The following is a 519,802-nucleotide window of genomic DNA, read 5'->3' as shown; positions in this document are numbered from 1 at the left end:
CATACCCCCCAAAAACGACTTAAGTAGTACATTAAAAAAAAATTCCTTAAGTACTTTACACAACTGACATTTTCCAATGAGAGTGTTAACCAGACACAATAACAGAACTGACTGGAGACAAAGTGCATTCGCCAGCTAATGACTTGAGGACAGGTTGAGTGACAGCTCTCTAGTCCTGTAATGCAACACACAGTCCCTCCCTCTCATCCACAGACCATAGTTTGAGAGAACAGGCTTGAATGTAAGAGCTAGCTCGGGTCCAGTCTGCTTTTTTACACAGAACACGTGAGGGACAGATACTGCATCACAGATTACAGTAATTACGCGTCATTATCTCATTATTGATACAAAACCCCTTGAGAAGAGAAGAGGAGAGAAGAAAAGAGAAGACAGAGGTCATAATGAAATATGAAAAGGTGTATTGCTGACCATCCACTCCCCTCCTCCTATACAGTAGGGACAGGGTAATACTGTATGGTGGTGTAGTATCTGCCCTCTGCCATCATCACACCTCCACTGTGAATGTCTCACCTCTCTGTGCTGTGTTGGCACACTCCCTGCTGCCGCTCGTCTCCTCTCAACCTGCTGAGGCTCCACACTCCAGAAATAAACCCAGCTGAGGAGCACAGGGATATTCCTCTTCCTGGGAACCTAGATAGATCCTATAGTAAAGAACAAACACACCTCTGCTAAACCGTATAGCACCCTGTAGAACAAACCTACGCATATTAATTTAGAAGAGAGTCTAAAAGAGATTTAATATAGATCTTTCTCAGGCCCTTACTGTGATTTGGTTTTCTATTCCATAGGGAAGAGTGTGTGTTAGTGTTATCTTAACCATTCATTTCATTATTGTTTTATTGAGTGGTGCATTGAATGCTATTAAAGATTTAACATCATGCTGTTTTAAGACATTCTGCTGAGAGCTCTCAGACATGAAGTCAAATTCAATACAGTTCTCAAGCAACAGCCTAATAACACACAATAAGAGACTGGAATTAGGTGAAAAGCTTGAAACGCTGTTGTAGCCTCACATTACATAGTAGGAGGCCCTTCTAGGTTTGAGTTGAATTATGCCTGGAAAAACGAATGAGAATATAACACTGGCATTTTTTTTCATGAGGAAAGAATCTAATAGTAGTTTTTTTGTGGAAGGACCCATATACAGTATATGTTATGAGTTATCAGAAAGGGAAATGAACTTAATAAATTCTCCACTATTCCAAAGGACACAGTTAGTACTTCTCCGTCTTCACAGGCAGCATCAAACATAGGGGCAGGTCTAAAAATAGAAACAAACTAAACAGAACTAAAAGCACCACCTATCACTGGAGGTTCATTGAGGAAAGAGATGAGGAGAGGATGGGGAAGGATTGTGATGGGTTCCAGCCATTCTCATTCCAAAAAGTCACAATCAAGAAGACAGATGAGTCATGTCTCATCACGGAACCCCTGTGGCAATGTCAGGCCAGTTCACAAAACCAGATGACAAAACAAAAAGATAACAAACCCTTGTTATTCTACGCTATACATTTACAGTACAAATCAAATCCTCATACCGTTTTATGGTTTTGACATTGAGTTTTTCCACATATCTGTGTAAAGCTACTGTATACCAAGCCATGACATAACGCCTGTCTTGACAAATGTTAGTATTTTGAGGAGATAAATGAGTTCACAATATCATGATTTAAGATGGCTAGTTGGATAGAGAAGAGACACTTCTATACTGAAGGCTATTCATATGTAACCAAGTTGACTGTTGTTTGTGTTTGCCAAGTTATATAATATAGCTCGAACCACCCAGTTTATAATATATAATGCATGTTGTGAGTAGAAAATATAGGACTCTTTGTGCTCCTCTTTTTTCACACGATGAGATATACTGAGATGTACTGCAGAAAATGAGTAGATCCACCACACACCAGACAAAGGATGCAGGCTATGTATCCATACATACACACAGTAGTTGAGTAATTCAGTGGGTCATGACCTTCCTATCCAGCCTGGTGTGGATGAACATTAAACCCTGAAGAACCAACCAACTGTCATACAGTATGTGGCATAGAGGTGCTGCCTGTGACTGTCAGTCTACACTGCATGAACGAGCGGCTGACTCTGCTCTTATCTGGTCCCTTCCATCTGTGGTCACTTCTGTATTCTTAATGTATACATGTAACGGATGTGAAACGGCTAGCTTAGTTAGCGGTGCGCGCTAAATAGCGTTTCAATCAGTGACGTCACTTGCTCTGAGACCTTGAAGTAGTAGTTCCCCTTGCTCTGCAAGGGCCGCGGCTTTTGTGGAGCGATGGGTAACGATGCTTCGTGGGTGACTGTTGTTGATGTGTGCAGAGGGTCCCTGGTTCGTGCCTGGGTATGGGTGAGGGGACGGTCTAAAGTTATACTGTTACATACAGAACATGTGTGTGGGAAGACAGAAAAATATGTCCTCCTCCTTCCCTTCTACAGTCTGCGTCTCTTTGTCTGCCCAATGAATTAATCCGTTTTACCAATGTTCCTTTCGCTTGTAGGCTGTGTTGTGTGGAAAGAGATGGTTAGACACTGTATGTGAATGAACGTCGCTGAGCTTGAACTCTAGAACATCGAGTTTGAATGAACTCTTGCTTGACTTGGTCAGAAGTGAATACTATTGGTTGGCTCTGAAGATTAGCTCTGAAGATTATATTTTTATCACAAGCACCTCAGGTGAAGTATAAGATGAATCCAGGGATGGAAGTAACGAATTACAAAAACTCTTGTTACTGTAATTTAGTAGCTTTTCCAAGTACTTGTACTTTTTTGAGTCAACATTACTGTTATCGAGCAATAATGACAAAACTCCTGGGATTGAAGTCTTAGATGGAAAGCTACTGAGGACTCAACATGTATTGCACAAATGTCAAATGTCAGATGATTGGTTGAAAGAAATTGATAATAAAACGATTTCAGTGCAGCCTTTGATATTATTGACCATAACCTGTTGTTGAAAAAAACGTATGTGTTATGGCTTTTCAACCTCTGCCATATCGTGGATTCAGAGCTATCTAATATAACTCACATGGTTATCTTTAATGGAAGCTTCTCTAATGTTAAACACGTGGTGTACCCCAGCATGGCAGCTCTCTTGGCCCTCTACTCTTTTCTATTTTTACAAATGACCTGCCACTGGCATCTGGTCATGAATGGTGTGGCTGTTGAGCAAGTTGAGGAGAGTAAATTACTTGGTGTTACCTGTCATGGTCAAAACATATTGATTCAATGGTTATAAAGATGGGGAGAGGTCTGTCTGTGATAAAGAGACAGCACACTATACAAAGCAAGTCCTGCAGTTTGATCTTATCTTGATTATTGTCCAGTCATATGGCCAAGAACTGCAAAGAAGGACATAGCTAAGCTGCAGTTAGCCCAGAACAGAGCAGCACATTTGATATATGATATTATTCACTCTTTTTTTTACTGTTGTTTCAAATTATACTAGCATTCTTAAGAACGCTGAATAAGTGTGCTTAGATGATAAACATAGTCCTTTTCCTGCCACCTGCTTTCCTCATCATCTCGTAACTAGTCTGGTCCCCATCATTCATTGTGGTGTTTCCCATCTAGACCCAATGTAAGTAACTCTGACAAGGCTTCTCAGAGTATGTGTGCGTGCATGTGTGTTAGTGGGAGAGAAATAATCATATGGGGGCTCAATAGAGAGATATGCCTGCCTGACTGTAGACATCACTTTAACAGCTAAAGAAATAGCTTCTTTCCGAGGCTACAAACTCCTAGAATAATTACTAACATCCCCCTTCTATAAAATACAACACAGCTCTTGTCTCCCTGTTAGACAGTCGTAGACTCATAATTAAGCTGAATGTAAGAGTTTACTCACCTGGCATATATCATTCTCCTCTGCTTCCAGTGTGTATGAAGCTCCCAGGCAGAGTCAGGGAATACAGTATGTCTGCACTTGACACCAGGGCTGGATATTAGATATGTATTTTCATGCTTATGGTTATAAGCCCCTATGTTTAATTTTTGGGGGGTAATTACAGTTAAGTGTCTTGATCAAGAGTACATTAACAGATTTATCACCTAGTCGTTTCGGGGATTTGAACCAGCGACCTGAACCAGTTACTGGCCCAATACTCTTAACCACTAAGCAACCTGCAGGTTATTGACCTTTTTAAAAAAAATTGATACAAGAAGTTTGAAAATCCCTCTACGCCCGGAAAACACGCACGCACACACGGTCACACAGACAAACAGAGCATTCACAGCACTGCTCCTTCTGGGCCCACTCCTCCCTGTTTACATTAGGCATTAGCCCTTGTTTTTCTCAGCTCGACACTGAGGGCTGAGGCGGGTCCAACTTGGCTCGAGAGACTCGAGGTCGCACGCGCCACATTTAGGGTCCTTTCAACCCCTCACCCCTCCCTCCATTTCACTCTCCCTCTCTTGACCCAGTTATACAAGCACAGGGACAGAGTGATACAAATACAGACACCTGGTAAACAAATACGCTTACAGACTGATGGCAGTCTAAAATTGCTTGTGCCATAGAGCGTAGAGAATGTCATTTATGATGCAAACTTGAAACATTTGGCTCACATAGTGTACAAGGTCACCAAATCAGATAGATACACGTATCCGATTTATGTCCATGTAAATGTCCACAGTAAAATACGCACATACTGTTTATAGTATTCATAACAGTCAGATGTTATTCCGCAGTGCATTCAAGTTAGCTAGGCAAGACAACCACAAATCACAGTCTTAGGCTTAAGTACATTTTTCCTCAATAAAGTACATAGATATCAGAGAAGTCAGTTAATTAAGAACAAATTCTTACTTTCAATGTGAGCCTAGGAACAGGCTGTCAGGGGCAGAATGACAGATTTTTACCTTGTCAGCTCAGGGAATTGATCTTGCAACCTTTTGGTACTAGGTCAACACTCTAACTACTAGGCTACCTGCCACCCTGAGTGAAAGAAGGAGATATGAATGTTGAGATTCCAGTCTAGGTAGATTCCAGTTGGGTGTCTACTGTCAACTCCTGGTGATGACAAAACACTTCTCTACCAGAAACCTTCATCATTCTCTTGTGAATTTGGTCAGATCCAGGGTGAACAAGTTAGCAACCTCTATCCCTCCTTCCTGTTGGAAATGTCTCAATCCATTCAATCAATAAATAAATCATACATTTACAACATCACAATTGATCCTGGGTAAAGCACATTAAACTAATGGAATTCATACAGTAACTCATGATAAAGACTAGTCCAGGGCCCATTTAGCTGAGGGGTTTCAGAGCGCTGTGAGAGACCAATGACCTGTGACCTGTGTATCAATACTGAGAAGGGCTCCACTGACACCTGGTTCCTGACTGTCCTAGCCTCCCTTGGCCTCCCTTGCTTACCAGGCCCAAAATAAACCATTAAAAAGCACTGGGGCCTGTTCGCTCTGTTTGACAGGCTTGGCGTGTGTGGGTCTGCTCTGCTGGAATCTGGAGTGTGGGGGAGAGAACCTATAGGGGATCTGGGTGGGAGAGGAGCTACAGGCTCCTCACAGGGGTCAAATTAACTATGTTAACTAAAAATGCATTCTTAATACCCTTCCCTGCCGGCACAAATACCATTCCCTTTTGACAATTTGTTCCCTGGCTACAGGCAGAGAGCTGAGTTCATCGTCAGTGTGTTGTTGACCTCTGCCAGAATCGAAATGGGGGAGGCATAGAATCATGTCAAAAACAATCAAACTATCAAATATCCCCACAACATGAGAGGGGTGGAAAGAGACCGTGGCAATGGGGACATCCAAAATCAGCACAACAGGCAGAATGTTATCATGAATTTGAGTGTTTTTGAGCACTTGTAGCCCATGGGTTGACAGTGGATAAGAGTACATACAGCCCCACAACCTTTCAACCCATATGGATATACAGTATAATCATTGTTATAAAGTACTATGTTCTATTCAATCCACTGGTGCGCGTGGCCAAAGAGCTCTATGACATGAAAATAGAGCTCTTTGGCCACGCAGGATGCAAAGTACCCAATATTTAATGTAAAATATGGTAGTGGATCTTTGATGTTATGAAGCTATTTTGGTTCCACTGGTCCTGTGACCCTTGTTAAGGTCAACAGCATCATGAACTCTACCCAGAACCAGGATATTTTAGCCAAAAACCTGGTTGCCTCTTGCCAGGAGGCTGAAACTTGACTGCAAGTGGATCTTCCTGCAAGTACCACAAGCACACAAATCCACAAAATAATGGTTAATTTATCACATTTGTTTTAAAGGCTCAGCGACATTATCCTCGCAAGAGGAGGGTGTCGGAGTATTGCCATGTATCTTTTTTGTATTTTTTCAAATGACTAATTAAAAACAAAATATTTTTCTCTGAACAATAGTGTTAGTGTGGTGAAAAATGTTATGTTTCATTCATGGGCTTATCTATTAACTCATTCTGTGTTCATGCTAGTAACTGATTGAACACATTCTCACTATCAGTATCTGCAATTTGGTAGTATGCCCAGAACCTTGTTTTGAGAAAGGATATCTCAGTTTCAAGTTCTCAGCTTAGAGAGAAGAAGCCTCGTGAGGTATTGGTCTGTCACATGCATGACCCAGTATTGGTCGGTCACATGAAGGAAGCAAATGTTAATGATTAATTAATTATGAATGATGAATAAGCAAAATCATGCAAATATAACTTGTCTGTATATAAGAGAACTAACATGACTGCCCCAGGTAGAGCTCCTGATCGACCTGTGTACTTGGTGTATTGAGTTGGTTGGAACCTCTCCAGCACGCTGATAATAAAGAATGATTCATTTAAGATTGACTTCGAGTGTCCCTGTGTAGAATTTCCATGACATTAGTATAAAATGTATATTCAGCACCAGTCAAAAGTTTGGACACACCAACTCATTCAAGGGTTTCTCTTTATTTTGACAGTTTTCTACATTGTAGAATAATAGTGAAGACATCAAAACTATGAAGTAACACATAGGGAATCATGTAGTAACCAGATTTTCGATTTTCGATTCTTTCTAAGTAGCCACCCTTTGACTTGATGACAGCTTTGCACACTCTTGGCATTCTCTCAACCAGCTTCACCTGGAATGCTTTTCCAACAGTCTTGAAGGAGTTCCCACATATTCTGAGCACTTCAGCTTTGCCACGAGTGTTTCCAAGCTGTCATTTTTTAATTTATTTTTAATTTCACCTTTATTTAACCAGGTAGGCCAGTGTAGTAAAAGTTATCATTTACAACTGCGACCTGGCCAAGATAAAGCAAAGCAGTGCGACAAAAAACAACAACAACATAGTTACAAATGGGATAAACAAAAGTACAGTCAATAACAATAGAAAAATGTATATACAGTGTGTGCAAATGAGGCAAGGAGGTAATACATTAAATAGGCCATATTAGCAAAGTAATTACAATATATCAAATTAACACTGGAGTGATAGATGTGGTGTTTTAGTACTATATCTCTTGACACAATGATGAAAATAATCATGGCCTCTAAACCTTCAAGCTGCATACTGGACCCTATTCCAACTAAACTACTGAAAGAGCTGCTTCCTGTGCTTGGCCCTCCTATGTTGAACATAATAAACGGCTCTCTATCCACTGGATGTGTACCAAACTCACTAAAAGTGGCAGTAATAAAGCCTCTCTTGAAAAAGCCAAACCTTGACCCAGAAAATATAAAAAACTATCGGCCTATATCGAATCTTCCATTCCTCTCAAAAATTTTAGAGAAGGCTGTTGCGCAGCAACTCACTGCCTTCCTGAAGACAAACAATGTATACGAAATGCTTCAGTCTGGTTTTAGACCCCATCATAGCACTGAGACGGCACTTGTGAAGGTGGTAAATGACATTTTAATGGCATCGGACCGAGGCTCTGCATCTGTCCTCGTGCTCCTAGACCTTAGTGCTGCTTTTGATACCATCGATCACCACATTCTTTTGGAGAGATTGGAAACCCAAATTGGTCTACACGGACATGTTCTGGCCTGGTTTAGATCTTATCTGTCGGAAAGATATCAGTTTGTCTCTGTGAATGGTTTGTCCACTGACAAATCAACTGTAAATTTCGGTGTTCCTCAAGGTTCCGTTTTAGGACCACTATTGTTTTCACTATATATTTTACCTCTTGGGGATGTTATTCGAAAACATAATGTAAACTTTCACTGCTATGCGGATGACACACAGCTGTACATTTCAATGAAACATGGTGAAGCCCCAAAATTGCCCTCGCTAGAAGCATGTGTTTCAGACATAAGGAAGTGGATGGCTGCAAACTTTCTACTATTAAACTCGGACAAAACAGAGATGCTTGTTCTAGGTCCCAAGAAACAAAGAGATCTTCTGTTGAATCTGACAATTAATCTTAATGGTTGTACAGTCGTCTCAAATAAAACTGTGAAGGACCTCGGCGTTACTCTGGACCCTGATCTCTCTTTTGAAGAACATATCAAGACCATTTCGAGGACAGCTTTTTTCCATCTACGTAACATTGCAAAAATCAGAAACTTTCTGTCCAAAAATGATGCAGAAAAATTAATCCATGCTTTTGTCACTTCTAGGTTAGACTACTGCAATGCTCTATTTTCCGGCTACCCGGATAAAGCACTAAATAAACTTCAGTTAGTGCTAAATACGGCTGCTAGAATCCTGACTAGAACCAAAAAATTTGATCATATTACTCCAGTGCTAGCCTCTCTACACTGGCTTCCTGTCAAAGCAAGGGCTGATTTCAAGGTTTTACTGCTAACCTACAAAGCATTACATGGGCTTGCTCCTACCTATCTCTCTGATTTGGTCCTGCCGTACATACCTACACGTACGCTACGGTCACAAGACGCAGGCCTCCTAATTGTCCCTAGAATTTCTAAGCAAACAGCTGGAGGCAGGGCTTTCTCCTATAGAGCTCCATTTTTATGGAACGGTCTGCCTACCCATGTCAGAGACGCAAACTCGGTCTCAACCTTTAAGTCTTTACTGAAGACTCATCTCTTCAGTGGGTCATATGATTGAGTGTAGTCTGGCCCAGGAGTGGGAACGTGAACGGAAAGGCTCTGGAGCAACGAACCGCCCTTGCTGTCTCTGCCTGGCCGGTTCCCCTCTTTCCACTGGGATTCTCTGCCTCTAACCCTATTACAGGGGCTGAGTCACTGGCTTGCTGGGGCTCTCTCATGCCGTCCCTGGAGGGGGTGCGTCACCTGAGTGGGTTGATTCACTGTTGTGGTCATCCTGTCTGGGTTGGCGCCCCCCCCTTGGGTTGTGCCGTGGCGGAGATCTTTGTGGGCTATACTCAGCCTTGTCTCAGGATGGTAAGTTGGTGGTTGAAGATATACCTCTAGTGGTGTGGGGGCTGTGCTTTGGCAAAGTGGGTGGGGTTATATCCTTCCTGTTTGGCCCTGTCCGGGGGTGTCCTCGGATGGGGCCACAGTGTCTCCTGACCCCTCCTGTCTCAGCCTCCAGTATTTATGCTGCAGTAGTTTATGTGTCGGGGGGCTGGGGTCAGTTTGTTATATCTGGAGTACTTCTCCTGTCCTATTCGGTGTCCTGTGTGAATCTAAGTGTGCGTTCTCTAATTCTCTCCTTCTCTCTTTCTTTCTCTCTCTCGGAGGACCTGAGCCCTAGGACCATGCCCCAGGACTACCTGACATGATGACTCCTTGCTGTCCCCAGTCCACCTGGCCATGCTGCTGCTCCAGTTTCAACTTCCACCTGACTGTGCTGCTGCTCTAGTTTCAACTGTTCTGCCTTATTATTATTCGACCATGCTGGTCATTTATGAACATTTGAACATCTTGGCCATGTTCTGTTATAATCTCCACCCGGCACAGCCAGAAGAGGACTGGCCACCCCACATAGCCTGGTTCCTCTCTAGGTTTCTTCCTAGGTATTGGCCTTTCTAGGGAGTTTTTCCTAGCCACCGTGCTTCTACACCTGCATTGCTTGCTGTTTGGGGTTTTAGGCTGGGTTTCTGTACAGCACTTTGAGATATCAGCTGATGTACGAAGGGCTATATAAATACATTTGATTTGATTTGATTTGAGATGATGATGTGCAAGTAGAAATACTGGTGTGCAAAAGAGCAGAAAAAGCTAATAAAAACAATATGGGGATGAGGTAGGTAGTTGGATGGGCTATTTACAGATGATCTGTGTACAGCTGCAGCGATCGGTGAGATGCTCAGATAGCTGATGCTTAAAGTTAATGAGGGAGATATAAGTCTCCAACTTCAATGATTTTTGTCATTCGTTCCAGTCATTGGCAGCAGAGAACTGGATGGAAAGGCGGCCAAAGAGGTGTTGGCTTTGGGGATGACCAGTGAGATATTCCTGCTGGAGCGCGTGCTACGGGTGGGTGTTGTTATAGTGACCAGTGAGCTGAGATAAGGCGGAGCTTTACCTAGCAAAGACTTATAGATGACCTGGAGCCAGTGGGTCTGGTGACGAATATGTAGCGATGGCTAGCCGTCATCAAGGCAAAGGGTGTCTACTTTGAAGAATCTCAAATATAAAATATATTTGTTTAACACTTTTCTGGTTACTACACGATTCCATATGTGTTATTACATAGTTGTAATTTATTCACTATTATTCTACAATGTAGAAATCAATAAAAATAATGAAAAACCCTGCAATGAGTAGGTGTGTCCAAACTTTTGATGGTTCTGTATACTTTTTTAAATGTCAACGTCAAAAATAGCTCAGTATACGTTTCATTTAAACACTTTTTTGCTCACCTTTATCAAGGGTGCCAATAAATGAGGTAATGACTGAATATATTGTATATATTGTTACATAGTACTCCATTTCATTCCGTGGCTCTAATCCCTACTCAACTCTCCTATTCTGTATAGGAGATAGGATAGATATGCTCAGCTCCACACTGTGCTCCACCACGCCTTGGCACCCCACTGTGATATCTGGAGGGGGAAGAATATGTTGAAGTGTAGAGGTGCAGAGAGCCAGGAGGATCAATGAGAGAAGAAGATTAAGAGAGGAAAAGATCCGACTAGAGGAGAGTAAGTGTCCGTGAGCTTTCTCTCCCATCTCTCTTCTCATGCAACTCTCAGGTGTTTGAAGTTTATCTGACCATAGCCCCTCTTTCTCCTTTTGACCCAAGCCCAGGTGTAAGGATGTGTGAGATATGGAAGGGTGGGAGAGAGGCTTACCATGTCAAAGAGCTACACCCTAAAACCCCCCATAAGCAGGCAATGTCGGAAATGTGACTGTCAATGCAAAACCATCACACTGTCGAAGGGTTTCGGGAGTTGGTGTGTAAAAATAGTAGTCCGGGTATAGTGTGTCTGTGCAGATTAAGAGAGGATCTACTGTATTTTTTTTATGTAAAAAATATCACACTTGCTTTCAGACCATGGGTTGTGGCTCGTGTGGGTTCCAACTGGGCACACACTGGTTGAATCAACGTTGTTTCCACGTGTGGAGCTGACAGAGGAACATTTCACCTATTCACATCTCTTATAGGAGGAGAGAAAAGCCCACAAATGGACATGGAGTCTCGCCTTTGATGGTACAAAAAGGTGTTGTTTTCTTTCCCACACTAAAAACAAAGTTCTCGCTCCAGTGACAAAAATAGTCTGCCCTCAGCGGGAACAAATATTTTGGTGGCCAGCCACAGCTCCTATCTACAGCCTACACACGGACTGGGTTGTTGGCTGGCTGGTGGTGCCCACTGGCCTCCTGGGCCTGGCCTTGGCTAAACATAGCAGGTCCAGGATAACAGGGCAAAGAGGAGAACATAGCAGGGCCCCTATTCAAAAGCGACGATCTAGGATCAGGTCCCCCATCCATATAATCATACTCATTATGATCTATAAGGCTAAACTGATCCTAGATCAGCACTCATACTACTTTGTGACTACCAAAACCAGGACAGCAGGGCACCGAACACTTATATGAAGATGCAGGTTTTTCAAAATGAAAGATGAAAGGCCTCAACATATAATATTCCCAACATTTTTGATGCCTGACAAAAAAATAAATAAAATAAAATGTAATAATAAAACTGCAGGAGCATTCAACAGTGCGCAGGTATCCATCTTTTTACGTGCTCCCTAATAGCCCTTTTAAAACGTTGATTGAAATTCCGTTCCTTTCCCCAGCCCGTCAATAAACTTGGCACGTTGCAGTGGGGGGGATAGTCAGGGGGGATGTGCAGAGAGTGAAGCACCATAGATCCTAAATGCAGTTTAAAATTCACAACACATATAGCTTCAGCATGAGACGGAGGTAGGCAGTGTTAGATACCGGAGTTTGGAACTGCATCAAACCTTCTGCACTCCATATACACTGTACACATAAGCACACACACACACACAGAGAGTGGGGAAGGGGGAGAGAAGAAGACAGAGACACAGGCCTTTACTCCGCACTCTCTACTCCGTGACCTGGAAACCGATAAGTGGTCTAATGGTCGAAGAGAGCGTCAATTCATTATTAGGCAAACGGAAGACGGTCCTCCCCTCCTCAGTAGCCTCCTTTTGGCGAGGAAGCACAAGTGTATCCTACCTGAGTCCTTTGCAGAAGGGTTTTGAAATCTGCCACACCCCCTTGGAATCAGCTATTGTTTTCTCGAAGGAGAAAAGCATGCAAACATTTAAAAATGATATGCTACTTATCCTTTTATCTATAAAATGTCTTGCACAACTAGCTACATTTGTTTTTATCACATAATTATACATTTATTTTGGGATTCCACCCTGTAAACATAATTTGGCTGATGACACGCAATTGAGTCTCATTTCATACAAGCATATCTTCATCCACCTTCCCTCTCGTCATCGCCTCGCCTCGATGACCTTTGACCTTTTTCAAAAGAAGGTAAGAGAGGACGCACGAGTTGTACAAATCCAATTAAGAAAAGGCCAGAGAGAGAGTGATTAAGAGAGAGTGAGTGAGCGCTAGAACAAGAGAGAGCGAGATTGATCAATGCTGCAGAGGAACAGATTGCTTGGTTCCCTTCTGGACAGCCACTGGACATCCCCTGTTACTTCCCACACACACACACAGTGCCTACTGTACACCAACACCATTGCATAACAGTCACAGTGCTCCAGCTCTGCATGATGCGCTCCTTTTAAAATGATAGCACAGGGCTTCTGAATATTCAAATCAGCATATAGTCCACCAGGGGAGGGGAAGGGAAGGGAGGGCAGTAGTCTATCTTTCTACCATTCTGCACCGCACCATCTACCCAATCATCTCCCTCCCTGTAAAAACCTACCCATCTATCCAATCATCTTTCCCCTAGTTAAATGTATCCCCCATGACATTGATGCCCTAAACCCAGGGAGGCATCGGTTGGAGGATCCATCAGGCCCCAGTGGGAGGGAGACAGGCAGCGAGCAGCGGCCCACACTTAGGCAGTATGGGTAGGAAGGGGATTTATGGGATGTGGACAATCTGGATAATCCAAGCACACGATAACACACACACACCTTCCCACCATAGATAACCAGATGTGTTAAATATTCATATCCCGTAGGAGGCTGACAGCAACCAGGCAGGCAGGTCCAACCAATGGGCACTGGTTGGATCTTCAAATCTGATCTCATTTGGCTCTGAAACCTCTGAAACTTCACCCTCACATATAGAAAAGGATTGATAGTGCTGGTGACATCCTAATTGGCTGTGATAATAAATAATAGGCATCTTTAAAGGTCCACTCAATGATATTTACAGTTATTTTTTACCCTTTAAACTAAAGTATTCAAACCCCTTGACTTTCTCCACATTTTGTTACCTTACAGCCTTATTCTAAAAATGATTTTTCTCAGCAATCAACACAATCCCCATAATGACAAACGGAAACAGGCTTTTAGACATGTTTGCAAATGTATAAAAAAAAAATGTAAATACCTTATTACATTCAGACCCTTTGCTATGAGACTTGAAATTGAGCTCATGTGAATCCTGTTTCCATTGATCATCCTTGAGATGTTTCTACATCTTCATTGTTAAATTCACCTGTGGTAAATTCAATTAATTCAACATGATTTAGAAAGGCACACACCTGTCCCACAGTTGACAGAGCAAAAACCAAGCCATGAGGTTGAAGGAATTGTCCGAGACAGGATTGTGTCAAGGATCAGATCTGGGGAAGGGTACCAAAAAATGGCCCCATTATTCTTAAATGGAAGAAGTTTGGAACCACCAAGACTCTTCCTAGAATGCCAAGCGTCACGTCTGGAGGAACCCTGGCACCATCCCTATGGTGAAGCATGGTGGTGGCAGCATCATGCTGTGGGGATGTTTTTCAGTGGCATGGACTGGGAGACTAGTCAGGATTGAGGCAAAGATGAACGGAGCAAAGTACAGAGAGATCCTTGATGACAACCTCCTCCAGAGCACTTAGGACCTCAGTCTGGGGCAAAGGTTGACCTTTCAACAGAACAACAACCCTAAGCACACAGCCATGACAACACAGGAGTGGCTTCATGACAAGTCTCTGAACGTCCTTGAGGGGCCCAGCCAGACACCCGAAAAGGCCCTCATCCCCATCATTCGCAGGAGAAAGAAACAGAGGTTTTGCGGAAGGAGATCGTGGTGTCTTTATAAGATCAGATGACTAGTATGGCCAACGTACAATCGCTGGATAATAAAATGGAAGAACTAAAAGCACGTATATCCTACCAACGGGACATTAAAAACTGTAATATCTTATGTTTCACCGAGTCGTGGCTAACATACAGCTGGCGGGTTATACACTGTACCGGCAGGATAGACCAGCAACCTCTGGTAAGACAAGGGGTGGAAGTCTATGTATATTTGTAAACAACAGCTGGTATGAACTGCACGATATTTAAGGAAGTCTCAAGGTTTTGCTAGCCTAACATAGAGTATCTCATGATAAGCTGTAGATCACACTATCTACCTAGAGAGTTTTCATCTATATTTTTCGTAGCTGTCTATTTACCACCACAAACCGATGCTGGCACTAAGACCGCACTCAATGAGCTGTATACGGCCATAAGCAAACAGGAAAACGCTCATCCAGGTGGCACTCCTAGTGGCCAGGGACTTTAATGCAGGAAAACTTAAATCCATTTTACCTCATTTCTAAGAGCATGTTAAATGTGCAACCAGAGGGAAAAAACTCTAGACCACCTTTACTCCACACACAGAGATGTGTACAAAGCTCTCCCTCGCCCTCCATTTGGCAAATCTGACCATAATTCTATCCTCCTGATTCCTGATGCCGATTCCTTTGGCTATGCCGGATTAAGTGATATGACATGCTATTCTATAAAATAATTTCTCCGTAATTAATATTATCTGATTGTGCTAATCATGTAAATGTAATTAACTAGAGTGTCAGGGCACCACGAAATAATATTTATAGAGCTGTTATCTTCCGAATAAACTCTTAAAGACCTATAAACTCTTAAAGGCCAAATAAACTCTTAAAGACATCAATAGCAGTCAATATTAATAGTCAGCTTAATTCAGTCTCATCTGAAAGTTGTAAATTCTTGGTTATCTGCATGAACCCTGGCTAACACGTTGAATCAGAAATACAAAATTGGGTTTAATTATTTATTTACTAAATAACTAACTAATCACACAGAAATACACATACACATAATTAATCAACTTGATTACAAATGACGTCATAAAGGAATGACAGCTTGTTACACAAAAGAAAAGGGGCTGGGTTCGAGTGAAAGAGCCGGGAGACTGAGGAACAAAGGGCGAAGCTGTGCTATCCTAAATACAGTATCTTTTGCATTCTAAATTACCGCCCATTTGGAAAAGGAAAATGCAATAAATATTTACTCTGATCTGCACTTCAGTAGGTTGGTGGTAGATGGAAGGCCGTGTTGCCAAACCGAGTCCTTTGTCCTTTGAAGAATGTCTCTGCTGGTCAATTAGATACGTTGTAGTAACGTCGTTGTGTGGTAGACAGGATACTCTGTACTCTGTCTGTTCCTTCCTAACCTGCGTTTGCATCTGCTGTTGCTAACTCATCAGCTAGGAGGTATCACTTCTGTAGTGAATAAGAGTTCAAAGTTCATACCATTCGCAACCAAAGCTCACGCTGATGTTGGCTTTGTTCTGTGGTTATTATCTGAACCATTCTGACATCGGACCGTCGTCCTCACATCCTCGGAACAGGAGGTTATATTGTCGTCAAGGCCTTATATAGGAAGGGAGAGGAGGGCATGTTTGAAAAGTTTTATAGCCCATGTCCCTTCACAGGGGCGGGCCACTCATTGAGCAGAGCCCTAACCTTATGAAAACCCAAATCTCACATTTTAGAAACTAACATCACATTTCATCACATCACAAATAATTTAATATTCAAACATTTAAATTGAACAACAATTCCATGTGAATCCGATAACTCTGATGTGTAGACATTCCACTGTAGAGTTTATGTCATCTTATCATTGATGAGAATGTCTCAGATGACAACCGAACTGACATCATATTCATTAAGTACCACCGCATATGTTCAATTGGTGGGATTACCAGAATATAGTTAATTTCCCCCCACCTTCTGATGTTCCCAGAATCTCTATGTTAACCAAAGGGGTTTGAAAATGTAACATCAGTAGTGTAGAGAGAGGAAAAAGGGGGGAAGAGGTATTTATGACTGTCATAAACCTAACCCCAGGCCAACGTCATGACACTGCTTACAAGAATAAATTAAAGCAGGAAGCACCAATGACCAAAAAATGGTCAGATGAAGCAGATGCTAAGCTACAGGACCGTTTTGCTAGCACAGACTGGAATATGTTCCGGGATTCTTCCGATGGCATTGAGGAGTACACCACATCAGTCACTGGCTTCATCAATAAGTGCATCGATGATGTCATCCCCACAGTGACCGTACGTACACACCCCAACCAGAAGCCATGGATTACAGGCAACATCCTCACTGATCTAAAGGGTAGAGCTGCCGCTTTCAAGGAGCAGGACTTTATCCCGGAAGCTTCTAAGAAATCCCGCTATGCCCTCAGACAAACCATTAAACAGGCAAAGGATCAATACAAGACTAAGATCAAACCGTACTACACTGGCTCCGAAGCTCATCGGATGTTAATTTTTATTTTATTTATTACATTTTTTATTTAACCTTTATTTACCTGTGCAAGTCAGTGACAATGCCGGCCTAACCGATGTGTCAGGGCTTGCAGACTATTACAGACTACCAAGGCAAGCACAGCTGAGTGCTGCCCAGTGACACAAGCCTTCCAGACGAGCTAAATAACTTCTGTGCTCGCTTCGTGGCAAGTAACACTGAAACATGCATGAGACAATTAGCTGTGATCACACTGTGATCACACTCTCCGCAGCCGATATGGGTAAGACCTTTAAACAGGTCAACATTCACAAGGCCGCCGGGCCAGATGGATTACCAGGACGTGTACTCCGAGCATGCGCTGACCAACTGGCAAGTGTCTTCACTGACATTTTCAACCTCTCTCTGTCTGAGTCTGTAATACCAACATGGTTCAAGCAGACCACCATAGTCCCTGTGCCAAAGAATACTAAGGTAACCTGCCTAAATGAATACCGACTTGTAGCACTCATGTCTGTAGCCATGAAGTGCTTTGAAAGGCTGGTCTTGGCTCACATCAACACCATTATCCCAGAAACCCTAGACCCACTAAATTTTGCATACCGCCCCAACAGATCCACAGATGAACTATTACGGACTACAAAGGGAAACCTAGACGCGAGCTGCCCAGTGACGGGAGCCTACCAGACGAGCTAAATGCCTTTTATGCTCGCTTCGAGGCAAGCAACACTGAACCATGAACGAGAGCACCAGCTGTTCTGGATGACTGTGTGATAACGCTCTCTGTAGACGATGTGAACAAAAAAAACTTCAAAACAGAACAACATTCACAAAGCCACTGGGCCAGATGGATTACCAGGATGTGTACTCAAAGCATGCGTGGACCAACTATCAAGTGTCTTCACTGACATTTTCAACTTCTCCCTGACCAAGTCTGTAATACCTACATGTTTCAAGCAGACCACCATAGTACCATAGTCTCTGTGCCTAAATGATTACCGCCCCGTGGCACTCACATCGGTAGCCATGAAGTGCTTTGAAAGGCTGGTCATGGCTCACATCAACAGCATCCTAGACCCACTCCAATTTGCATACCACCCCAACAGATCCACAGATGACGCAATCTCAATCACACTCCACACTGCCCTTTCTCATCTGGACATAAGGAACACCTATGTGAGAATGCTGTTCATTGACTACATCTCAGCTTTCAACACCACAGTGCCCACGAAGCTGATCACTAAGCTAAGGACTCTGGGACTAAACACTTCCCTTTGCAACTGGATCCTGGACATCCTGATGGGCCATCCCCAGGTGGTAAGAGTAGGCAACAACATGTCTGCCACGCTGATCCTTAACACTGGGGTCCCTCAGGGTTGTGTACTTAGTCCCCTCCTGTACTCCCTCTTCACCCACGACTGTGTGGCCAAACACGACTCCAACAAGTTTGCTGACGACACAACAGCGGTAGGCCTGATCACCAACAACGAGACGGCCTATAGGGAGGAGGTCAGAGAACTGGCAGTGTGGTGCCAGGACAACAACCTCTCCCTCAATGTGAGCAAGACGAAGGAGCTGATTGTAGACTACAGGAAAAGGCGGGCCGAACAGGCCTCCATTAACATCGACTGGGCTGTAGTTGAGCAGGTTGAGAGTTTCAAATTCCTTGGTGTCCACATCACCAACAGACTAACATGGTCCAAACACACCAAGACAGTCGTGAAGAGGGCACGACAAAACCTTTTCCCTCTCAGGAGACTGAAAAGATTTGCCATGGGTCCCCAGTTCCTCAAAAGGTTCTACAGCTGCACCATCGAGAGCATCTGGTTGCATCACCGCCTGGTATGGCAACTGCTCAGTATGTGAGCGTAAGGCGCTACATAGGGTAGTGCAAACGGCCCAGTACATCACTGGGGCCAAGCTTCCTGCCATCCAGGACCAATATAATAGGCAGTGTCAGAGGAAAGCCCATAAAATTGTACCGGAGCGGCAAGCGGTTCCGGAGCGGCAAGTCTAGGACCAAAAGGCTCCTCAACAGCTTCTACCCCAAGCCATAAGACTGCTTAACTATTCATAAAGTCGGCACTGGATAATCGCCCCCCTTTTGTACACTGCTGCTACTCGCTGGTTGTTTGTTACCTATGCATAGTCACTTCGCCCCCACCTACATGTATAGATTACCTCAACTAGCCTGTACCCCTGCACACTGATTCAATGCCGGTGCCCCCTGTATACAGCCTCGTTATGGTTATTATAACTTCTTTTTTTTGTGACTGCACTGTTGGTTAAGAGCTTGTAAGTCAGCATTTCACAGTAAAATCTACACTTGTTGTATTCGGCGCATGTGACAAAGAAGTGTCACATGATTTGATGACATGATTTGACTGTAAGGTCTACCTACACCTGTTGTACTCAGCACATATGACAAATTAAATTTGATTTGATACACCTGGGCAGTTTATGTCATGGAAAGAACAGGTGTTATTAATGTTTTGTATACTCAGTATGTTCTTATCTGTATACTATTTTCTTACTGATGTTCTTTATTCTGAGTCCTGACCAGGAGATCCCTCTCTCTCTGTAAATAATTCCCATCATTACCATTCATGTTAGTGCTGACTGAGCCATTCACTGTGGAACGTTAATGGTTGATTTAGAGTTGTACTCTTATCTGTGACACTGGGGAAACCCTATAGCTTACTACACACTTCAAGACCTACCCTTACCTCATCCTTGAAACCCCTCCACACCCATTCACCAGCCTCTCTGCCTCCCTCCCTGCCATTCTGTCGGTCAGACGCCTTCCTTCACTGTCTCCCGTATGCCCCCCTCCCTCCCAATAAATTTGTAGGCTCCAGGAGTATCATTTTTACCCAATTGCTCTTTCCGTTCAAAGCAGTATGGCCCTTTGTTCCGCATGGTTATTTTTTAACACACTGGCACCATATTCGATGTCCGTGCCCCCGCGGAAATCTAATTAGCGTCAATAAAAAAATCCCCATTAAAAAACATGTTTAAACTAAAGACTTTTTTTTGCAGGGTGTCTCAACCCACCGATGTCAGCCTTCTACAGCGTCAGACCAGGAGATATCCTGAAAATCGGTCTTCTGACGAAAATGTCTGTAGCGTTTTCTATGGAAAGAGTGGGCTCCATTTTGCTGTACGATTTTACTGTACAAGTGTCAAGATACTCATTTGAAAGTAACCCGGTACCGGGCCGAAAATTGAATGGAAGTGGATGGGGCATTTCCACGTCCAAAGGTAAACGGATAGTAATTCCAGTTAAATTAGAAAAATCATGAACTTATTTATTTTAGATATAGGACAAACACTTCAAACCTGTTCTTTATTTTTTGACCGTTTTTCCATTTATGAATCTGTCATTCAATGCATTTCTATAGGCGTATAGTGTTAAGGCCATATTCAATGTTTCATCAAAAAAAAACGAGGATCATTTTGGCTATCTTAAAGCATCCCTGTGTCCGTCTACCAATCCACAATATCTCTGAAGGTAGTGGGGGTCAATTTAACTGCATGGGTAAACCTTATATACTAAGATCATGTCTTGCCTTTACAAACTGGATTACATGAACTAATGGATTCAATACTAACTTCATAGTTAGTACAGATTTAATTCAACGTAAGCAATTTCCTTTAGAATGTTACCTAGTCTAGGCCCGTTATGGTCTTTCTCATATCACAGTAGATACTTTGCGCCTCCATCCACTTAATGTAATTAATCAATAATTAAAATGCCAACACATGAATCAAAGGATAGACTTCCTATAATGAAGTGATAAAACAAAATCAATAGTAACATAATATATTAGGACATATTGATATATATTTTTTTTGTGCTAGGTAGCATTAGCTAGCGCTAGTCAGATCTTTCTGCGCCAAAACTTCAGCATGTGTCATCCTTTTCAGGACTTTTATTTCTGTGACTGATACACATTTTCTTATGAGCTCTCATCTATCTGCTGCAAACAGTGAGCAGTAGGTTCGGAATATCAAATCACAATACATATTGTATCAGCCACTACTTTTGTACATTTTATGAATTACATTTACTTTTGATACTTAAGTATATTTAAAACCCAAATACTTTTACACTTTTACTCAAGTAGTATTTTACTGGGTGACTTTCACTTGAGTCATTTTCTATTAACGTATCTTTACTTTTACTGAAGTATGACAATTGGGTACTTTTTCCACCACTGTTATCAGCACCCAAGTACTGTGATAATATATATTGTGAGGTCCACGGCAATTTCCAGCTCTAATGAAGAACCTGTAACGAGCCAGAGGACCCTTGTGCTTCAGAGATGGACATGAGACATGGTCCTTCACTGCCATCTACAGTACAGATGCACAGACGAAAGAGGCAGTGCCAACTTCGGTCTTTGAGATACTAATTTTATTTCAAAATAAAAAGCACACCACATCCTGATGTAACAAAAGGGGTACCCCATGAGGCTAGCTTTGTAGTAGGGAGAAGGTGGATGTATTATACATAGCACTTGAGGTCTTTGTGACAGAGAAAATGTCTTTCTTTCAAATCAAAAACATTTTACTCACCTCTTTAAAAGAACTTTGCCAACATCTACATTGCCTTTGTTTCATGAAGTTAAGCGTTGTAAATCAATGCATGACAACACTACATTTTAGGCAATTATATAAAATCTATGAGAAAAACAACATTTAATCAAAAAGTAGGTTTCATGTACATTTTAACTCAATGAAACAATAAACGGCATTTAAAGGCAAAGCTAAGTCAACACAGTATCAGAGAAATGGAGTATGGCAACAAAACAAAAAACAGAAGAACTTCACAGGAGAACGTGCTATAAAAATGATCTGCAGTCCGTATCAATTAAGAGGTGTCCATTGTAGGTTCTGAAAATCAAAAAGAGATACAGTAAGAGTCACTATACTCATTACACCTGCCCTCAAAGTACATCTATGAGGTGCATTTCCCATAGATGTAGGTTAGGCATCTGTTCACGTAGTAGCATTTTATGACCTTGTCAACTTACAGTGAAAACATTTGACAACTTCTATCAAAGTTGCTTTAAGAATCCAAATGTCCACCTCACACAATTACAGGAACTTCATCAGCTTTGGAACTGGGTCTAAGTTGAATCGGGTGTGTAGTGCTAGGGCAAAAACAAATGTGCACCCCTTTGGGTCCCCTGCATCAGATGAACAGCAGACTCACGTGTTGTTTCATTGAAAAGGAATGAATCTTGGTACTCCTTCATGTACTGTGAGGATCTGGACTCATCCAGGAAGAGAGAGTAGACCCTCTTAATGTCCTCCACCTGCACCTCTGTTCCCTGAGAGAGAAGCACAAACATTATCACACACTGGCAACTCCCAGCATCAACATAGAAATCGTTCCACAGCAAGAAAGCAGTAATCAAGGAGACTAGGGGTGCCCTGCCCAGCTATCTGCTAGTTCTGTCTTTCAATAAATGAATTATACTTGAATGAATATGAACTGCATTAAACAATGAAGCAGGTAAAATAAGGATATATAAGGAGAAACAAACATGAGAATGCATACTATGTGACTGTTTGGAATGCAGAGAGAATTCAGAGTAATTCTTACATCAGTGTGTGTATGGATGTGAGAGGCTTGGCTCACCCCGTGCATCACTAGGTAAGTGTGTATATGAATGAATTGGCTGAGACTCACCCTGCGCTTGCGACACACCAGGCCTGCGGTGCTGATAAGCTGGATGGCGTAACGCAGCGATGTCTCCTGGCCGATACGTGTCAGGACAGTGTGAGCCTCCTCACTCAGCTCCACATCCTCCTCCTCACACCTGGACAGGGACACAGAATAGAAACGGTGTTTCAGTCCAATATGGGAATAGGTTTTCATCCGGAATCAGCCTTGAACATAAGTTTCAATCACTTTGCAGACTGTCTGCAAACTTAAATCATGTAAGTCATGGTGCAGCTTGTTTGCTTGCTAAAGCACTGGCTTGGAGTGTTAGAGGGGTGATTTTTACCGGATCTTGAGGATCTGCCGTGTCTCCTTCTCAGTGTAGGGGGAGGTAGCAATGATGAGGAGGCGGTCCAGTAGATCTATAGGGATACCATGGGGACTCTGGTAGTTGGTGCCTCGGATACTGACAGAACAGAGGGGTTAGAGAAAGTATTTAGCACACATACGGTTTGAGGCCAAGGAAAGTTCTTGAGAAGCACTACTTTAAACGGACAATCTGCAGTCCAAACAATAAAGAGTTCACCACCCCACCTCTGTTTCAGTAAACAGCTGAGGGACGGGCCTGGAGAAATGGAATCAATCTCAAATTCATAGACAGGGCTATCGATTTAAGGACCATCCATGATATCATAGATAACCATGTTTGAGGCTATACAGTGTTTGTTTTTAATATCACAGAGGTTGTTCTATATGAATTCAATCACTTTCTGACAACATCCCTATTGATTTGAAGAAAACCTTCCATACATATTTGCCTGTGGTAGAACTGGACGACATGGGCCCCGTTATGTCTCGAGAAAACCAAACATTAAAATTCTACAGTAACAACCTCATGGTTTGGAGATGCTTTGCTACCTCTGGAAAACTTTCCATCATTGAAGGAACCATGAATTCTGCTCTGAATCAGAATTATTTAATTTAAATTTGTACCCCTTTTCCCCGTGATATACAATTGGTAGTTACAGTCTTGTCCCATCGCTGCAACTCCTGTACAGACTTGGGAGAGGCGAAGGTTGAGAGCCATGCTTCCTCCGAAACACAACCCTGCCAAGCCGCACTGATTCTTGACACACTGCTCGCCTAATCCGGAAGCCAGCCGCACCAATGTGTTGGAGGAAACACTGTACAGCTGGTGACCAAAGTTAGTGTGCATGCCCCCGGCCCGCCACAAGGAGTCGCTAAAGCGCGATGGGATCTGTAGTGACGCTTCTAGCGATGCAGTGCCTTAGACGTCTGCCCCACTCGGGAGGCTCCATCAGACCTGATAACATTTCACTGTAAAAAAATATGCTAAAATATTTTACAAATCTGCAAGGGGGCAAAAAAAATTCACGGAACTGTATATGAAGAACATTTTTAGATCATGGATGTTAAAAAGGTTAAAAAAACAACATACAATTCAAGATATTCTAAAATAGTCCGATTACCCTGTTCAAAACCATTAAAATGATATCAAACCTGACTGACTGACTGTCTTATTCAGTGATGAAGACATGGATGTCTCATGGTAGGGTGGGGGATGCTAAATGGGTCAACTTTGAGCACTCTCCTGAATGTTTTGGCATTCAGGTCCAAAAAGTGACTTTCTGACCACTTCAGAAATGGGCAAACATGTATGGAAGGTTTCATTCAAATCAAAAGGGGTGTCAGTCAGAAATGGATTGAAATCATCTATGATTGACCCATTGTTCACAAACTGTGGAGTAAAACAAGCTTATATTTTGGGTTCTAAACTAATGAGGCTAGACTTTACGTTATATTCTTCCAAGAATAAATGGTATAAACAGTATCATTATTTAAACTTCTAAAAATGGATGAACCAATCACATATTGCCCCTTTAAACTACAGGCAAAATTATATTTTATCTTTACGCTGGTTCTAAACATGTCACCAACATGTTCTTTCTGTGGCCCATATCCACACCCAGATGATAGTGGGAGCAGTCGAAGACTGTCGGGTAGAAGATTACCGTGTGATGCCTCTGTTGGTGGCCATGATGAGGACAGGTGAAAGGTCACTCTCCAGGGCTCGGTTCAGGAAAGAGAAACACTCCATGTCCAGCATGTGCACCTCGTCGATGAACAGCACCTGGAATGACACAAATGAAGAACTCACTCAAGAAAGGCTTTGAATTGAACATTAAACACTATTTCAGGCCAGTTTTCCAGGCATAGATTAAGTCTAGTCCTGGACTAAAAAAAACACTGTCAATGGAGAATTGAGCAAGCTTTTTAAGTCCATGACTAAGCTTAGTCTGTCTTGGATACCACCAAACACACACACTCACCCCAGGGATGATCTCAGCCTTGCCCTCCTCCCTCCACTCAGACACCTTAGCATTAATCTGTTCGCGGACCTCAGACTTGATCTCTCCGGTATCACCAGAGAACAGGGCCAGGAACCCCTGTGTACGGCTGTTTATGACATCTATCTCATGGAGGGACACTGTGTGCACCACCTCCTTCCTCTTCTGTAGCTCCCCCTCAGGACACTGGACAAACTGTGTCTGGAGGAGCACAACGCAAACAGTCCATTTTTTTCTCTCACAGAAGCCATAATTAAACATGAATCCTAGGCAATCGTAAATTCACTTTAACGCAGAGAAAGTCATGGTAGCAGTGCTGCTGACTATAACTCAGTGGAGCTTGATTCAATGTTCAGTTGTATTGCGCCACTGTAAACACAAGTATCTAGGACCAATGTGTACCTGTGCTCCCATAGCATCGTAGTCTCTGGCTCTGGTGAAGGAGCGGCCCAGCTTGCTAATCTTCCCTGTGGCTTTATCAATGGTGATTACATCGCTGGGAAAGAGTGGGAGATCAGCACATTAGGTAAAGTCTTTGGATTTATAGAGCTGAATGAATGAACTCAACAAAGTCATAATACCACAGTGTGCAAAATAAAGATCTTTATAGTGTTCATTAGGCACCAAGTGAAGGAAAACCAACCCAAAACCGGGAGGGTCTACCCGGACCAGTCCAATAACTAATGCTGTTTTATTTGTTATGTCTCAGTGATGAGTGTGTACTACAGCCCTTAATGGATGATGTGTGTACTACACTTTAGAAGAACTCACCCTGCCTGAACTCGTTCTTTACTGAGGCTCTCGATCATCTTACTGCCCAGGTCATAGATAGTCTCCATCTCTGTAGTCTTCAGGGTCAGCTTACCCACTTTAGCACCCTACAAGCAGCAACAACAGGTTAGAAAGTGTACTGGGAAGAGGGAAAGATGGTATATGTGACACAACATTTAGTTTGATACTTTAAACTCAAGTGTGCTAAAAACTCTGGCGTTGTGTGATGTATTGAGCAACGAATGAACACTGTTTAAAAAACATATGGAACATTGTGTAGTCAAAATATTCCAAACCAGAAATCATATTATCAACTCCCTAAAATGAATATCCTTTCACGGTGATACGAATCTATAATAAGGCTGCTGCTGTTAAATTAAATACTAAAGAGACCCGTTTCTCTCTTATCACCAATCTGTCTCTCTAAAGGATTGAGAGTCTTATTAGAAGACAATCACAGACCTAAATTCAATTGGACCATCAGTACATCTCTCCAATATACACCTTATGAGTATGACTCACACTAAACATAGGGAGACAGAGCACAGAGAGAGAGCTGAGAGGGGGGCTGAGTCAGAACTCACCGTTCCAGTGGCTGGTCTGTCAATCTGAATCTCCACCACTTCTCCTTCAATGATCTCAGTCTCCTCTCTGCAAACACACACACCATGAATATCAATTAATTTGAGAACAAAAACATACCAAAACGAAATACTAATGTATACTCCATTCCCTCGTTCTCACACACTATGGTATATAAATGTTGATTATTAACTTAAAACATGACAAATTCCTAAATTAGGCCAATAAAGTAAACTGAGAAGCCTGAACTCACTTGATCCGGACTCCGATGGCTTTCCTGAAGGCCTGGCTGAGGGCCTCGGTCTTGCTCATCTCCAGAGAGAAAATCTCACTGCCGGCCATGGCTGTGAAGGGGGTGTCTGTGCCAAGGGACTGGGCAATACCTGGACAGGCAAAGAGAGGGATCACCATCAGCAACAGAGTCAAATAAACAGGTAAATCCAAATAATTTTAATCAAATCTATTTTGATGATGCTTAACTCACCATGAAGAAAAATGTTGGGACTTGAGTTAGCTTTTTAAAATTATTTGTGGTAGTGGAAGAAGTGTTCTGATTTGAAAAGCAGACTAAGATTTAACGCTCTATATAATGGGCTCTAACTAGTCGGGAAAGTGGTCAAAATGACAGTGATTTCTTTAGTGTAGTCAATGCGGTTACAAAAACAGCTGTAACATTTGATCGGTATAAGATATTTCTGTTATGATTTTAGATGTGAAAAATCAGAGAAGTAGACTAAGATTCCACACCGACTAAGTTTGTCAAACGTCTTGGGAAGGTGGTCAATGTAGCTGATGTGTAAAACTGTCTTTTTAAAATATATTTTTTTACAGTGAATAGAATGTTGGTTGTCTGGGTGTTTTTAACCATGAGATCTTTAGAACGTTGAAGAAATCCCATGAATGTTGCAGAGTTTTTTTTTTTAGGTAGAAAAATTAAATAGTTTTAAAAGTATGTTATCAAAAAGTTGAATAATAGTAACTTAAAACATACCAGTCTAAACGTTTTAAAGCTTAAACGGTTTAAGAGTAGCGTGCTGAATAACAGTAAAGTCAGAAATTATAATTAAAATATTTAAAGTGGGGGCTTTCTCTTTCTCAAGTCCCATTAATGAAACAGAAAAAAAAACTGTCATTAGAATGATGAGAAAGAAAACCAGGAACATAAAAAGTTGGAGAAAACATCAAATCAGACAGCTGTAATCAAGAGAGATTTAAAACTGCAATAGGGCTGCCCCCAATTAGATGACTGGTCGATTGTTTGGATAGGTTGTTGGTAAACCGAGATTGTGTGTGCTGCTCGAGTAAAACATATACAAACACATACCGTTGAAGTCAGAGGTTTACATACACCTTAGCCAAATACATTTAAACTCAGTTTCACGATTCCTGACATTTAATCCTAGTAAAAAGTCCATGTCTTAGGTCAGTTAGGATCACCACTTTATTCTAATGTGAAATGTCAGAATAATAGTAGAGAGAATGATTTATTTCAGATTTTATTTCTTTCATCACATTCCCATTGGGTCAGAAGTTTACATACTCAATTAGTATTTGGTAGCACTGCCATTAAATTGTTTAACTTGGGTCAAGGGTTTCAAGTAGCCTTCCACAAGCTTCCCACAAGAAGTTGGGTGAATTTTGTCACATTCCTCCTGACAGAGCTGGTGTACCCGAGTCAGGTTTGAAGGCCTCCTTGCTCGCACAACCTTTTTCAGTTCTGCCCACACATTTTCTATAGGATTTAGGTCAGGGCTTTGCGATGGCCACTTCAATACCTTGACTTTGTTGTCCTTAAGCCACAACTTTGGAAGTAAGCTTGGGGTTATTGTCCATTTGGAAGACCCATTTTCGACCAAGCTTTAACTTCCTGACTGTTGTCTTGAGATGTTGCTTCAATATATACACAATTTTCTACCCTCATGATGCCATCTATTTCGTGAATTGCACCAGTCCCTCCTGCAGCAAAGCACCAACACATGATGCTGCCACCCCCGTGCTTCAAGGTTGGGATGGTGTTCTTGGGCTTTCAAGCCTGCCCTTTTTTCCTCCAATCATAATGGTCATTATGGCCAAACAGTTCTATTTTTGTTTCACCAGACCAGAGGACAATTCACCATCTTTGTCCCCATGTGCAGTTGCAAACCGTAGTCCGGCTGTTTTGATAGCGGTTTTTGAGCAGTGGCTTCTCCATTGCTGAGCGGCCTTTCATGTTATGTTGATTTGGGACTTGTTAAACTGTGGATGTAGATACTTTTGTACCTGTTTCCTCCAGCATCTTCACAAGGTCCTTTGCGGTTGTTCTAGGATTGATTTGCACTTTCACAAGAAAGTACGTTCATCTCTGAGACAGAACACGCCTCCTTCTTGAGTGGTATGAGGCTGCATGGTCCCATGGTGTTTATACTTGCGTACTATTGATTGTACAGACGAACTTGGTACCTTCAGGCGTTTGGAAATAGCTCCCAAGGATGAACCAGACTTGTGGAGGTCAACAATTTTTTTTCCGGGGTCTTGGCTGATTTCTTTTGATTTTCCCATGATGTCAAGCAGAGGCACTGAGTTTGAAGGTAGACCTTGAAATACATCCACGGGTCCACCTCCAATTGACTCAAATGATGCTAATTAGCCTATCAGAAGCTTCTAAAGCCATTACATAATTTTCTGGAATTTTCCAAGCTGTTTAAAGGCAGTCAACTTAGTGTATGTAAACTTATGACCCACTGGAATTGTGATAGTGAATTATAAGTGAAATAATCTGTCTGTAAACAATTGTTGGAAAAATTACTTTTGTCATGAACAAAGTAGATGTCCTAACCGACTTTCCACAATTTTTTGGGGAGTGGTTGAAAATAGAGTTAATGACATCCGACTTCAACTGTATGTATACACACACACACTTAATGTTGTAAATTACTATTGTTGCTGGAAATGGCTGATTTTTAATGGAATATCTACATAGGTGTAGAGGCCCATTATGAGCAACCCTCACCCCAGTGTTCCAATGGCACGTTGTGTTAGCTATCCAAGTTCATCATTTTAAAAGACTAATTGATAATTAGAAAACCCTTTTGCATTCACGGTAGCACAGTTGAAAACTTTTGTACTGATAAAAACAAGCAATAAAACTGGCCTTCTTTAGACTGAGTATCTGGAGCATCAGCATTTGTGAGTTTGATTACAGGCTCAAAATGACCAGAAACAAAGAACTTTCTTCTGAAACTCGTCAGTCTATTCTTGTTCTGAGAAATGAAGGCTATTCCATGCGAGAAATTGCCAAGAAACGGAAGATCTCATACAACGCTGTGTACTACTCCCTTCACAGAACAGCGCAAACTGGAATAGAGTGGGAGAAAAAGAAAACGAGAAAAAAACATGCCCTTTTCAGGACCCTGTCTTTCAAAGACAATTTGTAAAATCCAAATAACTTCACAGATCTTCATTGTAAAGGGTTTAAACACTGTTTACCATGCTTGTTCAATGAACCATAAACAATTCATGAACATGCACCTGTGGAACGGACACTAACAGCTTACAGACGGTAGGCAATTAAGGTCACAGTTGTGAAAACGTAGGACACTAAAGAGGCCTTCTACTGACTCTGAAAAACACCAAGAGAACGATTCCCAGGGTCCCTGCTCATCTGCATGAACGTGACTTAGGCATGCTGCAAGGAGGCATGAGGACAGCAGATGTGGCCAGGGCAATAGATTGCAATGTCCGTATTGTGAGACGCCTAAGACTACAGGGAGACGGATAGCTAATCGTCCTAACAGTGGCAGACCACGTGTAACAACATCTGCACAGGATCGGTACATCCGAACATCACACCAGTGTGACAGGTACAGGATGGCAACAACAACTGCCCGAGTTACACCAGGAATGCACAATCCCTCCATCAGTGGTCAGACTGTCAGCAATAGGCTGAGAGAGGCTGGACTGAAAGCTTGTAGGCCTGTTTGTAAGGCAGACATCACCGGCAACAGTGTCACCAATGGGCACAAACCCACATTCTCTGAACCAGACAGGTCTGGCAAAAAGTGCTCTTCACTGACGAGTCGTGATTTTGTATCACATGGGTTGATGGTCGGATTCGCTTTTATCGTCAAATAAATGAGCATTACACCGAGGCCTGTACTCTGGAGCGGGGTCGATTTGGAGGGTCCGTACCAGCATCATCGGACTGACCTTGTTGTCATTGGCAGCAATCTCAATACTGTGCATTACAGGGAAGACATCCTCCTTCCTCATGTGGTACCCTAACATGACCCTCCAGCATGACAATGCCACCAGCCATACTGCTCGTTCTGTGTGTGATTTCCTGCAATACAGGAATATCAGTGTTCTGCCATTGCCAGCAAAGAGCCCAGATCTCAATCCCGTTGAGCACGTCTGGGACCTGTTGGTTTGGAGGGTGAGGGCTAGGGCCATTCCCCCCAGAAATGTCATAGAACTTGCAGGTGGAAGAGTGGGGTAACATCCCACAGCAAGAACTGGTGCAGTCCATGAGGAGATGTACTGCAGTACTTAATGCAGCTGGTCATTTCTGTAAAATCATTCAATATTCTTATTCCAGTCTTCCTGTTAACATTATCAGAGTGGACAAACTGTTTGCAGAGTGCTTATGCTATGCTACACTTGTGAGAAACAAGTTTTGGTCTATTTTAATTCCATTTACGATGGAATTAAGTTTTGTCAATTTAGTCCGTCTTCTCTTTGGAGCGCTCCAGTCAATGTTGAGTAAGGCCGCGCACGCATAGAAGTAGGCCTGTGCGCAAATGTATATAATGTGCCCATTTGGGGATCTGATAGTATTTCTGATTGACCTAATGACCTGTGGAGCTTCTCAAAGTAATGTTTTCATCACCTCAAACAGCAAGCAAACAAAGTCTGTTTTTTACATCCATTGAGAATTTCAATAGTTTCTCAATGTATTTGAAAAATGTTTCCAGCTCTCTCCCTTTTGATAACCACTCAGCGTGAAAGAAAAAATGTCATGCTCTGATCCAGTGGAAACATATCAATGCTTGACTTGGACTGAAATAGGTTCCGGTACTCATTTTGGGTGCTGGTACTGTTTATATTTAGATGCAAGAGCTCCAGAATACTTTGAGCTAATATTCTATAAGATGAACGGAAGCTCAAGCAGTAGAACATTTGAGGCGCTGGTACTCAGCTCCAGTGAGCTCCTGCCCAAGTCAAGCACGGCTTTTTAATCCCTTGCACAAATAGGGCAGAAGATATGAAGACGTTATTAGAAATCAAAGGAAACTGTTTCATGAAAAAGTGCATTTGAAAACCATAACTGGCACGCAGATTGGTATAAATGGTAAGAAATTGGCATTCCACATGACTAAGGTTGCCAACTCCTAATGTAGCCTATTACCAGCAACTTCAGGAGAGTAATGGCAGAATCTGCAAAAGACAGCAGGACCGGGAGGAGAATAGTTGGGTCAGGTTTAGTTATCCCTTCTGGTTAACCAGATCGAGGCATTTGTCTTATTTCATCAAACTGTAGGTGTAAAGCTTCAGACAAGCTCGGTGCATATAGTTTGTTATTATCATTTTAGGATGTCTAGAAACGTAAAAATGCACGGTTAAAAAACAGAGGACTTTTGGTCAACCAATCTTGTTTTTGTTGTTGCTGGGGACAGCCCTAACACGGAACCCAAACCTGCTGAGCGTGTACGCCATCGTGCATAAATTTTGTCCCCATACACTATCACGACACAGGTTAAAATATGAAAACAAACTCTGAACCAATGACAATTTGGGGACAGGTCGAAAAGCATTAAACATTTATGTCAATTTAACTAGTTAGCTTGCACTTGCTAGCTAATTTGTCCTATTTAGCTAGCTTGCTGTTGATAGCTAATTTGTCCTGGGATATAAACATTAAGTTGTTATTTTACCTGAAATGCACAAGGTCCTCTACTCTGACAATTAATCCACACATAAAACGGTCACCCGAATCGTTTCTAGTCATCTCTCATCCTTCCAGGCTTTTTCTTCTTTGGACTTATATGGTGATTGGCATCTAAACTTTCATAGTATTACCACGACTACCGGCAACAGAAATGACAAGTATTTTCGGCCTCGGCAACGCAGACACTCGTTGACTCGCGCGAGCAGTGTGGGTGCAATAATTGAACAACATAGATTACTATATTTATTTTGCAACGCTCGTGCGACGTGAGCGGTGTAGTCAGGGTATAAGATGCAATATGTAACTTCTTGGGCGACCCGACAAAATTCACAGATCTGTCATTTTCATTAAAAGAACGATTAAGATGCTTTATTTTTTTTGCCCTTTTTTCATGAAATAGAATTGGTAGTTACAATGCGCCAAGTAGCAATGTGCCAAGCTGCATTGCTACTTGACACAATGCTTGCTTAACCCGGGAAGCCAGCCACACCAATGTCGGAGGAAACACCTGGCAACCGCTGGCGAATGAAGACTGCTTGCATGCACCCGGCCCACCACAAGGAGTCGCTAGATTGCGATGGGACAACGACATCCCGGACGGCCAAACCCTCCCCTAATCCCGGACGACGTTAAGCCAATTGTGCGCCACCTCATGGGTCTCCCGGTAGCAGCTGGCTGCGACACAGCCTGGGATCGAACATGGGTCTGTAGTGACGCCTTAGACCGCTGCGCCATTCGGGAGGCCTATACACTGCTCAAAAAAATAAAAGGCAACACTAAACAACAATGTAACGCCAAGTCAACCACACTTCTGTGAAATGAAACTCCATGAGGGTGGTATGAGGGCCCGACGTCCACAGGGGGGGGGTTGTGCTTACAGCCCAACACCGTGCAGGACGTTTGGCATTTGCCAGAGGACACCAAGATTGGCAAATTCGCCACTGGCGCCCTGTGCTCTTCACAGATGAAAGCAGGTTCACACTGAGCACGTGACAGACGTGACAGAGTCTGGAGACGCCGTGGAGAACTTTCTGCTGCCTGCAACATCCTCCAGCATGACCGGTTTGGCGGTGGGTCAGTCATGGTGTGGCATTTCTTTGGGGGGGCCGCACAGCCCTCCATGTGCTCGCCAGAGGTAGCCTGACTGCCATTAGGTACCGAGATGAGATCCTCAGACCCCTTGTGAGACCATATACTGGTGCAGTTGGCCCTGGGTTCCTCCTACTGCAAGACAATGCTAGACCTCATGTGGCTGGAGTGTGTCAGCAGTTCCTGCAAGAGGAAGGTATTGATGCTATGGACTGGCCCGCCCATCCCCAGACCTGAATCCAATTGAGCACATCTGGGACATCATGTCTCACTCCATCCACCAACGCCACGTTGCACCACAGACTGTCCAGGAGTTGGCGGATGCTTTAATCCAGGTCTGGGAGGAGATCCCTCAGGAGGCCATCTGCCACCTCATCAGGAGCATGCCCAGGAGTTGTAGGGAGGTCATAGAGGCACGCGGAGGCCACACACACTACTGAGCCTCATTTTGACGTGTTTTAAGGACATTACATCAAAGTTGGATCAGCCTGTAGTGTGGTTTTCCACTTTAATTTTGAGTGTCACTCCAAATCCAGACCGCCATGGGTTGATACATTTGATTTCCATTGATAATTTGTGTGATTTTGTTGTCAGCACATTCAACTATGTAAAGAAAAAAGTATTTAATAAGAATATTTAATTCATTCAGATCTAGGATGTCTTATTTTAGTGTTCCCTTTATTTTTTGGAGCTGTGTATTTTCTATGTGCACTATTTCTATGCTTCACGGTCTAATGTTTTTGCGTGTTTTACTTTCAGCTTCAAAACAGCTGAAAATACATTCTTTTTGGGTACGAAAATATATTTCACAGCGGTTTAGATAGTACAATGATTCTCTACACTTCACTTGCTTAGTCACAAACTGAAATTAAGCTAACTATTATTAGAATTTTAGCAACCAGGAAACAGCATTGTGATTTCTGCATAGTGCATCTTTAACATAATAATATGAGCCATACCCATAGCGATGGCAGTTTTCCCAGTGCCAGGTTGCCCAGCAATCAGGACAGCCCTGCCAGCGATGTGGCCATCTTTAATCATCTCCAGGATGAGACCAGCTGCACGACGGGACGCCAGCTGGCCAACCATCCCCTGGGACACCTGGAGAGGGGAGAGAAGGAAGAGAATGAGAAGCAGGTCAGATGATGTAAGGGGGACAACAAAACATGGTCCCAGTGTCTGAGTGTTGTCACAGTAGTTTGAGAAAGGCTGATTATGATTGTTGGTTGTTTACCTGACGAGGTTCCAAGGCATCATCCAACCCAAGCCCACGGATGTGAGAATGAGCTCCTGAAGGGGGAATACAAAAATGTAGTCACATCAGGTAAGAGGTGGAAAAACAGTGAAATATTGAGTTAATGATTTAGATACTTGTCTAAATACAAGGCAAACCACATCTCTGGACTTAGTAGAGTTCAATTTACTAACGCTGTTACTTCGTGGCCCTTACCGATTCTCTCAATCCTGGTGATGTCACGGACTTCTGGAACCTTCGTCGTCGCCATCTGTTTCATTGTGATAACGTTTGAGTTCTGATTATTGAGGTAAGTTTGGGCAAGTAAACTAACGCTGAGAAGTATAGAAACGATGAGCTTAATGTGTTGTCATAGTGATAGGACAACAAAGTTCGCCCAAACCGTAAACCGCTGGCCATTCAATGATAACTAACATTAGCTAGTCCAACAGTTAAGCCAACTGTCAACATTACATTGCATCTCAAGCTGGTAGTCAACTTTGCAGCAATAACATTATCTGCGCCATTAAATTAGTACACTTTTCCTATGTCGACTCCTAAAAAGGTACAATACCGTTTGCTAGCACGCTTACGGTTGCACGTTAGCTAGCTAACGGTAGCTAGCTAGCTTCATTCATATAACTTCCCAACACTATAATCCTGTTCAAGGCAAGGTCTGAGAAAGCGAAGAAGTCTAACATATTCGCATAATAAATGTAACACTGCTATAGTTTACGGTCTCAAGAAGAGGGGAGGACATAGCTAATTATTTTTTACAAATGCATGATGCCGACTCACCTGTGCTGCCATGTTTGCAAAAATGCGGCGCTTACTGAGTGAGTGCGCAGAGAAATTTCATCCGATGTGCCACCTGAATCGATGAGAAAGGTTCCGCGTGCATAACCACGAATTGGAGCAGGCGATAAAAAAAAATTGTATTCTATTTTCGACTATATAATTCACACGTCGTATAATAAAGAGTCGGTGCCAGTAATGGGCTGTGTAGTTAATACAAATAACATAAACACACCTCGATTAACATCTGCTAAACACGTGTATGTCACCAATAACATTTCGCATTGCTTGAGTAGGCTTAGGCTAATAATGCCAATGTTTATGTGGCTGCGCATATCACATTCGAGCTACGGGGTTTATATTCGGGCGTTAACGTCGTGTAGGCTACGAAAAAAATGTATGCGCTCTCAACTGTAATGCTGCGTTGAAAATTGGGAACTCGGAAAACTCCGACTTCAATGGTTTAAAAAACAATTTTTTTCCTAAATTGCCAGTTGCTTTGAAAGCACGGAAGTCGGAAATTTCCGAGCTCCCAGTTTTCTAAACGTGACAATAGCACCATAAGACGCTCTGAATAAGAGCTGTAGTTTTTGGGGTATCTGTACTTTACTATTTATATTTTTGACAACTTTTACTTCACTACATTCCTAAAGAAAACAACACACTTTTTACTCCATACATTTTTCCTGACACTCAAAAGTACTCAATACATTTGGAATGCTTAGCAGGACAGGAAAATGGTCCAATTCGCACACTCAACAACAGAAAATCTCTGGTCATCCCCACTGCCTCTCATCGGGCGGACTCTTTAAACACAAATGCTTTGTTTGTAAATGAGAAAATGATTGTCGGATTGTGCCCCTGGCTATCCATAAAAGGAAATTCAAACAATTGTGCCGTCTGGTTCCCTTATTATAATCAATTTGAAATTATTTGTACTTTTACATTTGATACTTTAGTATATTTTTGCAATAACATGTACTCTTAGTTACAAGTATATTTAATTACAAGTATATTTAAAACCAAATGCTTTCAGACTTTTACTCAAGTAGCATTTTACTGGGTGAGTCATTTTCTATTAAGGTATCTTTACTTTTACTCAAGTATGACAATTGTCTACTTTTTCCACCACTGGACAAGAGCATCTGTTAAATGACTCAAATGTGTCTCTTCAATTTGAAAGTTGAGCTTTTCATTAGAGGAGTGCACAGTCACAGAGGTGGGAGGAGCAGTGTCTGTCAATCATAAGCTCCGCCCCTACACACTTCAGTATGCTTAAAGTCAGGGATTGGAACCAGTTGTTTTATTTATTTATTTATTTTACCTTTATTTAACCAGGTAGGCAAGTTGAGAACAAGTTCTCATTTACAATTGCGACCTGGCCAAGATAAAGCAAAGCAGTTCGACAGATAAAACGACACAGAGTTACACATGGAGTAAAAACAAACATACAGTCAATAATGCAGTATAAACAAGTCTATATACAATGTGAGCAAATGAGGTGAGAAGGGAGGTAAAGGCAAAAAAGGCTATGATGGCAAAGTAAATACAAGTAAAATACTGGAATGGTAGTTTTGCAATGGACGAATGTGCAAAGTAGAAATAAAAAGATAATGGGGTGCAAAGGAGCAAAATAAATAAATTAATTAAAATTAAATACAGTTGGGAAAGAGGTAGTTGTTTGGGCTAAATTATAGGTGGGCTATGTACAGGTGCAGTAATCTGTGAGCTGCTCTGACAGTTGGTGCTTAAAGCTAGTGAGGGAGATAAGTGTTTCCAGTTTCAGAGATTTTTGTAGTTCGTTCCAGTCATTGGCAGCAGAGAACTGGAAGGAGAGGCGGCCAAAGAAAGAATTGGTTTTGGGGGTGACTAGAGAGATATACCTGCTGGAGCGTGTGCTACAGGTGGGAGATGCTATGGTGACCAGCGAGCTGAGATAAGGGGGGACTTTACCTAGCAGGGTCTTATAGATGACATGGAGCCAGTGGGTTTGGCGACGAGTATGAAGCGAGGGCCAGCCAACGAGAGCGTACAGGTCGCAATGGTGGGTAGTATATGGGGCTTTGGTGATAAAACGGATTGCACTGTGATAGACTGCATCCAATTTGTTGAGTAGGGTATTGGAGGCTATTTTGTAAATGACATCGCCAAAGTCGAGGATTGGTAGGATGGTCAGTTTTACAAGGGTATGTTTGGCAGCATGAGTGAAGGATGCTTTGTTGCGAAATAGGAAGCCAATTCTAGATTTAACTTTGGATTGGAGATGTTTGATATGGGTCTGGAAGGAGAGTTTACAGTCTAACCAGACACCTAAGTATTTGTAGTTGTCCACGTATTCTAAGTCAGAGCCGTCCAGAGTAGTGATGTTGGACAGGCGGGTAGGTGCAGGTAGCGATCGGTTGAAGAGCATGCATTTAGTTTTACTTGTATTTAAGAGCAATTGGAGGCCACGGAAGGAGAGTTGTATGGCATTGAAGCTTGCCTGGAGGGTTGTTAACACAGTGTCCAAAGAAGGGCCGGAAGTATACAGAATGGTGTCGTCTGCGTAGAGGTGGATCAGGGACTCACCAGCAGCAAGAGCGACCTCATTGATGTATACAGAGAAGAGAGTCGGTCCAAGAATTGAACCCTGTGGCACCCCCATAGAGACTGCCAGAGGTCCGGACAGCAGACCCTCCGATTTGACACACTGAACTCTATCAGAGAAGTAGTTGGTGAACCAGGCGAGGCAATCATTTGAGAAACCAAGGCTGTCGAGTCTGCCGATGAGGATATGGTGATTGACAGAGTCGAAAGCCTTGGCCAGATCAATGAATACGGCTGCACAGTAATGTTTCTTATCGATGGCGGTTAAGATATCGTTTAGGACCTTGAGCGTGGCTGAGGTGCACCCATGACCAGCTCTGAAACCAGATTGCATAGCAGAGAAGGTATGGTGAGATTCGAAATGGTCGGTAATCTGTTTGTTGACTTGGCTTTCGAAGACCTTAGAAAGGCACGGTAGGATAGATATAGGTCTGTAGCAGTTTGGGTCAAGAGTGTCCCCCCCTTTGAAGAGGGGGATGACCGCAGCTGCTTTCCAATCTTTGGGAATCTCAGACGACACGAAAGAGAGGTTGAACAGGCTAGTAATAGGGGTGGCAACAATTTCGGCAGATAATTTTAGAAAGAAAGGGTCCAGATTGTCTAGCCCGGCTGATTTGTAGGGGTCCAGATTTTGCAGCTCTTTCAGAACATCAGCTGAATGGATTTGGGAGAAGGAGAAATGGGGAAGGCTTGGGCGAGTTGCTGTTGGGGGTGCAGTGCTGTTGTCCGGGGTAGGAGTAGCCAGGTGGAAAGCATGGCCAGCCGTAGAAAAATGCTTATTGAAATTCTCAATTATGGTGGATTTATCAGTGGTGACAGTGTTTCCTATCTTCAGTGCAGTGGGCAGCTGGGAGGAGGTGTTCTTATTCTCCATGGACTTTACAGTGTCCCAGAACTTTTTTGAGTTAGTGTTGCAGGAAGCAAATTTCTGCTTGAAAAAGCTAGCCTTGGCTTTTCTAACTGCCTGTGTATAATGGTTTCTAGCTTCCCTGAACAGCTGCATATCACGGGGGCTGTTCGATGCTAATGCAGAACGCCATAGGATGTTTTTGTGTTGGTTAAGGGCAGTCAGGTCTGGGGAGAACCAAGGGCTATATCTGTTCCTGGTTCTAAATTTCTTGAATGGGGCATGTTTATTTAAGATGGTTAGGAAGGCATTTTTAAAAAATATCCAGGCATCCTCTACTGACGGGATGAGATCAATATCCTTCCAGGATACCCCGGCCAGGTCGATTAGAAAGGCCTGCTCGCAGAAGTGTTTCAGGGAGCGTTTTACAGTGATGAGTGGAGGTCGTTTGACCGCTGACCCATTACGGATGCAGGCAATGAGGCAGTGATCGCTGAGATCTTGGTTGAAGACAGCAGAGGTGTATTTAGAGGGGAAGTTGGTTAGGATGATATCTATGAGGGTGCCCGTGTTTAAGGTTTTGGGGAGGTACCTGGTAGGTTCATTGATTATTTGTGTGAGATTGAGGGCATCAAGTTTAGATTGTAGGATGGCTGGGGTGTTAAGCATGTTCCAGTTTAGGTCGCCTAGCAGCACGAACTCTGAAGATAGATGGGGGGCAATCAGTTCACATATGGTGTCCAGAGCACAGCTGGGGGCAGAGGGTGGTCTATAGCAGGCGGCAACGGTGAGAGACTTGTTTTTAGAGAGGTGGATTTTTAAAAGTAGAAGTTCAAATTGTTTGGGTACAGACCTGGATAGTAGGACAGAACTCTGCAGGCTATCTTTGCAGTAAATTGCAACACCGCCCCCTTTGGCAGTTCTATCTTGTCTGAAAATGTTGTAGTTTGGAATTAAAACTTCAGAATTTTTGGTGGTCTTCCTAAGCCAGGATTCAGACACAGCTAGAACATCCGGGTTGGCAGAGTGTGCTAAAGCAGTGAATAGAACAAACTTAGGGAGGAGGCTTCTAATGTTAACATGCATGAAACCAAGGCTATTACGGTTACAGAAGTCGTCAAAAGAGAGCGCCTGGGGAATAGGAGTGGAGCTAGGCACTGCAGGGCCTGGATTCACCTCTACATCGCCAGAGGAACATAGGAGGAGTAGAATAAGGGTACGGCTAAAAGCTATGAGAATTGGTCGTCTAGAACGTCTGGAACATAGAGTAAAAGGAGGTTTCTGGGGGCGATAAAATAGCATCAAGGTATAATGTACAGACAAATGTATGGTAGGATGTGAATACAGTGGAGGTAAACCTAGGTATTGAGTGATGAAGAGAGAGATATTGTCTCTAGAAACATCGTTGAAACCAGGAGATGTCATTGCATGTGTGGGTGGTGGAACTAATAGGTTGGATAAGGTATAGTGAGCAGGACTAGAGGCTCTACAGTGAAATAAGCCAATAAACACTAACCAGAACAGAAATGGACAAGACATATTGACATTAAGGATAGGCATGCTTAGTCGAGTGATCAAAAGGGTCCGGTGAGTGGAGAGGTTGGTTGGTGATTTAGACAGCTAGCCAGGGCATCGGTAGCAAGCTAGCATAGGATGGAGGTCTGTTAGCCACCCCTTACGTTCCGTCAGTAGATTAGTGGGGTTCCGTGTGGTAGAGGGGATTAATCCAAATCACACAACAACAACAAAAATAAAAACAATAGATATAGTTATAGAGGCCCAAGAAGAAAAGATAATAATAATAATTTAAAAAAATAATAAAAAAAAATAAAAATAATAATAAAAAATTGTCCGATTGTCTATTCAGATAGCAGCCGGTAAGACAGCTAACGGTTAGCAGGCCGCAGATGGGCGTTCAGGTAACGTCGCGACGGAGGAGCCGGCCGAATAACTCCTTCGGGTAGATAACGTCGGCAGTCCAGTTGTGAAGGCCCGGTGGGGCTCCGCGAAGGCAGTAAAACGGGTCCGGATAGGTGACTGCAGCCCAGGTGTGATTGATGGAACTCAGGAGTGATTGACGGAGCTTGCTAGCTCCGGAATAATTGATGTTTGCTCCGGAATCGACGAAGGCCGATGGTCACACGGATAGCAGCTAGCTAGCTGTGAGATCCGGGTATGAATGTCCAGGGACATGGAGAGAAAAATTGGTCCGGTATGTTCCGTTCCGAGCCGCGCTGCGCCGTACAGAACTGGCGATAGATTTTCGAGCTAAAGGATAGCTGATGACCACAAACCGTGGTTAGCTGAATATTAACGATTTGCCAGTAAAGGAGCTAACTAGCTTCTGAACTAGCTTCTGAACTAGCTTCTGGATTAGCTTCTGGCTAGTTTCAGGCTAGCTTCTTGGAGTTTCTGGCTAGCTTCTTGGAGGATTACAGATCTGAGGTAAATAATACTTTTTTATAAATATACATTGGTGAGGCGGGTTGCAGGAGAGTGTTTTGAAGATGAGTTGATGGAAAATAAAAATAAAATGTATGTGAAAAAGTTGTAAATATATATATATATACAGGACACGACAAGACGAGGACAAAAGACGTCTGAACTGCTATGCCACCTTGGAGAAGATAGGTTGAGGGCAGTGTTGCTATGTTTGCGATTTTCTAGACAAATTGGGATACTGGTGAACATGTATTGGTCGTGTGTGGTGGGTTTTGGGGCTATTTCTAAGTTGCACCACAGCCGCATGATATTTCTCCAGTCAAAAGTTTGGACACACACATAGAGTTGGGAGAACAAGTATTTGATACACTGCCGATTTTGCAGGTTTTCCTACTTAAAAGCATGCAAATGAATTACTTAAAAATCATACAATGTGATTTTATGGATTTTTGTTTTAGATTCCGTCTCTCCCGGTTAAAGTGTACCTATGATTAAAAAAACTACAGACATCCACATGCTTTGTAAGTAGGAAAACCTGCAAAATCGGCAGTGTATCAAATACTCGTTCTCCCCACTGTATATACACACACACACACACATAAATACATATATACACACACACACACACACACACACACACACACACACACACACACACACACACACACACACACACACACACACACACACACACACACACACACACACACACACACACACATATACGCACACACATACATATACGCACACACATACATATACACACACATACATATACACACACAAACACGTACATATATACAGACACACACACACACACACACACACACACACACACACACACACACACACACACACACACACACACACACACACACACACACACACACATAAATATATGCACACACACACATATAGTGGGCGGGGCGGCAGCGTAGCCTAGTGGTTAGAGCGTCGGACTAGTAACCGGAAGGTTGCGAGTTCAATCCCCCGAGCTGACAAGGTACAAATCTGTCGTTCTGCCCCTGAACAGGCAGTTAACCCACTGTTCCCAGGCCGTCATTGAAAATAAGAATGTGTTCTTAACTGACTTGCCTGGTTAAATAAAGGTAAAATAAAAAAATAAATAAAATAGTTGAAGTTGGAAGTTTACATACACTTAGGATGGAGTCAATAAAACGTGTTTTTCAACCACTCCACAAATTTCTTGTTTAACAAACTATAGTTTTGGCAAGTTGGTTAGGACATCTACTTTGTGCATGACACAAGTAATTTTTCCAACAATTGTTTACAGACAGATTATTTCACTGTATCACAATTACAGTGGGTCAGAAGTTTACATACACTAAGTTGAATGTGCCTTTAAACAGCTTGGAAAATTCCAGAAAATTATGTCATGGCTTTAGAAGCTTCTGATAGGCTAATTGACATCATTTGAGTCAAATGGAGGTGGACCTGTGGATATTTTTCAAGGCCTACCTTCAAACGCAGTTTGTAGACCTCCACAAGTCTGGTTCAGCCTTGGGAGCAATTTCCAAATGCCTGAAGGTACCACGTTCATCTGTACAAACAATAGTACGCAAGTATAAACACCATGGGACCATGCAGCTCTCATACCGCTCTCCTAGAGATGAACGTACTTTCGTGTGAAAAGTGCAAATCAATCCCAGAACAATCCCAGAACAACAGCAAAGGACCTTGTGAAGATGCTGGAGGAAACGGGTACAAAATTATCTATATCCACAGTAAAACGAGTCCTATATCGACATAACCTGAAAGGCCGCTCAGCAAGGAAGAAGCCACTGCTCCAAAACCACCATAAAAAACGGACTACGGTTTGTAACTGCACATGGGGACAAAGATCATACTTTTTGAACAAATGTCCTCTGTCTGATGAAACAAAAATAGAACTGTTTGGCCATAATGACCATTGTTATGTTTGGAGGAAAAGGGGGATGCTTTCAAGCCGAAGAACACCATCCCAACAGTGAAGCACGGGGGTGGCAGCATCATGTTGTGGGGGTGCTTTGCTGCAGGAGGGACTGGTGCACTTCACAAAATAGATGGCATTATGAGGAGGAAAGTTACGTGGATATATTGACGCAACATCTCAAGACATCAGAGGAAGTTAAAGCTTGATCACAAATGGGTCTGCTTGGGGTAATTGTCCATTTGGAAGACTAATTTACTATCAAGTTTTAACTGATGTCTCGAGATGTTGCATCAGATGTCCTGGCCTCCACAATCACCCGACCTCAACCCAATTGAGATGGTTTGGGATGAGTTGGACCACAGAGTGAAGGAAAAGCAGCCAACAAGTGCTCAACATATGTGGGAACTCCTTCAAGACGGATGGAAAAGCATTAATCATGAAGCTGGTTGAAAGAATGCCAAGAGTGTGCAAAGCTGCCATCAAGGCAAAGTGTGGTAACTTTGAAGAGTTCAAAATCTGAAATATTTTATTTTTCGGTCACTACATGATTTCATGTGTTATTTCATAATTTTGATGTCTTCGCTATTATTCTACAATGTAGAAAATAGTAAAAATAAAGAAAAACCCTTGAATGAGTAGGTGTGTCCAAACTTTTAACTGGTACTGTATATATTTCACTGTGACCCGCTGCTGTCTGTCCGGCAATGAGGCAGGCTCTGGCTGAGTGAGTGAGTGAGTGAGTGAGTGAGTGAGTGAGTGGTAGGGAGGGCCGGAGGGGTGTGTGTAACTATGTGTGTTGAGAGAGCACTACATCTATTGGCTGAGTCACGTGAGCGAGAGGAGACCAGTTGTAGGTAGGCTATTTGGATTGTCACTCAGTCTGCTGAGTGGAAGACGGGTCATAATAATGGTTGGAAAGGAGTGAATGGAATGGCATCAAACACATGAAACCTATGTTTGATGTATTTTAACCATTCCACTCCAGCCATTACCATGAGCCTGTCCTCCTCAATTAAGTTGTATACCACGGCTAACGGCTGTATCCAGACAATATGTGTTGCACCACATAAGAATAGCCCTTAGGCGCGGTATGTTGGCCATATACCAAAGTCCCTTGTGCCTTATTGGTTAATCATAGCAGCCAAAGTAGTTAAATCGCCATCCATTGATGGAAAATGATCTGTTGAGATTAATAAGGGCAAATAATATTTTCTCTTGTGACATATTCAAACTCCTTTATTGCATCATGTGATAGCATACAATAATTATTATTTTGAGGAAAACCACATTTAGCTTCTAATGTCGTTACAAGTTACTACAATATTCCTTTTTAATTGTCTCACTAACGTTATGGGTCTTTTTGTACATAGGTGTAAATCCCAGGGGGGATCCCAAAATATGATTTGTCCCCCCCAATATATCACTGTAAACATAAGTATGTACATTCAATAATATTATTAATATGCAATGAAAGCACTTGTGCTGATTGTAGACAATTAATAGCGTGTTTCTAAGTTTCAAAAGATTGCGACCCCCCCCCCCCAACATTTGCCTCACAATGGTTTGAGTTTGAGTCAATGAGAAAAGCTAGCAATGCAATGTAGTGTTCCTTAGCTGTCAAGGTGACAGAGTGTTCGTGTCTAGCTTCTGAAAGGCACTCAGTTCACGTAGCTAACATGAAGTTAATCCAGTCAATCGCACCATAGCGAATTTGTTTTATGTTGGCAGGGTTCACACACACAATGGCTGAATTTGCAGAGCTAGCCAGCAAACCAATGGAGCAAACTAAAGCAAACATTAGCTAGTAAGCTAGCTAGCACCTATTCCATTTATGTGGCATCGTCAAAGATAGAATCTTTGCTATCATCAGTTTATTTCGTAATCAGCATGCAGCTGTAGTACTTCGAAGTCCCTGTGATAAGGTTAGAGATAAACTGAACAGAACTACACTCTTCTACCATTGTCTTAAATATGTTTAATGGTCTCGTAGCAAAAGCTAAATTGTTGTTAGGGGACTTTGAAGCACCTGTGTGCCAATCTTGGAATAAACTGACGATAGCAAATATTATAGCAAACACCACAGAAACGGAATTGGTGCTCCCTAGCTCTGCAAATTCAGCTATTGTGGGAAGCCAGCCAATATAAAACATAAACTATATTAAAATTACAAAAGTTTGCAGCTTACATTGTGTAAATGGTGAACTCATACAGCTGTCAACCCTTGTCACTGCAATCTGTTTCACATTTGCTATCTGACTAGCTAGCTACCTGGTAGATCAAAGCCCATTGTAAAATGATAGAAGATAATAGATGATAGAAGCCCATCTCCTATTGTAGGTAACCTGTACACAGTGCGTGTGCAGCCAGGTAGAAAATGGCAGAAAAAATAAAGAAGACGGGCATGAGAGCATTTCCTTAGTACACCAAAATGCAACGAACCCTAGTAGCCTAATATCTCAAAGACTAGTTGATAAAATAAGAAATGAGTGAAATGCTAAATGGAAATGTTTCATAATGATGTCATTAAACAGAGCAGGTGTAACGGATGTGAAATGGCTAGCTAGTTAGTGGTGGTGGGCGCTAATAGCGTTTCAATCGGTGACGTCACTTGCTCTGAGACCTTGAAGTAGTGGTTCCCCTTGCTCAGCAAGGGCCGCGGCTTTTGTGGAGCGATGGGTAACGATGCTTTGTGGGTGTCAGTTGTTGCTGTGTGCAGAGGGTCCCTGGTTTGAGCTCGGGTATGGGCGAGGGGACGGACTAAAGTCTACACGGGTACATTTTTTTTGTGTGAATTGGATTCTTCCCCTCTACCACACAGAACCCCACTAATCCTACCGACGGAAACGCACGACATGGCTAATAACAGACCTCCATCCTATGCTAGCTTGCTACCGATGGCCCGGCTAGCTGTCTAAATCGCCGTGACCCCAACCAAGCTCACTACTCACTGGACCCTTTTGATCAATCGACTAAGCATGCCTCTCCTTAATGTCAATATGCCTTGTCCATTGCTGTTCTGGTTAGTGTTTATTGGCTTATTTCACTGTAGAGCCTCTAGTCCTGCTCACTATACCTTATCCAACCTATTAGTTCCACCACCCACACATGCGATGACATCTCCTGGTTTCAATTATGTTTCTAGAGACAATATCTCTCTCATCATAACTCAATACCTAGGTTTACCTCCACTGTATTCACATCCTACAATACCTTTGTCTGTACATTATACCTTGATGCTATTTTATCGCTCCCGGAAACCTCCTTTTACTCTCTGTTCCAGACGTTCTAGACGACCAATTCTTATTGCTTTTAGCCGTACCCTTATCCTACTCCTCCTCTGTTCCTCTGGCGATGTAGAGGTGAATCCATGCCCTGCAGTGCCTAGCTCCACTCCTATTCCCCAGGCGCTCTCTTTTGATGACTTCTGTAACCGTAATAGCCTTGGTTTCATGCATGTTAACATTAGAAGCCTCCTCCCTAAGTTTGTTCTATTCACTGCTTTAACACACTCTGCCAACCCGGATGTTCTAGCTGTGTCTGAATCCTGGCTTAGGAAGACCACCAAAAATTCTGACATTTTCATCCCAAACGACTACATTTTCAGACAAGATAGAACTGCCAAAGGGGGCGGTGTTGCAATCTACTGCAAAGATAGCCTGCAGAGTTCTGTCCTACTATCCAGGTCTGTACCCAAACAATTTGAACTTCTACTTTTAAAAATCCACCTCTCTAAAAACAAGTATCTCACCGTTGCCGCCTGCTATAGACCACCCTCTGCCCCCAGCTGTGCTCTGGACACCATATGTGAACTGATTGCCCCCCATCTATCTTCAGAGCTCGTGCTGCTAGGCGACCTAAACTGGAACATGCTTAACACCCCAGCCACCCTACAATCTAGGCTTGATGCCCTTAATCTCACACAAATTATCAATGAATCTACCAGGTACCTCCCCAAAGCCTTAAACACGGGCACCCTCATAGATATCATCCTAACCAACTTGCCCTCTAAATACACCTCTGCTGTCTTCAACTAAGATCTCAGCGATCACTGCCTCATTGCCTGCATCCGTAATGGGTCAGCGGTCAAACAACCTCCACTCATCACTGTCAAACACTCTCTGAAACACTTCAGCGAGCAGGCCTTTCTAATCAACCTATCAACCTGGAAGGATATTGATCTCATCCCGTCAGTAGAGGATGCCTGGGTATTTTTTTTAAATTCCTTCCTAACCATCTTAAATAAGCATGCCCCATTCAAGAAATTTAGAACCAGGAACAGATATAGCCCTTGGTTCTCCCCAGACCTGACTGCCCTTAACCAACACAAAAACATCCTATGAACGTTCTGCATTAGCATCGAACAGCCCCCGTGATATGCAGCTGTTCAGGGAAGCTAGAAACCATTATACACAGGCAGTTAGAAAAGCCAAGGCTAGCTTTTTCAAGCAGAAATTTGCTTCCTGCAACACTAACTAACTGGGACACTGTAAAGTCCATGGAGAACAAGAACACCTCCTCCCAGCTGCCCACTGCACAAGAAGATTGGGCTGGTGAAATAAGAAACCCAGGAAAGCACTGAACGAATCCAACTTTTTCTAATAGAGTAATCTGACTTTAGCGTTGTCAGTCACCAAAAAGACTTCTCAATTTGAGTGGCCTAAAATCAAAGAATGTGCTCAACCTCTTTTGTATTTGAAATATTATTTCTCCCTTATATAAAAGTTCCAAAGATATCCAAAACCGTATCGCAAGTGTGGTGCATTTGCATTTCGACAGAGCGTCAGGAATAAACAAGAGTATTGATAAATCCACCATAATTGAGAATTTCAATAAGCATTTTTCTACGGCTGGCCATGCTTTCCACCTGGCTACTCCTACCCCGGTCAACAGCACTGCACCCCCCACAGCAACTCGCCCAAGCCTTCCCCATTTCTCCTTCTCCCAAATCCAGTCAGCTGATGTTCTGAAAGAGCTGCAAAATCTGGAACCCTACAAATCAGCCGGGCTAGACAATCTGGACCCTTTCTTTCTAAAATTATCTGCTGAAATTGTTGCCACCCCTATTACTAGCCTGTTCAACCTCTCTTTCGTGTCGTCTGAGATTCCCAAAGATTGGAAAGCAGCTGCAGTCATCCCCCTCTTCAAAGGGGGGGACACTCTTGACCCAAACTGCTACAGACCTATATCTATCCTACCTTGCCTTTCTAAGGTCTTTGACCATTTTGAATCTCACCATACCTTCTCTGCTATGCAATCTGGTTTCAGAGCTGGTCATGGGTGCACCTCAGCCACACTCAAGGTCCTAAACGATATCTTAACCGCCATCGATAAGAAACATTACTGTGCAGCCGTATTCATTGATCTGGCCAAGGCTTTCGACTCTGTCAACCACCACATCCTCATCGGCAGACACGACAGCCTTGGTTTCTCAAATGATTGCCTCGCCTGGTTCACCAACTACTTCTCTGATAGAGTTCAGTGTGTCAAATCAGAGGGTCTGCTGTCTGGACCTCTGGCAGTCTCTATGGGGGTGCCACAGGGTTCAATTCTTGGACCGACTCTCTTCTCTGTATACATCAATGATGTCGCTCTTGCTGCTGGTGAGTCTCTGATCAACCTCTACGCAGACGACACCATTCTGTTTACTTCTGGCCCTTCTTTGGACACTGTGTTAACAACCCTCCAGGCAAGCTTCAATGCCATACAACTCTCCTTCCGTGGCCTCCAATTGCTCTTAAATACAAGTAAAACTAAATGCATGCTCTTCAACCGATCGCTTCCCGCACCTGCCCGTCTGTCCAACATCACTACTCTGGACGGCTCTGACTTAGAATACGTGGACAACTACAAATACCTAGGTGTCTGGTTAGACTGTAAACTCTCCTTCCAGACCCACATCAAACATCTCCAATCCAAAGTTAAATCTAGAATTGGCTTCCTATTTTGCAACAAAGCATCCTTCACTCATGCTGCCAAACATACCCTTGTAAAACTGACCATCCTACCAATTCTCGACTTCGGCGATGTCTTTTACAAAATAGCCTCCAATACCCTACTCAACAAATTGGATGCAGTCTGTCACAGTGCCATCCGTTTTGTCACCAAAGCCCCATATACTACCCACCATTGCGACCTGTACGCTCTCGTTGGCTGGCCCTCGCTTCATACTCGTCGCCAAACCCACTGGCTCCATGTCATCTACAAGACCCTGCTAGGTAAAGTCCCCCCTTATCTCAGCTCGCTGGTCACCATAGCATCACCCACCTGTAGCACGTGCTCCAGCAGGTATATCTCTCTGGTCACCCCCAAAACCAATTCCTTCTTTGGCCACCTCTCCTTCCAGTTCTCTGCTGCCAATGACTGGAACGAACTACAAAAATCTCTGAAACTGGAAACACTTATCTCCCTCTCCCAACTGTCAGAGCAGCTCACAGATTACTGCACCTGTACATAGCCCACCTATCATTTAGCCCAAACAACTACCTCTTTCCCTACTGTATTTATTTTATTTATTTATTTATTTTGCTCCTTTGCACCCCATTATTTTATTTCTACTTTGCACATTCTTCCACTGCAAATCTACCATTCCAGTGTTTTACTTTTTTTTGCATTTACCTCCCTTATCTCACCTCATTTGCTCACATCGTATATAGACTTGTTTATACTGTATTATTGACTGTATGTTTGTTTTACTCCATGTGTAACTCTGTGTCGTTGTATGTGTCGAACTGCTTAGCTTTATCTTGGCCAGGTCGCAATTGTAAATGACAACTTGTTCTCAACTTGGTTAAATAAAGGTGAAATAAAAATAAATAAATAAACATTGGTGCCGTGACCCGGATCACTGGTTGCTGCAGAAGAGGAGGAGGTCAAAAGGGGGGTGAGTGAAATGGCTAGCTAGTTAGCGGTGGTGCGCTCTAATAGCGTTTCAATCGGTGACGTCACTTGCTCTGACACCTTGAAGTAGTGGTTCCCCTTGCTCTGCAAGGGCCGTGGCTTTTGTGGAGCGATGGGTAATGATGCTTTGTGTGTGTCAGTTGTTGATGTGTGCAGAGGAGCCCAGGTATGGGCGAGGGGACGGACTAAAGTCTATACGGTTACACAGGCAACAGATGGCACACAGACAGCAGAGCTGTGAACAGATAGGCAGGGACAGACTGGCAGAGACAAGGAGTCTCAGGTAAGTTTGTTGAGTCTTTGTTTGTCAACATTATGGTTCTCTCTTTTTTAGACTTGTAAAATAGGGACATAATTGGACAATGCCATGGATACCCCCACTCTCAACTTAAACTGGTGACTGAATCAAGATTTGTTTAAGGCAACGGCATTGCTGTTGTGATTAATTGTGTAGTTTTGGGTACCGGTAGTTAGGAGTACGGCAAACACCTTATTTATTTTCTAGGAGACAGACTGTGAGTCAGTGAGTATAGTGAAAGGGAAAGAGCCAGGGATAGAGACTTCAGATGACAGTGTCACAGCCACGACAGAACCAGGTGTCAACCTTGTTGCCAGCAGCACCAGTATAGGGGACAGTGGCACAGCATTGTCCAGTTACCTCAGTGATATCACAAAACCATATCAGCCACACCTACAATTTATAAAACCGCAAACTCTGTGTGTTGACGTTTCAATAGAAATGGTTTCGAGATTTCCCCTGGCTACATTATAATCCATCAAAGGAGTGTTGTGTTTTCACTGTAGCCAAGGGTTTTCAAGCCAGCCATCTTTTGGCCAAAGACCGGATGCTGCCTTCGTTAGTACAGTATTTAGGAACTGGAGAAAAGCCATTGTCAAATTCACAGCACATCAAAACTGCCAAACCCACGATACTTTGTAACTGTAACATCACACTAGCTAAATTCAATCAGTGCTCAGTTATCCAGCGCGTGGGGTTAACAGCAGGAGGACGCAAGGCATTGCTTGATGAAAATTGTTAGTTTGGTGCAGTATGTAGCAAGACAGGGACAAGCCTCTAGAGGCCACACGGATGACAGTGGGAATTTATACCAGCTTTTGAAACTTAGTGCAGAATAGGATGATCCCATTTTACTGAAGTGGTTAACAGAGCGTACCACAATGTACACAGGCCCCAAAGCACAGAATGAAATTCTGAACATCATGGCCAATACAGTCATTCGAGGCATTGCAGCTGAGATAAGGTCTCTTCCAATTGTACAATTTTCAGTAATTGTTGATGGTACTCAAGATGTCTCTGGTTCTGAACAGGAGAGTGTCTGCCTGCGTTACGTTGACCATGACCTTGTCTCTCACGAAGAGTTTATTGGGCTATACAGGGTGTCGGAGACAACAAGCGAGGGCATTGCGAAAGTGGCAACTGATGTGTTGTTGAGGCTCAATTTGCCCATGTCTGGCTTACGTGGGCAGAGTTACGATGGTGCTCAAACATGACTGGAAAATACACAGGTGCACAGGCAATTGTGAGGAGGCAGCAGCCATTAGCCCTCTATGTGCATTGTGGAGCACACTGTGTAAATCTGATTACACAGGACGTCCGAAGATACACATCTGACCACCCTGAAACCACTATGTCCAACAAGGTGGACTGTGCGGAATACTGCTATTAGAGCTGTGCTAGGGCAGTATGAACGGGTACTAAGCAGCCTAGAGGAGATGGCAAAAACTGCATGCAAGACAGCTTCAACTGCCAGTGGCTTATTTGAGCACTTCAGCAAAGGCAAGACTGTGTTGGGCCTCACACTTGCCTCTCATGTTCTTGGAGAGCTTGAACGCCTAAACATTTCACTGCAGAAGAAAACTCAGACTGTCTCTGGTATGCAGGCTGAAGTCGAGTGTGTGCAGTCATCTCTTAGGGGCAAGAGAAATGACGAAAGCTACCTTGCACTGTATGAGAAAGCAACGACATTGATTGACCACTGAATCGATTGAATCTATTGAGACACAATCAATATGATTTTCTGGCAAAGCAGTGGATCAGAGCATACTTTTTTTAAATGTTGGATGGTGTGGAGGTTCAGTTTGGCGACCTTTTTGACCAAGGTAGTCTAAACGTCCTGCAAAAGTTGGAAAGAACACTTCTCACAGGGAAGTTGGAGTCTCTAGATCAGTGTTGGCTACGGGCTAGCATGGGCCAAGAGAGGCTGTAATGTACATGAAGAGGGAAAATATCTGCCAGCAATTTGTTGGATTCATTGAAACCCGCAAATATATGTTTGGTTCTTTTATTCATTAGTTCAGTAGTGTGTATAGCAGTGGTTCTCAACCTTTTTTGGGTACTGGAACCCCTGCATATTTTGAGGCAAGGCAGTCCTTAGGGACCCCCACCCCCTCTATATCTTATGTAAAGTTACTGGAAACCATGTTGTGCTGAATATGTTATTTACACTTTTTATTTCACAGACCCCTTGCAATTACACCACGGACCCCTGTTTGAGAACCCCTGGTGTATAGTATGATATTTGTTCTTTTGTTTAGTCGTTTTCAGTTTTTAGTACGTGACAGTACACTTACAAATTATTTGTTTTATGTTATTTTATTTAAAATGTCATACTTTGTGTGACATACTTGTACATAGCTGTTGTTTGAAGAGTTGAGAATAAGTATGAATGAGTATGAATAAGTATTTTTGAAGGATATTTTGTTTGATTTATTTGGATTATTCATTGAAGTAGTTCTTTCGCTTTTAGAACTGTACTTATTTGGATCTTTTTGTTCTTGTGAAGCTATTGTAGTAGACTCAGGCCAGTGGCACATATTTAATGACTACATAAATGTATCAGAAAAAGTCTAATAAAAAGGTCGATTTAATACTGAGACCAACTTTGTGATGGTTCTCAATGGAGATTCTTTTAGATGAGATCGCACCATGCTCATTGTATTTACGAAAACTGCACCCATACAGTGTACAGTACCATTGCCACCTACTGGCCTTTCTTGGTATTGCTGGTTGTAAATACATACCTTCACACATACTGGACTGATAAGGAACACTGCTATAACTATTAGTAGTAGTAGTATTATAATGATTTGAATAAGTTGGGACAGCCCTTCAGTTAACTATCTATCAATTATCCAGTAGTAGTGATTATGGTTCCTAAATATACATTTAACATATTACAACGTAGGTTGTGTTACAGCACTACTTTTGGTGTCCCCCTCAGGAAATTATATTGAGAAAATGTCATGTAATTGTCCCTTCCAAAGTTGATATCAGATTTTCGCCCCTGTTTTTGTAGATATATTGCAACTTCTCTTTTGCTGTGAACATGTTTTTTGGGCTACTTTTCAGGCCTTTTGGCTGGGTTTTGAGTCATAATTTTTCTGGAAAGTCCAGGGAACAGAACTGAAATCTGAAAATAACTGAATTTTTCAAGGAACAGAATCAAAACCGGGAACGAAAGTGTTTTATACAGTTCCGGAACAGAAGCATCATTTTAAAAGCAATGGAACTGTTTTTATTCATTTATTTAACTAGGCAAGTCAGTTAAGAACAAATTCTTATTTACAATGATGGCCAAACCTTCCCCTAACTCGGGCGACGCTGGGCCAATTGTGTACCGCCCTATGGGACTCCCAATCACGGCCAGTTGTGATACAGCCCGGGATCGAACCCTGGTCTGTAGCGACGCCTCTAGCAATGCGATGCAGTGCCTTAGACCGCTGCGCCACTCCCTCCAAAGCATAGTCTACTGTAGCCTATTGTCAGGTATACTCACTCTCTGTCCTCTAGGTCATCAGGCTGCTGATTATCCCGCACAGCTGTCACTATCGTCTCACGCACCTGCGCCTCATGACACTCACATGGACTCCATCACCTCCTTGATTATTTTCCCTATATCGGTCATTCCCCTTGGTTCTTTCCTCAGGTGTTATTGACTCTGTTTTCATGTCGGTGCGTTTGTGGGTTGTGGTTGTTTTATGTATTAAAACACTCATTCCCTGAATTTGCTTCCCGACTCTCAGCGCACTCGTTACACCTATTGATGTTACAAGCGTGATTCAGAAATTAGGGAGAGAGATGTTTTATTAGAGAAGATTGGATTAGTTAAGGATGCTATAGTTGGATTTAATAATTGAAAAAAGGTAAGATATATTTTTTAATGATTTTAGAGGTTTAAAAAAGTAACAGAAAAGAATGATATAACCAGAACTTTTCAGAACTTTTTTTGCTGATCGGAAAATGGAAAGAAAAAATTGAACGAAAAAAATAATGGTTGTGTTCAGAGCAAAACGATTAGCAAATCATTTTGGTTTCAACCCCTACTTAAAATTCCTATCCGGGCATAGTAAGATCTGTCATGCTTCAGCAATGCCTGGGCAGAGTAATGTGCCCACTATCTAAACACGACAGTGTTGACTTTTATCAAGGCAACCAAAGGAACAGTATCTTGCTTTATCAAACAGCGCAGAGTGACGGAAAAGCAGCAAACAAGTGCTCAGCATACACTACCGTTCAAAAGTTTGGGGTCACTTAGAATGTCCTTGTTTTTTTAAAGAAAAGCACATTTTTGTCCATTAAAATAACATCAACTTGATCAGAAATACAGTGTTGACATTGTTAACGTTGTAAATTACTATTGTAGCTGGAAACGGCAGATTTATTTTTAATGGAATGTCTATATATGCGTACAGAGGCCCATTATCAGCATCTATCGCTCCTGTGTTCCAATGGCACGTTGTGTTAGCTAATCCAAGTTTATCATTTTTAAAGGATAATTGATCATTAGAAAACCCTTTAGTTGAGTATCTGGAGCATCAGCATTTGTGTGTTCAGTTACAGGCTCTAAATGGCCAGAAACAAAGCACTTTCTTCTGACACCCGTTAGTCTATTCTTGTTCTGAGAAATGAAGGCTATTCCATGTGAGAAATTGCCAAGAAACTGAAGATCTTGTACAACCCTGTGTACTACTCCCTTCACAGAACCGCACCAACTGGCGCTAACCAGAATAGAAAGAGGAGTTGGAGGCCCGGTGCACAACCGAGCAAGAGGACAAGTACATTAGTGTCTAGTTTGAGAAACAGATGCCTCACAAGTCCTCAACTGGCAGCTTCATTAAATAGTACCCACAACTCCAGGATGCTGGCCTTCAAGCTTGAAATCTTGCACCCGGAGGCTGCTTTCCTTGTTTCCGTCGATTTTAAGACACCTGATGCCCATCTTCCATTAACACGTCTCCTTCGCAACTAGAGGCAATAAAGACCACTTTTACTTTACCCACAAGAAAGCATACAAGGCCCTCCCTCGTCCCCCACTCGGCAAATCAGATCATGACTTCATACTCCTGCTTCCTGTTTGAGCTTCTGCTAGTTAACAGGAAGTACCCATGACTCGCTCCATTGAGAAATGGTAATCAGAATCAGAGATTATGCTACAGGACAACTTTGCTAGCACTGATTGGAATATGTTCAGAGACTCTGCTGATAACATCGACGAGCTAACCACCTCCGTCACCGGCTTCATTGGGAAATACATAGGCAATGTTGTCCCCACAGTGAAGGTTTGCTGCTTCCACAAAAAGCCTTGGATTAACACAGAGGTTGGCGCTGAACTAAAGGACAGGGCTACCGCAGAGAGGGCTATCACAGACAAACCTGCGGCTACGGCTGAGGACAGGAATAAGTACATGAAGTCCCGCTATGGCATAGACATCAAAAAAGGACAATCTAGGAATAAGGTGGAATCATATTAGGCAGGCTCCGACACAGGGGCTACAGTCCATTACGGATTACAAAGGAAGACCCAGCTGTCATCTGGTGAATGATGCCTCTCTGTCAGATTAACTCAATGCATTTTATGCACGCCTTGAAAATAACAACACTGTGCCGTGCGTGAGGGCCCCCACCACCCCGGAGGACTGGGTGATCTCGCTGTCCGAGGCCGACGTGAGTAAGGTCTTTAACCAGGTCAACACTCACAAGACCGGGGGCCAGTATTCCAGGTCACATTCTCAGAGCATGCGCATAACAGTGTCTTTAGATACTACTGTCAGATGTTACAATGGAATCCTGAAGTATAATTACAAGCATTTCATAAGTGTCAAAGGCTTTTATTGACAATTACATGAAGTTGATGCAAAGAGTCAATATTTGCAGTGTTGACCCTTCTTTTTCAAGACCTCTGCAATCCGCCCTGGCATGCTGTCAATTAACTTCTGGGCCAAATCCTGACTGATGGCAGCTCATTCTTGCATAATCAATGCTTGGAGTTTGTCAGAATTTGTGGGTTTTTGTTTGTCCACCCGTTCTCAATGGGATTAAGTTCTGGGGAGTTTCCTGGCCATGGACCCAAAATATCAATGTTTTGTTCCCCGAGCCACTTAGTTATCACTTTTGCCTTATGGCAAGGTGCTCCATCATGCTGGAAAAGGCATTGTTCGTCACCAAACTGTTCCTGGGTGGTTGAGAGAAGTTGCTCTAGGAGGATGTGTTGGTACCATTCTTTATTCGTGGCTGTGTTCTTAGACAAAATTGTGAGTGAGCCCACTGCCTTGGCTGAGAAGCAACCCCACACATGAATGATGCTTTACTGTTGGCATGATACAGGACTGATGGTAACGCTCACCTTGTCTTCTCCGGACAAACTTTTTTCTGGATGCCCCAAACAATTGGAACAACACAATGTCCTGTATCATTCATCAGAGAAAATGACTTTACCCCAGTCCTCAGCAGTCCAATCCCTGTACCTTTTGCAGAATATCAGTCTGTTCCAGATGTTTTTCCTGGAGAGATTTGGCTTCTTTGCTGCCCTTCTTGACACCAGGCTATCCTTCAAAAATATTTGCCTCAACGTGCATGCAGATGCACTCACACCTGCCTGCTGTCATTCCTAAGCAAGCTCTGTACTGGTGGTGCCCTGATCCCGCAGCTGAATCAACTTTAGGAGACGGTCCTGGCGCTTGCTGGACTTTCTTGGGCACCTTGAAGCCTTCTTCACAACAATTGAATCGCTCTCCTTGAAGTTCTTGATGATCAGATAAATGGTTGATTTAGGTGCAATCTTACTGGCAGCAATATCCTTGCCTGTGAAGCCCTTTTTGTACAAAGCAATGATGACAGCATGTGTTTCCTCGCAGGTAACCATGTTTAACAGAGGTAGATTGATGAGATGGAGTGATTCCAAGCACCAGCTTCCAGTCTGTTATTCGAACTCAATGACAGAGTGATCTCCAGCCTTGTCCTCGTCAACACTCACACCTGTGTTAACGAGAGAATCACTGACATGATGTCAGCTGGTCCTTTTGTGGCAGGGCTGAAATGCAGAGGACATTTTAGGGGATTCAGTTAATTTGCATGGCAAAGAGGGACTTTGCAATTAATTGCAATTCATCTGATCACTCTTCATAAAATTCAGGAGTATATGCAAATTGCCATCATACAAACTGAGGCAGCAGACTTTGTGAAAATTAATATTTGTGTCATTCTCAAAACTTTTGGCCACGACTGTACTTGGCACGTGACATTAACACTTGAAACTGAAACATAGAACATTTGATTTAGTTGATTTATTCCAATGATTTATATATACATTAGATGACTCATCGGGCACTGTTTTGATGCCACCGTGCCTCCCACTTGGTACTCCCCCCACCGTTGTAAAAAATATTTTAGAAACTATAGAAATGCATTTGTTAATGTCCACACTTTGTTTTTGCCACATTTATTCCAGTACAGAAAGCTTAATGTATACGTTTTAATTATATTATGTGAGCTAAACGAAAAAATATATAAAAACATTTTCCTTTCATTTTCTTATTTCACCTTTTATTTTACCAGGGAAGATTTAAATTCAATTTTCACAGAACTGCTTGTTGTAATTTCGATGAGGCTCTCTTTTTCATATATCGGTAAGTGGACCTGAGGAAGGGCATGAAAAGGATAACAAATCCAGTTGTTTGTGTCATCTGTTTTGGAAAAGTACCTGTGTAATTGCTCACCCAACTCACTCAGGTGCTTCACTATATCACATTTGACATTGTCCATAAACTTGTGTTAATTTACACACAAAAAAATTATACAATGATGGAAAGACCTGTGTGTTGTCCTTGTTAATGCAGACAGAGAAGAGCTCCAACTTCTTAATCATAGCCTCAATTTTGTCCCGCACATTGAATAAAGTTGCGGAGAGTGACTGTAATCCTAGATTCAGATCATTCAGACGAGAAAAAACATCACCCAGAAAGGCCAGTCTTGTGAGAAACTCGTCAACTTTTAGCTCGTCACTCAATTTAAAAATACATGTCAATACTTTGCCCCTTGATAACCAGCGCACTTCTGTATGTTGTAAAAGCATTACATGGTCACTCATATCATTGCATTGTGCAGAAAATACACGAGAGTTCAGGGGCCTTGCTTCAACAAAGTTAACCATTTTCACTGTAGTGTCCAAAACGTCTTTCAAGTCAGGCATTCCCTTGGCTTCTCGGTGGATGCTGCAGTGTACCCAAGTGGCGTCGGGAGCAACTACTTGCATGTCTCTATGTCTCTATGTCTCCCTGTCATGGTTTTTGTTCCATCAGTACAGATACCAACATGAGCAGCAGCTACGTCTGGCTACATACGGCCCATTAGTGGAATTCCCACAAGAGAATAATGGTTACTGTGATTGGATGTTAATTATTTGACTACGCTACCTATATTTGACATTGTGTTGTTATTTCGCTGAATTATTGGTGGATGGTTTAATTTTATTTTGGGCAGTGAAAGTACACCCGACGGCATTGCGCGTACCCCAATTGGGAATACCTGTCTTAGATCATAGGAATCACTGTGCTGACATATTTATAGACCTATCCAAGCCTTTGATACTGTTGACTGTCCCGTTACTCATTCAAAGGTTGTCTGAAATGGGCCTCGATCAGCGGTGTAAAGTACTTAAGTAAAAATACTTTCAAAATCAGTTAGATTTTTGGGGTATCTGTACTTTACTATTTCTATTTTTGACTACTTTTACTTTTACTCCAATACATTCCTAAATAATATTGTACTTTTTACTCCATACATTTTCCCTGACACCCAAAAGTACTTATTACATTTCGAATGCTTAGCAGGACAGATTTTTTTCTATCCAATTCACACACTTATCAAGAGAACATCCCTGGTCATCCCTACTGCCACAAATGCTTTGTTTGTCAATTATTTCATCAATGTGTCCTTGGCTATCCGTAAAATAATAAAACAAGAACATCATGCCGTCTGGTTTGCTTAATATAAGGAATGGTTTCTACTTTTACTTTACCTTTTGATACTGTATACTGTGTACTGTATTTAATCAATTACATTTGTATTGATACTTAACTATATTTAACACCAAATACTTTTAGACTTTTACTCAAGTAATATTTTACAGGGTGACTAACTTTATTTTACTCATTTTCTATTAAGGTATCTTTACTTTTACTCAAGTATGACAACTGGGTACTTTTTCCACCACTGGCCTCGACCAGGCGTCTTGCAAATGGTTTGGGAACTATCTGTCAGACAGGACACAATGTGTGCTTTCTGATGGTGTCAAGTCAAGTTACAACAATATTACTAAAAGTGTAGGGATCGATTTTGGGAGCTGTCCTCTTGACTATTTCTATAAGTTCTATTGGTCTATCTGCAAAAACCTGTACCATTCATCTGTATGCAGGTGACACTGTTGTGTACGCTATTGCCCATATGGCTGACCATGCTATGTTGGAGCTGCAATCCGATTGTGTTGCCTTGCAGAAAGTCCTTGTTGTTGTAAAATTGGTACTTAAATGCAGGAATAACTAAATGTATGTTATTTTCAAATTCTCTTTGAGCAGGTTCCCGCCTATAAATATCTGGGCTTTTGTATTGACAATAGTTTGACATTTACAAAACATATGGTTAAGCTAGTTAAGAAGCTGATATTTAAAGTAGGCTTATTTTATAGAAATAGATCATGCCTCTCTAACAGCAGGAAGCAGATTGTAAAGTCAATCAACTTTCCTGCCAGTTCTTGACTATGGTGACACCATTTATCGGAATGCAGCAGCCATTACTAGGTGCTTCTACACCTGCATTGCTTGCTGTTTGGGGTTTGAGGCTGGGTTTCTGTACAGCACTTTGAGATATCAGCTGATGTATGAAGGGCTATATAAATACATTTTATTTGATTACTCTTAAACCTGTGGATGTTGTCTACCATAGCGCCTTCGCTTTATCAAAGTGACAGTTTTAATATGCATCATTGCATCCTGTATTTCCTGGTCCTCATTTTTTTTTTTACCTTTATTTTACTAGGCAAGTCAGTTAAGAACAAATTCTTATTTTCAATGACGGCCTAGGAACAGTGGGTTAACTGCCTGTTCAGGGGCAGAACGACAGATTTGTACCTTGTCAGCTCGGGGATTCGAACTTCGTTACTCCCTTTTTGTTTACAAAACTTTATTTCACAAGCTTCTGACCTACCTCACTTCACTGTTAAAATGTTAAAATATGAGACAGCAAACCTGTTCACAGGGATGGTTAACTCTTGAGGTTCCACTAGTACATTCCAATCCAGGTATATCTGCCTTCTGTTTTAGTGCCCCCCATGTTTGGAATAGCCTACAAAACTCCCTACATCTTGAAGTTTAGAACTTTAACGGTGAATGAATTTAATGAGAATTGCAACTGTTTGGATTGAATAATAATTGTATTTGTGGTGTTTGAAGCTGTAGTGTTGATTCTGCCATTTCTAGTTTATTTTCTTTTTATTGATCATTTTGATTGTGTTGTATTGTTGTCCTCAGGGCACCATTGTAAATGATACCCTGGTCGTAATGGTTCCCCTGAATAAATAAGTCAAATAATAATTTGGTCCAAGGGTACCAGTGAAAACAAAGTACCTGGTCACGTTAGTTTTTGGTTAACAATTTTTTAAATATATTTTTTTATTATCATCATTTATTCAAACAGTAATGTACAATTGACCAAAAATAAACCAACCCCTGTCTATGTGTGTGCAGTGCAGGTAGGGCCTATACACTGAGTATACCCAACAATAGGAACTAATATTGAGTTGAACTAATATTGAAAGGGTTCCACAGGGGTGCTGGCCCATGTTGATTCCAATGCTTCCCACAGTTGTGTCAAGTTGGCTGGATGTCCTTTGGGTGGTGGACCATTCTTGATACACACGGGAAACTGTTGAGTGTGAAAACTCAGCAGCGTTGCAGGTCTTGACACAAACCGGTGCGCCTAGCACCTACTTCTCCTAAAGCCAAAATGATATCACCTAATTTGCCTACTCCTGTCTATACAGAAAGAAATGAAATCATTCAACATAGGCTACTACATTAGAAAGCATGATTTGGCCACGGATGATCATTAGCTTATAAAAAAAAATAAGCTGTGGATTGTTTTAAATCACATTGCCTAATGTCGGCAGGGCCCGCAATTTGGGCAGCATGCACAGAAAATACCACGGTGATGATTGTTGAGTTGCGACTGTCAGTGAAAAGTAGAGGCTGAGATAGGCATATCGCAATATTTCATCACAGTTTGGAAAGAAACTCGCTATTGCTGTATAAAGAGAAGACAATGAAAATGCTGTAATCTGTCTTTTAAAGTTATGAAAATTGTCAACTGAATTTATAAATATATTATTTGCACAAGTGGAGACCATCAAACATATCCCTGGTGAGTGCGCATATTCATTTTATCATTGGCTAGGTTTCCATCCAATTGGCGACAGATTTTCGTTTTAATTTCTAAACAGGCTAATGTAACAAAAAGAGGATAGTCTAAGTTTGGAGCAGTGCTAAAGTTGTCTATCTACTGTAAAAAAAAATGTGCGCAACATTACAGAACCAGTTACAACGGAAGTATCTGATCATCAATTCATTCGAGAAAAAGCCATTTGTTGTTTAACACAGAAGTTGCATATCATTAGATAGGTCTATATGCACTTGTAACCTTTTTGTCTTTTGGGAAACTATAATTTCCTAATGCATTCTATTTTATTACGTGACTGGGCAAACTTGTGTTTGCTAAAACTGAATTCAGTTTTAGAAACACCAAGTTTGCCCAGTCTTTAGTTTGAGGATCATGCAGTGGAGTATGCATGCAGTGGAGTATGCATGCCTAGTTTGTTCATTTAGCTTAGCAGATGCTCTTATCACAGTCAACACAAATCTATTTCGGAACAACAATATCATGTAATAAAATAGAATACATTAAACAACAAATGGCTTGAGTATGCCTGCCGAGTATGCATACCTAGTTTGTAATTATAATTTCATTCTAAGTAATTTAAAAAATATATACACAATTTTAAACAGCCTAAAAGTGAAATGTATAGGCATGTTGTTGAAGTGCTGTTGATGATGTGTTGTTGAAATGCTGAGTGCTCCTGCATGCCACAAATGCTTCACAACTGATTTCTTAAAAGGCAGGCTATAGCTTGAAATAATAATAATATACACTAAATAATTCATTTTGACTGATTTAGAGTTAGTATGTTGCTTAAGAGCCTGTTGAAATGTCAAAAATCAATTGATAGTGACAGAATCACACATTGTCACAAGGTGTGAGGATCCAAATAGGTCAGATCAGGTATTCAATGAATAACTTCAACCAGACCCCCTCTCACCCACAGATGGGGGAGGAGGGAACTGGTGGGGATGAACATGCCCTGTTGTAAATCGAGGAGAGAAGATTCAGGTCTCCCTCTCTAAATCCACCAAAGGAATGTGCCTTTGTTTCAAGAGACTTTTCCCGCCAAAACTCTAACACGTTACAATTGGCGCATTCATCCCCCCTCCTCTCCAGGTCGTTGCTGTAAATGAGAATGTGTTCTCAGTCAACTTACCTGGTAAAATAAGGGTTAAATAAATTAAATAAAAACGTTCAAAAGCGAATACTGGAACAATATTTCTAGCATAGAACATGGGGAATGGTCAGAGGCGATCTATAGAACAGGAATGTAATTTTGTTTGTTATTTTGTGATGTCATTAAGAATGTTATAAAGGAAATACTGTAACTTGGAAAGTATACCCACTACATGTCTGAAGTGTCCATCCTATGTGTTTTGCAGATACAAGGAGGTTACAACTGTTGATACAAGGTTATAATTCATAAATTGACTGTTTATAGATGTGATAGGTAAAGACCTTTAGAGTTTAATTCGGGAGATGGTAACTCTTTAAAGAACTGCTCTCATAGTGCACCAGATACGAATGAGTTAATTGTTACATGATTAATTTAATTGGGCAACAATTAAACATATTTAGGTAATTAGATAAATAACAGTCTTCAGATTAATGTTAAAGTCAAGATAACATTTTACCTTTATTTAGCTAGGCAAGTCAGTTAAGAACAAATTCTTATTTTCAATGACAGCCTAGGAACAGTGGGTTAACTGCCTTGTTCAGGGATAGAACAACAGATTTTTACCTTGTCAGCTTGGGAATTTGATCTTGCAACTTTTCAGTTACTAGTAAAATGCTCTAACCACTAGGCTACCTGCCACCCCATTAGGAGGGAGCTTAGACCATTCCTCCATACAGAATTTTCCCAAGAAACCACATTTGTTTAGCAAGTCAGTTATGTTTTTTTAAAGTCAGTAAATGAGGCTGAATGAACTGTTTCGCTGCCAGACAAGGCTCCACTGATAGCCAGGTGTAGAAGTGGTAAGGTGTTGGGACTGCTGTTGGGACTCTGCTTGTTGGGACAGCTTTAAGTAGGTCCTAAAAGTTTGTGGGCACGGTTTGTCACCATTATAGTGCAATTAATGTATAGTTTAGTGTTGTGTTGTGTAGTGTAGTGGCTTTGCTGGCATGCATCCCACTTTATTTATTTTTTGCCCCACCAAGATTTACATGATAAAATTGCCACTGCTCACACTGCCAGAGAGTGAGGAGGGTATGAGTGAGTGACATAGTGTGAGTGAGAGAAAGTGAGTGACTGAGAGATTGAGTGAGAGTGGGAGTCTCTATCACTCACGTTCACTCACTCTCCCCCTCTCTCTGTCACTCCTTCACATGCACTCTCTCTCTCACTCACTTATGACCTGCTGTTCTCTGTCTCTCATCATATGTTTTTATTGCACTGTTTATCAATGATAAAACATAATGCAAGTTCTTAAGTCTACTATAAATATAATATCATTACACTTATTAAAAGTGTACTTTATATTAATCATTTTTCCAGTCTTTTAATATACTATAAATAAACTATCATCAACCTTCAGTATACTTATTAAAAGTGTACTTTAAATTCATTAAAGTATACTATATGCTCACTATCATTCACCTTAAACACACTCATTAAAACTATACTTCAATTTCAATCGCTTTAATTGTAATTTATTATATTCATTCAAAAGACACAGTTTTGTTTTTATGAAACTCTGCTTGTGAGTGATCAAGTACACTATAAGTATACAGTGCCTTGCAAAGGTATTCATACCCTTTGTATTTCTTCGAATGATATTGTGTTAAAAAGTGGGATTCAAATTAATTTCATTGTAATTTGTTGTCAAAAATGAACTCAAAGTACTCTGTAATGTCAAAGTAAAAAATTAATAATACAAATTAGATAACTAAAATATTACCATTGCATACGAATTCAGCCCTTTTGTTATGGCAAGCCTAAATGAGTCAAATGTGGCTTAACAAATCACATAATATGCTACATGGACTATGTGTGAAGTAATAGGGGTTGACATTATTTTTTATGATTAACATTTCCTCTGTCCCCCATACATCTGTAAGGCGCCCATTCAAGTATTGATTTTCAAGCACAGATTCAACGACAAAGACCAGAGAGCCTTTTGAACGCCTCATAAAAGGGCAGTGATTGATGGTAACAATATCAAATCAGACATTGAATATCTCTGTAAGCATGGTCAAGTCAATAATTATGCTCTGGATTATGTATTACACCACCCAGAAATATCAAAGATACTTCTGAAATGAGCTGCAGGACAGGAATGAAACTGCATATGGATGTTACCATGAAGCGATTGGTGATTGTAAAACAGTTACAGAGTTAAATGGCTGTGATAGGAGAAAACTAAGGTTGGAACAACAACATTGTAGTGACTCCACAATAACAATTTAAATGACTGAGTGAAAAGAATAATACAAATATACAGAATAAAAATAGAATGTTAACATCGCCTGAGAAGATTATTACTCCAATAGCTAATGTGGTTAATGAGTAGAAGTGTATTTGCTAAGTCTTGTAGTAATTTATGACAAATAAATTAAGGTGTATTCAAAGTATATTTGTTTTGCTCTTTGTCTAATATACCAAGAATATACAAAAGTACATAAAAAGTTCCTTTTAAATGTATTTAATATACATTAAAATGTTAATAAAATACAAATAAAATGTACATTAAATGTATTTAAATTCTTCCAATTTAGATCATTTGAAATATAATTAAAATACGTTAATGAAGTATGATTTAAGTATATTTAAATGTTTTTTTTCCCCCATGGGTTTATACTCGAAAAGTTGGTTTAAGCATTGTTTAATGTACTAATGACTAAGCACTACTAAGCAAATTGACTTGTCCCAGTAGTGTTGTATTGAGTTGTAGTGACATGTTTTGGGGATTTAGGTATATATACAGTGGCTGCGTTTCAAACTCAAAATAGACAGCCCTCGGCCCTAAACCCCCAGTTTTACATCGTCACATCCGAGTGTACGTTAAATGTCCCTTGCCCAAGCGAGGGAGAGTGATGATTGGAGAGGCAATGCCCTTGGTGGAAATATTGAAGTTGAGCTAAGAAAAATATGTCTAACATATCTAGCTAGCACTCCTGTCAGGTAGCTAGCTACAGTTTCCTATAGCTGGCTAGCTAGTTTTATAGTCATTTATTCTAATAAATTTCAAAATTCCAAAAAATATGTTTATAAATCTAGCTACCTTTTATAGGCTCCTCACTACAAGAGTAAGCCAATTTGCCAACGCTAAAATCAATGTGTATATATATTTTCTAGCAAGCTAGCTTCATATTTTTTCCTGACATGCCGAAAATGCAGCCTTGTTGATTAAATTTGACACTTCACTGCCACAAGTTTGACATGTGACTACAGTTTGCATTGAATTGTGTGTCATATCAACCCTGCAAGTTGTTCACCCGCTCCCTCAAGATAAATTGAGGGCCGAGGTGGAAACGTAAGTGAATTGGATTTCTACTTAAGATGGCAATCAAACTGCATCCGGTTTCAACTGGGATTCCCGAGAGGGAAAGTGGCTAGCGCAAGGGCTGAGGGTAAAAATGACGTGTTTGGACTGCAGCCAGTATCTATTATTTTGAATGCTAGAAAGTGAGAAAAAAAAGTATCTAATATATTAGATCAATAAAAAGGCAATTAATATACCTATTTTTATTTCTCGCTTTGTGACGGACAGGCGTCTGTCCTATCACTAGAAGATGCATATCGTTCCTTTTAGCGGAAGAAGGCTATACTGACTATCGAATTGAAACTTAAATGAACATTTAAATGAAGCGGAAAAAGTAGCCGGTTTACAGTGAGTCGGCTATTTCAACAATGGCCGGCCCTTATGGAAAACATTTTTTATAAAGACCTTTCTTCCAGGTCTTCCATTATGGCAGTAAGGGTCATTCTAGCTTTACAGTTCCTATTACAATTATTCCAAATCAATTATTGGGTTGAATGCACACGCGACAGAAATACTATATTAATATAAAATAAACGTGTATTACACATTCCAGTTTCTCTGTGTGATACATGTATATACAACTTCAGGTGTATTTTATTCATCTGATCCATAGAGTATATTCATTTATCAAATATATTAGTTGACACTTCAGTCTATTCTAAAGTAGATCCTTCATGATTATGAAAACATTATAGATAACATGTTTATTCCTTTACTCACCAAACCCAATTGGTCGGAGATATCTCTCTCTAGCTGATGATTTATATACAGTATAAAACATGAATTCAAACCTCAATAGAACAAAGTAAAACATTGCCAAGGACACCACTACAATTTGAGAAAAGGGGATACTAAACAAGTCAAATTACAAATGCAATTATATTACTTGAATCACAATACGTATGATGACCGATACATGGACAATCGTAATTTAATCATAGGTAATATAATATTATGACAGCTGACGGATGGTGACCGCTGACTCATACCAGACCCAAAAGCCTGGGTAGACAGGCTCAGCAAAGGAGGCCTTGAAGCGGTGTATGAGAGACATGGTGTCCCCCACAGTGTAGAATGAGAGGGTGCCTGCTGAGTGGTCCAGGAAGACACCTATCCTGGAGGAGTAGGGTGCATTGATTTCCACCTGGTCTTTACCATATCGGGCGGAATAGCTGGAATCGGAGCAGAAAAGGCTCCAGGACTTGCGGTTGTAGCCGATGCGGCAGCTGTCCCCGTAGCCTACTCTCTTGATGCCCTTGTAGGTGATGCCCACGGAGGCCCCCTCTCCACTCCACTCCACCTCCCAGTAGTAGGCACCTCCAGACAGGGGCTCTTTGCAGAGAACCTGGGGCAGGCAGTCAAACCTGGAGGCACTGTCAGCGTAGTCCTGCGGTTCTCTCTTCAGGGCTGCCTTCCTGTTGCCTCTAGACAGGTATAGCTGGCGGTAGGCTGTGTTGGGGTCCAGGGTGAGAGCGCAGGCATCTGAGAGAGGAGAGAGAGAAGGCATGTCATGAGTGAGTGCCACTGTGTGAACTGAATGCTCTTCTTTCCTGTGGGCTTGATCATTTAACCCTTATACCCATACAATACTAGAAATTACAAGGTTAGTTATGGAATGTAAAAGGTTGTTTAAAACCAATACTATACACAATTATACAAAACAATGGCTGCATTTAGACAGGTTGCCCAATTCTGATATGTTTTTCACTAACTGGTCTTTTGACCAATCAGATCAGCTCTAAAACATATTTGATGTGATTGGTCAAAATACCAATTAGTGGGATTTTTTTTTTGAATTGGGCTGCCTGTCTAAACACAGCCCAAGTCCCAGATTTAAGTACCCTATCGTCTAGCACATCTCCAATCTGAAATGTCAAAAAGGTCAGACGTAGTTAGTTGAATTACCACAAACATAATATTGCAAATGCTACCAGTCATTCAAGTCAGCAAAGTGACCTTAAGTTTCACCAGACAAACTAAGGGCGAGTAACGTAGCCTGGTCCCAGCTCGGTCTGTGCTGTTTTGCCAACTCCTCTGGTAATCCTCATGCACTGGCAAGGCAGGACAAACAGATCTGGGACCAGGACACCAGGCTATGATTAATGGGACCCTGCAAGATTGTAGTTGATCTTATTAGATTTGTCCTGCATGTCCAGTATGGGGTTCATGTCTGTCCCAATATCCATTTGGAATTCAGTTAATTCAGACAGTATACTGTTCAGAGAATTAAAAAATATATATTTGGTGCATAGACATTGATAAAAGCAATATTCTTTCAATTATGGATACATTTCAGGAAAGTGCTTCTGCCTTCTTGATCTTTGCCTTTACCAAGAATGGTAATTGAGGTTCTTATAAATCATTATGATTACACATTAGTTTTGTTACACATTTGATAGGACTATTAAGGCTTTTCAAATTCCACAAGACAATAACTAGTGTTGCAATAATTTTTCTAAAATGACTTGCAATTATTACAATAATTTTTTAAGACAATTGTCTTTAGTGTTGGTATGCCCATGGATGTAAAATAACAAGCAGGACCCACAGGGAACCCCCCCGCCCCCAGGAGACCCTCTGTAAAACCATTCCCCCTTCCCTGACACCCCCTCACTATAATTACAGAGTTGTAGCCGCAGCCTTATATATGGAATCTCTTCAGCAGCATATTTTGTCTTAAAAAACATAAATAAGTTCACAATTCTGAACATTACAATTAAGTTAGCAGACTTGATGAATGAATAAGGGTGGGTAATGATGGAAATGGTTTAATGAAAACAAGATATGACATACAGTGCATTCGGAAAGTATTCAGACCCCTTGACTTTTTCCACATTTTGTTACGTTACAGCCTTATTCTAAAATGGATTAAATTGTTCCCCCCCTCAATCTACACACAATACCCCATGTTTGCAAATTTATTTAAAATTAAAACTGAAATATAACATTGACATAAGTATTCAGACCCTTTACTCAGTACTTTGTTGAAGCACCTTTGGCAGTGATTACAGCCTTGAGTCTTCTTGGGTATGATGCTACAAGCTTGACACACCTGTATTTGGGGAGTTTCTCCCACTCTTCTCTGCATATCCTCTAAAGCTCTATCAGGTTGGATAGGGAGCGTTGCTGCACAGCTATTTTCAGGTCTCTCCAGAGGGTTCAAGTCCGGGCTCTGGCTGGGCCACTCAAGGACATTCAGAGACTTGTCCCGAAGCCACTTCTGCGTGTCATGGCTGTGTGCTTAGGGATGATGTCCTGTTGGAAGTTGAACCTTTGCCCAAGTCTGAGGTTCTGAGCGCTCTGAAGGAGGTTTTCATCAAGGATCTCTCTGTACTTTGCTGCATTCATCTTTCCATTGATCCTGATTAGTCTCTCAGTTCCTGCTGCTGAAAAACAGCCACAGTATGATGCTGCCAACACCATGCTTCACCGTAGAGATGGTGCCAGGTATCCTCCAGACGTGACACTTGGCATTCAGGCCAAAAAGTTCAATCGTGGTTTCATCAGACCAGAGAATCTTGTTTGTCATGGTCTGAATGTCCTTTTGGTTGCTTTTGACAAACTCCAAGCAGGCTGTGTCTTTTACTAAGGAGTGGCTTCCGTCTGGCCACTCTACCATAAAGGCCTGATTGGTGGAGTGCTGCAGAGATGGTTGTCCTTCTGGAAGGTTCTTCCATCTCCACAGAGGAACTCTGGTGCTCTGTCAGAGTGAACATCGGGTTCTTGTTCCCCTCCCTGAACAAGGCCCTTCTCCCCCGATTGCTCAGTTTGGCCAGGAGTCCAGCTCTAGGAAGAGTCTTGGTGGTTCCAAACTTCTTCCATTTAAGAATGATGGAGGCCACTGTGTTCTTGGGGACCTTCAATGCTGCAGAAATGTTTTGGTACCCTTCCCCAGATCTGTGCTTCAACAAAATCCTGTCTCGGAGCCATACGGACAATTCCTTCGACCTCGTGGCTTGGTTTTTGCTCTGACATGCACTGTCAACTGTGGGACCTTATATAGACAGGTGTGTGCCTTTCAAAGTCATGTCCAATCAATTGAATTTACCAAAGGTGGACTCCAACATCAAGGATAATCAATGGAAACAGGATGGACCTGTGCTCAATTTAGAATCTCATATCAAAGAGTCTGAATACTTATGTAAATAAGGTTCTTTATTTGTAATACATTTGCAAACATTTGTAAAAACTGTTTTCGCATTGTTATTATGGGGTATTGTGTGTAGATAGATGAGGAACAAATTGTATTTAATCAATTTTAGAATAAGGCTGTAATGTAACAAAATGTGGAAAAACAGAAGAGGTCTGAACAATTTCTGAATACACTGCATATAAACAACTTTTAGAAAGCTCATGTTCTGAGCTAGCCATTAAAAGTATGGTCCTCAGATCCAAGTGAATCTGAACAACCCTTTAACTGGAACAGAGTATGGAAAAATATGACCTTGACATCCCATAATCTGAGCCATCAATTTACACTTTATTTGAACTGTATTCTACACCAAGGAAAGTTATATGATGAAATTGGCCCCATGCCTAACTGTTCACTGTGTGCCCTAAATCAGGTAGGCACAGTCCTTCATATAATGTGGGTGTGAACTGCAGTTAAATGCTTCTGGGACAAAGTTATAATTTTTTTTTCAAAGTGCATGAATGTAAATGTTCAATCTGCTATGTTATATTACTTAACGGTGATAGCTCCTTGAATCTCTCAGATGATTACTGCTGGCAGGGGGAAGGCATGATATGGGGAGGGTTCTCTGGTCTCTGGGAGGAAATGGGAAGGGAGGGAGGATGTAAAAGCATCCTCAGTTGACAAGGAACCTTGGATGTTTAGGGGAGTGGGCACTGACAACTAACCTGTGTTGCTAGACGGGGTGGAAAACATGGTTACATACCAATTGTACTATTACAAAATCCTTTTTGATCAAAATAATTATTTCTGTATGTATTTCTTACTTTAAAAAAAAGTTGTGGAGCCCATAGGTACATGTTATATAAACTGAATATATGAATTGACACTGTACCTGTAAACCACCAAACAAAAAAATTCCGAAATAAAAACTTGTGACCCTGCAGGACAGGTGTGCACCAGCATGCAGGTAGAGTAGAACAGCTACAGTAGCTCATGTACTATAGACTTGGTTCACCTGGCTGTGCTGCTGTGTGTGCGCCTGCACCCCCTCAGCCAGGTCAGAACTGGTGGTACTCTCTGTAGCCACGGCTAGGACGAGATGACCGACCACTCGGCCCATCTGGTCTGGAAGATCGACCACTTGGCCTATCATCTGGAATACCACCGGAGGCAGAGCCATTTATTTACATGTATAGCTCGGACCACAGTTATTCAAATCTGCTTGTGACCGATGTTTCCCTTTCCGCATGCTCAGTACGCACTTCTATTCTATACCTTGATTGTCCTATTCAGAGTAGGTTTTAAACTTGCCGAAGCTGTAGTGTCCAATAGTTGTAGTAGTCAAGTAACGTAGCTTAGAAAGATTTTCCAACACAGTGATGTCATTCTGTATAACCCTTTTAGAAACCTATACTCCCACTCACCGCAGTAAACCGGTATAAAGTTCATTGAGCATGCCCACTTACAAACCTAGTATCTAAGGAATGTGGTAAGACTACTCCCATCACAGCACTAGCCTGTTTCCATGTGGGCTGGGCGCCAGGTAGTATTTTAGACTAACTCCTGTCTTTATAGTGGTTTTAACGCAATTTATGAACAGTAGTTCACACTTAAATGATCAAATAGTATGAATAATTAAATGGCACTAGAATGAACCCTCAGTCCTATAGTATTTGATTTGGTAAGTTTAGTCACAGAAGGTGAATCATTAAATAGACGTACATTTCAGGAAGTCTTCTCTGTGCTGGGGCTCCTGGCTTGGTGTCTTGTACACGGCAACAACTGCATCGGCTACAAAGAGAAGGAAATGCAAAAGAAAACAAAAAACATACACAACACTGTATTTGGATTGTACAATATAGCCTGATACTGCATGCATGGAAATTTACTTTACAATCTTGGGATTTATTAGTGTTTCGGATATCCCCAGAAAATCCAACTTTAATGAGTGTGTGTTTGTGTAGAATTGCTTGATGCGTGTGTGGTGTTCTAAGAGAGTTAACTTATCAGCAAATGTAAATATTCAGGGCCACTTGAGCCACCACCTGACCTTTGAGTGCCCTCTAATAAAAATCAAGGTGCTCAGACTACTTTACTATTCCAACAATACTAGAGGAACCATTTTGTTTTCTTACACACAGCAGAGCAATAAGGAAATTATAATCACTCAAGGAGCCATTTGAAATTCAGATTATGCCGTGATTGTCCTGTGAAAATGTTATTACTGGAATTTAGCTACAACACAAGGCAAGCCCATATTTCCTCAGCAACCACCTAACAATGTTGTTTGGGGGTTTGATGGAGGCCTGGTAGAGTGGTGGGGTCGATATTCTTGTTTTTGAACTAATACCATTCCAAGTATTTTCCAGAATGAGATCAGTGGGGAGTTTCATGTTGATTGACTCACCTTTCACAGTATTTCTCCTTTTGGCTTCATCCAGTTGGCAGAAAGGCATTTTGTTCACTGAAACAGGAAAAGTTCTGGTTGAGTAAATATTCTCTATAAGAATATACTGTAAATTACTGAAGCATTTCCAAGTCCACGGTTTTAAAAAGGACAAAAGCCTGGGGTTTAATCTAGGTCTTGGCTCTACATCATTCATTCAGCAATGGCAGTAACTAACTGAAGTTACAGTGCATTATCTCACTGCCTCACCAGTCTTGGCCACTTTGACCAGCTCCTCATTGCTGATGTCATGGAGATGGACCTTCATCTCAGAGACAGCCTTGGTGACGGGTCCGAAGGAGAAGTAGGGGTTCACTGAGACTGTGGGCAGCTCCTCAGCCTCTGTCTGAGCGATTAGCATGTGGTAGCTCTACAACAGAGAGGATAAGAGACAGTTAGCTGTGTGAATGGATGAGGACAGACACGCCCTCTTTTCAAATGACACATTCATCATTTGAATAGGCTCGTGTCATTCCCTGGCTTCATATTTCCTGGCTTGAATTATTATAGACAGGTTGGTTGTTTAACAACAAAACCGACGCGTGTGCAACTATGGGTCAAAACAGACTGGGTTGGCTTAGATTGTTGACATGTAACTATTTAGTCTTCAATGTTCATTTAAAAACAAATGCATTTGCACAATTGTTGTCTCAAATACATCATTGCAGTTGTTGGTTAGCAAGCTAGTGAATTTTTGCCATATTAGCATAGACGTGACATCAAAACAAGACATGGTATCAAAAATAAAGATAAAACTAGCCAGCTACGAGTCTCCACATTGCAGCTTCTTATCATTGTTACTTGCCATCTGGCCATCCAGAATCACAACAACACACGGCCTTCTGCCCCATTGAAGCGGCAGGAGCATCGGGCCAGTAACCAAAAGGTCGCCAGTTCGAATCCTGAGCCAACTAGGTGACACATCTGTCAATGTGCCCTTGAGCAAGGCACTTAACCCAAATTGTGCAAAGAGTTCTGGTTATTTTGGGGTGATGAGCTTGGCGGGCCACTCAAATATGAGATATATAGTGTTAGGGGGAAGGCAATGTTTAAAATGGCTTGTGTCATTCCTTGGCTTGAGCCCAAATATTATAGTAGTTGTTTTAGGGTGAGGGGTGATAGACTTTAAAGCCCGAGAGAACTAGCACCTCTGAACATCATTTGCGAACCAAATGCTCACAGATTTTACGGTGGTTCCTAAAACAAAGCGCACTGAACGATCGCAAGACAAACGCTAGAACCACATTCGGTGCGATGTGTGCAAGCCTTTAGTCACCTGGATAAAGTGTATGTGGTCCTCTGTGCGTGACAGCTGTGTGATCTCGTTGTCTCGCTTCTTGAGGTCAGCGATCTCGTGGGTCAGACGCTCGAGGTGACCCTCAGCATTGTTCAGTGCTGCCCTCTTATTGGAGGAAATTAGCTTGGTCATTTCCTGTTGCATCCTCTCGATGGAACGCATCATGTCGCCAAACAACTTCTCACACTCCTGCATAGCCCTCTGGGCTGAGCTCTGGAGAGGAAAGGGGCACACTTAATGGGCATGCTGTTAAAACCTCTAAAGCATTTTGGGTTGTACCAATACACCCAGGAAGTCAGTCATAATGGAACTCTATTGGTGATGTATTGATATTTGTGATCATGAAATCTCTTGGTGGGAAAATGTAATTTGTCTCTCCAGGACACACATTAGAAATATACACTGTGAGTACACCTTCAGTATGTTTAGTATGACTTAACAGTATATTGTAATTGTGTAATTTCACAACCCACTGTGTTGTACCTTGAGTGAATCCACAGCTTGTTTCAGCTCCTCCATCTGCTTAAGCCTCTCATGGATCCTCTCCTGGATCTCTGCCTGGGTGGCACCCAGACGTTGCTATGGATGGAGGACACAGGACGTCAGTGACATAGCCCCACAAGTCAGACAATTGTTTCCAAAATATTCCAAATACTGATCAACCTAAATGCTACAGACAAAAATCGTGGCTGAGTGAAGTGGCATCTTTTTTCATCCTCCCCATTCATGTAATTTGAAATGGCCTTCAAAATGCATTATTACAATGTGCATTAGGTTCAGACAATGCAGTAATAAAATCTAGCCAATAGTAGTTCTTGGAATAGAAGGTTGCAACACCCCACCCCAGCCCACACACATTTACAGTAACTGCTTTCACTCATGTGGGTGGGTCTAACTGATTGCCTGAAGTATTTGTTTTAGGGGCTTGGCTGATACTAGCTACTCTATTCCAACAATCAACCTGTCGCTCTCAGTCACACAACTGCAGTCAATTGGCTACAGAAACCTTGTGGTTTTGAAAAGGCAAATGATTGAAAAGCCTAGAAAAAAAGTAGTCGTTTTTTCCCCCCTGTTACACGAATGGCTTTGTCATTTAACAATACAGAACATCAACTACTTCAAAGAGATAAATCATCGTAATATAAAAGTTTGAATCAAAAATCATGCAAAGCCGTTTTACCTGTTCTTCTGACCTCTCCTGTTCGGCAGATACCATGTCGTGACCTTTGTGCTCCTTCACTGTGCACAGAACACAGATACACATCTGGTCCGTCTTGCAGAAGAGCTCCAGACCCTTCTGATGCTGTGGGCAAATCTGTCTGTCCAGATGGCCGATCTCATCCACCAGCTTGTGCCTCTTGAAGGCAGGGTTCTCATAGTGGGGCTTTAGATGCCTCTCACAGTAGGACGCCAGGCACATCAGGCATGTCTTGATGGCTTTGTGCTTCTTCCCAATACAGATATCACATCCCACATCTTGTGGTCCGGCGTAGTTGTAGTCTGGGTCTGGAGGTGGAGGAGGGTAGGTCTCAGACATCCTGGGATGCGAGTGGGTTGAGTGTGTGGAGGAGCGGGAGGTCTGGAGGCGGCGCGGGGTGGGTCTCTTGTTGTAGGTGACCCGGCAACGTGGGCAGTTGTAGGAACCGGTGTGGTCAGCGTGGTCCCAGTAGGTCTTCAGGCAGATGGAGCAGAAGATGTGGCCGCACGGGATGGAGACTGGGTCCCTCAGGTCTTCCTTACACAGATGGCAGCTCTCCTGGTCAGTAGACATGGGGATTGACTGATGCACCCTGGTGCTGTTAGATTCTTGGTAGTAGTAGGCTAAAGACGAAGTGAGACGGTCAAATTTTCGGTCCGTCCTGTCCGTCAGGTCTGAGCAAAGTGAGCCACAGGCGCTTCCGCAGCATGTTATATAAAGTAAACAGTCAGGGAGGGAAGGAGACTAAACTGGTTAAGCAGAAACTAGTAAAACGTGGGTGGGGCCAGGTGAGGACAGAGTGTCAATGGAACCATTCAACAGCCGTCAATCAGGAAGAGGAGTGTGAATACAGATAGTGAGAGGAAGGATTGAATTGTGTGATCTCAGGTTTGAACTTTGTTTTGACAGTACTGCAAATAGATACTGTAGTTACAAATATAGATAACGGTTGGTTTCCATAATTTCCAACAGGGACTCTACCCCAGACACAGCTCACATTTTGACCCTCATGTTGTTTTTTTATGCAGTGCAATATTTTTATTTAACATGTGACATAAAACATGGTTCACTGCACACAGTTTAATTTCACATTGGATTTCCCTGCACATCTAATAATGTAAGATACGTGTCACACTGGACTTCACTGCACATCTAATGAAGTACCAACATCAGTCGATAGCCTCCAGCTTGTAGTGATACGTTTCTTTGATAAGTCACACTACAAAAGGGTAAACTATTAGTCTAACCCACTAAATGACAAGAAGTGGTTTGTGGTTTGTCTAATGTTTTAAAATTCAGCCATGTTTCAATACTGAAAACAAAGGACAAAAAAACTGGTTGGAGTTGCCTTTTTATCAACAGCACAATTACTAAATATTCCATTAGAATCTTTACCATTAAATCACAATACAGTTTGCAGAGGTTACTTGAATTTTTTTTTAAACAAACTTACAAATAGGGCATCTTTCACACTAGTTCTAAAGTCTGGCCCGAAGCATCCATCAACACCTTGACAATGACAAAACATGTTAGATGCATTGTATACACAATTCCATCATACAAGTAGATTTGCAGATCAGTTAAGGTCTACCTTCAGCGTGACAAACAAACACATGGCCAACAGAATCTCAGGTAAGATGGCTTTCAAGGTGGCTGATTCCATTTCCCTCATTACTGCCACTTATTGGTAGACCTCTAACAATGCCCGATCTATTACAATATTTTAAACATTAAACACATTCTTCTAAAATGCATTCTAATTTTAAATGTACTCTGTCAGTTCATGGAAACAAAAAAGATCAATGACCATATATCTCAAATGCCATAGGGAATAAATATTTTTTTCTCAGGAGGCATATGGAGGGGGCATGTTTTTGCATGTAAGAATTGTCCATAGCGAGATGAATCTGAATCTGTTATCAATTGTCACTGATAAATGTGGCCCCTAGTTCAGGAGTTTGGCTTCAGAGTATTGCTGCTGTTTGATAGCCTCCAGCTTGTAGTGAGGGCATGGCTGTGGGGAAGAGTGATATGATGGATGCCCACTCAGGTCCAGGTACACACTGACCTCTTGGTACTTGGAGAGCTAAAGCCTGGTTGCAAATCAAAGAGGGGAGGGTAAAGAAGACATTTTTTGTGGACTTTTCTTTAGAGTGACTAATGACAAAACGAATCCCCTTGCCCTTCCGCTATAAATTAAGTTGGCTGGTTGGAATCTGGCTTGAGCAACAGGAAGTGACTTGCAATAGGTGTTCATCACCCTGCTATGCGATTGAGAGCAGTTAATTATCAACTGTTTATTTCCCATTTCCCTTCCACTCATTTCCCCTCAATCCAAATCCTGATTCTAATTGGATTTTATTTTTTCTCCACATTTCTCCTCTTCACATCAGCCTAAACATTCCTCTGTCCATTCCAAGATGGCTGTCAGCTTGTTAGCTCTGTGGAGTTTCAGGGTTGTTAAAAATGAATAATGTAATGTGACCAGGCTAGATGGCCCAGATAACACCAGTGTAAAGAAAACTGCTTTATAAAAGTACATTGTGTTAGTCAGAGCATAGTGGCTATATTCTACACACCAAATGTCATTGTTATAGGGTCTGCAAGTCATCCTGAACAAGTACTGTAGCTGACATGCTATTCACAAAATGTCCAGTGTCATGTTTGACGAGATGGTTGCAAGAGATTATTGCACATGAGGTGATCTGGTCAGTTTTTTGTGTTGTAGAATGTAGGTAGAGATTGAAATCTAGGTTTAACCTGAAATTGCCCCAGGGCCAGGGAAATTATAACATGATCAACATTTGCCAAGCAATTCATCTTATTAGTTCTAGATATTTAAAAAACAGTTTCTTTACAACTCTCTAATTCTAAGTTTGGCGTTTCAGTGTCTGACAGTTTTAGGAGAAGCCTTGATATTTTTTATAGCTGGCTCACTCACAGCAGTAGTGCTGTTACAATTATCCAGTTTGTAAATCTGTGAATCTTGCACACACAAAACAGCAATGCTTTATTTATTGGTTGGATTGACTCTGTACTTTGTTTGGGTATACCAAACATTAGGAACACCCCCTCACCCCCTTTTGCCCTCAGAACAGTCTAAATTTGTCGGGGCATAGACTCTACCACAAGGTTTTCGAAAGCGTTGCACAGGGATGCTGGCCCATGTTGACTACAATGCTTCCCACAATTGTGTTAAGTTGGTTGGATGTCCTTTGGGTGGTGGACCATTCTTGATACACACGGGAAACTGTTGAGCGTAAAACAAAACAGCAGCATTGCAGTTCTTGACACAAACCGGTGCACTTGACACCTATTACCATACCCAGTTCAAAGGCATCTTTTGTCTTGCTCATTCACCCTCTGAATGGTACACATACACAATCCATGTCTTACATTGTCTCAATGGATTCACTGGTTGCTTTCATACATTTCCATGCAGAGCCAATGTTAAATCTACAACCTACATTTGCACAATACATTTCTGTCTCTGTTTTCCAGGTACTTTTCCAAGTGAACTGTCCAAAGTACCACACAAATGTCATTAAAAAATACACATCAACAATTGTCCCTTTTTGCCCCTATTTGTTGTGGAGGTCTGTTCTGCAGTGTGCAGCAACAACCTGTTCCCTGTGATCTGGCCCCTGTCCAGACTCCTCCTCGCCAGCCCTGTGTATCTGCCAGCCAGCACTAACAAAGGTAACCATTGTTCCAAGGCAACACTTGTAAATACTTTGTCTCTCTCCATATTCTGACCAATCACACACAGACACAGCTGGGTCATTGACTTCTAGGTTGCGTATCAAATGGCACCCAATTCCCTACATAGGTTGCTGGTCAAGGTAGTGAACTATGAGCCCTAGTGCACTATATAGGTATTAGGGAGCCATTTAGGAAGTAATCCTACACTCACACAGCCATTTTGTAATTTCTTACTCACTGACTCTCCACAACAACATCCCCTGACTGAAATCTCCTGGTTACCCCCGGTTACCCCTCACTACACCTGATGCAAGAGAATGTTTGGTTTAATGAATGTTGACCTTTCACCTTGTAAACCATAAGGTTTTATGCCTGACTGATGAAAAGACATAACTAGGACATGTTTATGCATTTATGACAACCGAACTGCTTCCTCACCCAATAACTTTGAGTGATGGGCATTAGTCTTTGCGTTTATTAAGTACATTGCAAGACACTGCAGGCCTTGTGCATTGCTGTTCATAAAAATGGGAAGTGTCTGTACCTAATCAGATGAGCCTAACTTGTATACCTGTGTTTTGTTACTATATAACTAGATTATTTTTTTTCACATAAATCAAGACCATGCATTTGGCAGTGTATGACCCTTTCCATCATAGTCTGTCTCTCTCTCTCTCTCTCTCTCTCTCTCTCTCTCTCTCGTTAATCAATAAGGAAAACAGAGGGCTGCTTTTACTCTGGATTGGTCTACTGTCCTGGTATCTGATCCACACAAAAAAAAGAGGAAGAGAAACTGGCTTATCAGAAACCTGACCAAATACGGAGAGAGGCGAAACTATCTCTAAAGTGCAATGATGTAAGATATGCAATGAGGGAGGAGTTGCGTACACGGCCTTACGCAACCGGTTGTTTCGGGTGCCCTGTAATTTAAATAATTGTACATTTAGTATGCCTATCAACTCTTCTGGAATAAGATAATTCAGAAAACCATTTATCTCTAAGGTCCACTACCTCACACATTACCTTGTGGCTACAGGGTAATGAGCTTCTCATTTAGGTCCTCTTTAGTGAACTAGTGAGAGAGAGAAATGTGCACTACAGTATGGCAACATCCTTGGCCCAATAGGAAACCCAGGTGTAAATTGAAATGCAAATGAGATAATTAGTTCATGATGTCAGAATTGATCCAGAATTCTAGGGTGAGAATGGGCCATCCCACTGGGCACACACGTTAATTCAATGTCTATTCCATGTTGGTTTCATTGAAACAACGTTTATTCAACCAGTGTGCCCAGTGGGATGGGTCTTTAAAGCGAAACCAGCAGTTGAAACATTAACAAAGCATCCTCCCGGTCCCTGTTTCCATAGAAAGCTGAGGGATGGGCCTGGAGAAATGTATCAAAGAAATGTCAGCAACTCTGGTATGCTCCCATGGTGAATTAATCAGACACACAAAAAAAAGACAACGTTTTGATCCGAGTTTGATCTTCGTCAGGTCATAGACAAATTAATAAACAGAGCTATGGATGCAAGGACTGACCATCCATGATATCAAAAATAGTTTTACCATGTTTTGAAGCTATATAGTGTTAGTTTACATTTACTTTGTTTACAAAAAATGTAGTACAACAAGCTTATATTTGGGGTTCTGATTGGGTATGACAGTTGAAATAAGCTCATAAGTTATATTCAAGTATCAATGGGTACATATAATGAATTTTTAATTACAAAAATGTATGTAGCAACTGCAGATTGCCCCTTTAAAGGCTTACTCTTTAAAGCCTTTGTAATATTACTGTAATATTACTAAATAAGCCTGTCATGGGAGAAAGAGGATAGGATGACACTTGGCAATATAGAAACCAAGGTGTGTTTCTTGAAAGATGGACTCTGCTGGTTTTAGACTATAGCTAATAAAGACACAGGATATGTTTATCCTGTACATACCAAATACTAATGTAACAAGGGGACTTAAGTCATGGGCTAGATGTGCATTTTTACATGGCACAATATCAAAAAAAAATATGTGAAGCATTCAGATCGACATCAGACAGATAAACCTGTAAGAGATAGGAATGTTTTGTCAAACATGTTTCTGTGATTGCAATGTTCTCTTTTGGCTGCCTCTAATGAGCATTTTTTTCTCTCTCTGTTTAACACACACCATATCTACTTTTACTACTTCATGCACCTCTGGTGGAGGCAGCTCACAATAATGGCTGGAACGGAGCAAATGGAATGGCATCCAACACATTGGAACCATGTGCTTGCTGTATTTGATACCATAATACTTATTCTGCTCCAGCTATTACCACGAGGCCTACCTCCCCAATTAAGGTGCCACCAACCTCCTGGGATGCATCTGTTGGGCAGTTAGACTAGTTCAACAGGCTGCTGTTTAAATATATACAATAACTTCTGTCCTGAACTCTAACTGCTCTTTGTCAAAACACCTGTGGCAGGCAGTTCAAACAGTGACAGGTACCGCTGTTTGTTTTGGGTCACAAAAGATAGAAAAAGATCCCCTCTGAAATTTGAAATGTATCCTATCCTATCCTGTTTGTGGTGGGAGCAGGTTTGTTTGTTCAGTGGGTGGACTCCAGCCCCTTCAAAACCTGATCTTCCACAAAAATGTGCATTTATGTCTATTCAACTGCATCTAATGTAGGGCCTATGACATCTGAAATTCTGTTCACTTTTCCAGTTGAGTTTGAGGGTGAAAATGGGAAAAAATGTTTATATTTGAAAACAATGCTGTATCTCTATCTCTGTATTGTAGTCTCTGATCAGCACACAAAACAATGATTAACTGATCCAGCCTACAGTGTAGTTTGTACACTATCAAGTCAAATACAGTAAAAAAAATAGAATCAGACCAAACACTGAAATCCCCCAAAAATGCAGGCATATTTAGCAGCAGTTAGTGCCTCCCTGTGTGATACAATTCATTCATTCTCCCTGCCTCAGCCTATCCCCTATTTATTTTTTTATTAAAAAAAAAATCTCCTTTCAGCCCGCCCCCTCGCTCTCTCCCCCTCCCTTTAAGTCTCCTACAGCCTTTGCTCAACCTGTTTATCTGAACTGGGCTGAGCTCTACATACTCTCTCAGGCAGCACAGGGGTAGAGCCTGCTTTCAATCAATAACCTCTGGAATTCAGAAATACAAGTAGGTCCTGTCTCTGGCAGGCTCTGCCACACTCTTGTGGACGGCGGACTCCCTAGTGCACTGGTTAGATCCCTCTGTGGATTCCTCTGTCTGTCTGCCTTTCTCTCTCTCTACAGTTCTGAGGAGTGTTTGTGTAGTGTAGTGAGTAGCGACGATGGCTGATCCCACGTCTTCGGATTACTTCAGCTGCCCACTGTGTGTGGGGCTGCTGAGGGACCCCGTGGCTATCCCCTGCGGACACAGTTTCTGCATGGACTGCATCAGCGGCTACTGGAATGAGGCAGACTACACAGGGATCTACATCTGCCCCCAGTGTAAGATCACCTTCACCCAGAGGCCTGTGCTCAGGCCCAACACTATGCTCACCAAGGTGGCAGAGAAGATCAAGAAGACTGGTGCCAACCTCAACCTGAACCTCACACCCCCAGGGAACACCTTTGCTGGGCCTGCCGACGTGCCCTGTGACTACTGCTCTGGTAAGAAGCTCAAGGCTGTTAAGTCCTGCCTGAACTGCCTGGCCTCATACTGTGAGAAGCACCTGAAGCCCCACTATGAGTCAGCCACATTCAAAAGGCACAAGCTGGTGGACGAGCTGGGGAACCTGGACAGAAAGATCTGCCCCCAGCACCAGAAGTCCCTGGAGCTGTTTTGCCGGACTGACCAGATGTGTATCTGTGCCATCTGTACTGTCAGCGAACACAAGGGACATGACATCGTCTCAGCCGAGGCAGAGAGGAGTGAGAAACAGGTAAGGAGAAGAGACACGTTTCTTTCTATCCGAGTGTCAGGCTTAACTGTGAGTTTTATGGGAGTAGCCCAGACCTTCTTGTAGGTTTACAATTTTTCACAGAATGATTTGTATTTTGAAATCAAAATATGAATAATTTAAACTGAAATCAAGTGTGATGTCAGGATATCTGGATACTTTACATACAATGTAAATAACTTGTTCAGTCGGTCATATGGCAGAAATCAGTACTCACAGAAGGTACAAGGCACAGTCACTTTAAGGGGGAGTGTTCTAGAACTGACTCAAAGGTTAACTGACTAATGGTTTATTCACCAACACCTCCTTCCCTCCTAAAGAACCACATTTCTCTCAGTGAGCAAACAGAACTAGGTAGTTAGTCAGAGGGGAAATACGGGACAGGGATGTGAGTGAGTGGCCAGTGGATTATGGTGGTGCGTGTTGATGATACAGGAATGTGGGGTTAGGCAGACGCGTAGTATTCCCAACCCCCACTCCTCCACTCCACCACCTCTGCAACGTTTGTACTTTGACCCAGCTAGCTCACCAACCAGCCAGCGTTACCACCCACTCCTGCAGGTCAGGCAAGCACACTCACACATCCAAAACAAGTACAACTCTCTGATTAGCTGTGAGTTTGATCGAGGAATGTGCTCTTAATATGTGGTAAAGTTTTGTGGTGTTCCAGCTGTGCTTGATGAGACAGTGTTCCCAATCTGATAGCCATGTTCCTGGCTTACAAACAGGGGTCTCAAGTCCCAGGAAGACCCAAATACACCAAGGACAGACCCAGGGTTTCTAGCCTGGTGTATTTGGGGCTATATTATTACAGAAACTAGAGACTCTAGTTTCCTGGACTGAACTTTGTAACCCACCTATGGGAAGGGGCTGGGTTTAAGCCTGGTAGTGGGGATGGTGATAATGGAATGCAGTTGTACCAGAATGCAGAGACTGAATCAAGGCCTTGTCTAACCGCATGTCCTATTTATGATCAACAAACCATTGACCTGACCATGACCAGCCACTGCGTCCAAATCAGTCTCCATTCGAATGGACTGCCAGAATTGGCAGTCAAAAGCTACAGTTTTTAAAGCAGCCACAGTTGGGCCACATCACACTAATATAGAGTATGTTACTTTTACATTAGTATCACCAATATCTATGACATTAATGTATATCAAGGACATTTATATGACATCATCGTAATACTGTGAAGAAAAACTTTTTACAAAGGCCATAATTCAGCCTTTCTGTTTGCTAAATGGGGAGACTGGTTCCTCTCATCCCCAGATTTACAACCTGACTCTCCTCTCCCATGGCTTCACTCCTTCTCTTTCACACTACCCTCCCTCTCTTCCCCCTATCCCCTCTCCCCAGATTCCCCACATTCCTTGAGCTTATCTTGAAGAATGGGCTGGTAGGTTTTGAGTAAAGGCTGAATTAGCTCTCCCTCTCCTCTCTATACTGTATAGGCCAGTATGTGTGCACCTTAAACATCTCTTTAGAAGTCAGGCTCAGGCATACAGCAGTAGTTTCACATTCCTGGCATGGTCAGGATTCCATGAGGTTATTTTTTCCCCCTCCTTCGGAGGTAAAGCCGCCCATTCTAAGTAGATATTTAGAGCTAAGCTTGTTATGGGAAAAACGCACTATTACTCTCATAGTATAATCGCATCTTTGTCACATAAGATATGTTTTTTAACTTCATAAAGAAACACAAATGACCTATTAACTAATAACAGTATGAGAAATAAGCATTCGATCTTAATTGAAGAGTATAACATAAACACATGCAATGCCCCTCAAGATAACGCTGTACACTGTCACTGTTAACCACAAATAAACCATTCAGTGACATTACATAATCAAGGCCAAGTTGGAAGGCATAACAAATCTAATGATACTAATCGTGAACTGAATGACATGCAAGGCCCTTAAATATTCACTCACAGGAGGCTGCTGAATGGAGGATGGCTCATAATGATGCCTGGAATGGAGCAAATGGAATGGTAACAAACACATGAAAAACGTGTGTGTTCGATACCATTCCATTGATTCCGTTCCAGCCATTACTATGAGCCCGTCCTCCCCAATTAAGGTGCCGCCTGTGACTCACTTGTAAGAGGTATTGTGTTGATGATTCTGTGGTGTCACCTCAACAGAAACTCCTGGGAGTTGCTCAAGCTGAGATCAGACAGAAATGTCAGGACAGGGTGAAGGAGCTGGAGGAACTGAGAACAGCAGTGGACTCACTAAAGGTAAGGAGAAAATGTATTGAAAACATTGTCTGATGATTGTCTATTTCATTCACTAACTCATAACTGCTCTGTCATGTTCAATGTTTAAAAAAATGTTAGATATCATTTTCTTGTTAAACTACATTCCTGATTCCCAATTAAATCAGAGAAATGTAGATCAAATTAATGTGTGATGACCTTCTGCATGGCAGCCTGTAACTCACAATGTATCAATGATGACTGTGTCTTGTCTAGAAATATACAACTAGCTTATGTGTATAGGCCTCTTGAACTGAGATAAATTAATCATTAACTGTGTTGTCCAGAGCTCAGCCCGGAGGGCCATGGCGGAGAGTGAGAAGATGTTTGAGGATATGATCCGCTCCATCGAGAGAATGAGGTCAGAGGTGACAAAGATGATTGGCATCAACGAGAAGGCTGCATTCAACCAGGCTGAGGGGCTGGTGGAGAGGCTGGAGCAGGAGATAGATGAGCTGAAGAAGAAGGAGACGGGACTCAAACAGCTGTACAGCACTGAGGACCACATCCACTTCCTACAGGTGAGACTGAGAGGACTACATACAATTACATACTGTATGTTCTGAATATTCTGTAGTACATACAGTACATTCACTTATAGTGGTCAGTGGATGTCCACTAAATTGTAAAGTGCAAGAAAATTGGATCTATAAAAGGTTCAATATTGCAATGATATTAAGCAGCAATCAAAGTCATGGATCTCTACAATATGTTCCTCTGCTGCTCGTTCATTGTTGGTCCTTGAACATGCTTATTTGATGACACTCATGATTATTTTTATACAGAACTTCAACTATCTGTGTACTCCCACGGATGATGGCTTTATCCCCAGAGTGTCGGTGAACCCAGACTTCTCGTTCAGCGCAGCCAGGAAAGCCGTGGCAGAGATCAAGGATCGTCTGGAGGAGCTGGGTAGAGAGGAACTTGTGAAGATCTCCAAGTCAGGTCAAAACAACATACTTAGCCTCCGTTTCCAGTCTTTCCCTTGTCCTATTTCAGAAGCAATTGTCTGACCTGTGAGACTAGAACATATACAACCAGTGTCTAACTGACCATCATTTGTTTTATATCTTAAAAACAATACACAGTATATCTGAAATTCTGTTAACAGTAGCCAAGACACAATGTTTTGCTGACTACCTTTTATATTGCCCCTCACAGTGAACGAGGTCCCTGTTTATACGACAGAAAAGAGAGAGAAAAGCAGCAGAGGTAAGTCTTGTGATCAGTGTACTGTATATATGATGTTTGTTCGTTGTGTAAAGTTAGATAACACACTAGCAAACAAAAAATGTAATGGTTTGGGAGGTGAAGGCCTATGAAGAAATTCAGTGCTGTGGATTTGAATAGACATTGAGACATTGTCTTCTATTTTCACCTTCTAGTCATAGAAGTCATGACAGTGGACAGCCCTCCTCCACCAGAGCCCAAGACCAGATCAGAGTTTCTGAAATGCAAGTACATATATGTTCAATTAGCACCTACTCTCAAACCTGGTTCCAGATCTGTTTGTGCTTTCTTACCAACGCCTATGGTCATTGTCATGCCAAACAATGACCATAGGAGTTGGCAAGATAGTACAAACCAGATCTGAGACCAGGCTTATTATCTCTTCATAAGCCTGTTGACTCAAACCTGTATCACAGAACAATACTAATGTTGACCCATTTCACATCCCTCCCCCAGACTTCTGCCAGCTGAGACTGGACCCCAGCACAGCCTACAAGGAGCTACACCTGTCGGAGAGCAGCAGAAAGGTGATCCGAACCAGGGACCTCCAGCCCTACTCTGACACCCCGGAAAGGTTTGACAGCTTCGCGCAAGTGCTGTGCCGCGAGGCCCTGTCTGGTGGTCGCTTCTACTGGGAGATCGAGTGGAGCGGGGAGTTCTCCATGGGGGTGGCCTATAAGGGAATCAGCCGCAAGGGGAAAGGATCACTGTGTCTGCTGGGCTATAATGATAAGTCTTGGAGCCTGCTGTGTTCTGATACAGGGTACTCAGCCTGGCACAACAGGGCAGATAAAGCCATCAATGCGCCCCATTCACCGAGGATAGGGGTCTACCTAGACCACTCGGCAGGGGTCCTGGCCTTCTTCAGTATAGGCAACCACATGACTCTCCTGCACAGGTTCGAAACCATGTTTGTGGAGCCCCTCTATCCCGGCTTTGGAGTTGGAACCTCGGTCAAGATCTGTCAACTCAAATGAACACTAACATGTGCCTCTTATTCCTTGGTGAAAAATATAATCACAGTTTTTTAAAGTTTGTTTTGGTTTATTTTTCACACGGTTCGCTAAGCATCATTTGTAATTTGTTTTGTTTTTCTTTGAGACTGACTGTGCCACATTGCTCTATCCAAGAGTTCTATTTTAGGAATTTTCTAAACATTTGAATGAGCAGAGGTCCTAATAATTACATTGTATTTAAACATATAACCTTTATCTGACCAAGTATTCTTTATCTAATGGTATTTTGGAAAAACTAGTATCTACATGGCCAACTAAATGTGTTTGTTAACTAAACTAACTGTTTGTTAGCTTTTTATGACAAGAATAACTATTTTCAATAAAGATGAAATATGACTACTCATATATATACACACATATTCGTCAAATGTATGCACTGCTAGAGCTGCCCCGGTCAACGCTAAGTGCTGCTATTGTGAAGTGGAAACATCTAGAAGCAACAAGGGCTCAGCCGCAAAGTGGTAGGCCACACAAGCTCACAGAATGGGACCGAGTGCTGAAGCGCGTAGTGCGTAAAAATCGTCTCTCCTCAGTTGCAACACTCAATTACTGAAGTTCCAAACTGCCTCTGGAAGCAAAGTCAGCACAATAACTGTTTGTCGGGAGCTTCGTGGTTGTCGGGAGCTTCGTGGTTTTCATGGCCAAGCAGCTTAAAATCATGATGCGCAATGCCAAGCATCAGCTGGAGTGGTGTAAAGCTCGCCGCCATTGGACTTTGGAGCAGTGGAAACGCGTTCTCTGGAGTGATGAATCACGCTTCACAATCTGGCAGTCCAACAGACGAATTTGGGTTTGGCGGATGCCAGGAGAACGGTACCTGCCCCAAGTCATAGTGCCAGCTGTAAAGTTTGGTGGAGGAGGAATAATGGTGTGGGGCTGTTTTTCATGGTTGGGGCTAGGCCCTTTAGTTCCAGTGAAGGGAAATCTTAACGCTACAGCAAACAATGACATTCTAGATGATTCTCTGCTTCCAACTTTGCAGCAACAGTTTGGAGAAGGCCCTTTCCTGTTTCAGGATGACAATGCACAGTGCACAAAGCGAGGTCCATACAGAAATGGTTTGTCGAGATCGGTGTGGAAGAACTTCACTGGCCTGCACAGAGCTGACCAATAGTATGTGGACACCTGCTCGTCGAACATCTCATTCCAAAATCATGGGTATTAATATGTAGTTGCTGCTTTAACAGCCTCCACTCTTCTGGGAAGGCTTTCCACTAGATGTTGGAATATTGCTGCATTCCAATTCATCCCAAAGGTGTTCGATGGGGATGACACTCATGATTATTTTATATATACTGCATATATATAGCATATATACTGCATATATATATATATACTGCATATATATATATATATATATATATATATATATATATATATATACTGCATGCAGTATATTCCGGCCTCTGACATTGCTCATTCTGATATTTCTTAATTTCTATATTATTTTTCGTGATTATGTGTGTATTGGGTTTAAAAAATGTATTGATGTGGGTATTACTGCACTGTTAAAGCTAGAAACATTTCGCTGTTCCTGCGATAGCATCTGTAAATGTGTGTACATGACCAATAAACTTTGACTTGATATTTGTGTGCCTTTGACCTAATCTGTCTAACATGTAATCAACTTGCAATTTATTGTCAAGGCAAACCCAAGGCTGAGTGTACCCTTAATTTTTTATTTAATAGAATAATTGTATTTTTTTTCCCCAAGGGGAACTTCAGTTGTGGCTAATTATAGTACAAATTGTTTATATTATCATCATCATTATTTTACATTAAATGACTGATTCGTTTGTGAGCTGTCAAATCAAATGAGGCATTTTTCTTGAGGAGAATCTGTTTGATGTTAAAGTTACATTTTAAGGACTTAATGCTAACATGGCCTGTTTAAGTCAACTAGGAGGTTATTATTTGCTTCATTCCAGTGACTGTTTGATGCTGAATATCAGTGAAAGCAAGCCCCACGGATTTTTACAATGGCCTCAATAGTGTTTAGTGTGAGACATGAACAGCCTAAATAATCACAACAATGATTTATTTGGGCCTTGTGCTGTGAACAGTCCTACATGACAAAACACTGTGATTCTGAGTGAGTGTTAGTGATAGTCAATAATATTAATTATTTAGCCCACCATAATAAAAACATGGTTGAAAGGATTGCCGTTACAGTAGTCTTGCATGTCTTTTCGCTAAATTAATTCATATTCCTGTGTATTTATCAACTCAAACATATGTTTAATCCAAATGAAGCAGCTTCAATTTTAGTTTTAACACCACAATGATTTCTGTATTTCTACTTCAAGACAAATGTTTGTCAAGTGTTCTCTGCTCATAGGCTTCTTCTTCTTTTTTTAAGTTTTGTGGCTGACAACACCTATTTGTGTCTGCTTCTTCTCATCCCCATCCAGTGTGACAACCTCTGACAGACTCCTCCTGACAGTACCTGTTTTAATGGTCCAAAAATATTCCACATAGTTCATATACACACACTAGGCTCACAGAATAGGTTATATTACAAACACGGTTTGCACAAAGCAGCCAACTAAAGTAATGTAGTTAACTTGATCATGGGCACAGTGGACATTTATATCTGTGATGTTCAAATTATTTATTACCCGTGTCTTACTTGCTTAAGGACCCAGTCACCCCTGTCTGTACCTGACATTGTTGAAAAACAAGTCAATAATGAATGAAGATTGTTACTCAAAGCAGCCAACTAAAGAAATGTAGTTAACGTAAGTTCAATCACAAAGTCTGGTTTGAGTGCATCTCCTCAGTTTCATTCAGTAGTACAACACAATTCACAGTGCATTTCATCATGGGCACAGTGGAAATGTATATCTGTGATCCTTAAATGTTGTCTTACCCCCAGAGTGAAAGTACCCTCAGGTCTCCTTGCTGAGGGTGGAATTAATCATGCACAGCTTCTCGTGGGGTGAGCCTGTTCTGCATGTCACGCCTCATGTCTAAAACATGGGAAAAGGACAAAGTCAAAATGTCGATGCATCTAAAAATTCAAGTGGTCCCTCAACACTCAACTTTCATCGTCTGTTCTTGTTTTCCCAATCGACAGTCTGAATCTTCCTCTTCTGCCATGGTGGATAAGCTAAATTTTCTAGAAAATACAGGGCCAGACCCGAGTGTTGTCACTGGGTTTCCGGTCTTCCCATGTGAGAGACGGAAGAAAAAAAACAACACTTTGCTAGCAAAAGTTGATTACCTAAATGGTAACATCTATATTAAAATACCATAACCCACAGACTTGCCTATAGTAAGGGTAAAATAGACTGGGCTTTTGTCTATCTGCAGATCTAAAATCCTACTATGTGGATGGGACATTCCTACTGGGCTGGAGGAATTATCTGGGATGATCAACTAGATCAGGACAGTCTAGGGTACTATTTGTCTGAAGAGGCAAAGTATTGTGATGAGCTATATGACTGTACTTCTGATTCTAATTCTCAAGACGAAAGTTAAAACCCTCAGCCTTCAGGTCATTGAGGAGATCAACAGTTTATTTTACCTTTATTTAACTAGGCAAGTCAGTTAAGAACGGGGATCGTCTGAAAGCAATCGACATGCAGGGATGTAGTAAACAAGGATTTTGGGCACTGGCCAGCAGACAACGATTTCTACATTCAGGTCCTAATCTGTGGTTTGTAAAGGCAAAATGTCACTGCTGTGTCAGGTTGGTGTGTCACATTGTCTACTAGCAGAATCTGAAAAGTACTAGCCTTGGGCTAGCTTAATTTCCATCCCTGCTGACATTTCTAACTGACTTAACATTTTTTATTGTATCTTTATTTAACTGGGCAAGTCAGTTAAGAACAAATTCTTATTTTCAATGACTGCCTGTTCAGGGGCAGAACGACAGATTTGTACCTTGTCAGCTCGGGGGTTTGAACTTGCAACCTTCCGGTTACTAGTGTACTAGCAGAATCTGAAAAGTACTAGCCTTGGGCTAGTTTAATTTCCATCCCTGCTGACATTTCTAACTGACTTCACAGGCCATTTTTTATGGTATCTTTATTTAACTGGGCAAGTCAGTTAAGAACAAATTCTTATTTTCAATGACTGCCTGTTCAGGGGCAGAACGACAAATGTGTACCTTGTCAGCTCGGGGGTTTGAAATTGCAACCTTCCGGTTACTAGTCCAACGCTCTAACCACCAGGCTACAAGTCATGTACAACCATTTACAACTATTTTGTAAGGCGAAAACATTACGTAGTTTTGTAAGCTAGCCAACTTTAGCCAATGTAGCTAACCAGCCAACCAAGGTTCCTAACTACAAGGCGATATTTAGCCAGGCAGTTAACATTACCGCACTGTTTGTGTAGTCAGCCTTTTCTAAGTGGTGACATGCTAGCTAACCAACTATCCTTGCCATGGTGCTGGCCTAATGTTAGCTAGCAAGCCTGACTACACGAACGGTGAGTTATCTAGCAAGTCTGACTACACGAACGGTGAGTTATTTAGCGAACTAAATATAGCTTCTCTGGTGGGTTAATGCTAGCTAGCATGTCACCACGTGAAAGGGGAGCTGGCTAGCTCACTAAAGACTAACGTTATTTATAGGCAAATATGTTGACACAAGTTAACTTGTCCGAGATAGATTTGCGCTGTTATCAAAACGTCACACTAGGGTAAGTCTACATGAAACACAGACCTTACATGGGAAGATATGGTCTATTTCAGTCATGGATCAAATCATTCTGGGTCGGCAGGGTAGCCTAGAGCGTTGGACTAGTAACCGAAAAGTTGCAAGGTCAAATCCCCAAGCTGACATGGTACACATCTGTCTTTCTGCTCCTGAATAGGCAGTTAACCCACTGTTCCTAGGTCGTCATTGAAAATAAGAATTTGTTCTTAACTGACTTGCCTGCTAAAATTTAAAAAAATCTGCTGGTGTTTTGATACTTATTCACAAATGTAATGGTGACGTTCTAGAATCCACATCTTCACAAGACCGGAGATGGGTCATAGTAACTGTTAAACTTGACAATGCTGTTTTTATCATTTGTAATGTATACGGACATAGCTCACATGCTCCTAATAAGACCCATTTTACCAAGAAAGTACAGGATTTAAGCAACAAATACTCAGAGGCTTTTCTAATTATTTCAGGGGATTTTAATGAAACACCTGATGCATATGCTGATCGTTTTCCTCCTAGAACGAGTCAAAGCCCTCAGAATAGCAATATTATCACTACATCATGAAAGGATCTCTGTGTTAAGGATGCCTGGCATTATTTTAATCCGGATGCACAGGGTTATACCTGGACCAACAAATCTATGTGACAGAAATCTAGAATCTAAATTCCCCTTTATTGTTACAATTTGTTATAGATGTAGCTCATCAGTTGGCTCCCTTTTCTGATCATCACTTGATTTCCTAGAATTTAACAAGATACTAAAAAATCAAAAGGTACTCGAGGATATTGGAAATTAAACAACACACTAAATGGACTGAAGAGGGATTGTCTTATTTTTGGACTTCTGTAAAGCCTTTGACACAATTGAACATGAATTGTGAAACACTAGCTACTTTTTTGCACTTGAAAAGAGAAACTACAAAAGAAAATCTATAACTGCACTCAAAATTAACGATGTTTTATGCAAAGATCCCATTACAATATCATAATTTGTCAATTCCTTTTATAAAAACCTTTACAGCTCTCAATTTCAGGAAGATGGTTGTGAAAGCTACATTTGCCACATTCAGAATTATGTCCCTTTAATTGAGGATGATTTCCACTCAGTTTGCGAATCACCTGTGTCAATTGAAGAAATTAGAGAGGCTCTGAATTCTATGGACAGTTTTGGGAGTTCTATTGCATCTTATCCTACCTCATTTGCACATGCTGTATATTTGACTAGATTTTTCTACTGTATTATTGATTGTATGTTTGTTTATTCCATGTGTTTTTGTATGTGTCGAACTGCTTTGCTTTATCTTGGGCAGGTCGCAGTTGCAAATGAGAACTTGTTCTCAACTAGCCTACCTGGTTAAATAAAGGTGAAAGAAAAAAAAAAGTTACTAGAAGACCTGATTTTTAATATGTTTCAAGATTGCATTAAAAGCGGGGAAATTGTCTCCACTATGAAACAGGGCCTTATTTCATTGATTCTGAAGCCCCATAAAGACCCTTCTCTCATTGACAATTGAAGACCAATTACTTTATTACATATTGATTACACATTGATTGCTCTGGTTTATGCCAAAAGATTAAAGAAAGAAATAGATACCATTATAAATTAGACTCAAACAGGATTTATGAAGGGCCGTCACATAAGCTCAAACATTGGTTTAGTCTTGGACCTTATAGATTATTCAGATGCGATTGACTCAGATGTGGTTGTCTTATTTTTGGACTTCTGTAAAGCCTTTGACACAATTGAACATGAATTTCTCTTTAGGTCTCAAACTTTTTGGATTTGGTGAAAATTTTATCAAAGTAATTTGCATGTTTTACAAAGATATAAATAGTTCTGTGTTACTAAACCTTAATACTTACAAAATATTCAGTATTCAGTATTCAGTATCAACAGAAGTTGATACAGGGATGCCCAATTTTGCCATTTTTATTCATTTTGGTTGTGGAACTTCTATCTCTAGATATTCTGAATAATGAAATTTGTATGGCTTAACCATTTTTAACAAAGAAACTGGCTGGCTGGCTACTCTTTTCTTAAGAGAGAAAGCCCAGGTCGCCCATGACCTTAATGCTATAACTGCATTTTCTATTGCATCAGGATTAAAACTGAATGTTTCTAAATTTGAAATCTTATGTTTATTTGACTCTGATGATAAAGAAATAGAAAATATTCCTGTAAAGGACTGTTAAATATTTAGGAATACATCTGTCAAAAAACACTTAATCAGACAATATTTGAATTTTTCTCCTAAAATTAAGAAAACCAAAAATATTTTCAATAATTGGCTACAAAGAGATCTTTCTACACTTGGGAGAGTACTTCTGTCCAAGGCAGAGGGACTGTCTCGTTTTGTGTACCCCTCATTATCGTTATGTGTAAATCCTGCTACTTGTAAAAAGATCAATAAGACCTTTCTTGACTTCATTTTGAAAAATAAGTCTCACAAACTGAAAAGTCAGTCATTTATAACAAAAGAGCTGAAGGCGGTCTAGAAGTGTTGGATTTTGTTGACATACATAACACTTTCAAGATAAAGGTTGAAAAGATGTTTGATCAATACTGATTCAATATGGTATTTCATTACAAATAATGTGTTTAATAAGTTGGGAGGTCTTACATTTTTACTGGAATGTAATTATATTCCTGAACGATTACCTGCTAAATTGGCTAGGTTTCACCAACAAGCTTTAATGGCCTGGACATTTTTCAGGCCATTAAAGTTTCCTGCAAAATTCTTCCCCACATAAAGCTCTTTTGTGGAATAATTCAGACATAACTGTAAGGAATAAGTCATTGTTCTACCACAGCTGGCATGAGAGGAATATTGACTTTGTTCTTGATGTTTTCGACAACAAGGGTAATATTCTCACATATGAACAATTTATAACATTGAAAGAGTTTCCAGAGTTTATTTCTGTGATCAAAGCCATACCCCGTGTTCTAACTACACTAATGAAAACTCATCTGCTTTGGTAATGATCACAAATTTTATCCAGAACTCAGATCGGAAGGCGTAGGCTTAACTTGAGAAATCTTGTAATAAATATATAAGACAAATTCTTCATTCACAACTTACACCGAGAGGAAAGTTTTTCTGGAACATGCTTATTACTTATTATTATTCTGGAAAAATGCATGGTTAAGGCCTTACAAATATTGTATACCAAACAAAGTTAAAGAAGTGCACTTCAAAGTTTTACATAAGATATATCATGTAATTCTATGATTTCCAAATTTGTGCCTATTAATGATATCTGCATTTTCTGTGAAAAAGAAGGTGAGAATCTGTCTCACTTGTTCTTTGAATGTAAATTTGTGTCAGGATTTTGGGGAAACCTTGCAAAGTACTTATTTACCATTATGAACACTACCTATGTTTTTGACATCAAATCAAAAATCAAATCAAATCTTATTTGTCACACACACATGGTTAGCAGATGTTAATGCGAGTGTAGTGAAATGCTTGTAAGATATAAAAAATATATAATATGTTACTATTGCAATGATAACAAGACCACTGAAATTATTGTGATTTTTTTTATTCTTCTTGCCAAATACTTCATACACAAACAAAAATTCCAAAATTCTATATCAAAATGACAATTTTTAAAAATGTAATTGAACTATTTTATTAAAACATTAACCCTAGTGAACAATAGCAAGAATAAAATTTTCCTAAATCACGACAATAATATTTTTTCAGTGATTACAATTGCACAATATTTTTTTTTTTCCAGTATTTTCTTGTTAATACCTGCATTCTATTTTGTATGATGTAAGAATGTAAAATGTTGATCTGTATTTTGAATTTTTTTTAAAGATAAAAAAACTAAAAAACATAGACCCTATATGAAGTGGTTCTAAAATAGAATACGTAATTCCCAAACATTCTATTTTCTTCTTTTAAATTGTATTTGTGTTTATTTATTGTTTATTTAGTAAATAAATTCTTAATACTTTTTTTTCTTAAAACTGCATTGCTAGTTAATTAATGGATTGTAAGTAAGCATTTCACTGTAAAGCCTACACCTGTTGTATTAGGCACATTAGAAAAATACAATTTGATTTGATTCTATGAATTTATGACAATAAAAAAGACCGCTTCTCAGAAAAATAGAAAAAGAAAAGTGGCATATTATTCCCGGGGGTGTATATGGTCAGATTTCATGTGCTGAAACGCTGTCAATTCCACTTTAAATCGACATCCATTAATGGAAAATGGTCTGGGGAGTAATACGGTTGAATGATCTTATTCTCTTGTGGCATAGACAAATTACTTTAATTTCATGTTAAACTGGCAATAATTATTATTTGATGGAGACGTCGTTACAAATTACGTCGATTTTACGTCGCTCGATAACGTTATGGAAAAGGGTTTATTGGATAAATGTGGCATCTACTCTTGCTTCAGAAAAAAGTGCTAGTTCACAGGATTTGTTGGCTGGTTTTGAGTGGTCGTTGCCTATTACCTGGCAACCCTGGGGCCACCCGTCTGCCTTGGAAACCATAGAGATGACGAATATGTTTACACACGTCATCACTAGCTATTTAGCAAGGGATGTTTTACGTTGCATGTGTTAGCTATATATTGTGCTAGAACAATAAACTATTGGAATCAGAAGAAAGTTTGCATATTGTTTTAAAATATTAGTTATCTACCTTTTTCATTGTTGAGTAGCTTGCATTTAGCAGCTTGGTACTGATAATTAGCTAACGTTAGCAGATTTGTTCAGCCAGCAACGCCTAGCAGCTAGCTAACGTTAATCTGGACAAGCTATCAACACAAGTGAAGGGGAGATGTTCAAAGCAAAACTGCTTTTAATTGGACCAAGTGAGGTAAGACGAAAGAGCTATTTACACATTAGGTATTTATTTTGCGGCTGGCTAGCAATGATGAATTGTTTGGATTCATTGGGTACGATGTATCATGGGTGCCAGTCTGTTTCTGCTCTCTTTGACTACTCCTTATGGAATTTGCATTCCAAACACTCACTTGACAATTACAGCAATGGAGTTGGCAAGAGTACAAACAGATGTGAGACCAGGCTAGGTTAGATGGGTTGTAAATGAAAGATATTGGCATTTATCTCTCCAGTGAAAATTGATGAAACAGATCTTCCGTTGTGTTTCAGTCTGGAAAAACAGTTCTAGCCAACTTTCTCTCTGACACCGTGGATACAGTAGGAGGGGAATACTGTCCTACTCAAGGTGTCAGGTAAATTGAGGACTCATATCTCCCAGTTCCAGCATCAGATTTGTCAATCAGCAAAAGCTTGGTAGCGGATGTCTACAACTCCAAATGATGGCTTGTGCACCATTTAACCATTGTGTTGTTCCAAGGATACTGGAGTTTGAATCTCAGTATGAGGGAAGTGGGGACAAATCCTTGACATGTGAGGTGGAACTTTGGGACTGTGCTGGAGATTTCAAGTAAGGACCAATAGTGCTTTTTCAAACACGTTTCAAACTCATTTCACAGCTGAACTGTACACCTAACACAGAAATTCGCTCAACAGAATTAGTCAAATAACCGTTTCAGTAGTGTAATTTACTATTCTGTCCATCACCATTCACAGCAAAGAGTACTGCATTGCAGTTATGTCAATCTAATCAAAGCTACAATTCTTCCAAATTGTCATTTCCGATGCAGGTTTGAGTCGTGCTGGCCAGCATTGATGAAAGACTCCAATGGTGTGGTGATAGTGTTCAACCCAGACATGCCACGCCACCTAACGGAAGTAGAGACATGGTACTCCATGTTCATCTCCTCACAGGGGCTACAGGACAGGCAGTGTCTACTGATGGCCCACCACAAGCCTGGCAGTGGAGTAGATAGTGGACGACCCAACCTAGGTAGGACTAATTATCAACAAGCTTGTTACATTGTATCTTTTTCTAGTGCACTGTAGGAGCAGCTTTCCTTTGAATGGCATTTCAATATTTCCAATGCCCCCACTGCTAAAGCAACCTTATGCGAGTACATGCCATTTGTCATCATGCCACTTAAGGCCCAATGTAGCAGTTCTCTATCAAATCATGTATAGGTAACAATTAAGTACCTTACTGTTATTTATTTTTCCAAATAAAATGGTAAAAGTAGCTTCTTAACAAATAGCTAATGCTCAAGCAATAAATTTGCTAGGGCTGTGTAGGAGTGGTCTGAGGGACCTAATTGGATGAGCCTAATGGGAGTGATATGTAACCTGAACTAGCTGTTATTGAGAGGTTTGAAAATCCTATTGGTATATTAACTTATACCACCTGGTGATGTCACCAGGAAGGCCAAAACTCCATCCCACCAAAACAGGTGGACATTTCAGGCTCTTTTCAAACAGCCCTTACACTAAAACTAAATGTTTCAGTTTTTCCAACCCAATCACATTTGACTGCACTGGGCCTTCAGACAGGCCATACACCACTGCTTTTCAATTCATACCTAATGAGGACAATTATCAGTTGCATTTCTTTGGCATGTTTTGTCGTGTGTGTGTGTGTGTGTGTGTGTGTGTGTGTGTGTGTGTGTGTGTGTGTGCGCGTGTGTGTGTAGCTTCACATTTGAACAGGTTACCATTGAGTCACTCTAACCTGGAGGAAGATCCTGAGGATGTGCGGCAGGGGTTCCGCAGGTACTTGGAGAACATTGTGCAAACACTGTCAGAGAGCCGGGAGCGAGAGGAGATGTCTATCATTACTTAAGATCATCCCGAACCAAAGCTTCATCTATCGAAGGTTGGATTTAGACTCCACTAGATACTCTGCAGTCAAAGGCTCTGCAACCACTGACTTTAAGAAAAAAAATTTACACACAGGTATTTCTAACTTTAATGAATCAGCTGCACTTGTGCTTTTCCAAAACAATTCCACCCTATTTCCAAAGTTGGTGGCAAAAGTAACTAGAAATGAAATCTTTCAACCAACTGCACTTGGATATTTTGTGTGCAGACAAATGCTTAAAATTGTCTACTTTTATAAATTCTGAAAAATAAATGCAACATGTAATGTGTTGGTCATGTTTCATGAGCTGAAATAAAATATCCCAGAAATGTTCCATATGCACAAAGCTTATTGCTCTCATGTTTATATCCCTGTTATTGAGCATTTCTCCTTTGCAAAGAAAATCCATCCACCATCCAGGTGTGGCATATAAAGAAGCTGACTAAACAGCACAATCATTACATCTGTGGGCCGGCAGGTAGCCTAGTAACCGACTAGATCAAATCCCCAAGATGACAAGGTAAAAATCTGTTCTGCCCCTGAACAAGGCAGTTAACCCACTGTTCCTAGGCCATCATTAAGAACAAATTCTTAAGACTTGCCTAGTTAAGGTTAAATAAAAACAGGTTGCTAGGCCATCATTGTGCTGGGGACAATAAGGCCACTCCAATGTGCAGTTGTCTCAATGCCACAGATGTTAAGAGAGCATGCAATTGGCATACTGACTGCAGAAATGTCCACGAGCTGTTGGCAGAGAATTTAATGTTCATTTCCCTGCCATAAGTTAGAGGACACTCGTTTTAGAATATGGCAGTCCATCCAACCGCAGACGGTTGAGCTGTCAACTTATTTAAAAGTGGCCCATGGTGGGGTTATGGCAGGCATAAGTTACGGACAGTTGCATTTTATCCATTGGCAACTTGAATACACAAATAACATGACAAGATCGTGAGGCCCATTTTAAGGTATCTGAACAGATGCATACCTGTATTCCCAGTCATGTGAAATCCATAGATTAGGGCCTAACACATAAATTAACTGATTTCCTCAAACTCAGTAAAGTCTTTATTTGAGTTTCTATTTTTGTTCAGTATATTTCCTACTAAAATGTTTCAGAAGAAAGTTGGCAACTTCAATATATTTGATAGCAGTCCTGTAGTGTCATGATAGTTGTAAATGTTCCAAGTTAGTGCTAAAGTTCTTTAAACAATATACATTTATTAATTGGATTTCCAGTTGAGGTGGAAGTTAAGAGCAGAGCAACAAGACAGTCCGATTTATACAGCGTATCCAACAATGCCTCCTTTCCCGATACACTCTCCAATGTAGAACCACATCATCACTTCAGTGCACACCAATCCATTTCTGAATGCATCCTGTAACAAAAGCATATTGAGATGAATGCCACACAAATACCAGCAAGTCACACCTTAAAACAACGTGAATCTATTCAGAGACAATTCCATATTTCCCAAATGGTTACGGTGTAGACCTAATGTCTACCTCAATCTTAAGAAGCACTTATTTTGTTTATGAAGGGACTGCTTGTTAAACACCCACAGTCAGAATCCAATGGGTAACATAAAGAAATAGCTAGCTACTTATACAGTATTGCAATTATTCAAACAATCTTCCCAGTTTTCACCTTCACTGTGGTCTGTCCAAGGCGTCCACTGTTGACACCGGTGACAATGTTTTTGATCCCAATAATGGCCTGGGGAATCTCGGCAGGGGAAGGGGGCACGAGCTCGACTTTAGCATAGTGCCAGAAGGTCGCTAGACGGGGCTTGGAGTAGGTAGCAGCGGCTGAAAGAACATAATATACATGTCATGAAATGTGTCCTCTGCTGAACACTTGGGTCAAGCTAGACAAGAAACATAGCTAGCATAAGAGTTTACAGGTGAGATACACATTGGTATATACAACCTGAAGCTAATGCCTGCAAAAATGTGTAAATATTCCTTACAACACAGAATGTTGGATAAAATTACATGTAAAAAATAAATTAAAAGACAAAAGTACTCTACTGGTTGTCTGTGCGGTTTGTCCATCAGCTGCTGGACAAAATATCCACAGGAAAGTATCGTTTACCCAACCTTTTAGAGAGCCGGTAGGTATATGGGGCGGTTTTACATGGGTTGGCACAGAGGTAAAGTACGTCTTACTGGACATTTGGTTCTCGTCAATAGTTATTGAACCAAGTATGCCATGACAATGAAAATGGTATATTCTGAATCAGTGGAGAATACACATTTCAAAAACATTTTAGATTGAAGATTGAACTCAGAATAAAAAAAAGGTAACAAAAAGTGTTGATTGTTCACCATCCTCCCGATTCAAAATACAATTTCATGGCATGCTTTGTTCAATAGCTATTGACAAGAGAACCAAATATTAAACTAACTTCACCTCAGTGACAAACCAAACCATATTTCGAGCTGTTGAAGGACAAACCACACACCTGTGCTTGTAAGGAATAGTTTAGCATTTATTAGGGCTACCGATTCAAGGGTTTTATTTAGAATTCCAGGCATGGCATTCTGCAGTGATACGCCATCCCATCTGGTTTGCTCTTAGTGGGGCTATCATTTGTTTTTCAACAGAACAATGACCCAACACATCTCCAGGCTGTGTAAGGGCTATTTGACCAAGAAGGAGAGTGATGGAGTGCTGCATCAGATGACCTGGCCGACACAATCACCAGACCTCAATCCAATTGAGATGGTGTGCGATGAGTTAGACCGCAGAGTGAAGGAAATGCAGCCAACAAGTACTCAGCATGTGGGAACTCCTTCAAGACTTTTGGAAAAGCATTCCAGGTGAAGCTGGTTGAGAAAATGCCAAGAATGAACCAAGCTGTCAAGGTAAAGGAGGCTATTTTGAAGAATATAAAATATATTTGGATTTGTTGTACACTTTTTTGGTTACGACATGAGCATGTGTTATTTCAATTGATGTCTTCACTATTATTATAGTTTTATTAATCAATTAAAACCCTGGTATAAGTATTTTGACTGGTACTACACATTGTCACATACACCATCCAGTAAAATGTGTTATAGTCCATAGTATGGCACCCGTGGAGCACATTAGGGTTACGTACCTTGCTGAAGGGCATAGCAACACCTGTTTTACCTTGTCGGTTAGGGGGTTCGAACCAGCGACCTTTCAGATACTGGCCCAACACTAACCTCTTGGCTACCTGCCGTGCATTTACACGAATTTTACAGGCATTAGCTTATGGCTGTATATACCAATTACATTTGGTATTAAAGCATGATTAAAATCAGACTACAGTTGAGAGCTAGGTGACTCAGATTGTCAGAACACCTGAGGTTGACATTTAGCTAACTGCCTACATCAAATATTAAATCTGAGGCTACATCATTAGGTAACTTAAGTTATTTACTTTCCCGTTGCCAGCTAGATAACAAGCTAACTTAGTTACTAACTACAGTACTAAAATGAGTAACCTCATATAGTTAATGTTCATTTGGAGACATTTTCATTCAAGTTTGAGTAGTTAGTTGCAGTCGGGAGAATGTGCTAACGTAGTTAACATTGACAGCAGAACCAGGCCATGCAAGCTTGACTGTCAGTTGGACTGCAATAACATGCATGTTTAAAAGCGTCAAGGTTTAGCTAATGTCTAAACGAAATAATTAGACTTACCTCCGATCAAAGTAGGTACTTTGGCCACCAGTTTCTGGACTGCCTGTGCCATGATGCTTTATTTTGAGTAATTTTCACGACTTCTCTTACCGGCTTGTCTGCTGCAACTGCGAATGTCACCTCCAGCTAGAAGGACCCTTCAAGTGGGGCTGCCTTATGAATTGCCTGAACAGAAATAGCTGCAGTGCTGCCTCATGTAACGCATGGACACTGAATGGATGTAAACTAGTGTGTGCTTGTTATTCTTTTCCCCCACGTAATCCTTCTCAAATGTGAACAATCTGTTTTTCATGGCAACAACAGACTGTAACAAATTTAACCAAGTGTCGGTAAATCTCCACACTTTCTTTCTACCATATCTGATCTGAAAAAGCACTGGATAGGTACACATCACTATAGCAGACTTCTGCCATATTGCTTTCACCGATTTCATTTGTTATATCAGAGCAGCTGGGGGAAAGGATGCACTCAGGGCTTGGGGAGCTGAAATATTAATCAATTGTGAGGCATATTGGCCTTATATTATTTGTATGTTCAAATGTAATTTGTTTATGCTTATTTTTTATTTTTTTTTGCATTTATATACAGGCCTATGTATTATGTTACAGTTCCTTCAGAAAGTATTCATAGACCTTGACTTATTCCACATTTTGTTGTTAAAGACTGAATTCAAAATGGATAAAAATGTTTTTACACATAATACAACTTACTGACAAAGTGAACACATTTTTTATTTAAATGTTTGCCTATTTATTGAAAATGAAATACAGAAATATGTCATTTACATAAGTATTCACACCACTGCGAAATTGTGAAGGTTAGAATCACCTTTGGCAAAGATTACATCTGTGAGTCTTTCCGGGTAAGTCTCTAAGAGCTTTGCAAACCTGTAATGTACAATATTTGCACATTGTTATTTTCAAAATTCTTTAAAGCTCTTGTCAACTGTGCTGGTGATCATGGCTAGATAACAATTTTCAAGTCTTGCCATAGGTTTTCAAGCAGATTTACGTCAAAACTGTAACTCTGGTGGAAAGCAGACTGAACCAGGTTTTCCTCTAGGAAAACCACCTGTGCTTAGCTCCATTCCGTTTATTTTTTATCCTGAAAAACTCCCCAGTCCTTAACGATTACAAGCATAACCATAACATGATGCAACCACCACTATGCTTGAAAATATGTAGAGTGGTACTCATTAATGTGTTGTATTTGATTTGCCCCAAACATAACACTTTGTCTTCATGAGATTCTGTTTTCTGTAAAGGCTTCCTTATTTTCCCTCTCAATTAGGTTAGTATGTGGAGTAACTACAACATTGTTGATCCATCCTCAGTTTTCTCCTATCACAGCCATTCAATTCTGTAACTATTTTAAAGTCACAAATTGATGAAATCCCTAAGTGGTTACCTTCCTTTTCGGCAACTGATTTACGAAGGACGCATGTATCTTTGCAGTGATTAGGTGTATTGATACACCATCCAAAGTGTAATGAAAACCTTCATCATGCTCAAAATGGACATTTAATGTCTGCTTTTTTATTTACCAATAGGTGCCCTTCTTTGCGAGGCATTGGAACATCTCCCAGGTCTTTGTGGTTGAATCTGTGTTTGAAATCCACTGCTCAACTGAAGGACCTTACAGATAATTGTATGTGTGGAGTACAGAGATGAGGAAGTCATTCAAAAATCATGTTAAGAACAGTTATTGCACACAGACTGAGTCCATGCAACTTGTTAAGCTAATCTTTGATCCTGAACTTAATTAGACTTGCCATAACAAAGGGGTTGAATACTGATTTACTCAAGACATTTCATCTTTTCATGTTTAATTCATTTGTAAAATGTAAAAAATATATATAATTCCACTTTGACATTATGGGGAATTGTGTGTAGGCCAGTGACAAAAAAAATCTAGATAATTCAGGCTGTAACACAACAAAATGTGGAAAAAGTCTAGGGGTGTGAATACTTTCTGGAGACACTGTATTATGCCAATTTCCATTCTTGGTGAGAAATACAAATATTAGTGGGGGATAAAAGCATCACTTCCAATTTTGCAGTCATTATTAATTGGCAGTTTCAAGTAGCATCATATAGAACATCCATGTTCAATGTTGTAAAATACAAAAGTTCCAAGTTGAGGCCAAATTGCATCAACATATTCAAGTTTAAATGCATTCATCAAACAACAATAATCTAATATGATAACAATCTACCGTCAAAATACAAGGATAGAGGTTACAATACTGATGTCTAAACACTACGGGACCATGCAGCGGTCATTCCGCTCAGGAAGGAGATGTGTTCAGTCTCCTAGAGATGAGTGAAAATCAATCCTAGAACAGCAAAAGACCTTGTGAAGATGCTGGAGGAAAGGGGTACAAAAGTACCTATATCCACAGTAAAACAAGTCCTATATCGACATAACCTGAAAGGCCGCTCAGCAAGGAAGAAGCCACTGCGCCAAAACCGCCATAAAAAAAAGCCAGACTACGGTTTGCAACTGCACATGGGAACAAAGATCGTAGTTTTTGGACAAATGTCCTCTGGTCTGATGAAACAAAAATAAAACTGTTTGGCCATATTGACCATCGTTATGTTTGGAGGAAAAAGGGGGAGGCTTGCAAGCCGAAGAACACCATCCCAACCGTGAAGCACGGGGGTGGCAGCATCATGTTGTGGGGTTGCTTTGCTGCAGGAGGGACTGGTGCACTTCACAAAATAGATGGCATTTTTTATTTTTTTATTTTTTTTTTATTTAACCTTTATTTAACCAGGCAAGTCAGTTAAGAACACATTCTTATTTTCAATGACGGCCTGGGAACAGTGGGTTAACTGCCTGTTCAGGGGCAGAACGACAGATTTGTACCTTGTCAGCTCGGGGGTTTGAACTCGCAACCTTCCGGTTACTAGTCCAACGCTCTAACCACTAGGCTACGCTGCCGCCGGCATCATGAGGCAGGAAAATTATGTGGATATATTGAAGCAACATCTCAAGGCATCAGTCAGGAAGTTAAAGCTTGGTCGCAAATGGGTCTTCCAAATGGACAATGACCCCAAGCATACTTCCAAGGTTTTGGCAAAATGGCTTAAAGACAACAGAGTCAAGGTATTGGAGTGGCCATCACAAAGCTCTGACCTCAATCCTATAGAATATTGGTGGGCAGAACTGAAAAAGCGTGTGTGAGCATGGAGGCCTACAAACCTGACTCTGTTACACCAGCTCTGTCAGGAGAAATGGGCCAACATTCACCCATCTTATTGTGGGATGCTTGTGGAAGGATAGCCCAAAAATTTGACCCAAGTTAAACCATTTAAAGGCAATGCTACCAAATACTAATTGAGTGTATGTAAACTTATGATCAACTGGGAATGTGATGAAAGAAATAAAAGCTGAAATAATTCATTTTCTTTACTATTATTCTGACATTTCACATTCTTAAAATAAAGTGGTGATCCTAACTGACCTAAGACATGGAATTTTTACTTGGATTAAATGTCAGGAATTGTGAAAAACTGAGTTTAGATGTATTTGGATAAGGTGTATGCAAACTTCTGGCTTAAACTGTATATACAGTGGGGAGAACAAGTATTTGATAACTTGCAAAATCGGCAGTGTTTCCTACTTACAAAGCATGTAGACATCTGTCATTTTTATTATAGGTACATTTCAACTGTGAGAGACGGAATCTAAAACAAAAATCCAGAAAATCACATTGTATGATTTTTAAGTAATTAATTTGCATTTTATTGCATGACATAAGTATTTGATACATCAGAAAAGCAGAACTTTATATTTGGTATAGAAACCTTTGTTTGCAATTACAGAGATCATACGTTTCCTGTAGTTCTTGACCAGGTTTGCACACACTGCAGCAGGGATTTTGGCCCACTCCTCCATACAGACCTTCTCCAGATCCTTCAGGTTTCGGGGCTGTCGCTGGGCAATACGGGCTTTCAGCTCCCTCCAAAGATTTTCTATTGGGTTCAGGTCTGGAGACTGGCTAGGCCACTCCAGGACCTTGAGATGCTTCTTACGGAGCCACTCCTTAGTTGCCCTGGCTGTGTGTTTCGGGTCGTTGTCATGCTGGAAGACCCAGCCACAACCCATCTTCAATGCTCTTACTGAGGGAAGGAGGTTGTTGGCCAAGATCTCGCGATACATGGCCCCATTCATCCTCCCCTCAATACGGTGCAGTCGTCCTGTCCCCTTTGCAGAAAAGCATCCCCAAAGAATGATGTTTCCACCGCCATGCTTCACGGTTAGGATGGTGTTCTTGGGGTTGTACTCATCCTTCTTCTTCCTCCAAACACGGCGAGTGGAGTTTAGACCAAAAAGCTCTATTTTTGTCTCATCCGACCACATGACCTTCTCCCATTCCTCCTCTGGATTACCATGATGGTCATTGACAAACTTCAGACGGGCCTGGACATGCGCTGGCATTATTTTAATCCATGACGGCGTAGTGTGTTACTAATGGTTTGCTTTGAGACTGTGATCCCAGCTCTCTTCAGGTCATTGACCAGGTCCTGCCGTGTAGTTCTGGGCTGATCCCTCACCTTCCTCATGATCATTGATGCCCATTGATGAGATCTTGCATGGAGCCCCAGACCGAGGGTGATTGACCGTCATCTTGAACTTCTTCCATTTTCTAATAATTGCGCCAACAGTTGTTGCCTTCTCACCAAGCTGCTTGCCTATTGTCCTGTATGCCAGATATGCCATCAGTTTCCTCCTCCACCTGTAGCGATACAAGATCAATTAGATGTGATAATTTATTAAAGAATAATAAATACATAGGCTACAGTACAATTTCCTAAGGACATGTTCTCTCACCGTAGCCTCTACAGCAGTAAAGGGACTCTGGCTCTGTCCGAGCTTGTTGTACCCACTCTTCTCCACAACCAGAAGAGAAAGAGAATTTCCTCCCTCCTGAACCAGAACCATCACATCCTCCAGACAGTTCTCCTGCATGTTCTGTCCGTTCACTTCCATCACCACGTCCCCCACCAAAAGTCCTGCTCTACTCCCAGAGCCCCCCAGCACCACCTAGAGGACCCAAAACATCTAGGTAATTTCCATATTAGAAAGCCAACTGTATCATTTCACCTCTTTAAAGGCCCAATGCAATCAAAATCGTGATTGTCCTGTGTTTTATATATATTTCCACACTAAGAGATTGGAATAATACTGGGAAATTGTGAAAATTATGATAATGCAGTTTTGGTGTAAGAAAAGGCCACCCTGAATTTCTGCCTGTTTTGGTGGGATGGAGTTTTGGCCTGCCTGGCCATCACCAGGCAGTATAAGTTAATAGACCAATAACAAAGAGAGTTTTAAACCTCTCTGCCATTAACAGCTAGTTTTCAGGTTACATATCCCTCCCATTAGTAATTTCCAATTTAGGACCCTGACTCAGACCACTCCCAGACAGTCCTAGCAAAATTGTTGCTTGAGAAATTGTTCTTTGCTAAGAAGCTATTTTTGTTTCCTTTTGACCATATTGATAGAATAAGATAACTGTAAGGTACCTCATTTCTATCCAGAAATGATTTGATATTGACATCAAAACAGCTGCATTGGCCCTTTTTACCTTACATTGGGCCTTTTGTACCTTACATTTAATGAGAAATATAATTATTCTCAGCTCTTTGTAAGTAGAATAATTCAGTGCAATCTCTGGTTTGAGAGAAAAATGTCAAATTCACTTGTGATCCTTGAGCTGCCCCCAGTTAGTGTGTGTCCATGAGTGTCCTATGGTGCCCTACCTGGCTTACAAAGATTCCAGGGGTGTCCTGGACACAGCCCAAGATAATGTCGAAACCCAGAGGTCCTTTCTGGAGAACACAAAGCCGTGGACTGGGCACAGGACTAGGCACAGTGGGCAGCACCACTGGTTCTTCCTTTGGAACCTCCACTACAACTCGGAGTGGTGGTGGGGCTAGGTTCTCATTTTCCTTTACCTGTTCAACTGCATTACTCCCACAGAAGAGCAGATGGGATAGATCCAACTGAATGGAGTAAAATAGGGTACATAACAAAGAGAACAATATTAACTCATTAGATGTACTTTATATGTTAAATGCCTGCTTACTCTGGTTATAATTTAAACTGGAACCCTTTAGTCAAGGATGTTTATTAAGCCCTACCACACAAACACTAGCAATGGTCATCAAAGTTGTTACACGGTTTTAAAACAGTTGGACAATGAAAGACATTCCAAACTTTTAGACATTTTATAATCCATCATATATTGACTGAATTACAGCAAATAAATCATTTTACTGGCACAGACTAATAATGAATGGAGTTCAGGGATTTTGGTGGGAATTCAGGTATTCAATTTATTGTAAAATGTGACTTATTTTTAAATGTAACTTATTTTTTTAAATGTAACATCTAATTTGTCAACATTTAAACTGCAATAAATTATTACTTTTTTCAATTACACAAACAATGAACACCCATCAAATTAAAGTTATTCTCTATTTTGTGATGTAAGTGATCGAGACAGTGCTTAAAATCCCAGACCAATATTTAGCATTCTTGAAAGACAATGTATTCCATTGAGCACATTTCAGCCATTACCAGGATGTGTTTGACAGGTCATCACAAACATTTCCGCGGCCGTAACGTTAACGGAAAAACAAAAGGCACAAGCAAGAGTATGAAAGAGTCGCAGGAGTAAAATGAAAGCAATCAATCCAGCAAGATTTAAGTGACAAGTGGATTTTGCACCCCTCAAACACAGGAAATTGATGTCTGAAAAAGACAGATCCTCAAATGGGCGGGGTATGCACATTGCTACAAACACACACACACACACACTTGGGATGACTGTGGTCCCAGCTACCTGCGTGTAAAACTCTTGGCCACGGGCTGTGATGGCAGGGGTCAACATTTTCTGCAGGCAGTTTCCTCTCCAATTTCTTACAAAGCAAAATTGTACCAGAATAAGGCTTTAGTGTGCTTAATTCCAAGAAAAGAGCTGTGACTGTTTCATTCCTTTTTGTTTACTTTACTGTTGGCAACTCTTCCGTACTCTGTCCACTATGTCCTCATGGCCCAGTGACTCCACTGCCTCTCCATTGATCTCAAGTAGCAGGTCTCCTTCCTCAATGCCTGCCATCTCAGCCGGGCTGCCTTGGTCTACCTCACGCATTACGTGGGCTAAAGAAGGAAACCATTTCACACACATACACTGATGGTTACAATCTGGATTATAGATATACACTACCGTTCAAAAGGCAGTTTTATTGCTTCATTAAGATTTCAGCTGTGGTAACATAATTGCAAAATGGTTTTCTAATGATCAAATAGCCTTTTAAAATGGTAAACTTGGATTAGCTAACACAACATGCCATTGGAACACAGGAGTGATGGTTGCTGATAATGGGCCTCTGTATGGCTATGTAGATATTCCATAATAACTACAATAGTCGATATTATGGAATATCTACATAGGCTACAATAGTAATTTACAACATTAACAGTGTCTACACTGTATTTCTGATCAATTTGATGTTATTTTAATGGACAAATAATATGCTTTTCTTTCAAAAACAAGGACATTTTTAAGTGACCCCAAACTTTTGAATGGTAGTGTAAGTGTATGGGTTTGTGAATGTGTGCCGTGCATGTGTGTGTGTCTTGTTTTTACCCTATAGTTTTTGCTATTGCTTGTGTCAAAGCTATTTCATGCATATGGTATGCATAGTTGAGTTTGTTTGTACATGTATCATCATCCCTCTGACCTTTGCATCCTGACGGTGTCATCTCCTCTCTGACCCTTGGGTCCAGGGACCAGCTGGAGTTTCCTGGGTGAATGTGGCAGGTTGTGGTGGGAACCAGCCATGGTGGGGAGGATAGGCATCCGCCAACGTGCATAGCTCTGCTCACTCTCACTGTCAATCACCAGGATGGTCATGTGGTCCCTGCACTTCTTCACCTGCACACAATACATGGACAAGCTGTATCAGGCCGGTCATGTTCATTAGGCACCAAATGGAAGAAAAGGGCTTGAAACAGGGAGTGACTATCTGGACTTGTCCAATAAGAAACATTGGTTTTCATTTTCCATTTCAAAATGTTTTGATGCCCTAATGAATGTGACCCAGATTGCTCAAAGGCTGGTCCATACAGTGAAGGGAGGTCTGTCTGTCCAAGTCCACCTACCATCTTGCTGAGAACAGAGTTTGTGAGCTCTGACACTGTGTTGCCATCGATCCACAACAGGCGGTCTCCCCTACACACCCCCGCTCTCTCGGGTGGACCCCGCTCACCAGGCTCACTGAGATCCGTCCCTTCTCCCCTAAAGGCGGTTCACATGTCATGACACAAAGTCAACAACCATTCTACGACCAACCAATCAACTCTGATTCTGATTCATTCATAATTTCAAATTTGTATCAATGTCCTCTCAGCTGCAGTCTCACATACCTTCCACAAGCAGGAAGTTGACTCCAAAGCCTGAAGCTGTATCTCTGACGATGTGGCAAAGCCGGGACGGGCTACAGTCCCCCCCTCTGTGTTCTCTGGCTATGGCCTGGAGATCATGACCTTGTCGTACTCCTCTCCATCCAACACCAGTAGACACAGCTAGCGCCCACTAAGCTTCATACGCATGGCCACCTGACTCACACAAAGAGACAGAGACAGAGGGAATCATAACTATTCACCTCTCTTCACATTTTATTGCGTTACAAAGTGCATTAAAATGGATTTAGTTGTAATTTTTTCGTCAACCATCTACACAAAACTCTGTAATGTCAAAGTGGAAGATTTATTTTTCTTTTTTTAAAGATGAATGAAAGACAAAACAATAACATAACTTGATAAGTATTCACCCTCCTGATTCAACACATGTTAGAAACACATTTGGCAGCGATTACTGCTCTGACTCTTCTTGGGTAAGTCTATAAGAGCTTTGTCCACTATCGACATATCTATTTATTATTGCCATTGAAATGTTAGCTGTTAAAATGAGATCAAACAATAATATTAAGGGATTAGATATCTGTGGCTTAAAAATGAAGGCGTCATTGTACACTGAAGATTCATGTTTTCTTTTAAAACCACAATTAGAGTCTCTCCACGGCCTCATAGAGGAGATACGTTTGCTATCCTCTCTGGATTAAATCCAAATTATGATGTGTACTATATTACATATTGGATCACAAAAAAAAATGCAAATTTTACATTACCATGTAGTTTACCAATTTATGTAAATTGATTTACATGCAGCTAAGACAGACATATGGAAATGTCTGCTCTTACCTCAAAATTACAACCAATTAATTGCAGCATTACCACATAAATGGAAGAGGCAAGTAGAAGGGGAAAAAAGTAAGGAACTTGTATGTCGGCCCTGTATTAAAGAAAAATAAATGGTTAAAGAAAAGTGTGATAAATAAAAACATATACCAACTTCACTTAAGGACCAAAAAACTGACAGCTGTGCCATATAAATTGCAAAATAGTTGGGAAGAGATTTCGATGTACACATTCCATGGCACATAATTTATAAATTGATACGTAAAACAACGGCGGATTCAAAACTTCGAATTTTTCAATTTAAATTACTATACAAAATTCTTGCAACCGCCAATAGAAAGTTATATATATGGGGGATACAATCTTCCCAGCTCTGCAGATTTTGCTGTGAGGAGGCAGAGTCATTAGATCATTTATTTTGGTATTGTAGCTCGTTTATGGTCACAGGTCCAGGAATGGCTGAAGAATTGCAACATTTGCCTAGATCTAACGCTGCTGATAGCAATGCTGGGTGATTTGAAAAGCCATAGTCAATCAATCAATAATTTAATTATTTTTGCAAAAATGTTTATTTTTAATTTACAATCTGTAGAAGCTATGAGAATAGAAAGGTTCAGTACTTTTGTGAAGCATCACAGCACAGCTGAAAAATATATGGCAAATGGAAATACAAAATGGATGATGTTGAGAGATAGATGGGAGGGGTTGAAAGGAGCTGAAGGGTGGGACTAATAACAAGATAACCAATGTAAAACATACAGGGTCTGTAAAATGGATATAGGTTCAGAAATGTTGTGAAATAGCAGTTAATAGAATAGAAATCAAACTGGATGGACATTAGAAATAGAGGACTAAAAACAAAAGAAATATAACTAATGTAAAATAGATTGTGTCTGTAAAATGTGTATAAGATATATAAACTGAAGGTAGAAGCCTTTATTAGTTTACTCCAATTGGGGGAAGGGTGGTCAGGTTTGCGGGGAATAATAAAGGTATATTCTTTAAAAAGTATGTATAGAGGTATGTGTATGTATATATGTGTATATGTATGCATACGTGTATGTATGTGGATATATATATTTGCCCAAAAAATATATGGGGGATTGGAAATGATGCAGACAATTACATTGATGGAAGCATCAATCTTTTGGCAATTTTAAGCTGATCCACCCCTTAAATTATTATTATTTTAAAGAGCTTTGCACACCTGGATTGTTTTAAAAATTCTTAATGCTCTGTCAAGGTGTTAGGGATCATGGCTAGACAGCAATTTTCAAGTCTTGCCATAGATTTTCAAACAGATTTAAATCAAAACTGTAACTTGGCCACTCAGAAAGTTCCTGACACTAACATTCACTGTTTTTTATGGTAAACAACTCCAGTGTAGATTTGGCCTTGTGTTGTAGGTTATTATCCTACTGAAAGGAGGAACGCTCTCCCAGTGTAACGGGATTCTTCTGTTGAAGGAGAGGCGGACCAAAACGCAGCGTGGTTATTGTGATACATCTTCAATAAAGATGAAAATAGAACACTATACAAAAAAAATTTGAAAAACCGAAAACAGCCCTATCTGGTGTAACAAACACAAAGACAGGAACAATCACCCACAAACCCCAACACCAAACAGGCTACCTAAATATGGTTCCCAATCAGAGACAATGACTAACCTCTGATTGAGAACCATATCAGGCCAAACACAGAAACAGACAAACTAGACACACAACATAGAATGCCCACTCAGATCACACCCTGACCAAACAAAACATTAGAAACATACAAAGCAAACTATTGTCAGGGTGTGACACCCAGTCTCTGGTGTAAAGCAGACTGAATCATGTTTTCTTCTAGGATTATGACTGTCCTTCGCTCCATCCGGTTTCTTTTCATGCTAAAAAACTCCCAAGTCTCGGCCGATATCAAGCATATCCTTACCATGATGCAGCCACCAGCATGCTTGAAAATAAGGAGGCAATTACTCAGTCATGTGTTGTGTGGGATTATCCCCAAAACGTAAGGTTTTGCATTTAGGCCAAAAAGTGTATACCTGTGTCGTGTTTTTTGCAGTATTACTTTAGTGCCTTGTTTCATACAGGATGCATGTTTTGGGGCTATTTTTATTCTGTATATTTGTATTCTTCTTTTCACTCTGTCATTTGGGTCATTATTGTGGATTCACTACAATGTTGTTGATCCATCCTCCGTTTTTTCCCATCACAGCCATAGAACGCTGTAGTTGTTTTAAAATCACCAATGGCCTCATGCTGACCATCCATGAGCAGTTTCCTTCCTGTCCTGCTGCTCAGTTCAGAAGGACGACTATATCTTTAATGTATCCAGGTGGTTTAACACATCATCCACAACATCATTATTAACTTGACCATGCATAAAGTGATATTCAATGTCTGATTTGTTATTGATACCAATCAACCAATCACTGCCCATTATGAAGATTTCAAAAAGCTCCCTGTGTCACGTTCTGACCATCGTTTGTGTGTTTTCCTTGTTTTAGTGTTTGGTCAGGACGTGAGCTGGGTGGGCATTCTATGTTGTGTGTCTGGTTTGTCTATTTCTATGTTTGGCCTGATATGGTTCTCAATCAGAGGCAGGTGTTAGTCATTGTCTCTGATTGGGAACCATATTTAGGTAGCCTGTTTGGTGTTGGGTTTTGTGGGTGATTGTTCCTGTCTTTGTGTTTGTGGCACAAGATAGGACTGTTTTGGTTTTTTCACGTTTCTTGTTTTGTAGATTGTTGTATTTTCATCTTTATTAAAGATATACAAAACTAACCACGCTGCATTTTGGTCCTCCTCTCTTTCCCCAGATGTAAACCATTACACCCTGGTCTTTGTAGCTGAATCTGTGCTTTAAATTCAATACTTGACCGAGGGACCTTACAAATGTATGTTATGGGGGACAGAGGAAGGGGTAGTCATAAAAAATCATGTCAAACCCGATTATTTCACACAGACTGAGTCCATGTAACGCATTATAGGATTTGTTAAACCAAATTCTATTCCTGAACTAATTTAGGCTTGCCTAAACAAAGGGGGCGAATACTTGTGCAATGAATATATTTGAGTTATTTACTCTCCTTTTTATTCATTTGTAGAATTTTCTTTTCACTTTGACATTATGGAGTATTTTGTGTAGATCAATGACAAAAACAAATCTAAATTACATACATTTCAATCCCTCTAAGGCAACAAAATGTGAGAAAATCCAAGCGGGGTGAATACTTATGATACCCACTGTACAAGTTAGAATGTTATGTTCAGTCTAGGTGCCTTTTTGGCCAAGTCTCTCTTGAAAAATAGGTATTTTGACAATGGTAAACCTGTTAAAATCAGGGTAAAATAAAAGCAAAACATATGTCTAATGACAAATATTTTAGGTTAAATCCTCCTTAAGTTGCTATAGGTCATCGGCCATCTGACCTTTGGGTGTATCATGTCATCCACAAAGCCCGCATTGACCTCCAGGAGTCGATCCCCGTCTCTGAGACCACCGCGCTCCACCACCCCGCATGGCGTCACATGTCTGATCACACGTCCAAGGCAGCCCTTCTCCACACGCAGGTGGAAGCTGAAGGACTCACCCTCTTCACGTTTAAGAACGCAGAGATGCAGTGTGGGCCTCAAGCAAGGCTCTACAGGGGACAGTTATATAGAAGGAACAGTGAACATACATTTAAAGTCTATAGTCTAAAGTCAGTCTATCGTATATCATCTTTTTCCCCAAAATTCTGAAAAGGTGAAAGAATTGAGGTGTGTAATGACAAACACTAAAGGGGTAGCTTACCTGCATCATCTGAGATGACCATTGCTGGGTTGTCTAATTCCCTCCTTAGGATTGAAGGTGAATTTCCTTTGACATAAAATATAATAATTGTATTTTTCAGAATTGAGCGATCAAGTTGCAAATCGCCACTTCACGAGCCATTGAGTGAAATTTCAGCAGTACAGTATATGGCCCCATTACGTAAGTGCAATCTGTGACCATTTATCTGCGCTTGTGAAGGCTTGAGGCCAAAGTCATAAAGCTCTCAGTGTCAGAGAGAGAGAGAAACAGAAAGAGAGAGTCAGAGGGAGTGTGAGAGAGAGAGAACAATCTTAAAAGTCAGCAAATCCAGGCTCAGAGTTTAATGTGTTACTGTGTTTCCACGGTCTTCAGGGACAGACTGTGCAGAACAGCACTATGAACTGCTATGAAACTTAGTTTCTATTCAGCCAAATAAGTAAACTCATGAGTAACATGAACTTGAATGTTTCCAATTCAACTGATCACTTGTTTAGGCCAACACATGTATTTATTCACATGCAAAAACTGTGGAATATTGGAAAACACTAAGGGTAGATTGTGAGGAGGAGAGGAACAAAACTTACTCTGTTAGCTCTATGACCTCCAGAAGACCTGAAAGAGAACATCACGACACAACAGTCAGTTTAATAGTTTATAGCAATTGTTGATCTCATCAGTGTGAGGCCAGCCACAATAAGTATGTTTCTTTATGTGAATCTGAAGACAAAATACATTTGGTCAACCTTAACCTTGCAAAAAACAAAAACATCAGTGAATCCTAATTACCTACTTTTCCTGACATATATTTACACATTTCAAACTGGTAGACTTGGTGTCCACCCACTGTGCACACACTGGTTGAATCAATGTTGTTTCAACGTAATTTGTCAACTTATTATGATGTGGAATCAATGTGGAAAATACATTGGATTTGAAAAAAGTAATAATTGAGGGTGAAATTTCAACCACAGGATTATGTCATCATTGTAACCAAATTTTCAACATAGACAAACCTTGTATAAAACATGTTGAAATTGTACCTTTAAAACAATGTCAGACCTTCAACATTATATCCACTATCAGAACAAAAAACAATAGGCTGGATAGCACCTCCTACTAGAGAATTGATCTACCTACAGCTACCCTTTTGTCTATTTATGTCACTGACTATTACCAATGTGCTATCGTGAGAATGAGTGTTGAGAGGTCTGCACTTAAAAACAAAATAGATTATTTGTTGCTATCAACATCATTACAAAAGGTAGGTTTAACAGAGAAAATGAAATGTGACCATACTTTATCACTCATACATCATCAATGATGCTATTTAGGCCTTAAATAGCATTGCAAAGTCATCGACAGATATTGTTTCAATTCAACCCAGAATTCAACTAAAAATAGGCAATAGAGGCACATAAATATGTTGGTCACAATTTGATGTTTTGAGAAAGATATATTTTTTTCTATCTATTCTGTTTTTGTATTGGTTGTGTTTTTTTGTGTGTTTTTTTCTTCAGATACCGCCAATGGGAACAATGTTGTCCAGTGTGTATCACTAGGGAGAGCTGCAGGGGAATTAGGGTTTAGAGTACCCTCTACAGCAAAAAAGAGGAAGAAACTGCCTGATTGATAAACAAACTTATCTCCTTTGTCTTCTTTCACCCTGTGTAAAACAGGGCTTTATTATCTGTAGTGGGATCTCATGCCTGGGGCCTGTTACAGATTCTTGGGTGCTTTTCCGGGATTGGCTTCACCTGCTGGAGGATGCTGATCCAGTGATACAGATATCCGGGACTGTGTGACCTGTGTAGCCGTGTGACCTGCTTGAGGGATAAAGCGAGGCCATGTCGTACGGTACAAGGAAGGGCCTGCGTTCACTGACAGTGGAAGAACTCTATCTGATCGCCAAGGCCGTCGGACCAGTACCAGACCAGTCGAAGCAAGAGAAGGATGACAAAGAGGGTTGTTTTAAGCATATCCATGCTTTCATGCACAGTAAGACCTTGCTTGATTCTGAGGATGGGGGAATGGTTGAAATGTGGGTTTTGAATGATGCAATCGAACTAGCTATACAGAGTCGTAATCTTGTGACTTCACCTGATAGCCAAGTGGGTAGTGCTCTGTCTGAAAATATACCTCCTTCGCCCACCAATGCAGCTGACTTTGTTAATGTAGACAATGACACATCAGATACTGAATACCAGATAATGCTTTCTAGCTATGAGGAGCTAGGCAGGAAACTCCTCCAATGTAGAGTTAGCCGTACCACACCCACAGCTGAGAAACATAGCTCTGTACATGATAACTCACCACACAGTAGCCTTCACTCACACCGTTTAGTCTCCCTAAGAGATCTTTTACATGCAGTGGAGAGAAGTCAAGATTCATGGGGGTTGAATAGGCAACCACGCATCAGACATAGGCCACAATAATGTGTGCAAACAGATAGAAGAAGGGATTTAAGAGAACTGCAGTGAAAATGAGATAGTCAGAAGCGTGTTGTGGATCAAAAGGCCTGGACATTTCCAGGGACTTAGACAAACATAGCCATATTCGCAGGGAGGTGAGACAACTCCTTTCTGATAGCAAAGTGTCTGACGAGTAATACTAAGGCATGTGATGAAAATAACCAGTAGCAAGAACGAGAGGCAGCATTGGCTAGGCCCGATAATCCTCCCCTAACCATTACATGCTCATAGCATACAGCTTGGTGATAGCCATAGTAATGAAAGCTGTATCAAAGGGAAGGAGGTTGCTAACCATAAACACAAGAGTAAGACCATACATCAGCTCAGTGCACAGGTTGAAGATTTAACCAGCATGATAGACTCCCAGACACAGTCAAAACAACCAGAACATAAGTGCCAATGTTACACGAGCCAACAGTCTGGGCCCAGAAGAGAGAAACCATACGGTTCCCCCAGAGATGTTGAACAGGGTGTACTGAACTGTGACCACTGTTTTTTCTGTGGTGAGGAATGACATAGAGCAGTAGGCTGTCTAAAGAGACTTAAGCGCTTGGGAAAAGGGAGCCGGTCACTGCGCAGGAACAACCAGTGATTGAGCCGCAGCTACAGTCCCAACCAGGTGGTTTCACAGGGTGGCGACCTCAAAGTATAAATCACAGGAGTTCGGTCTCACAACGTGAATCCTCCAAGACATCTGGTGTAAAGAAAAGAGGCAGGACAGGAGGTGGATCTCCCAAAGTATATTCACAAGGCCAGCAATCCGCAGAACATGACAAAGTGGCCCAGCTTATAGGAAAGAAATTCCTGCTCAGATGTAACATGTATGGCTTGGCAGTAAAGCGGCCCAAGTTAGGCCATGCCTGTAAATAGTACAGTGGCTTGTACAGTGGCGTGCGAAAGTATTCACCCCCCTTGGCATTTTTACAACCTGGAATTAAAATAGTTTTTTTGTGGGGGTTTGTATCATTTGATTTACACAACATGCCTACCACTTTGAAGATGCAAAATATGTTTTATTGTGAAACAAACAAGAAATAAGACAAAAAAATGATGTCAAAGTCTGTTTAGAGCCACCTTTTGCAGTAATTACAGCTGCAAGTCTCTTGGGTTATGTCTCTATAAGCTTGGTACATCTAACCACTGGATTTCTTTTTGTTGCCCATTCCTCAAGGCAAAACTGCTCCAGCTCCTTCAAGTTGGATGGGTTCCTGCTGGTGTACAGCAATCTTTAAGTCATACCACAGATTCTCAATTGGATTGAGATCTGGGCTTTGACTAGGCCATTCCAAGACATTTAAATGTTTCCGCTTAAACCACTCGAGTTTTGCTTTAGCAGTATGCTTAGGGTCATTGTCCTGCTGGATGGTGAACCTCCGTCCAGTGTTATTCTATATACCGATTTATAGTGTTATTCTATTTGTGTATTTGTGTGATATAGGATTTGTGCAATTTAGTTTTATTTGTGTGTTTTTTGTTAGCAATAGGGTAATAGTGTAATAATTTGATTCTCTTTTTTATTTGTATTTATAGACTACATTTTGTTTCTATTTGTCTTTGTTACTACTTTTTAAAATGTAAGTCTTATTTTTGTATATATTTTTATATTGATATAGTTTTAAATGTTATGATTATTTTTTTTTTTGGTGGGGGGCGCTGAAGAGGGTAATCGCCCAGGGAGCCATACAAGCTAGAACTGACACTACTCCACTACCACATCTACAATACAAAATCCATGTGTACGTGTGTATAGAATGCGTGTGTTATTATGTGTATGTGTTGTGGTGTATTGAGAAATGCATTATGTGTTCATGAGTTTAGCTTTAAAATGGTTGCAAATAGCCAATGAGATTTGTATGCAGGGGCTGAGTTATTTGAATTAACAAATGACAGTTCTTGCATTGAAGTGAGTGGATTATGAGATGCATGGGCGGACTTGGGCTGAAGACACTGTAGAGAGTGGTCGACTGGAATGTGTTAACTTAAGGAGCACATTAAATAAATCTCTTCCGTTTATTATAAGCACGCTTCGGAGTCTTCAGTAAAAGAACCCAGAATTTTAGGATGAACAACTGGTGAAATCCTCAGACTACTGATGACCAACCGAGTGAACAAGCTAAAAAAGTTAGCTAGTACTAGTAAATTAGCTGGTTAGCTGGAAAGTAAAGATGCGTGGACTAATGAGAGCCATGACCCTTTTCACTAGTGAGACCGGTTTGTGTTTTCAGGAGGATAACGAGAGCTTCAGCACAATTGAAAAGCAATTTTTGCTGTTTTTGGAGGCCAACAGCTGACGACCGAAGAAGAGCAGAGGTTACTCTGGGTCTTCCATTCCCATTCCATTCACTTACTTTTCTAAAATCTTCCTCTGATTTGTCATCCAAAGGGTCCCAGCTATAACATGTAGTGTCGCTTTGTTAGATAAATATCCTTCTTTATATCATCCAAAGGGTAGGACCATTCCCTTTTGATACTAATAGAGGTAATGGTACATTTCACTTTAACCTCCAGCTTTCCCCAATAACTGAATAGGCTGAGCTGAGTAAATTCTCAAAACAACATCACATGATTGCAGTTTATGCTTCTTAAATCTGCTGATCAGCTTCTCTGAGATAATAGACATTGCAGCCCCAGTATCTACCTCCATCTTTATCTTTCCCCGTTACATCTCACCATGACCATATACGGTTTCACATACTCACGATCACTACACACTGTAAAAAGTTCTGCCTCCTCAACTTGTTCTGTCGTCCAGTAGCATGTCCCCTTAATTAGGGATAGGCGGGACACAAATGTCTCAACTGGCCAATTGCCAGGGGAAATGCAGAGCGCCAGATTCAAATAAAATACTATACAATTCAAACTTTCATTAAATCACACATGTAAGATACTCTATTAAAGCTACACTCTTTGTGAATCCAGCCAACATGTCAGATTTCAAAAAAATTATTTTGTTGGCACTCCAATATGTCCTATAAATATCACAATTGGTGCTTTTGTTCGAATAATTCCGTCCATATTCAGTGCCTTGCGAAAGTATTCGGCCCCCTTGAACTTTGCGACCTTTTGCCACATTTCAGGCTTCAAACATAAAGATATAAAACTGTATTTTTTTGTGAAGAATCAACAACAAGTGGGACACAATCATGAAGTGGAACGACATTTATTAGATATTTCAAACCTTTTTAACAAATCAAAAACTGAAAAATTGGGCGTGCAAAATTATTCAGCCCCCTTAAGTTAATACTTTGTAGCGCCACCTTTTGCTGCGATTACAGCTGTAAGTCGCTTGGGGTATGTCTCTATCAGTTTTGCACATCGAGAGACTGACATTTTTTCCCATTCCTCCTTGCAAAACAGCTCGAGCTCAGTGAGGTTGGATGGAGAGCATTTGTGAACAGCAGTTTTCAGTTCTTTCCACAGATTCTCGATTGGATTCAGGTCTGGACTTTGACTTGGCCATTCTAACACCTGGATATGTTTATTTTTGAACCATTCCATTGTAGATTTTGCTTTATGTTTTGGATCATTGTCTTGTTGGAAGACAAATCTCCGTCCCAGTCTCAGGTCTTTTGCAGACTCCATCAGGTTTTCTTCCAGAATGGTCCTGTATTTGGCTCCATCCATCTTCCCATCAATTGTAACCATCTTCCCTGTCCCTGATGAAGAAAAGCAGGCCCAAACCATGATGCTGCCACAACCATGTTTGACAGTGGGGATGATGTGTTCAGGGTGATGGGCTGTGTTGCTTTTACGCCAAACATAACGTTTTGCATTGTTGCCAAAAAGTTCAATTTTGGTTTCATCTGACCAGAGCACCTTCTTCCACATGTTTGGTGTATCTCCCAGGTGGCTTGTGGCAAACTTTAAACAACACTTTTTATGGATATCTTTAAGAAATGGCTTTCTTCTTGCCACTCTTCCATAAAGGCCAGATTTGTGCAATATACGACTGATTGTTGTCCTATGGACAGAGTCTCCCACCTTAGCTGTAGATCTCTGCAGTTCATCCAGAGTGATCATGGGCCTCTTGGCTGCATCTCTGATCAGTCTTCTCCTTGTATGAGCTGAAAGTTTAGAGGGACGGCCAGGTCTTGGTAGATTTGCAGTGGTCTGATACTCCTTCCATTTCAATATTATCGCTTGCACAGTGCCCCTTGGGATGTTTAAAGCTTGGGAAATCTTTTTGTATCCAAATCCGGCTTTAAACTTCTTCACAACAGTATCTCGGACCTGCCTGGTGTGTTCCTTGTTCTTCATGATGCTCTCTGCACTTTTAACGGACCTCTGAGACTATCACAGTGCAGGTGCATTTATACGGAGACTTGATTACACACAGGTGGATTGTATTTATCATCATTAGTCATTTAGGTCAACATTGGATCATTCAGAGATCCTCACTGAACTTCTGGAGAGAGTTTGCTGCACTGAAAGTAAAGGGGCTGAATAATTTTGCACGCCCAATTTTTCAGTTTTTGATTTGTTAAAAAAGTTTGAAATATCCAATAAATGTCGTTCAACTTCATGATTGTGTCCCACTTGTTGTTGATTCTTCACAAAAAAATACAGTTTTATATCTTTATGTTTGAAGCCTGAAATGTGGCAAAAGGTCGCAAAGTTCAAGGGGGCCGAATACTTTCACAAGGCACTGTATATCCAAAATATCCATTTATAAAGTGCGTTTGATCAAGAAAAAACAGCTTACAAAAAACACAACGTCACTACAAAATATTTCAAAAGTTGCCTATGAACTTTGCCAAAATATTTCAAACTACTTTTGTAATACAACTTTAGGTATAAACGTTAATAATCAATCAAATTGTAGACGGGGCAATCTGTGTTCAATACAGGAATGAAAACAAACCAGCGCCACTTTTCACTTCTTGCGCAACTCTCAACAGTGCACCCAGTTCCTAGTTGGCCTACTTCTTCATTGAACAAAGGAATAACCTCAACCAAATTCCAAAGACTGGTGACATCCAGTGGAAGCGGTAGGAACTGAAAACAGGTTCCCAAGAAATATCCCTTGGCAACAGAGAGGGGGGGAAAAAATCTGAACAGTTAGGCCTCTGGGTTTTGCCTGCTACATAAGTTCTGTTATACTCACAGACATGATTCAAACAGTTTTAGAAACTTCAGATTGTTTTTTATCCAAATCTATGAACAATATGGGCACGCTAATTATCCAAAAGTGAAAATTCTTCCCCCTAGCCCCAAGAGGTGAACTGGATGAGAGTGCGCTGTTTGAGAGCGTTGCTTAGAAAACGCACTGTTCCCCGCCGATACTCTCCCCCTGTAAGCCCTTTCAAGATGTCCTGTCTTCTGCCTTGGAAAGCTGCTGTGAACTCTGCAGGTCTGCTGTGAATGTCCTGTCCCCAAACAGTGAAACAGTGCTTTGACGTTTCCCCCCTCTGGTCTGACATCCACTGTTTCTCCTTGGAGGATCTGGGTTGATGCCCCTCCCGTATTGTTGTCAACTGATCGGTTCTCAACTGAGACGGTGTCTGCTGGAATTTCTGCATACTCTGGGATGCGCACTCAAAGTTGTTGACAATGTCCAATACTTTTGCCGATGTTCAATTCTCCCCGTATTCCGCTCAGCTCTCATCTTGCCCTGCAGCTCCTTACTGGCAACTCCATGAACTAGCTGATCCCTCAGCTGCTCCTCTAGTGCAGCCCCAAACTCACATGTAGCCGCAAGTTCCTTTAGCGATGCTATATACTCAGCTAACATCTCTCCCGCCAACTTTTCTATTCTGAAAAACATACACTACCGGTAACTATTTCAGAACACTTACTCATTCAAGGGTTTTTCTTTCTTTCTTTTTTAAAACTATTTTCAACTTTGTAGATATAGTGAAGACATCAAAACTATGAAAAAACACACATGGAATGAAAAAAAAAGTGTTAAACAACTCAAAATATATTTTATATTTCAGATTCTTCAAATAGCCACCCTTTGCAATAGCCAGCCAACACTATCCAGTGCCACCTTCACGCACCAGCCCTCCGGTGGCAGCTCCCCGCACCAGGCTTCCTGTGCGTGTCCAGAGCCCAGTACTCCCTGTTCCTCCTCCCCGCACTCGCCCTGAGGTGCGTGACCTCGGCCCAGTACCACCAGCACGAGCGTCTGTTTAGAAAGTTTAGATGCCAATCACCATATAAATTCAAAGATGAAAAAGCCTGGAAGGAGGAGAGATGACTAGAAATGATTCGGTGGACCATTTTATGTGTGGATTAATTGTCGTAGTAGAGGACCTTGTTCATTTCAGGTAAAGTAACAACTCAATGTTTATATCCCAGGACAAATTAGCTAGCAACAGCAAGCTAGCTAAAAAGGACAAATTAGCGAGCATGTGCAAGCTAGCTAGTTAAATTGCCATACATATTTAATGCTTTTCGATCTGTCCCAAAATTAATGTAATTGGTTCAGAGTTTGTTTTGATATTTTAACCTGCGTGTCGTGATCGCGTTTGGTGTGAGGGGACAAAATACATGTATGCACGATGGTGCACGTGCGCAGCAGGTTTGGGTTCCGTGTTATGGAACAGGTCTTACAGGGTTTACCTGGATGACTTTCTGGATGACATTCTTATCACAGGGAAATCGGCAGAGGACCACTTACAGAACGTAGAAGCTGTGTTACAGAGGCTGCAAGAGCATGGGTTAAGAGTAAACAAGTGTGCATTTTGTCAGTCTAGTGTCACTTACTTAGGTCACAGGACAAACTAACAGGGACTACATCCAGTGCAGGAAAAGACTGAAGCAAAGGCTCCAGTGCCAACTAATGTGACAGATCTCAGAGTATATCTGGCATTACTTACCTACTATGGCAAGTTCATGGAGAACCTCTCTACTCTCATCAAAACTATGACAGAGCTCTTACAGAAAGATAGACATTGGGTGTGGTCAGAACAATGTCAGCAGGCATTTGAAACAGTGAAGATGCATGGGGTCTTCCTCCTCAGTGTCTGTGCACTACAACCCACACATGCCAGTAATATTGGCTTGTGATGCCTCACATATGGGGTGGGTGCTGTTATCTCACATACAATGCCTAATGGTAGTGAGAGAGGGGGGGGCAGCCATGGTTGAAGCAGTTTTGGGCTGTTGGGCTGACGGTTTCATTATTGCAATAATTAATCAATATTAAATAAAGATGATTGGTTGACGAAATTACAAAGTCTCTCTCAGTACTGAATTTACACAACATTTTTGGCAACACGGAGGTGATCTGCAACTTTACTTGTTGACCGCTCCTGAGGATCTGGGTAAACTGTGCACTGGGGATCAGAAATTGAGGTCTCAGGGTAAACCAAACTCATTATTGAGCAGCTGGACCCGCCTATGATCTGAGAGGTAGTGGGCACTGGTGGATACCTGTCACGCCCTGACCTTAGTTATCATTGTTTTCTTTATTATTTTGGTTAGGTCAGGGTGTGATAAGGGTGGTATGTGTGTTTTTTGTATATCTATGGCCGCCAGAGCTGACTGACGGCTCTGGCGGCTCCTGGCTGACTGACGGCTCTGGCGGCTCCTGGCTGGCTGACGGCTCTGGCGGCTCCTGGCTGGCTGACGGCTCTGGCATCTCCTGGCTGACTGGCGGCTCTGGTGGCTCCTGGCTGACTGGCGGCTCCTGGCTGACTGGCGGCTCCTGGCTGACTGGCGGCTCCTGGTTGACTGGCGGCTCTGGCGGCCCCTGGCTGACTTTTTTTAAATTTTTTAATTTTATTTCACCTTTATTTAACCAGGTAGGCTAGTTGAGAACAAGTTCTCATTTGCAACTGCGACCTGGCCAAGATAAAGCATAGCAGTGTGAGCAGACAACAAAGAGTTACACATGGAGTAAACAATTAACAAGTCAATAACACAGTAGAAAACAAAGGGGGAGTCTATATACAATGTGTGCAAAAGGCATGAGGAGGTAGCAAATATTTACAATTTTGCAGATTAACACTGGAGTGATGAATGATCAGATGGTCATGTACAGGTAGAGATATTGGTGTGCAAAAGAGCAGAAAAGTAAATAAATAAAAACTGTATGGGGATGAGGTAGGTGAAAAAGGGTGGGCTATTTACCAATAGACTATGTACAGCTGCAGCGATCGGTTAGCTGCTCAGATAGCTGATGTTTGAAGTTGGTGAGGGAGATAAAAGTCTCCAACTTCAGCGATTTTTGCAATTCGTTCCAGTCACAGGCAGCAGAGTACTGGAACGAAAGGCGGCCAAATGAGGTGTTGGCTTTAGGGATGATCAGTGAGATACACCTGCTGGAGCGCGTGCTACGGATGGGTGTTGCCATCGTGACCAGTGAGCTGAGATAAGGCGGAGCTTTACCTAGCATGGACTTGTAGATGACCTGGAGCCAGTGGGTCTGGCGACGAATATGTAGCGAGGGCCAGCCGACTAGAGCATACAAGTCGCAGTGGTGGGTGGTATAAGGTGCTTTAGTGGCGGCTGCTGGCTGCTGGCTGACTGGCGGCTCTAGTGGCTCAGGACAGACGGGAGACTCTGGCGGCTCAGGACAGACGGGAGACTCTGGCGGCTCAGGACAGACGGGAGACTCTGGCGGCTCAGGACAGACGGGAGACTCTGGCGGCTTAGGACAGACGGGAGACTCTGGCAGCGCTGAAGAGGAGGAAGGCTCTGACAGCACTGGACAGGCGGGAGCACCTGTAGGGAGAAGACGGAGAGACAGCCTGGTGCGGGGGGCTGCCCCCAGAGGGCTGGTGCGTGGAGGTGGCACCGGATAGACCGGTCCGTGCAGGCGCACTGGAGCTCTTGAGCACCAAGCCTGCCCAACCTTAACTGGTTGAATGCTCCCCTTAGCCAGGCCATTGCAGCGAGGTGGAATAGCCCGCACTGGGCTGTGCTGGCGAGCCGGGGACACCATGCGTAAGGCTGGTGCCATGTATGCCGGCCCGAGGAGACGCACTGGAGACCAGATGCGTAGAGCCGGCTTCATGGCACCTGGCTCGATGCCCACTCTATCCCGGCCGATACGAGGAGCTGGAATGTACCGCACCGGGCTATGCACATGCACCGGGGACACCGTGCGCTCCACCGCATAACACGGTGCCTGCCCGGTCCCTCTCGCTCTCCGGTAAGCACGGGGAGTTGGCTCAGGTCTCCTTCCTGACTTTGCTCCCCCCAAGAAAGTTTTGGGTCTGCCTCTCGGGCTTCCAGCCCCGCTGCCGTGCTGCCTCCTCATACCGCCGCCTCTCCGCTTTCGCTGCCTCCAGCTCAGCCTTGGGGCGGCGATATTCTCCAGCCTGTGCCCATGGTCCCTTGCCGTCCAGAATCTCCTCCCAAGTCCAGGAGTCCTGCGATCGCTGTTGCTGCCTGTTACCACGCTGCTTGGTCCTTTTGTGGTGGGTGTTTCTGTAACGATCGTCTTCGTGAGAAAGAGAGGAGGACCAAAGCGCAGTGTGGTAAGTGTTCATGATGATATTCAATAAAAACCCAGAACACTAAACAATAAATTACAACGAGAATTTACAAAACAGAAACAGTACCGTGTGGCCAAAACACTCACATGGAAACAAACACCCACAAACCAAAAGTGAAACCCAGGCTACCTAAAGTATGATTCTCAATCAGAGACAACTAACGACATCTGCCTCTGATTGAGAACCATACTAGGCCGAACACAAAAACCAACATAGAAAAACAAACATAGACTGCCCACCCCAACTCACGCCCTGACCATACTAAAACAAAGAATAAAATAACAGAACTATGGTCAGAACGTGACAGTAGTTAAACACTTTGGGTTGCTGATTATTATATTAGTATAGTGAATGCTAAAAGAATGTAACACTTGTGATTGTGTCCACCCCCTCCAGGTGTCGCTTATCATCCCCGGTGTATATACATGTATCTCTGTGTTTCCTGTCTCTCTGTGCCAGTTTGTCTTGTTTGCCAAGTCAACCAGCGTTTTACTTTGCTGCTGTTTTTCTTTCCCAGTCTCTGTTTATAGTCCTCCTGGTTTCTACCCTTGCCTGTCCTGACTCCAAACCCACCTGCCTGACCACTCTGCCTGTTCTGACTACCAGCCGGTCTTTCCCCTTGTACTGTTTTGGACTCGGATCTGGTTTCTGACCCCTGCCTGGCCTGACCTTGAGACTGCCTATCATCTGGTATTGTTTGGACTCTGACCTGGTTTATGAACTCTCACATGTCCCCAACCTACCTTTGCCTACTCCCTTTGTTATAATACATTTTGGAGCTCTACCATCTGCCTCCTATGTCTGCATTTGGGTTTTGCCTTGTGCCCTCATATGCTGATCCCTATCTTCGTGCAGGGTGCCAGTGTGATGATTGTCCTATTTGCTGGTAATGAATCTTGTGTGTGAAATACATTTTTTATGTTTAATTTTCTGATCCAGATTGACTGTGTTTGGATAACAAAGGTCTAAAACTCAACAAGCAAAGGTTGTTTACTATGTCAGGCACAAGAATATGTACTTTGTTTGTTTAAATTCATGTTTAACAAGAATCATGTAATACTTACTCTTACATTTTTCCAGAAGAAGCTTAGCTTCTTGAGAGGGGAATGTGAAGAAAAAGTACATACTTACCTGATTTATTTGTTTATTAATAGTAAACAATTATATACTTACAATGGGGCAAAAAAGTATTTAGTCAGCCACCAATTGTGAAAGTTCTCCCACCTAAAAAGATGGCAGTGTACCTATGATGAAAATTACAGGCCTCTCTGATCCTTTTAAGTGGGAGAACTTGCACAATTGGTGTCTATAAATACTTTTTTGCCTCACTGTATATATACACTGTATATTCAACTGTGTGTATATATATATATATATATATATATATATTATATACACACAAAAAGTATATAGATATAAAAATATATATGTGTGTGTGTGTGTGTGTGTGTGTGTGTGTGTGTGTGTGTGTGTGTGTGTGTGTGTGTGTGTGTGTGTGTGTGTGTGTGTGTGTGTGTGTGTGTGTGTGTGTACACCCCTATGTGAAAATGTCCAAATTGGGCCCAATTAGCCGTTTTTCCTCCCCGGTGTCATGTGACTCGTTCGTGTTACAAGGTCTCAGGTGTGAATGCGGAGCAGGTATGTTCAATTTGGTGTCATCGCTCTCACACTCCCTCATACTGACTGGTGACTGGAAGATCAACATGGCACCTCATGGCAGAGAACTCTCTAAGGATCTGAAAAAAAGAATTGTTGCTCTACATAAAGATGGCCTGGGCTATAAGAAGATTGCCAAGACCCTGAAACTGAGATGCAGCACGGTGGCCAAGACCATACAGCGGTTTAACTGGACAGGTTCCACTCAGAACAGGCCTCGCCATGGTCGACCAAAGAAGTTGAGTGCACGTGCTCAGCGTCATATCCAGAGGTTGTCTTTGGGAAATAGACATACGAGTGCTGCCAGCATTGCTGCAGAGGTTGAAGGGGTGGGGGGTCAGCATGTCAGTGCTCAGACCATACGCCATACACTGCATCAAATTGGTCTGCATGGCTGTCGTCCCAGAAGGAAGCCTCTTCTAAAGATGATGCACAAGAAAGCCTGCAAACAGTTTGCTGAAGACAAGCAGACTAAGGACATTGATTACTGGAACCATGTCCTGTGGTCTGATGAGACCAAGATAAACTTATTTGGTTCAGATGGTGTCAAGCGTGTGTGGCGCAACCAGGTGAGGAGTACAAAGACAAGTGGCGGTGGGATTGTCATGGTCTGGGGCTGCATGAGTGCTGCCGGCACTGGGGAGCTACAGTTCATTGAGGGAACCATGAATGCCAACATGTACTGTGACATACTGAAGCAGAGCATGATCCCCTCCCTTCGGAGACTGGGCCGCAGGGCAGTATTCCAACATGATAACGACCCCAAACACACCTCCAAGACGACCACTGCCTTGCTAAAGAAGCTGAGGGTAAAGGTGATGGACTGGCCAAGCATGTCTCCAGACCTAAACCTTATTGAGCATCTGTGGGGCATCCTCAAACGGAAGGTGGAGGAGTGCAAGGTCTCTAACATCCACCAGCTCTGTGATGTCATCATGGAGTGGAAGAGGACTCCAGTGGCAACCTGTGAAGCTCTGGTGAACTCCATGCCCAAGAGGGCTAAGGCAGTGCTGGAAAATGATGGTGGCCACACAAAATATTGACACTTTGGGCCCAATTTTGACATTTTCACTTAGGGGTGTACTCACTTTTGTTGCCAGCGGTTTAGACATTAATGGCTGTGTGTTGAGTTATTTTCAGGGGACAGCCAATTTACACTGTTATACAAGCTGTACACTCACTACTTTACATTGTAGCAAAGCAAAGCAAATTTCTTCAGTGTTGTCACATGAAAATATATACTCAAATATTAACAAAAATGTGAGGGGTGAACTCACTTTTGTGATATACTGTATATACTGTACTCGATACCATCTACTGCATCTTGCCTATGCCGTTCTGTTCCATCACTCATTCATATATCTTTATGTACATATTCTTTATCCCTTAACACTGATGTGTATAAGGTAGTCATTTCGGAATATTTAGGTTAGATTACTCGTTGGTTATTACTGCATTTTCGGAACTAGAAGCACAAGCATTTCGCTACACTCGCATTAACATCTGCTAACCATGTGTATGTGACAAATAAAATTTGATTTGATTTAGAATGTGCTGATTATGTGCTTCAAACTCCTGATAGAAAATGCCAATCTCGTGTGTGACACATTAACATGTTGAAGGCATACCACACCCGACCCATCACCCAGTTAGATAGTTCAAAAACAGCGGAAGGTACTACTGTCTCTGCTTCTGCTGCTATGATAGTGGGCTGTCATATTGATGATGTTGATGGAGACGGATTAGAGTTGCGCAATACTCCGCAGCAGTGCGTTAGATTGCCCAACTCAGAAATGCTGCTGTCTCTCTATCACTATCTGGTTCATTTAACCAATGGACAGGCTGATGATATTGTGAGGCTACTACACAGTTTTCCATGTCTCTTTAATGATGTTCCTTCTCGCACAAGCGTGTTGGAACATGACATTAATGTTGGAAATGCTGCCCCTATCAAGCAACACCCATATCGTGTCAACGCTTCTAAGAGGAAGATAATGATGGATGAGGTGAGATATTTGTTGGAGAATGACCTGGCTACGCCAAGTTCAAGCCCTTGGAGTTCTCCTTGCATTCTGGTTCCTAAACCTGATGGTACGTCCTTAAAAAAGGTTACTGGCAGGTTCCGTTAACCTCACGTGCTTCTGAGATTTCTGCCTTTGTGACCCCAGACAACTTCCTACAGTACTCAGTCATTGCTTTTGGGATGCGGAATGCACCAGCTACTTTCCAACGACTGGTTAATGCCGTATCTAGTGATTCATTCGTCTGAGTGGTCAGATCATGTTGACTCTCTAAGGGTAGTATGTGAACGTTTGGAAACTGCTTCTCTAAACCCTGAACTTGGCAGTGTAAGTTTGGGAAGGCTACTGTTACCTATCTCGGCAAAGAGGTCGGCCATGGACAGGTGCGCCCTGTTGATGCCAAGGTCTTGGCTATAACTGCATTCCCGCACCTACCACCAGACAAGAGCTACGCTGCTTTTTGGGGATGGTTGGCTACTACCGTAGTGTCTGTAAATATTTCTCTGCAGTAGTTGCTCCATTGACCGATTTATTCAGTCCGGCAAGATCGTTTGAGTGGTCCTCTGATTGTAAGGTAGCTTTTGATACTGCGAAAACACTCTTATGTAATACCCCTGTACGGATTTTGAACAACAGTTTAATTAAACTTGAGGTAGATGCTAGTGCCAGAGGTGCTGGTGCTGTTCTACTGCAGCAGGACAAGAGTGGAGTGGATCTTCCTGTTTGCTATATTTCACGAAAATTTAACAAATGTCAGAAAAATTATGCAACTATCGAACAAGAAGCTCAAGCTTTGTTGTTGTCTCTGCAATACTTTGAAGTATATATTGGTTCCAGTGCCCTACCAGTGATTGTATTATACTGATCATAACCCCTTAACGTTTCTCCACTGGATGTACAACCAGAACCAGCGTCTTATGCGTTGGGTGCTTATTGTGCAAAATTATAATTTGGAGATTCGCCACAAAAAGGGTTCTGATAATGTATTGGCAGATGCTTTGTCTCATGTGTAAATATGATAATTTTTGGTATGTTTTGTAAATACTGTAGTCACAATCCCCATGGGTTGCTCTTTTAATAAGTGTGTGTGTATCCTGTGTGTTTATTTCTTTTCTCTCCTTCTCCCCTCCTCACAGGTGGCAATCATCATTCCCCAATCAGTCATCAATCAGAAGACACACCTCCTCCTGTTTCCATTACCCAATCACATCCCCTTTCCCTTGGTTTAAAAAACCCATTCAGTTGTTTTCTCTAGAGCTCTTTCTCTCTGTGTCTCTCCCTCCCTCTCTATTTTTATGCAGAGGTCTCGCTTTTGGTTTTGCAACTACATTTCACTTTTTCCGTAGTGTTGTTTTGTTATGGTGTTTGACTGTTTGTTTGATGGTGGGAAAGGGGGTACCAAGACAAGTTGCCCATGGGCACACACTACCCATAGGTAAACTTTGTTAAATACACTAGTTAGAACTGGGTGGACCACCCACTGTATTTTTAGTTAGTTAGCTAGCTGTTGTTGAAGCAGGTAGACTAGCTTAGGGGTGTTTTTGAATACTTATTTCTTTCCTTGGGTCCAGCTCAGCCCCTTTTCCAGCTCCCCTTTACCGTGTGTTTAAAAATAAACCATGAGTGTCTGACTGTAATTTAGTTGTCTGTGGTTTTTCGTTCTCACATGCTTTTTCATTACTATATGAGTTATGTTATGGGTCTCGTTACCATCCACCTTAGAATGCCGGGCCAAAGGGATTCGTAACAGTCCCCATGTGCAGTGGCAAACCGTAGTCTGGCTTTTTTATGTTGGTTTTGGAGCAGTGGCTTCTTCCTTGCTGAGCGGCCATTCAGGTTATGTCGCTATAGGACTTGTTTAACTGTGGATGTAGATACTTTTGTACCTGTTTCCTCCAGCATCTTCACAAGGTCCTTTGCTGTTCTGGGATTGATTTGCACTTTTCGCACCAAAGTACGTTAATCTCTAGGAGACAGAACATGTCTCCTTCCTGAGCGGTGTGATGGCTGCGTGGTCCCATGGTGTTTATACTTGCGTACGATTGTTTGTACAGATGAGCGTGGTCCCTTCAGGTGTTTGGAAATTGCTCCCAAGGATGAACCAGACTTGTGGAGATCCACAATTTTTTTCTGAGGTCTTGGCTGATTTCTTTTGATTTTCCCATGATGTCAAGCAAAGAGGCACTGAGTTCGAAGGTAGGCCTTGAAATACATCCACAGGTACACCTCCAATTGACTCAAATGATGTCAATTAGCCTAACACAAGCTTCTAAAGCCATGGCATAATTTCCTGGAATTTTCCAAGCTGTTTAAAGGCACAGTCAACTTAGTGTATGTAATCTTCTGACCCTCTGGAATTGTGATACAGTGAATTATAAGTGAAATAATCTGTAAACAATTGTTGGGAACATTACTTGTGTCATGCACAAAGTAGATGTCCTAACCGACTTGCCAAAACTGTAGTTTATTAACAAGAAATGTGTGGAGTGGTTGAAAAACAAGATTTAATGACTCCAACCTAAGTGTATGTAAACTTCGAACTTCAACTGTATATAGGCTAGTGTTCCATCAACAGCTGTTGATCAGACAAGTTGTTGCTTGAAATACATTTCCGGTGGCAGCAGGGGGCTCCCTTACCCACAAACTGCTGTCGTCTGATGCTGAGGATGATGACATCAGTAGTTCAAAGACATACCGGTATCTGCCAAAATAAAGGAAACAGTTGAGTAAATTTAAGGATACAAAGTATACTGAAAGCAGGTGCTTCCACACAGGTGTGGTTCGAGTTAATTAAGCAATTAACATCCCATCATGCTTAGGTCATGTGTAGAAAGGCCCAGTTTCCCATTATTTTGGCTACCATGGATAGAATAAGAGATCTCAGCCACTTTGAAAGAAGGGTCTCAAAGGGACATAGAGTGTGTAAAGGGTTGTGTGACGGTGTGTGTGTGTGTGTGTGTGTGTGTGTGTCAGTCACCAGATCTGAACCCGATTGGGAGATTCTGGTGCGGTGCCTCAGATAGTGTTTTCTACTACCATCAACAAAATACCAAATTATGGAATTTCTTGTGAAAGAATGGTGTCACATATTCTTTCCTATATTAGATCGGACATTTATGTATATCCTCTAATTAAAATTTTAAAAACTCACCAAAACATGAATATTCAAACAAATCTTATCTTGGAACAGGTTATAAATAATTGTCTTTATTGTAATCTTCTGAACTGCGTTCAGTACACAGAACTTGCATTGTTGAAGTTGATAGAACAATTACATCAACAGAATGATAAACAAACCAAATAAACACAACAAGATAAGACATTATAGTAAGACAAAAATAAGTTTTGGTGGTGTAAACGGTCTGTTATTCCACTATAAATAATCAATATCCAGCAGCATCATTGCCCATCATACCAGTGCAACACTCCGAAGGATAATCAATGATCATCATTAGCCATGCATGAATACAATGCAAAATTCTGCACTGACTGGCATTTCCCAAAACGCGTCATATGCGGAGCTTAACACAATGCAAACATAACAATGATAGATTTTCTGGCTGAGCCACAGTGGCACGTCACATTCTTCTCGCCCTAAAATCAGTCTGCAAAGAGATAAAATGCCCTTGGATGGGTATTGCACACATAGCATGGATAGGCTACAGCAAAGAATTCTCTATCATTTGCAGAACATATTTTGGGGGGGATATCCAGCTCTTGTACAAAGACGTTGGATGTGCATCTATTTCCATACAGAAAAACAACTAAGCAGGTCAGAGACATAACATGAGCACTGTAAAAAATATCTGAGGAGGAGAAATTAGGTAAAACTGACAAAGCAGAGAGACTATTGCTATTTGTAAGAGATTCAAGACAATCTGTTCTGTTGTCTTCCTTTATTAAGAGACTAAGACTAAGCCACAGGAACAGAGACTAAATATACATTATCATTCTAATCCTGCTTTAAGGCTGAATTCACATACAGCTCCCCAACCACACTTGTAGCCTGGTCCCATACTGTATGTGAGGTAGACAACTCTTCTTTCTTGTCATGCCAAACATAATGTATCGCATGGCAATGATAGAAGAGTTGGTTACAGCACATACATTTCTACTCAACTGGCTCTCCCTCTATAATAGAATATTGCACAATGGACTTGAAACTAGGTATAATAACATCCTGGTATTTTTTTTTTAAACTGAAATTACAATATCGGTAAGTACTATTCAGACAGCCTCAGACTTCTGTGTCTGCTGTCTAGTTCACATCTTTGTATCCCTGCTTTAGAATGTACACCATCACTGTCAAGGAATCATGGGTATCCAGAGTAAATGTCACAAAGAAAGAGCAAGTAAAACTCTGGTACCAACTTGGGTAAATATTTGGGGAGGGAATAAGATCAAACTTTAGTGGGTCACCATTCCTCTATATAATGTTTCAAATTTTATAGTTCATTATTTCCTTCCACAAATCATCATGCAACAATTAGTTGCTGACCCCTTCAAGCAGCACTTTTCACATGGATATATAAAAATTAAATTAAATACAAAAAAAGAAGCAATAAACATACATCAAAAAGTGCATTTGTACATTTTCTTTACAGCATAACATACTCACTGTACAATCATGTGATTATATACTGACATTATTATTACAAGTTCTGAATACACAGGACATGGTGGTGTTATAAATCCATTGTGCCAATTATAATGAGGATTACGACGTAGCATAGTTTGAGTCAGAAATCTTTCCATAGCAATATAGTCTATTGGAAAAAAAGATTTGCATTGCCTTGTGACACAGAGAAGCTTGGCTAAACATAGCTGTGTATATGGTTGTGTGTGTGTGTGTGTGTGTGTGTGTGTGTGTGTGTGTGTGTGTGTGTGTGTGTGTATCTATGTCTGTGTATGAGTGTTAGCATATGGTCTATGTGCAAATAATGTGCATTGAAGCGAACAGAGCTCAGACCATTCCAGTGCAGAGGCACAAGAACTGCCCAGCCATTATCTCAAGTACCTAGCAACAATGGTTTTCACAACACACATGTGCCTGTCAGACTGCCAGAATGCAAAACAACAGAATAGAACAGTAATTGAATTTCTCTAGAAGAGAAGGAGTCTACATTCTTTTTAACAAGCAAAAACAAGCAGTTTACGCTTTTTGTCTTGGGTCCAAATGGTGACACCATTTGATTTGCAGGAAAGCACACATTGTCTACCACAGAGTTGGCTATTGCAATTACACAAACAAACAAAAAATAAGTCACTCCTTAAGTTCAGCCATCAAGTCCCCCTCATGTCAAGAAAAACACTGTATTATCTTCTGTTGAGGGGGCTGCAGTCCAGTAAAATTTCTGTGAAGATCCAGTTCTGGAATGTTCTCCCAATCAACTACAACACAGCATGGTTACAATAGAAACATAATGTTGAGTGTCAATGTTTGGGAAGTAGACCCACACCCTCTCTCACTCTCCTCATCTGAAATGCATTCTGATTATGGGGCTGTGTCCAGATCCTCAACACTTCTCCAAAAGTGTGCACAGTCTTGCATACTTCCCTGTCAGGGAGTTCACATTCTCAAGTCCACTTATGTCCATCCATCTTTGATTTAATTGACAAAATGAAACCTGCCATATTCTGTGGTCCACATCCAGAATAGTCAGGGTGGTGGGCTTACCCAAAAGATCCTGGGAGGACTATGACATCACAGGAAATGGAGACAAATGACGACATATTGTTATGGATCTTCTGGCTGTCTTTCTGCCATGTCTGGTGTATACTCATTTAGAGAGAACACTGTCCAGTGATTTGAAACCCCTGGAACTCTGTTCCAAGACCAATTCTCTGATCCAGTGGGGACTCAGTTCCATTGCAAACAGCCAAAGGAAAGGGAGGAATACTTTCAGAGACGTTTCTTTAGTCCAGACCTCCCCCAGCCCTGAAGTCCTCTTCTCATGTCTCATGTTCACCACATGTCCATATTTCAACCTTTTTGTCCGGGCACAGTGTTTGTGCAATTGTCCTTTGGGATGTCTTTGGGTTTCAGTGGAAATGTTTAAGGACAGGAGAAGTGTAGCCTTGCGGGTGGAAACAAACTGACACAGTCCTGTCCCATCTCGTACCAAGAGGTTTGTGTGTCCTTAACCTTCGTAAATAGGACAGGAGTTGAGCTCTTGGATGCAGTGCAGTGTGGGCTGTTGGGATTGTCCCCCACCAGCTACTGTACATCTCCTCTTCATTCCATAGAGACACATGCTTTATACTGTAGTTACTATATTGGGTATCTGTTTGTTTGTGTATAGTTCTTTTACACAGTATTGTTGGATAATAAAGGTTAAATACTGTAAACAAATTGGATTACTGTAAGGACATTTTAAACTAAAATGACTTATAGTAAGGGAGGGGAAACTATAATTTGTGGTCTTAAGTTATTGTCCTTTTTTAATAAAAAGATAAAACCTAAAACATTTTTTTTTTTTACGTACTCTTCGTCTTATCGCTCTGCTATGACTTTGTATTTGAGCACCAGGTATGTAGCCAGTCTGAGGACCAGGAAGAACACACCCAGAACCAGGAAGTCCACATAGAGCTTAGCATCCTCCACGTCCAGTAGCTGTAGAACCTCCTCGGGCTTCTGGAACTTACACACCACCCCAGGACACTCCAGCTCCGAACGATTCATCCCATAGATGGACAGGATCACCCCCTCAAAGCCATACCTGGTAGGAGAAGTGGAGAAGGAGAAGTTGAATGAGTAACACAAACACCCTGCACAGAGTAACATAATGAGCAGGTTTACCAGATTGTTGGAGAGCATTCCACATAACCCAAGCTGGAAGACACAGCATAATATCCTCTCAACACATTATGATATTCTCTAATTGGTTAATTGAATGTCCTGCACTTGAGCACGAAGGTAGCAAAGGAAAGGATTCAAAGGATTTTATAGCCCCAACAAAGCAGACTCACCTGACATAGGACACATAGGAGCTCCATTGCAGGTACTTGGGGATGGTGTCAAAGTTGACAAAGAATCCAGAGAACAGGAGCACTGGGATGGCTGTGACTGGGCCCACGAAGGTCGCCACCTGGAGAGAGGGAAGTTCAGTTATTCACAAAACAACACCACAACTCCTCTGAAGAGTGGGAAACTGAGTGAGTCCGTGTGCAGGAGCAGACTGCTATATCATTTTGAAATGATAAAACAGGAATATCTGCTGTGCTGCGCAGGCCAATTGGTTGTGCGTGGTAGTACCGGTCTGTAAACGGCTGACCCACAGTACCTGTAAGGAGGTGGAGGCGGCCCCAATGAGGAGGCCTAGGGACTGGGCTACCAAGGCGGTAGAGGTGGACAAGGCCATGAAGAGCAGGTACCGCACTGCCTCAGGAGGCTGCTCTGTCATCCAGTACACTATACTGCAGTACATGATGGGACAGATCACCTGGGGGGAGGGAGAGGGGAGACATAAAAACAAAGGGAGGGAGGGGAGAGTGGTAAAGAGAGTGAGGGAGCAAGAGAGAAACACATACAGAGATAGATTGAATGTAGTTGTCTCATGCCCTAAGGAAGCGACCATATAGTATTATTTTCTCTTGCTGTTTTGTAAAGAAAAATACATCAAAGTCAACTTAGCCACACAGCTCACCTGGAAGGGTATGTCCGCCATGGTTTTGGCCAGGAAGTAGGCTTTCAGGCTGTACCAGTAGTTGAGATGTTCCCTCAGAAACACTGACATCTCCAGAGGAACTGTGAAACACATAAACCGCGTATGAGTACAATACATTTATTGTAACTAGTGTTGTCTCAGATCTGTTTGTGCTGTCTTACCAACTCATATGGACACATCATAAAGTAGACCACGGGACCATTAGGCAAGACAGCACAAACAGATCTGAGACCAGATTGCTAGAACATGTTCACAAGGTAACATTGTTCCACCCTCCCCATGTTCTCGCTGTCTCTTACAGGTGAGGACGGTGGGCATCAGGGCAGCGAACATGAGGAAGAGCATGGAGAAGAAGAGGAAGCCAGTGTTGTTGAAGACCTTGCTGGCATCATTGCCAATGTTGAGATAGAGCAGACCGATCAGAATTCCTATACATATGTGGGACATCACTCTGAGGTGGGTTAACACCTGCGAACACACACAGAAAAGCATGCCTCAATTTAGTACGCAACATAATTAAATAAAATGTTATTGGTCACATACACATGGTTAGCAGATGTTAATGCGAGTGTAGCGAAATGCTTGTGCTTCTAGTTCCGACAATGCAGTAATAACCAACGAGTAATCTAACCTAACAATTTCACAACAACTACCTTATACACACAAGTGTAAAGGGATGAACAATATGTCACGCCCTGGTCTTAGTATTTTGTGTTTTCTTTCTTTATTTGGTCAGGCCAGGGTGTGACATGGGTTTATTTTGTGGTGTGTTTTTGTTGGGATTGTGGTTTAGTATGGTTGTCTAGAAAAGTCTATGGTTGCCTGAGGCGGTTCTCAGTCAGAGGCAGGTGATTATCGTTGTCTCTGATTGGGAACCATATTTAGGCAGCCATATTCTTTGAGTGTTTGGTGGGTGATTGTTCCTGTCTCAGTGTTTTGTTTGCACCAGATAGCCTCAGTCACTTTGGATTTTCTTTTTTCATTGTTTTGGAAGAGAAGAGAACGAGCGCCATTCTCCTTGCGGAGATGGTGCTAAATACATCAACACGGTCGGTCCCTGGGATTGGGCTGGCCAACACGATTCGTTTTGCTTGGAAGGAAAAGGAGTTGGAGCCTTTAGGACGGGAAACTTTTGGAAGGATAATATTGATGGGGATTCTAAAGCTGACGGTGAAGGACGTGTTTTGTTTCCAAGGCAACTCGTTGGAGGGAGCATACGATGTGGCACTATATACAGAGGAGAAACACGATGATATCCTGAGAAGGGCAAGAGCAGTGGGAGGCGAGAGGCCGATGAGCCACTATGAAATAACAAGCCCGGCGAAGAATAACTTTAGGGTTGTAACTGTCAACATTTACAACCCATACGTTAAGGATGAAGAGGTGAGGGCCTTTCTGGGGAGATACATGGATAACGTCTCCTCAGCAAGGCACCTCAAAGACTCCCTTGGGTTTTGGAATGGGAGGAGAGGCTTCCAGGCCCTCCTCAGAGAGGACCCAAAGGGACATGGTGGCTACCTCCATCCTCCTGCTATGTTCTCCCTAGGGGCTGACAGGGGGACGTTGTTTTATACACGTCAGCCCCCATTTTGCAGGCGCTGTATGGCCTACGGCCACATATTCGCCTCGTGCAGCACAAGAAAATGCAGATTTTGTGGATCTGAGGAACACGAGGCGAAGGATTGTGACAAGCCTAAGGCGTGCCACGGGTGTGGCTCGTCAGCACACCTGTGGCGGGGGTGCCCGGCTCGTCAGAGGTCATATGCGTCTGCGGCTGGGGGGGGAGCAGGAGCGGGGGATGGGGGAAGAAGAGGGGGGGAAGGAAGCAAGCCTCATGACCAGAGTACAGGTCCAGAGGGGAAGGCCGCAAGGAAGGAGGAGGAGCAAGAAGCGGCGGATGGAAGAGAGAAGGAAACGGAAGGCACGGGAGTAGGAGAACCAGGAAAAGCGGCGGAAGAAGGCAACCGAGTGGAGGAGCATGAGAGAGAAGAAAGCGAGGGAGGAGTGTTGGAGAAGGAGACGGTGGAAGAGCAAGTGGACTGGGGGGAAAGTGCCCTGGTGGAAGAGATGAGGGGTATGGTGGAGGAGCTGGTGGGGGGGGAGGGTGGTATCTCTCCACTACCGCCATCACCAAAGAAGAGAATGAAGAGGAGGGTGCGATTGGCCGATAGTGAGAGGGAGGGGATGGCCAAGAGAGTGATGGGGGTGGGAGAAACCTCTGGGTTGCTGCTGGTTTCCCCAGGCCCTCAACTTCTGTTGGGTGGGGACACACCTAACAAGACTCAGGACTGGGTACAGGAGGAGGTGGGGAGTTTTTTGTTTGGGGACTCAGCCTCCCCGATTTTTTTCCAATCCAGCTGCAGCACTGGGGAGGGGGAGGATTGTGGGGGTAGACCCAGGGTGCAGGGCACCCCGGAGCCAAACACTATTCCTGCATCCTGGGTTGGTGAGATGGAGGAAGTGGGGGGGATGTCGGGAGTACGGATGGTGTTTTCACCGGTAGATATGGAGCAGGGGAGCATCGGGTGAGTCTCCTGTTTTTGTTTTTTTCTGTCTGGGTTTAGAATTTGAGTGTATTACATGTTTTTATTTGATTCTTTCATGGGGTCTAATTTTACTTTGTTACTTTAAATGTAAGGGGTTTAAGGGATTTTGTTAAGAGGAGGGCGGTTTTTAGTTATTTGGAGGGTGTGGGGTTTGATTTTTGTTTTTTACAGGAGGTTCACCTGAGGGATGGAGGGGATGTTAGTAGGTTTAAGAGGGAGTGGGACAAGGGGGAGTCGGTTTGGGGTATTGGGGGGGTGCACTCATCGGGGGTAGGGATTTTGTGTGGGCACAGGGAGGTAAAAGTGGAGGATTCTTTTGTGGTAATGCAGGGGAGGGTTATAGGGGTGGATGTCACGATAAGGGATTGTAAATTTAGATTAGTGGTGGTGTATGGGCCACAGGTGGTGGCAGACAGGAGGGAGATGGTGGAATGTCTGACGCCCCTGTGTGTCACAAATAGGAAATTAGTGATAGGGGGGGATTTTAATACAGATTTAGGAATAGGGGGGGATAGCAGTGCAGGCGCCATTACCAGGCTAATGGCTTGCCATGGTCTGGTTGATGGTGGTCTGCACACTACTCCGAAAATGGCCGGTCCTACATGGCGCAACTCCAGGGGGGTTGAGCGGAGGCTCGACTATATTTTTGTACCCAGGTCTTTGGGTAAGTTGTCTGGGCGGCTGTTGCCTGTTTTCTTTTCGGATCACGACGGGGTGCTCCTGCAGGTGGGGTCTCCAGTCTGCCTCTTTGGTAGGGGGTACTGGAAGTTAGATCGGGATGTGCTGGAGGAGCAGGCTTTTGTTGACAGGTTTTATGATTTCTTTTGGAGGCTTGAAGGCCTCCGGTCCATGTGCGAGGGGGTGTTAGAGTGGTGGGAATTAGTTAAGGTGAGGATTAGGGCTTTTATAATAGGGTATTGCAAGAGGAAAAAAAGGGAGGAGAGGAGGGAGGTGGATCGTATCCAAAGGTTAATTGAACTCGAGTATGAGGCAGGCAACCTCGGCGGGTCGTTTGACTGGGAGAGATCCGCTACCCTAAAGGCGCAGCTCAGGGAGTTGCAGGAGCGGAAGGCTCGAGCTTTCCTGGAGCGTGCGCATAGTGGCTTTCTAGAACACAATGAGACTTGTTCCGCTATGTTCTTTAAGTCGGTTAGGGCCAGACAGAGTAGGAAGGTAATGCATGGCATTAGGGAAGAAAATGGTAGTATAGTTAGAGAACCAGAGGATATGGTCAGGGTGACAACTGATCATTTCCAAGGTTTATTTAAGGAAAGGGAAATAGATGTAGAGCAGGGAAATGTGTTTTTAGAACACTTGTCCAGGCGGTTGCCGGAGGACATTAGAGAAGTGATGGAGGCCCAGATTTCACTAGAAGAGGTTGAGAGCGCTCTTAGGAGGATGGGAAAAGGGAAGGTGCCTGGGATGGATGGGCTGCCGGCTGAGTTTTATCTCAAGTTTTGGGGTATACTTGGACCAGTGGTCCTCGAAGTCTTGAAGGCCATCCTTGAGACGGGGGTCCCGGGGGGATCAATGGCTGTTGGTGTGCTGTCACTTTTATATAAGAAGGGGGAAGTAACAGACCTTGGCAACTGGCGGCCATTGACCATGCTGTGCGTAGATTACAAGCTACTTGCAAAGGTTTTAGCAGACCGGTTGCGCACAGCCCTTCCCTACGTCGTTCATGAGGATCAGACGTGCGGGGTAGAGGGCCGCTCTATTAGATGGAACCTACAGTTAATCAGGGACTCCATCGCTTGGGTTGAAGATAGAGGACTGCCTTTAATGGTAGCAGCGCTAGATCAGGCGAAAGCCTTTGATCGCGTGAATAGATCCTTTTTATTCAGAGTGTTAGGTCGATTAGGATTTGGGGAGAAGTTCATAGGATGGATTCGTACATTATATGTCGGAGCGGGGTGCCGAGTTAGTGTAAATAGTCACTTGGGTGACGTTTTTGACCTCTCGTCTGGGGTCAGGCAGGGGTGCCCACTCTCGGCTCTCCTCTTCGTTCTGTACATGGAGCCTCTGGGGGCTGCCATTAGGGCAGACACAGGGGTGGAAGGCTTGTTGATCCCTGGAAGTGGTGGGCTGCGTGTTAAGATGACGCAGTACGCCGACGACACTTCCTTGCTGCTGTGCAAGGACTCGTGCCTGACAAGGTCCCTTGCCATCTTTGGGGATTTCACCCGAGCGTCGGGAGCGGTTCTGAACCATGCAAAGTCTTCCGTCAAGTTTTTCGGTAGATGGCGCGGTAGAACGGATGTGCCCGGGGGGTTATCTCTCTGTGAGGGGGCCCTGAGGATTCTCGGGGTCCATTTTGAGACCTCCGGCTCAGCGACGCTGAACTGGAACATGCGTATCGCAGTGGTACAGAGGAAGCTAGCAATGTGGAAGGCTAGGTATTTGTCTTTTATGGGCAAAGTCCTGGTCCTAAAGGTGGATGTGTTGCCGTCTCTTTTGTATTTGGCGTACATCTACCCATTGCCGGCTTGTCTGAGGAGGCCTCTAGTGAGGCTTGTGTTTCAGTTCATGTGGAGTGGCAGGTGCGAGTGGGTCGCCAGGGCGCGCATGATCTGTCCCATCGGGGAGGGAGGTAGGGGGGTACCACATTTCCCCCTCAAGCTGGACACAATTTTTGTTTCTTTCTTGTTAACGGAGCTTGCTCATCCAGTGATACACCCATCCGGTTACCTCCTGCGGGTGTTCTTCTCATATCAGGCGAGAAGCATAATGGTGTGGTCTAACACGGGTCCTCGGGCAGAACAGCTGCCGTGGCACTTTGGTCATGCGGCCAAGTGGCTGCGTGCGCACCCTGAGGTTGAAGTTGCCCGAGTAGGTTTAGATCACAGGCACCTGTACGAGGAGGCCAGAAAGGCAGGGAGTCCGGTGCCTGTAGTGGGCATCTCGGAAGTGGTCTGGGAGGGAGTGCAGAAGCGGGGTCTGGACAACAGGCTCAAGGACCTGAATTGGTTGAGCCTCCATAGGTGCTTGCCGGTACGTTCCATCATGTACCGGTATAGTTTGGTGCAATCCCCCACCTGTCCAAGATCCTCTTGTGGCAGGGAGGAGACTGTGCGCCATGTCTTTTGGGACTGTGCCTTTGCCGGAGTAGTATGGTCTAGGGCACGGGTGTTGTTAGGTTTGGTAAGGGGGGATTTTGTATTGACGTGGGCCAGGTTAGAGAGAGGTGTAGGGAGAGCGAGAGGGACGGATAGGGACAGGTTTCTGCTCTGGCTTCTCATGAGTCTCTTTAAACGGGGGCTGTGGGAAGCCAGGCAGAACATGGTGAAGACAGGGAGAGATTGGGGGGTGGAAGGGATAGTGAGGAGGGTGGAAGGAGATTTGAGGGGGAGGATGAAGAGGGAGGAGAGGAAGTGGGGGCAGCATGCTGCTCGGGAGAGGTGGAAGGGGGGTTTAGGGCTGGGTGTCATTTAGATTTGTAAGGGGATAGATTAGGGATGGGGAGATAGGGAAAGGTATTTTGTAGGGTGACGGGAGGGAAGATGCTCCCCTGAGGTTTTGTTTGGGGTTTATGTTTAGTTAAATTAGTTAAATTAAAATACCATTATTTGAGTATGTATGAAAATTATGAGTTGTAAAGAATGAATGGTATTGAAGATAATAAATTATTTTTTATAAAAAAAATAAAAAAAATAGGCTGTTTAGGTTTTCGTGTTACGTTTCTTGTTTTTGTATTGTTCGTGTTTATTCGTTAATTAAACATGTATCAAAATTACCACGCTGCATTTTGGTCCGACTCTCCTTCGACGGAAGAAAACCGTAACAGAATCACCCACCACAACAGGACCAAGCGGCGTGGTGACAGGCAGCGGCAGCAGGAGCAACAAAGTTTGGATTATACGACTTGGGAAGAAATAGACAGGTGGGTGGTCGACCCAGGGAGAGTGCCGGAGCCCGACTGGGAATCGCTGGAGCAGTGCGAAGAGGGTTATAGGAGAATGGAGTTGAAGAGACAAGCACGGCGGCACGGAAGGAAGCACGAGAGTCAGCCCCAAAAATTTCTTGGGGGGGGGCTCAGGGAGAGTGTGGCAGAGTCAGGGTTCAGACCTGAGCCAACTCCCCCTGTTTATCGTGAGGAGCCAAGGAGGAGACCAGAACCAGAGCCGGTGTTGGAGGTGAGCGAAGCAGAGACTGTGAAGGAGTTAATGGGGAAATTGGAGGAGAAAGTTATGAGGGAGTTGCTGAGTTGGTGCTTTAGGTATGGTATTCGCCCGACGGAGCGTGTCGGGGATTTGATGGCACCTGGGTCAGTGCTCCATACTCGTCCTGAGATGCGTGTTAGTCGGCTGGTGAAGATGGTGCCAGCCTCATGCACTAGGCCTCCTGTGCACCTCCCTAGCCTTGCACGTCCTGTGCCAGCCCTGCTCTCAGGCTTCACGGTCCGGTCCATCCTGTGCCACCTTCACACACCAGTCCTCCGGTGGCAGCTCCCCGCACCAGGCTTCCTGTGCGTGTTCTCGGCCCAGTACCACCAGTGCCAGCACCACGCACCAGGCCTTCAGTGCGCCTCGCCTGTTCAGCGCTGCCAGAGCCTTTCTCCTCTCCAGCGCTGTCGGAGTCTCCCGCCTGTCTAGCGCTGTCAGAGCCTTCCTCCTCTCCAGCACTGCCGGAGTCTCCCGCCTGTTTAGCGCTGCCAGAGCCTTCCTCCTCTCCAGCGCTGCCGGAGTCTCCTGCCTGTTCAGCGCAGCCAGAGCTGCCAGTCTGCATGGAGCAGCCAGAGCTGCCAGTCTGCATGGAGCAGCCAGGATCCGCCAGTCAGCCAGGATCCGCCAGTCAGCCATGATCTTCCAGATCCGCCAGTCAGCCAGGATCTTCCAGATCCGCCAGTTAGCCAGGATCCGCCAGTCAGCCAGGATCTGCCGGAACCGCCAGTCAGCCAGGATCTGCTAGAACCACCAGCTAGCCAGGATCTGCCAGAGCCAACTACCTGCCTGAGCTTCCTCTCGGTACTGGGCTTCCTCTCGGTGCTAGGCTTCCTCTCAGTACTGGGCTTCCCCTCAGTGCTGAGCTTCCCCTCAGTGCTGAGCTTCCCCTCAGTGCCGAGCTACCCCTCAGTGCCGAGCTACCCCTCAGTGCCGAGCTACCCCTCAGTGCCGAGCTACCCCTCAGTGCCGAGCTACCCCTCAGTGCCGAGCTACCCCTCAGTGCCGAGCTACCCCTCAGTCCCGAGCTACCCCTCAGTCCCGAGCTACCCCTCAGTCCCGAGCTACCCCTCAGTCCCGAGCTTCCCCTCAGTCCCGAGCTTCTACCTCAGTCCCGAGCTGCCCCTCAGTTCAGTGGGGTCCTTGGTGAGGGTTATTAGGCCAAGGTCGGTGGCGAGGGTCGCCAATCTTAGGACGCGTTACAAGGGGACTAAGACTTTGTTGGAGTGGGGTCCACGTCCCGCGCCGGAGCCGCCACCGAGGACAGACGCCCACCCGGACCCTCCCCTATGGGTTTAGGTGTGCGGCCGGGAGTCCGCACCTTGGGGGGGGGGGGGGGGGGTTGTCACGCCCTGGTCTTAGTATTTTGTGTTTTCTTTCTTTATTTGGTCAGGCCAGGGTGTGACATGGGTTTATTTTGTGGTGTGTTTTTGTTTTGGGGTTTTAGTAGGTATTGGGATTGTGGCTTAGTAGGGTTGTCTAGAAAAGTCTATGGTTGCCTGAGGCGGTTCTCAATCAGAGGCAGGTGATTATCGTTGTCTCTGATTGGGAACCATATTTAGGCAGCCATATTCTTTGAGTGTTTGGTGGGTGATTGTTCATGTCTCTGTGTTTGTTTGCACAAGATAGGCTGTTTAGGTTTTCGTGTTACGTTTCTTGTTTTTGTATTGTTCGTGTTTATTTGTTAATTAAACATGTATCAAAATTACCACGCTGCATTTTGGTCCGACTCTCCTTCGACGGAAGAAAACCGTAACACAATATGTACATAAAGATATATGAATGAGTGATGGTACAGAACGGCATAGGCAAGATGCAGTAGATGGTATCGAGGACAGTATATACATATGAGATGAGTAATGTAGGGTATGTAAACATATAAAAGTGGTATTGTTTAAAGTGGCTAGTGATACATGTATTACATAAAGATGGCAAGCTGCAGTAGATGGTATAGAGTACAGTATATGAGATGAGTAATGTAGGGTATGTAAACATTATATTAAGTGGCATTGTTTAAAGTGGCTAGGGATACATTTTTTACATCCATTTTTCCATTACTAAAGTGGCTGGAGTTGAGTCAGTATGTTGGCAGCAGCCACTCAATGTTAGTGGTGGCTGTTTAACAGTGATGGCCTTGAGATAGAAGCAGTTTTTCAGTCTCTCGGTCGCTGCTTTGATGCACCTGTACTGACCTCGCCTTCTGGATGATAGCGGGGTGAACAGGCAGTGGCTCGGGTGGTTGTTGTCCTTGATGATCTTTATGGCCTACTTGTACTTGCTGTTCACTCACCCACACAATGTATTGATTCACTCGTTCATTTTCTTTTTAAGTTTACTAATTCATTTCAGACACACACAATGTAAGTCAATATTAAGATTATTATTGTTATTATGTGAATTGTTTACCGTATCCCTGCATATCGTTAATAGTGTTCTTCTGAACAGAACGCAGAACTGTGACCAGGTACTGGTGGCAAAGCTGTGTTTCTCCATCGTTCCTGTGTACTGTGTATCCTGTGGACAGACATAGAGAGGACAGGACATAGGACACAATTAGATCCCTTACACAGTTGGAGTTGAAAAGACATGCAATGAGTGAATAGGTAAAAACTTATGGGTATTGACTGAGTGAGTGACTCCTGAGTGATCTCATCGCGCTGCATGACTGTGTGCTGCAGGTCAGTGTGGGACTGTGATGGTGAGTGATTCCTGTCGGTCAGTGTGCCAACACTCACGCTGTGACTGTTAGAGTGGCCAGATGAGGCTGGGTCACTCTTGTCGCTGGAGTTCTTCTTGCCCTCTTCTGAGCAGAGTCCTCCCTGCACAGCCTCAAACAGCACAGAGTTTAGGTCCCCATACTCCCCAGAGGCCACCTCAATAACTAGAGACAGGGGACACAGAGGAAAAACAAAGAACAGAGGACAGAGTGAGTTAGTGAACTAAGAAGAATAACCTTGATCCACTAAAAAGGACCTTGAAAAATGTTTGCATTGTCACACTCATGCACGCACGCAAGAATACATGCACGCACACACACAGGATCTTATGCTGACTTACTGAAGTCTGCAGGGTTGTGGTAGGTAGGACAGTGAAGGCCCAGGTTCTTCAGGTAAGGGATGAGGTAAGGGACAGTGCCATGGTATATACACTGGCCCTGACTGAGGATGTAAAGCTAAAGAAGGAAACACAGAGACATTCACACTATTATTTACATATCTTTGCCTGATGTAATATCAGTCTCTGAATTATACATGGCTAATGCCTTTATGCATTATGCATGCTAATGCTTTGACATAACAACTGAGCTCGAAATATGGTCTAGAGCCTTCAAACTCAACTCTAGACCTTGAAGCCAGTTCCACTGCATTTGTTTCATTGTTCCCCTCTAATCAGAGACTGATTTAGACCTGGGACACCAGGTGTGTGCAATTAATTATCAGGTAGAACAGAAAACCCGCAGGCTACGGACATCATAACCAACAGTATAGACCTCACGTTCATTACGACAGTTAAAATAATGTTAGGCTAATGACAAAGCATATGGCAGTCAGTCCTAGATACTGTACAATACCATACATACTGTTAAATGGCATAAAAGCTTGAATTTAGTTACCTTATCAAACATCTCAAAGAGCTTGGCGCTGGGCTGGTGGATGGTGCAGATGATTGTCCTCCCTCCCTGAGCCAAGGACTTCATGAGAGAGACCACCTGGAAACAGGATGCGCTGTCCAGACCACTGAGAGAGAGATGACAAACGTTAGCTTGTGCTTGGTGACTATTCCTTTACGCAGCGCAGCAACAAAGCAGATTCCCACCCAACGTCATTGTTAGGCAGTATTTCCTCTGTGTCAGTGTGTACCAGGTGTGTCAGTATACCAGGCGTGTACCTACCTGGTAGGCTCATCAAAGAACATGACAGGGGGATTGTTGACCAGCTCCTGGGCGATGGCCAGTCTCTTGCACTGCCCACCAGACAGAGAGATGGTGCGGGTCTGGGCACACTCCTGCAGTCCCAGGGCCGTCAGGATCTCATCTACCTGGTGGTCAGACACAGAGAGACACATAAACATACACTACTATAAACATTTGAACGTTAAGATTTCCAGGCAATGTCTTTCTAGTCGATATGGTGTTGCCCTGTAAACATGGGATGTTATATGTACAGTATATACAGTATTGTAGAGCAGCCCAGCCCCCGAAGTGACTCTTCTTATCAACTGTATGCAAGAAATTCCTCTGTGTTGTCATTATCTCTCCAACCCCCATTGTCTCACCTCTGAGAAGCAGGAGTTGCATCCTGTAGGTCTGATATCTGATTGGAGTTTAAGTAATAGTATTGGTCAACAACTCATTCATTGTCTGTCTCTCTTATTTGTTCCAGACCAACTATGGTGACACACACATTCTCTCTCTCTCTCTTTCTATGTCTATTCCATGAGCTACGGGCCATGACATTATTTCTCCCTCACTCTCTGATCATGCCTAGAATAATGTTATAATTCCTTTTACAAAGTAATTAAAAACACAACAATATTACCCCACTAGGGGTAAATGGTGACATGTGTGTGGACACCTGCTCGTCAAACTTCTCATTACAAAATCATGGACTGATATAAGCCTCCACTCTTCTGGAAAGGCTTTCCACTAGATGTTGGAACATTGCTGCCGGGACTTGCTTCTATTCAGCTACAAGAGTATTCATAAGGTCGGGCATTGTTGTGCGATTAGGCCTGGCTCGCAGTCGGCGTTCCAATTCATCCCAAAGTTGATCGATGAGGTTGGCGTCTGTGCAGGCCTGTCAAGTTCTTCCACACCGATCTCGAGAAACCATTTCTTTATGGACCTCGCTTTGTGCACAGGGGCATTGTCCTGCTGAAACAGGAAAGGGCCTTCCCCAAACTGTTACCACAAAGTTGGAAGCACAGAATCGTCTAAAATGTAATTGTATGCTGTAGTGTTAAGATTTCCCTTCCCTGGAACACAGGGGCCTAGCCCGAACCATGAAAAACATGCAATATATTGGCATAAATAAGATGTTAATTCTAGAGCTTGTTGAATTTTTACTCGGGAAAACAGCAAACTATGATACCACTGTGAAGTCCCAGAGGACATAAGAGCTCAAAATAGAGCACTTGCAATCAGAACTCCAGGCATGTAATTTCTACTTGACATGCAGAGAGATTCATTATAACAGAGCACAATAGGCACCAAAGTGATTTGTCTGTTTCGGATACAGTCCAACCTATGAGTGTGGTGTGTGCATCCATGCTGCTCTCTGGTGTGCGAGGGGACCAAGCTACCTAAATATTTTTCCACTGCAGTAACTGGGACAGGTACAAAGGTTAATCCCAAACAGCCCACAAAGTTTTATTGTGATTTCTGTAAAAGGGAAGGGCGTATGGTCAGGTGCTGTTGGAACATAGGCAGAGGAAATCCTCCTGCACATTTTAGACAGCCTGCCGGCCCTCAGAGTAGTACCAACTAGGGAAAGGGAGATACCTAGTCAGTTGTCCAACAATGTATTCAACTGAAATGTGTCACCGCATTTAACCCAACCGCTCTGAATCAGAGAGGTGCGGGGGGCTGCCTTAATCAACATCCACGTCTTCGATGCCCGGTGAACAGTGGGTTAACTGCTTTGCTCAGGGACAGAGCCACATATTTTTACCTTGTCAGCTCGGGGATTCGCTCCAGCATCATTTCGGTTACTGGCCCAATGCTCTGTTAGGTTTTGTAACTCTTGTCACAGAAGTAGTAATACGATGCAGAAGTTTTGGGATTTGGGGGTTGGTAGACCATCTAGATTCTACTTTCAGCATAGGTTAGATTTGGAGCTTTCTCCTAAAACGTTGGATGCTGATTATTTGACGATGATGTGTTAATAATATCTTCCTTTGCAACTCAATCATTTCTATATCCATTTGTGATGGCTATAAAGGTTACTTTTGTGAATCTGCTTCATTTGATGTATACAGAGTGATAGACAAAATGTAATGGCTACTGTTAAGACCCAAAGAATAGTTTGTTTTAGTTTGTTTTCCTATGCGTTATGTGTGTGTGCTATGAAAAGTCATTGCTTTGTTTCTCACAAAATGGCCTTAGAAATTTCACCATTGGTATGCTAATGTTGGGTGCTATAAACTGAGATGCTAACACATTTCATTTTCAAATGTGACTCTAAATGTGAAACTAGGCGCGTGTCACTACTTCACAGGAGCGCCATTTGAACGTAAATGTTTTTTTGGCAGAAATGCCTTTTGGAACATGTGAACTTTCATGTGCCTTAAAAACTAACTTATATAACATCTGTAAATACGAATAAAATTGTTAAATTACAAGCCTAGTTGGTTTAGTCATGGCAAAATTCAGCAACCTTCCTGCTAGCCATGATTGGCTGAGATAATGAGTGGGCTGGAAATGCCCCCGGATGAGTCTGCCATGTAGCACGCTTCTGTGTATAATATGAGCTGGTCAATACATGTAGGTAATCCTTTGTAACACTGCTTTAAAAAAATATATATAATGTAGTAGAACTGCATAAGTGTTGCTCTCCACTTTCTGGAGAACTGAGTTTTGAAGTCAGTGGAATTAGAGCATGATAGCTAAGGAGATGGAGAAAATTCTGCCGTTTGATTACAAATATGCAGACAGAGTCGAAAAGAGAACACATAGAAGGCTCCAGATTACATCTTCAAACTAAGGGCAACCATGGCATCCGTGACAGGGAGGGAGAAGTGTCCATACATGTAAACAGGTAAGAGAGTCTAGCTAGCTATTTTCAGATAGCATTTTCAGATATTACCCATTTCTAATTAGGTAGGGAGAAACATAATACTGTACCACAAGAGAAAGATACACTTAGAGTGCATTTGCCATTCTGGTAAAATGCATTGTCTATTGTATAGGACGGGAGGCCAGAGTAAGGCCATGAGAGCATAGGACAGCTGGAAAAAACCAAGGTCAGAGGGACATACAAAGGAGGGGGTCAGCCAAATGACCAACTGATGGACTATAGACATAGGACATATATTTTTAGGACATGAAGAGAAGAGACACATAGTCTACTAGTCCTAATAAGGACAGACATACCAAAGACCACACCAAGTTGAACTTAAGGGGCCCATAGGATAAGATGGGCATGTATTATTTTTGGGACATGAAGAGGTCCTGTCACCATTATAACTTGACTGAAAGCAGATATGGGTGTTGTTGGGCGTGAACAAGCAGGATGCACAGATTGGGATATAATGGTGGCAGATGGACTGAGGGAAATAACTTCATTTGCATGTGGGATGGACTGATATGTTGTATGTGTATAAATCAGAGCCAGTGCTCTGGAAAAGTGTGTGTTCCGCGGACCATCTAGGCTTCTGATATGTTTGTATTAAAAGCCTATATTAAAATCACAAGTTCTTGTAAGTGTTACATTTTGTTACGATTCTCCACGACACTGGCTGGCTAGCTAACGTTACATGTTTGATCTGTGTAGTAATATGATTCATAACGCAGAGCCATTTGCATTGCTAGTTATAGCCTAATGTTAGCTAGCTAACATTGAATCTGGTTGGTTAGCTACCTGCAGATCCATGCAGGGTAGTAACGTTATGAGTTGGGATTATGGTTCATTGTTTAGCAAGCAGGCTACATGTCTAAACAAAAGACTTCTCTATGCAAGTAACTATTTCAATAGAATGTTTATGATGTCACTGTGACAAATGTTGATAGACATAGCTGGTAAATTCGCTCTGGCTATCTACTCTGATTTCAGAGTACTCTCGTTTGAGTGAGCCACAGTGCAGAATAACTGAAGAATTTACGAAGGCTAAACACCGTTGAATTTGGCCGGTGTCTGTAAACTTTGGCAAAAAAAGCTTAATTAAATTGTTGCCAGCAGCACAGTTACAGTCACCAACACTCTGAATAACATAATAACAGCCTAACCAGCTCTGCTAGGGTGAGTGAAATGGTCAGTGTGAGCTGTTCTCTCATTTGTAGTTAGCAAGCCAACCAATGTTAGCCATTTAGCTTGGGTACTTGACTGCTGTTAGGTCAGATCGCTTGGATCAACCCTACTTTTCGGCCAGTGCTCCTCTGAATTTACTATCGGCAATCTGACTTTAAAAAAGCCCAGAGCTCACACTGGCACTCCAGATTCAATTTACCCGTAGTATAAACCAGCCTTTAGTCTTGAAATCGTTGTTTTTTTAGTGAAGCCTCACATGTGAATCCTTAGTTTTATTTTTTATTTAACTAGGCAAATCAGTTAAGAACAAATTCTTATTTTCAATGACAGCCTAGGAACAGTGGGTCAACTGCCTGTTCAGGGGCAGACCGACAGATTTGTACCTTGTCAGCTCGGGGATTTGAACTTGCAACCTTCCGGTTACTAGTCCAACGCTCTAACCACTAGGCTACCCTGCTGCCCCCTTAAAAGAGATGGGTGGGGCTAAAGCTTAAAAGGGTGTGATGCTGAATGGGTGTAGACAAAGAAGAGCTCTCCAGTCGGTACCAAAACGTTCAAAGGCCATTTTCTCAAAAGTGAGGTTACAAGTTGATCAACTTTCAAAGCAGAATTACTTACCCATTGTTCCTCAACGGTAGTGTATAATATAACATTTTCTAGCTCTGAGTCTCTACTTTTATCCAATGTTAAGAAAACACTATTTCAAATTTTGCTACATAAGACCAAATCGAGCCAGTCGGTCACAAATTGTTTGTGAAACCAGTTGCTTGACAGTTGTCTTGATTTAACTTCAATAATTGTTCTTGATTATTTGAAAATTATGGTTCTATTGTTTATTTTCTCATTTTCAAGGTGAATCTATTTTCTCACAAAGGGCGGAGAATTTGAGTGTTTTAATTTAAAATACTGTATTTTATGATACCGTGATCTTTGATATATTTTATATTCATCTGACTGATTTGATAAAAATATATCTGCATTTTCTATTGACCAATCCAAACAGATAAAGACTATTTTATGTTAATTGTAATGTGGATTAATCTGTGATGTACCTTCATTTCTGTGTTTTGATCTTTCAAAGAATAACACTTTCTAGCTTGCTTGCAGGAAAGGTGTTACCTAACTACATTTACATGTCTAAAAAAGACAATTCTATCCGCCAAAAGGACACTCCTGAAGTGATGCTGCTAGGACCATGAACTGCTGGTCTGAAGATTGTCTAGTGACTGTCCGGTTTTGAACACTTCTGTCTGATGCAGAATGAGATGTGTTCAAGAGAGGATTATGTAGGGCAGCCCAGCCCCCGTAGTGGCTCTTCTTAACAACTGTAGGCAAGAATTTCCTCTGTGTTGTCTTAGGGGTGCCTCGTTATCTCTCCAACTCCTATTGTCTCATCTCTGAGAAGCAGAGGTTGCATCCTGTAGGTCTGATATCTGATTATCTGAGTTTAACTTTGCAGTAATACTATTGGTCAACAAACTCCATTTTTGAATCCAAACAACTCAGATGCTTATAAAATATTTTAGATTCATTGTCTGTCTCTCTTATTTGTTCCTAACCATCTGTGGTGAATTTCTCTCTCTCTCTCGGCAATGGCACAAGACATGGTTTCTTTGTTTATTTCTCCCTATCTCTCTGATCATGTCTAGAATAATGCCTTGTAATGCTTGTTAATGCTTTGTGACTTAATCTTATGCTTTGTATAATGTTATCATCCCTTTTACAAAGTAATTAAATACATTTATTGACCTTTCTGTTACTGCAACTCAGCTATTGTCTCTTGCATATTGTTAAATAATCTTTATGGAATCAGATACACCTTTTAATAGGACAATTGACAATTGTCTTATCATGAGTCACATGATGAAATCACCAACAAATTATCATGGTCCAAACACACCAAGACAGTCGTAAAAAGATTTGGCATGGTACCCCAGATCCTCAAAAAGTTGTACAGCTGCACCATCGAGAGCATCCTGACCGGTTGCCTCACCGTCTGGTATGGCAACTGCTCAGCATCTGACCGTAAGGCGCTACAGAGGGTAGTGCGTAAGCCCCAGTACATCACTGGGGCCAAGTTTCCTGCCATCCAGGACCTAAATTTCACCAGAGTGTCAAGTCTAGGTCCAAAAGGCTCTTTAAAACCTTTTTGGGATAGGGGGCAGTATTTTCATTTTGGATGAATAGCATGCCCAGAGTGAACTGCCTCCTACTCTGTCCCAGATGCTAACATATGCATATTATTATTGGTATTGGATAGAAAACACTCTGAAGTTTCTAAAAGTGTTTGAATGATGTCTGTGAGTATAACATAACTCATATGGCAGGAGAAAACCTGAGAAAAATCCAACCAGGAAGTGGGACATTATTGATGTTTTATGTTAAAAAAAACATCCTAAAGATTGATTCCATATATCATTTGACATGTTTCTAAAGGACTGTAACGGAACTTTTCGAGTTTTTGTCTGAACGAAGTGCCTGCGCCTCATGAAGATGGATTACTGGGCTGAACGCGCTAACAACAAGTGGCTATTTGGACATAAATTATGGACTTTATGGAACAAATCAGTCATTTATTGTCGGACTGGGATTCCTGGGAGTGCCTTCTGATCATCAAAGGTAATTTAATATTTATGGTGCTATTTCTAACTTTGTTGACTCCAAAATGACGGATATTCCTCTGGCTGTTTTGGGTTCTGAGCGCCGTTCTTAGATTATGCTTTTTCCGTAAAGTTTTTTAAAAATCTGACACAGCGGTTGCATTAAGGAGAAGTCTAACTTTAATTCTGTGAATAACAGTTGTATCTTTTATCAATGTTTATTATGAGTATTTCTGCAAAATCACTGGATGTTTTGTTATCAAAACATTACTGTACGTAACGCGCCAATGTAAACTGAGATTTTTGGATATAAATATGCACATTATCGAACAAAACATACATGTATTCTGTAACATGATGTCCTATGAGTGTCATCTGGTGAAGATCATCAAAGGTTACTGATGAATTTGATCTATATTTCAGCTTTTTGTGACTCCTATCTTTGGCTGGAAAATTGCAGTTTTTTTTGGACTTGGCTATGACCTAACATAATCATATGTTGTGCTTTCGCTGTAAATCATTTTTTAAATCGGACATGATGGGTAGATTAACAAGATATTTATCTTTAATTTGCTGCATTGGACTTGTTAATGTGTGAAAGGTACATATTTCAATTTCTTTTTTGAATTTCTCCTTTTCAGCGGTTGTCGAGCTGCCCTAGAAAGGTTTTAACAGCCATAAGCCTGCTGAACAATTAATCAAATGGCCACCCAGATTATTTACATTGACCCCCCCCCCTTTGTTTTTACACTGCTGCTACTTGCTGTTGATTATCTATCCATAGTTACTTTACCCCTACCTAAATTACCTTGACTAACCTGTACCCCCGCACATTGGCTCAGTACCGGTACACCCTGTATATAGCCTCGGTATTGTTATCTTACTGTGTTACTTTTTGTTTTATTTTTTACTTTAGTATATTTAGTAAATATTTTCTTAACTCTATTTCTTGAACTGTATTGTTGGTTAAGGGCTTGTAAGTAAGCATTTCACGGTAAGGTCTACAGCTGTTGTATTCGGCGCATGTGACAACATTTTATTTGATGTGAGGTATTTATAATATTATATATCAAATATTATCCCACTACAGTATATTAAGTCAAACTCACCAATTCCTTTTTCACTTCCATGCTCTCTTTCATCTTCAGATTGGCAGCCACCTAATATAAGAGAGACATAACATGAGAAAATGAACCCTAGAAGGGTCAGGTCCATGCCAACCACCTTATCCAACAACATTATCTATTCATCTAACAGTGACCTCATCATCATGGTCTCCATGGAAGTAATAAGGAAACTTCACCATCATGGCCTCCCACGTGGTGTGGCATGGCAGCTGCATGTTTAACTGTGATCTCATCATCATAGCCTACATATGTGAGGTGACATCACCATCATGGCCTACATGTCTAACAGAAGGGTGACCTCACCATCATGGCCTCCCGCGTGGTGAGGTTTGGCAGCAGCATGTCGTCCTGCATGATGTAACAAGACATCTTCCTGAAGCTACGCAAATCCCTCGGCCGCCCGTTCACCAGGATCTGACCCTTCATCCCCGTCTCTCTGTTGCACAAACATAGAAACAGACAGTAAATGAGTGACACTTGCATCTGATCTGAGTGATCAGAGACTGTTTTATTCAATATGGTCTTCCTGCATCTTGGCCACTTTCTCAGATCAGAGAAAGTCCATGGTTTCCTATCTCAGTACAGTAGTGTAGGACTGCTATGTAACAGTTCCCCCCCACCTGTTCTCACCTGGACCAAGCCCATTCTGACCCGTCTCACCTGTACCCAGCCAGGATGTTCATCAGAGTGGACTTGCCAGCCCCTGACGGCCCCATGATGCCGATGAGCTCCCTGCTACAGAACCTTCCTGACAGACACTTTAACAGGGCCTTGTAACCTGGGACGGGAAACACAACAGTCAGTAAACAACAACAACAGGCTCCAAACACTTGAGCAGGGCTTTGCAACCTGAGGGACAAGAAACAAAGCAACACTATGCAACACTCTCACAATCCATACCGACTCTACACCGCAGGTCTGGGATGATCCACACATTTGCAGTCTGTCAGGATTGGAAACTCACAGGATAAAGCTTGTTTAAAACTATCCTTCTCATGTGTATCTGTGTTGAGGGATCGAAGTTCTACCATGAGTGTGTTAAGCATCAATCAGAGTCCAAATTGTGTACGCCTACGCACGTCAATGTTCTAGAATGTTGGACCGTTGGCTTTCATACTTTCGAATTCTCAGCGTTGCTCAACCTATTTCTTAAACTGTCATCACATTCAAATGAATAGAAGATGCATACACGGAACCGCGTTGGTTGGGAAATTTAGGAAGGCGCGCGTTCGGGCTGTGCATCCCAAACTCTCCCGTCTCAGCGTTCTGTGGACTGTGATTTATGCTTTAGAAACGTTCATACACACCCGAGGGCATGGGGTTTAATAAAAGAGAGGTGATCAGATGGTAAACAAGTGAAAGGTTGAGAGGGAGGGATGGAAACAGTGAAATGTAAAAGGGATAAGGGGATAGAAAAGGATGGGAGAGAGACAGAGGGTGATTAAACCAATAAGGAGAGGTATGGGAGGAGACATCAGGATTAAGACTGGAGCAGACAGGGAGATTGAAAGGGGGGATAGAGAGATGGATCGATGAAGAGCGAGGAATATTACATCCCCAGAGCTTTGGCCAACGGTGCCACAGAGTGCATTAAAGCAGGTATATGGCTGTCTGTCAGTTTCACTGCCTATACTGTTCTGGAACTCTCTCACTAGCAACATACATTGAGAGAGCATTACATTAATTCAGAGAGCAACAGTAGTACACAAGGTATGTCTGTCATCAGTCTATACAACATTGTAGAGCCCTCTCACACTGAGCATCTATAACAAAAACACAACAAAATACAATATACAGAGTGCTCGTTCACATATCATAGGTCACAGTTACAGGCTTTGGTTTTTCCATTTACATTTAGAGGTTGGACGTTAGCACATGGGGCACACATTGGTTTCACCTTGTTAGTCAGTATGTGTTACACCGGCGCTCGTTTGTCATCTCATTAGTGGGAAGGTGTTTTACCTGTGCTGTCCCAGGGCTCCTGTTGTCTTGAGAGATGTGGAGCTTTAACACCTTTTAGTTTGCTCTCCCTAATTGATTTCTAGACAGACAATCCTTTGTCTGATCTTCCCTGTTTCTGTTTTGCTCCACTCTTTGGTTTGCTTCCTGTCTTTGGTTTGGTGTGTTTTTTTGTGTTTTTTGTCTCTTCTTGGTCAAATTTAGTGGGCGCTAATGGTGGGTGTCTTTCTGGTCCCAGTTGTTGTTGCTAGTCAACTTTCAGTGGACACCCCTGTGAGTGTCTTTTAGAACCCCTCCTAAAACCCCACCTGTTTTGTTTTGGTTGTCTTCAGTGACTCTGTTAAGTTCCCCTTTCTGTTTGAGCGACAATTTGTTTTTTTGTTGCTGGGGAAGAGTTACATATCAGCACAATACATTGGCATATATGCAATATGCATTCCTTGCTCTGATGGAAAAGTAGTGATCAGACCCTGACCCAAATAGCTTAAGAACACCTGCTCTTTCCATGACAGACTGACCAAATTAATCTAGGCGAAAGCTATGATCGCCTTTTATTGTTGTTTATTAAATATACAGTGCCTTGCAAAAGTATTCATCCCCCTTGGCGTTTTTCTGATTTTGTTGCATTACAACCTGTAATTTAAATAGATTTTTATTTGAATTCCATGTAATGAACATACACAAAATAGTCCAAATTTATGAAGTGAAAAAAAACAAAAAACTTCTTTCACAAAGTACGAAGAAAACAACAACTGAAAAGTGGTGTGTGCATATGTATTCACCCCCTTTGCTATGAAGCCCCTAAATAAGATCTGGCGCAACCAATTACCTTCAGAAGTCACATACTTAGTTTAAAAAAAGTCCACCGGTGTGCAATCAAAGTGTCACATTATCTGTCACATGATCTCAGTATATATACACCTGTTCTGAAAGGCCCCAGAGTCTACAACACCACTAAGCAAGGGTCACCACCAAGCAACCACCACCATGAAGACCAAGGAGCTCTACAAAAAGATCAGGGACAAAGTTGTGGAGAAGTACAGATCAGGGTTGGGTTATAAAAAAATATCAGAAACTTTGAACATCCCACGGAGCACCATTAAATCCATTATTTAAAAACATTGAAAGAATAATGCACCACAACAAACCTGCCAAGAGAGGGCCGCCCACCAAACTCACGGACCAGGAAGGAGGGCATTAATCAGCGAGGCAACAAAGAGACAAAAATAACCCTGAAGGAGCTGCAAAGCTCCACAACGGAGATTGGAGTATCTGTCCATAGGACCACTAAGCCGTACACTCCACAGAGATGGGCTTTACGGAAGAGTGGCCAGAAAGAAGCCATTATTTAAAGAAAGGGTTTGCGCCTGGTCAGGGTTTGCGCCTGGTCAGATGAGACTAAAATTGAGCTTTTTGTCCATGAAGGAAAATGCTGTCTGGCGCAAACCCAACACCTCTAACCCCCCTGAGAACACCATCCCCACAGTGAAGCATGGTGGTGACAGCATCATGCTGTGGGGATGTTTTTCATCGGCAGGGACTGGGAAACTGGTCCAAATCGAAGGAATGATGGATGATGCTAAATACAGGGAAATTCTTGAGGGAAACCAGTCTTCCAGAGATTTGAGACTGGGATGGAGGTTCACCTTCTAGCAGGACAATGACCCTAAGCATACTGCTTAGCAACACTCGAGTGGTTTAAGGGGAAACATTTAAATGTCTTGGAATGGCCTAATCAAAGCCAAGACCTCAATCCAATTGATAATCTGTGGAACGACTTAAACCCATCCAACTTGAAGGAGCTGAAGCATGTTTTGGCTAGATATACCAAGCTTATAGAGACATACCCCAAGAGACTTGTAGCTGTAATTGCTGCAAAAGGTGGCTCTAACAAAGTATTGACTTTGGTGGGGTGAATAGTTATGCACCCTCAAGTTTTCAATTTTTTTTGTCTTATTTCTTGTTTGTTTCACAATTTAAAATGATTTTGCATCTTCAAAGTGGTATTTTAATTCCAGTTTGTAAGGCAACAAAATAGGAAAAATGCCAAAGGGGTGAATACTTTCACAAACCACTGTACTTCAGTCAGTGTAGATGAAGGGGAGGAGACTGGTTAATTAAAGAAGGATTTTTTTTAGCCTTGAGACAATTGAGACATTGATTGGGTATGTATGCCATTAAAAAATGTAAGTGCCTTTGAATGGGGTATGGTACTGTAAAAGGGGCCAGGAGCACCGATTTGTGTCAAGAACTGCAACGCTACTGGGTTTTTCACACTCAACAGTAAACCGCGTGTATCAAGAATGGTCCACCACCCAAAAGACATCCAGCCAACTCGACAACCGTGGGAAGCATTGGAGTCAACATGGGCCAGCTCGCTGTGGAATGCTTTCGACACCTTGTAGAGTCCATGGCCCCAACAAATTGAGGCTGTTCTGAGGGCAAAATGGTGGGGTGGGTGGTGCAACTCAATACATCCACTGGACTCGTCTCCAGCCGCTAATGTGAGAATACAATATGTCTGGCAACGCGATACATCCACTTATCATGACACCAACTGAGTGCTAACAATGCCCTATCAAGTCATTGCTACCCGGCTGACCCCCTCCTCACCAGCCAAATAGACAGAGTGAGTCTGAGTCCCAGTGATCTTTATTGAACGCTCTCCTGCCTGTCTATCTTCTGCCTCCCTCTCTCTCTCTCTCCTTTATCTCTATCCTGCCCCTTTCTCTCAAGTTGTCCTGTTGGAAGGTGAACAATCGCCCCAGTCTGAGGTCCTGAGCGATCTGGAGCAGGTTTTCATCCAGGAACTCTCTCTGTACATTGCTCCGTTCATCTTTCCCTTGAACTTGACAAGTCTCCAAGTATCTGCCGCTGAAAATAATCCTCACAGCGTGATGCTGCCACCACCATGCTTTCCCGTAGGGATAGTATTGGCTAGGTGATGAGCGGTGCCTGGTTTCCTCCAGACGTAATGCTTGGCATTCAGGCCAAAGAGTTCAATCTAGGTTTCATCAGACCAGAGAATCTTGTATCTCAGCCCTTTCGGTTCCTTTTGTCAAACTCCAAGCGGGCTGTCATGTGCCTTTTACTGAAGAGTGGCTTCTGTCTGACCACTATACAATAAAGGCCTGATTGGTGGAGTGCTGTAGAGATGGTTGTCCTTCGGGAAGCTTCTCCCATCTCTACAGAGGAACTCTGAAGCTCTGTCAGAGTGACCATCGGGTTCTTGGCCTCCTCCCTGACCGGCAGGCAGTATTGGTTAAGTTTTTTTGTCGGATGTTTGTCTTGTATCGTTCTATGTTCGTTAATATTAAGCTCACTAACTGCACCTGATTCCTGACTCCCTGCATCAACATTACAGAATACTGCCTCACCAAATGGAAGCAGCAGTTTATGACGACATCTCCCAAATGGTCAGCGAACAGGGACACCTACTTTGCCAACATCATGACCAGCTGGCACAACTGGAAGAGGTCCTGCACGTTCTTCAATGTCTCGACAATTCATTAGGGGCGTCACCTCAAACAAGCGGAGGACAAGTCTACCCAGTGAGACTGCACCCCAGCCCATCCAACAGTCCGCCCAGGTCAGCGATGCCCTTTTGTCCCTTCCCTCTATTCCACTCATCAGATGGGAGCCCCCACCACGGAGAGGTCCAAGGTTGCCACGGTTATTTTCCTGCTGACCGGACAGACATTGGAGTGGACTATGGCCATCTGGGAGAGAGGAGGAGCTGGGATCCTAAGAGGGGTTCATGGCTCTGTTCACAGGGGGTCTTCGACCATCCACTGGAGGGCAGAGAGGAGAGGGAGCGCCTATGCTAACTACAGCAGGATGACCACAGCGCAGTACGTGCTCACCTTTTGGACAGTGGCAGCATGCAGCGCATGGAATGAGCCAGCGCTCTGCACCCAATTCAGAAGAGGATTGCATGAAGAGGTCCAGACGGAGTTGGCGGGCTAAGACGACAAACTAACCTTCTTCGCGAGCGTTGACACCCCCATCGCCTCTCTCTCTCAGAGCGTGAACCCATGTAGGTAGGGGCCACACGCCTCCCCGCGGCTGAGCAACGCCGTCAGAGACAGTTAGGGCTATGTCCTTATTGTGGCCAGGAGGGGAACCAGCTTCTACGGTGTCCGGTACGTCTCAACCCGGAATCCACGAGAGCAGAGGGACGGCCCTGTGATTATCCGTCTGCTGGGTTAGGCATGAGTACTCCATCACTTTGCGGCAAACCTTTTTTTGTAGCGATTTCACTAGCTGGCTGTCCCTCATCTATTGTTTCTTCAGCTCTAGTACATTCCCATGCAGCAGGGAATTTTATTGACCAGGCCCTTGCCTCCTACCTGCACATCACCTCATACAAGGTCTCCTCTCCATTTCCAGTCCAAGCGTTGGACATGCGACTATTGGGACCCAACACTATTACGCACATCACAGCTTCACTCACCCTCACTGTGGGACCAAGCACCAGGAAAGCCTTTCTTTCCTCATCACCTGCGCACCTGCGCACCTGTGCACAAGGTCATCCTTCGCCTTCCGTGGATCCAACTCCATAATCCCACCCTCTCCTGGTCAGAGAGGAGGATTACCGCCTGGGGTCCAGGATGCCGGAGGACCTGCTTTTCTGCACCCTGTGGTTCAACGTCGGTGGAGGGCCCTGTGAGTGTCTGCCAGCCCATCAATCAGTCCTCCCTTATCAATGGCCATGTGTTTTGGGACGTAGATGTGGACATCCGACAGGCTCTGGAGAGGGAACCCACTCCTGCCACCTGCCTTCCGCATCTATGCCCCCATTGGGGTCAGAGATCGGGTGCTGACCTTGGCACACATATCCCTCACCATTGGACGCCCAGGTATCACCAGCACCACTCAATACCTTTCTGAGAAATACTGGTGGCCCACTTTGGCGCAGGACGATGCTGTGTCAACTCATGTCAACACATGTTCAGTGTGTACACAATTTAAATCTCCTTGGCACGCTTCAGCAGGTAAAGTCTTTCACCTTCCCTGGTCTCATCTTTCCATTGATTTTGTCACTGATCTCCCCTCTGATGGGTTCACCATCATTTTGGTGGTTATGGACAGATTCTCAAAATCATGCCATTTCATCCCTCTCTCTGGTCACCCTACCACTCTCTAGGTCGTCGAGGCACTGTTCCAGCAGGTCTTCCAGCACTATGGCCTTCCGGGGAATATCGTCTTCAATCATGGCCCTCAACTCACATCTCATGTATGGAGTGCTTTCATGGAGAAGCTGGGGGTCACGGTCAGCCTCACTTCCGGGTACCGGTCTCAATCTAATGGGCAGGTGGAGCGGATTAACCAGGAGCTGGGGAGGTTCCTGATGATTCACTGCCAGGACCGGCAGTAGGAGTGGGCCCGATTCCTTCCTTGGAATGATACGCCCAGAATTCAACCCCTTGGGTTGTGCCGTGGCGGAGATCTTTGTGGGCTATACTCGGCCTTGTCTCAGGATGGTAAGTTGGTGGTTGAAGATATCCCTCTAGTGGTGTGGGGGCTGTGCTTTGGCAAATTGGGTGGGGTTATATCCTTCCTGTTTGGCCCTGTCCGGGGGTGTCCTCGGATGGGTCCACAGTGTCTCCTGACCCCTCCTGTCTCAGCCTCCAGTATTTATGCTGCAGTAGTTTATGTGTCGGGGGGCTAGGGTCAGTTTGTTATATCTGGAGTACTTCTCCTGTCCTATTTTTTCTTTTTTTTTCTTTTCTTTTTTTATTTCACCTTTATTTAACCAGGTAGGCTAGTTGAGAACAAGTTCTCATTTGCAACTGCGACCTGGCCAAGATAAAGCATAGCAGTGTGAGCATACAACAAAGAGTTACACATGGAGTAAACAATTAACAAGTCAATAACACAGTAGAAAACGAAGGGGGGGTCTATATACAATGTGTGCAAAAGGCATGAGGAGGTAGGCAAATAATTACAATTTTGCAGATTAACACTGGAGTGATAAAAGATCAGATGGTCATGTACAGGTAGAGATATTGGTGTGCAGAAGAGCAGAAAAGTAAATAAATAGAAACAGTACGGGGATGAGGTAGGTGAAAAGGGTGGGCTATTTACCAATAGACTATGTACAGCTGCAGCGATCGGTTAGCTGCTCAGATAGCTGATGTTTGAAGTTGGTGAGGGAGATAAAAGTCTCCAACTTCAGCGATTTTTGCAATTCGTTCCAGTCACAGGCAGCAGAGTACTGGAACGAAAGGCGGCCAAATGAGGTGTTGGCTTTAGGGATGATCAGTGAGATACACCTGCTGGAGCGCGTGCTACGGATGGGTGTTGCCATCGTGACCAGTGAGCTGAGATAAGGCGGAGCTTTACCTAGCATAGACTTGTAGATGACCTGGAGCCAGTGGGTCTGGCGACGAATATGTAGCGAGGGCCAGCCGACTAGAGCATACAAGTCGCAGTGGTGGGTAGTATAAGGTGCTTTAGTGACAAAACGGATGGCACTGTGATAGACTGCATCCAGTTTGCTGAGTAGAGTGTTGGAAGCCATTTTGTAGATGACATCGCCGAAGTCGAGGATCGGTAGGATAGTCAGTTTTACTAGGGTAAGCTTGGCGGCTTGAGTGAAGGAGGCTTTGTTGCGGAATAGAAAGCCGACTCTTGATTTGATTTTCGATTGGAGATGTTTGATATGAGTCTGGAAGGAGAGTTTGCAGTCTAGCCAGACACCTAGGTACTTATAGACGTCCACATATTCTAGGTCGGAACCATCCAGGGTGGTGATGCTAGTCGGGCATGCAGGTGCAGGCAGCGACCGGTTGAAAGGCATGTCCTGTGTGAATTTAAGTGTGCTCTCTCTAATTCTCTCTTTCTCTCTTTCTTGATCTCTTGGAGGACCTGAGCCCTAGGACCATGCCTCAGGACTACCTGACATGATGACTCCTTGCTGTCCTCAGTCCACCTGGCCGTGCTGCTGCTCCAGTTTAAACTGTTCTGCCTTATTATTATTTGACCATGCTAGTAATTTATGAACATTTGAACATCTTGGCCATGTTCTGTTATAATCTCCACCCGGCACAGCCAGGACTGGCCACCCCACATAGCCTGGTTCCTCTCTAGGTTTCTTCCTAGGTTCTGGCCTTTCTAGGGAGTTTTTCCTAGCCACCATGCTTCTACACCTGCATTGCTTGCTGTTTGGGGTTTTAGGCTGGGTTTCTGTACAGCACTTTGAGATATCAGCTGATGTACGAAGGGCTATATAAATACATTTGATTTGATTTGAATTCATTGCAACATTCCTCCACCGGGCTGACTCCCTTCCAGTGTGTTCTGGGTTATCAGCCAGCCCTGGCTCCGTGGACTCCGAGCCAGACCGAAGCTCCTGCGGTGGACGAGTGGTTATGGCATGCAGAAGAGGTATGGAACAACAAGCCCACGTGAGACAGCGTGCCGTCACCCATCAGAAAGAGCAAGGGATCACCACCACAGTGAGGCTCCCGTGTTCCATCCTGGTGATCGCGTCTGGCTCTCCACCAAATAAAACACAATTTTATTGGCCAACTACACATGGTTATCAGATGTTAATGCGAGTGTAGCAAAATGCTGGTGCTTCTAGTTCCAACAGTGCAGTAATATCTAACAATTCCCAACAACTATCTAATACACACAAATCGAAAGGGGTGAATGAGAATATGTACATATAAGTATATAGATGAGCGATGGTTGAGTGGCATAGGCAAGTTGCAGTAGATGGTATAAAATACAGTATATACAGTGGGGCAAAAAAGTATTTAGTCAGCCACCAATTGTGCAATTCTCCCACTTAAAAAGATGAGAGAGGCCTGTAATTTTCATCATAGGTACACTTCAACCATGACAGACAAAATGAGATTTTTTTCTCCAGAAAATCACATTGTAGGATTTTTTATGAATTTATTTGCAAATTATGGTGGAAAATAAGCATTTGGTCAATAACAAAGGTTTATCTCAATACTTTGTTATATACCCTTTGTTGGCAATAACAGAGGTCAAACGTTTTCTGTAAGTCTTCACAAGGTTTTCACACACTGTTGCTGGTATTTTGGCCCATTCCTCCATGCAGATCTCCTCTGGAGCAGTGATGTTTTGGGGCTGTTGCTGGGCAACACGGATTTTCAACTCCCTCCAAAGATTTTCTATGGGGTTGAGATCTGGAGACTGGCTAGGCCACTCCAGGACCTTGAAATGCTTCTTACGAAGCCACTCCTTCGTTGCCCGGGCGGTGTGTTTGGGATCATTGTCATGCTGAAAGAACCAGCCACGTTTCATCTTCAATGCCCTTGCTGATGGAAGGGGGTTTTTGCTAAAAATCTCACGATACATGGCCCCATTCATTATTTCCTTTACACGGATCAGTCTTCCTGGTCCCTTTGCAGAAAAACAGCCCCAAAGCATGATGCTTCCATGCTTCACAGTAGGTATGGTGTTCTTTGGGTGCAACTCAGCATTCATTGTCCTCCAAACACGACGAGTTGAGTTTTTACCAAAAAGTTCTATTTTGGTTTCATCTGACTATATGACATTCTCCCAATCTTCTTCTGGATCATCCAAATGCTCTCTAGCAAACATCAGACGGGCATGGATATGTACTGGCTTAAGCAGGGGGACACGTCTGGCACAGCAGGATTTGAGTCCCTGGCGGCATAGTGTGTTACTGATGGTAGGCTTTGTTACTTTGGTCCCAGCTCTCTGCAGGTCATTCACTAGGTCCCCCCGTGTGGTTCTGGGATTTTTGCTCACCGTTCTTGTGATCATTTTGACCCCACGGGGTGAGATCTTGCTTGGAGCCCCAGATCGAGGGAGATTATCAGCGGTCTTGATTATCTGATTATCAGTGGTCTTGTATGTCTTCCATTTCCTAATAATTGCTCCCACAGTTGATTTCTTCAAACCAAGCTGCTTACCTATTGCAGATTCACTCTTCCCAGCCTGGTGCAGGTCTACAATTTGGTTTCTGGTGTCCTTTGACAGCTCTTCGGTCTTGGCCATAGTGGAGTTTGGAGTGTGACTGTTTGAGGTTGTGGACAGGTGTCTTTTATACTGATAACAAGTTCAAACAGGTGCCATTAATACAGGTATCGAGTGGAGGACAGAGGAGCCTCTTAAATAAGAAGTTACAGGTCTGTGAGAGTCAGAAATCTTGCTTGTTTGTAGGTGACCAAATACTTATTTTCCACCATAATTTGCAAATAAATTCATAAAAAATCCTACAATGTGATTTTCAGGATTTTTTTTCTCATTTTGTCTGTCATAGTTGAAGTGTACCAATGATGAAAATTACAGGCCACTCTCATCTTTTTAAGTGGGAGAACTTGGACAATTGGTGGTTGACTAAATACTTATTTGCCCACTGCACATGTGATATGAGTAATGTAAGATATGTAGACATTATTAAAGTGGCATTATTTAGAGTGGCATTGTTTAAAGTGACAAATGATCCATTTATTAAAGAGCCCAGTGATTGGGTCTCCATGTGGGCAGCAGCCTCTCTGAGTTAGTGATTGCTGTTTAGCAGTTTGATGGCCTTGAGATAGAAGCTGTTTCTCTTTCTCTCAGTCCCAGCTTTGATGCACCTTGCCTTCTGGATGATAGCGGTGTGAACAGGCAGTAGCTCAGGTGGTTGTTGTCCAGGAACCTCCCGCTCCGCCTGTCCTGTAAGAAGCGGGGCCGAGTCCCCGGGGCCTTTCAAGGTCCTCCGGAGGGTCAACGAGGTAATTTACAGATTACAACTCCCCACTAACTACCGGGTCTTTTCATGTTTCCCTCCTTAAGCCAGTGATTCCTGGTGTCCTGGCTGATGCCGTCCCCCACGACACCCCTCCGCCTCCCTTGGACATCAAGGGGAGCCCTGCCTCTGCTGTCAGATCCCTCCTGGACTCCCGATGTCGTGGGAGGGGTGTTGAGTTCCGGTGGACGACATTCTAGATCCCAACATCATCCGAGAATTCCACATTCGCCGTCTACTCCTGCTCTCCCTCTCGACGTCGCCGGTCTACTAACCACCGGTCCTGGCCATCCATCTTTACGCACACCTGCGTCTCATCATCAGTCACACCTGGACTTCATTACTCCCTCATTACTTACCCTTTATAGAGCACTCTTTTGTTATCAGTTATCAGGCACTATTGGTTGTTTCCTGTCAGATGTTTCTCTTGTTTTCTATCGTTCTATGTTCGTTAATATTAAACTCACTAACTGCACCTGCTTCCTGACTCCCTGCATCAACATTACATTAATCCATTTTAGAATAAGTCTGTAACAAAACAAAATGTGGAAAAAGTGAAGGGGTCTGAATACTTTCCAAGTGCACTGTATACAGCCAATACATACAGGTAGAAAAAGTGCAGTTCATAATCAACAATTAATCTGTACACTATACAGTAAACATCAGTACACTCTGTCAACTACAATATCAACTGAATACCAGCCTGCTGTTTTTTAATACAGTATTGTATAGTATTGTATCCCAGTATTGTATGGATAAGCTGTGTCTCTCATATAGAAGCTGAATAGGTTATTCAGTTCACAGAGATTATTTAGAGTCTGACTGTGACTGAAACCCTCTGGCAATATTACAGGTCACCTTCACCACATACATACACACACACACTTCTTCATCCCCAGCACATTCCTCCTGATGTCTAATGGCTGCCATTCCCATCCTCCCCCCTCCTCCCCCTCCCCTGCAGTGTATTACATCCATTGGATACGCCACAGACAGACAGGGGAGCAGCCCCCCCCGTCAGAGAAATAGCTCTTCCTCTGCGTGTAGTGCTAATGATCTAGCCTACTGCTGCGGGTGGAGTGTCTAACCCTGTGTTGCTGATGTCGCATACTGATGTGGTTATTCACCCTCACATTGTCTGCTGTATCATAGAAAGAGGTGAGATGACTTTCCTCCATATTGTTTATGTCACATACAGTAAGACTCTTGCCCATTCACGCAGCGAGACACAGAGACACGAGACACATGCACAAACACAGACACATGCGTGGGCACAGACGCACATACGCACCCACACACCCTTCTTCCGCCTCCCTTACACTGCTCTCATGTGGCTATGGGCTCAGGGTAGTCTGGAACTTTCAGTCTCTCTGTGGTACAGCACAGGTGCATCACACAGTCTTCAGTCCAAGCAAGCCTGATTTCAGATGTGTCCATATACTGTAAACAGGATTATTAGGGAAGTCGTTCTCGTTGCAAAGCATTTAAATGTTTGAAACAAAACTATTATATTAATCTGACTAATAATAGTATTATTGTGTGCATGTAACCATACTCAATATGTCTAGATGATTTAGTGCCAGTAGTTACCTACAAGCTGAAATTCCACAGGCCTTGTGAATGAAGCAGAGCCGTTGTGGGACGTGAGGAGTGTAGAAATGACCAGGTGTGTGTATGCGTGTGTGGACCAGATAGCAGGAAATAACAGAAGGAAGAGACACCTGCGGGGGCTGCATGACAGGACCCATTCTAGGCTCTCCTGTTCAGAACGCCATCCACCCCCTCTCCTCAGCTTCAAATGACTCACACACACACACTCCGTGCCTGAACTTCCGTAATCTTATTTATCCTCATCCATCCTCCCAGGCATAAATGGGCATCACAGGGATGGCGACTATAAAAATGAATGAGAAGGGGTGGCTGCCATGCCCCACCTGACCCTCACATCTCTGGGTCTTTACTCCACGCGAGAGCTGACCAATCAAAGCAATGGTGCTCTCACTGATTGACTCTCCTTATGCATCCTGTTCCACTTCATGTGAACCACAAAAATCCTCAGATATTATGGCTCCTTTTCAGCCTTCATGTTCCGAGTTCTCTCTCAGCTGAATCTCAGAAGTCATCTGTTATTACAGCTCCCTCTTCACCTCTTCATTCTCTCTGAGAATCACACAGAGTCCTGAGATATTACGGTCCTCTCCCTGGGCCCCTCTCCACAGCCTCCTTCCCCCCACCCTTCTGCTGAGATCTTCATAATAACTATTGGGTGCAAAAGCATATCCTGGAGCACAATGCTCTGCTCCACACCATCACAGTATTGCTCATTCTCATTCTCTCCCTGCTCATTTTGATGAAGGAAAAATGTTTAGGTGACTCAAAAAGGAAGAACAAAAAATATTGCTCAGTCTAATGACTAAGCCTATTAGAATATAATGACATTTGAACCAAATGAAAAGTAACAGGTAGTAGAGCCTTCTAGGGATGCAGTGAGTCTGTGAGAGAGATACGAGGCAGTGAAGGGTTAAATAGGGCTAATGCCAGGAAGGTTTCAGTCAGTCAGACTCAAAATAGTCTCTGTGTGAACTGAATAACGTACAGTATTCAGCTTTTATATGAGAGACTCAGCTTCTCCATACAATACTGTACAATCCTATATTAAAAACCACTAGTAGAACCAGTTGGCTGGCCTTCAGTTGCTTTTGTAGTTGATGGCATGTACTGATGTGTATAGTGTAAAACATTTACAGATGAATCATTGATCACTAATGAACTGAACTTTTTCAACCTGTATGTATTGCCTGTATATATCCTTGTCAATGCTTGATTGTGTTTTGATTATGTATGCACACCCTCCTGTAGTTCCCCACAGGGACAATACAGTCATTATCTTATCTTAGGCATCCACCTATGCATATCTATATCTATGCATATCTATGTTACTGAAGGGGTAAATAGTCTCTCAATGAACTGAATAACCTATGCAGTCTCCATGGGAGACAGACACCACTTCTTCATACAATACTGGGATAGGCTACAATACATGTAGCTACACATATAAATAAGGGCACAGACAACAGACATACCTTTACATGTGTATATGGATAACAGGGAAAGGCTAGGAGAGGTTAGCTACATGCAGAGTTGAACAACAAAACAGTGGGTAAAAACCACTGATTGAATGGAGAATGCTGATGTAACAACGTTTCAATTCAATGCATGAACAAAGGGGTTAGTTATCGATCAGACCAGCCTTCAGTCAGGAATCTCTCTCTCTACCCCATTTCCCATTTGGACCCAGACACACAGGCGCATACGCACACATGCTCATTCGAATGTGCACATGCAGGCTCTATACATACGTACGCACACACACGCATACACACACTGTCTGCCAGTCTGACCATGTGATTCCATTACTGTCTGCCCCTTTTGTCTGTACTATCATTACTACTAGACATGAAGGTACTGGACCACTTCCACCACACTGTCCCTAATGGACATCAATTACATAAGACCAACAACAGCAGTGATGGAATGTGAATCTGACTTACTGCAACACCATGCTTCATGTTCAATGATTGTGGTTGTGTTATCTATGAGTGAAATGCACAGAGCCCCTCTACAAACACAGTGGAATACACATCTACCCAACACCCATAATGGACATCAATAGAACATGAGATAAACAACAGTAGAAAGATAGGATGTATGACAAAATCAGACATACTGTATTATTATGCGCCATGTAGCCTATAAATGAAGAACCTGTAGAGGACACACATGGTGTAGGGGTTTGGTCTAAGGAGGACGTTGTCCTGACAGAGAGGTATGGCCAACCAGAACCATTTTGTGTCATTCTGGAGACTCCAAGGCTCCGAAGTTGCTCATTAATCAGGCTGGTGGGTTTAAATGCCATTAATATTTAATGAGCAGATCAATCGTATATTGGGCCTGTCTGTCTGCCTGGTGTAGCCCATAACCTGGGTGTATCATACATCGTGAGATGGGTTGGAGGGTAGGGGGGGGGGGGGCTGCTAGTGTAAATTATTTATTGTGTCTAAACTCTGCTGAACACAGCACAAATATACAGCAGCCATACAGCCTGGTAGGACAGACGCGCGCGTGTGCGTGTGCGTGTGTGTGTGTGTGTGTGTGTATTGCATACAGATCATTGGTCCTTCGAGCTGGACACTCCAGACACACAGAGAGAATAAGAAGAGTTCAAGGAGTAAGAAAATCTACCAAGATACAGTAGCTTTGGTAAGGTGTTATAATTCACTGTATCACAATTCCAGAGGGTCAGAAGTTTACATACACTAAGTTGACTGGGCCTTCAAACAGCTTGGAAAATTCCAGAAAATGATGTCATGGCTTTAGAAGCTTCTGATATTCTAATTGACATAATTTCAGTCAATTGAAGGTGTACCTGTGGATGCATTGCAAGGCCTACCTTCAAACTCAGTGGCTCTTTGCTTGACATCATGGGGAAATCTAAAGAAATCAGCAAAGTTGTAAAAAAAATTGTAGACTTCCACAAGTCTGGTTCATCCTTGAGAGTAATTCCCAAACGCCTGAAGGTACCACGTTCATCTGTACAAACAGTACGCAAGTATAAGCACCATGGGACCACGCAGCCGTCATACCGCTCAGGGAAGGAGACACGTTCTGTCCCTAGAGATGAACGTACTTTGTTGTGAAAAGTGCAAATCAATCCCAGAACAACAGCTAAGGACCTTGTGAAGATGCTGGAGGAAACGGGTAAAAAGGTATCTATATCCACAGTAAAACGAGTCCTATATCGACATAACCTGAAAGGCCGCTCAGCAAGGAAGAAGCCACTGCTCCAAAACTGCCATAAAAAAGCCAGACTAAGGTTTGCAACTGCACATGGGGACAAAGATCGTACTTTTTGGAGAAATGTCCTCTGGTCTGATGAAACAAAAATAGACCTGTTTGGCCATAATGACCATCGTTATGTTTGGGGGGAAAAGGGGTAGGCTTGCAAGCCGAAGAACACCATCCCAACCGTGAAGCATGGGGGTGGCAGCATCATGTTGTGGGGGTGCTTTGCTGCAGGAGGGGCTGGTGCACTTCACAAAATAGATGGTATCATGAGACAGGAAAATTCTGTGGATACAGTGCCTTGCGAAAGTATTCGGCCCCCTTGAACTTTGCGACCTTTTGCCACATTTCAGGCTTCAAACATAAAGATATAAAACTGTATTTTTTTGTGAAGAATCAACAACAAGTGGGACACAATCATGAAGTGGAACAACATTTATTGGATATTTCAAACTTTTTTAACAAATCAAAAACTGAAAAATTGGGCGTGCAAAATAATTCAGCCCCCTAAAGTTAATACTTTGTAGCGCCACCTTTTGCAGCGTTTACAGCTGTAAGTCGCTTGGGGTATGTCTCTATCAGTTTTGCACATCGAGAGACTGACATTTTTTTCCCATTCCTCCTTGCAAAACAGCTCGAGCTCAGTGAGGTTGGATGGAGAGCATTTGTGAACAGCAGTTTTCAGTTCTTTCCACAGATTCTCGATTGGATTCAGGTCTGGACTTTGACTTGACCATTCTAACACCTGGATATGTTTATATTTGAACCATTCCATTGTAGATTTTGCTTTATGTTTTGGATCATTGTCTTGTTGGAAGAGAAATCTCCGGCCCAGTCTCAGGTCATTTGCAGACTCCATCAGGTTTTCTTCCAGAATGGTCCTGTATTTGGCTCCATCCATCTTCCCATCAATTTGAACCATCTTCCCTGTCCCTGCTGAAGAAAAGCAGGCCCAAACCATGATGCTGCCACCACCATGTTTGACAGTGGGGATGGTGTGTTCAGGGTGATGGGCTGTGTTGCTTTTACGCCAAACATAACGTTTTGCATTGTTGCCAAAAAGTTAAATTTTGGTTTCATCTGACCAGAGCACCTTCTTCCACATGTTTGGTGTGTCTCCCAGGTGGCTTGTGGCAAACTTTAAACAACACTTTTTATGGATATCTTTAAGAAATGGCTTTCTTCTTGCCACTCTTCCATAAAGGCCAGATTTGTGCAATATACGACTGATTGTTGTCCTATGGACAGAGTCACCCACCTCAGCTGTAGATCTCTGCAGTTCATCCAGAGTGATCATGGGCCTCTTGGCTGCATCTCTGATCAGTCTTCTCCTTGTATGAGCTGAAAGTTTAGAGGGACGGCCAGGTCTTGGTAGATTTGCAGTGGTCTGATACTCCTTCCATTTCAATAGTATCGCTTGCACAGTGCTCCTTGGGATGTTTAAAGCTTGGGAAATCTTTTTGTATCCAAATCCGGCTTTAAACTTCTTCACAACAGTATCTCGGACCTGCCTGGTGTGTTCCTTGTTCTTCATGATGCTCTCTGCGCTTTTAACGGACCTCTGAGACTATCACAGTGCATGTGCATTTATACAGAGACTTGATTACACACAGGTGGATTGTATTTATCATCATTAGTCATTTAGGTCAACATTGGATCATTCAGAGATCCTCACTGAACTTCTGGAGAGAGTTTGCTGCACTGAAAGTAAAGGGGCCAATTTTTCAGTTTTTGATTTGTTAAAAAAGTTTTAAATATCCAATAAATGTCGTTCCACTTCATGATTGTGTCCCACTTGTGGTTGATTCTTCAAAAAAAAAATGCAGTTTTATATCTTTATGTTTGAAGCCTGAAATGTGGCAAAAGGTCGCAAAGTTCAAGGGGGCCGAATACTTTCGCAAGGCACTGTATATTGAAGCAACATCTCAAGACATCAGTCAGGAAGTTAAAGCTTGGTCGCAAATGGGTCTTCCAGATGGACAATGACCCCAAGCATACTTCCAAAGTTGTGGCAAAATAGCTTAAGGACAACAAAGTCAAGGTATTGGCCATCACAAAGACCTGACCTCAATCCCAAAGAACATTTGTGGGCAGAACTGAAAAGGCATGTGCGAGCAAGGAGGTCTACAAACCTGACTCAATTACACCAGCTCTTTCAGGAGGAATGAGCCAAAATTCACCCAACTTATTGTGGGAAGCTTGTGGAAGGCTACACCGAAACGTTTGACCCACATTAAACAATTTAAAGGTAATGCTACCAAATACTAATTGAGTGTATGTAAACTTTTGACCCACTGGGAATGTGATGAAAGCTGAAATAAAAAATTCCCTCTGCTATTATTCTGACATTCTTAAAATAAAGTGGTGATCCTAACTGACATAAAATTGATTTTTCACTAGGATTAAATGTCAGGAATTGTGAGAAACTGAGTTTAAATGTATTAAGCTAAAGTGTATATAATCTTTAGACTTTAGACTTCAACTGTAGATACATAAATTAATCTATATGATATATACAGCCATCACCAAATAAAGATTCTCATTACTTGGCCATCATGCTCTGTGATGTTATCAGGATCATGTTCATTAGGGATCAAATGAAAGAAAACTGACTGAAACAGGGAGGGACAATCTGAACTTGTCCATTAAGAGTCTGGAAGACATTTTGCTACAGTGCACCCTAACAAATATGACCCTGTTGTATTGTTTTTGTAAGGGTGGTGTATGGGTGGATGTATAGCTCAGCTACCTATCTATCTTTAGTATGTGTGGTGTAGGGGTGGTGCATAATGTCTGGGTGGTGTGTGGGCTGCAGTACCTCTCCTCCTCCAGCAGGGGCCCTCTCTGATGGTGTACGACAGCTCAGTGAACTCTATGTCCACAGCAGAGCGCCGAGGCAGGTGGGAGAACCGCTGGGCCTCCGTAATGTGGTTCTCCACTTTCTTTAGGTGGGTGAGCAGCGGGGCCTCCGTGGGCACACCCACACCCCCAGGGAGTTTGGTCTCCTCCATGGGGATGCTGACAGAGACAGACGTCTCTAACGTCCTCTCAGCCATACTAACAGACTGGAAAAGAGGGGGGAAACTGTCAGTTACTTTAATACTACAGATATCATGTCATTATTACACATGTTATTATTGTGATGAGTGTGTATATGAGATGAGATTCTACAAGTAGGTTACCCAGCAAACTGGGAACATTCCCAGAACATTGCCTAAAATTCCCATTAAGTTCTAGTTAGAGTTTTATCTAACATTAGGAAATATCCTTGGAATATTCTCCTAACATTCACTAAAATGTTGTGCACAACATCTGTAACAACCACCACAGAACATTCCCCAAAAGCTATTAGCTTTCCAGAAAATATAATAACAGTCATGTTTTCTCAGCAAACCAAAATTGGTTCTGTGAAAGTTCCCAGAACATTTGTGAGGTTGCGGAAAATGTTCTCTTAAACCAAAAACTATCCAGTCATGCTGATGATTATACAACGTTTGTATAAAACATTCACCTCTTGTTGCAAGAACATTCCCAGAATGGAGATCCCAAAATATATGTTCCGAAAATACAAAAGACAGGAAATGTGTTCTAGGAATGTTCTTGCAACATCAGGTGACTATTTTTTACACTATAGAAGAAACAATCTAGAATCATCCACACAACTGGACAGTATTTGTGTTGTGGGAACATGCCTTTAAGGATAGTCATAAGCATGACAGGACAGTATATGTGTTATGAGAACATGCCTTTAAGGATAGTCATAAGCATGACAGGACAGTATATGTGTTTTGGGAACATGCCTTTAAGGATAGTCATAAGCATGACAGGACAGTATATGTGTTTTGGGAACATGCCTTTAAGGATAGTCATAAGCATGACAGGACAGTATATGTGTTTTGGGAACATGCCTTTAAGGATAGTCATAAGCATGACAGGACAGTATATGTGTTATGAGAACATGCCTTTAAGGATAGTCATAAGCATGACAGGACAGTATATGTGTTTTGGGAACATGCCTTTAAGGATAGTCATAAGCATGACAGGACAGTATATGTGTTATGAGAACATGCCTTTAAGGATAGTCATAAGCATGACAGGACAGTATATGTGTTTTGGGAACATGCCTTTAAGGATAGTCATAAGCATGACAGGACAGTATATGTGTTATGAGAACATGCCTTTAAGGATAGTCATAAGCATGACAGGACAGTATATGTGTTTTGGGAACATGCCTTTAAGGATAGTCATAAGCATGACAGGACAGTATATGTGTTTTGGGAACATGCCTTTAAGGATAGTCATAAGCATGACAGGACAGTATATGTGTTTTGGGAACATGCCTTTAAGGATAGTCATAAGCATGACAGGACAGTATATGTGTTTTGGGAACATGCCTTTAAGGATAGTCATAAGCATGACAGGACAGTATATGTGTTTTGGGAACATGCCTTTAAGGATAGTCATAAGCATGACAGGACAGTATATGTGTTTTGGGAACATGCCTTTAAGGATAGTCATAAGCATGACAGGACAGTATATGTGTTATGAGAACATTTGCTGCGACCTACCAAATGTTCTGTGAACTTTCACAGAAACAATTTTGGTTTGGATATTCTGTTAAATCCCAAAGCAAATGGGGCAGAATAGATCCATGTTATGTTATCATACCATGGGATATAAATAAACCCAATTCTCTGCCATGGGCTTGGAGGTTTGAGTATTGAAATGTAATGAAAGTGATAGATTATCAAGCAATTGAGTGAATGATGACGTAACAAACTGACATTGATTGACTGTCAAAAACAAACTCTGCCAGGCCTACTCCATAAGGACATGACCTGGACAATCAGTTTGTAATGTAGGGATGGTGTTGCTCTATATAAAGCTGTGAACAGCGATGATGAGACAGTGGAAACAGTGTTGTAGTGATTGCAGACATGCTAGACAAGCTCTTAGAGGTCCGACGGTTTTGGCGGTGCTAATGTGATTAGGGCTATAGACGTCCCAAATCACACCCTATTCCCTATATAGTGCACTACTTTTTACCAGAGGCCTATAGGGAGTAGGGGTCCATTTGGGACACAGATTTGGTCTAGTTGTATAACGTTGTAAGAGGTTTTATTAGGTCTACAGCATAGACAGGCTGGATGTGGGGGATCTTATTCCTCGACGGTACGAGGAGTGGAGGATTTGATTACAGACTAGCAGAGCCTTATAGTGCTGAAATGGCTAATTCACGAGAAACCTCCTGGCCTACATGGAGTATCCCCCCTCCCCCACTTATCGAATCCTGACTCCCCACTCACTCTGGCCTGGGCAACGTGGAGGAGACACGTAGCACCACACAAGCCAATTAAGAGGAAATACACCAATATTTCACATTAGCTTTCACACACACACACTTTATACTATCTGTACACCTACGCTTACTACCTGTACACCTACGCTTACCACACCACAAAAATAAAACTTTTCTGGGGTACAAAATCTGAGTCCTTCCTATCGAAGGTTGGTTGGAACACGACACCTGTCTGTTTTGTTCTGCTTCCCTTGTTTTGCAACTCGCATATCAAACCTGCTCTATTGATTCTAGCTCCTATGAATTATTCTAGGGGGGACTTTGTTTCCCTACTACAGCATGAAAGGCAGGCAGGCAGAGCAACACCAACACTATTTATGGGTTGCACATTGTCACAATATTTTTGTTAATGTTTTTTTGGAAGACAATGAACGTTCTACTCAAGCTGTCTGAAGCTCATAGCTAGGCAGTCATAATATACAGTACACTACAGTGCATTCGGAAAGTACTCAGACCCCTTGACTGTTTCCACAATTTATGTTACAGGCTTATTCTGAAATGTATTAAATCATTTTTTCCCCCTCATCAATCTACACACAATACCCCATAATGACGACTCAAAAACAGGCTTTTTGAAATGTTTAAACTGTATTACTAATAAAAATGGAAATATCACATTTACATAAGTATTCAGACCCTTTACTTAGTACTTTTTTGAAGCCCCTTTGGCAGCGATTACAGCCTTGTGTCTTCTTGGGTATGACGCTACAAGCCTGTATTTGGGGAGTTTCTCCCATTCTTCTCTGCAGATCCTCTCAAAATCTGTCAGGTTGGATGGGGAGCGTCACTGCACAGCTATTTTCAAGTCTCTCCAGAGATGTTCGATCGAGTTCAAGTCCAGGCTCGTGCTTGGCCACTCAAGGACATTGAGACTTGTCTCAAAGCCACTCCTGCGTTGCCTTGGCCGTGTGCTTAGGATCGTTGTCCTGGTGGAAGGTGAACCTTCACCCCAGTCTGAGGTCCTGAGCTCATAAAGCCTTTCTCTGTACTTTGCTCCGTTCATCTTTCACTCGATCCTGACTAGTCTCCCAATCCCTGCCGTTGAAAAAAATCCCCACAACATGATGCTGCCACCACCATGCTTCACCGTAGGGATGGTGCCAGGTTTCCTCCAGATGTGACGCTTGACATTCAGGCCAAAGAGTTCAATCTTGGTTTCATCAAACCAGAGAATCTTGTTTCTCATGGACCGACAGTCCATTCGGTGCCTTTTGGAAAACTCCAAGCCGGCTGTCATGTGCCTTTTACTGAGGAGTGGCTTCCATCTGGTCACTCTACCATAAAGGTCCATAAAGGTCTGATTGGTGGAGTGCTGCAAAGATGGTCCTTCGGGAAGTTTCTCCCATGTCCACAGAGGAGCTCTGGAGCTCTGTCAGAGTGACCATTGGGTTCTTGGTCAACTCCCTGACCTAGGCCCTTCTTCAACGATTGCTCAGTTCGGCCAGGCAGCCAGCTCTAGGAAGAGTATTGGTGGTTCCAAACTTCTACCATTTAAGAATGATGGAGGCCACTGTGTTCTTGGGGACGTTCAATGCTGCAGAAATGTTTTGGTACCCTTCCCCAGATCTGGGCCTTGACACAATAATGTGTTGGAGAGCTATGGGCAATTCCTTTGAATTCATGGCTCGGTTTTAGCTCTGATGTGCACTGTCAACTGTGGGACCTTAATTTTAGAATAAGGCTGTAACATAACAAAAGTTAAGGAGTCGGAATACTTTCCGAATACAGACATGCGGCTTTACCTATAAAGTACCGTCTTTCTGCAGGTTCAGGTTTCTGTCTCAATGGGTTAGGAGGTAGAAATGCAGCAATTTATTTGCTCAACACCTAGTCCTGTTACAATATGTAAAGGCCCAGTCAGTGAGTCATCAGAGTATACTGTAGGTGCGGCTGGCTGCAGCCCCTTATGACTGCCTAGCTTCAGACAGCTTGATTTATCCACAAAGAGCTTTATAATAAGTTGCAGTGGGAGAATGAACCAGACTTGTGGAGGTCTACAATGTTTTTTCTGTGGTCTTTGCTGATTTCTTTTGATTTTCCCATAATGTCAAGCAAAGAGGCACTGAGTTTGAAGGTAGGCCTTGAAATACATCCACAGGTACACCCCCAATTGACTCACATTATGTCAATTAGCCTATCATAAGCTTCTAAAGCCATGACATCTTTTTCTGGAATTTTCCAAGCTGTTTAAAGGCACAGTGAACTTAGTGTATGTAAACTTCTGACCCACTGGAATTGTGATACAGTGAATTATAAGTGAAATAATCTGTCTGTAAACAATTATTGGAAAAATTACTTGTGTCATGCACAAAGTGGATGTCCTAACCGACTTGCCAAAACTATAGTTTGTTAACAAGAAATTTGTGGAGTGGTTGAAAAACGAGTTTTAATGTGTACAATGATACAATGTAGCATCAGCTACATAGACCAAGTCTAATTAAGAGTCAACACTGTATCACATCAGTTTCTTCCCTGAAGGTAGAGTTGCCCTTAAAACAGATGTAATAAAGAAAGCTCCAATCTGCATTGTGTGCTGCTGTTATAGGCCTACTGTAAAGTATCAATTCTGTTTAGCATGGCTCAAACCTTACATCCTAGATTGAGGAAAAGGAGAAAATGAACTGACCATGGCCTCTATTGATTGACATTCCATTAGTGAACTTCAATTAGCACACTGATTTAAGCACTTTAACCCGTCCGACCACTAGCACACTGCTTTAAGCCCTAGAACTCGACCGACCATTAGAACACTGCTTTAAGCCCTAGAACTCGACCGACCATTAGAACACTGCTTTAAGCCCTAGAACTCGACCGACCACTAGCACACTGCTTTAAGCCCTAGAACTCGACCGACCACTAGCACACTGCTTTAAGCCCTAGAACTCGACCGACCATTAGAACACTGCTTTAAGCCCTAGAACTCGACCGACCATTAGAACACTGCTTTAAGCCCTAGAACTCGACCGACCACTAGCACACTGCTTTAAGCCCTAGAACTCGACCGACCATTAGAACACTGCTTTAAGCCCTAGAACTCGACCGACCATTAGAACACTGCTTTAAGCCCTAGAACTCGACCGACCACTAGCACACTGCTTTAAGCCCTAGAACTCGACCGACCACTAGCACACTGCTTTAAGCCCTAGAACTCGACCGACCATTAGAACACTGCTTTAAGCCCTAGAACTCGACCGACCATTAGAACACTGCTTTAAGCCCTAGAACTCGACCGACCACTAGAACACTGCTTTAAGCCCTAGAACTCGACCGACCACTAGCACACTGCTTTAAGCCCTAGAACTCGACCGACCATTAGAACACTGCTTTAAGCCCTAGAACTCGACCGACCATTAGAACACTGCTTTAAGCCCTAGAACTCGACCGACCACTAGAACACTGCTTTAAGCCCTAGAACTCGACCGACCATTAGAACACTGCTTTAAGCCCTAGAACTCGACCGACCATTAGAACACTGCTTTAAGCCCTAGAACTCGACCGACCATTAGAACACTGCTTTAAGCCCTAGAACTCGACCGACCACTAGCACACTGCTTTAAGCCCTAGAACTCGACCGACCACTAGCACACTGCTTTAAGCCCTAGAACTCGACCGACCATTAGAACACTGCTTTAAGCCCTAGAACTCGACCGACCATTAGAACACAGCTTTAAGCCCTAGAACTCGACCGACCATTAGAACACTGCTTTAAGCCCTAGAACTCGACCGACCACTAGCACACTGCTTTAAGCCCTAGAACTCGACCGACCATTAGAATACTGCTTTAAGCCCTAGAACTCGACCGACCATCAGAACACTGCTTTAAGCACTTTAACCCGTCCGACCACTAGCACACTGCTTTAAGCCCTAGAACTCGACCGACCATTAGAACACTGCTTTAAGCCCTAGAACTCGACCGACCATTAGAACACTGCTTTAAGCCCTAGAACTCGACCGACCACTAGCACACTGCTTTAAGCCCTAGAACTCGACCGACCACTAGCACACTGCTTTAAGCCCTAGAACTCGACCGACCATTAGAACACTGCTTTAAGCCCTAGAACTCGACCGACCATTAGAACACAGCTTTAAGCCCTAGAACTCGACCGACCATTAACACGCTGCTTTAAGCTCTAGAACCCAACCGACAGAACACTGCTTTAAGCCCTAGAACTCGACCGACCATTAGAACACTGCTTCAGGCCCTAGAAGCCGACCGACCACTAGCACACTGCTTTAAGACCTATACAGATCCCTGACAAACCAATGGACTCAGCATTTTTACAAAACAATTTGTATCCATGTTTCCTATATAGTGTACAACTTTTTTTATCAGAACCCTATTATCACATTATGCTCTGCAGAACCCCAACGAACCATAACGGGTTCATCCCAACATAACCGGTGTATCCCAAATGGCACCCTTTCCCAAGTAGTGCACTATAAAAGGAATAGGGTGCCATTATGGACGCAGCCTGGCAGACCATAATGGGGTCTCTCTCTGTGAGATCAAGGCTGCCCTGTTCTTACCTCTCTCATGCATTGCCCTGCCGCCTGGCCACGTGATGGAATTGGGAGGTAATAAGGTGTCACATCTAAAGATAGATATGGTTATCGTCTGTAGCCTTAGCTGATACATTGCTGGCAGTAAGGAATCCAGTGCTTGTCTGTCCTAATGAGTAATTACTTGGTAATAGCCTAGAGAAGTGGCACAGGTTCTCTCTTTCAGAGGCACCTGTTACTATGTTCCCCATGATGATGTAAACATTAAACCATCTATTGAATCTGTGTTCTTTGAGCTCTCTACCTCTCCACAAGAACAAAAGGCTAAACCCAAATATGGCTGTGCTGTACATGGGCTAATTTGAACATACTGTACAATCCTGAGGTGTTTGGCAGGAGGGTGGATGGAGTGAAAGAAGAGAGGTTGTCCCATGCTGTTCCATGCATTACATCACTAATACATGCATTATCTGAAATAGATTGCTATTCCATGAACGCACACAGGCCTACATGCAAGCATAAACACAATACACACAAATATAAACAGCTCATTTTAAATTCTTCACATTTACAAATGATGCATTAATTAATCCAACATACTTTTTCTTGAGTGTTGACTTGACCAACAATAGAGCACTCCGTTCCCATTTATGAAGAGCACTGCTCAGTTCATCCCTTTACAATGAAACAGCAGACCCAGCAACAAGAGATGGTGCCCAACGAGTCAGTCCCGTGCCAGGCAAAGATCGTCACTGTGTTCCAGGCTCCATGAATGTTCGGTTCGGTTACGGCGCGATGGAGAAGGATGAGGAAACGATGTTTTCCCCCCCCAAAAAAGATCACTCGGTGCTTGCTAGGCTACATAACGTCCTGCACACAATATCTACCGCAATTATTGTCGAAATTATCAAAACCCCCTTCTGGCCGGAACAAGTGTGGTATGATGATTGTCAGAGATTAATAATTCAACAAATGCTGCATCTTTAGTCAATCAATCAGGAGTGCGTTCGATTTCTGACAGGTTATAGGCTAAATCAGATGTGTTTTACTTATTTAATTCCCATATCCAGAATACCTATCGCACAAACGTCCTTGCCGCGGTGTTGATTATATTTTCTTTCCTCCGTCTAGTCTCCACGTCCTCTTCTGGCTTGCTGCAGTAGCTCAATAGCACGCAGTACCGTTATCTTGCCGGTCAGTGCCTCTCTGGCACGCCCGTCGGTCTGTGTTTCAGGGCGTTACTGGCAGGTTTTGCGAGGAGATAGTCCACAGGAAGCCCAGGCTGAATGCTTTAAAGAACCATGATGATGTGATTATTGTGTTGTATGTGTAGGACACATATGGATCGGGCTTATGGGTTTTCACCTGAATGAAATCAAAAAGCTTTGATAGACCCCACACAAAGTTGTATTATGGGGTGCCAACAGTAGTTTAGAAATGCGATTAACATATAACACAGCATAATAATACTTGAATATTTGTGCAATTACAAACATTTATCGCACTATTTTTACTATTCCTTATTGGGCATAACGATTTGGAATGATTTGGCACATAGCCTATAAGCATTGACGACCACGTCGTAGCCTATGCCTGTGTGTTGCCCATAGCTACAAAAAAATCCGATTGAAAAGTCGATACACCAATCCATTGTTTGTTTATTTCATCTTAGTGATGTAAGCAATACAAACGTAGGTTGTAGGCTATCGAATGCACCCACCGATGTGAATTTATCCGCGCGCGGTCTCTTTAAAGACCGCACCTGCGCATCTGTCTGGTGCTGATGCTGCAGTGCCCGGGTTATTTTCGGAGAAACAGTCGGGGTTACTCCCGTTCAAATAACGCCCTAAAAATCACTCCGTGGGAAGAAACCAAAACATATTTGGTCTGTGTTTTTTTCGCCAGCCAACGTTGAATATTAGCCTACCTCATAAGGTACAATAAATAAGCAATTATGTCATGCTCGTCTTGAGCGGGGATAAAGTACTTTACGCGTGTGGATGCTTGCAAAGATACGGTCTTATTCGTCTTTAAATGGTTAGCCTGTTTAAAAAGATAGTGGACCATCACAATTATCATTGTGTAACTAAGTCCAATGATAAGAGTAATGGCTGCAATTGCAGTTATTCCGTACAATAGCCCTATAATTAAATAAGAAAATACAAATACAATGAATAACCATTCTAGACATTTCTGTTTAAGAAAATACTAGGCCTACTCCCCTCTTCTGGTGTAATTTGCTGTGACTTTGTGCATTATAGATAAAGTCAGTAATTGGTCTAAGATTAATATATTCATATGGAACAGCTGACCTATAAAGATGCACTCCTTACATTTGCATAGGAACGATTTCATAATACCGTTTTTTTTATAGCGTTGGTGCAATTTTCACAAGTATGTGGTACATTGTCAAAACTCTTAGTAAAAAGCTCAAAACAGATGATCAAAAAGGCAATTGTTTTGAAACTAAGGACAGTATAAATTGTCTAAGGACAGTATAAATTGTCTAAGGACAGTATAAATTGTCTAAGGACAGTACACTAAATCAGTCACTTTTTTCACCAAACCTAATCAGTGTTATCTAGAAATACATGTTAGACATTGCAATACATGTTAATATAAAGTAATTGCCTTTCACAATGCAATGCTCATATTACTTTTGATACGATTCTCTCTTTTGTTAAGACATTTCACCATTACTTAATCTGACTGCTCTTAATTGATGATCACTTAAACTTTTGGTAAACCTATAGATTTTACATGTACATATTTCTACAGATTGAGAGCTAAATAATGAAAATGTCTGAAACCGAAACATGAAAAATATATACACGTACTTGAATGTACTTCTATGATTATGACTTTACTTCACAGTAAGTAAAAAAAACTGATAGACAATATATACAACAGATGTACTGTATGTAACAAATCAAATAAAAGTTTATTGGTTGCGTACACAGATTAGCTGATGTTACAGCAGTTGCAGTAAAATGCTTGTTTCTAGCCCCTCTACAATGCAGTAATACAACATCCAAATCATCCAGAAAGTCCCAAACAAATAATAAATGCATCCCCAATACACCGAGTGTTCAAAAGACAGTGTTCTTTCTATGGCTGATCAGGTAAAAGCTATGATCCCTTATTGATGTCACCTAAATCCACTTCAAATCAGTGTAGATGAAGGGGAGGAGACCGGATAAATAATGATTTTTAAGAGACAATTGAGACATGGATTGCATATGTGCGCTACTCAGAGGTTGAACTGGCAAGACGAAACACTTTCAGTGCCTTCGGAAAGTATTCGAACCCCTTGACTTTTTCCATATTTTGGTAGGTTACAGCCTTGTTCTAAAATTTATGAAATTGTCTTTTTCCCCCCTCAATCTACACACAATATCCCATAATGACAAATGAAAAACAGGATTAATTTTGTTTTGCAAATTTATAAAGAAATAAACGTAAATATCACATTTACATAAGTATTCAGACCCTTTATTCAGTACTTTGTTGAAGCAACTTTGCCAGCGATTACAGCCTTGAGTCAAAAAAAAAATCTAAATCAAATTTATTTGTCACATACACATGGTTAGCAGATGTTAATGCGAGTGTAGCGAAATGCTTGTGCTTCTAGTTCCGACAATGCAGTAATAACCAACGAGTAATCTAACCTAACAATTCCAAAACTACTACCTTATACACACACAAGTGTAAAGGGATAAGAATATGTACATAAAGATATACGAGTGATGGTACAGAACGGCATAGGCAAGATGCAGTAGATGGTATCGAGTACAGTATATACATATGAGATGAGTAATGTAGGGTATGTAAACAAAGTGGCATAGTTTAAAGTGGCTAGTGATACATGTATTACATAAAGATGGCAAGATGCAGTAGATGATAGAGTACAGTATATACATATACATATGAGATTAATAATGTAGGGTATGTAAACATTATATTAAGTAGCATTGTTTAAAGTGGCTAGTGATATATTTTACATCAATTCCCATTATTAAAGTGGCTGGAGTTGAGTCAGTGTGTTGGCAGCAGCCGCTCAATGTTAGTGGTGGCTGTTTAACAGTCTGATGGCCTTGAGATAGAAGCTGTTTTTCAGTCTCTCGGTCCCAGCTTTGATGCACCTGTGCTGACCTCGCCTTCTGGATGATAGCGGGGTGAACAGGCAGTGGCTCGGGTGGTTGTTGTCCTTGATGATCTTTATGGCCTTCCTGTGACATTGGGTGGTGTAGGTGTCCTTGAGGGCAGGTAGTTTGCCCCCGGTGATGCATTGTGCAGACCTCACTACCCTCTGGAGAGCCTTACGGTTGTGGGCGGAGCAGTTGCCGTACCAGGCGGTGATACAGCCCGACAGGATGCTCTCGATTGTGCATCTGTAGAAGTTTGTGAGTGTTTTTGGTAACAAGCCGAATTTCTTCAGCCTCCTGAGGATGAAGAGGCGCTGCTGCGCCTTCTTCACGATGCTGTCTGTGTGGGTGGACCAATTCAGTTTGTCCGTGATGTGTACACCGAGGAACTTAAAACTTACTACCCTCTCCACTACTGTCCCATCGATGTGGATAGGGGGGTGCTCCCTCTGCTGTTTCCTGAAGTCCACAATCATCTCCTTTGTTTTGTTGACGTTGAGTGTGAGGTTATTTTCCTGACACCACACTCCGAGGGCCCTCACCTCCTCCCTGTAGGCAGTCTCGTCGTTGTTGGTAATCAAGCCTACCACTGTAGTGTCGTCCGCAAACTTGATGATTGAGTTGGAGGCGTGCGTGGCCACGCAGTCGTGGGTGAACAGGGAGTACAGGAGAGGGCTCAGAACGCACCCTTGTGGGGCCCCAGTGTTGAGGATCAGCAGGGTGGAGATGTTGTTACCTACCCTCACCACCTGGGGGCGGCCCGTAAGGAAGTCCAGTACCCAGTTGCACAGGGCGGGGTCGAGACCCAGGGTCTCGAGCTTGATGACGAGTTTGGAGGGCACTATGGTGTTAAATGCTGAGCTGTAGTCGATGAACAGCATTCTCACATAGGTATTCCTCTTGTCCAGATGGGTTAGGGCAGTGTGCAGTGTGGTTGAGATTGCATCGTCTGTGGACTTATTTGGGCGATAAGCAAATTGGAGTGGGTCTAGGGTGTCAGGTAGGGTGGAAGTGATATGGTCCTTGACTAGTCTCTCAAAACACTCCATGATGACGGAAGTGAGAGCTACAGTCGTTTAGCTCAGTTACCGTAGCTTTCTTGGGAACAGGAACAATGGTGGACCTCTTGAAGCATGTGGGAACAGCAGACTGGGATAAGGATTGATTGAATATGTCCGTAAACACACAGCTGGTCTGCGCATGCTCTGAGGGGGATGCCGTCTGGGCCTGCAGCCTTGCGAGGGTTAACACGTTTAAATGTTTTACTCACGTCGGCTGCAGTGAAGGAGAGTCCGCATGTTTGGTAGCGGGCCGTGTCAGTGGCACTGTATTGTTTTCAAAGCGGGCAAAAAAGTTATTTAGTCTGCCTGGGAGCAAGACATCCTGGTCCGTGACGGGGCTGGTTTTCTTTTGTAAATCCGTGATTGACTGTAGACCCTGCCACATACCTTTTGTGTCTGAGCCGTTGAATTGCGTCTCTACTTTGTCTCTATACTGACGCTTAGCTTGTTTGATTGCCTTGCGGAGGGAATAGTTACACTGTTTGTATTCGGTCATGTTTCCGGTCACCTTGCCATGATTAAAAGCAGTGTTTCACGCGTGGGTATGACGCTACAAGCTTGGCACACCTGTATGAGGGAGTTTCTCCCATTCTTCTCTGCAGATCCTCTCAAGCTCTGTCAGGTTGGATGGGGAGCGTTGAAGCACAGCTATTTTCAGGCCTCTACAGAGCTGTTCTATCGGGTTCAAGTCCGGGCTCTGGCTGGGCCACTCAAGGACATTCAGAGACTTGTCCTGCAGCCACTCCTGCGTTGTCTTGGCTGTGTGCTTAGCATCATTGTCCTGTTGGAAGGTGAACCTTCACCCCAGTCTGAGGTCCTGAGCTCTTTGGAGCAGGTTTTCATCAAAGATCGCTCTGTACTTTGCTCCATTCATCTTTTCTTCGATCCTGACTAGTCACCCAGTCCCTGAAAAACCGCCATGCTTCCCCGTAGGGATGGTGACAGGTTTCCTCCAGATGTGACGCTTGGTATTCAGGCCAAACAGTTCAATCTTGGTTTCATCAGACTAGAGAATCTTGTTTCTCATGATCTGAGAGTCTAGGTGCCTTTTGGAAAACTCCAAGCGTTTTGTCACGTGCCTTTTACTGAGGAGTGGTTTCCGTCTAGCCACTCTACCATAAAGGCCTGATTGGTGGAGTGCTGCAGAGATGCTTGTCCTCCCTGACCAAGGCCCGTCTCCCCCGATTGCTCAGTTTGGCTGGGCAGCTAGCTCTAGGAAGTGTCTTGGTGGTTCCAAACTTCTTCCATTTAAGGATGATGGATGCCACTGTTCTTCGGGACATTCAATGCTACAGAAATGTTTTGGTACCCTTCCCCAGATAAGTGCCTCGACACAATCCTTTCTTGGAGCTCTACAGACAATTCCATCTATCCCATGGCTTGGTTTTTGCTCTGACATGCACAGTCAACCTTATATAGACAGGTGTGTGCCTTTCCAAACCATGTCCAATCAATTGAATTTAGCACAGGTGGGCTCCAATCAAGTTGTAGAAACATCAAGGATGATCAATGGAAACAGGATGCACCTGAGCTCAATTTTAAGTCTCATAGCAAAGGGTCTGAATACTTAAGGTATTTCCATTTTTTATAATTGAGCAAAAATGTCTAAAAACCTGTTTTCACTTTGTCATAATGGGGTCTTGTGTGTAGATTGCTGAGGATGAAAAAAATAATACATTTTGGAATAAGGCTGTAACTTAAGAAAATGTGGAAAAAGTCAATGGGTCTGGATACTTAGTGCCTTCGAACGGGGTATGGTAGTAAGTACCAGGCGCACTGGTTTGGAGTATGTCAAAAACTGCAACGCTGCTAGGATTCACGCTCAACAGTTTCCTGTGTGTATCAAGAATGGTCCATCACACAAAGGACACGCAGCCAACTTGACAACTGTGGGAAGGATTTGGAGTCAACATGGGCCGGCATCCCTGTGGAACGTTTGACACCTTGTAGAGTCCATGCCCAAAGGATTGAAACTGTTCTGAGGGCAAAAGGGGGTGCAACTCAATATTACGTAGGTTTTCATGTATCCAAAATTAAGCTGCTGGGGTGTTAAAAAATAAATAATTGGGGGTGGGGGGTCACACCACTTTACTAAAATTGCATTGGCCAATACAGTACTCTAATACCATAATACAGTATATTCCATGTACGTAACAGACACTTATATCCAAAGTGACAACACTCCACATTTTGGTATGTGACCCCAAAACATAAGTACCATACAATAATGTAAAATACAATATAGATGTAAGATGTATGACTGCCATCCCCATAAGCGTACCACTCTCCTTCAAGCCATGGATGAGGCATGCAATGATTTTCACCCAGACCTATGTGAGGCTTGGAGTCGCCATGCCAAAAGGTTTTTCCCCAGGTGCATGAAAGATGAGGATGCTCAAGACAGGTTTGATGCAAACTAGCACCTGCTAAACATTGTATTTCATTTGATTACATTGTGAAAGATGTCTTCAATGATCACCCCTGGGATAGAAATGGAAATGTGATGTTCAGTCAATTTTAAAATGGGTAGTGCAAGTACATTGCCTAATGTGAAAACAGTGTAACGTACTGTAATTTACAGTACTGTAGCATACTACATACATTCAAAGTTATCTTATATTTTTTGCTATTACATTAATGGTTGTTAAAATAATTACAGTCATTATGTTGTGTTTTGGTGATTAAACCAATGTATTTCACAGTAGGATTATATTGTGGCTCAATGGTTGTGCGGTATGTCTCCACCCAAAAAAATGAATGCACAATGAAAGCTTTTGAACATAAGACTGGCTGCGTTACAAATGTTATACGTTTGGAGTTTTGTCCTAAGAGTTTTGAAAATTCTCCACATTCTTGTGAAAATAGTACCAAGCGATAAAAAAGAACTAAGAAACTGTGTTGCACCAGTTTCCAAGCCTTTAATGTTTTGGTGTTGGGACTGCAGCAACACCATGTGGTTATTATAGATATTAACACAGTCATGGGTTATTTTGAGATTGTTGACATTGATGAGCACAACACAGCAATGCTAGGAAAAGCTTGAACAATCATATATCATGTTTTGGCCAGTATTGAAACTCTGGATTCTGGAAAACTGCAGAAAAACATGTTTCAACAATACAGTCATTGCAAAGCCTTCAGAAAACTGCTAATTTAAATAAGGATATTAATGCATTAGAATAGAGCATAAAGCTCCTCAAGGTTATATCTGAGGAAGGATTAAGTCCACTTAGTGTCCACTGTCTCCAGGCTCTTTACCTTTATATTGTATTCACCTCATATTTCACCATGCCACCTGAGGGAACACAGGATCAGAGGGCGAAGATAGATCATTACTCAACGTCAATGCAGATTTCTGCTTTATTATATCAATGACAAGCTAACACATCACTTTCTATTCACAATATGCTTGAAGAATGGCCTTGTGAAAAAAGTTCTTAAATGGAGCAAAAGGGAACATTTGAAAGAAAAGCAATTTTCTTAGGCGCAGTCTTTCTCATACGCGTGAGTTCTTAAAGAGCGTGCTGACCTTATTCCACAATGCCTTTTGCTGAATAGATAAATAAGAAACAATAACCATGGCAACATGGGTCTGGAATGTGCTCAAACGGGGATCACTGGGGTCAGGTACAGTTGAAGAAGTGCTCTTGTGTGTGTGACAAAGCAAGAGACATCTGGATTTGAGACGCAGGTAGTCTCATCATAATGGCACCAGGACTTACAACTCTCCTCTCTGTGGCTCTTCTGCAGCTGTTGATACTGGGGACACTCGCACAGGGAGGTGAGTTCCAATTATATTTATTGGGTGCTCTGACATATTACAGCTATAGTGCCACATTCACATCTATATATTGTGTTGCTGTAGGTCATGTCCTGCAAACAGTATCGCTCATGTCGGTTGATTGAATATGAAAGTAAATGTCAGCGTACACATTAAACTGTCACTAATACTACATTATGCTATTACTTGTCTTTTAATTTACGGTTATCATGGTTTCATATTGAACACTAAAGAGAGTACATACCCACTTGAAGGGGCATAATAAGCCTTCATTATCTTGGGTTCTTGTTGTATCTTGTAGGTCCAGTGAGGGTGGCAGTGCCTATCAGGCTGTCTGTGTGAGAGTGAGCTTGTCCAATGGAGAATTGGTTGGTCAGGTCTACTCCAGCTCGGTGGTGGAAGGGGGAGTACTATTGGGGCCCATGAGGAGACTGGAGGACCCAGACCACGACTTTAAGTAAGGAACATTGGTCAGTATTAGCATCATTATTAACACTAAACACACATTTAAATACATTTTATTTGACAGAGAAGTCAATGTAATCTCTTGTATCTTGTACATTTTCAGGCTTAATTCGTATACATTTTACAATGACATACTTCCAGAAATCAAAGTCATTTTCTCTTATCAAAATGTTGTACGGTATGGTCAGTCATCATAGCCTATCCTGCCTTGTTGTGCATGATGAACTTACACGTGTTGCTCTCCATTTAATAGGTTCACAGAGAAAGAGTTACCCAGACTTTGGGCTGCCCCTGGAAGCGTGTGAATTGAGTGGCTGGAAATGAGGCCAATCAGACCTCCTGGGAGCTACTGTCAGAGTGGATGCAGGTTCTTGCGGGTCTAAAACAGTGCTTATGAATGATCTCTTATTCTTCTGTTCTCCCAGTATGTACAACACTATTCCATTCTGTGTGTAATAAGCAGTTGTTAGCAGAGCATTACTCAGACAAAATAATGTTTGACTTGGTCATGTTCATTTCATTGCAGGAGTTGGCTGCTACAAACGCAAAGGAAACAAACATATCCTGAGGCTCAGCTCTTGATCTAAACAAACATAATGAAATAGAATGGATTCAAAATAGAATGAATCTAGATCCCTATGGTCTAAACACAGAGTTGGATTTATAAGACAATGACAAATCATCAACAACTAACATTGTTAGTGAGGAAGCACCTTTGACTTTGGACAACCATCTACGTCTGGGTAACTCTTAAGCAATACAGACAGTCCAACCAATGGCTGTAACATAAGGAGAAATGAAGACACACTTTGTTAATATTGTATATCCCCATCCATTTAGAAATACACATTGCATATTATGTATTCCAAGCTATCCCCACATGCAGTACAGTAAACATGCTGTTAGATAGTTAACCTGGTCCTCCTCTCTGACTTCCACCGACACCTCTACTCTCCTCTGGGCTGCGGTGGGTAACAAGATTAAGGTCTCAGCTCAACAACTAGCTCATTCTAGGTTCCAGGACAGATTGAATGAGCAGGTTGAGCTAAAGGACAACTCGTTAATCCCAACAGAACCTCTACACTAGGAGAGGCCTCCCCCTCTATCGTCAAAACGGTTAATATACGCTGCATGATGAGTCCTTTATGTAGTCAGGGAGTTTGTTTAGGAAACTGAGGAAAAGTAGTGTCTTTACCTCCACTGTGTTCTATACGTTAACCCTATGAGGTTGTTGAGGTTAGGACCGCAGTCTCTCACGACAGACTGTTGTTAGTTCCAGAGATGTCTCGCTAGGTTTCCCTTTGACAGCAGATGAAGCAGCAATAGTCCGACGAGGATTCGAGCATTCCGATTGAGATTCCAATGAGGATCTGTGATGTTAGCCTGTTCACCGATATCCTTGTGATGGTTTTGGAATACATATTCTAGTCACTCAATAGTGGAATTTGTCCGTCTTTTAACCTAAAGATACTTAAAGATAAAATACATTGTGGGGAAGTGTTTGTTGTGTGGGCCAAAGATTTTAGAACTTGTGAAATATGAATGGGTTACCTTAAGTTTAAGATATCAAATTTAATAAACACGTTGTGAACTAATTATTAACCACACTCTAGAGTACACATTTTTCAAGAACTCAACAAACTCACACCCATTCCACCCATTCATTGAAACGAGCTAATCTGGTTTAACTTCATTGCCTGCTAGTTGACATGCCCAGTTATTTAGCTATCATCAGTCAATGGACTGTACCACTCAAGGGCGTAAAAGTTTACTACTTACCACAGGCGATGTGGCAATCACACAGGCACGTGTCACAGCGGGTGAACCAGCGCTTCCAGTCAGGATTCATCTTCCTGCAGTTGTCGATGCCGTAGCAGCCCTGCTTAAGAGGCCCCATGTAGGACTTAAGGGGACAGGTGGAGGAGCAGGTAGCTGTTTCTAGCTCCTTCTCAGTGATCTCCACACGGCCCTGACGACACACCCCTGGCCCAGGGAGAGAGGGGGGACAGGGGTAGAGGGGATGGGGTGTGGAGGAGCAGAGACATGAGGTGTATGTGAGAGAAGGAACGAAAGGTAAAGGACTTAATATAGTACGATAGTGAGTGTACTAAAAATGTGTTCCCTGAGGTGTTAAGGCAAAATTAATGGTGATCAATAAGCCTGTATGAACAAACAGGCTACTCACTGAGACTACTGTGAGGTGGCTACATTCACACAATGACATCGAATGCTACTTCTTCACACCTACAGGGAGTAGTGACGTGTAGTGGAGACAAATTAGTTGGGTCTTCGATCACTATTGAACAAAATGGGCAACTCACTGAGACAGGAGGGTTTGGGGGTCCAGCCTCCATTGGACTGGCAGGCTCGGGCAGGGTCCCCCACCAATAGGAAGCCAGAGCGACAGGCATACCGGACAACTGAGCCCACCCACCAGTCGTTCCCGTACACCATCCCGTTATAGTCCACATCAGGCCTCCCACAGTTCACTGAACCACACAGGACAGAACAAACACCATAGAACAAGAGCAAACAGGACAAACACCATAGAACAAGAGCAAACAGGACAAACACCATAGAACAAGAGCAAACAGGACAAACACCATAGAACAAGAGCAAACAGGACAAACACTATAGAACAAGAGCAAACAGGACAAACACCATAGAACAAGAGCAAACAGGACAAACACCATAGAACAAGAGCAAACAGGACAAACACTATAGAACAAGAGCAAACAGGACAAACACCATAGAACAAGAGCAAACAGGACAAACACCATAGAACAAGAGCAAACAGGACAAACACTATAGAACAAGAGCAAACAGGACAAACACTATAGAACAAGAGCAAACAGGACAAACACTATAGAACAAGAGCAAACAGGACAAACACCATAGAACAAGAGCAAACAGGACAAACACCATAGAACAAGAGCAAACAGGACAAACACCATAGAACAAGAGCAAACAGGACAAACACTATAGAACAAGAGCAAACAGGACAAACACCATAGAACAAGAGCAAACAGGACAAACACTATAGAACAAGAGCAAACAGGACAAACACTATAGAACAAGAGCAAACAGGACAAACACTATAGAACAAGAGCAAACAGGACAAACACTATAGAACAAGAGCAAACAGGACAAACACTATAGAACAAGAGCAAACAGGACAAACACTATAGAACAAGAGCAAACAGGACAAACACTATAGAACAAGAGCAAACAGGACAAACACTATAGAACAAGAGCAAACAGGACAAACACTATAGAACAAGAGCAAACAGGACAAACAGAGCATGTGCAAAGTAGAGAATAATGACTAATATACTATATGAGAAGATAAAGATAGTACAATGTATTTCAAATTTTAGTTTGATACATTTCAGTGTACTGACAAATTCATTCATTTCCTGTTGTTAAGGAAAATACAATTTGATAGAATATTTATGTAATTATGATGAATGTGCTACACTACAGTGAGCGAGCAGGGTACAGCAGATAAAGGTTACATGTGGGAGTGGTACCTCTGCAGAGGGATTTATAGCCAAACCAGCAGCAGTCAGAGTCCCCACAGCGATCCTTCTTCAGTTCCTGGTGTCTCCCCTTACAACCTCCCATACAGATGGGGGCTGTGCCTGACCAGTAGGTGTCATCCACAGGTTCTGGCTCTGGAGTCACCTCTGTCACACCTGAATCAGATCAGTTCCATCAGATAATATACACTAAGTTACCTGTCAAATCTGAATTAATCATTTCAATTTCATCAGATTACATACATCCTGGAGCTGATTTAAGTCACTTTGGATAAGACAAACCGCTAAATGACTCAAATGTATGTACTGAACCAAGGGTAAACCTCACGAAAGTTATGCACTTTCATTCAATAACCATCACGAGTAATACTGTTCTAGTAAAATATCTTACCGCTACCTTCCTCCTCCATTAACTCAGGCAGCTGTGCGAATACCCCGTGTGAGGACCCCAGGAGCAGAAGCAGCAGTGAGTACAGTCTCATGGTTGCCTTCTTCTGTCCCTCAGTAGCAGTCTCTACGAGCAGGAGAGGTAAACAACTCAGTTCTGAACCAAAGAAAGAACATGCATGGATGTTAATGAGTTTCTCTTCAAACTTCCATTTAAATCTCCATAAAAAGGCACAGAAGCATGCCAAGTAGTCTTCAGGTGTTCTGCATGAACTCTATCTGCATTAGGGTCCAGAGATAGCGACAGAGTAAGGAAGCAGAGCACAGTGAGTGCTGCTAACACTAAGCTCCTAGGACTGGTTAATCTTTTAAACACAAGCTAACAACAACCCATCCACTACTACCACAGATATAATACTATGTGCTGTGCTTACACAGAGCCATAGCATGGGTTGCAGATATATTCATGTACATTATACAGTTTTGTATGGATGTGCAATTGTAGTGTATAAGAAAAGGAGGCGAGAAATAACAAGATATTGTTATAAGAATGGCTTTCGAGTGCATTGCCATAGCTGCACGACTAGAGCAAAAAGTATTGATTCCATCTCTGCCGTTGAATAGAGTGGCAACAATCAAGAGCCTCAACATCCTATTTCAGTCATGTACATAGCCTCTCTGTGTCTGCCAGTCTTGTCCATCATTGGAGGACGTGTCTGACGGGCAACAAGCCGGATGCAAGAGCACCACTAAGTGGATTAGATTCTAGGCCAGAGAATGCTCTCTTTCACACCATGCACGCACAGGCACGCACACGCAGTAAATCAATTTCTGTGGGATAATTAAGAGCAAAATATAGATAAGTATTATACACAACGTTCTGCTTCACTTGATAGAGAATCATCAGTTCACATCTACATGCAATGTTCTGAAATGTGCATCAAACTAAATATACACGCTCTAAAAAGGTGAGTGACAGCAATGCAAAATACGATACAAGCCAATAAAAAGCACAATCTGTTTATTGCCCAGGACCAAAAAATAAATGTCAAATCAAACAGCTGAGGTATAATAAAAAGCAGGGTCAATGAGTTAGCCAGCTAACTTAGATAAACAACCAGCAATAACTATTCATTTTCTGGTTATTTTATTTGAACTTGAATCAATTGTATTCAACACATTTTTGTTGTAGCCCTGGACAAGCACACCCGATTCAGCTAATCATCAAACCCTCAATGAGTTGAATTAGATGAAATTCTCCAGAGCAACAAAAGTGTGCGTTGTTTGGGTGTATTCGAGGACTGGAGTTGGAAAACACTGAATTAAGGCGTCCTCATGCTTCCCAGCCAAAACAATTTGGAAGAGTTTATGCATATATTAAGATGACATTTTGGAGGCAAGTCGAAGTTCGGAGCCGAAGTTCACACCCCTTTGTCTGTGATTGGTCAACAGTATAGATTCTTGAATAGTCTGTTGTCATTCAACGAGAGACGACTCATTTTCAAGCACATTTTTTCCTTTGAAAAATACTTCACCAAACATCTTAGATATAAAATTGCACGACTAAGATCTCTTCGTCAAAAACATCCAGATTAATGACAGACTTCTTGAGTTATCTTAGATTAATTCTGATTAGACAAACAGTACTATTGTCGCTTTTCTTCTAATTTTTCAAGCAAAGGTCATATGCGAGCACACTCATTCGGTTAGCCAAGTTTGGCTAGGTGCCAGCCGAACTGAAGCATGCTGACGCCTTTAGACCAACACATTTCAAACCCCCTCCCCCCAAAAAGAATATAACAAGTTATATAAGACTACTTAGTCAGCTGGCTAACTCATTGATCCTGCTTTATAGTATACACCTATGAAGTCCATTCAGCTCAGCTCAAAGTTGTTCATAATGCAAAACATAGCAACTGTCTTGGTCTCCAACAATGGCGGATCAGACGTTGGAAAACAACTCTTCAGTCCAAGAAATCACATCCACAATATCAACTCCATATCTTCTGACAGAGTGCTATGAGAAGTGTGGGCCCTGAAGTGAGGGCAGGTAAGGCCAGTCCTGCTGGTTAAATCCCAATATTTAGGAGCCACTGTTCACTTCAATCAATACTATGTGAATCCTTGAAGAGTTCCCCCTCCTCATACTCAGTAGACAGGTATGCTAAAAAAAACGGTAAAGCTCTCCCGTCCTTCCCTTAGTCCTGGTGCCTCTGTGCTGTGTCACTGCTCAGTATCTCAGAGGAACAAGCCATTAGATGAGCAGCATGTCTATGTGAGGGGTTGTAGTGGTTATACCACCTGCATGCCCAGCTGCTGAGCAGTGTCCTGTAGCTGCAGGATCACAGTGTCCTCCTCTGCCTGAGATGAGTCCCCCCCAGTCAAATCATAGAACACACCCTCCTCCTGCTCCCCCTCCAACAGCACCCCTCTCAGCTCCACCTGTACCTCCGTGGAGTGTGCTACTACCCTGGCATCCTCCCCAGGCCCCAGGATATCTGTCCGGGCAGCGTCCTCCCCCTCCCCCTCGTGGCCCTCCGGTCTCTCTCTCATCAGTTGCTCGGTCAGCTCCACACTCTCATAGCGGATCAGCTGCAGACGCATGAAGCCATCCTCATGCTCCCTATACCTGGGAGAGAGAAGGAAGACGGAGGTGTTAGCCACAAGACCAAAATGATTCCCGAACGATGCTCAAGACTTTCTCATTCACCTAGTAATGATTCTGGAGTCAAACTACTTGCATTGAATGAGGCCTTGTTAATACAAACCATCTCCACATAAACATGCTGTTCGATGCAATCTCAACCACATGCACTTTAGAATTGGTTGTCCTAGTATGCTGGCTATAAATGTTACGCTTGCTATGTTGGTACCTGAATCGGGGGTGTCCAGGGGGCCATTTGAACTGGTGCTTCTTGCGGAGGTGGGCAGTGAGGTTGTTTCCTCTAGTGAAGCACTGCTCACAGACATGACACTTGTAGCGAGCCACAAAATCTCCCTGAGTCGTCAACACAAAAAGCAAACATCTTAGAAAATAGGTCACGCATAGTTTTGGAATGGATCACAATTAATAGAGTTGTTTTTTCATGGCTGACACAAACCATACCGGGCTGGCTTCTATTGTCCTTTTCAGCACATTTCCACCAACTGTGATGGACGCATGACCAGGCCAGCCCAGCACAGTGCAGCAGTATAAAAAGGATAAACATTTGTAAATATCCCTAACTCACCTCATGTACTTTCTTGTAGTGGTTCTTGATGGAGTGCAGTGAGCGTGTGGTGTAGTCACAGTTGGTGAAGTCACAGCGGTAGGCCGGCTCAGTGCTGTGGGTGTCCAGGTGTTTACGAAGGTCGATCAGGTTCTTACAGCTGATGAGAGATACACACACACCACAGGAAAGACGGGTTAGGATGGGTTCTGCCCACACTATCGTTAACACTTGCACACACTAAACAGGTACTCCTTCAATATAATTCACTTTCATAATATTGATAGAGTATGGACATGATCTCTGTCAGAAATGGATGGTGTTGGCTTATATTACTGACCGGGAGTCCTGGGCATTACCTAACTATTTGCCTAATTCATTAACCTACCTGTACTCGCAGTATTCACAGCTATAAGGCTTCTCGTTGCTATGGCGGAACTTTATGTGGTTCCGCAGTGATGAGGGGGATGGGCAGGTCATGTCACACAATGGACACTTGTAGTGATTTACTAACAGAAGAGAAGGAGAGAGAAGGAAAAAAAGATACAGAGCACAGTATTACTGAGCATCAAACGACAGCAACGTGTAATAGAAATACAAAGGGGAGTTCAAGGGACTGACCATGATTCCTCATGTGGTCCCTCAGTAGTCTCTCTGTTGCAAAGCGTTTGGAGCAGTGGGAGCACTGGAACCTCTGACCTAGGAGAGACAAGGGACCACAGACACACAGTTATAGTCAGTCATTAAGTAAATGTGTTACTGTGTTATACTCCACAATGTTAGCAACGCCATTAATCCAATCCACCCCTGACCTTCCCCTCTCACCCTCGATGGTGGTCTGCCGTCTGATGTGGTCAAAGAACTTGGTGTTGTTGGCAAACATGCCTCCACAGATTGGGCAGGCCACCACCTTCTCCCCAGTGTGGCTCCGCAGATGCTCCCGCAGTTTAAAACGCCCTTTAAACGTGGCCTCGCAGTCTGGAGAAAAGTCAGGGGAAAATAAGTACAGGTGATACTCTCAGTAGCAGTTACACTCTGGTTCCAGGTCACATGACATCAGTAATAACCTGCTTTTACCTATTTTATCCACCGTCAATTCCAAAATAATCAAAAACCCCACATCCTTCAACTGAAACACACAAACACCTCTACTTCTCCATGAAAAGGTGTAAATTAGCCTGTGTTAATCACTGCTGACATTTTGACAGGGGTCAGTGGACTCACCCTTCCAGCCACAGCGCACCAAGAGCTCCTTATCAGCAGAGGGTACATCCATACACATACTGTGCATCTCCACATGGCGGTAGAACCACTCTGGGTTGGCAAGGGATGGTTGCTGCAAACGCACACACACAAAAACATGTTACTCTCATAGTAATGAACTTATTAAGACCAACAAATGTGTGAAAACTTCACCACTTAAACTGATATGCTTAAACCGGTCCACTTGAATAGATTTGAGCCCATCTAAATGAAAGAGTTGTGTGCGTTTCGTGCCTGACTGTTCACGTCCCTGGTCTATGCCCGGCTTAATGCCATGTCTGTCTGTCCACAAGCTTCACATCTAAGCTAGATATAACCCACACCAACAGTGTCTCACCTCACATTGCTCCCACTGGCAGATGAAGTTGTCTGTGATGTCAGGCACGATGTTGCGGTTGTGGAGGCCAATGGTGCAGGTGCCGATGCTGGGCTGGGCCTTGAGTACCCCCTGGCCCCACTGCTTCAGCTTGGTGTGGTAACAGTGGAAATAGACGTGGCGCTTAAACTCCTCGGCACTCTCCACAGAGCAGAACCCACAATCTTTCCATAGACAGCTGTGCTCCTCTAGTGACATAAAACGAACAAGATACATGCATATGGCATTGTACAACATGAGTGTCTTCCACAATAGCCTTTGATAGCTACTTTATCTCAAATAAAAAATAAGGTTAGACTTTTCCTCTCTTATGCATTGTATCTCTCACACAGAGCGTCACTCCACGTCGGAGGTACTGAGTGGCTGTGAAAAGAGAGTAATCCATGCTCCCCTTGCCCGCTCACCAAATGAGTAATTTCCCCCGTCCTCTATGTCCAGCGCCTTGAGGTGACCCTCCACATGCTCGCAGAACTCCTGCATCCGATCGAACGACTCTTGGCAGGACCCCCACTCACACGCCAACTCCAGCAGTGAGTCCTCTTTTCTCGCCCGTTTGCTTGCAGGAGGCATCGAATCTCACACTATACGTTCACATGAACGATCGTGTCTAAACGCAAAAAGCTAACCTTCTATGAAAACGAAAATGTCCTTGCTAACAAATGGTAGCTAAGCTAGGAATTAGCAAATTAGCTAACTCACGGCAGTAGTATCCACGTGTGACAACAACGTTATGATGTCGTGTTGAAAAGTAATGTAGCTAGCAAGAAAAGATTTTAATGAAAAATCGAAAACAGAATTGCTCAATTATTTAGACTAGAAAGAATAACCAAATATACAGTTGAACTACCCAACCTGGATGTTGTTGGACAAATGTTTCGCAATGAGTTACAGAGCTCCTATCAGAAATCTTCACCTTCTTCTTCGTTGGAATTGGGTTGGCAGGTCGCATTCTACATTCAAGGTGCATACATCGCCAGCTACTGTACTGGAGTGTAAGGCCAGTCAAGGCCTAACTACATTAAATTCTCTTCATTGGGTCTGTTCCACTACACCCCTTCCGTCCCGTTTCCTCCCCCAACTCAGTGGCGACCCATTCAGGGCATGTGGGGCGTTTTGACGCCCACATTTTAAGCAATAAAATATATTTTGGGGGCATTAATACATGTCACATATCAGTTTGGAAACCATGTAAAAAATATATATAATTCATTGAGTTAATAAAACCATTTTTGTTTTCTTGAGTAAGGCAGCTCCAAAATGCAGGTGTTTCAGCCAAGCTCTGTGATTTCTGTGGTGGTGGGGCAAGCCAGCAGAAAATACGGAGCGTTGCGCAATGATTGGCTCAGTGCTCAGTGTCATGGGGACACTACAGTCGTGGCCAAAAGTTTTGAGAATGACACAAATATGAATTTCCACAAAGTTCGCTGCTTCAGTATCTTTAGATATTTTGTCAGGTGTTACTTTGGAATACTGAAGTATAATTACAAACATTTCATAAGTGTCAAAGGCTTTTATTGACAATTGCATGAAGTTGATGCAAAGAGTCAATAATTGCAGTGTTGACCCTTCTTTTTCAAGACCTCTGCAATCCACCCTGGCATGCTGTCAATTAACTTCTGGGACACATCCTGACTGATGGCAGCCCATTCTTGCATAATCAATGCTTGGAGTTTGTCAGAATATGTGGGTTTTTGTTTGTCCACCTGCCTCTTGAGGATTGACCACAAGTTCTCAATGGGATTAAGGTCTGGGGAGTTTCCTGGCCATGGACCCAAAATATCAATGTTTTGTTCGCCGAGCTACTTAGTTTTATCATTTTTGCCATATGGCAAGGTGCTCCATCATGCTGGAAAAGGCATTGTTCATCTACAAACTGTTCCTGGATGGTTGGGTGACTTTTGGCCACGACTGTAGTGTCCCCATGACACTGAGCACTGAGCCAATCATCAGAGGATGTGTTGGTACCATTCTTTATTCATGGCTGTGTTCTTAGGCAAAATTGTGAGTGAGCCCACTCCCTTGGGTGAAAAGCAACCCCCCACATGAATGGTCTCAGGATGCTTTACTGTTGGCATGACACAGGACTGATGGTAGCGCTCACCTTGTATTCTCCGGACAAGCTTTCAAGGGGATTCATCAAGGGGATTCCCCTTTCAAGGGGATTCATCAGAAAAAATGACTTTACCCCAGTCCTCAGCAGTCCAATCCCTGTACCTTTTTCAGAATATCAGTCTGTCCCTGATGTTTTTCCTGGAGAGAAGTGGCTTCTTTGCAGCCCTTCTTGACACCAGGCCATCCTCCAAAAGTCTTCACCTCACTGTGCGTGCAGATGCACCCGATCCCGCAGACGGTCCTGGCACTTGCTGGACTTTCTTGGGCACCCTGAAGCCTTCTTCATAACAATTGAACCACTCTCCTTGAAGTTCTTGATGATCCGATAAATGGTTGATTTAGGTGCAATCTTACTGGCAGCAATATCCTTGCCTGTGAAGCCCTTTTTGTGCAAAGCAATGATGACGGTACATGTTTCTTTGCAGGTAACCATGATTGACAGAGGAATAACAATGATTCCAAGCACCACCCTCCTTTTCAAGCTTCCAGTCTGTTATTCGAACTCAATCAGCATGACAGAGTGATCTCCAGCCTTGTCCTCATCAACACTCACACCTGTATTAACGAGAGAATCCCTGACATGATGTCAGCTGGTCCTTTTGTGGCAGTGCTGAAATGCAGTGGAAATGTTTTTTGGGGATTGCATGGCAAAAAGGGACTTTGCAATTAATTGCAATTAATCTGATCACTCGTCATAACATTCTGGAGTATATGCAAATTGACATCATACAAACTGAGGCAGCAGACTTTGTGATAATTAATATTTGTGTCATTCTCAAAACTTTTGGCCACGACTGTACGTCACCTCGAAGTCTAAGGGTAAACTATGGAAATTCTAGCCCTTTGGGTGCTGCCATAGAGTTACATTAGAAGTGCTCATCCAAGAAGGCTCACAGTCATTGATAAAGAAGGCTCACGGTTGTTATATGATAAAATTAAGTCAAATCATGTTATATGTACAGTAGCTTTGATTGGACTGCAGTCATTATCTTGAATCAAGTTGACAATCTACTGGCGAATCCTTTTCAGTCCTTGTCGTATGAATATAAATAATGAAGAGAAATGACAGATAAAATGTATTGGTGCTCATCGGCCATTGGACATAAACATTACACAACAAGTTGAAAATTGCAAATTCAACAATGCGTGGTTTGGAAGGAAGTGAGCACAGCACAACAAGGTGAGTACAAACATGTATTGCATGCTGCTGCATACATGATGTAATATGCCAGGGATGTATGTACAGTTGAAGTCGGAATTTTATATACACTTAGTTTGGAGACAGTAAAACTAGTTTTTCACCACAATTTATTGTTAACAAACTACAGTTTTGGCAAGTCGGTTAGGACATCTACTTTGTGCATGACACAAGTAATTTTCCAACAATTGTTTACAGACAGATTATTTCACTGTATCACAATTCCAGTAGGTTAGAAGTTTACATACACTAAATTGACTGTGCCTTTAAACAGATTGGAAAATTCCAGAAAATGATATCATGGCTTTAGAGGTTTCTGACATCATTTGAGTCAATTGGAGGTGTACCTGTGGATGCATTTCAAGGCCTACCTTCAAACTCAGTGCCTCTTTGCTTGACATCATGGGGGAATCAAAAGAAATCAGCCAAGACAGAAAAAAATGGTAGACCTCCACAAGTCTGGTTCATCCTTGGGAGCAATTTCCAAACGCCTGAAGGTACCACGTTCATCTGTACAAACAATAGTACGCAAGTATAAACACTACAGGACCATGCAGCGGTCATACCGCTCAGGAAGGAGATACGTTCTGTCTCCTAGAGATGAGTGAAAATCAATCCTAGAACAGCAAAAGACCTTGTGAAGATGCTGGAGGAAACAGGTACAAAAGTATCTATATCCACAGTAAAACGAGTCCTATATCCACATAACCTGAAAGGCCGCTCAGCAAGGAAGAAGCCACCGCTTCAAAATCGCCATAGAAAAGCCAGACTACGGTTAGCAACTGCACATGGGGACAAAGATCGTCCTCTGGTCTGATGAAACAAAAATAGAACTGTTTGGCCATAATGATCATTGTTATGTTTGGAGGAAAAGGGGGGAGGCTTGCAAGCCGAAGAAGACCACCTTCAACTGTACATAGCGTTAGAAATAAGGTTCATGAAATCCTTCATATATTTGCCATTTCTCAGACTCACTTTGATAATTCATTTGATAATACAGCAGTAGTAACACATTCCTGTCTCTTCTGTAGAAGAGACAGAAATGCTTATGGGGGAGGTGTTGCTGTATATATATTCAGAGCCTGTCATGCTTAGAGAAGGTCTTATGTCAAGTGTTATTGAAGTCTTGTGCTTTCAGGTTCACCTGGCACATCTAAAGCCTTTGCTTTTACATGTTGCTATAGGACACCAAGTGCCAACAGTCAGTATCTAAATAATATGTGTGAAATGTTTGATAGTGTATGTGATGCAAACAGGGAGGTCTACTTTCTTGGGAACCTGAATATTGACTGATTTTCATCAAGCTGTCCACTCAAGAGGAAGCTTCTCACTGTAACCAGTGCCTGTAATCTGGTTCAGGTTATTAATCAACCTAACCAGGATGTTTACAACACTACAGGAACAAGATCATCCACATGTACTGTAGAACTTTATTCTGAAGCTGTATCCATACAAATTGAATGTAGTGATCACAATATAGTGGCTATATCCAGGCAGGTAATTTGGCTACCCAACATAAGTGTTAAAGCGGCCTTTACTGGTTCTAACAGTAGACATATCAGCTTGATGCCAGCGCTTAGCAAAATGTTCGAAAAAATTGTGTTTGACCAAATACAATGCTATTTCTCTGTAAATAAATTAACAACAGAGTCAGCATGCTTATAGAGAAGGGCACTCAACATGTACTGCAATGACACAAATGACTGATGATTGGTTGAAAATTTTGATAATAAGAAGATTGTGGGAGCTGTACTGTTAGATCGTGGATTCAGAGCTATCCATCTAATAGAACTCAGTTTTCATAAATGGAAGCTTCTCTAATGTCAAACATGTAAAGAGTGATGTACCGCATGGCAGCTCTCTAGGCCATCTAATCTTTTCAACAAAAAAAATTAACCAATGACCTGCCACTGGCATTAAACATAGCATGTGTGTTCATGTATGCCGATGACTCAATCGTATACACATCAGCAACCACAGCTAATGAAGTCATTTAAACCTTTAACAAAGAGTTGCAAGCTGTTTTGGAATGGGTGGCCAATAATAAACTGGTCCTGAACATCTCTAAAACGAAGAGAAAATCATTCCCTAAGTTCTAGACTTCAGCTGAATCTGGTAATGAATGGTGTGGCTGTTGAACAAGTTGAGGAGACTCAATTACTTGGTTTTTACCTTAGATTGTAAACTGTCATGGTCAAAACATATACTGTCGATTCAATGATTGTAAAGATGGGGAGAGGTCTGTCGGTAATAAAGAGAGGCTCTGCTTTTTTGACTCCACACACTCCACAATGCAAGTCCTGCAGACTCTAGTTTTATATTTTATCAGACAGGCCACCAGGGGTCTTTTCACAGTCCTCAGGTTCAGAACAAATTCAAGGAAATGTACAGTATTATAAAGAGTCATGAGTGCATGGAACTCTTTTCCATCTTATGTAGTGCAAGTGAACAGCAAACCTGGTTTAGAAAAAACTAATAAAGCAACACCTCACGGCACAACTCCTCTCCCCCATGTGACCTACTTGTTGTTTGTATGTACTGACATGTATGTGTAACTGATAGATGCACACACACTACATTTTAACATTCTGAAATATGTCAATTGTAAAGTATTTTGTCTGTAATGTCTTTTTCGTTATGTGTCGGACCCCAGTAAGACTAGCTGTCGCTAATGGGGATTCTAATACATCAAATCAAAATCACTTAGACTCTAATTCTAAATGTAATTTCACCAACCATGCTGTTGGTGGCGGTGACGCGCCATCCTCTCTGGCACAATTCGACCTGTCTGAGCTCATGTCTCACAGTGTCTGTGGCATGAGACGGTATCTGCTGGAGACAGACCCTATCGGGACAGCCTGCCTGTCTGCCTTTCGGACAATGGCTCCCAATGTCCCAAAGCCCAAACTATGTTAGGGCGGAGTCAAAACCATCTCGTCATTATATACAGTATTTCCAAAGACAGTACCAAATATTTTTATAACTAACCCAAGATGGACCACAGCCTGTCGTTTCAAATGGGAACAAATGATTCATATTGGGCAGAACAAGCAAGGAGCGGGGCAGAGCCAAGCACGAGCTAGCGAGATCCTATTGGCGGTTCTAGCATGTATTTGCTTATTGTCGTTAGGGAACGCCTACTCTGTGAAGTGAGCATGTGCAATAACTAAATTCGCCCTTGCATTCCTAAACAACGTAGTTTTTTACAACTTTGGAAAAAGGTCAAATCTACGAACTGTCCACTCTGGTCAAGTGACCGCTCTGCACGACACATCACAGGTCGCAATTGTAAATGAGAACTTGTTCTCAACTTGCCTACCTGGTTAAATAAAGGTAAAATAAATAAATAAAAATCACCAGGAGCAAACTACCTGCCCCCCAGGACACCTACAGCACCCGATGTCACAGGAAGGCCAAAAAGATCATCAAGGACAATGACCGACTGTTCACCCCTCTACCATCCAGAAGGCGGGGTCAGTACATGTGCATCAAAGCTGGGACAGAGAGACTGAAAAACAGCTTCTATCTCAAGGCCATCAGACTGTTAAACAGCCATCACTAGCACAGAGAGGCTGCTGCAGACTTGAAATCATTGGTCACTTTAGTAAATGGATCACTAGTCACTTTAATAATGTTTACATATCTTGCATTACATTTCGCTACACTCAGAGCCGGGTGGCCCTATACGCTCACTACGCAAGTTGCGTTGGGCCCCGCAAAATACGCCTCCCCGTTGTGTCAAAGCAGGTGTCAATGTTTACAACTTCGATGAGAGGATGAAGCGGAGCTATCCTTCTGGTCACAAAAAGTGAGAAAAAAAATTGCAGTGAATTGCGGGAACAGCAATCAGTTAAACTTGTGTTCTCTCCTCTTCAAGTTTGATATCAGCAATAATAGTAACGTTAAGTTGATGTGCTAGCTTGCAGTGTATCTCTTGTCTGTCCGTCTGTCTGTCTGTCTGTCTGTCTTGCTAACCTAGCTCGGCAGTGCATCTCTTGGTCTGTCTGTCTTGCTTGCCAGCCACTTCCAGGGCTGTGTTCTGTGACTTTGTGCCTGACAAAAGTGAGAGTGAAATACAACTATTTATTACATTTGATAACAGTGTTTTATAAACTGCAGCTCCGGAAAAGATAACCGTGTAGCGCGTGAACATGCGTTCATATGCGTGTGCACAAAATGAAACTCATGCTTTCCAGCAGCAACCTCTGTGGTGGACCATTCCAGACAATATATGGGCGTGATGGCACTCATCATAGGCGCACATCATTTTAAAACATGACAATGATTATCTTGTCTCTCAGTCAAGGTTTAGTTACAGCTCTGGACTAATGCAAGATGGAAAGCAATGGATTGACATTGACTATTGATTTATACATTCAATTCAAAATGTTGATTAGCTGGGTATACTGGGCAATATGGATGCACATTTATCAGTAAATAATAACCATCAAGTATTCAGCTAAGCCATAGTGTAAATAGTATTTTATATTTGAAAATGTATAGAAGGAAATCTGGTGGAGCCAGTTTGAATGGGTCTGATGCAGCTGATTAAATGAATAGTAGTATTGTTGTCTATAATTTACAGGTGCTATGCTTAAGTTTGTCAGTAGAGGAGATGCTGGATCATCAGCCAGTATGAGAACAGACTCAGTTAATCCACAATCAGCCTCAGCCAGTACTAACACAAACCCAGTATAGCTGGCTTCAGCAAATACTAACACAGACCCAATACAGCCATCTTCAGCAAGTACTAACACAGACCCAGGTGAAGTACAGGCAGCCTCAGCCAGTACTAGCACAACCAGAGGTGTACAGCCAGCATCAGATACAAGTAGATCAGACCCTAATATAACAGTTGCTGCTCCACCAAATGACTCAGCAGATTGGCCCTCAGTCTTAACTGCGCAGAGGTCCATTCAAACCAGGACTGGATTTTTCTTACCCGAAAGACAAGTCTAGAAGAGGTTTCCTTCAGGCTTTATTACAGAGACAGCTGTCAAATGGGGAAAAGATTACCAGGAGCTGGCTTTCATACTCAATCTAAAACAACGCTGAGTATCGTTTTTGTTGTAAGCTCTTTTCTACAAAAGACCACAAGATAATAAAGGAAGGTGTGAATGACTGGTCAAATATCAACTGCATTCTGAAATACCATGAGGGTAGTCCTGAAGACACAAACAATATGATTAAGCAGAGAAAACTTGATTGGCACCTAAGTCGGGGACAGGCTCTTGACCAGATACAAATGACAATTTTGGAGGCTGAAAGAAAGAGATGGCGGGATGTTTAATACGTTTAATAAGTATCACCCAGTCTCTGGCTGAAAGAAACCTAGCATTCAGGGGTTCATCAGACAAACTCTTCCAACCAGATCATGGAAACTTCCTAAAGGTGGTTCTTGAACATAACCGTGAAGTCATGGAGTGACACAAGATGGGAGAGTAGGCTCCAAAGTGTTCATGCAATCAGGTATCAGGCTTCTGAGGTTCGGGAGGCATTACTGGAAGCCAGACAGACGATCAACGATCCTGTGGCCAAAGTGGAGGCACAAGCACTTGCAGAGGAAGTTGGGTCCTACCGCTTCTTGATTTGCTGTGTCGTATGGTGTGAGATACTGACAATGACAAACAAGGTGTACATGCTCCTCCAATCCGCCTCAATGCAGTTGGATATCATAGTGAATTTAATCTCAAATGCAAAGGTCTCCCTCACTACATACGTACCGGGAAACTGGTACGTATGGCCCAGACAACAGCCAAAAGCATTTGTGAAGAAATTAATGTGGAGGCTGTTCTGAAAGAGAAGAGACTGAGAAACAGCAAGAGGCTCATGATGAACCAGTGACTGACGCACTGAAAAATGTTTATTAAGTCAAGTACTTCAACATTGTGGTCGACTCTGCTGTGACATTCATGGATGAGAGATTTGAAACATTCAACCAGGTGAAAACCAAATACAGAGTGCTGCTGAACATCAGCACTGCTTCAGATGTCCAGTGAATCTTTAAAGGCTCACTGCATGGAAGTTGAAAACACTCTAACCTTCAGAAATGACTGTGACATCCGTGGAATGGATCTGGCACACGAGATTCAGAATTGACCTGATCTGCCTTCAGATAAGATGACTGCCTTTGAGCTGCTTTCCTTTCTCTGTGAGAAAAACCTGGAGGAACTCTATCCTAACCTTTGGAGGGCCCTAAGAATTGCAGTCACTCTACCAGTAACAGTAGCATCGGGCAGAGAGGAGCTTTTCCAAATGAAAGCTCATCAAAAGCTACCTGAGGTCTTCCATGTCACAGGAACGTGGGGAAACACATGTCCTATGATGACTTCATTGATGATTTTACCTCAAGAAAGTGCAGAAGAGAAATATTTTGATGGTAAGATTTTAATTCAAACATTCAAATGTTTACACACTTAGTAACATTTTAAGATTGTATGTCAGAAGTGCATTTGTGTAAATGACTGCTTAACTATGTGACATACTTTCTCAATTTCTTCTAGACAGTCCAGATAGACTGGTGCCCGTGCTGATGCTGAACATGCCCAGGCTGTAGAGGGAACCAAAGTTAATCACACAGCTGTATACGTTTTATTGGACTATTTTGAGACATTTAGCTGCAGCCATAGCCTATAGGCTTATCTTTACATTGTATAGTCAAAGCTAATATTATGAGGACTGGACTAATTACCAGGCAGTAGAGCCAAAGCTCAGTGGTACATTTAATTATTTTCTACAATTTCTTATTTATGTTAATATTCACTTATCTTTATTTTTTTACCAGGTAAGTTGACTGAGAACACGTTCTCATTTACAGCAACGACCTGGGGAATAGTTACAGGGGAGAGGAGGGGGGATGAATGAGCCAATTGTAAACTGGGGATTATTAGGTGACCGTGATGGTTTGAGGGCCAGATTGGGAATTTAGCCAGAACACCGGGGTTACACCCCTACGATAAGTGTTATGGGATCTTTAATGACCTCAGAGTCAGGACACCCGTTTTAACATCCCATCTGAAAGACTGCACCCTACACAGGACAGCATCCCCAATCACTGCCCTGGTGCATTGGGATCAAAAGAAATTAGACCAGAGGAAAGAGTGCCAAAAGGCACCCGAAGGACTCTCAGACCATGAGAAACACAGAACACAGAAGTGTGTTCAGGACAAGTCTCCGAACGTCCTTGAGTGGCCCACCCAGAGCCCTGACTTGAACCCGATTGAACATGGAAAGACCTGAAAATAGTTCTGTAGCGACGCTCCCCATCTAACCTGACAGAGTTAGAGCGTCATACCCAAGAAGACTTGAGGCTGTAATCACTGCCAAAGGTGTCTCAACAAAGTATTGAGTAAAGCATCTGAATACTTATGTAAATGTGATTCATTATATATATATATTTTTTTTAAATAAGTGTGCAAAAATGTATTTTTTCATTGTCATTATGGGGTATTGTGTGTAGATTGATGAGGGGGGAAAAAAAACATTTTAATCCATTTTAGAATAAGGCGTAACATAACAAAATGTGGAAAAAGTCAAGGTGCCTGAACACTTTCCTAATGCAGTGTATATTTACAGTTTATGACTGTGTGATATGGGGGTTGGAGACTTGTTTATTTAGACATTACAAAGAAAACTTGTATAAACAATAGCAACACTGCCATGTTGCACTGAGCCTTGCTGTTGGAAAACCACAGTGTATGACTTTTGGCTGTGGTAGATGCACCTCCACCGACTTCACTGCTTGACTTTCAACTGCAGTCGGTTGCTTCAGGCTTACCACTCAAACAAGGCCACGGACTTCTACTCCATGGAATCGTGCGCATCTTTTTAGTGATGTCAGCATACCGTCTATAAGCCTCAGGTAGCAAATTAGCAATAAAAACCATGTTTGTGGACATATTTTGGCCGGACTAAAACCTCTAGCTTCACCTCTTCCTCTCTGCTGTACTGTCTTCATTCATACTGTACTGTCTGAGTCAGCCCCATGTTCTGTCTTGGCCAATCATGTACTGTAAGGTGGTTCTGTACACCTAGAATATTGTCCTCAAAAACAGGAACGTTTCAAACCTTCTGGTTAGAAATAGCAGTAGTGACTGTTTTCAGCATTATTTCAGTGTCTCAAAATTGTTAAATAACCATTTCAGAAAGGAAATGATTTGTTCTAAGCACTTCCTGGTTGGAGTATTCCATTGCAAGAGTAAAACGTCACTCATGTTTTTTACACTTGTATTTACATTCCTACAACCAGCAGATTTGTCCAGTGTCAAAACAAATTAGCATTACAAAGGCAAAGCTTACAAATACATTATAAATTGAGAAAAGTTCACATTCCATGTCCTTCTTGTTCATAAAAATTCACCTCCTAATCGATAATACCTTCATGTAGCCCTTGTAATCTCACCACTACTGCTCTGGAGTTCCCTCCACCCTCAACTCCTCTAGGACTAAAGAAACGCTTTAAACCCCTCAGAGAATAACTAAAAAATATCCTCCCAATCCCTCCATATGCAATGTGTCTGTCACAAAGAGTAGCCATCCTCAATATAGACTGGGTTTTGACCTGTACATGGACCTCTTGCCTTCCTTTTCACAACAGTATGATTGCCATTCATTTAGTGCTTAATTGCTCATCCTGAAATAGTACATTTTGATGCCATTGAGTGGCATGCTTTTTCACCTGTTCTTTTTCCATTGAAGAACTGAGGTCATCCTCAGCTGTCAGTCTTGTTATAAACAGACCCATTTTAAAGCAGAGAAGGATAGGTAAAGTAATAATCAAGGAATCAATAGTCAAAATCATCATCATGGATCAGACGTGGTTGGTCCAGCATAGTTGGACATCCCTCCCTGTAGTCTCTCAGCTTTCTCTCTGTAGCTGTGGCATCTCTAGACGTCGTAGAAGAGGCGAACCAGGTGATAGCGGATCCCGAAAGCCAACACACTCCCCAGTACCTGAGACACAGACAAATATGAATTATGCGTTCAAGGTTATTCAAAGATATCTTAGAAATGCTCACAAAGGGGCTTCATATACACTACATTACCAAACTGTAATCATACCAAAATAATCATCTATAATGTAGCATTAAGATTTCCCTTCTCTGTAACAAAGGGGCCTAGCCTGAACCTTTAAAAACAGCCCCAGACCATTATTCCTCCTCCACCAAACTTTACAGTTGGCACTATGCATTGGGGCAGGTAGCGTTCTCCTGGCATCTGCCAAACCCAGATTAGTCCTTTGGACTGCCAGATGGTGAAGCGTGATTCATCACTCCAGAGAATGTGTTTCCACTGCTCCAGAGTCCAATGGCGGCGAGCTTTAAACCACTCCAGCCGATGATTGGCATTGTGCATGGTAATCCAAGGCTTGTGTGCGGCTGCTCGGCCATGGAAACCCATTTCATAAAGCTCCCAACGAACAGTTCTTGTGCTGACGTTGCTTCCAGGGGCAGTTTGGAACTCGGTAGTGAACTCAGTTTGGAACCCGTCCCGTTCTGTGAGCTTGTGTGGCCGACCACTTCCCGGCTGAGCCGTTGTTGCTCCTAGACGTTTCCACTTCACAATAACAGCACTTATAATTGACCGGGGCAGCTCTAGCAGGGTAGACATTTTACGAACTGACTTGTTGGAAAGGTGGCATCCTATGACGGTGCAACATTGAAAGTCACTGAGCTCTTCAGTAAGGCCATTTTACTGCAATCTCTGGAGATTGCATGGCTGTGTCCTCGATTTTATACACCCTGTCAGCAAACGGGTGTGGCTGAAATAGCCAAATCCACTAATTTAAAGGGGTGTTCACATCATTTTGTATATATATATAAATGTACCTTAACTTATTCATTGACTACAGCTCAGTGTTCAACACCATCGTGCCCTCAAAGCTCATCAATAAGCTAAGGACCCTAGGATTAAACACCTCCCTCTGCAGCTGGATCCTGGACTTCCTGACAGGCTGCCCCCAGGTGATAAGGGTAGGTAACAACACATCCGCCACATGGATCCTCAACACAGGGGCCCCTCAGGGTTGCGTGCTCAGTCTCCTCCTGTACTCCCTGTTCACTCATGACTGATCAAGACACAGGAGATGATTGTGGACTACAGGAAAAAGAGGACCAAGCACGCCCCCATTCTCATCGACGGGGCTGAAGTGGAGCAGGTTGAGAGCTTCAAGTTCCACCAACAAACTAACATGGTCCAAGCACACCAAGACAGTCGTGAAGAGGGCACGACAAAACCTATTCCCCCTCAGGAGACTGAAAAGATGTGTCATGGGTCCTCAGATCCTCAAAAGGTTTTACAGCTGCACCATTGAGAGCATCCTGACCGATTGTCACTGCCTGTTATAGCAACTACTCGGCCTCCGACCACAAGACGCTACAAAGGGTAGTGCGTACGGCCCAGTACATCACTGGGGCCAAGCATCCTGTCATCCAGGACCTCAATACCAGGTGGTGTCAGAGGAAAGCCCTAAAAATTGTCAAAGACTCCAGCCACCCTAGTCATAGACTGTTCTCTCTGCTACCGCACGGCAAGTGGTACCGGAGCTAGGTACAAGAGGCTTCTAAACAGCTTCTACCCCCAAGCCATAAGACTCCTGAACATCTAAACAAATGGCTACCCAGACTATTTGCCCCCCCCCCCTTTTACACCGCTGCTACTCTCTGTTGTTATCCTCTATGCATAGTCACTAATAACTCTACCTACATGTACATATTACCTCATCTAACCGGTGCCCCCACTCTGTACCGGTACCCCCCTGTATACAGTCTCACTATTGTTATTTCACAGCTACTCTTTAATTACTTGTTACTTTTATTTCTTATTCTTATTTTTTTTAACTGCATTGTTTGGTTAGGGGCTAGTTAAGTAAGCATTTCACTGTAAAGTCTACACCTGTATTCGGCGCCTGTGACTAATACAATTTGACTCAGAAATTAGACCCGTTGTCGATACCTGTATGAGTAGCATGATGGTGGTGAGATCTCTCTCGTGTGTGGGTCCCAGTATCTTCAGCACCAGGTTTATTAAGGTCATGTTGTTGCACTCCACAAACTCATCATCGCCCTCCTGTCCACGCTTCACTTCCAGCACCCGCAGCATCTCTGCCACCTGATGGGTGAAAAATACACAACAGCACAAATGATAAACACACTGTCATTCATTATCCACTCAAGTCAAAGCATTCATATCAATCTACCTGACCCAAGTCAAACATTTGCACTGATTCCACTCTTTTGGACAACCAAATAAATGTCAAATTCATACCCCAACATGTGTACATATTGATTACCTCTAAAATAAGTTTTCCCAATTTGGAGAGGTCCCTCCTTTTGAATTTAGACCAACTCATTCCTAGTTTTCCTGTGTCTGGGTTGAGTCTTCATGCATCAGGCAAAGTTAGGAGGAAAAAAAAAACACACAATGAGGATCACATTTATAAACAAGGGATTATCTGAAAAGAAAAGATCATGGAATTGTATGAAAAGTACTATACGATATGTATACTATATCAATGCTATCATAGGAGTAAGGGAGAAAGAGCTGTAGTGTTACCTGGGGAGGCGGTGCCTGGGACAGGGTACTACATGGAATAGCTGGGGTAGTGAGTAGACAAAGTTGACCACTTGAGGAATGAAGAAGAGCAGCATGGTTTTGCTGAAGTGCCCCAGGATTCCTACCACTGCAAAGGTCATCCCCGCAAAGTAGCAAAAGGTGTCACCCACAAACACAGATGAAGGGTACCTGTAGTAAAGGCAACACATGTAGTGTATGTTGGCAATAATTTACAACATGCTTTATAACAGCAACACCATATACAATAGCCGTGTCTTGAATACCTACCATTGTAAATAGTAGGCATTTTAGGTATGCAAAAAATAATGTTTTATAGTTTAAAAAAATAGTGTTACAGCCTGAATGTAAAATGGATTCCATTGAGATTTTGTGTCACTGGCCTACTACACACAATACCCCATAATGTCAAAGTGGAACTGTTTTTAGAAATGTTTACAAATTAATAAAAAATGAAAAGCTGAAATGTCTTGAGTGAATAAATAGGGTCAATAAATAGGCAATGTGTGTCAATCTAATTAACATAATAAAGAAATCCCCATCAAAATGTGTCAGTTTAAGCTAGAGATATCAGTTTTTTTTGCATGGGCTGTGTCTCAATCCACCACATCTGCCTATGTAGGCCTTCCGCATCTGCAGTGGAAAGGGGCCAAGGTACAGCGGTGTTTGTCAGACCATTAGAGATACCGAAAATCGTTCTTCTCACGGGAACGTCTGTAGCGTCCGAACGGTTTGGCCTACAAAAAGAGGAGACTCATGAACACCATGGTGTTCTCCGTTTTGCGCTACTACCCAAACAAGTCTCAGTGGACTCGTCTGAAGGTAACTAATACACATGAATGGAAATATGAAGGTAGTTTTGTGCCCCAAAAAATAAGGGGTTAAATATGTGTAAAAAAATATATATATATTTCCTGAGCTCTCTTATATCTCCTAAATACAGGACAGACACTTCAAAACCTAATTACTTATTTTGTGACTTTCTTTTTTGCCATTTATGAATGTGTTATTCAATATGTTTCTGTGGGCTATAGTAGTAAAAGCCAAATTCAATATTTTATCAAAACATCTTCTTAAAATATTTGTTTTGATACTTAAAGGGGTCCTACAATTCTAAATCAAATAGCTAAATGAGCCATGGTATGACCATCTTAAAACAATTCCATATGTTATCATAATAGGACCCCCCCCCCCCCCCCTCCCCAACGGCTTAGACTTTTAGAGGTTAACATGATTTTCAAATGACTCACCCCCGTACACCACACATACAGCTAATTGTAAGGTCCCTCAATCGAGCAGTACATTTCAAACACAGATTCAACCACAAAGACCAGAGACGTTTTCCAATGCTTCGCAAAGGCCACCTATTGGTAGATGGGTAAAAATAAAATAAGCAGATATTGAGCATGATGAAATCATGTTATGCGTCACGGTTGTTAGAATGGACGGACCAAGGCGCAGCATGATTTGAGTTCCACATCTTAAAACTATAACACCCCCCCTAGTCACGCCCTGACCTAGAACACCATAGAGAACCTGAGGGCTCTCTATGGTCAGGGCGTGACATTATGGGTATGCTTGACATCGGCAAGGACTAGGGAGTATTTTAGGATAAAAAGAAAGGGAATAGAGATAAGCAGAGGCAAAATCCCAGAGGAAAACCTGGTTGTCTGCTTTCCAACAGACACTGGGAGACAAATTCACCTTTCAGCAGGGCAATAACTTAAAACATGAGGCCAGATATACACTGGAGTTTCTTACGAAGATGACATTGAATGTTCCTGAGTGGCCTAGTTAGTTTTGACTTAAATCGGCTTGAAAATCTATGGCAAAACTTAAAAATAGCTGTCTAGCAATGATCAAAAGCCAACTTGCAGCTTAAAGAATTTTAAAAAGAATAATGTAAAATATTGTACGATCCAGGTGTGCAAAGCTCTTAGAGACTTACCCAGAAAGGCTCACGACTGTAATTGCTGCCAAAGGTGATTCTAACATGTATTGACTCAGGGGTGTGAATACTTATGTAAATGAGATATCTGCATTTCATTTCCAATAAATTTGCTAACATTTCTTAAAACATCTTTTCAATTTGTCATTATGGGGTATTGTGTGTAGATGGGTAAGATTTTTTAAATGTATTTAATCAAATTTGCATTCAGGCTGTAACACAATAAAATGTGGAATACATCAAAGAGTGTATTTTGATATTTGTTTCTTACTGCATTCATTTTTACTAAACAGTGCGTTGTAAATAGTATGTAGTACAATTAGTACAGAGTATGTCGTTTTAGTAAGTAGTCGACAAGACAGATTTCAGACACGGCCAGCGTCTCCAACTCACCAGTTGTGGTAGAAAAGTGCTAGAGTTGTGAAGAAGAACGGGAGCATGAAGTAAAGGGAGAAAATGTGGTCGTCTCTGTAGTCTCCTGCAAAAGTCAAAAAAGAGTGTGCACAATTACATCCACATTTCTATATATTAGACCAGAACATTTGGTAGGATGTGTAGACACATAATTGAAGCACTGAGAACAGGGGATGTTGATGAAAGATAGAAAACCGCCACTTACCACCAAGCTCAAGCAGGTTGAAGATGATGATGGAGCCAGAGATGAAGAGTGCCTGTCCTGACTCGATGCCGTTGATGCCTGCCAGGATGTTGATGGCATTAGTACAGAAAACTGCCAGCATGCCCATGTAGACATAGTAGAGAATACCTACAGAGAAGAGAGAACATCAATCAGCATAAGATGTACAACAAAGCATGGAGGGTGAAATTCATACAACACTGCCAGCGGGTAAACGTCATTACAACCAGATAACAAACAGATATACTGTTTGTAAAGTAGTTGGAATTTAGATAATTCCAACCAGCTTTGCCTGAAGAAACACTATGGATATTTATAATCCAGCTCTCCTGTGGCTGTGTGCAAACTAAGTGAAACTTCAAGAGAAATTTGCATTGTGCCCAAACGAAATATGTGATACAGATGACGTTGTGTTTGCCTGTCTGTCATTTTTATTGTGACATTCACTCACCCAGATCCAAGTGCATCCCCAGTAAGAGCCTGAAGGGCTTGGGCACCACAATGACAGTGTTGCCGAAGTTGGTGAAGTAGACCATGAGCAGCGGCAGGGAGGCTATGGTGGGCAGCAGGAGCTTGTGTCTCCAGCGCAGGTTCAACACGTCATCAGCGAAACCCAGGAAGATCATACAGCAGATGGCGAGTAGAGCGCCAATTAGCTGGACAAACTGGTCAGGACAGGACAAGCAGGCAGAAATGTTGAGCAATGTCAGCCTGTCACATTACGAATGTTGTGTGCTACAAATCCTGAAACAGGCCAGAGATACTTTTGTCTGGTATTTTTTGTCTTGCAGTCTCTGATTTTTGTGTATCGTGTTTTGTGTGGTCCGCAAGAAGAGTACCTGTTGCTATAGATGGGTTAGCTGACAACGCCACTAAAAACAATTAGCACGCTTCAAAATGGGGCAGAAGTCCATGTGTTGTTGTGATTCTGGATGGTCAGATAGCTAGCAACAATGACAATAAGCTGCCATGTGGGTACCGTAGGGGGCTTGTTTTAGCTAGTTTTATCTTGTTCTTGATACCATCTCTTGTTTTAAGGTGTTTTGGCTGATGTCTATGCTAATATGGCAAAAATTAGCTAGCTAGCTAGCTAAACAACAACTGTACTGATGTATGAGTGAAAACAAGTGTTCATTGTGCACATTTATTTATTATTGGAGATTAAATAGTTTACATGTTGTCAACGATCTATGCCAACCCCCTCTGTTTTGCACCATGGCCAACTCGTCAGTTCTCTTTTGTTTTCGTAATGGGTTGCCAAATTACTTAATATCAAAGATGTTTAAAGTCACACCACAACCTTACTGTACCCACATGACCTGTCACTATAAAAGGCAGTGTGACGTGACATACTGTCTTTTTTTCACTCATGTTTACACTATATATACAAATGTATGTGGACACACCTTCAAATTAGTGGATTCAACTATTTCAGCCACACCTGTTGCTGAAAGGTGTATCAAATCGAGCACACAGCCATGCGATCTCCATAGACAAACACTTGCAGTAGAATGGCCTTACTGAAGAGTGACTTTCAACATGGCACGGTCATAGGATGCCGCCTTTTCAATAAGACAGTTCGTCAAATTTCTGCCCTGTTAGGGTTGTCCTGGTCAACTGTAGGTGCTGTTATTGTGAAGTGGATACGTCTAGGAGCAACAACGGTTCAGCCACTAAGTGGTAGGCTACACAAGCTCACAGAATGGGACTGCAGAGTGCTGAAGCGCGTAAAAATCACCTGTCCTCAGTTGCAACACTCACTACTGAGCCATTGGATTAAGGAGCAGTGGAAATGCATTTTTTGGAGTGACGAATCACGCTTCACCATCTGGCAGTCCGATGGACGAATCTGGGTTTGGCGGATGCCAGGAGAACGCTACCTGCCCCAGTCATTATGGGGTATTGTGTGTAGATGGATGAGGGGAAAAAATATTTAATCTATTTTAGAATAAGGCTGTAACGTAACAAAATTTTTAAAAAGTGAATGGGTCTGAATACTTTCCAAGTGCACTATATTCTCTATTCTAGTCAAGTCTCATCCTATAACTAACACCTTTTCTAGTTATATACTGTCCATGTCTATACACACCATCATACACATTTATATTCTGGACTGTCATTACTCGTTCTGATAATTCTAAATTCCTTTCTTTTTATGTTTTGGATTTGTGTGTATTGTTAGGTATTACTGCACCGATGGAGCTAGAAACATAAGCATTTCGCTGCACCTGGGATAACTTCTGCAAAATATGTGTACGTGACCAATAACATTTCATTTGGGAGCTAGATGTTGTCCTACGATCACTTCTGAGATCATCATTTGAGCCACGGTTTTCACTAGAGCTATGTGAGCTCTCAGTCAAGAATGCCTTTCTATTGGCTATTGTTTCAGCCAATCGTGTTAAAGAATTACATGTGCTTTATACCCATCCTTCATGCCTCACATTAGCAGAAGATGGATCTAAGGCAGTGCTTCGGCCAAATCAAGCAGTCTTACCTAAGGTGCTTTCATGATCACATACTAAACAGCCCTTAATCATAGCGACATTTCACCCGCCTCTCCACAGGAGAGTCGTGAATTGCATACACTTTGTCCGGTTAGGGCATTGAGTGCCTATCTTGCTGCAAAAAGAACTGTTCGTCAAACAGAACAGCATTTTGTGTGTTATGAGGAGAACACCAAAGGCACGCTGTCTCAAAGCACATTGGGTTACGCTGCAGCAGGTAGACCAACTACAGACGGGGCGGAAGCACACCAGGGGTATGGCCACTTCATGGGCCCTGTTGAGAAGGGCCTCCCTGGACTCTTATCTTTGCTGCTGCAAGTTGAGCAACACCGATGACTTTCATGAGGTACTACAGAATCACCATCAGTGGGGTCTGTAGTTTTGGACACGGCACGCTCTCTCAACCCAGATAAGTGAGCATAATGTGAACCTTGAACCTCATTTTGTAAGTTCTAACTTTCAGCTTGCTTATACAGTTGTATACCACCATTGTAATTCTGTGGTACCCTGTTGGGTAATTATATTCTATTGCATCCTGTGGTGGATGCAAGGACATCCCAGGGACTAAGTTAAAAGGTGAGTTATCCCCCTCTTTGGAATAGCATCTCCCATAGGTCGTTTGGCGACCCGGTACAAAAACGAAAGAGAACGTTGGGTTATGGATGTAACCTTGATTCTCTAAGTAGAGTAACGGGTCGCCAAGCTTTCATGTCATTCCTCCACCTCTGTGGGGTTCAAGTGAAGTAACAGACAGTATGTCACGCCACACCACTTTTATAGTAACAGGTCACGCGGGTACAGTAAAGGTGTGGTATAACTTTAAACATCTTTGATATTAAGCTTCTCAATCACATCGCTAAACAACCAAACCGTCTATTGCAACAGCTAATGGGGATACAAATAAACAAATAACAGACAGAATAATAGGTACAGTATAGTTAACTCCCCCAGTTCCCTCACCCACCTCATTGTGTGGGAAGCCAGTGCACTGCTCTTCTACAAAGCAGCTGAGAAAAGGCACGGGGATGAAGCAGAACATGATAATGAGGAACACGGTCCCACTGATGACACCCTGAGACTCTGGCCTGCAAAGAGGAGAAATTAAAATAAGTCAGGACAAAACCACAACAAACAACGTGCCAATGTAAAATAGATTAACATAGGCTATTGGATAGTAGATCATTGGTAAACAATTTAAATTGATAAACGTACACTTCCTTCTTGTTCGTTTTGTTGAGATCCATCCCATAGAGTCTGGCTGAGATGAAGTGGTCTTTGAAGGCTGGAATTAGCTTTAATGTGGCCAAGGACCCAAGTGCAGACATGCACCCATTGATAACAAGGGGTAGGACAGGAATTGGCGACATGTTTTCTGGATATTCTTAAGACTTGCCTGGATGAGGTTATATCTGATACCTATCTAACTACCTGTGTTAGATAGCTAGAGATATGTGATAGCAAGTTAACTAACTAGCTCAAGCCGACCCTCAAACTTTGAGCAAGCTAGCTTACACAGTCAACAACCCCACATAATATGTCTTCATATTGAGCGAATGAGCTTTAACAATTTAACAATAGTAGCTAGAAACTAAAGTTGTGTTTATCTGGCAAGCTAGTTAACAAGCAAGCTAAATGATCTGACAGGTAGCTAGCTGGTACAGACGGTTTGTATCATCACCATTCGCAGAATCCTCTACCGAAGCATGTGTTCAATCATTTTTCAAATAATAGAAATCGCGAAATGACATGCATATTATCCGAAAAATACAGCTTGCTAAAACGACAAAACCCTATATTCTCAGTTCTTGTTCTTTCCTAGGTTTAGCTCAGTAGTTCCTAGTCGAACGGTGGGACAACCATAGAGAATGCTAGAGAGTGCATCGCTATGTACTATCCATTATGGCGTCTGTGAGCGCACGAGCAGCGCTATTGAGGCAATCTCTATTTTGAAGTAGTCAATGTTTTTCTTCACATTTGGCTGATCCCTCCTGATGACCCGGTTGGACGTGACTTCAACATGGTCATCAGGAAGGTCCAGCCAATGAAGTTGGAAATACCACCCAGTTGACTACATTAAAATGGTGGAAATAACCTTTTAGCTACTAGAAGCCTTTATCATTCTCTATGGGGACAACCGAAGGTCCACGTCTACTTCCGGTTATGTGAACCCTGGTAAGGTTATTATTAATGTGACAACAACTCTCTTCACAATTATTTCTCACGCAATTGGTTTCACTATCTATCAAAATTAGACCTCTTCATTTGGATCAAAAATGGGTTTTAAAAATGGGTTTTAATCCGTTTCAGACGGACGCATTACAGGGTAACACGGAAGTTTGCTGTAACTCTTCTTCTTCGTTTCTGAATGTATCGTAAATCCGATGTCATTGTATACAATGACACTTACTCAGTGGCGGTTCTAGCTTGTATGGCTCCCTGGGCGAAAACTAAATTGCACAAATCCTATATCACACAGATAGAATAACACACATAAAGAAGATAACCTGATTAATACACTATTGCACTTCAAACAAGAAACACACAAACTAAATTGCACAACTAATTGAATTACTAATTGCATCAGTACTGTACAAAGTCAGAGGTGCGTTATTTGTTAGCGCACCTATGTTAGCGCTCCCCCTACCTCCGGCTTCCAGTGGGGAGACCTGAGGTCAACCTACCCCCGCCCCCTCCCCATCTCGTACTGAGTGGGAGACCTTTCCAGGCAGTAGCCTGCCTAGCTCACAAACTAAAATCAGGGCGCCCACTCCGACAAGGTTAATTGACCCACAGTCCCAAACGGGTACATGATATCATTGACGTAACGTGCAAATGAGCGATAGAAAACGGATCACGCAAATGTCACCTTTCGGAATATTTATTTAATTTGTTTATTTATTTATTTTGTGTGGGTGCCCCATGCCCCCCGGCAACATGCCGCCCTGGGCGGCTGCCCATGTCGCCTATGCCTAAATCTGCCACTGCACTTACTGTTGGACTGTATGGGCAGCGGTAGGTTAAACTTTTTCCTCTCCTCTGGTAATACTTTAGTTAGTTTGCATTATTATCAGGCTGTTGTTGCCAATTTATGACTGGCATAACAGGATCGCTATATTCTCCTCTATTAAAACATGTTACACATATTCTTGTACAAGCCTTAATTTCTATAAAATGTGTGCATATGCCTGACAATGGCTGAATGCCATGGAAAGTTCCAATCCTTCCACCAGCAGTAGCTGCACGTGGGTAAAATCACAGAGGAAGCCTGAAAAAAGCCGGAAGTCGGACGTTTACATACACTTAGATTGGATTCATTAAAACTCGTTTATCAACCACTCCACAAATGTCTTGTTAACAAACTATAGTTTTGGCAAGTTGGTTAGAACATCTACTTTGTGCATGACAAGTAATTTTTCCAACAATTGTTTACAGACAGATTATTTCACTAATAATTCACTGTATCACAATTCCAGTGGGTCAGAAGTTTCCATACACTAAATTGACTGTGGAAAATTGCTGAAAATTATGTCATGACTTTAGAACTTCTGATAGATTAATTGACATCATTTGAGTCAATTGGAGGTGTACTTGTGGATGTATTTCAAGGCCTACCTTCAAAAACCTTCAGTGCCTCTTTGCTTGACATCATGGGAAAATCAAAAGAAATCAGCCAAGACCTCAGAAATAGAATTGTAGACCTCCACAAGTCTGGTTCATCCTTGGGAGCAATTTCCAAACACCTGAAGGTACCACGTTCATCTGTACAAACAATCGTACGCAAGTATAAACACCATGCGATCATGTGTAACAGTATAACTTTAGACCGTCCCCTCGCCCATACCCGGGCGCGAACCAGGGACCCTCTGCACACATCAACAACAGTCACCCACGAAGCATCGTTACCCATCGCTCCACAAAAGCCTCGGCCCTTGCAGAGCAAGGGGAACCACTACTTCAAGGTCTCAGAGCAAGTGACGTCACCGATTGAAACGCTATTTAGCGCGTACCACCGCTAACTAAGCTAGCCGTTTCACATCCGTTACACTCACCCCCCTTTTGACCTCCTCCTTTTCCGCAGCAACCAGTGATCCGGGTCAACAGCATCAATGTAACAGTATAACTTTAGACCGTCCCCTCGCCCATACCCGGGTGCAAACCAGGGACCCTCTGCACACATCAACAACAGTCACCCACGAAGCATCGTTACCCATCGCTCCACAAAAGCCGCGGCGGCCCTTGCAGAGCAAGGGGAACCACTACTTCAAGGTCTCAGAGCAAGTGACGTCACTGATTGAAACGTTATTTAGTGTGTACCACCGCTAACTAAGCTAGCCGTTTCACATCCGTTACACATGCAGCCGTCATACCGCTCAGGAAGGAGACGCGTTCTGTCTCCTAGAGATGAACGTACTTTGGTGCGAAATGTGCAAATCAATCCCAGAACAACAGCAAAGGACCTTGTGAAGATGCTGGAGGAAACAGGTACAAAAGTATCCATATCCACAGTAAAACGAGTCCTATGTCGACATAACCTGAAAGGCCGCTCAGCAAGGAAGAAGCCACCGCTTCCTAGCAACTGCACATGGGGACAAAGATCATACTTTTTGGAGAAATTGTCCTCTGGTCTGATGAAACAAAATAGAACTGTTTGGCCATAATGACCATCGTTATGTTTGGAGGAAAAAGGGGGAGGCTTGCAAGCCGAAGAACCCCATTCCAATCATGATGCACGGGGTGGCAGCATCATGCTGTGGGGGTGCTTTGCTGCAGGAGGACCTGGTGCACTTCACAAAATAGATGGCATCATGAGACAGGAAAATTATGTGGATATTTTGAAGCAGCACCTCAAGACATCAGTCAGGAAGATAAAGCTTGGTCGCAAATGGGTCTTCCAAATCGACAAAGACCCCAAGCATACTCCCAAAGTTGTGGCAAAATGGCTTAAGGACAACAAAGTCAAGGTATTGGAATGGCCATCACAAAGCTCTGACCTCAATCCAATAGAACAGTTGTGGGCAGAGCTGAAAAAAGCGTGTGCGAGCAAAGGAGGCCTACAAACCTGACTCAGTTACAACAGCTCTGTCAGGAGGAATGGGCCAAAATTCACCCAACTTATTGTGGGAAGCTTGTGGAAGGCTACCCGAAACATTTGATACAAGTTAAACAATTTAAAGGCAATGCTACCAAATACTAATTGAGTGTATGTAAACTTCTGACCCATGTGATGAAAGAAATAAAAGCTGAAATGAATCATTCTCTCTACTATTATTCTGACATTTCACATTCTTAAAATAAAGTGGTGATCCTAACTGACCTAAGACAGGTAATTTTTACGAGGATGAAATGTCAGGAATGGTGAAAAACTGAGTTGACATGTATTTGGCTAAGATGTATGTAAACTTCCGACTTCAACTGTATATATATATATATATATATATATTTATGTTTTTTGTTTGTCATTTTTTTGTGGAAGCCTGGCTTCCCTTGTCATCCATGAATACATGCCACTGTCCACCAGGAAGAAAATGTGATAATGTATCAGGTTATCATGTGCCAGTAACCATGTCAGTAGGCTATCATATTTCGTCAATGTCTCTCGGTGTTGGGGCATTTGACTGTCGCTGCCAGGACAACCGTAAAACAGAGCAGGTTCAGGTCAAGGCACACTGCTCTGAAGATGAAGCATTCTAATTTTATGGACATAACATGGACCAATAAAAGAGCAGTTCTCATTTTGTCCTGAATTTTTACAGCAATTTACTTCATCTTGGCACTCCCCCATTGTAAAAAATATTTTGGAAGCTATAGAAATGCATTTATTAATGCCTACATTCATTTTTGCCATATTTATTATCTTACAAACACTTTTAAGGTATACAATGTGAGCTAAACATACACCAACAAATACATATAAAAACATTTTCCTTGGAGTATAATTTTTTGAGATGACTAATGTTACTGTCCCCACTACAACAACAAAAAATACACAAATACACGTCCTTGAAACATGTAATTGAAATACTGTAGAATTCCATTCATTCCATATGGAGGCCTGCGTCTACTGGGAAGTGCCAATATGGCCTACCGGCAGCTTTGAAATGCCTTGAAATGGCCAATAGTAACAAAAGCAATCCAGGGTTGATATACATCATTGGTGCGCGTCCAAGGAGGACTTGCCGAAAAATAAAATGTTGCGTGGCCCTTTAAATGTATGGTTCAGAGTGGTTGTGCACGCGCTGTTTGTGCGACTTGACAGTTCATCAGTTACTGCGCAATAGCGTACCATTGCCGAATTTGTACTGGATCGGATGATCGGAGGGCATGCAGGCTATAAAACAGTTGATATCCAATCATGCAACTTATTGAGGATATAAATAGCAGTTGCACATTGATCCGGAAACGGCACAACCGCTGATCATGACAACAGAAGCACATTCGGATGACGGACACAATGTATCACGCGGTTACCGATTTCTTGCTGTCGATGCCTCCACTGACTTAAATGGTGGCGCTGTCAGATCCGACCTTTCGTGAATTACACTGTAGGCTAATTCCGTGTTTAACTATTTTAAAGGCTATTGCAATAGGATACACTCACTCTTCAATCAAGAGCAACTATATAGCACCAGCATTTGTTTTATTTATGCATGGCTTATTCTATTGTAGAGTTACGTAATGCATGTTTTGTTACTAAATATGGCAACCTTTTGATATGACGACGTAATGTGCCTGCAAACACACATGCAGCGTTTTGCATGTGACTACAGCCTATACTGCCATAAGTGCACAGCATTTTAGTAACACACAGTTGTAATTACAGTTGTCATGCATTTACAAATCTAACTTGTGATTCTTGTCATGGCTAGATCTATTCAGGTTAATTTCAAATAACCAACCTAATTCGTCCAATCTTTCTTGAATATTTCTTAATACATTATTAATAAATATGCTCTTGAAATATGTAAACCTAAATGACTCATGAATGACTGTTCTCTGGCCCTCCACCCCTATAGGCATACAAAAGAAGACCCAAACTTAATCCTCCAGTCTGATGATATGAGAAGCCCTAGATGATGATGGAGATGCTCTGGTACATAAACTGGCTGTGCCTGATGGGTCTTTTCCTGGCCTCCCTACTCATCGTGTTGGCTTGGCTTGTCCAGTACTCCCTGGATGTACTACACCCGACGAGCCCCAAGTCACTCACCCAGGGCTGGGGTGCCACATCCAGGCTACTCCCACCTATCACCCTCTCCCACCGGACTCAGGCTGGGGGTGTGCGGGGCACCCTGCTCAAGCTCTGGCTCGGACGGGATCGAGGAGGAGCAGCGTCCGAGGCCGGGGTGAAGGGTCTGCTCACATCACTGTTCTCCTTCAAGTCTTTCCGGGAACATTGGCAGAGGGCTTGGGTCAAAGTTCTCAATGAACAAGCCTGCAGACATGGGGTAAGTTATTTTTGTTGTTGCTCCTGGCCGTTCTATGGCAAGATTGACAAATTCATTAGACGTGGAAGAAATCATGTCGATAAGAGCATTGAGCATCAAAACCCAATATATAATTAGCCTGTTACAGATTGCTTGTTTTGACATTAACTGTCAAGCAACACAGCAGCAGTTGCAATGTTGAAATCTGAAAACATTGTGCCATAATGTGTGTCTGTGTGCTGTAAGTATGTGTAGGCAGTGGTATCTCCATCATTCCAGGCAGCAGGCAGGGAGGTGGGCAGTGCTTCTCATTGTTGGAGTTTTGTGTGGGAGTTTGAGTGTCACGATAAGCAGGCGAGAGAGACCGGTTATTGTGTAACCGCACTGAATCAATCCACATGTGAGTGGTGAGACCATAGAGATGTGTTATAATATGTTCAACTTATTTCTGTGGGTGTGAGACAATCCCACAGTCCAAAGTATGAACGTTCATCTGTGTCCCAAATGGCACCATATTCCCTACATGGTGCATTATTTTTGACCGGGGCCCATAGCGCTCAGGTCAAAAGTAGTGCACTATGTAGTGAATCGGGTGCCATTTGGAATGCCGACCATGTGTTATATAATCCACAACTATCCCTTTTCACCTGTATGGCAACCGAGATGGTGGTATCAAGGAAAGGGCTGAAATAAGCAGCCACTCTCTCTGATGAATGGATGCACTCAAATAGAGAAATTGTGTATTGGCATCCATCTTCTCTATTACTGGGTAATGCACATCCACTTTCAGTACAAAGTCAGAGCCTAGAAAACCCTTTAATTTCTCCCTGTCATGCTGCCAGTCACAAAGAGACAGTCTACCCCCAACTGTTGTAAGTCCTGTGTTTGCGGTGGACACCAGACTGTTAATGTACTCTTACTTTATTCAAACTCTATTTTTGATGTGCCTGTATCAAATCCCACTGCTCTGTCTACTGCCCTAGTGGGCACCTTCGACCACGATCTGTATGTGTGTGGGTGAGTGCATGTGTAAGAATGTGTGCGTGTTAATGTTTAAAGGGGCTCAAACTACCACCAGTCAGCTCAAAATGTGTGCCGTGTGCCGTGTGCCGTGTGCCGTGTGCGTGCGCATATGTACATGCGTCCATGCGTCCATGCGCGTTTTTGTATGTGTATGTGTGTTAGTTTAAAGGTAGTCGAACTGCAACTCCCTAGGGTGAAAGGGGACACTGCTCAGAGCTCTCCTCTTGTTCTGACCTACAAAGGCTATTGTAGACCCAAAGATGGTACTGTACAAAGACCAGAGCGTCAACAAAACCCTGTAAGTCTAGTCCAGGAAGACATAGAGGAAAATCCAGTTTGTGTGTTACGTCAATGCAGCCAACAATAACATCCTGGTGCAATTGATCAGATGCAATTATAATGTTGAGGCATGGTCCAACAGCATTCTTGTAGAATGTATCACTTCATATATTCCACACTGCTATATTCCTTCAACAAGCTCTGCAACTGAACTCTCTTTCTAATCAAAGAGGGTCAAATGGGTGTTTTATAGAGAACAGAAGGCTTGTTAAGTTAAATGCTTTGCACACCGTTTCCACCCCTCTGACTAGCGAATTAAATACGAGTGCTTGTTCAGCAACCCAGATATAGCCTCCCCGTTGTCAGGGGGTTAAGAACACAGTTACATCATTTTATTTGCTTACATTTCACAGCCAGTCTGCAAATAAATGCGCCAGGAGAAGACCGCATCAGAAAAAAGCTGTTTACCCATGTGGTGTTTAATTTGTACTCTGGCTGACTGCCAAAGCTGATAGAGGCACCTAATGTTGCTACTTCCTCTGCGTTACGAAAAAACCCGCAATCAACTCTCATTGGTGTAATCTGTGTGGTATCTTGGATTAGGCCAACAAGTATTTTGTGTGGGCAACTGGGCATCCCAAGTCTCTTGTAAATTTTACATCTGTGAGTAGGTTGTTTGTAGAAGGAATGTCATTGTATCCTTCACCGACTAAAGTCTTACATGTTGACCTCACACAATCATCCAATAACAGTGTTCACCCCCCTCATTTTGCTAGGCCCAACAACAGACTCTTACTCGACTTAATGGACTGTATGTATATTAACCTACATTTTAACCTATAACCTACTGTATTTGAAGGCAAAACACAGCTCCACAATGAACCTGTGGTGTTTAGCATGAGGTGGTCACATGCCTGTGTCTTAGTAAGAGGTCTTTGGTTCCTCACTACCAGCTCCCCTCATCTTCAAATACACCTGACCTGAAAAACCAGCGTGTGTTAGTGTTAGATAACCAAGGGTAGGGCTGTGGCTGTCATGCCATTTTGTCAGCCGGTGATTGTCAAGCAAATATTTGCTAGTCTCGCAGTAATTGATTAACATAAACACATTTAGCATCTCCTGTCTTCTATGCATAGCCTACAAGCCACTGATGCAGACCTTTGGAACATCTACATTTTAAAAAGTCAAATCCATGTAATGTAGCCTATACCATCACAATAATCCATTTATTTTAGACGGGTCTAAAGAAACATGATATTAAGAAAATGTAGTCTATTTCAGAAGAACAGAATAGCATACTCTGAGTTGTCCTTATGTTAGGCCCTGATCTGGTTATGCGACAGTGGGCTCAAATTACTGGCAATGTACAAAATATAAACAATATAACTATAGAGATGAATTCAAAATACCAACATGTGAGAAATACTGTACTTTGTTAATGTTTCAATGGAACCCACCAAAATAATTTATTGATTTAATTAAAAATCAATGTCCTCCAAATCAAGGTTTCACAATTAATGGCATCCTTAAAGATTATTGTAAATAACAACTACCAAAATTAAATCAGGAATTAAATTCCACTTATTTAAGTTTATCTAAGTCTTAAGGAACTATATTGAGCTGTTACATCATTTCCTGTTTCACTAGTGTATAAAAACGAGGTAACACGCTGGCTAATATTAATAATATGCGTGTCAATCTCTCCCTGCTGAAAGTGGAGGAGAGATTGACTTCATCACTACTTTTATTTATGAGAGGTATTGACATGTTGAATGCACTGAGCTGTCTGTCTAAACTACTGGCACACAGTCATGACTACATGTAACTCTATTCCACATCAAGTAACTGACGCAAGCAGTAAAATTAGATTTTAAAAAACAGATTAAAAAAACGCCTTCTAGAACAGCGGGGACTGTGAAGCAACACAAACACAGACCCATGCACACACACACACACACACACACACAATGACATACGCATTATACATACACATGTATTTAGTACTGTAGATATATGGTAGTGGGGGAGTAGGGGCCTGAGGGCACACAGTGTGTTATGAAATCTGTGAATGTATTGTAATGTTTTTAAAATTGTAGAAACTGCCTTAATTTTGCTGGACCCCAGGAAAAGTATGTTAGGCCCTGATCTAATAGGGATCCATAATAAATACAAAATACAAATATCCCTTTGTCATCCAACACCAAGAAGAAAACTGAATGAACTGGTAGTTCAAAAGAGACAGATGGTCATATACCTTTATTAATCTGGTAGTGGCTACAAGAATATCCACAAACAATTGAATATACCACTGAGCACTGTCAGGGCAATTGTAAAAAAATTCTAAAGATACGGAACAGTTGAAAATCTCACGGGTAGAGGACTGAAATGCATTTTGCCCCCGAGGATAGGGAGGAGGATGGTGAGAGAAGCAAAAAAATCCCCAAGAATCACTGTGAAATAATTGCAGGCCTTGGTGGCGTCTTGGGGTCACCAGGTTTCAAAAAGCACCATCAGATGCCACCTCCACAACCACAGGCTATTTGGAAGGGTTGCCAGAAGAAAGCCCTTTCTGACCCCAAGACACAGACGCAAGCGCTTGGACTATGCCAGACGTCATTTCAATTATGACTAGAAGAAGGTGCTCTCCAAAATTGAACGTTTTGGTCAGATACAGCATTGGAATGTTTGGCATTGAAACAGATGCATACAAGGAGAGGCATCTCATACCCACGGTGAAATATGGTGTTGGGTCAGTGATGTTTTGGGGCTGTTTTAATTCCAGAGGTCCAGGGGAACTGGTTAAGATTAATGGCATAATGAATTCCACCAAGTATCAGGCAATTTTGGCTTACAATCAGGTTGTGACTTGGCCGTGACTTGGCCGTAGGTGGACTTTCCAACAAGACAATGACCCAAAGCATACCTCAAGATCCACACAGAAATGGTTCTGTTGTCACAGAACCAATGTTCTGCCATAGCCATCTTAGTCGCCGGACCTCAATCCAATCCTAAACCTGTGGGCTGACTTGAAGAGGGCAGTTGATAAGCGCAAACCCAAGCATGTGAAGGATCTTGAAAGGATCTGCATTGAGGAATGATCCAAAATCCCTCCAAATGTGTTCCTTAACCTTGTCAAACATTAAACCTGACTCCATGCCGTTATCCTTGCCAGAGGTGGTTGCACTAAGTACTAAATGAGGAGTGCCAGTAATTATGAAACCTTGATTATCCTTCTCCAATTCCAAGACGCATATTGAAGATATTGGAAGAACTGTCCACATTTACCGTAATTTCTGGACTATTAAGCGCACCTGAATATAAACCGCACCAACTGATTTTAAAAAGCCGCACATGTCTATAAGCCGCAGGTGCCTACTGGTACATTGAAACAAGTTAACTTTACACAGCCTTTAAACGAAACACTGCTTGTAACAAAAAATTAACCGTAGCCTACCAATAAAGTCATTGGTCACTATCTTCCTCCTCCTGTGCACTGAAACCACTGAAGTCATCTCCTTCGGTGTCGGAGTTGAATAGCCTCAGAATTGCTTCATCCGATGTTGGATCGTTTTCATTGTCGCTCTCGTCACTTTCATCCGAAGGCAAATTCCCCGCTGAGCTCTTGCTGCCCTCAACAACACGCAGCAGTTCAGCCTTTTGAAACCCGTTGATGATAGTGTATTTTTTGACAATGCTCCACGCTGTCAGGACCCACTGGCAGACTTGACCATAAGTGGCTCTTCGCATGCGGCCCGTTGTCATCCAAGCCTCCCACTCAACACGGAGCGCCACCTTAAATGCACGATTTACACTGATGTCCAGTGGCTGCAAATACTTTGTTGTGCCCCCAGGAATCACAGCTGGAATTGAGTTTGTCCTCTTGATGGCTTCTTTCACAGAATCTGTTATGTGGGCCCTCATGCTGTCCAACACGAGCAATGCCTTGTTCTTGTGAAAGAATCCTCCCGGTCGCTTGCCGTAACACTCTGTATGCCATTTATGCATTAGGCCTTCTGTCATCCATCCTTTCTTGTTGACTTTCATAACAATTCCTCTCGGGAATTTTTCTTTTGGCATCGTCATGCGTTTAAAAATCTATATCGGTGGAATCTTTTCTCCCGATGCCGTGCAGCTCAGAACACAGGTGAACTGCGTTTCTCTCCCGATGCGGTGCAGCTCAGAACACAGGTGAACTGCGTTTTTTTTTCATGCCCAGTTGTTTTCAGCGTGACGGATGATTAGCCTTTCCTGTTGACAGTCCGAGTGAGAGGCAGGTCAAACGTCAGAGGAACCTCATCCATATTTATGATGTCGTGCGGGCCGATGGAATGCTCCTCTATCTTTGCATCAGTGAATTTGCGGAAGTTTGAAACTTTTTCCTCGTAGTCGGGAGGGAGCTGCTGACACAGACTCGTCCGTACCCTGATGAACAGGCCCTTACGTCTCATAAATCTTAGACACCACGATGGTCCACCTCTAAAATCCTCAAACTTCATTGCGGTGGCGATTGTTTTGGCTTTCAGTTGGATCTGCACAGTTGAAACACCTCGGCCGTCTGCTCTCTGTGTGTTGACCCAGTCTTCAAGCTCATTTTCTAGTTCGGGCCATCTGCTTTTCTTCCCTCAAAGCTTTTGTTGTCTTTTTGCACTGAGTCAGTTCCTCACGCTGCTGTTTCCAACGTCTTATCATCGACTCATTAAGGCCAAGCTCCCGTGCAGCAGTTCTATTTCCTTTTCCAACAACCAGATCGATCGCCTTCAACTTGAAAGCTGCATCATATGCATTTCTCCGTGTCTTTGCCATGATGAGGGTGACAAAATGACTACCGTAATCAGAATGCTGGGAAGTTTGAGCGCGCTCTATTTACGTCACATTATGTGACTGTGCTCAGTTTTTTGGCGGCATGAATCTTGTGAAAGCGGGAAAAATCCATAAATTAGCCGCGTCATTGTATAAACCGCGAGGTTCAAAGCGTGGGAAAAAAGTAGCGGCTTATAGTCCGGAAATTACGGTACTTTTCGTCAGCCAAGAAGATGAGTAGGCCTAACAAAGCACTAGTTTATGTCAATCTACTATCCCCCATAGTACAAAAGTTGACCTATTCTGTGGGACAAATAAATATTCCAAACATAGTCCGGGACTGTTGTGGGATGCGATAGATCCCAAATTAATACAACACTAGCATTAAAAAAAACTATTTTAAGCAATGAGCCTGACTCAACAGGTGAGAACGTTTAGCTTAAAATGTTCATAAACTATTAGGCTATTTCTTCACATTATAAGCGCAGCAATGTGCACACAGCAGTAGGCTATACGTGCGAATGTCCCAGGGATGCAAACTAGTCACCTTTCGGCTAAAATTAGTTTTGAATCCAAAATAGGCTGGATGCCACTTTCTATCTTTCTCACTTTTTCAATACAGTGGATAAAAAGGGGTATGCCAGGTGTACTCTCTGCCTGAAAGAGATCAATTATTCCAACAAAGGGTATCATGCTCTGCTGGCACATTGTAGAACAGATTCCAAAGATATTGCTTTTGTTGTTTTGAATTTGACAGTAACACGTCAAGTTGGGGGATTATTGCATTTTTTTACTCGGTGAACTTTATTTGTGCACTTGATCGATGTCTACTATAGTGGCCACCTATAATAGAGCAAAAATAGAATGCCTGTTTGTTTCATTCTATTTCTACTTAAGATGTTTTTTTCTGAAGTGAAATATTTAGATGTGTGTGTTGGAGGTCGACCGATTATGATTTTTCAACACCGATACCGATTATTGGAGGACCAAAAAAGCCGATGCCGATTATTATTATTAATTTTTTTAAACATTTATTTAAAAACTATATATATATATATAGTTTTTTAAATAAATGTAAAAAAAAAAAATTATCGGCATCGGCTTTTTTGGTCCTCCAATAATCGGTATCGGTGTTGAAAAATGAGGGTGACAAAATGACTACTATATATATATATATATATATATATATATATATATATATATATATATATATATATATATATATATATGACAGATAGACAAAAAGTATTTAGTCAGCCACCAATTGTGCAAGTTCTCCCACTTAAAGATGAGAGGCCTGTAATTTTCATCATTAGGTACACTTCAACTATGACAGACAAAATGAGAAAAGAAATCCAGAAAATCACATTGTAGGATTTTGTATGAATTTATTTGCAAATGATGGTGGAAAATAAGTATTTGGTCAATAACAAAGTTTCTCTACTTTGTTATATACCCTTTGTTGGCAATGACAGAGGTGAAAACTAACAGAAAACGTTTGACAAGGTTTTCCACACACTGTTGCTGGTATTTTGGCCCATTCCTCCATGCAGATCTCCTCTAGAGCAGTGATGTTTTGGGGCTGTTGCTGGGCAACACTGACTTTCAACTCCTTCCAAAGATTTTCTATTGGGTTGAGATCTGGAGGCTGGCTAGGCCACTCCAGGACCTTGAAATGCTTCTTACGAAGCCACTCATTCGTTGCCCGGGCGGTGTGTTTGGGATCATTGTCATGCTGAAAGACCCAGCCACGTTTCATCTTCAATGCCCTTGCTGATGGCAGGAGGTTTTCACTCAAAATCTCACGATACATGGCCCCATTCATTCTTTCCTCTACACGAATCAGTCCTGGTCCCTTTGCAGAAAAACAGCCCCAAAGCATGTTTCCACCACCATGCTTCACAGTAGGTATGGTGTTCTTTGGATGCAACTCAGCATTATTTGTCCTTCAAATACGACGAGTTGAGTTTTTACCAAAAAGTTCTATTTTGGTTTCATCTGACCATATGACATTCTTCCAATCTTCTTCTGGATCATCCAAATGCTCTCTAGCAAACTTCAGACAGGCCTGGACATGTACTGGCTTAAGCAGGGGGACACGTTTGGCACTGCAGGATTTGAGTCCCTGGCGGCGTAGTGTGTAACTGATGGTAGGTTTTGTTACTTTGGTCCCAGCTCTCTGCAGGTCATTCACTAGGTCCCCCCGTGTGGTTCTGGGATTTTTGCTCACCGTTCTTGTGATCATTTTGACCCCACGGGGTGAGATCTTGCGTGGAGCCCCAGATCGAGGGAGATTATCAGTGGTCTTGTGTGTCTTCCATTCCTAATAATTGCTCCCACAGTTGATTTCTTCAAACCAAGCTGCTTACCTATTGCAGATTCAGTCTTCCCAGCCTGGTGCAGGTCTACAACTACAACTTTGACAGCTCTTTGGTCTTGCCCATAGTGGAGTTTGGAGTGTGACTGTTTGAGGTTGTGGACAGGTGTCTTTTATACTGATAACAAGTTCAAACAGGTGCCATTAATACAGGTAACGAGTGGAGGACAGAGGAGCCTCTTATTAAAGAAGAAGTTACAGGTCTGTGAGAGCCAGAAATCTTACTTGTTTATAGGTGACCAAATACTTATTTTCCACCATAATTTGCAAATAAATTCATTAAAAATCCTACAATGTGATTTTCTGGAGAAAAAAACGTCTAATTTTGTCTGTCATAGTATATAGTCACACATATATGTGTATGTATGTATGTATGTATGTATGTATGTATGTATGTATGTATGTATGTGTGTGTGTGTGTGTGTGTGTGTGTGTGTGTGTGTGTGTGTGTGTATATATATATATATGTGTATGTAATAATGACAATTACAACAATACTGAATTAACACTTATTTTAACTTAATATAATACATCAATACAATCAATTTAGCCTCAAAGTAGATAATGAAACATCTTCAATTTGGTTTAAATAATGCAAAAACAAAGTGTTTGGAGAAGAACGTAAAAGTGCAATATGTGCTATGTAAGAAAGCTAACGTTTAAGTGCCTTGCTCAGAACATGAGAACATATGAAGCTGGTGGTTCCTTTTATCATGAGTCTTCAATATTCCCAGGGAAGTAGTTTTAGGTTGTAGTTTATTATAGGACTATTTCCCTCTATACCATTTGTATTTCATTAACCTTTGACTATTGGATGTTCTTATTGGCACTTTAGTATTGCCAGTGTAACAGTATAGCTTCTGTCCCTCTCCTCGCTCCTCCCTGGGCTCGAACCAGCAACACAACGACAACAGCTACCACATCGAAGCAGCGTTACCCATGCAGAGCAAGGGGAACAACCACTCCAAGGCTCAGAGCGAGTGAAGTTTGAAACGCTATTAGCGCGCGCTAACTAGCCAGCCATTTCACTTCGGTCACACCAGCCTCATCTCGGGAGGCTCCTCACACACAGGCACCTACCAGGCATGTTGCCCTGGACACTCGGTAACAGATACCTTGGCAACAGTCCCAAACCATGGTGTCTGTGACTCACGTTCACACTGACCTGTGCACTGTCACGATTATGTTTCTGCATCGGGCAAAATATGCAGGAGGAATAGAGGCATCAGTGTCATTACATGGCCGTTACGTCGGGATGGAGAAACCTGAGTAATTGTATTACATTATCCTAAAGTGCTGCTCTGGCACCATCCACTGATGTTGTTATAGAATACTTGCTGTGCTATGAAGACATGGCTATTCAAGTTTAAAATTACCACTACCATATCCTACACAGCATCATCAGATATGTGATAATCCACTAAAGGCTATATTTTGTAATAGAAATGAGAAAAGTTGTATCTTACTCATAAATAAGTATGTCATGTCTGTCTTTGTCTTCTGATACACTTAAATCCTTACACTCTAGGCATACAGTATGTCACCACCTGACGTCACATGGTAGAGTCCCATGGCCTTATTAGTCTTGCATTACCAAACTCCCAGGTCTCATTCCCACGTGTCGTGCAGGGAGCATGGAATCAACTGAGGATACCATAGCCTTAACCTGAGTGTACACCCAAGTTCCAAGCAAAGACGGACTAGGCTGTCATGCTGTAAACCATGGCCCAAACACGCAGACACTTTGAGGCTAAGAGCTTGCATTCGGAAAGTATTCATACATCTGGACTTTTTCCACATTTTGCTACATTACATTCTTATTCTAAAATGGATTAAATTGTTGTTTATTTCTCATTAATCCACACACAATACCCCATAATGACAAAGCAAAAACATTTTTTTTGAATTTTTTGCAAATGTATTAAAGATAAAACCCTGAAATATAACATTTCTATAAGTATTCAGACCCTTTACTCAGTACTTTGTTGAAGCACCTTTTGGCAGCGATTACAGCCCCGTCTTCTTGGGTATGATTGTAAAAGCATGGCACACCTGTATTTGGGGAGTTTCTCCCATTCTTCGCCACAGATCCTCTCAAGCTCTGTCAGGTTGAATGGAGAGCGTCGCTGCACAGCTATTTTCACGTTTCTCCAGAGATGTTCGGGCTCTGGCTGGGCCACTCAAGGACATTCAGAGACTTGTCCCGAAGCCACTCCTGCGTTGTCTTGGCTGTGTGCTTAGGGTCGTTGTCCCCGTTGGAAGGTTAACCTTCACCTCAGTCTGAGGTCCTGAGCTCTCTGGAGCAGGTTTTCATCAAGGATCTCTCTGTAGGCCTCCCGAGTGGCGCAACGGTCTAAGGCACTACAGACCCGGGTTTGATCCCGGGCTGTGTCGCAGCCAGCCGCGCCCGGGAGACCTTATGAGGCAGCGCACAATTTTCCCAGCGTCATCCGGGTTAGGGGAGGGTTTGGCTGGCCGGGATGTCCTTGTCCCATCGCCCTCTAACGACTCCTTGTGGTGGGCCGGAGCGGATGCACGCTGACTTCGGTTGCCAGTTGTACAGTGTTTCCTCCAACACATTGGTGCGGCTGGCTTCCGGGTTGAACGAGAGTGTGTCAAGAAGCAGTGCGTCTTGTCAGGGTTGTGTTTCGGACACATGACTCTCGACCTTCGCCTCTCCCGAGTTTGTACAGGTGTTGCAGTGATGGGACAATACTGTAACTACCAATTGAATATCACGAAATTGGGGAGACAAAGGGGTAAAAATAAATAAAAGGATCTCTCAGTACTTTGCTCCGTTCATCTTTCCCTCGATCCTGACTAGTCTCCCAGTCCCTGCCTCTGAAAAACATCCCACAGCATGATGCTGCACCGCCGTGCTTCACTGTAGGGATGGTGCCAGGTTTGACGCTTGGCATTCAGGTCAAAGAGTTCAATCTTGGTTTCATCAGACCAGAGAATCTTATTTCTCATGGCCAGAGTCCTTTAGGTGACTTTTGGCAAATTCCAAGTGGGCGGCAGGTAGCCTAGTAGTTAGAGCATTGAAAAGTTGCTAGATCGAATCCCTGAGCTGACAAGGTTAAAATCCGTCGTTCGAACAAGGCAGTTAACCTACTGTTCCTAGGCCGTCATTGTAAATAGGAATTTGTTCTTAACTGACTTGACTAGTTAAATAAAGGTTCAAATAAAATTAAAAAATGCTGCATTAATGTTTTGGTATCCTTCCCCAGATCTGTGGGGAAGGGTACCGGATTCTAACCTCAACATCCAAACCTTATTACCAAGGATTATCAAGAAAAAAACTTCTAACAAACAAAACCTGCATAAGAAACACAGCAGAACCTGGAAATATTATCTTACTCAAAACTGAGTGCGTAATGTTCAGTCTGAACCTATTTCTGAAGTCAAGTTTTTTTTACTGAGAAGTGGCTTCCTTCTGGCCACTACCATAAAGGCCTGATTTATTTGAGATGGTTGATGGTTGAGATGGTTGTCCTTCTGGAAAGTTCTCCTATCTCCACAGAGGAACTCTGGAGCTCTGTCAGAGTGACCATTGGGTTCTTGGTCAACTCCCTGACCAAGGGCCTTCTCTTCCGATTGTACAGTATGGCCGTGCGGCCAGCTCTAGGAAGAGTCTTGGGGGTTCCAAACTTCTTCCATTTAAGAATGATGGGGGCCACTGTGTTCTTGGGGACCTTCAATGCTGCAGACATTTTTTGGTACCCTTCCACAGATCGGTGCCTCGACACAATCCTGTCTCGGAGCTCTACGGACAATTCCTTCAACCTCATGGTTTGGGTATTGCTCTGACATGCACTGTCAACTTTGGGACCTTATATAGACAGGTGTGTGCCTTTCCAAATCATGTCCAATCAATTTAATTTACCAGGTGGATTTACAGGTGGACTCCAATCAAGTTGTAGAAACATCTCAAGGATGATCAATGGAAACAGGATGCACCTGAGTTCAATTTGGAGTCTTACAGCGAAGGGTCTGAATAGTTATGTAAATAAGGTATTTCTGTTTTTTTTTACCTGTTTTCACTGTCATTATGAGGTATTGTGTGTAGATCGATGAGGAAACAATTAATTTGAATTCATTTTAGAATAAGGCTGTAATGGAACAACGTGGGAAAAAAATCAGGGGGTCTGAATACTTTCCAAATGCACTGTAGGTGAGGAAGCCAGGGACACGCGAGTGTGTGTATGTCTGCGTGCGTGCGCCGTGCGGTTCTGGGCTGTCCTGGCATCCAAGTGTCTGATACTATGTGATGGATGTGTTCCATTTCCACACACAGACTTTGGCATCGATACCCACACATAATTTGGTGTGACGGACACGGGTGTACCCCCACCCTCCTGAAGATGCTGGATCGGGATATTGTCATTCGTCTTAATCGGTTCTGCAAACACAATTCCACAGTGACATTTTAGTCCAATTATCACTGGTGTGCTGCTGATGGAGACGGATCACAAGAGTGCATATGCCTATGTGAATGGGAGAAAGACTGGAGAGGAGGAATGCAGAAGTGTGTGTGTGTGTGTGTGTGTGTGTGTGTGTGTGTGTGTGTGTCTGGTTAAATGATGATGATCAACAGGGTAAACTAAGAAGCTTTCCCGTCTCTCTCGCGCTCTGTAATCCAGGGATTTGGCATAAGGCCTCAGCACAGCTGGTTACGTGTGACTCGGATGTCAACAGAAGGACGTCCTCTGGGAGGACGCACACACACACAATTACACATGGTGCTGTGTAATTAAAATTATAATCACCTCTATTGACTAGTACTGTACAAAAACATAAGTACACGCCTCTGGCTAATGTACCAACACATGCTCCTATCCACATGGTAGCCCATATGATGGCGGATCATATAGATTTTCATTTAAAACGCAACGCACATCAGACAGACACAGCTCTGACCGGCGGACTCATTCCACAGCGTAATGCTCCAGACTAATGCACACAGAGAGAGAGCAGATGCTTACAAACACTAACATAATGGCTCCAGCTTCACTTATACATGAGAATGCTAAAGCAATTAAGCGCACACACACACACACACACACACACACACACACACACTGACCTCTTTGATACTGCGTACGTAGAAAATGCACATATACAGTACTCTCCTCCGATGGATGCACATGAGGGTCCTCTCTTCTGATGTAGTTGTTTACTAGTGTGTGATGCAACAGCTTCACGGCTTCCACCTTGGGAGAGAATTTTGGAAGTCCTTTGAGAGATTGAGGAGCTGTGGCATTGTCTGTGTGATGTTACTCAGCCAGAGGTTAAGGCCTATGAGTAGAAGAAGTGTTATTGCCGGGTTCCGAAACATTTAGTGACATGTTGACAAACAAAATTGTGACGTTATTTGAATAGTTAGAACGAGTATAAAATAGTAACCCTATTTGAAGAAAGACTTGAGTTTTATATAACAAGGCTTTATGCTGAGCAGGGCCAAGAAGGTACTCGGAGCAAGCTGGTGTGAGAAGGCTTGGTTGGCATCTGCATCATCAGTAATGTCATCCCATTGTCTGAGTGGTCTCTACACTACAGGTGGTGGATCAGTTTGGGAGGAGCAGGTTACAGCCTCACTGTGTGCATCACTGTGCATCTGGAGGAAAGGAAAGAAGACTGTCTGCTGATGGGTGGTTGGGGGGGGGGGATCTGCAATTATAAATAGCCTGATGATTATCTCAAGACCAAGGTTCTCTCTCTCTTTCTGTGACCGGGGCTTTGTTGGACAACAAATGGCGTCCTTCAAAAAGCTTCCTTCAAAAACATTTATCTTAATTTTCCAACACCAGTAGATGGTTTTGTGTGGGAAATCTGGGAATCAGATTTAGTGCTACACAAAAATATAACTTAATTTAACATGTAAAACACGCAGTATGAGTCATGGGTAGTAGCGTATCCATTGAAACGTGATTTGCCGACTGCAGTATGCCATATGGGCAATTCCACTCCAGCGGGAGCGGGAAATATGTTGTTGTATGCCAGATTGTGTTTCCATCGCAGTCATTTAGTTTTGGCGCTGCACCTCAGCAAAAATAATTATGCCATCACAAAAAAATATAGAGCATGAAGAAATGTGTGCCTAGGTGCATTTTTTAAAGATGCTAGAACAGTCCATATTTAAATTGACTCTGCAAACAAAACGAGTAATGAATAGAAAAATCTAACAACCCCATAGTAGAATAGTTTAGTGCTTTCACAAAGTATTCATACCCCTTGACATACAGTGGGGCAAAAAAGTATTTAGTCAGCCACCAATTGTGCAAGTTATCCCACTTAAATACTTATTTTCCACCATAATTTGCAAATAAATAAATTAAAAATCCTACAATGTGATTTTCTGGATATTTTTCCCCTCATTTTGTCTGTCATAGTTGAAGTGTACCTATGATGAAAATTACAGGCCTCTAATCTTTTTAAGTGGGAGAACTTGCACAATTGGTGCCTGACTAAATACTTTTTTGCCCCACTGCATGTAGGGGTAAAGTGACTAGCAGCAGCGTATGTGTTAAGTGTGAAAATGTGTGTGTGTGTGTGTGTGTGGCGTCAGTATACATGTGTGTTCATGTTATGTGTGTTTGGCTGTCATTTAAGTGTGTGTGGGTAGAGTCCAGTGTGTGTACATAGAGTCAGTGCAACAGAGTTAGTTAAAAAAAATGGGTAAATGTAGGTATCCATTTAAATAGCTATTTAGCAGTCTTGTTTAGAAGTCTTATGGCTTAGGTGTAGAAACTATTCAGGGTTCTGTTGGCTCCAGACTTGGTACCGCTTGCCGTGTAGTAGCAGAGAAAACAGTCTGTGGCTGGAGTCTTCCTCTGACACCGCCTGGTATAGAGGTAATGGATGGCAGGGAGCCCAGCCCCAGTGATGTACTGGGCCGTACTCACTACGCTCTGTAGCGCCTTGCGGTCAGATGCCAAGCAGTTGCCATACCAAGCGGTGATGTAGCCAGTAAAGATGCTCTCGGAGGTGCATCTGCAGAGCTTTATGAGAATCTGAGGACCCATGCCAAATCTTTTCAACCTCCTGAGGGGGATGAGGCATTGTCGTGCCCTCTTCACAACTGTGTTGGTGTGTTTGGACCATGATAGATCCTTGGTGATGTGGACACTGAGGAACTTGAAGCTCTCAACCCACTCTAATACAGCCCCATCAATGTGAATGGAGGTGTGCTCTGTGATCAGCTCCTTTGTCTTACTGACGTTGAGGGAGAGTTTTTGTTGTCCTAGCACCACACTGCCAGGTCTCTGACCTCCTCCCTATAGGCTGTCTCATTGGTGTCGGTGATCAGGCCTACCTGTGTTGTGTTGTTGAGTTAATGATGGTGTTGGCGTCGTGTTGTGAACATGGAGTACAAGAGGGGACTAAGCAAGCACCCCTGAGGGGCCACCGTGTTGAGGGTCAGCGTGGCGGATGTGTTGTTGCCTTCCCTCACCACCTGGGGCGGATCATCAGGAAGTCCAGGATTCAGTTTCAGAGGGAGGTGTTCAGTCCCAGGGACCTTAGCTAAGTGTTGAGCTTTGAGGGCACTGTGGCGTTGAACGCTGAACTGTAGTTAAAGAACAGCATTCTCACGAAGGTGTTCCTTTTGTCCAAGTGGGAAAGGGAAGTGTGGAATGCAATAGAGATTGCGTCATCTGTGGATCTATTGGGGCGATATGCAAATTGAAGTAGTTACAGGTTGTTTGGGATGATGGTGCTCATGTGAGCCATGACCAGCCTTTCAAAGTATTTCATGGCTACAGATGTGAGTGCTACAGGGCGAGGTTGAAAATGTCAGTGACACCACTTTCCATCTGGTCAGCGCATTCTCTAAGTACGCATCCTGGTATTCCGTCTTGTGAATGTTAACCTGTTTTTAAATGTCTTTCTTCGGCTATGGAGAGTGTGATCACACAGTCATCTGGAACAGCCGGTGCTCTCACACATGGTTCAGTGTTGCTTGCCTCAAAGTGATCATAGAAGGCATTTAGCTCATCTGGTAGGCTTGTGTCATTGGGCATCTTGTGGCTGGGTTTCCCTTTGTAATCCGTGATAGAGCCGGAGTAGTAGGATTCAATCTTAATCCTGTATTGATGCTTTGCTGGTTTGATGGTCCGTCGGAGGGTGTAGCAGGATTTCTTATAAGTGTCTGCCAGGTTCTTTATACCATGACTGTGGAACAAGCCAACATATCCATTAACTTCAATATTCACCAATTTACATGTTACCTCATTATCCTTAATTAATAAACAGAACTTTTCCAAATAATATCAAACGTCATGACTATCAATTACTTCTAGAAATTCACATGATCGACAGTGGTGGGAACCCTTTTATAAAAAGGGGCTGAATGTACCATCACTTCCTTTACAACACCCAGGATGAGACGAAGCAAATGGAATGCACATCAAGCTAAGTACACGGCTCAAGTTTTGAAAACAAATGCAGTTAGCTAACAGACATTCAAATACAGAAAGAGCACAACATAACGACTCTTAACAATATAAGGGGATCATTTTAACAATGGACCAGATATCACTAAAATGTGGGGTTTGTTTGTTTGTTACAGCTTGCTGTGTGCCCACTGTTTTGTCTTCCCCCGGCTCCCAACACCTCGCTCATATGGCACTCTGCTGCACATTACACACACCGGTTCTCAGTAAACAAAGAAATAGTAACTTGTAATTCGTGAAAATCTCAAATGGATGGTGACAGAAATGAGAACCGTCACAGGGTGTGAATACTTTCTGAAGGCACTGTAGTTACCCAGAGACCCGTGGGCCTTAGGACAGTGACGCAAACACAAAGTGACACCCTGGACATCCTCAGGAAGGATCTCACTCTATAAATTCCCCCATGTAGAGACTCCCACTCTCTCAAGAACAAAGCTGTAACTGTGACTGTCACTTCTCCCACATGAGGAGTAAGCCAATCTTTAACGACTCGGTTGTTCAACCATATAGCATCAGGTGCGGTAAAGAATGGATTTTAGACGATTTAAATAAGAAAAGTTTCATTGTAATGACTCAGGATATATGAATGTAGTCTCATTGTATTACACAAATGACTGAGGATGATAGTATTGACCGTTTCAATGTTTTTTGTGCACAGTGTTGGGATTCAAAGTGATTGATAATAGTGGGGGGAAAGTACAGTAAATGCTGCTCTACACTAGTTTAACCTCATGGTGAGGGTAAATGTTTGTTATGCCATGTTTTTGATTTATTGAAATTATATGGTCATAGCTATTATTGAAGGCAAAGTGAAATCCGAGAGCTATGCAAAGTTATATAAACTGGAGGGTCGAGTCACTGTCTAATCCTTCACTGCACACCGCGTAGCTATGGGGGGGGGGGGGGGTTGTTGAGTAAGCACTCCATATGCCAGGGCAAACGGATGTTGCCTCATGACTCAAACTGAGTTATTCTGCTGCTCTATGATCGCTACATATTTCTGTCTGAGACTGTCGTCATTGAAGTCGTTTGTGGTGATGTCAAAATGAGGGGCGTTGTACAAAACAAAGTCCTCAAGCGATTGGCTCGTCTAACCAATCGAGTAATAAAAATAATGACATATACATATTTACAACTGTAACAATGATAAATGTCCATTGGAGGGTGTGTGCAGGGTATATGTCCATTCAAGGTGCAGCAGGAGGGGTAGGTAGCTGCCTAGTATTCAGCAGCCTGATGGTCTGGGGGTAGAAGCTATTGGCCAGTCTGACAGTTTTTGCAATGATTATTATTATTATTACATTTTTTGAACTTTTATTATTTATTTATGATGCTCATATACTGTATGCGTCTGAGTGATGGAAGCGGGGAGAACAGGCTGTGGCTCGGGGGCTGAGGTACTTTATGCTCTTTTTGGCCTTCCTGTGACACCAGTGATGTCGGTGTCCTGAAGGGCAGGCGGTGTGCACCAAATGTTGCGTTCGGCTGAGTGTACCACCCTCTGTAGAGCCTTGCGGTCAGCCGTACCAGGCTGTCATGATGGTGCTCCTGTAGAACACTGTCGGCTCTCGGTGACAGGCCAAATTTCTACAGCTTCCTGAGGTTGAGGAGTCGCTGTTGGGCCTTCTTCACCAAGACGCACCCTTGTGGGGTCCCCGTGTTGAGGATCAGTATTGAGGAGGTAATGTTGCCTACCATCACCACCTGGGGATGACCCATCAGGAAGTCCAGGACTTAGTGGCATAGGGAGAGGTTCAGTTCCAGGGCCGTGAACTTTGTTGTTAGCTTAGAGGGCACTATGGCATTGAAGGCTGAGCTGTAATCAAACAACGTCCTCACATATGCATTCATTTTGTCCAGGTGGGTGAGGGCAGTGCAATGGCAATTGCGTTGTGGATATGTTGGTGTGGTAAGCAAATTGGAGAGGGTTGAGTGTGTTGGGGAGGGAAGAGGTGATGTGGTCTTTTACTAACCTCTCAAAGCACTACATGATGAAGGGAGTGCTACGGGTCAGTAGTCAATTCAGTTCAGTAACTTTACCTTTCTTGGGCACGGAGATGATAGTGGACATCATGAAGTAGGTGAGGATAACGGCCTGAGATTGAAAATGTTCGAAAACAAAACAGCCAGCCGGTCTGCACATGCTATGAGGGGTGCGGCTATGGATGCCGTCTGGGCCGGCAGCCTTGCGAGGGTCAACACGCTTGAATGACTTTACATACAGTGAGGAGAACAAGTATTTGATACACTGCCGATTCTGCAGGTTTTCCTACTTACAAAGCATGTAGAGGTCTGTAATTTTTATCATAGGTACACTTCAACTGTGAGAGACGGAATCTGAAACAAAAATCCAGAAAATCACAACTAAGGAGTGGCTCCGTAAGAAGCATCTCAAGGTCCTGGAGTGGCCTAGCTAGTCTCCAGACCTGAACCCAATAGAAAATCTTTGGAGGGAGCTGAAAGCTCGTATTGCCCAGCAACAGCCCCGAAACCTGGAGGATCTGGAGAAGGTCTGTATGGAGGAGTGGGCCAAAATCCCTGCTGCAGTGTGTGCAAACCTGGTCAAGAACTACAGGAAATGTATGATCTCTGTAATTGCAAACAAAGGTTTCTATACCAAATATAAAGTTCTGCTTTTCTGATGTATCAAATACTTATGTCATGCAATAAAATGCAAATGAATTACTTAAAAATCATACAATGTGATTTTCTGGATTTTTGTTTTAGATTCCGTCGCTCACTGTTGAAATGTACCTATGATAAAAATTCCAGACCTCTACATGCTTCGTAAGTAAGAAACACTGCCGATTTTGTAGGTTATCAAATACTTGTTGTCCCCACTGTATGGCGTCTGTGGAGACCATAAGCACGTAGCCCTTATTATCCTATGGGGCTCTTCTCTGCAGCTCAGAGTTTTTACGCTCGAAGCGTGAAAACAAAAGGTGTTTAGCTTGTCCTGTAGGATGCGACGTGACTGGCTTTCTTTTTGTAATCTGTGATCTTTAGAAGCCACACACGCCTCGTGTCCTACCCTCTGAATTCCTCCTCCACTTTATCCCTATACCTGTGTCTTGCAATCTTGAGCAATCTGCGTAGGTCGTATTTGTACTGTTTAACCATACAGTTCTCCCTGGTCACCTTGACGTGTTTATAAGCAGCATCTCTCTCCTTCAGTTTCCTGACAAGGCTGCAATCAAAGGTTTTTAATTCAGTAAGTTTTGAAAGACACCATCGGTATCACATCTATGTATGTATTGATGAATCCGGTGGTTCAGTCAGTGTATACCACAGGCCACAATAATCATCCTGATCATCTCTATGCGAAGGAGATGTGTCGCGTTGCATGAGGAAAATGGTTTTCTGATCCACGCCCCAACCTTTTATTAAGGTATCTGTGACCAACAGATGCATATGTGAAATGTTTATTTTTAATTTTTTACATTGAATAAAAGCAGAGACACAGAGCTACAAAATGGTATGCCATACACTGCAGTTGAGGAACAACGGGAAAGTAACCCTGCTTTGAAAGTTGATAAACTTGTAACTTCACTTTTGAGAAAATGGCCTTTGAGTGTTTTGGTACCTACTGGAGAGCTCTTCTTTGTCTACACCCATTCAGCATTGTTCACACCCTCTTAATCTTTAGCACCACCCTTCTCTTTAAGGGTTGATTGAGTGTTCTGTTCTGTCCTAACAACAACAGTCAGGCACTCAAGCTAACTGGTAAGAGAACCATTCACTGACCATTTTACTCGCCCTAGCAGAGATGTTTAGGCTGTTTTTATGTTATCCAGAGCATTGGTGAGAGCAACTGTGCTGCTGGCAACAATTTACGCTTTTTTGCCAACGTTGACTGACAATGTCCATATTCAACGGGTGTTGAGCATTTGTAAATTCGTCAGTTATTCTGCGCTCTGGCACACTCAAACAAGAGTGCTCTGAGATCGGCGTAGATAGCCAGAGCGAATTTACCAGCTACGTCTATCAACAGTTGTCACAGTGATATTTTATTTAAATGGTTACTCTTTTGTTAAGACATGTAGCTACCTATCTAGGTAAACAATTAACCATAATCCTAACTCATGACAATACTACCCTGCATTTATCTACAGGTAGCTAACCAACCAGGTGCAACGTTAACTAGCTGACATTAGGCTATAACTAGCAAAGCAAATGGCTCTGAGATACAAATAGTAAGATCAGACTTATAACGTTAGCTAGCTAGCTAACAGTAAACTAACTTGAAATGAAAACAACTTTGTCAAAATTAGAAATGTGTAATGTCTAAAAATGTAGCTATCTTACACGTATACATCATGGATGGACTCCTCTCCCTGTCAGATGCCATGGTTGCCCTTAGATTGAAGATGTAATCCGGAGACAGGGGTTTTCTCCATCTCCTTTGCTATCATAATCTAATTTCACTGATTTCAAAACTTGGTCTTCCAGAAAGAGAGGACCTGCATAAGGTCCTCTGCATAAGTGTTGGAGAGCAACACTTATGCAGTTCTACTAAGTGATGATTTAAAAAAAGCTGCATTAGACAGGATTACCTACACATACTGACCAGCTCAAATAGACAGACATGTTCTATATGGCAGACCAATCCGAACTCATCTCTCGGCATGTCCAGCCCACTCATTATCTCAGACAATCATGGCTAGCAGGAAAGGTTGCTGTCTTTTTTTCTGTGGCTAAACCAACTAGGCTCGTAATTTAACAATTGTATTCATATTTACAGATGGCATACAAGTCTGTTGAAAGTGTGCTCCAGAAGGCATTTCTGCCAAAAACGCATTTTGATAATAGAAAAAGATTACATTCAAATGGCTCACCTGCGACATACGCCTAGTTTCCTAAAACGAGTCACATCTTTATTCCCAGTCATGTGAAGTCCAGAGATTAGGGCCTAATGAATTTATTTAAATGGACTGATTTCCTTATTATGAACTGTAATTCAGTAAAATCTTTGAAATTATTGCATGTTGCATTTTATATATATTTATGTTTTTATCAAATAAATGTGAAAGTATAAAATATTGAATGAATAAACAAAAGGCACCTGATGGACTATCAGACCATGAGAAAAAGGATTATCTGGTCTAATGAAACCAAGATTGAACTCTTTGGCCTGAATGACAAGCGTCACGTCCGGGGAAAACCAGGCACCGCTCATCACTTTTTGAATACTTTTTGAATAACACATCTGGAGACAATGTGACAATGTTTTGGTTCATGAGAAGATTTTTAAGTATTTTCTGCGACCATATTTGAATACAGCATCTATTGAAGACATTAAACTGTTGTAATGAGTCTAAATACAAAATCTGGAGTGAATCTGACATGTTTCATGAGAATAAGATGATTGCAGATGATCTTTGAGCATTAGTGTTACACATGCAAAGAATGAGTTGTTAATAGTTTCCTTGTTTTTTTGAAATATCAATACGTCCAGGGACGTCCATGATAGAGATGACAAACTTGATAGGCCACTGTGGAGTGGATTTACAGTAGCTTAAATGGACACGTAAAATCAGAATACTTCTTTTTTACTCCGGCATCTTTTGACCAATTGCTTTTCTCAAACTAAGTATACCTTTTACAGCAGTTGGCAAATCAGGGTCACACTGAGTGTTTCTTGGAAGTCTGAAACAAAACTACGTTGAAACAAAAGTTGACACCTCACACATGGTTATGGGCTTAAAAAAGGAACACCATGTACCATGTTAGATATAGAAATAAATTACATCCAAATATTACACTTAATATACATCACAGAAGACTGAAATATAACAAAACCCTTTGACTTACAAACACCAGATTTTCTGCGGGTTTTTAGAAGTAATGTTTATTAATTTATAGGGCTTTTTGAAATAATTATTAATTTAAAAAAAAATATGAATAACATCCCACCCATCTACTGGTGGCCATCTTTGAATACATCAATGTTATTTTCTCAAACTCTTTAGGGACTCCCATATGTCTTTCAGCTTCATTAAGTAGTACCCACAAAACACCAGTCTCAACATCAACAGTGAAGAGGTGACTCTGGGATGCTGGTATTCTAGGCAGAGTTCCTCTGTCCAGTGTTCTTTTGCCCATCTTAATATTTTATGTTTATTGGCCAGTCTGGGATATGGCTTTTTCTTTGCAACTCTGTCTAGAAGGCCAGCATCCCGGAATCGCCTCTTCACTGTTGACATTGAGACTGATGTTTTGCGGGTACTATTTAATGAAGCTGCCAGTTGAGGACTTGTGTGGCATCTGTTTCTCAAACTAGACACTCTAATATACTTGTCCTCTTGCTCAGTTTTGTACCAGGGCCTCCCACTCCTTTTTCTATTCTGGTTAGAGCCAGTTTGCACTGTTCTGTGAAGGGAGGCCCTTAAATACACAGCGTTGTACGAGATCTTCAGTTTCTTCGCAATTTCTCGCAATTTCCTTCATTTCTCAGAAGGAGAATAGACTGACGAGTTTCAGAAGAAAGTACTTTGTTTCTGGCCATTTTGAGCCTGTAATCAAACCCACAAATGCTGATGCTCCAGATACTCAACTAGTCTAAAGAAGGCCAGTTTTTTGCTTCTTTAATCAGAACAACAGATTTCAGCTGTGCTAACATAATTGCAAAAGGGTTTTCTAATGATAAATTAGACTTTTAAATGATGAACTTGGACAATGTGTAATTGGAACACAGGAGTGATGGTTGCTGATAATGGGCCTCTGTACGCCTATGTAGATATTCCATAACAAATCATCAGTTTCCAGCTACAATAGTCATTTACAACGTTAACAATGTCTACACTGTATTTCTGACCAATGTGATGTTATTTTAATGGACATTTTAAAAAAAACAATCTTTCAAAAACAAGGACATTTTTAAGTGACCCCAAACTTTTGGATGTTTTTCAAAGGTTTTCAGAAAGGAAAATCTATCCTGATGGACCTTATGGGTCCTCATGCAAATTTGTTCAGCATGAGGAAAGACGCCTACATACAAAGTTTAAGTTTAGTAGGTCAAACGAGGTGGCGGATATGAGGGTTTAAGTGAGACTGCTTGTAACTGCGCCACCTATAGGCCAATCAGTGACTTTCTTTTTGACAAAGTTTCTCGTGACCTTTAGTTTCTATGTCCCTGGCCATTCCCAGCCCTAGGCAGTGTCATCGCCTTGACCCCAATTATTATTTTATTTTTTCAGCCTCATTTACCTGGTCCTCCATCAGTGCAATCAATGGGAATATGACAATGATTTTGGGCCTTTGACAATCCATTTCTTTGAGTACCAGCAGGGGCTGCTGGAAAATTAAACTCTTCTCAAACCCTGTGGGAAGAATCCTGACAAAGTCTTCTCCTCAAAGGAAGGTCTTCAACACTGAAAACTGTTCTTCTTTCAGAGCATGTATCTCCTCCAGTCTTTGTAAAATTGCTTCGATAGCAACACATTTTTTCTCCAGTAGCCGCCGCCATTGTTTGCTTAACTTCCACGCATGTTGATAAAGTCATCAAGTAGGCCTGCTCTGGCCCAACCCATCGGTTTCTGTGGCCAGTCAGTCTAGAATGTGTTCACATTTTAGAAGGGGTCGGGAAGGGTGTCACATCCAGACTCCAATCGGAGAAGAAACATTTGGGGGGAGTGGCTGGGCATTTGGCAGGAGAAATGTGGCCAGGCAAAAACTGAGGTACACAGTAGGTTAGAATGATTGAGCTGACTACCTTGTTTCTCCCTTCCATGAACCTCATGCTGCATCTATTTTTGTCTCCAGCCATTTATGTTGGCACAATATCTCCTTCCGAACCTCTCTCACCACACATGCACAAACATGCACACAAGCACATGTGTACTTAGACACACAGACAGACACACACACAAAACCTGGCCGCGTCACACCAGCCACCTTTTGCCTCCCTGCAGTTCCATTTGATGGCGATTTCTGTAAGACGATGAGCAACACATGCTCTGACAATAGGGGATTTGTTTCCCCCTCCCAGCTCTCTCCTCCTAAGCCAGTTAAAGCTACCCATTGAAACTTAACTTCTAATCCTCTGTCACCGGTACACAGAGATTCACAAAGGGGTCTCCAATCTCAAGTCATATTCGGGGGGGCGGCAGGTAGCATAGTGGTGGGCCAGTGACCGAAAGGTTGCTGGATCGAATCCCTGAGCTGACAAGGTAAAAATCTGTCATTCTTCCCCTAAACAAGGCAGTTAACCCATTGTTCCCTAGTAGGCCATCATTTGAAATAAGGATTTGTTCTTAACTGACTTGCCTAATTAAATAAAGGTTAAATAAATCAAAACAACTTAAATATCAGACCTCTGCTCTGAATCTAGTTGACTGGGTTATGTATTACAAATTGGCAAAATATCTAGCAGAATTTGATCAACACGAACTGACAACTCTCCGACTGTGGGATTTGGTTTTCATCATGGAGACCAGAGACTAGGATGCGATTGCTGCTGTCAACCACGTGCACCTGGTCTGTGATGGCACTGGCCCTGCCCACAATACAACAGGGAAATGAACATTAAAATAAGCCTTTTCAATGAGCGTGCCATGGCAGCCGGGCTACTGGAGCATTCAGAGCATATGTTTAATCTCCTTGCCAATTCCTATGCACTTGCCAACAGCACAGAGAATCTAACTGTATTTTCCTTTTTACTGAAGTGACTGCAGTCTTTGCTCTGTCATTCTCACATGGAACAGATGGTGGTAGTAGACAGACAGACGTATGGGAGAACCTGTGTAGTATTATGCCACAGAATGGATTCAATGGGGACATGAAGTCATGGGTCTTGAACTAATGTACTATGACAGAGAATGTGTCCCTATCCTTACAATAAATATATTCTGTTGGTATTGCAAGGAAGCATTTGCATTTTTCACATACAAGCAATGGATTTGTGTCAGCCACATGCTTTGCATAGGCATTGTATCTCTCTGTATCAGGTGGTACGAAGTGCTGGGAATTGTTTAATTGATGGGAAGCATATGCAATTTGTTTCAAGAAGGAGTGTTACTAGAGGTACTTTTCACTGCAGGAAAAGCTCAGAATCTGATGTATTTGCATTTCAATGAAGTCAAGTCATAGTGAGGTCTCTTAGCAGCTGTTGGAGTTTAAGCCTGAGCAGGCAAGGCCATGCAAGGCCAACTCTATTATAATCTGTATCATTGCTACAAAAATCTGCTTAAATACTTCCTCCTTGTGTGTTTAAGCCCTCTAGATTAGACTGATGTACAATGTCTGATGTTTTAGCTTTTTGCTCTCTCTTCCTCAGAGCTCCATCCAGATCACCTTTGACAACAGTCTCCAGCTCCCTGCCTCTGCTATTGTAGATAGTGTGACCTGCACAGAACAATCACCTACCACTATGGTGAGTATCAACTAAACATGCATGCCTTTTCTAGAGGTTAACATGATATAGAACCCATGATGTGTTTTTTTTTTTTTATCAAGACAAGACTTCTCATAGATCCATTTCTTCTAGGACATTATAGATTCTAATGGTGGTCTCTTCCCTCTCCCTGCTCCAGGTCTTACAGTGTAAGTGTGCGGTTGACACTGTAACGTTCCCGGTGACTGTCACCCAGCAGTCACCTGCAGCTGTTTCCATGGATACCTACCAGATCACCATAAAGCCAATGCTGGCCCAGGTATGACACATCACCATGGTTTTGCATTTGTAAGTTTGCATGTGTGTGCCTCTCAAAAAAAGTTAATGGAATGGTGTATCTGCGTTGGATGAAACCTCATAGGTTTACGTATGCATATGTAAAATCACTTTCATTAAAATGAACTCTCCCACGCTTCATGACTATTCCATTGAGTTGAGCTATACTAAGTAGGGATAGTTCACTGAAATTACAAAATTACATTGGTTTCCTTACACTGTAAGCAGTCTATGGACAAGGTATGAAAGCAATCCATGCTTTGGTTTTGTTTACCTGGCCACTGTTTAAAATGCTAACTTTTTAGCATTTGTGGCAATAATCCAATACAGGTCAATTTGCACCTTTTGCGCTTCATGTCCAAATCATCCTAAAGTATCCAAATATGTATTGTGTAACTTAATGAAGTTACTTTGAGATGGTTTGGACATGAAGTGACAAAATGCTAATATAGATACCATTGACTTGCATTGGAGTTGTGCCACAAATGCTAAAATGTTAGCATTTGAAACAGTGGCCGAGTAAACACAACCAAAGCATGGATTGCTGTCATACCTTATCCATAGACTGCTTTCAGTGTAAAGAAAGCAATTTGTCCTTTTGTAATTTGGGTGAACTATCCCTTTAAACCAGCTTGCGACTGCCTGTAACATGCCTGTCCCCCTCTCCCCCCAATCAGTTGGTGGTGCGTCTGGAGGAAGTAGAAGAAGAGGGTCTGCTGGTGTCCTGGACTTTCTCCCAGCAGCCGATCTCCCTCACCGTGGCCCCACGCAGGATCCAGAGAGAGGTGAGAAACAGTCACACTAAAGGTCCATTTATATCTTACCAAGTCTAAAGAATGAAGTACCGTCGCTAATATGTGAATTAAATTCGGAGCGTGTTGGAGGCCGTTGGTTGAAAATTTCCCCCTTATGGAGAATCTGATGGTCTCATCGGTTTGGCCTCCTATTGACACTAGCAAATTACGAGGGTTCTATTTGTATTCTTTATTTATTTAACCTTTATTTAACTAGGCAAGTCAGTTGCCCAGTTTTCAATGACGGCCTAGGAACAGTGGGTAAACTGCCTTGTTCAGGGGCAGAACGACAGATTTGTACCTTGTCAGCTCGGGGATTCGATCTTGCAACCTTTCGGTTACTAGTCCAACGCTCTAACCTGACGCCCAATAAATAATATAATAATACTCGTAGGAAAGGTTTTCATCTTCAGCTCACAATCTGTCGATACTATACTATTAGAAAGGTACATTTTTTTAAATTATTTTTTAAAACTTGTGCATATTATTTTGTATTGCAAGGTATTACTACTGCACTGTTGGAGCTAGAAACACAAGCCTTTCGCTGCACCTGCGATAACATCTGCAAATCAGTATTCATGACCGATTTGTTTGGAACCCTCTATGGAAAAGGTTCTACATGGAACCCAAAAGCAAAAGGGTTCTACCGGGAACCAAAAAGGGTTATTCAAAAGGTTCTCCTATGGGGACAGCCAAAGAACCCTTTTAGGTTCTAGATTGCACTTTTGTTTTCAGTGTGGAGCCCAGAGTTTTTTTTTCAGTCCAGGTCACCATACACCTAAACTGTTTACTATCTAATATATTTTAGTCTGTTTGGTGTACTTCTTGGTGGCAGGTAGCTTACTTTAGTGGTGTTTTGTGCTCAGGAGAGTGATGCAGAGATAGACCCGGACATGATTCGGGAGCTGGTGAAGGATACTCTGTTCAGCACACAGCCAGCCATGATCCTCAACCTCAGGGCCTGTGTGTCCAGCACTACGGTAAGACCATTGCACTACAACTACGCTGCAAGTGTTTTCCTTCCATTAGAGTTGTTTTTAGCCTGCTACATCAGACTAGAAGCATCAAAACTGAGGCAGAAATCAAAAGCAGCAAGAGCTCACATCACTGACTTGATGCTTCTGCATACGGAATAGCGTGTCTCATTGAAACGCACCCAATGTAGTCAACTGCGGCTAGTAGGCATGGGAAAAACCAACATGCGAAACATGCAGTATAATTACCATTACCACTGGTAAAACCAGATTTCTAGGATGAACCAAGATGAACCAAGAGCTATGAATAAATGTTTTATGTTCTAGTGATTTGACTCTCTGGTCTTTAATTCCATTTCTCTCTTTGACTTCCAGTTCCCCAGGGCAACAGGCCTAACCCCGACAGGTCTGACCCCCCCGTCCCAGAGTTTACCCCCCATACGAAGGCTCCTGCTTCGCCAGCTCAGGGGAACCTGCCTCAGAGCAGGTCAGCTATATCACATCAGCCACGACCCACCATCTTCTCCCAAAAACCAGAGTCGATTACTGTGTGTGTTTGTGTGTGTGTGTGTGTAGCCAAGTCATGCAGTTCAGGGGAGCTGTGCTGTACCGTGAGCCTGGACCAGCCATCAACAGAAAGGAGGACCTGCTTCCTGCCTGCAACCCCCAGCCCTGACACCTCACTGGACTGGAGTGAGGACATCTCACTGTAAGACAGCTAGCTATAGCCCAGCCAGCCGCTGGCAGTCACACACATACGACCTGATTCTAGATATGAATTATTGATATTTTACAACAGAAACAAACTACAATGATATTACCATCAAGTGAAAACTCTAAATGGCATGCACTCATTGTTTGACACTGTTATGCCTACTGTGAGTCTAACATACTATCTTTGATTATCTGTGATTGTGTTCTGCAGGGATCTGGCTCCAGAAACCAAAGAGCTGAGAGTGAGAATGCTGGAGAAGACCACCAAGGGGGAACGTAAGGCTCCTCTCAATTAGATACTTATTATTAAAGGTCATAGATTAATGAGAAATTGCCAATCTACTTTTGTAAAGTCTATAGACCCTCTACACCAGTGGTTCCCAAATGTTTTATAGTCCAGTACCCCTTCAACCTCCAGCTGCGTACCCCCTCTACTAGCGCCAGTGTCAGCGTACTCTCAAATGTTTTTTTTTGTTGTTGCCAGTATTGTAAGCCTGCCACGCACACTATACGATACATTTATTAAACATAAGAATGAGTGTGTGTCAACCTGCCTCGTGGGAAGTGACAAAGAGCTCTTATAGGATCAGGGCACAAATAATAATATAATAATCAATCATTTTTCTCTTTATTTAGCCATCTTACATATAAAACCTTACTTGTTCATCAAAAATTGTGAATAACTCACCACAGGTTAATGAGAAGGGTGTGCTTGAAAGGATGCACAGAACTCAGTGTTGGGTTATATTGAAGAGAGTCTCAGTCTTAAATCCTTTTCCACACACAGTCTGTGCCTGTATTTCGTTAGTGAGGGCCGAGAATCCACTCTCACATAGGTACGTGGTTGCAAAGGGCATCAGTGTCTTAAAAGTGCAATTTGCCAAGGCAGGATACATTGAGCGCAGCCCAATCCAGAAATCTGACAGTAGCTTTTGATTAAATTCAATTTTCACAGAACCCCTTTTGCAATTTTGATGAGGCTCTCTTGTTCAGATATCGGTAAGTCGACTGGAGGCAGGGCATGAAAGGGATAACGAATCCAGTTGTTTGTGTCATCTGTTTCGGGAAAGTACCTGCGTAATTGCGCACCCAACTCACTCAGGTGCTTCGCTATATCACATTTGACATTGTCCGTAAGCTTGAGTTAATTTGCACACAAAAAAATTATACAATGATGGAAAGACCTGTGTGTTGTCCCTGTTAATGCAGACAGATAAGAGCTCCAACTTCTTAATCATAGCCTCAATTTTGTTCCACACATTAAATATAGTTACGGAGATTCCCTGTAATCCTAGATTCAGATCATTCAGGCAGGAAAAAACATCACCCTGATAGGCCAGTCGTGTGAGAAACTCGTCATCATGCAAGTGGTCAAACAAGTGAAAACTTTAATCTCGTCTCTCAATTCCAAAATACATGTCAATACTTTGCCCCTTGATAACCAGCGCACTTCTGTATGTTGTAAAAGCATTACATGGTCACTGCCCATATCATTGCATAATGCAGAAAATACACGAGATGATGTCTTCCTCTTCTGCAAACCACTGGAAACGGACATATACCAGGAGCTGTGCCAGGCCTGCCACGTCTGACTCATCCAGCTGTAACGCATAGAATTCACTGGGTTGTATGTGAAGCAGTCATTTTTTCAAAACATCTCCTGCCATGTCACTGATGCGTCGTGAAACGGTGTGGTATGATGATAGCATTGTCCCAACCATATCCGCGGCAGCAGGGAGAATTAAGTCCTCCACAATAGTATGGGGCTTGCCTGTCCTCGCCACTCGGTAGCTCACCATATATGACGCTTCTAGCCCCTTCTTATTAATGGCATCTGTTGCGTCTTTATAAGGACACAAGGCGAGACCCAAATGCAGACACAGGAAGCAGATGGTTGAGCTCCGATATTTATTAATCCAAGGGGTAGGTAAAAGGTAGGTCGGGGACAGGCAAGAGTTCAATAACCAGATCCGAGTCCAAACAGTACAAGGGGATAGGCAGGATTGAAGACAGAACAGGCAGAGTGGTCAGGCAGGTGGGTTCAGAGTCAGGACAGGCAAGGGTCGAAACCAGGACTAGAACCAAAAGAGACTGGGGAAAAAAATAGGAGCAAGGAAAACCGCTAGTTGACTTCGCAAACAAGGCAGGACAGGAAACAGGGATATATACACCGGGGATAATAAGCGACACCTGGAGGGGGTGGAGACAATCACAAGGACAGGTGAAACAGTCTGACAGTCTTAATTCTCGCTCAAACTCCTGTGTTTTTTTTCTTCAAATTGGCATGTTTTGTTTCTAAATGTCTGTGAAGAGTAAAGGTTTCCCGCGAGAGAGTAACGGAGTAATGGATGTTAATTATTTGACTAGGCTACCTGTATTTGACATTGTGTTGTTATTTCGCTGAGCACTGGATGGTTTCATTTTATTTTGGCAGTGAAACGAGGCTATTCAGGCGAGAGAGAAAAATCACCCAAATGTATAGCCCTGTTTAAAAATAAAAATTTTATGTGAATCAAATGTTTATTTGGCGTACCCCCGACGGCATTGCGCGTACCCCATGAGCACAATTCCTGCCTGCATTATAATCCAAAACACTGTGATGTTGTCTTCTCTGTATTTCTATGCTTAGTCTTTCTCTTTTGGCAGAATTCTTGTCTGGCTTTGCCTCGCTACCCTTGGACCTCACCCGCAGAGCTCCTACTGGTCAGCATGTGCTGTCAGTCAGCCCAGGGCACGGCCTGGCACCCAATGCTACGGTCACCTTTGAGGTGAATGGCATGTGATAGGTGGAATGCTGTTCCATAGTGTGTAGATAATAAGTTGGTGTGTTACAACATAGATGACATAGAAATACAATTACAGAACATTGATTTGAATGGAGAGTGTTCTCTCTTATCATATCAATGTATTGTGGAGCACTCCACATGATAATCCTAGAGGGTAAAACATAGTACATAACAATACTTCCAACACAGTCCATAACATTAATGGTAATCTGGGTCCCTCTCCACCTGTAGCTGGTGTACCTGGAGGTAGTGGACCCCCTTGGAGCTCACTACACCACGCCCCTCCGCACCTCTATCACCCCGACCAAGAAGGTGGATGTGGACCGGACCATCATGCCAGACGGCACCATCGTCACCACCGTTACCACCATACAGTCACGACCCAGACCGGGAAAACTAGGTACAGTAGGTCTGGGTGAATTAGCATATGGAGGGGCTGGAGAGTGGACTGTAGCTAATCATAATTACATATGATATTGATTTCTTGATTGTACTGATTCTATGAAAAAAAGAGGATTGCAACCCTGCACCCTGCATGCCAATCAAACCATTTCAAATTCCATATATGAAGCAAACCAGACGGCATAATTTTTTTTTAAATTTTTTTTATTGACGAATAGCCAGGGACACACTCCAACACTCAGACATGATTTAGTGAGTCCACCAGATCAGAGGCAGTAGGGATACTTATCAAGGGAACTGTCAACACTTTGTTCAACACTTTATAAGCCATAAAATACACATTCTCCCTATTCCATATGTTTAGAGGTTAATGTTGCATAGGCAACATTAACAGAACATTCTGAGCAGTAGATCTCGTCTTTCATTTTGACTCAGAAAGTGATCTTGACTCAGAAAAGGTTGGTGACCACTGCAATAGAGCAGTGGTGTAAAAATACTTTAAAGTACTTCTTAAGTGGTTTTTTGGGGGTATCTGTACTTTACTATTTATATTTTGGTTAACTTTTACTTCACTACATTCCTAAAGAAAATAATGTACTTTTTACTCCTTACATTTTCCATGACACCCAAAAAGATGGGTGTGTGAATTTGTTTGAATTTGACCATTTTCCTGTCAAAATGTAATGAGTACTCAGAATGTACGCCTATGCAACATTAACCTCTAAACATATGGAATAGGGAGAATGTGTATTTTATGGCTTATAAAGTGTTGAACAAAGTGTTGACAGTGCTGAATAAACTAAATCATAAATCTACTCATAAAAACATCAGCTCTTTGTTGTATTCGCTGTAGTCGCTCTCTAGTCATGGTTTTTAAATCTCATAGTATCAACTTTGCTGTGCATTTTAGGCTTCTTTTTACAGTCTATGGCTTGAGGAAATCTGATTGGCCAGCGGTAGGCCCATAGGTGCACTTAATTTGCTCTCTGGGCTTGCCGGGTAGGTGGAGTTCTACCTTCAGACACATGAAATGGTTCAAAATGGGAACACTTTGCCTTCCCGGTGCTAGGGGCTACTGAATCAAGTGCACCTACGGCCAACAGCATGAAAAAAAACGCAAGGCTTTATCATTGGGGTTTTTATCAAAATGTTTGGTAATCGACAAGGAATGCGTTGGAGATCAACGAGTTGGTGACCACTGCTCTGTTGCTTCTATTGACCCTCACATCCTCTGTCTCTGCGTTTACTCAGGTGACTCTCCCTCGCGGTCCCCGTCCAAAGTGGAGGTGACAGAGAAAGGGACCATATTCCTCACTGATGGCTGCCATAGCAGGACCAGCTCCAGCCCTACTCTAAGCAGTGAGTTATGTTCCTCCATTGTTTCATAGCCTGGTCTCAGATCTGTTTGTGCTGTCTTGCCAACTCCTATGGTCATTGTTATCGTCATTATTATCACAAACAGATCTGGGGCCAGGCTAATGGCTCCACACTCCTCAACACTTACTTCCACAGATATTTATTCTAGTATTTTTCAACATGATACATCCAGTGGGTCCTCATTTAGTAGTTGTGTCACGTTATGGTGCATTACAGCGCTTGCCGTTATGTCTCATTCAAGGCACCAGAGGGCATCTTTGAGCACATCTACTCCAGCCTGAGTTAAATAAATACTGTGGTGAGCAGTAGTGGTGCGTGGGTCAGCTGTATGTTCACCCGCACCCGCAATTGCTAATAACCCATCTGCAACACATGATATATGTGAAAATCTTAGGCCCGCACCCGACCCTAATCCTCAAATATAGAAAATGTGCTGTAGGCTACAGTTAGACGCCAGAAAGATTTCTTGACAAGGGGTGCAGGATTTTTTTGTTGTTGCCTAATTTTATATATGTTTCTGCTTATAATTTCCAACATTTTGGTAGGCTATTTGTTAGTCAACTTGTCTATAATTAGATACATGCATCTTCTCTTCTGTCATTACATGTTTCCCTAGAAGACTTCAGAAACCCTTACTCACCAGAATGTCATAAATGATCAAATGAATGCTACAATCTAGTGGACATCAGTAAAGTGTTCTGTCATCTCTGCTTCTTTCGTGGTGCAAAGATGTTTAGCAATAACTCAGCCCCCAAAAATGTGAAAGATTTTTTGACCGGTGGTAAGGAAATAGAAAGCTGTGAAAACGATCCAACATGTTTCTGATGAGATTTCAGTTTGCATATATTATGTGGTTGAAATACTATCAGCTTTTATGATGCTGATAAAGACAGCACAGACGGTCCCTAACTGTGCATTCACATTCTCTCAAGCTTAAATGCTTAAAGAAAGAAATCATATATCTCCACTCTTGTTCCCGAGTGAAAATGTACAATTTGTGTATTATTTTACTGCAAGAAATGCTTAATTCTGCAGGAGTTAATATTAAGACTATGTGAGAGGTTATAGACCTACAGTCAGTGTAATAATTAAAACATAAATTGGATAGCACTTTGATAGACCAGAGCCTTAGATATGCAGTTTTAGAAACTGTTCTTCATTTTGTAAGCATTACATAGCAAAGTAGCCAGAAGGTTGTGGATTCACAGACCACTGTGGACAAGGGTAGGGGTGAAATGATATCCATTATAATAAAAGCACTGCATGAATCTATCATGTTTTTTGCGGTCTGAGGAAAAAATTGCTTTTCATAAATGCATTTCATGTAATTCTGCATCATTTTACATAACTGGAGACAGGCAGAATATATCTATTTTTTTCTACCACAACAGAGCATGACAGCGAATGAGCTCTTGCTGCAGCACCGGAGATGTTTGATTACTACAGTGGCTTGCGAAAGTATTCTCCCCCCTTGGCATTTTTCCTATTTTGTTGCCCTACATCCTGGAATTAAAATAGATTTTTTGGGGTGGGTTTGTATCATTTGATTTACACAACATGCCACTTTGAAGATGCAAAATATTTTTTTTTGTGAACCAAACAAGAAATAAGACAAAAATATTATGTCAAAGTCAATAGTTTGTAGAGCCACCTTTTGCAGCAATTACAGCTGCAAGTCTCTTGGGGTATGTCTCTATAAGCTTAGCACATCTGGCCACTGGGATCTTCAAGGGAAAACTGCTCCAGCTCCTTCAAGTTGGATGGGTTCTACTGGTGTACAGCAATCTTTAAGTCATACCACAGATTCTCAATTGGATTGAGGTCTGAGCTTTGACTAGGCCATTCCAAGACATTTAAATGTTTCCCCTTAAACCACTCGAGTGTTGCTTTACCAGTATGCTTAGGGTCATTGTCCGACTGGAAGGTGAACCTCCGTCCCAGTCTCAAATCTCTGGAAGACTGAAACAGGTTTCCCTCAAGAATTTCCCTGTGCCATCCTTCAAATCTGAATACAGATAATAAGCTGTTGGTCAAAGATACCTTTTTTTTTAAAGTAGGGGTGTGGATCAGAAAACCAGTCAATATCTGGCATAACTAACATTTGCCTCATGCAGCGCCACACATTTCCTTTGCATAGAGTTGATCAGGATGCTGATTGTGGAATGTTGTCCCACTCCTCTTCAATGGCTGTGTGAAGTTGCTAGATATTAACGGGAACTGGATCACGCTGTCGTACACGTTGATCCAGAGCATCCCAAACATGCTCAATGGGTGACATGTCTGGTGAGTATTGTCACGAACCGGCTTGAAGTCCGTAGCAAGAGGAGACAACGTGGAGATTAGGAATAACAAAAATATATTTATTAACTGAAGTAACGTAAATACAATTAACAATGGTGTGTGTGTGTGTAGTCAGTAATCAGTCGTGTAAGTGAGTGGTTGCATCCATAAATGTGATAATGAGGGGTGTTGAAAGGTGCCAAAGCAGACAAACAAAACAGTCACAAAAATGCCACAACCAAAATCAGTGTGTCTGCATGGAGAGAGTCTCCTCAATGAATGGGGAAGAGGTGTATTTATCCCAGGACACACCCGGGCCAAGGTGTGTCCCATGTCGCTCACCACCCTCCCAGCTCCACCAACTGACATCCTGTTAAGGAAAGCAAGAGCAAAGAGAAAGAATTCGGCAGACAGAGTGGGAGGGTTGTCACAGTATTCAGGCCATGGAAGAATTGGGACATTTTCAGCATCCAGGAATTGTGTACAAATCCTTGAGACATTATCATGCTGAAACATTAGAAGATGGTGGCAGATGAATGGCACGGCAATGGGTCTTAGGATCTCGTCACGGTATCTCTGTGCATTCAAATTGCCATAGATGAAATGCAATTGTGTTCAATGTCCATAGCTTATGCCTGCCCATACCATAACCCCACCGCCACCATGCGGCACTCTGTTCACAATGTTGCCATCAGCAAACCGCTCACCCACAAGACGTCATACCATCTGGCCGGTACAGTTGAAACCGGTATTCATCCGGGAAGAGCACACTTCTCCAGCTTGCCAGTGGCCATCAAAGGTGAGCATTTTCCCGCTGAAGTTGATTACAATGCCAAGCTGCAGTCGGCTCTAGACCATGGTGAGGACGATGAGCACGCAGATGAGCTTCCCTGAGACGATTTCTGAGAGTTTTGCAGAAATTCTTCGGTTGTGCAAACCCACAGATTCATCAGCTGTCCAAGTGGCAGGTCTCAGACGATCCCGCAGGTGAAGAAGCTGGATGTGGAGGTCCTGGGCTGGTATAGTTACACGTGGTCAGCAGTTGTGGGACCGAGTGAACGTACTGCCAAATTCTCTAAAACGACGTTGGAGGCGGCATATGGTAGAGAAATGAACATTCAATTCTCTGGTAACAGCTGTGTTGGACATTCCTGCAGTCAGCATGTCAACTGCACGCTCCCTCAAAACGTGAGACCTCTGTGGCAATGTGTTGTGTAACAAAACTGCACATTGTAGAGTGACCTTTATTTGCCCCAGTACAAGGTGCACCTGTGTAATGCTGTTTAATCAGCTTCTTGATATGCCACACCTGTCAGGTGGATGGATGAACTTGGTAGAAACTACATGATGCGTTTATATTTTTGTTCAGTGTAATTGCCTAACTCCCCCCTTGCAATGGTGTGACGCGGTCTACCACGACCTGCCACAGTTTACCGCAAATGTGCTGCGGCATAACTTCAACTTTTAATTGAGGAACAACTGTGTATGACTAGTGTTTTGTGACTGTTTGTGTCTAGCTGATAGTCCCCTGTCCAATGGGCTGGACCCGGTGGCTGACACGGCTATAAGACAGCTGACGGAGAACGCCAGCAAGGTGTCCAAGAAGACTCCCACTAAACGGAGCACGCTCATCATCTCTGGCGTGTCAAAGGTTAGAAACAAACAGTGGTGTCCAAACCATAGAAATAGAATCTAGAGCAGCTAGCTGTTCTCTGCCAATCTCACAACACACTGCGCTGATGGGTCTGGTGCTGGAGTAGCTAGGAATACATATATTGTGTACATACTGTATATACATATTGTTACATTTAGGTTTTGTAATCATGTAGGACATTAGTTTCATTAGGCTCACATAGAAGTACCGTAGTTTGGGCCTCAGTGTTTGAGCCTCAGTGTCTGTCTCCTGTGGGTGAAATTTAAATGAATTTAATACCTCAGGTTCCCATCTCGGAGGATGACTGTGGCCTGTCTTGTGGCTACGCTGCAGCCATGGATGCTGCCCTGCAGGGAGGAGGAGCCTCCAACTACTATGGGGCGGGGCAACATCAGGAAGCAGACGAGACCACGCCCTCGGATGTGTCTGAGCGGCCGTCTGTCGATGACGTGGAGTCAGAAACGGGCTCCACTGGGGCCCTGGAGACACGCAGCCTCAAAGACCATAAAGGTACCAGGCTGCCAGAGCCCTGGCTGGGCCTGCTTCAGACCAATTCTACTCAATCTCCATGGAGAGATACTCTGGCTGTCCCGAGTACTTCTCTCTGGAAATGTACAGTATTTTATAGAATCAAGAAAATACGATAAGAGGAAATTGTGTTGTGGTTTGCATCATCTTACGAGGATAATTAGATGTGGATGTAAATGAATATGTGAATGTTTTGATATAAATTTACGGTATTTATGTAAACTGCAATATCAATATTGTATTTTCCAAATCACCATAATACACCATGATGTAACTCCTGTCTCTATTACGCTCTTCTAGTGGGCTTCCTCCGCAGCGGAACCAAGCTACTATTCCGTACAAGACACCGAAAGAAGGACCCAACCTTCAGCCAATCCCACGAGGACCTCTCCAACCTGGCCAGTGTCTCTGCCTCTTCTGCCTCTGGCACCATTGTGCGTAAGAAGTCCGGCAGCTTCTCCCGACGACTCATCAAGCGCTTCTCCTTCAAGTCGAAGTCGAAGGACAAAGCCAGTGCCACCAATGGTGGGCCGAGCACAGCAGACAACTGATAGACAACTGAATGGTGTATAGCGGATGGCTAATGGCATTGCTACCGCCTTCCTGAGACTTAGAAGTAGGCTACTGTTGCCGTGGACCCAGAAATCGCCCTGGCTTTTCTGGGTCAATGGTATTGGGTTGGGTAGGATCGTAGGACTGCTTGAAATGGTTGGAGCATGCTTAGCATTGGTCATCCTGTCCCACCATTTCTTCCTGATTTCACCATCAGATGAGGAACCCAAATTTGCCACTTGTATCTAGTTTTTGCAGGCAGAACACGTACACCCCAGGTTGGTGGTTACCTATCCTGCATCTCTTACCTCTGATAGGACTCCTTTTCCTCTGAATGAGAAACGCACACGTCAGGGAAAGCTAGATGGATCCAGGGACTGTTTGCTTATTATCAAAGCCATTTCTTTTCAGAAGGAGCCTCTGCTGCTCTGGTGGATTTAAAGGGGGTAAAAGGGGGATAACGAAAGTAAGAATCAACTTGAAGATGTTGCAATTCAACACTAAAGGGGCAGTAGGTAGAGTGAGTGTGGCCTCTTCCAAATCAATTTATTTAAAAATATGATTTTCTTGGTTGCACTTTATCGGATTGTTTACAGCACTTGACAGCTTCTTCTGGTGTTAATTTTATTGGTATTTGTATTGTTTGCTCTCTGATTCACATGATTATCCTTCTGTTTCCCCCAAAAATATTGGGTCACGTTTGGTGGTTTGCATTCGGTAGGCCTAGTAGAGACATGACTTTATCTTTCTTTCCTGCTTAGTTGTGAATGTAATCTTAAATAACAAACTTAGTTGAAGAACAAATATCAAACCCTCGCATAGGTCTTAAGTTGGTGGTAATGTTGACATTCATAGTGGCTTATACATTATGTTTTAACAATGTTGTTCATAATTGTAAGTTGTACAAAAACCAAATGCAGGCATACTTATGTCTGTGTTTTGTATTGTTTTTTTAGAAAGGGAAATCTTCAAGGCAAACTGTTATGAAAAAGGCAAACTGTTTTAAATGATCAGCTCAGACCCTTTTTAATTTGTATCTACTAGGCAAGTTGAAATACCTCAATCGCCTAAGTACTAACGTTACACATTCTCTGGGTCAGAATTATTGATGGAGGATATGCCATAAATATCTTTAATAGTTGAATAGTAAAATGATATACAGATTGAGTCCTCTTAATATTAATATCAGGGAATTATCATGGTTGAGGTAATAAAAAAAGATGGTCAGATGGTTATGACTTTCTCCCCTGTAATGCAAGATTGTTGCTCCTTAATTCAAGTTGAGCTTATAAGATGTCACAGTCCTCCAGGACATGCGTTGTCACGCACAGAACATAGGGTAGTGTAAAGATGTACATAAAAGTAGTTATCTTGTACAGTATTGGCATATGCGTTTTGTAAGACAATTATTTTGCCATCCGCTCAGAATTTGTATTGTGTATCCCTAAAGTATATTTGATGTTATAGTAAGGGAATGTGGTTCAGTAGTAATAGACAAGGAAATATTGTTACTCCTGCCCCACCTCTACTCTTTAAGACAGACTCCCATAATCATCATAACATAGTACTGTTTGCCAAGTAAAGTCACACACATAATTACGTTTTCATTATGAAATTGTCACTGAGGTAACATCACTTTTTTGTTGGTTGAAACCCATAAACATTACTACTTGAAGTTACAGCTTGTCTGAAGACAATGTATAACCGCATACAGTGCCTTCAGAAAGTATTCACACCCCTACACATTGGGATTCAAATTGATTTAAGTGCGGGGGGGGGGGGGAAATCTAAATTGTTCAAAGCTTAATAAAAAATCAAACACTAATATATCTTGATTCGACAAGTGTTCAACCCCCTGAGTCAATACATGTTAGAATCACCTTTGGTAGCGATTTACAGCTGTGAGTCTTTTGGGTTAAGTCTCTTAGGAGCTTTGTACATCTGGATCGTACAATATTTATTATTTTTTAAACTCTTCAAGCTCTGTGAAGTTGGTTGTTGATCATTGCTAGATAGCCATTTTCAAGTGTTGCCATAGATTTTCAAGCCGTTTTAAGTCAAAACTGTAATTGGGAACATTCAATGTCGTCTTGGTAAACAACTCCTGTGTATATTTGGCCTTGTGTCTTAGGTTATTGTCCTGCTGAAATGTGAATTTGTTTCCCAGTGTCTGTTGGAAAGCAGAATGAACCAGGTTTTCCTCAATGATTTTCCCTGCGCTTAGCTCTATTCCGTTTCTTTTTATTGAAAAAATAAAATCCCTAGTCCTTGCAGATGACGAGCATATTCATAACATGATGTAGCCCCCACCATGCTTGAAAATATGAAGAGTGGTACTTAGTGATCTGTTTTGTTGGATTTGCCCCAAACATAATGCTTTGAATTTAGGACAAAAAGTTCATTTCTTTGCCAACTTTTTGGGAAATATTACAGGATGCATGTTTTGGAATATTTGTATTCTGTACAGACTTCCTTCTTTTCACTCTGTCATTTAGGTTAGTAATTGTGGAGTAACTACAATATTATTGATCCATCCTCAGTTTTCTCCAATCACAGCCATTAAACTCTATTTATTTGATTTGATTTATTTAACCTTTATTTAACTAGGCAAGTCCGTTAAGAACAAATTCTTATTTACAATGATGGCCGACTTGTAAGCCCAAACCCTCCCCTATCCCGGACGACGCTGGGACAATTGTGCGCTGTCCTATGGGACTCCCAATCACGGGCCGGTTGTGATACAGCCCGGGTTTGAACCTGGGTCTGTAGTGATGTCTCTAGCACTGCGATGCACCACTCGGGAGGCCTGTAACAGTTAAAATCACTATTGGCCTCATGGTGAAATCCCTGAGAGGTTTCTTTCCTCTCCAGCAACTGAACTAGGAAGGACGCCTGGATGTATTGATACACCATCCAAAGTGTAATTATTAACTTTGCCATGTTTAAAGCGATATTCAGTGTCTGCTTTAAAAATGTTTTTTACCCATCTACCAATAGATACCCTTCATGCGATGCACTTATGGACCTTACAATTATCTGTATGTGTGGGGTCAATTTAATGTATTACCCCTTTTTCTCCCCAATTTTGTGGTATCTAATTGGTAGTTAGTCTTGTCCCATCGCTGCAACTCCCATACGGACTCGGGAGAGGCGAAGGTCGAGAGCCGTGCGTCCTCTGAAACACAACCCAGCCAAGCCGCCCTGCTTCTTGACACAATGCCCGCTTAATCCAAAAGCCATCCGCACCAATGTGTCGGAGGAAACACCGTACACCTGGAGACAGTGTCAGCGTGCATTGTGCCCAGCCCGCCACAGGAGTCGCTATTGTGTGATGGAACAAGAACATCCCTGCCGGCCAAACCCTCCTCTAACCCGGACGATACTGGGCCAATTGTGCGCAGCCCCATGGGTCTCCAGTCGCGGCCGGCTGCGACAGAGCCTGGACACGAATCAGGATCTTTAGTGGCACAGCTAGCACTGTGATGCAGTGCCTTAGACTACTGCACCATTCGGTTGGCTGTGGGGTAAATTTTTACTCCTGAACGTATTTAGGTTTGCCATAACAAAGGGGTTGAATACATATTAACTCAATTTAGAATTTTTTTACAAAATAAAATCTAAAGCCGAAAACTAAATTCCACATTGACATTGTACGGTATTGTGTGTAGATCAGTGGCAGATAACCTCAATATAATACATTTTAAAATGAGGCTGTAACACAACAGAATTTGGAAAAAATCAAGGGATGTGAATACTTTCTGAAGGAGCTATATGTTTTTTTTAGGGGTTCAAGCAATTTGGTGGAAAAAAAAATCAAATTCCTGTGAAACTGTAAGCCACGCTGGTGCAACATTGTAGGATGGTAAAGGGCCATGGGCCCCACCGTCTCATGCCATGCCATGCACACTTGGCGCTATAATAAACAATTGGAAATGGAAACTTTGAAAGCTCACGCCCCTCTGCCTGTGTGATGTAGTGTCATAAATTCGGTACATAGGTCCCTCTCCTTACAAGGAACAAATGTGCATTAAGGACCCATAACAAACAAAAAAAGTTTAACTAACTCAAACTAGACCACAGCCTGTTGTTTCCAATGAGAACAAATGCGTCAGTGGGCAGAACCAGCAAGAAGGGGCGAGCTAGATCCTTTCTATTTGAAGCCTATAAAGTATGATGTGATCATTTTAAATGTTTAATTTATTTGAAATAAATGTATTTTTTAAAACACTGATACTCATCATTTGTCACAGCTCTAGTGTAGGGATGTGTTGTTTGAATGTCATACTGTATGTTGAACAATACTGAACATTATGTTGAATTGACCAACTTTAAATTTCCTCCCCAAAATGCTTTCTCTACCTCCAAGACAATGGGTTGTAATAATGGCTCTAGACGCCTAGGTGTGATACCATTTAACCTGGCAGGACTAGAAAAGTAATGCTCCCCTTTCTCTCATTCTCTTAACTCTGGACCTAAAGGAGGAATAAGCACCTCGAGCTCCAGCAAGCTGACGACAGGCCCTGGTCTTTGCCTTTAATGGCCAGAACTGGTAACTGATAAATTAGGGGGAAAGTACCTTTTTAGGGAATTGTACTTGAAATTGGGACGGAAGTGCCCACGCACTAAAAAGGCTCAGAAGACGAGGAGAGTTAAAAGAGCTAGTGTAGCCTGAATGGCACACTTGAGCTAACCTTCTTCAAGGAAAGAAGGAGAATACTATTAGAGCACAGCCACTGCAACTCAAGCAAGGAGTCAACAGAGAAAAGCAACAAGCATAAGGACACCAACTCCGGACCAAAGGAGGAACCCCAACTCAAGAAGAAAGGACATCTTCCTTTGTTCTTCACATGCAGCCTGAACAATCAAGAAGCCACAATGGACTTTGATCACAGACTGAGAATAATATCATTTCATGTTCAGGATCTCAAGCTCTTCAATTCTTGTCTTTCATTCTATTTCCTAACTTTTCATGATCATTCTCATTATGTATGTAAATATTTAGATTAGTGTTATTAAATGTTGATTGTATAAATACATTGTGTTTGTCTTGTTATTCTGGTAAAGAACTCTCAATTGATTCTCAAAATAATTCATACCTTCAGATAAGTCAACTATTACTATTGTTCTTATTTTAGTCTTAAGAGTTATTCCTAAAATATCTCATAAACCACATCTTCTTAGAATACTATTTTTGTCCAATACAGGACTGATGCCTTGTTAATAATCTCATAGACATGTGTACCACTACCACACTAGGCTAAATGTGTGACTGAGAAAGGAGCCCCAAAGTTTCACTTTCGCTTGGGGGTAGAATGACAGAGACGGTGGAGATTGCCCAGTGAACATGCCGACCAGTGGAGGCTGCTTAGCGGAGGACAGCTCCTAATAATGACTGGAACAGAGCAAATGGAATGGCATCTAACATTTGAAACCATGTGTTAGATGTACAGTGCCTTGCGAAAGTATTCGGCCCCCTTGAACTTTGCGACCTTTTGCCACATTTCAGGCTTCAAACATAAAGATATAAAACTGTATTTTTTTGTGAAGAATCAACAACAAGTCGGACACAATCATGAAGCGGAACAACATTTATTGGATATTTCAAACTTTTTTAACAAATCAAAAACTGAAAAATTGGGCGTGCAAAATTATTCAGCCCCTTTACTTTCAGTGCAGCAAACTCTCTCCAGAAGTTCAGTGAGGATCTCTGAATGATTCAATGTTGACCTAAATGACTAATGATGATAAATACAATCCACCTGTGTGTAATCAAGTCTCCGTATAAATGCACCTGCACTGTGATAGTCTCAGAGGTCCGTTAAAAGCGCAGAGAGCATCATGAAGAACAAGGAACACACCAGGCAGGTCCGAGATACTGTTGTGAAGAAGTTTAAAGCCGGATTTGGATACAAAAAGATTTCCCAAGCTTTAAACATCCCAAGGAGCACTGTGCAAGCGATAATATTGAAATGGAAGGAGTATCAGACCACTGCAAATCTACCAAGACCTGGCCGTCCCTCTAAACTTTCAGCTCATACAAGGAGAAGACTGATCAGAGATGCAGCCAAGAGGCCCATGATCACTCTGGATGAACTGCAGAGATCTACAGCTGAGGTGGGAGACTCTGTCCATAGGACAACAATCAGTTGTATATTGCACAAATCTGGCCTTTATGGAAGAGTGGCAAGAAGAAAGCCATTTCTTAAAGATATCCATAAAAAGTGTTGTTTAACGTTTGCCACAAGCCACCTGGGAGACACACCAACCATGTGGAAGAAGGTGCTCTGGTCAGATGAAACCAAAATTGAACTTTTTGGCAACAATGCAAAACGTTATGTTTGGCGTAAAAGCAACACAGCTCATCACCCTGAACACACCATCCCCACTGTCAAACATGGTGGTGGCAGCATCATGGTTTGGGCCTGCTTTTCTTCAGCAGGGACAGGGAAGATGGTTAAAATTGATGGGAAGATGGATGGAGCTAAATACAGGACCATTCTGGAAGAAAACCTGATGGAGTCTGCAAAAGACCTGAGACTGGGACGGAGATTTGTCTTCCAACAAGACAATGATCCAAAACATAAAGCAAAATCTACAATGAAATGGTTCAAAAATAAACATATCCAGGTGTTAGAATGGCCAAGTCAAAGTCCAGACCTGAATCCAATCGAGAATCTGTGGAAAGAACTGAAAACTGCTGTTCACAAATGCTCTCCATCCAACCTCACTGAGCTCGAGCTGTTTTGCAAGGAGCAATGGGAAAAAAATTCATTATCTCGATGTGCAAAACTGATAGAGACATACCCCAAGCCACTTACAGCTGTAATCGCAGCAAAAGGTGGCGCTACAAAGTATTAACTTAAGCGGGCTGAATAATTTAGCACGCCCAATTTTTCAGTTTTTGATTTGTTAAAAAAGTTTGAAATATCCAATAAATGTCGTTCCACTTCATGATTGTGTCCCACTTGTTGTTGATTCTTCACAAAAAAAATACAGTTTTATATCTTTATGTTTGAAGCCTGAAATGTGGCAAAAGGTCGCAAAGTTCAAGGGGGCCGAATACTTTCGCAAGGCACTGTACATGCAGACACAGCATCATACAAAGACTGGAAGACTGAGCTAGGCTTGGAACTAATATGTATACCGAACGTTTGGGTCTAAACACAGGTCGGCAAGACAGCTAGCTACACATCTATAGGCATACAGGTATTTATTTTTTTATCTTCCACTGCACAATAAGCAAGAACATAGCTAGCTACGTTATTTAATCTATCTGCATTGCATAGCAAATATCAGCAAGGAAAGCTTACAAACTTGTACATTCAATTTGCAGTAAATGCTTTAGCTAGCAAGATTCTTTAGATCCACTGTTTCACAAGATGACAGCCTGGTTTGCTGGTTGTTTCAGGAGTCCCTAAAACATGAAACAACCAGAATTACAATTTCATACTCATGTCAAAACACCCATAAAGCTAGCCAACCAGCTGGCTAATGTAAGCTAGTTTACTAAATTGCGATTTTCATAAATGAACTTTATGATTAAAAAAATATGCATAATTGTTTGTCTCTACATTAACTAACATATTCCTGTCAACTATACATTTTTTGCATGATTCATCATGATGTTTTAATCACTTACATTTGCTTCCATTCTAGTATTTTTGTCTGCCATCTTTGCTGAAGAAAGTCTCCGGCCTTGGGTCGCATAGCATCACATTTGTCATGGCAACCACTCGATATGATTGGTCATCGCCCAGCAGTCGCCGCTGGTGATTTGCATAATGTTGGGAAAAGTGTATATTTTTCATCGCCTCCCACACTACCTTCACACCGCCCAAAGGTCCCCTGCCCTCTCCACTTTCCTTCCATTGAAATGAATGGGAAGCTGTGTTTCACCGTGCTGCATCCTGTGCTAGTGTATCATACCTTTAAGGGTGTTGCACCCATTCATACTTCTGTAGGCCTATACATTTTTTAAATTATTCTGTTTTTGTTGATGAGGGGGGATACATTGAAAGGATGCATTTTTCAATGCATGAGAAGCTACAATGGTTTGTTTCTCTCGTGCATGTTTACTGCAGGTTTGAAAGCATAGCAAGACTAAGCCTACTTTGCGGGTTTGTGGTGCTTTCAAGACAACTGGTGCCATGTTCGAAACAACTGGGAACTTGGAAATCTCAGACTTCAGTGCGTTCAAGACAACTAGGAACTAAGGACAAAAAAATTGCTCCGACTGGAAAAAATCTGTATTTTTTGTTTTAAAAAAACTGGGTCATATCATGATGTTGGTGATCAGAGCTTGAAACATGGAATTCCGAGTTGGATGACCATTCAAAAAAATAAATTCCCCTTGTCGGAGCTTGTTTTTTTCTGAGTTCCCAGTTATTTTGAACACACTGAAGTTAGAGATTTCCGAGTTCCCAGTTGTTTTGAACGCGGCATAGAGCTCGCCAGTTTGTAGTCTTAAAACCGGGAAATAAATTACCTCTGGTTCATTCAGCCATCCCTTTGGGGGAAATAAATAGGGAAAGAATAACGTTTTGGAATAAACAGCGAAAATAAAGTCTGAAGTTAACACAAGTTTAGGAGCAGGGTTGGAAATCAACACCCCCAAAAGCTCAATCAGAGCTCAGTGTCGCTGCTCTTCAATGGCGGTGTTTGTGGACTCACGCGACCTATGTTTCTTGGGTTTGGGACCACAGCATGCCAGGAGTGGCCTCACGGATCCTTTTTTTTCAGGAGGATATCCCTCAAGAGTACGTACTCTCAGCATCAAGAATATGCATATCCTTAGTTTCATGTCCTCGGCTACAGACAATAAGATTTGGGTATGTCATTTTAGGCGTTTTTTTTTAAATGGTCCGATCCTTGGGATGGAGGAGCCTATGTGTTGTTTGCTCCATAAAGAGATGACTTTGTCACAAGAGAACCTCTCTCTCTCTCAATTCAATTCAATTCAAGGGCTTTATTGGCATGGGAAACATGTGTTAACATTGCCAAAGCAAGTGAGGTAGACAACATACAAAGTGAATATATAAAGTGAAAAACAACAAAAATGAACAGTAAACATTACACATACAGAAGTTTCAAAACAGTAAAGACATTACAAATGTCATATTATATATATATACAGTGTTCTAACAATGTACAAATGGCTAAAGGACACAAGATAAAATAAATAGGCATAAATATGGGTTGTATTTACAATGGTGTTTGTTCTTCACTCTCTCTCTCACTCACACACACACCCCTCTGGTTGTAGGACTGCCCACCACGGGTGCGTAGTTTAGCACTCACACAAGGTTGGTTTGAGTAGGGCTAATGACAAGGTAGCAGGGCGGACACCTTTAATGACCCCAGCGCTACACTTCATAAAAACCTCACACCACAGTCTCCTATGAGCAAGGTGGCTCGGGTTTCACATAACAGCCTGCATACACAGCCCGTTTCTGGTCAGGTGACGCAATCCCTGTTAGGGGACGGCGCTCTGACTCAAGCGAGCGCCTCTGTCAGTGCAGTACAGACCCGTGCTGCAATCACGGAGGGCTTGGACAGCAAGGTTACACGTATAACCAATCTGTCATCACCCCCATTTCTCACAGAATGCGCTATTGTTCCCTCTCCCTTTCATGGGAGGCCCGCCTTGGGCTGTACCGCCGCTTTATTGTCGGCGGACAGCGGTGGCAAGGGCTATAGGGGATGACAGGCATTTCCTACTGAATGCACCAAAGCTTCGCACTCTCCCGCTTTGTCATTATTATTTGACCAGACGCTGGAGAAGGGTTATACCATCCAATTTCGCTGGACCCCTCCCCATTTACGGGGTTCGTGTAGACGGTAATGAAATCGCACCAAAAAGTCACCGCTCGTTGCAGAGATCACAGAACTTTTGGCGAAGGATGTGGTCACCGTGGTTTCATGAGAGCTAAGGGAACAGCGGGCTATATTCGCTCTACTTCCTAGTGTCAAAAAAAGATGGGGGGGGATGAGGCCGATACTGGATCGACGCATTCGCAACAAGAGCGTAGCCAAATGAATGCTCGGAATGCTCACGACAAAATGTCTGCTGGGATGTGTCCATGCGAAAGACTTTTGCATAGACCTGAAGGACGCATACATTCATGTGCCGGTGCATCCGTTTTGCCTTTCAATGGGTGGCATACGAATACACAAGGATGCTGTTTGGGTACGCCCTGGCACCTAGCATCTTTTCCAAATGTGTGGAGGTGGCAATAGAACCATTGCATTGCCAGGGGATAAGGGATTTGGATTACCTGGACAACCTACTGGTGCATGCCCCGTCAGCAGAGATGCCGATCGCACACACAACACAGATGGTGATTCATCTCACACTTTTGGGGTTCATGTGAATTGTGAAGAGCGTACCTTGGCCCAGTCTACAGGATTGTCTACCTGTGTATACAGCTAGACAAATCAAATCAAATGTTATTGGTGACATACACATGGTTAGCAGATGTTAATGTGAGTGTAGCGAAATGCTTGCGCTTCTAGTTCCGACCTTGCAGTAATATCTAACAAGTAATCTAACAATTCCACAACAACTACACACAAATCTAAGTAAAGGGATGGAATAAGAATATGTACATATAAATATATGGATTAGCGATGACCGAGCGGCATAGGCAAGATGCAATAGATGGTATAGAATACAGTATATTCATATGAGATGAGTAATGTAAGATATGTTCTCCTGTAAACATTTCCACCACTGTCCTCCATTCTCCTGCTACTAGCTCTGGTGAGTTCAGGCGGGTTGTCAATCATATTGATAGCTCCCGATCGCTCAGGGGCTCCATAGTTTGCGGAGATGATTCAGATGCTGATTTCGCCGCCTCGTCCCATTCCACATCGATAGGACACGTTGTTTCAGGCAGGAGGCTGAGTGGTCTGATTCCTGAGAGGAACAGGTTAGAGTGCTGTGGGTTATCTGATGTAGTGATCAGAACCATACAGGGCTCACGTGCCAGTTCCACATCCAGGAACGTGTTTTCACAGTGGTGCGTCACAAAGAACGTTGACCCGTGTGCTGTCAAGTTGAGAGCGTCCTCTCATTCCTACAGTATATATTTGATAAGCAGTGCTCATCCGTCACTATTAAGGTGTTCGCGGTGGCGATTTCAGCTTGTCATGAGGGTTTTGGCAGAGACACCGTCTTCAGTCACCCACTAGTGAAATGCATCCTATTGGGAACGCTTCGGCCAATGCCTAGAGCCACGCTCCCTCAGTGGGATAAGACTTTGGTACTCCAAGTGCTTTGTAAGCCTCCGTTCGAGCCATTGAACCAAATCCCCTTCAAAATGTTCTTTGAAGATGGCACTGTTACTCACTCTGACCACTGCTAAGCGTGTCAGGGATTTGTGCGCTCTTTAGATGAGGCCCGACCGCCTTGCGGTGTTATGTCCTAACCTCTTAAATTTACAGATAACAGATTGTAGATTTGTGGGCCTTCTCTACCCCTCCGCATGTTGATAGGAGAGGAACGGCTCCATCGCCTGTGCCTTGGCGTACTACTTGGAGCGCACGGCGGCCATTAGGTCATCCCCCCAGCTGTTTGTGTGTCAAGGTGCTGCGGCACTCGGTAGACCACTCTCTAAACAGCGTCAGTTTCATTGGCTTTGTGAAAGCATTGAGATGGCTTATGAGGCTGCAGAGCGTCCATTGCCTCTGGGTAGAAGAGCCCACTCCACCGATGGAGTTGTGGCTTCTGCTGCTCTTTTCAGAGGAACAGGGATAGAGGATATTTGCCCGGCGGCATCCTGGTCGTCACAGTCCCCTTTTATCAGTTTCTATCTTTCAGATATGTCTTCCAACTCTCTGGCTCAGTCCGTACTCAGTGTTGCTGATGGGAGGACTTGAACTAAAGGAGAAAGATGCTGGGTCAATGGGCATGTTCCCAAGAGGCCTGCTTTTTCTCTATTAGAGTGACGTATGAGACTTGTCTCCTGACTGACGTTCAGTGCAGTTTTTTTTTTACATGCCAACAGTTTAAGACTGTGTTGGGGCAGAATGATGAGGGAAATAGTATTTGTAACCTTGTATTACATTACTATTATACCAATCTTTGAAATTACATTGGAGCGTTATTACTGTCTGAGCGTTCAGTTCATTATTTGCCCATGTTTTATATACTCTTTTACCTATCATCATATATTAACTGTCTGCATGTGCAGTACAGTTTCTGGGTTGATGTTTTTTGAGTGAAGCGGATTTACTGATAATACGGTCTAGGGTGACACCTTGTGACGATTCACTGTAATATCAGTTGTGCGGGAATATTGGAATGCAAACTGCCTTGATGGTTCAGGTCGTCCTTTTCTTTGCCCGCTAGTCTGTGGATTATTCCTCAGACTAGGTGCGGTGGATTTACTGATGACACGGTGAAGGACGACACCTTGAGTTGCATCACTGTTGAGTGTCAGTTATTGAAGGAATATTGGAGAGGTAACTGTCAGCTTGTTCAATTCAGTTGGGCTCGTGTAATTACTTTTCAGCCCACTAGTCTTCGGTTTCCTTAAGACTAGGGGAGGCGGATTACTAGAAGCACACTGTAGGGCGACACCTTGTGTTGCAAACACTGTAGTACCAGTTGTTATAGGGATATTAGAGCATTAATTAACGTCTGCTTGGTTCAGTTAATTTCAGCTCATGTCCTGCATCTCTACCCACCAGTCTTTGTGTTCCTCAGATTGAGTGTTGTGGGTTACCGAAAACACAGTGTAGGGTGACACTTTGTGTCAGTTCTCTGGTGGGTCTGTTTTTCTTGACAGGATATTGGAGCACTATCTATCTGCTTGTTCAGATTAGCTGTGTCTCATATTCTAGTTGTCTGTTCACTAGTCATTGGCTTTGCCAGTGTTGCAGATTTACTGAGGACACAGTATATTGTGAGACCTTGTGTTACTGTACTGTGGGACTCGGTCAGGGGCGGACTGAAACAATAATTCAGGCCAGGAATTTGACTCCATCCCAGGCCAACCTGTTCATGCATACCACCAAACCGCTAATTTTACCAAACTAGTTATACATTTGGCCACTATGTTCATCTGGGAAGAAAGTTATCCACATGACAAAATACAAACATTTGGGACTGACCAACAAGTAGCCTATCTGAAAACTGAGTTTTCAAGGTATGCTATGGCTATGGGTGCACCCTCAAAAACTCACTAGGAATACACCAATCATAGCACATACAAGGTATGCCCCCGATTACAGTCCTACTGATAATCTCATAAATACAGCACATAGTAATCTAAAATCATAGCCTACATGTTTAGGTTTGTGCCTTTAAGTTGTACCTGAAGGTTCCTGCTCTGAGTCTGACTCTGAACTGACCACCATCTCCAGTTCTGCAGGAGCACCTGAAGCTCTACTGCTGCTGCTGCTTCCTTCTTCACCTTTACAAAGAAAATTACTGTAGCCTGTTTCTCTGTACAGTGTATGTGCACTTTCCCTAGTTTATGTGGCATGAGTCATGACTGAATGCTGGCAAGTCCATAGTCTAGGTTTACTATTTTTTACTAGTTTAAACATATTGCCTTCAAATGTCATATTATGATATAATTACTCCACGAAGACGTGCAAACTGTTTAGCCTACCGGCCGTTATGTCACCATTATTAGCTAGGCTACTTAGCTAGCCATGCTGGGTGTCGTGTGTGTGTGTGTTTTAGCTAGTGGTTTTGACTGACCTGTTCCCTTACTAGCGAACATGTAGTTTATTTTGCAGCATTTAGCTGCATCTGTGGCATGGGCCTTTCTCTTTTTTATTCTCTCCCTCTCTGCTCCACCTTTCTAAAATGTTATCGGTAGAGAAGCAGGTAGACGGTTGCTATGTGCGTCGCGGAGAGACCTGATGTCATTTTTGGCGTGGGGACACTGCAGCGAGAGAGTGTAGCGCTTGATGCGTGGCTTCTCCGTCAACTCATTCCTGCTTGCAATATTATCGCTGGTCAAGTTGACTATTCACCGCAGGCCAAAACGACCCTCAGGCCACCGGGAAATGTCCCGGTGCTCCTGACGGCCAGTCCGCCATTGGACTCGGTCACAGCTATTGCTAGGCCCAACCTTGTCATTACGTGGGAAGTGTTGGGCTCGGCAGGGAGTACATTAGGGAGCGTTTCGCTCCGCCTTAAACCAATAGGAGCAGAGGCGGAGCTCCACGATATAGAACGATAGTTATTGAAGTTGTAACTCCAGCTCTATATGTGGAGCAGAGCCCCATGGGCCTTAGGCCTTGCCAACCCACAGTCTCGCTGAAGATCATTTTCAGGAGGCTGAATGTGGGGAGGCAATCCCCATATATTGGGACACCTGTACTCCCATTGGCTGCAGGTGTGTGCATAATACATTTCTCAGGCTACTCACTGCCTCAGCAGCAGGGTAAACCTACAAGAGCAGAGCTGCATTATGGGGCTCCCCGCCACTCATAGAACTGGAGTTACAATTTCATTAACTTTCGTTACCACGGGCCACCTGAAATGTTTTTGGCTCACCTAATGATTGTGCTCGATTATGGATCACTCCCCAAAATGTTTATTCATTAAGTTTTAGTCATTGTCATTGTTCTCCTAGATTTATTTGTGTGCTTCTACGTTTCTAATTCAGAGCACATCACGTAGGCCCTATCCTTGTAAAAAAAAAAAAAATCACCATAGACCCCTGAACTATACATTTTTTGTATTAATTTTATTTCACCTTTATTTAACCAGGTAGGCTAGTTGAGAACAAGTTCTCATTTGCAACTGCGACCTGGCCAAGATAAAGCATAATAGCAGTGTGAACAGACAACCACACAGAGTTACACATGGAGTAAACAATAAACAAGTCAATAACATAGTGGGGAAAAAAATAATCTATATACATTGTGTGCAAAAGGCATTAATCCCAAGGTGGCATAGCAGTTCAGACGTCTTTTGTCCTCGTCTTGTCGTGTCCTGTATATATATATATTTACAACTTTTTCACATACATTTTATTTTTATTTTCCATCAACTCATCTTCAAAACACTCTCCTGCAACCCGCCTCACCAATGTATATTTATAAAAAAGTATTATTTACCTCAGATCTGTAATCCTCCAAGAAGCTAGCCAGAAACTCCAAGAAGCTAGCCTGAAACTAGCCAGAAGCTAATCCAGAAGCTAGTTCAGAAGCTAGTTAGCTCCTTTACTGGCAAATCGTTAATATTCAGCTAACCACGGTTTGTGGTCATCAGCTATCCTTTAGCTCGAAAATCTATCGCCAGTTCTGTACGGCGCAGCGCGGCTCGGAACGGAACATACCGGACCAATTTTTCTCTCCATGTCCCTGGACATTCATACCCGGATCTCACAGCTAGCTAGCTGCTATCCGTGTGACCATCGGAGCTAGCAAGCTCCGTCAATCACTCCTGAGTTCCATCAATCACACCTGGGCTGCAGTCACCTATCCGGACCCGTTTTACTGCCTTCGCGGAGCCCCACCGGGCCTTCACAACTGGACTGCCGACGTTATCTACCCGAAGGAGTTATTCGGCCGGCTCCTCCGTCGCGACGTTACCTGAACGCCCATCTGCGGCCTGCTAACCGTTAGCTGTCTTACCGGCTGCTATCTGAATAGACAATCGGACAATTTTTTTTTTTTTTTTATTTTTTTTTTTATTTATTATTTTTTTTAAATTATTTTTTTAATTATTATTATTATATTTTCTTCTTGGGCCTCTATAACTATATCTATTGTTTTTATTTTTGTTGTTGTTGTGTGATTTGGATTAATCCCCTCTACCACACGGAACCCCACTAATCTACTGACGGAACGTAAGGGGTGGCTAACAGACCTCCATCCTATGCTAGCTTGCTACCGATGCCCTGGCTAGCTGTCTAAATCACCAACCAACCTCTCCACTCACCGGACCCTTTTGATCACTCGACTAAGCATGCCTATCCTTAATGTCAATATGTCTTGTCCATTTCTGTTCTGGTTAGTGTTTATTGGCTTATTTCACTGTAGAGCCTCTAGTCCTGCTCACTATACCTTATCCAACCTATTAGTTCCACCACCCACACATGCAATGACATCTCCTGGTTTCAACGATGTTTCTAGAGACAATATCTCTCTCTTCATCACTCAATACCTAGGTTTACCTCCACTGTATTCACATCCTGCCATACATTTGTCTGTACATTATACCTTGATGCTATTTTATCGCCCCCAGAAACCTCCTTTTACTCTATGTTCCAGACGTTCTAGACGACCAATTCTCATAGCTTTTAGCCGTACCCTTATTCTACTCCTCCTATGTTCCTCTGGCGATGTAGAGGTGAATCCAGGCCCTGCAGTGCCTAGCTCCACTCCTATTCCCCAGGCGCTCTCTTTTGACGACTTCTGTAACCGTAATAGCCTTGGTTTCATGCATGTTAACATTAGAAGCCTCCTCCCTAAGTTTGTTCTATTCACTGCTTTAGCACACTCTGCCAACCCGGATGTTCTAGCTGTGTCTGAATCCTGGCTTAGGAAGACCACCAAAAATTCTGAAGTTTTAATTCCAAACTACAACATTTTCAGACAAGATAGAACTGCCAAAGGGGGCGGTGTTGCAATCTACTGCAAAGATAGCCTGCAGAGTTCTGTCCTACTATCCAGGTCTGTACCCAAACAATTTGAACTTCTACTTTTAAAAATCCACCTCTCTAAAAACAAGTCTCTCACCGTTGCCACCTGCTATAGACCACCCTCTGCCCCCAGCTGTGCTCTGGACACCATATGTGAACTGATTGCCCCCCATCTATCTTCAGAGTTCGTGCTGCTAGGCGACCTAAACTGGAACATGCTTAACACCCCAGCCATCCTACAATCTAAACTTGATGCCCTCAATCTCACACAAATAATCAATGAACCTACCAGGTACCTCCCCAAAACCTTAAACACGGGCACCCTCATAGATATCATCCTAACCAACTTCCCCTCTAAATACACCTCTGCTGTCTTCAACCAAGATCTCAGCGATCACTGCCTCATTGCCTGCATCCGTAATGGGTCAGCGGTCAAACGACCTCCACTCATCACTGTAAAACGCTCCCTGAAACACTTCTGCGAGCAGGCCTTTCTAATCGACCTGGCCGGGGTATCCTGGAAGGATATTGATCTCATCCCGTCAGTAGAGGATGCCTGGATATTTTTTAAAAATGCCTTCCTAACCATCTTAAATAAACATGCCCCATTCAAGAAATTTAGAACCAGGAACAGATATAGCCCTTGGTTCTCCCCAGACCTGACTGCCCTTAACAAACACAAAAACATCCTATGGCGTTCTGCATTAGCATCGAACAGCCCCCGTGATATGCAGCTGTTCAGGGAAGCTAGAAATCATTATACACAGGCAGTTAGAAAAGCCAAGGCTAGCTTTTTCAAGCAGAAATTTGCTTCCTGCAACACTAACTCAAAAAAGTTCTGGGACACTGTAAAGTCCATGGAGAATAAGAACACCTCCTCCCAGCTGCCCACTGCACTGAAGATAGGAAACACTGTCACCACTGATAAATCCACCATAATTGAGAATTTCAATAAGCATTTTTCTACGGCTGGCCATGCTTTCCACCTGGCTACTCCTACCCCGGACAACAGCACTGCACCCCCAACAGCAACTCGCCCAAGCCTTCCCCATTTCTCCTTCTCCCAAATCCATTCAGCTGATGTTCTGAAAGAGCTGCAAAATCTGGACCCCTACAAATCAGCCGGGCTAGACAATCTGGACCCTTTCTTTCTAAAATTATCTGCCGAAATTGTTGCCACCCCTATTACTAGCCTGTTCAACCTCTCTTTCGTGTCGTCTGAGATTCCCAAAGATTGGAAAGCAGCTGCGGTCATCCCCCTCTTCAAAGGGGGGGACACTCTTGACCCAAACTGCTACAGACCTATATCTATCCTACCGTGCCTTTCTAAGGTCTTCGAAAGCCAAGTCAACAAACAGATTACCGACCATTTCGAATCTCACCATACCTTCTCTGCTATGCAATCTGGTTTCAGAGCTGGTCATGGGTGCACCTCAGCCACGCTCAAGGTCCTAAACGATATCTTAACCGCCATCGATAAGAAACATTACTGTGCAGCCGTATTCATTGATCTGGCCAAGGCTTTCGACTCTGTCAATCACCATATCCTCATCGGCAGACTCGACAGCCTTGGTTTCTCAAATGATTGCCTCGCCTGGTTCACCAACTACTTCTCTGATAGAGTTCAGTGTGTCAAGTCGGAGGGTCTGCTGTCCGGACCTCTGGCAGTCTCTATGGGGGTGCCACAGGGTTCAATTCTTGGACCGACTCTCTTCTCTGTATACATCAATGAGGTCGCTCTTGCTGCTGGTGAGTCCCTGATCCACCTCTACGCAGACGACACCATTCTGTATACTTCCGGCCCTTCTTTGGACACTGTGTTAACAACCCTCCAGGCAAGCTTCAATGCCATACAACTCTCCTTCCGTGGCCTCCAATTGCTCTTAAATACAAGTAAAACTAAATGCATGCTCTTCAACCGATCGCTACCTGCACCTACCCGCCTGTCCAACATCACTACTCTGGACGGCTCTGACTTAGAATACGTGGACAACTACAAATACTTAGGTGTCTGGTTAGACTGTAAACTCTCCTTCCAGACCCATATCAAACATCTCCAATCCAAAGTTAAATCTAGAATTGGCTTCCTATTTCGCAACAAAGCATCCTTCACTCATGCTGCCAAACATACCCTTGTAAAACTGACCATCCTACCAATCCTCGACTTTGGCGATGTCATTTACAAAATAGCCTCCAATACCCTACTCAACAAATTGGATGCAGTCTATCACAGTGCAATCCGTTTTATCACCAAAGCCCCATATACTACCCACCATTGCGACCTGTACGCTCTCGTTGGCTGGCCCTCGCTTCATACTCGTCGCCAAACCCACTGGCTCCATGTCATCTACAAGACCCTGCTAGGTAAAGTCCCCCCTTATCTCAGCTCGCTGGTCACCATAGCATCTCCCACCTGTAGCACACGCTCCAGCAGGTATATCTCTCTAGTCACCCCCAAGACCAATTCTTTCTTTGGCCGCCTCTCCTTCCAGTTCTCTGCTGCCAATGACTGGAACGAACTACAAAAATCTCTGAAACTGGAAACACTTATCTCCCTCACTAGCTTTAAGCACCAACTGTCAGAGCAGCTCACAGATTACTGCACCTGTACATAGCCCACCTAAAATTTAGCCCAAACAACTACCTCTTTCCCAACTGTATTTAATTTTTATTTATTTATTTATTTTGCTCCTTTGCACCCCATTATTTTTTTATTTCTACTTTGCACATTCTTCCATTGCAAAACTACCATTCCAGTATTTTACTTGCTATATTGTATTTACTTTGCCATCATGGCCTTTTTTTGCCTTTACCTCCCTTCTCACCTCATTTGCTCACATTGTATATAGACTTGTTTATACTGCATTATTGACTGTATGTTTGTTTTTACTCCATGTGTAACTCTGTGTCGTTTTATCTGTCGAACTGCTTTGCTTTATCTTGGCCAGGTCGCAATTGTAAATGAGAACTTGTTCTCAACTTGCCTACCTGGTTAAATAAAGGTAAAATAAAATAAATAAATAAAATGAGGAGGTAGGCAATAAATAGGCCATAGGAGTGAATAATTACAATTTAGCAGATTAACACGACTGATAAATGATCAGATGAACATGTGCAGGTAGAGATACTGGTGTGCAAAAGAGCAGAAAAGTAAATCAAATAAAAACAGTATGGGGATGAGGTAGGTAAATTGGGTGGGCTATATACCGATGGGCTATGTACAGCTGCAGCGATCGGTTAGCTGCTCAGATAGCAGATGTGTAAAGTTGGTGAGGGAGATAAAAGTCTCCAACTTCCAAAGATTTTTGCAATTCGTTCCAGTCGCAGGCAGCAGAGAACTGGAAGGAAAGGCGGCCAAATTAGGTTTTGGCTTTAGGGATGATCAGTGAGATTCACCTGCTGGAGCGCGTGCTACGGGTGGGTGTTGCCATCGTGACCAGTGAACTGAGATAAGGGGGAGCTTTACCTAGCATAGACTTGTAGATGACCTGGAGCCAGTGGGTCTGGCGACGAACATGTAGCGAGGGCCAGCCGAGTAGAGCATACAGGTAGCAGTGGTGGGTGGTATAAGGTGCTTTAGTAACCAATCAGATGGCACTGTGATAAACTGCATCCAGTTTGCTGAGTAGAGTATTGGAAGCTATTTTGTAGATGACATCGCCGAAGTCGAGGATCGGTAGGATAGTCAGTTTTACAAGGGTAAGTTTTGCGGCGTGACTGAAGGAGGCTTTGTTGCGAAATAGAAAGCCGACTCTAGATTTGATTTTGGATTGGAGATGTTTGATATGAGTCTGGAAGGAGAGTTTGCAGTCTAGCCAGACACCTAGGTACTTATAGATGTTCACATATTCTAGGTCGGAACCATCCAGGGTGGTGAAGCTAGTCGGGCGTGCGAGTGCAGGCAGCGAATGGTTGAAAAGCATGCATTTTGGTTTTACTAGCGTGTAAGAGCAGTTGGAGGCCACGGAAGGAGTGTTGTATGGCATTGAAGCTGGTTTGGAGGTTAGATAGCACAGTGTCCAAGGAAGGGCCAGAAGTATACAGAATGGTGTCGTCTGCGTAGAGGTGGATCAGGGAATCGCCCGCAGCAAGAGCAACATCATTGATAATAATAATGAATAAGCTGTATCACTCAGCCTTTTGTGGAAGGGCATGCACTTTGTTGATTCTTGATGTTTATCTTTTTATTGTTGGATCTAAATTATTTATTTTAACACATTGAGGCAGGTCACAAAAATGTTATTAAACATTATACCCTATTAATAGTAATACATCTAATCTTTTAAACATTAGAAAGCATGCTCACCGTTGTTTATGTATTTTCTTTGCGTAATTATGGAGCAAAATATTATTTTGATAGGTAAGAATCTGAGTGGCTGCTAGATTTTTTTGTATCTAACGTTACCTACCACATTGGCTGTTGAAAGAAAAAGTTAAATTTCCCAACGTGCTTATGAGATCTTCTTTGTTTTGATCTATGATATAATGGCAGTCAGTTAACATGACCTTTACGAATTATTATTAAGCATTTGTGATTTGTTTGTATTATTACATATTCTAAATTCTTCAAAATTCTAAAAAGTTAGGTTAGATGAAGAGTACCTCATAGAACAAAACATATAAGATGCCTAAACCTGTGTTAACCATAGACTGAACGGCGTTCATCCAAAAACACCATCCATTTTCCTCATAGGCTTTGTCTAAAGAACCATTCATTGCCTACAAAAAGACGCCATTAATATTTCTCTCTATCGTTGGTAGCAGTAGCTCTACCCCCGCTTCCCAACAATTCGTTGTTTACCAAAATATACTTTGCCCTATTCATCTGTGATATACCTTGCTACAAACACGCTGATTCATGTAACAAATAATTGTTTCGTCTTCATAGACTGCTGGCTTTCCACCAAAAATTAAAATAGGGAGGGAGGGTATTTGATTGGCGTGACATTTCCCCCCCAAATTTGAGAGAGCAATGTGATCCAATGACAACAGCGATAAACACAACAAACCAATCAAACACGGTCCTCAACTACTCTGATATGCACAGAAAATTCAGGCCAATAGGGTTCATCTCTTTCAAGCAGTTACCTCTCAAAGCCAATTATATGCGCCTTCTCATTTCAATATCCAATAGGATTTGAAGGCGGGATTAAATTGCAGTGTTTATATTCCGCAGTAGTTCCTTTAGCGTTCATTATTTCCTTGAACCACAGCCTGTTTGGTCTCTGTTACACCTGAGTCTTGAGAATCTGCATCATGTCTGGAAGAGGCAAAACCGGAGGAAAGGCCCGCGCTAAGGCAAAGTCCCGCAGCTCCCGCGCTGGTCTTCAGTTCCCCGTAGGTCGTGTCCATCGTCTGCTGAGGAAGGGCAACTACGCTCATAGAGTAGGTGCTGGTGCTCCCGTGTACATGGCTGCTGTCCTCGAGTACCTGACGGCTGAGATCCTCGAGTTGGCTGGCAATGCCGCTCGGGACAACAAGAAGTCCCGTATCATCCCCCGCCATCTACAGCTGGCCGTTCGTAACGACGAGGAGTTGAACAAACTACTCGGCGGTGTAACCATCGCCCAAGGAGGTGTGTTGCCCAACATCCAGGCTGTTTTGCTACCAAAGAAGACAGGGGCGGCCGCTGCACCAAGCGGGAAGGCGGGAAAGAAGGCTTCCTCACAGTCCCAAGAATATTAGTTGGCGATTTAAATAAACCTCCACCGAACTCTTCAACCAAAAGGCCCTTTTAAGGGCCACCCACACATTCTGAAAATTGTTAAATTTCCATTCCTATTTTCCTTTGTTGAAAATGTGCTGTTTTTTTCGCGCTTAAAATTCTTTAGGTTACAATAAATGTTCTTTTGATACATCTTGTCACGTTTTGTGTCCATTCGAGGGTTAAACAAGTGAGTAAAATCAATGTTTGTTTGAGAGAGCTAACCTTAAGTGTTTGCGACAGGGTTGAGCATGCTAACAATAGCCATTACACTACTGTTGGGGGAACTTGGCTAACCAATATACCAACCGTAGTTCTCAAAGGACATGCCATGGCGATTACCTTTGCCTAGTTTGTCCAGACCACAAATTAACTAGATAACTATGTGTACTGTGTCTCTACATCTCGATGTCACAGGTTCGCGTGGACTCTAGACAATCTGATGAAACAAAGGCTGTGTAGTTTGTACCCAATGAAGTGTTCAGGAGCCGCACTCCTGCAGCTGAATTATCTAACAACCTTGTTGGTAGTGCTGAGCAATTAAACGAATAACTGACCTACATCGGTTCAATTTGAATTCCATTTCGTTCTTCCTGTGCGCAGTTTCTCTAGAGAAATCAGATCAAACCCAAACAGGGATTTAGGGAGTTGTAGTTTTATACAGTTTAACGCAGAAGGTAATTAACTACAATGACCATTATCCATTGAGCGCATACGCGGTCTGTTTCTCTTTTACTCCTGCTACAGGCATAATTCAAGAGGTATACATGAGCTCTACTTGATAGTTGGTATTGACAAAAGTATGCACTTCAGTAACTAAAATAGCAGCTCAGCAAATGAAATATCAAACAAGTAATATACACATGACGTTTGGTAAACTGATGGGCAGTCACCATCATGGGACTTTTGTTTTAGTCTGTTACTGCATTTAATGTATACATTTGTAATAATTGAAACGACTTCAAAAAGCACTAATCACTCAGTACAACTGGTCGGTATTTATAGAGCTGAAGCAGATATGAAGGCTTCATAGAAAGCACATAATGTATACAAACATGGCACTATCGGTATGAGACATTTTTCAGTAAGAGTTGATAGTTATATATTCACTTGTGACAACATTCTCTTGCTGTCAATATATTCCAGGTTTGAACATCATTTTGTTCTTGCTTAGAAAAGTGATTTAAAAAAGGCCAGGGGCCTTGCCTGAGATGTGTCATATGGTTCAGTTGTAATACTGTGTGTGGAGTTGGTCAGTCATACTCACAGAAATCTTTGTTTGGTACATTCTTAACCCTCAGCATCTATACAATTTTTCACCTAGTATTTACCCAGAGTAGTAGCTCATACATAAATAGGATCATATACATTTAGCTTATACAATACAACTGAGGTGAATCTGTACATATTCAGAGTAAACATTATTCAAGACCCTGCCGACTTCTGCTGGTCTTGGATGCTGACGATGGCTTGCACAGTGTTAGGCAGCCAGTCCCAATCCGCTCCCTACTTGTTCCCCTTGGCCGAAAGGTTAGAGCCAAAGGAAGGGGTAGGGAGCAAATTGGGACCCGCTGTAGGAGTGGAGAGAGGGCCTTAGCGTGCGTCGTTGAGTTTCCGAGCAGTGGTCAGGATTTCCATGGCTCCTTTGCTGAGCAGGAGATCGGCCAGGTCCACCCCCAGCTTCTCAGCTGCTACCTGGGCACACTGAGGCACATTGTGGGCTGTAACCCCAACATGCTGGATGTCTGCTGCCGCCACTAACTGAGAAGAGGAAAATGGAGACAATCAATTGGCTAAAATATCACATTCACTTTCTAGGAATAAAATGAAACTAGCCATAAATCCAAACGTTCACCACAATGTTGAAACTGAGCATATCAGTTTAGATCCCAGGATAAACGTAAGCATGACCACCATACAAAAACAGAAAATATCACATACAGTAAATAATACATTAAGAATATGGCATGACGGCCATATAAAAATAGGTCCTGTCCCCAACCTTATTTCCTGGGTCTACACTGGTTTCCATGGCCTCCTTCAAGCTGTCAGCTCCATCTAGGCTGTACACAGCACCAGTCAGAGAGAGCTGGAACAGGAGAGAAGAGCATTAAACTCATGAGCACACCCACTCTCATCAATTACAGAAAACTTCCATCTGTAGATAATTTCGACAGTCTACTGATTATTTTAAATAGGCCATTGGAAGTGACTGAATAAAATCAGTACAGTACAGCAATCTGCTTAGAGGTAATTCTGCTCAGCTCTACGGTTGGTGGTTTCTGCATCTATTCCCGATTCTGATTAGATGTCTAACTATTTCCTTACCACCGAGTCCTTCACTTCTGTGTTCACAGCAACTGGTACACTGCAACCTCCCTCCTGTGTACAAAAAGGATCAAAGCAGCAAGGGTCAGAGTGATAATATAGAAGGCTTTGTAATATTGATGCACACAAATTATGATCCATGCAACAAATTGATTGTGTGAGGCAAGAAAAATACACATTCAGTTCTATAAGGTGCAGCTTTTGAACCGCAACAATTCGGCATCAGCAGGTGCAGCTGCCAGCTAGTGTCTTGTTTATGTTTTTGTCAGGCGTGTGTATGGAGAAATGCATGGTTAACTTGCCAGGCGTCTGAGAAAGGCCCTCTCTGCTATGCAGCGCAGCACAGTCTCTGAGTGGTGCAGGGTAGACACCATCTCCAAGATGTCACAGTCTCGCGCCCGCACCTCCACGGCAAGGGCACCCTGGGGGATACAGACTCTCTTAAAGTCTCAGTGCAGTCAAAAATGTGATTTCCCTGTGACACATTGGTGTCCTTTAGTAGTGGTTTCTTTGCAGCAAATCGAACATGAAGGCCTGATTCATGCAGTGTCCTCCGAAACAGCTGATGTTGAGATGTGTGTTACTTGAACTCTGAAGCATTTATTTATTTGTGCTGCAATTTCTGAGGCTGGTAACTAATGAACTTATCCTCTGCAGCAGAGGTAACTCTGGGCCATCCTTCCCTGTGGTGGTCCTCATGAGAGCCAGTTTCATCATAGTGCTTGATGGTTTTTGCAACTGCACTTGAAGAAACCTTCAAAGTTCTTGACATTTTCTGGATTGACTGACCTTCACGTCTTAAAGTAATGATGGACTGTCATTTCTCTTTGCTTATTTGAACTGTTCTTGCCCTAACAAATAGGGCTATCTTCTGTATACCACCCCTACCTTGTCACAACACAATTAATTGTCTCAGACGCATTAAGAAGAAAATAAATTCCACAAATGTACCTTTAACAAGGCACACCTGTTAATTTAAACGAATTAAAGCAGCATGGCCCCATCCTACCCGCTGTCAACAGTACAGGCTGCTGGCAGTGGTGTAATGGTGTGGGGAATGTTTTCTTGGCACACACCCCAAAGAATTCAGGCTGTTCTGGAGGAAAAGAGGGGTCCGACACGGTACTAGATGAGTGTACCTAATAAACTGTCCACTGAGTGTATATTTCCACATTGATGTTGGAATAATACTGTGAAATTGTGAAAGTTATAGTGCCCTTTTAGTAAATTAGTTAATAAACCAACAAGAAAAAGATCCAAAGTACTCTGCCAATAATAGCTAGTTTTCAATGTTCCCCTCCCCAATTAGACCACTCCCAGACAGTGTATATTTCCACATTGATGTTGGAATAATACTGTGAAATTGTGAAAATTATAGTGCCCTTTTAGTAAATTCGTTAATAAACCAACAAGAAAGAGATCCAAAGTTCTCTGCCAATAATAGCTAGTTTTCAATGTTCCCCTCCCCAATTAGACCACTCCCAGACAGTCCTAACAGAATTCTTGCTTGAGAAATGTCTCTGCTATTTTTGTAATTTTTTTTGAATATTTGATTGAAAACAATCAGAGTAATGTGCTTTATTGTTACCAAGAATTTTTTTAATATTGAGATAAAAACAGCTGTATTGGACCTTTAAATATCATCAAAGGATTCATAAGCCTTCAGTCTCCCAAGATGAAATATTTTACAGTGAATCTACGCCAACATGCAGAATAGATGTGCACGGTGTGGCACTCATGGTGTAACTGTTATAACGGCTGGCACCCCAGGTGCTTCCTGTAAAACAACAACAATAGCTAAAAACTGTACCCACCTGGCCAACAGCATACATACAATCCTCAGGGCCAAGAACCTGTAGAGACAAACCCAACAAACATTTCATTTCTACAGCAGCTTCTATAGCTACCAAGAGACATACAACACAACAACATTATCAAATAAATGTTCCTAGCATATTTATCAACTTAAGGAAAGGGGGATACCTAGTCAATTTATAGGTATGCACTCTGAAATTGTATTGTTTGGTGAAACGTTTTGTGTCTTGTGTTATGCCATGACATTTGCCTTGAGGGCCAGGCACACCAGAGATGTTTGGGGAGGCTGGTTGCATTGTACCTGGCTGACTCGTGCCTCCCACCCCATCCTCTTCAGCCCTGCTGCCGCCAGGATGATGGCAGCATAGTCCTCCTTTTCATCCAGCTTCTTCAGACGAGTGTTGAGGTTACCTCGCTATAGCGCTCAGGTTAAGGAACAATTACTAGGGGAGACTGGGGGCAATTGTAACACCTTGAATTTTGCCAAACAGAAGCTAGCTAGAGTGATGAAACACACAGTACATGCCCATTTAGTTTTTTTCCTGCTTGAAAAGTTACAGCCAAATATCTCACATTTTATGGGCAATTTTGTCAACTTTTTTTTTTTAGGGGTGAAAGTAGTTTTGCGTATTTAAAAAAATTGGCTGTATTTTTCTTATATTGCGCTGAGTATTAATGTCTAATGAATCCAACTAGCATAATTTGTTCACTATATATGTTGGCTAAATATTGACGTCGTCACTATTCAAGATGGCACGACAGATATGGCCGCTCTGCTTCTAGCGCCTAAGCAACTTTGCAGTATTCAGTTTTTTGGTGTGTTATTTCTTACATAAAAATGTTCACAAGCGTTTCACTACACCGCAATAACATCTGCGAAATGTGTGTATGTGACCAATAAAATTTGATTCAATTTGTTGTCTCTTGCTAGGCACATGAGGTTGTGACATGGCTGCTGGGTTGGGGGCATTCGTAACACAGTGTTAAAATGACCCTGAGCCAAGCAGCCAAATGAGGAAAACAAGTGAATTTAACTTTAAGATTGTATGAATTATACATATAATAACTGTAAATAGCCTTGGGGTCCTGTAAAGTGCCAAATAAGTTGTAAACGGATATAATCTCGGTACCATCGACTATTCAGATGTTTTGAGAGGAACCAAATGGCCATGTAATTATTGGTTACGTACGTAGAAATTGTCATATTTCTTGCAAAATCATTACATACGTCTCTGATATGATTATTCATAAACATGACTTTTTTTCATTTTATGGACAGACAGTAAATCATAGCAGTTCTGCATTAGAAAACGATACAATGTCTTTAAACTCCAGATGAGGAAACCTCTTCTTCAGCTGAGCAGCTCGACGCAGAGAGCTAGTACCAATCACACTGTGAGAACAGAACAGACACAGACGTCAGTGGAGTTTGGTCTGAAAATCATCCATTGAAGTTCTCAAAAGGATCAAATATAGATATACACATTGACCATTGCATTGTAACAGTCAGTAAAAGGACATGGTCGCAAAAAAATATCATAGGATATGCCATGTCCTAGTCTTAAAGCTTGATGAAGACATCATAGGCTGTGTGATGTGTGTCAAGTTTACCACAGAACACTGAGAATTGGTCTCTTTCATTCACTATTCTCCCTGGCATAGTGGCACACCTACCTGCCATCTGGCAAAGTGTCCAGGGTCAGTCCACTGTTCTTTGGATGTAGCACCACTGCATCATGTGGGCTTTCACGCCTTTGAGAAACATTGGAAAGGAAGAGAAAACATATACACAGAGAATCTTAGTATTCAAAAGGGAAACTTATTTAGCAAAAAAGACATAGGCCCAGACTCAATTAATGTGAAAAATAAAAAGAATTTCCATAGATCAGTTCACAATTGATTTGTATGAATGGACATTTATTGGAAGACATCAGCTTCCGGCTGTTGTTGTTGGTACTATCCATCCCACAACACTGTCACTGCTTAGTCCAACTATAAGAAGAGTGTGGATGACAATGGACAGTGCTGATGATGTACTAAGTAGGGTTTGTACTCACTGAAGCACTGCTCCTATAGTGAAGCCATTGGGCAGAGTTGTAGGGAGGTCTTTGAGAGAGTGCACTACTAGGTCTACCCTGTTAGAAAGAGAGATGCTGGTTATAGAATAGTTGTACACTCCCAAGTTTTTGCATTAACTCCATAGCCTTGTCATTTCCAAACACCAAAATAAACCCCCATTTCACAATATAGTTAATACTATAATAAAGAACTGCTCTTTATTTTCCATCTACAAGTTACTGACAAAATAAAGGAAACACCAACATAGTGTCTTAATACGATGTTGGGCCACCACGAGCCGCCAGAACAGCTTCAATGTACCTTGGCATAGGTTCTACAAGTGTCTTGAACTCTATTGGAGGGATGCAACACAATTCTTCAACGAGAAATTACATAATTTGGTGTTTTGTTGATGGTGATAGAAAACGCTTCAGAATCTTCCTTAAGTTCCTCAAGTTGGTTGAGATCTTGTGGTCTAGCCATGGTAGTCAAAATAATGGGCAACTGAGCATTTTTACACATGACTCTAAGCATGATGGGATGGGGGCTTTGTCATCCTTTGGGGGCATAGCCATGGTAGCCAAAATAATGGCCTGCCCACCATTTTTATACATGACCTTAAGCATGATGCAATGTTAATTGCTTAATTAACTCAGGAACCACACATGTACGGAAGCACTTGCTTTCAATATTCTTTGTATTCTTTGTTTCTTTTATTTTGGCAGTTACCTGTACGTGTTCTTACGCAATGAAATCTGATAAAGTTCAGAGTTGTGTCAACAGAGGGAGCTATTTATCAGACTTGCTACTTGTCACCAGGAGAGTGTCACTCAAATCAATACTTTCATTAACATTGTCCATACTTACTCATTCCTCTCCAGAGCATTCTCGAGCTCCTTTGTGAAAAGACTTTTCTCACCTATCTGAAACAACCAAGACACATTTTGAGACGCTAAATACAGACATACCAGCCACGTTGCCATACCAACAGCACTGATAAAATTAATAAAAATAGCATCCTGCAATGGATTGACAATTCATCTCAAACCTACAAATACAATTCAAGCATTATTTATTCTGAACTAACCTTTGATAATGCAGTGTCCAAGATTTTGTCACCAATTGTGGACATGGCAACTGGAATGAATGAAAAAGTAGTGTATTACAATCATGACTATGAATGACAGTGGTAGTGAGGTCATCAGTTCCATTTCAGCAGATTCTCTTTAAAAGACAGTCAGAGCAACAAAGCCGAAAGACAGTAAACTGTGTGTCAGTACAGTTGTATGCTTTACACCATCTTCTCCCAAACACAATCTACTATTTGTTCAGTAACTGAAAGGCTGACAAACAGAGGCAAGAAATACAGAGAGAGTTAGGGAGGGAAAGAGAGAGCGGGAGGAAAAGTGAGAGAGCGAGAGAGAGTGTATGGCTGTATGAGTGTTCTTGTATTACGCATCTCTACTTTTCTCACCTATTTCAAGATGGACATCTGGATAAAGTGTCTTCAGTTTCTCTGCCACATAATCAGTCTGGATGCGAGCCAACTGAAATATAAATATACATGATTTTATATTATTACATACATTATGTAGATATGAAAGGAATGATGTGCCAGGTCAAACTGATTTATCATCATTGCTTAGAGCAAATGTGGGCACTTTCCTTGATAAAGGCTACGACATGGACATTAATGTGAAAAAATTAAAATAGTGAACATTGAACAGTGAACCATCGTTTTTTGTATAAAAGATCTAATAATGAGAGAAAGAATAGCGGGTTTTGCATTTGGTCAAGTTAGTGTGGGAGAGGTTGAAGAACTATTGTTATCCATCAATAATGATAAGCCACCATTTATTGGTATTGACAACCTAGATGGGAAACTATTGAGAATGGTAGCAGACTGTATTGCCACCCCTATTTGTCTTTAATGTCTTTAACCAAAGCCTAAAAGGAGTGTGTCCCCAAGGGTGTGGAAGGATAAAGTAATTCCACTACATAAAATTGTAAAGCACCATTTGCTGTCTCTAACAGCCATCCAATTTGTTTGCTGCCTATTCTTAGTAAATGCTATTTTTCTAAATAACAAGTTAACTACTGACCATTCAGTGACCACTCGTGTCCTGTGGATGGGGGCTATGTCATCCTATGAGGGCATAGCCATGGTAGCGAAAATAATGGCCTGCCCAACATTTTTATACATGATAAGCGTGATGCGTTGTTAATTGCTTAATTAACTCAGGAACCATGCCTGTGTGGAAGCACCTGCATTCAATATACTTTGTATCCCTCATTTACTCAAATTTTTGCATTATTTAGGCAGCTAGCTGTAACTCTCCAACCATGTGATGTAAAGGTGATGTTTTTTCAATAACAAATGATGATCAATAACATTAAAGGCTGCACTGAAATCTAACAAAACAGCTCCAACTATCATCTTATTATACATTTCCTTTAGCCAATCATCAGTCATCTGAATCAGTACAGTACAAGGGGGAGTCCACACCGGAGTAGGCAGAAAATATTTTGGTATCTCGGATTGTTCTGGCAATTTTCACATATAAACTTAATTGGGAGGAAGGATGCTTGACAAACATTATTATTAATTTTTTATCATCATGAAAGTGACCATTTCAGGTCCTTTTTTAGACCTATACATGATATGTGAATCGTACATAAGACAGACAACATCTTGGTGTCATTATCCTCCTTATAGTGTGGTCTAACATATGGAGTATATCTAGATTCTGAAATAAAAATGTTCACATTGAACATAAAAAATATTAATAGCCGAAAAAAATACACTTTCGTATTTTGCCTTTATAGACAGTATTTGGAACAATATACTCTTTAAACATGTCACATTTCTAGAGTAGGCTCTCTGCTAATTCTGAAGTGATGATACATTTTATGAGCAACACCAACACAGTAAATGGGTCAATGGAGCTGTGCATAACGAGTGTGACCATTGAGCAAGTTGAGGAAGCTGAGCTCCTAGGAGTAACATTGGATGGTCAGTTATCATGGTCAAGTAAGTCATATTGACTAGGTTGCATTAAAAAAGGGGTGAGGTATGTCTGTTACAAAAGTTTGTTTTTGACTAAACTCGACTGTACTAGTTGTTCAGGCGCTGGTCTTGTCCGATCTTGATTACTGTCCAGTAATATGGTCAGCTGCAGCAAAGAATGACCTAGTAAAGCTGCAGCTGGCTCAAAACAGAGCAGCACAACTTGCCCTTAACTGCACACACAGAACTAATATCAACAACATCAATTATCATCTTTCCTGGTTGAAGAGAGATTGACTATTTCTCTTCTAGTCTTTTTAAAAACATTTGTGTATTGAAAATTCCAAACCACTTGTATAATATATTTGCATACACTTCAGTTAGACATACATATCCCACTAGGCACGCCACTATGGGTTTCTTCACGCTACCCAAACAAACAAAAAACGGATTTAAATGCGTCTATCAGTTATGTAGAGCAATGTCCTCATGGAATGTTCTGCCACCAGAGGTGGCAAAAAGCAAGTTCAGTAAAAACTTGCACCTCTTCTCTTTCTAAAGATCTAAATTAACTGTACTGTATGTACAGTTGAAGTCGGAAGTTTACATACACTTAGGTTGGAGTCATTAAAACATGTTTTTCAACTACTCCACACATTTCTTGTTAACAAACTATAGTTTTGGCAAGTCGGTTAGGACATCTACTTTGTGCATGATACAAGTCACTGCATCACAATTCCAGTGGGTCAGAAGTTTACATACACTAAATGGTGTCATGACTTTAGAAGCTTCTGATTGACTCAAATGATGTCAATTAGCCTATTGGAGGTGTACCTGTGGATGTATTTCAAGGCCGACCTTCAAACTCAGTGCCTCTTTGCTTGACATCATGGGAAAATCAAAAGAAATCAGCCAAGACCTCAGAAGAAGAATTGTAGACCTCCACAAGTCTGGTTCATCCTTGGGAGCAATTTCCAAACCCCTGAAGGTACAATGTTTATCTGTACAAACAATAGTACGCAAGTACAAATACCCTGGGACCACGCAGCCATCATACCGCTCAGGAAGGAGACACGTTCTGTCTCCTAGAGGTGAACTTACTTTGGTGCGAAATGCAAATCAATCCCAGAACAACAATAAAGGACCTTGTGAAGATGCTGGAGGAAACAGGTACAAAAGTATCTATATCCACAGTAAAACGAGTCCTATATCGACATAACCTGAAAGGCCACTCAGCAAGGAAGTAGTCACTGCTCCAAAACCGCCATAAAAAAGCCAGACTACGTTTTGCAACTGTACATGGGGACAAAGATTGTATTTTTGGAGAAACGTCCTCTGGTCTGATGAAACAAAAACAGAACTGTTTTGTCGTAATGACCATTGTTATGTTTGGAGAAAAAAGGGGGAGGCTTGCAAGCCGAAGAACACCAGCCAACCGTGAAGCACAGGGGTGGCAGCATCATGTTGTGAGGGTGCTTTGCTGCAGGAGGGACTGGTGCACTTCACAAAATACAATGTTTATCTGTACAAACAATAGTACGCAAGTACAAATACCCTGGGACCACGCAGCCATCATACCGCTCAGGAAGGAGACACGTTCTGTCTCCTAGAGGTGAACTTACTTTGGTGCGAAATGCAAATCAATCCCAGAACAACAATAAAGGACCTTGTGAAGATGCTGGAGGAAACAGGTACAAAAGTATCTATATCCACAGTAAAACGAGTCCTATATCGACATAACCTGAAAGGCCACTCAGCAAGGAAGTAGTCACTGCTCCAAAACCGCCATAAAAAAGCCAGACTACGTTTTGCAACTGTACATGGGGACAAAGATTGTATTTTTGGAGAAACGTCCTCTGGTCTGATGAAACAAAAACAGAACTGTTTTGTCGTAATGACCATTGTTATGTTTGGAGAAAAAAGGGGGAGGCTTGCAAGCCGAAGAACACCAGCCAACCGTGAAGCACAGGGGTGGCAGCATCATGTTGTGAGGGTGCTTTGCTGCAGGAGGGACTGGTGCACTTCACAAAATAGATGGCATCATGAGGTAGGAAAATTATGTGGATATATTGAAGCAACATCTCAAGACATCAGTCAGTTAAAGCTTGGTCGCAAATGGTTCTTCCAAATGGACAAGCAATCTTCAAAAGTTGTGGCGAAATGGTTTAAGGACAACAAAGTCAAGGCATTGGAGTGGCCATCACTAAGCCCTGACCTCAATCCAATAGAACATTTGTGGGCAGAACTGAAAAAGATTGTATGAGCAAGGAGGCCTACAAACCTGACTCAGTTACACCAGCTTTGTCAGGAGGGATGGGCCAAAATTCACCCAACGTATTGTGGTAAGCTTGTGGAAGGCTACCCGAAGCGTTTCACCCAAGTTAAACAATTTTAAGGCAATGCTACCAAATACTAATTGAGTGTATGTAAAATTCTGACCAACAGGGGAATCTGATGAAATAAATAAAAGCTGAAATAAAATCACTCTTCTATTATTCTGACATTTCACCTTCTTAAAATAAAGTGGTGATCCTAACTGACCTAAAACAGGAAATTTTTACTAGTATTAAATGTCAGGAATTGTGAAAAACTGAGTTTAAATGTATTTGGCTAAGGTGTATGTAAACTCCCGACTTCAACTGTAGGTATGTGAATATGTATACATGAAGAGTGTGTAAATAGTTTTTAAATAATTGTCTCTTGGTGCCTTGACAATATATTACTTTTCATTTGAATGTAATAATATCTAAGGCCGTTCTTATCTACAACTGTTCTTTACCTTTTCATGTATTTTCTGTTTTATGTGGACCCAAGGAAGAGTAAATGCTGCATGTGCAACAGCTAATTGGGATACGAATAAACATCAAGTTAACCACAAATGTATGCATTGTCATCAGTTATATAGCCTGTGCAGTATCTGTGACACATGGCCACAGACACTTGTGTGACTATCACAATGGTGACAGATCAGGGATGAGCTCTTATCAGATGAGTACACACAGACCCACCCTTTTCAAGTTGACCTCCCTTCCTAACCTCTCAACTGAAAAATCCTTACAAATATGGAGGTTAATACAGGGGCTTTTTGAGAGGACATTTTACTATGATGACTGAATGATTTTAAGTCAACATTTGGTGACCAGAATTAGTGAACGGTAATATTAATGACATGAAGTGATCAAATATCCTACAGTGGATCATCTGAACAAGCTTGTGAATCAATTAATGATTCCATTTTTATTTAGTTGCTGTGTACAGTGAAAATCTTAAGCTCTGAGCGCCAACAGTGCAGGTGTGAATAAAAATAATTCTTATAATGATGTACATTTACAACTAAATGAATGAATGAATTTACCTGGCTCTTCCTGGTCCCCATCCTAATGACCCGATTCACTGTTCCGTTTCCATCCTGTTAAGAAAAAATAACTAAAATACATCAACTTCCTAATAACTCCAGCTTATTAGGCAAGTACCAGGTTAAACCTTAAATCACTCACTCTAACACACTTATAAGGTCCTTCCTCCATTCTTTCGGGTGACTTAAAAAGGGGGATCTTCCTGGTAAGGGTGAAAAAAGACGAGAGCTCTTCCTCAGGCTCTACAATGATGTGTCTGTGAGGAGTATGTGAAGAGCACTGCAATGAGTGTCCTTGCCCTGTAGTGTCTTAGACTCTAGCCTCCACCCTCCTGGCATATGCTGATAAATTAAGAATGCAGATTCATTGTGTCCGTTGTTGGGTGGTGTGTGGTAAGCCTACACATAGCCTTCACACTGTATTATTTAGGGACAAATTAAGAATTTAGGCTATTCTTTTCGCATTTTTTCTTGTCATTGTCAGTGCATGTAACACTTATCAATCCAATAATAATACAATCATTCAAACTGAATTACATAATATTATTTTAAATGTAAAAAAAAAATGTCTGATCCACTCATAAAATTGAAAATGTTCAAACCTGCAAAATTGAGATTGATATAGTTTTTCCAATTTTCTAGTTTATCTTTTTTCGTTTGTAGAGTAACAGCTAGGCCTAGCCTGTATGTCGAAACGGAAGGTTAACATACAAATCTGCACATAATGGCATTTTATGTACACTTCCTATGAAGTTGCCTTATAGGCCTATGCTTATCTTGTGAATTTAGCCTAATGCATGGATTGCGTAAAGAAGAAGGATTAAGCTTCCCTGCCAGACCCCGAACCCCTGTGATGGCTACCTTGCATAGCCACTGGACAGAGGGCATGGGTATAGACCCATCTGGGACAAAAATCAGAAAAAGTAAAGCGGTCTGAATACTTTCCGAATGCACTGTAGACAGGTGTGTGCCTTTCCAAATCATGTCCAATCAATTGAATTTACCACAGGTGGACTCCAATCAAGTCGTAGAAACATCTCAAGGATGATCAATGGAAACAGGATGCACCTGAGCTCAATTTCAAGTCTCATGGCAAAATATCTGAATACTTATGTAAATAAGGTATCTGTTAATTAAAACAAAAAAAAATGTGCAAACATTTCTAAAAAACTGTTTCCACTTTGTCATTGTTGGGCAATCTGTGTATATTGATAAGGATTTTCTTTTTAAAATCAATATTAGAATAAGGCTGTAACGTAACAAAATATAGTCGAAGAAAAGGGGTCTGAATACTTTCTGAGGACACTGTATGTAGCCTATTGGCCTACTGGATTTCATTTTTTAATGCAGTCATATCGGTTTGCATTTTAAATATATTTGTATCCTTTGCTTGTTCAATTGCAAAGACATTGTCAATTTTGTAATGTAGTCAACATTGTTTCCGAATTATCAACGGTCACAGAGAGACAAACAAACAGCTTGATTCTATGTTGAGCAGAGATCTTCTGTGTATAAAGTGATGCGGAATTGAAAAAAAAAAAACATCTTACGATGCTGTTCTAGGAGTAGTCTGAGGCAATCAGTAAATAAATAGCAACTTTAGTAACGATGGTTTTGGGAAACAGCTTGTCGATTTAACAATGCTCCTAAGAAGGTTCTATAAATTAAACTTAGCCTTAAAATGCTTTTGGGAAACTGGGCCCTGATGAATTACAGATACTCACAACCAAGACACTTTGAACACGTTAATTCAGATTTCCACGCCAAAGATTTTTAGAACTAAACCAATATAGACCACAGCCTGTCGTTTCCAATGGGAGCAAATTAATCAAAGTGGGCACAACAAGCAAGGAGGTGGGCAGAGCCAAGCACGAGCTAGTGAAATCCTATTGGCAAGCTCTAGCATGTATTTGCATATTTCTGTTAGGGAATGCCTGCTCTGAAGTGCGTGTGTGCAATAACTCAATCCGCCCTTACACTCCAAACAACGTCAGGCTATAAAACAAACTGTTTTGTATTCCAGCCAATGTGGCAGTTAGATTTATTTATTTTAATATACCAGCCACTCAGATTTTTTACCAGACAAAAAAAAAAATCTGCCATAATTACACACAAAAAATGAATGAGCATACTTAATTATGCCTTACTATTAAGAAGTAAATGTGGTATATTGCTCGATTGAATATTCTGTGATCTGAGTCTTCAGAGACTAAAATGTTCAGCTGCCCCTTTTAATTGGTAACAGGGCCACTGAGCATAGACAGAACAATTAGAATACTTCATATATAAATGTGAAGCATCCAGTTGGTTTCCACTCACTAACAAAATATGGTGGCGAGAACAAACCCAGTGGCTGGCAGTGGGGAGAAATGGATTTGGGTCGACGTCCTGCATATTCTCTCCAAGATGAAGCATTTGATGTCAATACAGTTCTGTTTCCAAAACTAGAATATGTTACTAACAGACTACCTTTTGTAAACTTTACCCTTTGCCAAAGTTTTTTTTTTAATGGGTTGTTTAGGAGTGCAAGGGCGAATTGAGTTATTGCACTTCACAGAGTAGGCGTTCCTTAAGGGAAATATGCAAATACATGCTAGAGCGCGCCAATAGGCTCTCACCTCCTTGCTTGTTCTGTGATTAATGATTAATTTGCTCCCATTGGAAAAGACAGGATGTGGTATAAATATATGACTCGAGTCATCACGTCTGCCTGTGAGAATCTCACTAGTAGAGGCTGACGATGTCTCTTTCTGCTAGCTTGTGAACAAAACAATGTAAATATCCAAGATACACAAGGACAAAGGCACACTTTAGTAGACTTGAGTAAATTAGACCAACTTTTATGCCTGTGCGCATTGCTTCTAAAAACATATATTTTAGCACTTCACTAGCAGTGCTCACAGCCCCCCAGACAGGCAGTGTTGCTGCGTAAAGGTGGGATAACGTTAAGATTCAGATTTCTTTGTGCATTACAAGATATGAAACAAAAGGCAGAAATACTTTGAAAACAGATATTGCAGCATTTATTTAGCCACAAATCACAACTCACACTATTTGTATGAAATGCTGCACTGTTGAGCCTTGACTATGAACCTCCACAGCTGTCAGCTGTTAATTTTAGGCCCTGATTTAGGCAAAAGGGTCAAGTCTACAAAACGTACTCCACTCTGTGGGTAAACTGAAGAAAAATACACTGATTTACAGTTCATATAAGGAAATCAGTCAAATAAATGAATTATGCCCTAATCTATGGATTTCACATGACTGGGCAGGTGTGCAGCCATGGGGGGGCCTGGGAGGGCATAGGCCACCCACTTGCCAGCCAGGCTCATCCTTTGTGGAGCCAGTAGCAGCCAATCAGAGCTTTTCCCCCACAAAATGGCTTTATTACAGACAGAAATCCCCCCCCCCCCCCCCCGACAATCTTGCAGGTGAAGAAATCGGATGTGGAGGTCCGGGGCTGGCATGGGTACACGTGGTCTGCGGTTTTGAGACCGGTTGGACATTCCTGCAGTCAGCATGCCAATGGCAAGGTGCTCTTGTGTAATGATCATGCTGTTTAATTAGCTTCTTGATATGCCACACACGTCAGGTGGATGGATTATCTTGGCAAAGGAGAAATGCTCACTAACAGGGATATAAACAAATTTGTGCACAAAATCTGAGAGAAATATGAAAATGTCTGGGATTTTTTCATCAGACCAACACTTTACACGTTGTGTTTATATTTTTGCTCAGTGTAATTTTGGGAACAAGAAAAACGTATTGAGATCAAATGTTTCATTGATCAGAACATTTGCAGAATGTTGGCAAAAATGTATCTCGTTCCATCTTCCCCTACTAGGCTTCCTCTTATCACCATATTTGGTGGCGAGTGGAAATGCCAACTGGATAATTATACATCCGGTGAAACATCTGGCTCATTGTTCCATCTGTGGCTACGCTAGCTTCGACCTTATGTTGGTGCTAGCAAGTAGGCAAGGTGTCAGCAGACCCCTTCAAATTAGTGGATTCGTTTATTTCAGCCAAATTCGTTGCTGACAGGTATATAAAATCGAGCACCAAGCCATGCAATCTCACTAGACAAACTTTAGTAGTAAAATGGCCTTACTGAATAGCTCAGTGACTTTTATCGTGGCACCGTGATAAGAACTAGTCAGTTAATCAAATTTCTGCCCTGCTAGAGCTTCCCCGGTCAACCGTAAGTGCTGTTATTGTGAAGTGAAAACATCTAGGAGCAACAACAGCTCAGCCGCGAAGTGGTAGGCAACACAAGCTCACAGAACGGGACCACCGAGGGCTGAATCGTAGAACAGAATGGTCTGTCCTTGGTGGATTGCAACACTCACTACAGATTTCTAAACTGCCTCTAGAAGCAACATCAGCACAAGAACTGTTAGTCGGGAGCTTCAATGGGTTTCCATGGCCGAACAGCCACACACAAGCCTAAGACCAGCATGCGCAATGCCAAGCGTCGGCTGGAGAGGTGTAAAGCTCGCCGCCATTGGACTCTGGAGCAGTGGAAACGTGTTTTCTGGAGTGATGAATCACGCTTCACCATCTGGCTGTCTGACGGACAAATCTGAGTTTGGTGGGTGCCAGGGGAACACTACCCACTAAAGTTTGGTGGAGTAAGAATAAGGGTCTGGGGTTGTTTTTCATGGTCCGGGCCAGGCCCCTTAGTTCCAGTGAAGGGAAATCTTAACGCTGCAGCATACAATTACATTTTAGACGATTCTGTGGTTCTAACTTTGTGGCAACAGTTTTGGGAAGGCCATTTCCCGTTTCAGCATGATAATGCCCCCATGCACAAAGCGAGGTCCATACAAGAATGTTTTATCGAGATCGGAGTGGAAGAACTTGACTTCGCCCAACATCAGTGCCTGACCTCACTAATGCTCTTGTGGCGGAATGGAAGCAAGTCCCCGCGGCAATATTCTGCTAGTAGAAAGCCTTCCTAGAAAAGTGGAGGCTGTTACAGCAGCAAAGGGGAACCAACTCCATATTAATGCCAATGATTTTGGAATGAGATGTTCGACGAGCAGGTGTCCACAAACGTACACTACATGACGAAAAGTGTCTCTCCGCTCTAACAATGGCAGTTGTTGTCCACCAAGCGGCACTACGGCATCTTCATGGTTGTGTGACACTTTTGAATTTGCGTCAAAAAGGTTTAAAAAAGTGTTTTTAGTGTTTTGCCGAGCCTCTTCTGATTAGAGTGATGCTTAGAATTCCATTTACCCTAAATGGCACAAAAAATGTATCCCTTTTTATTTTACCACTACAATCTGTTCTTAGGACGCCGATGGTGTCAACTGTGCTTACATCTGCATAATGAGGAATTTTTTTTTTTTTCTATTGAAAAAACATCGGACTATTTCTCTAAAATGGATAACATAAAATACAAATCCTCAGCAATCTACACACAATACCCCATAATGAAAATAAAAACAGTTGTAAAGACATTTTTGCAAATGAGACTCAAAACTGAGCGCAGGTGCATTCTGTTTACATTGATCATCCTTGAGATGTTTCTACAACTTGATTGAAGTCGACCTGTGGTAAATTCAATTGATTGGACATGATTTGGAAAGGCACACACCTGTCTATAAAAAGGTCCCACAGTTGATAGAGCATGTCAGAGCAAAAAACAAGACACGAGGTTAAAGGAATTGTCCTTAGAGCTCTGTGACAGGATTGTGTCGAGACACAGATCTGGGGAAGAGAACCAAAAATGTCTGCAGCATTGAAGGTCGCCAAGAACACAGTGACCTCCATCATTCTCAAAACGGAAGAAGTTTGGAACCATCAAGACACTTCCTAGAGCTGGCTGCCCGGCAAAACTGAGCAGTCAGGTAGCAGACAGAGAGGTGACCAAGAACCCGATGGTCACTCTGACAGAACTCCAGAGTTCCTCTGTGGAGATGGGAGAAGCTTCCAGAAGAACAACCATCTCTGCAGCACTCCACCAATCAGGCCTTTATGGTAGAGTCGCCAGACACAAGCCACTCCTCAATAAAAGGCACATCACAGCCCGGTTGGAGTTTTCCCAAAAGGCACCTAAAGACTCTCATACCATGAGAAACAAGATAACCTGGTCTGATGAAACCAAGATAGAACTCTTTGGCCTGATTTCCAAGCGTCACATCTGGAGGAAACATGGCACCATCACTACAGTGAAGCATGGTGGTGGCAGCATCATGCTGTAAGGATGTTTTTCAGCAGTAGGGACTGGGAGACTTGTCAGGATTGAGGGTAAAATGAACAGAGCAAAGTACAGAGAGATCCTTGATGAAAACCTGCTCCAGAGCGCTCAGGACCTCAGACTGGGGTGAAGGTTCACCTTCCAACAGGACATTGAGCATAAGCACACAGCCAAGACAACACTAGAGTGCCTTCAGGACAAGTCTCTGAATGTCCTTGAGTGGCCCACGCAGAGCCCGGATTTGAACCCGATCAAACATCTCTGAAGAGACCTGAAAATAGCTGTGCAGCAACACTCCCCATCAAACCTGAGCTTGAGAGACTCTGCAGAGAAGAATGGAAAAAACTCCCCAAATACAGGTGTGCCAAGACTCGAGGCTATAATCTCTGCCAAAGGTGCTTCAACAAAGTACAAGGGAAAAAGGTCTGAATACTTACGTAAATGTCATATTTCCATTTATGATTTTTTATAAATTAGCAAAAATGTATACCATACACCATGGTGGCATCTGAAGTCAGCGTACATGCACCTGGCCCCCCCAAAGTCAATAAAGCGCGATGGGACAAGGACATCCCGGCTGGCCAAATCCTCCCCTAACCCAGACAATGCCGGGCCAATTGTGCGCTGCCTCATGGGTCTCCTGGTTGCAGCCGGCTGCAAAACAGCCCGGGATCGAAACCGGGTCTGTAGTGATGTAGTACCTTAGACTGCTGCGCCACTCGAGAGCCCAAATAAATAAACAAATGAATATTACTGTAAAAGTAATGAGTAATCATTTTAGAAAATCATGGGACATATAGTCTTTGGTTGCATGCTACCCTATGTCAAACATATTGCTGCTATAGCCTATACCTGATGCTTAGTGGTCTTATGCTGCCATCTATTGGAAATATTTAGCAGTTAATTTATTAATTCATATAAAGACTGAGAAATAAAGTGTATTTTTCTTATTAATTCCTGAGATCAGTCTCAAACCTGCCCCACCTATCTCACCCCAATTACTGGACTTTTACATAGAGGTTACTAGGTCACACCCAGTTCAAACCACATTTGAAATATAAAACATAACATGTGGCTTGTTTATCAAGTGTTCTGCCTTGCAATAATAAATACACTGCTCAAAAAATAAAGGGAACACTTAAACAACACAATGTAACTCCAAGTCAATCACACTTCTGTGAAATCAAACTGTCCACTTAGGAAGCAACACTGATTGATAATAAATTTCACATGCAGTTGTGGAAACGGAATAGACAACAGGTGGAAATTATAGGCAATTAGCAAGACATAAAGGAGTGGTTCTGCAGGTGATAACCACAGACCACTTCTCAGTTCCTATGCTTCCTGGCTGATGTTTTGGTCACTTTGAATGCTGGTGGTGCTTTCACTCTAGTGGTAGCATGAGACGGAGTCTACAACCCACACAAGTGACTCAGGTAGTGCAACTCATCCAGGATGGAACATCAATGCGAGCTGTGGCAAGAAGGTTTGCTGTGTCTGTCTGCGTAGTGTCCAGAGCATGGAGGCGCTACCAGGAGACAGGCCAGTACATCAGGAGACATGGAAGAGGCTGTAGGAGGGCAAAACCCAGCAGCAGGACCGCTACCTCCGCCTTTGTGCAAGGAGGAGCAGGAGCACTGCCAGAGCCCTGCAAAATGACCTCCAACAGGCCACAAATGTGCACGTGTCTGCTCTAACGGTCAGAAACAGACTCCATGAGGGTGGTATGAGGGCGCGACGTCCACAGGTGGGGGTTGTGCTTACAGCCCAACGCCGTGCAGGACGTTTTGCATTTGCCAGAGAACACCAAGATTGGCAAATTTGCCACTGGCGCCCTGTGCTCTTCACTGATGAGAGCAGGTTCACACTGAGCACATGTGACAGACGTGACAGTCTGGAGACGCCGTGGAGAACATTCTGCTGCCTGCAACATCCTCCAGCATGACCGGTTTGGCGTGGGTCAGTCATGGTGTGGGGTGGCATTTCTTTGGGGGGGCCGCACAGCCCTCCATGTGCTCGCCAGAGGTAGCTTGACTGCCATTAGGTACCGAGATGAGATCCTCAGACCCCTTGTGAGACCATATGATGGTGCGGTTGGCCCTGGGTTCCTCCTAATGCAAGACAATGCTAGACCTCATGTGGCTGGAGTGTGTCAGCAGTTTCTGCAAGAGGAAGGCATTGATGCTATGGACGGCCGGCCCGTTCCCCAGACCTGAATCCAATTGAGCACATCTGGGACATCATGTCTCGCTCCATCCACCAACGCTACATTGCACCACAGACTGTCCAGGAGTTGGCGGATGCTTTAGTCCATGACTGACCCAGATCCCTCAGGAGACCATCCGCCACCTCATCAGGAGCATGCCCAGGCATTGTAGGGAGGTCATACAGGCACGTGGAGGCCACACACACTACTGAGCCTCATTTTGGATAAGGACATTAGTTGGATCAGCCTGTAGTGTGGTTTTCCACTAATTTTGAGTGTGACTCCAAATCCAGACCTCCATGGGTTGATAAATTTGATTTCCATTGATAATTTTTGTGTGATTTTGTTGTCAGCACATTCAACTATGTAAAGAAAAAAGTAGTTAATAAGAATATTTCATTCATTCAGATCTAGGATGTGTTATTTTAGTGTTCCCTTTATTTTTTTGAGCAGTGTATAATACCTAATACAAAATAATACAGCAAAACATTTATATTTTTTATTTTTTAAATGATCAAAATGCTACTAAGTACTATAATGGCATATACTAACGTAATATTACTACTAAAATAGTTTCTAAAAGTGTTTTAGGCTACCCTACCCTAGAATTAGGTTTTAGGGTTAAGGCTAAAATAGGTTATACCTATTGTTAGGGATTAGGGCTAAAATAGGATATACGTAGGTTTAGGGTTTTTAAGGCAAAAACCAGTATGGGATTATGGCCTTCTGCAAGTACTAGATAACTCATTTGCAACACTTTTTTTCCCTCCCTTTTTATTTTTTATTAACAACAAATCAATACAGGATGTACATGAGGGACCACATAATAATAATATGGATAATATACAATGGACAATCGAGCTACAATATCACATTACACAAGGACCTTAAGGGACATACATACACTTGTAATTCTAACAGCTTTTCTGTTAGTACAGTATTTAATTATTTTTGTAGGGTAAGATTTTTTTTTTTTTTTTGTAGATTTACATTTGTGAATATGAAATTTGGCCAAAAGAATATTGAAATTAATTACATTAAAATGTTTCAGCTTATTCCTAACGTAGGTAAAGAATCCAAGCAGTACATCTCTCCACAATAATGTTAAACCTTCATAAAATTGTTCAATTATAAATCTACTGATATCTTGCCCCAGTTTTCTTACATGAATACAATGCCCAAAAATATGCAACACTGTTTCTGGGTGGTCATTACAAAAGGAGCTATTTGAGTTGATGTTTTCCTTAATTTTGTTCCTTAATTTTTTTTTTTTACTTAATTTTGTTAACAAGTAGGCATGTGTGTGGCAACATCCAAACTTTTTTCTAACGGATATGATCAATAAATCCATTCCAATAAGAAATGACATAAGGTATACAACATCCTGCTGAAACAAGGTTTGTATCGCTCTGTTGTTGAATGGACCAAAAGAGAAACAAATCTTTCCTACTGATGAGTCAACAGGGTCAATACAAGGTAGGCTCTGAGGGTCAGGTCTTGACACGTTCCTGAATAACAGAGCAACACCTGAGGGAATGCCATCTAAAACAATTGCAAAATCTTTAGGTGTTACCTAAAAAAAGTGATAAGAATTCCTTATAATTGAGTAAAGGACCCTCTGCATTTACAAGTTGGCTCACCAATAGGATATTATTTCAGAACCAATATTCTAAAAACAAAGAAGTATTTTTATACAATATATCCCAATTATTTCATATATAATATCTGTGTATTGTGTTTATAAAATAAGGGCCATGACAAGAAAACCTGCCGATGAAAGGCAGAACGTTTCACTGAAAGTTTCACTGAAACTTTGTCAATATTATAATTTCAAAACAACATGAAGTTAAGGCCACCAAAAGTAGAGAAGATATGATGAGGAATAAAATTCCAGATAGAAGTGGGTCTTCTTAGGAATTGTTTTATCCAATTGATCTTAAAAGTATTATTTAAGGTAGTAAAGTCCAGAAAATTCAGCCCACCATTCTAATCAGTGTTCATTACAACAGTTTTCCTAATGTAATGGGTACGGTTTCTCCACAGAAAGTTGAAAAGCATCTGGTCTATCTCCTTGCTTATTTTACTGTCAAGATATAAAGATAGAGTGCCATATGTTAGTCTAGAGATGCCTTCAGCCTTGGATATTAGGACTCTTCCTTTTAAAGATAAGTCCCTCTGTAGCCATTGATTTAGCTTCTTCTGGGTTTTTTTAATAAGAGGGTTAAAATGTAGTAAGCCTCTAGACTTCTGATCCTTTGTAATGGTTATGCCTAAATATGTAAGTTCTTCTTTTACTGGAATACCATAATATGAAGGTGTCACACAATCTTTGACAGCCATGAGATCACATTTATTAATATTAAGATATAGACCAGACACTTTGGAAAAGCATTGTATCACATTGATCGATATGGGAATTTGGTTAGCATATTTCTGGAAAAGTGTAGTATCGTTAGCCAGCTGGCTAACGAGAGGTACGGAGAGATAGGACAACCTTGCCTAATTCCTCTCTTTAACTCAAATCTAGGTGAGGTGCCATATTTCAGTTTGATAGAGCTGTTACCATTTGCATAGAGAGTCTTAAAAGCATTACAGAAAAAAATCACCAAAGCCAAGTCTCTCAAGGGAGTGGAAGAGGAACTGATGTTCTACTGTGTCAAATGCTTTATAAAAATCTAAAAATAATAGGAAGCTATCCTCAGTTATTAGGTTGAGTAGTCAAGTATGTCTAATACTAGTCTGACATTGTAAGAAATATGTCTGTTCCTCATGAAGCCAGACTGTGTTTCATCAATGATTGCATCCAGGACTTCTTTAATTATTTTTGCAAGTAGTAAGGCTAATATCTTATAGTCATTATTAAGAAGACAAATTGGACGCCAGTTATCGATAAGCAGCACTTCTTTTTTAGGCTTAGGTATCAGTGTTATTAACCCCTGACTCATTGTAGGAGGGCGAACATTGTTTTTAATACTCTCTAAAAAAGACTTCAAATAGGAAGGGAGCTACTTATTCAGAAAATAATTTGTAAAATTCTGATGTAATTCCATCAACACCTGGTGATTTATTGTTCTTTAGATGTTTGATAGACTCTATAATCTCTTCAAGTTTGATGGGTTCATCACACTGTTTATATTCTATATCACTGATAGAGTGAACATTATTCAGTGAGTCAGAAAACATATCTGTGGATTCCTGACAGTACATAGAACTATACAATTCTGTAAAAATTGCTACAGTATTTAGCGATTAATTTTTGGTCATCTGTAATAACACCATCAATGTTTAACTTATGGATAGTGTTATTTTCAGAGTGAAATTTCTCAAGTCTAAAGAAATAGGATGAATTGTGTTCTCTCTCCTCAATCAATTTTTTCCTAGATCTAATAAAGGCTCCTTCTGATTTTAATCTATATATATTATCCAGTTTATTTTGTACCTCAATTAATTCCATCTTCTCCTCACCCGAGAGGCCGGCTGGGGACCTCTGAGAAAGGGAAGTTATCTTAATGATCACCTTTTCCTCCTCAGCTCTTCTGGTCTTAGCAAGATTACTACCATATTTTCTAAGGTATTTGGACACCTCAAATTTAAAGAGCTCCCAGTTCTTGCAATACGATTTTTCTTCACAAGCCCTTTCCCAAAAGTGTGACAGCAGATCTTTAACCTCCAACTTAACTATATCATTATTTAATAATGAGCTATTTAGCTTCCAGTAGGATGCTCTACCAAGGTTAGTATCAGGGGTAAATATTTTGATATCAATGTAAATGGCCCTATGGTCTGTGAGGGGAGTAGTACAAATATGTGTAGTAACACACTATCAATACATTTGGATAAAAGCCAAAAATCTATTCTGGATTGTCTGGAACCTGTTTAGTTACTCCAAGTGAATGATCTGTCGGCCAGAAACCTCTCTCTCCATATATCAGTAAGATCAAACCTTTCCATAAAAAGTATTAAACCCAAATTCTGATTGGTTGGCCTACCTTGGGGCCATCTATCAGTTCAATTATCTATAGTAATGTTAAAGTCCCCTCCTATTAATAATAACGAATTGGGAAATTTAGATAACCAATGAAGTATATGTTTCCCTATAGATTCAAGCAACTCATCATTCTCATGTTTGGTGTTGTACCCGTTGAAGTTTACAGTAATGAGCGTACTGTCATTGTAACTGATCACAAGACAAATAAAGTGACCAAAGGGGTCACATTCCGAGTGTAGAATATTACCACCAAAGGTATTTTTCATTGTAGTAACACCAGCGGAGCGTTCAGATCCATGGGAGTGCCAAATATTGTTGCCCCACTGTGACCTCCAAAAGTTGGCATCAGCCGAAATTGAGTGAGTCTCTTGCAGAAATTGTTTAGCAAATAAAAATAAGGCCTTGCGCTTCCCATTGTTTCGTAACCCCCTAGCATTAAGAGAAACTATAGACAAAGACAAAACAACAAAGATTATATAAAAGTATTAACTTTAGTAGGATAGGTCAAAAACGTAGGAGCAGTGAACGTAAACGACAAGGAACAGAGATCTGCACCATTTAAGTCAATTTAAAGTGAAAATAGTTTGTTCCATAAACTTTGAGCTAGACGGTATCCAGCTTTTGAAATTCAACTCAACTGAAAATTATGTTCAAGACAAGGGTTCTTGTAGTAAGAGAGACTAAAAACCCTCTTTAGTGTAATCAGGAACTATTCTGAGAAATAAAATACAAAATAATATTTTAAATAAAAGGGTACCTATTACTTTAAGTGCATATGAAAACTGATCATTAAAAAAAATGAATAAAAAATGTTTTACATATTGTATATATATTACATGTTCCTAAGACCTTTTTCACTTGGAAATAAGTATTAATAACTAAATAGAAAAATAACCGTGTAAAGTCAGAGCAGACCTGTATGCCCTTTAAAACAGTATCTTAGTTACTGTATACATAAAAGATAAATACTGCTTTCAGTCTTCTTCGTCAGTTTGTAAACATAATAGGTTTTCTGGTCATACAAGAACAAACTAATAAATTGAAGGACCTGACTATTCCGAAAAAATTTCTAAATGGTCATGCGACACTTGCTAGACTTGAGTTAATTGCGTCAGATTTTACAAATCAATGAGCTCGACCTCTAGATTCCTAAGAATGAACAGATTGACGCATATAAAATTACTCAGCAGCCATTTAGAAACAAATCACCCAAAAAGTTATTTATTTAAAAAAAATAATACTCCGTCTGTTTAAAATCGGCCACATCTTTAAGAAGAAGACAGGGACATGCGTTTTGTTTAGGTTTTACAACTTTTTCTTTAAAAAAAAAGTGGTTAACCTTGACCAGAAAATGTTTAATGGTTGAGGGCTATGCGCCAGCCATCGCTAGCACTGTGGGTTACCACAACGTATACCCAGGAGAACAGTGAGTTTGCTCACCAAGTAGCCGTAACCGTGTTAATAATAAATTACCCGAGGTAAATCTACAGGGTTAACGCCCTAAAATAGCATCTGCTTTTTTCAAGATTACTTCAACTATGGCAAGTAGCTGTGACATATGGCAATATTATGAAACTGAGCTCCATGGCGGATGCATTTAACTAGTTTTCAGAAAAAAGCGTTGTTAAAAATGTAATGTGTCCAGCCTACTACCGTTGTAGTCAAACATTGTTTTAGCATTAACGTATATTGGAGCGTCCCCGCCTCCCCCTAATTTAACATTTACCAATATATAAAAGGTATAAAGGGAGGGTTCCTGCAAATGCGGCAACGTCCATATACAGGAACGCCCCGAAAAGCATCCTTCTCCAAATTAGCTGCTGTGCTAGACGGAGCGAAAAACGCGTATTCTACCACATCAGAGTTATAGGTGCCGTTTTGGAGAAAAATGCGGGTCAGACTGTTTCTATACAGGTATCCACAAATTATACAATTATAGGATCACGGATTCTTTAAAAAACTAGATTTACCCCTCCCCAAAAACATTTCGGCAGTTATTTGTCGGACGCTGCATATTAACCACCCAGGACGCCCATGGGCGGCGTCTTTTATATGGCTATTAACTGGCTAGCTACACAGAAACAAATCTATGTGCGATATATATCTGGAGTGATTAATTGAACAACTAACCACTTCAGAGGAATACATGTTTTTATAACTCTGATATCTTTCGGCAGTACGTAATCGCATGCTAGATTATTTCTTAAACGTTTCCTCCCCGAGGAGCCAATAACAAATACCCATTCACTTGTTTAGCCAATAGCAGCGCGTGTTATGTAATTTTCCACCAATCGATGTTCAATGAAGGCTGTCCCAAAAACTAAACTCCTCGTGCACCGTCCTCTCAGATTCTTACCTGTGCGTTTAGAACTTCAGCAGACATCTCCTCGCAAACAAACTGCCCAGAGATGTTTTCAAAATGGTGTTCAAAATCATTAAAATATATATGCTGTTATCGTAACGAAATAGTAAATGAATGTCAAATTCCAATCCACCTTGGATCAGTGACCTCGACGACTATGTCATTTCCGTCAGAGTAAAAATGAGGCGTGGCGAGTGTAGGTATGTGGCGCGTTCAAGGGAGTTTGACTATGTAGTGCAGCGCTGCCCTGTCTGTCCGTTTGTTTCTTTGCTCACCATAGTTGAGAGACCCAAGGCATAGGCCTACTTTTCTTACTGATAGCATGGCATGTAGTTCATAACTAGTGTAGCTATATAAAAGGCATCTTTCCCATAATATTTATACACAGACAATGGTTTCTCTGCTAATAGTAATATATTGTATTGAACATTAGCTACTTATTTCAATTGACAGTCTTGTGTAAACACATTTATTTGTATAATGACTGGTTTGTTTATTGTAATGGGTAAACCTGGGAAATAAGATGATGGCTGATGGATTGCAGTGCACTTATTTAATAAGTCTGTGTCATTTGGATTCAATGCACTTTTGGGGAATCATGGCGGAATTGGATGTCGACATTGAAACGAAAAGCGAGTCGAGTGGAGTTGGAGAAGATGAATGGAAAAAAGTAGTGTTAAAGAATGGAATGAAAAGAAGAAAGTGTTGAAAACTGAAGGGGATGATGAATGTGTCAGACAAGTTGTTTCTTGTTTGGAATGCGATTTTTGGATAACAATGTTTATCTGGGATATCAGTTTGGGGGTTTCGAAGAAGGTGAATCTTGTGCTGGTAAAAGTGGGATCAGTCAGTGTAACCACGAGTGGACTTGTCCTGATTAATAGTGTGTCTGAGGAACAGAGGAAGAAGGCAGTGACCACTGGGCACAGACATCAATTCAACATCTATTCCACATTGGTTCAACACCATTTCATTGAAATGACATGGAAACAATGTTGATTCAACCTGTGTGTGGGCATCACAAGAGTTGTGTAGTGCTTCGAACTCCGGAGTAGAGCACCTGTTAAAGGAGTCATCTCTGGGGTGTTGTTGGATACCCTTGCGACAAGAATCCCCGGTGCTGTTAGTGCCCGTCACATTGGCATGGGCACAGTTTTGCAGGTCTGAGCAAGCCCCCCCACCCCCCACCCACAGTTTTATAGTTAATCTAGTTCAATTTACACATTGTGAACATTTTGCAGTTTTAAAGCAAATTTCCAATAAATAAATGTTTTATCATAGCATATAAACACGTCATAAGCCATCTGGTGGGCCTAACCCCCATGGCCGTGATGCAATTGTGGTGGGGATCATGACTCAGAGTTCATGGAATGCCCTGGTAAAGGCATTTTCATACATAGGGTTGGTTTACTTCTAGCAGAACTTGGCTAAGTGAAGCGAATATCTGTGCTCGCAAACTCCCTAAAGACCTTCGCTTGAAAAATGAGAAAAAAAACAGCAACATTACTGTTGTTTGAGCTACTGTAGCAACAACATAGCCATAACACTTCCTCAAAATAATCTGAATTTATCTAAGATAAATCAAGAAATCTGTAATAAATGTATGTTTTTGACAAAGAGGTCTTAGTCAAGGAATTTTTCAATCTAACAAAGATGTTTGGAGCAGTTTTTGTCAAGTGAAAAAATCTGCATGAAAACTAGTAGTCTCTTGTTGAATGACAACAAACACTTCACTGAAGAATCCCCTTCCATAGTTCATTCCTACAAGGAGTAGTACTGTTGACCAATCACCGACCGAAGGGGCGTAGACTTTGGCAACCGAGCTTCAACTTGTGTCAAGAAAAAAGTGTGTGTGCAGGGAATACACAAAAATTTGGACAATAACTTTAAAAAATATTGGCATAATATATGCGCAAACTGTTTAGCCTCCAGTATTTATGCTGCAGTAGTTTATGTGTCGGGGGACTGGGGTCAGTTTGTTATATCTGGAGTACTTCTCCTGTCCTATTCGGTGTCCTGTGTGAATCTAAGTGTGCGTTATCTAATTCTCTCCTTCTCTCTTTCTTTCTCTCTCTCGGAGGACCTGAGCCCTAGGACCATGCCCCAGGACTACCTGACATGATGACTCCTTGCTGTCCCCAGTCCACCTGGCCATGCTGCTGTTCCAGTTTCAACTGACCTGAGCCCTAGGACCATGCCCCAGGACTACCTGACATGATGACTCCTTGCTGTCCCCAGTCCACCTGGCCATGCTGCTGCTCCAGTTTCAACTTCCACCTGACTGTGCTGCTGCTCCAGTTTCAACTGTTCTGCCTTATTATTATTCGACCATGCTGGTCATTTATGAACATTTGAACATCTTGGCCATGTTCTGTTATAATCTCTACCCGGCACAGCCAGAAGAGGACTGGCCACCCCACATATCCTGGTTCCTCTCTAGGTTTCTTCCTAGGTATTGGCCTTTCTAGGGAGTTTTTCCTAGCCACCGTGCTTCTACACCTGCATTGCTTGCTGTTTGGGGTTTTAGGCTGGGTTTCTGTACAGCACTTTGAGATATCAGCTGATGTACGAAGGGCTATATAAATAAATTTGATTTGATTTGATTTGATTTAGACTGGGAAGCATGCGACAGGCTAAAGAAAGTAGGAGGTTGAGGTGGCAAAAGTTAGGGTGGTCCATCAGATTTGCTATGTGTAGGCAATCAAAATAATTGTGGGAGCTAGTGACACTAGTGTTGAAGATATGGTAGTGGATGTACCAGAGCCCACAGTGAATATCCGTCAATCAAGAGCACCGGATATGCTACATGTGAAGAAAGTGGATTGTGGCATTCATTGCAACTATGATAAACTGCACGGGTCAAATAAAAAGGAAGACGAAGCAAAATCTTTGTGGATGCGGAGGAAAAATATCTCGGGCTTCAGGAATTCAAATCTGCAAGGGTTATTGGCGACGGAAAATGTGATGGCCCTCCCAGGCTCCTGGATAATAAATTTTAACAGACGGAGGGAGCATTTTGATGAGTGATTTTGGGGGAGTTAATTCGTTTTTTTTCTTTCTTAATATTTTCTTTTATTTTTTGCTGCACAGTAGGTGGCGGCAATACAACCTTTTGGACATAGTCCGCTGCAAAACCCCAACGAAGAAGATTCAATCAAATACAGAAGGGGAAACCCAGAAACGTCACAGGGTCTATAAAGCTGATGCATCTGTTTAGAATGCTTTCTCAGCACAGAGCTGAAGATGGAGTTACATCAGTATGTCACTACTAGCAAAGCCCGGAGAAGAGGAATATTGGAACAGGGACACGGAAAAGTTGATTTCGGAGGAGGAAAAAGAGGAATAAGAGGTAGAAGAGAATGAGAAAAGCAGCGGTTGAATCTGAATTTGGGAGATGGTGTGTCAAATAAGGGAGATGGTTCGCTCTGTGCCAAGCAACTTGACTAAAGGTCATTGAAAGGAGTGATTTCTGGGGTAGTGTTAAGTGTGAAGGTGGAGCAACTGAAGTCGAAGATTTTTGTAATGCCCATCATTTGGTGCAACACAGACTCGGTGGGGAGCGTGGTGAAACGGAGGTGTCAGTCTGTCCTTTTGAGTTTTGATTCTTTACCTAACAAAGTCATGTTAGGATATTTAAATTATGCGGTTGGAGCTTTTGTGCCAAATCCCACTGCGGTGTTTCAGGTGCCACGATTGTGTGTAGGAGAGAGATTCCAAAATGTGGGAAGTGTACAGGAGGGCATTGGACAGAGGATTGCATAGTTTCTGTGGGAAAAGTTGTGTGTCATCTGAAGGGGTAACCATGTTGCTAGGGATCGGAAGTGTCTGGTAGGAGAGAGGCAGGTTGAAATGTCCATGGTCAGAAGTGAAGAAGGTGTTTTATGCTGAGGCAGTCAAGAAAGTAGAGGAAGATGGCTCAAGGGTGAGATCCTGAGAGGGTCCCTGTGAGTAGTAGATCTGTGCCAGCACAGAGGGATATGCCAACCTGTACTTGGGTGTACGAGATTTGACTTCAGAAGAGCTTTTGGCCTGGTGCAGGAGCAGATAGGGTCAAAGTAGTGGGATGGGGTAGTGGGTTTTTTAATGACTGTAAGGTTAGTTGGAAGGGTGTTTATATTTTTTCTATAAATTTTTTTCCTTCCATTTTGTATCACAAAGTGTAACGGATTTATACTATTGTCCAGTTGGGGATGATAATGCACCATATTGGATGCCCACCACCATTAAAGCCCACTGCAGAAGAATAACATTTTCTTACCACCAAATATGGTAGTGACAGGAAGTTCAGTCGTAGGTAGTGGGAGATTTTGTCAACAATGAAACATCTGATCTCAATACATTTTTCTATTCCCCAAACTACAATCTGTTACAAACACACTGCACTAAGTCTTATAGACTTGACACTTTGCAAAAGTGTAAAAAAAATTGTTTAGGAGTGCAAGGTCGAATTGAGTTTGTGCACACACAGACTTCACAGAGGAGACGTTCCCTAACGGAAATATGCAAATACAAGCTACAATGAGCCAATAGGATCTCACTAGCTCTTGATTTAACCACCTCCTTGCATGTTCTGCCCACTATGTTTCATTTGCTCCCACTGTAAACGACACAGATTAACCATCTTGGGTTAGTTGTAAATATCTTTGATTCAATGCATTCTTTTGAATGAGTGTTGCTTGCTGTTGATGGTGAATAGGGCTCCAACGAGGGGTTCCGGAAGTGGATTCTCACTATTGTTATTTTACTGCTGCTCTTTAACTACTTGTTATTCTATTTCCTTTTATAATTCATATTTAGACTGCATTGTTGGGGCTTGTAAGTATGCATTTACTTACTGTAAACCTGTTGTATTCAGTGCTTGTGACTAATAACATTTGATTTGAGCAAACTCTAAGCGGGCTGTCATTTACTGAGGAATGGCTTCGGTCTTGCCACTCTACCATAAAGGCCTGATTGGTGGAGTGCTGCAGAGATGGTTGTCCTTCTGGAAGGTTCTCCCATCTCCTTAGAGGAACTCTGGAACTCTGTCAGAGTGACCATCGAGTTCTTGGTCACCTCTCTGACCAAGGCCCTTCTCCCCCGAGTGCTCAGTTTGGCCGGGTGGCCAGCTCTAGGAAGAGTCTTGGTGGTTCCAAACTTCTTCCATTTAAGAATGATGGAGGCCACTGTTCTTGGGGACCTCCAATGCTGCAGAAATATGTATATAGGTACCCTTCCCCAGATCTGTGCCTCGACACAATCCTGTCTCTGAGCTCTACACATAAATCTTTCGACCTCATGGCTTGGTTTTTGCTCTGACATTATTATTATTTATTTTTTTCTGTTATTTTACCAGGTAAGTTGACAGAGAACACGTTCTCATTTACAGCAACGACCTGGGGATGAATGAGCCAATTGTAAACTGTAAACTGGGGATTATTAGTTGACATGCACTGTCAAGTGTGGGACCTTATATAAGCAGGTGTGTTCTTTTCCAAATGACAGACTTTCTAAATACCTGTTTTTTCAGTGTCATTATGGGGTATTGCATGTAGATTGATGAGGGGGAAAAAATGATGTAATCAATTTTAGAATAAGGCTGTAACTTAACAAAATGTGTAAAAAGTCAAGGGTTCTGAATACTTTCCTAAGGCACTGTATGTATGTGTGTCATGGGATGTATAGACATTATGGACAGTATGTGGATAGAATATTTAGTAAACTGTAGAATATGTAGGATACAATACTATATATACACACACACACAGCAATAGCTGAATAGGATGGCATTGACAAGAATACAGTATATACATATGAAATGAGTAAAACAGTATGTAAACATTATTAAAGTGACCAGTGTTCCATTATTAAAGTGACCAGTGATTCCATGTCTATGTACATAGGGCAGTAGCCATACTATTTTTGTCCAGACTGCATCAGATACATGGTCTACACATACTGAGATAGAGGGGCACTGTTTTGCTCGATCGGATGTTTTATCTGATATTGATGCGTCTTTCTGTCGGTGTGCGTCTCGGTCAAATAAATTATCAATATTTTATCTGGATGGGCAAGGGGGTATGGTAGGGCGGGCCAGGTCCCCTAAGGCCCGCCCATAACGTTGGCCCTGGCCAGCTGTTTGCCAACTGTGCTAAACTGAACCATGCATACAAACTCTGCTGAAAAAGAACATTACCCAATTTTAATAATTGTAATGGTTCTAGAGCCCACAAAGAGTATGCACATGTTTATATAAATGGGTGTCTATTAATTGAGTAACATTCAGATAACTGGTCAGCAGTTTAATCAGATTTCAACCAAAAGCCAGATCACAACCAATACAAGACTTATGTTTCATGACGTCAAAAAGACTGGGTCAAACGGCAGTCAAGCATCGATCATCCCCAGAATAAGACCCTCAATATCTATTGGAAAAAGGCATCAAAATCACTGTGCACTTTCACCACCCTGTGAAGGTCATAACTTATTTAATCTGTAGCCTAATAAACTGCATGCTTTACCGAGTCGTAGTGGGAGGACCACACACCATACAATCGCAATTCACAAAGTTTACTTCGATATTATGGTCTTCATATCAATATTTGAGCATAAAGGCATCTCCACCACCATTTCTCACATAGCCCAATTCATTTTACTGACAAAAAGATCCCACCATGTCAAACGAACAAATGATCTGTCTGCAAATATAAAATTGTACTGACACTACCCATTTCCATCACAGCTGTCGTGATTTTTTAAATACGGTGTGACTTTACTCGCATAAAAACTGTGGAGGGAAATGTGGTTACGGTCTGACTTTCGGTTGTTGTAGATGCACCTCCCCCGACTTCAGTCCTCAACTTTCGTCTGCAGTCGGTTGCTTCAGCCTTACCACTCAAAACAAGCCCAATGAACTACAGTAAGTAGACCAGATCACGGAGAATAAGTCTTCTAGTAGCCAAAAGGCTACCGCTGCCATTAGCATGGGCAGCGCCATTGAGGGCTTTTTAATGTTGTCAAATGGGTGGGACTTCCAACTTCATTGGCTGAACCCTCCTGTTGAAGTCATGTCCATTTGGGTCATTAGGAGGGAACAGCCAATCGTGAAGAAGAAAATGTACTCTTCGCTAAGCCCCATCAGCCTTGGTTACTCTTGCAACCTCGGATAACATTTTCCCGGGAACCCCAATTCAACCACTGGCGAAATCCCCTTACAATGATCTCAAACTGTGTTTCTAATACACAATTAAAAATAATTACACACAAACTACCCCTTCCCAATCAGGAAACTCTTGGATATGTTGTGCTGGACTGTCAATACAATTGCTTCACAGGAACCTGGTAAAATTATGTTTGTAGTATAGCTAGCCACTGAATGGCTCTGAATTCACTGTCAGCATGCAGTCAAAGCTAAAACCACTTTTGGAGCTAACTAGTGCTCTCAAATCCTGATGTCGAAAAAAGATGGGAGTTGTATTCATAAAATTGCTAACTAACATGCATTGAGAAAACAAGTTATAGTAAGTGGCTAGCTAGCGTTAGCAATGTTTGGTGTTCAATGACACAGAGCTGGTTAACCAGCTGACCTAGCAAACAATGTAACAAGTTTAATTTCAGATTTGAAGAAAACTTCAACAGGCACTGCATTTCAGGAATCACAGTAACAAGTACTACTGCTGCACTGTTCAATTATTTAGCCTTTTAAACATTGCCATAGCCTTCACTTGGTTTCATGCAATTTAAACGTGAGCTTGTCCGAGGTGTAAAACACCGACGACAGTTGCTATCCATTGGAGCCCTGCGATTTTTGCTAAACATTCTCGAGCGGGGCTTAGCGATGGGTCAATTCACTATTTCAAAATAGAGATAGCCTCAATGGCGCTGCCCATGTTGTCACAGACTCTATAATGGCACAGATATAGAGGACTCATCTTTGTCTCTATCTATATGGACCAGACCAAGGGGCCAGGGTTCGGAACTAGAAGTCCAGTTCCTCCTGCTCCTACAGTTTTGATTCGGTACTGCAGTTTAACTGATTCCCGGCCCAGAAAAAGGCAATTTCCATAGACGGCCACAGAGAGAAGTCAAATTAGAAAATGACTAATAAGACACTTTAGTCATCACATTTGCGCACAAAACATCCATTGAATAATTCAAATTATTGTCGCAGAGGCCGATTTTTTTTTACAGCACTCACAAAGATATGAACTTTTTTTTTTTCATTTCAATGTCTGCCATGTTTTTGGATGACGTCGCCGTTGCTCACGCTGCTCCCTGTACGCACTGAGTGCTAGTGCGCATGTGATGTTGGTCCATATAATCCGGATGAAACCTGGAAGGTCTATGAATCAGTGTATGAGTGCATGCTGCTCCAGTTTCAACTGTACTGCCTGCGTGCTACCTGTCCCAGACCTATTATTTGACCATGCTGGTCATTTATGAACATTTGAACATCTTGGCCATGTTCTGTTATAATCTCCACCAGGCACAGCCAGAAGAGGACTGGCCACCCCTCGCAGCCTGTTTTCTCCCTAGGTTTTTGCCTTTCTAGGGAGTTTTTCCTAGCCAACGTGCTTCAACACCTGCATTGCTTGCTGTTTGGGGTTTTAGGCTGGGTTTCTGTACAGCACTTTGAGATATCAGCTGATGTACGAAGGGCTATATAAATACATTTGATTTGGTTTGATGAGTAGATTACCTTGAAATGAGGGAAAGGCTGCTTACTTCGTCGGAGGACGAGGCTTCATCAACGTTTAAGAAATCCATATTCCTCCCTAAAATCTCACCAGAAGGAACAGATTGATGGTTTCAGCCATGGTATTCTCATTTTCCTTATATTGTTTAACTTTACCTAACAAGCATCAAGTGACAATTTTTCGGAATACTCAGGTAGTTCAATTTATTAGGTTGTTCTTGTATGACCAGAATACCTATTTTGTTTACAAATTTACGAAGAAGACTGAAAGCTGCATTTATTTTTTATGTATACAGTAACTAAGATACTGTTTTAAAGGGCATACAGGTCTGCTCTGACTTTACACGGTTATTGTTCTATTTAGTTATTAATACTTATTTCCAAGTGAAATAGGTCTTAGGAACATGGTATATGTACAATATTTTTTATGATCAGTTTTCATATGCACTTAAAATAGTAGATACCCTTTTATTTAAAATATTATTTTTTATTTTATTTTTCAGAATAGTTCCTGATTACACTTTTTTAGTCTCTCTTACTACAATAACCCTTGGTTTGGTCTTGAACATAATTTTCAGTTGAGTTGAATTTCAAAGCCGGATAACATCTACCTCAAAGTTTATGGAACAAACTATTTTCACCTTAAATGGTGCAGATCTCGGTTCCTTGTAATTTATGTTCACTGCTCCTACGTTTTTGACTCATCCTACTACAGTTAATACTTTTATATAACCTTTGTTGTTTTGTCTTTGTCTATAGTTTCTCTTAATGCTAGGGGGTTACGAAACAATGTGAAGCGCAAGGCCTTATTTTTATTTGCTAAATAATTTAGAACAGCTTTTTTCTTTTTTCAAGAGTCTCACTCAATTTCGGCCTCAGGTCACAGTGGGGCAACGATATTTGGCTTTCCAGTGGATCTGAACACTCCGCTGGTGTCACTACAATGAAAAATACCTTTGGTGGTAATATTCTACACTCAGAATAACATGCTAACCAAATTCCCTTTGGTCATGTTATTTGTCTTGTGATCATTTACAATGACATTATGCTCATTACTGTAAACTTCTACGGGTACAACACCAAACATGAGAATGATGAGTTGCTTGAATCTATAGAGAAACATATACTTCATTGGTTATCTACATTTCCAAATTCGTTATTATTGATAGGAGGGGACTTTAACATTACTATAGATATAGTAGGCCAACCAATCAGAATTTGGGTTTAATACTTTTTATGGAAAAACTTTGATCTTATTGATATATGGAGAGAGAGGGTTCTGGCTGACAGATCATTCACTTGGAGTAACAAAACAGGCTCCAGACAATCCAGAATAGATTTTTGGCTTATATCCAAATGTATTGATAGTGAGTTTGTTACTACAAATATTTGTACTACTCCCCTCACAGACCATAGGGCCATTTACATTGATATCAAAATATTTACCCCTGATACTAACCTTGGTAGAGCATCCTACTGGAAGCTAAATAGCTCATTATTAAATAATGATATAGTTAAGTTTGAGGTTAAAGATCTGCTGTCACACTTTTGGGAAAGGGCTTGTGAAGAAAAATCGTATTGCAAGAACTGGGAGCTCTTTAAATTTGAGGTGTCCAAATACCTTAGAAAATATGGTAGTAATCTTGCTAAGACCAGAAGAGCTGAGGAGGAAAAGGTGATCATTAAGATAACTTCCCTTTCTCAGAGGTCTCCAGCCGGCCTCTCGGGGAGGAGAAGATGGAACTAATTGAGTTACAAAATAAACTGGATAATATATATATAGATTAAAAGCAGAAGGAGCCTTTATTAGATCTAGGAAAAAATTGATTGAGGAGGGAGGACATAATTCATCCTGTTTCTTTAGACTTAAAAAAATTCACTCTGAAAATAACACTATCCATAAGTTAAAGATTGATGGTGTTATTACAGAAGACCAAATATTAATCGCTAAATACTGTAGAATTTTTCACAGAAAACTGTCAGGAATCCACAGATATGTTTTTTTGACTCACTGAATAATGTTCACTCTATCAGTGATATAGAATATAAACAGTGTGATGAACCCATAGAACTTGAAGAGATTATAGAGTCTATCAAACATCTAAGGAACAATTAATCACCAGGTGTTGATGGAATTACATCAGAATTTTACAAATTATTTTCTGAACAAGTAGCTCCCTTCCTATTTGAAGTCTTTTTTAGAGAGTATTAAAAACAATGCTCGCCCCCCTACCGGTGAGTCAGGGGTTAATAACACTGATACCTAAGCCTAAAAAAGAAGTGCTGCTCATCGATAACTGGCGTCCAATTTGTCTTCTTAATAATGACTATAAGATATTAGCCTTACTACTTGCAAAAATAATTAAAGAAGTCCTGGATGCAATCACAGTCTGGCTTCATGAGGAACAGACATATTTCTTACAATGTCAGACTAGTATTAGACATACTTGACTACTCAGACCTAATAACTGAGGATAGCTTCCTATTATTTTTTGATTTTTATAAAGCATTTGACACAGTAGAGCATCAGTTCCTCTTCCACTCCCTTGAGAGACTTGGCTTTGGGGATCTTTTCTGTAATGATATTAAGACTCTCTATGCAAATGGTAACAGCTCTATCAAATTGAAATATGGCACCTCACCTAGATTTGAGTTAAAGAGAGGAATTAGGCAAGGTTGTCCGATCTCTCCATACCTGTTTTTATTAATCACCCAACTTCTTGCAAATTCTTTAAATAATAGTCCTGTACAAGGTATTTCCATATCTGGTAAAGAAATTATTATAAGCCAGCTGGCTAACGATACTACACTTTTTCAGAAATATGCTAACCAAATTCCCATATCGATCAATGTGATACAATGCTTTTCCAAAGTGTCTGGTCTATATCTTAATATTAATAAATGTGATCTCATGGCTGTCAAAGATTGTGTGACACCTTCATATTATGGTATTCCAGTAAAAGAAGAACTTACATATTTAGGCATAACCATTACAAAGGATCAGAAGTCTCGAGGCTTACTACATTTTAACCCTCTTATTAAAAAAACCCAGAAGAAGCTAAATAAATGGCTACAGAGGGACTTATCTTTAAAAGGAAGAGTCCTAATATCCAAGGCTGAAGGCATCTCTAGACTAACATATGGCACTCTATCTTTATATCTTGACAGTAAAATAAGCAAGGAGATAGACCAGATGCTTTTCAACTTTCTTTGGAGAAACCGTACCCATTACATTAGGAAAACTGTTGTAATGAACACTGATGAAAATGGTGGGCTGAATTTTCTGGACTTCACTACTACCTTAAATAATACTTTTAAGATCAATTGGATAAAACAATTCCTAAGAAGACCCACTTCTATCTGGAATTTTATTCCTCATCAAGTCTTCTCTACTTTTGGTGGCCTTAACTTCATGTTGTTTTGAAATTATAATATTGACAAAGTTCCAGTGAAACTTTCTGCTTTTCATCGGCAGGTTTTCTTGTCATGGTCCTTAATTTATAAACACAATTTTTCTCCACATAGATATTATATATGGAATAATTGGGATATATTGTATAAAAATACTTGTTTGTTTTTAGAATATTGGTTCCGAAATAATATCCTATTGGTGAGCCAACTTGTAAATGCAGAGGGTCTTTTACTCAGTTATAAGGAATTATTATCACTTTACAAGGTCCCTGTAACACCTAAAGATTTTGCAATTGTTTTAGATGCCATTCCCTCAGGTGTTGCTCTGTTATTCAGGAACGTGTCAAGACACAAATGTAGTCACAAATGTAAATTTACAAACAAAAGAAACATTTTCTTACCCTACAAAAAGAAATTGAACTGTATTTTAAGACAATTAAATATTCTACAAACAAAAAAGCTGTTAGAATTATAAGTATATGTATGTCCCTTAAGGTCCTTGTGTAATGTGATATTGTACCCCCTAGCTCAATTGTCCGTTGTATATAATCTATATATACTTGTATTCCCTCATGTACTTTCTGTATTGATTTGTTGTTAATAAAAAATAAATGTTACATTTTTTTTTTAAATATTACCTTGAAAGATTACCTTCAGCTAACATAACTTATTATGAATTATTGAAGCACTTGTGTAATCATAAAAAGCGTATAATTTATGAAGGTCATGTTAACTGACTGATAAATCATAGAATTAATCGTATTGGATCTCTTAAATCTGTGTTAACCTCAGATTTTATTTTCGCCGTTAATCCCAAAACTTTATTATTTCCCCATTGCCATGGCTGAACTAAGAGAGAACTAATTTCCAGATTTTATTTTCGGCGTTAATCCCAAAACTTTATTATTGCCCCATTGCCATGGCTGAACTAAGAGAGAACTAATTTCCGTTTATTTTTTTTACTACATGCTGGCGAACTCTATTATACATCAGTGGACCACACCCAGCTACATTGGTGTCTATGGGAGACCCACCCCGTTAAGTAGACCGGAACTGATCTTTTTTTTCAATGGTAAACGTCTTGAGAAGGACTATCTTCATTTATCCACCATCATTGACCCTATCTTCCACATGTTCCTTTTCTCGTCGCTGCCTTTTCTGGTCGTCACTAGTTACCACAGCCACAAAGTCATAAACCCGGCCCATTTGTACACTTTCTCTCTTAAACCTAATTTTGATCATAATCACACTGCTACATGTGTCTAACCTTAAAGTAAGACCAAAAAGCGATTTAGTGTTTTCATGAATCTTTACGACATAGCCCATTTGTCTTTGTGGCTGTGGTAACTAAGTGATAACCCTTTTACCTTGCTGACGAGCTCTTTCCGGTGGAGACGTGGCTAGAGGTCCTTCCATATTGAGACAGTAAATCAAACAGACGCAAGTTTCACTCCGCATAAATATTATAGTTTAGACACTAATACGTGGTTTTACATTGCGGAAACGGCACAAGGATTTGTAGCACAAGGGATAACAACAAAATGGTGAGCTATGAAATGTAATTGATCTACTGTATTTAGCTTCTAGCTATCTGTCTTGTTCCGCTTGACTGTGAACATTGCATTTGCTGATGGCTAACAATCTAGCAAGTTAACATAGCTAATTTTGCTGCGTATGCAGGCAAATATACTCCCCTTTAGTATATATTGGGCTTTATATCATTAGCAAGCTATCAATAGCGCTTTCAAGCGCCATCTCGTCGATTAACGCCAGCTCAGCTAACGTCAGCTAGTTAGCCTTTGCGTCTGTTTTGTATCAGCAGGCCTAGGTAGCTTATGTTATATTGGCTGTTAATTGTAAGTCATTTAACTGGTATTGGTTAGATGGCAGAGTTTACAAAATAGCCACTCTGTGAATGACTGGTGAAAAGTCTAGATTCCCTAGTATGTCTCGAGTTAAAATTGAGGATCCCAGCTTCTATACCAAGCTTGCCAAGTTGATCGCTGTGTGAAGCTAGCCACAATATTGGAATAGTCCATGCTATCCTGGATCCTTGGGACGCCCACCCCGTTGAAGTTGACATGTTAAAATGGTAAGGGTTAGGTGGAACCAGTACCTGAGCTTGAGGAGACGTTGAATTTGACGATCCCTGACGCCCAGGATCCTTAAATTCAAAGTCCGTCCCAACATTAGCCAGCTCTGCAAACGTTGTCAAAAAACGATCGGTACTTACTATACATATTTAATTGAACCTTTAACTAGACAAGTCAGTTAAGAACAAATTATTATTTACAATGACGGCCTGGGAACAGTAGGTTAGCTGCCTTGTGCAGTGACAGAACGACAGATTTTTACCTTGTCTGCTCGGGGATTCGATCTAGCAACCTGGCCCAACGCTCTAACCACTAAGCTACCCACAGCACCGAATTATTGCCGTTATGCACGGTATGTCCCAAAAAAATTCTAAATAAAAATCAATGCTTTTTCGGAATACTGTAGCGCTGCCGAAGGTGGATTTGGCGCATGCGCACTTGGTTAAAGCTATTTTATTTAACCGAAATTTAACTAGGCAAGTCAGTTAAGAATACATTCTTATTTACAGTGACGGCCTAACCCGGATGACCCTAAGCCAATTTTGCGCCTCCCTATGGGACTCCCAAACATCATGGTCGGTTGTGATACAGCCTGGAATCGACCCAGGGTCTGTAGTGACGCCTCTAGCGCTGAGATGCAGTGCCTTATACCGCTGCACCTCTCAGGAGCACCCCCCCATTAAAAAAATATAATAATAATGCTAAAAAAGGTTGGAATGTTAGATCATTTACAAGGATTACAATAATTAATTAATTTCACAAACAATTTAAAAAAACATGTCCCACTGGATTTATTAGACTGCATAATTGCATTGGGGGTGTACATATATTCAATGTACAGCGTTTGCTACGGAGTGTGCACCCATGATACAGGATATCAGCTAGAAAAGAACCAATATAGATTGTTTTAGGGCCGCTACCAATATTTGGGCGCCAAGGAGGTTGATGGATGATATTTTAGGTCGATATTCAATGTCATTAAATTTGAATGAAAAAAAAATACCAAATTTACCAGTCATAGCTACATAACATCGGTGGTAATTTTATTTCATTCATTAATCTCTTGACCCCAATTAGTTGAATGGTCTAATGTTTGGTCGATAGGCTGTTGGTCAATATCTGCCGTAGCAGATATTTATTTATTTATATTTAACTTTTGACTGGTACTGTGTATGTGTGTACATTCCAGGGTTTTTATTTTTTTTAATTTTCAACATTGTAGAATAACAGTGAAGACATTAACTATGAAATAACACTTGGAATCATGCAGTAACCAAAAACATGTTAAACAAATCAAAATATATTTGCAATTCAACAAAGTAGCCACCTTTTGCCTTGATGACAGCTTTGCACACTTTTGGCATTCTCTCAACCTGCTTCATGAGGTACTCACTTGGAATGCATTTCAGTTAACAGGAGTGCCTTGTTAATTTGTTTAATTTCTTAATGCTTTTAGACAATCAGTTGTGTTGACAAGGTAGGGGTTGTATATAGAAGATAATCCTATTTGGAAAAAGACCCAAGTCCATATCATGGCAAGAACAGCTCAAATATGCAAAGAGAAATGACGGTCATCATTACTTTAACTCATGAAGGTCAGTCAATCTGGAAAATTGCAAGAACTTTCAAAAATTCTTCAAGTGCAGTCGCAAAAACCGTCAAGAACGGTGATGAAACCGGCTCTCATGAGGACCGCCACAGGAAAGGAAGACCCAGAATAACCTCTGCTGCAGAGGATAAGTTCATTAGTTACCAGCGTCAGAAGTTTTCGCCCAAATAAATGCTTCAGAGTTAAAGTAGCAGACACATCTATCTCAACATCAGCTGTTCAGAGGAGACTGTGTGAATCAGGCCTTAAGGGTTTGTAAGTGAACATTTTACGGTAAGGTCTACACCTCTTGTATTTGGTACATTTGAGCTTTCTCCTGTAACTGTTTTAAAGTCACCATTAGCCTCATGGGGAAATCATTGTGCGTATTTCTTTCCCTCTCCGGAAACCGAATTAGGAAGGACACCTGTATCTTTGTAGTGATTGGATGTATTGATGCACCATCCAAAGTGTAATTAATAACTTCAATGTCTGCTTTTTTATTTTTATTTGTAGCCATCTACATTTGTGAGGTAAAGGAAAACCTCCCTGGTCTTTGTGGTTGAATCTCTGTTTTGAAATTCACTGCTCAAATGTTGGGTACAGAGATGAGGTAGTCCTAAAAAATCATGTTAAACACTAATATTGTGCAAGGTCCATGCAACTTATGTGACTTGTTAAGCACATTTGTACTCCTGATTTAGGCTTGCTATTACAAAGGGTTTGAATACTTATTGACTCAAAAAAATTGAAAAACACAGAATTCCACTTTGACATTATGGGGTGTGTGGCTGTTGACCAAAAAACTTCAGTTATTCATTTTTTGAATTCACCTTGTAACACAATAAAATGTGGAAAAAGTTAAGGGCTGTGAATACCTCCTGAAGGCACTGTACATTCTAACATTTCAGGCCAACTGAAGTGTCTAGTAGGGGCTGTTTGGAATTTAGCAATAGACTTGAGTTGACACTCATTGACACCTTTTCCATGATCGAACAGTTATGGAGTCATAGACTTCCTTATATAACAAGAGAGAGACGGGTAGGTTGATTTTTAGATTAGGCCTAGTAATTGATAGTGTGGCTGAACTTTCCCAAATGTATTTAAATACATTACATCAAATTCAGGCCACAGACAAACACTTACTGTCAGAATTAATTTAGGCCATTTTACAAGTAACAAAAACCTGAAGTCAACTTCTTGGTGTTCTGTTTCCAGTCACACTAAAGGAAACTGAGATGATGTTTGTGCGTGTGGTCAACCGTATTTGCGCGTGTGGTTCATTGTGTTAGTATTAGCCTACCTCTGAAAAAGATGATGGAAAACATAAAACCAAGGTAATACAATGTGCTCATTTAACTGAATCTTTGAGGTTGAATGAAAATAACATTTGTTTTTCTCTCAGGACTTAAAGAGCAGCTACTGCTATGTTACCTAACCAGGATATTTTTGCCCCTTATGGTGTTGATGTTCATTAATTCAAGACATCTCATGTGTCTTGTTAGAAGTGACCACTGTGATAGCTGACTTCAAAAGCCGTACACCGAGTGTACTAAACATTAGGAATATGACACTGACAAGGTGAAAGCTATGATCTCTTATTGATGTAACCTGTGAAATCTACTTCAATCAGTGTAGATTAAGGGAAGGAGACAGGTTAAAAAAGGATTTTGAAGACTTGTGACATTGAGGATTATGTATGTGTGCCATTCAGAGGGTGAATGGGCAAGACAAAATATCGAAGTGCCTTTGAACGGGATATGGTAGTAGGTGCCAGGTGCACTGGTTTGTGTCAAGAACTGCAACGCTGCTGGGTTTTCACGCTCAACAGTTTCCCGTGTGTATCAAGAATGGTCCACCACCCAAAGGACATCCAGCCAACTTGACACAACTGTGGAAAGCATTGGAGTCAACATGGGCCAGCATCCCTGTGGGACACTAGCGAAACTTGTAGTCATGCCCTGACGAATGGAGGCTGTTATCATGCAAAAGGGGGAACAACTCAATATGGTCTTCCTAATGTTTTGTACACTCAGTGTATATTAATATTAGCTGAATAGGAGCAACACTTGAATATCTTGTCTACACGTCTTGAATCTTATCCAGGCATGGACTCAATCATTGCTATTCTGTAACTATGGCCTCTTCCTCTTGTCCCAGGTGCTGTTAGCAGCAGCGGTGTGCACCAAGGCGGGCAAGGCCATCGTGTCGCGGCAGTTTGTGGAGATGACCCGGACGCGCGTGGAGGGCCTGCTGGCCGCCTTCCCCAAGCTGATGAACACAGGCAAGCAGCACACATTTGTGGAGACTGAGAGCGTGCGCTACGTTTACCAGCCCCTGGAGAAGCTCTACATGGTGCTGGTCACCACCAAGAACAGCAACATCCTAGAGGACCTGGAGACACTACGCCTCTTCTCACGCGTGGTATGACATACTCTCACAGATGCCCTGTTCACACGTACGCACCTTCACAAATATCCTCAGTCGCCGACTCACACATGGTCTCACCTACACATACTTCTAGAAGTGGCAGAGGACACACACTATGTAAACAGTGTTTGTTACGCGTAGCCCAAACAAACTCTTTCTAAGTTTAAAGTAGCCTAAACAGTTTTGTTTTTTTCAGTTTGGCAGAGCCAATACAAAGTTTGCCGCTGAGTAAAAGTATCAGTAGGAATTTGTGATCAAATTAAATCAAATTTATTTATATAGCCCTTCGTACATCAGCTGATATCTCAAAGTGCTGTACAGAAACCCAGCCTAAAACCCCAAACAGCAAGCAATGCAGGTGTAGAAGCACGGTGGCTAGGAAAAACTCCCTAGAAAGGCCAAAACCTAGGAAGAAACCTAGAGAGGAACCAGGCTATGTGGGGTGGCCAGTCCTCTTCTGGCTGTGCCGGGTGGAGATTCTAACAGATCATGGCCAAGATGTTTAAATGTTCATAAATGACCAGCATGGTCGTATAATAATAAGGCAGAACAGTTGAAACTGGAGCAGCAGCACGGCCAGGTGGACTGGGGACAGCAAGGAGTCATCATGTCAGGTAGTCCTGGGGCATGGTCCTTGGGCTCAGGTCAGTTGAAACTGGAGCAGCAGCACGGCCACGGCTGATGAGTTGAGCATGGATGATTAAATGACCAAATATATTTCTTCCTTAGATCCCAGAGTACTGTCGGGTGCTGGAGGAAGGGGAGGTCTCGGAACACTGTTTTGACCTGATCTTTGCCTTCGATGAGATCGTGGCGCTGGGCTACAGGGAGAATGTCAACCTGGCCCAGATCAGAACATTCACAGAGATGGACTCTCACGAGGAGAAGGTGTTCCGCGCAGTCCGAGAGGTGAAAAGAGAGCAGCAGCAGCAGAACTAATGAACAGATTTACATTACGTTATTACTGAGTCTAACAACAGTCTGAATGAAGGGGAGCAGCAGAACTGAACAGCATTACATTATTATTGTAATGTAGCTGAATTGCTAAATCCAACACTAGTCTGAATGAAGGGGTTTTGGTCCAAAAGACAATCATGTTTTATTCTGAAAGTCTCCTTTGTTCTCTCTCCATCTCAGACCCAGGAGCGAGAGGCTAAGGCAGAGATGAGGAGAAAGGCGAAGGAGCTGCAGCAGGCCAGGCGGGACGCAGACCGTTCAGGGAAGAAGTCTCCAGGGTTCTCCGGCGGGTTCGGCAGCATGTCCAGCAGCAGCAACGCTACCATCATCACAGACACCCTCATGGAGCCAGAGAAACCCAAGGCCTCACCTGTCCCTGCCAGGTACTACCCTCGGTATATTAGGATTTTGAGTTGTTTTGATTGATATGATGAATGTATCCTGTGTTCTATGTGTAAGACGTATTTGTTAGTATATTTCTTGGTTGGTTATGCTCAATGGAATTTGTGAAACTTGTTTTGTCATGTATTTTTAATATGGCAGAAAGTTAGGCCTATGCCTCATGAGCTATGTATTCCTCCGTAGGGCTAGTGGTCCCAGTAAGGCCCTGAAGCTGAGTGCCAGAGGGAAGGAGGTAGATGACTTTGTGGACAAGCTCAAGTCTGAGGGACAAGTCATCATGCCCAGCTCAGGGAAGAGGCCCTCCGAGGCATCCAAAGCCCTGCCTCCACCAGTTAACACAGAGAGGTAGGTTTACCAGGTTTTATATTATATCCCACTGATTACAGGCAGTGTGTTTGAGGAATCAGTTTGCACAAGGCGAGGCACAGAATCGCTCATCTTGATCCCATAATGCAGAGTTATTTGGGATGCAAAGTGATTGTAGATCAGTGATTCTACACAGTCCAGACTGCAATGTAGTTGGACTCAAACACCTGCAGGTTGATATGTTCAACTGTATCTTACCTCTGCCCCCTGGTTCCCAGTGTGCACCTGCGTTGTGAGGAGAAAATTAGCCTGACCTGTGGGAGAGATGGAGGGCTACAGAACCTGGAGGTCCTGGGTATGATCACCCTCCGAGTGGCCGACGACAAGAACGGACGCATTCGCCTCACCATCAACAACGGTGACAAGAAGGGAGTCCAGCTGCAGGTAGGTTCCAAACAAATACATCATTCGTTCCAAAGGGGGAAAGGTTCACTACCTCAACACAACAGATATACATGTCAAGGCATTCATGGATTTGGCCTGTGTAAATCAAGATTCAAAATGGCACACAACCACAGTTGTATTTGCTTTTGGTGCAGCATGATGCCATGGGAATTTTCACAATGTGTTTTTAAAATATTTTTTTATACTTTTTTTTACCCCCTTTTTCTCCCCAATTTCGTAGTATCCAATTGTTGTCCTACTGTCTTGTCTCTTCGCTACAACTCCCGTACAGGCTCGGGAGAGACAAAGGTCGAGAGTCATGCGTCCTCCGAAACACAACCCAACCAAGCCGCACTGCTTCTTAACACAGCGCGCATCCAACCCGGAAGCCAGCCGCACCAATGTGTCGGAGGAAACACCGTGCACCTAGCGACCTGGTCAGCGTGCACTGTGCCCGGCCCGCCACAGGAGTCGCTAGTGCGCGATGAGACAAGGATATCCCTACCGGCCAAACCCCGGCGACGCTAGGCCAATTGTGTGTCGCCCCATGGACCTCACGGTCTTGGCCGGCTGCGACAGAACCTGGGCTCGAACCCAGAGTCTCTGGTGGCACAGCTAGCACTGCGATGCAGTTTCTTAGACCACTGCGACCCCGGAAGCCATTAACAATGGCTTCCCGGGTTTCTATAAATTTTTTCCTCCCTGCACTGTCCAGACCCACCCTAACGTGGATAAGAAGCTGTTCACCACAGACTCCGTGCTGGGCCTGAAGAACCCAGACAAGTCCTTCCCTCTGAACAATGATGTGGGCGTGCTCAAGTGGAGGCTACAGACCACAGATGAGACCCTCATACCACTAACGAGTCAGTACACTTTACTAGAGTTTTAAGTATTTCTATACTAGTGTATACTGTTTTTCCTTAGTGTTTCTCTCTCTGGAGAGCTGGAACCCATTATGTTCCAAGCATTCCAACTATTGTGTTCCAAGCATTCTAATAGGTTGTTATCAATATAGCATCACAAGGTGTAGTGCGTTAAATTGGCCTGCTGGGGGGCATGGAGACCCCCAGCTCCGCTAAAACCATTGACAACCGTGTCATTTTTGAGGGATTGTTAATTAAATGTTAACTATTTGGTTGTAACATCACCTCTTGAGAAGCATAGTCACAACTACAGATTTCTGATTATTCCATGCGAAACAATTATTCACATTTAGCTCTGTCATCAGAGTTATACAGCAAGTAACTGCATGCTTTTCATGATCAGTAAACATCAATTAGACTTCAGTGCAGCTTTTGACATTATTGATCATAGTCTGCTGTTGGAAAAACGTATGTGTTTTGGCTTTACACCCCCTGCTGTAATGTTGATAAAGAGTTACTTGTCTAACAGAACACAGCGGGTATTCTTTAATGGAAGCCTATCAAATATAATCCAGTAAGAATCAGGAATTCCCCAGGGTAGCTGTTTAGGCCCCTTGTTTTAAAAATGTTTACTAACGGCATGCCACGGTCTTTGAGTAAAGCCAGAGATTCTATGTATTCTATATATACACGACAGCTACTACAGCGACTGAAATGACTGCAGCACTCAACAAAGAGCTGCAGTTAGATTCAGAGTGGATGGCAAGGAATGTTAACCCTAAATATTTCTAAAATAAAAAGCATTGTATTTGGAACAAAACACTCACTAAACCCTAAACCTCAACTAAATCTTGTAATAAATCATGTGGAAATTGAGATGACTGAACTGCTTGGAGTAACACTAGATTGTAAACTGTCATGGTCGAAACATATTGATGCAGTAGTAGCTAAAATGGGGAGAAGTCTGTCTATAGTGAAGTGATGCTCTGCCTTAACACTATCAGTCGTGTGGTCAGGTGCCACAAAAAAGGACTTAGGAAAATTGCAATTGGCTCAGAACAGGGCAGCACGGCTGGCCCCTGGATGTACACAGAAAGCTAATATTAATAATGAATCATGTCAATCTCTCATGGCTCAAAGTGGAGGATAGATTGACTTCATCACTACTTTTATTTATGAGAGGTATTGACAAGTTGAATGCACCGAGCTGTCTGTCTAAACTAATGGCACACGGCTCAGACACCCATGCATATTCCACAAGGTCTTTTCACAGTCCCCAAGTCCAGAACAGACTATGGGAGACACACAGTACTACATAGAGCCATGACTACATGGAACTCTATTCCACATCAAGTAACTGACACAAGCAATACAATTAGATTTAAAAAAACACCTTATGGACACATGCGCGCATACACACACAAATTAACATACCCACTATACATACACATGGATTTAGTGGTGGAGTAGGGCCCTGAGGGGCACACGGTGTGTTGTGAATGTATTGTAATGTTTTTAAAATTATATGAACTGCCTTCATTTTGCTGGACCCCAGGAAGAGTAGCTTCCTGCCTTGGCAGCAGCTAATGGGGATCCATAATAAATACAAATTGATAATGTAATTTCAGATACGTGAGGGTATACTCATGACATCTCTCCACCATTAGCTGGATATTTGAGTGATACATTTTAAAAAGAACTGTACTTGACAAGTTTTTTATTTTTATTTCACCTTTATTTAACCAGGTAGGCTAGTTGAGAACAAGTTCTCATTTGCAACTGCGACCTGGCCAAGATAAAGCATAATAGCAGTGTGAACAGACAACAACACAGAGTTACACATGGAGTAAACAATTAACAAGTCAATAACACAGTAGAAAAAAAAGAGTCAATATACATTGTGTGCAAAAGGCATGAGGAGGTAGGCGAATAATTACAATTTTGCAGATTAACACTGGAGTGATAAATGATCAGATGGTCATGTACAGGTAGAGATATTGGTGTGCAAAAGAGCAGAAAAGTAAATAAATATAAACAGTATGGGGAAGCGGTAGGTACAATTGGGTGGGCTATTTACCGATAGACTATGTACAGCTGCAGCGATCGGTTAGCTTCTCAGATAGCAGATGTTTGAAGTTGGTGAGGGAGATAAAAGTCTCCAACTTCAGCTATTTTTGCAATTCGTTCCAGTCACAGGCAGCAGAGAACTGGAACGAAAGGCGGCCAAATGAGGTTTTGGCTTTAGGGATGATCAGTGAGATACACCTGCTGGAGTGCGTGCTACGGGTGGGTGTTGCCATCGTGACCAGTGAACTGAGATAAGGCGGAGCTTTACCTAGCATGGACTTGTAGATGACCTGGAGCCAGTGGGTCTGGCGACGAATATGTAGCGAGGGCCAGCCGACTAGAGCATACAGGTTGCAGTGGTGGGTGGTAAAAGGTGCTTTAGTAACAAATCAGATGGCACTGTGATGAACTGCATCCAGTTTGCTGAGTAGAGTATTGGAAGCCATTTTGTAGATGACATCGCCGAAGTCGAGGATCCGTAGGATAGTCAGTTTTATTAGGGTAAGTTTGGCGGCGTGAGTGAAGGAGGCTTTGTTGCGAAATAGAAAGCCGACTCTAGATTTGATTTTAGATTGGAGATGTTTGATATGAGTCTGGAAGGAGAGTTTACAGTCTAGCCAGACACCTAGGTACTTATAGATGTCCACATATTCTAGGTCGGAACCATCCAGGGTGGTGATGCTAGTCGGGCGTGCGGGTGCAGGCAGCGAACGGTTGAAAAGCATGCATTTGGTTTTACTAGCGTTTAAGAGCAGTTGGAGGCCACGGAAGGGGTGTTGTATGGCATTGAAGCTGGTTTGGAGGTTAGATAGCACAGTGTCCAAGGAAGGGCCAGAAGTATACAGAATGGTGTCGTCTGCGTAGAGGTGGATCAGGGAATCTCCCGCAGCAAGAGCAACATCATTGATATATACAGAGAAAAGAGTCGGCCCGAGAATTGAACCCTGTGGCACCCCCGTAGAGACTGCCAGAGGACCGGACAGCATGCCCTCCGATTTGACACACTGAACTTTGTCTGCAAAGTAGTTGGTGAACCAGGCAAGGCAGTCATCAGAAAAACCGAGGCTACTGAGTCTGACGATAAGAATATGGTGATTGACAGTCAAGCCTTGGCAAGGTCGATGAAGACGGCTGCACAGTACTGTCTTTCATTGATGGCGGTTATGATATCGTTTAGTACCTTGAGCGTGGCTGAAACCAGATTGCACAGCGGAGAAGGTACGGTAGGGATTCGAGATGGTCAGTGACCTGTTTGTTGACTTGGCTTTCGAAGACCTTAGATAGGCAGGGCAGGATGGATATAGGTCTGTAACAGTTTGGGTCCAGCGTGTCTCCCCCTTTGAAGAGGAGATGACTGCGGCAGCTTTCCAATCCTTGGGGATCTCAGACGATATAACAGAGGTTGAACAGGCTGGTAATAGGGGTTGCGACAATGGCGGCGGATAGTTTCAGAAATAGAGGGTCCAGATTGTCAAGCCCAGTTGATTTGTACGGGTCCAGGTTTTGCAGCTCTTTCAGAACATCTGCTATCTGGATTTGGGTAAAGGAGAACCTGGAGAGGCTTGGGCTAGTAGCTGCAGGGGAGGGTGGAGCTGTTGGCCGAGGTTGGAGTAGCCAGGAGGAAGGCATGGCCAGCCGTTGAGAAATGCTTGTTGAAGTTTTTGATAATCATGGATTTATCGGTGGTGACCGTGTTACCGAGCCTCAGTGCAGTGGGCAGCTGGGAGGAGGTGCTCTTGTTCTCCATGGACTTCACAGTGTCCTAGAACTTTTTGGATGCAAATTTCTGCCTGAAGAAGCTGGCCTTAGCTTTCCTGACTGACTGCGTGTATTGGTTCCTGACTTCCCTGAACAGTTGCATATCGCGGGGACTATTCGATGCTATTGCAGTCCGCCACAGGATGTTTTTGTGCTGGTCGAGGGCAGTCAGGTCTGGAGTGAACCAAGGGCTATATCTGTTCTTAGTTCTGCATTTTTTGAACGGAGCATACTTATCTAAAATGGTGAGGAAGTTACTTTTAAAGAATGACCAGGCATCCTCAACTGACGGGATGAGGTTAATGTCCTTCCAGGATACCCGGGCCAGGTCGATTAGAAAGGCCTGTGTTTTAGGGAGAGTTTGACAGTGATGAGGGGTGGTCGTTTGACTGCGGATCCGTAGCGGATGCAGGTAGTGATCGCTGAGATCCTGGTTGAAGACAGCGGAGGTGTATTTGGAGGGCCAGTTGGTCAGGATGACGTCTATGAGGGTGCCCTTGTTTACAGATTTAGGGTTGTACCTGGTGGGTTCCTTGATGATTTGTGTGAGATTGAGGGCATCTAGCTTAGATTGTAGGACTGTCGGGGTGTTAAGCATATCCCAGTTAAGGTCACCTAACAGAACAAACTCTGAAGCTAGATGGGGGGGCAATCAATTAACAAATGGTGTCCAGGGCACAGCTGGGAGCTGAGGGGGGTCGGTAAGCAGGCGGCAACAGTGAGAGACTTATTTCTGGAGAGTAATTAGTAGTTCGAACTGTTTGGGTATGGACCTGGAAAGTATGACATTACTTTGCAGGCTCTCTCTGCAGTAGATTGCAACTCCTCCCCCTTTGGCAGTTCTATCTTGACGGAAAATGTTAAAGTTGGTTATGGAAATCTCAGAATTTTTGGTGGCCTTCCTGAGCCAGGATTCAGACACGGCAAGGACATCAGGGTTAGCAGAGTGTGCTAAAGCAGTGAGTAAAACAAACTTAGGGAGGAGGCTTCTGATGTTGACATGCATGAAACCAAGGCTTTTTCGATCACAGAAGTCAACAAATGAGGGTGCCTGGGTTTACCTCCACATCACCTTCGGAGCAGAGGAGTAGTATGAGGGTGCGGCTAAAGGCTATCAAAACTGGTCGCCTAGAGCGTTGGGGACAAAAATAAAAGGAGCAGATTTCTGGGCATGGTAGAATATATTCAGGGCATAATGCGCAGACAGGGGTATGGTGGGGTGCGGGTACAGCGGAGGTAAGCCCAGGCACTGGGTGACGATAAGAGAGGTTGTATCTCTGGACATGCTGGTTGTAATGGGTGAGGTCACTGCATGTGTGGGAGGTGGGACAAAGTAGGTATCAGGGGTATGAAGAGTGGAACTAGGGGCTCCATTGTAAACTAAAACAATGATAACTAACCTGAACAACAGTATACAAGGCATATTGACATTTGAGAGAGACATACAGCGAGGCATACAGTAATCACAGGTGTTGATTGGGAGAGCTAGCTAAACCAGTAGGTGAGACAACAACAGCTAATCAGCTAGCACAACAACAGCAGGTAAAATGGCGTTGACTAGGCAGAGAGTCGGATTAACTACACACAGAGCCTGAGTGCGGCTGGGGCCGACAGATAAAACATAAACAAACAGAATGGAGTACCGTGATTAATGGACAGTCCAGCAGGCATCAGCTATGTAGCCAAGTGATCACAGTGTCCAGGGGGCAGCGGTGGATGGGACAGGGAAGCTAGACTGGCGAGTATTATCCAGGCTAAATAAATAAATAAATAAACTACTTGTTGGCTGGCTGTGCTGAAGGTAAAAGCCGCTAACAATGACTAAATAGCTTGTAGCTAGTTAGCTGGTTAGCTTCTGGAGGTTCTTGAATGTGTTCTAAAAATTTTAAATAATAGCGATTCCGTATCACATTGGGTGTGGCAGGTATGAGTGTGAGTGGTGTCGGTTAATTTCCAATCCTTTGTGGGCTCTGCCTGTCAAGCAGCAAAAGGGAGCATTTGCCGATGTACTGTTATCTGATAATGTGTACTTTGCCAGTTACCGGTAGAAACTTTGTACCGTTGGCTAAACATAGTGGTAAGTAGACCTGATGTACTTTTTTTCTCCAACTTAACATAGGCCCAGCGAAGTTTGCTAACATTATCCCCTTTTCAACATTGTTTTTAATGTTGTTTAATCAAGAGTTCTGCTGACAGACCATGGACCACATCAATATGGCTAGTTAACAAGTTACCTTTCAGAGGATTAACTAGATGGCTATATCCAAATATTGCGTGATTTGCTTGCCATATATAGTGGTGAGGACAGTAGTCCGACTGCCAACTTTACCAGGACAATGACTTGCCGAAGTTAAGCTCTTTTCAAAGTCCTAACCTCTGAAGCAAGCTGACGCATGTTGTGTGCCTAGCTAGCTAGCTAACTACATGCCAAATGGATAAGCTACCCTCGTGTATCATGAAAATACATGATCAATTGATGTTTACTGATCATGAAAATCATGCAGTTCTTGCTGAATAAAACTCTGATAGTTAAATGTGTAGTTCTGACTATGCTCTTCAAGAGGTTATGTTAACCAAATAGTTATGACATTTTATTTCACAATGTTGTGAAAACGGCACTTTAGTTGTCAATGGGTTTAGCGGAGCTGGGGGTCTGCACCGTATTGTGACTGTTTATTGATAAAGGCCTCGTGTTCAAAACATTCTAAATCTTATGTTCTAGGCATTCTATTTTTAAATTGGAACTGACAGCATTTTAACTACTTTGCAGATATGAAACAATCATTTGAGTCAAAAATATGAAATTCCAAGTTTATGCTTCAAAACCAACTTTATAAGAAGTTAGAAGAAAAAAAAGGTTCTATTTGACTCAAAAATCCATGATGTACAGAAAGGCATTACTGGCAGAATAGATGGATACAGTTTAATGCATAATTAATATAATTCAATCAATACATTTCGTGGTAGTCAAAAAAATACTGCTGTCAGGTTGTAAATCACAGCTGGCCTGGTAAATTGTTTGCTGCTGCCAACCATTCGGGATGCACTGTTTCAGTTTCAATGACTCACTATTTTGAACAAAGACGTACAACTGTAACTAAGTATGGGCATGTCAATACAATCAAACTAGCAAGGGCAATGATCACAAGTCAATCAAACTCAAGGACCGCTGGCCAAATGGGACGCACAAATAAGTATTAATCAGTCAACAGTTGAGTTTGAATGTGAATTCAGCTTCACTTGTGCTGCTTTCCTGTGTTCTGTTTACAGACACATGCCACTGTCCTAGCTAGGCTACTAAAATGTTGCAGTCTACATTTTGAGTGCACCGTACAGCAATGCTTCATTCAGCTGCACTGGTGATCCATGCAGTGCAAAAAAGGAAAAACATGTTTTAAGTTTAAATTAGAGGTTGGCCGATTTTAAGATTTTAACGCCTATACTGATTATTGGAGGACAAAAAAAAGCCGATACCGATTAATTGGGTGATTTTAAAAAGAAAAGAGAATTTTTTTATTTATTATTTGTAATAATGACAATTACAACAATACTGAATGAACACTTTTATTTTAACTTATAATACATCAATGAAATCAATTTAGCCGAAAATGAAGCATGTTCAATTTGGTTTAAATAATGCAAAAAGAAAGTGTTGGAGAAGAAAGTGTTGGAGAAGAAAGTAAAAGTGAAAGCTGGTGGTTCCTTTTAACATGAGTCTTCAATATTTCATGGTAAGACGTTTTAGGTTATAGGAATTACATGACTATTTCTCTCTACCATTTGTATTTCATATACCTTTTGACTATTGGATATTCTTATAGGCACTTTAGTATTGCCAGTGTAACAGTATAGCTTCCGTCCCTCTCCTCGCCCCTACCTGGGCTCGAACCAGGAACACATCGACAACAGCCACCCTCGAAGCATCGTTACCCATCGCTCCACAAAGGCCGAGGCCCTTGCAGAGCAAGGGGAACAACTACTTCACGTCCTCAGAGCGAGTGACGTCACCGATTGAAACGCTATTAGCGCGCACCCCGCTAACTAGCTAGCCATTTCACATCGGTTACACCAGCCTAATCTCGGGAGTTGATAGGCTTGAAGTCATAAACAGCTCAATGCTTGAATCACAGCGAAGAGCTGCTGGCAAATGCACGTAATTGCTGCAATGAACGCAAGAGAAGTGACATAATTTCCCTAGTTTAATATTGCCTGCTAACCTGGATTTCTTAACTAAATATGCAGGCTTAAAAAAATATGCCTTTCTTAAAATCAATACACAGATGTTTATGGTTAGGTACATTCGTGCAACGATTGTGCTTTTGTTGAATCATCCCCAGTTTGGCGAAGTTGGCTGTCTTTGTTAGGAAGGAATAGTCTTCACACAGTTCGCAACGAGCCAGGCAGCCCAAACTGCTGCATATACCCTGACTCTGTTGCACAGAACGCAAGAGAAGTGACACAATTTCCCTAGTTAAAATAAATTCATGTTAGCAGGCAATATGAACTAAATATGCAGGTTTAAAAATATATACTTCTCTATTGATTTTAAGAAAGGTGTTGATGTTTAGGTACACATTGGTGCAACGACAGTGCTTTTTTTCGCGAATGCGCTTGTTAAATCACCCGTTTGGCGAAGTAGGCTATGACTCTGATAAATTAACAGGCACCGCATCGATTATATGCAACGCAGGACAAGCTAGATAAACTAGTAATATCATCACCCATGTGTAGTTAACTAGTGATTATGTTAAGATTGTTTTTTATAAGATACGTTTAATGCTAGCTAGCACCTTACCTTGGCTCCTTGCTGCACTCGCATAACAGCCTGCCACGCAGTCTCCTCGTGGAGTGCAATGTAATCGGCCATGATGGGTGTCCAAAAAATGCAGATGACCAATTTTTATGAAAACTTGAAATCGGTCGACCTCTAGTTTAAATGTAACAACAACCTACAGCTATGTTTTTGTTATCTGGAGTTAACTACTTTTTGATTAGGATCACAGCATATAATGCACATCTGCAAGCATAGCAGCAAAGGCTAGACAAATATTATTTATCTTTTGTTTGAATGTTAAAATGCTACATATGGCATCCTATGTACATAAGTGGACATTATAAAAGGCCATATTTGATCTAATAAAACAACGGCCAGTTTGGGTCGCAGTTGCATGTTTTCTTTTTTTAATATCAAATCGGCTATGTCTGGCTTGTGAAGTCAGAAGTGTACATACACCTTAGCCAAATACATTTAAACCTAGTTTTTCACTATTCCTGACACTTAATCCTGGAAAAAAATTCCCTGTCTTAGATCAGTTAGGATCACCACTTTATTTTAAGAATGTGAAATGTCAGAATAATAGTATAGAGTGATTTATTTCAGCTTTTATTTCTTTCATCACATTCCCAGTGGGTCAGAAGTTTACATACACTCAATTAGTATTTGGTAGCATTGTCTTTGTTTAACTTTGGTCAAAAGTTTCGGGTAGCCTTCCACAAGCTTCCCACAATAAGTTGGGTACATTTTGGCCCATTCCTCCTGACAGAGCTGGTGTAACTGAGTCAGGTTTGTAGGCCTCCTTGCTTGCACACACTTTTTCAGTTCTGCCCTCAAATGTTCTATAGGATTGAGGTCGGGGCTTTGTGATGGCCATTCCAATACATTGACTTTTGTCCTTAAGCCATTTTGCGACAACTTTGGAAGTATGCTTGGGGTCATTGTCCACTTGGAACATTCTATGATTTTGTGAAAATGACCATTTCTAAGTGCTCACTTGTCAGAAAATGTAAAAAAATAAATATGATATCTTCCTAGGGGTGTATATGAATAGATTTTAATAAGATTGAATGTAGCTAAAATGCTGTCAGTTCCGCTTTAAGTATTCTATCTGTTGTGTTCTTCTACTTCTCCCCAGTAAACTGCTGGCCCTCTGAGAGTGCCACTGGCTGTGATGTCAACATAGAGTATGAGCTTCAGGAAGAAGCACTTGAACTGAATGATGTAGTGATCTCTATTCCCATCCCGTAAGTAAATCGCTCTTAAGCACCTCTGAGATCCCATTTCTCGTTTTATCTTTTCTATTCTATACAATGGATTCCGTATTAATTTCCAGTACTAGGGTCTTAGACACTGTTGCAGTCTGTCATCTGAGTTTAATTTCATATGTTTATCTGTCCCTGCAGGTCAGGTGTGGGTGCACCTGTGATTGGTGACCTGGACGGAGAGTATCGCCATGACAGCCGGCGGAACGTTCTAGAGTGGTGTTTACCCGTGGTGGATGTCAACAACAAGACAGGAAGTCTGGAGTTCAGCGTGGCAGGCCAGCCCAATGATTTCTTCCCTGTCAACGTCTCCTTCGTCTCCAAAGGAAACTACTGTGACATAACGGTCAGTTTTCTTTCTTTGTATTATATTTCACAAGGTGAGTCAGTTAAAAACAAATCCTTATTTACAATGACAGCCTGTAAGTCTGTTTAGCAGTGAGACCATGTAGATCTCCATCTATTGTGTTAACCTAATGGTGTTTGGATTTTATTTCCATTGTGACGATGTGTCATGACTCCTGTTCCCCCTCCAGGTGGCCAAAGTGTCCCAGGTAGATGGAGAGGTTCCAGTGAGGTTCTCCTCAGAGACATCGTTCCTGGTCGACAAGTATGAAATACTGTAATCTATTCACATACAGTATTACCAACAAACATCAAGATCAGTGGATTGACATATGAAAAAATGAAAGTGAGAAGTGGACTTGAAACCCTTTTCAAAAAGAAAAACCCTTCCCACCATGGCTTGGCTTGCCAGCATTTAGTGTCTTTGTACATTTTTACCAGAAATCTATCAACTGATCGGTCTATAGCTGTATGTATAAAGAACCACTCGATGCACCTGCAAGAAGGAATGGTAAAGTCAAACAGGACAACGTTAGATAACTGTATCCGGGTTAGGTTGGGTGGACCTGGGGGGTGATGACATCTGGGGTGGGCTTTGTGGATGACCCTCTCATTGGCCCAGTTTGTATCAAATCCATTGACAGACAGATTCTGTGAACTATTGGCTAATAGTTTTACAGATATGTCGTAATCATGTACGGAAATACTCTTTGATTACACATACTCCAATAAAAACAGGCTTGCGGTCCATGGTATAACACTACAACCACTCTTTGCTTTGGCAAGAAGTACCACATTTTGTGATCGATACTGATCTGAACTGCCTGTCTCCCGCAAGGCTAAATCTTAGCTAAAATTATTAAGATTGCATGTTTTATAGTTTAGCTTCGCTCGAGTTTGAAAGACCTCATTTTTAAATAATTTATTTTTCATTACACTGATCTGTCTACAGGCTAGTTAATGTATAATGGCATATTTTCTTTGTGATATGCTATCAAGTCAAATGCATGGAGTAATTAAATGCTGAAATAAGTTTTTGTACCAGACCAGTACAACTCAATCACAGTAGTTGTATGCACTTTTTGCAATGGCGGGAGGTCATTCAAAGAAAAAGTCCTGTCTGAGATTTCAACTGTTTTGAGTCTACTTATCAAATGGAAATGATCTATCCAAGAACCATGACCTTCTAACACTCCAAACATCAAACCTTTTTATATGTCAATTATCAGATGCGTTTATCCTAAGCGTCTTGGAGTACAGTGAGTGCTTACATATTATAACATACGTAACCCCAATGGGAATCGAACCCACAACCCATGCTCTTATCAACTGTGCCACAGGAGAACCCTGTCCATCAACACCACCCACGGTCCAACCTCAAACCAGCCCCGTTACAATAAGCCCCCATGGTTATTATGTATGTATGAATGAATGTCAGGGCTCTTCTTGTTTCAGAGTATCTATATAGATGGCCATATTCACCTTGACTTTGCTTATGAAATACAATTGAGAGAGGGAGAAGTTAAATAATATTTGTCTTTGTTGGATTTTTTTTCTTTTGAAATTCTGAATTATATGGGATTCAGATTGACGGTAAATAAGTGAATCAGACTTTTGTAACCCTATAGAATAATGATCATGGGTAATTAACATTCCAATGTAAACATGAAAAAGATTAAAGTGTATTATAAACTCTGAAGAGGGTCTTTTTATAATGAAGTATTTTCAGAATCATGCGCTTTACCGAGGTTACTTGTCGTCATTTCAATTATCGGTTATCTAGTGACTGCATATAAAAAATGGTTTCCACAATCAAAGTGTGTTTGAGTAGTGATAGATGTGGTACTATGTTCTGTGATTACTAGAGTAGTGACAGCATGCGGGGGGGGGAGTTTTACATGATTTGATATGGAATGGATGCGCAAGTGAACATCACGTTTATTTGTCACGTGCGCCGAATACAACAGGTGTAGACCTTACAGTGAAATGCTTACTTACAGGCTCTAACCAACAGTGCAAAAAAGGTATTAGGTGAACAATGGGTAAGTAAAGAAATAAAAAGACAGTGGAAAAATAACAGTAGCGAGGCTACGTACAAGCACCGGTTAGTCTGTCCGATTGTGGTAGTATGTAGATATGGTTAAAGTGACTATGCATATATGATAAACAGAGTAGCTGTAGCGTAAAAGAGCGGTGGGTGGCGGGACACAATGCAGATAGCCCGGTTAACCAATGGGCGGGGGCACTGGTTGGTCAGGCCAATTGAGTTAGTACACACAATGATTCAAATAATCCCAGTCATGGTGTATGTGTTGAACCTTTTTGAGGTGAAGCTTTGAGGGAGCTGTCCTGTCCCTGTCTACTGTTCACTAGGGCAACACCGTAGCAGAACGCTTTGCAAAAAGAAAAACAAAGTGATTCTATTGGGCATGTTCAGGTAGTACCTCCCGGTTTCACTCAATTTCTAAACATTTTCTCCCTACTGAACAGGCGGTCCCATGAGCTCAACCCTCCTCCACAGAGGATATTCGGGTCACTAGAGCAACAGGATGATCCCTCCACAGGGACAGGGCAAGTTCTGATTGAATCTGGGGGGGAAATACATTATTTTGCTTTCATTCCATCCCTTTTCTGTCGTAAGTGCATTTTATAAAGGGATTTCAGTGGCAGAGAATGCATGTCGAAATGATCTGTTTACTGCTCTGTACTTGAGAGGGAGAGTGTGTGTGTGTGTGTGTGAGAGAGAGAAAGTAAGGGATTAATGATTTGGCTTCCCTGACCAGCTTTCGTAGCGTGTGTGATGGAGACACACGATCAGGAATACGTAGAGAGTTGAAAACAGTCAGGAGGATTGGAGAGTGAGTTGAGTTGAATGCATATAGCTAAATCAAAGCAGGATATTACAACTCTAATGAGAGAAAGGCAGACTTATTATAGCTAGGGAGTGTTTTCCATGCGCCTCACACACACACACTAATGCATGGAATTAGTATCTGGAGAAGGTTAGAGAGGCAGCAACTTCCTCCTTTGAGTGCGTGGGACGAGAGAGCGGGTTTGTCGCCTTTTGGAAATGAATGGACGCACAGTTCAGTGTTTGGTGTGTGACGGACAGTGTCTCAGAGAGAGAGGTATGTCGGATGGTAGCCACAACCTGAGGGCTCTCCTGGAATAAAGTGTTCTCTGTTATTAGTTCTGAGGAAGAAGCTCTTTCTTTTTGAACTGTATTTCTTATTGTGGCTGGGGTGTGACAGTCGTGGAGTGAACCTGTAAGGAAAACTAAAGGGGAGACACCTGGGGATGTATTGTGATTCTCAGTTGGATGATGGCACAAAGACAGGGATGATGATTATCCCAGGATACTGCAGTGACAGAGGAGAGGCTTTCTCCTCACACCCAGCACCCAGACTAAAGCTCAAGAGGGTCAGATTCAAGGTAAGTTTTTTATTTGGCATCATATTACGCAGTGCAAGTTTATTTTGTTACTGATCACACAAATATTGTTTTATTGGGTATATACAGTAAAATGTTTAATTTAGATATGATCATCTGTATGCTAGATACACTGATGTGCAGATGCAGCTGTACTAGTAGGCATACTTTAAAATTAAAAACGCATTGATAATTTCTCCCTGATTTTTATTTTTTATTAATTTAGCTTAGGTTTATTTCAACATCTTGGTACATATGCAGAAACACAGTGCCATTAACAGTATTCCCACCCGTTGACTTTTTTTCAAATTTTTCTGGTACAGACTGAATTTAAAACGTATGGATTATATTGGATAATTTGATGGTCATTGGCCTACACATAATACCCCATGATGTCAAAGTGGAATTATGTTTTTCAACATCTTTTACAAATTTAAAAATGTAGTGGTGGATGCATCGTGTTATGGGTATCTTGTAATCGTTAAGGACTGGGGAGTTTTTCAGGATAAGAAAGAAACAGAATGGAGCTAAGCACAGCCAAAATCCTATGGGAATACCTGGATCAGTCAGTCTGCTGTCCACCAGACACTGGGAAATGAATTCACCTTTCAGCAGGACAATCATCTAAAACACAAAGCCAAATCTAGTTGCTTAGCAAGAAGACAGTAAATGTTCCTGAGTGGCAGAGTTATAGTTTTGACTTAAATCTATTTGAAAATCTATGGCAAGACCTGGAAATAGTTGTCTAGCAATGATTTTAAAAAACAATTTGACAGAGCTTGAAGAATTTTGAAAAGAATAATGGGCAAATGTGTGTTAAGCGCTTAGACTTACCGAGAGAGACCCAACATTTCTGTGAACATGTTTTCACTTATTCATTATGGGGTGTTGTGTGTCGATGGGCAAGATGTTTTTAATTTTTTTAATCAGTTTTGAATTCAAGCTGTAAAACAACATGTCGAATAAGTCAAGCGGTATGAATACATTCTGAAGGCACTGTACATAAAATGCAATGTCATAAAATATAAAACACAAGTAAAAAGACATGTTCAGCCTAACTTTAAGGGCAGTGCATCATCAGTAAGTCACAAGTCATAAACAACAAATTAGCATACCAGTAAAAAAATTTTTTTTTTTTTTTTTTATTTCACCTTTATTTAACCAGGTAGGCTAGTTGAGAACAAGTTCTCATTTGCAACTGCGACCTGGCCAAGATAAAGCATAGCAGTGTGAGCATACAACAAAGAGTTACACATGGAGTAAACAATTAACAAGTCAATAACACAGTAGAAAACGAAGGGGGGGTCTATATACAATGTGTGCAAAAGGCATGAGGAGGTAGGCAAATAATTACAATTTTGCAGATTAACACTGGAGTGATAAAAGATCAGATGGTCATGTACAGGTAGAGATATTGGTGTGCAGAAGAGCAGAAAAGTAAATAAATAGAAACAGTACGGGGATGAGGTAGGTGAAAAGGGTGGGCTATTTACCAATAGACTATGTACAGCTGCAGCGATCGGTTAGCTGCTCAGATAGCTGATGTTTGAAGTTGGTGAGGGAGATAAAAGTCTCCAACTTCAGCGATTTTTGCAATTCGTTCCAGTCACAGGCAGCAGAGTACTGGAACGAAAGGCGGCCAAATGAGGTGTTGGCTTTAGGGATGATCAGTGAGATACACCTGCTGGAGCGCGTGCTACGGATGGGTGTTGCCATCGTGACCAGTGAGCTGAGATAAGGCGGAGCTTTACCTAGCATAGACTTGTAGATGACCTGGAGCCAGTGGGTCTGGCGACGAATATGTAGCGAGGGCCAGCCGACTAGAGCATACAAGTCGCAGTGGTGGGTAGTATAAGGTGCTTTAGTGACAAAACGGATGGCACTGTGATAGACTGCATCCAGTTTGCTGAGTAGAGTGTTGGAAGCCATTTTGTAGATGACATCGCCGAAGTCGAGGATCGGTAGGATAGTCAGTTTTACTAGGGTAAGCTTGGCGGCTTGAGTGAAGGAGGCTTTGTTGCGGAATAGAAAGCCGACTCTTGATTTGATTTTCGATTGGAGATGTTTGATATGAGTCTGGAAGGAGAGTTTGCGGTCTAGCCAGACACCTAGGTACTTATAGACGTCCACATATTCTAGGTCAGAACCATCCAGGGTGGTGATGCTAGTCGGGCATGCAGGTGCAGGCAGCGACCGGTTGAAAAGCATGCATTTGGTCTTACTAGCGTTTAAGAGCAGTTGGAGGCCACGGAAGGAGTGTTGTATGGCATTGAAGCTTGTTTGGAGGTTAGATAGCACAGTGTCCAGAGACGGACATAGGTTGAGTTAAATGCGGAAGACCCATTTCAGTTGAATACATTGTTGAACAACGGACTAGGTAACCCCCTTCCCCTAAATATACATATCAAATGTCTTAGGTCATAGAGAGTGTAATTTGCATAGTTTGACAGCCCTAGCCAGAAAGACTTCTGGTGTGATGTGGCTTGTTACAATAGATGATGATTGCCTTGAACTCCTCAGATCATACTGTCTCTGTGTAAGGGTTGGAAACTTGTGCATTGGACTTGTGTGGTCTGCTCTACAGAGATGGAAGTGAGTTGTAGGGAGTGCCAATGATACGGCAGAAGAACTCGAAGTTCTGCTACAAATGTCATTGCCTGAGTCTCTTGGTCTTCATCCGTAGTGATAAGGAGTTTCATTATAATTATAAGTCTGTTCAGCATCAGCTGGGTCCCCTCCATAACAGGTCTTTGTTGTCATTGCCTTCACTGCCCTGTACGGTGTACTTTCCAGCATGTACTCAAGTCTTCTCAGCTCAGGTATGTACAATACCTTTCTTAGAAACCTTAGCCGGCCATAAGGAATGAATGAGTTTTACAGGGGAGATATTTTTCCTGGCACGGTTCTTCTCTTGAGCGAGCAAAGTCCATTAAGTTCAAGAGGTCCATAAAGAGCTCATTTATAAAGTATTTGCTTCCACTTCACTGGATCTGGGTTCATCCCTCACTCCCTCTAGTCTACAGAACAGACTCTGGCAGATTGGCACAGGGATGAGAAATAAGCATACAATATATAAGGCATAGCTACAGAATGGTTCAGCAAGGGGAGAGTATATTTTGAGCAGTTTGGATATTAGGTTGTGTTTTCACAGGCAGCCCAATTCTAATCTTCTGCTACTATTTGGTATTTTGACCAATTAGATGCTGACCTGTTGCACCCTCTACAACCACTGTGGTGATTATTTGACCCTGCTGGTCATCTGTGAACATTTTGAACATCTTGGCCATGTTCTGTTATAATCTCCACCCGGCACAGCCAGAAGAGGACTGGCCACCCCACAGCCCGGTTCCTCTCTACGTTTCTTCCTAGGTTCTGGCCTTTCTACTGAGTTTTTCCTAGCCACCGTGCTTCTACATCTGCATTGCTTGCTGTTTGGTATTTTAGGCTGGGTTTCTGTACAGAACTTTGACATCAGCTGATGTTAAAAGGGCTTTATAAATACATTTGATTGATTGATAGATCATATATTTTGCCAATAATTAAACAATAGATCAGAATTGGGCTGCCTGTGGAAATGCATCATTAGTGAACTTGAACCTGTTCTCCGTTTGAAGCAGGATTGGCAGAGGGACTGCACTTCATTGTTTTAGCCGCAAGGGGGCACTAGTATAACATTCCTCCCAGGCATACCCTCGCGCCTGTGTGTCGTTCTGAAGGCCATCAAGAAATCAGTCAGATGTCAGTCACACAAATATTGTGATGCATTGATGGTTTTTATAAGTCCTATGCTTTAAAATCGATGAATTAATGAGTGTGCTCCTTCAGTCACTGAACAGTGGCGCCAAGGGTAACATCTTTGCTAAATCCTTGTGTGTTGGTTCATACCGGTCATATGCTGTTGGTAAATTCCACTCCTCTGGATGGACTGGACCTCATCCCTACCCCACCCCACTCCCCCAATGTAGTGCTAATTAGCTCTCTTTGTGAATTGATGAAAAAATTCCAATCACCTTAGAACAGCTACCCCCTCCATTAGCCTGCCTACCTTTCATGTTCTTAATGAGAGCTTTCATCTAATTCTTCCCTGTGGCCGTACATTGGAAGTTAGGGTGCTTAACTTTGACTGCATGGGAAAGGAGGTAAAGGGCTTCCTGCTCTTATAATACAGTAGTACTTTATTGTCAATTTGTGACCTTACCCCATCCGTTAAAACTCATGGTGAGACTGCGGTGTTTCCTGGGAAATGCAGTATTGTAATGTGTGGTCTAGTTATGGTGATTGTTTTGGTATCAGACAATGAAGTTCCTATGGTGCATTTTGAGACACTTTCTCCCATTCCTTGTTTTTGGATGTTAACTGGTGGGCTATGTATCCATTTAGGATGCAGGGTGTCATTCTGGGTACGCAGTAGTGACCACATATTGTTAGAACTACTGGCTACTAGAGTAACTGCTACTGTCTACAGCTCGTTCACATAAAATATGCAGACAGTTTCAAAAACACTTCCGACTACGTGCTGGGATACTTGTTGTAACACATCCGAAGTTGCACATCTCTCATGTCTGTCTGGGTTATAAACCACATGGTTAATGAGTGTTGATGGTCAGCTACAGTGCATTCATAAAAATATTCAGACCCCTTGACTTTTTCCACATTCTGTTACGTTACAGCCTAATTATAAAATTGATCAAATGTTTTTTTTCCATCATCAATCTACAAATAACTGAAAATGACAAACTATTTATTTTTGCGAATTTATTTTAAAAAAGAAAGAAAAATTAAACATCACATTTACATAATTATTTAGACCCGTAACTTAGTACTTTATTGAAGCACCTTCGGCAGCGATTACTGCCCCGAGTCTTCTTGGGTATGACGCTAAAAGCTTGGCACACCTGTATTTAGGGAGTTTCTCCCATTCTTCTCTGCAGATCCTCTCAAGTTCTGTCAGGTTGGATTGGGAGCATTGCTGCACAGCTATTTTCAGGTCTCTCCAGAGATGTTTTATCGGGATCAAGTCCAGGCTCTGGCTGGGCCACTGAAGGACATTCAGAGACTTGTCCCGAAGCCACTTCTCCGTTGTCTTGGCTGTGTGCTTAGGGTCGTTGTCCTGTTGGAAGGCTAACCTTCGCCCCAGTCTGAGGTCCTGAGTGCTCTGGAGCAGGTTTTCATCAAGGATCTCTCTGTACTTTGCGCCGTTCATCTTTCCCTCGATCCTGACTTGTCTCCCTGTCCCTGCCACTGAAAAATATCCCCACAGCATGATGCTGCCTCAACCATGCTTCACCGTAAGGATGGTGCAAAGTTTCCTCCAGATGTGACGTTTGGCATTCAAGCCAAATAGTTAAATCTTGGTTTCATCAGACCAGAGAATATTGGGCATCATCATGTGCCTTTTTCTGAGGAGTGGCTTCCATCTGGCCAATATCATAAATGCCTGATTTGGTTGAGTGCTGCAGAGATGGGAGAACCTTCCCGTAGGACAACCATCTCCACAGAGGAACTCTGGAGCTCTGTCAGAGGGACCATCGGGTTCTTGGTCACCTCCCTGACCAAGGCCCTTCTCCTCCGATTGCTCAGTTTGGCCGGGCGGCCAGCTCTAGGAATAGTCTTGGTTGGTTCCAAACTTCTTCTATTTAAGAATGATGGAGGCCACTGTGTTCTTGGGGACCTTCAATACTGCACCCTACCCTTTCCCAGATCTGTGCCTCGACACAATCCTGTCTCTGAGCTCTACTGACAATTCCTTCGACCTCCTGGCTTGGCTTTTTCTCTGACATGCACTATCGACTGTGGGACCATATAAAGACGTGCCTTTCCAAACCATGTCCAGTCAATTGAATTTTCCACAGGTGGACTCCAATCAAGTTGTAGAAACATCTCAAGGATGATCAATAGAAACTGGATGCACCTGAGCTCAATTTCGAGGCTCATAGCAAAAGGTCTGAATACTAAATAAGATATTTCTGTTTTTTTTATATTTAATACATTTGCAAAAATGTTTAAACTGTTTTCACTTTGTTATTATGGGGTATTGTGTTTTGATTAATGAGGGATTTTTATTTATTTAATCCATTTCAGAATAAGGCTGTAACGTAATAAAATGTGGAAAAAGGGAAGGGGTCTGAATACTTTCTGAATGCACTGTACATTTCCCTGCCACCAATAACAATACTTCTGGGTAATTAATTGCTGTCTGTGTGTGGAAGATGTTTATAAAGTTAATTTATTTACAATTCACCCCCAGATTTAGTAATGTAGTATACTCCACGCACTTTACAGACATAGGAGGGAGAAAGGCCCATAACCCAGTAGAAGGGGTAGAGGGAATGTTTGTGTTTTATTTGTGGCAAAACCAGCATGACGCACCACAGAACTGAACCAAACCCAGGACAGCAGGAATCAATTACGGCGTCCTAGGCAACATGTCCAAGAGAAACAGGAGTCTACAATTTCCATCTCTGAGGGAAAAAATGTGAAAATCTCCACTGCTGCGTTAACTATTATTTCCGTACTGTCGTTCTCTCCAAGGCTGTCTAAATTTAAGAGCACACCGTTTCTCATTCACATATGTCACAAAGTTATTTTGTTAACCATTCCAAAATTGTTTTCATAATCTTTTGGGGTTATTCTGGTTGTGTTGTGGTCATGGTTTAGTCTCAGGAGCAGGCCTGGTCTCGCGACCTTACATTAATGGTTCGCAACACGGATATCGAACCATTAATGTAAGCTCGCGGCATCAGGCGGCTCGCGAGGCTTGTTATGGTTGGTGTGTTTTGTAAATTATGTTTCCTTTCCCGATATTACCATATACCTTCCTTCCTAAATTAGATATTACAAAGAGGGATGGAGAACTCTCCTGACAGAAGGAGAGAGAATCTGTCAAACAGCTCAAATGAACCCAGATTATGTCAAACAAGAGGTGCACATTGCTATATTGTTATAGTCATTAGGAGAAACCCATGACTATATGACTCTGGAACCCTGTGATGGCACAAATCAAACTGTCTTATCTGAGTGTGTCAATGTGTTGTCTCATCCTCAGTTAAATGTCTCTCTCTCTCTCTCTCTCTGGTCCAGGGGTCTGAACAAGTGGGCTACTGCTCAGCTAGAGAATAAATAAGTGTTAGCTCAGAGGGAGAGAGAAGGGAGGTGGGAGAGAGAAGGTAGAGAGAGAGAGGGAGAGAGAGAGCAAGAAAAGGAGTAGAAAAAGGGTGGGTGGATGCAAATGGTAAAAAAAAGAAAAGAGGGATGGGGAGGGAAAGTGTGGTTGTAAGAAAAGGGAGGGATAGAGGGTGGGAGCAGGGAGGGAGAGATATGTAAAGAGGCTGGCTGTCTCTTTCCCATCCTCTGTCTGACAGTCTGTACAATGTGTTAATCTCTAACCACTTTTAGAATGTGTAAACTAAAGTGAACTCTTCACTGGAGAGACAGCATAACAAAAACAATCAGGATACGTCTTCCTAAGGATATCACCAGCTAGGACATTTCTCTTCTCTCTCTCTCGCAATGTTGGAATCATGCCTTGTCTCTGAAAACTATTGGATTTGACCATTTCTATGACTAAAAACTCTTCTGAGACCAGGTAATTATATTTTCATTCTATTTGCTGTGTTTGTGTAAGGAGGTATTAAATGCACACTGAATGTACAGCACATTATGAACACCTTCCTAATATTGTATTGCACCCCCTTTTCAAGGCGTCGAAAGCATTCCTCAGGGATGCTGGCCCATGTTTACTCCAATGCTTCCCACAGTTGTGTCAAGTTGGCTGGATGTCCTTTGGGTGGTGGACCATTCTTGATAGACACGGGAAACTGTCAAGCGTGAAAAACCCATTAGCGTTGCAGTTCTTGACACACTCAAACTGATGCGCATGCACCTACTACCATACCCTGTTCAAAGGCACTTAAATCCTTTGTCTTGCCCATTCACCCTCTGAATGGCACACACACATTCCATATCTCAATTGCCTGAATCCTTATTTAGCCTGTCACCTCCCCTTCATCTACACTGATTGAAGTGGATTTAACAGGTGACACCAATAAGGGATCATTGCTTTCACCTGGTCAGTCTATGTAATGGAAAGAACAGGTGTCCTAATGTTTTGTACACTCAGTGTATATGTGACACACCGTGCAACCTGTCTTACAGTGCTTGTAAGCATCAAAAGGGTATTTTTCCCCTTAGTTTGCTGTCCTACAGCAGAATGAGTTTATGAGTGAGATTGAGGAAAAATGCAAAGAGAGAAAGTATCAGGGGAAATGGAAAAACTTAGGAGAGAAATGTCATATTTACTCATCACTGGATACAAGCAGTAGATCATGCATACTTTTGGTTACAGTCACACAGAGGAAAGGGTAGAAATGGCGATACTAGACAGCACGCTATACTAATATTGCAGTGTGTAATGCAGAGCTGGGATAGAGTGGTGGCTTTGTCTTACCTCAAGCAGAAGGATAATGGATCTATTGTACCAGTGTGTGTCAGGGGTCCTAGTCTCACATGGCCCACTTATTCCTGCACTGTGTGTGTCTGTGTGCTGACCATCACAGTAGGAGTAGACCACAGAGCTCCACCAATTGAGCGCTCATATTTATAATTGTGGAAGATCAACCAGGAATGTCTGGTGGCATTGACATTTCTGCAACTCTGAATGCTCAGATCAGATGTATGGTGCGATTATAGTATGAGAGCCATGTATGTGCTAGTCCAAGTTACACATGTGCACTATAATAGCCAAGAAACACAGCTGTTGAACTCCCATGGCCGGATATTGGTGGAGGACTAGAGAGCACAGGTGTGTGTGTGTGCGTGCCTCCGTGTATTTGTAAGTAAGCCAATGTGATTCTGGGCCAAACCCAGCAGGCTCAGTGAATGGAGGCTTTCATGTGTGGGAGATCAAGCTGCTTCATTGGCACTTCGGTAATTTGCTGCAGCTTTGCATTCTTGAATCAATTGTTTCTCAGACTGCAGTAGAAGAGTGCGAATTTGAGTGTGTAGTGAGTGTGCAATGTTATTTTAGTAAAATGCTGAAAAAGAAGAACTTGTCTTTCTGAACTGCTGTGCTCCCACCATTGGGTCAGAATCACTAGGTGTGGATTAGAATGTGTATTGTAAAAAGTTGAAGTGTGTGTTTGTTCATTTCTTTGTGTGTGTGTTCATGAATTCCGTCAGGGAGAAACAGCATAAGAGAAGGAGAGATGAGGGCTGGAGTCGCTGTTGGAAACATTACACCTACTTTACCCGGGTGAATGTGATGTGTCTTGTTTTGTGAGAGCTATTTTGCATGCAGTAGTAGATCATTGAACTTGGGTATAAATTGGTGGAGTGTAAAGACATCTAGCGAGTTCGTAAGATGATGTTGCCTACTCAGTGATGGTACAGTGGTTGCGATGGTGAAATGTAATGTTTCCGCGTCTCACAACTTCTTGTTTATTCACTGAATAGAAACTTGCCTGAAGCTAATTGAATTGAAGCAGCTGGATTATGGGTTTCAGTGGTGATGCAGGAGAACTGTAGTCATCTGAATGTGCTCCAGTTTAGGTGGAAATAACTTCTTCTCTAGGCCAAGTCTGTCTCCATTTAGTACTCACTAAGTCACTGCTCACTGCTGTCTAGAAATAAAACCAGGTGTGCAATCCTTATAGTAGCTGTGTTGGGTTGGGAAAATAAAATAGACTGAGTATACAAAACATGCTCTTTCCATGACAGACTGATCAGGTGAATGATCCCATATTGATATTGGTATACTCGGTGTACAGCATATTTTTGATTGATTCTAAATGCTTTTCTTTTCATTGTTTCTCAATGGCTATTTGGAGACAGCTGAGTTAATGTTCATGAATGTGTTCCCTGTTTACGCTTGATCCAACCACAACTCCCATCCCACCTGTGTTCCCCGGACCCCTACCTTCCCAGACTCAGTGAGAGTGTGCTTTAATGCTAACTCTATTCACAGTATGCCTCATAATCTCCAAAGTGAAAAGAGCTCTCACTGCCAAAGGAAAGTGACTGGAACATGTGGAGCCCTCTGAATCTGTGGAAAGGAAAAGCGAAGCGTGACAACATAATACACAACGAAACATTTGGAACCCAAAAATGTGCAACAGTAGAATAATGTGTTCCCAATGTTCTACCATCCCATTTCCCCCTGTCCAAGCCTTCCTTTGAACAAACACACATTCCATCATGCGCCATTGCCAGGGAGGCAACCGGCCTTCTCACATACTTGCACATAAACATGGACACACACACACACACACTGGCCGAGAAGAACATGTTGTGATCCCAGTATAAGTGTAGCTTCCAGACCCGAGGCTATGAGGCTATGGTATTCAGACACACTGGCACACCATGCAGCGGGGCAACCATACTTTTTCACGGAAGCAGACCTGGGTTCAAACTCTATTTGAAATCGTTCAAATACTTTGAGCGTTTGCTCTAGCGCGTCTGGAATGCCTGCAGATGGTCTGGGTTTACAGTTTTGGATCTCTTGTATTGGTCAACTAAGTCCAGGCAAGCTCGAACAAGTGTTGGGAATTGTTTCAAATAGTGTTTGAACCCAGGTCTGAACGGAGGAGAAGTGTGGTCACGCGAGGACATGCTATCCTCTACTGATAATGTGCCCCAGACCCAGACTTTATGGTGAGCATTTGTGGTGGGAAATGCTGGAATCTCAGAGACTGATCTTATACCCAACACTTTGAATTAAGATCCAGAGGTCTCCGAGGAGTCAGTAATAATAGATTGGAATTTTTGATTGGTAACTTTGAACTATAAAATACAGGGCTGGACTACCGCATTTGGGACTCAGCTAATTTACTGCATTTCAACAACTTTTGCAACGTTGCAGAGAGGAAAAATGTGCAGTTTTATAATCCTGTTTTGTTAAGAGGCTAAAAGAAGATGTTGCAGTTTAAAATATAATGTCCTACTATTCTACACATACCATGAGGCTGAGAGAAAAATGTGCAGTTTCAAGACTAATTTCCTGCAATTCTACCCCGCAAGCAGTGTGGCTTGGCGGGGTTGTGTTCCAGAGGATGTATGGCTCCCAACCTTCACCTCTCCCGAGTCCATACGGTAGTTGCAGCGATGGGACAAGACTGTAACTACCAATTTGGATATTACGAAATTGTGGAGAAAAAGGGTTTAAAAGTACCAAACAAATAAAATGAAATAAAAATGCATTTGTAAAGTTATTTGACAATAATTGTGCTAGCCCTAATCTGAGGGAACGGGTCACATGCCCTGCATGCCCGTTCGGTAATCAGGCCCTGATAACATGTCTTTGAATTCCTCTTTTGGGACTTTGAACCTCTTATGAAAGTTCCGTATCAAATGAACATAGTACTCCTACTACAGTACTTACAGTGGGGAGAACACGTATTTGATACACTGCCGATTTTGCAGGTTTTCCTACTTCCAAAGCATGTAGAGGTCTGTCATTTTTATCATAGGTACACTTCAACTGTGAGAGACGGAATCTAAATCAAAAATCCAGAAAATCACATTGTATGATTTTTAAGTAATACATTTGCATTTTATTGCAAGACATAAGTATTTGATCACCTACCAACCAGTAAGAATTCCAGCTATCACAGACCTGTTAGTTTTTCTTTAAGAATCCCTCCTGTTCTCCACTCATTACCTGTATTAACTGCACCTGTTTGAACTCGTTACCTGTATAAAAGACAACCGTCCACACACTCAATCAAACACACTCCAACCTCTCCACAATGGCCAAGACCAGAGAGCTGTGGAAAGACATCAGGGCTGGGATGGGCTACAGGACAATAGGCAAGCAGCTTGGTGAGAAGGCAACAACTGTTGGTGCAATTATTAGAAAATGGAAGAAGTTCAAGATGACGGTCAATCACCCTCAGTCTGGGGCTCCATGCAAGATCTCACCTCGTGGGGCATCAATGATCATGAGGAAGGTGAGGGATCAGCCCAGAACTACACGGCAGGACCTGGCCAATGACCTGAAGAGAGCCTGGACCACAGTCTCAAAAAAAAACATTAGTAACACACTACGCCGTCATGGATTAAAATCCTGCAGCGCACGCAAGGTCCCCCTGCTCAAGCCAGCGCATGTCCAGGCCCGTCTGAAGTTTGCCAATGACCATCTGGATGATCCAGAGGAGGAATGGGAGAAGGCCATGTGGTCTGATGAGACAAAATTAGAGCTTTTTGGTCTAAACTCCACTCACTGTGTTTGGAGGAAGAAGAAGGATGAGTACAACCCCAAGAACACCATCCCAACCGTGAAGCACGGAGGTGGAAACATCATTCTTTGGGGATGCTTTTCTGTAAAGGGAACAGGATGACTGCACCGTATTGAGGGGAGGATGGAGGGGGCCATATATCGTGAGATCTTGACCAACAACCTCCTTCCCTCAGTAAGAGCATTGAAGATGGGTCGTGGCTGGGTCTTCCAGCATGACAACGACCTTAAACACACAGCCAGGGCAACTAAGGAGTTGCTCCGTAAGAAGCATCTCAAGGTGCTGGAGTGGCCTAGCTAGTCTCCAGACCTGAACCCAATAGAAAATCTTTGTAGGGAGCTGAAAGCCCGTATTGCCCAGCAACAGCCCCGAAACCTGAAGGATCTGGAGAAGGTCTGTATGGAGGAGTGGGCCAAAATCCCTGCTGTAGTGTGTGCAAACCTGGTCAAGAACTACAGGAAACGTATGATCTCTGTAATTGCAAACAAAGGTTTCTGTACCAAATATTAAGTTCTGCTTTTCTGATGTATCAAATACTTATGTCATGCAATAAAATGAAAATTAATCAAATTAATACAATGTGATTTTCTGGATTTTTGTTTTAGATTCCGTCTCTCACAGTTGAAGTGTACCTATGATAAAAAATTACAGACCTCTCATGCTTTGTAAGTAGGATACACTGCCGATTTTGTAGGTTATCAAATACTGGTTCTCCCCACTGTATATCCGTCTCTATCTCTTTACTAGCTAAGCTGAACTCTCACTATTTAACATACTAGACATATCTATTAAAATCCCCATAGATGTTCCTTGCAGACTGACGGTGGATGTTTAGTGAAAGGTTTCTCGAGGTCCAGCTGGAGCATCCACTTCACCATTCCCAAGAGACTTCCACGTCCCTGGGTTGGCTCACAGGAAACAGCCCTGCTCTCTAGGCCGGATCCTGGAGGAATCCATTCCATCTGGTTACTTGGTTGTCTGCCTTTATTTGTTTATGTTTTTATGATCCATCATCTGTACTCCATTTGTTACATCACTCCTTTGGGCTTGACCATGGGAAAAGACATGAGAGATCAGAGATAGTGGACTCTCTCTCTCTCTCTCTCTGATTGTTCCTGAGGGACATCACAACAACAGGCTCATACATTCTCTCACATCCTATGGAAAGATAGTTGTATCTCTATACGTATGTCATTATCAACGCTACAATGATTATCTATGTCATATAAAACAATTCCCAAATGGTCCTGAAAATGTGCAAATATTACCACATTTCCAGTTTGGACCCCCCCCCCCCCCCCCCTTTGTTTTGCCAACAATACAGAGACCAACAGCAGGAAGCTGCCTGGTGGAATTCCACTTATGACTCAAGGTCTTTTCCCTCTTTTCTGTCTCCTCCTCTTCCTGCGCCTACGCTACAACTCCACGTATTTCCACTGTGGGTCCCCGACCTCCTGTGACTGTCAATGTCTGCTTTTATAAAGACACTGGAAACACTGAGTGTTCAGTGTTATTAGTGGCTCGTATCCATAGCAAAGCAGAGTTGGGCTGTCCAGCTGGGCTCATCTGTCCTGCCTCAACTCTCCCCGATCAATGGTAGGACTGTCTGTGGATGAGGAACAGATTGGGTTAGGTCAAGTTCACTCTCTCTCTCTCTCCTTTAGACTTGACCTCATGGCTATTTGTTCTGTGTGTGTTTAGACCACAGATGTTGGCGCTGAACTTTAAATTACACCCGAGGGTTACTCAGGGTGTCTGAGTAGGAAGTTTAGGGAAGTCCTGGGAGGTACAACCTTTGACCTTGACGGCATATCTACTTCTGAGGACACCTCTGATGTTGTTGCCCCCCAGTCATTAATGACGAGGGTGTAACGTTGCACCCTGGGGCCCCCTAGAGTTCAGCTTAGTGAGTGACTGAAGTGAACGAGAGGTTAGACGTAAACAACCATGTGTCCGCTTCGCTGCTGCAACTGCTCTGTGGAATATATTACAGAAATTACAAGAACTCTACTGTAACTTGTATTCCCTATGAGTGGAGATGGTGAGTGATTATCTGCTATACCCGCTGAAGTTTTTGACATGTTAACAGTATTGACCTTTTATACATCGGGGATCATTGATATAACTCAGAAGTCAATTCATTTAAATCCTGTACATTTTCTATTACAGCACCACTCCATACATGTGCTTTTTAGATGTACAGTATCCAAGTTTTTCTCAGTTTTCCAATGTCCCCTTGTCTCTCTCTTTCTTAATTTCATTTCTCTTTACTGTGAAAGGGGAGCAGGGATCAGCCCAGAGCAGAGCCCAGACTGTGTGGCTGGCTAGGTCTATTTCTAGCAGCCCGTGGCATAATTGCCCCCGTAATCACACGTTACAGAGGAAGGCCCAGCGTTTACAAGCATGAGACATCTCTCCCACATGGGTGTGTGCACTGTATGAGATCAGAGTGGCCTGTGCTGTGTAGGAGTGTGTGTGTGTGTGTGTTTCTGTGTCTGTGTGTATGAGACTATGTGTGTGACACATTACACTGTCCAATGCTCCCTGTCCCTCTGTGTCTGAGTTATTCAGTCCATTCCTCTGTGTGGATGGGTCTGTTGACTACTGTTGCTGTGTTGTGTGCTGGGTGGTAAGGCAGGGTAAGACAGGGTTAAGGAGCCAGTGGCCAGAGCCAGTGGTGAACAGGACAGGAGGATACTCTGTTCTCCATGCTATTGGCTCTCTGAGAATCCAACACTGGAGAGGATTGTCAGAGATGCCCATGTGGCACTACCCAGCTGCCTGGGCTGATATGACATCACAGAGAGACCGAGGGAGACACAGTGGGAGAAAAATGCTTTTAGCCTATTTTGCTTAATTACTCTAAAGTTCTATGGACAAGATTATAAGGGGGAAAGCAACAGGTAATACCACTGTATTACTACAGTAATATCACCGGGGCGGCAGGTAGCCTAGTGGTTAGAGCCAGTAACCGAAAGGTTGCTAGATCGAATCCCTGAGCTGCCAAGGAAAAAACTGTCATTCTGCCCCTGAACAAGGCAGTTAACCCACTCTTCCTAGGCCGTCAATGTAAATAAGAATTCGTTCTTAACTGAGTTCCCTAGTTAAATAAAGATAAAAAATAATGAAGTAAAGATAAAACAACTATTTTCATCAACTGAGCATAACCAAGTCATACTATCTCCAATAACTATCGTATTGTGAGAAATGATTCCTGAAATTCACACTAGCTCTGTCTTTTCTTGCTTGAGCGAGCAAAGCTCCAAATTCAAGCAATCTCCTTGATAAAATGCAGAACATGCATGAGAGGGAGAGAAAGAGACAGAGGCTTTAGAAAAGTTGTTGTCCTCAGATAGCATTTTTGAGGGGGAAGGAGAGAAGGCATTTTAAGGTGTATTCCTTATCTACTCTTTAGCCATAGAAACCATAAAACTGCCAGATAACCAGAACAAAGTAATCATCATTTATTGTTTGCTTTAGGTGTTCCCCACAATGTAGATCTGTCTCTGTCTGTTAGTACTTTACTGCGTTCGTAAGTTAGTCTCACGCGATATCTCAGACAGCACTGGCTCGATTTTGACTAAACTTCTGTGAATGATGCGTCTTGGATAGAGATCCGCATTTACAAAATTACACGGACTGACTGACTGGCTAGATGGTGGCGCTATATAACATAATTGAAAATGCTAAATTTGAAAAGTCACACCCCTCACCCTATATAACCTAAAGTCATGCAATTCGTTACAATAGGTTCCTCTCCTCACGCGGAACAAATTAGCCTCTTAATACAATATTTTACAGACTACAATCTAAAACATGGCTGCTATTGACCAATAAACATTTACGTGGGCAAGGTCTGGCACACAAGTGCTTATAAATCAGCCAATGATATTGGTATTGAAACAACATTTGGTACACATCAAACCTCCAAGACTCAATATTTTGAAGAACATTCATATTGATCACACGGTCGTGCTATAACAGGCACATGTTTACATCTCTTGATCTGTTCGATTGAGTGATGAAATTTGGCACACATGCTCAGGGATATGAATCTAGCTAAGCCAGGTGATATCTCAGACACCATTAAACCAATTCTGATGAAACATGGGTGAATGATGCATCTTGCCATAGAGATCTGTCATTTACAAAATTACACTGATTGGCCCAAGGATGCTGCATCCTTCGTGGGGGACGACATGTTTACTGTTGCCTTGTTTAACTTTACCATAGGATATGGTTTAGGTTTCTAAAACAACATCCTAGATGGATGAAGTAGGTGGTAATGGAGGGTTATGCTAAATGTTTGTCTGCTTCCGTTTGTGGTTGAGACAGCTCACTGGATATGTTTGTAATGGGAGACAATTACTTAAATTCAAGTGAAGAGACTAGAGTGGAGTAGAGATGAGCAGGTGGAGTCTACATAGCAGTCCACACCGTCACTGCTGTGACATAGAGCCTTTTATGTGTATGGTAGACTGGTAGCCATAAAAGGTTTAGAGTTAAAAACAGTGTGTGCAACATCAGCTATCAACTGATCATATCAACTGTCTTTCTGTAGATACAGTAGTTCCCTTTCAGTCAGTACTCTCGGTAAAACAAAAATATGGGGAGTTGTACTCTCGCGACTTAGACTGAAAGTCCCGCCTTCCACAGGTGATAAGCCCGAGATTTGGATGAATTCCATCAATTCTTCCGCTCTTCATCTCAATATGAGCAGGAATGATTCACACTACTAAAAACAAACATTCTGTGAGACTATCTGACTTTGCACCAACTAAACTGTCCCTTTGTGGAAGCGCGTGCTCACCCCCTGGACATTGTGTGCTGGAGTTGGTATTTGTTCTCTTAGTTTCCTAACCACAAACCAATGTATTATTTTTTTGATCGTTCAGCCTGGCTGTAGCAATGAGTAAGATGGCTAACGCGACTGAAACGATGAAGGCTAACAAGCCGGGTTTGGGTTGGCGACCATGCCCAAATGAATAAAAAGATACTCAAGTGTGTTGTCTTGTATGGCTCGGTGCGTGCTTTGGCTGCTCTCGCTTGAATCAGTTTGTGTGAGAGACTAGGAGATGGTGCCAGTAACAGTGGCTTGTCCGCAGCTGGCTCTGTTCCCCTAGTCCACGGCTCAGGTTCTCTTGACAAGCCTGTAACATTCTAGAGAGAGCTATGCTGGTAGGTGCCCTCACTCAACCCAGCTCCTGTGCATTCTGTCTCCGGTTGTAGGAGGCTACTCGAAGAGAGAGGGCGGCCAGGTTCAGTGGGCACACACCCGCAACCTGTGTCTGCCTTGGACAAGCACCGCTTGCCTCTCTTCCCAGACTTGTTGATGAAGGGTCAGGTCCCACATTCATGATCCAGTCCTACGTAGACTTTCGAGACCAGGTTAGCTAAGCAAGCACTGTTATGCTGTTTGAGACTGCGGTCAACGAGACTAGGTAGCTTAGACTAAAAAGTCTACTGGTTTATGTCGGCTAAGATTAAATTACAAATCTCCCCTATCTGTTACCACAGAAGGTGTCTGTCCCATTCCCAGCTAGGTTACTAGGCGCTTTGTCACCAGTACCTATGACTGGCAAGTAGGGTAAACTCCATGATAATGAAATTGTATGTGTGTGTGTGTGTTCAGCACTGGGCAATGCCAATCGGGGTACATCACAGATCGTAGGAGCCCTTGTACCCAGAGTGGCCCGGGGCTTTAGGCAAACCTTGGCACATGAACAAAACATTTTCAACCCCAAGTTCCAAAGTGTTCACGGGTGTCAAAAGGGTTGTGAGTTCAATGAAAGGTGTCCCTTCTCCACATTCAGACAGACGGTTGTCAAGAGTGTTGGAAATTGAAAAAATAATCAGTCTCTCCCTGTCCACAAGGTGGCATCTTGCCCCTTCAGATGGCACTTCACGCGAGGCTCACTGTATGCCACGACCAATGGGGCGCATGCACGGTGTCGCACTGGATCATGGAACAGGGACGTTGGGGTCCGGCTACAATTTGTTGTGCGTCATCACTTTGACTGTTTCCAAGATCTCAGCGCCCGTTTTGGGGGGGGGGAAATATCCTCCCTTCTCCAGAAGCAGGCAATCCGAGTGGTTCCTATGTCGGAGATCCAGGACGGCTGGTATAGTCGGTGTTTTCTGGTTCTGAAAAGGGACTTTGTGTCCCATTCTAGACCTACGTGCCTTCAACAGGCACTTCAGAGTTGACAAATTCAGAATGCTCACAAGCCACCAGCTAATACAGTCGTTGGCGTTGAGCTATTCCCTTTGAGCCTTCTCCTTTTGCTTCTGAAGAGCAACATAGGCTGCATGCCCTGTGTCCAATACGAGTTTGCATAACTACATAGAGCAGACCCAAGATATGAGTTTATGTGACCAGCTTTTTGTCTGTTTTGCTTATCCAGCTTGCGGCAGGGCGAGCTGGATTAGTTTAGTTTTTTCTTCAGTTTTTCAGTCAAAGTGGGTGACAGTGCAACTCCCCATAGTTGTGTTGTACCTTGTTTCCCTCCTTCAGGGTACAATATTTATGACTATTTAAGTTTTGTTTGGGCTCAGATCAACTCAGAGGTATGGAATGTTGGTGAGACTAAAAGTGAATGGTTGGAGGGTTCTTGAGCTAGAGCAGACCAGACAGACATGACTCTTCAGAGTTGTCTATTGTTTGTATTTGTGTGTCTACAACGTCTATGGTTTGTGTATACTGCAGTAGACATGTCTGATCCTCAGAGGCTTTTCCTCTTCACTGAGGTGAGAACGTGTCCACAGCTGGGCCTTATCTACAGTATCTCTGTGTGTGTGTCTGTGTGTGTGTGTGTTGTGCGAGGCTGAGTCAAAGACAGTGACCCATGGTGAGGGGAAGCAGCCAGGGTAAATATATAATTTTTTGCATTTACATTTTAGTCATTTAGCAGACGCTCTTATCCAGAGTGACTTAGTTAGTCCATTCATCTTAAGATAGCTAAGTTGGACAACCACATATCACAGGCATCACAAAGTCAATTTTTCCTCAAGTAGTCAGAGCTAGGAGGGGGGCGGGGGTCAAGTGCTGCATGTGCTGGGGTGCCAGGACAGAGAAGAACTTGAACTGGGCTGAGCGAGAGCTACCCTCCTGTTGGGAGGCAGGCCAAGAGACCTAAGGTGGCAGAACAGAACGGAGTGCTCGGGTTGGGGTGTAGGGTTTGAGCATAGCCTGAAGGTAGGTAGGGGCAGTTCCTCATGCTGTTCCTTAGGTAAGCACGATGGTCTTGTAGTGGATGCGAGCTTAGACTGGAAGCCAGTAGACTCAGACATTTACGAAAGATGCATATGTGTTTAGTGAGTCCGCCAGGCCAGAGGCAGTAGGCGTGACCACGTGTTCTCTTGATAAATGTGTGAATTTGAAAATGTTCCTGTCCTGCTGAAATTGCCTTTCACCATATGCCTGATAGACAGTATGTGGATCCCATATTTGTATTTATTATGGATCCCCATTAGTTGCTGCCAAAGCAGCAGCTACTCTTCCTGGGGTCCAGCAAAATTAAGGCAGTTATTCAATTTTAAAACATTACAATACAATCACAGATGTCACAACACAATGTGTGTCCTCAGGCCCCTACTTCACCACTACCACATACAGTGGGGGAAAAAAGTATTTAGTCAGCCACCAATTGTGCAAGTTCTCCCACTTAAAAAGATGAGAGGCCTGTAATTTTCATCATAGGTACACTTCAACCATGACAGACAAAATGAGAAAAGAAATCCAGAAAATCACATTGTAGGATTTTTAATGAATTTATTTGCAAATTATGGTGGAAAATAAGTATTTGGTCACCTACAAACGAGCAACATAGCACGTATGTTATCATGTGTGTGTGCCATATGGCTCCCTGTTCCCTTTTGACCAGAGCACAATAAATGGAATAGAGTGACATTTCGGATGGCGCTAGCGTAATCTTCTACTGTTGTCCATGTAGGCAACATTCATTAATATTGAACATCAAAAAAGCTGACAGCATATTTCCTACGTTAACAAATGATCAGCTGGACAAATATATACAGCTTCTGTTTCGTGGTCAGGAGATGGCGATAGAGCCTATAGGATCCATTCATATCACTTAATAGACAGCCTACAAAGTTACAAATCAATGAGATTACTATATATTTTAGGATCTTAATTTCTCTAGTTGAACTGTTATCTGGGACAGCAGGGATCTCTAAGGAGAGCAGTGTTTCTATAATGAGTGTGTGTGTGTGTGTGTGTGTGTGTGTGTGTGTGTGTGTGTGTGTGTGTGTGTGTGTGTGTGTGTGTGTGTGTGTTACAACAGGATGTCTTCATGTGTGTCCTCTCCTCTGTGTGTGTTTCCGACAGGATCTTCATGTGCCAGTAGGTGTGATTGACAATCCAGACAACATGGACAGCCTGAAAAGGAACGTATTGGAACATAATGGACGACAGACTCACCAACACCAGGTCTTACAGGTGAGTCGTGTGTGTGTGTGTGTGTGCACGTGCCTTACAGGTAACTCAGGTGCCATGGGTGTGAGTCAGGTGCCATTTTTCACATGCAGAAAGCAGTGCAGATCTATTCAATTTAGCTGTCATGAGAAATCAAAAGAAAAATATTGAAGAGTGACTGACCCATAAGGAACAATGTGTAAGGCACAGTAAAGCGTAGTTCAGTGTGGTAAAGCGTAGTAAAGGTCAGCAAACAATAAAACCAGCGCTTACAACGAAGGTCAGGAGGTGGCCAGGGAGGAGAAATGGCTTAAATAAACTTCTGTGACATTATGAATTCTAGGAGAGAAATGTTGGTTAACTTTAGACAGACAGGAGAACCCGAAAGGTCTGGGCTCAAGAGGTGAAATCAGTGGTTACTGAATAAATCCAGGGGGAGCAAATTAAGGTATAGCAAAAGCATTTCATCATGTAAAATGTAACAAGTAAAGCTTCTAAAATTGCTTTATCAAGTACTTACAATAAAAGTAGTAGTGTCTGTGTAATTTACACACACACACGCACAGGAAATACTTACCTAGCTTGTTAAACTGCAGGTGAAAGGCTGAAACAGTGCCTTCTGGCATATTGGCTGCTTGATCTGGGCAACACTAGTTTTATCTTCATACCTTCTTCAAAGAGCAGGGCAAATTGTAACTATTTAAAGACAGACTCCAAAGGCATGATGCCAAGACCTTAATTTAATGTAAGCAGTCCAAAGGTGAGTCATCTAGATGCCATAAACTACTCTGTTTTCTTTCTATTGCATTATAGGCTACATATGGAGTACATAGACTTGGTTCAAATGCAAGAAAACATGTCAAATAGGCCTACATTTGAAGTTATTAAATATGCTTTCATATGTCATGATTTAGTGTCCTGATAGTGTACTGTAAGACCAGTCCATATTTGACTGACACGCACGGACAGTCTTGTGCTTTTGTCTTCAAAGCTGAACAGATTGGTCTCTCCCCGCTTGCCTGGAGGGAGAGAGAGAGGGGGGGGGGGTGAACCCACTTATCCTGTCTAGCTAAAGCCTCTTATTAATCCTGTAAGGGGAGCAGTGGGGTGTGGGCCGTGGGCAGACATAACACAGCTTAGATTGGGCAGACACACACAGACCAGTCTGCCCTATAGTTCCAGCGAAGCTTCAAGGAGTAAAGAAGAAGGGGGATCACTGGGACTCTGCTCTCAGGAAGATCGCAATGTGGACATGGGTATGCAGTCACTGAAATGCAAAGATGAGGGAGTGCTAGGACTGAGCAATCATAAGTGATGTATCCTCTAAAATAAGTCTAATCTAAAATGTATGTCTCAGGTCTCATGCCAGTTTTCTTCTGTCTTGTTTGTGTCATTACCAGAGTACTCCATTGGACCTGATCGAGATGGGCAAGTCACTGAGGTTCCAAGCAGAGCACCCCCACCTGGTCAGTCTGGGTAGTGGCCGTCTCAGCACAGCCGTCACCCTGTTACCACTGCAGGAAGGTAAGCACTTCTGCATCTCAGAAACATTAAAAGGGGTCTTCTATTTAGTGCTTTGTTCATGCAGACTGGTCTTGAATAAAGACCTTGTGCTGAAAGCTTGAAGAAATATTGATAAATAGAGAGAACTCCTAAATGGTTTGACAGTTACACCAAGAAATATTATGACCATAAGTGACAAAAGGTCCATTACAGGAAATGAGCTGACAAAATGTCCATTAAACTATTAAACAAATCATCCCAGACTGGTTTCCTAGAAGCATTCAAGTCTTTCCATAAGACGCTGATTGAGAATGATACCGGACACTCTTACACAGTAATGACCAAAGCTGGTACTTCTGAAGAGAAAAATCCCCTACTGATTTATTTATGCCAATATCCATCCATCCATGCACTCACTTATTTCCTGGCATAGAGCCAGCTGGTGGATGATATCATCGGCATCGGGGAGGAGGAAGAGGAAAGAGGGAGGGAGAGAGGGAGGAAATGAAAGTGACGTGCTGTAGCTGAACAGTGGAGCCAGTGTATTCAGAGCCCTGCCATATCTAATCATCCTAAGAATGACAACTAGAGGACTTTGTGATACGGAGGGGATGGAGAAGCTGAAACTGAAAACAGGGATTCATTCGTAAGGTTTGAGATACACCATAAAACACTGAGAGGGAAAAATAGGACCATAGCCTGACCTTGTCTTCACCCCCTGAAAAAAACACAGTTGAAGCACACTCTCTCTCTTTCTCTCTCTCTCTCTCTCTGCACACACTCCCCCTCTGCCCTTCTCACCCTCAGCATTGTAACTCTGCCAGTGCCAGTGTGTTAGTTCCTCCAATGTCTTGTTATTCCTTTATCCACATCTGTCCGTCTGGAGGGCCCAGACGCCAAAACAAAAGGAGCAGTGCTGGGAGGCTGGAAGGAGGTGAAGTGGAATAGCCCACTGGACATGGAGATAGTGAATAGGAATCTAAGGCAGCCTGCTGGGGTATTCTCAGTGGTGTCTCTCCCCTATGTTCCAGGGCTATTTTAACAGTGTGGTGAGGCCAGGGGAAAGGCAAGGGACTTGTTAGATGAAGAGAGGGAGGGGGCTTTTGGGGTAAAGTGTTTCACCCCCCCTTGGGCTGGTGGAGTAATGTGCTCCACTCCTTGTTTCTTGTCTTGTGTCTCATCCAGACAGACACAGACACAGACACAGACACAGACACAGACACAGACACAGACAGACAGACAGACAGACAGACAGACAGACAGACAGACAGACAGACAGACAGACAGACAGACAGACAGACAGACAGACAGACAGACAGACAGACAGACAGACAGACAGACACAGACACAGACACAGACACAGACACAGACACAGACACAGACACAGACACAGACACAGACACAGACACAGACACAGACACAGACACAGACACAGAGACAGACAGACAGACAGACAGACAGACAGACACAGACAGACAGACAGACAGACACACAGACACACAGACACACAGACACACAGACACAGACAGACAGACAGACAGACAGACAGACAGACAGACAGACAGACAGACACACAGACACACAGACACACAGACACACAGACACAGACAGACATTTTATTTATTTATTTATTTATTTGAAAATTAAGGTCCTGGAAGTATTCAAAATAGGAAGACAGTGGTTATTCTAATACATTCCCTCTAACCATCATTCGTCTGCCATCTGCCAGTGGTCTGTCTCTCTCAGGGCTAGCACCTGCTGTGAGCTTGAATCTACACTCTACAAGTGGCTTGGACCCGTGATGGCCTTGACCCCAGGCTCTATTCCTTTACTGTGACATCAGAGGGATCAGCGTTCCACTGACTGACTGTGGCTTTGAACTACAGTCCAGTCCTTCTCAAAAATAATTTACTACCAAACGTGGGCATGATATAATAGAACAGAAGATAATACAATTGAATATAATAGTTTAATATCCCAATGGGATATTCTTTCTGATGATGTCTGATGATGTGTTTAAAGGATTCATGTTGACATGTATGTGTAACTCATCATTGTGTTGTTGCAGGGAGGACGACCCTGGGCAGTGGGAACACAGACATCCCTCTGCAGGGTCCAGGCATCACTGATCAACACTGCTATATCGACAATAGGGCAGGCAATATCACCCTCAACCCCTGTGGGAACCATTGCTCCATGGATGGTCTCCCCATCTCCAAGCCTGTACACCTTTCACAAGGTACTAAACTGTTTAATAACACATTTTGTACAATGTTATAAGAGTGATTTGGATTATTATCTGACATTTCATGCCATAGTGTCTTCATATATCTGTACCTGTATGTAGCCTAATATGTCCAGTTGGTCATCTCAAAATGAAACCAGGTTTCCATTTCACTAAATCAGCATGCTCATGAATTGAATACCTAGCTAGCTTTTTCTCCTTTAATAAGAAACACAGGCAAGACATAGAGAACCGCCCATGCTTTATGGCTCATGCATGACCTTGACCTAGATGGAAGGGACACTTAATTAAACAGGCTGTAATAATTGCTTCACACAGTCAGCCTCTCTCTCTCAATTTTCAATTACATTTCAATGTCAATTTAAAGGACTTTATTGGCATGGGAAACATATGTTTACATTGCCAAAGCCAGTGAAATAGATAATAAACAAAAGTGAAATAAACAATAAAAAATGTACAGTTAAACATTGCACTCACAAAAGTTCAAAAATAATAAAGACATTTCAAATGTCATATTATGTCTATTTACAATAGGGAAAATAAATAAACATAAATATAGGTTGTATATTTACAATGGTGTTTGTTCTTCACTTTTCTTGCTGCTGTGATGGCACACTGTGGTATTTCACCCAATAGATATGGGAGTTTATCAACCTCATATTCGTTTTTGAGAACTTTGTGGGTCTCTGTCTATTATATATATATATATAATATATATGTGTGTGTATATATCTCCCTCCCTCCCACCCCTGCAGTTCCACAATTGATTTAGTTAGGTGGGCTGCATATTAATTCTGATTTCTCTCATCGAGTAAGACAGAAAATCTCTATACTCTCTTCAGTAACATGTGGACTTTCATTCCAACCAAAAGAGATGCCATGTAAACTGTTAAAATGACCCCAATTAGACTTGCATTTAAAAAAAATCTCTAAACGTTTAAGGGCCGGCTATTCATGAATCATGAATATATTTTCATATAAAATAGCTAAGTGTAGTAGGGATATATCTTTGAATGTAACCTAACCACCAAATATATACATAGGCCTAACTCTAGTCTACCTTTTCCGACATTATTTGCATGTTATAGCCTTTAACACTTAAGTACTTGTTGTAGTGTAAAGTGCTAGGAAAACCAATCTCTTATTCTGCCCCGGGTTATGCATTCCATTTGTATAACTCGCAGCTCACTGGGACATGGTCGCATAATAAATACACTCCACGCCCCCCTCCGGCGTTATGCAGACAGGGTTGGGCAGGCAGTTTGACAATAATATCATTTGTGGACTGGACAGCCGGTGTGTGAGACTCGGAGCCAACAGACAGCTCTTAGGACGACACCGACAATAAGGCATTGGTACTCCGGATTCAGCGTTGTTGGCTATCTGCGTTATTTTTGGAACTTGGATCATTGGCCAGAAAAATGCTATTGATGAAGCATATCACAAAAGCCTGCTTAGCCTTAAGGGTCTTCTAATTCACTTTAATCGGACGCTGGACATCAGCGCTTTTTGTGCTGAAGAAGCAGGACGTCAAGGAGCGCACGGAATTGTATTTATTGTATAAAGACGCTGCAGACGCACGCGCTACATGCACGTTATAATTACATTTCAAAGGAAAGTGAGCTCTTGCTTTTAAATGACAATTATGCCAGTGAATGTATCACATTAATTGCAGATACACGTAAGTGCATATACCTATTTGATTATTAGAGAGCAATTCCGCCACTTTTCAACCTCATATTCATTATCTCCATAAAAATAAAAACCGCGTTTATATGATCTGTGGTTAAAAATATATGAAAGGTCCTAAAAAATGCTTCTTTGTGACATCACATTGTAGGATTAAAAGTAAGAAAAACAGTGATTCTCATAGTGTTTTTAAAATGTTTTAACTTTTTAACGGTTTTTTTTCTATGCAACGTAGAAATGCACCGTTTTCACATATGTAGACACTGGTATTGTGCTGGAGATAATTACAATTAGGTTGGAAAGTGGTGGAATTGCCCTATTGACTGTTACTCATTATTTTTCAAAAAGTCTGTCAGATTCCTAATTGTGTGAGAGTCATTTTCATAAAGTGTGCTGAGCACCAAGATTGGATATGTTGGGGTGTGTGGTCATTGCTTTGTTGATAAAATACCAATGCTTTATTACACAGACACTGTTTGCAAACAGTTTATGAGCTGTTATTGTAGTGACAGGGATTATTTAAAATACTCTTTGAAGAGGTAGAGTTTCAGATGTTTTCAGAAGATGGGCAGGGACTCTGCTGTCCTAGCTTCAAGGGGAAGGTGGTCCTGCCATTGGGGTGCCAGGACAGAGAATAGTTTGGACTGGCCAATAGACCAGAGGTGGCAGAACGGGGTGCTCGGGATGGGGTGTAGGGTTTGAGCGTAGCCTGAAGGTAGGGAGGGGCAGTTCCTCTTGCTGCTCCACAAGCAAGTACCATGGTCTTGTAGTGGATGCGAACTTTGACTGGAAGCTAGTGCGGAGGAGCGGAATGACATGGGAGAACTTGGGAAGGTTGAACACCAGACAGGCTGCAGCGTTCTGGATAAGTTGCAGGGGTTTGATGGCACAAGTGGGGAAACAGCCTATAGCGAGTTGCAGTATTCCAGATGAGTGTGGATGACAAGTGCCTGCATTATGACCTGCGCTGCTTCCTTTGTGAGGTAGGGCCATACTCTACGGGAGTTGTAGTGCATGAACCTGCAGAAGCGAGTAACTGCTTTGATGTTTGCAGAGAACGACAGGGTGTTACACCAAGGTTATTTGCACTCTGGGAGGGGGACACCGTGGAGTTGTCAACCATGATGGAGAGGTCTTGGAGCGGGCAGCCATCCCTAGGAGGAAGAGCAGCTCCGTCTTGTTGAGTTTGATGTGGTTGCCAGACATCTAAGATGAGATATCTGCCAGGCACGCAGAGATGTGTGTCACCACCTGGGTGTCAGAAGGGAGGAATGATAAAAATAGTTAAGTGTCATCTACATAGCAATGACAGGAGAGACCATGTAAAGATATGACAGAGCCGAGTGACTTGGTGTGCAGAGAGAAGAGGAGAGGGCCTAGAGCTGAGCCCTGGGGGACACCGGTAGTGAGAGTACGTAGTGAAGACACAGATCCTCGCCACGTCACCTGGTAAGTGTGCTGAGCCTGAGATGCCCATCTCTGAGAAGGGTAGGATCTGATGGTTCACAGTGTCAAAGGCAGTGTATAGATCTGGGAGGATGAGAACAGAGGAGAGAGCTTTGGCAGTGCGGAGAGCATCCGTGACACAGAGAATAGCAGTCTCGGTTGAGTGACTCATCTTGAAGCCTGACTGTTTAGGGTAAAGAGATAGTGAGGGAGTTGGTCAGAGACAGCACCCTCAAGTGTTTTGGAAAGAAAAGAAAGAAAGGATACTGGTCTGTAGTTTTTCTTTACGTCAGAGGAGTCGAATGTTGTTTTTTTGAGGAGGGGAGTGACTCGGTCCATTTTGAAGTCAGAGGGGACGCAGCCAGTGGTCAGGGAAGTGAGGAATGAGAGAAGGTCTCAAGAGATGGTCTGGAGAAGGGAGGAGGGGATGGGGTCGGCAGGCAAGTTGCCAAGCATTTTATCAATGTTATATGTCATATTAGTACATTGTTATTTACAGTATGTCTTGCATATGTTTTAACCTTGTGTTGTCTATGTGTGTCATTCATTTAATTAAATTGTATTTTAATACAAACCTTGGCTGTCATCTCCTACACGACGCGATCATCTCTGTGCCTTGACTCGTTCCCTCAGCACATTGGCACATTCGAGGGCGCCGAGTGCACTTGCCTTGGTGCTTTGTAGGGTCCTGGCGACTGCTTCACAGGGCCTGAACAGTGCTTCACTACACAGCTGAGCGCCTGTTTGTGTACTAACTGTGTGGAGAGGAGAGTGCTGCAGACAAGCGAGATGGCTTTTGTGCGCATGCACCTCCAGGTTGTACACAGACCTAGGATATTGGTCACTACTTCTTCCACACCAAAAAGAGACTTGCACAACTGTTTACGCTTGTGTGATTCCCTTATGACGACTGCCACGCCCTGCACAAAGTTCAGTGTGTCAGACACAAGGCTTACCTTGCGCAAAACGTCTTGCAAAACCAGATCCAGTGAATGGTTACTACAGTGCACATACTGCACATGGACCCTGGACATGCCTCTTTCAGTCGAGTCTGCGCACCTGAAAAATGGTTTGACATGCTTGCTCCATCAAAGCAATATCCCTGGAACCGTTCCATGGGAATGTTTAACAATGCAAAAAGATGCCCTTCACACACAAGAACAGATTTTCAGCCGTGGAGTCGGGGGCTTTGTAAAAGCCCCAAAACTCAGTTTGACACCAGGTTCTGGTTGACGTACTGGAGATTGTTCCATAGTCCACACGTCAATCACCGAGACACAATCACCCTCTGTATGGCGTGAGCCAGTTGTTGAATAATCTCATTCTGTATCGTGTCCCACATTCAGTTGTCTCTCCTGAGAACCCATTCCTGTTCCTTTGGTAGATTGTAAATGGGTTCTATTATCAACTTGTAAAGCACACTGTCACGAGTTTTGTCACCCCTGAAAGGAACAACAGCTTCGTTCCTGGCAATGCACTGTTCTGTAAACAGCCATCTCTGAAACCTGTAATCCGCTCAAACATTTTCCTCATTGATAACATTTTTCTTCACTGTTTTAATGCATGTGAAGCAAAGCACTCATTCATCTTCCTAAACATAATGCAGCCACTGACATTTTGCCAATCAACCTGACTTAAAAGCACAGGAAGTTTTCTGTTCCAAATTGCCTCCCTGGGGAAGGCAGTCATCCTTCAGCTGTTATGGCTGATTAGCTAGTTTAGCCTTGGGTGCCGGAATGCAGTAGGCCTAGCATGCTCCTCTGCCTGGGGTCGTGCTAACGTGGAGCTGTTGCAGTTGGTGGGGTTAGCATCTTGCTCCATGGAGGCTATGGTTTTGGTGCCAGTCACGTTACTAGTGGCTTACTGCTGCAGGTACTAGATGCAGCAGACCCAGGGATTTCATCTGTTAGGGCTGCTGTGATGGCAGTTTTTTTTGGTTGGCTAGTACCAGGATTGAAGAAATCTGAAATTATTTCTGATAAATATTTGATTGACCTTGATCTTGTAAATGCTAAATGCTAGCCTACAGGAAGGAATGAACCGGAAAACTTCAACATCACAGTAGTGCATTGTCAGTGATTGGTTGTAGCTTACAGTATAAAGATTTGATTAAAAATCTATATTTCTCTCCCCTACCCAAATCAAAATCAAATCAAATTTATTTATATAGCCTTTCGTACATCAGCTGATATCTCAAAGTGCTGTACAGAAACCCAGCCTAAAACCCCAAACAGCAAGCAATGCAGGTGTAGAAGCACGGTGGCTAGGAAAAACTCCCTAGAAAGGCCAAAACCTAGGAAGAAACCTAGAGAGGAACCAGGCTATGTGGGGTGGCCAGTCCTCTTCTGGCTGTGCCGAGTGGAGATTATAACAGAACATGGCCAAGATGTTCAAATGTTCATAAATGACCAGCATGGTCGTATAATAATAAGGCAGAACAGTTGAAACTGGAGCAGCAGCACGGTCAGATGTACTGGGGACAGCAAGGAGTCATCATGTCAGGTAGTCCTAGGGCATGGTCCTAGGGCTCAGGTCCTCCGAGAGAGAGAAAGAAAGAGAGAAGGAGAGAATTAGAGAACGCACACTTAGATTCACACAGGACACCGAATAGGACAGGAGAAGTACTCCAGATATAACAAACTGACCCCAGCCCCCCGACACAAACTACTGCAGCATAATTACTGGAGGCTGAGACGGGAGGGGTCAGGAGACACTGTGGCCCCATCCGAGGACACCCCCGGACAGGTCCAAACAGGAAGGATACCCCAATCCCATTATAATTTATATCAATAATGCAATGGACATTTTTGTAAAAAAATGTTTTGGTGCAACAACACAAATTCTGACACCTCTTCTGCAGAATTTGAAATGCCGTTTTGCCATTTCACCACAACTTGATGACATCAAGACAACTTCCGGGCAGTGGGTTCAGAAAAACAACATAAAAACTGTATAACAACAAATGTATATATATACTGTATACCACCACTTAAAAGGGCACTTGGCAAGTGGGAAGGCAAAGGGACATGTGCTCTGCAGAGGTAGACTCTATATGTGTGTGGGAGTGAACTATTTTAAGGGTGAAATTTAACAATATACTTTAGGCTACTCACCTGTTGTTCATCGCTCTCTCTCTGCCTGCTATTCATCTGGCTTGTTCCTGGAATGTATGTGCTGTTCTTGTTACCGTTAAAACATCTCCCCTTGACCCTTTCACCCTGGATCTGGACCACCACGTGCTGTCACCCTAGCTCCCTCCCTTCACACCTGTCCTAGAGTGGAATGTGGTTCACATTCCACTGTTGTTGTGTCAATACAGTAGATTGTCACTAGCGCTAAGGAACATTTTGGCCGGGATCCTCTGACCAACCAAATGTTGGCTAACAAATATTTATTGTGCCATATTGTATTTTCAGGTATTTTTATTTATTTTCAGTTCATTTGTAAATCTAAGAGCAGTGTAACAGGGAATCCTAACCATTCAACCAATACATTGATTAGGGACCTTTCAGAATTTATCTCTTTCTCACCCTCTCTTTCACTGATTGTTCTGCTCACACAGCCAGGGACATTTTCATAATTAAATGGCCTTTAGAAGTCATAACTCACCACGAGGTGTCTATCCTCCACTGAAACACACCTGGCTGAGACTGATTAATCAGCTCTTTACTCACTACAATGTCAGTCAGAGACAATGACTGTGTATGAAGGAGTCGGAGATGACGAGAAGAATATGAATAGAAACAAGGACTAAGCTTCGTCATTCTGTTTTGATATAGGTTTGTGTGTGAGGTGTGTGGAAAGCTTAAAAATGCAGCGCTGGCTATCTATATCTATCATGATGGATGTGAACCACACCTGGAAGTATTAGTTTGACTCTCAGATGTATAGAGCCAGGGGAAGTAGTAGACTAAGGACTGGATTAAATCCGTAGCGCTTCAGCGGAAATATAAAAGTAATTTTAGATTGAGCCGAAAATTATGCAGCATTATTATGCAGCGTTTACCGTGAATTAAGTCTCTGCAATTGCGGGAAAAATGGCCTATAAATATCAATCAAGCTACAACGCTGATGTTGGGTGCTGTGGAGTTTGTCCAGTCCTAAGTGGCTTGAAAAGCACAACACTGAAATATGCCCCCCTGCCCTGAAGAACATGGTGTTACTTTGTTTACAGTACATGTAATAGAGGTGGTATAGGATAGGCTTCTGTTTGTGGTAACAGGGAAAGTATCAGGCACTCTGGCCAGTGACTGCAGAGGTGAACAAAGGGACATAATATGGTGCTTTAGCTGTTTTCACAACACCGCTGTCAAGTTTTCATGTAAAATTATTCATTATTTTCTCCCCCAATCTTATGTTCTTATCTGCCTTCAGCAGTCTTAGTTTCCAGAGTGCTCCTGACCCACTGTGGTGTCGGGCCTATGTTTCATGTAGGGCGACCCTATCAAACTTACATACCTAGCAAGCAAGCATAGATCGGATCATTGTCGTTTTGGCAAACGCGTTTCACAGGTGACAAATTTCCATTTCACCCATAGAAATCCTATTAAATTACTCTAATATCTAATTCTATGGTTCCACCACCATTGGGAATGCATTTTAACACAGTCTTGGAAGCCTAACCTTCCATCTCCTACAGTAGTCCTTCTCTTGTCCCTCCAGGGTGCATGCTGTGTTTTGGTCAGTCAGCCTTTTTCCGCTTCAACCACCCAGAAGAAGCCCTCAGAATGAAGAGCATGCTGCCTGGAGGAAGCCAGGGGCCCAGCGCCTACAAGAGCCATCACACAGGTAACCATCACACCACACCAACTCACATCACACTACACTACACAGCATGCTGCCTGGAGGGAGCCAGGGGCCCAGTGCCTACAAGACCCACCACACAGGTAACCATCACATAGGAACCACACAGGTAATGATAGAGCAGGTGTACTCAACTCTTATTTGAGAAGGTCCGGTAAAAACACATTTAGTAGGTGGCAAAGATCCGGATGGATGTTTTCATTTATTGGCATAGTAACAAAAAACGTCGCGCAATCCATGCAACCCCAAACTGTTCAAACTGCTCACACCCCTCTTGTTGGACATTTTAAATCTCAGTTCCTGCAATTCTACACATTTTGCCATGGAGCAGAAAGAACAGTTTTGTTCAGTTTTCTAAGCTAATTTGCTGCAATTCTACACATTATACAATGGCTTATGTGTGTTCATATGATACCTGAGTGACTCAACCAAATCAAATGGTGGTCCCCTGGGGGTTGAGGCCCCTGGGCACATATTCTGTTCATGATAACTACAAGATTTAGATTGGTAAGTTAAGCTGACAAGCTATCTAACAAGTGTCACTGTTCCAGACTCAGATGTTCTGTTAGCTGGTTACAATATCTACAGAGCAGATAGAGTGGGTAGAGGAGGAGGTATTGCCATTCAGTGGGGAAAAAATATTTAGTCAGCCACCAATTGTACAAGTTCTCCCACTTAAAAACATGAGAGAGGCCTGTAATTTTCATCATAGGTACACTTCAACTATGACAGACAAAATGCGAAAAAAAATCCTGAAAATCACATTGTAGGATTTTTAATTAATTAATTTGCAAATTATGGTGGATAAGTATAAGTAAATAAGTATTTGGTCACCTACAAACAAGCAAGATTTCTGGCTCTCACAGACCTGTAACTTCTTCTTTAAGAGGCTCCTCTGTCCTCCACTCGTTAACTGTATTAATGGCACCTGTTTGAACTTGTTATCAGTATAAAAGACACCTGTCCACAACCTCAAACAGTCACACTCTCAACTCCACTATGGCCAAGACCAAAGAGCTGTCAAAGGACACCAAAAACAAAATTGTAAACCTGCACCAGGCTGGGAAGACTGAATCTGCAATAGGTAAGCAGCTTGGTTTGAAGAAATCAACTGTGGGAGCAATTATTAGGAAATGGAAGACATACAAGACCACTGATAATCTCCCTCGATCTGGGGCTCCACGCAAGATCTCACCCAGTGAGGTCAAAATGATCACAAGAACGGTGAGCAAAAATCCCAGAACCACACGGGGGGACCTAGTGAATGACCTGCAGAGAGCTGGGACCAAAGTAACAAAGCCTACCATCAGTAACACACTATGCTGCCAGGGACTCAAATCCTGCAGTGCCAGACGTGTCCCCCTGCTTAAGCAAGTACATGTCCAGGCCTGTCTGAAGTTTGCTAGAGAGCATTTGGATGATCCAGAAGAAGATTGGGAGAATGTCATATGGTCAGATGAAACCAAAATATAACTTTTTGGTAAAAACTCAACTTGTCGTGTTTGGAGGAAAAAGAATGCTGAGTTGCATCCAAAGAACACCATACCTACTGTGAGGCATGGGAATGGAAACATCATGCTTTGGGGCTGTTTTTCTGCAAAGAGACCAGGACAACTGATCCGTGTAAAGGAAAGAATGAATGGGGCCATGTATCGTGAGATTTTGAGTGAAAACCTCCTTCCATCAGCAAGGGCATTGAAGATGAAACGTGGCTGGGTCTTTCAGCATGACAATGATCCCAAACACACCGCCCGGACAACGAAGGAGTGGCTTCGTAAGAAGCATTTCAAGGTCCTGGAGTGGCCTAGCCAGTCTCCAGATCTCAACCCCATAGAAAATCTTTGGAGGGAGTTGAAAGTCCGTGTTGCCCAGCAACAGCCCCAAAACATCACTGCTCTAGAGGAGATCTGCATGGAGGAATGGGCCAAAATACCAGCAACAGTGTGTGAAAATCTTGTGAAGACTTACAGAAAATGTTTGACTTCTGTCATTGCCAACAAAGGGTATATAACAGAGTATTGATACACTTTTGTTATTGACCAAATGCTTATTTTCCACCATAATTTGCAAATAAATTCATTAAAAATCCTACAATGTGATTTTCTGGATAATTTTTTCTCATTTTGTCTGTCATAGTTGAAGTGTACCTATGATGAAAATTAACGGCATCTCTCATCTTTTTAAGAAGGGAGAACTTGCACAATTGGTGGCTGACTAAATAATTTTTTGCCCCACTGTATATACACTACCTTTTAAAAGTTTTAGAATACCTACTCATTCAAGGGTTTTTCTTTATTTGTACTATTTACTACATTATAGAATAATAGTAAAGACATCAAAACTATGAAAGAACACATATGGAATCATGTAGTAACCAAAAAAGTGTTCAACAAATCAAAATATATTTTATATTTGAGATTCTTCAAATAGCCACCCTTCGCCTTGATGACAGCTTTGCACATTCTTGGCATTCTTTCAACCAGCTTCACTAGGAATCCTTTTCCAACTGTCTTGAAGGAGTTCCCACATATGCTGAGCCCTTGTTGGCTGCGTTTCCTTCACTCTGCGGTCCAACTCATCCCAAACCATCTCAATTGGGTTGAGGTCGGGTGATTGTGGAGGCCAGGTCATCTGATGCAGCAGTCTGTCACTCTCCTTGGTCAAATAGCCCTTACACAGCCTGGAGGCGTGTTTTTTGTCATTGTCCTGAAAAACAATTGATAGTCCCACTAAGCCTAAAGCGGATGGGATGACGTATCACTGCAGAATGCTGTGGTAGCCATGCTGGTTAAGTGTGCCTTGAATTCTAAATAAATCACAGACAGTGTAACCAGCAAAGCACCCCACACCATCACACCTCCTCCATGCTTCACGTTGGGAACCACACATGGGAAGATCATCTGTTCACCTACTCTGCGTCTCACAAAGACAAGGTAGTTGGAACCAAAAATCTCAAATTTGGACTCATCAGACCGAAGGACAGATTTCCACCCGTCTAATGTCCATTGCTCATGTTTCTTGGCCCAAGCAAGTCTCTTCTTATTATTGGCGTCCTTTAGTAGTGGTTTCTTTGCAGCAATTCGAACACGAAGGCCTGATTCATGCTGTCTCCTCTGAACAGTTGATGTTGAGATGTGTCTGTTACTTGAACTCTGAAGCATTTATTTGGGCTGCAATCTGAGGTGCAGTTAACTCTATTGAACTTATTCTCTGCAGCAGAGGTAGCTGTGGGTCTTCCTTTCCTGTGGCGGTCCTCTAGAGATCCAGTTTCAACATAGAGCTTGATGGTTTTTGCGACTGCACTTGAAGAAACTTTTGAAGTTCTTGACATTTTCTGGATTGACTGACCTTCATGTCTTAAAGTAATGATGGACTGTCGTTTCTCTTGCTTATTTGAGCTGTTCTTGCCATAATATGGACTTGGTCTTTTACCAAATAGGGCTATCTTCTGTATACCACCCATACCTTGTCACAACACAACTGATTGACGAAACGCATTAACCTCTCTAGGGTATGTGGGACGCTATTGCAGAGCGCCAAATTCAAATACAGAAATACTCATTAAAAAAATTCAGAAAAGATACAACTATTTTACATACGTTTAAATATGAACTTCTTGTGAATCCAACCACAGTGTCAGATTTAAAAAATGCTTTACGGTGAAAGCATACCTTACAATTATTTGAGAACACAGCCCAGCAGACAAATCATTACAAACCAGCCAAGTAGAAGAACCAGCCAAGTAGAAGATTTACACAAGTCAGAAATAGAGATAAAATTAATCACTCACCTTTGATGATCTTCATATGATTGCACATTTATTCAATAAATGTTCATTTTGTTCGATAGTCTCTCTTTATATCCGAAAACCTCTGTTTTGTTCGCGTGTTTTCTTCAGTAATCCACAGGCTCAAACGCAATCACAACAGGCAGACAAAAATTGTATCTGTAAAGTTCATAGAAGCATGTCAAACGTTGTTTATATTCAATCCTCAGGTGTTTTTTTCACCTAAATAATCGATAATATTTCAACCGGACAATAACGTCGTCAATATAAAAGGTAAACAAAAAAGGCACTCTCTCTGTCGCGCGCATGAAAAAGCTCTGTGACACGGCAGGGTCCACTCATTCAGACTGCTCTTACTCCCTCATTTTTCAGAATACAAGCCTGAAACAATTTCTAAAGACTGTTGACATCTAGTGGAAGGCATAGGAACTGCAATTTGAGTCCTAAATCAATGGATACTGTAATGACATTGAATAGAAAAATCAATCCAACTTCCTGAATGGATTTTTCTCAGGTTTTCACCTGCCAAATCAGTTCTGTTATACTCACAGACATTATTTTAACAGTTTTCGAAACTTTAGAGCGTGTTCTTTAATTTGGGCACGCTTTTCATCCAAAATTCCAAATGCTGCCCCCTACCCTAGAGAAGTTAAGAAGGAAAGAAATTCCCCAAATTTAGCAGACACACTTATCCAGAGCAACTTAGTTTGTGCATTCATCTGAAGATGAAGATGAATGCACAGCTCGGTGGGACAACCACATATCACAGGCATAGTAAGTATACTTTTCCTCAATAAAGTAGCTATCAGCAAAATCAGAGTAGGAAAAGGGGGAAGGGGGGAGTCAAGTGCAAGTGTTGGTTCAGGAAAGTGTGGGGAGGGGGGGGACTCTGCTGTCCTAGCTTTAGGGGAAGCGGGTTCAACCATTGGGGTGCCAGGACAGAGAAGAGCTTGGATTGGGCTGAGGGGAGCTGCCCTCCTGTAGGGTGGACTTTCTCCAAGGTGGCATAGCAGTTCAGACGTCTTTTGTCCTCGTCTTGTCGTGTCCTGTATATATATATATATATTTACAACTTTTTCACATACATTTTATTTTTATTTTCCATCAACTCATCTTCAAAACACTCTCCTGCAACCCGCCTCACCAATGTATATTTATAAAAAAGTATTATTTACCTCAGATCTGTAATCCTCCAAGAAGCTAGCCAGAAACTCCAGGAGGCTGGCCTGAAACTAGCCAGAAGCTAATCCAGAAGCTAGTTCAGAAGCTAGTTGGCTCCTTTACTGGCAAGTCGTTGGTGTTCAGCTAACCACGGTTTGTGGTCATCGGCTATCCTTTGGTTCGAAAGTCTATCGCCAGTTCTGTACGGCGCAGCGCGGCTCGGAGCGGAGCATACCGGACCAATTTTTCTCTCCATGTCCCTGGATTTCGACTGCTCTCTGGACATTCATGCCCGGATCTCACAGCTAGCTAGCTGCTATCCGTGTGACTATCGGCCTTCGTCGATTCCGGAGCAAACATCAATTGTTCCGGAGCTAGCAAGCTCCGTCAATCACTCCTGAGTTCCATCAATCGCACCTGGGCTGCAGTCGCCTATCCGGACCCGGTTTGCTGCCTTCGCGGAGCCCCACCGGGCCTTCACAACTGGACTGCCGACGTTATCTACCCGAAGGAGTTATTCGGCTGGCTCCTCCGTCGCGACGTTACCTGAACGCCCATCTGCGGCCTGCTAACCGTTAGCTGTCTTACCGGCTGCTATCTGAATAGACAATCGGACAATTTTTTTTATTATTATTATTTTTTTTTAATTATTATTATTATGTTTTCTTCTTGGGCCTCTATAACTATATCTATTGTTTTTATTTTTGTTGTTGTGTGATTTGGATTGATCCCCTCTACCACACGGAACCCCACTAATCTACTGACGGAGCGCAGGAGGTGGCTAACAACAGACCTCCATCCTATGCTAGCTTGCTACCGATGCCCTGGCTAGCTGTCTAAATCACCAACCAACCTCTCCACTCACCGGACCCTTTTGATCACTCGACTAAGCATGCCTCTCCTTAATGTCAATATGTCTTGTCCATTTCTGTTCTGGTTAGTGTTTATTGGCTTATTTCACTGTAGAGCCTCTAGTCCTGCTCACTATACCTTATCCAACCTATTAGTTCCACCACCCACACATGCAATGACATCTCCTGGTTTCAACGATGTTTCTAGAGACAATATCTCTCTCTTCATCACTCAATACCTAGGTTTACCTCCACTGTATTCACATCCTACCATACATTTGTCTGTACATTATACCTTGATGCTATTTTATCGCCCCCAGAAACCTCCTTTTACTCTATGTTCCAGACGTTCTAGACGACCAATTCTCATAGCTTTTAGCCGTACCCTTATTCTACTCCTCCTATGTTCCTCTGGCGATGTAGAGGTGAATCCAGGCCCTGCAGTGCCTAGCTCCACTCCTATTCCCCAGGCGCTCTCTTTTGACGACTTCTGTAACCGTAATAGCCTTGGTTTCATGCATGTTAACATTAGAAGCCTCCTCCCTAAGTTTGTTCTATTCACTGCTTTAGCACACTCTGCCAACCCGGATGTTCTAGCTGTGTCTGAATCCTGGCTTAGGAAGACCACCAAAAACTCAGACATTTTAATTACAAACTACAACATTTTCAGACAAGATAGAACTGCCAAAGGGGGCGGTGTTGCAATCTACTGCAAAGATAGCCTGCAGAGTTCTGTCCTACTATCCAGGTCTGTACCCAAACAATTTGAACTTCTACTTTTAAAAATCCACCTCTCTAAAAACAAGTCTCTCACCGTTGCCGCCTGCTATAGACCACCCTCTGCCCCCAGCTGTGCTCTGGACACCATATGTGAACTGATTGCCCCCCATCTATCTTCAGAGTTCGTGCTGCTAGGCGACCTAAACTGGAACATGCTTAACACCCCAGCCATCCTACAATCTAAACTTGATGCCCTCAATCTCACACAAATAATCAATGAACCTACCAGGTACCTCCCCAAAACCTTAAACACGGGCACCCTCATAGATATCATCCTAACCAACTTCCCCTCTAAATACACCTCTGCTGTCTTCAACCAAGATCTCAGCGATCACTGCCTCATTGCCTGCATCCGTAATGGGTCAGCGGTGAAACGACCTCCACTCATCACTGTAAAACGGTCCCTGAAACACTTCTGCGAGCAGGCCTTTCTAATCGACCTGGCCGGGGTATCCTGGAAGGATATTGATCTCATCCCGTCAGTAGAGGATGCCTGGATATTTTTTTTAAATGCCTTCCTAACCATCTTAAATAAACATGCCCCATTTAAGAAATTTAGAACCAGGAACAGATATAGCCCTTGGTTCTCCCCAGACCTGACTGCCCTTAACCAACACAAAAACATCCTATGGCATTCTGCATTAGCATCGAACAGCCCCCGTGATATGCAGCTGTTCAGGGAAGCTAGAAATCATTATACACAGGCAGTTAGAAAAGCCAAGGCTAGCTTTTTCAAGCAGAAATTTGCTTCCTGCAACACTAACTCAAAAAAGTTCTGGGACACTGTAAAGTCCATGGAGAATAAGAACACCGCCTCCCAGCTGCCCACTGCACTGAAGATAGGAAACACTGTCACCACTGATAAATCCACCATAATTGAGAATTTCAATAAGCATTTTTCTACGGCTGGCCATGCTTTCCACCTGGCTACTCCTACCCCGGACAACAGCACTGCACCCCCAACAGCAACTCGCCCAAGCCTTCCCCATTTCTCCTTCTCCCAAATCCATTCAGCTGATGTTCTGAAAGAGCTGCAAAATCTGGACCCCTACAAATCAGCCGGGCTAGACAATCTGGACCCTTTCTTTCTAAAATTATCTGCCGAAATTGTTGCCACCCCTATTACTAGCCTGTTCAACCTCTCTTTCGTGTCGTCTGAGATTCCCAAAGATTGGAAAGCAGCTGCGGTCATCCCCCTCTTCAAAGGGGGGGACACTCTTGACCCAAACTGCTACAGACCTATATCTATCCTACCGTGCCTTTCTAAGGTCTTCGAAAGCCAAGTCAACAAACAGATTACCGACCATTTCGAATCTCACCATACCTTCTCTGCTATGCAATCCGGTTTCAGAGCTGGTCATGGGTGCACCTCAGCTCAAGGTCCTAAACGATATCTTAACCGCCATCGATAAGAAACATTACTGTGCAGCCGTATTCATTGATCTGGCCAAGGCTTTCGACTCTGTCAATCACCATATCCTCATCGGCAGACTCGACAGCCTTGGTTTCTCAAATGATTGCCTCGCCTGGTTCACCAACTACTTCTCTGATAGAGTTCAGTGTGTCAAATCGGAGGGTCTGCTGTCCGGACCTCTGGCAGTCTCTATGGGGGTGCCACAGGGTTCAATTCTTGGACCGACTCTCTTCTCTGTATACATCAATGAGGTCGCTCTTGCTGCTGGTGAGTCCCTGATCCACCTCTACGCAGACGACACCATTCTGTATACTTCCGGCCCTTCTTTGGACACTGTGTTAACAACCCTCCAGGCAAGCTTCAATGCCATACAACTCTCCTTCCGTGGCCTCCAATTGCTCTTAAATACAAGTAAAACTAAATGCATGCTCTTCAACCGATCGCTACCTTCACCTACCCGCCTGTCCAACATCACTACTCTGGACGGCTCTGACTTAGAATACGTGGACAACTACAAATACTTAGGTGTCTGGTTAGACTGTAAACACTCCTTCCAGACCCATATCAAACATCTCCAATCCAAAGTTAAATCTAGAATTGGCTTCCTATTTCGCAACAAAGCATCCTTCACTCATGCTGCCAAACATACCCTTGTAAAACTGACCATCCTACCAATCCTCGACTTTGGCGATGTCATTTACAAAATAGCCTCCAATACCCTACTCAACAAATTGGATGCAGTCTATCACAGTGCAATCCGTTTTATCACCAAAGCCCCATATACTACCCACCATTGCGACCTGTACGCTCTCGTTGGCTGGCCCTCGCTTCATACTCGTCGCCAAACCCACTGGCTCCATGTCATCTACAAGACCCTGCTAGGTAAAGTCCCCCCTTATCTCAGCTCGCTGGTCACCATAGCATCTCCCACCTGTAGCACACGCTCCAGCAGGTAAATCTCTCTAGTCACCCCCAAAACCAATTCTTTCTTTGGCCACCTCTCCTTCCAGTTCTCTGCTGCCAATGACTGGAACGAACTACAAAAATCTCTGAAACTGGAAACACTTATCTCCCTCACTAGCTTTAAGCACCAACTGTCAGAGCAGCTCACAGATTACTGCACCTGTACATAGCCCACCTATAATTTAGCCCAAACAACTACCTCTTTCCCAACTGTATTTAATTTTTATTTATTTATTTATTTTGCTCCTTTGCACCCCATTATTTTTTATTTCTACTTTGCACATTCTTCCATTGCAAAACGACCATTCCAGTATTTTACTTGCTATATTGTATTTACTTTGCCATCATGGCCTTTTTTGCCTTTACCTCCCTTCTCACCTCATTTGCTCACATTGTATATAGACTTGTTTATACTGCATTATTGACTGTATGTTTGTTTTTACTCCATGTGTAACTCTGTGTCGTTTTATCTGTCGAACTGCTTTGCTTTATCTTGGCCAGGTCGCAATTGTAAATGAGAACTTGTTCTCAACTTGCCTACCTGGTTAAATAAAGGTAAAATAAAATAAATAAATAAAAGGGTTGGGGTGGTCAAGAGACTAGAGGTGGCAGAACGGAGTGCTCCTGCCGGAAGCAGTAGCAGCAGCAACTGCAGTAACAACAACCAACAATAACAAAAGGATGGAAATAGTGTCAGGACCATCATGACAAGAGATGAGTCGTTCGGCGGCTTGAGGATGTCCTACTTCACCATTAATGGCAGCGTCCAATTTAATTTCAAAATACAGCTAGCTCTGAAGAACCTAGCAAGCTAAACTGGTTAAGCGCTAACTCACTAACATCACTAACAACTAATTCAATTATTGTCATCTTTTTTTTTTACAAATGTTTTACATTGATGGAACATATTTTTTACGCCATTATTATAGGCTTAGTCAAAAAAACAATCACAGATCTGAGTTATCTTGTTGCAGGTGTGTTGGACACAATGCAATAACTTAAAAGAAAAGAGAAACAAACACACTGCTCTTGTTATATTAATGCAATACATTTTGTATGCCATCATCTACACTGTAGATAGCTAAGCCTTATAGCCTACAAACTAGCTGGCACTAGTGCTGTCAAATAGTCCCACGTGTGCAATCAAGGGATGTGCTACTTTGATGAGTGAAGAACCTTAGCAAGCATGCATAGTGTTCGAAACAAACGACTGGATCCATAGATATAGAACAAAAATAATGAAAGACTGGGTCACGTCTCTGGCATGTATGAATTTACTTATCAAAATGAAAATATCAATGAAAATATGTAATTTCTATTCCAGTAAATGTGTGCTTTAGTATTGTTTTTTTGGCAGCTGTGGTATAATCAAATAACATTTTATTGGTGGCAGATGTTAATGCGAGTGTAGCGAAATGCTTGTGCTTCGAGGTCCGACAAGGCAGTAATATCTAACGAGTAATCTAACAAATTCACAACAATTACCTTATACACACAAATGTAAGGGATGAATAAGAATATGTACATATAAATATATGGATGAGCGATGGCTGTGCGGCATAGGCAAGATGCAGTAGATGGTATAGTGCAGTATATACATATGAGATGATTGATGTCGGATATGTAAACATAATTAAAGTGGTGTTATTTAAAGTGACTAATGATAGGCATAGGCAAGATGCAGTAGATGGTTTAGAACAGTATATACATATGAGATGAGTAATATAGGATATTTAAGGTGACTAGTGATACCTTTATTAAGTCCATTTATTAAAGTGGCCAGAGATTTGAGTCTGTATGTTGACAGCAGCCTCTCTATGTTAGTGGTGGCTGTTTAACAGTCTGATGGCCTTGAGAGAGAAGCTGTTTTTCAGTCTCTCGCTCCCAGGTTTGATGCACCTGTACTGACCTCTCCTTCTGTGGACCTATTGGGGCGGTAAGCAAATTGGTGTGTCTAGGTAAAAAGTACCAACTTTGACTTTTCTGTTTTAAAACGCCTGTGTTTCAGGTAGGGTGGAGGTGATATGCTTCTTGACTAGTCTCTCAAAGCACTTCATGATGACAGAAGTGAGTGCAATGGGGCAGTAGTCATTTAGTTCAGTTACCTTAGCTTTCTTGGGAACAGGAACAATGGTGGCCATCTTGAGGCATGTGGGGACAACAGACTTGGATAGGGATTGACTGAATATGTCCGTAAACACACCAGGCATCTGGTCTGCGCATGCTCTGAAGACGCGGCTATTGATGCCGTCTGGGCCGGCAGCCTTGCGAGGGTTAACACATTTTAAATGTTTTACTCACGTTGGCCACGGAGAAGGAGAGCCCACGGGCTTTGGTAGCGGGCCATGTCAGTGGCACTGTATTGTCCTCAAAGCGAGCAAAGAAGTTGTTTAATTTGTCTGGAAGCAAGACATTGATGTCTGCGATGGGGCTGGTTTTCTTTTTGTAATCCGTGATTGAATGTAGACCCTGCCACATACGTCTCCTGTTTGAGCCGTTGAATTGCGACACTACTTTGTCTCTATGCTAACGCTTTGCTTGTTTCATTGCCTTGCGGAAGGAATAGCTGTACTCTTTGTATTCGGTCATGTTTCTCTAGTCGCCATGCCATGTTTGAAAGCGGTGGTTTGCTCTTTCAGTTTTGCGTGAATGCTGCCATCAATCCACTGTTTCTGGTTAGGAAATGTTTTAAAAAGTCACAGTGGGACATCTCCGATGCACTTGCTAATAAACTCGGGCACAGAGTCATCGTATGCATCAATGTTTTTGTCTGAGGTTATCCAGAACATATCCCAATCCACGCGACCGAAGGAATCCTGAAGCGTGGAATCCGATTGGTCAGACCAGCGTTGGACGGACCTGAGCACGGGCGTTTCCTGTTTTAGTTTCTGTCTATAGGCTGGGAGCAATAAAATGGAGTCATGGTCAGATTTGCCGAAGGCAGGGCAGGACTTTGTATGCATCGCGGAAGTTAGAGTAGCAATGATCCAGAATGCTAGCAGCCCGTGTCACGCATTCGATATGGTGATAGAATTTAGGAAGTCTCGTTCGCAGGTTAGCTTTGTTAAAATCCCGGCTACAATAAATGCAGCCTCAGGATGTATGGTTTCCAGTTTACATAGAGTCCAGTGAAGTTCTTTCAGGGTCTACGAGGTGTCTGCTTGGGGGGGGATATACACGGCTGTGACTATAATCGAAGAGAATTCTCTTGGAAGATAATGCGGTCGGCATTGATTGTAAGGAGTTCTAGGTCAGGTGAACAAAAGGACTTAAGTTCCTGTATGTTGGTGTGATTACACCATGAGTCGTTAATCATACACCCCCTTCCCTTCTTCTTACCAGAGAGATATTTGTTTCTGTCGGCGTGATACATGAAGAAATCGGGTGCCTGTAACGACTCTGACAACATATCCTGAGTGAGCCATGTCTCTCTGGAAGGCAACTCGTGCCCTAATTTCGTCCACCTTGTTATCTAGAGATTGGACATGCTTGGGAGCGGTGGATGGTGTGCTCTCCTTCTGAGTGTGACCAGTTAACCGCTCCGGCTGCCTCTCCTGTTTTGGGTCGGCCTCCGGGATAAGATCCCATGTCCAGTGTGGAGGTCCGAACAAAGGATCCACTTCAGGAAAGTCATATTCTTGGTTGTAATGTTGGTAAGTTGTCAATACTTTTATATCCAATAGTTCTTCTCGGCTGTATGGAATAACACTTGAGATTTCCTGGTGATTTCCGGTGCTAACAATGTAAGAAATAATATATAAAAAAACAATCACTGCATAGTTTCCTAAGGACCTGAAGCGAGGCGACCATCTCTGTCCGTGCCACGTTGCAATCGTATACGCGGGATAAATCCCTCCACACTGTACATTACCTTGGAAAAAATTTACTCTGCGGAGGGACTCCACTCCGAATCGTCCCACTGTGTTGTCCATTATTCCTAAGGTAATGTACAGAATGTCGGCATTTATGCCTTACTTATACTATAGGGACTTTTTATAGCCTCTATACACTTTATTGTGTCTTAATTCTGCCCCTGTGCTGATGATGTCTCTTGGCCTGTGCTGTGGGTGGTGCTGACTGAGAGTCCATTATCCTCTGACCTTAGTACTGCAGCTGGTCTGAGAGCCACACCCGATCGTGTGTGTGTGTGTGTGTGAGAGAGAGTGTGAGTGAGAACCACACTTTCCTGTCTGGGCCCAGTGAGATTGAAGTAGAGAGTGTTTAAATTTAGCAGCCCCAGATCCCTATAGGATTACAGCACACACAGCTGAGAAACAAAACTTACAACACACACAGGGTGTTGCCACAGTAGCCTATATACAGTACTGGATGTTTTAGTAGGCTATAAAATACTTTTGGGTGTGTCCGTCTGTCTGTCTCTCAGTCATTGTTGATGTGTGTAGACTACTTTAGAAACATACAGTATATACCTTTAAAACACTGACTGGTTCCTTTTCCTGTCTTACCATAGACTCCCACACGGTGCTTAATGGGAACCACCAGCCTGCCCCCCATGAGAGGACCCGTTCCGGCTCTGGCCCACACCCAGGCCCCCTGACCAGCACCATAGAGAGGGACCTCCAGGACATCATGGACTCTCTGGTGATGGATGACCCCCAGTCCTCCGGGAAGCTGGCCCACCACCCCATCCCTCAGTCCGCCCTTTCCCCCATGCTGAATGGGGGAGGACGTTTCCTGCTCTACCCTCCCACCAGCCCTGGGGCCATGTCCATGGGCTCCAGCTATGAGAACGCCTCCCCGCCCGGCCCCTTCTCCCCGCTCTCCTCTCCTCTGTCGGCTGCCAGTAGTGATGCTTTCCCGGGGCCTGATACTCCTCCAGTGCCTGCCCGCTCCTCCAGCTACACCCTCACCACCCAGACCCCTGTCACCCAGCCACGTACCACCCCTCCTGGGGGCTACAGTGGACCTGCTGATGTGCAGAGGGTCCCGGAGAGCCCCAGGCCTCTGAGGAGGTCCCTAGCGGAGTCCTTGCCAAGCCCCACTGCTTCCCGTAGAGGTGTGGGTCAGGACAGCCCAGTAGGCAGTTCAGAGACTCCTAAAGCAGTACATGGACCATCCCACATCCCAGTCTCCAGCGGCAGACTAAACTCTAAGTTCTCTGGATGTCAGGCATCCACGGCCCCCTCCAGCCCTAGGGTGAGGGTGGGTGGCTTAGGCTCTCGTCCACCCAGCCCCCAGCACCTCTTCCAGGCCCAGTCCCACACAGACAGCCCTCAGCAGACACGTAGGACCCCAGAGCCCTCTGGACCCTCCAGCCTGAGGGAGCTACCCCCTCCCAGCCCCTCCATGTCTCGTAGAGGGGCTTCTCCAGCACAGGGCTCCCTCCAGGATAGGGGGCTGCGAGCCAGGAGTCCCTCTCCCACCTCCGGGGGAGGCAGGCAGCAGAAGGGCAGCCCGGGTATCGCCATGACACCAGCCTTGGGATCTCTGTCTGTGTCTGGGACAGGAACTGGGCCCTCTCCTCTCACAAGCCCCCAGGGACAGAGGAAGAAGTCTGGTAGTGCTGGGGCCACCAGGGACCCAGCTGGAGTATCTAGGGACCCCAAGGGGCCTATACGGCCCCGGACCCGGGAACGCAAGAACAGCATCTCAGAGATCAGTGACAACGAGGATGAGCTGCTGGAGTACCACCGCTGGCAGAGAGAGGAGAGACTCCGCGAGCAGGAGATGGAGAAGCTGGTGAGTATTCAGGTGTGTGTGTGTGTGTGTGTGTGTGTGTGTGTGTGTGTGTGTAGGTGGGCGGCTATATGTGCTCAGAGGAGTGGAGTTCTATAAAGAGGGGGTGGTGTCTATATGTGCTGGGTGGGTGTTCCAGTCTAGAGGAAGCTTGCCTTGAAATTGACTGCTGCTCCCTCACTCCTGTGTTGGGTATATATAGCAGTCAGGGAGACACCCACGCCCTCAACACATGGACTTTCAGACTCCCTAAGGAATTTACACAAGCATGTCACTCTGATTGCATCCCAAATTACACCCTATTCCCTACAGTGGGCTCCAAAATTACTGGCACCCCTGACTGGCAATGCACAAACAATACTTTAAAAAAGATAAACAAGATAATTACAGAGAGAAACTCAAAATACCAACATGTGAGAAATAGTGTACTTTATTGATGTTTCAATGGAATCCACCAAAATAATTTATTGATTTAATTAAACATCTATGTCCTCTAAATCAAGGTCTCACAATTAATGGCACTCTTAAAGATTATTGTAAACATCTATCAACATTATTGTAAATTGTAAACATCTACCAAAAGTGGAATTAAATTCCACTTATTTATGTTTATCTTAGTCTGTTTCACTAGGGTATACAAATAAGGTAACTTGCATGCAATATCCCTTCAACATCCAACACCATGAAGAAAACAAAAGAACTGGCAGTTCAAAAGAGACCGATGGCTGTAGACCTTCATAAATCTGGTAGTGGCTTCAAGAAGATCCACAAATGATTGAATATACCACTGAGCCCTGTCAGGGCAATTATTTAAAAAAATCTAAAGATAAGGAACAGTTGAGAACCTCACGGGTAGAGGACACAAGGATAGGGAGGAGGATGGTGAGAGAAGCAACAAAATCCCCAAGATTCACTGTGAAAGAATTGCAGGCCTTGGTGGCGTCTTGGGGTCACCAGGTTTCAAAAAGCACCATCAGATAGGCTCTTTGGAAGGGTTGCCAGAAGAAAGCCCTTTCTGGCCCCAAGACACAGACAGACGCAAGCGCTTGGAGTTTCCTAAACGTCATTTAAATTATGACCGGAAGAAGGTGATCTGGTCAGATGAGACGTTTTGGTCAGATACAGCATCGGCATGTTTGGCATCGAAACAGAGATGCATTCAAGGAGAGGCACCTCATACCCACTGTGAAATATGGTGGTGGGTCAGTGATGTTTTGGGGCTGTTTAAATTCCAGATCTCCAGGGGCACTGATTAAGATTGATGGCATAATTAATACCACCAAGTACCAGTCAATTTTGGCCGACAATCAGGTTGGCTCTGCCAGAAGGCTGTGACTTGGACGTAGGTGGACTTTCCAACAAGACAATGACCCCGAACATACCTCAAGATCCACACAGAAATGGTTCTGTGTCAACAAAATTAATGTTCTGCCATGGTCATCTCAGTCGCCGGACCTCAATCCAATCGAAAAACCTGTGGGCTGAGTTGAAGAGGGCAGTTAATAAGTGCAAACCCAAAAATGGGAAGGATCTTGAAAGGATCTGAATAGAGAAAGGGTCCAAAACCCCTCCAAATGTGTTCCTTAACCTTGTCAAACATTACAGGAATGACCTTTATCCTTGCCAGAGGTGGTTGCACTGAGTACTAAATGAGGAGTGCCAATAATTATGAATCCTTGATTTTGGTGAAATTTATTTTGTATTAAATAATTGTGTGATTTTGGTTGGTTCCATTGAAAAATGTATAAAGTACAGTATTTCTCACATGTTGATATTTTGAGTTTATCTCTATAATTGTATTGTTTATATTTTTTTAAGTATTGTTTGTGCATTGCCAGTAATTTTGGAGCCCACTGTATATAGTGCACTACTTTGGACCAGAGTTCTATGGGCCCTGGTCAAAGGTAGCTCACTTTCAGGGAATAGGGTGCCATTTGGGGCACACACCTCTGACTGAGCCCAGGGGCAGGGTGGCTCAGTCACCATGCAAACACACACACACACACATACGCACACGCGCGCGCACGCACGTACGTACGTAGCTCAGGGATCTGGGTTCATGCTCCTGGCAGATAGCAGCTGATGAGACCACACTGGGGACACACACACACACACACACACACACACACACACACACAGGGGGGGGGGGGGACGCTATTTCTGGAGCCAAAAAGTCTCTGGGAACAAACAGGACAGTTATTGACAGCATTTTGCAATAAGCAAGGGAGAGAGCCAGAGAGGGGGCAGAGTGTTAGCATGTATGGAAGAAAGGTCAGTGTGGTCAGAGTTGGGAGGGAATGTGTCAGGGGCCTCATTTATAAACTTTGCATACGTACAAAATATACCCCAAAACTTGCATGTGTCAATATTCACGCAAAAGTTGGCATTTATAAAAAACTGAACTTGACATGAGAAAGTGCTTATCTTACCACAAACTTTAGACAATGCGTACACACTATCTAGTGGTTGAAGTTTTGCATTACAAGCATGTATTTTGTGAAAATAGGTTATATGATGAAACCCTTATGCATAAAAAAGGAAAATATAGTAACAAGATGCAAACATTTGCCATTAGCAAAATGAGCTAAAATCTTTTTCTTTTTTCTTTGCAATCTAAAATAATTACAAATAGGAATATATTTCATATGAATGTATTTCATTTCCATTAACATTTACAGAATAAATTCCTCACCTTTTCTTTTCTGACTGTGATGGTTTCAAATAAAATAATACAGTGGGGCAAAAAAGTATTGGTCAGCCACCAATTGTGCAAGTTCTCCCACTTAAAAAGATGAGAGAGGCCTGTAATTTTCCTCATAGGTACACTTCAACCATGACAGACAAAATTAGAAGAAAAAAAATCCAGAAAATCACATTGTAGGATTTTTTTATGTATTTATTTGCAAATTATGGTGGAAAATAAGTATTTGGTCTCCTACAAACAAGCAAGATTTCTGGCTCTCACAGACCTGTAACTTCGTCTTTAAGAGGCTCCTCTGTCCTCCACTCGTAAACTGTATTAATGGCACCTGTTTGAACTTGTTATCAGTATAAAATACACCTGTCCACAACCTCAAACAGTCACACTCTCAACTCCACTATGGCCAAGACCAAAGAGCTGTCAAAGGACACCAGAAAACACAATTGTAGACCTGCACCAGGCTGGGAAGACTGAATCTGCAATAGGTAAGCAGCTTGGTTTGAAGAAATCAAATGTGGGAGTAATTATTAGGAAATGGAAGACATACAAGACCACTGATAATCTCCCTCGATCTGGGGCTCCACACAAGATCTCAACCCGTGGGGTCAAAATGATCACAAGAACGGTGAGCAAAAATCCCAGAACCACACGGGGGGACCTAGTGAATGACCTGCAGAGAGCTGGGACCAAAGTAACAAAGCCTACCATCAGTAACACACTACGCCGCCAGGGACTCAAATCCTGCAGTGCCAGATGTGTCCCCCTGCTTAAGTGGCAGGGTAGCCTAGTGGTTAGAGCATTGGACTTGTAACCGGAAGGTTGCAAGTTCAAACCCCCGAGCTGACAAGGTACAAATCTGTCGTTCTGCCCCTGAACAGGCAGTTAACCCACTGTTCCTAGGCCGTCATTGAAAATAAGAATTTGTTCTTAACTGACTTGCCTGGTTAAATAAAGGTAAAATAAAAAAATAAAAAGCCAGTACATGTCCAGGCCCGTCTGAAGTTTGCTAGAGAGCATTTGGATGATCCAGAAGAAGATTGGGAGAATGTCATATGGTCAGATGAAACCAAAATATAACTTTTTGGTAAAAACTCAACTCGTCGTGTTTGGAGGACAAAGAATGCTGAGTTGCATCCAAAGAACACCATAGCTACTGTGAGGCATGGGGGTGGAAACATCATGCTTTGGGGCTGTTTTTCTGCAAAGGGACCAGGACGACTGATCCGTGTAAATGAAAGAATGAATGGGGGCCATGTATTGTGAGATTTTGAGTGAAAACCTCCTTCCATCAGCAAGGGCATTGAAGATGAAACGTGGCTGGGTCTTTCAGCATGACAATGATCCCAAACACACCGCCTGGGCAACGAAGGAGTGGCTTCGTAAGAAGCATTTCAAGGTCCTGGAGTGGCCTAGCCAGTCTCCAGATCTCAACCCCATAGAAAATCTTTGGAAGGAGTTGAAAGTCCGTGTTGCCCAGCAACAGCCCCAAAACATCACTGCTCTAGAGGAGATCTGCATGGAGGAATGGGCCAAAATACCAGCAACAGTGTGTGAAAACCTTGTGAAGAATTACAGAAAATGTTTGACCTCTGTCATTGCCAAAAAAGGGTATATAACAAAGTATTGAGAAACTTTTGTTATTGACAAAATACTTATTTTCCACCATAATTTGCAAATTAATTAATTAAAAATCCTACAATGTGATTTTCTGGATAATTTTTTCTCATTTTGTCTGTCATAGTTGAAGTGATGAAAATTACAGGCCTCTCATCTTTTTAAGTGGGAGAACTTGCACAATTGGTGGCTGACTAAATACTTTTTTGCCCCACTGTAAATTATAATACAATTGTATTTGTCACCAAGACACATGCGCCAAATACAACAGGTGTAGACTTTATGGTGTACTTACGAACTTACAAACTCTTCCCAACAGAGTTAAAAATAAGAAAAATAGAAATTATAACACGAGGAATAAAATACTAAACAGTGATGCAGTCAGTCAAGATGCTCTTAATGGTGCAACTGTGGAACTTTTTGAGGATCTGAGGGCCCATGTCAAATCTTTTCAGCCTTCTGAGAGGGAAGTGGCGCTGTCGTGCTCTCTACAAGACTGTATGGGTGTTTGTGGGCCATGTTAAGTCCTTAGTGATGTCCCAATGACACAAAAACCACAATATCAACAATTACTCCGATCACAATTGAATCAGAGAGGCCAACATTGGAATAGTATTCAAATCTATTTTTCATGTACATAGATTTTAAAAAAGCCTATGTGCATATTGGCTACATGTCCAAACCAATGACATGAGGGAGTTACTAGAAAATGTAGCCAAACTTTAATGAGGCATTTAATTACATAAAAATAGGCTAAATAGCATTTTGAAATGATTTAACCATGCATTTAATTACATAAAAATAGGCTAAATAGCATTTTGAAATGATTTAACCATGCATTTAATTACATAAAAATAGGCTAAATAGCATTTTGAAATGATTTAACCATGCATTTAATTACATAAAAATAGGCTAAATAGCATTTTGAAATGATTTAACCATGCATTTAATTACATAAAAATAGGCTAAATAGCATTTTGAAATGATTTAACCATGCATTTAATTACATAAAAATAGGCTAAATAGCATTTTGAAATGATTTAACCATGCATTTAATTACATAAAAATAGGCTAAATAGCATTTTGAAATGATTTAACCATGCATTTAATTACATAAAAATAGGCTAAATAGCATTTTGAAATGATTTAACCATGCATTTAATTACATAAAAATAGGCTAAATAGCATTTTGAAATGATTTAACCATGCATTTAATTACATAAAAATAGGCTAAATAGCATTTTGAAATGATTTAACCATGCATTTAATTACATAAAAATAGGCTAAATAGCATTTTGAAATGATTTAACCATGCATTTAATTACATAAAAATAGGCTAAATAGCATTTTGAAATGATTTAACCATGCATTTAATTGTTTCAAACCTGGACATTTTATGTCATTTTATGAAGCATGTCTTACTTTGTTTCAAAATAACCTAGCTTAGCCAAAATATGACCATGGAAATGTTGAGGGATTTATTTTATAAACATGCTATTGAAACAAGCATTTAATTTCTAACAGATAAAAATGGCATCTTTTTAGCATTCATGGATAGCATACAGCCATGTGTGTATTGTTGAGCTTATAATATAAGGAAATACAACTTTATCAACATTGTAAGCTAAATGGTCAGCCTCATAGCTTTTTAAAAATGGTTTATGTGCAGTGGTTGTATGCCATCCCAGATCTGTTCGAGTCTGTTTTGTACCGTAGACATATTTTTCATCTTCCCAGGGAAGTAGGACGCTCTTAAAATGTCATATAATGTTATATTGCAATATTTTATAGGCTACTAAGGGTGGCCAACAATCCTCCAGGAGAGCCTTAAAAGGGGAGTGTTGTATTTTCAGATATGCAAAAAGCCAATAGGCAGAGTGTATACACATTTTTGTCTGGTTCTCTATGGTAGAAAAAGATAGTAATGCTTTTTATTTTGTAATGTGGCATCCTTGAATCATACAATGTTGTAAAAATGGTGTTAGAGACTTCAATAAATCTGTAAAAAAAATCTGTTCTACAACCCTGTAGGCTATCAGTCCTACCACTATTGTGTTGTCAGCAAACATGAAGATGGTGTTGGAGTCGTGCGTGGCCACACAGTCGTGGGTGAACAGGGAGTTCATGAGGGGATTAAGCACACACCCCTGAGGGACCCCCGTGTTGATGGTCAGCGTGGCGGAGGTGTTGTTGCCTATCCTCACCACCTGCTGTCAGGATGTCCATGATCCAGTTGCAGAGGGAAGTGTGAACCTCAACACTGGGTCCCCTCCGGGGTGCGTGCTTAGTCCCCTCCTGTACTCCCTGTTCACCCACGACTGTGTGGCCAAGCACGACTCCAACACCATCATTAAGTTGCTGAAGACACAAAGGTGGTAAGCTTGATCACTGACAACAATGAGATAGCCTGTAGGTATTAGGTCAGAGACCTGGCAGTGTGGTGCCAGGACAACAACGTGAGTAAGACAAAGGAGATGATCTTGGACTACAGGAAAAGGAGGGCCGAACACACCCAATTCACATTGACAGGGTTGTAGTGGAGCGGGTCGCCTTTTCCCCCTCAGGGGACAGAAAAGATTTGGCATGGGTCCCCAGATCCTCAAAAAGTTATACAGCTGCACCTTTGAGAGAAACTGTTTTCGGCATCCGACCGTAAGACGCTACAGAGGGTAGTGCGTACAGCCTAGTACATCACTGGGGCCAAGCTTCCTGCTATCCAGGACCTACTGCATATATTAGGCGGTGTCAGAGGAAGGCACAAAAAATTGTCAAAGATTCCAGTCCCCCAAGTCATAGACTGTTCTTTGCTACCGCAAGGCAAGCGGTACTGGAGCGCCAAGTCTATGTCCAAAAGGCTCCTTAACAGCTTCTAACCACAAGCTGTAAGACTGCTGAACAATTAATCAAATGGCCACCCAGACTATTTGCACTGACACCCCCCCCCACTTCTTTTTACACTGAGAGAAATAATTAAATAATCATTTGATTTAATGGCATAATTGCGTCATTTTCCCCCCTTGTTTATTCATTCCCAGGAGCGGAAAAAATATATAAATAAATTATATTAAACATTAAATATAAAATCGAACAGCTAGTGATTTGAATATATTGTGGCTGAAATGTTAATGCCAGCTTTTCAGATTTACAAGCTGTTTACTATCTATGCATAATCACTTTACCTCTACCTACATGTACAAATTACCTCAACTAACCTGTACCCTCGCACATTGACTCGGTAATGGTACCCTATGTATATAAACTCAGCAGAAAAGGAAACGGCCCTGTCTTTCAAAGATAATTCTTAAAATCTAAATGACTTCACAGATCTTCATTGTAAAGGCGTTAAACACTGTTTCCCATGCTTGTTCAATGAACCATAAACAATTAATGAACATGCACCTGTGGAACGGTCGATAAGACACAAACAGCTTACAGACGGTAGGCAATTGATCTGGCCAAGGCTTTCGACTCTGTCAATCACCATATCCTCATCGGCAGACTCGACAGCCTTGGTTTCTCAAATGATTGCCTCGCCTGGTTCACCAACTACTTCTCTGATAGAGTTCAGTGTGTCAAATCGGAGGGTCTGCTGTCCGGACCTCTGGCAGTCTCTATGGGGGTGCCACAGGGTTCAATTCTTGGACCGACTCTCTTCTCTGTATACATCAATGAGGTCGCTCTTGCTGCTGGTGAGTCCCTGATCCACCTCTACGCAGACGACACCATTCTGTATACTTCCGGCCCTTCTTTGGACACTGTGTTAACAACCCTCCAGGCAAGCTTCAATGCCATACAACTCTCCTTCCGTGGCCTCCAATTGCTCTTAAATACAAGTAAAACTAAATGCATGCTCTTCAACCGATCGCTACCTGCACCTACCCGCCTGTCCAACATCACTACTCTGGACGGCTCTGACTTAGAATACGTGGACAACTACAAATACTTAGGTGTCTGGTTAGACTGTAAACTCTCCTTCCAGACCCATATCAAACATCTCCAATCCAAAGTTAAATCTAGAATTGGCTTCCTATTTCGCAACAAAGCATCCTTCACTCATGCTGCCAAACATACCCTTGTAAAACTGACCATCCTACCAATCCTCGACTTTGGCGATGTCATTTACAAAATAGCCTCCAATACCCTACTCAACAAATTGGATGCAGTCTATCACAGTGCAATCCGTTTTATCACCAAAGCCCCATATACTACCCACCATTGCGACCTGTACGCTCTCGTTGGCTGGCCCTCGCTTCATACTCGTCGCCAAACCCACTGGCTCCATGTCATCTACAAGACCCTGCTAGGTAAAGTCCCCCCTTATCTCAGCTCGCTGGTCACCATAGCATCTCCCACCTGTAGCACACGCTCCAGCAGGTATATCTCTCTAGTCACCCCCAAAACCAATTCTTTCTTTGGCCGCCTCTCCTTCCAGTTCTCTGCTGCCAATGACTGGAACGAACTACAAAAATCTCTGAAACTGGAAACACTTATCTCCCTCACTAGCTTTAAGCACCAACTGTCAGAGCAGCTCACAGATTACTGCACCTGTACATAGCCCACCTATAATTTAGCCCAAACAACTACCTCTTTCCCAACTGTATTTAATTTTTATTTATTTATTTATTTTGCTCCTTTGCACCCCATTATTTTTTTATTTCTACTTTGCACATTCTTCCATTGCAAAACTACCATTCCAGTATTTTACTTGCTATATTGTATTTACTTTGCCATCATGGCCTTTTTTGCCTTTACCTCCCTTCTCACCTCATTTGCTCACATTGTATATAGACTTGTTTATACTGTATTATTGACTGTATGTTTGTTTTTATTCCATGTGTAACTCTGTGTCGTTTTATCTGTCGAACTGCTTTGCTTTATCTTGGCCAGGTCGCAATTGTAAATGAGAACTTGTTCTCAACTTGCCTACCTGGTTAAATAAAGGTAAAATAAATAAATAAATAAAAATTATGGTCACAGTTGTGAAAACTTAGGACACTATAAAGAGGCCTTTCTACTGACTCTGAAAATCACCAAAAGAAAGATGCCCAGGGTCCCTGCTCATCTGCGTGAACGTGCTTTAGGCATGCTGCAAGGAGGCATGAGGACAGCAGATATGGCCAGGGCAATATATTGCAATGTCCGTACTGTGAGACGCCTAAGACAGCGCTACAGGGAGACTGGGCGGACAGTTGATCGTCCTCGCAGTGGCAGACCACGTGTAACAATACCTGCAAAGGATCGGTACTTCCGAATATCACACCTGCGGGACAGGTACAGGATGGCAACAACAACTGACCGAGGTACATCAGGAACGCACAATCCCTCCATCAGTGCTCAGACTGTCCGCAATAGGCTGAGAGAGGCTGGGCTGAGGGCTTGTAGGCCTGTTGTAAGGCAGGTCCTCACCAGACATCACCGGCAACAATGTCGCCTATGGGCACAAACCTACCGTCGCTGGACCAGACAGGACTGGCAAAAAGTGCTCTTCACTGATGAGTCGCGGTTTTGTCTCACCGGGGGTGATGGTCAGATTCGCATTTATCGTCGAAGGAATGAGTGTTATAACGAGGCCTGTATTCTGGAGCATTATTCCATTTCTGTTAGTCACATGTCTGTGGAACTTGTTCAGTTTATGTCTCAGTTTTTGAATCTTGTTATGTTCATACAAATATTTACACAAGTTTGCTGAAAATAAACGCAGTGGACAGGGAGAGAACATTTCTTTTTTGCTTAGTTTAGCTTCGTTATTGTTATTCTATTGTTCTTTTAATTATTTTTTAATTTTTTTTACTTTATTTAGTAAATATTTTCTTATCTATATTTTCTTAAAACAGTGTTTGCAGTGTTGGTTAAGGGCTTGTAAGTAAGCATTTCACTCTAAGGTCTGCTACACTTGTTGTATTCGGCGCATGTGACAAATAAAGTTTGATTTGATACAACAAGGATACTATTCATCCCATCTCTCATTTAATTGGAACTACTTCACAGTAGTAAATAGATAAGCTATTTCAAGTATTTTGCTCTATGCGATCCGGAGCATGATTTAAAAAATAGGCAACAGGAGATCTTAAAGGAATACTTCTGGATTTTGGCAATGAGTCAGATAAACTCGGGAATATCATTTGTATGTCTCTACGTGCTGTGTGAAAAGAGTTGCTAACTAGTGTTAGCGCAATGACTGGAAGTTTACAGGTTTCTGCTAGCATGCTAGCCAATACCCATCTGCTACGGTGCTGATGGTCTGTCTATCTGTGTTTCTGTGTCTGTGTGTGTGTCTGTGTGTGCATGCATGTGTATGTAATCGCGAGTTGATCAGATATCCAAATTCTTTACACAAGATTACACGTATCCTCATAATGTTATTTTATGAGTAAGAAAGATAAAGAGAAATGCGGGGAGAAGGATAAGATAACAAAGCTAAAAGGATCAGAGCGAGAGAGAGAGAGCTTTTATGTTGTCCTCTCTCTTCTGTCCCTTGCTGTCAGTGAGGTAATGTGGGTCATGGTGTATCTGTGGTCTAATTCCCAGAAAGAGTAGGGGCAGAGCAGCCCATAGAAATTGAATTGCTAAAATGGAAAAAGACCCTCAGACCACAACAATTTGACTGTACAGTCACAGCGCTGACTGAAAATAAAGCCAGTCTGAAAGACAAGTCCGCTCACTCAACAGTTTTAACTAACTCAAAGATATCCAGTTTCCAGCAGAGCCATAGATAGAGATTGGTTTCCGTTGTAGATTTAGGTCATTATCAGAGGCCCATACCTTTGTACTGTATCTGTATCTGTTCCTGGTTTACCCCGGCCTACCCTGGCTGTTTGACTGTTGTTACCTTTGGAACTGTTTGTAGTTTAGGCTACTCACCATCAGGGGGCAACCAAGTACCATATCCTTGAACCTTTAAAGGTGGAGGAATTTTTAGAGTAGGATTAACTGGTGCTAGGAAGGTTATTAATAGTACCTGTTACTAGATATAGTGAAGTCAGTTCAGCCTGCTCTCTGTGTGTCATGCTGTGGTGCTTTGGTAGACTGACTGCCGACATCTCCTTTTTTACATTTTTATCATATTCACTTTGGGATTAACAGATCCTTCTTCCAAGACTGGAATGAATGACATAAAGAACAATCTGGCAGTTACCTTTCTCACTGTTCCACTGAACAACATTTGGGAGGCTTGTTGCTGTTGTTAAACTCTGAATCCAGTCTTAAGGAATTTGACTTTAGGACTCTATGTAAATGCAATCAAAATATGTAATATCCTGACAAAAAGGCTGAGTGTTCCACGCTAAACCATAAGGAATGTCTGAATGTTTGTAGATACTTAGAAAGTATTTTATAGTTGGGCATTCACAAGCTTTTCTCTCGTCACTCTCTTGTGCATTTCCTCCCTGGTGGTTTCACAAACATGTTACACGGTCATTAGTGGGTGGGTGGCATGAGACATTTGTTCTTTTGTTTCAGTCACTCACTCTCACACACACACACACACACACACACACACACACACACACACACACACACACACACACACACACACACACACACACACACACACACACACACACACACACACACACACACACACACACACACACACACACACACACACACACACACACACACACCGTTAAGTACCCTATTCTGACCCTCATGTTTTAGACTTAAGACACAGCTATGTATATGGCTCTAAATGCTGATTCTGATACCTCTTTTCACAAGAATTGGCCTTTTACAATATGCCTGTATTGATTTGAAATCCCTTTTCAGTCTGGGCAACAGTGGTCATGAGTTCATATGATTTTAGCTGTTTGCCAAGAGTTTTGACAAAATAACATACCGTAACACTGTCATAATATCTACAAATGTACCGATACCGAGTTGTACTTTGTAGGTGCAGTATGATTCAATTTGTTATATGCAGAGTGACAATACATAGCAGTACGTGTGAATACATTGCATGATTCCATCAAACTGTTTGCAGGACATGGTGAGCTGTGGTGTCTGTCATCTCATGCCACTATTATCATTTAGCCTAGCTTCTCTGGCCTGAATGGTGTGGAGTAATGGGTGGCATGGGTGGCATGTCCTTCCAATGGTACTGCCAACCTGGCTGCTCTACAGGCAGACTAGAGGCCATATGTATATGGTAGAAATGAAGTAGGACCTACATACACGATTACTTCACTAGATACCTTTAATCAGTCTAGTAAATACACAACATTTTAATCAAAGTTTTCTTCAGCAAGCTCAGCACCCCCTAACAAGTGATGTTTGTTTAACTATACAGACTATATGTACTGTGTGTGGTACACAGTGTAGTGGGGCAGAGTGTAGATACATGTGAGGGTAAATGACTGCAGCAGATGGTGAGGTCAGAGGTGAAAGGTTGGCTGAAGACACTGATGGGGTCACAAAATGGGTAGCAGCAGGGGGGTACTAAGGGAATGATGGCAGCATCGTGTGGGTGTGTGGGTGTGTGTGTGATAGCTGTGTTTTTGTTTGTTACTTAATGTGTCTATATTGAGTGTGTGCGTATCTGTATATTTGTACTGGAAGTAGGTTGTACTGGAAGTGCATTGGTTTACACCTTTATTTGGTTGGTGTATATGGGAGTTAATTTAGTTAGTTAGGTTTAGCTTAGGTGCTCTCAACATATCTGTTTCCTAAGAGGTGGTCAAGCAGCTAGAATAGTGCTCTATGGAAGTCTAAAATATATGTGATTTAGAAGAAGAAAGCTCTAGCCTGGGTGGGGCCAGAGAGAAAGTCGAACACTTTCCCTGTTCTATATCAAAATACAGACCTAGCCTATACAGTATGAGTCTGGCATGATGGCTAGAGGACCCCTGTAAAGGGACAGTTATGCTCGTGCCTGTTCCGTCACTTCTGGTGTCTGGTTACAGTCAGCCAATAGGAACAGCCGATGGCTCTGAGACAGCTGCCTGGACGGGACAATGTCACACAAGGACAATTTTCGAGGCAATCTGAGCTGTATCATTGTGTGGTTTGTAGGCCTTCTTACCACTTTGCTCTGTGTGTGTGTGTGCGCGCATGTGCGTGTGGATGTGTGTGTAGGAGCGACAGAGGTTGGAGACCATCCTTAGCCTGTGTGCGGAGTACACCAACTCTCCCCAGTGTCTGGGTGGTGAGACAGGGAGTACAACAGGGCACTTCCCTGGACCAGGGGAGGGGGGCGCTAGAGAGAGACCCTGTACAGAGACAGGTGGTGGGGCGTCTCAGCGAGGAGGAGTGACTCAGAGGCAGAGAGAGAGTGACGAGGAGAACCAGAGAGAGGAGTCCAGCAGCACAGAGAGCACTCACCAGGAGGTGAGAAAAAACACACACACGCACGCACAAACAAACACACACACAAGCACACATGCATGCTCAAGCAGACAAACACACGCACACACTCATTCTCAGATGGTGCAATTGCCGTACCATGTGGTAATACAGGCCGACAGGATACTCCCGACGGTGCATCTGTAGACTTTTGTGAGGGTCTTAGGGGCCAAGTAGAATTTCTTCAGCCTCCTGAAGTTGAAGAGGCATTGTTGCGCCTTCTTCACCACACTGTCGGTGTGAAGGGACCATTTCAGGTCCTCAGTGATGTGCATGCCGATGGACTTGAAGCTTTTGACCCTCTCCACTACGGCCCTGTCGTTGTGGATCCCTTCACACCAACGTGCTCTCTCTACTGTGTCCTGTAGTCCATGATCAGCACCTTCATTTTGTTGACGTTGAAGGAGAGGTCATATTCATGGTACCACGCTGCCAGGACTCTCACTTCCTTCCTGTAGGCTGTCTTGTCATTGTTGGTAATAAGGCTGTTGTTTCGTCAGCAAACTTGATGATTGAGTTGAAGACGTGTGTGGCCACACAGTTATGGGTGAACAGGGAGTACAGGAGGGGGCTGAGCACACACCTGTGTGGGACCCCCGTGTTGAGGATCAGTGTGGCAGGGGTGTTGTTGCCTAACTTCACCAGCTGGGGTTGGCCCATCAGAAAGTCTAAGACCCAGTTGCACAGGAAGGGTTTCAGACCCAGGGCCCAAGGCTTGGTGATGAGCTTGGAGGGCACTATGGTGTTGAAGGGTGAGCTGTAGTTGATGAACAGCATTCTTACATTGGTAATCCTTCTTCCAGGTGGGATATTGCAGTGTGCAGTGCAATGGCGATTACGTAATCTGTTTAACTATTGGGTGGTATGGAAATTGTAGTGGGTTTAGGGTGTCGTGTAAGGTGGAGGTGATATTATCCTTAACTAGCCTATCAAAGCACTTTATGATGACATAAGTGACTGCTATGAGGCAATTGTAAATGAGAACTTGTTCTCAACTTGCCTACCTGGTTAAATAAAGGTAAAATAAAAATAAAATAAATAAATAGTCACTTAGCTCAGTTAACTTGGGTACAGGAACAATGGTGGACATTTTGAAGTAAGTGGGGACAACAGACTGGGGTAGGGAGAGATTGAACATGTCCGTAAACAATTTAGCCAGCTGGTTGGCATATGCTCTAAGGGTGCGGCTTGGGATGCAGTCTAGCGAGGGGTTATTAACACACTTAAATGTCTTACTCACGTCGGCCACGGCGATCAGGAGCACACAGTCCTCGTGAGCGGCGTGGGCCCATGTCGGCGGCTCAGTGTTCTCTGAATGTTCTGTTTTATTATGTAAGTACTCACATTGGTGCATGTGTGCTTTATCCAGCAGGAAGACTCAGGGTCAGGGTTAGGTCTGGGTGTGTCGGGGTTAGGATCAGGTGTGTCTGGGCGTCAGGAGCAGCAGTACCTGGAGGAGGAGAGGACCAGGGTTCTGTCCAGGGTGGATAAGCTGAAATACAGAGTCACAGAGCTGGAGCAGCAGCTACAGGAGTCCAGACAGGAGGTAGGTTAACAAACAGCAACCCTTGTCCATTTCCTGTAAGCACTGCAATACTCTCCAGTTGGCTGATTCGAATTCCGGAGCTAACAAACATTTAAAAATAATAATTTCGCTGTGCCCTTTGAGCAAGGCGCTTAACCTTAATTGCTACAGGGGTGCTATACAATGACGACCCTGGCCGTGACCCCACTTTTTTATTACAAACTTTATATATATATATTTAACTTGATTTAATTAGGCAAGTCACTTGTGTGTAACAGGAAAAATAGAAACACCCCCCAAATTATATTATTATAGGATAAACAGTAACTTCTACCTGATACAGCCAGCTAAGGATGGACTTTAGAGTCTGGTTCCTCCAGGTTTCTTGACGCTGTGCTTCTACTTGCTCTTTGTGAGTCTAGGCCGAGTTACTGTAAACTAAGAACTGTTGTCTTGTTTGCCTGTCTGTCCCTCCTAGGCGGAGATGGAGAGGGCTCTGCTGCAGGGGGAGAGGCAGGCTGAGCAGGAGCAGGTTGAGGCAGAGACAGAGATCATCTCTCAGCTCCAGTCTAAACTCAGCCAGCTGGACAGGGCCACCCAGAGGGAGAAAGACAAGGTAGGACCGTCTAGTAACAGATCACACAGCTACACAGCTACCTACACGTGCACGCATGCAAGTGTGCATAGAATTTGTACTAGTAGTTGTACATCAAAGCTCTGTATCAATGATCAACCTTAATTTATATGGCCAAGTGTGTTGAGTACTGATAGCTATACACTTTTCAGCTTATTTTTTTCCTTTTGACTCAAAAAGATGCTTGAAGCCTTGCAACCTTAACCTCCGGCACCCTAATCCTCCTACCCCGTCATTCACCTACTGCCTTTGACCTCTCTTTAAAGCTGCTTGGCTGCATGGCGTGGTTTTGAGCTGTGTTTTGTTTCTCCCTGGGACGATGTGTGCTCTTGTGTGTGTACGGTGTGTGCGTGTGTGTGTACGGTGTGTGTGTATGGTGTGTGTATGTGGTTTGTGTTCTAGGGGAGGGCTAATGTGTCTACTGAGCGGCAGCTGCTGGAGAGACTTCATGAGGGGTACAGTGAGCTGAAGAGCCAGGTTCATAACTGTCCTGAATCTCTGAGGGAACAGTTACAGGAGCAGCTACGGAGGGTCAGTGCTCTTCACACACCCTAGTCCACTAGAACTAGAACACTAGGAAATAGAACACTAGGAAATAGAACACTAGAACACTAGAACTAGAACACTAGAACTTGAACACTAGAAATAGATCACTAGAACACTAGAACTAGAACACTGGAACTAGAACACTGGAACTAGAACACTGGAACTAGAACACTGGAACTAGAACACTGGAACTAGAACACTGGAACTAGAACATTAGAACACTAGAACTTGAACACTAGAAATAGATCACTGGAATTAGAACACTGGAACTAGAACACTGGAACTAGAACACTGGAACTAGAACACTGGAACTAGATCACTGGAACTAGATCACTGGAACTAGATCACTGGAACTAGAACACTGAAACTAGAGCTAAAAACACTAGGAGCTAGAAACATTAGGAACTAGAACACTAGGAACTAGAACACTAGGAACGAGAACACTGGAACTTGAACAGTGGAACTTGAACACTAGAAATTGAATACAAAAAATGTAACACTAGAACACTAGAATTAGAAGACTAGGGGCTGTATTTTTGGCTGTGTCAAATGCACGTTAGTTTGCAATTTCGCATTTAAAAATTGGCGCACTGGCATTTTCCAGCACAATGCCAGGTTCGGCAATTTATCTGTCTAACATAAGCTCACTTGCACTGAGGTGGGAGGGGTGGCAATATTTGAGGTGTGTTCTTTGAGGTGTGTCCAAGCACAACAGTTTAAATTTCATGCAGTGCTAATTGTAAGTTTTAAGACCCACAAAAAGCAGCTCTTAAAGGTTACGCAGTGTATAATGGCATGCATTTTGAGAGCTGAAGCGCAGCCTATCCAGCCATGACGCACAGTGCCCATGGAAGGAGAGATGTACCTTTTTGTGCCAGTGAATCTCGTATTTAGAAACATAATTTTTTTATTTTTAGTTTCCCACCATTTTGTTTAATTTGATTAAAAACCAAGCCTACCCTTAATCAAGGCTGGTTTAACAGCATCACATAGGTGCATATTTTTATCCTTGCCATTAGCCAAAAGTAGCTTACGAATAAAGGGGTTTTAAATGGTCTACAGTTGTGGCCAAAAGTTTTAAGAATGACACAAATATTAATTTCCACAAAGTTTGCTGCTTCAGTGTCTTTAGATATGTTTGTCAGATGTTACTATGGAGTACTGAAGTATAATTACAAGCATTTCATAAGTGTCAAAGGCTTTTATTGACAATTACATGAAGTTGATGCAAAGAGTCAATATTTGCAGTGTTGACCCTTCTTTTTCAAGACCTCCAATGGAAGCCCATTCTTGCATAATCAATGTTTGGAGTTGGTCAAAATTTGTGGGTTTTTGTTTGCCCACCGCCTCTTGAGGATTGACCACAAGTTCTCAATGGGATTAAGGTCTGGGGAGTTTCCTGGCCATGGACCCAAAATATCAATGTTTTGTTCCCCAAGCCACTTAGTTATCACTTTTGCCTTATGGCAAGGTGCTCCATCATGCTGGAAAAAGCATTGTTCTTCACCAAACTGTTCCTGGATGGTTGGGAGAAGTTGCTCTCAAAGGATGTGTTGGTACCATTTTTTATTCATGCCTGTGTTCTTAGGCAAAATTGTGAGTGAGCCCACTCCCTTGGCTGAGAAGCAACCCCACACATGAATGGTCTCAGGATGCTTTACTGTTGGCATGATACAGGACTGATGGTAGCGCTCACCTTGTCTTCTCCGGACAAGCTTTTTTCTGGATGCCCCAAACAATCGGAAAGGGGATTCATCAGAGAAAAGGACTTTACCCCAGTCCTCAGCAGTCCAATCCCTGTACCTTTTGCAGAATATCAGTCTGTCCCTGATGTTTTTCCTGGAGAGAAGTGGCTTCTTTGCTGCCCTTCTTGACACCAGGCCATCCTCCAAAAGTCTTCACCTCACTGTGCATGCAGATGCACTCACACCTGCCTGCTGCTATTCCTGAGCAAGCTCTGTACTGGTGGTGCCCCGATCCCGCAGCTGAATCAACTTTAGGAGACGGTTCTGGTGCTTGCTGGACTTTCTTGGGCGCCCTGAAGCCTTCTTTACAACAGTTGAACCGCTCTCCTTGAAGTTCTTGTTGATCAGATAAATGGTTGATTTAGGTGCAATCTTACTGGCAGCAATATCCTTGCCTGTGAAGCCCTTTTTGTGCAAAGCAATGATGAACGGCACGTGTTTCCTTGCAGGTAACCATGGTTGACAGAGGAAGAACAATGATTCCAAGCACCACCCTCCTTTTGAAGCTTCCAGTCTGTTATTTGAACTCAATCAGCATGACAGAGTGATCTCCAGCCTTGTCCTCGTCAACACTGTCGTGTCTTTGGCTATGCCAGATTAAGTGATATGACATGCTATTCTATAAAATAATTTCTCCGTAATTAATATTACCTGATTGAGCTAATCATATATATGTAATTAACTAGAGAGTTGGGGCACCACGAAAGAACATTTATAGAGCTGTTATCTTCCGAATAAACTCTTAAAGACCTAGTAAATTTTACATCAGTAGCAGTCAATATTAATCGTCATCTTAATTCAGTCTCATCTGAAAGTTGTAAATTCTTGGTTATCGGCACGAACCCTGGCTAACAAGTTGAATCAGCGATACAAAATAGGGTTGAATTAATTATGTACTAAATACATAACTAATCACACATACACATAATTAAATCCTAACTTGATTACAAATGACGTCATAAAGGAAAACGTCCCTAACGGGCAGAACAGATATGACAGCTTGTTACACAAAAGAAAAGGGGCTGGGTTTGAGTGAAAGAGTGGGAAGACTGAGGGACACAGGGAGAAGCTGTGCTATCGTAAATACAGTATCTTATGCATTCTAAATTACCACCCATTTGGAAAAGGAAAATGCAATAAATATTTACTCTGAGCTGCGCTTCGGTAGGTTGGTGGTAGATGGAAGGCCGTGTTGCCCTACCGAGTCCTTTGTCCTTTGAAGAATGTCTCTGCTGGTCAATTGGATACGTTGTAGTAACTTCGTTGTGTGGTAGACGGGATACTCTGTCTGTTCCTTCCCAACCCTCATTTGCATCTGCTGTTGCTAACTCAACGGCTAGGAGGTATCCCTTCTGTAGTGAATAAGAGTTCAAAGTTCATACCATTTGCAACCAAAGCTCACGCTGATGTTGGCTTCGTTCTGTAGTTATTATCTGAACCATTCTGACATCGGACCGTCGTCCTCACATCCTCGGAACAGCAGGTTATTTTGTCGTCAAGGCTTTATATAGGAAGGGAGAGGAGGGCGTGTTTGAAAAGTTTTATAGCCCATGTCCCTTCACAGGGGCGGGCCACTGATTGAGCAGAGCCCTACCTTATGAAAACCCAAATCTCACATTTTAGAAGCTAAAATTCATTCAATTCACAATTCATCACATCACGAATAATTTCATATTCAAACATTTAAATTGAACAACAATTCCATGTGAATCCGATAACTCTGATGTGTAGACTTTCCACTGTAGAGTTTTTGTTATCTTATCATTGATGAGAATGTCTCCGATGACCACCGAACTGACACCATATTCATTAATTACCACCGCATATGTTCAATTGGTCAGATTACCAGAATATAGTTCATTTCCCCCCACCTTCTGAATCTCTATGTTAACCAAGGGTTTTGCAAATGTAACATCAGTAGGGTAGAGAGGGGAAAAAGGGGTGAAGAGGTATTTATGACTGTCATAAACCTACTCCCAGGCCAACGTCATGACAAAACTCACACCTGTGTTAACGAGCGAATCACTGACATGATGTCAGCTAGTCCTTTTAATGGCAAGGCTGAAATGTAGAAATGTGGAAGTGTTTTTTGGGATTCAGTTCATTTGCATGACAAAGAGGGACTTTGCAATTAATTGCAATTCATCGGATCACTCTTCATAACATTCTGGAGTATATGCACATTGCCATCATACAAACTGAGGCAGCAGACTTTGTGAAAGTTAATATTTGTGTCATTCTCAAAACTTTTGGCCACGACTGTACTTAGAGTGCCTTGAAAAGTTTTTGCCCTCATTATTCACAATTCACATACCTGCATTTGCTTGTTCAAGTAGGCTATCCATCCCTATTTAGGGCAGCAGGTAGCTTGGCGGTTAGAGCATTGGGCCAGCAACAGAAAAGTCACTAGTTTGAATCCCAGAGCAGACATTGTGGAAAATTTGTTGCTGTGCCCGTGAGTAAGTCACTTAACCCTTATTGTTCCAGGACAGCCATTGATAATGGCAGACTCTTGCCGTGACCCCATTCTCCGAGAGTATCTCAGGGAATGTTGGATACGCAAACAACATTTCCAACATACACATGCGTATACTTTACATGCACACTTGTACATGTGTGAAATAGGACAAATGTTAGCACACGCCAAATTAGTGTTTTCAAAGAGTGCCCCTCGTCCGATTACCAAAGACACGCCCCTATTCAGTCATCCTATAATGTTATATCAATGACAGTTTTCTGTGACAATCTGCCTTGCATATCGGTAAGGATACAACTGACAGGAGCCTAGTATTTTGTGCGAATGAATGAATATAGACATTAGGCCTTCGTGTGCACACAGTGCCATGTAACAAGAGAAGCAATTTATGATACCATGCTTCTGACCCTATCCTATTTAGAAATATTGTTGTTGCCTTTGACCTCTCTTTAAAGCTGCTTGGCTGCATGGCGTGATTTTTTATTCATGCCTGTGTTCTTAGGCAAAATTGTGAGTGAGCCCACTCCCTTGGCTGAGAAGCAACCCCACACATGAATGGTCTCAGGATGCTTTACTGTTGGCATGATACAGGACTGATGGTAGCGCTCACCTTGTCTTCTCCGGACAAGCTTTTTTCTGGATGCCCCAAACAATCGGAAAGGGGATTCATCAGAGAAAAGGACTTTACCCCAGTCCTCAGCAGTCCAATCCCTGTACCTTTTGCAGAATATCAGTCTGTCCCTGATGTTTTTCCTGGAGAGAAGTGGCTTCTTTGCTGCCCTTCTTGACACCAGGCCATCCTCCAAAAGTCTTCACCTCACTGTGCATGCAGATGCACTCACACCTGCCTGCTGCTATTCCTGAGCAAGCTCTGTACTGGTGGTGCCCCGATCCCGCAGCTGAATCAACTTTAGGAGACGGTTCTGGTGCTTGCTGGACTTTCTTGGGCGCCCTGAAGCCTTCTTTACAACAGTTGAACCGCTCTCCTTGAAGTTCTTGTTGATCAGATAAATGGTTGATTTAGGTGCAATCTTACTGGCAGCAATATCCTTGCCTGTGAAGCCCTTTTTGTGCAAAGCAATGATGAACGGCACGTGTTTCCTTGCAGGTAACCATGGTTGACAGAGGAAGAACAATGATTCCAAGCACCACCCTCCTTTTGAAGCTTCCAGTCTGTTATTTGAACTCAATCAGCATGACAGAGTGATCTCCAGCCTTGTCCTCGTCAACACTGTCGTGTCTTTGGCTATGCCAGATTAAGTGATATGACATGCTATTCTATAAAATAATTTCTCCGTAATTAATATTACCTGATTGAGCTAATCATATATATGTAATTAACTAGAGAGTTGGGGCACCACGAAAGAACATTTATAGAGCTGTTATCTTCCGAATAAACTCTTAAAGACCTAGTAAATTTTACATCAGTAGCAGTCAATATTAATCGTCATCTTAATTCAGTCTCATCTGAAAGTTGTAAATTCTTGGTTATCGGCACGAACCCTGGCTAACAAGTTGAATCAGCGATACAAAATAGGGTTGAATTAATTATGTACTAAATACATAACTAATCACACATACACATAATTAAATCCTAACTTGATTACAAATGACGTCATAAAGGAAAACGTCCCTAACGGGCAGAACAGATATGACAGCTTGTTACACAAAAGAAAAGGGGCTGGGTTTGAGTGAAAGAGTGGGAAGACTGAGGGACACAGGGAGAAGCTGTGCTATCGTAAATACAGTATCTTATGCATTCTAAATTACCACCCATTTGGAAAAGGAAAATGCAATAAATATTTACTCTGAGCTGCGCTTCGGTAGGTTGGTGGTAGATGGAAGGCCGTGTTGCCCTACCGAGTCCTTTGTCCTTTGAAGAATGTCTCTGCTGTTCAATTGGATACGTTGTAGTAACTTCGTTGTGTGGTAGACGGGATACTCTGTCTGTTCCTTCCCAACCCTCATTTGCATCTGCTGTTGCTAACTCAACGGCTAGGAGGTATCCCTTCTGTAGTGAATAAGAGTTCAAAGTTCATACCATTTGCAACCAAAGCTCACGCTGATGTTGGCTTCGTTCTGTAGTTATTATCTGAACCATTCTGACATCGGACCGTCGTCCTCACATCCTCGGAACAGCAGGTTATTTTGTCGTCAAGGCTTTATATAGGAAGGGAGAGGAGGGCGTGTTTGAAAAGTTTTATAGCCCATGTCCCTTCACAGGGGCGGGCCACTGATTGAGCAGAGCCCTACCTTATGAAAACCCAAATCTCACATTTTAGAAGCTAAAATTCATTCAATTCACAATTCATCACATCACGAATAATTTCATATTCAAACATTTAAATTGAACAACAATTCCATGTGAATCCGATAACTCTGATGTGTAGACTTTCCACTGTAGAGTTTTTGTTATCTTATCATTGATGAGAATGTCTCCGATGACCACCGAACTGACACCATATTCATTAATTACCACCGCATATGTTCAATTGGTCAGATTACCAGAATATAGTTCATTTCCCCCCACCTTCTGAATCTCTATGTTAACCAAGGGTTTTGCAAATGTAACATCAGTAGGGTAGAGAGGGGAAAAAGGGGTGAAGAGGTATTTATGACTGTCATAAACCTACTCCCAGGCCAACGTCATGACAAAACTCACACCTGTGTTAACGAGCGAATCACTGACATGATGTCAGCTAGTCCTTTTATGGCAAGGCTGAAATGTAGAAATGTGGAAGTGTTTTTTGGGATTCAGTTCATTTGCATGACAAAGAGGGACTTTGCAATTAATTGCAATTCATCGGATCACTCTTCATAACATTCTGGAGTATATGCACATTGCCATCATACAAACTGAGGCAGCAGACTTTGTGAAAGTTAATATTTGTGTCATTCTCAAAACTTTTGGCCACGACTGTACTTAGAGTGCCTTGAAAAGTTTTTGCCCTCATTATTCACAATTCACATACCTGCATTTGCTTGTTCAAGTAGGCTATCCATCCCTATTTAGGGCAGCAGGTAGCTTGGCGGTTAGAGCATTGGGCCAGCAACAGAAAAGTCACTAGTTTGAATCCCAGAGCAGACATTGTGGAAAATTTGTTGCTGTGCCCGTGAGTAAGTCACTTAACCCTTATTGTTCCAGGACAGCCATTGATAATGGCAGACTCTTGCCGTGACCCCATTCTCCGAGAGTATCTCAGGGAATGTTGGATACGCAAACAACATTTCCAACATACACATGCGTATACTTTACATGCACACTTGTACATGTGTGAAATAGGACAAATGTTAGCACACGCCAAATTAGTGTTTTCAAAGAGTGCCCCTCGTCCGATTACCAAAGACACGCCCCTATTCAGTCATCCTATAATGTTATATCAATGACAGTTTTCTGTGACAATCTGCCTTGCATATCGGTAAGGATACAACTGACAGGAGCCTAGTATTTTGTGCGAATGAATGAATATAGACATTAGGCCTTCGTGTGCACACAGTGCCATGTAACAAGAGAAGCAATTTATGATACCATGCTTCTGACCCTATCCTATTTAGAAATATTGTTGTTGGTTTTAAAAACAGATTGATTGTTTTTTGTTTAATTTCATTAACCTCTCTGCGAGTAAGGCTAGTTTCCTGAATTTCCGCCTGTCTGACGTGCCCAAAGTAAACTGCCTGTTACTCAAGCCCAGAAGCAGGATATGCATATAATTGGTAGAATTGGATAGCAAACACTCTGAAGTTTTTAAAACTGTTACAATAATGTCAGTGAGTATAACAATACTGATATAGCAGGCGAAAACCAGAGGAAAATTGATCCGGAATTGTTTGTTTTGGAGCTCACAATGACTTCCAATGCAATGCTATTGAAAGATTCTAATTTCCACCTCCCAGATTGCAGTTACTATGGCTTCCACTAGATGTCAACAGTCTTTATACAAGGTTTTAGGCATGTTTTTAATTTTTTTTTTATGAAGAAGTGTTTGTAGTCGTTCCAAGTTGAGCGCCAGGGCAAATGTAGTCTTTTGCGCGCGTGAAAGTGGGCGCACTCTTTGTTTGACTCTTTGGACAAAAATTGCTGGTATCTTTTTGGAATCTTTTGTATGCATGTTGAAGGACTGGATTATTGAATTCAATGGCGCCCACTAAACAGCGTTTTTGGGATATAAAGAAGGACTTTGTCGAACAAAATGACCATTCATTGTGTAGCTGGGACCCTTGGGATTGCAAACAGAGAAAAAGTAAGTGATTTATTTTATCGCTATTTTGTGATTTTGTGTCGCCTGTGCTGGTGTGAAAAGGATGTTGTTGTGGGGCGCTGTCCTCAGTCAATTCGAATGCTATGCTTTCGCCGTGAAGCCTTTTTGAAATCTGACAACGTAGTTCGATTACCAAGATTCTAAGCTAAAGAATCATGTATGACACTTTTATTGTCATGAATGTTTAATATTACGATTTTGTATTTTGAATTTGGCGCGCTCCGATTTCACCGGATGTTGTCGAACTTTATCCCGCTAGCGGGATCTCCGCTCTAAGAGGTTTTAACAACCAAACTTATTTGAACGATTCACTGTGTATGGGTTTATGGCTGATATACAATGCAATTTCATTTGCTATTTCTGGAGAAGAGCAAATATGATCTGTAAGATGGTTCCATGATGGCTATAAAACACTATATTTGCCTTTCTCTTTATCCAGTTGCCTTGTCTGTATTATACACCCATGGGGAGCAGTTATGGTGCCTGTAACTGTATTTAGACATAGCCTATTTAAAACAAGGTATTTTATTTTATTTGAATTATACATTGTCTTTTTAGGCTTTATCAATAGCCTAGTGAATTTAATCTTGCTTATTGAGTATGTTTGGCATATCAGACTGCAATGTACAGTAGACCTAGCCACTATATCAGTGCAAATGTTATAATCTATGTTTAACAATGTATTTCCATATTGAAGCAATGCAATTAGAACAATGTGGACTGAAAACATGTTCAACATATTTTGCAAATATGGGCAGGCTATTTAACGAACTAGGCTATAATGGGACTAACATTTTAATTGGAGTTGATGACAAAGCAATAAATAAAATACAATAAATACACAACTTGAAGCAGCTACTTATTTAGCCATGGAGCACGTTTTGATTGGCCGTTGAGGGGCCAAGCCTCAACTCACCCACAACTTGTTTATTCATAAAAAACCCAGCCCTTTCTCACCACTGCCAGCTACTACTCCCATAATTCCGGTTCTGAAGATATCTCAAATATTTCTGACAGCCCCCTGAACCTATAACACTACCTCCAGCGCTAAGATTTACCATTGCGATAGGTTTGTTAAAATAGAGCCCTAGAACTTTAACACTAGAAATTTAACACTAGAACTTGACCACTAGAATTAGAATACTACAACTAGAAAACTGTAGAACACTAGAACTTGAATACTAGAACTAGCTGCCCCAAAAACAGAACAGACTCCAGAGTCATAACAAACCATGGGCTACAATCAGACAGAAACACCTGAAGTACAGCAGATACAATCATAACACATCATACAGTCATACTGTCAGAACCCCTTACCCATCCTCAACAAATAGAGCTGGGCCTTTCCACGAAATGAGTCCATTTTGGGTAGTGTAACTTCATGAAAAGAAGGCATTTTAATTCACAATTTTAACATTCTGTCAGAAAGGGCATGTGTTCAACTTAATAAAAAACTAGTTTTTGCGTTGACCCATTCAGTTTTCCACCAAAAAACACCAGAAAATGGCCAAAAAGAGCAGAACCAAAACCACTATGATTTTACTATTAGATGTTTAATCTTTCTTTAGATTTTTTTTAATGAATATTTCACCATATTGAAACATTAAATCAATTCATTAAATCAATCAATTTCCTAGAAGTCACAGAGGGTACACAGAGGGACATGCCAAAATGTTGAATCTTGGAACAAGTTTATATAATTTTACATGTGGTCTATATTAAATGGCACTTCATTGAACATAACAGGCTTTTAAATGCAATATTGGTGCTCAATTGCTACTTAAAATATCAAAGGGACCCAGAAAGTACCCAGCAACTGCTTAAATGTATTGCCTTGGAAAAGAGCAAGCATATCAAAGCTGTGAATGAAAGGACATTTGGACACTGGACTTCATTCAGGACTTTGGAAGTTGTATCGCTTTGCATGTGCTTGTTGTATTTTTAAAAAATGATTGTGAAGTAGCCTATAAGTATACTGTGCCCTTTCTGCTATGTATGTTGCAATATATATATATATATATATATATATATATATATATATATATATATATGTACTTTACTAATGAAATAACTAGCTGCATGCTATAGGATTTTTTTTTACATCCGAGAACATGTTTTCATGCTGTTATTACTCCTGTTTGTCAGTGAATAAGACCTCCCCATTTTGAATTGGTGTGACCTGTCTGTGTGTCTGTCTTGCCTCTTGTCTGTCCGTCTGTCTGTGTCTCTGGCAAGATGCAAGATGGCACCGACAGACATCGCAGCTCTTTTTGTTAGATACTGCGCTGTTGGAGCTAGGAACACAAGCATTTCGCTACACCCGCAATAACATCTGCTAAATATGTGTATGTGACAAATAACATTTGATTTGATCTGTCTGTTGGTCCATCTGTCTACCTGTAGGAGGCAGATGCGCTTGAGGTGGGGACCAAGCAGTTTGAGGACATGGAGTTCCGTCAGCTGGAGAGAGAGAGCGGTCTGGAGGAAGAGAAGGAGACGCTCAGCAGACAGCTGCTCCTGGAAAGGGCCGAGTACCACCGCAGCGTGGCCAAGAGAAAGGTAGAACAGGACACACTGCTACACAGTAGTCTACACCATATTGGTCATGATGAACCCTTTTCACACTACTGAGCTGAGCTGAACTGCAATACGCTGGCCTGGTTAGTTGTTACGGGATTGGTGTCCCTATACTGGGATAGTTGCGCTAATGTGATTAGCATGACATTGTAAGTAACAACAAACTTTCCAGGACACAGACATGTCTTATATGGGCAGAACGCTTAAATTCCTGTTAAGCTAACGGCACTGTCCAATTTCAGTAGCTATTACAGTGAAAAAATACCATACTATTGTTTGAAGAGAGTACACAACAACAACAAACTTTTATCATGGCAACTGGCATAATGTACTTATATTCAGTAATCTTGCTCTGATTTGTCATCCTGAAGGTCCCAGAGATAAAATGTAGCATGTTTAAAAAAAAAAAAAAATCCATTTTTATATTAAAATGTAGGAACTGGGTTCCACAGTTTGAACCCTTGCTTTCTCTGGCTCCACACCCACCCCGCCTGGCCATCTAGATGTGTGAAAGTTAGTGTTTAAGCTAATGATCCATCATGTATGACATTCCTGGGAGTGTGTAAACTTAAATAATTTATTACCATAGCATACCATATCATTGTTGTATGTTCTCTATAGTTATGTACTTGAAAATGTATCAATTGACCAATTCGGCACATTGGGCAGACATAATATTGTCCAGTATTGCAATGCTTCACTGGATCAATCTGAAACTGCACACAATTTAGATGTTGGCCATCTATTGGCCAACATCTAAATTGCGGCTAAACAGCAATATTATATTATGGCATTTCGCTTGCATTTCAAAGATGATGGAACAAAAAATATATAGAAAATGCATGTTTTTTTTGTTGGTATTTTCTTTTACTAGATCTAATGTGTTATATTCTCCTACATTAATTTCACATTTCCACAAACTTCAAAGTGTTTCCTTTCAAATGGTACCAAGAATATGCATATCCTTTGCTTCAGGTCCTGAGCTACAGGCAGTTAGATTTGGGTGTCATTTTAGGCCATTTGTTTTTAAAAAGGGTACAATTCTTAAGAGGTTTTTAAGCATCCACCACAGTTGCTAATACCGTACTGAAAAGGACACTGAGAAAATAAAATATCAAAACTAGTTCAGTAGGGTTCAGGTTGGGACAATAGTGTGAGAGCGATAATAGTCATACCATCATGGAAAAAGTATGGAATAAAAAAATCCTTTGAGCTTGCATTGTAAGATGGGATGTAAAGCGAAGTGCACCTTGTTCTTTAGGAGAAGATGGCTGCTCTGGAGGTGCAGGCCAACCAGTTAGGGGTGCAGGCAGCTCAGGACTGTGAGAGGATGGCTAAAGACAGGACCCTGGCCCTACAGCTGCTTCATAAAGAGAAGGACAGGCTGTCTACTCTGGAGAAGAGATACCACACTCTGACAGGAGGACGGAGCTTCCCCAAGCCCTGCAGCACCATGAAAGAGGTGAGAAGGAGGAACACAATCAATTGAATTCATCTTGATTTGTCCAGATAGTATTTAAATTATTTAATTATTAGTTTCTTAGGCTTAAAAATCTAGATACTTTTTTGTTTGTTTTTGTTTTAGAATCATTTGAAAGGGGGAGGTGCCTTACAAGCCTCAGTTTTTTTTTACCTCTTCGGCACATGCTCTTTCTGTTTGCCTTTATAGCTCTCTTTATATTGATTTACATTTTCTTGTGTGCAAATAAATAAACACATAAATAAATAGTCCACTCAGCAGCAACTGTCACTGTTTCCTAGAGAGTCATGGGATCTATAAAAAACAACCCACAAGCCTGACAAGTGAGGCCGCAGTACCTCAGAGATGCTGAGGACTCTTGTTAGTGTAAATTGCTGACATCACTCTCTTACTGAGAGAGGCCAGCTGGACTCTAGTCTAAATTATATAGGTGAAGGCTTTTCTACTGCTGTGTTGCTGTAATGAATAGAGGATAGTATGTGTTGTTTACATTGTATTTACAATAGTAGGGTAACAGGTTAAACCATAGACTTTTGAGTACACGTTTGACTGAAAACTTTTACTGAAAACAGGAAGTACCAGTGCTGCATATCAGCGAACCTGACCTGGTACACGGGGAAGTTGTCCCTCCTCCACATCCTCCCTGCCCTCCTCCTGCCTCATTCTCTTCTTCCTCCTCATACACCCCCTCCCCTGACCTCTGTCCCACCAGGCCACAGGAGGTAAACACACTGACGCATGTGGACTGACTAATCTACCCATAATGCAGCCTGACTACACTACCCACAATCCCCCTTCCTTTGGGGATGTATCCTACCTGGCTTGCTCTGCATTTATGTTGTGTCCACTAATAGAAATGGACATGAGAGGAATATTTCACCTTTATTAACAAGGCAAGTCAATTAAGAACAAATTCTTATTTTCAATGACGGCCTAGGAACAGTGGGTTAACTGCCTTGGACGACAGATTTTTACCTTGTCAGCTTGGGGATTTGATCCTGCAACCTTTTGGTTACTAGTCCAACGCTCTAACCACTAGGCTACCCGCCGCCCCAATATGTGTTTTTGAGAAGCTTGAAAAATAATCCCTTGTTTGTATTAGTCTGTAGGTGTATCTTATGACAAGGTGGCCTGTGCCTGAATGTTTCTGCATCTACATTTGTATCGTTTGTGTTGGGGTTGTCTCAATTTGTGACGTTGGATCCAGTGTGTTTGGACCAAGTGTCTGTTTTTTGTGGCTTGGCTGGTTTACCTTTACCCTTTGTGATGAGTACCTGTACTGTAGTTTGAGGTGAGTTATTTTTTGTGTGATAATGATCAAATACAAAATTAATTTTAGGAACTCGTGCATGTGTGTGGGAATCTCTGAATCTCTGTGTGTGTGTGTGTGTGTGTGTGTGTTTGTTTAACTATCCTTGTGGGTACCAGAAGTCCTCACAAGGATAGTAAAACAAGGGATATTCATTCGGGGTGGACATTTTGCCAGTCCCACAAGGAAAAATGCAATTTTAGGCTTAGGGGTTAGGGTTACAATTAGGGTTAGGGTTAGAATTAAGGTTTGGGTTATGGTTAGGTTAAAGGTTAAGGTTAGATTCAGGGTTATGGGTTAGGGAAATAGGGGGGAATCAATTATTTGGTCCCCACAAGGATAGCAATAGAAAAGTGTGTGTGTGTGTGTGGGGGGGAGGGGGGGGGTGTATGTACGGAAAAGTACAAACATGTATGCATTCCCTACTATTAGTAGCTCTGGGTATGAGCGTCTGCTAAATAACTAAAATGTAAAAAAAAAATGTATGGGAATGTAAGGGTATTTTGTCTTTAGGTATACAATATATCCCTTATTTCAACTTGTGTGTGCTTGTGTTGTGGGTGCTGGTGTTGATGCAGGAGTACCTCAGGCTCGCTGATGTCTATAAGATGTATGGGAGCGGTGGTCCTCTCCCGACCTACTCTACCTCCCCTGCTCCTCACTGCCTCTCTCTCACTGTTGCTGCAGCAGCTCTGCCCGGCGAGGTAGAATATACCACCTACTTTCTATTATTCCCTCTGTTTCTGTTGGCTTTCTTGGACATATACCCTTGGTTAACATTCCTACCTCTCTCTGCTCTCTCCCAATATCTACAACCTTTGCCTTGTGTTTGTGTCTGTGCGCATATGTGTGTTGATTATCTTTGTAAAGGAATACGTCACAGTTAGCCAGTTAAGCCAGATGTTGGGGATGCAGAAACTTGGCCCCTCCCCCGCACTTTCTATCCAGTCATTCCAGCTTGCGCTCGCTGACGCTGCCTTCTCCTGCCACACAACTCCATGTGACACCTCCCCCACTATCTCAGTTGAGGTGTGTGCCTCCCTCCTGGCTTTAAACCCCTCTTACCTTTCAGACTGTCACACGTAGACCACATTTATATGGTTTATGGAGATATGGAATAAAATGTATTGTGGATGAAGTTATCTTGGGATTTGGTATAGATAAGCTGAGCTTTCTCCTTTTTCATATAGTGTGGTTAGAATTTAGTTTTTGGTGAATGGACCAACCTTTCTGCGCATAGAATGTTCTGAAATTACTTTACTTTATTCACTATGTTATGAATGGTTTCTATTACTGTCTGGGTAAAAGAAAGTATTCGCCATCAACTTTATATTACTCATATCAAGGAATTTCCGTTCTATTACTTCTTATTTCTCCTGCCTCCTACCTCTTTTATGCTTCTCATCCTGTCTCTATTGCTCTCCTTCTTTGCTCTCCTCTGCCTGGACTCTCTGCACCACCACCCCCCTCAGAGCCAGCCTGAGTGGATTAGACCTCACACCCCGGCCCTTAACTTAGAGCGCTGGTACCAGGACATAATGTCAGCAGGGGAGCCCCACCACCAGTCATGCCCTCCCCCTCTCCCTGCTAAGTCTCACTCCTCACGCAGACCTAGCCAGGTAAACCTCTCGCCTCTCTTTGCTTTAATCTACTACGCTATTTGTTCTATTCTTTATTTCATTTCCTGATATTATGTTTGGCATTTTGATCAGGGTTGGGTTGCTGGCCAGTGTTGGTGATTGTTGACATCAGTCATCTTGGTCTCCGGTTGTGTCATGGAGACCTCTTCTGGTCACCTGTCTGACTGACTTGTTTGACTCCTCTGGTCTTGTCTTCAGGTGTACCGGTCAAAACCAGATGGTGATGTAGGTCAGACAGCATCACGCTCTAGTAGTGTCAATGGTACTGCCAGCCCTCCACAGTCCAATGGGGTTACACTGGGCCGAAGCACACCCATCAAGGTAAGGGACTCTCTTATACATCCTCTACCCATAGATCATGGTGGTAGGAACTATTTTATTCTACTCTATGCTCTTCCCTTCTCTTTTATTATATTCTATTCCATATTATATTCTGATATTCTCTATTATATTCTACATGTATATGTAATACCTCTTCATAACTCCCAACTCTCTCTGTCCCCTCCCAGGGTCTCCAGCTGGTGTCCAGGGAGCTGTCGGCATCAGGCCCTCCAGACATGGTGATGGACACCAGGAGACAGCTGTCACTGCAGAGCAAAGGTAACAGAGCCCCTCCCTTTCCCCTGTCTGGTTCCATCTAAACTCAGCAAAAAAATTAACATCCCTTTTTCAGGACCTGTCTTTCAAAGATAATTCGTAAAATCTAAATAACTTCAAAGATCTTTATTGTAAAGGGTTTAAACACTGTTTCCCATGCTTGTTCAATGAACCATAAACAATTAATGAACATGCACCTGTGGAACGGTCGTTAAGACACTAACAGCTTACAGACGGTAGGCAATTAAGGTCACAGTTGTGAAAACTTAGGACACTAAAGAGGCCTTTCTACTGACTCTGAAAAACACCAAAAGAAAGATGCCCAGGGTTCCTGCTCATTTGCGTGAACGTACCTTAGGCATGCTGCAAGGAGACATGAGGACTGCAGATGTGGCCAGGCTAATAAATTGCAATGTCCGTACTGTGAGACGCCTAAGACAGTGCTACAGGGAGAAAGGACGGACAGCTGATCGTCCTCGCAGTGGCAGACCACGTGTAACAATACCTGCACAAGATCGGTATGTCTGAACATCAGATCTGCGGGACAGGTACAGGATGGCAACAACTGCCGGGTTACATCAGGAACGCACAATCCCTCCATCAGTGCTCAGACTGTCCGCAATAGGTTGAGAGAGGCTGGACTGAGGGCTGTAGGCCTGTTGTAAGGCAGGTCCTCACCAGACATCACCGGCAGCAATGTTGCTTATGGGCACAAACCCACCGTTGCTGGACCAGACAGGACTGGCAAAAAGTGCTCTTCACTGACGAGTCACGGTTTTGTCTCACCAGGGGTGATGGTTGGAATCCCGTTTATCGTTAAAGGAATGAGCGTTACACCGAGGCCTGTACTCTGGAGCGGGATCGATTTGGAGGTGGAGGGTCCGTCATGGTCTGGGGCGGTGTGTCACAGCATCATCGGACTGAGCTTGTTGTCATTGCAGGCAATCTCAACGTTGTGCGTTACAGGGAATACATCCTTCTCCCTCATGTGGTACCCTTCCTGCAGGCTCATCCTGACATGACCCTCCAGCATGACAATGCCACCAGCCATACTGCTCGTTCTGTGCGTGATTTCCCGCAAGACAGGAATGTCAGTGTTCAGCCATGGCCAGCGAAGAGCCCGGATCTCAATCCCATTGAGCACGTCTGGGACCTGTTAGATCGGAGGTTGAGGGCTAGGGCCATTCCCCCCAGAAATGTCCTAGAACTTGCAGGTGCCTTGGTGGAAAAGTGGGGTAACATCTCACAGCAAGACGTGGCAAATCTGATGCAGTCCATGAGGAGGAGATGCACTGCAGTACTTAATGCAGCTGGTGGCCACACCAGATACTGACTTACTTTTGATTTTGACCTCCCTTTGTACAGGGACACATTATTCAATTTCTGTTAGTCACGTGTCTGTGGAACTTGTTCAGTTTATGTCTCAGTTGTTGAATCTTGTTATGTTCATACAAATATTTACACATGTTACGTTTGCTGAAAATAAACGCAGTTGACAGTGAGAGGACGTTTCTTTTTTTGTTGAGTTTACTAGTACACATCACTGCTTCTCTCACTTCTACAGTATAATTCCCTCATAGTCAAAAGACCATGGACGTTACCGTACCTCTGAGACTAGAACCAAAACTATGATGTTGTTGGAGAAAAGATCAACTGTAGGGGGAAACTGTTGGGAAATTGTTTGATGAATTGCATGTATACAGAAGGATTCATTTGTAAGAGACCTGGGTCTCAATATGACTCCCTGTTGAAATAAAGTTTAAGTAAAATAAATGAAACCAGATGAAATGCCTCATATATAGTAGAATGCTGCACTTAAAAGGGTGCTGTTGTTATTCACTTAAATTGTTCTTACATTGTGGTTTTACAGAGTCCTTCCCACCTAACTCTGAACCTTCCCCAGTTGTAGACAGTCCAACAGGTAGTGGGTATTTTCTTCCTCGTGGCCCCTATGCTCTAGAGAAAAATGTATGTTTTTTTTGTATTCGAGCCTATAACACAGAATTCACCCTAAACCTCAACTAAAACTTGTAATTAATAATGTGGAAATTTTGCAAGTTGAGTGTAACCCTGGATTGTACATTGTCATCGTCAAAACATATTGATGCAACTGTAGCCAAGATGTGGAGAAGTTTGTCCATAATAAAGGACTGCTCTGCCTTCTTAACAATGCTATCAACAAGGCAGGTCCTACACACCGTAGTTTTGTCGCACCTGGACTACTGTCCAGTCATGGGGCCAGGTGCCACAAAGAGGGATTTAGGAAAATTACAATTGTCAATCTCTCCTGGCTCAAAGTAGAGGAGAGATTGACTTCATCACTACTTGTGTCTGTGAGAAATATTGACATGTTGAATGCACCAAGCTGTCTGTTTAAACCACTAGCACACAGCTCAGACACCCATGCATACCCCACAAGACATGCCACCAAAGGTCTATTCACAGTCCCCAAGTCCAGAACAGACTATGGGAGGTACACAGTACTACATAGAGCCAAGACTACATGGAACTCTATTCCACATCAAGTAATTGATGTAAGCAGTAGAATAAGATTGAAAAAAAACAAGTAAAAATATACCTTATGGATTAACGGGGACTGTGAAGAGACAGTCACAGACACACGCATGCACACACGATAACATATGCATTATACAAACACGTCCACATGGATTTTGTGTTGTAGATTTGTGGTAATCGAGTAGTGGTCTGAGGGCACACACTTATGTGTTGTGAAATGTAATGTTTTTACTATTATATATTATTTACATTTTTATTATTTTATATACACTACCGTTCAAAAGTTTGTGTTCACTTAGAAATGTCCTTGTTTTTGAAAGAAGAGCAAATTTTTGTCCATTAAAATAACATCAAATTGATCAGAAATACAGTGTAGACATTGTTAATGTTGTAAATAACTACTGTAGCTGGAAACGGCTGATTTGTTATGGAATATCTACATAGGCGTACAGAGGCCCATTATCAGCATCCATCACTCCTGTGTTACAATGGCATGTTGTGTTAGCTACTTCAAGTTTATCATTTTAAAAGGGTAATTGATCATTAGAAAACCCTTTTGGAATTATGTTAGCACAGCTGAAAACTATTGTTCTGATTAAAGAATCAATAAAACTGTCCTTCTTTAGATTAGTTGAGTATCTGGAGCATCAGCATTTGTGGGTTCGATTACAGGCTCAAAATGGCCAGAAATAAGTGAGAAATTGCCAAGAAACTGAAGATCTTGTACAATGCTGTGTACTACTCCCTTCACAGAACAGCGCAAACTCTCTCTAATCAGAATAGAAAGAGGAGTGGGAGGCCCCGGTGCATAACTGAGCAAGAGGACAAGTACATTATAGTGTCTATTTTGAGAAACAGACACCTCACAAGTCCTCAACTGGCAGCTTCATTAAATAGTTCCCGCAAAACAACAGTCTCAACGTCAACAGTGAAGAGGCGACTCCAGGATGCTGGCCTTCTAGGCAGAGTTGCAAAGAGACTGGCCAATAAAAAAAAATTATTAAGATGGGCAAAATAACACAAACACTGGACAGAGGAACTCTGCCTTGAAGGCCAGCATCCTAGAGTAGCCTCTTCACTGTTGACATTTTTACAAATATCCTGGCCTCAGTCAGGTCTAAACAATGGCCTGCTATGACATCTCAGTTCCACTGGGTGGTGCTTGCGCTGCAGACATTAGATAACCATTTCACTGTCCTGTTTTCACCTCCTCCCACAGGCCCTTCTCCCATGGTCCACCACTCCATCCTGCACCACCAGACACCCCCCTCAGGGGACCCGCAGTACGACACCCTCAGCCTGGAGAGCTCTGACAGCGTCGAGACCTCCGTCTCCACCGGCAACAACTCTGCCTGTTCTCCAGAAAGGTGAGAGAAGAGAAGGGGAGAGACGGGGATACCACGGCAACTCAGTCTGTTTCCATGGGAACACTCAAATCTGCCCTCTCTGTGTCCCTGACGATGAGGGGTCACTGTGTTCACTTTTGTTCCCCTGACAACATGTTTTGTTACACGTCTGTTCCCTTGACAACAAGTTTCACTCTAGCTTGTTGCTATGCCAACCCACTCAAGCGGTAGGCAAGGAGAACCTCACCTGTTTGAGTTGTTTATGGAGTTCCCCCGGGGAAGATACTACAGTAGAAACTGTTTCATATATAACTGAGGCAGATATAATAGCAGTTCCATAGTGTTGTACAAAAGCTTCTTGAAAGTTATCCACAGAGGAGTGCTACTCTGGTAACTGGTTCTGCTTTAGAGCTTTGTTGTTTGTAGAATGTTGGATTTGGAGTCATGTTTTTATTTACTTCTCATTCCCAGTGCAGTACTGTAGTAAACATCTAATTTGAGATTCACCCCCCCCCCCCACTCCCTGTGTAGTAGTAACATAACATCTCTCTTTCTCCATGTAGTGGCAGTGGGCTTGAGGCCCTGAGGATCGAGGAGATGGAGAAGATGTTGAAGGAGGCTCAGCAGGAGAAAGCCAGGCTGGTGGAGAGCAGAGTGTGTACAAACAACATGTCTCCCACCAACACCAATGGAGCACATAACCTACAGATAATTATGGCAAATGGAGATTCCTTCTACTACAGTGCAACTGAATTTTAGTTGTCTCAACACCCTTATTCTCTTCTATGTGTCTCACTCTCAATCATTAACCCTTATTTCCCCTGACCCTACCATTCACCTTGTTATTGTTTACATCCTGCACTCTACTAACATGTCTATACTTCCTGTCTCTCTCATCTCTATTACTCCACTCTCCCTTCCTCCATTCTTCTCTCCATCTGTTCTCCTCTCTTTTCCTCCCGCCCGTCCCCAGGAGAGGGAGGTGCAGGCGCGGAGGCAGATGTTGGAGGAGGAGCGGAGGAGGCGCGAGGAGGCCGAGAGGAGGTTGCAGGACGAGACGACCCACAGGCAGAGACTGGTGGAGGAGGAGGTGAAGATGAGAGAGAAGCACTTCTCTCAGGTTAGTGTAACAACGCAGCAGGAGAGGAGGACAGGATGGAGGGGAGGGAGGATGGAGAAAGAGGGGGGTGGAGAGAAGGAAAGACAAGAAATGGGGAGTGAGGGTGGGAAGATCAAACAGTGAGTGAAGAGAGAAAACAAAAAGAGAGGGAGGGGAATGGAGAGTTTGAAGGAAGAAGAGCGAGAGAAAGACAGAGGGAGAGAAGGGAGAGAGTGCAAGAGAGAGGGTTCACGCTAAAGTATGATATATATCACGAGTGCTTTTAGTTGATTGGGTTTAATTGTCTATATTTTCTGCAATGAACAATGAAACTAAACAAACATCCTCTGGGAAGATGAAGATGCACCTGGTGTGCCTAGTTAAGTAATACTTATATTATCATACATATTAAGTCTCCCCACTACACTGCTGCCTCAGCTTGTGCAGTATATGGATGGAACTTTCATTCACACGGTGATAGACATAAAAATAGAATTACTAAAAGGGACATAGCCGAGCCTCAGACCACTACAGTTGAAATAGAATACTCATGGGCACACTCAACATGGCCGTCGGTCCACCCATCACAAACCATTTATTTGAACGGGATATCCATACTAGTCATTCTAATTTTATGGTGAAGCCTTTTTGTGGGGTGTGTGTTAGTGTGTCTGGGGGGGGGTTGGATTAAGGAAACAGACACATGTAAGTGTCTCTATGATAATAAAGTAATGTTCTTCACCTCCCTGTCTGTCCTCTTCCCAGGCCCGCCCCATGACACGCTACCTACCCATCAGGAAGGAGGAGTTTGACTTGCGTTCGCACGTGGAGTCATCGGGTCACAACGTAGACACCTGTCCCTACGTCATCCTCTCAGAGAAGATGTGCAAGGGACACCTGGTCAAGATGGGTGGCAAGATCAAGTCGTGGAAGAAACGCTGGTTTGTCTTCGACCGCCTCAAGAGGAACTTCTCCTACTATGCTGGTGAGGAAGGAAGCCATTCCTTAATTAGTAATCACAACATTTATTTCTATGAACCACATAGGAAAGAGGCAATGGCCTAACCACTCTATTAGTGGGTTAATGACAGATTTCTGTTATGTAGCCCCGAAGATAAGATATGGCACCCTATTCCCTATGGTGTGGTTTGCCCACTTCTGCCCTATTCTCCGAATCTCCACTCCTCTCTCTTTCTCCCTCTCTCGGATCACTTCCGCCTAGCCTTTTCACCCCCTCACTCCTGACAATGATGATGGTGATGGTGATGAAATAAGCTGCAATACTTTCTGGTGCTGTGCGTTTATAAGGGAGGCAAAGAGGCTAGGCTAGCTCCTGGCTGGCTTGGTCGTGACTAACAGAACCAAACTCACAACATCTTCAAAAACATTTATCTCATTACGAAGCAGATTTGGCTAATCAAAAAAGGCAAGATGGTGAAAGAGAGAAAGTGGGATGAGTTTCAAAGGATTTGCTTTTTAATTGTTGTCAGCTATTGGTCTGCTTTCTTTGTTTTCCATGTACACTAAAGCGCCTCGCTGGCTGAATATGGATAAATAAATGTATATATATATATATATATATATATATATATACACACAGTCCCAGTCAAAAGTTTGGACACACCTACTAATTCAAGGGTTTTTCTTTATTTTTACTATTTTCTACATTGTAGAATAATAGTGAAAGCATCAATATTATGAAATAACACACATGGAATCATGTATTAACCAAAAAAGTTTAAAACAAATATATACAGTTTATATTTGAGATTCTTCAAAGTAGCCACCCTTTGCATTGAGGACAGCTTTGCACACTTTTAGAATTATCTCAACCAGCTACATGAGGTGTGCCTTGTTAAAAGTTAATTTGTGGAATTTCTTTAATTCTTAATGCATTTGAGCCAATGAGGTGTGTTGTGACAAGGCAGGGGTGGTTCACAGAAGATAGCCCTTTTTGGTAAAAGACCAAGTCCATATTGTGGCAAGAACAGCTCAAATAAGCAAACAGTCCATCATTACTTTAAGACATGAAGGTCAGTTAATCCTGAAATTTTCAAGAACTTTGAAAGTTTCTTCAAGTGCAGTCGCAAAAACCATCAAGCACTATGAAGAAACTGTCTCTCATGAGGACTGCCACAGGAAAGGAAGACCCTTATCCTCTGCTGCAGAGGATAAGTTCATTAGAGTTACCAGCCTCAGAAATTGCAGCCCAAATAAATGCTTCACAGAGTTCAAGTAACAGACACATCTCAACATGAACTGTTCAGAGGAGACTGTGTGAATCAGGCCTTCATGGTCGACTTGCTGCAAAGTAGCAACTACTCAAGGGCACCAATGAGAAGAGGAGACTTGCTTGGACCAAGAAACACGAGCAATGGACATTAGACCAGTAGAAATCTGAGTCCAAATTTGAGATTTTTGGTTCCAACCTCTGTGTCTTTGTGAGAGGCAGAGTAGGTAAATGGATTATCTCCGCATGTGTTATTCCAACCTGGAAGCATGGAGGAGGAGGTGTGATGGTGTGGGTTGCTTTGCTGGTGACACTGTCAGTGATTTATTTAGAATTCAAGGCACACTTAACCAGCATGGCTACCACAGCATTTTGCAGCTATACGCCATCCCATCTTGTTTGCACTTAGTGGGACTATCATTTGTTTTTCAACAGGACAATGACCCAACACAGCTCCAGGCTGTGTAAGGGCTATTTGACCAAGAAGGAGAGTGATGGAGTGCTGCATCAAATGACCTGGCCTCCACAATCACCTGGCCTCAACCCAATTGAGATGGTTTGGGATGAGTTGGACCGCAGAGTGAAGGAAACGCAGCCAACAAGTGCTCAGCATATGTGGGAACCCCTTCAAGAATGTTGGAAAAGTATTCCAGGTGAAGCTGGTTGAGAGAATGCCAAGAGTGTACAAAGCGGTCGCCAAGGCAAAGGGTGGCTACTTTGATTATATGAAATTATATTTTGATTTGTTTAACTTCTTGACGCTACCCATCCCTTAAGCAGGACAATTGTCATCAGCAACCGCTGTCAAATAATATTAGTCTAAAAATATAATATACAGTCAAATAATATTACTAAAAATATTGATATTCATGAAATCACAAGTGCAATATTGCAAAACACAGTTTAGCCTTTTGTTAATCCACCTGTCGTCTCAGATTTTGAAATTATGCTTTACAGCGAAAGCAATCCAAGCGTTTGTGTAAGTTTATCGATCGCATGACAAAACATTAAGTACACTTAGCATCAGGTAGCTTGGTTAAGAAAATCAGAAAAGCAATCAAATTAATCGTTTACCTTTGATGATCTTCGGATGTTTTCACTCACGAGACTCCCAGTTACACAACAAATGTTCATTTTGTTCCATAAAGATTATTTTTACATCCAAAATACCTCCGTTTGTTTGTCGCGTTATGTTCAGAAATCCACAGGAAAGAGCGGTCACGACCAAGCAGATGAAAATTCCAAATAATATCCGTAATGTCCACAGAAACATGTCAAATGTTTTTTATAATCAATCCTCAGGTTGTTTTTAAAATATATAATCGATAATATATCAACCGCAACGGTCTTGTTCAGTAGGAGAGGGAAATAAAATGGCTGTCCGAACTCTGTTGCACGAGCAAAACTCATGCGACCACCTGACGCGATGTTATCTTTCTGGCTCATTTTTCAAAATAAAAGCCTGAAACTATGTCTGAAGACTGTTGACACCTTGAGGAAGCAATAAGAAAAGGAATCTGGTTGATATCCCTTCAAATGGAGCAATGGGAGGCTATGGAACATGGAGTTTTCAAAATAGAAGTCACTTCCTGGTTTGATTTTTTTCGCGGTTTTGCCTGCAATATCAGTTCTGTTATACTCACAGACAATATTTTGACAGTTTTGGAGTCTTTAGAGTGTTTTCTATCCTAATCTGTCAATTATATGCATATTCTAGCATCTGGTCCTGAGAAATTGGCCGTTTACTTTGGGAACGTTATTTTTCCAAACATAAAAATAGCTTCAAGAGGTTAACACTTTTTTGGTTCCTAGATGATTCGATATATGTTATTTCATAGTTTTGATGTCTTCACTATTATTCTACAATGTAGAAAATAGTCAAAATAAGTGTGTAAGTAAGTGTGTGTAAACTTTTGACTGGTACTGTATATAAAAATCCTTATTTTGCCACACAGGAGGGAGAATGAATTATTAACTCCAATATCAGTTTGGCTCTATTAAACTCAGTTATCTTAATTAAGGGCATTTTTAGACCGTTCCACATCCATCCTAAGACTTATTTTAAGTATATTTATTAATTCATTTGCAGTTTATATTTTGGACTGCACTTGACCATTGAGTATGTAGGAAAATCAAAAACAGAACATTTAGAAATTCTTGTTGAATTCCAATTCAATTCAATACAGTACAATGAAAAATAGGGTAGATTCACAAAGTAGCCGGCTACAATATCTTCATTTCACGATTTCTTATGTTTGTTTTTTCCTTGAAGCAGCAAGAAAGCTTGACACAATTAAATTCAGTGTTATTTTGTCTGAGTTCATACTGAAACCGAAAGGCCTGTTATTGCATCAGTATAAGACTATGAAATTCTGTGATTCTCCCTCTTATTCTCTCAGATAAGCATGAGTCCAAGCTGAAAGGACTGATCTACTTTCAGGCTATAGAGGAAGTGTACTACGATCACCTGCGCAGTGCCACTAAGGTACAAAACCCTTCACTCTATCCGCTACAGCTCAATACTCAATACATTGTCATTACATTCTTCAGTCATCTTTCTGAGATAGTTCTGAATTTATTTTGAATGTATGATGACTTTTTTACTAGTTAATGTACAGATTTTGTTTTGTTTTATTGCAATATTAATATTTGGTTTGAAATTGATTATAAATACTTTAAAGGTCATTAACAAGAATGTAGAATTTTTGCAAAGAATGCTCTTACTAGATGTTATTTACTGGAGATATGTGTGAATTTTCAAATCACAGAAGAGTGTGTGTAAGAGCTCTCGACAAAGAGAGAGCTGCAGTAATTAACTTATTTGTCAACAAAATGTATTAATATTCAAAGACAAGTTACCAATTATATTCTTAGTAATTTTATGATAATTAACACACTGTCAAATAAAGTTGAATTGATGGTGCAATTTATTTTTACAGAGTGACTGTGAGTGTTCACAATATATTCTTTTCCACAAAGTATTTTTCACCCTTGATAATACTTTATTTTATTTTCCTCCCCCTCTCCCTCTCCCTTTCTCTCTCTCCAGAGCCCCAACCCGTCGCTGACCTTCTGTGTGAAGACTCACGACCGGCTCTACTTTATGGTGGCCCCATCTCCAGAGGCCATGAGGATCTGGATGGACGTCATAGTAACCGGGGCGGAGGGATACACACAGTTCATGACCTGAGGGACTGAGCTCTCCGGGTGACAGAACTTCCGACAGGGTTGTGTTTGTTAGGGCATGTAATGGAAAAACATTTTTAAACCATTTGCAACAGAAAACAAAAATGTTAGTCCTAGTAGTTCCTCTGTTTCAGTCCTTCTTCTTCCGTTTGCTGCCTAATGAACATGACCCAGGAGAGCGAGAGACCATGGGCTTGCTGCTCCCAGATTTCTGTCTGCAGTGCTGCACTCCACTACTGCTGTTCTTTGAGTCCTTGTTTATTTGGCCTTTATTTAACTGTGCAAGTCAGTTAATAAGAACAAATTATTTTTTCAATGACGGCCTAGGAACAGTGGGTTAACTGCCTTGTTCAGGGGAAGAACGACAGATTTTTACTTTGTCAGCTCGGGGATTCGATCTTGCAGCCTTTCGGTTACTAGTCCAACGCTCCAACCACTAGGCCTACCTGCCACCCCTGTACCTTTCAGACGTATAGACCTCTGTAACTCACATGGATAGGATGCGAAGTTATCCAATATACAGGTAACTGCATAAATTAAAGGAAACACTTGAGAAAATTTGGGATAATTAAGCAATTAACGTCCCATCATGCTTAGGGTCATGTACAGTATAAAAATGCCTGGTTGCTGATTATTTTGGCTATGTTGGCTAGAATAGGAGATCTCAGTGACTTTGAAAGAGGGCTCTCAAAGGAGCACTGCCTCCCGAGGGGCATAGCAGTCTAAGGCACTAGCTGTGTCACTACAGATCCTGGTTCGATTCCAGGCTGTGTCGCAGCCGGCTGCGACCGGATGACCCAGCATCATGGTTCAGCATTGTCTGGGTTAGGGGAGGGTTGGGCTGGCCGGGATGTCCTTGTCCCTTCACTCTCTAGCAACTCCTGTGGTGGGCTGGGCGCATCCAGTGCAACTTGGCGGGGTCGTGTTTTGGAGGATGCACAGCTCTCGACTTTCGCCTCTCCCGAGTCCGTACGGGAGTTGCAGAGACTGTAACTACCAATTGGATACCATGAAATTGGGGAGAAAAGTGGTGGGGGGGGGGGGGGATAAAGAAGCATATGGGGTTTAGAGGGTGTGTGTGTGTGTGTGTGTAAGTCGCTCTGGATAAGAGCGTCTGCTCAATGACTAAAATGTAAATGTATATATATCTCAGTCACCAGATCTCAACCCAATTGAACACTTATGGGAGATTCTGGAGCGGCGCCTGAGACAGCGTTTTCCACCACCATCAACAAAACACCAAGTGATGGAATTTCTCACGGAAGAATGGTGTTGCATCCCTCCAATAGAGTTCCAGACACTTGTAGAATATATGCCAAGGTGCATTAAAGCTGTTCTGGCGGCTCGTGGTGACTCAACGCCCTATTAAGACTCTTTATGTTGGCGTCTCCTTTATTTTGGCAGTTACCTGTAGCTTTTCAGAGGTAGCCCTGGGTCTCAGACCAGTAAAGATCATAAAGGAAGAAAGGTTTTTACATACGATACATAAAGGGATGTGTTTTTACTCACTCTGTTTCATATAACAGTCAGTTTAAGGGCTCTATTCAATCTGTATCGCAGAAGTTCAACATTACAGGGTGATTGCAATGTAAAGGCAATGTTCCTGCATTTAGCGGAGACTACATTCATGGTAAACACTGCGTATGGCGGCTCAGTCTGAAATTACTTTTACATTTCTAACGCTTCAGTGACACAGATTGAATAGAGCCCCTAAAGCGCTGTATTCATATTATAGAATTTTAGCCAGACTAGCTAAATTAGAGTTTATACTACCTGACTGTCTCTGGATCTATAAAGGGAACTTTATAAAGACAATATGAAAATTTGTAAATGATCATTTCCCTTTTTTTGCCAAATGTTTTTAACAGAGTGTATGTGCTACTATATTGCCTCTGAAAATAATTCCTATTTTATTGAATTTGTCTAATATTTGATTAACTAGAAGTCATCATATTAATGGCATATTATTTAGATTTCACTCATTGTGATGAACTCTAAATCTTTGTGCCAGCTATTGTATGCTTTATGTATGTTTGACAGACTGTCAGAAAAATTGTATTAGTTTTTATATTATTTTCAAGACTTTTCATATGGAAAATAACATAACACGAGCACACCAACATTTAAAACCAGTCTTCTACACTGCGAACAGTGCGGTACTGACAGTGTTGACACTTTCTCCACATAAACACTTTTAAATAAAATTTGCAAATGCATATTTACCAATTGTGTAATCTTAATTTTGTCACTGACAAATCAGGCAGCTAGAACAGTAAATCATTGTGTACCAAATAGAAACAACAAAGTTCAATAGTTACTTTGTACCTTTGAGGATGTGAATGCCATACAAGGCCTTGTTGTTTAAGCAGACATAGCTTATTCCAGGCAGTTCTCCAAAGAAAAGCTCATTTCTTTCATTTTTGTATTTTTTTATGAAAAGAAACTACAACAGTGAATTAACGGTTTATTTATTTAAAAATAATATTAATAAAAAACATATTCAACATTGATTTTTTTTTTACATGACAACTATTCTGGATGGCATTTATAGGTGAAGGTGCATTTTAAGAAGATCATTCATATGCAATACATCTAGGAGAGAAGAGAGAAGTCCAGTGGGATGTAACTATCTATCTCCCTCCCACTTCCCTCCACAGGACCTATGGGATTAGAGTGATTTTCTCTACCTGCAATGTTATACTTTATTTGTTTCATCCCTTGTAATACAACAAGAACAGTTCAAATACATGCATATGCACAACACACACCCACACACACATAAAGCGTTCAGCAGCTTTCCCTCAATATTGCCACAGCACTAACCAGAATGAGTGGTGGGCGGGTGATGGGATGGTCTGAATAAAATGGGCATTGGATTCTCCCATTCCCACTCCTGCTATTGCAGTCCTTGGCCTTTCCAAATAATAGATTTTGTGCTGGCACCCTCTTTCAACAGGGGCTGAGATCCCCCTATGGCTATTGTCAAACAACGGCCAGCCAATGTCGACAGTCAGCCGGCCGGTGTCGACTGACAGCATGCCAGTGCCAACAGACAGTGTCCTGCGGAGTGACCTGAGGCTAACGAGGGTGGGCTAGGGGTCAATGGCTGGGTCAGGGAGGACCCCCGCGGGGCCACCTGTGCACAGCCCCCAACCAGTCTGAGTTTGTCTGGGCAGAGGGCTCCCACAAAACTATCTAACTAACTATATACACTACTGTTCAAAAGCACATTTTTTTGTTCAATAAAATAACATCAAATTGATCAGAAATACAGCGAAGACATTGTTAATGTTGTAAATAACTATTGTAGCTGGAAACTGCATATTTTTTTTAATGGAATATCTACATAGACGTACAGAGGCCCATTATCAGCAACCATCGCTCCTGTGTTCCAAGGACACATTGTGTTAGCTAATCCAAATTTATTATTTTAAAAGGCTAATTGATCATTAGAAAATCCTTATGTTAGCAGAGCTAAAAACTGTTGTTCTGATTAAAGAAGCAATAAAACTGTCCTTCTTTAGATGAGTTGAGTATCTGGAGCATCAGGATTTGTGGGTTCGATTACAGGCTCAAAATGACCAGAAACAAAGTACTTTCTTCTGAAACTCATCAGTTTATTCTTGTTCTGAGAAATGAAGGCTATTCCATGCGAGAAATTGCCAAGAAACTGAAGATCTTGTATTAACGCTGTGCACTACTCCCTTCACAGAACAGTGTAAACTCTTTCTAACCAGAATAGAAAGAGGAGTGGGAGGCCCCGGTGCACAACTAAGCAAGAGAACAAATACCTTAGAGTGTCTAGTTTGAGAAACAGACGCCTCACAAGTCCTCAACTGGCAGCTTCATTAAATAGTACCTGCAAAACACCAGTCTCAACGTCAACAGTGAAGAGGCGACTCCGGGATGCTGGCCTTCTAGGCGGAGTTGCAAAGGAAAAGCCATATCTCATAAGATTAAGATGGGCAAAAAAAAACAGACAGCTAGCGGTGAGAAACACAGAGGTTTGTGTCTCACCGCTAGCTGTCAGCATATGATGGCATCAGCAAAAAGAGAATGGCGGAGGAGGAGCATTTGCATACCGATAGGATAGTCTATCACAGTTCCATCCGTTTTGTCACCAAAGCCCCATATATTACCCACCACTGCGACCTGTACTCGCTCATTGGCTGACCATCGCTTCATCCTGATCGCTGGTTGAAAACTGTTTTCTGCCCCTCCCAAAAGATAGAATTTGTAGATAATTGGCCCTCTTTCTGGGACTCACCCACAAACAGGACCAAGCCTGACCTGCTGAGGAGTGACGGACTCCATCCTAGCTGGAGGGGTGCTCTCATCTTATCTACCAACATAGACAGGGCTCTAACTCCTCTAGCTCCACAATGAAATAGGGTGCAGGCCAGGCAGCAGGCTGTTAGTCAGCCTGCCAGCATAGTGGAGTCTGCCACTAGCACAGTCAGTGTAGTCAGCTCAGCTATCACCATTGAGACCGTGCCTGTGCCTCGACCTAGGTTGTGCAAAACTAAACATGGTGGTGTTCGCCTTAGCAATCTCACTAGGATAAAGACCACCTCCATTCCTGTCATTATTGAAAGAGATCATGATACCTCACATCTCAAAATAGGGCTACTTAATGTTAGATCCCTGACTTCAAAGGCAATTATAGTCAATGAACTAATCACTGATCATAATCTTGATGTGATTGGCCTGACTGAAACATGGCTTAAGCCTGATGAATTTACTGTGTTAAATGAGGCCTCACCTCCTGGCTACACTAGTGACCATATCCCCCGTGCATCCCGCAAAGGTGGAGGTGTTGCTAACATTTACGATAGCAAATTTCAATTTACAACGTTTTCGTCTTTTGAGCTTCTAGTCATGAAATCTATGCAGCCTACTCAATCACTTTTTATAGCTACTGTTTACAGGCCTCCTGGGCCATATACAGCGTTCCTCACTGAGTTCCCTGAATTCCGATCGAACCTTGTAGTCAATGCAGATAATATTCTAATCTTTGGTGACTTTAATATTCACATGGAAAAGTCCACAGACCCACTCCAAAAGGCTTTCGGAGCCATCATCGACTCAGTGGGTTTTGTCCAACATGTCTCTGGACCCACTCACTGTCACAGTCATACGCTGGACCTAGTTTTGTCCCATGGAATAAATGTTGTGGATCTTAATGTTTTTCCTCATAATCCTGGACTATCGGACCACTATTTTATTACGTTTGCAATTGCAACAAATAATCTGCTCAGGAACATCAAAAGTCGTGCTATAAATTCACAGACAACACAAAGATTCCTTGATGTCCTTCCAGATTCCCTCTGTCTACCCAAGGACGCCAGAGGACAAAAATCAGTTAACCACCTAACTGAGGAACTCAATTTAACCTTGCGCAATACCCTAGATGCAGTTGCACCCCTAAAAACTAAAAACATTTCTCATAAGAAACTAGCTCCCTGGTACACAGAAAATACCCGAGCTCTGAAGCAAGCTTCCAGAAAATTGGAACGGAAATGGCGCCACACCAAACTGGAACTCTTCCGACTAGCTTGGAAAGACGGTACCGTGCAGTACCGAAGAGCCCTTACTGCTGCTCAATCATCCTATTTTTCTAACTTAATTGAGGAAAATAAGAACAATCCAAAATTCCTTTTTGATACTGTCGCAAAGCTAACTAAAAAGCAGCATTCCCCCAGAGTGGATGACTTTCACTTTAGCAGTGATAAATTCATGAACTTCTTTGAGGAAAAGATTATGATTATTAGAAAGCAAATTACGGACTCCTCTTTAAATCTGCGTATTCCTTCAAAGCTCAGTTGTCCTGAGTCTGCACAACTCTCCCAGGACCTAGGATCAAGAGAGATGCTCAAGTGTTTTAGTACTATATCTCTTGACACAATGATGAAAATAATCATGGCCTCTAAACCTTCAAGCTGCATACTGGACCCTATTCCAACTAAACTACTGAAAGAGCTGCTTCCTGTGCTTGGCCCTCCTATGTTGAACATAATAAATGGCTCTCTATCCACCGGATGTGTACCAAACTCACTAAAAGTGGCAGTAATAAAGCCTCTCTTGAAAAAGCCAAACCTTGACCCAGAAAATATAAAAAAACTATCGGCCTATATCGAATCTTCCATTCCTCTCAATTTTTTTTAGAAAAGGCTGTTGCGCAGCAACTTACTGCCTTCCTGAAGACAAACAATGTATACGAAATGCTTCAGTCTGGTTTTAGACCCCATCATAGCACTGAGACGGCACTTGTGAAGGTGGTAATGACATTTTAATGGCATCGGACCGAGGCTCTGCATCTGTCCTCGTGCTCCTAGACCTTAGTGCTGCTTTTGATACCATCGATCACCACATTCTTTTGGAGAGATTGGAAACCCAAATTGGTCTACACGGACAAGTTCTGGCCTGGTTTAGATCTTATCTGTCGGAAAGATATCAGTTTGTCTCTGTGAATGGTTTGTCCTCTGACAAATCAACTGTAAATTTCGGTGTTCCTCAAGATTCCGTTTTAGGACCACTATTGTTTTCACTATATATTTTACCTTTGGGGATGTTATTCGAAAACATAATGTTAACTTTCACTGCTATGCGGATGACACACAGCTGTACATTTCAATGAAACATGGTGAAGCCCCAAAATTGCCCTTGCTAGAAGCATGTGTTTCAGACATAAGGAAGCGGATGGCTGCAAACTTTCTACTTTTAAACTCAGACAAAACAGAGATGCTTGTTCTAGGTCCCAAGAAACAAAGAGATCTTCTGTTGAATCTGACAATTAATCTTAATGGTTGTACAGTCGTCTCAAATAAAACTGTGAAGGACCTCGGCGTTACTCTGGACCCTGATCACTCTTTTGAAGAACATATCAAGACCATTTCAAGGACAGCTTTTTTCCATCTACGTAACATTGCAAAAATCTGAAACTTTCTGTCCAAAAATGATGCAGAAAAATTCATCCATGCTTTTGTCACTTCTAGGTTAGACTACTGCAATGCTCTACTTTCCGGCTACCCGGATAAAGCACTCAATAAACTTCAGTTGGTGCTAAATACGGCTGCTAGAATCCTGACTAGAACCAAAAAATTTGATCATATTACTCCAGTGCTAGCCTCTCTACACTGGCTTCCTGTCAAAGCAAGGGCTGATTTCAAGGTTTTACTGCTAACCTACAAAGCATTACATGGGCTTGCTCTGATTTGGTCCTGCCGTACATACCTACACGTACGCACGGTCACAAGACGCAGGCCTCCTAATTGTCCCTAGAATTTCTAAGCAAACAGCTGGAGGCAGGGCTTTCTCCTATAGAGCTCCATTTTTATGGAACGGTCTGCCTACCCATGTCAGAGACGCAAACTCGGTCTCAACCTTTAAGTCTTTACTGAAGACTCATCTCTTCAGTGGGTCATATGATTGAGTGTAGTCTGGCCCAGGAGTGGGAAGGTGAACGGAAAGGCTCTGGAGCAACGAACCGCCCTTGCTGTCTCTGCCTGGCCGGTTCCCCTCTTTCCACTGGGATTCTCTGCCTCTAACCCTATTACAGGGGCTGAGTCACTGGCTTACTGGGGCTCTCTCATGCCGTCCCTGGAAGGGGTGCGTCACCTGAGTGGGTTGATTCACAGATGTGGTCATCCTGTCTGGGTTGGCGCCCCCCCTTGGGTTGTGCCATGGCGGAGATCTTTGTGGGCTATACTCGGCCTTGTCTCAGGATGGTAAGTTGGAAGTTATCCCTCTAGTGGTGTGGGGGCTGTGCTTTGGCAAAGTTGGTGGGGTTATATCCTTCCTGTTTGGCCCTGTCCGGGGGTGTCCTCGGATGGGGCCACAGTGTCTCCTGACCCCTCCTGTATCAGCCTCCAGTATTTATGCTGCAGTAGTTTATGTGTCGGGGGGCTAGGGTCAGTTTGTTATATCTGGAGTACTTCTCCTGTCCTATTCGGTGTCCTGTGTGAATCTAAGTGTGCGTTCTCTAATTCTCTCCTTCTCTCTTTCTTTCTCTCTCTCGGAGGACCTGAGCCCTAGGACCATGCCCCAGGACTACCTGACATGACTCCTTGCTGTCCCCAGTCCACCTGGTCGTGCTGCTGCTCCAGTTTCAACTGTTCTGCCTTATTATTATTCGACCATGCTGGTCATTTATGAACATTTGAACATCTTGGCCATGTTCTGTTATAATCTCCACCCGGCACAGCCAGAAGAGGACTGGCCACCCCACATATGCTCTCTCTAATTCTCTAATTCTAAAAAAACAACTGATATCACATTTACATAAGTATTCAGACCCTTTACTCAGTACTTTGTTGAAGCCCATTTGACACCAATTAGAGCCTTGAGTCTTGGGACACCTGTACTTGGGGAGTTTCTCCCATTCTTCTCTGCAGATCCTCTCATGCTCTGTCAGGTTCAATGGGGAGCGTCGCTGCACAGCTATTTTCAGGTCTCTCCAGGGTTGTTGTCCTGTTGAAACGGATCTCTCTGTACTTTGCTCCGTTCATCTTTCCCTCAAACCTGACTAGTCTCCCAGAACCTGCCACTGAAAACCATCCCCACAGGATGTCCCGAAGGGATGGTGCCAGGTTTCCTCCAGACGTGATGCTTGGCATTCAGGCCAAATCTGAGTTTCATCAGATCAGAGAATCTTGTTTATTGTCTGAGAGTCCTTTATGTGCCTTTTGGCAACTCCAAGCGGGCTGTCATGTGCCTTTTACTGAGGAGTGGCTTCCGCTTTCCACTCTACCATAAAGGCCTGATTGGTCGAGTGCTGCAGAGATTGTTGTACTTCTGGAAGGTTCTCCCATCTCCACAGAGGAACTCTGGAGCTCTGTCAGAGTGACCATCGGGTTCATGGTCACCTCCCTGACCAAGGACCTTCTTCACCGATTGCACAGTTTGGCCAGGCAGCAAGCTCTAGGAATAGTCTTGGTGGTTCCATACTTCTTCCATTGAAGAATGATGTGCCCACTGTGTTCATGGGGACCTTTAATGCTGCAGAAATATTTTGGTACCCTTCCCTAGGTCTGTGACTCGACACAATCCTGTCTCGGAGCTCTACGGACGATTCCTTCGACTTCATGGCTTGGTTTTTTGCTCTGACATGCACTGTAAACTGTGGGACCTTATATAGACAGGTGTGCCTTAATTGAATGTACCACCCGGTGGACTCCAATCAAGTTGTAGAAACATGTCAAAGATGATCAATGGAAACAGGATGCACCTGAGGTCAATTTCGAGTCTCATAGCAAAGGGTCTGAATACTTGTGTCAATAAGGTATTTCTGTTTTTTATTTCTAATACATCTGCAACATGAAAAAAACAACAGTTTTCACTTTGTCAGTATGTCATATTATGTGTGAAGATTGATGAGGATTTTTTCTATTTAATCCATTTTACAATATGGCTGTAACGTAACAAAATTTGGAAAAAGTCAAAGGATCTGAATACTTTCCGAATGCACTGTGTTACGGTTTTCTTGCTGTGAAGGAGAGGAGGACCAAAATGCAGCGTGGTAATTTTGATACATGTTTAATAAACGAATAAACACAAACAATACAAAACAAGAAAAGTAATGCAAAAACCTAAACAGCCTATCTGGTGCAAACAAACACAGAGACAGGAACAATCACCCACGAAACACTCAAAGAATATGGCTGCCTAAATATGGTTCCCAATCAGAGACAACGATAATCACCTGCCTCTGATTGAGAACCACTTCAGGCAACCATAGACTTTTCTAGATAACCCCACTATACCACAATCCCAATACCTACAAAAACCCCAAGACAAAACACACCACATAATTAACCCATGTCACACCCTGGCCTGACCAAAATAATAAAGAAAACACAAAATACTAAGACCAGGGTGTGACACACTGCATATGTCGTAAACGCCTTTAGTATTGAGTTGATACAATTCTAAGTCTGCAAGGTTAAAACCACCCTCAGATTTAAGAAGATGTAAAACTTTCCTTTTTATTCTGTTAATTGTATTTGCCCATATAAAGTCTGTTATGACAGAGGGTACGTTTTTAAAGAACGGCTTCGATGGGATAATTTGAATTACCAACAATAAATATAAAAACCTTAGGAGCCATTCCATTCTGAAGAGGTTACATTTAATTAGATCTGCTTCCATATTGTTGAGTAATGGAATAATGTTATTCTTTTCATATTTGTTGTTTATCATCATTTATTAAACATCCTAAATATTTAATATTTTTTGTGGTCCACTTAAAGCATTGCTGTAGACCGTGAGTTATTTTTTTTCCTATTGCCATTATTTAGTTTATAACATGGGAGGCACCTAAAGCCAAAAGGCACCTAAAGGAATCTCAGACCATGAGAAACAAGATTCTCTGTTCTGATGAAACCAAGATTGAACTCTTTGTCCTGAATGCCAAGCATCACGTCTGGAGGAAACCAGGCACCGCTCATCACCTGGCCAATACCATTCCTATGGTGAAGCATGGTGGTGGCAGCGCTGTGGGGATGTTTTTCAGGGGCAGGGACTTGGATACTAGTCAGGATCGAGGGAGAGATGAGGGGAGCAATGTACAGGGAGATCCTTGATGAAAAACTCCAGAGTGCTCAGGACCTCAGACTGGGGCAAAGGTTCACCAAGACAACACAGGAGTGTTCTTGAGTGGGCCAGCAAGAGTCCGGACTTGAACCCGATCAAACATCTCTAGAGAGATCAGAAAATAGCTGTGCAGCAAAGCTCCCCAACCAACCCGGATCTGCAGAGAAGAATGGGAGAAACTCCCCAAATACAGGTGTAACAAGCTTGTAGCGTCACACCCAAGAAGACTCAAGGCTGTAATCACTGCCAAAAGTGTTTCAACAAAGTAGTGAGTTAATGGTCTGAATACTTATGCAAATGTGATAGTTGAGTTTTTTTGTTTATAAATTTGCAAAAATTTCTACAAATCTGTTTTTTCTTTGTTCATTATGGGGTATTGTGTGTAGATTGATGAGAGAAAAAACAAACAATTTAATCCATTTTAGAATAAGACTAACATAACAAATTGTGGGAAAAATGAAGGAGTCTGAATACTGAATACTCAAAATGCAGTAAAGAGGAACAATGGGTACATATTGAAGATGCGCATGCTCATCCCCAGAATCTTTACACGTGTCTATTTTCAAAGGAAAAAGACAAGAACATTAACAATTTCATAGTTAAGAACACTATAATAATATTGAAGAAAATATCACTCCCTAGAAACACAACCTTATGGAACAATCCTTGGATAGCTTTTCAGAATTTATTGATAAATTGACCCATATGGAAAACTAAAGGCAAAGAAGTTGTATATCACAAAATCTAACTTAACATAACTAACAAGATTACAGTAAACAAAGATGTACGCTTAATCCAGTATAAAATAATGTATAGAATATACAATAGACAAAATTCACACATTATACAGAGTTATGCAGAGTCATGTCTGATAAATAAAACTACTGCTGACAGGGGGAGGCTGTTCATGCCTTCTTGAAATCTTACAAAATTCAAAAGTTATGGGCAGAGTTGGAAAGATGCATGTCAGAGGTATTGCAATGTAAATATAATCTGTCTGCATATTTCAAGACATGACATATGAGGGTGCAGTGAGATACCAGATGGGTTGGACAATATTTTTCAAATCAATAAAAAAAACATACAGTTGAAGTCGGACGTTTACATACACTTAGGTTGGAGTCATTAAAACTCGTTTTTCAACCACTCCACAAATTTCTTGTTAACAAACTATAGTTTTGGCAAGACAGTTAGGACATCTACTTGCATGACACAAGTAATTTTTCCAACAATTGTTGACAGACTTATAATTCACTGCATCACAATTCCAGTGGGTCAGAAGTTTACATACACTAAGTTGACTGTGCCTTTAAACAGCTTGGAAAATTCCAGAAAATGATGAGCTTTAGAAGCTTCTGATAGGCTAGTTGACATCATTTGAGTCAATTGGAGGTGTACCTGTGGATGTATTTCAAGGCCTACCTTCAAACTCAGTGCCTCTTTGCTTGACATCATGGGAAAATCAAAATAAATCAGCCAAGACATCAGAATCTGGTTCATCATTGGGAGCAATTTACAAATGCCTGAAGGTACCACATTAATCTGTATAAACAATAGTACAAACAAGTATAAACACCATGCGACCACGCAGCCGTCATACCGCTCAGGAAGGAGACGCGTTCCCTCTCCTAGAGGTGAACGTACTTTAGTGCGAAAAGTGCAAATCAATCCCAGAACAACAGCAAAGGACCTTGTGAAGATGCTGGAGGAAACAGGTACAAAAGTATCTATATCCACAGTAAAACGCGAAAGGCCGCTCAGCAAGGAAGAAGCCACTGCTCCAAAACCGCCATAAAAAAAGCTAGATTACGGTTTGTAACTGCACATGGGAACAATGATCATACTTTTTAGAAATGTCCTCTGGTCTGATGAAACAAATATAACTGTTCGGCCATAATTATGTTTGGAGGAAAAAGGGGGAGGCTTGCAAGCCGAAGAGCACCATCCCAATTGTGAAGCACAGGGGTGGCAGCATCATGTTGTGTGGGTGCTTTGCTGCAGGAGGGACTGGTGCACTTCACAAAATAGATGGCATCATGAGACAGGAAAATTATGTGGATATATTGAAGAAACATCTCAAGACATCAGTCAGGAAGTTAAAGCTTGGTCGCAAATGGTTCTTCCAAATGGACAAGCAATCTTCAAAAGTTGTGGCAAAATGGTTTAAGGACAACAAAGTCAAGGTATTGGAGTGGCCATCACAAAGCCCTGACCTCAAATCCCATAGAAAATTTGTGGGCAGAACTGAAAAAGCATGTGCGAGCAAGGAGGTCTATACAAACCTGACTCAGTTGCCACCAGCTCTGTCAGGAGGAATGGGCCAAAATTCACCCAACTTATTGTGGGAAGCTTGTGGAAGGCTACCCGAAACATTTGATACAAGTTAAACAATTTAAAGGCAATGCTACCAAATACTAATTGAGTGTATGTAAACTTCTGACCCACTGGGAATGTGATGAAAGAAATAAAAGCTGAAATAAATCATTCTCTCAACTATTATTCTGACATTTCACATTCTTAAAATAAAGTGGTGATCCTAACTGACAGCAAATTTTTTCCAAAGATTAAATGTCAGGAATTGTGAAAATGTATTTGGCTAAGGTGTATGTAAACTTCTGACTTCAACCGTATACTCAAAAACTGGAAATCAGCCAATCCTCGGTTGTTCACGCAATGGAAAGGTCAAATACAATATTATAAGAGAGAAACAAAATCCTGCAAGTTTGAGGCCATGTGGCAGAAAGTGATAATGGTGATCAACATCACCAGCTGTCATCATAGGCAGCTCTATGGTGAGAATCATCTCGGTCCCAAAGGCAAAAACCCTGTGCTACCCAGGAGCACTAGTACAGGACATAACAAGGTTGCTTCCGGCTGTTCTACCACAGCTGCTGGAAGCTGACGCTGTTGTAGTCCATTTTGGCTCAAACAACATCAGGAGCTCTGAACACTTGAAAATGTATTTTAAAGAACTGATCTTAGCATTAAAAGACTCCAGAAAAACTGACAATAATTTCAGGTCCAGTACCATCGTTGGGCTGCGGGTGTGAAAGATTCAGCAGACTGCTGGCATTACACATCTGGCTAAAATACTACTGTAGCTCTGCTGGAGTCACTTTTATTGATAACTTTGCACCTTCTGGAAACAGAAGATACTCTACAGGAATGACGGAGTCCATCCAGATCAATCTTGGCTCCTGGACTCTTTTCAAGGCTGCGTTGAAACAATGACTGGCATGACGATCCAAGACCAGCTCAGTTAATCCTTACCATTGTGACAATGAGTCGTCATAATGCTGCATCAAATGTAAATTATCTTAGGTGCATTGAATACATCTGTTACAGCTATTGTAAGCAGTAATAATGAGCCTATAAACCAGAGTTACACTGTTAGCACTGAGGTGGTGTGCAATAGTAGGAAGACCACTTTATGCAGTTCACCCTGCACTATCAGCTCCAATGTAAATAACATGAGTAAGTCTAACTCTGATAAGCTTCACAGTAAAGCATTAAAAACAATCAAACAACCAAGAAAAGTGCTACAAATAGCCCATATTAACATATGTAGCCTAAGAAACAAGGTCCATGAAGTCAATAACTTGCTTGTAACAGATGACATTCATATTCTGACTATCTCTGAAACTCACTTAGATAATACCTTTGATGATACAGTGGTAGCAATACATGGTTATACATGGTTATAACATCTACCGAAAAGACATAAATGCCAACGGAGGCGGCGTTGCTGTCTATACTCAGAACCACATTCCTGTAAAGCTTAGAGACGATCTAATGTTAAATACAGTTGAAGTAATATGGCTACAGGTTCATCTGCCTCACCTTAAGCCCATTCTTGTGGGAAGCTGCTATAGACCACCAAGTGCTAACAGTCAGTATCTGGATAATACGTGTGAAATGCTTGATAATGTATGTGATATGAACAGAGAAGTATATTTTCTGGGTGATTTAAATATTGACTTGCTATCATCAATCTTCCCACTCAGGAAAAAACTTCAAACTGTAACCAGTGCCTGCAAACTTGATCAGGTTATCAGTCAACCTACTAGGGTAGTTAGAAACAGCACAGGAATGAAATCATCAACATGTATTGATCACATTTTTACTAACGCTGCAGATATTTTCTTTAAAGCAGTATCCAAATCCATAGGATGTAGTGATTACAATATAATATCCATATCTAGGAAAACCAAAGTTCCAAAGGCAGGGCCTAACATAGTGTATAAGAGGTCACACAATAACTTTTGTAGTGATTCATATGTTGATGTAAAGAATATTTGCTGGTCTGTGGTGTGTAATGAGGAGCAACCAGACGCTGCATTTATGAAACTACTTATTCCAGTTACTAATAAGCACGCAACCATTAAGAAAATGACTGTAAAAACTGTTAAATCCCCTTGGATTGATGAGGAATTTAAAAATTGTATGGTTGAGAGGGATGACAAAAGGTAAGGCAATTAAGTCTGGCAGCCCAACTGATTGGCAAACGTACTGCAAATTAAGAAATCATGTGACTAAACTAAATAAAAATAAACTACACTATGAAACAAAGATAAATTATATAAAGAATGATAGTAAAAAGCTTTGGGGGAAAAAAGCCAACTCGGCTCCTTCATTTATTGAATCAGATGGCTCATTCATCACAAAGCATCCAACTATATCGGACCCAATTACGAAAGACAAGAATTGTACTTTTGAATTCCGTAAAGTCAGTGTAGAATAGATGAAAAAATCATTGTTGTCTATCAACAATGACAAGCCACCAGGGTCTGACAATTTAGATGGAAAATTACTGAGGATAATAGCAGACGATATTGTCACTCCTATTTGCCACATCTTCAATTTAAGCCTACTAGACAGCGTGTGTTTAGTAGGCTTAAATTGTAGGGAAGCTAAAGTCATTCCGCTACCCAGGAATAGTAAAGCCCCCTTTACTGGCTCAAATAGCCGACCAATCAGCCTGTTACCAAACCTTAGTAAACTTTTTGAAAAAAAGTTTTTGACCAGATACAATGCTAGTAAACAAATTGACAACAGAATGTCAGCATACTTGTTGGGAAGGACACTCAACAAGCACAACACTTACACAAATGACTGATGATTGGCTGAGAGAAATTGATGATAAAATGATTGTGGGGGCTGTCTTGTTAGACTTCAGTGTAGGTTTTGACATCATTGATCATAGTATGCTTCAGTGTTATGGCTTTACACCACCTGCTCTAATGTGGATAAAGAGTTACTTGTCTAACAGAACACAGACGTTGTTCTTTAGTGGACGCCTATAAAATATAATCCAGTCAGAATCAGGAATTCTGCAGGGTAGCTGTTTAGGCCCCTTGCTTTTTAAATTTTTACTAACGACATGCCACTGACTTCAAATCAAATCAAATCAAATTTTATTTGTCACATACACATGGTTAGCAGATGTTAATGTGAGTGTAGCAAAATGCTTGTGCTTCTAGTTCCGACAATGCAGTAATAACCAACGAGTAATCTAACCTAACAATTTTACAACAACTACCTTATACACACAAGTGTAAAGAGATGAAGAATATGTACATAAAAATATATGAATGAGTGATGGTACAGAACGGCATAGGCAAGATGCAGTAGATGGTATCGAGTACAGTATATACATATGAGATGAGTGATGTAGGGTATTATTATTATTATTGTACATTATATTAAGTGGCATTGTTTAATGTGGCTAGTGATACATTTGTTACATCCATTTTTCCATTATTAAAGTGGCTGGAGTTGAGTCAGCATGTTGGCAGCAGCCACTCAATGTTAGTGGTGGCTGTTTAACAGTCTGAGGGCCTTGAGATAGAAGCTGTTTTTCAGTCTCTCGGCCCCTGCTTTGATGCACCTGTACTGACCTCGCTTCTGGATGATAGCGGGGTGAACAGGCAGTGGCTCGGGTGGTTGTTGTCCTTGATGATCTTTATGGCCTTCCTGTGACATCGGGTGGTGTAGGTGTCCTGGAGGGCAGGTAGTTTGCCCCCCGAGTGAGGCATTGTGCAGACCTCACTACCCTCTGGAGAGCCTTACGGTTGTGGCCTGAGCAGTTGCCGTACCAGGCGGCGATACAGCCCAACAGGATGCTCTCGATTGTGCATCTGTAAAAGTTTGTGAGTGCTTTTGGTGACAAGCCAAATTTCTTCAGCCTCCTGAGGTTGAAGAGGCGCTGCTGCGCCTTAATCACCACGCTGTCTGTGTGGGTGGACCAATTCAGTTTGTCCGTGATGTGTACGCCGAGGAACTTAAAACTTACTACCCCCCCCACTACTGTCCCGTCGATGTGGATAGGGGGGTGCTCCCTCTGCTGTTTCCTGAAGTCCATGATCATCTCCTTTGTTTTGTTGACGGTGAGTGTGAGGTTATTTTCCTGACACCACACTCCGAGGGCCCTCACCTCCTCCCTGTAGGCCGTCTCGTCGTTGTTGGTAATCAAGCCTGTAGTGTTGTCTGCAAACTTGATGATTGAGTTGGAGGCGTGCATGGCCACGCAGTCGTGGGTGAACAGGGAGTACAGGAGAGGGCTCAGAACGCACCCTTGTGGGGCCCCAGTGTTGAGGATCAGCGGGCTGGAGATGTTGTTACCTACCCTCACCACCTGGGGGCGGCCTGTCAGGAAGTCCAGTACCCAGTTTCACAGGGCGGGGTCAAGACCCAGGGACTTTGTCCTCAAAGCGAGCAAAGAAGTTGTTTACTCTGTCTGGGAGCAAGACATCCTGGTCCACGACGGGGCTGGTTTTCTTTTTGTAATCCATGATTGACTATAGACCCTGACACATGCCTCTTATGCCTGAGCCGTTGAATTGCGACTCTACTTTGTCTCTGTACTGACGCTTAGCTTGTTTGATTGCCTTGCGGAGGGAATAGCTACACTGTTTGTATTTGGTCATGTTTCCGGTCACCTTGCCCTGGTTAAAACCTTTTTGGGATAGGGGGCAGCCTTTTCACTTTTGGATGAATAGCGATGTCCACAGGCGAAAACCTGAGAAAAATCCAAACAGGAAGTGGGAAATCTGAGGTTTGTAGTTTTTCAAAGCTTGGTCTACCGAATACACAGTGTCTATGGGGTCAAGTTGCACTTCCTAAGGCTTCCACTAGATGTCAACTGTCTTTAGAAAATTGTTTCAGGCTTTTGTTATAAAGGAGGGGGAAATGGGAGCTGAATGAGTCATGGGTCTGGCAGAGTGTCTCAGGCTCGTGACGCGCGGTCCCGACAGAGTTAGCTCTCGTTCCAGTGCTTTTCTACAGACAATGGAATTCTCCGGTTGGAACCTTGTTGATGATTTATGTTAAAAACATCCTAAATATTGATTCCATACATCGTTTGACTTGTTTCCACGACCTGTAACGGAACTTTTCAAGTTGTTGTCTGGACGTAGTGCTCGCGCCTCATGAAGATGGATTACTGGGCTGAACACGCTAACAACAAGTGGCTATTTGGACATAAATGATGGACTTTATGGAACTTTATGGAACAAATCAGTCATTTATTGTCGAACTAAGATTCCTGGGAGTGCATTCTGATGAAGATCATCAAAGGTAAGTGAATATTTATAATGTTATTTCTAACTTCTGTTGAATCCAACATGGCGGATATTTCTTTGGCTGGAATGGGCTCTGAGCGCTGTACTCAGATTATGCTTTTTCCGTATTTTTAATTTTTTTTTAAATATGACACAGCGGTTGCATTAAGGAGAAGTCTATGTTTAATTCTGTGAATAACACTTGTACCCTTTATCAATGTTTATTATGAGTATTTCTGCAAAATCACTGGATGTTTTGGAATCAAAACATTACTGCACGTAATGGGCCAGGTTTTCCTTGCAAAATGTTTAACACTGCAAAGTGTTTCACTATGGTTGGCTATGGTCTTCACTAAGGAATTACACCCCAGTCTTCAGATGCATTCACACAAATGGAGATGTCTTTGAATATGAATTACGTTTGTCAAAAATATCTCGATATAGCTACTAAGAGACAAAGCCTGTATGTTTAATGACCCTTATGTAATGTATACGCTTGGAGTCAGGAAGCATGTGCAGAAAGTAAGTTTAATGATAAGAAGGGTTATAAATAAAAACAGGAGAAGCGTACTGAATGTGACAAAAAACAATACTGCCTGAACACTGAGCCTACTGAGGGCTAAATAAAGGGAGAGTAATCAAAGTGATGATGAGGTCCAGGTGTCCATAACGATGGGGAGCAGGTGGGCGTAATTGCCAGGACTATTAGTAGAATGGCGATGTCAAGTGCTGGAACAGGGGAGCGGAAGTAGGAGTGACACATTAGCTAGATACAGTCTAATAACAGAGCTAACGTTAACTAGCTAACTAGCTGCTGTTCATGCACACTGACTTTCATACACTTCTTTTCACATTACATTTAATTAATGTACCGTTTTTAAAGTTTTTTTTTTACAGATAATTCAAGTTAACACTTCCCATTAAATATATTGACATCAAATAAAATAACTACCTTAGCTTTCAATAAAACATACCTACGAAGTCCTGTCTTGTCTCTTCCATAGAGGTATAAAACAACGGTATCTGTCCGAACAAAAATAATGCACCATTTTCTACAGTTTCTTTTTCTTCTATGATATAAATAGTTGATCAAACGCATCTGGTTAATCACGAGTGCTGAACTGTGTTCATATTAATAACTAAGCGTCAGTGACAATCCTCAAGAGCGCCACCCTGTCAGTAAAGGTCAATGAATTACCAACTCACTAGTGCCTCACTAGCGCCTCACTAGGAATAACACGTCAGCTCGGTATTCAGCTCACTTAGCGCCCCTCTGAAAGGAAGAATGTCAGAGGAATATGTCAATAGTCACCTGACAGTTACTAGACAGTTGGAATTGGAATGACCTCAGCCAAACTGCCTTTTTCTCTCATTCGGGACGATATCTCTTCATAAATATCTTTATTTCTAAATGTGTGAACTAATTTCGATTGGACAGTGGCATCCGACCACAGGCACTTGGTTTCCAATGAAGACCATGATCTTTATTCTGGAGGAATTGTAGAGGTATCGTTGTCCCAGTGACATACAGTAAGATCTGAGGCCAGGTAGGCACTTTAAATTGAGCCTTTTCTATTATTTCTGTTGATACCACTCAAATTGAAAATATCATGTTATTTTCTGTCCCTTCTTTTGATGTATGTCCCTAGGCTCAGGTGTTGGTCTTCCATCTGTTATAACCCCGTTTCGCTAGAAAATCCAACTTTGAAAACGGTTTCAGATACAATACGTTCACCATACTGATCACCAAAAGGAAGCAGATGATGTGTGACGTCCATAGGCAGGAGCGAGCTCTGCCTGTCCTCCTTCCTATCCCATTACTTTTTTAACAGCAATATGCATGCACATTTGTTATTTGAGTGCAATGAAAATTAATGGGACATATTGGCCTTACTTGAGAGCATCAAAACGACTGCAGGCGACTGCCGACTGACTGATCTACAAATCACCTTGCATCATAAATAACGACTCATTATTTGTATGTCAGTCAGTCACAAGTTACTTCTGATACATTGAGGTTTTGATCCTATCAAACACGGTAGAAACACGCATGCACAAGTCATGTCAGTGGGCGCATTCGAGCGGATGACTTCTGTCAAGTCGGTGGCGCCTTTCAAAGGGTGTTGCATTATGGGGATAAAAAAAATGTCAGTTTTGTGTCTACATGTTCGACTGCATGAACGTTGCAAAAAACGGGATCAAAGGTCACTGTATTATGAGAGGCTCTATTGTCAAGCAATCATTAGGGTGTTTTGTTTGACCCACGCGAACGTGACCAAAGACGTGACTGAAACAGGAACCAACTTTGCCGAACTTCATTTATACAGTGGATATGTACAAATAAGTATGATATGAGTCACTCTCTCACCAATTGATTGTACAATGTACACACATACAGTTTATTAGGTACACCCATCTAGTACCGGGTTGAACACCCCTTTGCCTCCAGAACAGTCTGAATTATTTGGGGCGTGGACATGTTGCTGAATTGGTATAAAGGGACCTAACGTGTGCCAGGAAAACATTCCCCACAGTATTACACCACCGCCACCAGCCTGTACCGTTGACACCGGGCGGGATGAGGCCAAGGACTCATGCTGCTTACTCCAAATGTTGACTCTGCCATCAGCATGATGCAACATGAACCGGGATTCATCAGACCAGGCGATGTTTTCCACTCCTCAATTGTCCACTGTGCCCACTGGAGCCTGTTTATTTTTGCTTTTAGCTGATAGGAGTGGAACCCAATGTGGTCGTCTGCTGCAATAGGCAATCTGTGACAAGGACCGACGAGTTGTGAGTTCCGAGGTGCCGTTTCTGCACACCACTGTTACACTGTGCCCTTATTTGACAGTTTGTGGCCTGCCTATCAGCTTGCAGGGTTCTTGCCATTTTCCTTCGACCTCACATCAACGAGCTGTTTTCACCCACAGGACTGCCACTGACTGAAAATCGATTTTATCATGCAGAAGAAACTAAGATGAAAACATTTATATTTATTTTTTATTACAGTTATTTTTTCATTCATTTGTGTGCCTACCCTGCCTACCCTGACTGCAAGTCACTGCGTTGTCCACAATTATGGCGCCATCACGTGCTAGTCGGAACTAGGAAACTCTGAAATGTCCCACTTGCTAACTGGTTGAACGTGGCACTTGTATAACTACAACCAATTTGCAAGTTATTTCGTGACATTGGCCAAACGTATATGCTTTAGTTGTCAGGATTAATTTACACTTCAAGACTATCTGTACAATACACGCCTTCGACTACCTCTGGATGTGGTCAGGAAGATCTCACAATCTGATCCCAATGTGTCTTGATTGTCTACACCTGCCGACAAATGTGGGCACAATCAGAATGTGGACAAGATCGGGACAAACAGACGCATGTTAGAACCAGGTATTAACTCCTGTGTTCATGTAGAATATTTCAGGAGAGGGAGTTTTGGGAAAATCTGGCTTGAATTTGAGAGAGTTAAAGGGGGAGGTGTTGTTGACAGACGAACACTAGCGTGTGACATTCTATATGATTAATGTATGAACACAGATCCCCAAAGACTAGTAAGGCTGAAACAGACACACGCAGGGTAAGGTCATCAAAGGCACACACTTAGTGCAGGTTAACAGGCAAATACTTTATTTTGAGAGGTAGATTAGATGGAATTTAGCGCTGCTGAAGAACCCAGTCAACTTGTCATTCCCTCACGATCTAGAAACGGAGCAGAGGTGCAACTGAAAAACACCCTAATGCTCTTTCCTCTGATGGTGATAGAGTCAGACAGGTACATGGCACACATACAGTCCCCTCGGTTCAGCACAGGTGACGCTATAAACCTACACTCCAACAGCCATATTAACCTTACCTGAAAACACTTATCAATCATAACAGGTTCTGTCTCTTTTACATGTCTCTGTGAATAACAATAAGAGCTGTTTGAGAACCTATAGTGGGTCTTTGTTTGACATTGAGAATTCCACATGCCAACATGAAGTAATACCTGTGAGGCTTCAGAGACCTGTGAGGATGCCATATTGAATAATAAACAGGATCTTTAAAAGGCCCGTCTACGCTCATTACCAAGGAGAGCAGGTGTTGAGTGACACCCAGGTTCAGTGTGGGTGAAATATAGATGAGCGGTGAGTGATCTCTCTCCAGTTTCACACGCACGTGTTGACATGGTCCCTCCTTGAGCTGTAGAGACGCATTAATAGGAGGGTCTGGTTCTGAGTAAGCAAAGCCGCAACTTATAGGATGGAATGGTGTCAATCAAATTTCATGGAAAATTTTAAGGCGGGCTAAAAAACATCCTGAAAATGTGGTGAAATTGAGAATTTGACATTCGAACAATATAGTACTGCATAACAAAAATACATAGGTGTGCCAAACTGAAAAATTCAAGAGTTACTATGTCCATGCTGGGTGAATATTTCTCATAGCATAGGGCAGTGTTACCCAACTCTGATCCTCGAGTACCCTCAACATTATATATTTTTGTTGTGGCCATGGACAAGCACATCTGATTCTACTTATCAACTACTCTTCAAGCCCTTGACAAGTTGAATCAGTTGTTTTTGTCAAGGAGCTAAAACAAAAATGTGTGCTGTTGGGGGTACTAGAAGACTGGTGTTGGGAAACACTGGCATATGGTCTGAAACAACCACAGGCAACCTAAAGTGCAAATCCCACCTTGGCCAGAAGAGGGCAACATATGTCTAATATCATTCAATTTATCTGTTTTACAATCTACTGTAGCCTAGTTTCATATAAGATAACCAACTGAAAGTCAAGACTGTTGCCAAGTGAGTTTTCCACAACACTTGATCATTGTCTTTCTACCACCACATTTACCACCACTTTTCAGGACTACCACAAAGTTTAATGGAATGTATGTTATATTTATTTGTATTTATCTGTGTCATGTCGATTGTATTTACACTATTTTAACTTGCATGCTTTACATTTGAATATTAATCATTTAAATCCTATGACTGAACCAAAGAAACAGAAAATGTATCATGGAGGCATAGCCTATATGTCGACAATTATAGGCTACTGTTAGGCTACATTTTTAGACCTGAGTTACAACACATTTGATTTATTATTATTTATATTACTTTTAAAAATGGGGGAGGGGTGGGTGCCAAATGTAGGCCTAGATCATGTACAAAAAAGACAAATAACAATTTTCTAATTATTCTACTTTGAGTAATTTCCCTACCTCGAATGAGATGTATAGGCCTATACCCTATATGAGTATCTACTGCCCGAGCTCAAAGGTGAGAGACGAGCGGGTCCAAGGGCTCTCGCGGTCTCAGAATGTGAATATCAACCTGACGAATCACGAGCGCAGTTGATGACAGAGGGGACACCTGGGACAAGATTGCACTTGAATGTGAAACATTGCTTCACTGAATAGATTTAAGTCATGCCTCAAGCTGACAGAAGGTTAAATAAGATGCCATAGACCTGTGGCCCATAGGGCCCCTACCTCTTGTGAAATTGTTTGTCATTAGTGTATTTGATACATAATTAATTCATGGCCATTATATTCCTTCTTTACCAATTATATACGTTGTGAGGATGAAAGAACAACTGATCTCGAGGTTTGGAAGTTTTGCACCTTATTGAGCCCGGCTCCACTGTGGTTTCGGGTTCCTGCTTGTCGCGCTATGGCCGCGCCTTTTACTTGGGATGCAAGAAGCGCTCTCGTATTCCTAACGCCCTGCCATCCCAAAGGAGGACAAAAACAAATGTTCGTCCTCAAAATCAAACAGTTCTCATTTACTACGGTCTCCTTGTGGAATATTAAACAGATCAACCTCCCTGGCTGTGCCACGGTTTTAATATAGGTTACACCAGTCCAGTTTACTTTACGGTGATTTTTACGCAAGCATGCATGATGGAAACAAATTTGGAGATTTTAGCTTTAATTACATATTTCAAACCTATTTTGTTTGGGTTCATCGTGACTAATATTTTCATTAATGCAGACATGGAAAAAAACATGCAAGCTACACAGTTTAATGCTAATATCACAAATCCCTATTGGAATGCATGCATACCCTTCACAAGTCATTCATTCTTTCAGTTTCAAATGTTTTGATCGTATGTTCAATGAGGGGATGTAAAAGTTGTAGACAACAATGAATTCAGAGAGAGTTGGTTGGTGTGTGATGAAATGGTGATGAAACCCGTACTAATGTGCCATACATGCACTTGGCATGCTGTGCTCCTAGCTTTCTGACTTGCTTACTTCATGTGCTGTATGTTCACTTTAGACTCACAAATAAATAAAATAACTCGCAGACAAGGCATTATATCTGGCTTTGACTATTTCAAATAGCGACGGGAGCAATGTTGATTACATTAATTAGGTTATAATTGTCTAATTTCACCTGAAGCTGGTTTGGATGGGTGACATGTGCGATGTAGGCATACGGGTTGCTTAGTTAATTGACAGAAACTATACATTGACAATAGATTGATTGGTAGACCTATCGATTTGCAACAACATTCTTTAACCAACTGTAGTCGTTGTGTTTTCAAATTGAAGGACAAATAAGAAAATCCACAGTTTTTTCCCCCTTGTAGACTAGGCTACTTTAAGTAGGCCTACCTTGCGTTTCTTTTTTTTAAAGCTTCAATATTTGCTGCACTTGTATACACTTGTGGAGACTGGAGATAAAAAATATTGACAGAGGGAATTAAATCTAGGTTTAGTGGAGTGGAGACTTGGGAACAAATCCAGCATAAGGCCATGTGCGGTACACTGGATACCTCTCACACTGCGCAAACAGTAGTGCTCTCCGTGGACCAATTAACACGGCCCGCGAGAGGAGTCAGCGCTTTCCTGTGAGACATACTCACTTTAACAACCATTATTATATCTCACTCTCGTCTCCGTTACGATCGCGCTTATCTAGATTGCATCAGGTCGCTCTTCTACAACTCAACTGTGAACCGTCACGTGCGTTAGTACAGTGTTACAACTTCAAAGGATGTGCTATGATACTCGAAGGTTTAGTGTTATTTGGGACGGCAGGTGTAGAGAGGTTGTCTCCATCCTTTGGCTGTAATTAGGCTACTTGTCTCAATGAAACAGGGTGTTTCCCATGCAGATTAAACCCCATTGACCTTTAGTAAATACTATCTTTTGAGTTAGGCTACTCTAACTCTCTGTGTAGGTCTGCTGGTTATCGGGAAGCTTATAGATGACAAGTTAATAAATGATCACCTGAAAACATTACCTCTAGACAACAATATAGGTAGGCTATGCGACCAAACATAATGTGGTGATGCTTAAAACTATTTCCCTGAATAGATTACATAAAGTGAGGTCTACGTTATCCATATGTTGTTATTTTTATGTTTTTAGTTTTTATGTTTTTAGTAGGACTCAAGAGCCTTAGACATTGTACACAGACATAAGCAGTTTGTCCTTATGAATGTGGCAAAAGAATACTGCAAACATGAAAACTTTTTTCGGAGATGCAACTCAGCAGGTGTGAGCTGGTAGAGGGGAAACATGGTTCGAGCTCGAGACAAGAGGAGAGAGGAAAGGAAAGAGAGCAAGCACTGCAAATCCCATGGCAACAGCAACCAGAAAACACGTTTAAAATAGGGGGCAGTGTTCGCTATTACTATAGCAACAGGAAGACACCGCTCCTTCAATCAGCTTTTGGATTTGCTGAAAGGGGCGAAAAACAAGGCATTATTCTTTTCATAATCGTCATTAGCTGGATTTAATGTATCCGTGTATTAATTTGATTAGACCAGCTGTGTCTCCCAGGGCAAGCCTTTAGGCTTCTAAGTACAGACATAAACCTATGCCTAAACATGAGATGCATGCCATTTTCAAGTGAATTAGGATACTACCAAAACAAAGAATTTAGCCTAACACTTATCCAGTGCGGTTTGTTTACATCACAACCTATCATCCAGTTACAGGAGCGCGCGTGTCAGGTGTGCCAAGGCAGCAACAGGCAGAGGGGAGTAGGGGGTGCGAAGCGGAAGATTCCTTCAAGCCAACCCCCTACAGGCTAAATAAAATGTGCTGAAGGTGCGATTAAATGAGTCGTTTCCACTTGCTATCGTTTAATCACAGTAGGTAGCTACACTTTCCACATCACCCTGTGGGTCTAGAGTGTAAATTGGTCTACATATGATACAACATTAGGCTACGCACGAACAAGGGATGGGGTGATTGGAGTGGTTGTTTTTCTTCGTCTGTTGTTCATTTACTCGCCAAGCAGTTGTCTATAGCCTAGATAAGACAATTGAAATTGAATACAAGCTTAATAGGTGTTTAATCGGTGTAACCGTGTTATCTTTTTCAACGTGGATTTGGGGATTTTGGGCCGCATGAATAATTTCCCACAGCCTACATTTCTCACACGTTCTTTGTAGCACATCTTTATGACAATGCTTGGGCTACAACGTAGTTTATAGTGGAATCCCAATACAACATGCTAACCCTTTTCAAAACATAGATGATGTGCCGCAGCCGCCTCTTTGGAAACGTTCCTTCTTCCTCCGTTTACACTCGGGATGTTGTTTACCTGGAGCATGTGCACACAGAGCGGTAAACTGAAAAACCACCGGGATGAATCCATAGCACCGGGTAGCCAATCGGGCAACATATCTCTCCTTCCACAGCCAATAGCGGAGCGACAGGTTCGGTGGATCCAGCGAATCTGCGCTCTGCCTGAAGCGCTGATGCAACTGAGTTGCAATAGCAACCAAGCATCCCCTGTATAGCATATGGTGTCCTTCCTCGCAGCATAAAATTAAATAGTCCCCATGTAAACATTGAGGCGCATAAGTGTGTTTACGCCTCGTGGCATCAAGAATAAGTCACATTTTTGGCATCAGGCATGTTTACATTTCCTGTGCACCTGCTCTGATAGGGAACCAGCTGTAGCCCACCTCCTCCTCCTCCCACCTAAACATCGATTTTCAATATAATTGTAAAAACATCTCCACCAACAGCAAATATATTGAATAGATATTCTTCAAGTGTAAAAACTGGAACGTGCGTGGATGTCTCGAAAACAAGAGGTTGGAGAGAGGGCGGAGGAATCTACAGCATGGTTTGCCTGCCCATCGTGACGCAGCCGGTTGCTAGGTGTGAATGAACTGATGCTCTCACTCAATAAATCGTCTCTCAGTCATCAAGTTCATCACAACAAAGAAGCAACAACAAGACTTCACTTCTGTCCCGGATTTTCCAAGGGAGCCATGGCTTGTTAAATTAGAGAAGAACTCGGACCCCCGAAAGACGCCGTGCTTTGCTCTTGCAACGCACCCCAAACTCACAAGAATTTTCAGCAAGAATGGAGTAAGTGAAACTTGTTACATTGTATCCTTTCTGAAGCGTTCGAAACTTTGTTGCCAGCCCACTCACCTGAACTGTTGTGCATATTACATTGTATCTGTTTGAGATACATTTAACTCAATAATGTAATCTACGGGTGGTATGTTTAACCGAACGTTTTTAGTGCTTATAATAGCGTTGTGATGACTGTTGAAAACTTTGTCAACAACAACAGTAATCACACCACTACAATAGAAATAGGCGGCAGCCCATAAATGATAATGACAATGGAAGCAAAAGGCAAATAATAACAGTATGTTATGTTATTGCTGTAAACATTTTTGAACACACTATTTTTGTGATACATGTACAGTATGCCCAATACTGTAAACTTTATTGGCTCAGTATATTTGAGTCTGCCTTGGCAAAAGGTGTTGTCATGTGGGAATAGGTTTCTTTAAAAAAATGTATTCACTTTGTCTGAGTATCCATTAATTAAGCTGTTGTTATAGTTAGACAACCATTAAAAGGGTTTCTCTATTATCAATGACGTCTTAAAATGGTGCATGTGAAGGCTGATTGTTTAGAGTAGGCCAATTAGGTAGTTAACCATATTGAGGAAGTAACGGTGCTCCAGATGAGTCTGGGTTATCCTAGAACATAAACAGGTGTGCATTATGTCATTTGCTTCAGCCCACGTGTTTTGAATGCATCAAGTGCATCAACATAACATTTGTGGTGTGGTCAGTATGACAGCACACCCACGGACTCTCAGTTCCTGTGAAGTTATTCTGACTTTTGAGAGATCTTTTATTTCTGACAATTTTTTTTTTTACTGTATGTCAGTGAACATAATGTGTGAATGTTGCTGTCTGTATTGTGGGTTTGGCTTGGGCTGTTATCTCACCTTTATGATCTGAACCTTTAAGATTTTGTAAGGTCAGATTGGTCAAAAACCCAATAACCTCAGTTGGGAGTGGGACCTTGAGGACATGTGTTACTTGCACTAATAACAATATGATAACATGGTAATAGTGCAACATTAGGTTATATTTATTGCGATTGCTTGCTAGTCAAAAGCACAATTTTTTACGTAATGTTGTAAGTGTTGGGCTTGCAAACCTGTTGAGGTCATTACCTACCTAGCCACCTAGAGACTGAATGGGTTCATCCCAATATGTTTTCTTCTTGTTCCTTTGTTAAGTGGGACATCTATTATTTTTGTATGATGAGTGACCCATACTGTTTTAAGAAATGTTTCAGCCACTGTTTTTGTGATGATGATCAGCAACCCAAAGTGTCAGTGTATAGTTTTTAATGACTCGCTTTAAACACCTCCCTACTCATTCTTTATCTCCTATAGGTGTCATTATGCTCACCCAGCCCTGCTCACTGTGGCTCAACTCTCAGACCCCACCAACTCATATTGTACGATCGGACTAATCGGATTGAATCAAAAGACCAATAGACAAAATGATGGCAACGTCAGCAGCTCCTCTCTGGAAGACTCTTCGCGTCTGCCCGGCAGACCCCCTCGCTCTCTCTCACCCACAGGCTAACCTCAGCCAATCACAGGAGTGTAGGGGGGAGGTGCCAGAGGAGAGCCAGCACTTAATTGGTGAGTTGCAGAGTACGCTTTTTTATTTTTCCACATTTCAGGTGGGCACCGCACTGCAGCACATTCGTTCTCCTTCGAACAGTGAGTAATAAAGTAGTTAACGTCTGAAGTTTTTTCCTGTTGAAATGTAGCTACTTTATACTTAAACGATTGAAGTTGTTTTCACTCATTTTAATGTTCAAGCTTTAAAATACAAACACATGATTTGTTTTTCCATTATCGACGTTTAAGATTATTACCATTGCTATGTAGTTTTAATTCATTACAATCAATTAACGATGATGTTTGTTGCATTTATGACATTTTGTATTTTTCTTCTCTCAATAGGTGATGGTCTCACGGACTGGATGACGGAAGAAGTGGATTTCTCCTCGTACCTCCCAAACCCTCACCCCTCTCCCTCCCCCAATTCCTCCCTTCCTCCCTCACCCCTCCAGCATGACATCCAGGTGCCCTCTGACTTGGAGGTCATGACTTCTCTGCTGCAAGAGGAACTCGCTCAACTGGAGGACTACTTCCTGTCTGAACCACTGCCGGAGAAAGGACCAAAACTGGGAAAATGCGACAAGGGTCCACCGCCAGTGGGTCCCCACCAGTCATACTACCAGTTGCCCTTTCATGCGTCATCATACTCCACCTCCAACCAATCGGAACACAGCCCTCTACTTGTTACCCTGGCAACTGGGGAACTAGACCTGCTGAGCTTTTGCGGAGGTGGGCCCATTGGGCGATCAAAATTGCCTAGACACACCCCTTACAGTTGTAGCAATCGCCCCAATGGGTGTAGTCGCAAAAGAGTTTCAGATGGGGTGAGGGTGGGCGAGGTCTACGAGAATAGCATATGGAGTTCCAAAGGAAGTAACCCATCGGTGACTCTAAGTGGCAGTTACAGCTGTGTAGAGGACGAGAGGGTAGTCGGGAAAGGTTACTGTCTAGGCAGCGGAGTTGAGATTCGAAGATGCCCTTTTTTACCCAAGGAAGAGAAAAATTGTCAGTTCGCGGAAGAGGTCATAGCTGTTGGCAGTGGGTATGGTGGCTTTGGCGGGCCGCTGGATATCCCACACAAGAAAGAGGAGCTGTTGATGTATGGCATGAGAGAAGTGAATGTCAGTTGTGGTGGTGGAGGATGTGCTAGTAGCAGTGAGATAGAATTGTTGAGTAGTAATGTCAAAGTTGGCGTAGTCGGTGAGTTGTCTTCCAAGATGTCCACTATTCCTTGGAAGACAGAGACTAGTGAGGGTTGTTATCTTCAGGCAGCGTCCCAATCAGAGGCCTCCTACCACCACGGCTTCCAAGGGACGGTCAGCGAGCAGGTCAAGGCAGAGGGTTTAGAGATGGGCCGTCAACATCATGACTTCCACTGTGGTGGGTTCCTAGAGGACCAGCAGGGCTCTGAGTGTCTGGCAATGGATAGGGAGGCTCTTGACAGGCAGGTGGTGTTGGGGTTGAAGGAGGACCCCTGTCCCCTCGCGAAGCCTGAGCTGGACGAAACAATGCCAGGGGAGGTCCACCACCCACCAGAGCGCAAGCAGAAGAAGAGAGACCAAAACAAGACTGCCGCTCATAGGTATGATGATTCAACCAAGCGCTGAAAACTTAAGGTGGTGTTCAAATTTGAGCTCTGCGCACAATTTCTACACAAATCTCTCATTGAGATCAGTAAATTATTTTAGTGAAAGTCTGAGTTGTGTGTGCTTCTCTCAACTCTAAATTGACAGGTTTGTGGTTATCCAAATTTTGTTGTCTGATTTGTTGATAACAGAACTAAATAGAACATTGCCACTGGCATTTGATTTTTACTTTGATTTCACTCAGATTAATCCTATTTTCTCCCGTTTGACTCCACCCTACCAGGTATCGCCAACGTAAAAGGGCAGAGCTGGACTGCCTTGAGGAGCAGCTGCACGGTCTGGAGGGGCATAACCGGGAACTTCGGGACAAAGCAGAGTCAGTGGAGAGGGAGATCCAGTATGTTAAAGACCTACTGATCGAAGTGTACAAGGCCCGCAGTCAGCGGCTCAAGCAACCAGACACCAACGCCTGATGATGAAGATAAGATGACGAAGACTTTCTGCAAGTAGATTTGAAGAAAAAATGACAGGGAAATGTTAGTTTTTCAATGTTTTGAAATTGAATATTACATTTTTCTTTTTCTTTGGGAGGGTCAGGGTGGGGGGCAACAGATGGGTTCAATTGCATGTTTTGATGACGTGATTTTTTTTATTTTTACGAGTCAAACAACTACTTTATACTTCCACTGTTTCGGCAATCGGCACTAACCAAGCAAGCCTGCACTGTGATGCTGTAATGTCTCAGCTGACAATCAATTTCTGAATGGGTTTCCTGTTGAATGGAGATGGGTTTGATTTCCACCATTGGTGTTTTTTATATACTGGTTAGACTAATGTGATTCAACTAAGGCCTTACACTGGTCTTGATGTCAATAACTTAGCTACTGGTTCAATATACTCATTAGCTTTTTATCAAAAGACAATCTTTGTTTATTTGTGGGAGCTTTGCACTATTTGTATATTTTCCCAAATTATTATTCCAATAATTGAAAGCAAACTAATATAAATATGAATGCAAAAACAGCCTTTAGGGAAGACTTAAGATTTTGTTGAAAGTGTTGTCCCCTTAAATGCTAATTGCAATATGATACAATCAGTTTTATAGCTCAGGTTATGCAATTCATGCCCAAAGTTCTAGAAGTATGTAAGTTGGTAATTCTTGACTGAAGATTTTTTTGCATGGCAAAGACATTCATGGCTACTAAAATTAACGAGTTCTGTCTGTCTATATGATGCTGTATAGCTACTGTGCACTGATTCCATAGCAGCCTCACATTCCATGCTCTCTCTCAGCAAATTCACTTGTCTCTAGCTCTTTCCTAGTTGTTTCTCTTCACTGGATTAGATGGTATAGGATTTCAGAAATCAATGTGGGACCCTCTGTCTCTTTACTTGCTGTAAAAGCAAATCAGGGTTTGTGATTTTATATGGCGGGTATGCTCGTCTGATTTATAAAGACTTTTTCAATTGTGTCTTGAAGGAGAGATGGTAGGTAGGTAGTTAGCCTTTGCTTTTTTCTAAAAAAGAACAAAAAAACTATTTTTCACTAGAATGTTTGTGATAGCTTTTCATGTTGTTTCCTGCTTTTGTCTACGAGGATGCAGTGTCAATTAATTTAGTATAAACCTTTTTTTTTAAATAATTAGGTACAATTCTCAATTTTTCTAAAAACGGTCAATCTGCTTTAAGCAAATGTAACAATATATCATCTTTAAATTTGAAAATCTAATTGGATCTTTAGTGAATTAATCCAATTGCTGTTGCTTTTTGAATGAATTTAAGTTGAAATGCAATAACTCTTAAATGTCCGAACGAATAGTTAAGATCTTAATATAATGTAATTATCTGTTATCAATCTTTTGGATGAATGAGTAGGACACTGCATCTTTTTCAAATATGGTCTGTTATCTTGGCGATATACAATCATGTTTCTGAAATACAGCTTTTAATGCAATGTGTATTAATGTTATTTTGTGATATTGAGATTCTATTACTTTCAATATTAAGCCTCACGCATTTCAGCAACACGATTACGACCAATAAGTTACACCAGATAAAATAACCAACCATTTAGTCATTTGGAAATAATTCCAATGTTTCCTCTCAATATATTTCCTTTGTGTTTACATGTCACTCGTTTTATTCAAATAAAGTGATTTGTGTCTACACAGTAGCCTAACAGTTTATTCTTGTTTTGAGCTCATCTCCGTTATGCATGGGTAATTTCTGGTGAAAAGCCAGGGGAGATTTAGCCCACATAAATGAAATAACGGATAGATTAGGATACTTCTTGGAACTGTTTCGAAATGAGGCATTAAAAGTATATTTTTTTGGGATGCTTAGGCTATGTTGTTGTCTTTTACACAGCGTGGATTACATGGACTGTACAGAATCTGGCTCGATTTCAAATATATTTAACGTTTTATTGCTTTATCAGTCTGCTCCTCGGAGGGTAAGGCCAAAAACACCCGTCTATATTTTTGTTATGGAGGGCAAGCCATTTTTATACACGACAGGATTTTCTTTGACATACATACCTGTAGCATATATATTTATACATTTTTTCAAACAAGTGCAACCAGTCATTCCATGTGAGATGGACCCAGTATTCACTCCAGAGGGTGTCATTTTCTGTGAAAAGAAGACAAGTTTTAAGTGGTGTAGACCTACATATAAAAAAAAAAATGACATGCTAAAAATCTCAACATGTCATTTTACATATAAAATAGTGTTACTACATACATATTAAACTGTCATATAGGCCCTATTCAGCACGAAATCAGGCACTAGCCTACTCAACAACACATATTAAATTATCATTGAAGGTGTGTATCGACTCTATCAGTCACATTATATCACACAGCCTAGGACCAAATGTTATCAAGCATATAATGTTCAACAGTATTTGATATATATTTTATCTCCTCAAAAATGATGTTTTAAGGGGATGCATTTCACTCAAATATTGATTTATATACTCCGGGGGAAAAACATTTACTTTGACAAATACTAATTTGAGACATTTTCACAAGAGACCTTATGCCCATCTAAAATGGAATTGGATCATACGAAACATATTTGTGCCACAAGGAAATCCACAACATGATCTCTCTCTTCCTGGTAATTGCCGCAAACTGCACTTTGGCAAGAAAGTTGTACAACCAACATGTGCAATGCCAATGTTCTAAATCCCTTTATATTCATACATGAATGATATTCCGTCTCATAAAATGGGCTAATTTAAATGTTGACAACATCTCAAAATAAACAGATTTTTAGAATATTATTTTGTTCTGAAAACTTGCTCTCTTGGCCACCTGTAGTTTTTTTGATTTACAATTTAGTTATTATACTTCGTTAAATTATGATTTGAATGAATTGATAGTGTGTGCATATGTCATTTTTATCTAATTATTAAGATTGTTTTACCTGCTTTTGAGCCAAACTATCACAAATTTAACCCTTGTCATTACACACAGGAGGGTTTATTAATACCAGTGCATAACAAATCAAAAGTCTTCGTCAAGAATTACTTGAAAACTACCTTTTTACATAGTTAAACAAAATCTATCCATTTATGATAGGCTTACACTACATACTTTATTCAAATTCAAAGCATTACAAATTCCATTACACTCAAAACACTTGACTTACACCGTACAAGTCCAGACCACATTGCCCAAACTAAACACATCAATTACGCACCTTTCAATTCAAGAGAGTAAAACACATTAACAAGTTATCCCAAATTACAAATGACAATCCCTCAATGTAATGAAATGTACTTTTATCTTCTAAAACAAAGACATAAAATATTGATGCCAATAATTTCATCAACCAGCGTGCTGCACAGATGAGTTATGGGTAGGGGATATAACATCCGGCATCCAGCTTATACATTGAATCCCGGTATTAAGGCAAAGGCAGACGGGCTGATCCACAAGTCTGATCTTACCAAATAGACACGCTATTCTCTCACTCGCTGCATTGGACTTCATAGCAGCTTGATGATCTGACAGTAGTCACACTGTGGAGGTGCGACATGCTGTGAAGCCTGACGAAGTTTCTCACGTGCATCAAGGGACAGCAGAGCCTTAAGGCACAGATGAAATAGGTTGGAATATGGTCTTAGTAGAGACAGAGTTAGTATGTTTGTGTATGTGTTAGAGAGAGCGAGAATGTGTGTGTGTGTGTGTGAGAGTATGTTTGTGTGAGAGAGTATGTGTATCTGTGTAAGCATGAGAGTGATAAGAGAGTGAATGTGTGTGTGTGAGCAGACATGCAGTGTTGCATCCAGAGTTAAATGACTAAAGGCAATGGTGAGTAAAGAAAGTTTTGGTGTTTGATCATGACATGAGATATGGCAACATTTAAGAAACTCAATCAATTATATAATAGAAAGACTAAATAAAAACTTTTTGTGTAAGCAATGGGTTCGGAGGGGATAAAAAGGTTTTAGAAATGTAGAAAGTCTAATAACTACATAAACACTTCAAAGAGTAGTATTATTTGCATTCCAAATTAGATAACAAGCCACAGTTATTATAATTTTTTTTACATTTTAAAATGTGTGTTAGATAGACATTCACCATCTCATGGAGGATATGAAGTTTGATCCACTGTGACTAAACTATTCTATGGTGCTTATATTTATTTCAATGTCTACCCCTTGATAATATCACCCTCTATTACCTGTCGTAGTGCATCCTGTTGGCTGTATAAGCTCAGGGTAGCAACAGCCGCTTGTTGGACTGTATGCTGGGAGTCGGTACAGGCGGCCTGTAGGAGGAGAAGGGGCACGTCTCCCTCCAGCAGTGAGGCCACACCCCCTTCCACAGCAGCCATGTTGCCCAGGGCAGCGCAGCAGTGGCGGCGCGTCAGGGCATCAGGGTCCGCTATGAGGGAGAGTAGCTCAGTTGTTGCCCAATTGGCTTCCGCCACCCATCCACGTCCATCCCCCTGGTCTGCTACTTGCTGTTTGAGTGTTGTGGATGAGTCTCCTCCGTCTCCTACCAGGGACTGGGTGGACACAGTCTTGTCTGGCTTGCCCTTCTTCCTGTCCCGGGCTGTAATAGGGGCACTACTGTTCTCTCTCCCATTGGCTCTCCGTGTTCTAAACTCTGCCTTTCCAATAAGCCCCAGCCAATTGCCCACGGCCTTGCAGGCCATCCTCCGTACGGACGTGGAGGGGTCGTGGAGACAGCCAATTATGTCTCTGAGGATGGCGGGTTGCAGCCGGGTCCATTGTGGGTCACTGGTGGAGGGAGGAGTATGAGGTGTAAACGGGTCCAGGTTACCTAGCAGGCTACAGGCAGCAGCTCTGACCCTGTCGTCTGGGTGAGCCAGGGCCTGGTGCAGGGGAGCAGGCTCCAGGTAGAGATGAGGGGTGGAGGGTCGGGACCTGGGGGAGCAGCGGGCAACCTGGGATAGTAGGGTGAAGAGCTCCACGGCCGACCCCCACAGGGCTTCACTTTCAGGCTTTAGCAGGTCAGAGAGAAGGGAGCTGGCAGTCCTAGATACAGACACTGGGTGCCCAGCTTGGTCCCTGACCCTGGAGGCTGGGGCCTGGTCTCTTCTATCCTCCTTGGGGTCACTGCTGGGTGGAGAGAAGAAGCCTTGGGCCCTGGCGGCGGCTGTGAAGCAGGGGACAGAGCGGCCGGGGTCACACAGCAGTAGGCGACATAGCAGAGAGAGAGGCAGTTCCAGGAGAGAAGGAGGAACGGACTGGATAACCTGATCCAGAACAGAAAAAAACAAACACACACAATCCAGTTCAACCATCAAAGACACCAGACATTGAACAACACAATGTTCTCCCAATGATGTCAAGACAGCAGTGTGGTGGAGTAGCAGTTGTGGGATGTGTGACTAGAGCAAGCGGCGTCTTAAAATTCATCAGAAAAACTGTAAGGTTTTCAGTCACTCGGTATGTCAGACAGACATATCAACAGAGGGAGATTAATTAAGAGTGGGGTCTTTGTGCATTGTCAATATATACTCATACATCCAAAGTCTTAACAATGTTCTTGTAAGGGTGCTGTAAGGGGAGAGCCTGACCTGCAGCAGGCCAGAGACAATGCCAGCACTGTGGTACAGCTGGAGTAGTCTGTCCATGGTCTCTGAGGACAGGTCCAGGGCAAAGGGGAAACACAGCAGGTGGCAGCTCAACACTGATAGGCTGTTCACACTGGAGTCACAACCCCAAAGCTGGCCGTGAGTCTCGTCAGACGGCCTGGAAAGACTGGAAAAGAGGCACTCTCCACATATCACCACCGTAACAGTATGGTATTGATTGACTGTTGATATGCTATAAGTATTATTAGGACAATCACAAGTGAATAAGAAGATGTGTTATGCAAGAAGACAGCTAGACGGAGAGAGAGCGAGAAAGAGATGGAGAGGTCACTAACCAATCAGTGGTGAGCAGGTGGCCCAGGGTGAGTATGCAGTTTGTGTCGCTGTCTGAGAACAGGGGAACACAGCAGTACGGGTCCCTGGTAAGGGCAAAAAGGGCGAGGGACAGGAACACATACAGTCCTGATGGGAGAGGAGATGGAAACCATTTATATTAGATTGGTGAGAGCTCAACCCAAAACCTGTCAAAAAAAATGAAGGGTAATAATAATAACAATAAGACAGAATTCCAGAAAATAATTGTTTGTTGTTCAATGTCTTTTTTAAGTAGGCAGGGAAACAGATTAGACAGACGTTTCGGTTTGAGCCTTCTTCATTGTGTTCAACTTTGGTGAGAGACCAACATCATCAGGTAGTGTAGTTTATACCATTTGAGGAGCAGAACTTTGTTCTGGCTGATGTTTTCTCCAGTGAAGTACCAACTTTCACCCACAGGAGACGCAGAATGCTTGGATCCAAAGAAGCAGAGTGTGGAGGACTTTCATGCTGTTCAGAGAATAAAAGGGGATCTTTTTTTAAATGGATCAAAATAGTTTTTGTTATTGACAAATCTGTATGCAGGCACAATTAACCTCAGTTACGGTGTGGAGAACCAATGCCAAGAAGCCATCACAGAACCCCCAGCCTGATGGTAACGGGACGCGTGGCTGGGAGAGAGAACATTTCAGGGAACAGTCTAGTCAGACACAACAAATCATATAGATTTTTTCATTGCAAAACTATTTCTAGAAGTAAAAAGCTGTCATACAAATAATTTGTATAAATATTTACACACAAAGATAACACCATTCAATCATACACATTAGCTATGCAAGTCATAGCCTACCTCATCGGAGTCTGAGAGAAGCTTGTTGAGCTGGGCAGTGATCCTGTCCATGCTAACAACCACAGAGACTCCACACTGGCTGAATATGGCCAGAATGGCTGCAGCCAGAGGCTAGATGAGAGATGGAGAAAAGGAGTCTGTCCAGAGCCAATTCAACACGACTAGCCTACTGCATTTCTTTGAGTGGTTTCATACTTACTGCCAATGGGTTAGGGTCAGGCCGAAGAAGAATCTTGAAAAAGGGCATGGCGTAATCTTCCAGTCTACAGTGAGAAAAGGTTTTGTGTCATATGACATTGAAATATTGTCATTTTAAACTATGACCTCTAATTATGTAAATGTGCTAAATACAAATGTTAAACCACTAAGAGGGGAGAAGAAATAAAGAAACAAACCTGTTCTCTGCTTGTTGCCAGTCACGGTGCTTCTCCCAATAGTTCAAGAGTAGAACAATAACTTCCCCCAGTACTGTCACACTCCATGGTTGCTGATGGAGATTATTAACATGATGAGAGAGACAGAAAAAGCGAGTTAGCAGTTGAGGGGATATCCACTGAAATTAACATTGCAGTCCTTACTGGCACATATTTACTTGAATAAAACAGCCATCAAATAGTTCTCACAATCTCATTGGATTATTGAAGACCAAGTCAAGATCTATGAAAATATAACATGTATACCCAGGGCCCAGCTGTAAAAGAGACCTTGGTCTCAGTCTGTGTTCCTTGTTGAAATAAAGGTAAAATAATAAGACTGGTTAATATCACCAAATTAACCTTAACGACCACTGGATTCTCCACAATATCCTGGACTAGGTTGAACAGGAAATGAGGTAGTCCAACTTCCTGTCTAAGTCGATGGGAGTCCTCTGAGTCGGAGGTCAAGATCAGGTTGGACAGGACCTTCAGTGGCTGACGGATCTGACATGCCCCCTCCAGGATACCATCCAATAGCTGACCAAGAACACAGAACCACAGGGTTTATGTCAAAGAAAACATTTGAATAAACGTTATTGATCCTTAGAGGGGACATTGGATTTGTCACCAGCATAGAAGACATCCCACACTTTACGGTGTCATTGAATTCAAATCACACCAAATACATTTTTTTCTATCCAACTTGAATTCAACTAACTTGAGTCTACTGTAGTTTCCTGTAAGTAGTAGTTACCAAGTTTTTGGATGTCAGCAACTTCTCTTTCAATCGAGGTATGATTTGAATGGTTTGGCCGCTGGAAACGGAGGTCTGCTGGATCAACCTCTCCCACTCCTCATCACTGTCAACATCCTAACAAAAAGTAGTAAAGAACCAACAATGAATTACAAACCAAGAAAAACTAATGAAACCCAAAACCCTATCCTAGACTGTGTCTTCGTCACTCAAAGAGCACTTCTCTCCAGCAGCAGTGACACTAACCTGGCTGTGGAGCCTCACAGCACTCAGGCTGGTCCTGGCCTGGTCCCGCTCCTGAGTCTCAGGTCGCCTCAGGGCCTGTCGGGGCCCAACCTCCACAGAGGGGAACTCCTGTTCGTAGTCCCGGCTGATCTGACCCCTGCTGGGGACACGGGGGAAACCCCTTACATTTACATAAACAACTTTTATAAATTAGTAACGTTTCAGGTTGACATCCTTTGTCAAAGCTTTGAACATTTACGATGTACCTGGAGAAGCAACCCCCAGATGTGTGAGTGCTTTCCATTGATCATTTTCATAGAACACACCTGTCTGTGGGGAGTAGACTGTCTGGAGTTTTAAAGGCTCACCACATTGTACCTGTTAGTGGAAATCTCAATGGCAGACTGTTTTGGGGTAAGGCTCAGATTGGCGGTTAATTGTGACAGATCTTGATCCAAACCATCTGAGGGAGCCACCAGGCTGTCTTTGGACAGGGGCTTCACTACAGGGGCTGTCCTTGAAAGTGCCCGACTAGATGATTCAGTCTTTCCGTTTCCCACCTGAGCATAGAGTGTACATGAGTGGTAAAGTTAGTGAATAGAACAGCTTGTCCTTCCTTTCCATTTCTATGTACGTTCATGATTACGACACACACAATTATGATACACATGAAACTTTACTTTTACAACATTTCTGGCCTGATACTGTGTGTTGATTCAACAGCTCTGTCTGTCACTTTGTGCACACAGTGTTTGACATTATAACCTTCAGACAAGTAGGACAGATTTTTGAAACACAATTTTTACATCATTGTATGATGCAAGGAACCACTTTACAAAATAAAATGCATTATCATCATTATTATTATCATAGAAAATCTGTTTTTTTTTGCCTACATTCTGCCTATCAAAATACAACAAAGCTCCCTTGGTTGGCCACCCTAAAGGCGTCCACATGCTTCCCAGTTTAGTGGAGTTTGTGAATTTATTATGATGACATTTTGTGACATTTTTGTTTGTTTTGGACTTAAGGGTTTTCTTGGCTTATCAGGCACACAAAAAGTCTATGCCCCTTCATCAGTGATTGGTCAACAGTAGAGATTCTTCAATAAAGTGTTGTCGTTCAATGAGAGACAACTTGTTTTCATGCACATTCTTTCATAGAAAAATACTGCACCAAACATCTGTTAGTTTTTACATCTAAGATCTCTTTGGCAAAAAAAAATTGAAATTAATGACAGATTTCTTGAGTTATCTTAAATTCATTCGGACTCTTTTGAGGAAGTGCATACTGGCTACTTCGTTTCAAAACGGACAAAGAGTACTATTGCCGTTTTTGCTCTAGTTTTTCAAGCAAAGATCTTTTAAGGGAATATGCACGCACACTCATTCGGTTAGGCTAGGCACCAGCCGAACAGAAGCATTGTGACGCCTTAAGTAGCCTATAAAACATTGCTACACTACAATTAAAACTAATACTTTATGTCTTTATAAAATAATTCCCTCATTCAATTAATCAGGGATCAAAAGGCTAAGGTAGGCTACTTCAAAGCAAGGTAACTAAGATATGTTTATCTATAACCTTGTAAGGATAAAATATTCTGAAACTCCCAAAGCCACCAACTGTTAATAAATGAAAGCAATAGTGGAAGATATTATAATTTCAGCACTGTTTTGATTGGGACAGCGCCATCGTGATGCTTTGAGACAAGCTTGGGGGACATGTCTTGATAAATCAATCAATGTCAGACTTTGAGTTTTCACTGAATCCCCATTTGGATATTTGGTTGCAATTAGGTCAGGAAAATTTTAGCTTAATTGAGGTGAGTGCTTATGATCATCCTTAGTCTAGTTTGCTCATCTCAACAAGTGGATTATTTTTCTCCTCACTCACTCCCAACCAAAAACCCATGACTTGTCTGATAAACAAAACCACATTGATTGATTAGTCTAACTGAATCGATCTGTGTATTTGGTTAATTAATCTCTAGCTGGGCAAATAAGTGGAGGTGATAGCTCATCTATTTGTTGTCTCATCTATCACTGATAAGAAACATTTAGCTTGCTAATGTAACCTTAAATAACCTCACGCATATGCAACTCCAAAAGCCTGCAGAGTGTGTGTGCAATATGAACCAAAGACACGTAAAAAAAAAGAGATTGCTAATATTTTCTTTGCCTATCATGATATAGTCCCAATTTAACACCATACGCCTGCTCCCCACTAGTCGTTGAATTTGCGCCATTTGTAACTCATAGAAGGGCTGGTGCAACCAGTGATTGGTGATTGAAAAAGACTGCTCGTTCCTGTCATTGCAAAACAATTCTACTCCGATGAGCTCTTCTGAAATTGGGAGAATAGTGCGCAAATCATTGCATCCGCATGACATTCTGATCAGAGTAATATATTGTTTAAGATAGAGATTTTTGTGTGATTTCTTTTACTTGTCCATTCGGTCTACTTAAATCATTAGTCTGCTATTTAAAAAAATAAATAATAATTGTCCCGGGCAAGTGTTCATTTTTTATTAAATTTATTTCACCTTTATTTAACCAGGTAGGCTAGACAAGGTAGACAAATTCTCATTTATAAACTGTGACCTGGCCAAGATAAAGCAAAGCAGTTCGACACATACAACAACAGTTACACATGGAATAAACAAACATACAGTAGAAAAAGTCTATATACAGTGTGTGCAAATGAGAATAAGATAAGGGAGGTAAGGCAATAAATAGGCCAAAGTAATTACAATATACCAATTAATAAACTGGAGTGTTAGATGTGCAGAAGATGAATGTGCAAATAGAGATTTTTTATTTTACCTTTATTTAACTAGGCAAGTCAGTTAAGAACAAATTCTTAATTTCAATGAGGGCCTAGGAACAGTGGGTTAACTGCCTTGTTCAGAGGCAGAACGACAGACTTGTCAGTTCGGGGATTCGATCTTGCAACCTTTCAGTTACTAGTCCAACGCTCTAACCACTAAGCTACGCTGCCGCCTCAGATACTTTGGTGCAAAGGAGCAAGACAAATAAATAAATACAGTATGGGGATGAGGTAGTTGGATGGGCTATTTACAGACGGGCTATGTTACAGGTGCAGAGATCTGTGAGCTGCTCTGACAGCTGGTGCTTAAAGCTAGTGAGGGCCCTTGCCCAGTCTACCTACCTGTCTGTTCCTCTTGTCCCTCTGTTCCCTGGCCTTGCGCAGTAACCTCCCCTCTCCACCATGTGGCGCTGCTTTCTGTACTGCCTGCTGGAGTTTCAGCACCTGCAGGTCTGGGCTGGCGGCCACTGTCAGCGGGCTGGACACAACGGGGTCTGAGAGAACTACAAGACAACAACAACACAAGGAATAGACGAGGTCTCTATGTCTACTATAGAAGCCTGTTATTTAAAAAGGTCTATCATAAAAAGTAGAATATAGAATTTAAAAAAGGGTCTTACCTAGAACTCCATCAGCAACAAATGGGTGTTTTAGGAGGTGTGGCCACGACAACCTCTTCTGTGGGTCTTTGGTCAACAAACCTTTCAGGAAAGTCTGGCATGGAAAGATTATAGACAAGCCATGTGGTGATGGGACTCTAAATGCTATCTTAATTAATATACATGAGCTTAAAATCAATAGTTTCAATTTCAAATTGAATTACACAAACTAAATGTTTCACTATTAGTTTCACAGTGAAATGTAGCATGATTCAGTTTGTATTTCAAGGTAAAACACTGGATTAATTCAGAGTTAACAGGGACTCTGTAGTACCATGCAGGTCTGGCTCATGGTGTCCGGCCACTTGACCGGGTCTCTGACTATGAGCTGGACCAGCTGAAAGATGGAGTTGGTGTAGAAGGGTGGCGCCCCCGTGTGGAGCTCATAGAGGATGCAGCCCAGAGACCAGAGGTCGGCTGTGTGGTCGTAGGGCTTCTCCTCTACCAGTTCTGGGGACATGTAGAGGGGCGTCCCCTTGATGGAGGTCAGGACCAGGGTGGACACACTCATTGCTCTAGCAAATCTGGAGGATAGGACACACACAGGTACAGTTAAAGGCAGGCAGACAGACAGACTCGCTATAGGGTATAATTAGGCATCAGTCTCCACTTGAGTTTCCTCTTCTCATACATATAATGAAGAGTGTACCCTCATCAGTGAGATTTCTATAACTGATTGAATCAAAATTCAAAAAAGCACTCGCACATCTGAGCTGTCTGTTGCAGGTGCATGGTAACAATGAGAATACTTGAAAGAAAAGAGAAACCCGCACACTGTTCTTGCTAATAGCTATCACTATTTTTATTCAAGCTTACGTTTTGGCCTTTTGGCCTCGCCAGAGCTTTTCTTAACAGATTGAATGTCACAGCTTTCAACACCACAAAGTTCTCCTTCAACACAAAGTCTGTCCTTTCAGTACCAAATATACTCACCCAAAATCACACAGCTTCACCACCCCTCCTTTACCCAGCAGAATGTTCTGTGGTTTCATGTCACGGTGGAGAATCCGATGGGAATGCAAATAATACAAGGCAGAGACCAGCTGGCAGGCAATATCACGGACCTTTGCATAGGATGAAAAATACATGCATGAATATCTGCTGTTTGATTGATAATAGGTTTCATTTTATAGTACTTTGTCATTCTTATTGTAGTACGTTGAGAAATAACCATGAGTCAATGGCTTTACCTGGCTCTCTGGTAAGTTACCATCATCTTCAAGGATCTGGAACAACTCTCCCTCTGCATACTCTGTCACAACAACAACCTGCCATGAATAGACAGCATTATCATCATGTTATTAATTCAATTAAAATGTATTGTAAGCATGTATCTTCCATACTAAGTAATAATGTAACATATGACATTATATGCAGGTGAAGACAACAGCTTTTACATACCTCTCTTTCGGTCTCAAAGCTGTCTAAGAGCAGGACAATGTTCGGATGTTCAAGTCCCCTCATGATGTCAATTTCCCTTTTGAGATTGCGCAGCTCCTTCTCAGAACGGCCCACCTTGGGGATAAACTTTAGTGCCACGACCTACAACGGACCAAAACAAAATGGATGCGCAATGAAAGGGAGCACAACAAGCTATTAATGACAGACAAAACTGATGTTAACGTACAGCAGAAAGGTCAGTGTGTAACTTTATATTTTCCCAATATACCATATACTCACTTGGCCACTGAACTTTTTACGTCCTTTATACACTCGTCCAAACGAGCCCTCTCCTATCATCTCCAAAACGTGATACAAGTCCATTCTGAAGAGTGTTTGAGAACTTAGCTAGCTCGCTTAACGACGTTAACGTTCGCTATCAAAACTTGAATATCCACGTTATCCCTCGAAAAATGATAGAGAGGTGAATTGAGTCACAGAGACTAGTTATTTGAAGGACCTTAACATATATTAAATTTGCTCCATGAGTATAAAATACATGAATATTTGTTATTTTTCTGCAATGAAGTGCTAACCAATGTGCAGAGGAAGAAAACAAAGAGCGCTTGACCACCTGTTGCGTCTAAAGAAAGCGCCGTTTTAAAAACAGTCTCACAAAGAAGCATAGGGACAATACTAATGATTATTACAACATCGCATTAATTATTTCATAACAAATTATTATAATTATTGGTAAAATACTTCATTACGTTACTTTGAATGGTTTGTATTAAACCGTAATACATATTCGAGGCAGGCTACTGAGAAGACAGCAAATTTAACATGGGTCCTTAGCCTAACAACCGATTTTGCGTCTCAGTAACCAATGCTGTCGGTGGAGTTGGGCCATAGAAATATAATGAATAGATGGATGTGGAAAAAGATAGTTAAACGAGTTTATAAACCATACTAAACCATATTTGGATAAACTACAGCTCTGGATGATCAAAAACGACAACCTTTTTCAATTTCATTTTATTGACTTGAAAAATAATTATGGCAATCTATAAAAAAAGTTCCTTATCTCACTTTCTCTCTCTCGTACACTCACACACACAGCTGGTAGACCCTGCCAGCCCTAAACCTCAGGTTGGTCTCCAGATGGGGCACAGAACAGAGTGCGCCCAGCCAGCCACCATCTCCCCGCCACCCTCCAGAAACTCTGTATTTAAACATGACTCATGCTTGACATTTGCCATTTATAATAACAGTTGTCCAAAGTTGACCCATAATAACCTGTGCTACTTAGGTCAGGGCATCCACTGTATTGTAGAGCTCGATTCAGTAGGGTTTGAGTACACAGAGGTATCATATTGAGTGACATTTGTATTAAGCGATATGTAAGTGGGATCCACAGGGTCTGAGTATTCTTGTAGTGAGGAGGGGAGATGATGGGTGTCCAAAGGATTAATTTTCTCTGGTGTGCAGGCCGGAGTCCAAATCTCTAATGAGGACCAGGAGGCCTGCAACAAAACATGAAAAGATGATGTTCAAGAGAATATGCATCCAATTGTACCCTTTTCATGCACAAGACACGGTCAATCGCGAAAATGGATAAATTACAAAAAGGGCCGCATCAGAAGCCTCTGTGCCTTTTTAGACTGTAGAATTATTTTCCTCATAGAATGTTCGGGATTGTATCCACGACAACAATAAACCTTACATATGGATGTGCTGTTGTGTTGCCTTTCTGTTTTTTTTATGGTAGGGTAGATATGTGTTTTCTTTCTTACTAAATGTATTGGAAAGTCATTGTATTTAATGAACTTCAAAGTAATTCTCTTAGGATCTAGTGGTCTGCACGCAGGCAACATGCAGACAGCTCAAGATAATTTGATTGACAGTGCTGGATGCCTTGATGGATGTTAAACCCCCTTCAGAAGCATCATTCCTTCCCAGACACGTTACACCCCTGTTCGGTGGCGCTTCGAAACTACACTATTTCCAGAGAAGTCTTCGCTGTGGCATTTAAAAAGTCGCAGTGTGTCCTTTCAGACAACCAAATATGCCTTAGCCAAGGCGCTTTCAAGGCGCCACATTCTAAAAGGGATATTCAAGACTTGGGAACATTCAAAGAGGCTATTTAACAGTCCTAGACATCTAGGAAGATAATCAATTAGCCTACAGCTAGAACAGAGGGAATTAGCGATAGATCCACCACATAAGCATTTAAGAAGGGGAAAAAAACAGGGGAGGAAGCTAAAGGATATCACTGTGTGAATGGCCATTATGCGTACCTGTCCTTCCCTATAGTCCTTGTGCAATATATGTCCAAGGGACCAGGGCTGTTGATGAGTGTAGTTGCAGGGTTCACTGTATGCTGCAGGTTCAGTCTGTTGAGCCGAGCTGAAGTTATCACTGTATAATGAGAGACACTCTGTCCCATAGTCACTGGGGTTGTCCTCACAGGGCCAGGGTTGTGCACTTGGCTCTGGCACTAGACTTAAGGAAGGTGTGGCAACAGCATCTTGATACCAAGAGTTTGCACATTCCTGTAAGATATCAAAAATGTGTTATTTTACACAAAATCGTATGTTTAATATACCACATAGTAAAGGTGCGTTGTGAAGTTTATCTTATTGTATTTTACTACACGTTACTTTTTTGCAAAGTTATTTAAAGTGGAAATGATGATGATGGCGAGAGCGAGCATGTGTGATCTTTCTCTGGTTTTGGAACGAAGGGTCTCAGCTTACCGATGACAATTTCATTTGACGAGCTCTGCGCTTTTCCAGCAATTCCTTTACCGTGATCTTCACCCGAACACCTTCGTAGACCTTTGGCTTTTCTGTGTCAAGGAAATTAGTAGATTTATACATAGGAAAATGGCTTTTCCCGCCGCCTTCTCACACATGCATTTACGCAGGTGCTGAAGTTTGATAGCCTATCCATTTTACGCAATGTGCGTAGTTTCTTTTTTTGCGCACCTAAATCCTTAATTGGTGAATATGCCGCCAGCCTTATTGTCGACCGAATCTTAACATTAGGCTACACTTCAGTAATTTCCTGCCAATGGTCCATTTAAATGAGTTTGAGCATGAGAATAACAACGTCCTCAACTTATTTTATTTCACTTACTTACTTGCTAATGCTTTTTCAGCCAACCAATACACAGTTATCAAAATATAAAATAACTCACCACCCGACATTTTGCTTGGAGACACAAAACTGAGAAGAATGCAGTGCAAAGCCGATCAGGTAGAGGATTCAGTCAGTGGACAGCGGCAAGGTGCTGGATCAACTCACTCAATGGAAGCAAACGAAACACGAGGTAGGACCTCCAAACGTGGCTAAGACGTGAACCAAAAATACAGGTCCGTTGTATTTATTCTGTAATTACTTCTGCGTTTTGTGATTCATATATATACACAGTGTACAACCTTGTCGTCATAACGATTAACAATGATTGTGGGGTATGCATTTGAATATTCAAATATGCATCTCAAAAAGAAGCGTTCTTTTCCTGGTCTAAGGCGACCTCTATTGTCTCATCCATGTAGTTACAATGCTCCCAAAAGAGGTAGGCCTAATGGTACATTTTCATACTTTTTCAGACAGACAGACAGACAGACAGACAGACAGACAGACAGACAGACAGACAGACAGACAGACAGACAGACAGACAGACAGACAGACAGACAGACAGACAGACAGACAGACAGACAGACAGACAGACAGACAGACAGACAGACAGACAGACAGACAGACAGACAGACAGACAGACAGACAGACAGACAGACAGACAGACAGACAGACAGACAGACAGACAGACAGACAGACAGACAGACAGACAGACAGACAGACAGACAGACAGACAGACAGACAGACAGACAGACAGACAGACAGACACAGACACAGACACAGACACAGACACAGACACAGACAGACAGAGACACAGACAGAGACACAGACAGAGACAGAGACAGAGACAGAGACAGACACAGAGACAGACACAGACACAGACACAGACAGACAGACAGACAGACAGACAGACAGACAGACAGACAGACAGACAGACAGACAGACAGACAGACAGACAGACAGACAGACAGACAGACAGACAGACAGACAGACAGACAGACAGACAGACAGACAGACAGAGTTATAAAACACAGACACAGTTATAAAACACAGACACAGTTATAAAACACAGACACAGTTATAAAACACAGACACATATGTCCCAATCAAAGATTTATATCTGTATTTTATCATTTGCACAATTAAATGTTTATATACAGGTCAAACGGAATACAAAGTATATAATTATATTGTATAACAAACCCACATCCACATTCAGCCACATTCTCTGTGGTAGTGACTCTGAAGTGAACTGTACTGTAGCTATCCATTAATGTCCACAACAACATGTCAGTTCGTGTCTCAGTCAGTATCAATAGGCCTTCCTGGGTTCATATGGCAACCAAGAGCCAGTCCCGTCATCCTTGGCCCACGAGGCATCACTGAGGGTGACGGCTACACTGCCAGGGTCCTCTGAGGGCACAGGTGATACCTTGACCCCTGAAGTCTCCCCCGGGGATGTCAAATATGTGTAACTGGAGGGGTAGCTGGATGAGGGGCTGTACGAGGCACCAGGGTAGTGCACCTCTTCCAGGGGGTGTAGAGAGTAGGGCTGGGAGCCGGACAGGGTGGATCCTCCACTACGGCCAGGTATCAGCCGATAGAGGGAGGGGCTGTCAGTGTCAGGTGAAGCCAGGCCAGAGGTGGCTGTGGTGGGCACTGGGACCTCATCCTGGCTCACTGAGTGTCCGTCAGACTGCTCCCAAGAGTCTCTCTTTGGAGGGAAGACATATGAGAACAGTGAGGGGAAGGTTAAGAGAGCAACACAGATCTACTGTTTTCACATAATACTCAGAGTATTTGAGGACTGACTGGTGTCTTTTACAACTTAAAGGTCTTACACTTGACTTGACCGTAAAGGGAGACCTTTACGTTTTATAAGACAGCAGCTCAAATGCACTGTGACACACTAAAGGAAGACTCTCTGTCTCTGTATTATTTTTGAAACTGTCTCCATAGCAGTTAAGGTGAAATGTGTTTGTACCAGGAGGAGATTTGATGATTCCCCAGGGAGAGGTGGTAGCAGATGAGGTAGAGACGAGGTGGGGAAGAGGGATCCTCCGCTAGTAGAGAAGGCTGTGGCACCACGGTAGTCCCCAAATGACTCGGGTGTATAGTAGCTGTCAATATAGGCAGGGTAAGTGGAGGTGTGGTCGAAGGAGAGGGCCTTTCCCCCCAGGGCTGAGCTGTAGGGATCTGAGGAGTACTGTTTAGTGGACGGGCTGAAGTCTGAGTCAGTCAGGTAGGGGGGCCTCCTCATGCTATAGTAACCAGGAAGCATATGGGATCCTGTAGAAAGAGTCTAAAGGTGAAGCTTCCAGTGTAACAGTGGAACCCCCCCCCCATAATATATACCATTTAGAAGATACTTTTATCCAAAGAGACTTAAATTACTGTCTGTCCATACATTTTAGTATATGTGATCCCAGCCAGACTTGAACCCATGACCCTGGCGTTGCTAGCGCCATGTTCTTACCAATTGAGCTAAATAGGAGCAGGTATATTTACATATGAACCCCACATACTGTATGCTGTTGTAAAAGCTTCAGCCATAGTGAGTATTACAATGGGCTCCAACAATAGACTCACCTGGCATCTGCACAAAGGCTGCCTGGGAATTACTTGTCCCAGCCTGCTGGTGAGACAGAGACTGATGAGTACTACCTACCACACTGGCACCACTTGTGTGTGTGTGCGCGCATTATGCAAAACAATGCACTGAACTTGGATCTAGCACAATTCCGGTGAGACAGAGCGAGAGGAAGTAAGCAATGAGCATGAGAGAGAATGGGAGAGACTGAGTGAGACCGAGGGGGAGGGAAGGAGGCAGAATGGAGGGCAGGCAGGCAAATGTTGTGGGTAAAAATTTGAATGTAATTTGCCAATTCGCCATTGGGATGTGCCCTACCCCCTCCAAGTGCCATTTCCCTAGTGAGTACACGTTGCTTGCTCTTTGCGGTTTTAGGCTTGGTTTCTGTATAAACCATTTGTGACATCTGCTGATGTAAAAATGGCTTTATAAATAAACGTGTTTGATACACAAGCTAGTATACTACAGCACAGACAGAATACAGAGCCAATACTGACTGGGCCTGATGGCTGAGAAGACATCACACCTGCAGAGTTGGACTGGTTTATTTAAATATACCATACCTATCTAAACACTTTACCAGTGTAAAATATATGAGCGTTAAATGGACTTGCATTTTCCAATTACTCTGAGTAGCAATGCACGGGCAAAATGACCCCAGTCTATCATTCCGTTTAGAATAAATCAATTGTCCTTCCAGTTTAGTCCATTTTATTCAAATCCCCCCTAAAATTCTCCTTCACACAGGTTTTGTTATTCTTCTCAACTGTTTGGACGGTATGATTACAGGGTAATAGCAGAACTAGGTAAATTCCCTCATGCTCTGCTGCATGAACCATTTGAAATGGTTTCACATAAACTGTCATAAGACGCACATGTGAACCAAGCTTTTCAGGCAGCCAACAATGACCAACCATATCTATGAGAATACAAATATATGTCAATTGACAATACATCAGTTTATTTAAACAGTCCCCATTCCCATTGAGAGTTAATGAAAAAGAGTCGCGCTCTTTGTGATCAGTCATCAGACTGACCTGTCCCCAACTGAAAACGAGCAGCCATTTTATGATTTGGTGGTGACTGATGAAAGGAGCTTGTTGTCTTTCCCTGTTTGATCTAGGCCTGGGTTTAGAGATGGCCTAACCTCAGCTTAACTGCCTGGGGCCCAACAATGGCTTGCTTGTCTGAAATTATCTGCTGGGGAGAAGGCTAGTAGCATTGGCAGGTGTGTCTGATTTCAGGATTCTGATAGGTGACCTGCTAGTGCTACCACAGAAAGCCCAGCAGGGATGTAGCCTACTGTCAACCGAAGCCTCTTGGGAGCACACACTTTCACTCTCTCACACACTCTCTCCATGGGTATTTCCTTTGTGTGGTCGGTGGTGGTCGCGTTGATTGTTTAATTGAAAGAAAGACGATACAGAATGTAAATAATCTGAGAGGCGACTAGGGAGCGAAAGACCGAAACAGAGAAAATGGATGGGAGCAAAAGAGGACAAGCCTGAAAAGTAAACTCACGTTGAACCTGGGAACACTTGTCTGTCTCTGCCTCTTCTCTGCCAGAAGGTCTTTGACAGTGTGTTTGACCCTGACACCCTGGTACACTCTTTTGGAGTATTCTGCAAAGAAACCACGGGAAAGTCATAACCTGTTTATCCAGAGAATATAAATAGTGATCATTGTTATGATAATGTTATTAAACATTTGACCTGTATGTATTGGTCAATATATTAGTAGCCTACAGGCAGGATATTCTCTCTCTCTCTCTCTAGACACATTGTACAATCAAATGAAAAGGTCAATCTGCTCAGTCTAGTAGCTCCAAATGTAATAATTTTTTCATCAGGGTTTCAAATGAGACAACATGAATATTATGCAAGAGCTGCGGGACAAAGTAAGACTTTTTTTGGCAGCATATTTTCCTCAGGACTGTCAAAAGAAAAGATATGATACAGAAAGTCCCTATTTGAGATATTATATTAACAATGGCTACAACGTGCATTGGCATTGTCCAATCTGATTTCTTTCATCACTTGTGATGTTCTAGTTTCCATACCATGAGATCATGGGAGAAGTTAGATGGGAACCCACCCTGTCATATGATTTAATTTCAGATAAAATCATTTTAGATAATACAGTCTAGAAGATGCAAGATACGCCTAATCAAAATCAAATCAAACTTTATGTCAGATGCGCCGAATACAACCTTACTGTGAAATGCTTACTTACAAATCCTTAACCAACAGTGCAGTTCAAGAAAGAGTTAAGAAAATATTTACCAAATGAAATAATAATAAAAAGTAACACAATTAAATATCTATAACGAAGCTAGATTACAGGGGGTACTGGTACCGAGTCTATGGGCGGGGGTACAGGTTAGTCGAGGTAGGTAGGGGTGAAGTGACTATGCATAGATTATAAACAGCGAGGAGCAGCAGTATAAAAACAAATGGGGGGGGGGGGGGGGGGGGGGGGTCAATGTAAATAGTTTGGGTGGCCATTTGATTAATTGTTCAGCAGTCTTATAACTGAGGGTAGAAGCTGTTAAGGAGCCTGTTGGTCCTAGATTTGGCGCTCCGGTACCGAATGCCGTGCGGTAGCAGAGAGAACAGTCTATGACTTGGGAGTCTTTGACAATTTTTGGGGCTTTCCTCTGACACAGTCTAGTATATCGGTCCTGGATGGCAGGAAGCGTGGCCAATGATATAACAGTGATGTCAGCAGTCATTCTAAGAAATGGTAGGCTATTTCTTGCTACTCAGAAATGTTACACATCCATAAAAAAGTGTTATGGGGAAGAAATTGAGAAATAAATTAAATATTGACATGGAAAATGTCATTTTGATTTATTCAGTTGGCTAACGATGAGCCCTAGTGGCTTAAACTTCAAAGTTACCAGATACCAGTAATATAATATGCTAAACTATCTACCTTAAGCAAAAGATTTGAAGGCATTGAACAAATGCCATAGGCTAATCCATCAGGACACAAAACATACATGTTGTTTTTCCTTAGTTGTAACCTAACATGGCTTCAACGTCAATTAAATCTATAATAAGGACTTAGCCAGGCTCTTTTATACGGCCACTAAACATAAACAATTATTGTTTGAAGATGTTTTGCACAAAGGCCTTTCCATGTTGAGATGAAACATGAGAAAATATACTGTACCGTACCCTCCATGAGCGTACCTGCTTCCATCGTGTAGGCCTAGTTATCCACACAAGGATCTTAAAGGGTATTCTCTTAATGTATCCAGGAGTTGAAGTGAACAGTGTTCATGATACCAAACTTCAGCCCCTTACAATCTAACTCTGTGCCAGTCCTATAGAAGTTCAGATGTGATAACCCAGTCATTGAAGTGCCTCTGAGGCAGTCTTTTGCTTTGTGTAAATGCAAATTATTGGCTGGACGTTAAAAAAAAAATCATTTGCATCATTATTCCAGATTAGACAGAGAGAACCTACCTTTCCCATCGTACTGATGCAGGGGGATGTGTTTTGGGAATTGTTTTGGTGATGGTGGAGATGATGAGGAAGAAGATGAGATCGGTAAGAGAAAGAGGAGGGCAACCACTTTTGATGATGAATACTACAACATAATTTTTCTTTTTTTTTAAGCCCTAACTGAAAAGTCAGGCTTGTTCACCTGTCAAGCTACAGTATATCTCACAAAGCCAACTTGTTCTAGTAGAGGGGGTTTTCCCAGGACTCAAACGGCTGTATGTGGGTAGATCTGATGACCCCACACTGGGTAGGGGATTAAACAGTTGTCCAATATGAATCTCTGGTAAAAGTCCTGTAAAAGTCCTTTATTATGTCAAACTGTAATTCGCTTAGGTTAAAATGTTGTCTTCTAAAATGCATATATATTTTATTTTTTATTTTTTACCCCTTTTTCGTGGTATCCAATTGTTTAGTAGCTACTATCTTGTCTCATCTCTACAACTCCCGTACGGGTTCGTGAGAGACGAAGGTTGAAAGTCATGCGTCCTCCGATACACAATCCAACCAAGCCACACTGCTTCTTAACACAGCGCGCATCCAACACGGAAGCCAGCCGCACCAATGTGTCGGAGGAAACACCGTGCACCTGGCAACTTTGGTTAGTGTGCACTGCTAACCAGCGTGCACTGCTAATCCAACAACTTTTCGGTTATTGGCCCAACACTCTAACCACTAAATGACCTGCCGCCCAACTAACTGCTTTTGTAACCCCCTGCAGGGGAGCCTATGTAGAAAGCACCATCTCTTTCCACAGAAATGGAAATGGCCAGGCTTAGTGAATCATTATAGTTTCAAGCTGCATTTCTGTTTTCATGGGAACATTATAATCAGGCTAACTAACTCCACCCTCTCCTAGAGAGAAACCCCCTGCCCATGCTCTGTGTGTACAGTTTGATAACACAGTGCCCTCTTTATCTCTCTCTGGCAACACAGAGCTCCAAAGGCCAGTGGCCACTGTCTGCTGGTTTGCAGAAGAAGCAAACATTGAACAGACTCAATATCAATGGAGCCTGGGTACCTCAAACTTGTGCATGTTTGTTAATATGATACATGTTTTGTACCCAATGTAATTGGGTCATGGTTGATGTGGGGGGTAGAGGCCTGTGGGTTAGAGATGGCCTGACAGAGTGGCGTATAGCCTCAGGTGCTGGGTGTTCGTTATTGTCTGAGTGGTACATCAACAAGTGCAGTTGCGTTCAGACAGTTAGGTGGGAGTCGTCGATCAGAGATAGCATCTCGTTCAAAATAACAGTACAGTATTAATAGCACAACTTGACCTTATCTTTTCTCCAGTTCTTTCCATGGCAGGCAGACAGACAGACAGAGAGACACAGGTAGGCACAAGCAACAGTCATTGCAGGACTTGGTCTTCATTGACTTTATTCTATAGACAATTTCTCAGGTCAGTAGGGACAGGCATTGGCTCAGGATGCTTCATGGCAGATCCAATATGGTGGGTGAACAAAGTGGACTTTGACACGCAGCCACCCGCGTCCCGGGCAGCTGAGAGGAGGAGGACGGCAGGAGGAGGCGCATGAGGACGTTCACGCTCCTGACCTGTCAGCACTCTTAATTAAATACAGGAAGGAGCACTAACTAGGCCCGCAGGCTCTGTGTGTCGATGGCTATCGGAGCGAGGAGGAAGTGGGCAGAGGGAGCGGAGGCAGTGTGACATGGTCTACACCTACGACAGGCCGGGCAGCCTTTGAGGTTTAAGAGAGGCTGGCTGGCAGCAGAACACAACAGATGAACTTGTGACATCAAACTCTCTTTATAGTTAATTTGATCATGGCTTTGTAGTTTGTCTTTGGGGCACAAAATGACATGGGTTTAAACTAAACTAAAAAGATGAATAATGAATTGATTCCTTTCTCACCTGGCCGTGGTCTTTGACTTCAAAATGGACTTTGAAGTCTTGAGGAGAGTGGTGATTTGTGTTGTGATGTGTGCTTAGCTCAGGTGTGAGAGAGTGTTGATGGCAGAGAGAAAATGTAACTTTTTGTGTTTTAGGACCTTTTCTTGTTGCAGTGGAATTTCAACTTCTTATCAAGGAGTAGCAGTGGCTTCAAACATTTTCCCTTCTTCAAAAGAGGGATGTCATCAGAGGGAGAGAGAGAGAGGGATGGTTGTGACTGACATCGTAAAGAGACAAACAACCAGAGGAGAGATCAAAGAGCATCCTAGAACATAGAATGAGAGAAGGGATGGAGACAGACCAGTTAATCATTTTGGAAAACTGACCAAAAAGTCCCTAACATTGCAGCATCCATCTTTAATTAAGGCCACAACAGCACAGGCATCTGACACTCATTCACATATCAGAACGAGACATCCTCTGATAGTCAATCCACAGGATGTAAAGTATCTGTGCCTTTAGCCTATTTTTTATCATAAAAACCTCATGAAAAAAACTAATTTCAGAAACAAAGGACCCTTATTACTTCTAAAGCCCACATCAATGGATCCCTGATTAAAAAACAGCCTCAATAGACCTACAAAAGGATATTCTCAGTCAATGTCAGTGCCATCTCTTCTCTAGTCTCTTTTAATCAGTGGAGGGTACTGAGAGTACTGTCTGGCCTATAGTGCAGGCTACTGTCTGGCCTTGGTCTTATAGCAGGTGGGGTACTGTAGACACTGCAGGACTGACACCTGAGGCACACTGGGCCCTGTATCTGTCTGACACTACAAAGGAGCCAACAGGAAATCCCATCCTGACTCCTTCCTGGCTACGGGTGAAACACTGTTCTCTCCTTCCTGGCAATGGGCCAATCACTGCTCAGGATTCAATATACTAAGGCATTCTTATTCGACCTACAGTATATCACCACTAAACTAGATGACCATGGAGATATATTAGTCAAAATCAACAAACCAGCAGGTTAGACGGCTGTAAGAACCATATATTGATGAAACATCAGCTCTTTGACCAACTGGCTCCGAGACAGCTTTTACTCCCAAACCATAAGACTGCTAAATTGTTCATTAAATGGTTACCCGGACTATCTGCACTGGGTCTATCTTCCACTGACTCTATGCACACTCACTCTCCTATATATATACACAGTATATAGACACTCACTCACACACACTACACTGACACTCTCACTCATAGACAAACATTGGCAGTAGAATGGCCCGTACTGAAGAACTCAGGGACTTTCAATGTGGCATCGTCATAGGATACCACCTTACCAACAAGTCAGTTCGTCAAATTTCTGCCCTGCTAAAGCTGCCCAGTCAACTGTAAGTACTTGTGAAGTGGAAACATCTAGGAGCAACAACGGCTCAGCCACAAAATGGTAGGCCACATACTCTCACAGAACGCGATCGCAGAGTGCTGAAGCGCGTAAAAATCGCCTGTCTTCGTTTGATACACTTACTACCGAGTTCCAAACTGCTTCTGAAAGCAATGTCAGCACAATAACTGTTTGTCGGGAGCTTTATGAAATAGGTTTCCATGGCCGAACAGCCGCACACAAGCCTAAGATCACCATGCACAATGCTAAGCGTCAGCTGAGTGGTGTAAAGCTTGCCGCCATTGGACTCTGGAGCCATGGAGTAAAGAATCACGCTTCACGATCGGACAGTCAGACGGACTAATCTGGGTTTGGCGGATGCCAGGAGAACGCTACCTGCCCAGATGCATATTGCCAACTGTAAAGTTTGGTGGAGGAGGCATAATGGTCTGGGGCTTTTTTATCATTCGGGCTAGGCCCTTTAGTTCCAGTGAAGGGAAGATCTTAACCTTACAGCAACAATGATATTCTAGGCTTCCAACTTTGTGGCAACAGTTTGGGGAAGGCCCTTTCCTGTTCATCATGACAATGCCCCCTTGCACAAAGCGAGGCCCATACAGAAATGGTTTGTAGAGATCCGTGTGGAAGAACCTGACTTTCCTGCACAGACCCCTGACCTCAACCCCATCGAATGCCTTTGGGATGAATTGTAATGCCATTTCAGAGCCAGGCCTAATCGCCCAATGTCAGTGCCCGACCTCAGTAATGCTCTTGTGGTTGAATGGAAGGAAGTCTCCACAGCAACTTTCCAAAGACTAGTGGAAAGCCTTCCCAGAGGACTGGAGGCTGTTATAGCAGCAAAGGGGCAGTGGCAACACCATATTAATGCCCATGTTTTTCGACAAGCAGGTAAAAAACATACTTTTGTAGTGTATCTACCTCATACCTCGTGCCCCTGCACATTGATTTGGTACTGGTTCTCCCTGTAAATGGCTTCATTCTTGTGCATTTTATTCCCCTTGTGTTACTATATTTTTCATTTTATTATTATTTTTTAACTCTGCATCGTTGAACAGTTCGTAAGCAAGCATTTCCCGGTAAAGTCTACACCCTTTTTATTCGGCGCAAGTGGCAAATAACATTTCATTTTATTTGACGATTTACGAGTTGTTCGTTCACTCATTAATTCATTAATTTAGAGCAAGATAAATGATTAGAACATCGTCATTGCTGTCTGTTGGTTGACTAATTTCTATGATGTAAAGACAGTGATAGAGCACATACAGGTACATACAGTAGATGACATCTGCTGATTACTTTCATTGACGGATTTGTTCAGGAAACTCTACCCCTAAAGGCAATCACTCATCTGCCAAGTTTTTATAGTCAGATGACAACGTGTTGCTATCCTTCCATGATGCTGTGTTGGGGAGCCAAGCTAAGGGCAGATCCTGACAGAATACAATAATGCCTAACAACCTACCTGTTTATCCAAACCAGGTAGATAGGTGTCGTCACCCAACTGAGAATACTGTAGCATCACCTTTTCCCAAAGGTGTGTTACTGTTAGTTACCTGTGTTTCCTCACTTGGGGATGATGTCAGAGGCAACTGTCACCTCACCTGTAGTGGTATTATGTTTGCTTAGTGACCACACCCAACAGTTGAGGAGTCAATACTGCTTACAATAACATTACATTTATCTGTCTGTTTACCGCTGTGTGGGTGATCTGATCAGTACACACTCCGTTGCTATGCTGTTTCATTCATACAGTTGTGTCATCCTATTTATAAATCCTAAGTATAAATAATGTCATTGGATCACTCATGGGCCTTTGGATCTGAGAGATGAGGTAGGGTGACAGGGCAAGATAAATAAACATCGGGTTAAGGAGCTTTAATTTCAGTCAACCTATGTCTCACTGTTGACATTCTGCGTTAAAACCAGTGTAACACCCAAGTTATTGATATACTTACTGTACAAGGTAATGGAGAACTGTAAAATATCCCTCTAGTTCTATTTTACCTTCACTAGGTGGCAGTATTTCCCTTGCTTACAGTAGGCTAAATCTGTCTGACTGTCTCAGATGGTTAAACAGGGAGCCACAAGACCAAGCCACAAGCCACACAGTTTGATATCTGAACCAGGAGGCCACATGCCAAAATCCAATAGTCTTCTGAAATACCTGAGCACAGCCTTTGCTTATGTAACTTTTGAATGAGCCCCATGCATGTTGCTCACAACATATTCTCTGCATCCAGAATCCTGTTGCTTTCCAGGAAACTGCCTGGGATATGTTGACCATACGAGAGAGGTTATGGTGGTGGAGCCTGGGAGATGAGGCTCTGTCTGTCTCATCCATTGTGTCTAGATGACGCACACAGGCACGCATGAACACACACACACAGTCTGGAGTTACAATCAGGAGTCAACCATGACCTCAACCTGCACCGTCAGCCTCCATCACCTCATCTCTTAGGCTTAGGGTTAACCTCAACATCCTCTCATAACAACAAGCTGTAAATACACTCCATTCACTCCATTCTTCTGATTTTATTCTCTCTCTACGCCATCATCTTTCCTCCCCATTCCCCATTTTCACCCCCAAAGTCGCCAATTACTATTTCAAAAGAAATTGGCAAAACAGTCCTGTATTGTCAATGAATGTTGGTGTTAGGTATTGTGCAGTATACAGTAGATTCTCATTGTTCACTTTCAAGGTTAGGTGATAACTTCCGTTGTTTCTGGGATAGCAATCATTAATAAACATCCAGGGGACCAACAGACAAACGTCACAGCATGAGGAAGTGACTGAGAGGTCAGCCATGGCGCTGGGTTCCTGGAGGAGAGAACCAAGCCAGGAGTAGTCAAGTCTGGTCCTTTCCTTCCCATCATAAATAAGCATAAGTGTTAGCTGCCTTACTGGGCTCTGGACTCCAACTCAGTGACCAGGAGCTAGCTAAACCTGATGACACTACCATCTGTGGACTGCACTCTCTTTCTCTCTCTCTCTCTCTCTCTCTCTCTCTCCAAGTCTCTTTAAATCCAAGTCTCTTACAATAGCTTTCACAGATAACAAGAACCTACGTTCTATCATTGTCTCCCCATGCCCGGCCCGCTTTTGTCATTCGACTCGGCCGATTTCTTTATTTTAATTTATTTGTCTTATTTTTTTCCACACCAAATACAATCACACACGTACAAACAACAATTTACAGATGCACATAAACAACTACTACATCTCCTCTGCCCAGTTCTGCACCTCACTGTAAATATATATATTTTTTGTGTCATTGACTACACGTTTGTTTATCCAATGTGTAACTCTGTGATGTTGTTTTTGTCGCACTGCTTTGCTTTATCTTGGCCAGGTCGCAGTTGTAAATGAGAACTTGTTCTCAACTGGCCTACCTGGTTAAATAAAGGTGAAAAAATGCTTACACCTCCATCACTAGTGCCTGCATTATTGTTTGCCACATGGCTTTAAATTGTACCAATTCGTTTTTCTCGGTCGCCCCCATGCTATTTTAATAATTCATAATTTGATTTTTACATTTTGTTAATGGTGGCGGATTAATTGATGTCCATTTTTTGAATATACATTGTTTTTCAAGATGAGTGATGAGAAGAGAATCGTCCAGCTCATGTCATGTCTTGAAATATGCAGACAGACGGATTAAAAGTAACTTTACATTGCAATACTTCTGACAGCCAACTATCTAGCGCCGCCCATAACTTTTGGACTTTGTAGCATTCCCAGAAAGCATTGATTATTGAATCACTGTTAGTTTGAACTTCTTTGGGACTGGGGGGCAGTATTGAGTAGCTTGGATGAACAAGGTGCCCAGAGTAAACTGCCTGCTTACTCAGGCCCAAAAGCTAGAATATGCATATAATTAGTAGATTTGGATAGAAAACCCTCTGAAGTTTCTAAAACTGTTTGAATGATGTCTTTGAGTATAACATAACTGTCAGGCAAAAACCTGATGTCAGGCAAAAACCTGAGAAAAAAATCCAACCAGGAAGTGGGAAATCTGAGGTTTGTAGTTTTTCAAGTGATATACAGTGTCTATGGGGTCATATTGCACTTCCTAAGATGTCCACTAGATGTCAACAGTCTTTAAAACATTGTTTCAGGCGAATAAGAGCTGTTTGAATTAGGGGTCTGGCAGAATGCCATGAGCTAAGTCACGCGCGCGGTTGTGAGCGCGAGCTGCGTTCCCTTTAATTTCTAAAGACAAAGGAATTGTCCGGATGGAATATTATTGAAGATTTATGATAAAAACATCCTAAAGATTGATTCTATACATCGTTTGACATGTTTCTATGAACGTTATTGTAACTTTTTGACTTTTCGTCTGTACTTAGTGCCCGCGCATTGTGCATTCGGATTACTGGACTAAACGCACAAACAAAAATGAGGTACTTGGACATAAAGATGAACTTTATCGAACAAAACACACATTTATTGTCTAAAATGGAGTCCTGGGTGTGCCATCCGGTGAAGATCATCAAAGGTTAGTGATTCATTTTAACGCTATTTCTGTATTTTGTGAAACCTCTCCTTCTTTGGAAAATGGCTGTATGGTTTTCTGTGGCTAGGCGCTGACCTAACATAATTGCATGGTGTGCTTTTACGTAAAACGTCAAATCTGACACAGCGGTTGCATTAAGGATAAGTTTATCTTTAATTGTATGTTTAACACTTGCATCTTTTATCAATGTTTATGATGAGTATTTCTGTAATTTGATGTGGCTCTCTGCACTTTCACCAGATGTTTGTTTGAGACAATGTATTTCTGAACATAACGCACCAATTTCAAATGAGGTTTTTGGACATAAAGATTAACTTTATTGAACAAAACACACATTTATTGTCTAACATGGAGTCCTGGGTGTGCCATCCGGTGAAGATCATCAAAGTTTAGTGATTCATTTTAACGCTATTTCTGTCTTTTGTGAAACCTCTCCTTCTTTGGAAAATGTCTGTATGGTTTTCTGTGGCCAGGCACTGACCTAACATAATCGCAAGGTGTGCTTTTGCTGTAAAGCCTTTTTGAAATCAGACACTGTGGCTGGATTAACAAGAAGATTATCTTTAAAATGGTGTTTAATACTTGTATGTTTGAGGAATTTTAAGAAAGATTTCTGTGGTTTTGAATTTGGCACCCTGCAATTTCACTGGCTGTTGGCGAGGTGGGATGCTAGCGTCCCACTTAAGACATCTGACTCTAGTGTTGTCCTGTAGAATTTGCAAATTTTGTATAATACATTTTTTGTATAATATATTATATGCAACAGTTTGTACTGGATTAAGCGTACATTTTTGTGAACAGTAATTTCATTACTGTCTTAGAATGGCGTCGGAGGGGATGGCTGCCATTTTACAAGCTCCAAACCAACTGTGCTATTTTGTTCGTTTTTCCCCCCCGTTTTTAAAATGATTATGTACATAATATTGCTGCTACCGTCTCTTATGACCAAAAATATCTTCTGGACATCAGAACATCGATTACTCACTTTCTATAATGAGTCTGACTCAAGGGATATACTGCTTTCTCGGGAATGGGCCCAAATCCCCAGGCAAACTTAAATCTGTTTTTCCTCATTTCTACTAGCATGTCACATGTGCAACCAGATGAAAAAAACTATAGGCCACCTTTACTCCACACACAGAGACGCATACAAATCTGTCACTGGCACTCCATTTGGCAAATCTGACCATAATTCTATACTGCTGATTCCTGTGTGCAAGCAAAAACTAAAGCAGGAAGTACCAGTGACTCGCTCAATACGGAAGTGGTCAGTTGACGCGGCTGCTACGCTACAGGACTGTTTTGCTAGCACAGTGGAATATGTTCCGGGATTCATCCAATGGCATTGAGGAGAATTCCACCTAAGTCATCGGCTTCATCAATAAGTGCATCGACGACGTTATCCCCACAGTGACCGTGCGTACATATTCCAACCAGAAGCCATGGATTACAGGCAACATCCATATCGAGCTAAAGGCTAGAGCTGCCGCTTTCAAGGAGTGGGACACTAATCCAGAAGCTTATAAGATATCCCTCTACGCCGTCAGTCTAACCATCAAAAAGGGAAAGTGTCAATACAGGATTAAGATTGAATCCTACACCAGCTCTGACACTCGTCGGATATGGCAGGGATTGAAAACTATTATGGACTACAGAGGGAAACCCAGCCGCTACCTGCCCAGTGACGCGAGCCTACCAGATGAGCTAAATGCCTTTTTAATGCTCGCCTAGAGGCAAGCAACACTGAAGCATGCATGAGAGCACCAGCTGTTCCGGACGACTGTGTGATAATGCTCTCGGTAGCCAATGTGAGCAAGAAATTTAAACAGGTCAGCATTCACAAAGCCGCAGGGCCAGACTGATTACCAGGACATGTACTCAAAGCATGCGCGGACCAACTGGCAAGTGTCTTCACTGCCATTTTCAACCTCTCCCTGACCGAGTCTGTAATGCCTACATGTTTCAAGTAGACCACCACAGTCCTTGTGCCCAAGGAAGCGAAGGTAACCTGCCTAAATGATTACCGCCGGTAGCACTCACGTTGGTAGCCATGAAGTACTTAGAAAAGGCTGGTCATGGCTCACATCAACACCATTATCCCGGATACCCTAGACCCACTCCAATTCCATACCGCCCCAACAGATCAAATTTTATTTGTTACAGGCGCCGAATAGAACAGGTGTAGACCTTTACAGTGAAATGCTTACTTACATTAACCAACAATGCAGTTTTAAGAAAATACCTTAAAAAAAAAGTAAGAGATAAGAATAACACATAATTAAAGAGCAGCAGTAAATAACAATAGCGGGGCTAGATACAAGGGGTACCGGTACAGAGTCGATGTGCGGGGGCACCGGTGTCGAGGTAATTGAGGTAATATGTACATGCAGGTAGACTTAGTAAAGTGATTATGCATAGATAATAACAGAGTAGCAGCAGCGTATGAGGGGGGGGCAGGCAATGCAAATAGTCTGGGTAGCCATTTGATTAGCTGTTTAGGAGTCTTATGGCTTGGGGTTAGAAGCTGTTTAGAAACCTCTTGCCGTGCGGTAGCAGAGAACAGTCTATGACAAGGGTGGCTGGAGTCATTGACAATTTTTAGGGCCTTCCTCTGACACCGCCTGGTAATAGATGTCCTGGATGGCAGGAAGCTTGGCCCCGGTGATGTACTGGGCCGTACGCACTATCCTCTGTAGTGCCTTGCGGTCGGAGGCCAAGCAGTTGACATACCATGCAGTGATGCAAGCCATCAGGATTCTCTCGATGGTGCAGCTTTGGGGTGACAGGTAGCCTAGTGGTTAGAGCATTGGGCCAGTAACCGAAAAGTTGCTGGATTGAATCCCTGAGCTTGCAAGGTAAAAATCTGTCATTCTGCCCCTGAACAAGGCAGTTAACCCAGTAGGCCACCATTGTAAAGAATAATTTGTTCTTAACTGACTTGCCTAGTTAAGTAAAGGTTAAATCCCAAATCTGAGAACCGATGCCAAATCTTTTCAGTGTCTTGAGGGGGAATAGGTTTTGTCATGCCCTCTTCACGACTGTCTTGGTGTGCTTGGACCATGTTAGTTTGTTGGTGATGTAGATGCCAAGGAAATTGAAGCTCTCAACCTGCTCCACTACAGCCCGTTGATTAGAATCGGGGCACTTTTGGTCTTCCTTTTCCTGTAGTCCACAATCATCTCTTTAGTCTTGGTTACTTTGAGGGATAGGTTGTTGTCCTTGCACCACACGGTCAGGTCTCTGACCTCCCTATAGGTTGTCTCATCGTTGTCGGTGATCAGGCCTACCACTCTTGTCATCAGCAAACTTAATGATGGTGTTGGAGTCGTGAGTGAGTGAACATGAGTGAATAGGGAGTCAGGAGGAGACTGAGCACACACCCCTGAGGGGCCCCCGTGTTGAGGATCAGCGTGGAGGATGTGTTGTTACCTACCCTCACCACCTGTGGGCGGCCCGTCAGGAAGTCCAGGACCAGTTGCAGAGGGAGGTGTTTATTCCCAGGGTCCTTAGCTTAGTGATGAGCTTTGAGGGCACTATGGTGTTGAACGGTGAGCTGTCGTCAATAAATAGCATACTCACATCTGTGTTCCTTTTTTCCAGGTGTAAAAGGGCAGTGTGGAGTGCAATAGAGATTGCATCATCTGTGGATCTGTTGGTGCGGTATGCAAATTGGAGTGGGTCTAGGGTTTTTGGGGTAATGGTGTTGATGTGAGCCATGACCAGCCTTTCAAAGCATTTCATGGCTACAGACGTGAGTGCTACAGGTCGGTAGTCATTTAGGCAGGTTACCTTTAGTGTTTTTGGGCACAGGCACTATGGTGGTCTGCTTGAAACATGTTGGTATTACAGACTCGGACAGGGAGAGGTTGAAAATGTCAGTGAAGACACTTGCCAGTTGGTCAGCACATGCCCGGAGCACACGTCCCGGTAATCCGTCGGGCCCTGCGGCCTTGTCAATGTTGACCTGTTGTTAGATGAATTTAATTCTTATGTATTCATTAACCAATTCAATTAAAATACTCAGTCTGTACCCAGTTTTTGTAAGGTTCTGGGGGAAATGAAACAGACGGAGACCAGCCAAAAATAGTCAGTGACGTTTATCCTCGAGAGCTCTGCCTATCATTTCCTGTACATTGGTTTATATACCTCTCATTTCGTCATAAATGTCCCTCCTCCTCTCAGACAATGACAAAGCTGCTTTTCAATTAAATTCCAACACATACACATTGCTTATCTTCTGCTACCATATGTTGCACAATCTACTGCAGCCCAACGGTTTCTCCCCTCCCTGGTTGAGGACCAGACATATTTCCTGTTGTTAGTTTCACTGTGATCACGAGTTGTCTGTTGACCCTACCTCTTGGCCTATGTACCAACATATTCTTTTAACAGACGACAGACCACTCTGTGAATTATATTATAACTCTACGACCAATGTATACATTATTTAGTCATATTTGATAAAAACCCTTCAACACCTGTTTGAAGATCTTACTCACATCGACTGCAGAGAGCATGCTCACATAGTTGTCCGGAACAGCTGATGCTCTCATGCATGTTTCAGTGTTACTTGCCTCAAAGCGAGCATATAATTTATTTAGCCCGTCTGGTAGGCTTGTGTTACTGGGCAGCTCTTGGCTGTGCTTCCCTTTTGTAGTCTGTAATAGTTTTCAAGCCCTGCCACATCCGAAGAGTGTCAGAGCCGGTGTAGTACAATAAGCTTCCGGGATAATCAATCAAATGTATTTATAAATCCCTTCTTACATCAGCTGATGTCACAGAGTGCTGTACAGAAACCCAGCCTAAAACCCCAAGCAGCAAGCAATGCAGGTGTAGAAGCACAGTGGCTAGGAAAAACTCCATAGAAAGGCCAGAATCTAGTAATAAACCTAGAGAGGAAGCAGGCTATGAGGGTTGGCCAGTAATCTTCTGGCTGTGCCAAGTGTAGATTATAACAGAACATGGCCAAGATGTTCAAATGTTCATAGATGACCATCAGGGCCAAATAATAATAATCACAGTGGTTGTAGAGGGTGCTACAGGTCAGCACCTCAGGAGTAAATGTCAGTTGGCTTTTCAAAGCCGATCATTCAGAGTATCTCTACTGCTCATACTGTCTCTAGAGAGTTGAAAACAGCAGGTCTGGGACTGGTTGCATGTCCGGTGAAGAGGTCAGGGTTCCATAGCCACAGGCAGAACTGTTGAAACTGGAGCAGCAGCACGGCCAGGTGGACTGGGCACAGCAAGGAGTCATCAGGCCAGGTAGTCCTGAGGCATGGTCCTAGGGCTCAGGTCCTCCCAGAGAGAGAAAGAAAGAGAGAGAGAATTAGAGAGAGCATACTTAAATTCACACAGGACACCGGATAGGATAGGAGAAGTACTCCAGATATAACAAACTGACCCTAGCCCCCCGACACACAAACTACTGCAGCATAAATACTGGAGGCTGAGACAGGAGGGGTCAGGAGACACTGTGGCCCCATCCGATGACACCCCCGGACAGGGCCAAACAGGAAGGATATAACCCCACCCACTTTGCCAAAGCACAGCCCCCACACCACTAGAGGGATATCTTCAACCACCAACTTACCATCCTGAGACAAGGCCGAGTATAGCCCACAAAGATCTCCGCCACGGCACAACCCAAGGTGGGGCGCCAACCCAGACAGGAAGATCACATCAGTGACTCAACCAACTCAAGTGACGCACCCCTCCTAGGGACGGTATGAAAGAGCCCTAGTAAGCCAGTGACTCAGCCCCTGTAATAGGGTTAGAGGCAGAGAATCCCAGTGGAAAGAGGGGAACCGGCCAGGCAGAGACAGCAAGGGCGGTTCGTTGCTCCAGAGCCTTTCCGTTCACCTTCACACTCCTGGGCCAGACTACACTCAATCATATGACCCACTGAAAAGATGAGTGTTCAGTAAAGACTTAAAGGTTGAGACCGAGTTTGCGTCTCTCACATGGGTAGGCAGACCATTCCATAAAAATGGAGCTCTATAGGAGAAAGCCCTGCCTCCAGCTGTTTGCTTAGAGATTTTAGGGACAAATAGGAGGCCTGCGTCTTGTGACGTGTAGGTAGGTATGTACGGCAGGACCAAATCAGAGAGATAGGTAGGAGCAAGCCCATGTAATGCTTTGTAGGTTAGCAGTAAAACCTTGAAATCAGCCCTTGCCTTGACAGGAAGCCAGTGTAGGGAGGCTAGCACTGGAGTAATATGATCAAATCTTTGGGTTCTAGTCAGAATTCTAGCAGCTGTATTTAGCACCAACTGAAGTTTATTTAGTGCTTTATCCGGGTAGCCGGAAAGTAGAGCATTGCAGTAGTCTAACCTAGAAGTGACAAAAAAATATATTAATTTTTCTGCATAATTTTTCGACAGAAAGTTTCAGATTTTTGCAATGTTACTTAGATGGAAAAAAAGCTGTCCTTGAAACAGTCTTGATATGTTCTTCAAAAGAGAGATCAGGGTCCAGAGTAACGCCGAGGTCCTTCACAGCTTTATTTGAGACGACTGTACAACCTTTAAGATTAATTGTCAGATTCAACAGAAGATCTCTTTGTTTCTTGGGACCTAGAACAAGCATCTCTGTTTTGTCCGAGTTTAAAAGTAGAACGTTTGCAGCCATCCACTTCCTTATGTCTGAAACACATGCTTCTAGCGAGGGCAATTTTGGGGCTTCACCATGTTTCATTGAAATGTACAGCTGTGTGTCATCCGCATAGCAGTGAAAGTTAACATTATGTTTTCGAATGACATCCCCAAGAGGTGTCAAATTCAATCTAAAAACTCCAGATTTTCCCTTGGATATACAATGAAATCAATGTGTATTTTTCACCATTTAAGGTTCAATTCAAAATTAGAAAATGGCCTGCTTGGTCCCAGTGCTGGGATATATGGGGAAATGTTGTATTCTTATTTATCAGGATGCCTACACTTATGCTGTTACTACAGTAGGTGGTAGTGTAACAGTATTACTTTAGTCCGTCCCCTCGCCCAAACCCGGGCTCGAACCAGGGACCCTCTGCACACATCAACAACTGACACCCACGAAGCATCGTTACCCATTCCTCCACAAAAGCCGCAGCCCTTGCAGAGCAAGGGGAACCACTACCTCAAGGTCTCAGAGCAAGTGACGTCAACGATTGAAACGCTATTAGCGCGCACCACCGCTAACTGGCTAGCCATTTCACATCCGTTACACTAGCATGGGCCTCTCCAACACAGCTCCTCTTTAAATGTTACATTTCTCCTTTTCTAAATGTAACTCTTGCAAGAAAACCACCTCTGCTGACAATCTCTAAGTGTTAGAGAACCATATGCTTTTTTCCCCATCATGGAGCCAGTGCACATTCCATGTGATACATTGGATTTGGTTGGTCTTTACTTGTATAGAATCAAAGTTAACCTTATCATTGAAGAACCAAGGAAAACATTTTATCAGACATGACATATGAGGGTGGTGGGCATTCCATAGAATGGGAGGTTCGTAGTATAAATACATAGTTACTGTATACATGACATATACAGCACGTGGGCTGAGCAGCCATTTAACAAAAAACTAAGAAAATGACCTTTTTGTATTTGAGGTGCTATGCCTTATTAGGACATTTTAGTGCCGACTTCTTAAGTACCCCAAAAAATTTGAATACATACATTGTACATACATTTGAAGAATGACTGCCACTTGAGTACTGTGGTTGGTTTGTATTACCTTATCAATTAAAGTATAGTGGCTGTTGGGTGTCTACTTGGGGCGAGTGGGTCCTCTGAGAGATTGAAATGGGATGAGTGGAGGACCCAATTTTAAAAAACTGGACATTATGGTCATAAATGTTTGTCTGTAAAGAGAAAAAGTATGTGGGCAAATCTGACCCACAGATTGACCCCTGTTAATCGTGCATGTGTGTAAAATCACTCTACTAGGGTTTTTATGCAACGTTATTGTACGGGTGTTCCAACTTCAGCCTCTGTTAAAATGCCATAAATATGCAGTTAAGATATACTGAGACAAACCAAAGTAATGACTATCTAGCTCTTTGATATGGCTTCAGTTGCCATCTGTCTCCTATTTACTGTCATTAGAAATAATGTTCAAATACCTTGAGGCTGTATAAAAGGCTTTTCAATAAAAGGTAACTGGACTGGCCTGGTCTGCATATGACTGTCACTCTGAGGCCTTGGACTCTGTGTTCTTTCTACCTGACTGCAGCAGAAAAATGTAACAGTCAGTGAACCCTGGGAAGGAACGCACTCAGTTTATACAGACATCCATTTTTATATGTCTATACTCGGACAGACTGACGGGGAGACTGGAAGGGCTGATATGGAGAATATTAGGCTCATTGAGAGGACAGGGTAGTGAATTGTTATTCCCGCTGCCTAGCCCACCAACACCAGCCTCATGCAGCCACACTGCGGAGGGGAGATGGTGGCTGTTGTGTGTGTGCACATGTTCTGTGCTATATGCCACTCATGTCATATATTTCTAAGCTGCATCTGTATCCAAACACTTAGAAAATGTAATAAGAAGGGAAAAAAGCTGCTGACTGGAATCTTCCTCTGCTCTGCCCACTCAGCCAGGAAATGATGGGATGATGCTCTCCTCTCCACCATCTGTCTCTCTGTCTGTCCCAGAGCAGCGTTCGGTTGGCTGCCATGGGAACAAACATTTCCTTGGAAGCCAGAGGCTGGAGAAATGCTAGGGCTTTTTACGTCCAAGACTTTGGATCGTGCTGCATGATGACATTCTTTTATCAGATCAGAGACAGAACTTGGCTATTTTCTGCTGCTGCAGTGGCTCGGCTACTAAGGCAGTGCTTTTGGAGAACTTCTCCCAGTTGTGTCTGGTTATTCAAGGTAGGCCGTCAATATAAAAAATAATTTGTTCTTAACTGACTTGGTTTTAAAAAAAGACTCATGACCTAAATTCCTTGCCATGATTGGTCTTGTCCAGCGGTGTAGTGGTGCCTGGAGAAGTGGGTATACAAACATTTTGCCTTACTGTCTGCCCAGAGAAGGAAAGGCACCCCGTGTGAAAAATTATGACACACAGTGCATTTGGAAAGTATTCAGACCACTTGACTTTTTCCAAATGTTGTTACGTTACAGCCTTACTCAAAAATGGAGTTTAAAAAAATTCCCCTGACCAATCTTCACACAATACACCATTATGGTGCATTATGGACTAAGCAAAAACAGGTTTTTAGAATTTACATAAGTATTCAGACCCTTTGCTATGAGACTCGAAATTGAGCACCATCTCTACGGTGAAGCATGGTGGTGGCAGTATCATGCCGTGTGTATGTTTTTCAGTGGCAGGGACTGGGAGTCAGGATCGAGGGAATGATTAATAGAGAAAAGTACAGCGAGATCCTTGACGAACACCTGCTCCAGAGAGCTCAGGACCTCAGACTGGGTCAAAGAAGGGTAGACACTCACCATATACAGGTGAGCCAAGCTGTAGCATCATATTCAAGAAGAATTGAGTCTCTAATAGCTGAGTAAAGGGTCTGAATAGTTATGTAAATGTCATATTTCCAGTTGTATTTATTTTCTTTGTCATTATGGGGTATTGTGTGTGTAGATTGATGAGGGGAAAAAATGATTTAATCCATTTTAGAATAAGGCTGGAAGGTAACAAAATGTGGAAAAGGTCTAGGGGTCTGAATACTTTCTGAATACACAATACACTCTAAAAGACCAAAAAGAATGATAAATCCCATATAGGTCTTTCACAGTCAGGCCAACCCAAGCTGTTCTGTGCAATCAGGCTAATAGTTGGCTACTTTTGAATTAGGTAAATTACGCTGTCAACTGATTCAGAAATTTACAGGGTTCTGATTTTTCATTATTTTTGCAAGTCACACTTTATTAATGGAAAACAACAAAATTGTATGTTCTACAACAATTCTACAACCATGCTTAAACCACATTAGAAGATCACTTTTGAGGCCTGGAAAAAAAATCTAAGATATTTAGAGTTTTGAGTGTACTTAATTCAACTGTGCAGGCACCTGCGATATTTCTGTTGTGCACTTGAGATCAAAATCAAATGAAATTGTATTTGTCACATGCATGTAATATAGCGTGTAATATAACAGGTAATATAACCTTACCATGAAATGCTTACTTACAAGCCCTTAACCAACAATGCAGTTCAAGAAATAGAGTTAAGAAAGTATTTACTAAATAAACTAAAGTTTAAAAAAATTATCTAATAAATCAAACCGTAACAGGGGGGGGGGGTCAATGTAAATAGTCTGGGTGGCCTTTTGATTAGTTTAGTTGTTGAGCAGGCTTATGGCTTGGGATAGAAGCTGTTAAGGAGATTTTTGGTCCTAGACTTGGCACTCTGGTACCTCTTGCTGTGCGGTAGCAGAGAGAACAGTCTATGACTTGGGTGACTGGAGTCTTTGACAATTTTTTGGGCCTTCCTCTGACACTGCCTAATATATACAGTAGGTCCTGGATGTCAGGAGGCTTGGCCCCAGTGATGTACTGGCACTACCCTCTGTAGCGCCGTACAGTTGCCATACCAAGCGGTGATGCAACCAGTCATGGTGTAGCTGTAGAACTTTTTGAGGATCTGGGGACCCATGCCAAATCTTTTCAGTCCCCTGAGTGGGAAAATGTGTTGTGCCCTCTGTGTTGGTGTGTTTGGACCATGATAGTTTCTTGGGGATGTGGACACCAAGGAACTCAACTCTTGACCCGCTCCACTTCTGTCCCCGTCGATGTTAATAATCATGATATTATTCTGCCAAAGCATAGGCTACTTTGTAGCTAGTTAACATTTAATTGAGAATATTTTTGGGAAAGCATTTCCATCTACCAGAAGACGGTTAGGCCTATCATTAGCCTCACTATATTTTTCCTGTTCCTTATTCAATGTAGCCTAGCCAAAATCCCACCATAGAAACATGGAGGCAATCATTGTATAAAGACTTCCTCCTATGCGCTCTCCTGTTCTATTGGTTTTCAAATCAACTTTCTTTCATTGTCTAGCAGGCAAAGCCATTATCCTAGTCATATTAGTAACCCATGATAGTTGTTCCATCTCTGTCCATGAAACTGCTTGCATGTGTAGTGCACATTGTAGAACGGCGTTTTCCTACAAATTGCATTTTGGAACATTTGCTTGTAGGCCGTGTGCACATTTCTGCACTTAAAATGTGAAGAAATAATAGTTTATTAACATTTTAAGCTAAACATTCTGATTTGTTACATCTGCATTATTAATTATTTGATACATATCGTTGGGATTAACGGGCAGAGATAGAGGGAACTACAATGCAATTATCACACAGGTTGTAATATAGCTTTTTTTTTCTGGCTTCCCCAGTGATTTTTACCTACGCACCGCTACTGGGTACAGTGCACCTGTTCCTACAACACCTTTATTTTTCTTCAAATATTGACTCTTATATTCAGGTAGCTGTACATTTGAAACATGGATTCAACCATAAAGATTGGGGAGGTTTTCCAAGGCCTCACAAATAAGGGCTCCTATTGGTATATACAGTGGGGCAAAAAAGTATTTAGTCAGCCACCAATTGTGCAAGTTCTCCCACTTAAAAAGATGAGAGGCCTGTAATTTTCATCATAGGTACACTTCAACTATGACAGACAAAATGAGGGGAAAAAAATCCGGAAAATCACATTGTAGGATTTTTTATGATTTTATTTGCAAACTATGGTGGAAAACAAGTATTTGGTCACCTACAAACAAGCAAGATTTCTGGCTCTCACAGACCTGTAACTTCTTCTTTAAGAGGCTCCTCTGTCCTCCACTCGTTACCTGTATTAATGGCACCTGTTTGAACTTGTTATCAGTATAAAAGACACCTGTTCACAACCTCAAACAGTCACACTCCAAACTCCACTATGGCCAAGACCAAAGAGCTGTCAAAGGACACCAGAAACAAAATTGTAGACCTGCACCAGGCTGGGAAGACTGAATGTGCAATAGGTAAGCAGCTTGGTTTGAAGAAATCAACTGTGGGAGCAATTATTAAGAAATGGAAGACATACAAGACCACTGATAAACTCCCTCGATCTAGAGCTCCACACAAGATCTCACCCCGTGGGGTCAAAATGATCACAAGAACGGTGAGCAAAAATCCCAGAACCACACGGGGGGACCTAGTGAATGACCAGCAGAGAGCTGGGACTAAAGTAACAAAGCCTACCATCAGTAACACACTACGTCGCCAGGGACTCAAATCCTGCAGTGCCAGACGTGTCCCCCTGCTTAAGCCAGTATATGTCCAGGCCCGTCTGAAGTTTGCTAGAGAGCATTTGGATGATCCAGAAGAAGATTGGGAGAATGTTATGTGGTCAGAACAAACCAAAATATAACGTTTTGGTAAAACTCAACTCGTTGTGTTTGGAGGACAAAGAATGCTGAGTTGCATCCAAAGAACACCATACCTACTGTGAAGCATGGGGGTGGAAACATCATGCTTTGGGGCTGTTTTTCTGCAAAGGGACCAGGACGACTGATCCGTGTAAAGGAAAGAATGAATGGGGCCATGTATCCTGAGATTTTGAGTGAAAACCTCCTTCCATCAGCAAGGGCATTGCAGATTAAATGTGGCTGGGTCTTTCAGCATGACAATGATCCCAAACACACCGCCCGGGCAACGAAGGAGTGGCTTCGTAAGAAGCATTTCAAGGTCCTTGAGTGGCCTACCCAGTCTCCAGATCTCAACCCCATAGAAAATCTTTAGAGGGAGTTGAAAGTCCGTGTTGCCCAGCAACAGCCCCAAACCATCACTGCTCTAGAGGAGATCTGATTTTTCTCATTTTGTCTGTCATAGTTGAAGTGTACCTATGATGAAAATTACAGGCCTCTCATCTTTTTAAGTGGGAGAACTTGCACAATTGGTGGCTGACTAAATACTTGTTTGCCCTACTGTATATTAAAAGAAGACATTGAATATCCCTTTGAGCATGGTTAAGTTATTAATTATGTGTATCAATACACCCAGTCACCACAAAGATACACACGTCCTACCTAACTCAGTTGCCGGAAAGGAAGGAAATCTCTCAGGGATTTTACCATAAGGCAAATGGTGACTTTAAAACAGTTAGAATTTAATGGCTGTGGTAGGAGAAAACTGAGGATGAATCAACAACATTGTAGTTACTCCATAATACTAACCAAAATGACAGAGTGAAAAGAAGGAAACCTATACAGGATAAAAAATATTCCAAAACATGCATCCTGTTTGCAATAAGGCACTATATTAAACTGCAAGAAATATGACAAAGAAATAAACTCCATGTCCTGAATACAAAGCGTTATGTTTGGGGCAAATCCAACACATCACAGAGTACAACTCTTTATATTTTCAATCATGGTGGTGGCTGCATCATGTTATGGGTATGCTTGTAATTTAGGGATACATTTAAAAAAAAAAATACAAATAAACAGAATAGAGCTAAGCACAGACAAAATCCTAGAGGAAAACCTGGTTCTGTCTGCTTTCCAACAAACACTTGGAGACAATTTCACCTTTCAGCAGGACGATAACCAAAAACACAAGGCCAAATATACACTGGAGTTGCTTACCAAGACAACATTGAATGTTCTGAGTGGCCTAGTTAGAGTTTTGACTTAAATCGTCTCGAAAATCTGTGGCAAAACTTCAAAATGGCTGTCTAGTAATGATCAACAGCCAACTTGACAAAGCTTGAAGACTTTTTAAAAGAATAATCTGCAAATATTGTACAATCCAGGTGTGCAAAACTCTTAGAGTCTTATCCAGAGATACTCACAGCTGCAATCACTGCCAATGGTTGAATGGTTGAATACTTATGTAATGAATATATATTAGTGTTTAAAAAATAATAATTCTATGACAATTAAATATATTTTTATCCAACTTTGTAACACAATGTGGAAAAAGTCAAGGGGTGTGAATACTTTCTGACGGCACTGTAATTGCCTGTATTGTCCTCTCTATGTCCAATGTTTCACCTGTTGACAGCAGCTCACCTTGATTAGAAGGGCAGCTCTCTAGATTTTCAACACCAACCACACCCCCAGTTACAAATTCAGATCTGTTGGAAAATATCACTGTTATTGTGTGATGTTGTCATTTGTGTCAGATCGTCGCAAATGATCATATCACACAACAAATGTGCAATGGAAAAAAGCAATGGAAAAAATCTCTGAGCATACTACTCATGAAAGAATGGAACATACAACAAAATATATATATAATCTATCACTTATTTCACAGGGCTTGGCCTATCAGCAACATTAGGGCACAGTTATGAGATACTTAATCCTTGTCAAGCGAAATAAAGGACAATTGTCCTCATGAAAAATCACACCGCTGCTCTGTGACAATGGAAAAGACATTGTGCCAGTTGAGCTTGAAGCCCACAAAAGTAGCTCCCTATAAATCAAGCATGATATGTGATCCAAATGTTTATTATCTAACATCTGTTGAAATCCATTTGAAACCTTGATAGGTGTTATGAAATTATACTGTAGTTTATGAAATGTTGGAGAAATACTCAATTGGATCCAGTATATCAGGTTAAAAGTCTATTACACAAATGTATGTTACTTTTCATAAAAACACAGCCAAAGCAGCCAGGAGATTTTGACCTGAGGAGACAGTGTTTGATAGCCTGGTCCCAGATGTGTTTGTGCTGTCTTGTCAACCAACTCCCATGGTCATTGTCATGCCAAAGACGATAATAGTTGGCAACACAGCTCAAACAGATCTGCAACCAGGCTACTGTGTTGATACAATACAATGGTCCCTTTAGAAGTCTGATGTTGATTCCTATAAATCATAATAGAATTACTCGTAGTATAATCATGTCAGATTGAAGACGTCAGCAGCTGACAATGACCTCAGTTTGATTTGGGCTGAACATAACCGGGTGTCATCATCATATCAACATCATCTATGTTTGAGATATCGTAGTGAGGAAAGAAAAGGGTTTTGAAGGAGAGACTTCGTCACCAGGACATTTAATCCTTCTCACCTTTACAAACTCTCTGAGGAGACAGACACTAGCTTCCTGCCTGGCTCTCTCTCTCTGCACTCGGCTCCAAGGTACGTGGATAGTTTCCAGGCAACAGTGGCAAACATCAGATGACAGTATGAGTAAGTGCATGTTACAGTCAATGGAGTAGTGGAGGGTAAACGCAAGTAAACAAAGTTTCCCCACCTTTTTTATTTTGCCAAATAGTTTACCTACCTTTGTAGGAAGCATTACTTTTTTCAATCCACAACCGGCGATCAGATTTTACCCACCTATTTTTTTTTTTACCACTACATCACTTGTTACAGTAAGAGACAGTGCCAGAAAAGTGATTTCACTGTTGTGGTAAGAATTTCACTTTAATATATCTAAAGTAATATATTTAATATATCTTTATGTACATATTCTTTATCCCCTTACACTTGTGTCTATAAGGTAGTAGTTTTGGAATGGTTAGCTAGATTACTTGTTGGTTATTACTGCATTGTCGGAACTAGAAGCACAAGCATTTCGCTACACTCGCATTAACATCTGCTAACCATGTGTATGTGACAAATAAAATTTGATTTGATGATTTTGATTTGTTTGAATTTGACAGGAAAATGGATGCATATAGAAATAAGCTATCTCTGCGACCGGTGTGATGAGATAACTCGGGCCGTGGAACAAGACTGTTCTATGTTTGATTGTTCGATTCTCAGCCAGGCCAATTTTTTTCAAAGAAACACCATTTATTTCAACCTCTAGTCAAGCAAAATAAGTAGTGTTGTCAAGATGATCCAAAAAATTCAGGTAAAGTGCGCCAGTCATGCAGATAAATTGGAATGTTCTATCCTCTAAAGTGAGAACAAGTTGTTGTTTCCCTAGCTGCTACCAATGATTCCTACTCAGAAATACTATAGCCTAACAGTAAATTAAAACTGCATACACAGACCCACTGTGGACCTTTGTCAAATACATATCTGTGTGAAAAGGCACCCCAGGTCTGTTTTATCAACGAGCACAATTTATTCCAAACACTGGTGGTAACCAGATAATCCAAATAATTCAGGTAGTAAACAACACCCTCCTCACCCAGAAAATGTTCTAGCGTGAACTGTCTGGATCTCATTGTTTCACTGTTTGCTATCGTGTAACAGATGTTAATCATACTTTTGTTGAAAGAAATCACCCCAGCCAGTGGTCGCAGTTGAGCATTATTATTATTATTATCTGTAGCTAAATAGGAAACAGCACGTTAGTTGTGCAGGGCTTAATGCTGTTTGTATTTATTATGGATCCC

The 519,802-nt window shown here is 42.3% G+C and overlaps 17 protein-coding genes across 33 annotated transcripts; 7 read left to right on the top strand and 10 right to left on the bottom strand.

Annotated features, from left to right (window-relative positions):
* Positions 1–21,459: 21,459 nt before the first annotated feature.
* Positions 21,460–36,294, bottom strand: ruvbl2 (RuvB-like AAA ATPase 2). The gene is made up of 14 exons (XM_020464498.2): positions 35,502–36,294; positions 34,920–34,974; positions 34,704–34,759; positions 34,429–34,570; positions 26,711–26,840; positions 26,460–26,526; positions 25,876–25,982; positions 25,507–25,600; positions 25,087–25,305; positions 24,769–24,887; positions 23,082–23,201; positions 22,763–22,892; positions 22,283–22,400; positions 21,460–21,960 (listed from the first exon to the last, which is right to left on the bottom strand). Exons 1-14 carry the CDS (start codon positions 35,511–35,513, stop codon positions 21,938–21,940), a joined length of 1,392 nt encoding a protein of 463 aa, XP_020320087.1. The 5' UTR covers positions 35,514–36,294; the 3' UTR covers positions 21,460–21,937.
* Positions 36,295–64,556: 28,262 nt separating this feature from the next.
* Positions 64,557–76,186, bottom strand: ftr83 (finTRIM family, member 83). The gene is made up of 7 exons (XM_020464895.2): positions 75,474–76,186; positions 74,777–74,872; positions 74,273–74,506; positions 73,207–73,366; positions 72,958–73,014; positions 72,273–72,341; positions 64,557–67,897 (listed from the first exon to the last, which is right to left on the bottom strand). The coding sequence occupies exons 1-7, from the start codon at positions 76,062–76,064 to the stop codon at positions 67,368–67,370; spliced, it is 1,737 nt and encodes a 578-aa protein (XP_020320484.1). The 5' UTR covers positions 76,065–76,186; the 3' UTR covers positions 64,557–67,367.
* Positions 76,187–82,268: 6,082 nt separating this feature from the next.
* On the top strand, positions 82,269–89,789 carry ftr82 (finTRIM family, member 82). The gene is made up of 7 exons (XM_020464795.2): positions 82,269–83,107; positions 85,270–85,365; positions 85,671–85,904; positions 86,169–86,328; positions 86,545–86,595; positions 86,769–86,837; positions 87,070–89,789. Exons 1-7 carry the CDS (start codon positions 82,514–82,516, stop codon positions 87,588–87,590), a joined length of 1,725 nt encoding a protein of 574 aa, XP_020320384.1. The 5' UTR covers positions 82,269–82,513; the 3' UTR covers positions 87,591–89,789.
* A 6,623-nt stretch (positions 89,790–96,412) lies between these two features.
* Positions 96,413–100,780, top strand: ift22 (intraflagellar transport 22 homolog (Chlamydomonas)). Its single transcript, XM_020464879.2, has 5 exons — positions 96,413–97,127; positions 97,424–97,506; positions 97,632–97,721; positions 97,942–98,144; positions 98,839–100,780. Exons 1-5 carry the CDS (start codon positions 97,089–97,091, stop codon positions 98,985–98,987), a joined length of 564 nt encoding a protein of 187 aa, XP_020320468.1. The 5' UTR covers positions 96,413–97,088; the 3' UTR covers positions 98,988–100,780.
* On the bottom strand, positions 99,100–102,825 carry atp5l (ATP synthase, H+ transporting, mitochondrial F0 complex, subunit g). The gene is made up of 3 exons (XM_020464760.2): positions 102,679–102,825; positions 100,651–100,811; positions 99,100–100,381 (listed from the first exon to the last, which is right to left on the bottom strand). Exons 1-3 carry the CDS (start codon positions 102,728–102,730, stop codon positions 100,283–100,285), a joined length of 312 nt encoding a protein of 103 aa, XP_020320349.1. The 5' UTR covers positions 102,731–102,825; the 3' UTR covers positions 99,100–100,282.
* A 294-nt stretch (positions 102,826–103,119) lies between these two features.
* Positions 103,120–115,771, bottom strand: nherf4b (NHERF family PDZ scaffold protein 4b). Its single transcript, XM_031808560.1, is given in 11 exon segments — positions 103,120–103,128; positions 107,515–107,727; positions 108,447–108,689; positions 109,532–109,607; positions 109,701–109,848; positions 110,433–110,464; positions 110,466–110,626; positions 110,854–110,989; positions 111,300–111,309; positions 115,364–115,597; positions 115,750–115,771. Coding segments are annotated over 11 exon segments (1,284 nt in total).
* Positions 115,772–133,828: 18,057 nt separating this feature from the next.
* abcg4a (ATP-binding cassette, sub-family G (WHITE), member 4a) lies at positions 133,829–185,040 on the bottom strand. 2 transcript variants are annotated; one of them, XM_020464191.2, is made up of 16 exons: positions 184,401–184,998; positions 176,760–177,006; positions 158,065–158,182; positions 157,708–157,840; positions 157,387–157,437; positions 149,606–149,751; positions 149,327–149,450; positions 148,771–148,885; positions 148,449–148,594; positions 148,120–148,227; positions 139,307–139,475; positions 138,987–139,087; positions 138,624–138,782; positions 138,310–138,428; positions 137,826–138,059; positions 133,829–134,041 (listed from the first exon to the last, which is right to left on the bottom strand). In XM_020464191.2, exons 1-15 carry the CDS (start codon positions 184,446–184,448, stop codon positions 137,834–137,836), a joined length of 2,010 nt encoding a protein of 669 aa, XP_020319780.1. In that variant the 5' UTR covers positions 184,449–184,998; the 3' UTR covers positions 133,829–134,041; positions 137,826–137,833. The 2 variants fall into 2 exon arrangements, with proteins under 2 accessions (XP_020319780.1, XP_020319779.1); XM_020464190.2 differs by lacking the exon at positions 133,829–134,041 and having other exon boundaries at positions 134,522–138,059; positions 184,401–185,040.
* Positions 185,041–193,289: 8,249 nt separating this feature from the next.
* On the bottom strand, positions 193,290–203,015 carry hinfp (histone H4 transcription factor). Of its 3 annotated transcripts, XM_031808131.1 has the most exons (12): positions 202,431–203,015; positions 201,988–202,214; positions 201,612–201,723; positions 201,213–201,365; positions 201,009–201,086; positions 200,776–200,896; positions 200,409–200,547; positions 200,052–200,176; positions 197,183–199,807; positions 195,574–196,947; positions 195,032–195,235; positions 193,290–194,722 (listed from the first exon to the last, which is right to left on the bottom strand). In XM_031808131.1, exons 1-9 carry the CDS (start codon positions 202,594–202,596, stop codon positions 199,471–199,473), a joined length of 1,458 nt encoding a protein of 485 aa, XP_031663991.1. In that variant the 5' UTR covers positions 202,597–203,015; the 3' UTR covers positions 193,290–194,722; positions 195,032–195,235; positions 195,574–196,947; positions 197,183–199,470. The 3 variants fall into 3 exon arrangements, with proteins under 3 accessions (XP_031663991.1, XP_031663990.1, XP_020320392.1); XM_031808130.1 differs by having other exon boundaries at positions 193,290–195,235; XM_020464803.2 differs by having other exon boundaries at positions 193,290–195,235; positions 197,189–199,807.
* Positions 203,016–212,800: 9,785 nt separating this feature from the next.
* On the bottom strand, positions 212,801–224,289 carry dpagt1 (dolichyl-phosphate (UDP-N-acetylglucosamine) N-acetylglucosaminephosphotransferase 1 (GlcNAc-1-P transferase)). The gene is made up of 9 exons (XM_020464285.2): positions 223,212–224,289; positions 222,964–223,084; positions 219,944–220,157; positions 219,475–219,621; positions 219,249–219,333; positions 216,890–217,078; positions 216,627–216,714; positions 216,290–216,445; positions 212,801–214,288 (listed from the first exon to the last, which is right to left on the bottom strand). Exons 1-9 carry the CDS (start codon positions 223,364–223,366, stop codon positions 214,223–214,225), a joined length of 1,221 nt encoding a protein of 406 aa, XP_020319874.1. The 5' UTR covers positions 223,367–224,289; the 3' UTR covers positions 212,801–214,222.
* Positions 224,290–228,235: 3,946 nt separating this feature from the next.
* On the top strand, positions 228,236–273,117 carry c2cd2l (c2cd2 like). Its single transcript, XM_020464532.2, has 15 exons — positions 228,236–228,541; positions 229,013–229,444; positions 255,630–255,725; positions 255,886–256,005; positions 256,700–256,807; positions 257,683–257,796; positions 258,166–258,277; positions 258,367–258,499; positions 258,716–258,780; positions 261,151–261,272; positions 261,522–261,690; positions 262,944–263,051; positions 266,867–267,000; positions 267,288–267,513; positions 267,832–273,117. The coding sequence occupies exons 2-15, from the start codon at positions 229,070–229,072 to the stop codon at positions 268,080–268,082; spliced, it is 2,133 nt and encodes a 710-aa protein (XP_020320121.1). The 5' UTR covers positions 228,236–228,541; positions 229,013–229,069; the 3' UTR covers positions 268,083–273,117.
* Positions 273,118–289,827: 16,710 nt separating this feature from the next.
* Positions 289,828–290,545, top strand: h2ax (H2A.X variant histone). The gene has a single exon (XM_020464542.2). It carries the CDS (start codon positions 289,947–289,949, stop codon positions 290,373–290,375), a length of 429 nt encoding a protein of 142 aa, XP_020320131.1. The 5' UTR covers positions 289,828–289,946; the 3' UTR covers positions 290,376–290,545.
* A 718-nt stretch (positions 290,546–291,263) lies between these two features.
* Positions 291,264–317,902, bottom strand: hmbsa (hydroxymethylbilane synthase a). 2 transcript variants are annotated; one of them, XM_020464463.2, is made up of 14 exons: positions 317,713–317,902; positions 302,958–303,011; positions 298,070–298,142; positions 297,683–297,732; positions 297,463–297,518; positions 296,595–296,672; positions 296,212–296,289; positions 295,855–295,930; positions 294,839–294,952; positions 294,537–294,575; positions 293,025–293,144; positions 292,723–292,776; positions 292,397–292,483; positions 291,264–292,155 (listed from the first exon to the last, which is right to left on the bottom strand). In XM_020464463.2, exons 1-14 carry the CDS (start codon positions 317,737–317,739, stop codon positions 291,988–291,990), a joined length of 1,074 nt encoding a protein of 357 aa, XP_020320052.1. In that variant the 5' UTR covers positions 317,740–317,902; the 3' UTR covers positions 291,264–291,987. The 2 variants fall into 2 exon arrangements, with proteins under 2 accessions (XP_020320052.1, XP_020320051.1); XM_020464462.2 differs by lacking the exon at positions 317,713–317,902 and adding an exon at positions 303,100–303,256.
* Positions 317,903–330,966: 13,064 nt separating this feature from the next.
* arcn1a (archain 1a) lies at positions 330,967–350,794 on the top strand. Its single transcript, XM_020463943.2, has 10 exons — positions 330,967–331,347; positions 335,645–335,908; positions 336,644–336,823; positions 337,052–337,254; positions 337,457–337,618; positions 337,858–338,023; positions 338,739–338,886; positions 348,624–348,732; positions 348,892–349,096; positions 349,287–350,794. Exons 1-10 carry the CDS (start codon positions 331,345–331,347, stop codon positions 349,374–349,376), a joined length of 1,530 nt encoding a protein of 509 aa, XP_020319532.1. The 5' UTR covers positions 330,967–331,344; the 3' UTR covers positions 349,377–350,794.
* Positions 350,795–359,836: 9,042 nt separating this feature from the next.
* Positions 359,837–444,566, top strand: phldb1a (pleckstrin homology-like domain, family B, member 1a). 9 transcript variants are annotated; one of them, XM_020464648.2, is made up of 24 exons: positions 359,837–360,109; positions 373,102–373,212; positions 374,589–374,712; positions 376,760–376,930; positions 384,734–384,859; positions 398,302–399,530; positions 412,912–413,163; positions 414,548–414,724; positions 415,182–415,319; positions 415,740–415,868; positions 426,767–426,922; positions 428,202–428,402; positions 428,993–429,142; positions 430,308–430,433; positions 430,600–430,758; positions 431,202–431,348; positions 431,568–431,690; positions 431,879–431,969; positions 435,703–435,850; positions 436,393–436,483; positions 436,803–436,949; positions 437,694–437,913; positions 441,558–441,643; positions 442,208–444,566. In XM_020464648.2, exons 2-24 carry the CDS (start codon positions 373,144–373,146, stop codon positions 442,346–442,348), a joined length of 4,401 nt encoding a protein of 1,466 aa, XP_020320237.1. In that variant the 5' UTR covers positions 359,837–360,109; positions 373,102–373,143; the 3' UTR covers positions 442,349–444,566. The 9 variants fall into 9 exon arrangements, with proteins under 9 accessions (XP_020320237.1, XP_020320236.1, XP_031663983.1 ...); XM_020464647.2 differs by lacking the exon at positions 359,837–360,109 and adding an exon at positions 366,669–366,795; XM_020464650.2 differs by lacking the exons at positions 359,837–360,109; positions 415,740–415,868 and adding an exon at positions 366,670–366,795.
* Positions 444,567–469,310: 24,744 nt separating this feature from the next.
* atf5a (activating transcription factor 5a) lies at positions 469,311–475,171 on the top strand. The gene is made up of 4 exons (XM_020464064.2): positions 469,311–469,833; positions 471,173–471,427; positions 471,755–472,994; positions 473,282–475,171. Exons 2-4 carry the CDS (start codon positions 471,283–471,285, stop codon positions 473,469–473,471), a joined length of 1,575 nt encoding a protein of 524 aa, XP_020319653.1. The 5' UTR covers positions 469,311–469,833; positions 471,173–471,282; the 3' UTR covers positions 473,472–475,171.
* A 229-nt stretch (positions 475,172–475,400) lies between these two features.
* stk36 (serine/threonine kinase 36 (fused homolog, Drosophila)) lies at positions 475,401–487,116 on the bottom strand. 2 transcript variants are annotated; one of them, XM_020464061.2, is made up of 21 exons: positions 486,799–487,116; positions 486,520–486,660; positions 486,309–486,386; positions 486,052–486,182; positions 485,393–485,642; positions 485,080–485,173; positions 484,802–484,962; positions 482,012–482,193; positions 481,655–481,793; positions 481,409–481,525; positions 481,015–481,191; positions 480,634–480,725; positions 480,438–480,501; positions 480,239–480,349; positions 479,985–480,059; positions 479,781–479,898; positions 479,409–479,535; positions 479,056–479,239; positions 477,691–478,731; positions 476,954–477,091; positions 475,401–475,629 (listed from the first exon to the last, which is right to left on the bottom strand). In XM_020464061.2, exons 1-20 carry the CDS (start codon positions 486,880–486,882, stop codon positions 476,993–476,995), a joined length of 3,465 nt encoding a protein of 1,154 aa, XP_020319650.1. In that variant the 5' UTR covers positions 486,883–487,116; the 3' UTR covers positions 475,401–475,629; positions 476,954–476,992. The 2 variants fall into 2 exon arrangements, with proteins under 2 accessions (XP_020319650.1, XP_020319651.1); XM_020464062.2 differs by having other exon boundaries at positions 481,655–481,790.
* A 3,623-nt stretch (positions 487,117–490,739) lies between these two features.
* On the bottom strand, positions 490,740–496,162 carry LOC109873020 (POU class 2 homeobox associating factor 2). Of its 4 annotated transcripts, none has more exons than XM_020464500.2 (5): positions 495,700–496,162; positions 493,751–493,851; positions 492,229–492,271; positions 491,624–491,928; positions 490,740–491,353 (listed from the first exon to the last, which is right to left on the bottom strand). In XM_020464500.2, exons 3-5 carry the CDS (start codon positions 492,233–492,235, stop codon positions 490,952–490,954), a joined length of 714 nt encoding a protein of 237 aa, XP_020320089.1. In that variant the 5' UTR covers positions 492,236–492,271; positions 493,751–493,851; positions 495,700–496,162; the 3' UTR covers positions 490,740–490,951. The 4 variants fall into 4 exon arrangements, with proteins under 4 accessions (XP_020320089.1, XP_020320090.1, XP_020320088.1 ...); XM_020464501.2 differs by lacking the exon at positions 495,700–496,162 and adding an exon at positions 495,409–495,607 and having other exon boundaries at positions 492,229–492,274; XM_020464499.2 differs by lacking the exon at positions 495,700–496,162 and adding an exon at positions 495,424–495,607 and having other exon boundaries at positions 492,229–492,274.
* Positions 496,163–519,802: the final 23,640 nt, after the last annotated feature.

The sequence above is a fragment of the Oncorhynchus kisutch genome, linkage group LG28 (genome assembly GCF_002021735.2).
Source record: "Oncorhynchus kisutch isolate 150728-3 linkage group LG28, Okis_V2, whole genome shotgun sequence".
In the NCBI taxonomy this organism is placed as follows: domain Eukaryota; kingdom Metazoa; phylum Chordata; class Actinopteri; order Salmoniformes; family Salmonidae; genus Oncorhynchus; species Oncorhynchus kisutch.
This window is presented reverse-complemented; position numbering and strand designations above follow the sequence as displayed.

What these genes read in the sequence shown, in the direction of transcription:
- ruvbl2 (XM_020464498.2), bottom strand. An exon ending in ACCAACAGAGGCATCACACG is followed by an intron (nt 23,202 to 24,768) that starts GTAATCTTCTAC and finishes CTGTTCTGTCAG; the next exon opens with TATCCGAGGCACCAACTACC. An exon ending in CGGCAGATCCTCAAGATCCG is followed by an intron (nt 22,893 to 23,081) that starts GTAAAAATCACC and finishes GTCCCTGTCCAG; the next exon opens with GTGTGAGGAGGAGGATGTGG.
- ftr83 (XM_020464895.2), bottom strand. Translation starts at nt 76,064, where the DNA reads ATGTCTACTGACCAGGAGAGCTGCCATCTGTGTAAGGAAGACCTGAGG. An exon ending in AGGAGAGGTCAGAAGAACAG is followed by an intron (nt 74,873 to 75,473) that starts GTAAAACGGCTT and finishes CTCCATCCATAG; the next exon opens with CAACGTCTGGGTGCCACCCA. An exon ending in CAGAGAAGACTTCCTGAAAT is followed by an intron (nt 67,898 to 72,272) that starts GTACGTCTATTT and finishes CTCCTCTCTCAG; the next exon opens with ATGCCTGCGCTCTCACCCTG.
- ftr82 (XM_020464795.2), top strand. Translation starts at nt 82,514, where the DNA reads ATGGCTGATCCCACGTCTTCGGATTACTTCAGCTGCCCACTGTGTGTG. An exon ending in CAGAGAGGAGTGAGAAACAG is followed by an intron (nt 83,108 to 85,269) that starts GTAAGGAGAAGA and finishes TCACCTCAACAG; the next exon opens with AAACTCCTGGGAGTTGCTCA. An exon ending in ACCACATCCACTTCCTACAG is followed by an intron (nt 85,905 to 86,168) that starts GTGAGACTGAGA and finishes ATTTTTATACAG; the next exon opens with AACTTCAACTATCTGTGTAC.
- ift22 (XM_020464879.2), top strand. Translation starts at nt 97,089, where the DNA reads ATGTTCAAAGCAAAACTGCTTTTAATTGGACCAAGTGAG. An exon ending in TTTTAATTGGACCAAGTGAG is followed by an intron (nt 97,128 to 97,423) that starts GTAAGACGAAAG and finishes GTTGTGTTTCAG; the next exon opens with TCTGGAAAAACAGTTCTAGC. An exon ending in GACTGTGCTGGAGATTTCAA is followed by an intron (nt 97,722 to 97,941) that starts GTAAGGACCAAT and finishes TTTCCGATGCAG; the next exon opens with GTTTGAGTCGTGCTGGCCAG.
- atp5l (XM_020464760.2), bottom strand. Translation starts at nt 102,730, where the DNA reads ATGGCACAGGCAGTCCAGAAACTGGTGGCCAAAGTACCTACTTTGATC. An exon ending in AGTACCTACTTTGATCGGAG is followed by an intron (nt 100,812 to 102,678) that starts GTAAGTCTAATT and finishes ATGTTCTTTCAG; the next exon opens with CCGCTGCTACCTACTCCAAG. An exon ending in TTGGACAGACCACAGTGAAG is followed by an intron (nt 100,382 to 100,650) that starts GTGAAAACTGGG and finishes CTTTTGTTACAG; the next exon opens with GATGCATTCAGAAATGGATT.
- abcg4a (XM_020464190.2), bottom strand. Translation starts at nt 184,448, where the DNA reads ATGGGAACGGAGTGCTCTATTGTTGGTCAAGTCAACACTCAAGAAAAA. An exon ending in AACATCCTGGCTGGGTACAG is followed by an intron (nt 157,841 to 158,064) that starts GTGAGACGGGTC and finishes TTTGTGCAACAG; the next exon opens with AGAGACGGGGATGAAGGGTC. An exon ending in CCGCCTCCACCTCCTTACAG is followed by an intron (nt 138,429 to 138,623) that starts GTACTGTGGGTC and finishes CCCTCTCTCCAG; the next exon opens with GTGGCGACCTTCGTGGGCCC.
- hinfp (XM_031808130.1), bottom strand. Translation starts at nt 202,596, where the DNA reads ATGCCTCCTGCAAGCAAACGGGCGAGAAAAGAGGACTCACTGCTGGAG. An exon ending in ACGGCAGACCACCATCGAGG is followed by an intron (nt 201,087 to 201,212) that starts GTGAGAGGGGAA and finishes TGTCTCTCCTAG; the next exon opens with GTCAGAGGTTCCAGTGCTCC. An exon ending in GGACCACATGAGGAATCATG is followed by an intron (nt 200,897 to 201,008) that starts GTCAGTCCCTTG and finishes CTCTTCTGTTAG; the next exon opens with TAAATCACTACAAGTGTCCA.
- dpagt1 (XM_020464285.2), bottom strand. Translation starts at nt 223,366, where the DNA reads ATGTCGCCAATTCCTGTCCTACCCCTTGTTATCAATGGGTGCATGTCT. An exon ending in GGGGATGCACTTGGATCTGG is followed by an intron (nt 219,622 to 219,943) that starts GTGAGTGAATGT and finishes TCTTCTCTGTAG; the next exon opens with GTATTCTCTACTATGTCTAC. An exon ending in CCATCATGCTACTCATACAG is followed by an intron (nt 214,289 to 216,289) that starts GTATCGACAACG and finishes TCTGTGTCTCAG; the next exon opens with GTACTGGGGAGTGTGTTGGC.
- c2cd2l (XM_020464532.2), top strand. Translation starts at nt 229,070, where the DNA reads ATGATGATGGAGATGCTCTGGTACATAAACTGGCTGTGCCTGATGGGT. An exon ending in AACAAGCCTGCAGACATGGG is followed by an intron (nt 229,445 to 255,629) that starts GTAAGTTATTTT and finishes TCTCTTCCTCAG; the next exon opens with AGCTCCATCCAGATCACCTT. An exon ending in AACAATCACCTACCACTATG is followed by an intron (nt 255,726 to 255,885) that starts GTGAGTATCAAC and finishes TCCCTGCTCCAG; the next exon opens with GTCTTACAGTGTAAGTGTGC.
- h2ax (XM_020464542.2), top strand. Translation starts at nt 289,947, where the DNA reads ATGTCTGGAAGAGGCAAAACCGGAGGAAAGGCCCGCGCTAAGGCAAAG.
- hmbsa (XM_020464462.2), bottom strand. Translation starts at nt 303,129, where the DNA reads ATGGAGGAAGGACCTTATAAGTGTGTTAGA. An exon ending in TGGACACTGCATTATCAAAG is followed by an intron (nt 297,519 to 297,682) that starts GTTAGTTCAGAA and finishes TGGTTGTTTCAG; the next exon opens with ATAGGTGAGAAAAGTCTTTT. An exon ending in GGGAGGCACGAGTCAGCCAG is followed by an intron (nt 294,576 to 294,838) that starts GTACAATGCAAC and finishes TTGTCTCTACAG; the next exon opens with GTTCTTGGCCCTGAGGATTG.
- arcn1a (XM_020463943.2), top strand. An exon ending in TACGCCTCTTCTCACGCGTG is followed by an intron (nt 335,909 to 336,643) that starts GTATGACATACT and finishes TTTCTTCCTTAG; the next exon opens with ATCCCAGAGTACTGTCGGGT. An exon ending in CCACCAGTTAACACAGAGAG is followed by an intron (nt 337,619 to 337,857) that starts GTAGGTTTACCA and finishes CCTGGTTCCCAG; the next exon opens with TGTGCACCTGCGTTGTGAGG.
- phldb1a (XM_020464647.2), top strand. An exon ending in CCTGCAGCACCATGAAAGAG is followed by an intron (nt 428,403 to 428,992) that starts GTGAGAAGGAGG and finishes TACTGAAAACAG; the next exon opens with GAAGTACCAGTGCTGCATAT. An exon ending in GAGAGAAGCACTTCTCTCAG is followed by an intron (nt 436,950 to 437,693) that starts GTTAGTGTAACA and finishes TCCTCTTCCCAG; the next exon opens with GCCCGCCCCATGACACGCTA.
- atf5a (XM_020464064.2), top strand. Translation starts at nt 471,283, where the DNA reads ATGATGGCAACGTCAGCAGCTCCTCTCTGGAAGACTCTTCGCGTCTGC. An exon ending in GGAGAGCCAGCACTTAATTG is followed by an intron (nt 471,428 to 471,754) that starts GTGAGTTGCAGA and finishes TTCTCTCAATAG; the next exon opens with GTGATGGTCTCACGGACTGG. An exon ending in AACAAGACTGCCGCTCATAG is followed by an intron (nt 472,995 to 473,281) that starts GTATGATGATTC and finishes CCACCCTACCAG; the next exon opens with GTATCGCCAACGTAAAAGGG.
- stk36 (XM_020464061.2), bottom strand. Translation starts at nt 486,882, where the DNA reads ATGGACTTGTATCACGTTTTGGAGATGATAGGAGAGGGCTCGTTTGGA. An exon ending in CTGTGAGGCTCCACAGCCAG is followed by an intron (nt 481,526 to 481,654) that starts GTTAGTGTCACT and finishes ACTTTTTGTTAG; the next exon opens with GATGTTGACAGTGATGAGGA. An exon ending in TTCTCTCAGACTCCGATGAG is followed by an intron (nt 480,060 to 480,238) that starts GTAGGCTATGAC and finishes TCTCTCTCCCAG; the next exon opens with CCACGCGTCCCGTTACCATC.
- LOC109873020 (XM_020464501.2), bottom strand. Translation starts at nt 495,433, where the DNA reads ATGGAAGCAGGTACGCTCATGGAGG. An exon ending in CAAGTGTTCCCAGGTTCAAC is followed by an intron (nt 492,275 to 493,750) that starts GTGAGTTTACTT and finishes CTGTCTCACCAG; the next exon opens with CAGGCTGGGACAAGTAATTC. An exon ending in AGCCTTTGTGCAGATGCCAG is followed by an intron (nt 491,929 to 492,228) that starts GTGAGTCTATTG and finishes CTCTTTCTACAG; the next exon opens with GATCCCATATGCTTCCTGGT.